Source organism: Choloepus didactylus, chromosome 13 (assembly GCF_015220235.1).
Source record: "Choloepus didactylus isolate mChoDid1 chromosome 13, mChoDid1.pri, whole genome shotgun sequence".
Classification (NCBI taxonomy): domain Eukaryota; kingdom Metazoa; phylum Chordata; class Mammalia; order Pilosa; family Megalonychidae; genus Choloepus; species Choloepus didactylus.
The window spans coordinates 68,930,632-69,507,347 of NC_051319.1; the positions used below are offsets into that span (position 1 = coordinate 68,930,632).

A 576,716-nucleotide genomic window follows, 5' to 3' on the forward strand; every position below is an offset into this window, starting at 1 on the left:
TGATGATTTAATTGGCACTCATTTTATTAATAAATTAGTTCAATTTTTCTTGAAATTTCCTTACATCGCAAAGTGTATAATTGCTGGTAAATTATCATGATCTCATTCAGTTCAAAGCAACAAATATTTATTGAGCGCCCATATCCTTGAGCTACAAAAATAAATAAAGCAAAGTCCTTGCTGTCATGGAGCTTGCACTCTAGTGAAGAGAAACAGAAATACAAACAAACCCCATGAAGTCTGAGAGGCGATGAAGAATGATATTTTATAGAGAATGTTCTTGTGAACAGCAAGGCTTCCCTTGTCAATAACTTGGTCATTCTGGGCTCCTACCAGAGCAGGTTCTGGATTCAGAGGGCAGGGGGTGAAGCCTGGCACTGGTAATGCATACCCTGGGACCTGGGAAACTTACTCTCTCAGTGCCTCAGGTATCTTTGCTGGAAAATGGGGATAATGGTAACACCTACTTCAGAGGATTGTTGTGACAAGGAGATAATCTAGGTAAAATGCTTAGAGCAGGACACAGAAAATTGTAAGCACTCAACAAAGATAAGCAGTAGATATTATCAAAATGTGAAGTAGTGTGCTCATGAGATCATGCTCACCCACAAAATCTGTATTAGAATCAGGACAGAAGGTAAGAACTGCACACATTCAAGGCAGACTGAAGTGGGGTGTAGAAAGAGACTGGGCTTGGGAGACTGACAAAGATTCATTTAAATCCTGATTTTGTCACATATAATTTAAGTGAAGTTCAGCCCTTACATTTTAGAGGCTCATTTTTCTCATCTTGAAATGAAGACAATAATATTTACTTCCTGAAATTATTTGGGGTTTGAGTAATCTAACAAATGAAAAGTTTCAGAGAGACCCTGGTAAAGACTAGGTATTCAGCGTATATTAACTCTTCTAGCATTCCCTTTGTCTAGTGGCTATTAATACTTCATAGCTACTAAATGTTGTGGTATAGGAAGGGGCAAGAAGCTGCCAGGAGAGCAGAAGAAGCAAAAGTATAATGGATGATGCAGGAGACAAGCTAACAAAGAAATCAACCATCAACACTGCATAACAGAAAAAGCTTCTGTCAGGTTACTATCAGGAGTAATACTTAGAATATATTAAGCATATAGGGCATTGAACTGCCTTGATATTTATAAATTAAGTGGTATTTAAAAATAGTAAGGTGGCTACTAAGGAATACTGTGAGCAGATACCTTGTCATTGAATTCTTCCCCCTTTGAGCATGCCATGCAGTCTTGTCCCACAGAGCTTCCTGCCGAGATAGAAACGTTGTGCACTGTCCATTGTGGTATGCAATAGCCACTTGTGGCTATTGAGCACTTGAAATGTGGTTAGTGTGACTGAGGAACAAAATTTTAGTACATTTCAATTAATTTACATTTAAGTAGCCAGTTGGCTATGATACTGAACAGCTCAGGCAGAGTTTCCAAAGAAAAAAAAACAATAAGCAAATGGATCAAAGAAGAAAATCCAAGAAAAATCAGAAGATGCTTTGAGATGAATGAAAATGATGACACAACATTAAAAAATCTTATGGGATGCCACTAAAAAGCAGGCTTAGATAGAAATTTATAGCTGTAACCACCTACATTACAAAGAAGAAATATCTCAAATCAACAACCCAATCCAACCTTCCACCTTAAGACATTGAAAAAAAAAAAACTAAGCCCAAGCAGAAGGAAGGATAACTCAGATTACTAAAATCAAAATGAAAGAGAGGACATTACTATCAGCCTTACAGAAATAAAAACAATCATGAGGGAATACCATGATCAATGGTATGCCTACAAATTAAATAACTGGATGAAATGTACAAATTCCTAGAAAGATACAAACTACTGAAACTGACTCAAGAAAAATAGATAATCTAAGTAGACCTATAATAACTAAAGAGATTGAAATAGTAATAATAATAATAATAATAAAACTTCCCATAAAGGAAAGCTCAAGATCAAGTGGCTTCACTGGTGAACTCTGCCACATATTTAAAGAAGAATTAAAACTAATTCTTCACAAACTCTTCAAAAAAATAGAAGAGAAGAGGACATTTCCCAATTAATCCTATTAAGCCAATGTTAACCTGATGCCAAAATAAGACAAAGACATCATAAGGAAAGAAACCTATACAACAATATCTGTTATTAATTACAGAAACTGAAATCCTCAACAAAATACTAGGATATCAAATCCAGCATTATAGAAAAAGAATTAGACACCATGACTGTAAGATTTATCCCAGGAATGCAACGATTTAACATCCTAAAATGTGTTTATATACTACATCAATAAAATAAAGGACAAAAACCACATGATAATCTCAATAGATGTAGAAGCATTTGATAGAATTCAACACCCTTACATGACAAAAAAAAAACAAACAAACATTCACTCAACTAGGAATAGAAGAGAAGTTCCTCAACTTAAAAAAGGGCATCTATGAAAAACCCACAACTAACATCATACTTAGGTGTTGGCTGAAGTAATGCAAACTTTCAACTTTGTAAAATATTTAGAAATCTAGAAAAATATCTAGAAAAAAATTTAAGTACTTTGTAATATGTTATTGCATATTAACAGTGCTGTCTAGGCCTGGGAACTAATTGAGTTGCGTGGTTTCTTGTTCAAAGGAAAATTTCAAATTTTTCAAAGGAAGCATATTTGTTCTGCTCTCTTAGAAGATTATTTTTAAGGAAATCCTATTTGGGGGAGAAAAGGGAGATGATTATGAAGACAGAATATGTGTACTGCACGTAAATCTTAATAATCTTCATAGGAAATTCAATTAAAATAATGGGCAAAGTACCCACTCCAAGTAAAAATTTGAATGCACTGGGATTATAATGACAAAGTTGCTGCCATCGAGTAGTTAATTAACAAACAAGGCATATAACCATGTAAAACCAATAGTAAACAGTGTAAAAAGGGTTTATGGTGGAAGAGAACTTTGAGCTGGTCCTTGAAAAAATAAGAAATACCTATTACTAGAAGATGGAAAGTGGGAAAAGCAGGAACGAAGGCATGTGTTGTCACTCCATTAGGCCCCAATGGGACGGATCTTTGCTGGTGCCTGGGGTTTATGGAGGAGGATGTAGAAAAAAGAGGAGATGAATCTGGAAAGTAATGTTAATTTGAGTTTTTAAGCCTTTACCATGTAAGCAACGAGGAGCTGTAGAACGTAGAATGACTTGTGTATGTGTGGGTGTGTGCGTGTATGTTTTGAAATATAATTCAGTTAGATCTTTTTTGAAGAAGATTGAAATAGACTCTGGTAATGATTACATGGGGGGTATATGGCAAGTATTGAAATTTTCACACTATGACTTACACATGTGTAAAAAAATGTAACTTTTAAATTTCTTTATAACGAGGATCATCATATGACAGTGTCCAAACCGGGACATTGTTTCAAGGAGAAGGTGGGTAATCTTAAAAATTTGCTGAGACAACAGTGATAAAATAGAGAAAGCTCTGGGAATCCCTCAGAGCCAAAAATCCATGCCCTACTTCCTCTTTGAACTCCCTCTTCAGTTTTCTTTTGATATTTTTCAACCTTAAAATGCTCACCAAAGCCACGGACCCAGATAGCCAATCAAACCCCACCTCCCCTAAACCCACCCCTTTAAGATGGACAAACTCTTATCCAATGAATAGGAGTCAAACTAACTTCCTTTTTATGTCTATAAAAATCACTTTCCATCCCTGGAAGCTGGAAGCTTCCTCCATTCTTTCGAACGATCTGACTTCCTTTGCTGCAGGCAGAACTTTGGAGTCCTGAATAAGATGCTGTAGTCTGCAAACTCAACTCTGATTTGTCTTTCAACGTCAGCCATAAACTGGGTGTGTTCTGGAAAAATTGAGATGTAGAGTCACCCTATTTATAACTAAACTGAATTTTCTTTGGTATAAAACAAGCAAGCAAACTGTGGTAAAAGATAGTCCTAGCACATCCTGCCACCTTCCCTGGGATCCACAAATACATTCTGTGTGCTCAGGACTGGGTGTGTCACACAATCTCCTACTAGTTAAGGGGGCTGCTGGTACATTCCTTCCCCTGTTGTTCTGAGCACATGTATATATTCACTGGAGACAGTCTGATTCTGGTGGGCGTGTTTTATGACATCTGGATCACACCCCTGGAGGGGAGGGAGCAGGGTTCTCCACTGCAGCACACACCCACAAGCAAGAGGTGTTGCACCCAGCACATCTCCCTGCAGATAGAAACCCACTGGCTGTGGGGAACCGACGCTCCCCTAGCGAAGCTGACCTTGCTCTGTCTCTTCTCTAGGTAAATAACTGTCTATCAGAGCTTGTGTGAGTTGTGCTTTTGCTGGCGACCCCAACACTTGAATTGGAGTAGGCTGAAATCTTTTTAGGTGTCTCTCCTTCTGACTGTCATAAACAAAACCTTAAAGTTGGCAATTACAGCTCAAACTCACCTACATAAAAGTGTTTGGTTTAAAATAGTCATTGTCAGATGAATATTTAGGCAATTTAAAAGTCAAAGAATAAAAACCGACACTTATAGAGAGAATTTTACATGGTAGGCACTATTCTAAGCACTTTACACATATTAAGTCATTTAATCCTCAGGAAAAAACCTGTGAGATAGATATTGGAATAAGTATTATTCCCATGTTACTGGTGAAGAAACGGAAGCACATGAATTTAAGTAGCATGCCCAAGGTCAACAGGAAGCAGATGTTAGAGCCAGGATTCATATCCACACAAACTAGCACCAGAGTCTATACGCTAACTTATACTACACTATCCTTCAGGCCCTAAGTCACAGCTCTCTTACTTCCTAAATTTGAATTTCAGATAATTAACAAATAATTTTTTAGTGTAAGTATGCCCCATGCAATATGTGGGACATACTTATGATAAACAATTTTTTTTGTTTGTTTGCTTACACGATATTCAAATTTAACTGGGTGTCCTGTATTTTATCTGGCCACTTTCCTCCTCCCCATCCTTCTCCTCCCTTCCTCCCTACTGAGGCTTCAAGCTGCAGAAGGAACTTATATATCCTCTTAGCATAGACCAGGAATGGCGAGGGCCCCAGCTCTTACCCCTTGGCCGGTACTCTTGCAGCATCTGAAGAAGTGTTCGTCACGGTTGTATAACTCATGGACTGTTTTCTAAGCAAAGCCCATTGTCTCAAATGAGAATCAGCTTTGCCTCCATTCCAGCTGATGCTGCAGATGCCCAGAGTCTCAGCCATATCTCTTATACACCTAGAAATACACATTAGAATATTCATATGACTATTACAAACTTGAGGAACTGTTTTAAGAACATTCAAGTACAGAACAATTAACTCTGAATTGAATTTTTAAAACAGCCTCAGCTCAAGTGAGAAACAGTTTTGTTTGCTTTTGTTTTTGAGATATAAAAGCAAAATTCCACTATAGAACTCTCTCTTTATAGCTCACAAATGAACGCTGATATGTATTAGAAACCTCTTAGAAGGAAAAACATGATGAGTTCTGTTAGCAACAACTAAAAGACTAAGAAGTTCTTTGTTCTGCCATTAAGCTACAATTTTCTATTGACTCCCCTCATTGCCCTCCATCTAACAACAGATCTTTTCACCTTAAAAGCAGGCAAGCAGATAAGGTATAGTTAAGAACTCTGGATTCCAGTTTCAGGTCTGCACACAACCTTTCAGAGTCTTGGTTTCCGTATTTGTAACATTGGCATAATACCTGCCACACAGAGTTCTTTGGAAATTTAAGTTGTTAAGTAAAACATAAAAATTATGCATGCAATTCAAGGCTAACTACTTTAAAGCCTATTTTATACTCTTGCTTATTAATTGACTCTTGTCTGTCATGGCCCTTGAAGTGGGTTGAATAGTGGCCCCCAAATTATGTATGTCCACCCAGAACCTGTGAATGTGACCTTATTTTAAAATAGAGTTTTTGCAGATGTAATTAAGTTAAGGATTTTGAGATGAGATCATACTGGATTTAGGACAGGTCCTGAATCTAATGACAAGTATTGTTATAAGAGAAAGGTGGAGGGAGATTGAGACCTGGGTAGGCCATGTGAAGATGGAAGCAAGGATTGGAATTATGCTACCACAAGGAAGGGAATGCCTGGAGCTACCAGAAGGTAGTAGAAATGAGGAAGGATTCTCCCCTAGAGCCTTTGGAAGGGGCCCGGCCCTGCTGACACCTTGCTATCAGACCTCTAGCCTCCAGAACTGTGGGAGAATAGAATTCTGTTGTTTTAACCCACCCAATATGTAGTAGTTTATTATAGCAGCCTTAGGAAACTAATACAGCCTATATTCAATCCACTGATAAATCATGACAGCCTAACCTTCAAAATGTGTCCAGACTATGCACCAATTCCACTCCCATTAGGTACTCCAAGCCATCAACATCTCATTACTGTTCATCATGCTTTAGTGCTTGTTCCCCTGACAATCCACACTTCTATCAGAGTGATTATTTTTTGACTGAAGTCAAATCTTTTCCATCCTCTGCTCAAAATTCTTCATCTGCTTTCCATTTCTCTCAGAATAAAGTCCTTATCATGGCCTACAAGGCTCAACATGATCTGGCCACTGCTGTCTCTTTGACCTTATTTCTTACCACTCTCGCAGTCCCAGCTTCCTTGCTGATTCTGCAAATAGGTCAAGCATGATCCTTCCCCAGATAACCACAGGCCTGCCTCCTCATAAATCTCTGCTCAGAAGTCACCTCCTCAGAGAAACCTTGCCAGTTCATCCTATCTGAAGTGTCACACCCCAATCATTGTCTATATGACTTCATCGTATTGATTTTCCTCAACGTGCCCATCACAAACACAATCACCTTGTTTATTTTCCTGTTCATAGTCTCTCTCTCCTACTAGACTGAAAGCTCCCTAAGTGTCAAGACCTTGTCTGTCTTGTTCATTCCTGCATTTCCTGTATTGATGCTTAGCATATTGCAGACACTAATGAATATTTGTCAAAAGAATGAAGAAATCAAGAGAGTTTACATCTATTAAAAGGGTTGTCCAAAGAAGATGGATATGGTATCTGTTTTCATTACCACCCAAAAGTACTTTCTGGAAAGCAGCCTAGACAGGCACTGTGCTGGATTTGAATCTGTTAATGTACCTCAGAAAAGCCTATGCTCTTTAATCTGTCCCTGTGGATGGAGACCTATTGTGGGTGGGACATTTTGCTTAGGTTGTTTCTGTGGAGATGTGACCCACCCAATTCAAGGTTGGTCTTAAACTTTTATTGGAGTCCTCTGTGAAGAGGATAAAAAACAGTAAAAGCCCAGAGAGCTTAAAGAGAAACACCCAGAGATTTGGAGACAGCCATTGAAACCAGAACCAGGAGAGAAGGACCAGCAGACGTCGCCATGTGTCTTCCCATGTGGCAGTTCTTGACTTGAACTGTCAAGTTTAAAAGATAAATTAATTTTGAACCCATGAATGGGTTCCTGAGAAAAAATTTGGAACAATAACAAAAACAACTTTTCAGGAGTTAAGCTCTCAGCAGTACAAAAAGTGCTTCCATATGCACTTTGTTACCTGCCTAAGTTAGGAATGGCAGATAATATTCCCATTTGCAGATAAAGCTAGGGAGGCTTAGGAAAACTAAGGGCATACAACTGCATAACTGATATTGGGGCAGTTCCAGATCCAAACCTTGATTATATTCCTTATTTTCTGGCATTATATTCCGTTCATTGATTTATTAATATACATTTATTGAGACCCAACTCTATTTCAGGTACTATTTTAGATGTACTACATAAAAAGTTGGAATCTTGGTGTGTGTGTGGTTTTTTGTTTCAGTGTTAAAACATAGACTAGGTAATACAGTTACTCGGAGAAAAAATTCAAAAAGTATAATTGGTACCCTTTTGCCCCAATCCTTCTCTCCTAATGCAACTGTTATTATCTGGAACTGTTCGCAAAAACATACGCTAAATCTCTTGTTTCAAGAGCGCGGTCCTGCCTGGAGGTGGGGACTGGGCTAGATGACTTTCACTGGCTCATCTCCGTCCCCGGGGGTGGGTATGGCACATAAGTGAGCTACACCTGGTAACAAGGGTGCCAGTCTCGTGTGTTGGGGCTGCGGAAAAGAAAAGAGGCATTCTCTCTCGCAGGCAGTCCCAGCATCGACGGGTTGGACTACCTTTGCAGCTAGGTAATCCAGCAGGTTTAGCCTCCCGCTGTGGGACTGGGTTCCGCGAGTGGGAGGGGACGAAGCGCCGGGGCCCCGCGGGAACGGGGCGGGACGGCGCGGGGGAGGAGCCGGGGCGGGACAGGCCGGCGCGCGGCCTACGTGGCAGCCGCGAGGGCATGCGCCGCTGGTAGCCATCTTGGGGGCGGGGGCGCGCGGATGCGAGCCGTTGACTGCAACTTCCTTCTAGGAGCGGTAGTTTTACACCCCAACTTCCCGGTGCCCCACTTTCACTTGCCACGCCGGCACTGTCTCGGGACCTCAGGTGAGCGTCAGGCTGGCAGCCACGCGGGTGCATGGGGGCGGCGGCATTAGATACGGGCGTCAAAACCGGACCCCCAGGTCGCAGCCCCTGAAAGGTGGGCGGGCCGACCTGTGCCGTAGGACGCGAGGGTCGTTCACTGAGCCGCTAGGTCTTCCGGCGCGGGCTGTGGAAGTGTGCAGGGTGCTGCCCTGGCAGGGGTGCACTCCGCAAGGCGAGCATTCCCAGTCGCGGATTGCACTGTGGGTGCGATTCCAGAGGGTTGAGGCTGTCCAGACCTGCACTTTACTCCTTGTCAGGGAACCGGGGCCGGCGTCCCTGGCCATCTGGCCCCATCTCCCAGAGCCGTGGCCGTAGGCGAGAGACCGGTAGCAGGCGTCCGCACGGACCTTAGCCCAGCCCTGCCTGGCCTGGGGACGTGGCAGAGCCTGGGGGGAGGCCGCCCCCGCCCCGGTGACTTGAGTCAACAACCCCGGACCGGCAGTGGGGCGAAGCCTATTTTCCCGGAGTTTCCCCAATCGGTCTCTCCCGAGGCCTTTTGTTGTCTCTTTGTTAAGTCCTGCCTTATAGAATTTATAGCTAAGAGAGTTTTTGTCTTTCCAAGTAGTTGTTTTGGAAGATAATATGTACATTTCTGCCATTGTGACATCTTTGGCATTCCAGCCTTCTGTACGTCCACAGTTCATAGTCAATTCCGTAAACATTTATGAAAGTTTATTTTGAGATGAAGTAAGAATGCAGCGACAAAATTCACACCCTGCTGTAGTATTCACTATCTAGTAATAGAGACAATTTTGTGGCACCAGTACTTCAACGATAATTACTTCTAATGCTTTTAAGTTTATCAGAGTTCCATTATTCCATTTCTTTTCTTGTATCCTTATAGTCATCCACTTTTTTAACAGAAAAGTCAAGGCACAAGTGAATTAGAAGAGAGAGCAGGGTTTGATCTGAGACTGTGGACTCAATTTTCCAAGCCTTTTCCATCGTTTATTTATTATAATTTTATAATACTATATTTTGGCAGAGACTTGGGCACTAAAACCTTTACCAGCTCTAGCATTTCACTGTTCTATCACAGTAGCTTTTCTTTGTATAAATTCTTTTTGCCTATGAGTTTTTTAATACTAGGGATCAGGATTATCTTTAAATCTGACTCCCACTAGCCACTGTAAGGATTAGGAAGCATCTGTGTTAGAAGGATGAACAGCCAATAAAACATTGAGAAGAAAAAAGGTATGTTTCTTTGGCAGAGCCATAAATCCTGAACACCATTTCTGACCCAAGTTATCTATGTTTGGAGTATACTGTACTGAATGAAAAGATTTAACCTCCTGACAGCCCATATCCTCTACTTAGCACCAGGTATCATTCCTGTTTGGCTTCTCTGCAGCATGTGATACTGTTGACCATTCTTACCTTGAAACATTGGGTTTTGGGCACCATAGTCTCCTGGTTTTCTTCCTGTTTTTCTGGCCATCCCTCCTCCTCTGCAAGCTCACCTTCTACCTGGCTATTCTTCAAGGATTGGTTTTAGATTATCTATCTTCTCTTTTCACTTGGTATTCTTTCCTTAGTTAAGACCTTAGAGATTGCCAGTGCACTAATGATACCTTCGTTTATGTAGTTTCTAAGTTCCATACTAAGTCAATATCTTTACGGTACTTGGATGTTTCAAGGAGCTCAAATTCAGCATGTCCAAGACTAAACACTATGTAATCTACCCTTCTTCCTTCCCCCACCCACCAAAAGACAGCATCAAACAATAACCTTGACCTCTTCCAGTGTCCCCTGTTTTAGTAAATGGCACTACCATCCATCTGGTTGTGTAACCCATCACCCCCGCCCCTTTCCCCCATATTCAGTCTGTCACTGGATCTTAGATACTTAACATCTTAATATCTCCTGATTCTAGCTAACCTTTTTTATTTCCTTTATCATCCCTATCCTCTCCACTGTCTCTCCCTTGGCATAATTGATATTTATGGCTGGATAATTCTTTGTTGGGGAGTGAGGGGGCTGTCCAGGATTTTTAGTAGCATCCCTAGCCTCTACCTACTAGATGCCAGTAATACCACCACTCCATTCCACCCCTCAGTTGTGACAACCAAAAATGTCTCCAGACATTGCCAAATAGCAGATATTTCCCAGGGGATAAAATTTCCACCCCCACCTTTCACGCCGTTTGAGAATTACTAGTCTTGGTTGTTATCACCTTCTATTTGAACTACTTCTGTATCCTCCTTAATGGTCTCTGCGTCTACTCTGTCTGCCTTCTGGCCCAATCTATGTACTTTGGTCAAAGGAATCTTTTAAAAACAAAAATATGAATTAACAAAAACTGGTATCAACCCAAATGTCCATCGGCAGGTGAATGGATAACAAATTGTGGTACCTCTGTACAGTTGAATACTATTTAGCAATAAGGAATGAACTGTTGACGTGCAGCAACTTGGAGACATCTCAAAGGCTTTATGCTGAGTGGAAGAAACCAATCACACAAGCTTAAGTGGTGTATGATTGTATTTTTGTAACATTCATGAAATGAGAAAATCATAGGCGTAGAGAACAGATCAGTAGTTGCCAGGGTTTAGGATTGGTGGGAAGATGTGACAAAGGGGTAGCGTGAGGGAGTTTCTTTGGGGTGATGGAACAGTTATATATCCTCATTGTGGTGGTTGCACAAATCTATACATGTGATAAAATTTCACACTAAATTTCTTATCCTAAGAGCACTTAATTAAATTATCATTTATGTTTATTGATATGATTATTTCCTTGTCTCCTGTACTAGACTCTAAGTATCTTGTTTGTTTTTGCTTAACATTGTGTTTCCAGTGACCAGTAGTGCCTGGGGAGCAGCTGACTTTCACTGAATATTTGTTAAATGAGTAAAGACATCAAAAACAGATTTGTTACAATTTAGGAGTTTTTGGTTTTGTATTTTCAGATGGACTTGAAAATTTGTACTTTTAAAGGAAGTTGTCCCATATTTCGTAATTCACTGACCATGCTGTCCAGTAGTGTTTTCGCTTTGCTTAACTTTTCTAAAACTTGAGACATCATATTTAGCCATTTCTGGGTGTGTTTTAAAGTGTGAGCTAGGAAAACTGGGAATTAATGCATTTATCAAATTGAACACATTTTTATTTTTTCCATTATGTTAATGGAAGTAGCGCAATACAAAGCTTTATGCAGAGAGGGTAAGGGTTTCAAAAATACATTAAGTATTTTATTTTTACTTTGAATGTAATAGTGATTGAAATATAGCCATCAATCTAACATGCATTCATGTGGCAGAAATTAGATTAGTAATCGATAGTTTGAAATATATTTGATAATGAATTATACAGTTAATGTAAAATTATTTCCCAATTATAAAGTATGTATATGAAAGTGTTACAGATTGTATATTAAATAATCTCATAGACTGTTTACATGAGAATTTTAACAAACCTTTCATCTGAAAATAAATAGCATTATAAATAATAAAGAGAGACATCTATCTCTTTGAAAATTATCCTTTTAATTGTTCTGTGTGCAAGCTTTAAAAATATACTTGTTTACTGTGTAATATTTATTACATTTTTATATTTTTACAGCCTTTTGAATTAAAGGAATTGAAGGAAAATGATGGAAGAGAGTGGAATAGAGACGACACCACCTGGGACTCCTCCACCAAATCCGGCAGGACTGGCTTCTACTGCTATGGCCTCTACTCCAGTTCCTTTAGGTACTTGTAGTTGTTTAGCACCTCATGTTTTGAGGACAGTGAAGATCCTGTTAACTTTTCTTGGAGTCAATTCTTAAAAAAAGAATGTGTATATTAAAACTTTTCTAATCTTTGTCAGGATAAAGGAAAATAGGCTTTTATTGTAAACTAACAGCAAGAAAACATGTATTTTGTTTTATTTTTCTGTATGCTAAAACAAATATAATACAGTGGATTGGTTTAAACAGCAGCGGTAATTATTGGGTCACAGTTTTGAAGCTAGAAGTAGTCCAAAATCAAGGTGTCAGCAAGGGGGTGCTTTTGCCCTGAAGACTGTTGTGTCCTGGGGCTGGTGGCAGGCCATCTTGGTCCTTGGCTTTTCTTTATATGGCAGTGTACATGGTGATATCTTCTCCTTTCTCCTCTGGGTTCAGTTGATCTTGGTTTCTTGCTCTTTCAGTGGTTTCTTCTCTTTCCATGTTCAGTTTCCTTTGCTTATAAGGACTTCAGCCATATTGGATTAAGGCCCACCCTTCTCCAGCTTGGGCTCACCTAAACTAATAATATCTGGTCCTTAAAAGCACATACTAGTTTTGCCTAATGTTCTAATAATTTTGTGATAGTAATCTTTTAGCCAAAGTTTTTGAGTCTCAAATCAGCAGGAATGAAAAATGGCTTTGTTTTATTAAAAATACACCAAAATGGACAAAGATCAAAGACCTATTTAGGAACAGTGTTATAACTTAATTTCATATAGTTGCTTCTTTTACTTAAAATAGGAGTTGAAAATCATTTGGTCTTAATCGTGTTTGTTGTATATCTTAAATTCCATATTTTAAAATAATTCTTGGATTGTGTTCTGTTAAATTTGAAAATTTTGCCAGAAGAAAGTAATGAGAGTTCGGAAACTAAATTAAAAAAGCATTTCTGACTTTGTGCTTTTTCCTCCCCATTCCTTTCTAGCTGCAACCAGTTCTTTCGCTTCTCCAAATGTGTCCTCTGTGCATTCCTTACCACCACACTCATACTCCACCCCTCAGCCATCCCTTCCTCCTGTGAGGCCATCAGTACCGTTATCTTTTGTGCCTCCTCCAGTTCCTTCTGTTTCACCTCTTGTTACTTCTGTCCCACCTTCTGCTGCTCCATCAACTGCTGCTGCCTTCAGTAGTCCTCCTTTATCCCACTTCCCACCTTCAACTTCTGCCCCAAGCACTCTTTTATCAGCTCCCTCTTCGGGTCCTCCCACATCAGGATTTTCTGTTGGTTCAACTTACGACATTACAAGGGGTCATGCAGGAAGAGCTCCCCAGACACCCCTGATGCCATCATTTTCTGCACCTGCAGTAACAGGTAATTCTCTTATTAATACTTTGAAATAAGTGGCTGTGGTTAATGTTTTATTTTTTTTATAACAGCTATATTGAGACATAATTCACATACCATACAATTCATCCATTTTAAATATTTTAAGTATGTAATTCAGTGGTTTTTAGTGTATTCGGAATTGTGCAGCTATCCCCACAGTCAATTTAGAACATTTTCATCACTTCAAGGGAAAGCCCATACCTATTAGCAGTCACTTTTCACTTCCTCATAATCCTTACAACCCTAGGCAACCATTAGTCTACCTGCTGTTTCTATAGATTTGCCTGTTCTGGACATTTTGTATAAATGGGATCATACAATATGTGGTCTTTTGTGACTAGTGTTTTTCACATAGCATAATATTTTCAATGTCATAGCATGTATCAGTACTTTATTCCTTTTTACGGCCAAATAATGTGTATCTGTTCATCACTTGATGGCCATTTGGGTTTTTTCTGCTGCTTGGCTATTATGAATAATGCTGCAGTGAACATTCATATACAAGTTTTTGTGTGAATTTAATGTTTCACTTCTCTTGGGGTAATCTTGAAATGCCAGATTATTTTCTAAAGTGGCTGCACCATTTTACTTTTCCAGCAGCAGTGTATGAGTATTCCAGTTTATCTACATTAATGTCTTATTCTTAACTCATTTTTTGATTTCCAGGTTTTCCTCCTCTCTTGTTTTTGTCATTTAAATTATTCAAATAAAGCTGTTGTAACCTGGTATATAATTTTTTTTTAGGTGTCAGAAAAAAAATCCAAAATTTTGTCCTAACATTTTTAATAGGGATGTTTTGCTATAGAGAAACGTAACAAGATGAAGTCTAAGAATCTTTTAAAGCTTCACTTAAAAATTTGCCAGATCCAGGGAGTAGTGTTTTTATTTTGCCAGGTAAACATTGAAAACAAAATGAAAGCTCTTGTGTGCCATAAGTTGGTGGTATTGGGCCTTTTCTTCTTCCAGGTCAGTTGCATCTATTCGCCCCCTGCCCCCGGAATGTTTGTTTTGAAAATCAATTATCAAAACTTTTATTTTTACCCTAATATAAACCATAAACTATGATTAATAATACAATTATAAAAACATTTTTTTCATCAATTGTAATAAATGTACCTCACTAATGCAAGGTGTTAATAGAGTGGTGTATGGGAATTCTGTGTTTTATGCAGGATTTTTCTGTAAATGTGTAACTTTTCTAATAAGAAAAAATAATTAAAAAAAAAAAAAGCATCATCCTTATCCTCTTCTGCCTATTGTTTCTTTTTTAGGGAAAAGGACATCTCTGTTGTGATTTTTATTATCCAACTTTGCTTATCTACAAATAAAGTTTATGGCAGAGCACAAGTATTATGCCCATGTTCTGTATATATGTAAATTTTCTTTTTGAATTAAAATGTTGTATATAGAATATGTGTACTAATTGTTATATGCATCTATATAATGGGTTTGGGTGCTCACATCATTTTTTTTAGTAGATTGAAAAGAACTGTAGCTTGTTCGTGTCCAAGTGCTAAATAAGACACATACGAAGTATTTCTTGACATGTAGTTGATGTGTACCTATAAATAGAGAAAGAAGATTCTTTTTTGGGATTCTGCTTAATTTGCATTTTGTAATGGTTAGAGTGGTTCTTCGGATTCACAACTCAGTTTTGAGATGCCTAAGTATACATTACTTTATTAAGACTCTTTTGAACTACTTGTCTCATATGTTGTATCATCTTTTGGTAGGAAATAGTTTGTGGAATAAATTACACATGTTAAAAATTTTTACCAAACTAGGTGTTTTGCCAACTCCTATTACTCAGCAAGCCAGTTTGACATCTCTGGCACAGGGAACTGGAACCACATCAGCCATTACTTTCCCAGAGGAACAAGAAGATCCTAGGATTGGTAATAATCAGGTTGAAGCGTCTCCTTGTGGAATCTGGGGTTTTATTAAGGTAAGGGGTATTTACTTAAAAATTATATTTAAATTTCTAATCACAAAAGTAATAGATGTAGAGAAAGAAAAGTAATAGATGTTCATTAGAGAAAATTTTGAAAATACACAATAGTATTAGAAAAAAAATAAAATCTTCCTTATTCTTAGCACCAGTTTTCTATAGTTCCTCTCAAGTCATTTTTCTGTGCATAGCTATATGGATGTACCACTTTTCTAGTAAAAAACAAATTGGGCTAGTGACATATGTGGACACTATTTTGTGGCTTTTGTTTGTCTTTACCTAGCATTACATCATGAACCTCTTCTCAGACATTAAATATTCTTCAGAAATGGGATTTTTTTTTTCTGTCTGCTTTGCCATAATGCCATTGCATGTATTTCTCACATTTTATTTCACTAACCTGCTATTGGCATTTTCCAGCTATAACTCTTATTGATAAAGTCATAATGTGCACTCTTGTGTGTATATCTTTATGTACATCTCTGTTTTATTAGTCTGATGAATGTCGGAGTGAATATTTGAAATATTAATAATTCGTATTGTTCTCCAGGATGGTTATACCAAAATATACTGTCATAGTAATTTTCTCTTGCTGGGACTGGCTATTGATTTGAAATATAATCTTTTCTGATTTTATAGGCAAAAAATAATACCTTATTATTTTTTATAATAATTGTCAATGCAATTGCCTTTTTTTGTTACTGAATTCAAGCATTTTTTCATGTTATTTTCAGTTGTTTGTATTTTTCTTTTCTGAATTCTCTGTTCATGCTCTTTTCCCAATTTTAAATTGAGATGGTTTTCTTCTCATGATTTGTTAAGAGTTCTTAATACAGTAAGGGTCTTTTACTGTATGCTGTGATATATTGTAGTTTTCTCCATTTTTAGTTTACATTTTAATTTTGTTTATGATGTATTTTTGACACATAAGTCTCTAATTTTCAGTAGTTATTTCTGTCATTCTTTTCAGTTTTTTGTTTGTAAGCTTAAAAAGGCTTTTCCCATCCTAATACGTGATTTTTTTCTGTACATTTTTTTTCTAGTTCTTTTATGGTTTCATTTTTTATACTGAATAGTTTAATGTAGCTGAAATTTACTTTACCATATTATATGAAGAGGAAGTCAAACTTAATTTTCTTCAAACTAATTAATTGTTTGTTCCAACACCATATGCAACATCATATCTCCAGTGATTCAGTAGTCACCTTTTATCTTGGTTACTAAAATGTATTTTAAAATCCATTTCTGAGCTCTGTATTCTATTCTGCTGCTCTGCCTGTCCTTGTAATAGTACCACACTGTTTTAACTTTGTAACTCCATGGTCATTTATCATGCTGATAATTATTGAAAAACCACTATGTGCTAAGGTGGAGATGTGGAGTATTCAGTGATGAATAGGCAGAAAACTGAGTTCCCAGTCTCTACGTTCATAAAGGGATGTCATTATTTGGTTGTGTAAGTTTGCTACTTTCTCTTTTCTTCAAAATTTTTCTTCACTCTAGGTTTTTAGCTATTTATTTTTCTCAGTGAATTTGGGAATCACTGTGTTACATTCCCCCCAATATTCTTTTGGTGGTTTTATTTGTTATTTCATTAAATATATCTAAAACGTTTTTCAGATTGGTAGATAGTTAACTGATTTATACTGTTTGGACTTCAGGTTTCAGGAATATGGTATTTTTGTAAGTTTTCTTTTTTATATCTCTCTGTACTTTTTAAAAGCTTTCTTTGTGTAGGGACTACAACTTTTTTCCTTGTTAAGAGAATATATCAGTGTCAGTTATGTCTATAGGTTTTGTAAATAGTAATAACTCTTCTGATATTTATCATAAGGTTGTTTTGCTAACTTCTGATATTTATCATAAGGTTGTTTCAGTTTTATGAGTCCATCTTTTTCTGAATCACCTTAGGTTAACTAATGGCTGGTTGGAAGAAATGGAATCATGGCCTGTTAGATGCCATTTCAGGGAGTACTGCTCCCTCTAGTGTCTTTTATAATTAGAGAAATACAGCACAAGAAGTAAATACACAGTATCATTTCCTCCTGTATAATAATGCAGGCTTAAGAATCATAGGAATAAGTCTGGTTAAGAAAAGATAATTAAAGAATGAATGTAGGGAGAAATAGGAAGTAGGATAAAAGGAGAAACTTCAGAATATAGAAGAATATTATATATTAAGGTATAGGTAACTGTTCTGGGGGATGAAGATAAGAGAGATTTTGACTATTTTTACTTTTTTTATTAAGTTAGAAGTGAGGACCTATGGAGATATCTGACTGCAGTCTTTATTTGGTATCCTGATGGACAAGTTTTTGCCTCATTTTTTTATATAAAGAAATAGAAATGAAATGAAATATATATATGTAGAAATGAAAAAAATATATACACACATACATACATTTATACACATATGTGCATATACTATATCATGCTTTCCAGATCATTGGTACTCAAAGGTTTGCAAACTGCTGATGGTCTGCACACTATTATGTCTGTGACATAATAAAAGAAATTGAGAGGAAGCATTTAGAAACTTCATAGCAATTTGACATTACTATGACTTTGTTTTTCTCATTTTCCAAAAGTGCTGGTCTGTGATGCTTTTGAAATCGTTAAAGAAGTTTCCGTCATGATTTGGCGATCATGATGTTCTTTAAAGCCACATGTTTTAATCCATCTAATAAAGAAAAAGTATAACTTGTATTTTTATATTAATTTTTTTATGCAGGGTGTGGCTGGGAATCCTATGGTGAAATCTGTGCTTGATAAAACAAAACATTCGGTAGAAAGCATGATTACAACGCTGGACCCTGGCATGGCTCCATATATCAGTATGTACTTAATGTTAGGCCTGCATCTGCCATTTTTTAAAAAGTATCTGCCAATGTCGGCCACTAATTGTATCTAATCAGCAGAAATTCCTCTTGTGGTCTTGCACGAAGTTGATTATCTGTCTTAGTTTTCAGCTATTTCATCTTTCTTTTTTTTTAAAGTCACCATTAAATAGGTTGTGACAACTACACAGAATAAACTTTGGAGGAGTAAAAAATATATAAATTCTTAGTATACTTACAGGTTTTAATTATAAATATGGGTCATTGTTGCTGTATGTGAATTTTTCTTTATTCACTGTTCACTTTTGAAGAGAAGCTTCATTCATAATCCTTTTCAATACTTCTCCAATTATCTATTTTAATTAAATATGCCTGTGCTAGGAAAAATATTTTTAGAGGAAGTTTATTTATTTATAATATCTGATTACTAAGTTGTTAGGAAAGCTATTTTAATCACTTTTTAACCACCATCATCATGAATCCTCCACACAGCCATTGTAGAGATACTATCTTCTGTTTAATTTTTATGTACATATTCAAGATCCAGAAAAAAAACCATAATTTCTTAGCAGGGTCACTGACCAATTATGAAAAAGCCTGTAGAAGATGATAACTTACAGGCCAAAGCTGTATATCACATACCTGAACCAGTTCTCAGTGACAATAAAAAGCCAATATCTTTCACTCGTCTTAACTGTATTGGTAGTTTACTGTCTAGTAAATGTTGAAGGAGAAGACCTAACAGTGATAAAAATGCCATTATTGTAATGCTTGCTTTGTCAGATACTAACTCTCATAAGAGCTTTGCAAAGTAGGAATTATTTTCCTCAAGTTATAGGTGAGGAACCTGAGTTAAGAGAGATTTAAGTTACTATCCTAGGTCACACAGCTTGACAGATCTAAATTGAATCCATGTTCATTTCTCTTGTAGTTGGCCACTTTGTCTTCCTTGACAAAGAAAATTGAATCGAGTTAAATCAGCTGAATTGTTCTCTGAGTTTTTAACTGCCTGAAGGATTCAGAGATTGGGTTATACATACATTGATTTCATAGGTTCATAATATCAAGTTTGACATTTTTAATGCATCATATATTTATTTTCTTCACATGTGCATATTTTGCATGAGAAAAGAAAAGGAATTGACAATATGAAGCTCTTGCTGCTTTAATAGATACATTAGGCTTTGTAAACAATTATGTTATTCAATCTTTAGAACAAGCCCTATGAGGTTGGAGGTATTTTTCAACAAGGAAACAAGCTCAATGACTTCCCAAGGTAACAAAGCTAGTAAATGATAAAGCCAGTACTGAAACCCAAGACTGATGTTTCTCAAACCAGTAGTCTTCCAAGACATAAAAAAAAAAAAAAAAAAAAAAAAAAGAGAAAATACAGAAAGCTAAAGAAATGAAATTCCTATTATTAGCAAAAATCATAATTTAAGCTAAAGTAATTTTAATCGATTAGTTAAAAGGTAATAAAACTGTGTGAAAAATCTGACGCTTTATTTACAGGCAGCAAAAACAAGATTGTTGTGATCTAAATAGAATTCTGTGTAAAACTTAGGATGTTTTTATACATATATCCTAGAGACCACTTGCTGTAACAATTTCAAAGGTACCAAGAAAACATAAGAACTACTAGATGTGGATTTAGCACAATTTAGCTTTCTACATTCTTTTGGTCTGTTCTTCCTTCATTATTAAAGGCAGGGCTCAAAAGCTTTTTGAGCTGAAGCTTAATGGAGCAGTATTCAGCTAAGGACAAGAGATATGTCCCACATGGAGAAAAATTGAGAAAAATTATCTCTTCTCTCCTATGTGATCCGTTGCTTTTAGGTTCTATTAGCTTCTGAAACTTCCAGGAACGATGAGCCCTGGGGAACATTAAGTCAATCAGGAAAAGGATCCTTGGGGAAAAAAAGTGTTTGGAAAGTATTTTTAACTCTTGCACATGATATTTGTTTTTGGAAAAACATAGCATTGTTTCTGGGGCAAAATGTTTTACATTACAAACAGCTTTTATGAGAAACCTTTTTTACCAGTGTCAGCCATTAATATCAAATATCAAAATATGCTTTGCTCTATCTAAACTTTAAATGTTTTTAAATATTTTAGTTCATCTTTTATTGCTTTTAAACTTCAATGTTATTTCAGTTTTATTTGCAGATTTGTATTTGGACAGTAGTACATGTATATTTATAGATATTCGTATGTGTGGTATATGTTTTTTTTTTAACTGATGGGAATTTATTAAAAAAAAGTTTGACCACCACATTTAAACTATTTTCTAGATGAAAAGCACATTTCATGCTTATTTTTATTTTACGGTAGTCCTTGTTTAGCGTAGAACTAGAACAACTCTTTGATAAATTAGTTATTTTCAGTGAGAGTCTTTTTCATTTTTTTATAAATAAAATATCCCATGTGTGTAACTTACATTATACTTCACAAGCCATATATTTAATTTCTTTGATTGCTTCATAGATAAAGGAGTAGAAACTGTGGTATCCACATGGTGTCAGAAGTTTGTGTATAATAGATGTCTTTCCTTCTTTCTTAACCAACTGCAGAAAAAGCACCTTGATTTGCAACCTTAAAAATGAAATAACAGAGTCTGTCTAAACTACTTAGAAAATGAAATTTGGCTAAATTAATAGAGTGGCATAGTAGGGAAAAGACTCTTTTCATATCTACTAGATCGGCATTTCCCAATTTGATAATTCTAGAAGGCATTTAGGAGCTATTATTAGGTGCTGAAAAATATTTCATGAACAGATTATTAAGTATGGGGAATACTAGATTAATGTCATGGTTTATAATTGTTGGATTTCTCAGAATCTTTGATATAGTAATGGGCATTGTGAATTTCCAAGAAAGGGTTTGGTGTGCAGCATTTCCCAAAGCTGTTCGATCACATAACACTGTCTTCAGGCAGACCTAGTAATATTCTGGAACAAAAATTCTTAGAATACAGAAAAATTTTGCGATTTATTTGTGTCAAATAAGGAACTCAGGACCATTAAGAGGTGTGTACCATCTTCTGCTTGCATATAGACTGTCTGATAAAATGCATTTAAACTCTCATTTTTAAAACTCAGGAAAAGTTGGTAGTAAGGGGTCAAGTACATGTCAGAGGAAGATGGCATTAGTTTACAAGGTGAGAATGTGTCTGGTTGTATCAGGCATTGTGATGGAAAGAGAGTTTCCGAGTCTGTCAGCGTTAGGCTTGAATCCAGAAGTCAGCACTAAGCAACTATGTTTACCTTGGACAAGACTCTGTAGGCCTCAGTTTACTTACTGTATAAAAAAGTTAATGATCTATATCTTGGCTTGGTTTTGTGAGGTTAGTAATATTTATGTAAATAAAGTGCTAGTATATGGTATGGTAGCAACATGAGAAATTGTTTATTTTAATTTGGAATTGAAATTTTCTTCTGGTCTGCAGAATCTGGAGGTGAACTAGATATTGTAGTGACCTCAAATAAAGAGGTAAAGGTTGCTGCTGTCCGAGATGCCTTCCAGGAAGTCTTTGGCTTAGCTGTGGTTATAGGGGAAGCTGGACAGTCCAATATTGCCCCGCAGCCAGTGGGCTATGCAGCTGGATTAAAAGTGAGTAAAAGTATACCTTTTTCCCACATTTCTAACGTCAAGATAGGAAAACTGGTAGTTATTTTTTCCCTAAGTCTTATAATAATCCTGTGTTCTGTGTGGAACTAATGGGTTTTTACGTACCAAAATAATGGTCAACTTTGTTTTTTGACAGCTCTGTAGTATTATGAAAATATAGGTGACATTTTAACTTAAAGAGTCCCAAGAAAGGTTTTGGTTCTTGGAGATGGGGTGGGAGTGGGGGTGGGATGAGAAACACATGCAGAGGGCACAAAGAGAGTAATTAGCCCTAAAAGAGATCTTTTTTAAATGTTGTTCCCATTCATATCAATTACTGAAAGTAGAATATCCCTGGAATCCCATAAGCATTTTTATTATCACTATTAATAATACTTTTCACTTAGATATTTCCACATAGATTATGGGTCTCTCATATTTGGAAGTGGTGGGTCCAACCAAGGTGATAGCAATGGAGATGGTGAGAGGGGGCCAGATTCTGAATATATTTTGAAGGTAGAGCAAACAGGATTTCTTGATGTAGGTAATGAGAGATATCAAGGATGGCTCCAAGGTTTTTTGCCTGAGAAAATGGAAGGAAACTCAACAGAGATGGAGAACTTTGGAGGGAACAAGTTTGGAAGGAAGAAAAGGAGTTCTAGACACGAAGTTTGAGACATTAAAGTTGTCAAAAGAGCAAGTTGTATCTAAATCTAGAGTTTACAAAGAGAGGTCTCTGCTAGTATTTAAAGCATGAGATGGTATGAGATTACCAAGGGAGTGAATATAGGTAAAGAGAAGGGGATCATTGTCAGGTTGGGGAGAAGAGAAGGAACCAGCAAAGGAAGCTTAAAAGGAGCAATCAGTGAGGTAGGAAAAAAACGAAAGTGTGGTATCCCAGACATCAAGTGAAGAAATCATATCAAAGACGAGTGAATGATCCACTGCCTCAGAAGCCTCTGGTAGGTCAAATAAGATGGAGAGCATTCTCAGTGGAGTGGTCAAAATGAAAGCCTGATTGGGACATTTATTATTATTGAAGAACTTTTTGTGCTTCTACCTAAAACCAATAAATACCCTGCTTGCTTTTTTATAGGTGATACAGCTTCAACCCTTGTAATCCTATAGGCTATTCTCAACACAGGAGCCAGGGTAATCCTTTTAAAACATGGATTAGACAATGTCACTCTTCTTTTCATAACCTTTTATTTCATTCCATGTAAAAACCAAATTCCCTGTAATGGATGGTGGTGATGGTAGCACAAAGTTGTGAATGCAGTTAACAGGACTGAAATATATATCTGAATATGATTAGAAGGAGAAATGTTAGATTGTAAATACGGTAACAGAATGAAAATTTTTAAAAATTCATGGAACTACACTACACAAACTGACCCTAAGTGAAACCATAGACTTTAATTAATAGTACAGTTATAAAAATGCACTGTCATCAATTGCAACATATGTTCCACACTAATGCAATAATAGGGTGGTATATGGGAATCCTGTATTTTATTCATGAATGTTCCGTAAACCCACAACTTCTCCAATGAAGAAGAACAAAACAAAACCAAATTCCAAGGCCCCATATGATCTAGCTGACATGGTCTTTTATTACTTCTCGGACTGTGTCACTGCTGATCTTCCGCTTTGCTCATTGCATCCAGCCACATTGGCCTCCTTGTTGTTTTTCAAACTTGTCAGACAAGGGCCTTTTCTCTAGCTGTTCTCTGTCCAGAACACTCTTCCCTCAAATATCTCCTTGGTAAACTCCCCTAGCCTCCTTTAAGTCCACTCAAATTTTACCTCATCAGTGAGGCCTGTCCTGACTACCCTGCTTAGCACTGAAATCTGCATCTACCCACCTTATACTTCTGCTCTTCGTTACCCTCCTCTATTTTTTTTTCCCCCAGTAGCACTCAGCACCTTCTAATATACTGTATAATTATTTGTTAAGTTTATTATTCTTAAATGCTTTATCCTACTAGAATTAAGTCTGTGAGAGCAGGGACCTTTGTTTTGTTCATTGATGTGAACTTAGAATAGTGCTTGGCACATAGTATGTGGTCAGTAGATAATTGTTAAATGGTTATGTGAACCCAAAAGGTATATGTCCTTTTGATAAAATGAAACCCATGATTTTTTTTTTTTTTCTTTTTGAATTCTCTCCCTAATAATCACACGAAGTTCTTGTGGTAGCATGTCAGTAGTCTGTGTGATTCACTATCTTAATACATAATTTTATTGTTTTGTTCTTATTGTTGCATCTTCACTCTTTTACCTTGTCTTCCTTTATCTGATCCACTAACAGCTATCATTTCAGCCTTTTCTGGTTTTCTCTGAGCAAGTAATGGAGTATAATCTTTAGTAAGATGAAATTTAATGCTGATTTTATTCTGCAGTGCTAAATAAATGTTGCTTGAGTGAGTGAATGTACACATTGTTGGCTTTGGGCTGTCCTTTTTAGAATTTTGTTTAAAAGAGCAGTTTGTTTTCATGTTCCTTCAGTGAATAATAGTATGCTGAAAGATGTTGAAAATGCTTATCTAGCAGTCTCATCCAGATGTCTTGTTATGGAACTTTGAACACAGAATTCAAAATGCTAGGGTAAATTGTTTAAATTAATAATTTACTTCCTCAAGTTAACAGTCTAATACGGAAGTCATTTTCACTATGGCCTCTGTTCTGAATTTTGGTTTAATACACTTTCAGTTGTCTTTTTTTTTATGTTTTTTTCTGTTGAGAAGATGGAGATTTTTTCTTTAACAGAGCTCTAGCTGCCCACCAGTTGCTGTACCTTGGTAGTACCTTTCCAAATAGTTATCTTCAAACTGGCATTTGAATACCCCAGTGATATACAAAGATTTTGCAAGCACTGAGTTGACAGATAGTTTTAAGGAATTCAAGCAAAATGAGAACAATAATGTAAGTGCTATTGTGAGAGAAGCATCAGCTATAATAAAAGGAGCACCCTTCCCAGGGAAGAGAAGTTAGGGAAAGCTTCATATGTCACCTCTATGGGAAGCTAAATCCAGGATGACAAGTAAAAGCTAGCTTAGGACAAGTTTTCAGGGTAGGAAAAAATGTATTGAATTGATTATAATATTTCCTGAACATAAACCTACATTGAAACTGGATTATTCTCAGTTCTGTCAAAAAGTGCTGCATGAACTTTATGTGCTTTTTCCATTTATATTTTATTCAAATACTTTTATTTATCTTATTTAAATACTTTATTTAAATAGAATGTGTAGGTTCCTTCTTTTAATTCACACTCGCTATCTCCAAAACTACTTTTTTGAAATTCAAGGCTATCAGATATAGCAGTAGTTATACTATATATAATGTGTGAGTATTATGCATAATACCAATCAGATTACATAATCCTACCTTTTCATTTTTCATAATGGTCTATCCTTAACACAAAATAATGCTACCAAACTACATGCACTTTGAAATGTTTTTCCAGTAATGGGTATGAACTTATTAATCTCTTGGTAGGTTTTCCTTGAATTTGAGTCTCAGTGTACATTTCCAACAAGGCTTTCTCGAGTAGAGGTTTGGTTTTTATAAAACAAAGTAAAGCTAAGTGATCATTATAGGGTTGAAATTCATTTTAATCTAAAAATGACATGAAGTGTAGGTAGTGGGTAAAATACATGCAACAAATTGTACACTAAACCAGTCATACATAAGATAAATGATAAGCATTTGTATGGAGTTTTTATTTGAAAGATTAGAACAGATCATCTACCTGTATTGAGGTTGTACTTTAAAGATTTCAAGAGTGCTTTTTCAAATTGGAAAGAATTTATAGATCTGGGAAAGGCTTTTGAATGCTTAGTTTTAGAGAGTAGCCTGAATAAAATCTTAGGGTAGAAATAGGTTATTGGCCCAAAAAAAGGAGTACTTTTCCTTGAAGTTGCAGATTAAAGGAAGAGCTTGGTGTAAATTGTAAAACATTGTATAACTGTAACATGGACATTGGTACTGGTATATTTTTAAAGGTAGCAGGAATTTGTTAATTTAATTTTCTGGTAAAGGATACTTAAATCTGAGGGATTAAAATTTGAAATTGTTTTATTAGGCAATTGGAATTTATGAATTTGTGTTTAAAGGTGAGAACTTGAACAAACATGGTGGAAACAGGTTGATAGCATCTGTTGATGCTAAGGTTTGAGTTATTCAGATATATATGAGACCAGGTCTTGTATTTTGAGTTTGTCACTGGGAATGTGAAGAAAGGAAGCAAATATGGAAATATTTAAAAAGATGGTATTTATATTAATTATGAAAAGAAGGGAAAAGTTTATTAAATTAGTGGTACAAATAAAAATGAATCTAGATAATGGCTTTGTGGAAAGCTTACTTTTTAATTATGGTTTTAAAATCTTGGGTCTTAAATATTTTGGTACATTAACTAGCATGACAGAAGACAGTTAAAGTCAGGTACTAAAATTGAAAGGCTAATGAGGATTTTTTTTTTTCCTAAAAAAAAAACCAACAAGCTTATTCTCTGGATAGTATTAGTAGTTAGGTTTACATGTGACTTTATTAATTTTTTACAGGTTTATATTTGCTATTTGTTTTGTCCTTAAAATTTAGACATACAGGTTCCTTGTCCAAAATTTTTCATACAAGCCCAAAAGTAGTGTACCACAGCTGAGTGATTTGTAAATTTGTTGACTGTTTACCTTTTTCAGAAACAGTAGAGGGAGCTAAAGAGAAAAATAATATAGAATTGCAAAATAGTAAAATTTTAACCCAGAATTTTTTTCCCCATTAGATTTTACTGGAAGTGAATGTTTTTTTTTTTTTCTGAACTCTCCTTAAATTTTCCTTCAAACACACAAAATTGTGTACAGAAATAAATCCATTTAGGCAAAATTAAAGTTAGAAAGTTTCTGAAACTTCTGTGCCAAGTTATTAATTTTATTGAAAAGCCACTCATAGTTTATGACCATTGTTTTATAGTTAATGTTCAGCAGATGAAGATGTAGTTAATATCTACGAGCATTTGTAAAGAAAGAACATTTTCATTCTTTATTTGAATCAAATTGTTTAGTATAAGCTCTTAGAGTACAGTATAAACTTTTGGGGCCTTTCTGTGTTTTACTTCAGTACTGAGATGATTATTTCAATGTAGCCTTTGCATTATCTAATTCTTGATCCCCTACCTCACTGAAAAATAAAGATAAAATTATATCCCAGAAACATTGGTAGGATTAATGTTAAAGCTTCTGTATTTGCAAAGAAAACTCCCAGAGAATGCCACATTTAATTAATGTGGTGGTGGTCGGAGGAGATGAGGGTCTAGTATAACCCTCTCTTCATTTTCTCTTCTGAATTGCATAAACAAAAAATGAATCAAACTTCTCTACCTAGCTAATTCACTCTGTTTTAGGTGCTAATAAATTTCAATGAAATATTTTATGAATAAAATGAAGTAGAAAGCCCTATGTTATAGCATAGTCGAAAGTGAACAAAATTTAAGTACTGTAACCTGGAAATGGGATATGTTGTGCTATGTGGTTGGAAAGTTAGGGCTGAAGCTTTAAACATCCCACAAATCCCCTAATAGCTTTTACTGAATTAACACTTATTTAAAGTTCTTTTAATCAAAATTTAGCTGTAAGTACCTCTTGGAAGGAGTGAATTAGGCAAATTTACAATATCCCTTATAAACAAATTTCTCTTATTTCAGTTTTAAGAATTGCCTCCTCATTTCAATATTATTAGATTTAGTGATACCATATTTACACTATTTAACTTCTTAAGATTAGCTACATGGGCCTTCAGAAGTTCTGTATTTTTTTCTTTTCAGTTTATTCATTTAGCGAATTCTTATTGAACACCTATTATGTTAGGCACTATGCTAGGAGCTTCAGATATAATGGTGAGCAAAAACAGTCTTGATTTTGTTGTAGTTTAAATAATATCTTCTTTGATCCTTCATCTTTATAAGTTAGTGTCTTAAACTGTTTTGCCTGCTCTCATACAGTTTGCACAATGTTCTCTATTTCTGTTGTCTCTGAAGTGTTCTAATCTTCTTAATTTTCTTTTGAATAAGAATTAAACACTTAATTTCATATTCACTATAGCTCCATTGTCCATATCCATAGCTAGTTTTGTTCAGAAATAGAAAGATTCTTATCTTGCTCTTTGAAAACATTCTTACATCATTTGTGATCATTGTTTATGGAATGATTCAGATAAAAGTAGTGTACCATCTGTGGTACACTACTTTTAGTTTTGTACTATAAGATATCTGTTTAATTCATGGCTATCTGTGCAGTATTCCTCTTAGCTTCTCAATTTTACTTTATAAATGGCAATGATTTTCCCAAATAAGCTTTGGTCTAATGTATGTATTTGCATTTTTTAAAAATTTAAAATAGCTGGCTATTTTTAGGTTATATTTAAAGGAAACCAGAAGAGAGAAAAATCATATTTACTATTGATATAATTGTCTGCCTAGGAAATTCAAGAGAGGACCAGCCAAAACACTACTAGAACTGATAAAAGATTTTTATTCAGTAAGATGGCATCTTCCAGATCAACAGTATAAAAATCCATAGTTTTCTCTTATTAATAATAACCAATTAGAAAATGTAATATAAAAGTGATCCAATTCACAGTAGCAACCAAAATAATAAGGCATATTGGAACAATTTAGAAGGTGCACTCCAAACTTAATTCTGGAGGGAATACAATTGTACTTTTTCACTTTTTACTTTTTACTCTATATTTCTGTATCATTTGAATGTTTGCAATGAGTATATATGTATTTGTTTATAAATATATGTGTGCATTACTTGTTTAATCTTAAGTAAATATATTTAATATTGAGTAATGTGAAATAGTTCTTTAACCCCTGCTGCTGTTGTTCAGGGAGCCCAGGAACGGATAGATAGCTTGCGTCGAGCTGGAGTGATCCGTGAAAAACAGACTGCTGTGTCAGTAGAAAACTTCATTGCAGAATTACTGCCTGACAAGTAAGAGTCTTATTAAGTTCCTCTAAGATTCAGAAAAATAATTGAGTCTAGGGATTTCACACTGAATATATAGCAAAAAGTGTATTCTATTTTAGAACCAAAGTGGAAGTATGTTCTGATTCTTGTTATATCACCTTACCAGCTGTGTAACCTGGAATAGCTCAGCTTACAATTCTACCTTTCCTTCTCTTTTATAAAATGGGTATAGTAATACCTGCTTTCTAAGATTGTGTTAATAATCAGTATACTAGCGCTGACCAAAAGATGGTACAGTGGTATATTGGCTTGGATATAATTGACCACCAGTAGCAAATACAGTCATTCCCAGTCATTCAGAGTAATGAAAGGTATGGGCAAGAGGGCCTAGTGGGAATCACCAGGTTAGAGTTCTGCTGAGCAGTACCTCTCCTCCATTTAGTTTAGAAAAACCCCCAGACAGCATAATTCATCATAGTTTCTGAGAGATCTATGTTTTTAATAGATGGCTTTTTTATGGGAGAATTGTTTTTTATATGCTTAATTGATATATATGAGTATAACTTGGAACTATTGAAATCTACCTTCTTTTGTATCATGTGATTTTTCTGGATTTTAGTTGTTTATTTTGTGTTCATTTATTTAGTATTGAATATCACTGTGCCTAGTAATTTGTGGCACTAGTATAGACAAGATGTTCTCCAACTCTAAGAATATATTATAGGCCAATTGGGAGAGAAAAAATATATACACAGGTGAACAATTTTAAATAATTGCACAAGAAGGTATATAATTTTTTGCTGACAGGAAATATTATATAAAAGTTCAGTGTTGGTAACTCAGTGTGGAGGTAGTGTCAGATGAGATTTATGAATAGGTAAAATTTAGGTAAGTGGAAAAGAGTAGGTAGAACATTGTAATGATTTAAGATGTATTCTGGGGGCAGTGATTATATCAGCTTCAAAGAAGATTTTTTGTTGGATAGGAGATCATGAAGTGGTTTGGGGACAGACATTGAAGAGCGTTGAGTGCCAGATTAAGAAGTTTGAACCCTCTCTCATCACTGAGGAATTCCCTAATGATGATTATTACTCCATTTTCTTCTCTATTAAGCTTTTTCTCTTCTTTTAATGGTTACCCCAAAGATTACAAGTATTTTTTTATTGTATTATAATACAAATTGTGACTTTTCCTACTTTACAGATAATATTGGAACTTTGGAACACTCCCCTTCAACCTTTTGCAGCATTGTCATGCATCTTAATTCTGCACCTATTTTAAACTTTTAAGATATTACTTGTATTGTTTTGTATAGTTGATATTCATTTATGTTTGCTTTCTGAATTCCTTCCTGCATTTTTGTTTTTCTGTCTGTCATCATTTTCCTTGTGCCTAAAGAACTTCCTTTATTACTACTTTATAATGCAGGACTGCTAAACATGCATTCTCTCAGTTTTTGTTTTTCTGAAAGCATCTTTAACTCATCTTGATTTTTGAAGGACTTTTTTTGGATGTACAAGTCTAGCTTTGCAATTCTTTTCTTTCACCACTTTAAAGATGTCATGTTGTTTTCTGGCCTCCGTCATTTCTATTAAGAAGTTAGCTGTCTACCTTACGGTTGTCTCTATGAAGACAACAGCTGTCTCTATGTTTTTCTCCCCTCTGGCTGCTTTTAGGATTTTCTCTTGTCGTTTGATTTTTGTAGTTTTACTACAGTATACCTAAGTGTGTTTCTTTTGTTTGTTTTTGTATTTTGTTTGTGTGATTTACTGAGCTTCTTGATGCTAAAGATTGATATCTTGTATCAGTTTTGGAAAATTCCTGGCCATTATCTCTTCAAAAGTTATTTCTGCCCCATTTTCTTTCTAGGAGTCCAATTTAATGCATGTTATCTCTTTTGACAGTGTTTCACATTACTCTCATTGTAAGTTCTTTTTCCTTCCACTCTCTTTCTATTCTTTAGTTTGGATATTTTCTTTTACCTGTATTTAAGTTCACTAATCCTGTCTTCTGCTGTGTCCATTCTGCAGATGAATGGCATCAATCCAGATAATCAAGAAGCCCAGTGAATTCACAAGAAAATAAATACAAAAAACAACGAAACAAAACAAATCATTAAGCTTTTTAGCAGGTGCATTGGCCTGCCATAAACTGTTCCATCATACCCAGAAACTATACTTTGGAGTAATAAATAGTTTTAGGAAGTCTGTTAATGGTTTTAAATGTGGATTAAGGAGGAGAGAAGATGGCAAGATTATGATAGTAAAAGACAAAGGGTTAGGAAGATTGCAGATTAGGAGAGTCAGAGCAAAATTCTCCTCCATAAAAAACACTAGATAAAAGACAGAAAGCACCCCAGACCAGCAGTTCCAGGGTGCCACCAGCTGGGCAGGCACTTTTGCACCACATAGTGAGGATGTAGCTGAAGAGGCAGAGAGACTGCATTTGGGATGGGTGAGTGTTTGGCCCAGAATGCCACTGGGGATGGGCGGTTGGAGCCAGCTGACAAGCACAGAAGGGAGCAGCCTTCCACACTGTGTGCACCCTTCTCAGCAGTTGACTGGAGTGATAACCCGCAGTCAAGAGCTTCCATACAAGGGACTGGCGGTTGGAGCCAGCAGATGAGCGCGGAAGGGAGCAGCTTTCCATGCCCCATGCATCCATCTCAGCAGTTGGCTGGGAAGATAACCCTACACAGCCCTGTAGCCAAGAGCTCCAATGAGGGAACTCAGGATTTGGTGAACTTCTGACTGCAACCACTCTTCCTCCACAGAAGCCTACGGTGTGCACAGCCAAGAGGCAAGGACACCACATGGAAGTCCTAGGAGCCCTCCCCAACTCCAGGGACTTGTGGGCTCACGGTGGATAGACTGCAGTGCATTTGCGCTTGAAGGTGAGATGCACAGCTTCACAGCCCCAGAGTGGCTCACTTGCAGCCCCAAAGTTGCCAGGATCACTGTGCCCTGGAGTGTACTCCCTGCCAAACTGCATAGGATGTGCACCCCTCCAATAGGGCTAGCATTCCGCATATACATGGAAAATTGGTGTGCTGATTAGATTTCCACCCAGTTTGGATCACACCCAGTGCATAGATGAAATTGGGAGAGAGCTGGCTTGAGGGTAAAAGGTGGCTCAAGAATGCTGTCTACTGGTAGGACAGGGAAGGTGCATCACACCAAGCTGTAGCTCTGCCAAATTATAGATAAATATTCAACTAATCCTGCATATCCTAAAATAACCTTATCAAGATAAGCAAATGCTATGAGGACAACAACAGAAAGTCATAAAGCATATGAAGAAACCAGAAGATATGGACAACTCAAATGACCAAATTAAAAGGCCAAAGGAGACACAGAATTTGGAGCAATTAATCGAAGTACACACAGATCTCCAAAACAACTTCAATGAAATGGCTAAGCATATAAGGGAAAGGAAGAAGACCCTAGAAGAGCATAAAGAAGAATTTGAGAGAGTAAATTAAAAAATAGTGGCTCTGATGGAAATAAAAGTTACTGTTGATCAAATTAAAAATTTACTTGAGACACACAGCAGATTTGAAGAGGCGGAGGAAAGAAGTAGTGAACTAGTGGACAGGACGATGGAATGGGAAAGGATAAAAGAACAAATGGTGAAAAAAATTGAAAAATTTGAAATGGATCACAGAGAAATGATGAACATGAAGCCAACAAATATAAGAATCATTGGTATTCCAGAAGGTGAAGAGAAGATTAAAGGGCTAGGAAGAGTATTTGAAGATCCCATTGGGGAAAACTTCCCAACCCTTCTAAATGATATAAATATGCAAGTAAAAGATGCCCAGCGAACTCTAACTAGAATAAATCCAAGTATATCCACTCCAAGATATATTCTGAAATCAGCAAGAGAGAACAACCACATACAAGGGAAGCAGCATTAAGACTAAGTACTGACTACTTAGCAAGCACCATGGAAGCGAGAAGGCAGTGGTATAATATTAGCAAGTTAGGGTGGTAACTGCCTAGACACCCCTGAAGATCAAGAACGTGATTAAATGAGAGGAAGGGGTAGCAACAGACAAGATAGGATTTAACAAAGGATTACAAATACTAAAACTTTACACACACACACACACACACACACACACACACATACCTTTTTAGATGCTAGGGTATTAGAATAGCTAGAAGAAAATAACTGAAAATAACTGAAATGTTGGAACTGTAACCTGTAATTCTTTGAAATTTGCTGTATAGCTACTCATTGAATTGTGCTTTGAATGTTATCACCTTTCTGTATATATTCTATATTTCACAATAAGGAAATATTCTATATTTCACAATAAGGAAAGAACTGAAACTGTGGAACTGGAACCCATAACGTTTGAAATTACCTGTGTAACTGCTTGTTGAGTGGTAGTTTGAAAGTTAACACCTTTCTTTAAATATGTGTGTTATTTTTTACAATAATTGAAATAACTGAAATTGTGGAACTGTAGCCCATAACATTCTTTGCAATTTGCTCTCTAACTACTTGTTAAATCATACTTTGAAAAATATCACTATTATGTGTATATGTTAAAGTTCACAATAAAAAAAGTATTAAAAAAAAAAGACAAAAAGTTGAGAGAGGAAAAGAGAACAGATGTTAAACCCAGGATCCCAAACACTTGGTATTTCCTGCTTTGGCTACTTCTCTGCAGTGTTTCTGTGAGAAATAAACGCACAGAAGACAAAGCCAAGGAAATGCATGCTTATACCTTAGGAAAGAAAAGACCAATTTAGAAAGACCAAGCCAGCTAAAAAAAGAAATGCTGAAAGTACTAGCCCCTAATGAAGAATACACTAGGTAGACCTAGGATTTTTCAGATGTTTGTGGTTAACTTTTAATCAATTCATACTAAATTAGAAAAACTAGGATGATGTATACCATATATGGAAAAATAACAGTGTGAGCATGGATGCCCTTATTTTGAGATCAACCTGTCTAGTTTTTGGTGCTAAAATGTCCTTTTTAAATGAATTGATTGGTAGTAATAGATGGTCTGACTTAAAAAGAACATATAAATTGACATACCTTATCAGTTCCCCAGATTCTTTTTTGAAATTGTTTTCTGGTACATGAAATCTAAATGTGGTTCTAACCACAGTTTTTCTTGAGGCCTTTTCAAGTCAAAATGACTTCCAGTTAGCATTGGTTAAGTCCATCTTATTTCACCAGCCACATGGAGAGGGTAAGTAGGAGAGTTTGGAATTCTCAGTGACTGTTTTTGAACGTGGTCAGTCCAGATTACACTCTTCCTCCTCCCTGGAGGGGAAAGGGGTGTAGTTGAAAAGCAGTGGGAAAGAAGGGGCGATGATTTGAAAGTTTCCTTAGCCAACAGCACTAATGACAGAAATGGAAGAATTATTTGGTGAGGAAGACTGATGGCAGTTTTAGATTTTAGATTTTTAGATAAGTTGTAGAGAACAGGACCTCCAGGTTGAAATACTTAGTAGTATGATATTATTTTAGAGCAAAAAGGGGACCTTGGCGTTCTTCTAATGTATATTCATGGACAACATGGAAGACACTCTACTTAATATAGAGGTTGTGCTTTTCAGGAAGTCCGTGCCTAACAGCTCAGTCTATACAATTATTCTCTATCATGTAAGTTGTTTCACATAAATCATTCTAAGTAAAATTGAGCTTAACTTGACTCTTTGGAGACTTGACAAGCATGTTATCTTGACTGAGAAACTTGTCATATAAAATATCTAATATTTATTTGTATTTGTATACCAAATAAAATAAATGCATTTAATGTTTTGATTTTAAACACAATTTTAGGATATGAATGCTACAGACAGTAAAAACTGCCATTTTACTATTCAGTGAAGTGGCCTATGTTACCCTATGTTTTACTTTTGTTGTTTATTTGAATTTGCAAACAGAAGTCTCCTAATCCATTTTGTATTTCACTGCACTTTATTAGAGCTTCATATTTTTTTTTTTTAAATAGAGACACTGAACATTTTCTTGTTCCATATCCTCTCACAGTTAAAATTTGTGATTTCAGGGCATCTGACTTTTTTTATGATTTTGAGAATCTAAAATGCCAGTGGTACTAGTTGACTTCACTATGTAAATTTTTTAATGTATCATTTTTTTAAATAACTGATAAATATCTTTAATTGGAAAAAAGTTTTCCTGATTTCATGAAGAAACTCTTCAGAGACTGACTCACTGTGGACAGTTCAGAAAATTTGATAAGGAAGGCTTGTCAGTAATTAGAAGAATATATTGCTATTTCCTCTGACCTTATTTTTTAATTTGCTAGTAGTTGGCTGACAGTAACAATAGAGTTGGTCATACCATATTTTAGCAAATGACATTTAAAAATTTCCCATGTTTTAGCAAATGACATTTAAAAAGTATTACTCATGATAAACTAGTTACGTTTCATATGAGTGTAAATGTGTCCGTTGCATGTTTGAATACCCCTATTCCCATCTTCTCCCTCATCTTAGCAAGAAAGGGAACTTCTCATGGTAAATAACTTTAATATCTTTTCTTTGTCATTGTTATTTCTGGCTCTCTTTCTTCTCTTGGAATTAAGCCAAAATGGTTATTTTAATCTATCATTTTTATGGATTATCATCTCCCTGCAAATTAATTAGAAAAAAGTTACCTTTTTGAAATTTGATATTTTGCCTCAATAATAGTACTTAATTTTTCATTTTGTCTATTAACTATAACTTTTATTTAGCATATGATTAATTGAAATGCATATGTTCCTTTACAGATGGTTTGACATTGGTTGTTTGATAGTTGAAGATCCTGTCCATGGCATTCATCTAGAAACATTTACACAAGCCACACCAGTGCCATTGGAATTTGTACAACAGGTTGGTTTTTTCCTTTTCTTCTTCATTATGTACCCAGAGAAACTTGCAATGTTGTTTTCAGAATAGAAATTTGTTTTAGATTTGTTGTTGGAACTTTGGTAGGTCCTTCAATTTCCTTCGGTCTTTTCCCTTTTAGTCTTTTCGCTTTTCAATATCCTGTTCCTCTCATATTGTTTTAGTAGCTCCTTTTGTTTTTTAGCCATCTTTGGAATAAGGTAATACATTAACATGTTTATTCATTATTTTCCTTATTTTTTCCTTTGTTTTTCTGATTGTGTTCCCTACCTTGAGAACAGAAAAAGATTTACCTCTTCTGCTTGCTTTATGCCCACCTTTCATTTGCTTTCCTCTTTGTCTCAGATTTTATTTCTACTGTTTACTACCATTTCCTTTTTCTTTGACTTGGTCTTTCTTTTTAGTTTATTCATCTTTAGTAACAAGTCAGTATTAGAAGCCTTAGATAGTAGGCACATGTTTGTTGATTGAAAAAATGGAACAAATTGTTTACCTGTTAACATACATGTATAATGATTTTCATTCTTTATAAATTTTTACATATGCTATCACCAATCCCCTCTTGAACAAAATGGAATATAAAGATATATTTACATTGGAATCCCTCTACTCTTAAATGGTATTCTGTTGACTTTTCCTTGTCATCCATTTCATAAAATTTTCATCATCTTTGTGCTTTTGTATATAGTTAAATGTTACTTTTAAACTACCTCTTAAAGTTGTTGGAACTTATAAGCATTTGAGAATCTGATGAAACTAATAGGTCCTCTCCCAAGAAAAATATATGTATGTTCTTAGGTACAGATTTAGCCTATGTGTTGTGTTCACAGAATCCTTGAAAGCTACCTGTGGCCCTCTTAGGGGTTTGTAATTTAGAAAGGTGTCTAAGAATTCATACTTGGAATTTTGAAATTTTATTGAACCTTTAATTTATGCCATAATTTTTACCATAATTTCAGAAGTTCAAGAAAACATTTTTATACATGTTCATATCCCAGGATGATTGGTATAAATTAGAAAAATTAAATGAAATGATTAGTTTTCTAGGGAAATCTAAATTGCCATAGTTGATTCAAGATTAAGTATTAGGTTGAACCATACACCATTGCCATCTTTGAAGGTTAAAAACAGTCAAGTATTGGCAATTTCATGTGATTCAGCTAAACAGATTACTCAAATGAAGTATTAAAATGGAATAAATTCATCTTGCTCAAAAAAAATCTTTGAATCCTAATGGTTTTTGAAGTGGGTTCTACCAAATATTCAAGGAATAGATTATTTTCATGTTTTGTAGTCTGAAAAATAGAAATGGAAAGTTATCCAGTTCATTCTGTGAGACTACCTGATTTCCTAAACACATGGTAACACCAAGGAAAATTTTACTCTGTTATCACTTAGGAAGTAAATATCAAAATCACTGACAAATTTAATAAATAAAATTCAAAAATGTGTTAAAGGAACATTATATTCTAACCGAGGAGCCAAGGAGGATTTGTTCCAGGAATGGCGGGATGGTTAAGCAATAGCAAATCAATATATAATTCATATGAACAGATTAAAGGAGAAAAAGGATTTTAATTGAGCTGAAAGGTGTTTACTAGATGTAACAACCATACCGATAACTCCTAGTTAACTAGGAATTATACTGAAATCAAAGCAAACATTCGACCTAATGATAAAACATTAAAAACCTTTTAATTAAGGATGCTCCTAACACTGCCGCTATTTAACACCGTTCTACAATGGTGGTCAGCAAACAAATCGATAGAGATTGACCCACAATATATAAAATATTTATTGTCTGGCCCTTTTCAGAAAAGGTTTGCCATTCTCTGCACTAAATGTTCTGACCATTGCAAAAGGATAATTTTAATTTTTTCTTAAGAATAACTGTTGGAAAGAAGTAGTCATGATGGTCGAAGAACAAAGTTAACATATATATATTTATATCTTTGACAGATCACTAAGCAAAAATTAAAAACGGTGCATCTAATATGAAGCCATTAATTGGAGATAGGAGGTATATATAGGCTTTAAAATGTATATACATACTTAGAAAAAAAGTCCTGGAAAGATACAAAACAAACTGTTAATAGTGGTAATTCTGGGAAGTGATAATTAAAGGGTGTCATTTTTACTCTGTTTTTATGGTTATCTTTGTTTTATTTTTTGTCATTAGGTTCAAATCCAGAATATACAAAAGTGTGTGCATTGAAATGTCTTCCTCCCATTCCCAGCTATTCAGTGCCCCTCCTGGAGTCAGCCAATAATAGCGATTTCTTTTTTTATCCTTCCTTTTTTATTCAAGGGAATAGAAATCATCTCCTCAGGGAATTATAATTATCATCAGTGTATTAATTCTATCAGTGAAAATCTAGGGAAGATGTTCACACAATTTATGCTTTTTAAACTTAAGTAAAAGACCCCCCCTGCTTCCCCCGATTAGAAATTTAGCTAGTCTGGGTTTTTGCTGCTAATGTCAAATAACTTGTCAATCAAAGAGTGACCCTTGGCTTAGCATCATTTTAAGGATCACCTGGGAACTTGTTAAAAATGCAGAATCTCAGGCCCCAACCCAGAGCTACCAAATCAGGATCTGCATTTTTAACAAGACAGGTAATTTGAATGCACATCAAAGTTTAAGAACCACTGTTCTTGTGTCTTTGAGGGCCTGCTGTTTCTCTTCTGTGAAACACAGTGGAATACTGATAATGCAGTGTACATTTGAAGGTAATACCTAGGGCAGTGGTTCCCAAATGCTGGGCTGCTTCCACCAGACTTACTTGGGGAGCAATTTTATAAATATTGTTCAGTTTTTCTTGGACCCAGCTATGGAGTTTCTAATTCAGTAGTCTTAAATGGGGCATGAAAAACTATAGTTTTGTAAAGCTCTTCAGGGGGTTGTGGTACTCAGTAGATTTGGGGATCACTGGATAGATCCATTCTACATATGGATATACTCCTTTGGACTATTCCAGACACCCTTAAACAGAAAACCATATCATTCTTGGATATCAAGCAATGAGTTTATTCTTCGCTCATTCTTTTGTAGGTGAATAATTACTTGAAGTAGACATAGGTTGGGTCAAGTATGGATAATGTAACAATGGCCAGTGCTACTTTGGACTGGATGTTATTTTGATAAGTAATATTTCCATTTTAGAATTAATCCAATTATCAGCCTGAAGTGACACTGAATAAAGAACTAGAACTTAAGCCTTCTGACTCTGAGCTGTTATTAGATGCAGTCATTAGATTTAAAGCTTCAATTACATTTGAACAGCAAAATGAACTTAATATGGATATTTGAAACAAAGTGGATATATGTAATAATATTGTTTTGATTCTTTTATAACCTTGTAATTTCATAGTGTGGCAACATAGCTGTGTGTCTCGTAATCTGTATTAAAAGTAACCTTAGAGACTTTGAAATGTCACTTAGTAACACAGCTTGTTCAGTGATATTTTAATTGCATTATAAATAATATATCTATCATTTTCTATAGGCTCAAAGTCTAACTCCCCAGGACTACAGTCTAAGATGGTCAGGCCTTTTGGTAACAGTGGGTGAAGTCCTGGAAAAGAGTTTATTAAATGTCAGCCGGACTGATTGGCACATGGCCTTTACTGGCATGTCTCGTCGACAGATGATCTACAGCGCAGCCAAAGCAGTAGCAGGCATGTATAAACAGCGTCTACCACCTAGGACCATGTGAGAGAAGACTTACCTAGGATACAGAGACTTTTCCTCTCTTTTTAGCTTGTTGTTAAAAAAGAGATTATACCTTCTTTAAATTGAATAGCTTTATTGAATCCTGCAGTTTTTATAATTTTCCTGAGTCTACTATTTTCCTTTTTCTAAAAAAGCATGGTGTCATTGCAGTAGATGAAAAGAAACAGATCATTTTTATGATCATATAAAATTTCACATACCGTAGTTCTCAAAAAATATATATAAATATATTTATAGCACAATTTGATATATCACATTTATAAGGTGGAAGTTCATGTGCATATGAGTTAATGATAGATTTGATTATTTTGTTTTTTTTAAAGAAGGCATAGTTAATTAAAAAATGTTTACTGAATATTCTTTAAAAGCACTGTTTCTTAACAATTCATGATGAATCTTTTCTCTGTCAGCCTTTGAAGCTCAACAGTTTACCTTAACAGAACTACTCATAGGGAGATGTTGCACATTTCTATGCATATTTTAAACAGATGGGCCAAAATATTTGAATTGATCATTTTCTTTTTTGTCCTCGTGTATACATATAATCTGAAAATTTCCACTTTTTAAAAAAAGTCATTTTGGCAATTCACGGATTCGTACAATGAACATTTTGTTTGTTCATTTCTATGTGACAACTCAGTGGCAAATGATTCAAGTATATATTAAGTCAGAAGTATTCATGTTATTTTATATATTATTCAGTACTTAGAAGTATAAACTTTGAAAACAGCCATTGTTTTTGCTTCTACTCATATTCTCCAAACTATAATGGGGCATTTTTGACAGTAATAATTTTGTTGTTGTTCACGTAATTGAATGCCTCTTATTTTAATTAAGGTTGCTTCTTATTTAGTTTGCCTTGAATACTACTTTCCTAACTTTTTGCCATTCTACCTTTACTTTTTATGGCTGTTTTCAAAGAAACTATTTTATTTGATCTCGTTTATTTTGTCCTTTATGTTTAGTGAAAGCTTTTCCCCCCAAATAATATATTTTACCAATTTTTGATTTATATAAACCAAAATTAAATGTTTTTTCTTATACTCTTGAACTCTGTATATGCAAGTTCAAATAAATCTTGAAGATAGTTTCTTGTATAAATGTAATTTAATTATTATTTCTTCTATATAATTCTTAAGATGCTTTTAAAAGGGTTAGCACAATTCCTGGTAGTTTTCAAAAGGTGTCATTGCTTTTACCGTACACTGTCTTTACATGTAAGGTTTGTTTTGTATGGAGAATATTATTTCATGTAGTTATTTGATTTCTGCTCTTTTTACCTAAGGATGAAAAGAAGTATTAATTTTGCATCTATGATATACATTAATTTCCAAACACTGCATAATGATTACTCAGGCAAATTAAGACCTCTACGTCATTGAAAGTAATAAGAGACAGAAAAGAGATGTAGTCAATTGTGATGCCCCTTTGTCCAGGGGTAATAGGGACAGATCACTTCTTTATTGGTATTTATGGAACATTTCATCTATGTTTTCCTCTTTGTTCTCTATCACCTGCATTTAACCTTTGTTAAAAAAGTTGTAAGTTAGAAACATTGAAATCACCTGTGAAAGTAAATTAAACGCTACCCTTTTCTAACAGTATTTCATATGGCATTGGCCTGATGGCAAGCACAATAGTCTTTCATTAGGGACTGAAGGAAAGTCTGTCAGTACTTAAAATATTTCTGCTGCTTTCCCCCAATTAGAAGAAATATTTAAGATCCTAGAAATAGGAGTTTTTATTTTCTTTTTATTTTTACCAAGTCTCAAATATCTTATTATTTGATGTTTTTGAGTGTTGTTTTCATAGAATCACTAACATTAACTTCCAGATAGATACTGATTATCCCAGAATCCCCAAATAGCCATGGCAGGATTATTCCATGGCTTGGTTAAAGCCAGCTAATTTTCCTGCACCTGGTAAGTTGGTAAGCCTTCAGCACTTTGGAACAGTATGAGTGGGTGAGGAGGATTGTAGAAGGGCAAATGGAAGAAATAAATGCATGATTTGGTTCTGGCCTTTCTGATTCTTTTTTTGGCCCAGAGTTATCTTTGAAAGTCATCAGAGCATGACTGACTACATGCTCAGCTTTCCCAACCCTTTGTTTCTGTTTTCACCCTTAGATTTATTTGTACTGGAGACTAAGATTATAAAAGAGCAAGAAAAGTAACTCATTATCTCTAAGAGCAGCTATAGCCAGTTGTTTAGAGATTGGATTTAGGGATAAGATACGCTGATCATCAGATCTAAGGACCAGTCATCCAGCTCTTCCTGTTTTTTTCTTGTCCTGCCCCTTTCCTCATAACTCCCAGACATTTGGGTGGGTGGGGGTGGTTCCTATTACCTCTCTCCTCCCTTAAGCTTCTTAAGAAAACCTGCAGGTATTATCACAGTTATTTACCATTATTATTTTGGTCATTTTTGCAATAATTTTTTTTCCTGAGGAGTTCTAGGAACTACTTATTTTATAAGTTAATACACTTTTTTTGGTTTACTTAAGTAATGTGAAAAAGAACAGGAAGAATGCAGAAAGAGTAATTTAACAATAATCTCAGTTGGCTGAAGGAGTCAGCATTCAGCTCAAGACTCCGATTAAGTTTTGAAGTATCCCTGGGCTTACCTCAAGCTGTGCCACAACTTCTGAAGTTAGAAAAGCTTTAGGCAATGCTAGTAAAAAAATTTCCTTCTGAGTCTCTTGTTATTATTGCTTTCCTTTTCTTTGTTCCTTTTTCTCCTGCGGATTATAATGAGGTAGAAAATTGATATGGATGAATAGACAAAAAGATAGCATAATACTAAGTATAAGTATAGAAGAGTACAGATGAAAGTGTATTAGGTAAATCTCAAAAATATACAAATTATTAGTCTACTCAGGGTTCAACCAAATCACTTAAATAATGTTGTTGAATTAATTCTGTGTCTTGCCTAGAAAAAATTCTAAATAGGAATTTTTGTTCTGTGAAGCCAAACTGATATTTTATGTTCTAAAAGATGTTGGGTTATACATAAATTATTAAGATACTTGGATTTTTGTTCTTAGACTATTTCATTTTTAAGATACTATGCAGGATGATATATTGGATACAACCAATTTTTGTAAGTATGTAAATATATCATAAATAAATAATACTTTGACTTATTTCCCAAAGGTGTGTAGTGATTTTTTTTTAATGCTAATTCATATTAATTCTATATTAGAAGGACCCATATTCCTTTTTGTCTAAACTGGCTGTTGTCTGCCCAGGATTCATATGGAACAGCAACTTAAAAAGACTGTTTGTACTGGAACTGTAACATTCAAATATACCAGAGTTGACTGTTAACTGGCAAAGAAGAAGGAATATTTAGGAGAGAGGTTCTGAGGAGACCTCTTGAGTACTAGGTTTAATTTACCCTTGAACTCCAGAAGTGTCTTTAAAACATTTTTTGTTACTATTTTTGCTATTTTGCCTGTGACCCCAGCACAAGAGATTTGTGGTTTGATTTTTTGGGAGGTGGGGGGTTGAGGGGTGGTGTGTTGGAGGGGTTGGCACAAGACAACAGAATACTGATTTTATATTTTGTTTTTTCAAAAAGACAGTAGTATGGTTTCCAATAGAATAGAAAAACGCCAGTTCAGTGCCCAGGAAGGTTACTATTAAATTTATACTTGATTTTATAATTAACTGGAGAAGGAAAAAAAAAAGTTTTGGCAATAGAAACAAAATTGGCAAGGTGAAATATCAAGGAGTTTTAAGATTTTATAGCTGAAGAAAAATTTTAATTACCCTTATAGTGAACTCATTTTATTTTAAGAATTTAAAGTACTGGGAGGAGAAGGAAAGAAGAATTAGCATTTATGTGGTAAGTGCCTATTGTTGGTTAGGCCCTGGAATAGGCACTTAAACTTGTATTATAATTTTAGTCTTCAGAATGACTACATTTTATTACTTTCATTTTTATAGATGAAGTAACTGAATGTTGGATTGAGCTACCTGCCCAAGATCATCATAAGAAATGAATCAGAGATAGAATTCAAAGGTAGAAATGTGTAATTTGGTAAACTATTCCATTCCACAACATGCTGAATATTTGCTTTAGGAAGGTAAGAGTACATAATTCATCCTATAAATTATCTGTTGAATGAAATTGAATGCAAATAATGACATGGAGATTTTGCCCTAGTAAAGTTTTAATTTTATACTACTGTATTGAAGGAAAACTATTTTGATCCTGTTTTTTTTTTTCATTTTAGTTTGAAAGGGCTGTTTTGGGCTTTGCTACTGGTGTGAAGAGAAAGTTTGTGACATTTGCATTTTGTGCTCCCAAATTTGAGAAACCATAAATCAGGTTTATGTTGGAGTATCATTTTTAGGATAAAAGTCAGAAATGTTCTCTGGTGGCACTAGGAAGGTATTTGGAAAAAATTTCTTCTTATTAACTCAATCTTCAAACAAGGTGCTGACCACATACCTCTTAAATATTTTAAAAATAATTTGTTATTAAAAGATACATACAGAAAAGTACACAAATCACGAATGAATTGATCAATTACCACCAAGTGCATTCACTCATGGAACCAACACTCTGGTCAAAAAATAGACCACCACCCCAGATCACCCCTTATACTTCCTCCAAATCACAGTCCCATATTTTCCCCTCAAAAGTAACCACTGTTTTCAATTCTTAACACTATACACTAGTTTTATATAAATGGACTCATACAATATGTATTCTTTTGTCCCTGATGTCTTTTGTTCAACATCTTGTGTAAAGTATTCATGTTGTATGTAGTGGTATTTGTTTATTTACCTTGCTGTTTAGTCTTCTATTTGAATATATCACAATTGATTCATTTTTTCTTCTGTTGATGGATGGTTGGGTTGTTTCCAGGTTTTGGCTATAATAAATAATGCAGCTATGGACTTCTTGTACAGTTCTTTTTGTATATGTATGTAGCATTTCTGTTGAAAATACTAAGTGGAATTTCTGGGTCATAAAATACATATAAGTTCAACTTTAGTAGGTATTGGCAAAAAGTTTTCCAAGTGATTGTACCAATTTATCCTCCCACCATCAGTATATGATATTTCTTCTTGCTCCACATCCTTGTTAACACTTGGTATTGTAAGTTTTTCTAATTTTTAAATTCATTTTCATTTGCTTTTCCCTGATACTAACAGTAATAAAGTTGTACACCTTTTCACTTATTTGCTATTTGGATATACTTCTTTGTGAAGATATTTTGTCTCCTGCCCATTTTTCCATTGAGTTTTCTCTATTTCTTACTGATACTTAAAAGTTCTTTACGTTCTTTAGATACAAGCCCTTCGTTGACTATGTGTCGCAGATTGCCTTCCACTTGTCTTTTCATTCCTTTAATGGTTTCTTTTGATGAACAGAAGTTTTAAATTATAATGAAGATAGATGGCATCCCTCTCTTTCTTTGTGGGTAGTGCTTTTTGTGTCCTGTTTAAAATATCTTTTCTTACCCCAAATTCTTGAAGACTGTGTTGACCTCTAATATTTTTTCAATTGTTTTATTCTCACTTTTGAAATCTACAATTTTCTTGGGATCATTTTGCATGTGTGCAAGTGTTGCAAAATAGGGTTAAATTAAAAGTTCCCCTCCTCCCCCAAATTGACATCTGGTTGTTCTGGGACCATTTATTGAAGCCTGTTCTACTGTGTGTGCTTTTTTCCTTTGGGTTTTTAATTCTATACATATGTAAAATCTCAGTAGACATTATTGATTTTGTTTATAGAGTCAATATCATTTATATTTACCTTGGAATGGAAAGTATTTACCGCTTTCCATTGCTCTCTATTCCTGGATTTTTGAGCTTCCTTCTATAATCTTTACGCTGAAGGAAACCCCTTTATAATTTTTCTTTTATTGTGTATCTCCTGGTGATAAACATTCTTATTTTGTCTAAAAAGGTGTTTATTTCACACTTAGTTTTGTAGGATACTTTTACTGGATATAGACTTCTACTTTGACATTTTTTTCTTTCAGCCCTTTTAAGAAAATATAATACCGATATCCTCTGGCTTCTATTGTTTTTTGTTGTTGCTGCTGCTGTTGTTTTAATATAAGTCAGTTGTCAATCTTATTTTGCTTTGAAGGTGAAACACCTTTTTTCTCTGGCTGCTAAGATTTTCTCTTTGCCTTTGGATTTCAGCAGTATTACCAGAATGTGACTAAAATGTGCCAAATTTCGTATCCCATCTAAGAGCTGTAGTTGCACATATGCTAAACATTTTCAGTGTGCCTCATATGTCCCTTTGACTCTGAATTTCAGTGTGGATATTTTTTTTTCAACTTATGCTCCACTAATTCTCTCTTCCTCTGTGTCTACTCTGCTATTAAAATTATTGAGTTCTTGATGTTGTATTTTGCAGTTCCAGAATTTTTTTAAAATTCTCTTTATTGTTTCCATTCTTTACTGAAATTCTTCATTTTATTATACTAATCATGGTTATTGTAAAGCCTGTGTCTGATAAGTCCATCTCCTGAGTCTCTTGTGGGCCAGTTTCTGTTACTTGTTCTTTTTTCTTGGCTTCTGGTGAAAACTTTTCTTTTTTTATTGAGGTCCAGACATTGTATGAAAAATTGTGGTAAAACTGATTCTGTCTTCCTTCAGAGTGGATATGTTTCTGCTTTTAGCAAGCAACTAGGCTATGAACATATCAACTTAATCCAATCATATATTAGAATAATTTGAGATGTTCTCAGTTCTGAGGTTTGCTCTTATTCTTGGTATGTACCTGAAACCTGTGGCAGGCCCTGCACTCCCCTCCCTTCCTAGTCCTGTCAGTCTCAAAAACTCTTCTCAGTTTCCTGTCATCTCAGGCACTGTTCTTGTATTTCACAGTATTCTAGAGGGTAAAATGGCATCACGTTTATCCATCTTGTTCTTCCCCCTGGATCTTGGTCCTGCAAATACTCATCTCCTTGGTAGCTTTCTGATGATTTCAAACAGACGTTTTCATATCATACTTTGTCCAGCTTTTCTGTTTGTTTTCAGTAAGAGGGTTGTCTCTAAACAACCTAGCTTGTCATTTGCTAGAAATGGAATAAAAAAACCTTATATTTAAATGCTAACTGCTGGATCTTTAAGCCCACAGACAGGGGGAAACTAAAAGATTTAAGATTTGATAGAACTGTTCAAATACAAAATTCTTTGAAGAAACCTTTTAAATTCCAGATAACTTGATTTACAATATAATGTGTCAGAACAAGTGGAATTGTAAAGGACCTGTTTTTGTGTGCAGCCAGATCACGAATCCACAGCCTGCACACCTGCGCACCTCTGAGGCTTTCACCTGTTAGTTGGGGAGATGGAGTCACAGGTACTTGGATGATTGCTGGTAGTGGTAGCTTTTGGGGTGAAGCAGCCACTCCTCAAAGTACAGTTTCAACTGTCAGGTCCACAACATGGTGACTGCATATTACCCTAAAATCCACTTACCTTTTATGCTTCTGTGTAATTCATATTATTTATCATTTCATTAATGACTACTAATAGCTGAATCATTTCTATGTGTGGGGCCTTAGTGCATACATAGTTCCAAATTCTTATTGTATCCCTTCAAAATAGGTGATGTTATTTTTGTTTCACATATAAAAAAAGATTATACCACTAGAATATAAGCCTATTGAGTACCAGCACCACCATTGTCATATGTACCACTGTACTCCAGTGCCTGGCACAATTCAGCACTTAATAAAAAATTTTTGAACGAAGGAATCAAGTCTCATTGACCCCATAGGCCATTTTCTTTCTATACCATGCAGCATGATTTTTAATAGGTATTTTGTCTTCTTTTAAATAAAAAGCCTTTTTAAAAATAGCAATGCAAGTCTGACTTTAAAGGACTGTTAATCACTTACATAACAATGCAGAAAGGAGTTGAAATTCATCTAAAGGAGATTGTACAATAGAGTTGTTAAAACTTCTAAATGGAAACTACTGATGGATGGGAGAGCTCAAGGTTAGAAGCCCCGGATTTGAAATTGTGCTCACACTTGGTAGCAGAGAAATTTTAAGCAAGATTTTCATCTGTTTGAGCCTCAGTCTCTTCATCAGTAAAATAAAAGTAGTAATGATGATGAAAAATACATGAAGCAATACATACACTCAGTTCTTGTGAGTCTAGCTATTGCAAACAACTCTCCACACAGCATATACTTCTGGTGCTTAAAAATAGGGATTTTTCATGAAATGTAGCCCTTAAATGCAAGCCAACTATTCAGTTATCTGTTCCAGTACTGGAGAATTAACTGTTGGACTTGCCATGAGATATGATGTTGATCTCCAACATGGGACCTTCTTGTGGAACGTCTCAGGGGTAGTTTTAACCATGTTTGTTTGGGGTGTGGAGATAGATGATACCACACATATACCAAGAGCATATGAAAAGATTTATTACATAATTGAGGTTTCTGGGGACAGCAGGGCAGGCCTCAGCAGATCTGAAATGGCTTAAAAGAGCAAGGAAAGGAGACCAGCCTGGACTTTTATTATGGTTAGGGGGTGGGGTCCAGTTAAGTTTGCCCACAGTCAGGGACCTGGGTGTTTGAATATCACACCAGAGCCAAAGGAGGTAGATCCCAGGCTTTCTTATCAACTTGTCCAGAAGTGAGGTGCAAGGGGAAGGTGAAGCCTAAAAGCTGTGGGCAGTCAAGCATCAAAAAATGAGATCAGACTCATTACACCTTGCTTTCTGAAAAATTGTGCACTAGACATAATAGAACTTAGAGGAAAAGAGGGTTAGGGCAGACTATTTAAAACTATGCACCTTTGAAGCCAAAGCACTAATAAAACCAATAACAATCTCAAAATATTAGCACAACTTTGAAAGCATGTTGTGTTCTTAATGAATAAATGCAACAGTAAAAAACTTTGCACTAATGAAAAAATAAGGTGAAGATAACTTGATGGAAATGGAGGGTGATAATAAAGGGTTGAGGATGCTGAGTTATGGAAAAAAGAACAAAATATAGAGTGAATGGGGAGAACTATGCAATGAGCTCCTCCATGACAGAGCAGGGTCCCATCTAAGTCAAAAAAACTGAGCTGAATGGGCAACCTGCTCAGTATGCAAGTGTCCTATGTTTATCTGTGTTTGTGATTTTGCATGTAGGTGCTGTTATTTAATTACCAATGAGGCTTCTAGGTTATATGGACAATATTCACCCATTTACCAATTTTGTATAATTTAATCATTACAGAAAAATGGATCGTAGCAGAACAGATTGAACGTATATTTGCCATCTTCGTTATCTTTAGAAACTAACTACAACTGTATATATAAAAACACTTTGTCCACTCTCATGGGCCAAATCAATTGTCTGCAGGGGTCAGATAAGCAGATGCAAGTGATGTGGGTAGGGTGGAGATAGCCACACTGGAGAAGGTATGATCCTTCTACAGGGGACAGATGCTCTCAGTTTCAGCCAATTGTTGCCATGTGGGATTATGGGCCTGCTTGGCCAGATCTGATTTTTTTCAAGAGAGTCCAGATGTCTGGATTTTTATGTCAAATCCCCAATTCTCGAAAGCCTAACCTAAAACAATATGACAGAGGGTTCGGATTCAGCCACCTGTTAGAATGTAACACACTGTACTAATCTATATGTCTATTCCCCAGACAGCTTTAAAATTAGGAGCGTTCAATGGTGGTTAGATGTGGTGTGGCTGTAAGTGTGGGTTTGTATCAACTAAAATCCAGATATGGTCCAATGCTAAGTAATTAGTGTATTCTAGATATTGAGATGAGAGTTAAGTTCAGTTGTCTGTCACTTAGATTACTCTGTTATTCCCTATTTTCCATTATATTATTGGACTGTTTCATCCATGCTTTCCCCAACTAGTGTAAAGATGAGTTTCCTTGTGCCTTTGCAGATTTGGTATATACAGGATAAATCCTAATACTTATGAAAAATTAGGACCTAACCCAATAGACTAAAACTCTTCCTCTAATTTTTCCCCTTATCACACTTCATTTAACACTAAAACAACTGGTAGAAAAACATTCAAGGGTATCTAACACACCTAGCTAATTGGATTCTTAAGTCTCTTCTGTAATGTTAAAAATGGAAATAGTTTTGAAGGTAAAGCACCAATTAACAGCACTTGTTATGGAAAGAACACTTAGAGGAGCAAAACTTAATGCCACGTTTTTAGATCTGTGTAATGGCTTATTGGCAAGCCGGGTCTTTTTCCTCTATTTGCATATATTAAATGCTCTACAAGGGTGTAGGCAAGTATTTTTGTCAGCAGGAACTTGGCAACTAATGTCTTACTGGACCGCCTGTGCCTTGCTTCAGCCTCAAGATGGACCGTCAGCCACTCAGGCGATGTTTTATGAATCTGATGTATGAAAGGAGGACAGTAAATTAGAGGGAGCTGGAATCCGTCTGTCTTTCTCAGAACACCCCATTTTTGGCATATGAAATGTGTGTTGTCAGCAGGAGTTTGAGACAAGATGACGAAGTGGTGACCTGCTTATACAATTTTATTATTTTTTCAGCTGACTTGGCCCCAGTGGAGACTTAGGGTGAGGGGGGGAAAAATGATTAAAGTGCCTAGTTGTAAAAGCACACATTCCTCTGGCTTCTTAGTATGAAACTAAGGGAAGTTAGACAAATATTTCCATGAAGTCATCACTACCCCTGGAATAAGCTTGCATTAGTATTTAAAAAAATTGATCTATGCCAAATGCAAGTGAAAATATGCACAGAATCATGGTGGAAATTATAGTTACATTCAGCTTGTGATCAGAGAGAATTAACTGGATTTTCTGAGTTTCCATTGTTTCTTCAGGAAGATCAAGTCTACCTTATCATATATGTATGTATATTATGTATCAGATGGATAAAACCCCATCCAAAGAGCGCCTCCTATGTGCCAGGCACTACTAGACACTTCACATACATAACCTTAATAAGTCCTCACTTTGCTGGGAGGCTAGTATTATCTCCATTTTGCAAGTGAAAACACTGAGGCTAGGAAAGGTTAATTATTTGCCTAAGATCAGCGAGTAAGAGGCGTCATGAAGACTCAGGCTCTCTCTTGTCAAATGCCAAATGCTCTTTCCACCATGCCTCCAAAATACATTTTTTTTTTATTGTAACAATAATTGTGTTTTTTTTTTAACATTTTATTTTGGAATAAATTCAAAATTATAGGAACAGTTGCATAAACCATACAAACCCCATACACAGAATTCCAGCACTCCCTGACCCTCCCCAATACCCCCCGATGCCCCCCGATCCACAAACTTTAACGTGTTGTCCCACTGCTATTTCTTTCCCTCCCTTCCTCCCTCCCTCCCTCCCTCCCTCTCTCCCTATCCATCATCCATCATCTATTGCTCTGTCTTCTGGACATATGAGAGCTAGCTGCACACATCCTTGAACAAACACTATAATTCTCATATACAATTCCCATGAACAAGAACATTCTTTTATGCAATCCCATTAAGCGCAGCTAAGAAGTACAAGAGATTCAACAATGATACAAAGCTTACATCCTATATTTCCTTTTCCTTATGTCTCAACTATGTCCCTTTGAGCCTCCTGTCTTCCATCGTCCGATCCTATCCAGGGTCATCCTTGGCATTCAATTGTTGTCTATTTAGACTGTTTTTTTTTTTTCCTCAACTGTGGAAACGTATATACAGCCTAAATCTTCCCATTCCACCCCCTCCCTAGCATTCCATTAGTGGGATTAATCACATTTAGAATGTTGTAATGCTATCACCTTCCCACCCTCCATTGCTAGAAATTTCCCTTCACCTCAAATGGCAACCTTACACTCATTTCTTAACCCCCCATTGCCCCTTCCCCCATTTCTCTTTGAAACCAGCTTAACTTCTATAGGACACATAAACTATGTACCTATACTCCTCCATTCCCCCACCGTTATATAGTTCTTGTCAAAAATTACATATTTTACGTTGAGTTCAAAACCACTGATTTGTCCTTAGAGTTTGTGTATTTTATATCATGTAGGAAGTAAATAGTGGCATTACAATTCAAAAAATTATTGACTTCTATTTGTATTCCATTGCGGTTGGAGTATGTGCTTTGAATATATTCAATTTTCTTTTTTCTTCTTAAATTTATTGAGGCTTGTTTTATGTCCCAGCCTATGGTCCCTTCTGGAGAAAGATCCGTGATCCCTAGAGAAAAATGAGTGTCCTGGTGATTTGGGATGTAAGTTTCTATATATGTCTGTTAAAATTCTCTATATCTCTTTCTACTTTCTTTGTTTCTGTGTCGGTAGGGCTCTCTTTAGTATCTGGAGTAGGGCAGATCTTTTATTGGCAAACTCTCTCAGCATTTGTTTGTCTGTGAAAAATTTAAGCTCCCCCTCAAATTTGAAGGAGAGTTTTGCTGGATAAAGTATTCTTGGTTGGAAATTTTTCTCTCTCAGGATTTTAAATATGTCATGCCACTGCCTTCTTGCCTCCATGGTGGCCGCTGAGTAGTCACAACTTAGTCTTATGTTGTTTCCTTTGTATGTGGTGAATTGCTTTTCTCTTGCTGCTTTCAGAACTTGCTCCTTCTCTTCAGTATTTGAGAGTCTGATCAGAATATGTCTCGGAGTGGGTTTATTTGGATTTATTCTATTTGGAGTTCACTGGGCTTTTATGCTTTGTGTATTTATATTGTGTAGAAGGTTGGGGAAGTTTTCCCCAACAATTTCTTTGAATACTCTTTCTAGACCTTTACTCTTCTCTTCCCCTTCTGGGACACCAATGAGTCTTAAGTTTGGATGTTTTATTTTATCTATTGTATCCCTGAGATCCATTTCGATTTTTTTGATTTTTTTCTCCATTCTTTCTTTTGTTTTTACATTGTCTGTTCTGTGGACTTCTAGGACTTTTGAGTCTTTGTTCAGCTTCCTCTAATCTTGTATTGTGAATATCCAGAATCTTTTTAATTTAGCCAACAGTTTCTTTTATTTCCATAAGATCTTCTATTTTTTTATTTACTCTTGCAATGTGTTCTTTATGCTCTTCTAGGGTCTTCTTTATGTCACTTATATCCTGAGCCATGGTCTTGATGTCCTTTAAATCCTTTGCCACATTTTCGTTCCTTGATTGTAGTTCTTTGATTAATTGAGCCAAGTACTGTGTGTCTTCTGATATTTTGATATGGGTGTTTGGACTTGGGTTCCCCATGTCTTCTGGTTTTATCATATGCATTGAGATTTTTCTGTTGTTTTTGGCCTCTAGGCATTTGCTTTGCTTGATAGGTTTCTTTGGAGTTGTTAAAAAGAAAATGCCAATCTAATTTTTCAGAAACACAGGTTGGTGGCATACACTTTCTGTAGCTAACCAGCCGGTGGCGTCTGTGAGTCACCTCTACCCCTCAAGTCAGCTCTCCCCAACCTTGTCCCCATGGTATGTGGGGAAATGATTCTTGTGGGGGTTCAGTTGGTGAACTCAGTTTGGGTGTGTTGCTAGAGCCGTCCGCCCTGAATGTGGGGCGTGTGTCCGGGTGGCCAGGGAGGCAGGGCAGCTTTAATATTCAATCCCACCAGGTGTTCCTGGAGATTCAAGGCCATCACAAGAGTCTAAGCCTTCATTTCGGATCTGTCCCAAACCCTCTGTCTCGCTGACGCGCAAACCACCGGACTTGGCGCAGCATCCCTGGGTTTTCCGAGCGGGCCCTCTTTCTCAGCTGTGATCTTCCAGGACCTCTGCTGAGGGAGGGCTGTGCTATGTCACAACTGTGTGCTGTCCCTCAAGGGAAGCCCTGGGCCACCCTGCCATGCTGGTGCGCTCTCAGCCCGACACAAAAATGGTTGAACGGGGCGTCTCCACACCCCCCTCTCTTTGCACAGTTACTCCTTCCCAGCTCTGGGACAACTGGCTGGGCTCTGGGCTCTGGGCACAGCTCTTGGCAGGAGTTTATCCAGCCCTCCAGGGATCCAGCTACAAGCCGCGGGGCTTCTCCCTCCCTCCGGCTCTCCCCTGCACTCCCCTGGTCCCGAGGGTGTCTGCCGCAAGCTATCCTCCACGGCCGACACCAAGAGGCCAGCTCAGCTTGCTCCTGTCATGTTTCGCTGCACGGTTTCCACCATCGGCAACTGTGGCCACTCCTGGGATTTTCCCTTTTTTTTTTTTTTAAAGAACCAGTCTGTCTCCAGCCATCAACCCCCGGCTTCCCCATACCGTAGCATGGCTGCGGGTCTTCCAGTAGGCTTACTCACTCATTTTGGAATGCAGACTCCTGATTACACCAAGTATACAGCCCCTGTGGTGCTAGGAGGCCTCATCCAACTGGCGCATCGCTGAAACTGGTACTCTGGGTCACCTTCTGGTTTTTCTTCTAGTATTTTTCACAGAGATGTTTTTTTTGTCCTGTCTCACCTAGCCGCCATCTTAGGTTCTCCCCAAAATACATTTTGATGGGTGAAATATATATCACACACATATATATACACAGACACATATGTATACACGCACACATACATATGCATACATTCATGAATACACATATGAATATGCATATTGCGTGTATGCTACTACATGCCACACATGTACTCAACTCTGGGGCATAGGAAAAGAAGTAAAAGCCTGGAGGCTTGCTCTGGAGGAGACCAAAGTGGAGACAAATGCATAAACAATGACAGCAAGACTCTTGTGACAAACTCTACCGATGAAGTAAATGATATGGGATCAGGTGGCAGCCTTTATGAGGCTGGGGGATGCTTGCTAGAGGAGATGACGTACGGAAGTCTTGAAGGACAACTGGAGGCCTCCAATATCCCACATAGGGGACTGTTCTAGTTTGCTAATGCTGCCAGAATGCAAAACACCAAAAATGGATTGGCTTTTGTAAAAGGGGGTATATTGGGTTGCACAGTTACAGTCTTAAGGCTGTAAAGTGTCCAAGGTAACACATCAGCAATTGGATGGCCAATGGCGTTCGGAAAACCTCTGTTAGCTGGGAAGGCATGTGTCTGGCATCTGCTCCAAAGTTCTGGTTTTAAAATGGCTTTCTCCCAGGACGTTCCTCTCTAGTCTGCAGTTCCTCAAAAATGTCACTCTTAGTTGCTCTTGGGGCATTTTTCGTCTCACAGCTTCTCCGGAGCAAAAGTCTGCTTTCAACAGCTGTCATCAAACTGTCCCATCATCTGCAGCTCCTCTCTCAGTTCCTGTGCATTCTTCAAAGTGTCCCTCTTGGCTGTAGCTCCTCTTCAAAACATCACTCACAGCTGCACTGAGTTCCTTCTGTTCCTCAGCTCATTTATATGGCTCCACTGATCAAGGCCCACCCTGAATGGGTGGGGCCACACCTCCATGAAAATATCTCATCAGAGTTATCACCTACAGTTGGGTGGGGTGCATTTCCATGCAAACAACCCAATCCAAATGTTCCAACTTAATCCCCACTAATATGTCTGCCCCACAAGATTGCATCAAAGAATGTGGCTTTTTCTGGGGGATATAATACATTCAAACTGGCACATTCCACCCCCTGGACCCCAAAATGACATTATCTTTCCATATCCAAAATACATGATTTTGTAACTGATTTAATGGGATCTTGTACTTAACTAATGTTACTGAGAAGAGACACAGCCAAGAGGGACACTTTGAAGAATGCACAGGAGCTGCAGATGAGAGACAGTTTGAGGACAGCTGTTGAAAGCAGACTTTTGCTCCAGAGAAGCTGAGAGAGGAAAAACACTCCAAGAGCAACTAAGAGTGACATTTTTGAGGAACTGCAGCCTAGAGAGGAACATCCTGGGAGAAAGCCATTTTGAAACCAGAACTTTGGAGCAGATGCCAGCCCCATGCCTTCCCAGCTAACAGAGGTTTTCTGGATACCATTGGTCATCCTTCAGTGAAGGTGCCCAATTGCTGATGTGTTACCTTGGACACTTTATGGCCTTAAGACTGTAACTGTGTAACAAAATAAACCCCCTTTTATAAAAGCCAGTCCATCTCTGGTGTTTTGCATTCTGGCAGCATTAGCAAACTAGAACAGGGACAAAGCCCCCGTGAGCACAGGGAGATGAGGATGTGTTATGTTCAGCAAAGGACAGTATGTTCTGTGGTTGGAGACTTGGGACAAGAGTCTGAAGAAGTGGGATAGGGTCATTTCATGTTATAATTGTAATTTTTTCATAAGGGCACCAGATAAACTAAAAAAAAAAAATGGTTTTTAGGAAAATAGCTAGTAGACCTGTAAAAGATAAATTGGCTAGGGAGAGGAATTCCAAATTGGAGGATATGAAATAGTCCCAGTGGGAAATGATCAAGATCTGGTTCGAGGCAATGGTTTCCAGGACAAATGAATGGAGGAAGTCACCTAACTTGGTGATATTGCCAACTCACAGAGAAGGCATTGAGATGACACTGAGGTCTCTGCCCTGGAGGCCAATTGGGTTCCTTAAATGGAGATGGTACTGCAGGCAGAGGAGCAGTTTTGGTGGAAGAAAGGCTTTGGGCTGTAAATAGTATGTAAGATACTTGGGTGGGTGATGTGTTGCTCTCAGGCTGGCTTGCAGGCATCTCAGCACACAAGGGCCCACGTTCTGTTTGGGTGTGGATTTTGGCGGGAACTGTCTCATTACCCCATGGCCTCCCAGAGACAAGAGGAACTGTGTGATTTTTGAGCATATCTGAATTGCCTGAGGCAGCCTTGGACGTTCGACTCCCACCAAAGGCAGTTTCCTAGAAATAAAAGGTAGAAAAAGTATCCTCATCTCTAAAAGAGAAGTGAAACCTCAAAGGCATTTAAGAACCCTTATCTTTGAAACCCTTGGATGCCTACTGGGATTTGCCTTCTAAAAGGGGCTCTGGAACATCTTCTTGCCTCCCAGCTTCTCCCCTTTTCTCTTCCTTCTCTATAAATTTGGGGTCATATAAATTGGGCCGAATGGATTCTTTAGCTTTACTAAGACAGTAATGACTGAAGATTGTTTCCCTGTCACTAGAGGGTGCCAGGTGCACGTAAAATGTCCAGATGTCAAAGCCAGAGAGTCCTACCCCTATAAACTATCTTCAAATACTGCAAAATGTCAAATGGAAATGGCTTGTAATAAGATGGCTTTCTGCTACCGCTACCCTTGTTAACTCCCTTTCGGCTACTAGATAAAAGGACCATGCTAAAGATGACTTTATAGTGTTTTCAGAATTTCCTTTTAACTCAGAAATATAAGAAACCAGAGATATGAAGAACAAATATTTTTCACATCATCTTTGCTACCACTTCTTGCCCTTACCATGATCCAGGTAACAGGAAAGACATTTTACATGAATTTTGCACATTTTTAGTCCAGATCCTGCAACAAATGAAAATGGTTGGCATTGGCAAGAAGTCTCTCCTGGGTAACAAAACTGTAAGATAAAATTCAGTACTCACTGCAGAATGTAGGTATGTCTATATAACCTACAAATTAAGTTCTTCTGTTGGAAGTTTAGAAAGAAAAGCTGTTCAGGCGTTTATGTAATAACCTGTAGGAGATTGCACAGAAACTGTCTTAAAGAAGCCACCAGTCGTCCAGTTTCCACTGCCTTTACCTCAGGGGACTGAACCCCTATGCCAAACCTGGCTTGAGTTTATACCAGTGGAAACAGGACTCAATTCTCATCCGCGATGTTTTTCCTAAATCCGTAGTCTGTGCTTTGGAAAAAAAAAAAGTGAACTCTCCTCACCATGGAACTATTTGATTCTCTTGAGTGCTGACAGTTACTCAGTACCAAATAGAGTTTCAGAGACTGTGTCCACCCCAAGGGTACCCCATATCACATCAGATATAATTTGCACAAGATGAGAGGTCACATAGTTAAGACTGTGAGAACTGGTGTGATCTGGGCTTTCCCTTGGCAGTGGTTGTGTGATTCTGAGTGGTGTCAGGAAAGATCTTCAATCATAGTGTGCTTTGAAACCTACACACTAAAAACAGATTAAACCAACAGATCCACACCGAGCTGTGTGAGGATGGATGAATGGGTTTATTGAACCCAGGAGAAACTAATCAGTCCAAGTAAAAGCTCAAGGCACGATTAAGAAGTGTGAGGTTTTCTTGCCTTAGAATCTGCATCTTCTCCAGGACCAAGGCAAGTTTGGTGAAGGGGTGGTCTTGGCTTGGGGGCAGGGCTGGCCTTGCCTTAGAAAACAAGATACATTGAGAGGCTGTGAAGTGCTAGGCACTGGGCTAGGTGTTCATGTCATCTCAACAGTCACGAAGAAGAATCCTTATTCCTGTTTTATAGAGGAAGAAACAGGCTATGCTAGATTTGAAAATACCCAAAGTCATGCTACTAATTATAAGAGGATAATATGTCCCAAGTACAACTGTCCCCTCTAATTCTGGCAACATTGCAACGCGGCGGGTGTGTGTTTGTTTGTGTGTGTGTGTGTGTGTGTGTGTGTGTGTGCATTACCATACCCATTTTGTAGATTAGGAACCTGAGGCTGCACGAGGGAAATCACCCTCTTCACCTCTGCTTTCAGCCGGCTCACCAGCTTTCAGGTGTCTCCTGCCAAGTCATGTCCCCAAACTTTGCTGCTTCCTTCTGGAAAAGGGGAAAATGCCTGATAAACTAATTCATACTCATACCCTGGAAAGATTGTTAAAAATCAGCATTTCCTGGAGGGTGTCTGGCAAGACAATGGCCCTGTGCTTCTGTTCACAGAAAGGGTCCTGTAGTTAAACAAATTTAGGAAATTGAAAATGCTATGTCTTCCTTTTAGAGATTCCTAGCAAATATTACCATATGAAAAGGCTTTGAGAAATATGGAAATACAGGAGTAACTTCCTTGATCAAGGACAACCTCTTTTATTTGGAAAAAACAGCTATTTCCCAGTTATGTGACTCTGCCTCAGTTTTCTCATCTGTAAAATGAGTTAATATATGTAAAGGCACTCAGAATAATGTGTGGCAGGAGCAGGTTCCACATAAGCTGGAACTGTTATCATTAGGACCATCGTCACCTGTGCCTGACACTCTACAAAATGTCCTGTGTGATGCCCTGGCTGCTGAACTCAAGGTTGGGGGCACACGGGTGCCAACGTTTATGCACAGAGCAGCCGTTCGGACCCACCTGAGCACATGTGAAAAGTACAGCTGGGGAAAAGACTTGGATTTAGAATCAAATGGGCACAGGCCCATGCACCAGCTCCTCTATTTTGTAGCTGTGTGACCTTAAGAAGTTACTTAACCTTTCTGTGCCTCAGTTGCCTCTTATAAAATAAGGCTAAAATAATACCCACCTCTTATTTTTGTGATGATTCAGGGAACAATTAGCTCAACAAATGTGAGCTGTTCTTATTATCAGGAGCAAGCACTGGTTGAACACAAGGGTGTGAAGCAGCCCGAGAAAATTAACTTTCCCAAATGCATCTTAGAAGCCATTTCAGTAAAAAGATAAACTTTCTTCAGTTTAGGGTTTATTTGGTCAGAAATGTATTTAAAGGTTAAAAATCTTCTCATTTCTCCTTGGGAGAAGGTATAATGGTGCAATAAAGAGAGAAACTATATGGTATAGAAAAATATATGTAGAGAACAGTGAAAGCAATCTCTGGAAAAGAATTCCTCCCCTTTGGAATAGCAAGTCAGTGAAGCTGACGTTAGATCCCATCTATTGGAGGGACACAGGCTGCCTGGGGAGGGGGGCAAAGTGAGGGCAGGGGGTGTCAAGGCAAGACTGAGTACATTTAAGGGACATTATCTATTCATCTCGGAAGGTTCCACTATTTTCACTTAACCTCTTTAATGAATTCCACCTGTTTCCATTTGAGAAATTCTCTTAATCCATAGATGTTTAATCTGAAGGAATTATATACTCCTTTGCAAAAATACTGAACAATTACAGGCTTTTTCCACCTTTCCTCGGACAATTTCCCCCCCCTTCTCTCCTTCCCCATGTTAGATGAAACACAAAGCTTTGTAGACCTGGAGCCAGAAGTTGCTGAATTAGCCAGTGGGTGAGGTCAGGGAAGGGACAGAGGAGAAACTGCTTTTTTCAAGGCGGCATAAACTGCACCCTTTACCCAGAGGCTGAGCAAGGACTTTAAGGAAAGAGAGAGAAAGAGAGCAAATAACCCCCAAAAACCTTGCATACAAAGTAACAGAATGAAAAGAAAGAACATGCATGTGTGTGTGTGTGTGTGTGTGTGTGTATTTTGTGTGTCTATATATATCAAAGATGCAGAAAATACATGCTCTGCAGATCTCATAGGTGGGGAAGCCAATTAGATACTGTTGGACATATTACATCATCCAGAGGACTCTGGTATCTTAAAACATTGCACTTAATAAACTTCCTTTGTTACTTTAAACAATAAATCTCTATTCAAAATGGGCTCATCTGAAGCATTACAAGATTTTTCGTATTCAGTCAATGAAAGGAATACTTATGGTTGCTGTAAGGATAGATAAGATAATACATGTAAAGCTTTTGTCACCATATCTATCCCAAAGCAGGTGCTCAATAAATGTTAATATCATCCTCCTTCCCTTTTTAATGAAAAAACAAAGGCAGGTAGAAGAGAGTAAAAAGGGAGGAAGGAAAGAAGAAGTAGGGACGGAAAGAGGGAGGGAGGTGGGGGGGTAGGAGGGAGGGAGGGAAAGAGGAAGGAAAGAGAAAGGAAAGAGGAAGGAAAGAGAAAGGAGGGTAAGGAAGAAAATCTCCTCGCCTTTTCCCCAAAGACTTTAAGCAGCTAAGATATGGAAGAAGTGTGTGCATTTAAATAATGATGATGTTTGTGGACATTTCAGGGAGTTTTCCACAGCACAACCAGTAAAATCCAGTACTGTAGGGAGCTTTTTTTAAATTAGATTTCACAGCCAATTTGTAGAAGGGGCACTTCCCAAATATGGGTTTGTCACTTGGCAGCGGCCAGAAGTCACACCGAACTAGGCTGAAGGGGAAAAGAGGGTTTATTTATGCTGGCGGTGGGGGGGGGGAGCTTTCCCAGTTCAGCGTCTCTGAAGTGTTTCTTCAATTGGTTTTTATACCCATTGGAGACAAAGAGAGTTAATCTTAATTAACATGCAACAAGAGTGATAGACTAAATGCTTACCTATATCTGGGAGGTTTGGGGCAGTCTCTCCAAGAAGGGATTCTTTAATTGGCTAAACCCGTTAAAGACAAAGACAGTTAATCATATTAGTTAACATGTAACAGGAGAATTTTAGTAGTTTATTCTACTTTCTTTAGGATTTATGCTGGGAAAATCACCTCTAGTCTAGGGTGATAGACGAAAGGCTATATCTATATCTTGGGGCACTCTCCCAGTGATAAAGAGAGTTAATTTATCTTAGTTAACGTGTAACAGAGGTTTGGAGAATCTCAGTAAGTTAGTTATTTCCTATTTCCTTTAGGAACTAGGTGACACTTGCAAAAGTGCAAACTTTATATTCACATATTGTTGCAGACTTTACATTTACATCTTACTCTTTTGTGAGACTGAAGGTTTTCACCCTGTTTTAAGATTACATTTAAAGCTGCTTTAGGTTACATTTTAAGGTTAATTTACGATTGCCTGTTTGCTTACAATTTTAGGTTACATTTTAAAAGTCACTGTTGGAAATTCACTCATAACACACGAATTGCCTACCTTTAAGAGATATAACCACCAATCAGACTTAACATGTTTTCTCTTATGCTTGTTTCCAATCTCGAAATGATTGTTTTGAAAGTGAAAAAGAAAATACCATACTGTTGGTAGCAGTTGTGAGTGTACCTTAAAAAATTAGCCTCCCAATCAGGTAGGAGGATATTGTTGACCTTGATTGGATTATATGATTCTCTTGAAAGCCCAAAGTGTGAATAGATTTCTTTGTGTGCTCAGCTGTCATCCCAGCCAAGCCAGCCTGAGTTTTGTTTTGGCATGTCTGTGAGAACTCCGTAGACAAGTCGGTTTTGATTTACAGATACACATCAATAGATACAGTTTCCTTTCCAGGAAAAGGGCAGGATGGGCTAATGCACTTTAATTTATACACACAAGGTGAATACTTTTATTATAGTTGGGACTTGGTTTCTGAAGGTCCTTCAGCAGGAACAGGCAATACTCCGAAACGCTTACTGCTCGGCATTTGTAAATCTGGAAACAATGTCAAGGCAAGGAAGTGGTTGGGGAAGATGGACAGAACTTTTGGAGCAGAAACCTAAATGTCCCATTTTAAAGGTTTCATAAATTTCACATGCATCCAAATTTTATTTCTCTGGACCTGGTTTTCCTTGTTTTAGTTACTTCCTGTTTTTTGGGCATGGGTGATCCTTTTGCCTGGAAACCCCGACCGCTGTATTTTTTTCCATCATGTGATTTTTTTTTAATTAGATAAAATTTCTATAATAAATGAGTCTGATTTGGTCTGTGCAGCCTAGTGTCAATTTTCCATTTGTGTAGATGGTTTCTTTTCATTTCATTGGATTGATGCAAAAGCTATAACATAGTCATCCCAAAAGCTCAACAACTTTTACAGGGGCCCCATAACAATTGCTTTTTGTTTAAGAGAATTTTAGTAAGGTTAGCAAAGAGATGAATAGATAGTGTCAGTTCCACAATGCTGAAAGAAGGTCAAGGTTGCCTTCGGTTCCCAGGCAGGCTGGCTAGCTATACACAGAGAAAAATTATTGCATGACCACATGTGAGTCCCTAACCCCAGGAAAATGACTGTGCTGCTCAGATGGGGCATTAAGGAAAAGCTTTCTCTGCAGCATTTGCAGCCCTATTCTGCACATTTGTCCTTTGCTCTCTTACAACCCAGAGACAAAGAACTCCTCTGTCTTTTGTCTGGTTGGCCTCTCTTTCACGGTGCTTTCTGCTCCCTTTTCGTTTTCTACAGGCCATTAACACTGTTCTTTTTACCAGAAGGTGATAAAGGAGACACATTTCAAGTAGTAAAAACAAGTGTCCAGGAAAGACTTTTCCATCAGGTTAAAACAAATGCAAAAGCCAATCCGCCTGGCTTTCCAGCTGGATCTGGAACGGAGGAGGGAAGCTGATACATGGGAGAGGCAGTGAGTTGTGTTCAGCAGGTCCAGAGGCTCCGCCACACTGTTCTGGGCAGAGAGAGGTTTCCAAGGCAGCTGCTCTGTCCACTATTGGGACAGCTCTTGCTGACCTCTGTCCCACTTCAGTTTATTCCTCACTTTTAAAAAAATTATGCTCTCTCACATCTCCCTCTCTTCCTTTCTTTGCTTTTCATTTCTTTCTTTCTCTGCTGAAAACTCTTGAATCCTCCTCTCATCACCTTCATCCACTTAATAAATCCCCTCAAGTCCCACCTCTCTAGTGGGTTCCCTTCTGTATATCTTGGCAATGATACTAAAAATCATGGCTATTATCTACTGAAGGCTATTCCTGTGCTTTTTATCTTCGCGTCAGTGTTTCAACAGCCCTGTGAAGTGGTGTGTGAGTTGGGAAAGGCTGCCTGTTGCAATAAGCAGTCCCGGAGTCACAGTGAGACCCTGTTTCTTGCTCGTGCCAAGGCTGACAGAGATGCTTCTAGCTGGGCAACTCTCCTGGGCAGTTCGCCTTCACGTAGTGAACTCAGGGGTTCCAAGCTCCTTTCATCATGTGGCTCAGTCATCTCAGAGTCTTTTGCATACAGAGAAGATCACATGGATGTTTCCAGGGCCAGACCAATGAGAGGTATCCCCATCCTGTCCCCACCCTCCATTGGCCACACGTCTGATGCATGTTCTCTCCTAGCTGCAGAGGAACCAGGAAATGTAGTTTCCCTTGGGCCCAGGATGAGAACGAAATTGCATGGTGGATGCAGCATTGTCTGTACCACAGTGGATGGTACTGTAATGCCTCCAGGTAAGGAAATCGAGGCTCCCAGATGCTGAATCAGCAGCTAATGCATGGTCCGTTGAGCCAGGATTCCAACCCTATACATCTGACTCCAAAACTATACTCTTAACCTTGTGTTCTTCTGCTTTCTCTGTCTCTCTTGAAATAAAAAGTTATTCCCTCTTTAGTGCTAACACTTTACCTTTTATAAATCTTTACTCCAGTGCCCGTTACACCATGCTGTACCCTTTGTATCTACTAGACTATGAGTGACTGAGGGAGAAGGGAAGAGTTTATTCATATCTGCATCTTTAGCCCATAGCACAGTGCCTGGAGCCCAGTGGGGCTCCATAAAAGTTTGATGAGTGAAGAACAGCTCGTGTTTGTGTGTGGGTTCAACAAAAGGCACCCTGAGGCACCGAACAGTGATTGATTGGATTACTTCATTAAACAGCTTTTCTAGATTAACGTCAAGGAATCTGGATGAACTCAGCCATCACCTCCATAGAGCTATTTTCAACCCATTAATAAGTCTGATCCTTTAAACATGTAAGTCAGAGCATATCTCTCTTCTGCCCGCACCTGGATCTTGGTTTCTTAATACCATGCTTCGATAAAAGGAACTTGTGCTCCTTGGGACAGGAAACATACAAGATGAGCCTGGAGCGTTTTGTAGTGCTATGAGATAAGGATGTGCTAAAAAAAAAAAGGTGGGGGGGAGCCTGTGAAACAGACACAGGAGCTGACCAAAGCTGGAACAGAGAAACAAGTAACAATAGTATTGGATTGTAATCCAAAGTATAAAATAATTAGCCGTAAGTCCATATTGACATAAATAAATGATAAATAACAGCAATCTTCCTTACAGAAGAATTCCTAATATTAAATGTAGAAGGAACAAAGGGACCTCTTGCTGTGGGCAAAATCCACTGATAGAAGCTAAAATCAGTGGGCAAAACTTTGAGAAGCAGGATATTTTAAAGCCTCAATGTACCTCCCTCAAATATTTATTAATTACTGTGGTGGTTTTAATATATGAACATACACTTTTTGTGACTCTTCACTCCAAGAGGTGGAGCTTAATTTGCCTCCTGTTTTAGTTTCCTAGGCTGCTCAAAGCAAATAGCATAACATGGGGTGGGTTAAACAATGGGGATCTGTTCACTCACAGTTTTGAGGCTGGGAAAATGTCCAAATCAAGGCATCATCAAAACGATGCTTTCTTCCCGAACACTAGTATTCTGGGGCTGGCTGCTGGTGATCTGTTTTGCCTCTGTCACATGGCAAGACACATGGAGATGTCCGCAATCTCCACCTTCTCTTCTGAGTTTCACTGATTTCAGCGTCTTGCTTACCCGGCTTTCTCTCTGTCTGAATTTCCTTCTTTTATAAAGGATGCCAGTAATAGGATTAAGACCACTCCTGATTGAGGTGGGATGTACCTTAACTGAAGTAACCTCATCAAAAGGTCCTACTTGGAATGGGTTCACACCCACAGGAACAGAACCAGCCAGCCTATTTAAGAACAAGTTTTTCTGGGGTACATACAGCTTCAAACCACCACACCTGCTGTATTCTAGTGCTGAGAATAGGGTTTGGCATGTAATAGGAAGCTGATTAATATTTGCAGAATGAAGACATGCAGAATCATATTCTCAGGTTAAGAGGTGCCATTTGAGAGCTCGGTATTAGTTATCTGTTCCTGTGCAACAAACTACCCCAAAAGCTAGCAGCTTAAAGCGACAACTATTTATTATTATCCCTGCAACTCTGGGTTATTAGTGGGCAATTTCTGCTCTTCTGGCCAGGCTCAGCTAATCTTGGCTGGGCTTGCTTCCATGTCCACAGTCAGCTGCAGGTTGGAAAGGCAGCTTTGCTGATCTTGGTTTGGCCTTCTCACATCTCTGGATCCTTGGCAGAGCCAACTGGGCTGATCTGGCTTTGGTCCACATGTTCTCTTATTCTCCAGCAGGATATTCTGGGCTTATTACATGACATCTAGGCAAGAGGAAGCTGCAAGGCCCCATGAAGCACTGGCTTAGACCTGTCATAACATTACTTCTACCACACTCTGTTGGTCAAAGTCACAAGGTCAACCCAGATTTAAGGAGAAGAGAAATACACTTCACCTCTTCATAGGAGAAACTGCAAAATCACACAGCAAAGGATGTAGCTACATGGAGGGGTGAAGAATTGTGACTGTTTTTGCAATTTGCCACAAGCACCAAGAACAGAGCTGTAATACATGGTGTACATTTGGTCTCTACAGCAAATGGGTTGATGGCTTCTGTGTGATCTGAAAAATAACTGTGGTAGGGGGCAGTCCTAGTGCAGCCTGCCAACTTTCCCTGGGACCCACACATACTTCCTGTGTCAGAACCAGATATGTCTGGCCTGGTGAGAAAAACATAATCCCTAGTAGATAAAGGGACTGCCAGTACATTCTTCCCCTATTGTCCCAAGCATATGTAAATATTCAGGGGAGACAGTCTGATTAAAGTGGGCATGTTTTATGACATCTGGCTCACACCCCAGTGGGGAGTGAGTGGAATTCCTCCACTCCAGCACACATCTCCCCATATCAGCCACGGATTGAGACTCAGTGGCTGTGGGGAAGCTGACTCAACTCTCTCTTCTTCATGTGAGTAAAACATTGTTCCATAGAGGGCTGTGTGAGTTGTGTTTCTCTTGGCAACACCAAGACCTGGAAAACCACAGCATGGGTTGGTTCCCCTAGGACTGAGTTCCTGGTGGCAGGCAGGTGCTCTTGCCACCCTCCTTTGGCAACATCCACCCCTGAATATGATAATAGGTGTCATTCTTTCTGCCTGAGAGGCTGCCTGTGGTTCAGTATGGAATGGAGCTTCAGTGCTAGCAGAAGTATCAATGGCTGCTGCCCGGGCAGAGCTGCAAGTTTACACCCCAGGCCTGGCTCAGTTTCTCCCTAGGAAGGCTGGTTCCTGAACACGGTCTGCCAGCATCTCTTAGCACTTGTGCTAGTGGCCATTTATTGGGCCTTTTTAACTTCAGTTCTGCCCTGTGTGGCGGAGCTCCATCTCCAACCAGGAGCTCTCTCAGGACATCTCCCTGTCCCTGGAATTTACCTCTGTGGGCATCAGCTCAGCAAAGACTCCAGTGGGCTTCTTGTGCTCCCTTTTCTCCTGTGAGAGGTGGGGGGGTGATGGGATGGGAGATTCTGTGGCCAGAGCAGACCTGGGTACTGCCCGTGTTTACTCACCCTGCAGGGTGCAGGAGAGTCCAAGATGTGCTTCTTACTTTGGAGGAACTTTTGCTTTAGTTGGGGAATGATATGAGAGACAGCATAGGACAGGATTCAGTTTTTCAAAAAAAAAAAGTGGTGCAACAACACCGCTGGGAGCTCACTGAGGAAGGGAGGGCCCTTGAGTCCTTGATGGAGGAGGAAAGACTTATGTTGAGCCTTAGAGATCGTGGGCAGATGCATCTGGGCACTCACATGAGGTGGAGGGGATAGAAACACTCCAGAGTTTGCAAAGGGATCCAGCCTACCCAGTGAGCGGCATCCTCTTAGAAAAATGGATCTGGTTTTCATACATTTCTGTATCTCTGATTTGTGCAGAAATTACTAGTGAGAAGTCTCAGGTTATGGTTATTTTTTATGAGGCAAGAGACTTAATGTTTTCTTAAGACATACACGCAATCACACAGAAATCACTGATTCCTTGTCTCCTTCCTTGAGCAATTTTATTTTTTGAAAGGCCATCATCTACATTGCTAGAATATTGCTCTCTCTCTGAATAGAGTATCAAGCACATGAAATGGTGATCCAATTCTCCAAGAAATTGCTGATGTTGCCCAAGAATTCTATCCTCTCCTTTTTTTAATGCCTCTAGAACTTTAGCTGTCACTTCAAATAGCCTCAAAATCTTCATTGAGCTCAGCAGTTATTGTGCATCCAGGTAGCCTTTCTGTTCAGAGCATACACTGTCCTCTTCAGCTGTTGCAAGGACAGATGCAGAATGCAAACTTTGCTCTTGCAGAAGCTGTGCCACTGCTCATATTCAGTAGACAAAGTATTGCACCCTTTGGTGTATTTCTAGAATTATACTGGCTTGGTAACATGGTAGGCAGAATAACCATCCCCCTTGTAGCTGCCCACCTTAATTTGGTAACCCCTACTGCTATCCTTAGCCCAGCCCCTGCTAAACCCTAACCACAAGACCCTGCCTTGCAGGCCCCTAACCCAATAAAATCATGAACAAACTTAATTAACTGCAAGATCCTCTTTTTCTCCAGACCCAAGGAAACTGACTCAAATTGGCTCTGGGAGCCTGCACAGTTAAGAAAACCCTAACATGAGAATTATATAATTATATAATTAGCTTTGCCTAATTATATAGTAAAAATCACACCCACAAGGGCATTTATTTGATTATTCCCCCCCCCAGTCCTTTATGAAACAGCACATGTGCCACTACACCCAACCCCCGAGATGCCCCTAGACCATGCCACCCCCACCGCCCTTCTGCCCCTCCCAAACTGATGTCAATATAATGCTGCTACTCCCTCATCTCAGGGAGATGGATTTGAGGAACTGCTACCCGTCTTCGCAGGCTAGCCTTTGCTGGATAAACTTTCTCTCTTCTCAAAATCCCAGTGTCTCAAAAGGACAAATATTGTATAGTCTCATTGACTTGAAAGAATTGGAATGAGCAAACTCAGAGAGTCTGTGTCGGTTTGTATATATTATGTCCACCAGGAAAAGCCATATTCTTTGATGCAATCTTGTAGGGGCAGAACTGTTAATCTGTTTGATTAGGGTGTGACCTCTTGATTGAATGTTTCCATTGAGATTTGATCCTGCCCATTCAGGGTAGCTCTTGATTAGTTTACTGGAGTCCTTTAAAAGGAGCTCACACAGAGAGTAGAGAGAAGAAAATGCCTCGGGATGTGCTGAGCCAAGACCCAAATGCTTGCTGATGCTTTGAGATGCCAGCTCAGAATTTGCTCTGGAAAATCTATGAGAGGACAAAAAACCCCAAGAGCAGCTGAGAGAGACTTTTGGAGAGATGCTTGGATCTGATGCTTGGAGACGCTCAGAGATACTGGGAGATGCTAGCCCAGAGCTTGCTCTGGAGAAGCTAAGAGAGACGAGTCCAGAGACAGTTTGGAGAAAGCCATTTTGAAAGACAACCTGGGAGCAAAAGGCCAGCAGATGCCAGCCACATGTCTTCCCAGCTGACAGAGGTGTTCCGGATGCCATCGGCCATTCTTCAGTGAAGGTATCTTCTTGCTGATGCCTTAGTTTGGACACTTTTATGGCCTTAGAACTATAAATTTGTAATTTAAAAAATCCCTTTTATAAAAGCCAATCCATTTCTGGTGTTTTGCATAATGACAGCATTAGCAAACCAGAACAGAGTCAGAATCTTAAATAGAGATTACCAAGGGATGGGGTAGAGATAGAGAATGGAGAGTTAAGGCTTAAAATGTACAGGATTCCTATTTGGAATGATGGAAATTTTTCACAGTGTGTGGTGGTGATGGTAGCCCTTCATTGTGAAAGTAATTAGCAGTACTAAAATATATATCTGAATGTGATTAAATAGGGAAATGTTAGATTGTGTGTATGGTAACAAAATTTTTTTTAAAGAAATCCATGAAACTATACTATACAAACAGTGAATCTAAGTTAAACCATGGACTATAGTTAGTAGAATTATAAAAATGTGCTATCATCTATCATAACAAATGTTCCACACCAATACAAGCAGTTGGTGATGGGGTGGTGTTCCTGTTTGCTAATGCTGCCATTAAGCAAAATACCAGAAATGGATTGGCTTTTATAACGGAGGTTTATTTGGTTACCAAGTTACAGTCTGAAGCCATAAAGTGTCCCAGGTAAGGCATCAACAATCAGGTACCTTCACTGGAAGATAGTCATTGGCATCCAGAAAACCTCTGATAGCTGGGAAGGCATGTGGCTGGCATTCTCTTGCTCCCAGGTGGCATTTCAAAATGGTGTTTTCCAAAATGTTGCTCTTAGGGTGTTTTGTCTTCTCTTAGCTGCAGCTGCTCTTCAAAATGTCACTCTCAGTGCTTTCAGGTCCCTCTATTTGTAAGCTCTTTTTACAGGACTCCAGCGAACTAATCAAGGCCCATGCTGAATGGACGGGGCCACACCCCCATGTAAACATTCAATCAGAGGTCACACCCTAACCAAAGGTGTCACTCACAGTTGGGTGGGTCACATCTCCATGGAAACAACTTAATCCAATGATTCCTACTTAGCCAACCCTAATACATCTCTCCCACAAGATTGTATGAAAGAACATAGCATTTTGGAGAACATACTACATCCAAACCCGCACAGTTGGTGAATGGAAATCCTGTATTTTGTGCATGATTGTTCTGTATACCCACAACTTCTCTCTCTCTGTCTCTCTTTCACACACACACACACAAAACAACAGCAACAAAAAAAGTGAAATATGCATGTGAAAGGCAATGTATTAAGACAAAATTCTTTGATGCCAGAAAAAAACAGCATTCAAATACATGGCTACCTCAAGGGTATAAAGGGCCCTAGGAAAATATTTTTTGATTGGGAGATTGGATATCTATAGTTGATTAAAATTGTATTATTAATTAGTTACCTAGGGACAGTGGCTGAGAGAGGAATGGATTATAATGGGCCACAAATAAATTTTGGGGATGATAAATATGATTACTATCTGGATTGTATGTGTATGTCAAAACTCATTAAATTGTACACTTAAAGAAAAAAAGTTCCTGTGTCTACTCTGTGCTCATTGGGTAAAGACTCACTTCTGATCTACAACACCCCAAAAATGTCCACATCTTAATCCCTGAAATGTGTATACGTTTCCTCATATGGCAAAAGGGCAGCTGGAATTAAGGCTGCTAATCAGCTGACCTTGAGATAAGAGAGTATCTTGGATTACTGATGTGGGCCTAATGTAATCACAGGGGTCCTCAAAAGTGGAAGAGGGAGACAGAAGAGTAGGTCGGAATAAGAAGGACTCAACTGTCCTTTGCTGGCTTTGAAGGTGGTTGGGATCCAGGAACCCAGGGCTGCAGGCAACCTCCAGAAGCTGACAAACACAAGGAAAACAGTCTTCCCTAAAAGCTCCAGGAAGCAACACAGTCCCTCTGACTCCTTGATTTTAGCCCAGTGTCATGTTAGGTTCATGTGTCAACTTGGCCAAGTGATGGAGCCCAGGTGTCTGGTCAAGCAAACACTGGCCTAACCATTACTGCAAGGACATTTGTGGCTGGTTAATAAACCAGAAGCCTGGTTTATTAAATCATCAATTGACTGCACCTGTGACTGATTACAGCAACAGAGGACATGTTTTCCAGAATGTGAGAATTCAATCAGCTGGATTTAACCTAATCAATTGAAGACCTTTAAGGAAGAAAGAGAGAGGACCTTAACTTCTTCTTTGGCTAGTCAGTGAAGCATTTCCTGAGTTCATCGAACACCTTCATCGGAGTTACTTGTTTGCTGCCTGCCCTATGGAATTTGGACTCGTGCATCCCCAGAGTTGCGTGAGACACTTTTATAAAATCTTATATTTACAGCTATCTCTTGTTGATTCTTTTTCCCTAGAGAACCCTAACTAATACACCCAGTAAGACCCAGAGTCAGCCTTCTGCTTTACAGAACTGTGAAATACTAAATATGCATTGTTTTAAGTCATTGAGTTTGTGGTAGTTTATTATAGTGGTAGTAAAAAACTAATTCATAACATAAAATCAATGGCCCATTGCTAATGTCCATATGGGAACTCCGGTGTGATGAGTCCTGTCATTTACCCAGTGTGGGAGTTGATGTGCAATGCAAGGACAGTTTTATCATATATTTTTTCCAGCAGTGATTGATGAATCAGCAAGATTTTGCAAGCACAGTATGTGACTGAGGGTGAGTGTGCACGTGTGTGCATGCATGTGTGAGTGAGGGAATATGTCTGTTGTGTAAAGTAATTCTACCGTACACTCAAAGACCTCATAAGTATAGTTTTTATCTTTCAGTTAAATGTTATGAATAAGCCTTTTCTATTTCTTGCATCAAGATTCAAAGTATAAAGGTGGACTTGGAAGACTTTTCCAGCACTTTGCCTCAGTGACCTGTGCAACCATGTCTGTTCTAGACAAGAGATAAAATGGTGGCCACAGCATCCTGGGGTTTTATGGTTGGGATTGACTCTGAGACATTTAAGAATCTTAGAAGAAGCAGCTGATTTATGAAGGTGGAGCAAGTGCTTCTCTCTCTCTCTCCCTCTCTCTCTCTCTCTCTCTTTTTGCTGAGTCCTTCTCAACTAGAGTCAGACCTTTGAGGGATTATAGATTGATGGGTGAATTTGCTTGTTTTTATTATGTAAAATAACAGAAGAGTCAGAAGCAATATAACCAAAATGCAAGAAAGCTTTATAAATGAAAGATAATGTCCCCAAACACTTTAAGAATGACTCAAGTGTCCTAGAAATGTTTAGATGAATGCTCTGAATTCATTTTGGAGTTGACTTTGGTTGTTAAATTTCCTTTTCTGAATAGGTCAGCAAATATTTTAATCAGATATAAAATGCAAACTGAACACCAAGAGCATCCACTATAAAATATTCATTGATGTATTTAATACAACCATTATCATGTCACATTAGTAGAAGACTGATTTGCACATGACAAGAAAATCCAACTCAATCTGGCTTAACAATAATGGGAATTTACTGGCTTGCGTAACCATAAAAGTCCCAAGGCTCCAGCAAAGCTGATCCACAAGTTTACCATCACACCAGGCCTGTGCTCTGGTTCGCTGCAGCTCTCCACTCTACTTTCTGCTGCAAGTTGGCTTTTTCTTGGTCTGGCTTCTCTCGTAGTGGTGAGATGACCACTTCTCCTTCCTCACTCACATCTGGTGGACACAGCCTCCCTGAAGCTTCTATTCAAATCTCGTGGCTGGGAAATTCAGGGTTCATGATAGTAGAGCAGGGGTCAGCAAACTGTAGCCTGTGGGCCAAATACAATTTGTTTCCTGTTTTTTCAAATAAAGTTTTATTGTCTATGTGTTATCTGTGGTTACTTTTGCACTACAAAGGCAAAGTAGAATAATTATGACAGAGACTGTATGCCAAGCAAAGCCTAAAATATTTACTCTCTTGCCCTTGACCAAAAACGCCAGCAGGCTACTGTAGTAGAGTAATGGGGAATAAATAACTCTTTGAGCTAACACTCATCCCAGAAGCCATTTTCTTCTCACCAAAAGCAGTTGGTTCATTCTCGCGATTTCTTCTTTCCCTTTCCCACCAAAGCACAGAAAGGTTTTTCTCAGGTAATTACAGCAGAAAGTTTTCAAAAGCCAAGAGTCAGACTTGTGTGTGTTTAAAAATGGACATGGATTTTTGCAATAGCTGATAGAAACAGCTGTAGCTATAGTTAAAATCATTGAGGATTATACTGTAAAAAATAAATACTAACAGCAAACAATAGGGGCCAGATTCTGTATGGGCACTTTATCTACAATAACCACTCACAGACTCTTATGAAGCAGGTTCTATAAATTATCTCTATTTTATCAAAGAGGAAACTGAAACACAGAAAGTTTCAGTAACTTTTCAAGTTTCCTCATCTGCAGTGATGCAGCTGGACTCGAAACTCAGGCTGTGGGTCTCCAGGGCTTACCACACTGCCTCTCTGAACTGAAATTCAAATTTGAGCAAATGCAGGAAGAGGCTAAAGTGTCTGCAGGCTAAACACTGGACATGAAAAAGCGTAGAACACAAAGACCCGATGACTTTCAGATAACCAGGAGACATAACATGGATCAAGTTAGGAACAAAAATGAAACCTTTCCTTTAGCAGCTCCTTGCTAACCTTGACAAGGAGGGGGCTGGAAGGTGACCTGAGACCCACACCCCTGTCAGCCAGAATGGGTTCCTTGGAGCAAGAGCCCCACAGGTTTCTCCATAGAAAAACGGTCCTGCCGTCAGCCTCATTAGAGAGACGCCATGTATACTAATCCATTCAGGAAGATTCCCAATGCAGACATTAATGACTCTGAGATGTGCTGTGGAAAGAAACCTGCTTGTTTAATCCAGTACTTACTAGATTTATTTGACCACTGAAGGTTCTTTGCAGGTGTTTATGATGTCTATAAATATCCCAAAAACTACCCTTTGATCTATTTTTGTATATATTTATACATAATTTAAGTACTTAGAAACATAATTTATTCCATAACCCATAAAGTAAAATCATTGCTTTTTAAGTTCTCTTTTTTAGCTGTCTGTTTATAATCTCAGTAAAAGAGCCCTTTCAGATTACAAGTTTAATAGGCCAAGCCCTCAACCTTGGGGTTTGCCCTTATGAAACTTATTCCTGCAAAGGAGAAGCGAAGCCTGCTTATAATTTTGCCTAAGAATCACCCCCAGAGACCCTCTTTTGTTGTTCAGATGTGGCCTCTCTCTCTCTCTAATCCAACAGGAAGTAAACTCACTGCCCTCCCCACTACGTGGGACATGACTCCGAGGTGCAAATCTCCCTGGCAATGTGGGACATGACTCTCAGGGATGAGCTTGGACCTGGCATCATGGGATGGAGAAAGCCTTCTGGACCAAAAGGGGGAAGAAAAATGAAACAATATAGAGTTTTGGTGGCTGAGAAATTTCAAATAGAGTCAAGAGGTCATTCTGATGCATTATATAGATATCCCTTTTCAGTTTTTAGTACATTAGAATAGCTAGAAAGAAATACCTGGAACTGTTGAACTGTAATCTAGTAGCCTTGATTCTTGTAGATGATTGTGTAACTATATAGCTTTTATGGTATGACTGTGTAATTGTGAAAACCTTGTGACTGACACTCCCTTATCCAGCATATGGACAGATGAGTAAGAAAATGAAGACAATAAATAAATAAATAATATGGGGGTTAGGTTCATGTGTCAACTTGGCCAGGTGATGGTGTCTAGCTGTCTGGTCAAGCAAAGCACTGGCCTAACTGTTACTGCAAGGACATTTTGTGCCTGGTTAATCAACTAGAAGGCTGGTTTATTAAATCATCAGTTGGCTGCACCTGCGACTGATTACATCAACAAAGGGTGTGTCTTCCGTGATGAGAGAATTCAATCAGCTGGATTTAATCCAATCAGTTGAAGACTTTTATGCGAGGAAATTAGAGGACCTTCACTTCTTCTTCGGCTAGCCAGTGAAGCATTTCCTGAGGACTTCATTGAAGTTGCCAGTTCGTTCCTGAGGAGTTCGTCGAACACTTTCATCGGAGTTGCCAGTTTGCTGCCTGCCCTTCAGAATTTGGACTCATGCATCCCCACAGTTGCATGACACACTTTTATAAAATCTTATATTTGTAGATATCTCTTGTTGATTCTGTTTTCCTAGAGAACCCTAACTAATACAAGGGGTATGGATTGTTTTGGGTGTTCTCTTTTAATTTTAATTTTTATTGTTTGGAGTGATGAAAATGTTAAAAAATATGATTGTAGTAATGAATGCACAACTATATGATGATACTATGAACCACTGATTGTAAACTTTGGATGATTATCTGGTATGGGAATAGATCGCAATAAAATTGCATTTAAAAAAAAATAGCCCTTTCAAGGCGATTAAAATAGGTAGTATCTGAAGCAGATGGTTCTCTAGGGCCAGATGGCCTGGCCATTTGAACCAGGTGAGCTTCCTGGCTAAAGGGTGCTAGGCAAGGCCCACTGCAGAATAACTAAGTGGGGAATCAGAGCAGAGATAAACAGCTGCAAATAGCACAAGTGATGAATACAAAGGAATTTAAAAGACAGAAATGATAGGATGGACTTTTGCCCACAGGGAAATGTGCATGGGAGGACCAGATATCTGAGCTGGACCTGAAAGGATCTAGTGGACACGGGAAGTAGGAAGAAGGGGAGGAGGGCCAAGTGAGCAGGAGCAGAGATGGCCTGGAGAAGTGCAGGACAGGGTGGGGCGGGCTCTGTGCTAGAGCAGTGGGCAACACCAGGACTGCAAGGGGCAGAGGGTGTTGACTACAGTTGTAGAAATCTGTTAGGTGAAGCAGCCCATTTATGGAGAACCTCTAAAAACTGGCCAAAGGCTGTATCTTTAATTGGCTAATAATAAGGAAACATTGCAGGTCTCTGAACATTGTCAAAGTGTGTGTTGTTTTACATAGATGTAGCAGCCCGCTGTATAAAAATGGATTGGGAGGGGGAAGCTGAGATAGCAAGCAGAATTCCCTTAATGCAGAGCAGAAAGAGAAGGTCCTAGAACATTCCATCTTGTCTTGAGCCTCCAAGAAGGCTGTTTTCTGAATTAGTCATTAATTCTATTTTTAAAAAATAATGAACTTTATTTTTAGAGCAGTTTTAGATTTACAGAAAAATTACACAAAAAGTACAAATAGCTCCCATATATCTGCCCACACACATAGAATTCTATTTTTCAGAAATGTCCAGAGACACTGATTGTAAAGCAACTGCAAGTGCCCTGAACAATTGTTTGAGCACTGTTATAATTAGGAAGATTTTTTTTTTTTTTTTTTTGCTTTCTTTTCTTTAAAATAATGTGTGGATATATGTCAAAAGACTATAACCATATATATTAGTTGGCCATCATAGTACATTGGGAAAACAGAAAAATCTAAGGAAGGAAACAAATCATCCGCCATTTTGAGAACAGGCATCCGTTTTGGGGGTACTTCCTCCTGGAAACAATGTGGTGGGGTTGTCTGAGCCAAGGCAGTGCTTGCAGATAAGGCAGTGCTCAGTGGTCACTGCAGGGTTCCTGGTGGCAGCCCTGGTGTCCAGCCGAGGAGAGGAGCAGGAGCAGAGAGCTAGGCAGAAGTCACGTGGGAGCCCATGGGTCTTGCTCATAGGCACATGTGCATTAGGCTTAAATGCTCTTACCCCAACTTGTGCCATTTCAGGACAGTGTTTTTTCATTCTCAAGGACAGAGCCTCACAAACCAGCCCCTCATTTGTGTGACCCTTTCACATGCCACCCAAATAATTTGGGGCCATGGTACACCTGCTTTAAGGTCAGATACAACACAATAACACATATAGAAGAAACACTTTGCTTTCCACAAGCCTTGAAACATAATGTGAGCCTTTAGTGAAGTCGTGCAGTTGTCTGAAGGGGAATGACTTCAAAAAGAGCACAACCAAACAGCCTTGAACCCTCTTTATCTAGGTGGCCCCTCAAAGTCCCTCACTGCCCAGCAGCTGCACCTCCAATTCCCTCCCAAGAGTCTCTCAAACTCCAGGGACCCACCAGCTTTCTCTTTACTGCCCCATTTTATGGATTCTCATTCAGGCTTCCTCTTCTTCCTCCTGTTGCTTCTGGAAGCTTTCCTTCTTAGAGAGCTCTAGTCTTTTCTTATGTAAATAAATGTAGTGTCTAGGTATTTATTACTTCTTCACTCCACCCCTACCTCATTCATGAGATAAGGCCCTGGATGTTCAGCAGTTCAACTGAAGAATCTTCCTTAGAAAGCTGGGGAGGGCATAAGACTGTGAATGATTATGTTTTAATAATGCTGCACCTGCTACACAAACAGTTGGGGGTCACTGATAGTATTAGGAGGCTGGAACTCTTTAATCCAGATTATCTAAAGATTATCTCTAGGTAAAGATCTCTAGAAAGTAGAAAGCTGATTACTGCGAGTATATAAATGGGCTCTAACCTCTAGTCATGGCTAAAGAAAACTCTGATTTCACATTATTTGGCTCCTTTGTTGATGTTTTCTGTCACTTAGAGGCAAGTGTTTGTACATACCGATTCACAAACCAAGAAGGCTCATGCCAGGCCTGGGGGCTGTGAATGTTGAGCAGGACTGCCTTGCTTCACACGGTTGTAGTTTTATGTAAAACATTTCAGAAACTTCTGGATGTTATCTAAGGGCTGAATTGATGACTTGCCAGCCTCATGCTGCCTTACTGTTATTATCATCAAACCCAAAGTACTTACTATATCAGGTGCATGTCCAGGTCCCAGTGTTCATGACAAGTAAAATGGCTGGGTGTGAGTCTAATGTCTATGGGTCTTTTAGTAATGTCTATGGGTCTTTCTTGGAGCCTCTAGGTTCTGGTAGGGATATCTTTCTCACTGTTGCTTGAGTCTATGAATTCTGTACTTGTCTGTGCTTCTCCATGTCTCTCTGTCCCTCCCCTTGGTTGTTCTGGTTTGTTAATGCTGCCATTATGCAAAATACCAGAAACAGATTGGCTTTCATAAAGGGGGTTTATTCAATTACAAAGTTATAGTCTGAAGACCATAAAGTGTCCAAGGTAAGGCATCAACAATAGGGTACCTTCACTGAAGGATGGCCATTGGCATCTGGAAAACCTCTGTTAGCTCGGAAGGCACATGGCTGGCATCTGCTTGCTCCCAGGTTGTGTTTCAAAATGGTGTTCTCCAAATTGTTGCTCTTGGGTGTTTTGTTCTCTCTTAACTGCAGCTGCTCTTCAAAATGTCACTCTCAGTTGCTCTCCAAAATGTCAGTCTTTAGCTGCTCTCCAAAATGTCACTCACAGCTGCTGCAACTTCTGGGCTGTGTGGCTCTTTTTAAGTACTCCAGTGATCCAATTAATATCCACCCTGAATGGGTGGGGCGACACCTCCATGGAAATTATCCAATGAAAGGTCTCGTCCACCACTAATTGAGTCACATCTCCATGGAAACACTGAATCAATAGGTTCCAACCTAATCAACACTAATACATTTATCCCTACAAGATTGCATCAAAGAATATAGCTTTTTCTGGGGGACATAGTATATACAAACTGGCATAGTTGTATATACTCTTGACTCCATGTACTGTTTTTTTCTCTATTGTTGAGTTTTGCCCAGCCTTGCTTCTGTTGTTCTTTCAAGGATTTCTAGAGCACAGTATACAGCACTTCCATTCTGCCATAGAGTAAGGCTGGCAATGGAACTCTCCAAAAAGGATTTCCAGCAGATTGTGAGAACATATTTAAGGAACAAGAACCAACTAATGGGAAGGGATTACTTACATATTAAAATTATTCTCAGATACCAAAGAGATTAGGCTGACGATATATATACAATTTGAAGTCAATGATGTGAGCGATAAGGATATACACTCTTCCTACTCTCACCAATAATGTGAATTAGTGCTACAGGCAAATTATACAATGAAACTAATTTTTTAAAGGATACTGTTATTTTACAGTCAGAAGAATCTTAAAATTTACCTAGGGCAGCTCTCTGATTCTATGCATGAAGATCCTCTGGATAGCGGCTAGAACTTCATGCTTTGGATACTTACTACGTGCCAGATATACAGCAATACACAAGGTCACAGTCCTTGTTCTCCAGGAATTTATATACTATTTTACGAGGCAGACAATAAACAAGAGAACAAATAACAAATGAACATGTTAAACAGTGATAAATCCTTTGAGGATTCTGAAAGAATATGATAGAGATATGGGGGAGGGGGCTGGAGTTCTGAAGAGAGGATGTTTGCACTAAGAACTCAGTGGAGGGACTTACTGGTCTTGTACAGATGATAGAAATCTCAGTCTGTGAAGACATCAGTTTCTGTATCAAAGGCTCTTGGAAAGAGAAGTGAATCATAATAATGACATTTTGTAATTAAGTGTCATGCATCAAAAACTATGGCCTATTAAAAAGAAACTTAAGTAGCATCCAGTCTCCACGATGGAGGAGCCTGCAGCTTAATGAATAGCTTCTCAATCAGCACGACAATCTCCTGACCCTTCACAATTTGCTCTAGATCTCTCCATGTAGAAGTAAATAAGGGGCTAATTTGTTTTAAACAGGATTGTGGTCACGATCAGACCTCTTCCAAAAATATCTCTTAGGCATGCATATCCAGAGCTTTGGCTTTATATCTTATCTACAACCACATTGTTTTTAAATTATATTATTATGCTCACACAGTAAAAGAAAAAAAAAGCCAGTGTGCATATTCACAATATTGACTCTAAGCCTGATATTAATCACTGGACATAAGAGGAAACAGTGAAATTTCAATGAGCAATTGATAACATGCAAAGCATTTTTTCTTTTAGAAATAAAATTTAGCTAAATATATTCAGCACGAATGCTGAAAACCCAAGTAAACAATTTATTTGAAGCCATAACTTGATGATTATTCTTTAGCTTGTGACCCCTTTAAGGGTTCACTATGATACGATTAATATATTTTAATTATTGATAATAATGTGAAAAATACATTTTTTGAATATATTTTCTCCAGGTCTATTCTAAGAAAAAAATTCTCCCAAATTATATGGACTTCACAGTATCTTTGGAGAGAGAAAAAGAAAAGGCTTGCATAGTCAGATTTAGAATTTGAAGAAGAGGACTCAACTAGGACAGATTTTTTTTTTTTTTTTTTTTTTTTTTTAATCATCATTTTATTGAGATACATTCACATACCACGCAGTCATACAAAACAAATTGTACTTTCGATTGTTTACAGTACCATTACATAGTTGTACATTCATCACCTAAATCAATCCCTGACACCTTCATTAGCACACACACAAAAATAACAAGAATAATAATTAGAGTGAAAAAGAGCAATTGAAGTAAAAAAGAACACTAGGTACCTTTGTCTGTTTGTTTGCTTCCCCTACTTTTCTACACATCGATCCATAAACTAGACAAAGTGGAGTTTGGTCCTTATGGCATTCCCAATCCCACTGTCACCCCTCATAAGCTACATTTTTATACAACTGTCTTCGAGATTCATGGGTTCTGGGTTGTAATTTAATAGTTTCAGGTATCCACCACCAGCTACCCCAATTCTTTACAACCTAAAAAAGGTTGTAGGACAGATTTTTTAAAGCAGCTTTAATGGAGATCCAGGGATTCTTCAAGAAAATTTTCAAGGATCTTTAAAAAGATAATAAAAAAGTTTTTTCAGTCCTACTTCAATAATATTTCAGAAATTGTTGGGGAGGGGGAAATGGGAAGACTGTAAAAATTCTAAAAATGTTTCATAGCCTCAAAAAGTATGAAATACAGTTGATTTAAAAAAGAAGGGAAAGTTAAAAAAAAAAAAAAACAAGGAAAAAAAAGATGTAGTGCCCCCTTGAGGAGCCTGTGGAGAATGCAGGGGTATTCGCCTACCCCACCTCCATGGTTGCTAACATGACCACAGACATAGGGGACTGGTGGTTTGATGGGTTCAGCCCTCTACCACAGGTTTTACCCTTGGGAAGATGGTTGCTGCAAAGGAGAGGCTAGGCCTCCCTATGGTTGTGCCTAAGAGCCTCCTCCCAAATGCCTCTTTGTTGCTCAGATGTGGCCCTGTCTCTCTAGCTAAGCCAACTTGAAAGGTGAAATCACTGCCCTCCCCTCTACATGGGATCAGACACCCAGGGGAGTGAATCTCCCTGGCAATGTGGAATATGACTCCCGGGGAGGAATGTAGACCTGGCATCGTGGGACGGAGAACATCTTCTTGACCAAAAGGGGGATGTGAAAGGAAATGAAATAAGCTTCAGTGGCAGAGAGAATCCAAAAGGAGCCGAGAGGTCACTCTGGTGGGCACTCTTACACACACTTTAGACAACCCTTCTTAGGTTCTAAAGAATTGGGGTAGCTGGTGGTGGATACCTGAAACTATCAAACTACAACCCAGAACCCATGAATCTCGAAGACAGTTGTATAAAAATGTAGCTTATGAGGGGTGACAAGGGGATTGGGAAAGTCATAAGGACCACACTCCCCTTTGTCTAGTTTATGGATGGATGAGTAGAAAAATAGGGGAAGGAAACAAACAGACAAAGGTACCCAGTGTTCTTTTTTACTTCAATTGCTCTTTTTCACTCTAATTATTATTCTTGTTATTCTTGTGTGTGTGCTAATGAAGGTGTCAGGGATTGATTTGGGTGATGAATGTACAACTATGTAATGGTACTGTGAACAATCGAAAGTACAATTTGTTTTGTATGAGTGCATGGTATATGAATATATCTCAATAAAATGAAGATAAAAAAAAAAAAAAAAAGACATAATGCTGAGCAAAATAAGCCAGGCACAAAAAGAGAGATATTGTATGTTACCACTAATGTGAATTCTGTGAAAAATGTACAATGTTTTATACTGTAGAATGTAGGGGACCTAGAGATACCAATTAGTGGAGGGGGAATGATAATCTAATAAGAACAGATAAACTATGGAGGGTAATCTCAATGTTATGGGAATGCTCAGGAACGATTATGGTTTGTAAACTTTCTTTGATATAGTAAGATCATGTTGGAAGCAATAGAGTTATTTTAGGTTTTTTTTTTTTCTCTTATTCCTTTGTTTTCTTAGGGGTTGTTAATTTTCTTGGGGTATGGTAGGAACACGTTGGAAGCAATGTAGTTATTTTAGATTATTTGTTTTTCTTACTCCTCTGTTTGGACATGGTTTATTAATTTTCTTGGGGTATGGTAGGAACATATTGGAAGCAAAGTAGTTATTTTAGGTTATTTGTTTTCCTTAATCCATTGCTTTGTTTGAAATGTTGTGGGGTTTTTTTGGTTGTTGTTTGCCTGTTTGTTTTTAATTTTTTGATAAACAAAGTTAAAAATTGAAAAAAAATCAGTAGAAAAATGGGAGTAAAAACTAAATGACAAATAGGGTGGGATGGGGGGATGGTTTGGGTATTCTCTTTTCACTTTTATTTTTTATTCTTATTCTGATTCTTTCTGATGTAAGGAAAATGTTCAGAAATAGATTGTGGTGATGAACGCATAACTATATGATCATACTGTGAACAGTTGATTGTATACCTTGGATGACTGTATGGTTTGTGAATATATTTCAATAAAACTGAATTAAAAAAAAAAAGTATGAAAATCCATGTGACTTAATCCCCTGAGAATTGGGGGTTTGTACCCAGTCACCCCATGTTAGAGCCAGAGTGGAATGTGCTGCTTGCTACTCAAGAACCATATAACACTACAACACAAGGAGCTTGAGGGTCACAATGCGCAGAATTTCTCAGAAGGTGCGAGTGGCAGGAAAAAAAGGTTGAGAAGGTGAATGTGTACCCTCATGAAGTGTTTCAGGACTTACACTGTTCTCTGCTGTCTCAGTTGAGCCCTCAGCTCCAGAGTAAAACACGAGGTGCTGAGGTCCTCCTCATCCTGAGTGAGATGTTAGACCCCTTGCAGGGCTTGCTAAGGAGATGGCAGAGCCTCCATGCAAGTGATGAAGAGTTCACAGGCATTTTCTTCGGAGGTAGTTTGGAAGGCTGTGGCATGACTCTTCTCCCTGTCTCCCTCACCCCAAGTCCTGCTCTGAGAAAGGAGGTATATTTCTCCTTATGCCAGATGAGGGGAGCTTCACGGGACCACCGGAGGGTTACATGTCATGCCTGGCACCCACCTTCCCCCAGGTTGGAATCTGTGGCTGGATCAGTCTGGAGTTGGCAAAGAGAATAGGGTATCAGTTTTGGAGCCAACAAGATGGCAGGGCAAAGTGGTGATTTTCCATGGATCAGATGTGGACCTCACAGGAGGACAGGCTGAATGGGTGAAAGGATCCCACAAAGCCACAGACTTCTGAATCCTGGGATCAGGGGTGTGGTGGTGCTAAGAGCCCAGCGGAAAAGGCACTGCCTGCTTCAAGGACACCCCAGCCAGACGCCCCAGCTGGGTTCCCCGAGGAACCCACCAATGAGCCCCACCAGAGTAAAAGCCAGCTTCAGGCATCCGTCATTCCAAAGGACACTGACACCCATTCACATCTGTACCTTTCTCCCCCATCACCTCTCCTCTGGGCCTGGCTGCAAAGAGGTCAGAACAGTAGCCAGTGAGGGAGGGAGAAGAGAAGAGGAAAAAAGCCAGCCATGCCTTCCTCCCCTTGTTACAGATCCCCAGTATAAGCAGACCTTGATTGAGGAATGAGGAGGGAGAAGTTTTAAGTATGAATGAGTTTGGAGTTTTGTTATTCTCTAGAACAGATTGAGTTCTGTCATTTTTAGACTGGATAGTACTGGATACTGTTTGAAGGTGACCAGAAAACTTTTATTATCTAAGCATTACTAGAAATCATAGATTTCCCTATGATTTCATGTCAGGGTCTGGAAAGAACAGGTGAGAAAGTTTAATAGGCAGAAAAAGTGAAATAAAATTGGCTTTTAGATCAATTAATAAACTGTTTCCCATTGCTTGACTTTTAGATACCCAAGAGAAGGTCAAATGTCACTAGCCAGTGGTGGCATCTCCTTAGCTTGCATTCTCCTTGAGACAGCATCTGTAAAGGGCTTAGCACAGTGTCTGGATTAGAGGAAGACCTCAATGAATAACAGTGTTATTATGCTAGTTATTTTTAATTCAAAAATTCTGATTTAAACACATCCAGCTAGTCTCTCAGCAACCCCAACCAGCAGGTTAAGAAGGAGCTCTGAAAACATCCCTCCCCAGACTAAGGGTGCTGGGGAGCCTGGGACCCAGCTGTGGCATCCCTGGGAAAACTTGATCTAAGTGATGGGCCAGTCTCCAGGGAGGTACCACGACAGAGGGTCAGGCCATCCTGACTTTGATTCTTGGCTCCACCACCAGTGGACAAATTATTAACTTCTCTGAACTTCAGTTTTCCCATGTTTAAAAATCCAAAAATAATACATATATGATGGGGTCATTGTAAGGGATTAATATCTATGTAATTGGGCTTTTTTGATACATAGTGCAAATTCAATTTGCTTCTTTCTGCCCTGCTTACCTAGGAACATCTCTTTTCTTTTTATTATTTAAACACCGCTATAGGAGGCCAGAATTCATAAACTTTCTACTCTTCGTTATTCCCTCTGCCTATTTGACAAAGCAGTAAAATAAGCTAATTTCTAATAAGGTAAAAATGAATGATAATTGCTTAGACTGGAGATGACCTTTCAACAGGAATTTGGAAGATACAAAGCTGAGAATAAATCTCAGACCCTGAACATACCCACCTGTGCTACCCTGACGGCAAAGGTTTAGAGCTGGAAAGACTGCATTAAGCACCTCCACTGGGCTGGGGCTACCCAAGGACAAAATACCCTCTTTTCCAGGTGAGCACCCACCTGTTAACAGCCAGTGAGCAGGGCAATGAACCAACCTTTTAACTGGCTACTTGCTCTGTACCCAGCTCTAAAATCAGAACTTTACAACAAAATCACATTGCATCTTTGTGACATCTTGGGAAGGTATTGTGGGTTCAGAGAGGAGGCTGCTCAAACTCCCAGCCAGACAGACTTCAAAATGGTTGTTCATCCCAGACACACTGCTCTGTCCCCATGAGCAAATGGTTCTGAAGTGATTCCAGGAATGCATGTGTGGGTGAAGAAAAGATGAAAACTTAGAAAAGAGGAGCAGAGGAAAAGAAGATGAAAAGAAAAGTCACAAACTTTGAGTGTTTGAAATTGTCCTTGAGCTCTTTATCTCCCTTGCTTGCTAAGTTAATACCCATTTCTGTTGGATCAGTACACACGCTACTTGTCAGAAATCAGCCAGGTACTCAATCAGTGACAGGAGGGCAAAGCCCAGTGCGTGTTCGCGTCCTTTAATCTGGAGCTGGAATTTGGCAGTGTTCATGGGGACTTAACTTTAATTAATTAACTTCTTAGGAATAGAGCTGACAGTTTCCCTTTAACGGGTTTTAGAAAGTTGGAATTTTTTCCTCAAAGACCCTCACAGTTTTGTAAATCCCTGGGCCTGTGGGGAAGTATATCATAAAACAGAGGTCTTGCTTCCTTAGATGGTGTCTTTCCTCACACAACAAACACGATGTTATTCAAACTTGCAGGACAATGTTGGTCCTGAGGGATAGAAATTTTACTCAAATCAAAAGGATAGTAAGTGATGAAAATCGAGAGGAATAAACATATCTATTATAATAGTCATGGCCAATAAACATTCCTATTCCTCTTCGGGAAGTTTCTGGTAGCTTCTCTTCTCATATATTGAACTTAAATGCATGATTTAGTCCAGCCGAAGGAAGCTCAGCACTGACCTGATCTCAACCTCTTTCCAGAGATTCAGCTCCTACAGCCTTCTGTAGCCAGACCCTTAATCTGTAAAGTAAATGTGACAGCATGCTGGAAGCAGAGATTGCAGCGGGAGGCTGAACCACGCTCACCCCGAGATTCTGGCAAGTGTGAGCATGTTTGGAGGATGGGGGGTAGGCCTGCCAGGCTCAGTTTCCATGGATAATCACAAGGCCTGAGGGGCAAAAAGATGTCCTAAAAGCAGAGCATGTTGCAATGCATGAACCGTACAGTGTGAGCTTTAGGGAAGTACAGCGTGGATCTGTAACTCTGCCCCCCAGGGGGTGTTGGCCTGGGCCCAAAGGAGAAGGGCTGGAGTGAGACTGCACAAAAGCTCAAGAGCTCCTGGGGGCGAGGGGCCAGCAAGGCAGGCCTTCAAGGTTAATGTTGATGAGAGATAGCTCCCTCAGTGTGGACAGCACCTGCCTTGATTCTGACTTTGCTGGGAACTGCTGGTGGCCTCTCCCTGTGTTAGTGCCCTGGCCAGGCGGGAGCTGCAGCAGCAGCAGCAGCACTCTGGCGTGTGCCCCCTAGTGGCCATTGCCCACAATGGCTGACTCCTGGGAGCAACTGGAAGGACGCTCTGGGGACAGCCATGACAGGAGATAGTTCTACAGTGGGCAGGAGTAATAGCCACTGCAGATATAAGAGAAGAGCTTCACAGAACACACACAGGACCCTCTCTGAGGTTTCCCAGAATTAGCAACTTGTATTTTGAGAGGAAAAGTGCTAGAGTTTCCTTAGACCTATTGAAGGCTAGATGAGAGAAATACTGTGTAATGACATTATTCTAATACCCTTGCTACTCCCAGCTGGTGTGTTGTGGGGAATTGAGCCTACATGTGTTGGGATAGTGGGTTTATATTTTGATTGCTGATGGGAGTCTTTCAGGGCAAGACAGCAGGAATGCTGAGTGAGGATCATGCTCGGTCAGGAAATAGGTGGGTCCTGGGGCTGCAGGATGGTGAAGTCAAGGTGGGTGCCCTTCCACTGGCTCGAGGAGGCTCAGCCATGTCCACAGCATCACTGATTCCCTGGATCCTGGCCTATCTCTATGCCACTAGTAGAGCAGCCTGAGGACTCATTTTACAAGGAGAATGTCCTAATTAAGCCATGGTAGTAAGTGCTTTGGGGGTGGGGATGGGGTGGGATGGGAAGCAGTTTGGGGCAGATCATGTGTTAGATTTTTGGGCCCCTCTGGCCTAGCTACTTAAGCATCGTGGGTGGCCTTGGGATTGTAAGGAGCTGTGTCTTGAGAGAGCTGTAGGACCAGGTACAATTTTCCCTGAAGATGACACTAATGCTTCTCTTCCCTCAGTGGGAATACACTCCCAGCAGGTCACCATTGGCAGCATGTGCTGTGGTCGCTTCAGCAAGCAGAGACTGCATGGCAGGCATGGACAATAACAAGCACTGCAGCTGAAGAGCACCAACCTGAATGCCCAAGGAGGATGTTCCATTTTCTCTCCTTCATGTGTTGGAAATCCAAACTGACACCTCGAACTGAGTAAACACCTCTGAGTCTTGAACTTCTTATGGGAAGTGTCCTGGTTTGTTAATGCTTCCCTTATGCAAAATACCAGAAACGGTTTGACTTTTATAAAAGGGGGTTTATTTGGTTACACAGTTACAGTCTTAAGACCATAAAGCATCCAAGATAACACATCAATAATCGGGTACCTTCACTGGAGGATGGCCAATGACATCCGGAAAACCTGTTAGCTGGGAAGGCCCGGGGCTGGTGTCTGCTCCGGAGTTCTGGTTTCAAAATGGCTTTCTCCCAGGACATTCCTCCCTAGGCTTAGCTCCTCAAAAATGTCACTCTTAGTTGCTCTTGGGTGTTTGTCCTCTCTTAGCTTCTCCAGAGCAAAAGTCTGCTCTCAAAGGCTGTCTCCAAAATGTCTCTGTAAGCTGAAGCTCCTCAGCTCCTCTCTCAGCTCCTGTGCGTTCTTCAGAGTGTCCCTCTTGGCTGTAGCAAGTTTGTTTCTTCTGTTTGAGCTTATACAGTGCTCTAGTAAACTAATCAAGGCCCATGTTGTATGGGCAGGGCCACAACTCCACGGAAATCATCCAATCAGAGTCATCACCTACAGTTGGGTGGGTCGCATCTCCATGGAAACACTCAGTCAAAGAATTACAGTCTAATCAACACTAATAAGTCTGCCCACACAAGATTGCATCAAAGATAATGGCATTTTGGGGGACATAATACATCCAAACCAACACAGGAAGGAAGACCCCAGGGATGGAAGAAATGCTTTTTGCACAGGTGGATTGGGGGCTTGGGGTAACTTGCTTTGAATACTAAAATGAATGTAACTTTGTTGATTTCCAACACTGGTAAAGTAGTAAAGGAAAATTACATATTACACTGTGGGTATTATTGGGAAGTCAATAAATGTGTGTTCCCACTCAACTGTCAATTGTCTTTAGAGTTGGTGTAATGTCCTCAGGAGGACTTTGAGGATTTTGAGAAATTAATAGCTCCTGCTGGGAGCTGCACTCAGGTGAAGATATGGAAAACCTGCAAACACAGGAGAGACAAGTGAGAAACAAAGCTTGAAGCTCATCTTCATGAATTAATTATAAAATGCCTGAAGTAGAAGATAGGACCTGGCTTGAAGAATAAAAATGTCCTGTGATGTCCTGTTCAAATCATCAATCTGTCCCCATGCCATCAGCCTCTAGCAATCATCTCTGAACTCTGTGTTTCTTTTCACAGTCCTTGTGAGATAATGAATCATTTCTGGAAGATGATTTGTGGATAAAATAAGAGATGAAATCTTCACTTTCAAGAAAAATGGAACTAGCCACCTCCAGGTTGCATAAGCTCTGTTAGTAAAAGTCTTCTTCCTTAAATAGTCAAGCAGAAATTCAGGCAATTTCTGCCACATATCCAGGATCAAGATTTAGAAATTGGTTATGGTCTTATGTCAAGTGTTTGCTAATGCGGATCCATAATACAATGGCTTTATTTTTTAACACACTCTCTTCAAAAGTGTCATATAATCAAACCTTTCTAGGCCAAACTGGGTTTTGGCCAAGCAAATTGGATTGTGTCTGGCAAACATCAAAATGAGTAAAAGATGCCTTCACGACTGTCAGGAAGATCATTTCAGTCTTAGGTGATGATCCATTGATTAGAAACTTTGTTCATGTCATCACAATTAATTAACGTGTCTTTAGTTATTATTGCTGTTTAGTGTTGCCGGACAAAATGGGCTTGCTGCCCACTGTGCACTGGAATCACTTTTGTGACACCAGGGTTTCAAAGAGAGGAAAGAGGTTTATTACATGCTGACTGTAAGGAGACAGGAGCAAAGCAAGCTCAAATCTGTCTCCCTGAATTAAGAAAATAAGAACAATTTATTATTGCTCACAGTTTCTGAGGGTCAGGAATTTACAAATGGCTTGGCTGGGAGGTTCTGCTTGTGATATGTTGCATGAGTGTGATAAGATGGTGGCTGAAGTAGCTGGAGGCTGGCCAGGAAGCTCTTTTCTTTATGTAGTGTTGGGGCCTCTCCGCGTGGTCTCTTTCTATGGGCTAATTTGTACTTTCTTACAGTATGGCAGACTTGGACTCACAAGGAGGCTTAGGGGTCCATGGGTGAGTGTCCCAAGTGAGAATGGAAGAAACTGAATGGCATTTTCTAACCTAGCTTCAAAGGCATACAGCATCGTGTATGCCACATTCTATTTGGCAGGGGCCAATCCAGTTTCAAGGGGAAAAGATAGATATCATCTCTTGAAAGAAAGTAACAAAGTTCTGGAAGAATGTATAGAATGAACTGTTTTTTGACAATACTAAAGGCTACAAAGTTTGTTTTCTGGTGGTAATAAATCCAATGAAAAAGCTTAAGATAATGGTATAATGTAAATCCTTTGATTTTTCATTAGGAAATTTAATGCTTAATATGTAAGTTCAGCCCAGAGAGCCAGCATACCTCAGAGATATTTCAGGTTTAGATCCAGACCACCACAATAAAGTGAATATTGCAATAAAACAAGTCATCCAAAGTTTTTGGTTTCCCAGTGCATATAAAAGTTATGTTTACACTATACTGCAGTCTATTAAGTGAGCAATAGCATTATGTCTAAAAAAACAATGTGCATACCTTAATTAAGATGTGAAACAGAAACACGAAATGAGAACATGCTGTCAGAAAAATGGTGCTGATAGACTTGCTGGACACAGGGTTTGCCACAAACCTTCAATTTGTAAAAAATGCAATAACTGTAAAGTGTACTAAAGTGAAGTACAGTAAAACGAGGTATGCCTGAATTCCCTCAGTCATGTTAAATAAAATAAAATGGCTGGCTATGTTGGGCATTGTTGGGAGTGACCACTTTCAAGAAAGGATTTCCAGAAGACAAAAACAATTGATTTGCAGGGGCTTTCTGGGAAAATAGAATAATGAAACACACCCTACAGGATTGCGAATAAGCAAAACCTAGTGATAAACCACTTTCGGTCCAGTAGAAATAGCTTATCAGAATGGACAAGTATACCACACTAACCAGTGTATATCTGATCCCCACTTTGTAAGACCCCCTGTGCAAAATGGAAACTTAACATCAGCCAACCAGAATATTTTCTCACTTGCTTCTGCATTTGCCCTATATAAGCTTCTCCTTTCCAGTCTCTAAGGGGAACTCCTTTCCACGTGCTGTTTGGATGCTCCCTGGTTCAGGAATCATCAACTACAAACAAACTTCCATAAATAATATCTTATCTACTATTTTTTTAAAAGTAGTTAGAAACTAGGCACAGATAGATATCAAATCCAGCATTACTATCTTCTGTAAATACTATATATGACTGTATAGAAAACACAAACTAAATAAAGTTATTCCTGGGTCACAAAAGCCAGTTGAATGAATTCTCCATTAATTTTTGTTCTTTATCAGCCTTTATTTTTAAATTGCATAAAGCAAAGAGCTCAATATTCAATCCTCTTTTTCTGCATCTGTGTTTGGAGAGGATGAGTGCAGGACATATGCTTTCAACCTCAATTTTGAACCTCAATTTGTACCATGGAAATACTATTGGTTCTCTTATTCTCACTCAGAACAGGAAATGTGTTCAACACCATGGGGATTTAGACCTCAAATTCAGTGTTAAAAGTGGCAAAAATTTTTACATCAGGCAAAATATGTCAGCTCTTAGCAGAACAGACTTTTGGATTACTTTTGTCAGCCCTAATAGGTTTGCCTCCCTGAAGTTTATTTGATGTTTCCTGGGAGCAGAAGGAGTGTGGGTTTAGGGAAAGACACGGTACCTCTGGGTGATGAAATGAAATGTGGGGAAACAAAAACCAGCCATTATGCCTCAGGTTTTGCTCTTTGGTGATGGAGTTCAGATGCTTTTAACATCCCTGTCATTTCATCTAATCTCTATCAGTGCCATTCTAAGTGACATTCCAAGTGATTACCAAACACCGACAAAACTATCAGCATTTGTTTTAGGGGAACGAAACGATTTGTTTTAGATTAGGAATCCATCAATTCATGCTTTTCAAAAAACTTCCGTATTGCTTTATTATAATATCTGTTGGTTTAGGTAGGAAAGGCTGTTTAGTTTACAGTATTTTGCTATCAAGTGTACAATGTACAATTTAGATGATAATAAATGAAATTCCAAATCCTTTTATGATGCAGAACACTTTTTAGCTCTGCTTGGCAGTATAATCAATGCTGTTTTCACAACTTAAAGAAAAAAAGCATCTTATGGAAAACTGCTGTTGCAGAATGACATTGTATTTTAGCGTTTTCACAAAAGCAAACATCTTTAAAAATAACCTTTAAAAGAAGTGATTAAAAGCCCAAAGATAGAAGTTATCTTAAAGTGGTTAGATGATGAATACCTGCTTATTTTAAACTATGCCAATAGTTGGGCAAATATTACAGATCTCACTCTCTAAAGAGAAGCTTTTCAACCCTTTATTTTACCAAAGCTAGAGTAACAAGTTGGAAGATGGGCTTGAAAACCTTTGGAACTATTCTCAGGGCAGCTCCACATGGCCCGAGTCAGGGGCTCATTGACTAGAGTCAGTGAGAATTGTTTCTCACGTCGTTTAAAGCACAATGAAGGGTAGGGGCTTGAGAACTTTTAAAAATGCTGAATATCATCAGCAGTGCTGAGAAACATTTTAGATATTCCCCGTCTTAGCTTTAAAGCCTAGGTGAGGGAATGGAGAGGGAGAAATGGAAAGGGTCAACATAAAAGGGAAAAGAAGAGAAGAAAAAGTGTTCTCTGCCAGACTGAGTGTGCTGTGGTTTCCATAGGTGTTTAGGTTCATTAAGAATCTCAATCCCAGCAAGATTTACTACCTTGTCAACCCTGGCCACGATGCCAATGCGGGCTCCTCCAATGACTCTGTCCTCTCCCTCTTGCTCCTCTGCCTATTGCATTTTCTCTCCATCCTATGAACTTTTCCTTCTACAGTTCTTCTTTCCAGCTTTTCCACTGCACCCCTGGGACCACATAATACAGTAAACAGATTTCTCTACAATATCAAGAATGCCCAGTCTACCTCCTTGCCTTACATTATCACTTTGCACCTTCAAGGAAAGGGAGTTCAGCTACCTGCCCTATGCTGTGGGCAGGTAGCAGCTGTCACCAGCTCCCCACTGTCACCACTGCCAAATACAGACTCCTCTAGCCTTGCGTAAAGGTCATGCTACACCATGTCCAACCCCTTCTCTCTGTTTTCATTCCCTTAACATCTTTCCCTCCTCTACATTCACCCCAAATTTTGGAATTAGTGTTATATATCCTGCCATGATAATATTTTGTATATATGATATATTGGCTTAAATACAATGCATTGTTAATATTACTTTCATCTGTTTCTTATTACTTTTTTAATGTGGTTTCTAGATAAGCCAGGCACAAAAAGAGAAATATATGCTACCACTGATGTGAACTTTGAAAAATGTAAAATAAATGGTTTATAATGTAGAATGTAGGGAAACTAGCAATAGAGAGCAATTAAGGAAGGGGGAACAATAACCCAATAAGAACAGGTAAGGTATCGTGGGTCAATGTAATGTTCTGGGAATGCCCAGGAATGACTATGGTTTGTTAATTTCTGATGGGTATGGTAGGAACAAGTTCATAGAAATGTTGCTATATTAGGTTATTTTCTTGGGGTAGAGTAGGAACATGTTGGAAGTAAAGTAATTATTTTAAGTTAGTTGTCTTTCTCTTACTCCCTTGTTATGTTATGGTTTGTTTGAAATGTTTTTTATTGTATGTTTTTTTTTTTAATTTTTGATATAGTTAATTTAAAGAAAAAAGACTTAATTAAAAAAAAATGAAAAAATATGCTCCCTTGAGGAGCTGGTAGAGAATGCAGGGGTGTTGGTCTTCCCCACATCGATGGTTGCTGATGTGCTCACAGACATGGGGGACTGGTGGTTTGATGGGCTGAGCCCTCTACCATGGGACTTCCCCTTGTCAAGACTGTTGCTGCAAAGGAGAGGCTAGGCCTGCCTAGAAATGTGCCTAAGAGCCTCCTCCCAAATACCTCTTTGTTGCTCAGATGTGGCCCTCTCTCTCTCTCTAGCTAAGCCAACTTGGCAGGTGAAATCACTGCCCTCCCCTATACATGGGATCTGACACCTAGGGGAGTGAATCTCTCTGGCAACGTGCAATATGACTCCCAGGGAGGTAAGTAGACCTGGCATCATGGGATGGAGAACATCTTCTTGACCAAAAGGGGGATGTGAAAGGAAATGAAATAAGCTACAGTGGCAGAGAGATTCCAAAAGGAGCCAAGAGGTCACTCTTGTGGGCACTCTTACAAATAATATAGACAACCCTTTTTAGGTTCTAATGAATTGGAATAGCTAGCAGTAAATACCTGAAACTATCAAACTACAACCCAGAACCCATGAATCTTGAAGACGATTGTATAACAATGTAGCTTATGAGGGGTGACAGTGTGATTGGGAAAGCCATAAGGACCACACTCCCCTTTGTGCAGTGTAGGGATGGATGAGTAGAAAAATGGGGGGGGGGGAGGCATCCAGTGTTCTTTTTTACTTTAATTGTTCTTTTTCACTTTAATTTTTATTCTTATTATTTTTTTGTGTGTGGTGGTGAAAATATTCAAAAATTAATTTTGGTGATGAATGCACAACTATGTAATGGAACAATTGAATGTACACTTTGTGTGACTGCATGGTATGTGAATATATCTCAATAAAAATGAATTAAAAAATAAATAAAAATTAAATATGTGACTCATATTGTAGAAGGGGCACTTCCCAAATCTGGGTTTGTTCTTTTGTGCAGCCAGTAGAAGTCACACCAAACCAAGCTGAGAAAGAAAAGAGGTTTATTTACACCAGTGGGAGGACAGGGGAAGATTTCCCAAATCAGCCTCCCTGAAGTGTTTCTCCAGTTGGTTTTTATGCCCATTGGAGACAAAGAGAGTTAATCATTTAATTAACAATTAACATGCAACAAAAGTGACAGATGAAAGGCTTGTCTATATCTGAGAGGTTTGGGGCAACCTCCCCGAAGTGATTCTTTAATTGGCTAAACCCATTAGAGACAAAGAGAGTTAATCATTTTGGTTAACATGTAACAGAGATTTGGAGAACCCCAGAAATCTAGCCATTTCCCATTTCCTTTAGTAACCAGGCGTGGATTTTACATTTACATATTGTTGCAGACTTTACATCTTGCTCTTTGTGAGACTAAAGATTTTCACCCCCTGCCTACTTCCCATTTTAAGATTGCATTTAAAAGCTGCTCTACATTATATTTTTTTCTTTTTTTAAATTCAGTTTTTTTGAGATATATTCACAGACCATACAATCATCTAAAGTGTACAATCAGTTGTTCACAGTACCATTATATACTTATGCATTCATCACCACACCCAAAAAAAGAATAAGAATAAAAATTAAAGTAAAAAAGAACACCCAAAACATCCCATACACCCCAGCCCTTGCTATTGTTTATTTTTTTTTATTCAGTTTTATTGCGATATATTCACATAACATACAATCATCCACAGTGTACATTTTAAGGTTAATTTACAATTTCCTACTTGTTTAAGTCTTAAGGTTATATTTTAAAAGTCACTGTTACAACATTATCTTTCTATTGTTAGTGTTGGAGTCTCAGTTCCTCAGGCCCTTGGACACTTCTGTGTCACAGGATTAAAGGTATCTGTAACCTGGGTCTGGGAGGAGCTGAAGACAAATTACCACCAATTGGGAAATGGTTTCATAGCTATTTGCTTTGTGTGTGTGAATTTAAGCTTGGCCATTATTGCTTAGGAGATCATTATGAGACAGGTTGGTGTGAAAATTCTGTACTTTTTCAATAATGAAGGAAAAGTTCCTCAAGGAACTTGAGTAATAAGGTTGGGCCCCAGGTAACCAGCTCAGAAAACCCAGATCTCTGAGCTCTCAGCCTCACCTTCTGTGTGAAGGCACCTGGTCTCTGTTAGCAACGACCTGGGGCCAGGAGCTCCCCCTCTTTTTTTAAGAAGAGAACTCCTAAGGCAGTCCTGGGAAATGACCTTGAATGGTCTCTCAGAGCAAGCAGGCGGGTGGTCCTGTTCTGGCTTTTAATCCTTGCCTTTACTTCTCAGACTCTTAAAATTTTCACTTTGCCATTTTTCTTACCAGACAGTGACAGTTCCCTGGAGATTTTTCACTTCATATCATCCCTTGACCTTTCTCTGGGAAATTGTTTCTCATTTCACTGCCAGCTTGCTGTGTGGCCCTTTTTTATTTGCAACTTTTTAGGGCAAATATTGTCTTGCATGAACTTTCTGTACCTTGGGCTGTGTTTTACTCTGGGCCAACTCTCACTTGTAAAAGGAAAACTAACAGCCATAATAAGATGAAATAATAACCTCCCTGGTTCTACTTCAAGGTCTTGAATTCTATGATTTGAACTTTCATACTTCAAGTCTTATTTGAGAATTTGACTTTTCAGGGTTTCTCTTACAAAATTGTAAGTACTTTTACTGAAACTGAAAAAATAATTCGCTTTATAGAGATTATTACAGAAACATCAAACCCTAGAGATATGACATTCACTTTCCTCCTTAATATGTTCTTGTAACATGAAGGTCTGTCATAAATATTTGATCTGAACCATGTAGCATTTCTATTTCACCCTTCCTGGTTTGAAGAAACACTGATACGAGTGTCTAAGATACTAAGAAGGAGTCATTTGTTCAGTGATACCTTCTAAAATAAGAAGGAACAGATAGTTTGGAGAATACATTTTGTCTCTGACTGCATGGATTTATTCTTGAAGTTTTAATGGTGGAGAAAATATTTTACCAAATTTAGACTTAAAATAACTACCGTATTTGTCGACTTCTTGCTAGTAAATGAGTAGCAGCTGATGAATGTGGTGAGGAGCAAGTGCTCAAGCCAAGGCTGGATTTGGGTTGGAATGAGGATGGAACCCTGAATGTGTTCTAAGAATCAAACACGATCACCCAAAAGTAAATGTAACAGAGAGGCTCCCCCTCTTTTTCCCTTTTTAGTATGTATGTGTTTTTTTTTAAAGAGCCTGGTCAATGTGATAGTTTCTTATTGCTGCTATAGCAAATAACCACAAACTTAGTGGCTTAAAACAACACATATTTATTCTTTTACAGTTCAGAAGGTCAGAAGTCCAAAATCAGTTTCACTGGGCTAAAGTCAAGATGTCAGCTGGGTTGGTTCCTATAGGAAGCGCTAGAGGAGGATTGGTTTCCTGTCCTGCATTCCTTGACTCAATGGCCCCTTCCTCCAGCTTCAAAACCAGGAGCATAGCATTTTCTCTCCTCTCTGAGCCCTGCACCCATCCTTACATCTTCTCTCTCTGATTCTGATTCCTCCTGTGTCCCTCTTCTAAGGACCTTTGTGGTTATTTGGGCACGTCAGGATAATCCAGGATCTCTCCCCATCCGAGGTCCATAACTGCAACCACATTTGCTAAGTCCCCTTTGTGACATAAGGTAACATAGTCATAGGTTCCAGGAATTAGGATGTGGAATATTTGCAAGGGGGGTGTTAGTGTGTACACCACAGTAAATATATGCTCAATAGTCTAGCAGGGCCTCTTTTGTGCACCAAAACAACAGGATGTCCTGGAGCTGGAGGGCCTTATTCTCATATCTGAAAAAAGGAGCATGAATGGCTCATGAAAAATTTTTAATTGGAACCAATGTTATAGTACTAATATTTACAACACCTTGTCTCATGGAAGTCTCTCTGTTGAAAGTTTGTCTATGGAATTTGGACTTGGGAACTTAGCTTTTAACACTATACCATGATTCGCAAGAGAGAATGAAAGCAGAAAGATCTCGAAGTTGTGATATAAATTTGAGGAGTACTTTACTTTTTGGACTTCTTCCCAGCAAAACAACATTTTCCATTTTCCATTTATAGTCTGTGCCATTTTGAAAATGACTTGTCAAGATTTCTAGAGGGTGGTCAATGAATTTCAAATATTCTTATTGATGGACTAGATTAATTTTTACACCAAGATTTTTTTTTTGACAGCATTACATCAAGATACAGATGCTCTATTAACTGTTAAATTCTTACTCAGGTACCACATTCTATGTCAATTTTCTATACAAAAATAAATGGGGGCATTCAATAAATGATATGTTTGGTATCAAATAAGAACAGATGAGTTCCAAAACTCTGGTAAATAGCAAGCAATTAATGCTACACTAGCTAGCAGGGGGTGAAACAGGCTGAATGGTCACAGAGACCACACTAGTTGTCTCAGACTGGCATAGGTGATGACCCCCAATACAAAGCGTTGTTTCAGAAGTTGGGAAGTCATCTCAGTGAGTTTTAAGAAACATCCCAGCCTTGCAGACACTGCCACCCACCGCCGTAGTACCCTGCCCACAGCCATGTTCAACCCCACCGTGTTCTTTGACATTGCCCTCAACGGTGAGCCCTCGGGCCAAGTCTCCTTCAAGCTGTTTGCAGACAAAGTTCCAAAGACAGCAGAAAGTTTTCATGCTCTGAGCACTGGGAATAAAGGATTTGGTTATCAGGGTTCCTGCTTTCACAGAATTATTCCTGGTTTATGTGCCAGGGTGGCAACTCCACATGCCATAACGGCACTGGTGGCAAGTCCATCCATGGGGAGAAGTTTGATGATGACAACTTCATCCTGAAGCACACAGGTCCTGGCATCCTGTCCGTGGCCAATGCTGGATCGAACACAAATGGTTCCCAGTTTTTCATCTGCACTGCTAAGACTGAGTGGGTGGATGGCACATGGTCTTTGGCAATGTGAAAGAGGGCATGAATGTTGTGGAAGCCATGGAGCACTTTGGGTCCAGGAATGGCAAGACTAGCAAGAAGATCATCATTTCTGACTGTGAACAAGTCACATAAATTTGATTTGTATTTTGTCTAAGCACCAGACCATTCCTTCTATAGCTCAGGAGAGCATCCCACCTCCCCTGGTCTGCTCTCAGAATCCCATCTTCTTTGTGCCATCACTGCAGTTCTTTGGGTGCTACATTATCCTCCCCCTTCCAAGTCTAGCTGGAGTGCAGAGTTAAGTTTATGATTATGAAATAAAAAGTTAAACAACCAAAACAAACAAACAAACAAAAAAGAAACACCCTCAACCTCAATCTTGAGTGCCACCAGAATATCCCAATGATAAATCTATACCTGCAACTTCCTAGGTTTCTCTTTTCAGTCCCAGAGCAGCCCCCAGGCTAGAATCTCATTCTGACCTGATGTGGGTTCCATAGGACATCTGAGTTGCTCCCCCTCCACCATCCTGACCTCTGTGGAATCAGGACAGCATCCATGGAGTACCCATCTTTGACACACCCATCCAGATACAAAAGATGCCACTCCTCCTGCTGAGGTTTTGCAATGGTAGTTGTCATGATGAAATTAACTCTGAAAAACCCCATTTAGTTTTCCAAGTCCCAATAAATGTCTACTTTATGTTTTAATAAAAAATTTCCAAATTAGTCATCAAAATTCCAACAAAGCCTAGTCATCCTAAATCCTAGTTTAAAAGTTCATTTAAGGTAAATAAGAAATTATTTTGCCCTTCAGCTTAAAAAGTGACTTAGGGATTTGATTAACAAGAAGTCAGAGATGTATTTTATTTGTAGTAAACTACAATTTTTCAATATATAGTACTACAATATATATTAAATAATATATTTGAATGTCTATTTTGAAATTAGTTCACATAGATAGTGATATTTCTTTTTCAGTTAATCTAAGTATTAGATTTTACCTGTTATGAAGAGTCTCTGCTAATTGCTTATGAAAGTACACATATTAAATCAGGAGCTTTCAAACTTTTTTACAGTAAGAAGGTCATTTTATAGAGGAAACTAATATACATATACTATATATACATAGTTTTGTATTTTTGAAACAAAAATCTCATCAAAAATTGTTTCCTTCCCTATAACTTATCCACTGATATTTTATACTCTATTTTATTCTATTTCATTAAGAAAATACTTCTTATGACCTGCTAAATTGATTTCATGACTAATGGGAAGAAAACCGTATGTTATGAAATGGTATAAAGGCTCATGATATTTTGAGTTGGAAGGAGAAAAAATGATAGGCATTCTAAATTCATTGCCCGAATATATTCCATTATAAAAGGATTAAAAGTTAAATCTCTGAACTTACAGTATTTTTTTAGTTTAAAATATTGTTAGTGGTGGAAATGCCAATGATTTATATATTTCCAGAAGTCTTTCAAAGGATCCCATTTTTTCCTTTAAGACTTAGGGAAAAAATCACAGTTTTAAAAAATTCCATTCAATTGCTAGAAATAAATCATTTAAATGACTTTCATTCATAACTACTTTTCCTAAACTTAATCCTAAAAAAAAAAGCATCATTAATTAGCTTGCTCATTCCAGAATTCTATAGACCAATATGTCCTTCTCCAATAACCCTGATACTTTCATCATCATCGCCTGAAATCCTTCTCCAATCTTTTTCACAACATTCTTTTAAGGAGGGGTGAAATGGAAAAGTCTCTGTTTTTCAAGGAGTTTTTGAAAGTCAATTTTTGTACCAGCCATATCTCCACACCTGTTTTTGATCAGTGAAATCTATGATTAGATTAATAACCATTATAAATAATTAGTGCCTACACTACCTTTCACCAGCCATTGTTGAGATGACCTTCCTTTCATAAAATGTTATGAACCAACCACACAGTGAATATCTGCACATGCCTTTAAAATGTACTAAAGTATAATCCACTCTGGGTTTTTCATACAGTGGGTAAAGGAAACAGAACAGAATGTCAGGGCTGAAAGAAATGACAGGAATGGTTCTAGTGGCTCTTTTGATAGATAAGAAAATCGAGGCATAGAAAGGTGAGATGATTTTTTAGGCTGCTAACTAGAAAAAAGAACAAGATACAAATCCTTGTCTTTCGACACCTACCCAGTTAGTGTTGATTTTTCTACCCACTATAGCAACTGCTCAATAGTTCTTAATTTTAATCACAGAGTTGTTTTACCAAGAGGCTGAGTGGCAATATTTTATTGGAGAAGTAAATGCTAATTGCACTCTTTAATTGATAAGTACCATCTATTGCAGTTATTGATATACCTGCTTCATCCTTAGGGTCAAAATCTATGATTAGAAAAATTGCTGTTCTACCAACCTAATTTATTCTAGAATAGGCTGTGTGATTAGGTTCAACAAGTCCCAGGCATAAGGGATCAAAACCTAGGAGTGATTCTGCTCTGTAGACTGCAGAGCTCCTCCTACATGTACTTCCTTCCAGGGCAGGAAGTGGAGTGAATACAGGCTGGCCTGGGTTCGCTAAGGTGTCCAGAAGAGATGCAGCAGCTGACTGTGAGATAGTGGTTGGTGACTTCTGACAAGCAAAAGAGAAGAAGGAGCAGTGGCTGCAGATGAGTTGTGAAAGTGAGTAGAACACCAGCTAATCAGGCACAATGTCAGGAAAGCAGCCTTAATTAGAACACAGCTATGTAGGGTCTTTTGTCTGGGGCCTTTGGGTCCCAGGGAAAGCTGATCTTCATGATGAAGGCTCTGTGGCGGAAACCACTGCTTAGCTCATGAGCCAAAGCATTTTTGTGTGTGCACACTTCTCAGATGAGCAGTATGTCTATTTCCTGAGCATTGGTTCTAGATGTAAACATGCCATGGTTTGAACACAAAACCACTATTACTGGCCTGCTTTGAAAGGGTTTTCCAGAAATGATGAAGATGTCATGATTCTTTATCGGCTCTCTTGTCTGGATCTGATTTGTGAGATATTTTGTGGAGTTGTTGTGACTTTGTATCCTGAGATTTTCCTCTTTGGGAAGTTAATGGTCCTTTCCACGGCCATTGTGGTTGCTTAGCAACAGGGGACAGCAGGGCAGTAGCTGAGATTCTAAACTCTAAGGAATGAGGATAGTTGTGGTCTGTCCCATGGACAGGGGACCCCAGTGGGCCCTGCTTGAGATGGGAATATGTTGTTGCAAGGTATCTGTGGCCCCAATGTCTGAAACCCCAGAGAAGAGCAGGTGAGTTCCCAGTTCTTGCTGTCCCAAAATAATTCAAGGGAATTTCTAGATAAAAGAGCCTAAATTAGTTCTTCAAAGAAACTCTGTCATTAAAATCTAGGGGAAAACATCAGACAGACTCTCCATGCTTCTTTGGAAAGGGACCCCATTCTTTGAACATTGCTGCCTTCCCAGATCATAGGTCAGGGCCTACCACACAGTGGGTGTTCAATAAATATTTGTTGAATGAATAAAATGTCCCTCACTTGCTACTCTCAAAGTCACATGCTCACCTACCCCAACCATTTTACTAGTATGGGGAGGAGAGACTGTGCCAGCCTTTTCTCAGAACTACTGAAGTGAAAATGTCCCCTTAACCAGTCTCTTGCCAAGAGAAATGCACAAAAGAAATTAAGTCATTCCTTCTCTTCATGCTCCCCAAATAAAAACCCAAATCAATTCTGGCTACAACATGGAAGTAGAGTTTGCCTTTATAACAGAGCTACAGTTAATCATTGGAACATACAGATTTTGCGTCATACTCAGTTCCTCCAAAAGTGAAAATACCTTCTATTTAGAATTTTCTTTTAATTCTTGAGTGGGAGTGACCGTGCCTCCTCCACAGATGCAGCCTCCATCCTGGAGGGTGTTTCCCTGTATGGTATGTTCACTTGCAACCCTTGTTCTGCTTTGTCAAGCTTTAAAATGTCTTGCCTTCACTTGACATGTAGACACCTTATTTTTATTTGCTTTAATCTTGTGTCTGTGGTCTATGGATATTTTAGGAGAGTCATGAATTTTCTGAAATTTTATGTAAAATATTGTGTCTATGTGGAAAGGGGACATGATTAACAATCTTTGGAAAGGAGAAATGTTTTGTCTGTTTGAGCAAGTGAAATTTAGCCAACACTTGTTTTCTTTTAATTTCCCTGAGCATAGCATCTTAGAAATAATATGTCAATGTGCTGACAAATGTAGAGGTGAACATAATGTTACCAAATGGAGGGAAAATGTCTTGTGATTAATGACTTTGGAATGAATAGCCCTGTATACAACCAGCAGAGAAGCCAAGTGGAAAGCAGGACGTTGCTCTCCTTGTAAATTATCATTAGTGCTTTTGTTCTCCTGGTACATGGAGCTGAGTGTTCTGTACAAGTAGAGCAGTGCTTTGTGGAAGGAGACAGGGGAGTACCATGCTACCTTTGTTAGCTGTAGGTGGACTCAGTTCAGCTCCTTCACTTTTAAGCAGGTACAAACTGGTCTGATATGTCCACATGGCTAGCTTTTCTCTCACCTCAGCTTCTCTTATCATGCCCTTGAGATAGACCTTCTCTACAGTTGATATAAACCGAATGGGAACTTGCTCCTAAGTTTTCTAAAGCAAGTGCAATTCATTCCAGGATGCAGTTAATGTAGGGAATAAAAAGCATTTTCCCATGAAATTCTCTATCATAAGAATTGAGGGCTCAACAGCTTTATTTCAAAACTGATTTTATTAAAATCATGTATTCACATAGACTGGTGATTGATTACTATTCTAATTGAACATAAAAATCATGGGATAAAAGGTTTAGAGAACAGATAAACAGATACTGCACTTGAAGGAAATCCTTATGTTCTTGTAGAGCACTATGAAAAAAAATACTATAGGATTTACATGTCACATTATGATTCCCTGACAGTAGAAATTTAAAGAAATTTTTTCCAGTCTCTCCATGAACCCTGAAGAAACAGAATTACAATAAAAACAAGATTCAAAATCTATCTGTTAATTCTAATTTGCTTTCTTTTCAAGGCTAATAGGCTTTCTAAAGATTTTTTTTCTTAATAATTGTACAACTTGACTTGTACTATGTAAGGTGAATTACTATGTTTATTCCGAGGCCTTCAGTCTTGACCTTTCAAATATTATGGTCAGGCAACCAAAGCTCCGCTCTTTTTAAATCTGTATTTTTGTTTCAAGCATTATTAAAAGGAGACCTCTTGCATTTGACTTACTTCTGATATCTTCCTGTCCTTGTAATCTTGGGTCTGAGGGAGGTGACCTTTGTCATCCAAAGGACAGAAGTCTGTTTTTTGTGCATGTTTAGGTTATATGACCTGTGGTTAAACAAGCTCAGAAGAAAAGGTTACAGGAACAGAGGACATCCCCACAAACTGGTTTTGGGCCTGCCAGTGGTTTTGATATGCTTTCTTCCCTCTATTTTCTCTTTCCTTTTCTTTTTTTTTTAAGTTGAAATAAGAGATTTTGCAGGTTTCAGAACAGATTGTACTGTTCAGACTGCTTATTCTCAAGAGAACCTTTAAAGGCTATTTTATCTTTTTCAAGTACAGTTTACATTCCGTTGTCTTTATTTCCTTTAGAAATGTCCAGAAATTGACTTTTGGGGGAAATGCAGTTTTATATTGAGAATATTTATCTTAAATGTTATAGCTCACAGGTCTATTTAAAGTGGGGTTGGATGTGTGGAGGAGTGTGTGTGTACGCACTTGTGCCTTGAAATAAAATTTTGGAAATCTAAACTCTTACTTTATTTCAGCATTACGTCTGGAAGTCCAGGGTCAGATATACAACAAGGAAACAAAATATCGGTAAGAAATGTCATTTTATAAATTCTTTTTTTTAAATTGCAGTTAATGAACCTGTAATTCTGTAGTTTAGTTAATATTGAGAATCTCCTGATATGATTTAGTTTTTACATTTTGCTACTATAGATTTTCAAAACAAAACATGGAAAGTACTTTTTCAAGAAGACTGAGGGAAACTGTGGTGGGATGCCAACTAAGGCATGTTACCGGGGCAGCAGGGAAGTTAGGTGTGGTGTGGCCTTTCCTTTTTTTACTTTAAATATTTTCCACACTGCCCTCTATAATATCATTTACATCCTGGGCCATTTTAAAGTATTTTCTTGCATATGAAGGAATTCTGGAATTCAGACACGATGCAGTTTGCGTAAATCACATTATTCAGTTTAAGTAGTCATGGGTTTAAATCACAGTCCATTCCAGATATTTCTACTTTCATTCTCTTTCAAGTCATCTAATGACCAGGCTAGCTCTGATCCTCGAGGTTTTCTTACTTCCATGAGTTCTGTTAAGTCCTGGGAAAGCCAGGTCCTTTGTCCCTGAGTCCCATTGGGACCATCTTTTGGCCTCAGGTCAAACTACCTGCCTGGGAGGTTGAGAAGTGTGGAAGCTGGGTGATTGGTACATGGGGGTTCTTTATACTATAATCTCTGCTTTTATGTATGTTTGAAAAGTTCTCTGAAAAAAAGAAAAATTAAACTATCTGTATTTCCCTCAACAACATTTGATTTGGATTTTGTCAGGATCCTCTAGACTCCAGCATAGAAATTTCTGGAAAAATCCTTTTGGCTCTAATGTAGAGGCAATGTGATATAGAAGAAACATCATAGGACTTGGAATCCAAGTCTGGCTTTGCCATTCTTGCTGCATGACAATAGCCCCATCACTTGATCTCTGAACAGGGATGATGAGACTTAAAGAGCTACTGCAAATAAAATGATTGGGATGTGAAAATGGTACAGTACTTATGAATGTACAGGAGTATAGTTATTTATAGTGTGTAGCATTCAAATGCACTTTCCTATGGCCTGGGGGACTTTGCTCTTTAATTTTTCTGTTTCTTTCTGAATTCAGCAGTTCTGCTCTATCATTTCCATCACTGGCTAAGAACAATTGATTCCCTAGTTAGGTACATATCCAGAACCTCAGTTCTATGTAATTATTTTTGTTCATAAAATATTAATGTCTCTATTCTAAGTGTATTTCATTTACTATAATCCAAGACAGACTGAACGTAACTCCCAAATCCAAATTAATTTTCAGGAAGTGTTTTTCCTCAATGGTACCATATGAAAAGATTTTTTCTCTGGTTGGGGCTCTTGCAATAGCAGTTAAATTGGCATTTTGGAGATGGGTAACTTCAGCACACCAGTCTCCCTCTACTGCCCTTTCTTCTAACAATGCTGATCAATTAGCACCCTGGCGGTAACCCACTCATTGGTAGCCTAAAACACTGGAATGATGTGGTGCCAATTACCACATTTAGAATTTCTGCCAAGGGCTCCCAATTAGCTTCCTGGAGTTCAGAATCCATCCCCTTCCAATTTACATTTGACAGGGTTCAGAGCCCTGGGGTTTGAAGTAACTGGTTCTGCTTTAGTTTCTGAGTTCCTGTTTGTTTTGTTTTATTTTGTTTCTAAACTTTTAGCTGGAGGGAGTTAGGATTAGAGACTACAAGGCCATGGGATACTCACAGTTACCACTGCCTCCTCACCACACCGTCCTGTTTGAGTTAGAAGTCATAGAATGATTTACCAATGAAGAACCAAATTGCAGGAGGAACTTAGTTGCCCCCTTTAAATAGTTCAATGTAGTTTTGGTAGAAAAGACTGTCAGAAGATTGAGAAGGATGAATTACTTTCAAGTCTGTGAGAGTTTCATGACCATCCAAGCAGAACTGATCACCTTCTATCTTTGTGGCACCACTGAACTAGAGCCAGTGGGTCTTTATTCACTTTCACACCGTTCTGTGGATATTGCTTTAATTCTTGGGCTCCCTTGGTAAACTGTGCATTCTAAAATTAAGGATCAGGCTTAATTGTCTCTGTGGCCCTGGGACAAAATTCCAGACACCATCAAAAGGCACTCAATCAGTATTTGTTGAATCAAAACAGGGCTCCACACAGTTAGGTGCTTTGCATTATCACTATTATATTGATATTTGTGTCATTGTTATTATTATTATTATAACTTTAGAAATTAAGAATTTGAGATTCAGGAAGACTCCAGATGTTGAGTGATCAAAGATCCATCTTCACTATATAGTGGGAACATTATGGGATAATCCAGTGAGAGTTTTTTAATTTAGATCCACTTCTCAGGTGCCAGATTGTCCCCTTTTGTCTTGACCCTATTCCTGTGAGCCTGTTGGAGGACTAGAATTTTATTTGGCTTTTGCTCCATTTTCATCCTCTGACAAAGAACAGCTAGTGCATATAAATCATCTCATTTGAAACTGTTTAAGAAGTAAAAGTTCTATTGCAAGGAGGTTTCACCTGGACAGAGCACCTGGTGCAGAATTTATCCCTCTAAGCTCTTCCTGAGAGTCCTGACACAAAGAAATGAATTATGTAAAACACATGATGTCATTGGTTCTGTGTCATTGGGATGTGGATCTGAATTCATGACTGCTACAATAGGTATGAAGTGTTTCACTCCTTGTGAAAACCAAGCTTATAAAACCTCATAATCCATTTAGCTTTCAGGTTGCAATTTAGTGGCGTCTTCATTAACGAACATTTTAAGTGCCAAAGATATGAAATCGCTTTTTCTTTTTTAATTTGTAAGGTCAAATTCATAGCACAATATATAGGGAGATGGCTTTACCAAGCTACTTTAAAGAAACTAGAAGATTTTACATTTGATAAATTAGAGAAGGCAAGCAACGCCCATTTTGTTTTAATTTCTTAAATAGTGCCACATCATATAAATTCTGTTCTTTTTTTTAGTACTTGGTATAACATAGTATTTTTTTCCTGGAAATACATATATTTATAATTGGTCACATTTCTGATATCTCTAAATTGTAGCATTATTAAATGAATTTAAGAAGATTATTCCTTTTGATGAGCACACTTTCAAATCATTAATGAATCAAGGTTGTTAATATATCACTTGTGCTTTAACCAAACATTTCAATAAGATATATATTATATTCTTATAAAGGTTTGTTGCTATTCTAGGAAGTAGGTTAATTTGTTTTTATGTTTTCATTTTGATTTTGGTTTTTGCTCATCTAATTGATGAGAAATGATATCTCAGTAGAACTTTTTGTTTATTTCTTCCTAAAAAATTTACTGGGGCATGACTGATCTGCAATTTTATGTCTTTCATAAGAGATGAGAAATTTTCAGTGATTGTTTCCTCCGTTATTGTTTCAGCCTCCTTTGTCTTCTCTTCTCCTTCTGGGACACCCATGACACATAAATTTGTGTGCTTCATATTGTCATTCAATTCCCTGAGACTCTGCTCATATTTTTCCAATCTTTTCCCTATCTGTTCTTTTGTGTGTAGGATTTCAAATTTTCTGTCCTCTAGCTCATGAATCCTTTCTTCTGCCCCTTCGAATCTGCTATTGCATGTCTCCATTGTATTTTTCAGCTCTTCTATTGTGCCTTTCATTCCCATAAGTTCTGCCAATTTTTTTTTTCAAACTTTGAGTTCTTCCTCATGTTCACCCAATGTTTTCTCTATATCCTTCATCTCTTTTGCCATAATTTCCCTCAACTTGTTGATTTGATTTTTTGATTGATTTAGCATATTTGTTTGAACATCATTTAGTTGTTTTACTCCTGTATCTCATTTGAAGTTTAAGTTTGTTCCTTTGACTGCATCGTATCTTTGTTTTTCCTAGTGTGACTCATAATTTTTTGTTGTCTAGGCATCTGGTTTCCTTGATTACCCCAATCAGATTTCCCCAGACCAGACAGGCCCAGGTCTCAGGAGAAGGGTGTAATCAGTGTCAAGTTTCCAGTTTTTATGCTGATATCTCAGTCAGTCCACCCATTCCAGACTCATATATGATGTGTGTCCAGTCATGGTTGTCCCCCAAACAGTTGTTACAGATTATTTACTAGTTGATCCTGGATATTTACTAATTGCTCTGGAGGACTTACTAAATTCAACATCTCCCTACATTGCCATCTTTCCCCATTCCCTAATCTATTGATTTCTAATGACATTCCATAGTGGTAATAGATTAAGTTTTATAAGACTTAAATTGTTTTAAATCTATTGAGAATTATTTTATGGCCCAGCACATGGTTTATCTTAATAAATGTTTTGTGTACACTTGAAAATAACATGTATTCTGCTCTTACTGGGGAGATTATTTTAAAAACATCAGTTAGGTCTAGCAGCTAAGGTTTGTGGCAGCTTCTAACATGGCCCCCAATGAGTCCCATCTCCTGGTATCCATACCCCTGTGTAATGTCTTTTTCTTGAATGTGGGCTGGCTCCAGTGACCTACTTCTAATGAATTGAATATGGCAAAAGTGATGGAATGTCACTTCTGAGGTTAGGTCACAAATGACTGTGATTTCTATCTTGCTAGTACTCTCACTTGCTGGCCCTGTCTTGCTTTTTCGTTTGCTCACTCTGATGAAGCAAGCTTCCATATTGTGAGATGCTCTACAGAGAGGACCAGGTAGCAAAGATCCAAGGAAGGACTCCAGCTAACAGCTTGTGAGGATTAAGGCATTAGTCCAATAGTCTGCAAGACTTAATCCTATCAACAATCCACATGAATGAACTAGGAATTGGATTCTTCCCAGTCAAGACTTGACATGACTGCAGCTTTGTGAAAGACCAAAAAACAGAACACCCAGTTAAAACACACCCAGATTCCTGACCCACAGAAAGTGTGAGATAACAACAATTGTTTTAAGCCACTAAGGATTGGAGTAATTTGTTATGCAGAAATAGATAACTAAAATAACGGTGTTGTTCAAATTTTCTATATCTTACTGACTTTTTCTCTAGTTGTTTTATCAGTCCTTAACTGAGAGTTATTGAAGTCTCCAACTGTCATTGTGGATTTTTATATTTCTCTTTCTCTCTGTTGTTTTATCAGTTTTTGCTTCATGTAATTTGAACTTTTGTTTTAGGTGTCTGAACATTTAGGATTATTATAGCCTCTAGATGAATTGACCCCTTTATCATTATGAAATGACCTTCTTTATCCCTGGTAACATTCTTTGCTCTGAAATCTACTTTCATAATAATATGGCTACTCCAGTTTTTCTTTATTAGTGTTTATCATGATATAGTTTTCCCCCATTCATTTACTTTCAACCTATTTGAGTCTTTATATTTGATGTTTCTAAGCAGCATGTTATTGGTTCTTGCTTTCGATAATCTCTGCCTTTATATATATATATATATATATATATATATAATCTGTTCTTTTTTTCCTTTTCCTCTTTTTTTTCTGCTCTTAAGTTAATTGAATTTTTTAATGATTCCAATATATCTCCTTTGTTGGCTAATTACCTATAACTCTTGGTTTTGTTATCTTAGTAATTTCTTTAGGGTTTATAGTAGGTGTCATTAACATCACATTCTCTCTCAAGTAATATTACACCATTTCACATATAAGAATCTTACAATGGTATACTTTCATTTCTTTTCTTCTGAGCTTTGGGCTGCTTTTTTGCACATTTATTTTTATATATATTATAACCCCCACTCTACATTATTATTTTTGTTTCAACAATCAAGTTTTTTTTTAAAAAAGACATTTGAATACAAGATAAAATCTTATATACTTGTAGTTACCATTTCTTGTGCTATTCATTCACTTGTGTAGATCTACATTTCCATCTGCTATATTTTTCTTTTCAGGGGGTTCTTTTAACACTTCTTATAATGCAGGTCTGCTGTTTGCAAACTTAGGAAGTAAAATGCTTCATGTAATAAATCATGGCAGTGGACATATATTTAATCTAAAAATTTTACTTTTTCCTACAAAAGAACATAAATTGTATATAAATGGAATCATTACTTCTAGGGACACCTGCTAAAGGCAGCTAATGCTGTTCCCCCATATCTTGGGATGTGAGATGCTGGGTGGGGTTTCTACCCATTGTTTAACCTCTTATATCTACTTTCAAGTTGAGATCTTGTAACAGGTGAGGGGCTGATCCATATCATACTCTCCTTTCCCTATTTCCACCACTGCTCCTCTACAACCATCTCAGACTTCACCCAATTTAAATCATGTAATCTAAATTCTAAGCATAAAAACTTCTATAAAGAAGATCAGGTTAAGAAATGCATAGAAAATTAGTAGTGATAGATTCATGTAATTGGTAAGAAATAAGTTTTTCTTCTATGGCTATCATCAGGAAAGATGAAAACTATTGATTTTATATTTAATTCAATTATGATTAAATTTTTTTTCTTATGTTAGAATTTTATTGATATTAAATGTAGAAAAATTGGGAGCCAAAATACCCAGCACAATATTTGCATATTCAGTTCACACAGAATGATCTCATCTTAGATTGATGTGGTTTACCCCTATGGTCATTTCAAACTCTAAAGACAGGGTCTATATGGTTATTTGCCTATTTATTGTAAATTTATATTGTCACAGTCACATGAAGACACATTAGGATTTGCACAGCCATTGCTTTTATTGGATTTACCAAGTGTTAGGAGATTATTTAATGTATTTCCCAAAATTTCATGTTGTGCTGTTTTAAAAATAAAAAAATCTATGTCAAAAATCACAAACCTCTGGTTGAAGGTGCATTTAATAATACTCTATGTCTGTTATGTCTTCAGACATAAAAAGCCTTACAGTTCAATTAATACTTGAATTTTGGTGTGCAATTTAACATTGAGGGTTTGAAAGAAAGAATGGAAAGAGTCTATGAAATATTTCCAGTATAATGGTAACTGACTTATGTAAGACATAAAGAACAGGACTTTATTTTAATGTAGCAAATATCTTGGGAGATATTTTGTTATGTGATGATTTTTTTAAATTGTAGCAAAAACAATTTTAAGTGGCAAAATTTCTTAAAATCTTGTCATTTTGGAAGGTAATCAACTATCGAAGATAATTACTATTTTTGTTGGAAGATGGATTTTTTTTTTCCTATTCTCTCACTGCCTTCCATGCCCAAAGAAAGTTTCTGCTAATGAATTAAGCAGAGAGCAAATACTTTATGTGCTTTTGACTTGATTGTTTGAACACTTCATGATTAGTTTGATTTTGTGATGGATAAAATGGTGATGTGTATTAATGTTAGTTCATCCATATATTTATAACATCTGGGAATGGGTGGCAATAATTTTTGGTGGAGAAATAGCTTGTAAAAATCTGGTACCAGCAAACATTAGCACTGGTGGTTTGATGTGCTGAGTCCTCTATCATGGGACTTGCCCTTATGAAGCTAGTTACCACAAAGGAGAGGCTAAACTTGCATGTAACTGTGCCTAAGAGTCTCCCCCTGAGTGCCTCTTGGTTGCTCAGATGTGGCCCTCTCTCTCTCCAACTGAGACACCTCGGCAGTTGAACTCACTGCCCTCCCGCCTACATGGGACCTGACTCCCAGGGGTGTAAATCTCCCTGGCAACACAGGATATGACTCCCGGGGATGAATCTGGACCCGGCATTGTGGGATTGAGAATATCTTCTTGACCAAAATGGGGATGTGAAATGAAACAAAGTGAAGTTTCAGTGCCTGAGAGATTTCAAATGGAGTCAAGAGGTCACTCTGGTGGACATTCTTATACACTATATAGATAACACCTCTTAGGTTTTAATGTGTTGGAATAGCTAGAAGCAAATACCTGAAACTATCAGACTCCAACCCAGTAGTCTGGACTCCTGAAGACAATTGTATAACAATGTATATTACAAGGGTGACAGTGTGATTGTGAAAACCTTGTGGATTACACTCCCTTTATCTAGTGTACAGATGGATGAGTAGAAAAATGGGGACAAAAGCTAAATGAAAAATAGGATGGGATGGGGGGTATGGTTTGGGTATTCTTTTTTACTTTTATTTTTTATTCTTATTCTGATTCTTTCTGATGTAAGAAATAGATTGTGGTGATGAATGCATAACTATATGATGGTACTGTGAACAGTTGATTGTACAGCATGCATGACTGTATGGTATGTGAATATATTTCATTAAAACTGAATTTAATTAAAAAAAAAATCTGGTGCCAGAACTTAAACATCTAACTGAATACTGAAATTTAAAGAAAATGGTCTTAGGCATTAGACAGACCTAACTTCCAGCTCTTAGACAGAACTGGCTGCGAATTTGAGGCTCCCCATATCACAGTGAGGCCCTGCAACCTCAACAGGTGATTGGAAGGAGCAATTATCTAATGTCTGGGTGCACTTAGCATTTTTCCCATTACAGCCAAGGTTCAATAAAGACACCAATATATTCTATTTCTATGCTTATCGCCATCATTATAACTGTTACTGAGCAATCATCCAAGGAGACACCATGCTGGAGCAAGGCAGACAACCCAGAAGACAAAAAAACAGCTAATGTTTAGGAGCTACAAAAGGTGATGGGGAAGCCCTGAGAGCTGAAGGAAGCAAGCAGAACCATTCTGAAGAAAGAGCTTCAAAAGGAGTGAGGCAAGTGGATGGGGGACAGTTCTTTCAGGAGCTAAGACAGTTTATACCACAAAGCCTGCTGGGACATATCTTTTGGCCTCACTTTCATCATTGGCAAATGGAAAGAATGTTACCTACTAGTGGGGAAATTATATTATCAAGCATTTGTAATTTTAGCTCATGGTACACAGAAAGCCCTCAAAAAAATGTTACATCCATTCTCACTCCTCCTTTCTTAAATCAAGGAGCGTCTACCCTGAAATGAGAAAACAAACCTAATACATAAAAACAAATTCACTTAAATGAAACTGTTACTTTAAATATAAGACTCCAGTGATCACTGAAAATTCCTAAGAGGAACTGATGACAGTTCACTAATTAATTGGGCTTAGGGATACCAAGCACCACTTAATGAATCATTGCAAATACGATGAGTGTCACTCCCCTGGGGAGACCAAAGTCATACAAACTTAGGAATAAAGTTCTCCCTAAAGTTTTCAAGGGTTAACAATTGCCAGCTTCCTTGGATAGGGGTAGGATGAGTCAGCTGGTGTCACTGTTAGCCAGCACTGACTGCGGGCCTTCTCTGTGTTTCTAATTTGGAAAACTTCAGTGGTGGGAAAGAGGTTAGTGGAGTGAAAAATGAGTGAGTGTCCATCAGGCAAGACTTTCTGCACCACGCCACTTGTGCTGGAAAATGCAACAGAAGCTGAGCTGGGGCAGGGAGGCCCCCAAGTTAGACAGACACATGGAAAAGCACACCCATACACATACACCACATTCTTAACAATTTCCTGTTATAAAATTACAACATGCTCTTTGTTAAGAAAAAAAGGTAGAAAAGAAAAGAAAACCATCAAAAAGCAAAAGCCCCCATTGTCCCACACCTTCTAACCTCATTTCTCAGAAACAGTTGTTAACAGGAAGTACAGACCCTTCTCAGAATCTCTCCAAGTGTAGATAAATATGTATATGTGCCATATCGCTCTGTCTTGTTTTTACAGAAATGGACTAATTCTATAGAACCAGTTCTACAACTTGTCATTTTCTAAATTAATTGACTGAGGGACCCCTTTCCAGGTCAACACATATAAATTGATTTTATTGCTTATATGTAATTTTTCTTTTAACTTCTCATTTTGAAAACATGTTAGACTCATAATAAAAAGAGTTGGAAAAAAAATACAAAGAATTCCCATACAGCTGTCTGATTTCTCAAATACGAACATTGTATATAACCACATTACAACTATCAAAATCAGGAAATTAACATTAATACAAAATTATTGTTTAATCGAGAGATTTGATTCAAATCTCACCCATTTCACGATAACGTCCTTTTCCAATCCAGAATCCAATCCAGACCACATGTTGCATTGAATTGCCACATCCTTTGGTCTCCTTTAATCCAGAATGATCCTCAGTCTTTCTTTGTCTTCCATCATCTTGCCATTTTTGCAAAGTACTGACCAGTTGTTTTGTAGAATGCCCCTCAATTTGGGTTTGTCTAATCTCCTCATCGTTAGGTCCAGATTATGCACTTCTGGCAACAATTCCACAGACATGATGGTTGATTCCAGATTAGGGCAGGGAAAGTACAAGATGAGCCTGGAACATCTTGTGCCAGAAAGTAAAGCACTACTCAAAAAGCAATGGGTAAATGTCAAAGGAATATGGGACGCAACTGGAAGGGGATTCCAGTGGCCAAATCTTAATTCTCCAAATCCCAAGAAAATCCAGCTTTAGTTCAGGGAAGGGCATTTCTCAAGTCCCTGTGAAGTGCTGAGAGGACACACATGCTTTTCGGATCTATAGTACTTAAATCCCAGGTATAACAGGATTCTAGGGCCTGCCTTCAACCACTTCCAACATCCAGAAACGTGCAGGTGTGCGTCATTCCAGACAAAGCCTCCAGCGGCCTTATTCCCCAGGCTGCCGACCAATCACTGTAAATCCATCAGGCTCAGAAAAATCCTTGGACGCAGCTCCAGGCAACTGACAGGTGCAGCTGTCCTGAGGGGCATCTTTTTAATTCTCTCCTGATCACAAGATCAGTCCTGGGGCTGGAGGGTGGATCCAGCCGTGTCTCAAAGGTCACTGGGGCTGCTGACATCCTTTCCATTTGCAAATCCACTAGGGGTCGACCGAGGGGTGCTGGGGACCACTGTGAACCCCTGGCTCCTCGCCAGTCTTCCTCATCCAGGCCGCTCCAAGCCCGCCCGGCCCGCAGGCCCATGTGCTCGGCGGCCGCACATGCTCTGCCCGGCTGAGCTCCATCACTACAATTTTGAAGGTTATAAGTTGCAATTGGCTAATGGTTACCTTAATATTTTATTTACCTGAATAATTTATTTCTCCTTCACAACACCAATTGAAGGTGCTAGGCAGATGGGCTCTGCTCATCATAGTCACCAAGGGACTTTTGCTGAATCAGGTTAGATGGGCAGGAGGGGCAAATTGTGCACAGCGAATGCCCCACCCAGAGGTTACACACACCACTTCTGTTCCCAGTTCATCAGCCAAAGAAGTAACATGGCCAAAAATACCTTCAAGAGACAGAGAAGAGAGGTGAGGATTGTGGGAAGATGCAGAGTAGGAAACTTGCTGACCCAGTCCTTCCACCAGGACAACTATTAAACAGGCAGGAACTATGGGAAACAACTATTCTGAAACTCCAAGGCCAGTAGAACACTATAGAGCATCCAGGAAAGAATGGGAGGAAGAGGCTCCTCAGTTACAGCACAGTGCTTTCTCCCTACGGCTGTTACCGGCACCCATTGCCCACCCTGTGGCAGTCCCTGTGGGGTTCTACTCCTAGCTGACTGGTAAAGAAGGAACACAAAAATCCTCTTCCACAAGATCAGGGGTGTGCATAGTCAGTTGCTGACCATGGCTTCTTTTTTTTTCTTTTCAGTATTTATTTATTTATCATATTAATTTTTTTTGTTAGGGAAGTTGCATAAAATATACAAAATACAAAGTTCCCACATCTACCTCCCTGTTACTGACACTTCGCATTAGTATTGTACCTTTGTTATAATTCATGAAAGAACATTTTTAAAATTATACTATAGTCCTACACTATTGTACAATTCTGTTTTTTCTTTTAATTTTTATTCTAAATAAAATACATACAAACTAAAACTTTCCCTTTTAACCACATCCACATATATATAGTTCAGTACTGTCAATTATATTTACAATGTTGATACAACCACCTCCATCCATTACCAAACTTTACAATAAACCCAAATAGAAATTCTGTACAATTTAAGCATTAACTCCCCATTCCCTACTATCAATCTGGCTCCTGGAAACCTATATGATAGCTTCTTACTCAATGAGTTTGCTTATACTAATTATTTCATATCAGTGAAATCATATGATATTTGTCCTTTGGTGTCTGGCTTATTCCACTTAAAATGATGTCTTCCAGGTTCACCCATGTTGTAGCATGAATCAGAACTTTATTCCTTTTTAAAGCTGAATAATATTCCATTGCATACATATACCACATTTTGTTTCTTTGTTTATCAGTTGATGGACAACTTGGGTTGCTTCTATTTTTTAGCAGTTGTGAATATGCCACTATGAACATCAGTGTGCAAATGTCTGAGTCCCTGCTACAAATTCTTTTTGATATATACCTAGTAGTGGGATTGCCAAGGCATATGGTAACTCTATACTTAACTTTCTGAGGAACTGCCAAACTGTCTTCCACAATGGCTGCACCATTTTACATTTCCACCAGCAGTGAATGAATGTGCCAATTTCTCCACATCCTCTCACTTTTTTTTTTTAATAGTAGCTATTCTAGTGATTGGGAAATGGTATCTCATTGTGCTTTTGACTTATGTTTCCCTAATAACTAATGATGTTGAGCATCTTCTCATGTGCTTTTTAGCCACTTGTATATCCTCTTTGGAGAAATGTCTATTCAAGTCTTGTGCCCATTTTTAAATTGGATTATTTTGTTATTGTAGAGTTGAAGGATTTCTTTTTATATTCTGGATATTAAACCTTTATTAGACATGTGGTTTCCAAATATTTTCTCCCATTAAGTAGTTTGTCTTTTCACCTCATGATAAAGTTCCTTGAGGAGCATAAGTTTTTAATTTTGAGGAGGTCCTACTCACCTATTTTTTCTTTTGTGCTTTGAGTGTAAGGTCTAAGAAACTTTTGCTTAACTCAAGATTCTGAAGATGCTTCCCTAAGTTTTCTTCTAAGATTTTTATAGACCTGGTTGTTATATTTAGGTCTTTGATCCATTTTGAGTCAATTTTTGTATATAGTGTGAGATAAGGGGTCTCCTTCATTCTTTTGCATATAAATATTCAGTTCTCCCAGCACCATTTGTTGAAGAGATTATTCTTTCCCAATTGAGGGGACTTGACAACCTTGTCAAAAATCGATGTGCTATAGATGTGACGGTCTATTTCTGAACTCTCAGTTCATTTCCATTGTTCTGTGTGCTGGTTTGGAAATAATTATGTCCCTCAAAAAACCATATTCTTTAATGCTGTCTTGTGGGGGCAAACGCATTAGTGTTGATTAGGTTGGAATCACTTGATTAAATTATTTCCATGAAGATATGGACCCTGCCCATTCAACGTAGGTCTTAATTTAATCACTGGAATCCTATAAAAGAGCTCACAAACAGAAGGAGCTCAGAGCAGCTGAGAGGGATGTATTAGAGACAAGTTAAAAGCTGACACTGATGCTGACACTTGGAGATGCTTGGAGATGTTTGGAGATGCTAGTCCAGAGTTTGCTCTGGAGAAGCTAAGAGAGGACACTGATGCTTAGATGCACAGGAGCTGAAAAAGCTAAGAGAGACCCAGAGACATTTTGGAGAAAGCCATTTTGAAATGCATCCTGGAAGCGAAGGACCAGCAGATGCCAGCCACATGCCTTCCCTGCTGACAGAGGTGTTCTGGATGCCATCAGCCTTTCTTCAGTGAAGATATCCTCTTGTTGATGCCTTAATTTGGATATTTTCATGAACTTAGAACAGTAAATTTGTAACCAAATAAATCCCCTTTATAACAGCCAATCCATTTCTGGTATTTTGCCTAACGGCAGCTTTAGAAAACCAGAACACAGAGTAACTCCAAAACAACTAATAGACACAAGCCCAGGACAAGACTCAGGCCCAGAAAAGAGCTTCCTGATATGATAGGTGGGCTGAAGCTTAAGAAAATCTCTGTTATCATTAACTGGTTACAAAATCAAGAAACAGACATCTCAGGGAATAAGTCCCAGAGTTAACATTTTAAAATATTAAAATGTACAATGTGCAACAAAAGACTGCAAGACCAACAAAGAAACAGGAAATGATACCCCATCCAAAGGAAGAGGATAAAAATCCAGAAAACACCAATGAAGAAGATTAGAATGTGGACATACCAAACAAAGACTTTTAGAAAAAGTTCTTAAAAATGCTCAAAGCAATTAAATAAAATACAGAGAAAGAAATAAAGGATATCAGGAAAACAATGAATAAGCAATATGAGAATCTTAGTAAAGAGAGAGAAATTTTTTTAAAAAAAGGAACTAAATAGAACTAATGGAGATGAAGACCACAATAACTGAAATGAAAAGTTCAACAGCAGACTGAAGCTGGCAGAAGAAAGAATCCACATACTTGAAGACAAGGCAAATGAAATGATACAGGCTGAGAAGCAGAAAGGAAAACAAATTATATAAAGCAAAAATAGCCTAAGAGACTTCCAGGATACCATCAAACCTACCAATATATGCATTATGGGAGTTCGAGAAGGAGAAGGAGAGAAAAGAGCTTAAGGAATATTCAAAGAAATAATGACAGAGAACTTCTCAAACTTAGTAAAAGGTGTGGATATGCACATCCAGGAAGCCAAGAGAGCATCAAAGAGGATAAACATGAAAAAAAATACACCCCATTGTATGTTGATAACACTATCAAATGCAAAGGACAAGGAACAAGATTTCTGAAAGCTGCAAAAGGAAAACAATGTGTCATGTACAAAGGATTTCCTGTTAGACTGAGTGCCAATTTCTCTTCAGAAACCATGGAGGTAAGAAGGCAGTGGGTTGTCATATTTTAAAGTGCTGAAAGAAACCAACTGCCAACTAAGAATTTTGTATCTGGCCATACTTTCTTTCAAAAATGAGGAAGAGAGTAAGACATTCCAAGATAAACAAAGAGGGAATTCATCACCAAGAGATCTGCCCTACAAGCAGTGCTAAAGGGAGTTCTTCAGACTAAACGGAAAGGACACTAGACAGTAAGTTAAAGTGGCATGAGGAAATAACGATCTCTGGTAAAGGAAACCATTTGGGTAATTATAAATGCAAATACTATTGTATTTTTTGGTATGTAACTCCGTTTCCTACTTGGAGTAGGTGCTAAAATACAACTGCATAAAAAGTAATGATGAATCCATAATTTTGTTCATACAAGGTACAAAATTATAATTGATAACAAGTACCAAAAAAAGGTGTGAGGACAGAGGGGTATAGGAAAAGTGTATGTATATGCTATTGAAATCAAGCTGGAATCAAACCAAATATGATTGCTGTTTTTCAGGTTGTTAAATTTTAACCCCATGGTAACCACAAGAAAAATATATAAAAAATATTTTCAGATAGGCACTCAAATGGTACAACACACAAAAAATGAAATGAATAGAGAAGTAGGCATTAATCGAAGACTTGAGGGCCAAACAGAAGTATAAGACTTACAAAGATTAAATGGCAAAATGGCAGAAGAAAGTCCTGCATTATCAGTGGTAACTTTAATAAACTTTTCAATCAAAAGGCAGATATTAGCATACTGAAAAGAAAGCATGACAAAACTATATACTGTGTGCAAGAGACTGACCTTAAATTCAAAGACACAGGTAGGGTGAACATGAAAGGATGAAAAAAAATATACCTTGCCAGTAGTAACCAAAAGAGAGCTGGAATATCTACATTAATATCAGATAAAAATAGACTTTATAACAAAAACAGTTGTGAGGGACAAAGACAGTCACTACATGCTGGTAGAGGGGACAATTCAACAGGAAGAAGTAAGAATTATAAATATGCATGTTCCTAGCAGCAGAGTCCCAAAATATCTGTCAGCAAATACTGACAGATTTGAAGGGAGAAATTGGCAGTTGTACATTAATAGCAGGAGATTTCAATACACCTCTTTCAATAGTGGATAGAACATCTAGTCAGAAGATCAACAAGGAAATACAAGCCTTGAGCAATACTCTAAACCAACTAGACCTAGGAGACATACATAGAACATTTCAACCAACAACAACAGAATATACATTCTTTTTGAGTGCATATGGGTCATTCTCCAAGATAGACCATATCGTAGGTCACAAAACAATCTCAATAAGTTAAAAAATATTGAAATCATATCATGTATTGTCTCCAATCACAACAGAATGAAGCCAGAAATCAATAACAGAGGGAGAAATGGAAAATGCACAAATATGTGAAAATTAAACAATGTACTCCTAAACAACCAATGGGTTAAGGAGGAAATCACAAGAGAAATTAGGAAATATCTTGAGGTGAATGAAAATGAAAATACAACATATCAAAACTTAGGGTATGCAGCAAATGCAGTGTTGAATGGAAAATTTATAGCTTTAAATGCTTATATTAAAAACGAAGATTTCAAATGAGACCTACCTTCAAAACTGGAAGAACTAGAAAAAGAAAAGAAAACCAAGCCTAAAGTGAGCAGAAGGAAGGAAATAAGGGTTAGCGTGGAGATAAATGAAATTGAGAACAAAAAAAAATCAGAGCATCAACAAAACCAAAAGTTTGTTCTTTCAGAAGATCAATAAAATTGACAAAACTTCAGGTAGACTGAAGGAAAAAAAAAAAGAGAGAGGAGATAAATAAAGGAAATAAAAATGAAAAGGGTGATGTTACTACTGTCCCCGCTGAAATTAAAAGGACCATAAGAGGATACTATGAACAACTGTAGACCAATAAATTAGGTAACATAGATGAAATGGACAAATTCATTGAAACACTCAAACTACCTACATTAATTCAAGAAGATGGAATATGGGAATATTGTATTTTATGCATGATTGTTTTGTAAACCCACAACTTCTCTAATAAAAAAAAGAGAGGGACAGAGACGTGAAATCATACCATATTCCTGGGGGGAGTTCTAGAAATATTTTGGTATATGGAAAGTTACAGCAATTTAAATCTAAATAGAAAAAAAATCTAAATAAACCTCTGAAAAGAAAGGTAATGCTATATAGAGATATAAACTAAAGCAAAGCATTAGTTCCAGGATTTCTTATTTTAATGATAAACTATTTAACTCGAGAACAGATCTTAGCAGTTTGAAATGAAGTTGGCCAAAGAACTGGGAAGAGCCCTTGGGAAAACTATCCTTTGCAAACAATCGGGCAAGATGACTTATTTCATATTTAATTTCTATGATAGATTGAATGTATAAGAAACAAAAGGTACTGTTATCATACAGATATCTTTCTTTATTATTATAATGTCAATAGGCAAAGAAATTTAGAAAGCATGTGGCACTGAAAGAGATTGTTCACAGACAGAATGTTTTCCAGAATTTCCCCAAGAGACTCAATGGTGCAAAGGACCACTATAAACTGAAGCATTTGCATGTCTGCAGATTTGTTTTATCAGATGCCCAGACATTTTTCTCTCTGTTTGTCTCCTTCAAATGGCAAAAAGTTCCAAACAGACATTTTTTTTCTGGAAAGCATGCCAATTTGTCGCTGTCTATGTAGTGCTGAACATTTTATTTTCTGTGAAGGTGGGAATGCTGAGAAACTTGTGTGCATAGAGGGGAGGAGAATTGTGGGATGTAAAAAAGGAACAGATGCTTTATATATATATATATATATATGCTTATTAGAGTTCAAAGTTTACTCTGAATTAATATTTTGGATAAAATCATGTTTCATATACAATTGTCTCATCTTCTGAAACGGAATGCTTAGATCAAAGGAAAACAGGACAAGGTTGGAACATGTTCAGGGGGTACATCTAACCAATCAGTCAGACTTTGAGTGCATACATCAATTGCTGTAATCTGAATCAAAATACATTCCAAAACTGTTCAAAATTCCCTGAGAGAGAACATCCTCTCAAGCACTAGGAAAATTATTTAATCTAGCCTTTCCCAAAAGGGTAAATTTTAGGACTCTTCGGATATTTAGAGAGAGGTAGGAAAAGTGTGGGGGTAAAACTGGGGTGAGAAGCATGACGAAGCCAGCTTTTGGGGATAAAGCTTGGCCTATGGCTACCTTAGGTATCAGCAGGCAGATTGGATGACATTGGCTTAATTTGTTTTGATAGCTTTGTTGAATTGAAACTTGCTGTTGGGAATAATAGTCCATGATCTTCACATCAGTAGCTGAGCTGTATGTGTTAGTCTGGGTCAGAGTCCATCAGTTATTTTCTAAAACGTTTAACAATTTGAATCAGTTTGGTGCATTATCTGAATTTAATGAGTTTCAGAGAAATTGAGGGTTTCTTCAAGTTTCAATTAGAGTTTGCTTCTTCAAAAACTTGACTTTCTTTGCAAACAGCTATGCTAACTCACACAGATGACAGAATAATTTAGTCTCTGAAAATTTTGTTTCTCATAAGAAAACTTACCGTTTACCACTATTTCAAACCATTTATGAGCCTTTATAAATTTTCAAAGTAAGTAATAAAAAAATTTGTAACATCTAACACAAAATAATATTTGATATATTAAGATCTCTTCTAAATCAATGAGAAAAAGATTAGTACTCAGAAGATAGAAAATGGACAAAGGACACAAACCACAATCTACAAGAGAAAAATGCAAATATCCAGTAAGGTGTCCAAACGCAATAGAAGGCAAAGAAACAAAAATTTTAAGCACTTAGATATCATTTATACTTGTCAGTTTGGCAAATACAAAAGTACTGAAAATGCCATTATTGGCAAAGGTGTAAGGAAACCGGGATTCTCAAATACTGTTGGTGAGAGTGTTAATCCCTAGAATATAATCTTTAATATATATCTAATACATACTTTTATATTCTAGAATCCAGCTTTTGCAATTTATCATAGGTAAATGATAGTACAAGTTTGCAAAGATGTATATATAAATATGTTTATTACAGATTTGCCCAGCAGTAGGGAATTAATAAAGCAAACTGGCATATGCATATGGTAGAATTTACTGTGAACACTAAGAATTACGGTACTTTTAAAAATTATTGGAAGATAATCTGTCATTTTTGAAATATAGGTATGTCTATGACATTTTTAATTGAAAATGATCACAAAGGATCACAAATGATAATGATTCAAAATGGTTTGATATTGTGATAGAGTCTGTCCTTTACAACCTATTTCCTTTTTCCCCTTAGAAATATGTTGTTCACTCATCTTACATGCAAATGTGGCCATCTCTGTGTGGTTAGATTCTGGATGGTTTTTATTTTCATTTTTTTACCTTTTATATTTGTCTGAGGCTTTGTGACATAAGATGTAGAAAACCCATGTTACAGAGATGACGCTCAACACGTCTTTTCCTTTTCTCCTCTCCCATCCTCATAATATTGAAGTCCACTTATCTGAATCTCTCTCCTTCCTTTCTTAACCTTCATCACACTGTCAGCTCCTGAAGGATGGGGAATGTGATTAATCCATCTTTATTCTCCAAGGTTTCGCTTTGGGCCTTACATGTAAAAGTTGCTCAATAACTATGTGAATGATTCTCATGTGTTTGCTATTGAATAACTGTACACATTGTGTTTTTCAATTAGGGAAGAATATTTTCTTGAGTCATACACTTAATGCAAAGGAATATTAAATTGTAAGGTATTTTTCAGTTAAATGTGGCTCAGAAACATTCTCTGGAAAGGAATAAATCCTGTCTTGCTTGCCTCAAATGCCTAAGGAAAGTGTTATAAATTCTAGAACCAACCTTTTTTCCCTAGGGATTATTACTTCTTAGAATCTTTCTTAAAATAGAAATATCCATGTCCCTGGTGAATATTTTCTGAATCCTATTAATCTTTATCCTTCCAAATATAGCAACATTTTACCTTTTTGCCTTCAAATGTGTTCTTACATTCTTTTCTGATAATCATGTTATTGAAAATCTAGAAAAAAAGTCTCCTATAATAACTTCCTTCATGACTACTTATCAAGTAACACTGAAATTCCAAATTGTCCAGTTGCAGAACTGGTTTGGGTTTAAAAAAACAGTCCAAAACCCACAAGGTAACTTTCAAATAACTGGAGCTCCTAACTTGAATATACTAGGAAAATAGTCATCATCATTAGCCATCTGGATCAAATAAACCTTTTAAAATTTTTTACTTTTAAAGTCATTTTTCATATAATTTACAGAAGAATAAAGGGATAGTGAGAAACATCCCCCATAGAAATTTTAATAATAATTTAAACTTAGCAAACTTCTTTGTATCAAGTAAAAAGTTGGGCACATAAATGTTATAAAAGACAGAAGGGTATTGTCATACCTCCTCTTAGTAAAATAAGGAAATCCAAGGATTTCATTTTTATACTTTTTATATTTGTCTGAGGCTTTGTGACATAAGATGTAGAAAACCCATGTTACAGAGTCCTTTACAACCTATTTCCTTTTTCCCCTTAGAAATATGTTGTTCACTCATTGATACTTGACTTGAAGAAATCCATCTACGTTCTAGGAAATCAAGACTCATGGTCTATTTCACATGCATGATCACTTCCACCATCAACATTAGAGTCTAGACAGTGTTGTCCAGTAGAAAATACTACAATCCATATATGTAATTTAAAATTTTCTAGCAGTCACATTAAAAATTTAAACAGGTGAAATTTTAATAACATATTTTAACATATCCAAAATGTTACCATTTAAACATGTAATCAATATAAAAATTATTAATGAGGTATCTTACATTCTTGCTTTTCATTCCAAGTCTTCGAGATCTGATGTTTATTTTATATTTAAATGCATCTCAATACTAACTAACTATATTTCTAGTACTCAATATTTTCATGTGGTTAGTGGCTACCATGTTGGACAGTGCAGCTTTTTACATCCATCTTCTGATTTTCTACAAATTGTGAAATGTTTTCCTGTCAGTTACCTTCTCTTTGGGCATTGTGGATGGAAAAAAGAAAAATTACGAATTCTCAACTGTGTTCAATGAATCTAAAAACAGACTACAAAAATAGTATCTTCTCTTTTATGCCTTCTTGAAAGATGATCCATTACTCCAGGCAACACAATAAGAAATAGAAGGATGTTTATTTGCTATCATTCTAGGTGATTCCACCATTTTTCTTTCTTTCTTAAAAATCATAATTGGAAATAATTGATGAATAATAATAAAAATTATTACCAGGGTGCTGAAATAGCAAAATTGTTTCAAGGTACATGAAAAATAAGATTGCTAAGATCCTGCGATGCGTCTCAGATTTAAAAGATGGACCTCTATGAGAATTGCAAGATAGAATAAGTTTTATTTAATTAAAAAAAATAAATAAATAAAAATAAATGTTCTTCATAAGACTTCTAAGGAAGAATAAAATTCATGAAATACCAATTTTTATAAATAGAACTGCTCAGATGAGAAACTCACAACTGAATTTGGGTACAGTGAACTCTGGTGGTATATTCAGGATTAAATTGCATTTATTAAACACCATGGGGGGGGATTTCTGAGACTTAAAAAAAATTCTCTTTTCCTTTTCCATAAGCAAGCATCTCATAGCATAGCATTTCCTAAGTTTTCTCCTCATTTTTTTGAAAAACTTTGTCTTTTAGCTCTATTCCATATTCCTCTTGCTCTTCTCCTTTTCACCCGATTATGCATTACAAAACCTAAATGAACATGTCTGGCAAAAAGGTCAAGGAAGGGAAGAAATGGAGGAGACCAAGTAAAAATCTTCTTTAGCAGGCAGAGGATGATACACTCTGTAACCTCCCCAGCTGCATTTTTGTATTTTTTACTTCAGTCTATGCATAATGATTTACCTTTTGCAGTAGGGAGTAACCAAGCTAGATATAGTTGCATAATGCCAAGATCACCAGAGAATTTCTAAGAGTTTTGGTCTTTGTAATCCACTTTCAGGCTTTCTCCTAGGCTGTGAGCTCCCAGATGTTAAACCGTAGAAACAGACTCTAGATCTTCAAATGATTTTTTTTTTTTTTACTTCCTTCTATGGATCAGGCATTGTTCTAAGAATTTTCCTGCATTTCTATATTTAATCATCATAGCAGTCCCTTGAGTTGTCATTTTCTCCATTTTTATAAATGAGGAAATGGAGGCTCAGGGATAATTAAATTATTCGCTTAAAGTCACACAAACAAAAACTAATAATTACCTTAGGGGCCCGGTTTCATTCAGATTCTTATTTGAAAGCAACAGAACCCATTCTACCTGGTGTTAAGGGGAAAATGAATTATTAAAGGATACTTGGTGTTTCATAGGTTCTCTAGGAAAGCCAGAGTGTCAGGCTTGGAGACTTACCTGATTATCACCCTACAAGATTCTGGTGGGGAACCTACTACTGTCGCCACTGGGCATAGGCCTCACATCACTTGTCACTGCCCCTGGGTATGAGATGCTACTTCTAAGTCTTCTGCTGCTTCAGCCTCTCAAAGCAGAATGACCCTGTTGATCTTGCTAGCTTCCATTCTGTTTGGCCCCTCCTTCCCATTGCTTTCTTCCATATAGAAGTCTCACATTGGTGGGTGTATTTGGTGGAGCCTATGTCATAAGCATCTTCCTTGGATACAGGGAAGCTGGAGAGGGAATTTCTGGCTTCTACTTTGGGGAGAGAGGATTTGTGAGATGGGAAATTCTCCAAATAGGGGAAGACATTGGGCAGCCAAAATGGCAGGACAGGAGGCTACTACAGAACTCAAAATGACTTAGGAATAATGATCTCATTTCATAGAAGAGAAAACTGAGCCCTACTTGAGTAACTAAAATGGGGCATGCTATGCCTTCTTGTCTGATAGTATGGCCATGCTTCCTAGTGTCATTTTGACTGGGATACCTTAAAAGAAGTGGAAATTCATAGCAGAAATGAGACCTCCCAGCTGTCCTCTGCTTACCTTATCACATTGGAATGTATTATGGAACTTGCCTGAACTTTTATCTGATACAAAAGGATGCATAACACATTTCTCCTTCAGATCTTGGTAAAAAGGGAAGTCTGCAAATGCCCGTTTGGAAAAATAAGGGTTTCTCATAGAACATCCAGTTCAACTAAACATTTCTTTGCTAGGTCTTAGGAACAGCATCAGTGGAGTTTTGAAGTACTTATGTTGCAATTGTATTTCTTGGATTTTTAAAGAGTTTACTTGTTTAGGGACTAAAAATCACTCTGAGCATTTATTCACTCATAGCATTTGTTGTTGATTATTTACAGGGCAGCAATGATTTATTCAGAAAACTAACTTTGAAAAACCACGGTCATTGGGGACAATAAAATTCAATCACCTCACTATGTTGAATACATGAATAAATTGTAGATTATGGATCATATATTTGTCTGTTCATCTGCACAATTTATAATAGAGGCAGCAAGAACATATCATTTTTTTAAGATTTTGTATTTTATTTTTGAATAAAAATTAAAAGGGTCTGGGATAGAATATTCCTTCTAAATGAGGAATTCTTAATTTGGGCTACATGGGTAACATTGAGAAGGGTGCTTTAAACACCCTAAAAGTACATGTAAAAATATGTGGTTGTGTGATTAGTGTGCAATTGTGCATGCATGCATTTTTTTTTTTCTGGGGAGAGATTTCATAGAGTTCATTAGAGTTCTCAAAGGGGTTTGTGACATTCAAAATTTTAAGAAATTAATCCTTATAATCAAAACATTAGAGGGCTATTTTAGGTCACAGAACAAATTTTGTAACCTAATGTGTGCTCATATTCACGTCTCCTCTAACCTACTCCTTGTTTTATTATTGAGTTTAATTTAAATGAGGAGAATACCTATTATTTATGAGGTCTCTTTCTCTATCTCCTGCACCAGAACTCTCTAATAATACTTGTACAAGACTTCTAAGAACATATAAACTAATCTTATTTGAGATAGAACTAGAATATTTGAAAATAGGTTAGGACTATCCGAATCCTCATCAAAGAGCCTTCTGGTTTGTTAAAGCTGCCATTATGCAAAATACCAGAAATGAATTGGCTTTTATGAAGAGGATTTGTTACATTACAAATTTACAGTTCTAAGGCCAAAAAAAGTGTCCAAACTAAGGCATCAACAAGAGGATACCTTCACTGGAAAAAGGCCGATGTTGTCCGAAACACCTTTGTTAGCTGGGAAGGCATGTGGCTGGTGTCTGCTGGTCCTTTGCTCCCAGGTTTTGGTTTCAAAAAGGCTTTCTCCAAAATGTCTCTGGGCTTCTGTCTCTCATAGCTTCTCTCTCTCAGCTGCTGTGCATTCTTGCTTGTTCTCCCAGGGCATTTCTCTCTAATTGTCTGGGGCTCTCTTAGCGTCTCTGTGGCAGACTCTGGGCTTCATTTCTTAGCTTAGCATCTCCAAACTTCTTTCTGTCTGCATCTCCAAGCATCTGGTCTGTGTCAGCTCTTAGCTTCTCCTGGGAGCAAACTCTGGATTACATATTTTAGCTTTTCTCAAAAATGTCTCTCTCAGCTTCTCTGAGCTCTTTCTCTCTGTGAGCTCTGTTAAAGGACTCCAGTAGACTAATCAAGACCCACTCTGAATGGGTGGGGTCACAACTCCATGGTAATGATCTAATCGAAAGCTCCCACCTACAGTTGGGTGGCTCACATCTCCATGGAAACAACCTAATCCAAAAGTCACACCCTAATCAAAAGACTAGTAAGTCTGCCCCCACAAGATTGCATTAAAGAAAATGGCTTTTGTGGGGGTCATAATAAATTCAAACCAGCACAAAAAGCAAAGGATGAGGCCCCCAAACACAGAGTAGTATATAATAAGTGAGCATAAAAGTGTTAATTTAACCACCAAACTCTTGGCATTCTTTTGATTTCATATGAAACCAAATCCTAGGATTTTTGTATTGGAGAGAAATTCTAAGCTGAGGATTCTGACGAGGGAAAGAAACTTGTCTATTGCATTACTCCTTATTTCCCCAACACCTGGTACAGTACATGGCAAAGAGTGAGCCCTCAATACATTTTTTTTTTAACTTAAATGAACGGAACTGCTTTTAACTGAGCTGAAATTAGACCCAGCCTGTTAAGAGTTCTGAGTAGGCTATAATTTAAAGCTATTCATGAAGCTATCAATGTCACCTGGTCATTTTTCTTTGCCTCCCATGACAACAATCGTTTTATAAATAAAAATCTGAGTCAATAATTCCTCTAGAATACTTTTTTTATTTTATACTAATAGTAAAGCTATGGATATGGAAAAGTAGTTAAATCTTTCACCAGAGAAAAGGTAGACTTTTAGGAATGTGTTTTTGTTCTGAAAAATAGTATATTGGAGGCTTGCTACAGCAGGCAACTTGATATAGAATACAGGCCCATCTTGAACGTGGTCTGTTGAATTCAGGAGCACTTGATAAAACATTCAATTACTTATTCAATAGAGGTCACTTAAATCAGGGGTCTCTATATTTTTAGATTTAATAAACCAGTAAGAATTTCCACCCCAAAACTAATCGGGTTATTTTTCGTAGGACTATCAACTTTTCAAAAATTTTCAAGGAAAGGCACTAAAACAGAAAAATTTCCGTATATTATCACCATAATTTGTTTAAGAAACATCCTTTCACAGGATAAATAAATAAATAAAAGAAAAATGATAATCTCTGAATAAAGGACAGTCCTCTAAGTGGATGAAGTTGGCTTAATGAAAAATTCACAATATACTTTTTAAAACTTTTGTTTTTGTCCTTTGGCTGCTGACTGATGAAAATGCCATCACAAACCAGGACTGATCCATGGGCTGGCATTTGGGAACCACTGATTTAATTAAACCTCTTTGGGTTGAATTTTCTTCATTTCCTCTTCCATTTCTACTCTCCACCCTTCTACACTGTATTCTGTTCCTGAGAAGCCAGTCTCTGTGGACTTACTTCTTCAGGCTCTCTTGTCCTCTGGCTTTTGTTGGATTCAGACCATTGGAGGACAGAAGATGAGAGGAGATGAGGTCAAGGTTCTTATTCCCCTGGTCCTCCCCACTCCCTCCACCACTGCTGGGGCGCAGGGTGGCCGTGGCTGTGTTCCTCTACTGAGGGTCATGGGTCCTGTGTTGTGACCCTCTCCCAGAGTTCTCATCTAGAGTCCTGTAGTGATGCCCTCCCCTTACTTCTCCCAAATGGTACCTGCACTCCTAGGTGTTCTTAGGTGTGGGGTGCCTCATCATCCCTTGTTGATGCCTGTAACCATGCCCACACATTGGTAAATAATCTCTTCATTAAACTCTCCTCGAACTCTCATTGGAATGGCCATCTGTTTCCTGCTGGGACTTGACCAATATGTTTTTTTCATTTAAAAATGAGGGAACTGAGAAGGGTAGTAGCTGGCCAAAGCCATGTAGTCTTTGAAGAGTCAGGCAGGTCCAGAACGGGTCCTCCAAATTAAAAGCTGAGTGTTCCTTAGTGCTCACGTGTCACCGTCGTGCGGCCATCTCCTTCACAGTCACAACGAGGGCACTTTCTAGGATCTTTTTTCCACTGGGCTTCAGTAATAGTTGCTGTTTTTACAAGTTTTGAATTTAAATACCTTATTAGGTGACTATTGGGGTAACCTTCTATAAAGGTGGAATTTGCTATAATCGCCCTTTGTCTAGCAATCTTGTTTTTATTAAATGCACATGCATATCTTTAACACAGGAAGTTTGTTCTTAATTGCACACTTGACTGAATTTCCCACTGCTGTTTGATCACTTGTTGTTACAAAAGTGTCCTATAGGTACTTTCTTTAACTAGGATTTTAAAATAAGTAAGAAAGCCTTAATAGTAAATTATTCTCTTTGAAAGAGTTGAGATAATGGAATTATTAAAAATAACATTTATTTTGCACTTAATCTGTACAGGAGTTACCTACTTTACCTCATTTAATCCTCACAGCAACCTATTCACCCTCATAACTATCTCCTTGCCCTCCGCTGTGCTGTCTGGCCCTTGGCCTTGGAAAACTGAGTTCTTTGGGACTCTGATCCCTGTCAGTGTTCCATGTGGGATGCATGGAAAGTATTGCTCCGTCACTGTTTCAGCCTCTCAGCATGAAGGACACTTTCTTCTGGTGCAACCACCCACGTGACTGCTGAGCCTTCAATCAGTCAACAGCTATGTATTAAGCTCCAACTAAATGCTCCACAAAGTCCTGCTTTTGCCTGTGCGTGCAGGAGCCTTTCTAAGTGTGGCACATGGATTTAGGGCAGGAGTGGAAGGTTGGCTCAGTCAGAGACCTTGAACCAGTCTTGAAGGTTGAAAGACCCTTGTATGCCTGAGGGAGAAGAGCGAGGTTACCGTAGGACAGAGAAATACTGGCTTAAAAGCAAGGACAGGCTCAATGAGAAGATCCTGGGGTGGGTTAGATAAACCAAGAAAAATGAAATTTAAAAAAATACATAGATTTTCCTCTAGATTTTCAAATGAGGAGCCTCTGCAGCCAAAAGGAAATCTATTCTTACAATGTCATGTAAGATGTGTTCAATTAATATAGACTACCAACCTCAATAGGAGGCATCTTAACTGTAATCAGAGATTATTGAAATTTTAGTAATCTTTAGTAGTCTTTTAGTTTGATCATCTTGGTTACCTCAGATACATATATTTGGACTGCTGGCTTGATATTACGTAGAAAATTTTAAGACTAAGAATAAAAATTTAAAACTGGAATTACCATTCATTTGCTGGAATTTACAGTTTGGAAATTCACAGACACAGGCTCAACCCCCAAACACCTGTTTCTCATATATTTTCAGCATTTTGATACCATGTAACACACTTGATTAATATAATTCACCTGTCAATTACTTTAGCTACTGACACAGTGTTCATGTACATGATAAATATAAACCACTTTACAGGAGGTGTGTCCACAGTTGCTTGGAAGTGTAATGAACTTAATGACATAAAACCTACCTTTCTACCCTTCTGCCATTGCACCCTGTAAAACTGAGACAATGACTGACTACATCTGGCATTTTTAGGGCTTCTGAGCCCACACACCAACCTCTAAAATATCTCAATCCTGTATTTGCTGATTTCTGAAATTGTATTTGACTTAATTTTTATTACTTTGGTAAATATGGGTGGCCTCCTATAAGAAATATTTGTCTTCATAAGAGTTCTGTATGCACCATTTTTATCTCAGTGAATATGTGTATATGGCTCTTTCCCTAATGGAGTAGGGTAAATGAGAGATAGAGAGATATGACTGGTCAAAGTGAGGAGTGACAGCTGGCAGCTGGGGTAAAGGTGCAGCAAGCAGATGTTGCATTCTTCAGTTTGCTCAGGTCTCTCCCTGTTCTGTAACACATGACAATTTCCCAAACCTACCTGTACAAAAAGTCCTATGTTATTTAATAACAGTCTTTGGTGAAGCCTGTTTCATTTGGCTTTGACTTAAAATGCTTTTGTTTTACTGGAAATGGCCATCCTTCTTGGCTTGGGAAATTTTGGATGTTTGGAGAAAAGGATCTGGAGAAATGGATTAGCTAATCTTGTTGGTTCTACTCACATTAATTTAAAAAACAAAAACAAAAGCAAAAACAAAAACTCCCTCTTGAGAACAAACACCAGACAATAAGATTCTCCCTGGAAATAAGAGTTTAGAAGAGGGATTCCCAATCTTTTTGGAATAGTTTGACCTTTTTGCACTTCTCCCTTTTACTGAAAACATGGTACAGCATAGCTCCCCCTATCTTAAATAGAAATCCACCGGAATTTTGCCTTGAGGCAAGTTTTTGAGAATTTTTGGAGGCCACTCTTAAAATTATGAGGATCATTATGGGATGTTGAGAATCATTGGTTCACATCATCCCTAGTATCACCATTCCAGCCCAAGATGATCATGCCCCAAAAGGCAGGCTTTTGGGGAGATTATGCAGCCATGTGTGGCAGTGCTTTACCTAGGATCCAAGTTGATCTTGAGACATAGCGACATTTCTTTGTCCTTCATCACATGAAGTTCCATCTCTATCAGAAGACAGTGTCAGGGCCCCAAAGTTCAGGGGCCTGAACAATTGTATGAATTTTATGAACAATTATAGGAACTGAAGGAATGCTTTATTTATATGGCCAGTTCCATTTACCACCAGATGGCTCTATTGTATCATCAGGAAATGCACACATGTGCAAAATCGATGGTCTTCTAAGCCAAAAAGGAAAAGTAAAGCAGAAGTTAGACCCTTAAAATATGTAGGAACACACTTCTTTCTTTATGCGGTTAATTGGAAGCAGCTGCAGCAGCTTGAGCATTTACAAGAAACGAAGACATGCCCAGGAAGGCTATGGGAAGGTCATAATCTTGGTACATGTAAGATTTTCCTTTTGAAGTTTCATATTGCTTTCTGATTATTCATTAATTGTCACAATAGCCAAAGTGGAGTCACAAAGCAGTTTAGTGTCAGTAAGGCCTATAATTAGTTCCACACCAATCTTACATGCTCTTCAGCTTGTAGCTGAGAAAGAGTAACTTAAGAGCTATTTCAAGAGGTAAAATCTAGGCATCTGCTGATTTGGGTGATATTAGCTATGCTCTGGGAAGAACAATCTGATTCTAAAGCATGTGGCATTTTTCTTTAAAGGGTCTTTGCTTTAATGGGACTTGTGATAAAAAAGTGGATATCAGAGGAAACAAGGGCTTCCCTGAGTTCTAGATGACCCTGTTCCTCAAGATAAGTGAAGGCTAAAAACATAGGCTTTCTGCAGGTGAATTCCCATGAGGAAAGTAAAACTTTGGTCTTAACTTCTTAAAGTTCTCTTTGTATCAAGAAAAGAAAAATGTGGGTTAACTGAATTACACTGTGGGAAATTTTATTTTACTTTCTCAAGCTGTTCATTTTCTTATTTAATATGCAATTTTTATCCTCACTTTAGGCCCTAAACTGTTCAATAAGTCTGTTGTTTGTATGTTTTACTTGTTTATTACTGTCTTAAAGATGAAAAAGGGAGGATTTATGTGAGTTTATTAAGCCTATCCCTAGTCCATAAAGTTGTTTGAGATGTGCTAAGGAAACTACATGTCAAAAAATAATACTTGATTATTGTTTTAAAGAAGGAATCCCTGGAAACTGGACATATGGCGTTTACTTTGGCACAACTCGAAGCCTTGAAAATTTGCCTGAAGGAAGCAGAAGAAAAGGCTAAATCCTTATCCGAGCAGGTAATACCTGTCAGCCTGACTGGAAATTCGTGTTCCTCAGTATGCAGTATAGCAAATGTAAATCCAAAAGCAAGTTTTAACCTCTGCCCCTATTGATACACACACAGCATTTGTTTAATATATAATAATTACGTAAATTTTTATGAACTTTTTCAGCATTTAATAAATTTCTTTCACATTATTTTTATTTTCATTCACACAGTCCATGAGTTAGGCAACCCACCTTTAGGTGAGGGGTTTTCCTCAAAAAGCGATGTGTAGGTGTATTATAAATCAGTAAGCTCAAAGGTAAAATAAAACCCATAGAAATCACACAGAAGAAATTTTCTTGAATTATTTGAAGAATAGAATGATCTGAGAACTATTTGAAGACATGCTCTTGGAAGAGGGTTTTTCAAATATTGTTTTCCCTCTAGTTTTTGAAACGCACAGGAGTCAAGCAGCTCACAGGTGCAGCCAGGCCCTCAGTGGGCAGCCTAGACACATTATTAGGAGCTCTGTGTCCGCAGCAGGTTCCTGGTCTCCGAGGTGTGGGGAACAGTACGGCTCAGACCTGGGGCTGGACCATTTCCCAGTGTGATTATACCTTGTCAACAGTGTAGTTTACAGATAACAAAATCCCCTTTTTATTGTCACCCTTTCCCACTGGCTAGAGGGCTCTGGCCCAGAGGGCAAAGCTGCCTAGAGTCGGGGGGCCCCCCACTCTAGCATCGGGCAACAATGCTCACTTGGTGACAGTCAGTGAAGGGAAAAAGACAGAAGACATCCCTGAGTTGCTATAAACATTAATTTCTCATGAATTGACATGTTTTAATAATAATTTTTAGAAACTTCTGAAAAAACAATTCTGAGATTATTTTTTTAAGTAATTAAGCCAGTGTGTCTGTGCAGTAAAATCTGAGTCTACTGTAAGTTTAACACACAAGTGGCCTCTATTTCTTTTCTAATTTACCAAAAGTGCATCTCAGTATCTGGGTTGTGTTTATAGTTTATTAATCAGATGAAAGTATGTTCCCCTAGGCCTGGACCTTTTGGGGAGAGTTTTTACCTCAGCCACATGCTACAGCCCTGACTTACCAACAGGTCTTTTCTCTAAAACAAATACAAACAGGCCTCAAACTGTGCCACATTTGTGAGTTACAAAGAATATAATGATGAACATGAGGTACCATTTTGAGTAAAGAAACTAAGAATTCCAGAGCCTCCAACATATTTGAAAGGTTAACTAAAAAGGGGCACTCCAGCTGGCATTAAGTTGCACCAAGAAGATATATGTTCCTTTTGTAATTGGATGGCTTTTAATGATTTCTCATTTAAGTCAGCAAAATTCAAATCAACCATAATAATAGTCATCCTTTTGTTCTTTATAAAATATTTTTATCCAATACAAATGTCCCCTAATATTTGAGATTCTTAACATGATGATCCCTTTATATAACACCAAACGATTAGGTGTATTTACTTTTTCCAGTGCTTAGCAAATTAAACATATAAAATGGAATCTGGAGTTCACTCAACTTCTTGTGTACTTACCATGAGTAAGGTACTGCTTAGGTGTTTTGGGAAGAAAGACACATAAACCAGGGTCTCTCTACCCAAGAAGATCATAGCTGAAAAGAATCATTGGAAGGGCTGTAGATTGAAAATGGACATTTTTATGGCTCCAAATAAACAGCATAATTACATTAAGTTGCAGTATCTATGTGTGTTATTGTCCTGAAGTATTGTCCTTGAAGTTGCTAAATTTGCATAACCAAGTGAATTTAATTGGAAGTTGGCAATGGTTTGAGGAAAAGGAGAGTATGAAGTGTAAGGTTCATTACAGGCATTTTCAATATTCCATTTTTAATAAGTTGAGCATTTTATTAAACTTGGCTGTCTCCACTGTTACTGTTGAAACAGGTTAATCAAGTACAGGCACTGTTCTCAAAGGATTCAATCCTGAGACTTTTGCTTTTTCCAATGTTTTAATTTACTTTTAACCCTGAAAAGATAAGAACTGTAAGAGCATTCCCATTTTTAAAATCTGAATTGATGTTTTAAAGAAAATGGGATGAGAAAAGGCTAGGGAAAGATAAGGAGAACAACTCACTTCTCTTAAAGCTAGATTATGAGAATATTTCAAAATGGAGTACATGTCTCAAACAGTCAAATATTTGTCCACTGGGTGCCACTGTCCTCCTTACCAGGATTGCAGAAGGATAGATTGGCTTTAATATTAATGAAATTGATTACTGTGTATGCATGTTTGTGTGTGTGTGTGTTTGAAGGAATAGTTTGTCTGCTATACAAGCTAGGTCTTCTTTCAAATGTCTTAATGAAGGATGTGTCACAGTCCATTGAGAATGCCACCTGACTTTCACAGGTAACCCAAATCAAGGTCCCTTCTTGCAAGGTCTCCTTTTGTCCACTGTGAGTAAAAAAGATTAAATAAATAAGGAGATTATGGTCAATTCCTCTGGTGAAGTCACACAGTAGACAGAATTCCTCATTGGCTTCCCTCTAGCTAGCAATTACTCTTTATTTCTCTGCAGTTGTGTCACTATTAACAAAATGAAAGTAATATGTGATCAGGATAATTTGCAATTAGGATTTCTAGTTGGGACTATTCAAGGCTGTAAGAAATAATTTTGCAGCAATTCAGCTGGACAGAGTGAGAAAGGGTCATAAAGCACCCAACTTGTGTCCTGGGTTATAATACGAAATAACTCAAAACATTACCAAGTTTTGCTAAAGAAAATACTTGATTGTATTTCCTGAAAGTTAAAATCAGTGTGAGGAAAGCCTACTGCCTAGAAAGTGGGTAGTAGATAACAGGTAGAAAGAGAAAAGGAAAGTAAGGAAAAATATTAGGGGACAGAGAGAAAAAAGAAGAAAAAAGTTTCTGGAGAAACTCATAAAAAGCCTGTTTTATGTGTGTGCTGACTTACATTACCAGTGCTTATAGGAGGAACAAAGAAAGAGGTTCTGGTGAGCTGCACTTTATGCCCATATGCAAGCAGATAGATTCCACAGCTTTGGTGAACTTTTGGTAAATTAATCACAATCACAATATTGTGCCACACCCTCACCAATACCCATTACCCCAACTTTTTCACCCCTTTAAACAGAACTCTGTATCCATTAAGCAATAACTCCTTATTCCTACACCTCCTCCCCCATCCCACCACCCATAACCTATGATCATCTCTGTCTCTGTGAATTTTACTTCTTTTAAGTATTTCCTATAAGCAAGCTTATACAATGTTTGTCTTTTTGTATCTGGCTTATTTCACTCAACATGATGTTTTTAAGGTTCATCCATATTGCAACTTGTCTCAGAACTTCATTCCTTTTCACAGCTAAATAATCTCCCATTGGGTGTATATTTCATATTTTGTTTATCCATGTGTTGATGGATGCTTGGGTTGCTTCCACCTTTTGGCAACTATAACATTACTTAAATAGTGATATAAAAATGTCTGCTCAAGTATCTACTTTCAGTTCTTTGGAGTATATACCAAGAAGTTCATACGGCAATTCTATTTTCAACTATCTAAGGAATTGCCAAACTGATTTCCACCATGGCTGCACCATTTTTTCATGACACTAGAAATGTGTAAGGGTAACTATTTCTCTGCATCATTTTCAACACTTATTATTTTCTGTTTTTTTTTTGTTGTTGTTGTTGTTTTGTTTTGTTTTATTTTAAAAATAGTCATCCTAGTGGGTGTAAGGTGGTATCTCATTGTGGTTTTGATTTGCACGTCCCTGATGACCAATGATGTTGAGCATCTTTTCATGTGCTCTTTAGCCGTTTGTAAATCCTCTTTGGAGAAATGTCTAGTCAGCCTTTTGCCCATTTTTTAATTTGGTTATTTGTCTTTTGTTGTTGAATTGCTTGACTGGCTTTTCTACCATCTGGCTTTCTCTCTACTCTTTCTCAGCTCTTCATTTGGTAAAGGGACTTAAGTTCTTTAACTTGTTCTTTCTGCTTCATCTCTTGGATCATCTGTCAGTTTCTGTCCACTCTCTGATTCTGCCCAGACTGGGAACTGGGGGGTGGATGGATGAGCAGAGCTAGGATCTTGTAATTTCAGGGTTTTCTTTGGTAAGCTGTGGAGTGGAGGGATCTGTGATCATTTCTGCACTGAGAAGTTGAATCCAGTAACAGCTATGTAGTCAGAATTAGCTTAGGATGCACTCTGGGTACTGTATCTAGCAAAATATTAGTCATATATTAAGTGGGTATTGAGCACTAGCTAGATAAGATATATCATAATGTGATCCAAAGGCTAGGAAGTGGGAGACTGGGTGGGGAACTTGAGTTTTTCTTCTGACCATTGTTTCTCCCCAGGTAGATATGAGGGTGCATCAAGAGGTCCTATCCTGTCAAGCCCATGTGTGGTGTGGCAAAACACCTCTTTATGGTCTTTTGAGAAATCCTTAGGATTTTGTATTTGCAAGATCATGTCACCTGCAAGTACAAATGGCTTTACTTATTCCTTTCCAATCCAGATGCTTTTTTTTTTCTTGCCTAATTGCCCCGGCTAGAACCTCCATTACAATGTTGAACAGAAGTGGTGAGAATGGATAACTTATTCTTGTACCTAATCATAAAAGAAAAATTTTTAATCTTTCACTATTAAGTATGATGTTAGCTATGTGTTTTTCATAGAGGACCTTAATCAAATTGTGGAAGTTGTCTCATATTCCCAGTTCACTGAATGTTTTTTATCAGGATAGGGTGTTGGATTTTCTTAAATGCTTTTTCTGCATTCCTGGGATAAATCCCACCCAATCATGGTGTATAATCTTTTCAATATGCTTCTAGATTTATGGTCTTTTGGAACATGAAAAATGGGCTTCATCATATTTGTTTCCGTAAAGAGAAGTTTGTTGGTGATATTCAAAATGCAGAGAAATTTCAATGTAGAAGAACATGGTAATTTTATTTCTCAGTTTTTGGAAAACTGTGAGCCTTTTTCTTACCTTTTGGTAATAGCTCATATGCCACCAGAGCATACATTTTTTGCTGGCCTGATGACAGAGACATTCCCTAAGGCTCAACATAAAACTAGAATTCCAGTATCCTCACACTATAGCTAATCTGACCAGTTATCTCATATACAAAGAACAAGCCCTTTCCTTCTCCCCTCGAATCTCCCTCCCTAGAGCCCTCTCAAACTTTAGAGAATAACAGAAGCAATGTTGGATAAAAAAGCATGAAAGCTTGGAGGTCTAAGCTAGTATTCTGTAGGAATATATGCCTGTATGTATGCACTGTAAATGGTGAACAATGGGTGGAGGAACTAATGTTTATTAAGCACCTGTCGGTTTCTAGGTGCTGAGCTTAGATTTATGGACATCTCATTTGATCCTCCAAATAATCCTATGAAGGGAAGTAGTATTAAAACCCCCATTTACTCTTGAGGAAAACAAGACTCAAAAACATTCAGTCAATTGCCCAAGGTCATACAGTTAATAAATGGTGAAGCAGGTATTATGACCCATGTATGATTAAAATTCGAAGTCCCTACTCTTAAAAGTATGTGATCATAGCCCAAAAGCCATTTTAAAGGAGTTTCCTTCACAAGCAGCACTAAACCAGTAAGATTTGCCTTGTTTCCCAAACTGGAACTTAGAGGGCTTGTCAAACAGATTGCTGGGCCCCACCCCCAAACTCTCTGGTTAAGTAGATCTGGGGTAGGGTTCGAGAATTTGCATTTCTAACAAGTTCCCAGCTGATAGTGATCCAGCTGATCCAGAAACTACGTTTTGAGAGCCACCATTCTTATTTATGCATCAGAAGGCAGTTTTAGAGCAAACAGTGCCACCATCTTTCTTGAATTTGATAATGATAGCCACCAGAGTGCACTTTCATATGAAGCCTTCCCCTCATATCTGCCAAGAGGTTCTGAAGCTACCAGTGTCAACAGGTTCTAGCCACAAGCCCAGACCTTCAGAACAACATGGTTCTTCCCCCTTGCCCTGTGCTCCCCAGCTGCATGGGAACTGATTGCATCAGCTAGGATAAGGATCAGATACACAAAACAGACGGCTCTAATAAGAGGGGCTTAACCAAGGTAGTTTATTTTTTTACTTATATAATGTAAGTCTGGACATAGGCAGCCCAGAACAGGCATGCAGCTCCACAATCCTGAGAGACCTGGTCTTCCTCTCTTCCACTCTAAGGTCAAAGATGCCCCTGCAGCTGCAGCCATCCTTGTCACATTTCAGATAACATGAAGAAGGAAGAGGCAAGTGCAAAATAGAGATGGGCATCTGCCAGCTGTGCATCTATTTTAAGAACTTTCCTGGAAAACTAATTTAATGAATTCTTACATCTTATTGCCCACTGCTATCTGCATGGGGGCTGAGAAACATGAGTATTTAGCAAGGCACATTGCCACCTCCAATAGTATGGGGATTTTTTTTGCTAAAGAGGGGGAGAAAAGATATTGAGTTGGCAAATAGCGATCTTTGTGTCACAGATCCGTCCCCTAACCAAACTGCTGCAAACAGTGCCTTGTCCTGTCTGTCCCCAGTGGAATGTGTGACCTTCAGCAGGTCTGGCCAGTTGGAAGCCCTACTGCATCAGGCTTGTGCCTGTGAAGATATTTATGTTCTTGGGGCACTTCATATATAGAAGAGTCATATTATATTGGGTGTGTTTGTTTCAGCGTCAAACTGAGGCAAATGAAAATATGTTTTCTTCATTTGGTTTCTTGGTTCTTCAAAGCCTTGACATAATGATAATGTCCTACAAAGATAAATAAGCAATTGGACACCATTTTAATGTGGAAATGACATGGGAAGTATATGCAAAAAATATATACTTTTCTTAGAGCCCTATACTCCAGTTTTCAGAGAGAATTTCAGCAATACAGAAAGCCAAGTCCCAAGTTAGGAGAAGATGAAAAAGAGCTGTACTGTAAAATTTACTTGTGGAAGTCACATGCTAAGACTTTCTTGGAGCATAAGAGCTGGTAACATGTAATCTTTGATCTTTATTTGAAGAAAGAAAACTGATTTGTATGTTATCAGAATGAACAAGAGAGTTAAAGGAAATCTGAGAGTGGGGGTAAAAATCGAGAGAAGGAACAGTTCATATCTGAAGAGGGCTTGTGTTTATTCTGACTGACTCTTCCACCTGGCTTATTGCAAGAACCCAATTTGAGAGGCACCAGTGGCTTTGCAGGCTGGTCAAAGTCATGACAAAGCCAAGTTTTCACTTCATTTTTTTTTTTGACAGTACACTTTCATCCATTTACCAAGTATTTATTGAGGACCCACTATATGCCAAGCACTATGCTAAGAGGTGGGAACACAGCCATAAACAAGACCAACAAGTTTCCAACTCACAGGGCAGTCATTCTAGTGGGAGGGCACAGATGATAAATAAATAAGTGTTTACAGTATGTAGAGTTTTGGATAGCATGAGTACTTTGCAAGGCCATGCTAGTGCTCTGTGGGACCACTTTGAATCTTTAATCCCATTGGAATGTCCAATTATTGAGAGTGAGCCCTTGGCCTTCAGAAGCTGGAGATAATAGCTGTGTGTGTGTGTGTGTGTGTGTTGATGTTATTCCTGTTGTTTTTTGACTGCAAACAATCAAATACAAGACCAAGTTGTTGCTCTAGGTTAGTTCAAGGTACTTAGGACTCGGGTTTTCTTTCAAGATGCAGTTTCCAAAGAAAAAATGGGACTTTTGTTTTTAGGATTTCTTTGGCCATATGTAACAAGAGTATGCCATAAACAATGAAATGGGAATCAAATAGCAGCCGGTGGAGGTAGGAGGAAATAAATCATAGTAGCAGAAAAGGGAGAATTCTGATAGTTTACTTCCTCTTGAGATTCTTAATAACTTGGCTAATACTTGCCCTTAATTCTCCAGCATGTGTGTTATTATAAGGCTTGGACTAGAAACAAACATTTTTTTTAAAACATGAAAAGTGCTGCTATATTTTAAATGCACAATTAGTCCAGGCCTATGTTTTGCTTGCTGTGGAGTTTTGTGTTATTGCCATTGTTTGTTACAGGGTGGGGCTGAGGGTGGTGGTATTTTGCTTTCAGCTTTTAGAATGACTTGTATTCCTCTTGAAAGAGTGAATGTTTTAGTTGGAACTCAGACCTAGGCTTATGGATCCTTTACTAATACCCTTTCTTAGTGTGAGAATCACAGTGGATCTCTCTTACTTATGTGATAGCTAGGAGTTGAATGACTCTTCCAACTGATCTTTTACCCTTAACACTTAGTATGGGGGGAAAAAAAAGCCCTACAAAACACCACACACCCCACACCCCCAAACTAGTATGTTGTATTGACTTTACTAACCAAGAAATTATTCATTATTTTATACCTAAGGCTCTAAAATAAACTTCCTTATTTGCCACTTAGTACTTCTTAGTGTTCAATCTATTTTTTTCTTTAGTTTAGGAAAAGAAGGAATAGAAAGACTAGAAGGAACATAGCTTTCCACCAAATTTTTAGATGCTGAATATGTGTATTGAGTGGCTAAAATTTATTTGTTGCATACTGAGATTGCCAAAATAATGTTCTGGTTCTTTTCATTGTTTAAATGCAACAGTGAGTCTCTTGATGTCAAGTTTATTTGAAATGAGTAATGTGCCCTTGGTAGGAGTATTCATTTCTGCAAATGCTCAGAAATTATGCTTGATATGCCAATCTGAAATCATGAGTGTTTGTGAATGGGTTTTTGTATTCCAATCTATTTTGAAGTCTGCTTTAATTCCATAAAATCACAAGCTATGTTTGACCTGGAATGAATTTCCTTACCACCATGAAACCTAGTTATCGGGAACTTCATCAAACAATTTGGTTAGGTGGGCTTCTGGTTGATCTCATAGCAGAAGAGGCCCTCTTTCAAAACAAACCAACCAACAATCTCCCATCTAAGTAGACGTCAATCTTCACCCTGAGTTTTTGGCATGAATCTCAAGCCTCAGCAAAAGTAAGGAAAGAAATACAAGCTAGTGAAGAGATGTGAGTTGTTTTGAATAGTCAAGCACAACGACAAAGCTGCTTCTGTTGATGTTGTTGCAGGAGAGACGCGTGGACTGCTGGCTTGTTACATAACTAAAGACTTCCTTTTTGATTATAAATGTCAAGATCAAACAGAGGTCAGTTTTAAATAGCTGACCGGTGCTAGTAAATGTGACATTCACGACTAAGAAAGACCAAAAGGCCTTGTGCCCTAAGAGTCGTGGCTTTGCTGATAAGAGTGGGTGTCTTTGTACAAGGACTTAAACAGGAATTTTCCTCATAAGGTTATCTCTAAAGTAGTATACTAGCTTTCTCTTTGTTTAATGTCTACATATATATTAGTAAATTAGGTATATGCTTCTGTTCAATTATTCATTTAGTCATCCAATAACTATTTATTGAGTCCTGACTATGAGCTGGGCATTCTGCTAGGTATTTCCTTATCTGTTAGCTCACGTATTTATCCCAACAACCCTGGAAAAATTGTATCTCCATTTTGCAAATTAGGAAAGCTCCTTTGTGGGCTTGACGCCTGTTTATCTGCTCTTTCTATACACTCTCTCATGGTGACCTGGTTTTCCAGCACACAATCTGCTGATAACAACCAAGTCTTCATCTTCAGTGCTGACCTTCTTCCTGACCCCAGATCTCTATATCAAACTGCCCACTGAACGGCTCTACCAAGGTTCTCACCATCATTTCATGCTCTACATGTCCAAAACTCAAATCATTTTCCTGCATAAAACGTGTTCCTTCTCTCACATTTCCTAGCCCAGAAATAAGTGCCACCAGCCACCCTGTGGCTACATCAGCAATCTGTGCTGCTTTGATTCTCTCCTCTTCCTCACACATCCAATCAATTGCTAAGTGCTATGAATGATACCTCCCAAATCATTCCTGAATCCATCTTGTTTTCTCTATTTCCACCATCACTGCCTTGTCCAGGCCTCTGTTTGCAACAGCCTCTTGATGTATCTTCTTCCCTTCATTATGGTCCTTGTTTATTGACTGTCCAACACTACAGCCAGAGTGAACATTGATCATATTTCTCCCTAATTTAAAATCCATAACTAATCTCCCTTTACTTTCATGGTCAAATCCATACTCCTTAACAGAACTTACAAGGCCTTTTGTGGCCTGACCCCCTTCTTGTTTCTCCAATTTCATCTTGCACTATTCCTTACATATCACTATTACACCAACTCTAAGGAAATGCTTCAGTTTCTTGAATGTACCATATTCTCTCTTACATTTCTCATCTAAGAGAAAACAAATTTAAGCTGTACATTCTCTTCCCTCTGCCTAGAATTTTGCTTCTCTATTCCCACTACTTCCTCTCACCACCTTGTTCATTATCCAACAAACTCTTTTAGAGTTTGTTCAAGGACGTCAATTCCCTGAAATGCTTTTCTTCCTTCTTCAAGTTTGGGTTAGAGGTCTTTCCTAGTTACTTTCGGTCTCTCTCCTGCCTCCTCACCAATTGTAATTTTCTGTCTCCCCGACTACCCCATATGTGCCATGGATGCAAAGGCAATAGCTGTCTGTTTGGTTGATGTTGCATCTGTAGTAAATGAAGTTCAGACGGTAATTCCCCAGAGGTCCATATCTGGTTAGGATTCATTCATATGTCTCTATGATGCCAAAGCCCATGCTTTTTCCATTATACCACTTGGAATTGACCCATAAGCAATGGGTCAATGAAAGATTTGATGGAGGCATGGTCAGATTTGTGTTCTGGAGAGAAAACTCTGAGAGTAGTGAGGACAGATTTGAGAGGAGACTAAAGTCAAACATCCCAGTTTGTAGGTTCTTGCAAAAATACAACTTAGAAATGATAAGGGACTAAATCAGTGGTGGCAAGAAGGAGACAGAGTCAAGAAATATTTATAGGATCTAGTTGGATTTGGTGATTACTTAGATGTGAGAGTTGAGGGGATAGTCATATTGAAGACTGGTGACTGGGAAACTGAGGTCACCCCAACTATGTTATATCTGAATCATTGGATGTTGAAGATGGCTCATTTCATATGGAAGACTCCATGCAAGCTCAATTAACCACCTATGCACTGGAACTACTGAGAGCTTTATGATTTGGATTTCCTTATTTAGGTCTAATTCAGTCCTCTGAATGTTGCATTCTTTTCATATTACATCAACCCTTAACCCATTTATTAGAAATCAATTTTTCTTCTTCTCATTTCTCAATCCTTGGACCTTCAAGGAAAAAATTTTGGATGACCATCTGTTTTTTTGCATGTAGATATTCATTAGCCTCTGGAACAGTTTAATGTTTAAATCTGGAGTTATAAAAATGCAAGTCTCTTGCAGTTATTGGATGAATGTATAGTGGCAGGCAGCATTCTTATACAGAGATTCTCAAAATATCATCCAGGGACCCCAAGAGAGTGCTCATAATCTTCAGGGGGTCTTTACAATTGAAACTATTTGTGTAATAATACTAATGGGCTATTGGCCTTTTCCACTATATTTCTTTCATTCTATATAGGGCTTTCCAGCTATTATATGACAGATTGAATGTAGAAGCAGATATGAGAATCCAGCTGTCTTCTATTAAAGCAGATATTAAGTAGATTTGCAAAAAATACATGAACCAATGCCACTTATCTTAGTTTACCTGGGCTGCTATGCAGAATATGACAGACTAGTTGGCTTAACAACAGTTTAAGTCTTGTTTTGGAGTTAGAAGTCCAAAATCAAGGTGTCAGCAAGACACCTTGATTTCTCTGAAGTCCGTAGCTTTCTGGTGGAGGCTTGTCTACCATCCATAAGTCACTCTCTGCCTCTGTCACATGGCTGTGTCCTCCTACTACTTTGTCCAAATTTCCTCTGCTTAGTTTGGTGTCACCTTAACTAATAACATATTCGAGATCATGTTTACAAATGGGTTCACATGGCCAGGAATTAGGACTTGAACATGGCTTTGTGGGAGATATGATCCAATCCATAATATTAAGTTTTGTTTTGTCTTATTTGTTTTGGAAAATAGTTGTTTTTAATTAAAATATATTTGTATGCTAGCATATAGTGGGTTAATTACTGTGATTTTAAAATGGATTAACAAAATACTTTTTAAATTTCTAAGTTTTAATTTGTAATACTGTAAATAAATACACCCATATAAACAATAGTTCTTTATAGCCCTCAATAATTTTTAAGACTTTAAAGAGGTCTTGAGAACAAAGTGTTTGTGAATGCTCATCAAGTAACTCTATAGAATATAATTTAAGGCAATGGAAACCACCATTACATATATGAATAGCTAATTAAAATGTTTGATAAATAAAATGACAAATGCTTTGCAGGACCCCCTAAAGAGGGGAAAATCCTTGGTTGAGGACAAACCTGGACAGTTGTTTGCCCTGTCTGTTGAGCAGAAAAAAAAACAAACAAAACACCTCTCAGTTAGTAGAAGGAAATCACTGAAGTGAATATTCCTTATTTATAGTTTCACAAGACCACGAACTGAAAAGGAATTGTACACATTGTGAATACTCTTCTTTTTTCATTCTCCATCCCACAATATTTATGCCTCTAAGTTTCCCAAAAGCTGTTTCATCCTACTGCCTCACTAAACCAGCTTCCCCCACTGACAGGCTTCTATTTCTTATACATATTTTCACAACCCCAGACCACTCAAATATGCCCTGTGTTGATCCTGCATTTCTGATTCTGATGGGATATGTTTAAATTCATGGGGCACCCAGGCAGAAGTATGACTTTTTCAAAATTGTGCAAGGGAGGACAAGATGGGGGCTGCTACCTGGTTTTGTCTAAGATGGTTACTGGAGTCCTGGTTTCATTGGTCCTGTTCTGTCCACTCAGTCAGGGAAACACTACCTAGAAGGAGTGTTAAGTTGGTGAACCCCAGAGAGGAATTTGTTGAGGATGAATGATTCCACAGAGTGGAATATGCAGATGCATATGAAGAAAAAAGACCCTAGAGAGGATGTGTAGTGGGTACTGATACCAATTTTTAATTCATCTTCTCTAAGGAATGGAAAGAACTCGTATTTAGTGTGGCTCAGGAGCATTTCTCATCTGGTCTGGATTTGTATTTCAGGCCCTTGGACTTCTGTGGGTTCCATGCTGTCCTTGTCTCATGCCTTCCCAGTATGGATGTCTACTTCTTGCTTTCAAGATTCCTTATTATATGCCTGTGCTTATGCCTGCATAAAAAAAAAAAAAATTAGGTAGTCTCTTAATTACATAAATGTTTCACTACTCTTACCTCCTCCAAATACTTTCCCACAGATGACTTCCCTGGCTAACAGAAAAGGCCACATCATTCTGAGGCAGCAGCAGCAGTTTTTTCTCCTTCTCCTTCTTCTCTATCTTCTCCTACTTCTCCTTCTTTTCCTTCTCTTCTTCTTCCTCTTTCCTCTCCCCCACTTCCTTCCCCCCCTCTCTGTCTCTCTCCCTTTCCTTCCCTTTTTGTCTCTCTCTCCTACTCTCTCCCTCTCTCCCTCTGTCTCTCATTCCTCCATCCCCATCTTGAGTGTTTTGTGTTTTCTTTGGAACCCACACATACTCTAAAGGAGCATGGAGTAGTGATTTCCTTTTGGTAGCAACAATGAATTTCTGCTTTAAAATTCATCTGAAAACGGTTGCCTTCCTCATTCATACAAAGTAGGATCCCAGTATTTCTTAGCCTGAGAGGAGGTTTCCTGTAGGGCAGAAAACAGAAGTTGTTTAGTTTTTGTTTCCAAAAGACTAAACCTATCAAAGAGACTAATAGGGATCGGGAAAAAGGGAGTCCTCTGAGAAAAACTTAAAGATAGCAGAATTAATTTCCTCCACCTGGAAAATGGAGAGTCAACTCTGGGAGTCCCACCAGCAGGGGACTTTCCATGAAAGTGCTCTGAGAATGTGCCGGACCTTACAGGGAACAGCTGTATCCCGGGTGTGGGCCCCTGGCCAGCAGTGAAGCCACAGAGCACAGCTGCAGGATCTATGCTTTGGGACAAAGGATCTCTGAGCAATGACCGGGGTGAGATTACAGAGCCTTCTCTAATGTCCTGAGGCTGGACAAATAATCTTTTGCACGGGTGAACAGCCCTGAGGAGGGGGAACCCAAGATGATTGCCTGCCTACAGACAGAGTTTAAATACATGTGATACACAGAAAATTAAAAATGTGGTATTTCTCTCACACTTGACTTTGTGGGCTCGAGTTGTCTCCATTATAACTAGTTAAATAGGTATACTTCTCTTTAATTACTTTATATCCAAAATAACGTTGGCTTTAATTTCTCCAAATCTGATATTGTTGCTTTCTGACCTTCATGTCAAAGCATTTGACTTTTAGATCCAAGAAAATGACCAATGGCTTAATCTTTCTCCATGTATCTTTATTTCTCCCTGGTAGTTTTATCAATTCATAAACTCTGGAGAACTTTTTTTGGAGATTAAGGAAATCTTAGAGATTTCTAAGACTGGACCCTTAACTTTGTACTTCAAATGTTGATTGACCTTTGGTAAACAGAGCTTAAATGCTCCTTCATTATTCAGGGATTTTTGCCCTAAAATGTCTTGGGGTTAATTATGTTTTGAAATTATAGGCATTGGAGGTTTATTTGAAGATGTGCACAAACCTAGAAATGGCTGGAAATGGCCTCATAAAGGCAGAAATATTAATAAATGTTTAAGTCTGTTTGTCTAGGTTGGGTGTGGGATGAGGAATTTATTGTTGCTTTCAGCTGTAAAATTGATGTGGGACCAAACTAGTTCTGTGAAATAAATATATCTTCATACACACGGGTTCCTGCCCAGCCCACAGGAAGGACACGTAATTTTTGAAACTCTTGCTTTAGTTATTTATTACCAGGGGATTTCATAGTTTATAGAATGTGTTTATAGAGCTAGTGAGCATTTAGAACAAAGGAAGTCTTTGTGCTTAAATTAAGCCCCTCCTTTTTCTGTAGCAGGAACTCTACAAGGTTTAGCAAGACTCAGTTCATTTTTGAGTGACACCAGAAACCTATTCTGCAATATTAATTGCTATATATATGGGTATAGGTTGTGAAAGAGACAGTCTAGGAGAACAGACAATAAGATAAGATAAACATGAAAATTGACATTATTTAATGAGTGGATTTAGTAATTATACTCAGTGATGGACTGGGTGGATAGTGAGAGAAAGTCTTAAATATGTTTGTGACTTAAACGTGTGAAAGGGGAAAATCTGGGGAAGGAATAGATTATGGGGAGTTCATTGTGAATATATTAACTTTGAGATGCCTATTAGACATTCAAGTGAAAGATTAAGTAGGTTGTTGTGTATATTAGTCTAAAGCTAAGTAGTTTGGTGTAAAAAAGATATTGGGGAGACAACAACATGTGAATGATGTTTAAACCATGGGTCTAGAGAAAGAGTGTAAATATGATTTCAACATCTAGAGGATTGGAAGAGGAGGTAAAACCACCAAGGATACTTAGAGTCAGGAAGAACTCCAGAGAATATTGTCTTAGAAGCAAAAAGAGGACAGTGTTTCAAGAGTCATGGAATACTCAAATATGTCGTATTGTTTTAAATTCAGTTTTATTGAGATATATTCACATACCATACAGTCATCCATGGTGAACAATCAGTGTTCACCATACAATCATATAGTTGTGCATTCATCACCACAATCAATTTTTGAACATTTTCATTACCATACACACAAAAAGAAGAATAAAAGTTAAAATAAAAAAGAATACCTAAAACATCCCATCCTTCCCATTCCTCCCTATTATTCATTTACTTTTTGCCGTCATTTTTCTATTCATCTGTTCATACATGGTATAAAGGGAGTTTACACAGTGTAAACTATATAGTTACACAATCATCTTCAAGAATAAAGGCTACTGTGTTGCAGTTCAACAGTTTCAGGTATTTCCTTCTAGCTATTCCAATACACTAAAAACTAAAACTGGATATCCATATAATACATAAGAATAACCTCCAAAATGACCTCTCAACTCTATTTGAGATCTCTCAGCCACTGAAATTTATCTTGTCTCATTTCTCTTACCCCTTTTGGCCCAAGAAGGCTTTCTGAATCCCATGATGCCAGGGCCAAGCTCATCCATCCAAGTCATGTCCCACATTGTCAGGGGGATTTACACCCCTGGGAGTCATGTCCCACGTAGCATGGAAGGCAGTGAGTTTACCTGCAGAGTTGGCTTAGAGAGAGAAGCCATATCTGAGCAACAAAAGAAGTTCTCTGGTGGTGACTCTCAGGCACAAATATAAGTAGGTTTAGCCTCTCCTTTGCAGTAACAAACTTCATAAGGGCAAGCCCCAAGACTGAGAGCTTGGCCTTCTAAATTGGTAGCCCCAATGCTTGTGAGAATATCGTTAATTCCACAGATGGGGAAATTTAATATTTCCACGTTTTCCCCCAGTCTCTCAAGAGGGCTTTGCAAATATATCTTTATTCTCAGCCCATATTACTCTGGGATGTATTGGGGCTTCACACTAACCTGTATAAACCAAACAGATTTCACTCCCTGTTCAATGTTCCATATAATTAGTTGTTTGAATAAACTGACCATACAAGTTAAATTTTGTAGTGTGCTACAGAAAATATGGATTTTGCACCTAATAAACATCTCTTCCTTTGGTCTCACACAGAAGTCAAAGTTTTAAAAACACCATCAGTATTGTCCTTTACTCTTTCATCTGTTCTACTCTAGTCCTAACCAAGTCCATTTCATTCATATTAATTGAATTCTGATCTCTTTTTTCAGACTCCTTAATATTTGCTGTATGGGGTAATGCTGACATTCACAGCCACCAGACTGTGGCTCCGAGTTCCAGAGGCCTCACAGATACCCGAAGGTGCAGGGACCAACCAGGTCACACACAAAAAGCTCAGCATCTCAGAATCTAGAAACAACCATTATAACTCAGGAAAAGATGTAACTGCTGCAAGAGCTTACAATCTAGGAACATTTACATTAAGCCTTCCCGTGATAACCTATGATCTCAGACTCAACTCTCAGAATTTGCACATTATAGTTAGTCCACATTAGTGAGGCATCATAATGTCTTTCTTTTCATTTCTGGTTTATTTCACTCAACATACTGTTCTCAATGTCCATTCACCTCAAAACTTCGCTCCTTCTTGTAATGGCTCAATATTTCATTGTATGTGTACACCACAGTTCATCATTCCATTCATCACTTGATGTACCCTGAGGCCACCTCCATCCACTGCAAATCGTGAATACTGACACCATAAACCCCACTGTGCAAATGTCCATTCATGTCCCTCTTTTCATTTCTTCCAAGTATATTCCCAATAACTGAGTTGCAGGACCATATGGCAGGACCTGTGCTTAGCTTCCTGTGGAACCACCACACCACCCTCCAGATGGGCTGCACCATTCTAATTCCCCACAAATGGTGATTAGGTACATCCTTTTCTCCACATTTTCTCCAGCACTTGTAACCCTCTTTATTTTTTTTTTTTAATCTTCATTTTATTGAGATATATTCACATACCACGCAGTCATATAAAACAAATTGTACTTTCGATTGTTTACAGTACCATTACATAGTGGTACATTCATCACCCAAATCAATCCCTGACACCTTCATTAGCACACACACAAAAATAACAAGAATAATAATTAGAGTGAAAAAGAGCAATTGAAGTAAAAAAGAACACTGGGTGCCTTTGTCTGTTTGTTTCCTTCCCCTATTTTTCTACTCATCCATCCATAAACTAGACAAAGTGGAGTGTGGTCCATATGGCTTTCCCAATCCCATTGTCACCCCTCATCAGCTACATTTTTATACAACTGTCTTCGAGATTCATGGGTTCTGGGTTGTAGTTTGATAGTTTCAGGTATCCACCACCAGCTACCCCAATTCTTTAGAACCTAAAAAGGGTTGTCTAAAGTGTGCGTAAGAGTGCCCACCAGAGTGACCTCTCGGCTCCTTTTGGAATCTCTCTGCCACTGAAGCTTATTTCATTTCCTTTCACATCCCCCTTTTGGTCAAGAAGATGTTCTCCGTCCCATGATGCCGGGTCTACATTCCTCCCCAGGAGTCGTATTCCACGTTGCCAGGGAGATTCACTCCCCTGGGTGTCTGATCCCACGTAGGGGGGAGGGCAGTGATTTCACCTTTCAAGTTGGCTTAGCTAGAGAGACAGGGCCACATCTGAGCAACAAAGAGGCATTCGGGAGGAGGCTCTTAGGCACAACCATAGGGAGGCCTAGCCTCTCCTTTGCAGCAACCGTCTTCCCAAGGGTAAAACCTGTGGTAGAGGGCTCAACCCATCAAACCACCAGTCCCCTATGTCTGTGGTCATGTTAGCAACCATGGAGGTGGGGTAGGCGAATACCCCTGCATTCTCCACAGGCTCCTCAAGGGGGCACTACATCTTTTTTTTTTCCTTGTTTTTCTTTTTCTTTTTTTTTTTTTTAACTTTCCCTTCTTTTTTAAATCAATGTATGAAAAAAAAGTTAAAAAGAAAACAAACATACAATAAAAGAACATTTCAAAGAGACCATAACAAGGGAGTAAGAAAAAGACAACTAACCTAAGATAACTGCTTAACTTCCAACATGTTCCTACTTTACCCCAAGAAAGTTACCTAATATAGCAACATTTCTGTGAACTTGCTCCTACTATATCCATCAGAAATTAACAGACCATAGTCATTCCTGGGCATCCCCAGAACGTTAAATAGCTTATCTGTTCTTCTTGGATTATTGTTCCCCCTTCCTTAATTGCTCTCTATTGCTAGTTCCCCTACATTCTACATTATAAACCATTTGTTTTACATTTTTCAAAGTTCACATTAGTGGTAGCATATAATATTTCTCTTTTTGTGCCTGGCTTATTTCGCTCAGCATTATGTCTTCAAGGTTCATCCATGTTGTCATATGTTTCACGAGATCGTTCCTTCTTACTGCTGCGTAGTATTCCATCGTGTGTATATACCACATTTTATTTATCCACTCATCTGTTGAAGGACATTTGGGTTGTTTCCATCTCTTGGCAATTGTGAATAATGCTGCTATGAACATTGGCGTGCAGATATCTGTTCGTGTCACTGCTTTCCGATCTTCCGGGTATATACCGAGAAGTGCAATCGCTGGATCGAATGGTAACTCTATATCTAGTTTTCTAAGGAACTGCCAGACTGACTTCCAGAGTGGCTGAACGATTATACAGTCCCACCAACAGTGAATAAGAGTTCCAATTTCTCCACATCCCCTCCAGCATTTGTAGTTTCCTGTTTGTTTAATGGCAGCCATTCTAACCGGTGTTAGATGCTATCTCATTGTGGTCTTAATTTGCATCTCTCTAATAGCTAGTGAAGCTGAACATTTTTTCATGTGCTTCTTGGCCATTTGTATTTCCTCTTCAGAGAACTGTCTTTTCATATCTTTTGCCCATTTTATAATTGGGCCGACTGTACTATTGTCATTGAGTTGTAGGATTTCTTTATATATGCAAGATATCAGTCTTTTGTCAGATACATGGTTTCCAAAATTTTTTTCCCATTGAGTTGGCTGCCTCTTTACCTTTTTGAGAAATTCCTTTGAGGTGCAGAAACTTCTAAGCTTGAGGAGTTCCCATTTATCTATTTTCTCTTTTGTTGCTTTTGCTTTGGGTGTAAAGTCTAGGAAGTGGCCGCCTAATACAAGGTCTTGAAGATGTTTTCCTACATTATCTTCTAGGAGTTTTATGGTACTTTCTTTTATATTGAGATCTTTGGTCCATTTTGAGTTAATTTTTGTGTAGGGGGTGAGGTAGGGGTCCTCTTTCATTCTTTTGGATATGGATATCCAACTCTCCCAGCCCCATTTGTTGAAAAGACCATTATGACTCAGTTCAGTGACTTTGGGGGCCTTATCAAAGATCAGTCGGCCATAGATCTGAGGGTCTATCTCCGAATTCTCAATTCGATTCCATTGATCTATATGTCTATCTTTGTGCCAGTACCATGCTGTTTTGGCAACTGTGGCTTTATAATAAGCTTCAAAGTCAGGGAATGTAAGTCCTCCCACTTCGTTTTTCTTTTTTAGAGTGTCTTTACCAATTCGAGGCATCTTCCCTTTCCAAATAAATTTGATAACTAGCTTTTCCAAGTCTGCAAAGTAGGTTGTTGGAATTTTGATTGGGATTGCATTGAATCTGTAGATGAGTTTGGGTAGAATTGACATCTTAATGACATTTAGTCTTCCTATCCATGAACATGGAATATTTTTCCATCTTTTAAGGTCCCCTTCTATTTCTTTTAGTAGAGTTATGTAGTTTTCTTTGTATAGGTCTTTTACATCTTTGGTTAAGTTTATTCCTAGGTACTTGATTTTTTTAGTTGCTATTGAAAATGGTATCTTTTTCTTGAGTGTCTCTTCACTTTGTTCATTTCTAGCATATAGAAACATTACTGACTTATGTGCATTAACCTTGTATCCCGCTACTTTGCTAAATTTGTTTATTAGCTCTAGTAGCTGTATCGTCGATTTCTCAGGGTTTTCTAGATATAAGATCATATCATCTGCAAACAATGACAGTTTTACTTCTTCTTTTCCAATTTGGATGCCTTTTATTTCTTTGTCTTGCCGGATTGCCCTGGCTAGCACTTCCAGCACAATGTTGAATAACAGTGGTGACAGCGGGCATCCTTGTCTTGTTCCTGATCTTAGAGGGAAGGCTTTCAGTCTCTCACCATTGAGTACTATGCTGGCTGTGGGTTTTTCATATATGCTCTTTATCATGTTGAGGAAGTTTCCTTCAATTCCTACCTTTTGAAGTGTTTTTATCAAAAAGGGATGTTGGATTTTGTCAAATGCTTTTTCAGCATCTATTGAGATGATCAATTGATTTTTCCCTTTTGACTTGTTAATGTGTTGTAATACATTGATTGTTTTTCTTATGTTGAACCATCCTTGCATGCCTGGAATAAACCCCACTTGGTCATGGTGTATGATTTTTTTAATGTGTCTTTGGATTCGATTTGCAAGTATTTTGTTGAGGATTTTTGCACCTATATTCATTAGGGAGATTGGCCAGTAGTTTTCCTTTTTTGTAGCATCTTTGCCTGGTTTTGGTATTAGATTGATGTTAGCTTCATAAAATGAGTTAGGTAGTGTTCCATTTCAATATTTTGAAAGAGTTTGAGTAAGATTGGTGTCAGTTCTTTCTGGAAAGTTTGGTAGAATTCCCCTGTGAAGCCATCTGGCCCTGGGCATTTATTTGTGGGAAGATTTTTGATGACTGATTGGATCTCTTTGCTTGTGATGGGTGGGTTGAGGTCTTCTATTTCTTCTCTGGTCAGTCTAGGTTGTTCATATGTTTCCAGGAAATTGTCCATTTCCTCTACATTATCCAGTTTGTTGCCATACAGTTGTTCATAGTATCCTCTTATAATTTTTTTAATTTCTTCAGGATCTGCAGTTATGTCACCTTTTTCATTCATTATTTTGTTTATATGGGTCTTCTCTCTTTTTGATTTTGTCAGTCTAGCTAGGGGCTTGTCAATCTTGTTGATCTTCTCAAAGAACCAACTTTTGGTGATATTTATCCTCTCTATTGTTTTTTTGTTCTCTATGTCATTTATTTCTGCTTTAATCCTTGTTATTTCTTTTCTTCTACTTGGTTTAGGATTGGTTTGCTGTTCATTTTCTAGCTTCTTCAGTTGATCCATTAGTTCTTTGATTTTGGCTCTTTCTTCCTTTTTAATATATGCATTTAGTGCTATAAATTTCCCCCTTAGCACTGCTTTTGCTGCATCCCATAGGTTTTGGTATGTTGTGTTCTCATTTTCATTCGTCTCTATATATTTAGCAATTTCTCTTGCTATTTCTTCTTTAACCCACTGATTGTTTAGGAGTGTGTTGTTTAACCTCCAGGTATTTGTGAATTTTCTAAGTCTCTGATGGTTATTGACTTCTAATTGTATTCCATTGTGGTCAGAGAATGTGCTTTGAATAATTTCAATCTTTTTAAATTTATTGAGGCTTGTTTTATGTCCCAGCATATGATCTATTCTAGAGAAAGTTCCATGAGCACTAGAAAAGTATGTGTATCCTGGTGATTTGGGATGTAATGTCCTGTATATGTCTGTTAAATCTAATTCATTTATCAGATTGTTTAGGTTTTCAATTTCCTTATTGGTCTTCTGTCTGGTTGATCTATCTATAGGAGAGAGTGATGTGTTGAAGTCTCCCACAATTATTGTGGAAACATCAATTGCTTCCTTTAGTTTTGCGAGTGTTTCTCTCATGTATTTTGTGGCACCTTGATTGGGTGCATAGACATTTACGATTGTTATTTCTTCTTGCTGAATTGCCCCTTTTATTAGTATGTAGTGGCCTTCTTTGTCTCTCAAAACATCCCTGCATTTGAAGTCTATTTTATCTGAGATTAATATTGCTACACCTGCTTTCTTTTGGCTGTAGCTTGCATGAAATATTTTTTCCCATCCTTTTACTTTCAGTTTCTTTGTGTCCCTGTGTCTAAGATGAGTCTCTTGTATGCAACATATTGATGGTTCATTTTTTTTGATCCACTCTGCGAATCAATATCTTTTAATTGGGGAGTTTAATCCATTTACATTCAACGTTATAACCGTGAAGGCATTTCTTGAATCAGCCATCTTATCCTTTGGTTTATCTTTGTCATATTTTTCCCTCTCTCTATTAATATCCTTTATTGTACCCATACCAAATCTCTTTAGTACTGGACCTTTCTCCAAGTCTCTCTGTCCTTTCTTTGTTTCTCTGTCTGTAGGGCTCCCTTTAGTATCTCCAGTAGGGCAGGTCTCTTGTTAGCAAATTCTCTCAGCATTTGTTTGTCTGTGAAAAATTTAAGCTCTCCCTCAAATTTGAAGGAGAGCTTTGCTGGATAAAGTATTCTTGGCTGGAAATTTTTCTCACTCAGAATTTTAAATATATCGTGCCACTGCCTTCTCGCCTCCATGGTGGCTGCTGAGTAGTCACTACTTAGTCTTATGCTGTTTCCTTTGTATGTGGTGAATTGCTTTTCTCTTGCTGCTTTCAGAACTTGCTCCTTCTCTTCTGTGTTTGACAGTGTGATCAGTATATGTCTCGGAGTGGGTTTATTTGGATTTATTCTATTTGGGGTTCGCTGAGCATTTATGATTTGTGTATTTATGTTGTTTAGAAGATTTGGGAAGTTTTCCCCAACAATTTCTTTGAATACTCTTCCTAGACCTTTACCCTTTTCTTCCCCTTCTGGGACACCAATGAGTCTTATATTTGGACGTTTCATATTATCTATCATATCCCTGAGGTCCATTTCGATTTTTTCAATTTTTTTCCCCATTCTTTCTTTTATGCTTTCATTTTCCATTCTGTCATCTTCCAGGTCACTGATTCGTTGTTCAACTTCCTCTAGTCTTGTACTATGAGTGTCCAGAATCTTTTTAATTTGGTCAACAGTTTCTTTAATTTCCATAAGATCATCCATTTTTTTATTTAGTCTTGCAATGTCTTCTTTATGCTCTTCTAGGGTCTTCTTGATTTCCTTTGTCTCCCGTACTATGGTCTCATTGTTCATCTTTTGTTCTTTGAGTAGCTGCTCTAGGTGCTGTGTCTCTTCTGGTCTTTTGATTTGGGTGCTTGGGCTTGGGTTATCCATATCGTCTGGTTTTTTCATATGCTTTATAATTTTCTGTTGTTTTTGGCCTCGTGGCATTTGCTAAACTTGATAGGGTTCTTTTAGGATTTGTAGACCAATTGAAGTCCTTATCTCTAATTTATCAGATCTACAGCTTCGTGGAGTACACTTTCTCTAACTAACCAGCAGGTGGCGTCCACGAGCCACCTGTTCTCCACAAGCCAGTTCTCCCCTGCTTAGCCTTTTTTTTTTGGTGAGTGGGGGAGTGAGTCTTGTGGGGTCCAATTGGTGTACCAAGCTTGCGTGTGTAGTTGGTGTTGCCTGCCCTGTATATGGGGCGTGTTTCTGGGCAGTCAGGGAGGGGCGGGTGGCTCTAACAATCAAATCTCCCTGGTGATCCTAGAGTTTTAAGGCTGCTGCAATAGTCTAATCCTTCAGTTCAGTCCTGCCACAGTTTGTCTCTGCCACTGACCCACAAGTCCTTGGTATTGGCGTATGGCTCCTGAGACTTGCAAGTGGGCCCCTCTTCCAGGCCGTGCACCCCCTGGTCCTCTGTTGAGGGATGACTGTGCTATGTCACAGGTGAGTGCCGTCCCCCCAGGGCAGTTCTGGGCTGCTGGGCTGTGTAGGGAGGCTCCCAGTCTGCTGAAATGATGGCTGAATGGGGCTTTGTTAATTCACACTGCTCTACCTTCCCAACTCTGGGACAATCAGCTGAGGTTGCAGGGAAGGCTAATGTCCACGCCCAGTTTTGTGGTGTGTGCCTGTTATTTGAAGCACTTCCGTCACACTGGGTTGTCTGGGGCAGTTCTGGGCTATGGGGCTGGCGATGGGCAGGAGTGTTTCCTGTCCACCAGGATGATGGCTGTGAGCGGACACCCCCCTTTTCTTGGGAAGTTGTGGTGTTTAGTGAATTTTCTCAGCCACTGGATTATTACGTTTTGTCTCAGAGCTCTCCTAGTTCTGCTCTTGACTTGACCTGCCCAAATTGCAGGTCTTTGAAGCTTTCTGTATTGGGCTTCTTAGAGTAATTGTTTTAGAAAAAGAGAAAAGGATTAAAAAAAAAAAAAAAAAAAACAGGCCCTCCTCAGAGATCTAATGGGTTATTGAAATGCTAAGAGACAAAGCAACCAGGGCCATTAAGGAAAGGTCCACAGGGCAGAGAGATCAGCTTTTCTTTGGGATTTGCATATGCGCCTCAGGGCCTGAGCTCGGGCCTGAGCTCTGCCCTTCCCCTTTCTATGTTCACCAGAACTCCAAAAATCCTCCACTTTTATTTTGGAGTTTTTCGTGTTGTTTTTTTTCTATGCCTGTCTCCTCTCTGCTGGGCTGGCTGCTCTCAGATTCTCTGGTGTCTGGTCTCCGTCTATCTATGGTTGGAGTTTGGATCAGCAGAATGAGTTTCCGATAAGGGCTGCCACTGCAGTTCTCCCTTCTCCTTCCCGGAGCTGACAGCCCCTCCTCCCATGGGACTGAGCCTGGCAGGGAGGGGCGCGGGTCCCCTGGCCGCAAAACTTACAGATTTCGCTGATCTCAGCAGTTCCACGTTTTCATGAGTGTTGTATGAAGTATGCCCAAAGTCAGATTGCTCTGTGGTGTCCAGTCCACGCAGTTCCTGGCTTTCTACCTACTTTCCTGGAGGAGTAACTAAAACATACAGCTCACCAGTCTGCCATCTTGCCCCGCCTCTCCCTCTTTATTTTTTAAATGATTTTATTCATACACCGTACATTTCATCCTAAGTAAACAATCAATGGTTCCCTGTATCATCACATAGTTATGCATTCACCACCATCTATATAAGGATGTTTCTATCTCTTCCACAAAGATAGAGGAAGAGGTGAAAAAAGTAAAAAGAAAGAAGAAAAAGAAAGAAATGACAACTAAAAAGCAACAAAAGAAAAAATGAAGTACAATAAAAAAGTCAGGCAACCACAACAACTCCAAAAATCCCATTCCCCTCCTTTATACTCCCCTCTTAGAGACGTTTAGCTTTGGTATATTGCCTTTGTTACAATGTTACTGTTAATTGTAGACAGTAGTTTGCATCGATTGTATTTTTCCCCAATACCATCCCATTTTTTACACCTTGAAAAGTTGACATTCATTTGTTCTCCTTCATGGAAAAACATATTTGTACATTTAATCACAATCATTGAACACTCCAAGTTTCACTAAGTTATGCAGTCCCAGTCTTTATCTTCTATCTTTCCTTCTGGTATCTTACATGCCCCTAACCTTCCTCTTTCAACCGAAATCACAGTCATCTTTATTCAGTATATTTACATTATTGTGCTACCATCACCCAATATGTGCTCTAAACCTCTCTCTCCTGTCTTTTCCTGTCTGTCTCTAGTGGTCCCTTTAGTACTTCCTGTAGAGCAGGTATCTTGTTCACAAACTCTCTTGCTGTCTGTTTGTCTGAAAATATTTTAAACTCACCCTCATTTTTGAAGGACAAGTTTGCCAGATGTAGAATTCTTGGTTGGCAGTTTTTCTCTTTCAGTATCTTAAATATATCATACCACTGGCTTCTTGCCTCCATGGTTTCTACTGAAAAATCCACACATAATCTTATTGAGCTTCCCTTGTAGGTGATGGGTCGCTTTTCTCTTGCTGCTTTCAGAATGCTCTTTGTCTTTGACATTTGATAATCTGATTATTAATTATCTCGGCATAGCTCTATTCAGATCTATTCTGTTTGGGGTATGCGGTGCTTCTTGGATTGTAATTTTATGTCTTTCATAAGAGATGGGAAATTTTCAGTGATTATTTCCTCTATTGTAGCTTCTGCCCCTTTTCCCTTCTCTTCTCCTTCTGGGACACCAAAGACATGTACATTCATGTGCTTCATGTTGTCATTCATTCCCTGAGATGCTGCTTATATTTTTCCATTCTTTTCCCTATTTGTTCTTTTGTGTGTAGGATTTCAGATTTCCTGTCCTCCAGTTCATGAATCTTTTCTGCTGCTTCTTCAAATTTGCTCTTGTATATCTCTATTGTGTTTTTCATTTCTTGTATTGTACCTTTCCTTCCCATAAGTTCTGCCAATTATTTTTTCAAACTTTAGAGTTCTTCCTTATGTTCGCCCAATGTCTTCTTTATATCCTTCATCTCTTTTGCCATATCTTCCCTCAACTCATTGATTTGATTTTTTAATGCAACTTTATTGAGATATAATCACATAACACATAATCATTCAAACTATACAATCAGTTGTTCACAATATAATCATACGGTTGTGCTTTCATCACCACAATCAAACTTTGAACATTTTCATTACTCCAAAAAATAAAATGAAAATTAAAATAAAAAAGAATATCCAAAACACCCTATTTCCCTTGTCCCCCATTGTTCATTTACTTTTTTTTTTCATTTTTATTGAGATTGTTCAGATACCATACAATTATCAAAAGATCCAAAGTGTACAATCACTTGCCCCTGGGTACCCTCATACAGCTGTGCATCCATCACACTTAATTTTTGTTCAATTTTTAGAAACTTTTCATTACTCCAGACAAGAAATAAAGTGAAAGATGAAAAAAGGAAAAAAGAAAAGGAAACTCTAATCCTCCCCTATCCCTAACCAACCCCCCTCAATTGTTGACTCATAGTATTGATATAGTACATTTGTTACTGTTTATGAAAAAATGTTGAAATACTACTAACTGTAGTATATAGTTTGTAATAGGTATATAGTTCTTCCCTATATGCCCCTCTATTATTAACTTCTAATTGTATTGTCATACATTTGTTCTGGTTCATGGAAGCGATTTCTAGTATTTGTACAGTTGATCATGGACATTGCCCACCATAGGATTCAGTTTTATACATTCCCATCTTTTGACCTCCAACTTTCCTTCTGGTGACATATACGACTCTGAGCTTCCCCTTTCCACCTCATTCACACACCATTTGGCACTGTTAGTTATTCGCACATCTTGCTACCAACACCCCTGTTCATTTCCAAACATTTAAGTTCATCCTAGTTGAACATTCTGCTCATATTAAGCAACCACTTCCCATTCTTAAGCCTCATCCTGTATCTTGGTACCTTATATTTCGTGTCTATGAGTTTACATATTATAATTAGTTCCTATCAGTGAGACCCTGCAATAATTGTCCTTATGTATCTGGATTATTTCACTCAGTATATTGCCCTCGAGATTTTGTCATCAACCCATTTTTTTTTTAATATGGTTTTGTTCACTTACCATACATTCCATCCCAAGTAAATAATCGATGATTCTCTGCATGGTCATACATTTATGTGTTCACCACCTTCACCACTATCTATATAAGGGCATCTACATTTCTTCCACAAGGCAAGAGGGAGAGTCAAAGAAGGTAGAGAGGCAAAAGAAAGAGGAAAAAAAAAATGACAGCCAGGAAGCAGCAAAAGGAAAAATAACCTTAAATCAAAGTAGAATAAAGAATCAGACAATACCACGAATGTCAAGTGTCTAACACCTCCCCTATCCCCCCCTCTTATCTGCATTCACCTTGGTATATCACCTTTGTTACATTAAAGGAAGCATAATACAATGATTCTATTAGTTACAGTCTCTAGTTTATGCTGATTGCATCCCTCCCCCAATGCCTCCCCACTTTTAACACCTTGCAAGGTTGACATTTGCTTGTTCTCCCTTGTAAAAGAACATATTTGTACATTTTATCACAATTGTTGAATACTCTAGATTTCACCAAGTTACACAGTCCCAGTCGTTATCTTTCCTCCCTTCTTGTGGTGTCTCACATGCTCCCCACCTTCCTCTCTCAACCGTATTCATAGTTACCTTTGTTCATTGTACTTACATTGTTGTGCTACCATCTCCCAAAATTGTGTTCCAAACCACGCACTCTTGTCTCTATCACCCTGTAGTGCTCCCTTTAGTATTTCCTGTAGGACAGGTGTCTTGTTCACAAAGTCTCTCATTGTCTGTTTGTCAGAAAATATTTTGAGCTCTCCCTCATATTTGAAGGACAGCTTTGCTGGATACAGGATTCTTGGTTGGTGGTTTTTCTCTTTCAGTATCTTAAATATATCACACCACTTCCTTCTTGCCTCCATGGTTTCTGCTGAGAGATCCGCACATAGTCTTATTAAGCTTCCTTTGTACGTAATGGATCGCTTTTCTCTTGCTGCTTTCAGGATTCTCTCTTTGTCTTTGACATTTGATAATCTGATTATTAAGTGTCTTGGCGTAGGCCTATTCATATCTCTTCTGTTTGGAGTACGCTGTGCTTCTTGGATCTGTAATTTTATGTCTTTCATAAGAGATGGGAAATTTTCATTAATTATTTCCTCTATTATTGCTTCTGCACCCTTTCCCTTCTCTTCTCCTTCTGGGACACCAATGATACATACATTATTGTACTTTGTTTCATCCTTGAGTTCCCGGAGACGTTGCTCATATTTTTTCATTCTTTTCTCCATTTGCTCCTTTGCGTGTAGGCTTTCAGGTGTTTTGTTCTCCAGTTCCTGAGTGTCTTCTTCTGCCTCTTGAGATCTGCTGTTGTATGTTTCCATTGTGTCTTTCATCTCTTGTGTTGCGCCTTTCATTTCCATAGATTCTACTAGTTGTTTTTTTGAACTTTTGATTTCTGCTGTATGCATGCCCAGTGCTTCCTTTACAGCCTCTATCTCTTTTGCAATATCTTCTCTAAACTTTTTGAATTGATTTAGCATTAGTTGTTTAAATTCCTGTATCTCAGTTGAAGTGTCCGTTTGTTCCTTTGACTGGGCCATAACTTTGTTTTTCTTAGTGTAGGTTGTAATTTTCTGTTGTCTAGGCATGGTTTCCTTGGTTATCCAATCCGGTTTTCCCAGACCAGAACAGGCTCAGGTCCCAGAGGGAAGAAATATTCAGTATCTGGTTTCCCTGCGGGTGTGTCTTAGAATATTGCTCCACCCTTTGATGCCTCAGGTCACTGTGCTTTTCTGTCCAGCAGGTGATGCCTGTTAGCCTATAATTCTTGACTGGTGTGAGGAGGTGTGGCGGTGTTCCCCCAGGCTCTGGGATCTGGTTCTGAATGGAAAGGGCCCCACCCCTTTCCTCCTAGAGAAGACAGACCCCTCAGGTGGAGGTCATTAGCATTTCAATGGCCCCTCTCTCTGCTTGTGCTGTCTCCACCCTTCCCCAAGTCACAGCCCTGGAAACTGAAAATGACTGGGGCTTTCTCCACTGAGCCAAAAAAGAAACAGATAGTCCCCTTCAGACCCAGTCCAAGGTGACCCTACGGCTCCCCTGGGTCAGTCGTTACCCAAAGCCTCTGTCTGTTTTTTGGGGATGCGTACCTGTAGTGAGCAGTTCACACTCACTACTTAAAACCCCAGTTGGAGCTCAGCTGAGCTATATTCACTTGCTGGGAGAGAGCTTCTCTCTGACACCACGAGGCTTTGCAGCTCGGTCTATGGGGGAGGGGGGTCTCACGACTTGGTTCCGCAGATTTTACTTACAGATTTTATGCTGTGTTCTCGGGCATTCCTCCCAATTCAGGTTGGTGTATGATGAGTGGATGGTCCCATTTGTCCCCCCGCAGTTATTCTGGATTATTTACTAGTTGTTTCTGGTTTTTTGTAGTTGTTCCAAGGGGACTACTTAGCTTCCACTCCTCTCTATGCTGCCATCTTGCCCGAGTCCTCTATTTACTTTTTTAAATAAAGTTTAATTGAGATATATTCACACACCCTACAGTCATCTACAGTGTATAATCAGTTACTCACAGCGCCACCATATAGTTGTGTGTTCATTACCAGAATCAATTTTTGAACCCTTTCCTTACTCCAAAATGAAAATAAAAACAAAAAAGAACTCCTAAATCTTTCCACCCCCTTCATCCCACTCTATTCTTCATCTAATTTTGGCCCTATTTTTCCATTCATCTGACCATGCACTGGATAAAGGGAGTGTGAGCCACAAGGTTTTCACAATCACACAGTCACACTGTGCAAGCTACATAGTTATACAATCATCTTCAAGAATCAAGGTCATAGGGTTGTAGTTTGACAGCTTCAGGTATTTCCCTCTAGCCATTCTAACATGCTAAAGACTAAAAAGTGATATCTATATAGCCCATAGGCATACCCTTCAGAGTGACCTCTCAATTCCATTTGAAATCTCTCAGTCACTGGAGCCCTACTTTGCTTCATGTCTCTTCCCCGTTTTTGGTCAAGAAGGTCCTCTCAATCCCCCAGTGCTTGGTCCAGGCTCATCTCCAGGAGTCTGATTTGATTTTTTAATTGATTTAGATTTGTTGATTAATAATTAGTTGTTTCAATTCCTGTATCTCAGTTGAAGTGTAAGTTTGTTCCTTTGGGTCATATCTTTGTTTTTCCTAATGTGACTCATAATTTTTGTTGTCTAGGCATCTGGTTTCTTTGATTACCCCAATCAGATTTTCCCAGAATAGATGGGCCGAGGTCTCAGCAGGAGGCTGTATTCAGTATCAGGTTTCCCTGAGCATGAGCACCAGCAGATTGTCAGGTTTTGCTGTGAGGCCTCTAAACTCTGCTTTTCCTATCCTGACAAGGTGGTGCTTGTCAGCCCACAGCTCCCCACTTGTGTAAAGAGGTGTGGTCCCTTTAATCCTCAGCAGACACTGTCCTGTCCAAGGGCCAAGGGTGTCAGAAGCAAAGCTTAAGTTGTTTCTCCCCCCTTCACCCCCCAGGCCCTGGAGTCTGAATTCCCTGAGGGAGAGCCAGCACTTGAGCTAGGCCCCACCCCCCTTTTCTTAGGGAAGTTGCACCCTTTAGGAAGTTATCTTCTACACTTGAATTCCTCCTTTGTCTGTCTGACTCTTTTAACTCCACCCTTGCCTGGGTCAGCAATGACAATTGAAAATGCCTGAGGCTTTCTCTAATGAGCTGCTTATAATGAGAGAAAAAAAGAAGGAAAAAGAGAGAAAACTCCTTTACAGAGCCAATCCCCAGCCCCCCAGTTTTGCCTGTTGACCAGTGTTGGTACCTGGTTCTCTGTGCCCCTTTTCTTGGGACATAGCCATTTTCCATTATTCTGAGCACAGCCATCTCCAAAAGTCTCTGTTTTAATTTTTTTTTTTCCATCAGCCCTGCCTGCTCTCTACCAGGAGGAACCTCAGGTTCCATTCTTGCTTGCTTTGGGTTTATCTGTGCTTGTAGCTTGTATCCAGTAGTCCAAATTTGTTAATTAAAACCACAATTGGAGCTTGGTTGAGTTACTTTCCCTCGCTCCATGTAACCTGCTTCTTTTTTCCCCAGGGAAACATTTCAGCTCAGCCTGCCGTGCTAGTGGGGGAGGGGCCCCAGCTCCACAGTTTGGGGGCTTTTCTTACAGTTCTTGTGCTGTGATCTCAGCCATTTCACCCACTCCAGGCTGGTGTACGATGTATGTCCAGTTATAGATGTCCCCCAACAGTTGTTCCAGACTATTTACTAGTTGTTCCTGGCTATTTACTAGTTGCTCTAAAGGACTAACTAAATTCCACACCTCTCTATGCTGCCATGTTGCCCTACCTCCAAATATGTCATATTTTAATGGGAGGCTGAATAAGATGACCAGTACAATGAAGATCTTAGGTAATCTTGACAAGATAAGTTTCAGTACAGTAACTGTCAGGAACCAGACTGAAGAGAGATTTGGAGAAGAAACTAATTCAGGACAGCTTGTGGCCATCTTCCCAGATACTTGGAAATTTTTTTCTCCAGTATGAAAACGATAGGCAGAGAGAGATTGAGAGAAGCAAAGTTAATGATGGTACAGTGAAAGTATTTTGGTAATCTAATTTGAGACTCAGAATCCAATGATGCCTCTATTTCCCAATTTTGTGAGCCAATCAATTGCCATTTTAATCTAAGTCAATTTGCACTGGGTTTCTGTAACATACCTGAAATGGTCCTGACAAATATAGGAATTAGTGACATACCACAGACTGGAACTTAGTGCAGCCCCCACCAAAAGTATATACTGTAGCCCTTTTCTTTGTGTGGCCAAGGAAGAAAGGGACAAAGAAGGTTCCCAGGAGTCAGAAACAGAGTCAAATAGTTTGGCTATTGCATTCACTGCATACCAGGACAGTGAGGCCTTTCTCTTTCTGACTAGTAGAATGCAGTATTTGTAATGGTTAGTGATAATTTTAAGTTGTTTCATTTGTCCCTTTTTCTAAGTGGGAGTTATATTGTGAATTATAATGTGCATATTAGGGATGGTTATGTTAGTAATTTAGTCTTTAGGTGCCATATCATGAGGAGTCTCATCTGGATCTGATTCCAGGGAACACTTGGAGATTTGAATATGGAAGGAGATGTATGTCTTTTGTTTGTCTTCTTTTGGGAGGGAGTGAGCGCATTTTTGGATAAATATAGAATTGCTTCTGCATTATGAGAGAGCATTTTTGGAAATGCATATATATATCTGTGATAATAAGGATGTAATTGTGCTAGACAACCAGGGGTGGACAGTCACTAGCTACTGTTATTTAATGTTTGCCTTCTCTGGAGAACTGCTCCTCTTTGACTTCAATCCTGTAATAATTCTGTGGCTGTCAATCATGTGTTCTTGGACAGAAGGAATGATCTTTGAGCACATGATGTAAGTCCAATCAATTATGATATCCCATTTTCCTGGCTATAAAGATTGATCCAGGATAGATCATATGAACTAAGATAGGCCAGTTAGAGTCCTTTTTCAATTTGTTACTGGAAGATAGATTGCCTTACTATTTAGGTTATGAACCTGAAAGGCTATAGGTAACATTATTTCACTGTGTAAAGAAACCTTGACTGCACTGGGAGATAATAAGACCAACACAAACGAGTAGCACCCAGATACAGAGATAGAAAGAATAGAATGCTTATGACTTCTTTTGAGTTTGTGGAATCTAGTTGCGAATAAAACAGACAACTACTGATCACCATCTCTCACCCCCATTAATGTAAGTGAATAAATTTTTTTGGCTTTAAAATAAAGAGTGAGAATATTATAAGGAAGTGACAAGAGTGTGGGTAGACAATTATTTTGAAAAGTTTGGCTGGAAAAGGAAGGAAAGAAATGGGGCAGTGATTGGAGGGAGATATAGGGGGCAATGGAGATATTTCTTTTATGGGAAATACTAGGAGATATATATATAGGAATCATCCAATAGAGGAAGATTGAAATAGATAATGCAGAGGATGGGGGTCACAGAAATTACAGAAGCAAAGTCTTGGTGGCAAACAGAGATGATGGATTCAAAGCCACATGAAAGTATTGGTCTTTGTTAGAGAAATGTCTTCTTTATTTGTTCAGTAAAGATGCTTACACCTTCAAGTAACAAAAAAACTCAAAGTGATTTAATGAGGACAGCTATCATCTCACATAACAGTAAGTCTAGAGATGGAGAAATTCCAGGGTTGGTTAATTCAGTTGCTCAAGAATGTCACCAAGAACACAGATATCTGATGTTAAGCTTGACTAGGCTTTCTGTTCCCATGCTCTTTCAAAACAGTTACTCTGTAAAACCAAGCATCCCCTATTCAAAAAAGGGAAGCAACACCTGATGTCCCCAGAGTTTCAAAATTCAACGGTGACATTTTGCATCTGCTAACAGATTTCCTCTTGCTCACTCTTTGATGTCTTGTTTTCTGTCCCAGAATTTGAATTTGAACTTAGGCAGCATTCTCAAGGGCTTCCTGAATTGATACTTAGACTTTAAAAAGTCCTAAGATCCCAGTCAAGATGACAGAGTAAAGTCAAGATGGCAGCTAATATATCATGACTCAGCAGTAGGGTACAATCTTTTATGCAATGCTTAAATTAAAAAGTAGCTCAGATATATAATTTTTCTTTTCTTTTCTTTTGGATGAGCAGGCTTATTTGATGGGCCATTTGCAAAGGGACTAGGGGAATTCCAGTTGTCCTGTGCTGATAAACAGTATCACCATTCCATCATTGGAATCCAACAGTAAATTATTGTTCCTTGTCCCAACATATCCTCATGAGGAAAAAATAAGATGATCCCTTTATTCTGCTTTTGTCAAGTGATGATACATATGAGAATTAAGACTCAGCTCAAAAAGTTAATAAATGGAAAAATCTTAACAAAGACTGCTCCTGGCCAATTTGATTGCATTTTGTTGTAAACTTTGACAGAATTCTCCATTCATCCTTCTAGGGAATTTACAATATAGTTTTAATATATGTGACTGGAAAATTACTCTGTAAAAATATTGCAAGTAAGCATAGTAAAATCCCATTATGAGCACCAGGGTCATAGAGCCAGTAATTCATGGGGTCAAGACTAAACCATAGATGTCCTGAATTCAAATTAAGGTTTCTTAGTGTGAAGCTGAACCTGAGCTAAACATGTGTCAAGGATATTCAAACAGAAAAACACTTATAAGAGGAGAGGAGGAGACATGGGGTTAGAATCTATCTAAAAAGGAGGGAAGATGGAATGACAGAGTTCTCAGGTCTTAAAAAAAATAGAAAATAAATTTTCTTCAGGTAGAAAAGTAAACATTCTGAGAAAGAATGCTGAAGGCCACATGGTGTAGGAAAAGATCACAAGCTTCATCTTAGCAGGCAGCCTCAGAGTTAGGGTGGGTGTATGACACAGACCCACGGATTGGAGGCAGACCAATGTAGACCCAAATCCAAACTCTTTCTCTTATTAGTTGTGTGATCTTAGGCAAATTATTTCACCCCTGAAAGCATCTTATTCCTCAATCTTCAAATAACGATAGTAACAAAAATATAAACAAAATACTTAAAGGATTTTGAATAATGGAAAGAAGTATGGTATAGCTACTGATACATGTAAGTTGCTTCTGTTTTTCTGCACAACTTTATTTACTTGTTGTCTTAGTTTGCCAGGACTGCTATACCAAATACCATCGACTGCTTGGCTTCATAGGAACTTATTGTCTCAATGTTTTGGAGGCTTAGAAGTCCAAAATTAAGGTGTTGGCAAAATCATGCTTTCTCTGAGGCCTGTAGCTTTCTGGTGTTGGCTGGCCAGCATAATTCAGTCTCTACTTCTGTTACATGGCTCTCTGTCTTCTTCTGTTTCCTATTTCTCCTGTGTCCAAATCCTCTGCTTATAAGGCTTCCAGTCATATTGGACAAGGCCCACTCTGATTCAGTTGGGCCTCATCTTAATAGGATCTCCAAAGATCCTGTTTACAAATGAGTTCACATGTTCAGGACTGTCATTGTAGGAGGACATGATTCAATCTATAACACGTGTTCAAGAACTTGGAAATTCGGAATCAGACAGTTAATCAGTAGAATACTTCTGGCAGCAAGTAATAGATGATCCAACTCTTTAAACAAGGTATAAGGAACTTAATACCTTACTAACAGCAAATACGGAGGAAGGATGGACTTCAAGATTGGTTGATTAAGTGTTTCAATAATGTCATCAAGAACCCAGACTTTTTCCATCGTCCATTCTTTACTTCAGAGTGGAGCTTCATCATATAACTGGTTTCCCTGATGTTTGTATGATGGCTCCAAGTAGCATTAACCTATAATAGGTGAGAAAGCCAGTGCTTCTCCAAGTTACTGGAGTTCTTCCATTTAATGTGTTTGGTTTGGTAATGCTGCCATTATGCAAAATACCAGAAATGGATTGGTTTTTATAAAGGGGATTTCTTTGGTTACAAATTTACAGTCTGAAGGCCATGAAAATGGCCAAATCAAGGCAATAACATTAGTGCACCTTCACTAAAGAAAGGCCAATAATGTCTGGAAAACCTCTCTAATCTTGAAAGGCACGTGGCTGGCATCTGCTTGCTCCCAGGTTGCATTTCAAAATGGCATTCTCCAAAATGTCAGCGTCAGCTTTCAACAGCCATCTTCAAAATGTCTCTCTAAGCTGCAGCAGCAAGATCCTTCTGTCTGAGCTGTCATATAGGACTCCAGTGATTAAATCAAGACCCACACTGAATGGGCAGGGCCACACCTCCATGGAAATAATCTAATCAAAGGTATTGCCCACAGTTGGGTGGGTCACATCTCCATCGAAACAACCTAATCCAAAGATTCCAACCTAATAAACACTAATACATTGACTCCCACTAGACTGCATTAAAGAACATGGCATTCTGGGGGACATAATACATTCAAACCAGCACAGGATGGGTTACCAAAATTAGGTCACATCTCCTCAAACAAAAACAGGTGCCAGAGAAAGCCAGGCTCTGATTGGCTTAGACATTGATTCTTGACCAATTCTACCTCAGAGAGGTTGGGATTATCAGGATTATCAGTGTCCTTCCTCTTCTGGAGCTGGGGTCAATTTTGGGTTTAGAAAGTCAAACCCAATGTCCATTACAGATAGCTCAGGTTCCAACACTTACCTGCTGTATCATTGGGCGAGTTATATAACCACATGTAACCTTAATTTCCTTACTGAACCTCAACTTCAAAATAGGATAATAATAGCATTTACCTCTTAGGGTGTTTTGAAGATGAATTGAGATAGTGAAATAAATATGAAAATAAAACACTCTACAAAGTTACTTTGTTGTAAGTGGCCAGTAAATATTAATTATTAGTATTCTTCTTTATTCTTCTATACATTTTAATTTTGTGAAATAGTTGGTTTTAAATCTTTTTTTTTTTTTCTTGCTAAGTGTGAGCTTTTTGGAGAGATGAACAATGTCACTTTCAATTTTTATCTCCAAAGTCTTACAGGTAATAAATATCCAACATATTTCTTTAATGAATGGATAAATGAGTATCTGTTTAGTAAATGAATACAGATATGAAAACAATAGAGGGTAGATTTAAAAGGAAAACAACCAACCAAATTGTGACTTGGTGGATTACTGTCAGGCAGGATAAGGGAAAGGGCCAGATTGAGAAAGAACATATTTGACAGAAAATGATCCTGGACCTAGAGAGGGGTTTTCCTCAAAGACTAAAGGTGTCATAGGTAGTGAGCAAACAAAATGTGATTTGATTTCAGAGTAACCAGCTTAAGGGCTATGCTATCTTCTGATATTTTGTGTTTTACAATTTGGTCAAAATAAATAATTGAGTAAAACCCAGATAAATTTTGACTGTGATCTGAAGGAGCCAGAAGAAATGATAATAATAATAGCTGATACCTATTGAGTGCTTAATACGTTACAGGTATTGTTCTAAGTGTTTTGCTTGTATAAGCTCATATAATCCTCATAATAAAGCCATCAGATAAGTACTATTCTTTTCCTCCCCACCTCCACTTACAGATAAGAAAATCAAGCCCAGAAAGGCTGAGCAACTTGCCGAGATCACTTAGGTAGTAAGCAGCAAAATTGTGATTTTTACCCAAAGAGTCTGACTTGAGTCTGTTTAATCATTACACTATACTTTTGTCTCCAATAAAATGGAAGGTTGCCCAGAGAAACCAGACTGCATCCCAAACCACCATGCACCTGAGAGCTACATGTGTTGGCGGCCATGAGGAGAACCACAGGCCTCCCATGTCCCTGAGAGACGAAAGGCACAGCCAATACGTTGCACAATGGCTGTGAAGAGTGCCAACTAAACAAATATTTGTTAAATATACAACTATGTGGATCGATGGATGCCAGCATGTATGAAGTGCCCACCTTATTTCCATAGCAGACCAACCTTTTTATGCTACCCAGTAAAATGTTTTAAAAAATTTGCTGTTCCCCTCAAGACTGGACAGTACACTTTGCAACGACAACTGGAATAATGTGAATGACATACCTAGAGATAATCCAGGCCTCGGAGGATAAACTGGGAGTTGGAGTGAATGCAAACTTGTGTTCCCCTTTCTAGGGACTCTTGCAGAATTGTTGCTGAGCCTAGAGAAAATACACAATAGGCTGTTTGAATGAAAGGAAAAGCTAGGCCAGGGGCTCTCCAAGGGAATTAAAGGGGCTAGAGACTATCAAACTACCACTTTCCTTCCAGGGTAATCTACAAATAGTAAAACAAAGACAAAGCCAGATCTAAACATATTTTCCTTGGAATTTAGCATAGATCTGCCTTTGAATAGATTTTAACTCCAAATTCGTATATTTCCCTTCAGGGCCATTCACCCTGCTGCTATTATGGTAAACATTCAAATGAGTGGGAACTCCTGGCTCTTTCTAGAGAGATGTAGCTCCCAAGAGTAAAGTATCAAGAATTGTGTAGAGCACAGAATAGGTTTGCAGATTCAGCTGTATAAATAAGGTGCAACTGAAGAAGCATGTTGAAATCTTTGCACTAGAAATCTCTCTGCCTGCGGTGACTATGTGCTCTTGTTTTTTGTCCAGAAAGAACTTAATCATTAAAAACAAATAAAATCAACATGATTTCCTACTCTCTCTATAGTAGTTATTTGTCATCTATGAGGAATGATGCACAGGCCATTTTCATATATATTGGTAGAAGTCACTTTATTTATAAGTTGGACTTTTAAAAGGAGCTTAAAAAAATCACTGTACTTAGCCTTACAAGAAAATACCTTTAGCTTGCAGCTTCTGAAGGATCAAAATCAAAACTGCTTGAGCAAGTTTCCTGGCTGGAGGAAAAATTAGAGGCTGTGGACCATAAGGAAACCAGTGGGAAACCATATGAAGAAATTGTTCTTGCCAAAGACCAGGTATGTTGTAGAAGAAAAATAATCTTTGTTTTAAAAATTAACTAGCCTTAGATTAATTGCCTTTTCTGAAAACTCATTTCTGGTAGAGTTGGGCATTCATAGCTAATTTCGAGATGATAAATAACAATATTTGTACTTGCTAAAGGTAATTTTATTCCCTGGTGAATAGTCACAGACAAAAAGCAATTTTGTTGGTAATTTTTAAAAGTTTGTTTGCTGTGTATCCTTTTGAACAATATTGGCTGGATATTTATTTATCTTGTAGATGCTTTTGATTGTACAACTGTTTCTTAATTTTCAAGTTTGAACCTAATTAAGGAAGAGTTCCTTTCATTGTAGTAGAACAAGTAGATCAAGAAATTTGGCATGTGTTTTTATAGCAATTACTTTATAAGAACAGATTCATCTCTAAATCTCTGGATATTTATATATGTGTCATTAGATGATTTACCTTTTGTTCAACCCAAATAGATTTGTGTCTGTCTTTGGGATATTTGATTATGTTTTTATGTGAAGGTAAATATGTATGAAATAAGACAAGTTAGCATTAGCTGTCTCACATCAAACTAACATTATTTTCAGAGTCATTTGTGAGTTCCTAACATATTTGTAAGCTCTGTTGTTGGGCTCTTTCATAGAATGGAAGAGGAACAGGGATGGGAGGGATGTTTTCAAAGCATCTAGCTGAGAAAACACTGCCGTTCACAAGATTTGAGAACTGGTACACATTTATATTTGCAATACCTTGAACACGTAAAAGGGAGAGTTATGCACTTTGTTTTTAAAATTTTCCTCTTTCCAGTGCATTGAGAAATTACAAGCTGAAGTGAAAGCTTCCCAGGAGCAACTTATAGCCAATGTAAGTGTTTTCCTCTGTTTTCCACCCCATTGTTTATTGTCCTGGAAATGAACAGAAGATATAAATGAGTTCTGTCTGCTGCAAACCAAATCACAAGGATAAGAACCAGTATTTTTACTGCTTGTAGTGAGTTGCTTTCCAGACACAGAACTCTGATTTCTGCTGATGATAAAAATTATAAAACTGAGTTGTTACCCACAACCAGAAGGTCTGTCTGATCAGGTACTATCAGATTAAGAGCACAAAAATGAAGGTTAGAAAGACAAGGAGGCCAAGTTAATTTAGAGGGTGGTTGGAAGTGGAGAGTTGAGTCAATTATAGACACATAACACATAGCTCTACAGCAGTGCTCCTCAAACTTTAGTGTGCATGAAATCACCTGGATAGCTTCTTAAAACAAGTTGTTCAGAGATTCTGTTTCCTATATGCCTGGGATGGGGTCTGAGAATTTGCATTTCTAGGTGATGGTAGATCCAGACAATTCTGATGCTGCCAGCCTTTGGGCCACACTTTGAGCAGCACTGTTTCACATATGAATCCGCAACCTATATTTTAGATTCTGAATCTGTGAGTTTTCTTATTCTAATTATTTCATATCAATGAAGTCATACAAAATTTGTCGTTTTATATTTGGCTTATAAATAAACAAACAAACAAATAAATAAATATTTGGCTTATTTCACTCAACATGATGTCTTCAAGTTTCATCCATGTTGTCACATGTATCAGAACTTCATTCCTTTTTTATGGCTGAATGATATTTTATTGTGTGTATATGCTGCATGTTGTTTATCCATTCATTGGTTGATAGACACTTGGGTTGCTTCCATGTTTTGGCAATTGTGAATAATGTCCCATGAACATCAGTGTACAAATATCTGTTTGAGTCCCTGCTTTCAATTCTTTTGGGTATATATGCTCTCTGCCTCTTAGTCTTCTCCACTCCATCCTGGCTACTGTAAGATTACCTCTTGATAAAGAACACTGGTGGGCCTTGTTAACAACACCAAGCTCCTCAGACAGCCCAAGAGGCAGCTGTCCAGAAGACCTGCAGAAAACAGGGAAATAATATATTATGGTCACAATTCTTTTGGGGTTTGAAATGAGCTGATCTGGATAAAATCTTGATAATATCTCCCATTACAGTGCTAAGGAAAGAGAAAAACTCATCTGTCCTGCACTTAACATAGCTTTTAACACCAAAAAAAAATGATTAAGGCCTGTATGTGTGCCATTGTGACATATTCAGACAAAAATACATCTCATTAGCCCAGTATTTTGCTGTAGCTGCATCTTTCCTGACTGATCCCCAAGGGTGCCTGCCATACGGTGACTATTGTCAGAGGATAATCCTTCATGCCAGATTGAGCTCTATAGCTGTATGTGGAGGGTTTTAGCACAATTTCAAAAGGAGAGCAGATGTATTTACTAAGATTCTGATATCAGCTTCCAGTATCTCTTCATGAAAAACAGATGAAAAAAAAACAACCAAAAAAAATGTAGCTGTGGGTGTCTTAGGGAAATTCCTGTGGTGTCTTCTTCCATTGCCTATTTTCCATGGATTCTTTTCCTGTACCGTGCTGTTTCTGTCCCAGACTTGTCTGCACTGGGATTGCTTACTTGTATTAATGTACTGACACCAACCATTGAGATTTCGCATATTCAATGTTCAGGTTTCAATATAGCATTATAACAATCAAAATTTTGCTTCAACACATCAAGAAAAATTTAAATGAAAATAATATTAATAACTGTTTATTGAGAGGGGATTATGTGTCTAGACTGCTTCAGATCTTTTTTTAAGACTCAATTTAAAAAACTAGGGGATTCATGTATTATGTTTTTAAAATCCCAATACAATCCTACAAGGTGGGCATTGTTTTTGGATGAGAAAACTGAATTGTAAAGGGGTTAAATCACTTGTCCAAGATCAACATACACGAAGCTAAAACCTGTACTATTTCTGGAACACAAGCTGTGGCTCCAAATTATATTCTTTACATGTCATTTGAGGTCTCAAATGGAAACGGTGTTGATAAAAATTCTATCTCCAGCCTTCTTTTCTCTTTCTATCTACTTTTAGTGATTCATCAGTTTATAATGTTTCAACTCTCACCTCCATGCAAATAAACAACCTCCTCCACTGCCACCAAGTTCTTTCTCTCTTAATCATCCCTAGATTGCAACTCGTTTCTTAAACATTGTTTCTTAAATAAGAATTTCTTAAAGCAATATATTTCTTAAAGCATTTATTAAAACATTTAAAACTAGCTTCTTAAACCATAGGATGCTAATAGGTATTCTGAAAAACAGGGGAAGGGAAGGAAAGGAGCCCTTGGAAATAAAGTTAAGTTAAACACATTTATTTCCTGTAAGACTTAGCATATAACCAGTCTCCAAGAAAGAATAGAATGTCATTTTTCAAAGTGTTTGACCCTGAATGGTATTTTACAGCACCCAGGTTTGAAGGTTTCTGGCATACTGCATCTTGTATTGTGCTTAGGAAATGTGACCTGAATATCTTTCTAACACCTCGGGCTCAGCATATACCAAGGGAAATTTATCATCTTCTATCCCCATCTCTTAAATATGCTCCTTCATTTGTATTCACCAGCCATGGTGAGTAATAACACTCTACTGTTATTTATTCTAGACCCAAACTGCAAAGCTGTTTTGAAATCCCAACCCTCTCTGCCTCCATCCCACATCCAGTTAGTGTCAGTCCCTGAGTATTTCCTACAAAGTATTTCACATCTGTGTCTTCTATTACATTCCTACTGCCATTTCCCTAGCTTTTGGATTATTTTATATTTTATTTATTGTGACTGACCTCAAATTATTAACTTATGTGGGTTTATAGCCTCCCACTCTCCCCACCATCCAAAAATAGCCCATTTTGCCCTGACACCACCAAGCCCTGTGTGCAAAGGACAGAAAGGATAAAAACCATGTGTAAAGATTTGGAAAGCAAACAGAGCTGGAGGATAAGACTCTCAGGAGGCTGTGAACTGCTGGGGTGGCAGAGAAGAGAAAGGGGATCAAGGGACCAGGATGGTGGGTATGGAACACTACGGATGGGAGTGAGGGTTCTTCTGGGTTTGGAGACTGGAAAGCCTCTGGGAGTTCTGGGGATGCTGAAGACTAGGAAATGGCTGGGAGTACTAATGAAAGTTGTTGAGCAGTAGGTACTTGAACCCCCTTAAGCGTTTTAGAGAACAATGAGTGGAGTTTGAAATTCAGATTTGGGCTGTGTCTCATTAAATGCAACACCACTCTAGGACCTGGTCACTGTAGCAGTCTCCTGGTTTCCCTGCCTCTAGCCTCTACTCTTCCAGATCATCCTATCCTGAGTGAGGTTTCCAAAGCACGGTCGCTAGCCCACATCACTCCCTTCTCCCTCCACTCTCTGCCTCACACCGAGTGGACTAGTAAAATAGAACTGCTTGTCTTACACATCCAATAAAGTTTATAACTCTGTGACTTTGCTCACAATGTTCTCTTGGCCTTGAATGTTTTCCTTCTTTTCTTCATCCAAATAATTCTTACTTTTCCTGCAAGAGTTCCATCAGGGAGCATCTTCTCTCTTAATCCCCAGATTAGACTAAATGTCCCTTCCCTGGGCTCCCATATGCTCTTGTACATCTATTTTAGCCCAATAAATTATATTTTATTGACATTATCTGTTTATACATCATCTCCCCACTAGACTCTAAGGTCAAGAGTGCATCTCTGTATCTGCTACACTAAGTACAGTCCTGGGCATATAATTGCCACTCGATACATTCTGCTGAATTGAATTGAATTTTACTCTGATCATGTCATTTCCTCACTTCCTTAAACTAAAGTAAGACAATAATTGCCCATTATCCCCAGAACAAAATCCAACCTCTTGAGCATGGAATTTTATGACACTAAAAATAAAGGTCCAACTCTCTTTCCTGCTTCATCTCCCACTTACCACCTGCCCCACCTCCCATATACCTGTGACTCTCAAGTACACCATGCTTTTTCCTGCCCTGGGCCTTTGACCATAATTTCTTACTATCTGGAATGTCTACCTCCACCCATTGCATTTGCCAGTTTTCCCCCCCATTCTTCATCAAAATTGTTCTTCTAAGATGTTTTCCCTGAACCATCAAACCGGAAGTAATCTTTCCTTCCTTGGTACTTTCTCAGCACTTCTCTGTACTCTTTTTCTGTCCCTTGGGACATTATGCCCACAATAAAATTATTTGATGGGGCCTATTTCTTCTCTAAGACTGTGAGCTCCTGCAGAACAGGTAGCAAATCTGCTCCTCTTTACACCTCCCAATGTCTGGCTCAATGCATTGTACAAATTATATTGAATTGAATTTTTTAAATTCTGTTTTATTGAGATATATTCACATACCATACAGTCATCCATGGTGTACAATCAACTCCTCACAGTACCATCATATAGTTGTGTATTGATCACCCCAATTGAATTGAATTTTTAAAATGGCTAAATTAAAAATAATATTGGCATTTATGGAAACATACTTTATGTTGGGAAAAATTCCTTTATGAAGGATTTTTTTTTTTTTACATAAAGATGCTGGTTAAACAAGGCATTACATTAATCTGTGGCTGATACATTCAAGGTAAAACATTCAAAGGATAAATGATAATCTAATCTCTTACAGTAGAAATTGAAGGACAAAATGAGAGAAAGAATATAGCATTGTGGGAAACCTCTATTTCAAATGAACTAAGAACAGTGTCTGAGACACTATTGTCTTAACATGAAATTTAACATCCTAAGGTCTTGGCTTGCTTTTATTCAATTTAGAACCCAATATATTTTTTAATTCAATTTTATTGAGATGTATTCACATACCAATCACCCAAAGTGTACAATCAGTTGTTCACAGTACCATCATATAGTTGTGCATTCATCACCCCAATCTCTTTCTAAACATTTTCTTTGTACTAGAAAAAGTGAAAATAAGAATAAAAAAATAAAAGTAAAGAAGAACACCCAAATCATCTCCCTCTTCCCACCCTATTTTTCACTTAGTTTTTTGTCCCTGTTTTTCTATCATCTATCCATACAGTGGTTAGAGGGAGTGTGATTCATGAGGCTTTTACAATCATACTGTTACCCCTTGTAAGCTACATTGCTATACAATCATCTTCAAGAGTCAAGGCTATTGGGTTGCAGTTTGATAGTGTCCGGTATTTACTTCCAGCTATTCCTATGCATTAAAACCTAAAAAGTGTTATCTATATAGTGAATAAGAATGCCCACCACCTTGACCTCTAGATTCCATTTGGAATCTCTCAGCCACTGAAACTTTATTTCATTTCATGTCGTATCCCCCTTTTGATCAAGAAGATGTTCTCAATCCCACAATGCCGAGTCCAGATTCATTCCCGGGAGTCATATCCTGCGTTACCAGGGAGATTTGCACCCCTGGGAGTCAGGTCCCACGTAGAGGGGAGGGCAGTGAGTTCATCTGCCGAGGTGGCTTAGCTAGAGAGAGAAGGCCGCATCTGAGCAACAAAGAGGCATTCAGGGGGAGACTCTTAGGCACAATTATAAGCAGTAGAACTCAATAATTTTAACTTATTATATACACACACACACATATATATATAAAATGACATTGATAATCATGAAATGGAGAGGAGATACAGCCTTGGCATTTTGGAGGGAGTTGTCAACTGCTAATATTTAAAGATAAAAATCTCATCCAGTTATCTATACTTTGCTACTCACAGCTAAGACTTTTAAAACATTTTAAAACATTGTCCCTTCCAATTTGCATGTAGGCACCTAGGCTGAGTCACACACAGAACTAACTTGCCCTGGGCTTTTTTATCATTTCCTCCCACATGATCACTTATCTGCTTAGAGACCCACACTGGATAAAACAAATATTTGAAATGAATGTTTGCAATCACTTAAAGATAATTGTTCATGTTAGGGCAACTTGAGCCAGGACTATGTGTATCAAAGGAAAAATCTCTTTAAAATTACTGACTTCCAAATTGTTGAATCCACTTCTTGCCTATTTTTAGTTTTGGGGTGTATAATTATTCTGCCCCACCCATCCACTCTTCCCTTGAATAACTAATTATCTGCAGTATTCCAGAGGTTTGCCTCTCCTTCCATCTCCATCCCAATGGCCATCCCTTCTCTTGGTGTTCTAGCTATTGCTAAGACCCCATCAGCACCCAAAGTTCAACAACATCCAATAGAATGATTTCAAAAATAGAGATCTGGGTAACTGGTAACTCAGGTGTTATTTTCTGTGTTGTCCTATATGTTTGAAATATTTCATAATAAACTAAAAAGTTAAACATATCCAAAGAAGGAATCCTTTAAATGAATTCTATAGTAGCATGCTTCAAGATGCAAGATAGATGAGTGTGTCTTTGACATCAGAAGCTCCTGAACCACACACTTCGTTTAGACCTGGAAGCAGTGGTCCTGAAGCTCAGGGTCGGGAACACAGGGTTCTGCAGAAACCACCATTGGCATCCACGGCAGAGTTTTCCCAAAGAGTTGGTTTTACTTCTTCCTTTCCTTCTCTAAAGAAGCTAAAGCTACCATTTTATTTTCTAAATTAAGAATCTACAAGGGCTCTAAAATTTAGGTCAAGTGCCTACTCCTCCGCCCTCCTAGAATTCTAGGTCCTCTGCTAATTGACCTTTTCCTACTATGATAGAGGACATAGGTTGTGGGGTTTTTTTGTTGTTTTTGTTTGTTTGTTTGTTTGTTTGTTCATTTTTGACTGTCTGAGCATCCATGAACACACTTTGGGCAATAGTACCCTGATATCCTTCTGAATTGCATCTGTCCCATTGTGTGCAGTCTTGCAGGTCCTGTAAGTCAAAATACCAATTGGCTACTATGTGGGGAGTGGGCAGGTGCCCTAAGTGAGTTGAACTCTTTCTCCAGGGACTTTGAATATCAAATCAGGTGAAGCCAGCAGAGTAAAACATTGGAACTGATACATCTGGCCAATGATGCTCAGGCATCATGATGAAGGAGTTTGTGCTGCCTCGGTTCTGTGTCTGTGTCTGAGTCTGGTTCCTGTCAATTCTATGAGCTACCCAGTAACCCTCCAATAAATTCACTTTTTCTTTAAGCTAGTCAGAATAACATTCAGTTGTTTACAACTGAGAAACCTAATTCTTACACCACCCAAGTGGTTCTCAAAGTGTGGCCTCTAGGCCAACAGCATTAACATCACCCAGGACTTGTACAAAATGCAAATTTCAGGGATTCATCCCATCCCCACTGAATCAGAAGCTCTGAGAATGGGACCCAGGAGTATGTGTTTTAAAAAGTCCTCCAGGTGGTTAACATTTGAGAAGTACTGCACTGTCTATTAAGCCACTATCTTGCCCCCTACTTTCCAACATAGACCCTCTGTTCTAGCCAGAATCATTGCTCCTGACTAACATCTCAATTGCAGTGGCCAGCCTCTCTGTCCTTATGCTCCTGTCTCAAGGAAACATTTCCAGGCCTTGTTCTTAGCACAGCACCCCGATCATGGCACACTGTGCATGTTTGTGCAACTATTAAGCCAAATTGGAAAGATCTTCCAGCCCTTCCTCTCTAAAGCCCACACTTCTGCTTATGTGCTCTAGAAGTATCATCAGTTAGTCATGACTCATTTGACTATAAAATGCCAGCAATTACTTATACCTTAGAGTCATACAGCAATTTATAGTTTCCTAAATGCTTCCATCCAACCACATTATGTCATTTATTTTTCCCAACAATCCTGTGAGGCAGGTATTATTCCTCCTCGATCAGATGGAAAAAGTGAGTGTCAGAGACACTAAGTGCCCTGCTCTATGCTGAGCACAGAGATGGGTTTCACTTTCAACTCAAAATTCTTGCTGCATATAAACGCCAGTGCACATATGCCAGCTGTGTCAATACAATAATTTTTATGAGCTTTTAACTTTACTGTATTCTATAGACCCCATGGCAGCATTAATCATCCTGAGAGATGTTGGCAGGAGAGTCTAACAGAGGCTACCTGGAGTCAGTGAGAAATGGGGAAATTCCTTCCCTGAGGGCCGTTCTTTTAGAGCTGGGTGTATTTATCTAATTGGAAAATTCATCAATGACTATTTATGAATAGAACCATATAGTACTAAACATAGCATGCAACACAAATCTCAGTAATATTTTTATTGTATTTGTTGATTATATTATAGCTAACCCAATCTGCATCCCACCTTCTTTGCTTCGATTATCTGGACTGGATGATTATTCAGCCATCATTTTAACCATTTGTGTATTTATTCCATGACTCATCTCCCACATGCTTTGACCTGGAAAGGTTAAAAATTTAAGAAGAATAACAGAGGCTTTCAAATCCCTTGGTGAATATTGCTACCAAACTTCCCTGCAAGCTTGGAAGGGGAGAGGGTGTGAGTCCTCACTTCACATCAGCAAGTTGCTTATAATCTAGAGGTGGTATGCTCTGAACTGCAATCCATTAAACAGATCCTGCCCAGGAAGGCATGGTTACATAGCTAATCTCTAGGAGACTGATCAGGCAAAATTCAGAACAAAAATTTGGAGGCCTCACTCAGGGTCGTATTTAATTAAACTTATCATTTTCATCTTAAAAAGCCAAGGCATGACAAGTTCCTGTGGGAGCATATAATCTTAGCTGTTGGATCTAGTAGTGAGGGAAGATTAAGGGGTATGAATGTTATCAGTTACATCACACAAGCCTGGATTCTGACTGACACCCAAGAACTCATTTTTCCCTGTCTGGCCGAGTCTGAGTCTTACCTCCTCATTTTCTATAGATGATGAATATGTTGAAACTGAACAAAGCATCCAGGGATAATTCCTGCCACTCCAGCTCCTAAAGCACCATTGCATGTGTCTGATCTTTGTTTAGCCACTTGACTTGGATACAAGATATAATCCCCAGAATTTTTTAGCTATTAGCTAATGATGCATTTATTTAAAAATGTATTTCAGTTTATAACTTGATAAGCTTGGACCTCCCATGCCAACACCATGTAAAAGGAATACACAAGTTCTAGAGACCCGAATATTCCAAATAGATCACTGTTACAATCTCTATCACCTTCTGGGAAAGTCAGCTGGGAGTCACGTGGAATTGTTCTTCCCTTTTAATCCTGAGCTGCATTAACCTGTATAAACCTCCTGTCATTAATGCTCGCCTAGAGCTCACTCTTTACTATTGTGTGAGAATTCAGTAGGAGCCTTATGTTTATTCTTGGTATTCTTTTTAGCTTAACTAATTTTAAGATAAATGAGAGGCATACCCTTCCATTACAGAGAATAGAAAGAGAAGCCACTGCTCCTGCTGCCTAAATCCTGCCAGAAAGAAGGATAAAGTGGTAGAGATCAAGGTCCTGGGCTTGAACTTCAACTCTACCACTGTAGTTCCATCACCTTGGGAAGGCTACTTAGCCTCTCTGTTCCTCTTATCTGGGGAAAGAATGTAACACTCCTTAGCTTGGAAAGCTTTTTGGAGGGTACATAAAGCAGAAAAGTGAGATAATACACACGAAGCTGCCAGCAAAGTGCCCAGCACACACTAAGTGTTCAGTAAAACTATTAGCAGTTATTCCAAATGGAGTTATCTTTCTTACTAGATTTGTGTGGGATTGTATTTAATAATCTGATGGAATAAATCACCTTATTTTAGCTGCTAGTTTATTTCATAGGGGATACTAAGAAGTTAATTGACAAAGGCACAAGGCAGACCTAAAATTACTTTATAAGGAAAATCTTGTCCTTTCCTGTCAGTACTTCCTGAGTTAATTTCTTCCTGTGGCAAATGTCTTCTTAAGCCTTTCAAACAACTGTCTCCCTGTAATGTAATTGTGTACTTCTTTGTCTTTATCCCCCGTCTAATTATAAGCGTCTTAAGAGTGGGGCTTGGGTCTAGTTCACAGTGTCTGCCACAGAGTAGGGTCTCAATAAACATCTGCTGAATGAATCAGTCTATAGTCAATCGGCGAGTGTGTGGATGGATGAGGGCGGGCAGCTTTTCAATTTGCACAGTGTCCTACTTAGGCTCCACAATTTTCCAAAGAGATTGCCTGTTCTAGCCCCAACCTACTTGACCATTTCCACAAGACAGCACCATGCTTAACTGCACTCCCAGGGCTGACCAGGAGCCTAATCTTGAGCTCAATACCTAGCTTTAAAAAGCTTGGATGGAAGGAAGCATGTAACAGAGGGGTACCTAAAACATAGTCCATTTGTTCTTTCAGATAGATACGTGAGAATCCTTCCCAAATTAGGTGAGGTCAACACACAGCCACAGTCCCAGATTGTATCAATTTCCCCTAGGATTGCTTTTATTGAGTTTGGTGGTGGTTTGGCATGATGCTAATGGTTTGGTTTGGGGGAAATTTAAAAAAAACAAAACAAAAGAGTCTTATGAAGTTTATCACTGTGTTGCTGTCAAATTATTATTGAGGACATTTATTATATCAGGTAGTATGCATCTCTGAGGATTTATGGGAAACATTACTCTCTCTGTGATAGGAATATTTGTTTTTTCACTGAGCACTGAGCTTGTTTTGACTCCATGGATGCTGTGGGTTTTCATTTTTATTGTGGTAAATTATATACAACACACAATTTGCCATTTTAACCACTTTAACAAATAGAATTCAGTGGCATCAATTACATTCACAATGTTGTGCAACCAGCACTATGATCTTATTTCCAAAATTTTTCGTCACTCCAAATAGAAACTTTGTACTCATTCAGCATTGACCTCAGATATTCTCTTCCCCCCATTCTCTGGAAACCTATAATCTACTTTCTGTCTCTATGAATTTGCCTACCCTAGATATTTTATATAAGTGGAATCATACAATATTTGTTATTTGTGTCTGGCTTATTTCACTTAGCATAATATTTTTAAGATTCATCCATGTTATAGCATGTATGAGTACTTTTTTTTCTTTTTATGATTGAATAATATTCCATTTTATGGCTACACCACATTTTGTCTATCCATTCTTCTGCTCATGAACACTTGGGTTTTTTCCACCTTTTGGCTATGGTAAATGATGACATGATCATTGTACCCGTAGCTGTTTGAGTTCCTGTTTTCAACACTTTGATATATACATCTAGGAGTGGAATTACTGAGTCATATGGTAACTCTATGTTTACTTTTTGAGGAAATGCCAAATGCTGTGTTTTTATAAATGATTATTTTGGCTACAGAAAGACTAGAGTCAAGTTCCTACCTCACTTCTATCAAGTGAGTATGTGTGATGTTTTGGCCTGAGTTATATGAACCAACCTTCCCACTTGTTCCATCTTACTTTCTGCCCTTAATTTCCCTTTAACTCATCTTTCAAATTCTTAATTTAGTGGCTTTTCACTTAATGTATTTACCTTTACAAACTACTCAAAATTCTTTCTAAAATGTGGCAGGACCAAACTAAATCAGTGAATTTATAAGGGAAGTAATCAAATTGAGTCCATGGATGGCCCTGAGCAGTTTTTCCAGACTTAGTTCCATAGATCATAGATTCAGTCATAATAAGTCTCTTACTTTAATCCTTCAGTGGCTGCTCATTGACTACAAGATAATAAATAACTCCTGACCACAGCAAGTAAGGACCTTAACCAGGTCCCTATGACTTTTACTTTGGCAGCTTCTTTTCCTGACACTCTTCCCTGACACCCAACTGCCAGGTAACATCCAACGATGGAATCGATTTGAGGACTTGGAATTCATGACAGATTCCTCTTGGTTTAGGCCTCCATCCAACCAAAGGCAGAATGGGCCGGCCCCCCTACTTCATCCTCTGTTGGGCTGACCCACCTTCCAGCACCTGGTGCCCATCTTCCCCAAGTGTCAAGCCTCTCGTGACTCCTCAGGTGGAACCTCTCCCTCCTTCTAGTGCACTGTCATAGCATATTCCACGGATCTCTCTTCTAGTCTTTTTTCTACTCAATTATTCTGGTTTCCCCAAGTTGTAAGATTTGGTTTTTCACACATAGCATAGTTCTTAATACAAAGGAAGTGTTCAGTAGCTGCCTTGTTGAATGAATGGACAAATCAGTGAGAGATTGTATCTATCTGTATGTGCCATGGCTTCCATTTAATGTAAATTTTTAAAAAATGAGCAAAGCAACATGTCCCTCTAATTTATGGTAAATCATCCAGGAAATATACCAAAAATTACTTATGTATAATTTTATCCTATTTTCAAAAGGGAAGAAATAAAATCAAATAAAAACTTATCTCAAATGGGTATAGCCTGACATATGAATATTAAACTTTAGGTATTCTCTTGGTATAATTTTATACTGTTATTAAACATTAACTATGATGTTTAATTTAACCATAATTATTTATTTTTACTCTAATTTTACAAAGGAGATGGGGTGATTTATAAGAAATGCATATATGAAACAGTAAAAATTTTAGAAGTACATAAATAACCATAATCAAGAATATATATTGAAATAAAAGAACATCAGGAGGAGAAAAAAAAGAATACACATGCGTAAGTCATAACATCCCATACAGTATAGTTGAGACAGAAATATTGCTTTGATCTTCCATACAGTCAAAGGCAAAAAAAAAAAGGGAGAAAATGATCAGATGAATAGTTCTTTCTGTATTGGAGAAGAGGGATGTTACTATCTGTTTTCTAATTCTGAAATGAGATTTTATGTTGATTTCAAATAAGGAATATTGAGAGGCATAAGTGTTGGGGAGGGGGCCATCAGCAACATCAGACTAGCAAATGGAGTAATGGGTTTTATATGACTGTTTGTGCAATTGCCACTAATAGAAGCCAAGGGCATACCGTGTAAATAGGTAAAGTAATCTTTCCTTATTGTAATTATGGTCTGGCTGTTATTATATATTTCTTAAATCCCCAGTTATTTATGAAAATCCAGCAGAGCAAGTTCAACTGCATTCAAAGGCCCAATAAGTAATGTAGAAGAAGGAAGAGAGCCTGACAGAGCCTTGTGGAGCTGGAGAGTTCTTACTTTATGTAAAAAGGATAATGGAGCCCAAGAGGATCAATCCTCCCATTTTCCAGAAGATTCAGATCCAGATTTTTGTGTTAAATCTCCTGATTTATAAATGTTAGCAGCTAACTCTTGTGTTCTGCATGGCAAACAAAACATATTTTTGAGTCTTACACTGGATTTTAAATGCAAGTTGCTCTTTTCTTACCTCTGTTCTACAATTTGGAAGATGTTCTTTACAAAGGACATGGTTATATGGGAGACTGTAGGTCATGGGGTGGTTAGTTTGCTTTTGTGGTTGTTGTTTCAGCCACTCTAATTTTATTAGTTAGAATAATGTAAACCGTTGTAATAAATAGATCCCAGAATTTCAGTAGCTTAACACAAAAGAAGTTTATTTCTTGCTCATTCAAGTAACAATCCATTGTGGGTGTTCTTGTTGGTGGGCAGATTGCTCATTCATTGTTTTTCAGCATCAAAGAATGATGACGCCTTTGTCATCTTCTATATGTGAATTCCAGTGTCTTTTGGGGGCCATTGCCATCCCAGTTGGCCAGAAAAGAAGAGATCAAAGAAGTGTGCTTGGGAGGCTTATAATGAGTCATATCTGGAAGTGGTGCATCTCACTCTTACTCACATTCCGTTAGTTAGAACTTAGTCATGAGGCCATATTACTGTAAGGAATACTGGGAAAGAGGTAGTCGAGCTACATGCACAGAAAGAAGAGGAGGGCATGGATTTGGGTGAGCAACTATCAGACTCTGCCCCACCAGTGGTTAAGTCAGTTATCTTGTCTTAGATCTATAGTTCTTTCACAAGTTGACTCCATGATAAAGGGCATTAGAAATTGGTTTACTGTTATTATTTTATTATTATCATTAAATCAGGTAGAACTTGAGATAAAATGTATCCAGTAAATGTCAGCTTATCAAAAGATATGTGAGGGAATATACAATATTACTTTGTGTCTTGCTCTATGATATTCAAGGGGCAAAAATGTAACATTTCTTTTCTTTCAAATCAAATCACATGTGATTCAGGCCCCATTTGTCATTGTTAGCAGGAAATTAATTCAGTCCCAGCCATTGGAAAGAAGGATGTTTTTCACTTTTCCCTGGGGTTTGCACAGGTACCCCAAGGATTATGCTTTCCAAAATTTAGGGGTGGGGGTGGGGTTTGAGGAGCCTAGCCTACATCAGTTATGGCAGCCATTCTCTCTACTCTATGTTCATGGCCCAGAGGCCCATTGAAAGACCTCTGACTCCATTTGCCCTTGCTAAGATTTAACAGGAGATTTCTTGGAGCTCCTGACCTATATATTTAGCATTCAGTATCCAGCCTCCCAAGGCATACCTGTCTTTTTGAATCTTATTACCCAAGGGGCATGGGTACAAGTGGAGTATGGTCCCTGCCATCTTCACAACCCTGGATAGCTTGTTCTCTCTATTTTGGATGAACAAACTTCCTCCCCTTAGATTTGTCCTCTACCTTTTCCTTCTCCAAGCACTAGCCGCATGCCTTCCCTACTTGGGGCATTTCTAGATTCTTCTAACAATGAGACCAAGTCTCCTACCCAAAGCCTTTCCAGATTCTCAAAACTCCATCTACAATGTGAACTTCCTGTCTTTGAGTGGGAGTTTGGATGGTGAGAGTGTTGGGGTAGGAGCAATTCCTCTTTAAGAAGAAGTTTATGTTTTCAGACTGGATTTATTTGAAACTTAAGCGATTTTCCAGAGAGTTGAACAGAAATGTAGTTTATTTTACTGCTGAGTTTGAAATTATAAATAAAATAAAACCTGAACTGTTAATTTAGCTCTAGCTAGTAGCCCCGAAATTGACTTTATTCACAAATTGACTTTATTCACATATTTAACATCATGATTATCTATAAAATGGGAATAATCATAGAACCTTCCTCAGTGGGGTTATTGTATTGATTGAGATAATACAGGAAGGGGTTAACATGGTGCCTGTCGCATAGCAACCCCTTATTAATGTTGACAGTTATTATTAATATTGCTGCTACTGCTGCTGTTTTTCCCCTGTCCCAATCAGCATTTGCAATATATGCTTTGACATTTATCTAACAGTTGAAAAGCATGTGTTTTTTCAGTACCAGATTTCCTTTTATTGTGTTTTCCTCTTAATTCCTTCACTGTCTTCAAAACAAATCTATTTCCCTGTTGAGCCCAAGGAAGTTCTCACTTATTCTTTCTGAGTATGAGAAGAGTGTGTAGGAGACCATTCTACATCTGCCGAAGGAGGCCAAGGGGAACAAGTACGGGAGTCTGTGCTGACCTTCCCCTCAGGAAGAACACAGTCATTGCTTTAGACAGATGTCATTGCCACTGGGGAGTGGGCAACTACTGCTGAGGAGTTTTGCACCCGAGAAAGATCATCTTTAATGCTTAGAGGCAACTCTGACCATGCTCCTTTCCCTCCACCTTTGCTTTCCTAACCTTTACTTTCTCAGCCCCCTGGAGAATACCATTCTACCTGATCCTCTCCAATTCTAACTTGACCCCACAAACAAACTTCCCAACTGGGAATTCTTTATGACACATATTCCTCTGTGTAGTGCTAAATGAAATGCAGTTGATGTCACCAAAGTTTTTTTGACATTCATTTTTGGATGTCCATCTCTGGAAACGTTTTTGTGTCTTTAGTGTGGGAGCCAGTGCAGGGAAGAAAAAGGCCAACTGGCATGTCTTTCCATGACACCCTTTAGATACTATTTTTCACCTTCCTGATTTTCAGCACCCAACACAGAACTTACATTGTCCCCATTTTACTCTTCTGTCCTCTCTGTTATAGCTTCCCATTCTCAAATAATCTGTCAGGAATTCCTCTAGAATATGTGTCCTCAATCAAATTGAATGAGAAACCCAGAATTGTTGAGAATTTACTTTTTAAATTAGTAAATTTTAATATTATTTCTTAGAAATCATTGATAATGTCAATTCCCCCTTTTGCCAAATAAAAAGAGAAGCTGTTTCTAAAATTTAAGTGCCTGTTTAGGTGCAGATGTTTACTATTTGCAGTATTTCAAATATGTAAGGTTATTTTGACCAATCTCTTCATTTTGTTCTAAGTGACTTTTATTCACAAAAGACTTAAACCCTACCAGGAGATTGCAGGGAGGGAGAAGGAGTCTGAGAAAGTTCTCTTGAGCCTTTATAAATGAGAAGGCATTGTCATGGCCTCGGAATCTGTAACCATAATCAGCTCCCATATAAAAAATGATTTAGACAGACTTGTTTAAACGGGTGTGATTTCTCCAAGGAGGATAACCAGGTCAGCGAGTTGACAAACGGTTCAGAGATGAGTCATCTCTAAAACAAAAAGAGAAGAAAAGAAAAAGAAAGACTAAAACATAAACTCCACACCTCTTAAACTTTTCTCATTAAAATTTTTTGGCAACATTGTGTTTTAGGAACTAAGGAGGACCTGAGTTTCTCATAGAAAACATGCAAATTAAGGCATGAAATTCCAGAAAGAGACAAAGGAATGCAGAACCAAAAGAAATAGTTATTAATTGTTCATTCTTCAACTATTTTTGCTGATCCTAACAAGCCGGCCTCTCCTCCTTCAGGCTTAATGGGTGCAGGGAGCCTTAGTTGTTGCTGTCTGTCCTCATGGAAGAACCGCTTCAGAGGAAGGATTAGAGGCGGAGCGGGAGGCGGCTTGGCAGATCAAACGCGGAGGCTGCTGCGGAAGGGGGAAGAGCGCAAGCGCGCACCAGGGTGGGAGTGGGAGCAGAACAATGCAAACAGTCAGACTGGAAGCTCAGCAGAGAGTAGAATAGGCGAAAATGAGAATAGGAGACCTTATTCTGCTTGTGGAATTGCTAATGAGGATGCAGCTAGATGTTTACATTAAGCATTAAAAACAAGTTATGTCCAGTTGAAGCTCATGGGAATGTCTCCCCCTCAACACTCTTCCACGCATGGAACACACCCATCTCTAGAGATACAGCTCAGGAGCTAACCAGAGCAATTAAAGAGCTCTACCACAGTAACGCTTAAAAGCCTGCAGTGTTCAGCTGAAATCATTATACACAAGAGGCTCACTGGATGGAACCCTAGGACTGAGCAAGATTTCAGCCCACCAGCTGTCATGTTAAATGCACATGATGTTGTGTAGTTTTTAGTTCATTGGAGGAGCTCAAAATTTATTTGGAAAGAGACTCAGTAACATATTCGAGGATAGTTCCATGATTTCTACAAAACTGTGCTGCCTGGAGTGTTTGTTTTGCCTTTTGGGTATGGATCTTAGAGTGATAACTTAGACTTCAAGATAACTTCACTGGGAATTGATCTCTTAATGGGCAGTGTCAAATCTGAACCCTTTGGAAATTCATACCAATGAAACTATATGTTACCCTGCTCCCATTGCTCTGCCATTCATGTCTTCTGTATACATGTCGTCCTAAGCATTGTTGAAGAAAAACAATTGTATTCAAAATTTTTAAGTATAACAAATCCTTTTTTTTAGGACACTTTAATTTTGATTGGTTTTCATGGATAGGTTTTTGCTTATCTCATGTTTATTTTCAAGACCATATGTTCTGGGAAATTTTCTAGCCTAAAAATAGAATTCTCTGCACCCCTCATGAATAAATATTATGAAGGCAGGATCTTTCTTTTAGTAATGACTGCATGTAGTCTTAAAAGTGCATCATAGTAGGGCTGTAGATGTTTCTCAAACTGGCACTATAGGTCCATAGGGTTATATATGGAGTCTGTGTGTACTGCTTTCAGTGTTGGAAGCTGTCATGGGCATTACCATCAACACATTTCAATTGATATTTGTGCCATTTTCAGCAGACTGTCATATACCAGCATAAAGAAAACCCGAGGCAGATAAGGGTGAAATTGTCAGACTTTCAAGGAAAGCTGGAGACCCTTAACCTGGTGCATTGAAGCTGTATCTCTGCACTAGTGCTAGAGCATGGGGAGTGAAGGGAATCAGCCTAACATAATTTCTATAAATTTATAGGTTCCTTTATGGAATTGACCTCAACTTAGCAGAAATAATCTCCTCTTAGGCCTTCCCAATTGCCTAGTGGTGCCCAAGGGGCTTCTTTAAATAGAAAAGTATAAGAAAGAGAATTTGTCAACATTAGTGGTTGAATATATTGTTGAACAGGTGTTACTAGTAAATATACAGCATGTATATACCAACCACAAAAAACACAGTTCCACAGTTTTTCTCTTGAAGCTTTTTACCCATCATTGACACTTAGATAAAGCTATTAGACAACGTGTTTTAAAGCTGTTTTGGTGCATTCATGTATGTATGAGAAAGGAAGTGGGACAGGGAAGGTGGTTGAGAAATAGAACCGCCTAAATATATAAACCTTATGGATATGCAAAGAAATAATGACTCTGAATTGGTGTTCTGGAGAGAATATCTTAGAAATCACCATATTGTTGTCGTGGATAAATATTTTATAATTAATGTTGAACATCTCAGGGAGTACAGATTGCGTCAGTGAAACTTTTTACTTTTTATTTCCCAAGTGATAGAATTTACCAACTTAAGCCATAAAAAGGGGACTTTTCTGCAAAAGAGGCAGGTGGAGATTTGCCTTAAACCTAACTACTGAGTTGGGGGCAAGTGTGTACTTAAAACTCAACATCAGTGGGGCTTCTAAGGTAGAGTCCTGTTTTATCAGTCATGTTCTTATTTAACAGAAATACACTCTAGCCAATTTAAGCTGATTAAGAATTAACGGAAAGTCAAGGGTAACTCCCAGACTTGCCAGGAGAGCCAGAGAACCAGACTTGGAAACTGCCACAGGAATAATGCTCCACTGACACCACAGTCCTTCCCCAGTAGAGCCACTGCTGCTTCACCCCAACTGGGACCTTGACACTGGGTCCTGGAAGCTTCCACTAGTGGAGGGCACACAGCAACTGTTTTGATTTGAATTCTGGCTTGAATTCTTCAGCTATTGGGGAGGAGGTTTCAAGCTTGCAATGCAAGGGAGGCAGCAAGGAAATTTTAGGCTTCTACCTTGAGTAGGTGAGGACTCATAAGGTGGGGAAACCCCTAAGCTTAGGAAATGTGTTCAAAGTTGCTTGGCAGGAAAAAACAGTGGCATATTTCCACCACAACTACCAAAACCAGAATCTAGCTCCTGAGATGAGCTTAACCTGGTAAGCTGTTTCTCAAACAACAACAATAACAAAATCAAGGCAAGTTCAACTGTAGCCTGGGAAAATACTGGCATTCTTAATGATTTACTTATTCTTAGCTATTTGTTTCTTTTGTAAAATAAAGGCAACAATTTGATATTATTTGGTATTTATACTGTTAACGTAGTTACCTTTTTATTTATAAATCAGAATCAGTTGGGTTATAAGATAGTTCTTCTTTCCCACCTGTTACCAGGTACAATCTTATACCTGTAGAAGAAATAGTGATAGGGCCTTGAAGGAAATAGTGACACTAGGGAAGTGATTCTCAACTTCAGTAAGTCGTAGAGTCATCTGAAAAGGTTGTTGAAAATGCAGGTAGATTTCTGAGTCTTCTCCCCAGAAAGTCTAAATGAAGATCTTGGATGGAGTCTGGAAAGACATATTTTTAATTTTTCTTCTGATGCAGCTGGTGTGAGAACCACAATTTGAGAAACATTGCAGTAGGGCCTTACATGTAAAAATCTCCCAAACTATAAATAACATTGTAGAAGCATTCATACAAATTCACAATTTTTTGAAGTTCATTATGCCTCACAAGAGATCCATAAAAATAGTACGGATTATTATTATGTATGAATAAGCCCACAATCATTGCTGTTAAGTCAATGGACTTAGATGATTTTTAATCAGCATATTTATATAATTTTTGATCTTGCATTCTAGAATACATTACTTGCTGACTTTTAATGTCATTTGATAAGAGTCTAAAATGTTGTCATATTTTATTAATTGTATTAATTTATTAGTTTAACAAAATTTATTGAACTCCTACTAGTAGCCTCAGACAGGTTTTTGCATTGGGTTGATAAAGAAAAACCCAAACACTACCCTCTAAGATTTTGCCATCTAATGTGGTGGTTTGCAAACTTGGCTATACATTGAATGGAGTTAACTGGGGAGCTTTAAATAATACTGAATCCTGGGTCCCACCCCCTAGAGATTCTGATTTCATTCAGTTAGGCCAGGGCCTCAGGACTTTTAAAATCTCCTCAAATCATTCTAACATGCTGCCAAAGTTTAGAACCACTGCTATAAGGAAGAGATTAGCCCCTCCACATTGCACATATCAGACACCAGACTAAGTGGTCTGATGGTGGTAATAAAAAATTACTCTGGGAACCCGGAGAAGCCATCTAACCCAGACTTGAGGAGGGGATTGCTCAGGGAAATCTTCATGTAAGGGGTGACCCCTTGGCTGATTATGAAATTATGGGGAGGAATTGTGAGAGTGAGGGTAAGAGCAATCCAAGTAGAGGAAGCAGCCTGTACAAAGGCAAGGAAAAATGAAAGCCCCTGAATGTTAGTGTCTTAGTTTGCTAGGGCTGTTGTAACAAATTACCACAAACTGGGTAGCTTAAACCAACAGAAATTTATTCTCTCACAGTTCTGGAGGCTAGAGGTCTGAATCAAGGTATCGGCAAGGCCATGCTTGCTCTGAAGGCTGTAGGGTTCTGATGGTCTGCTTGCTAGAAACCTGTGATGTCCTTTGGCTTGTGGTTTAACTCAGCCTCTGCCTGCATCACATGGCTGTCTTCTCTGTCGGTCTGTGTCCAAATTTCTTCTCCTTATGAGGACTCCAGTCATATTGGAACAGGGCCCTGCTCTAATCCATATTGGCCTCACCTTAACTAATTACATCTACAAAGATTCTATTTCCAAATTGGATTGTATTCATAGAACTGGGTGTTAGTACTTGAACATATCTTTTTGGAGAACACAATTCAATCCATAACAGCTTGAGCAGAGGTACATTAAATAAGAGCCTAATAGAGATGTCCTCATCATACCTTTTATAGCTGGCTACAACCTTTGTAAGTTTTTTTACTATATTGGTCAGAGAAACAGAGAAACAGAACCAACGGGATATATATGTAAATGTTAAGAGATGTATTATAAGAAGAGACACATGTGACCATGGGGTTTGGCGAATCTGAATTCCAAAGGGCAGGCCTCAAGTTGGAAACTTGATGAAGGTGGTGTTGAGTTCCCCAGGAGAAGCCAAAAGTTGGGAACTCTAATGAAGGTGACGATGAATTCCCCCAGGAAAAGCTGGCTGTCTGGAGTACAGAGAGAAATTCTTTCTGGTTGCCAAAATCATCAGTTCTCCCTTTAAGATCATCAACTGATTGCATGAGGAGACTCCTCTTTTTGCTAAAGACTATCTCCTGTGTTGATTGTAGATGTAATCAGCCACAGATGTAATCAACTGACTAATGATTTGAATTCATGAAATACTCTCAATGTAACAATCAGGCCAGAGCCTGTTTGACCAAACAACTGGACACCATGACCTGGCCAAGCTGACACATGAAATTAACCATCACACTCACAAACTAACTTGAGTTAGCAGTGCTAGGACTTTCAGGTCATGGGCATTTTCTTGCTTTCTTGCATTTGAAGAAAGGCAGCAATATCCTACTACACTGTATTATGGACTTACAGTAGAAGAAGAAAATCTAAGTGCTTGAGTTATACAGTGAGGTTATTAGCTATTGAAATCCACTATTTGTTTTGTAAAAGGTTTAATACATGTCTAGTCATATCATTACAGCCATTTTACCGGAATTGTCTGAGTCGATCAGCCCCAGAGAGTGATTCTTTCATTGTCTCTAAATTAAGGAACTATTGAACAGCAGGGAGGTCAAAAACTAGGCAATTTCTAGGAAGCAACCGAAAAAGGAATTTTCTTACTGAGCAAGGGGTGCCTCTTTCATTTTAATCCCTGAAAGAACTTTGGGGGTTGGCAAGTCATGACCTAATTATGTCAATAGGCACTGGCTTAGTTGCTTGCCCAGTACACTTAATATCTTTTCAAATCTAATTGTCAAACAAATACAGGTGGTTCTCAGGTAGGGTAAACAATCTGTGGTTTTTTCCCAGAGAAATATTTGAGGTTGTAAGGAAATTACCTTAATCTGATGTGGTGGAGTCAATGATATAATAATATGTGTTCTTTTTATTGAGTCTGGGTAGTTATCCTTATAATGTGACTTTAAAAATTTGAAATCAAAGAAGCTTGCATCTCAAGGAATATTTACTACCACAAATGAAAGGTAGCATAAGAGCCAGACCTTCTGATGGTGGTTTTTTTTTTTTTGGATGTCTTCACTGCTAATATTGATGTACTGTAAATATTGCGAGATCCTTTCACAAAGTTTGTTCTCTCCTTGAATCTCTACTGCATTCCCTGCAAGACCATTTACAGGGAGATTCAATAGCTGGCTCAAGAGAGAGTCATTGGGCATCATGCCAGGAATAGGTAGTAGGAGGTTTAGGCTCCTGATCCTCGGAGCAAATAAATAGTCCATTGTCTGTAAGGAGCTTATATTGGGAGAGGCAGCCTTAATCTCCATTTTCTGGAACACTTTCATCCTTTTTATTTTCACAAAGTATTTTAAAGCACACACATGGATAAAAACTAATGCTTTTAATTTGATCTTAGCATTTTAGATACAATCATCTTTAAACCCTTACTGATTTGTGTTATTTATATTTTTCCCTATTTGAGCAGCTAATGCTGTGATTATGTGTATGGGACTGAATAAAGATGATTTCTCTCAAAACTTTTTAGCTTCATCTAAAGTATTTCATTCATAATGCATTTCTAAGTAAGCCATTCTGTAAGACTGTTGATCAATCTTTCTACTGCAACCCCAAGATGTAACCAATGAATATATGGCCAAATAGGTCAATGATGTAAATGTGTATGAATTTTAAATGTCCTTTTCCTCCTCCTCCTCCTACTTTCCCACCCCTCATGCAATTTGTATGTTCTACAACATATAAAAAATATGTATTACATGGATATTTGTTTTGGGTTGGGGCAAGGCTTTTTGGTTTGTTTTACAAAAACATTATCATCTATGTAGATAGATAGATATAGATAGATAGATAGATATTACCTTCTAACCATATGCATCACCTTTTCCCCTTATCTGTAAGTCATAGGCATCTTTTTAACTTAGTATGTTTAATAATAAGACTCTTAAACCAGGGAATTTCATAGCAAGGATTCTTTTAATTTTTAATATAAAATATCTCTTATCTGGTAGATCACACATCCCATGCCCTCTGCTTCCTATCTGGCTGACCCTTTTTCAAACTCCCTTTTTAACTCCCATCCCCATAATATACTGCATTCCCTGTTAGACCATTTATGGGGAGATTCAATAGCTGGTCCAGGGTTATACACATGTACACACAGAAGCAGAGGACACCTAGGCAGGCAACAAGTCCACATTGATGTGGCCGTGATAAATGAGGGCCAGTGGTATGCTAGTAAAACAGTTTTTGGGGGTTAGGGAAGTAGCCCTGATTGGTAGTTGTGCCTGTTTGTATATTTATGTCCCCCAGAAAAAGCCATATTCTTTAATGCATTCTTGTGAGGGCAGACGTATTTAGTGTGGATTGGGTTGGAACCTATTGGTTCAGTGGCCATGGAGATGTGACCCACCCAACTGTGGGTGATAACTCTGATTGGATAATTTCCATGGAGGCGTGGCCCCGCCCATTCAGCATAGGCCTTGTTTAGTTTACTGGAGCACTATTTAAGCTCAGACAGAAGGAGCTCATAGCCAGCTGGAGCTGAGACAGACATTTTGAAGACAGGGGTTCGAAGGCGATGCAGACATTTTGGAGAACTCCATTTTGAAATGCAACCTAGGAGCAAGCAGACGTCAGCCACGTGACTTCACAGCTAACAGAGGCTTTCCGGATGCCAATGGCCTTTCTCCAGTGAAGGTACCCTTTGTGGATGGACACTTTATGGCCTTGAGACTGTAACCTTATAACCAAAGACACCCCCTTTTGTAGGAGCCAGTCCATTTCTGGTGTTTTGCATTCTGGCAGCATTAGCAGAGTAGAACGATAATTTGCTGATTTCAGTGGTTTAAATACTCCTACGATGGCCTTTTTTTAAAGCTACCTGTGTGACATCACCCAGGACCTAACTTTCCTGAATATGTAACAACTGTCTCTCCCAAGTCTGCGTAAGCCAGCTCCACATGCCTGAGGCTATGTTGCCACTGTGGCTTGTGCAAGAGGTACTGTGGTTGATGGGGAAATTCATTTAAAGACCTGTCTCTTTTTTCAGGAAATCCAAAGTCATCTCATCCCCCTGCTTTGATATGAAGCTGACAGGAGATTGGAGAACTCATCTTTTTAAGAATCCTGCAAAATCCTAGGGAGCTTTAATATGGATCCCAGTTTGGGGTTGGATAACCAGGTTTTCATGGGCTTTAGGGATTTATCTCCATTTTACCAATGTTGAAGCTGTTTTGCCCTGGTATCCAGTAGGAAGTCACATAAAGCCCAACTCAGAACCAATTTTCCCTGGCATCTGGAATTCAGAGTCATAAAGAAGAAGGGAACTAGGGGAGATCAAGTACCTCCTCAGGTGATCTTTAAGCTCACAGATGTTTGAAGACCCCTTTCCTAATGGGTGACTATTTCCCCCATGGCAGCATGGCCGTATCTGTTGTAAAAGCCCTCAGAAACAAGGCAGTATCCAGAAACTATGGAACAGACGGACTAACATATTATGTAAATTATGAATTTTCAGTCAATTTTGAATCTTTCTATAAAATCTAATTATAAAGATAGCTGTAACTATTTCACAAGCTTTTATGGCTACCTTGGTTACACCAACTTAAATTAAGAGACATTAAAGGGAAGCTTTAAAGAAATGAAAATCTAGAGACAAGTCAATAACTATTGAACTTTGGCATTTTCCTGGGCCACATTTGAATCACTTGTCCTGGTTGTCTTTCTCTAAGTTATAGGAATGTGCCATTGTCATTCCAGGGACATCTTTCCCTTTGAAGAGGGAAGGGGCTTTCACTTTGCGCCTTGGGTACATTGATTAGCCTTGGGAACATTGACTAGCCTTGGGACCCTGGCCTTTTTCAGGTTATGTCCTTTGCAAAAAACCCTTTTCCGTCTGTCATCCTTTAGGGCTCAAACTGCTCAGGGGTCTGAGGAAATACAGATCAGAAAGAGTTAAAAGCTTTGTTTAAGAGCTCATTAATTCATCTGACAAGTATTTACAGGCTGCCTATGGGACAGAGCAGTCAAAGATAGATTGTATTTTGTAGATCTGTTCTTGTCCTCTGAGTAGCTGCTGGCAGCCGTAGTGCAGCGATGTTGATCTGATTGTGCTGGTGTCTCTCCTCATACTTTGTATGAGTCAAGTCCATCTTTTCAAGTCTGTAGGTAGAGTTGATGTTGACAGCACCTGGGGCTATTTGCCACCATTCCTCTCTCTCTTTCCCCTGCTGTCTGCCCAAGTCTTTGGCCAGAAAGAATGCCTGTTTTTGAATGTTGAGTGCTAGGTTGATCCATTTGCTCTTGGGATTATCGAGAAATCTCCATCTTACCACATTTGTGGAAGTCACCTTTTAATATGTCTTTAACATATTCTTTTTCTCTCCCCACTGATTTTCCCAATTCAACACTCCACACTGAAGATTATATTGCTGGCAAACTATCCTGTCTCCCCCATATGGATTTAAAGCTGCAGTGTTGTATGTACTAAGCCAACGTTCCTGTGCTAGCCAACAAATTCTATCTGCAAGCTTGTGGAAGTCTCTACCTTGCTTCTAAAACAGCCATTGGGAACACTGAGGACTTCTCTTACTGGAAAGAGCCACCCCCACAGCGCCTTTCTTGCCGTGCCCTTCAGTGCCACCCAAGTGTCCTTCTTACATGTTCCAAAGAGGTCATGGGGTTTTGCCTAATGCCACCCTACAATCATGCTTTAGAGGTTTTATTAAAAGTGGTGAAAGGCTTTCTGCTCCAACTGTGACCACACAAAAGAATCATTATTGATTTCAAAAGAATCATTGATTTCACTGTTAGTTGCCAACTAGCCATTTTTTTCTTTGCTGATGGAAATCATGGGCATTTCCAAAATGCTAAACTTTCATGCCCCCCAGTGCACCGAGCTAATCAAAGTTTTCATGTCAACTATGTGTGCACTTCCTCTCAACAGCAAGGTTCCTAACCATGGAGCACACTCAGGAGAAACATGAGAGCAAACCTATGGAAGACCAAGAGACTCAAATGCCACTACTCCCCTTTCAAGCAATAGTAGTAACATCTCAAGGAGTCTGTCTTCAAGGACATGGCTAAGGTTGAAAGCTGTACTTCACTTAAAAAAATTAGTTGTGGTTTGAATTATTGGAGCATTAACAATAATATCAACAACTCCTGTCCTGGCCACTCTGTGGAAAGGAAGTATAGTGAGCATAATACACCTTTAGTTTTGATTGAGAAAGGTACTGTAATTGCTCAGTGTTCCATGAAATTCATTTGAATAGATCCTGTTTAAATGTGTCAGCAGGAAATATTATATATAAAAGGAAGATGAACCTGTGAAATAATGTGGAAAAATTTTATTTAAAAAACTCCAGTTCTCAATGCTTTCCTCAATATGGGTCCGTATGAGTTAAGTAGGTTTTGTTTGAATGTTTCCAAAGCTCCCCAAATCGTTCATTTGACAGATTTTTTTCTGGATGCTTTTTTTGATGTAATTTCACAAGCCCAAGGAGAAGGATAAAAGTGTCCAGAGTTTGAGTAGCATTTAATTTCAACATAGCCTTGCTGATCAAGCTGAAACCAGGGTCTGTGTTTAAAGATCTATTATGATTCCTGGAGGATGGGAGCTCCATGTCTTCTATAGAATGCTAGGTCTCTCCATCACTCCCCCATCTTCTATCCTCCTGCCCCATGTGGGGATGCTCCCCTCCAGTCAGCATCTTTAGGAAGTCACAGAGATTCTTATGAATTAGCCAATTTTTTCACTACTTGCGTTAAGATAAATGAGGATGTATTAGTGCCACATCTTTGAACCCAAACGTCTTTGTTTCAAGAGAAACAATGAAAATTTTAATTAAATGTTTTAATATGGGAAAAAACAAGTTTGGTAGTTGTTCAGGCACATGAACTAATCTTCAACATAATTAGGATACCCATAACTTACCTGTCACAACAGGGCTGCCACGCTCTTTTGGCCAGATTTGGATACTCTTAAAGACTAAAAATTAAGGCATCTGCATCAAGTGTTTGCTTGAAGAGCCTTGGGAGGACTGAATGGAATGGATAGTCACTGAAAAAAAGGATTGATGATAGTATTTTCATGTGTTTAGACCCATTCCCAATGTATAATTAATGTAAGAATGAAGTATTCAGAATGGTATCAGAGTACAATTCAGAAAAACCAGTCCAGAAACCAGCAAGCCATAACCATGGTTATCCATCCTTAGAATATCAACAATACTCTTTGAAATAAAACTGATAGCTAAAGCTCTGAGCAGAAATATGTGCAATAATCTCCTTGGGAGTCATGAATGGTGGCTTCCAGGGTAAGCAGGAGACTTAGAGGCCATCGGGTCCAAAGTCTACGCAAGACTGGCACGTCTCAGCAGCCTTCCAGTCTCTAGAGGAAGACAAGTCATGCTCCATCAGACATGCCTCCAGTTCTTGGAGGTTCACCATCCTTTAATGTTAGGGCATGAGAGGCTGAAGCTGTCCTCTGGATATTATCCCTCTTTATCTTTTTCTTTGTTATTGAAAAGGAGGAATGAATCAGGTAGATAGGCTACAACTTTTGGCTTCCCCTTTTCCCCCATCACAGAAGTGGGCCACAATTTAAGAAAGAAAAAGTAGGAGAAACAATGCTTTGAACCATGTAGTACTCTTAGATGTATTAAAGTTGAAGAGGTGTAAAAGAAACTGTTTTAGCATGAGTTAAACTAAATGAGTGAATAAATTATCTTCTGTTGGCCATTCCCGTGCCCAGCCTGTGCATTTTCTGAACCACAGATGAAATGGGCTGACCACGTATCTTTTCTTTTAAGAGTATTTCGAGACTTTAGTAAGGACTTGACTTCAAGTAAATCTGAAATTTATGTCTTCCATGGACAACTGACTCTAGTTCTTCTGAGGATTAAAATTGGTCATTCTTCCAGCTGAGTTTTGGCCCATAGTAATCTTGAATTGAATTTTGTAATTATCTTAGATATAAGCCCCATTTATAGGAGAACAAGATTAAAGACTGTCTTTCAAGTTTCCCTACCCTCAGTTCCCTGACGATGCCTTGATAACATTTTTTAAATTTAAAATTTTTTTTTATTTTGATGATAACATTAATAGAGTAATTTTTAAAAAATGAATCATGTTTTCATTGATATACTTTTCTAAAGATAATTCAAAATCAAATATTAAAACATTTACACTAGTTTCTAAATGTGATGAGTTCAGTGAAAATGGAAATGCTGAATAAAACTATTATTAGTGTAACAGATAAGTTGAGTCACCTGTGGCCTGTTCCAAGATGGTGGCCTCAGCAGAAGCGAGTTCTGTCGAGAGCTGAGCAGCCTTCACAACGGAGGACATGAACATTCCTGAAGTGAAAAGCCTTATTTATGAGTAACTAGTCTATTTTGCCCTTCATTTCTTCTAGGAAGAATAAAAGGATACATTGGATCCTAGTAGAAGCTTCAAAGGGCAGTTTCTATTGCTTTCTTTTAGCATCTGCATTTTTTGGGTCCCACATATGGGGCCCACTTATGGGTCCACTGTGTCCTTTCGGAATACGGCCAAAAAGAAAAAGAATGTTGCCCTTGAATTCTCTCCATTTCAGACTTTTTCATGGCAGCGTCTCAACATTCAACTCAGTTACAGTTTGGAAGATTAGCTAATTTTTATCATTCTAATGGTGAATGATTAGCCTGAAGTCTGGGAGACAACCTAGTCTCATCTGACATTTTTAAAACCTTTTGATTGTAATTTCCATGGTTTACAGTGTCATTAAATCCAGAATTCTTCTGTTCTTAAATATTTAATCAGTGTAAAAGAATTAGGCATGGTCTGCAGAAGAACTCATTGTGCTGCTGATTGTCATTAACACTGGCATGTCTCTCCAGCATTGGACAGAGCTGTACGACGTACATGGGCTGCTATGAAACACTGGACCGGTATATAAATGTCAAAACAACAAAGGAACTGTTGCCTTTCTCTCGGATAGTAACTTCCTACTGCTTTGGAGCAGTCCCAGCAGTTTCTGGACAGGAAAATGAGAGAGTTATCCCTGGGCTCTCTCTCTGTAAAATCCTTAACCAAGGTCAGCAATTTCTTATTCGTTTATTTGCAAAGAATTTTCAGGATGCAGTCATCATTTCATTTGTCAATCTCTACTCAATTTTTTTTCAAGAAATATAAAGTATTCTTCATTCTGTACACATGTACTCTGGAGAAAATGGTAGACTTCTCTTGAGAAATTAGAAATCACTGGAAAAAATACACTACATTTAAGAAAGGTGGTGAGTCATGCCACTTGTTTAGTTCCTCTATTATAAAGTCACAGGAATGGCTTAATGAATCTATATTTTGATCTATTTGGAATCAGTACCATTTAATTTTTCCTCCCTGTCAGGATACCACCCTTGAGAGTTGCATGAAGAAGATAAAGATACACTTAAGGTTAATTCTGGATTTTTCAAGCACATTTGAGTGATTTATTGCAATGCTGAAACACTAAAAACAAAAAGATAAAATGAGAGGTCCATCAGAAATAGAGTGAAAGATTAACTGTTTACTATTTTTTTACCTGTCCAGTTAATAAAGAAGTGTGAATCATGTAGTATCTGCTGGGCTCTGTGCACATACAACGGCGAGCAACGTAAAGATTGTCTCTATCTTCCGGCACTTTCAGTCTAGTGCAGGATGCAATCAAGTTAACAGATACTTGCAATGCAGTATTTAAGTGCTAAGAAAGGGTAAATACGCATCCCGGTGATAACACATGGATATCCCCTAATGCTGGCTGAGAGTAGGTGGAGAGGTTTCCCAGAATAACATGTGAGTTGAAACATGATATGTGAATAGGAGTACAAGTGAGAGAATATCAAGCTGAAGGAGTACCATTTCAATTCCTCTGAGTCAAAAAGGAACATGGCCACAACATGAATGAACCTTGAGGACTTTATGTTAAGTGAATAAGCCAAATACCAAAGGACAGATACTGGTTGACTTCACTTACATTAAACACTTAGAGTAGGCAAATTCATAGAGACAAAGTACATTGCAGGTTACCAGGGGCCAGAGTATGTAATGGGGTGCGATGGAGTGGGAAATTACTGTTTAATAGATACAGAGTTTCTGTTTGGGATGATGAAAAAGTTTTGTAGTGGATGGTAGTGATGGTAGCACAACATTGTGAGTGTAACTAATGTCACTGTATTGTTCATGTGAAAGCAGTTAAATAAGAAACTTTGTTATATATTTGTTACCATAATTAAACATTTAAAACTTTCAAAAAAATATATTGACTTAGACTTCGTAATCACTTGTTATAATCTCTTTATTTAACATAAGGACAGTTTCTAATGAACTTGATCTTAAGTCTAAAAAAAATGGAGCATGGGCATTTCCTGGAACAGACAGTTGTCCAGAAATAAGACTAAAGAAATGGTCATTGCCAAGAGCAGTTGGTAGCCAATGAATGGTTTTAGACATAGTCAAATTTATTTTCTGAAGTGTCAAACTGGGGGCAATGTGGAGAGTGGCCTGGAGAAGATGAGACAAGGGTTCCTGCTGCAGTGAGCTGGATGAGAATGGCTTCCCTCAAACCGAGACAATGGGGATGGAAAAAGGAAGCAGCACAGGTTGTGTCTTGAGCGATTGCATTTGTGCAATGCGGAGAAGAGAGAACCCAGCATGATGCCTGGTCTTGGGCAAGGGGTGTAAGGTAGTGCCATGCGCTGAGGTAGGGAAACTGTTAAGGAGCAGGTTGGGGGAAAGATAATTAATTTGATTTTGAATACGGTGCGTTTGATTTGCCTGTGGGACATCTAAAAGGGCAGGCATTCAGGAAAAAGTTGCAAATGCAGGTCTGAAGCTGAAAAGTGAGAACTGGACTGGAAACAGTTCAAAATATAAGTTGAGGAAATGAATGGGAAATTTAGATCCTCTTTTATATTTACTTTCAGAATTTTTTTTTTGTGCTGGTTAACTTTATAAACATCTTCTGAAATCTGCAAAGGAGAAAGAGCAATCTCCCACTTTTGCCCTTCAAATCTCTGGCAGCACTATAGTTTCTAATGAGTTTATTTGTTTATTTTTAACAGCATTGTTGGTAACCAAAGAAAAATTATACAGAGAACAAAATAAATTGCTATAGGAGGAGCAAGGTAGGGAATAGATACACCATGAAATATATTTTTAAAATACAAAAATGAAATCTTTTCCACTTTATAGAATATTTGCCATAAATATTAGATGAATGAAATACAATATTTTATTGGACTTTAATTTTTCAATTTTTTAAGTTTCTTTACTTCTCAGCTTAATAATTTCCAGAATCAGTACCTTTGTGTCTTTGTTGATTTGTGTGGAGACAGTTAAATACAGCCTACAAAGGGGACAGTATCCTTTCTCCAACTATAGCCCCCACAACTGTTTACTAATGACAACACAGATACGAGAATCTCTGACAAATGAAAATAATAGACAGTTGACTTAAGTAGAGCCACAAAGGAGAAAAAAGTACTCCTTATCTGCAAATAATCCATTTTTCTCAAAAACTAAGTATTTGAATTGTGAAATGGAATGAAGAATAAAATATGAGTTGTATTTCTTTATTCATCCTAAGTTGATTGCTACGACTCAAAATGCTTTTTGAAACAGTTTACATTATCAGATCATAATATATCCTTATAGCAATGAACAAACAAACAGCACAATGCTCACATACTGAAGTAAGATACGTGATGGTTTATGTATTCTCAAGAAAGTAAGGATTACTCTAGTGTGTTGGTGTGTTTTTTCTTGCTGATTTTTTTCTTGTTGACTTTAAATCGAGGGTTTGGTGATAGATACTTGTCCTGACAAGGCCTCTAAGGCCAGTCGAGAGAGTGAATCCTGGCAGCGGTTTCTATTCATTCCTGTAAAGACTGGAGAAAAGGGGTGACTACCCTGCTTGCCTCAAATTTACTAATAGGGGAATAATAACAACTCTAAAGGTTTGGGAGGCATAAGGAAATAGGAATTGTTCCTTCCTACACCACAAACAAACTAAAAGAAACTATACCTCTTTTTGGAAGGGTAAAAGTTTAAATTTATCTAATACAGAATATTAAACAATAGCTTGCTTATATATTTTGGCAACCCATAGAAATCATAATTGAGTATGTGTTAATGCAATGTTTTCAGTTAACTCACCTAGCTAGCTTGGCAAACTGTCAAAGCCTTCAGGGCTGATGAATTTTTGCAGTAATTGAGAGATGCCACTTCTAAATTTGTGCAAGCTGTACTTGTGTTTTTGAAAATAAGCACTGAAGGCTTTCTAAATCTAATTGACATTTTGGAGAATAAGTCTAAAAACAATATAAACTTTTCCCCCTAAAACTTCAATTATTTCTTCTGTTCCAAAGTTTTCCCATATCTTATGCTGTCAAAAATTAGAAAATGCTATATTCCTTAAAGTTCATAAGCTTTTAACACTAGGTAGTAAAAAAAATATGAAATAGATTTAAAATAAAATATGTAATTGTTACAAGAACAAATTGTACTTTAAAATTATATGCATGTGTATGTACGTGTATTTGTAGATGTGTGTGGGTGTGTTTGTGTTTCCAATACAATCATTGAATTAGCAAGCCATGTTGTACGTGAGGTATTTTAATATGCTGACCTCTCTTACATAACTTGCTTCCCATCAAAATTCAGCACTCTTATATTGCATTTTTTCATCTACTTGTTATTAGAAAATACTAAGATAAGATAATGCCAATAAGGAAACTGTCTATTGAGGTGTTAATAACTGATTATGACATCCTTACTTTCAAGAGTCTTAGAAATGAAACATAACTATATAAAAGTTATCCTTTCTGAGTTCAGATCTGGAGATCTTGAAGGTTATGCTATTTTGTCTTTCTTATATATTTGGGAATGTTTAATAATCATGTTCTATACATTCACCATTTTTTGAATACCTGTAATGTGCATGGCTTAATTTTGCCTTTTATAAAGTAATCATAGTTTTAAATTTTGTAGAATAAAAACAAGTAGAGAGAAAAAAAAAAGTTATCCTTAATAGTAGAATTTCAAATATGATGGCATTCTGGTGAAAACAGTTTTCTTTGATGCCTTGTCAAACTTAAAGTTTTCTATTTTTCTGAAGATAAAACCACTACAAAAGTATATTCAGTTAGTCAAACTTATTCCCTCCATCTTAGAGATAACTCTCCTATCAGGTTCCAAGGTATAGAAGTAGCCTGCCAACAATGACTCAGGAATTCCAGCCTTTATGGAACACATATTTGATAAAGGAAATCCCCTAAACTCTGTCTGTATGTTTATATATTGAAATGTTGGTAATACATAAAAACTACCCCCCAACCCCAAAACCATAAATACAGAGTCAAGTTGAAACCAAGAAATGGAAATTCTGAAATACCAGAAATGAAGAGTAACTCAAAGTGAGAATACTGGGTTGGAGTTCATGTTAAGAGACTCAGTGGAAATCAGGAACAAGTTATAGATTAATGGCTGTGGGCTTGGACTACATGGGGAAAGGAAAACAGACCTGGGACCCAGGGAGCAGGGAGGTGGAACTGAGCTTCATGCACAGAGCTAGGGGGTCACTAAAGACTGTTCCATTTATGAAATGGAAACAAGAATAGCCTGTCATAACTGGGAGGAAGTTTGTCATCTACCCATGGTTGTGTGTAGAAATATGATCAACCACAAGAAGTTGGAAAGCTAAGCCTGCTCTGTTCAAGGATATTAGTTCTGAATGAATGCAATCTACAAGTGTTTCTCCAAGCTGATAAATTAACATAAAAAAAACTTGTTGAAAACCAGTGCAAATAAGATGAACCCCATGAAAGAAGAGTTTACAGTAAAAAAATGTAACCCATCAGAATAAATGAACCACCATATGGGTGAGTTGACAGATAAACAGAGGATTAGAATTGTACACTAGGAATGGAGATAATGGAACAATTTTAAAAAGAATTTAAATTATTTACAATGCTTATGAAGAAAACCATAAGACAAAAACAGTGTGGTATGAAAAAGAGTAAGAAGATTTTAAAAAATAACCAAATGGAGATTCTATAAATGAAAAATAAACTCATTACAATTTTTTTAAAAAACTGGAAAGGGTAAATTTAACAATAGGCTAGGTATAGTTAGGAGAATTTGTAAATTAGGAGATCCAAGCACATCAAGTAGAATCTGTAACAGAGGGATAAATGAAAAATATGAAAAAGTATTTAAGAGCTATGGAGGAAAGAATGAAAAGGTCTAAGAGTTTCAGAAGACATTAGAGGAATGGAGGTGAAGTGGTATTCAATGTGATATTGAATGTGAATTTTCCAGCATATAGAAAAATAGGTTTCTCCAATTTGAAGGATTTTATCCAGTTTTCAATAGTAAAAATAAAAGTGCACACATGGATATATTGTAGTAAAAATGCTGAAAGGTAATATTATGTGACCTGGGAAGAGAAGATATTTGAAAAATGGAGCTGGGGATTGGAACAAAGTGGATTTCAAATTTATTTACAATGTTTTTTCTCCCTGTCTTCCTTTTCCATCTCTCTTTGTATATATATTTATCAAAATGATACATTCATTAATATGTTAATTTATACAGCCTCTGAACGAAATCACCAAAAACTAAACTATATATTTGTGTCTTGTTCATATCTAACTAAAAACAAAATAGCAAAAGAAAAACAATCAAAACAACAAAATAACAAGTGTACCTCAGAGGACAGGCATCTCTGAAAAATCTTGCATGTGCCTGTGTCATATTAAATGTGACTGCAGGTCCTGCCAAAGCCCCAAGCTGCTATAGACTGTCTTGGAGTTTGAGCTTCCTGATGGTTGATATCGTGGCCAGAATAGCTAGACTTTTTTTTAAATCAGGTTTTTTTTGTTTGTTTAAAAGCTTTATATTTTGTTCATCAAGGATGTTTGCATTGATTTTGATTTTTTAAATAATGCATTAAAATATAATTTATCTTGATTAATGAGCGTTATGACACCTCTTTAAATTTTGCACCACCCTAGTCCCAGCCCTGTTGGTAGCCAGCAACAGCTCATTGTTGACACTGGCTCATCAAAAACCTCATATTCCCATCATCCCCGTGGAAATGTCCAGGCTACACAAGAGCCCAAAGGATGACTTTGATAATGAGAATTCTGAGCTCCTTAATAATTACATTTACCTGTCCAGTGACTTCGAGTTTATAAGTTGCTTTCACATAAGCTCCTGTATCCTCACAGTAAGCTTGTGTGGAAGCCATGATTAGTATCTCAATTTTGCAAGTAAGAATATGAGCCTTTGCCTTGGTAGGAAAGTGAGCTTTCTAAGAGAAGTTTGAGCAGGGACAATGATCTCTCTCTGACTCAGTGTCTAGCACAACTTCTTAGAGCTTAAGAGTCAGCGTGTATGCCTTCAACTCCTGGATCCAACATTTTCTGGCTGGCTATGTGACCTTGGGCAAATTATTTAACTCCTTTAAGCCTCCTTTTACTCACCTTAGGCCTTAGTAAAGAAATTCATGCATTCATTAGATATTTATTGGTTTCTTCATATGAGCCAGATGCTGTGCTAGGTTCTGAAGACACCATAGACTCCAATTGTTTTTAGGGTTTACATCCACACGGTGGACATTGTGCTAAGACCAAGGGGATATCAAGGTGAAGCAGACACAGTCCGAGCCCCAGAGCTGACATTCAGTGCGAGAGAGATGAGCACTGTGGCAAAGTGCCCTGCACACCACATAGGTCACAGACTTGCATAGTGATAGGACAGCTTTCCTTCACTGAAGAAAGGCTGATGGCGTCCAGAACACCTCTGTCAGTTGGGAAGGCACGTGGCTGGCATCTGCTGGTCCTTTGCTCCTGGGTTGCATTGCTTTCAGCTTCTGATTCCAGTGACTTTCTCTTTAAGCATCTGTGTGTTCTCACTTAGCTTCTCCAGGACAAGCTCTTAGCTTCATCTCTTAGCATCTTCAAACATCTGGTTTCAACAGCTGTCTCCAAAATGTCTTTGGGCATTTCTCTCTGAGTGTCTCTCAGCTTCTTTCTCTCTATAAGCCTTTTATCAGTTATTTTTAACTAAGCCAAAGAGAGGGGTTACTCTGCAGGCTTGTAGACTTTGAGAAAAATAAATAAATTGTACCCACAGTACAAGGGCTCAGCCCTCTTCTTAATAGACGGTATTATTCTTTGGCTGCCCCTATGTAGTTGTTACTCAGGAAAATATGGCTTGGAGCAAAACTCAAATGATAATATTCTCATGAGCTTCCTCTTTCTTTCTTATTTCACAGTCCTTGTTCTCTTTCACCAATGGGTATACCAGATAGTTAATTAATGTTCATATAGCACATAATCTATACCTATATTCTAGCACTTATATTATTTGAGCTATTTTATTAAAATTGTATTTTATTGGAATTATTTTATATGTTCATTCCTTTAAAAATTATTTAAGCTTCAAATTCATGGTCTTGTACCCAATGTTGGGCACAACAGTATTTAATAAATACATACTGATTTAATTTCTTTGAATTATTTCTTCTGAATCCTGTTTATACTATGTTATAGATCTAAACTGGTAAGCTTCTTGAAGTCAGGGAACGTATTTTCAGTGTTCTCTCCTTAAATTGCATGTCTCCTAACATATAGTAATTCATATTCCATGAATGATTGTTAGGAGAAAGGTAATTTTATTTATTTATTTTTCTTTACCAAACCAAAGCTCTGTATCAGTGGAACTTCAGAGGCTTCAATGCTTGAAACCAGTACTTTTTTTTCCCCCCAGATGATCTGCTATTTGGGCTCCTAGAATTAATAAATTTATTAATAAAAAGCTAACTTTCTAGCTATGCAAGATCAAATCACTGCAGTTAGCAATTTTAGAGGTAGAGTAAACTTTATTTGAACAATTAGTTTTGAAGACATTCTCTGTTTCTCAGGATTTTTTCTTAATTTCCAACCAAGACAGAGAACTTAAAAATTTCTCATACATCACATGCCAAAAGACTTACACAATTTTTAGTATGCATTCAAAATTGAGAGAAAGTTAATTATATATCAGGTGGAGAGACTGGAAATCACAGTAACAAAAAGTAAACCTTTAAGTTAATGTCAATTATTATGGTGCTTAAACAAGCTTTTAAATTATAAAACAGAAAAATTTGTTTTATACTATAATGTGTAATCATAGTATCTTTGCAGGCAAGGATTTCAAATAGAAAAACAATCCAAAATCATCAGCAAGAGAATTTTTTTAAAGGGACCAACTGTTGTGTGCAAACAGCTTGCCCTCCTGGGTAAAATCGATCAATCGCATCCCTGAGGGTTGGCCTGCTAATTGCTTAACTCTCCAGTGAAGGGTAAAAGAGCTGAGTGTCTTAAGCCTGAAAAAACATTATCATCTAACACATTTCATACTGTCTTAAATAGATTATAATATAATATAATATAATATAATATAATATAATATAATATAAAACATGACATAATATAATATAACATATAATAATAAAAAAGGGATTAATGTGTAAAGTGCTCCAGTAGCTTTAAGTGTATGTTTTTCTTTTATGAAGCAGGGAAAAACTATTTTAAAATTATTGTTGAACTGATATAAAAATACAAACTACATAGCTCCAAAAGAATTTATTTCACTTGAGCCCAAGTCTAACAACTGTCTCAGAAAAGCATGAGCAACTTGAGAGAAGAAATTAAAATAGTGATTATACCTTTAATTTCTGTTTAATTTACATGCATGATAAAAAGTAACTTAAGCTTAGTTCCTTTGATTTGTTTCTATTTGGTCCTGTAGTAGGTATTTGGTATGCATATATCACATCTCATTCCACAGTAAATTCAGATTTTAAATTAGGTAGTATATTGCTAAAATTGAAATAATATAGAGAAAATTGGACTGGTTCACACCAATCAGGAAAAGTTTCACATTGTTCAACAGCCAACCCAGGATCTGCAGCTCTCCCAGATTCACTCTGCTTTTTTCCCCTTTGATGTCCTTTCTCATCTCCTTCCTTCTGCCCAATTCCTAGGGCTAAATTCCTAATTACCTTTCACGGCCAAGTCTTCCCTGAGCTTTCCACAGTGAACACAGCTTTTTCTTCCTGTGAGGGCTGTGTCTCTCTTATGAGCCTCTTCACATGATGTCTTAGGTCATGGTGATTCTGGAGAAACCTCTCTCCCCTTATTAGAATGTAAATGCTTTGTGCACAGGGATAATGGCTTTAGGTACAAGCAAGAAACAACCTGGAAAATGGTACCCATTAGACTCAAAATACATATGCATGGAGGATTGTGGGAAGATGGCAGAGTAGGAAGCTCCAGGAATTAGTCCCTCCAGCAAAATAATTATTAAACTGGTAGGAACTGTCTGAGTCAACTATTCTGATTAGTGGAAACTGTTCAGCATCCAGAGAAGAGCTGGAAGAAGAGGCTGGTAAATGTGGTAAATATCAGTGAATTTCACCCTCTGTGTAGCAGCTACCACCCCCATCCCCAACCATATGGCAGGCAGCAGTGGGGAATGCAGCCCAAGCTCCTAGTGCATCTTGCTATTGCCAGGGTGGGCTATAAGAAGAATTTAGTCCTCCAAAATCTGGGGGTGGGGTGGGATGAGGTGGGGATGTGTGGTCTGATCACTGATCATAGTTTTTACTAGCTATTTCAGATCAAAACTCTGAAGGGGGGCAGCTCTGAGGGTGGCCATTTTTCCAAACTCACCCCTCAGGCAAAAATGGCAGAGGAGTCTCAAAGAGGCAATACCTTTTTGTCTCTCTCTTATATTTCATTCCCCAATTGGGAGCAAAAATAGTTCGGAAAACTTACATACTGATGGCTCCAGCCCTCAACAGCAGTAACAACAAAAATCTAGCAATCCTAGAGGAGTGAAGCAACAAGACTTCCAAAGTTATAAGAACATAATACTCAAAATTTCCAGTTCTCAACAAAAAATTACAAAACATACAAAGAAAAAGAAAAGTATGGTTCATTCACAGGACAAAAAGAATTTGCCAGAAACCATCCCTGAGGAAGCTCCTATACCGGAACTGTTAGTCAAAGACTTTAAATCAACTTTCTTAAATATGTTCAATGAGCTAAAGGGATACATATACACAGAACTAAAGGAATAAGAAAAGTGTCTGAACAAAATAAAGAGATGGAAATTATAAAATGGAACAAAAGAGAAATTTTGGAGTTGCAAATTACAATAATTGAAATGGCAAACTCATTAGATGGATTCAATAGCAGATTTGAACAGGCAGAAGAAAGAATCAGTGAACTTGAAGACAAGACAATTGAAATTATCCACTATTGAGGAGCAGAAAGAAACAATAATGAAGAAATATGATCAGAGCCTGAGCGAACCTATGGAACAGCATCAATGTAATGTACTTAGAACAGTCTATGGCACTTTTTAAATACTTAACAACGAGAGCCATTATTGCAGACTCAAGGTGGCTAGGAAAAACCCTGGGAGGAAAGGTGGAGATGTCAATTTGAAAGGCCTGAAAATGGCATTTAGAGTGACAGGGATAAAAGGGTGATGATGACTGGACACTAGGGAAGAGTGGCTCTAGCCAGGAAGACCTGATGCCAGAGTGCCACCCTGCCGGTCACCATATGCTGGCTAGGTAGGAGAGCCACTGGTAGAAAAGAGCCATCATTTCAGAAACAATATTCCATAGGGTCCTAAAAAGAGGGACACTTGTAATTCTCAGATATCTGGGTAAAAAATGTTTAGGGTTGAGATAGAAAAAGAGGAAGAGGAAGAAAATTTGAGGTTAAGTGGATTAAGTACTACAGTCCTCAAGTTAGCGCATTCATCCTATTATCTATTGAGCAACCGCAGGGTATGGAGAGTCCTACAGTTGCATAGGGTGGGATGGTGGGACACTCCATCTCCCCCTCACAAATGAAGCACATTTGAGATCTCTTTTCTTAAAGACTGTCTAAACACCCGAACAAAGTAGATGCACATGGAGGAATTTTGCAATATACATGCCTATAATGGCATGTATAAATTGCAGTTGAAGAGAATAAACATAAATGCAAAAATGAGGAAATGCTAAAAATGTTTTTTAAAATTATTTCACATTTCCTGAGTTGCAACAAGGTTCCAGGAACTTAATGCTTTTCTATCTCAAGGGCTTTTGTTTAAAAGATCTATTGTGACTGAACATCAAGTATCTGTAATTATCTTGGCTTGGCAGCAAGAATAGTGAGAGTTATTAAAAGCATTAAGAAGCAATATGTTTCATCATATTGGACAACTAAGGGATAAATCTATTGTGTTTTTATTTACTCACCTATTAAGTATCCACCAAGTATGCACCATGTGGGTGCTTATGTTGGATGAGTAAGGCTACAGGCAGTACCCAACGTAAAGAATGTTGACCAAGTGGGAGAAATCTGGCAACCAGAACCTGGACCACTGAACTTTTTTAGATTTTATATGAAACAAATAGTGTATAAAATCAAGGCCTGGCCTGAAAATCGTCCAGAAAAATGAAATACTGTATAGTGCCAGGAACCACACTGAGTTCAAATAAAGGAAAGACAAAACTGTTGGTAGAAAGATATTCCTTCAGTTTTTATGTGCTCTTAGCAAGTCAAAATCAGTTTTACACTGCAGAACAGCAACTACAGTGGGTGCCATATAAATTTCAAGTTTACTGTTAATTTTGAAGCTCAAGGGAACAAAGCACACCATTCTGGAGTATATTAACATCCAGCAAGAGGTAGGCCCTTCTGTTTGTCCTCCAGGTTCCCAGAGTGTGATTTCCTCTCCCACTCAGGAGAAAGGGTCATCAAAGTACATCAGACGGGGTCAAAGGGAATGACTCACAGTCAACATTTTGCATGAGTGCTGATTTACAAAGAGAGTGAATTATAAACAAAGAGTGATTTTTAGGCAAGCATTTGCTTGTGCTAATGTTTAGTTGTGTTTTTGGTTTTGGTTTTTAGAACAAAATCTTTCAAATTTTTCAAAGAGTAGTAGACTTTTTCGAATTGTAGAATGAAAGGGGATTCACCCAATGTCTAGTTTTGCATTAGTCTATTTAATCCCCCTGGGGGAGAAAGGGCCTGTTCAGGTCCTGGAGGAGGGAGACCTGGGTGGGTCCTGCACTTTTTCACTCCCCTCCCTTGATTGCACTGTCTCAGAACAAACGGGGTGTCCAGACTGGGTGTCTGTGACCCCTACTCCCAATTAGCAATAAAGTCCTGTAGAAGGTCACTGCCCCCAATGGGCAGTCAGTAATCACATCTTGGAATGGGCAGTTTTAACTTTAAGACCAGAGGGCTCAAACTCATATTTCTGCAAGGGCAAGGCAGATCATGTAAATGAGCTCATTGAAGCTCTTTAAAATAAATAAACAAGCAAACAATAAGTAAATGTCAATTGAGCAGGTGCAATAATGAGACTTGGCCGCAGTGTGGGAGATTAAAAAAAGGGGGGGTGAAGGAAGCTGTGGTGACTTGGAGAAGGCAAGCTCCATTTTAAAGGGGGAGCCACCACTCAGTTCCCACTAATTGTGGTCTGAGGAATATGGGCCCAGTTGCCAGTTCTCTGATTTTTCAAATGGGGCCAGCTTCCTGGGCATATCACCTATACAGGTGCACAGAGCTCCATGCTTAAAAAAGGCTCCACTCTTGGTTCAATGCTCTGAGGTCACCATCTTGAAATTCTTAATAATTTCTGGGTTAGAGTTATGCCTTAATTTCCCAGGGCTGATATAACAAAGTACCACAAATTGGGTGGCTTGAAACAACCAAAATGTATTGTCTCATAGTTCTGGAGATTAAAAGCCCAAAATCTGTAGGGCACTATCCTTCTTTGACTCTTCCTAACATCCAGGGGTTTGCTGGCAATCCTTGGGCTTTAATCTCTGCTTCAGTTGTCACAAGGCCTTCTCTCATCTATCTGTCTGTGCCCACTTCTCCCTTATAATTAGGATACCAGTCATATTGGATTAGGGCCTACCCTAAACCAGTTTGGCCTCATCCCTCATCTTAACTGATCACAACTTCAAAGACCTTATTTCTAAAGAAGTTCACATTCACAGGGCTGGGGGTTAAGACTTGAACATGTCCTTTTGGAGCACAATTCAACTCATAACAAGGTATATGCGTTTGCACTTTGCACTACGCCCCCAAAATTACGTAGTCAGTCCTGTTTTCAAAGGAGCTGTACACCCACAGTTTATATAAAATATACTCATTTTTAAATATTGGCAACTAATTCAAAATTTAAAATGTACTGAATGTCACACATCTTCAAGTTAACTAGTCTGGGGTGAACAACAGATTTCAACCCTGCAGATCATGATATCCTAGAATCATCTCATGAACCCTAGAATTCGAGAACTTGGAGCTGTGAGATCTTAATTGCAACCTGGCCAATCACCTAATTCTCCAGATGAGAGAACACTCATAAGACATGAAAGTAGAAACAGAGACCAGCATGTACAACTCCTCCTATGCTGGGCCTGTTGGAAGCAGCTCTCTTTGGACACACTGCCCTTAGCAACAAACAAGGAATCAACATTTTATGGCATCTGTGGCAGGATGCATTTTCTGTTGCATCACTTTAATTTCTTGGGCTCTGTTTCTGACAAGAAAGTTTCTTTCATCTTCTGCTGACCTATCTTTCCCCAGGGACTGTGTGGTAGTTTGAAGCTCTATGTACCTTAGAAAAACATATTCTTAAATATAATCCATTCTCATTGTAAGCAGGGTCTTTTGATGAGGTTACATTAGTTAAGGTGTGCCCACCTTAGTCAGGATGGGTCTTAATCCTATTACTCGAGTCCTATATAAGAGAATAAAATTCAGACAGAGAGAGAGAAAGCCACAGAAGCAAGAAGCTGAATTCAAGGAAACCTGGAAGAGAAGGGAGAGGCCAGCAGACGCCACCATGTGCCTTGCCACGTGGCAGAGGAGCCAAGGATCGCCAGAGCCGGTCTTTGGGAAGAAAGCATTGCTTTGATAGTGCCTTCATTTGGACATTTTCCCAGCTTCAAAACCATTAGTGAATAAATTCCCATTGTTTAAGCTGAACCATTTTTACGGTAGTTACTTAAGCAGCTTAGGAAACTAAAACAGCCTGTAAACCTTTGTTGATTTTATTACCATTTACACAGTAATTATCCAATAATGACTCTTGACTTACCTAGGGGTCAGTATGTTTCCAGGAGCCCAAACTACTGCAAGAAGTGCATAACCAGGTCCTACACAAGGGAGGTGAGGCTTTTGCAGGGGCAATTTCTTTCTTCCTTTTTTCATACCTCCAATTTTAATAACATTCTATGTGGTTTAAGAGGGGGAAAAAGTCTGAACAACTGTATAAACATTCTAATATGTATGTTTGGGTATAGTGTGTTTATCTATTTATCTCTATCGATATAGCACTATAAGTATCCTAATCTCCTTTATTAGTACATTAGAAAAACATGCATTCCTGGGTTTCCAGATAGTATATGGGTATATGGACTGGCTATTTTGATAAGATCTAGGTTTATTTCAGAGTCAGACCTCCCAAAACAGGTGAAATCAACACAATCTATTTTCAAGATTTCCCTGGATTATATTTCGTTGCCTTTATGTCCCCCTTTCACTATCTTTCTCCCTGCCCTGTTCCGTAGCACCTTATAAGCTAAGAGCATTTGGGTGAGCTATTAGGAATTGAACATGTGCTATGACAGCCTCTGGAACAGAAAATGAATATATTTCTAGTAGTGAAACTTTATACCTGAATTCACTTGTTTATTCATTTCATCCCTGTGTGTTTCAAATTCTCATTTTAAAAGTAGGATAATACCTTTTGCCAGATGGGAGTAGGATTTAGAGACAACTTAGTTGAAAGATACTGTGATAGGTAAGACAGGTGTTCTCAGGAACAGATTCGACAGAGACTACAAAGTAAAATGCCTGAAACAAACCAACAACCTGTGCCTTGCATATAATAGTGCCCTCATCCCAGCCGCATTAAGGGTTTGGTTTAATTCAAGCAGTTTTCTCTGGAATGCTCCCCAATGCCTTGTGCGGGGTCTGTCCCTCCTCCCTGGGTCACTCTGAGCCATCTATTGGATCTTTTACACCCATTGCTAGACTGGATTTCCCTCTAGCAGGGACAAAGTTCGGGGAAGAAAGGCTGTGCAGCAGATGAGTGAGATGTTTTGGAGTCGCAGCAGGATGTGGAATGTGTGGCTGCTCCTTGTGCATTCGTGGTGGCAGCCTGCCGGACAGCCAGGCCAACAGTGCCCTGTGTTTGCTCCTTTGTTGTTCCGTACCGTGTGGTGCCAGCGATACTCTGGCAGCTGACACCATCAGCAGGTGCTCCTGAAATACCATGTAACCCTGGGAAGACAGAAGGAAGAAATAATATTTGTGTCCACATAGGGCCTTGTGCCACCGTTTCACAGGACGTTGGCTTTTGTTATTTGTTTATTATTCTTTTAAGCCAAACGGTGTTGCCCTTCTCTTTGCAGTTCTTTGAAGACAGCAAGAGTCCTCCGCTCTTCTCTGTTCTTAAGAATGGTCATGGGTAGAAGAATAAATAACCCTGAGATAACATGAGGGAGCTGGACTGGCTTGAAAAAGCCACGTATGGAATTAAAAAAAAAGTGACTACCACTATCCAAGCAAAGCAGGAAAGATGAAGTTTCTGTTTTAAGAAATAGCTGCCATGACCCAAAGAAACTACATGGAATGTGTAGGACTTCTTGGCATAATCAGCGTGAGTGTTACTCCTCAAGGAAGCCCGATGTTCACACACAGACCATAAGAGCTTATACTCAGGAACCGGCCACAATAAGCAGCTCTGAGTCATTGTTTACATGATCAACTAACTCTTCCCATTTACCCACATGTTTCAGTCTTGTTCTATCCGTGAAAAATACCGTAGCCTGAAATAAGATATGTCCTGCAAGCATATCTGTGAGAGACAGTAACTTCCACTGGGGAGATAATGACTGGAGGTCGAAAGCAGTTTCACCATGGGTGTTAACCCCAAATATCGAATTGAAAATGTTGGACCTGTGGAATAGAGTTGTTTTTGTCAAAACCCGGTCTATCAAAAGGTAGTGTCTCCCCACCCCCTGGATTTCATTAAATGATTAGGTCTGAGAGAAGAAATGCTTTAGGCCAAAAGAGTGTAATCAAGTCCCCAAGAAACTGTGATATTATGATATCATTTTCTACTCTATATGGAAATCTTATTAACTTAGAATCTTACAAATTATTTAAAACCTGAAACTGGCCCAAGGCATTTTATTTCCTTCCGTCAGGCTAACCTGTTTCATTTACTCTGCACCTGCAGATCAGTAGTGGGAACCAGGGCCATTTGAAGAAGGTGAGGAATGAATGGGAGATTTTAGGTGAAAATAGTGAGAGTGGGCAACTCTCTCAAGATATTCGGCTTCTTATGAAAGGAAGTAGAGGGTGAAATCTAAAGGGAGATATGGCATGGAAGCATTTTGTGTTAATTTGGTTTTGAAATAGAAAAGTCTTCAGCATATTTAAAGCTATTACAAATAAGCCTAGAGAGGGACAGTTTGAAGATACGGGAAAAGGGATGATCAGAAGGGAAAAGTCCTTGTTGAAAGCAGGGGAAGGGGGACCCAGAGCACGTAAAGGCAATGGACAGGGATTAGCCCTAGGCAGATGTCAGGAAGCTCTTCCATTGTGACAGTAGGGTAAGGAAGGAAGAAAGGATGCAAAAGCAAGTGTGTTAGTGTCCGAGGGCTGCTGTAACAAACAAACTGGATGGCCTAAAACAATAGAAATTTATTGACTTACAGTTCTGGAGGCCAGCAGTCCAAAATCAGGGTGTTTGTGGAGGCATGCTCCCTCTGAACCCGTAGGGGAACATCCTTTCTTGCCTCTTGCTTCTGGTGTTTGCCTGCAATCCTTAATGTTCGCTGGGTTGTAGCTGCATCACTCTGCTTGCTTCACCTCCACATGGCCGCCTCCCCGGTGTCTGTCTGCTGTTTCCTCTCCCCTTCTTGTAAGGATACCAATTATACTGTATTAGCTCCCACTCTAATCCAGTTTGGCCCCATTTTAACTAATTATAGCTTCAAAAACCCTGTTTCCAAATAAGGTCACATTCATGGGACTAGGAGTCAGGAACTGAACATATCTTTTGGGGAGATGGGGAAACAATTCAACACATAAAAGCAAGTAACTCTGGAATTTGGGGGCTGTATTTGAAGCAGCGCCTGTTTGAGTTACATACCTGAGTGACTTTGTTTTCTCTGTGTAGTAGGTGGCATGTTCATCTATGGAGAGTGAAGGGGGATTAATAATTTAGGAAGCTTGTAAATAATAGTGAGGGCTTGATTGGGCCAAGAGAGCAAGCTGCAAGTGAGGCTCAGAAGGATTACGAGGCCAACCTGGGGACTTCGTTGAGATTATGGACCAAGATTGCATGGTGGACCACTTCACACCCACTAGGGTGGCTCTCGTTTTAATAATGGAAAATAACAAATGCTGGCAAGGATGCAGAGAAATTGGAACTTCTATGCATTGCTGGTAGGAATCTAAAATGATACAGCCAATGTGGAAAACAGTTTGGTGGTTCCTCAAAAAGTTAAACAGAGGAGCCAGCAATTCCACTCATAGGTATATCTTGCAAAGAATTGAAAGCAAGGATTTTAACAGATACTTGTACAACAATGTTTGTAGCAGCATTATTTACAATCGCCAAAAGATGGAAACAACCCAAATATCCATTGAAAGATGAATGGATAAACAAAATGTGGTATATCTGTACAATCTAAAACCTGGATGAATCTTGAAAACATTATGCTAAGTAAAATAAGCCAGACACAGAAGGAAATTTATTGCCTAATTCCACTCATATGAAATATCTAGAATAGACATATTCATGAGACAAACAGTGGATTAGAGGTTACTAGGGACTGGGATAAGGGACTGGGAAGTTGTTTAATGGGTAAAAGTTTTCTGTTTTGGGTGAAGAAAAAGTTTTAGTAATGGAAGGTAGTGATGGTAGCACAACATTGTAAAAGTAATTAATGCCACTAAATTGTACACTTAAAAATGGTTAAAACAGCAGATTTTATGTTATATATATTCATTACCATACACACACAAAAAAACAAAAAAAGGTTTGGTGGCTTTCAAGTGCAGGATTGTGCTGTTGACAGTATTTCTCAAAAGAAAACTATTTTTGAAAGATCTAGAACAATATTTGTGATATAAGGTTAGGAGAAAATAGCAAATGTAAACTAATATGTACATATAACACAAATGGGTAATTCACAGAAAAAGATGTATGAATACCCAATATGCCTGACTTCCCTCATAATTAAATTAAAATGTCAAAATAAAAATAAGATATCATTTTGCACCTTTCTGATTGGCAAAATATTAACAATTTGATTTAAAAACAAAGTATCTTAGCATAGGCTAGGATGTAGGCACTCTTAAATACCTTGTTAGAATACCTTTTGTGAAGGGAAATTTGTTAGCATCCATTGAATTTTTAAACACAGGTATCAAATGGTGTTTATAAGATTTTTTTTTTTTTGGAGGTCAGTTTGTTTCTAACTTCTCAGCCATCCCCATTTTTTTTTTCCTCATTAGAAATTGAAGTTCAGACAGGAGAGGGATCCTAATGGGAACAGGTAGGCACTTGAGTAAATAAATCTTGGCCACTTTGGTTGTGGGCCATGAATTTGTTTCTCCTGGACAACATGGTTTGTGTTTCTGAAAAGTTGAAAAGGTCTGTTCAAGTGAATGAATTACCCACAGCTGGAGGATTTGGAATGGCTGGACAGGAAATGTGAAACAGATGTGTCTTCAGGCAAGATGCAATGATACGTATGTGCTGTCTTTGAGAACTTTTAAAGAAAGTGGTTGGGAGACTGAGGACGTTCCTTTTGCAGTGTACTTATCAGTTATAGCACCAAAGGGTAGCTTAGAGAGTGAATTTCCGCCACTCCTCAAGCCACCCCCAATAAATACTTATGCCAATTTGAAACAGGGTGCCTTCTTTCCAAACACAGCCCTAGAGCACTGTCCTGGCTGCACCCATCCTCCTGGATTACTACCCCAAAACCCTCCCTAGAAATTCTGGAGCCACTAGCGATGCTCATTATGACCTGAAGTTGATATGTCCACTAAGATCACCCAAGGATGAAATCACAAGGAATAACAAGTGACTGAGGAGGTCTGACTTTTTGGGTTTTTTATTTTTAACCCAACTTGAAAAGAACATGCTTGCCAGTTTTTATTTAGGAGGAAAACAGGCATCTACTATAATTGGTCTTCTTTTAGTAATGCCACTGTATGAGAACATTTTTTAAGAATTCTTTTTCCATTTAAATTGATTTTCTCTTTTGTATGTTTGACCGAACTGTTGGGTGGCTGCTGTTTTCTTGCTTTTGCTGCCCCTTAGCAAAGACCTGGTCCTTTCTTGTGGGTACAGTCAGAAACAGTGTGTCTCCTCCTAGAGTTGGTCCTTTAGTAAATCCTCAACATGTTCAGCACGTTTTTTCTGAGAGTCATAAAACAGCTTCACAAGAGTTGGTAAATACAGTTGAGCCATCCCCTGGCTTGAGAGTGACTTCGAAACTTCCTAGTTCCCTGAGTCTGTTTCTATTTCTGTAGTTTTCTTTACTTGGTTCACATTTACCTCATGCCATTTTTTGGCTGTCTAAGCCCTGCCATTTCTTTCTTTAATTTTCATTCTTTCCCTTCCTGGAAAGCCTGCATTTTTTTTTTTTTTTTTCCTCCCTGGAGCCAGTTTGGCACAAGGATTAAAACATCAGACCCTGAAGCCAGCCTTCTGGGGTTCAAAACTCATCTGCCACATAGTAGGTGTGCCAGTTTGAATGTATTATGTCCCCCAGAAAAAGCCATATTCTTTGATGCAATCTTGTGGGGCAGACATTTTAGTGCTGATTAGATTGGAATTCTTTGAGTGTTTCTGTAGAGATGTGCCCCACCCAACTGTAGGTCATGACTCTGATTGGATAATTTCCATGGAAGTGTTGGCCCACCCATTCAGGGTGGGTCTGAATTAAATTACTGGAGCACTATGTAAGATCAGACAGAAGGAGCAAGCTGCTACAGCCAAGAGGGACACTTTGAAGAAAGCACAGGAGCTGCAGATGAGAGACAGTTTGAAGATGGCTGTTGAAAGCAGACTCTTGCTCCAGAGAAGCTGAGAGAGGACAAACGCCCCAAGAGCAACTAAGAGTAACACTTTTGAGGAGCTGAAGCCTAGAGAGGAACATCCAGGGAGAAAGCCATTTTGAAACCAGAACTTGGAGCTGACACTGGCCACTTGCCTTCCCAGCTAACAGAGGTTTTCCAGACACCATGGACCATCTTCCAGTGAAGATACCCAATTGTTGATGCATTACCTTGGACACTTTATGGCCTTAAGACTGTAAATGTGTAACCAAATAAACCCCTTTTTATAAAAGCCAATCCATCTCTGGTGTTTTGCATTCTGGCAGCATTAGCAAACTGGAACACTAGGCATTATTCTTATCCCAACTCTGCTTCATCTTGGATAATTTTCTGTGCTTCTGTTTCCACAACCATAAAATAAGGATGCTAATAACAGTCTCTACCACATAGAGTCCTTATGGCAATGTCTGACATTAGAAAGCACTGAATCTGTGCTCATTATTACTTCAGAGACATTTAGTTCATTCTAGGAAAAAAGTACTGTGTCCCTTGTTTAAATTTGAATAGCCCTAGTTATTTACATTTTTATGGAACATAGAACATATATTAGGAGCCATTCACCACCTAGCCTGAAATAAAGGCTTTTTTGAACATTTGAAATCCTTATTCACATCTTAACCTTGAATTTAGTTGAAATTAATAAATAAAGATTGCCTTATGCTGCCCCAGTTTTATAGCCAGAATTTCCACCTACAATTTCACTTCTATGGCACTCTCAGCCCAGCTACATAGCACACAAGCCACAGGGGCTAGAGGCTGACTGCATTTGACTCTCTGCAAAGGGCCCACTCTGATGAAGGGTAGTCTCAAAATGTCCAGCTAGTACTGGCTCACTGCTGAGCTACAGAACCTTGGAAAGACAGACAGCCTCGCAAATCTCAGAATGTAGAAAGAGCTGGTTTTGCTGGGTTGTGAGGGTGATTTCGTTGACCCTGAGAGAACCTTCCTCCACCACCCACTGGTGCTTAAATTCCATCATTGGTTAGTCACTCCCTTAGCCTTAGGCTTTGATGGTTTGTAAAAATCAAATCATTGCCAAATGAGTAATCTACCCCCAACTTTGGTTAGAGACCAGTGAAGATAGTGGAGAGGTGCACAGTGGTCATCAAGAAGGATGGAGGGGAAGCAAATCATCACCTTCTCCATCAATATGTTTTCCTAAAGCCAGTCCTGTTTCCTAGACTGAGTTGTGACGCATAACTCAGGATGCTTTAGACTAGGAAACATTCCTTGTGAAAGAGAATTTCTCAAGACAGAACTCAGAAAATCCAGATAAGAGTCTTCAACTGTTGAGTCAAAACAGGAACCTTTGCACTTCAGGACCTGAAAAATAGCAAGAGGAAAAAAAAAAGGGTTTTATCTGCCTTTTCTGATAATGTCTGCCAATTGGCTGGGAGGCAGTCATTTACGGCTTTATGGATGGTTGTAAAATAATGGACTTAGAATTTACAGAGTCTGGGAATCAACAGTGCCACAGGAATCTGCCATTTGTGTGTGCACGGTTTCATGGTCACATTTAATCCCCTTATCTTTGGCAGGTGTAGATTCTTCAGAAGAATCACACATGTTTGGGTAGGTTATGCCTTGATTAAGCTGAGAGGTAGCTGAGTGCCCAGCAGAGAGGAGGTAAGGACTGAAATCTATCTACTTCTGCTTGCCTACTTCTGCTCACAAATGGATCCAACTTGAGGAAAGAGAATTTTTAAAAAGTCTTTCAAAGCTGCCATCCACTGGCTGACCCATAATGCTGCATCTGCCTAATGGGACACCTTTTACTAATTCCCACAAAGATGCTCCATCAGCTGCAGCAGCTATCTTAATGGGCATTTTTAGCTGCCCAGAATTGTCAACCCCTTTCCTATGATGGGGGAATTCTCCATTACATTGGTCTTCAAGAGAGGCAGATCCCACCATACAAGCCACGCAGGCCAGATAATTTTCCAGCGTCCTTTGTAGCTAGAGTGAAAGAATATGAGCAATGAGATACACATTTCACCAATTATGAATTGGGAGCTTGAGGTCACAGAAAAAAAGAGAATTCCTTGGAGCAGAGGCCAATTCTAGTTTCCAGAGCAGCAGAGGCAGGACTAGCAGAGCCTATGGAAGCATCCATCACCCAGTGCTGCAGGGAAGGCTTTGCAAGCTGGGGTACCTGATGCTCAGTGGAAGCAGCAGAGAAGTTCTCACTTGACTAGTTCCATGGGAGGGTTTGGCAGCTGTCTTGGCTGCTGCAAAGTCTCTCTTGCATCCTACCTCTTCCCTAATGTGATTCTCCAAGTTTCCCAGCAGAAAATTCTTTTTTGTTGTTTAAGTTGATCTCAGTTTACAACTGAGAACCATGATTGGGGATTAAGAATAGTGATTTGATGCTAGTATTTGTGTTATTTAGAGCTAAAAATAACCTTAGAAATGCCATGAGGCAGAATTCTTTCAACTTCCTACCACCACACATACAGGTGTACCTACATCTTCTCCTGGGTCAGCCCTCACCTGACTCTGGATCCAGTCCTCTCCCACCATCTCAGGGATCTTAGAACATCAACTATTCATTTCTTTCTTGTGTGTAGAACCATCCCCTTCCACTAGTTCCTACTCATTAACATTTGAACGTGATCACATAGCTCCTATTTAAGTAAAATGATTTGAACCCACATTTCCCTAAAGCTTTTGCTCTATCTCAGAGTTAACCACTGGTTGCCAGTGTACTGTGTGTTCCAAGAATTGGTATGCTATAATATAATGAAGGCTGTAAATATTCATGGTAATAAAAATATTAAATCAGTTTTACAATGACTCAAAACTTGACAACAGTTGAAACTATATTTGAACTACATTTATGGTTCCTTCTCTAAATCCTGAATTCAACAATTATTATCTTGCACTCAGAATGTTATGCATGATTACATGTAGAAATGTCTGCTCCTCATTCCCTTACGAGCAGGAATACATCCATAACATGCTACCTTTAAAAAAGGAGTTCTCTGGCTGCCAACAATACAGAAGAGGTTGAGTGGAAGTATATTTCTTCTACATTTAAAAAAATGTTATGCATGATACCCATTCCCAGAATGCAGGCAGTGGTGCCTATAAGGTGTGCCTTCTCCCCTTCAGTTTCCCCTGAATTATCCCTGTCAATCTGATTTAGTTATGAGTTATTTGTCATCCTTTTGCCTATATTTGTACAACAGTACTTGCTTTTTTTTATTTTAATGCAATTTTATTGAGATATAATCACATAACATATAGTCATTCCAAGCGTACAATCAGTTGCTCACCGTATCATCATATAGTTGTGCATTCATCACCACAATCAATCTTTGAACATTTTCATTACTCCAAAAAATAAAATAAAAATTAAAGTAGAAAAGAACATTCAAAATATCCCATTCCCTTCCTCCCCCCATTGTACATTTACTTTTTCTTTTTTTTTAAAATAAAAGAAAATATTTTTCATTAATGAATAATTCAAGTGACATAATTTTACCATTACAATCAGTTGCCCCTGGGTACCCTCATACAGCTGTGCATCCATCACCACACTTAATTTTTGTTCAATTTTTAGAAACTTTTCATTACTCCATACAAGAAATAAAGTGAAAGATGAAAAAAAGAAAAAAAGAAAAGGAAACCTGAATCCCCCCCATCCCTAACCAACCCCTCCTCAATTGTTGACTCATAGTGTTGGTATAATACATTTGTTACTGTTTATGAAAAAATGTTGAAATACTACTAACTGTAGTATATAGTTTGCAATAGGTATATATTTCTTCCCTATATATCCCTCTATTATTAACTTCTAGTTGTATTGTCATACATTTGTTCTGGTTTATGGAAGCAATTTCTAATATTTGTACAGTTAATCATGGACATTGCCCACCATAGGATTGAGTTTTATACATTCCCATCTTTTGACCTCCAACTTTCCTTCTGGTGACATATACGACTCTGAGCTTCCCCTTTCCACCTCATTCACACGCCATTCACCACCGTTAGTTATTCTCACATCTTGCTACCGACACGTCTGTTCATTTCCAAACATTTAAGTTCATCCTAATTGAACATTCTGCTCATACTAAGCAACTGCTTCCTTCTTAAGCCTCGTCCTATATCTTGGTACATTATATTTCATGTCTATGAGTTTACATATTATAATTCGTTCCTATCAGTGAGACTCTGCAATAATTGTCCTTATGTGTCTGGCTTATTTCACTCAGTATACTGCCCTCGAGGTTTTGTCATTAACCCATTTTTTTTTAATACGGTTTTGTTCACTCACCATACATTCCATCCCAAGTAAATAATCGATGGTTCTCTGTATGGTCATATATTTATGTGTTCACCACCTTCACCACTATCTATATGAGGGCATCTACATTTCTTCCACAAAGCAGAAGGGAGAGTCCACAAAGCAGAAGGGAGAGTCAGAGAAGGTAGAGAGGCAAAAGATAGAGGAAAAAAAATGACAGCTAAGAAGCAGCAAAAGGAAAAATAACTTTAAAATAAAGTAAAGTAAAGAATCAGACAATACCACCAATGTCAAGTGTCTAACATACCTCCCCTATCCCCCCCTCTTATCTGCATTTACCTTGGTATATCACCTTTGTTACATTAAAGGAAGCATAATACAATGATTCTATTAGTTACAGTCTCTAGTTTATGTTGATCGCATCTCTCCCCCAATGTCTCCCCATTTTTAACACCTTGCAAGGTTGACATTTGCTTGTTCTCCCTCGTAATAGAACATATTTGTACATTTTATCACAATTGTTGAACACTCTAGATTTCACCAAGTTACACAGTCCCAGTCTTTATCTTTCCTCCTTTCTTCTGGTGTCTCACATGCTCCCAACCTTCCTCTCTCAACCGTATTCATGGTTATCTTTGTTCAGTGTACTTACATTGTTGTGTTACCATCTCCCAAAATTGTCTTCCAAACCACACACTCCTGTCTTCTATCACTCTGTAGTGCTCCCTTTAGTATTTCCTGTAGGGCGGGTGTCTTGTTCACAACGTCTCTCATTGTCTGTTTGTCAGAAAATATTTTGAGCTCTCCCTCATATTTGAAGGACAGCTTTGCTGGATATAGGATTCTTTTTTTTTTTGTAGTATCTCTTCCTGGTTTTGGTATTAGGGTGATGATGGCTTCATAGAAAGAGTTAGGTAGCTTTCCCTCTTCTTCAATTTTTTTGAAGAGATTGAGCAGGATTGGTACTAATTCATTCTTGAATGCTTGGTAGAATTCACATGTGAAACCATCTGGTCCTGGGCTTTTCCTTTTTGGGAGCTTTTTGATGACTGACTCAATCTCTTTACTTCTGATTGGTTTGTTGAGGTCATCTATTTCTTCTTGAGTTAATGTTGGTTGTTTATGCTTTTCTAGGAAGTTGTCCATTTCGTCTAAGTTGTCTAGTTTATTAGCATATAGTTGCTCATAGTATCTTCTCATTATCTCCTTAATTTCTGCAGGGTCGGTAGTTATATTTCCTTTCCCATTTCTGATTGCATTTATTTGCATCTGCTCTCTCTTTTTTTTTGTTAGCCTAGCCAGTGGTCCATCAATTTTATTGATTTTCTCAAAGAACCAACTTCTGGTTTTGTTGATTCTCTCTATTCTTTTCCTGTTCTCAATTGCATTTATTTCTGCTCTAATCTTTGTTATTTCTTCCCTTCTGCTTGCTTTGGGGTTAGTTTGCTGTTCTTTCTCTAATTCCTCCAGGTGAGCAGTTAACTCTTCAATTTTTGCTCTCTCTTCTCTTTTAATATAGGCATTTAGTGCAATAAATTTCCCTCTCAGCACCGCTTTTGCTGCATCCCATAAGTTTTGATAAGTTGTGTTTTCATTGTCATTTGCCTCGAGGTATTTACTAATTTCTCTTTTTTGCTCTCTCTTCTCTTTTAATATAGGCATTTAGGGCAATAAATTTCCCTCTCAGCACCGCTTTTGCTGCATCCCATAAGTTTTGATAAGTTGTGTTTTCATTGTCATTTGCCTCGAGGTATTTACTAATTTCTCTTGTAATTTCTTCCTTTACCCACTGGTTTTCTAAGAGGGTGTTGTTTAGCCTCCATATGTTTGTGAATTTTATGACCTTCTGCCTTTTATTTATTTCCAACTTCATTCCATTGTGGTCTGAGAAAGTGTTTTGTATAATATCAATATTTTTAAATTTGTTGAGACTTGCTTTGTGACCCAACATGTGGTCTATCCTAGAGAATGTTCCATGAGCACTTGAGAAAAAAGTGTATCCTGCTGTTGTTGGATGTAGTGTTCTATAAATGTCTGTCAAGTCTAGTTCGTTTATCATACAATTCAACATCTCTGTTTCTTTAGTGATCCTCTGTCTAGATGTTCTATCCATTGATGAGAGTGGTGTATTGAAGTCTCCAACTATTATTGTAGAGGTATCTATTTCTCCTTTCAGTGATCGCAGTGTTTGCCTCATGAATTTTGGGGCATTCTGGTTTGGTGCATAAATATTTATGACTGTTATGTTTTCTTGATGAATTGACCCTTTTATTAATATATAGTGTCCTTCTTTGTCTCTTTTAATTGTTTCTCTTTTAAAGTCTAACTTGTCTGATATTAATATAGCTACTCCTGCTTTTTTCTGGTTGTTGTTTGCATGAAATATCTTTTTCCAACCTTTCACTTTCAGTCTATGTTTGTCCTTGTGTCTAAAGTGAGTTTCTTGTAGACAGCATATAGATGGGTCCTGTTTTTTAATCCATTCTGCCAGTCTGTGTCTTTTTATTGGGGAGTTTAATCCATTTACATTTAGTGTTATTACTGTAAGGGCAGTACTTTCTACTACCATTTTGTTTTTTGGAATTTATATGTCATATCTTAGTTTTTCCTCTCCTTTTACCTTTCCTGATAATCTTCATTTCTGCACTGTTCTCCAACTCTCTCTCTCCTGTCTTTTCCTATCAGCCTGTAGCACTCCCTTTAGTATTTCTTGTAGTGCCGGTCTCTTATTCACAAACTCTCTCAGTGTCTGTTTGTCTGAAAATGTTTTAATCTCTCCCTCATTTTTGAAGGAAAGTTTTGCTGGATATAGAATTCTTGGTTGGCAGTTTTTCTCTTTCAGTATCTTAAATATATCATGCCACTGTCTTCTTGCCTCCATGGTTTCTGCAGAGAAATCTGTACATAGTCTTATTGACCTTCCCTTGTATGTGATGGATTGCTTTTCTCTTGCTGCTTTCAGAATCCTCTCTTTGTCTTTGACATTGGACAATCTGACCAGTAAGTATCTTGGAGTAGGTCTGTTGGGATCTACTCTATTTGGGGTATGTTGTACTTCTTGAATCTCTATTTGGGGTATGTTGTACTTCTTGAATCTCTATTTGGGGTATGTTGTACTTCTTGAATCTCTAATCTTCTGTCTTTTATAAGAGTTGGGAAATTTTCAGTGAATATGTCTTCTATTACTCTTTCTGCCCCTTTTCCCCTCTCTTCTCCTTCTGGGATACCCATAACACGTATATTTGTGCGTTTCATGTTGTCACTCAGTTCCCTAAGACCCTGCTCATATTTTTCCATTTTTTTCACCAACTGTTCTTTTGTGTGTATGAATTCGAATGACCTGTCTTCCAGTTCACTGATCCTTTCTTATGCCTGTTCAAATCTACTGTTGTGTCCCTCCATTGTGTTTTTCATCTCCTCCATTGTGGCCTTCATTCCCATGAGTTCTGCCATTTGTTTTTTTAAGTTTATGAATTCTTCTTTATGGTCAGCCAGTGTCTTCTTTATATCCTTCAGCTCTTTTGCTATATCTTCCTTCATTTCATCAAATTTATTTAGCATTAGTTGCCTCCACTCCTGTGTCTCAGCTGAGCTATTAGTTTGTTCCTTTGGCTGGTCCATGTTTTCGTGTTTCCTGGTATGGCTCGTTATCTTAAGTTGTCTAGGCATCTGATTTTCTTGATTAGTTTATTTTGGAGCTTGTTTTCTGTCTTTTACCTAGTGGTTTTCTTGTTGGTTGGCTTTGTTCTCTGGCCTCTGTTATTCAGTTCAACTTATTCTAGACCTCTAACTTAGGTTCTATTTAGTTGATCAGAATTTTTCCCCTCTTGTTTTTTCTGTTTCTTGCTCTGCCTCTATGTAACCTTTTTGTGAGTGGGTCTCCTCAGATATGATCGACCCTAGTCAGATTTTCACAGTCTAGTGAGGCCCAGGTCTCACTGGGAGGGTATGGAGTTTTCCTGAGAATGAGACCCTCCTATGAGGCCTTTAGAATTGGTGCTTTTCCTCTCCTGTCCAGCAGGTGGCGGTAGCCAGCCCGCAGCTCCCCCACCAGTGTAAGGAGGTACGGAGACTTTAGTGGCTTTAGGGGCGTGGCTGACTGAAGCCGGAATCTGAATTCCAGCCCCTGGGGTCTGAGTTCCCAGAAGGAGGACTGCCAGTTGAGCTGGACCTCCCTCCACTCTCCCAATCCTCAGAACTCCAGTTGTTTCTCAGAGGCACTATTCCCTTCTCTCTCCTCTTTGAGGCCTCTCCAGGTAGATTCCTTGGTCAGCCTGAGTTGCCAATTAAAGACGGGGGTGGAGGCCTTCAGTAGTGAATACGGAATTCAAAGACATTGTGGGTACTCTGTCTCCCCCAAGCCCAGCCCAGTCCCCCAACCTGGGCTTTCTGATAGAAAATAACCACATATATTACTTTCAGATTTAAAAAAAAAAAAAGTAGAAAAAAAAAAAAAAAAAAAGAGTCTCTTTTAAAAGTCTTTCCCCAGCCTGGAAGTTTTGTCAGTGTCAGAATAGAGCATTTAAAGATATGCTTTGGGCTATTGTCTGATAATTACTCTCCAACTGCTTCAGTTCCACCCTTGCCAGGGGCTATTGAAATGCAAAAAGATAAGGGATCAGTGAGAAGCCAGAAGGGACAAAATGTAGGGGAAAAAAAAATGGCTTTTTTGGAGTCTGGGAATGGGTGCCCGCTTTTACGTGCCCCCACTTCTCGGAGCCCAGCCCTTCTTTAGCACCCCAGCTCCCAAAGTTAGTTAATTAATTTGTTAATTAATTCTGCAGTTGAGGCTGGATTGAGCCTCCCTTCTTGCCCTCAGCAGATTGCTGTTTTCTGGTGTTTTTTTTCCCCCCTTTCAGGGAGCCGGCAGCAAGACAGTCTGTGAGGTCTGGGTGGGGAGGGGCGCCAGACCCCTGGTCTGGGGAACTTACAATGTTCGCTGCGATCTCAGCTTTTCCTCCAATTCCAAACTTGCGTCCAATGTGCGACTGGTTACTGGAGACCCCGAAAACACTGTTTCATATAGTTCTTGGGTAATTGCCAGCTGCTCTAGGGGAGAGACGAAATTCTGCTCCTCACCACTCCGCCATGGATCTCATTTTTTAATAGCACGAAAGGGTCCAAAAGGGTAGGAGTAGAGATTCCCTCATGGGTGGTCCCCCGGAAAGCCCAAACTGCTTGAGCCAAGGTTAGTGGATGGTGGCTCCACGGATAGTGGTTCTACCCCACCCCCCGGCCTCCCTTCAGAGAGGAGAGACAAATCTGAGCTGCCTGAGGATGGGGTATGCGTACCTCAGGGGAGCAGGGCCTGCCACTGGATATAGGATTCTTGGTTGGCAGTTTTTCTCTTTCAGTATCTTAAATATATCACACCACTTCCTTCTTGCCTCCATGGTTTCTGCTGAGAGATCTGCACATAGTCTTATTAAGCTTCCTTTGTATGTGATGGATTGCTTTTCTCTTGCTGCTTTCAGGATTCTCTCTTTGTCTTTGACATTTGATAATCTGATTATTAAGTGCCTTGGCATAGGTCTATTCAGATCTACTCTGTTTAGAGTACACTGCGCTTCTTGGATCTGTAATTTTATGTCTTTCATAAGAGATGGGAAATTTTCATTAATTATGTCCTCTATTATTGCTTCTGCCCCTTTTTCCTTCTCTTTTCCTTCTGGGACACCAATGATACGTACATTATTGAACTTTGTTTCATCCTTAAGTTCCCAGAGACATTGCTTATATTTTTTTCATTCTTTTCTCCATCTGCTCCTTTGCATGGAGGCTTTCGGGTGTTTTGTTCTCCAGTTCCTGAGTGTTTTCTTCTGCTTCTTGAGATCTGCTGTTGTATGTTTTCATTGTCTTTCATTTCTTGTGTTGTGCCTTTCATTTCCATAGATTTTACTAGTTGTTTTTTTGAACTTTCGATTTCTGCCTTATATATGCCCAGTGTTTTCTTTACAGCCTCTATCTCTTTTGCAATATCTTCTCTAAACTTTTTGAATTGATTTAGCATTAGTGGTTTAAATTCCTGTATCTCAGTTGAAGTGTACGTTTGTTCCTTTGACTGGGCCATAACTTTGTTTTTCTTAGTGTAGGTTGTAATTTTCTGTTGTCTAGGCATGGTTTCCTTGGTTATCCCCTTGCTTTTGCATTTAATTTACTCATATTTTCACAGTTATTTCCTTCAAACATAGAGGCTATGTTTGGTTATTACCTGATGTTGAGTCTTTCCCTTGTTTACATCATGGTAGACACAGAGAAGATGGGGGCAGCTCTTGAGGGGGCCACCTGTTCAGCCTTATGCTGGGAGAGGCTCTGCAGTGTCTCCTACATTAGGGAAGTGCCAGCTCTAAAGGCAGAACTGTGTCCTATCCATGGGCTCTGATGGTTCAGGGTGGTCTGCAGAGGACTCACAAACTTTGGGGGCATCTCCCCAGATGTCCCCATCCTAGGTTTAGCTACTTTGGAAAGTTTAACCTGATCAGAAAAACATGCCCTCAAAAGTCTCAGGCTAAAAGATTTCGCTGTAAGTTATTGCTTGGAAAACAGATATCAGTTCAGTAGAAATGTTCAACCCTTGTTGATATGCCCATTTAGCTTTCTCAGGTTGGCAGAAATATCATTTCTAGTGGAATTCTTTATCCAATGTTCTGGGGGGGGGTTGCCATTTACTCTTTCTTTTTTTTTATGATTGAAAATTCCATTTAATGGTCTCCAAAATCCTTCATAGGGTGTGTTGTTAATTTTTTTTTTAATTTTATTTTAAAATAAATTCAAACTTACAGGAACAGCTGCAAAAACAATACAAACCCCATACACAGAACTCCAGCATTCCCTGACCTCCCTTCCCCGATACCCCGATCCAACAACTTTAACATTCTGTCACATCATTTCTTTCTTTCCCTCCCTCCCTCCCTATCATCCATCATCTATTGCTCTGTCTTCTGAACATATGAGAGCAGGCTGCACACATCCTTGAACAAACAATATAATTCACATATACATTTACCATGAACAAGAACATTCTTTTATGCAATCCCATTAAGCGCAGCTAAGAAGTTCAAGAAATTCAACATTGATACAAAGCTTACATTCTATATTTCCTTTTTTTTCTTTCTTTTGTCCCAAGTGTGTCCCTTTGAGTCTCCTCTCCTCCATCCTCAGATCCCATCCAGGATCATCCTTGGCATTTAATTGTCGTTATCTATTTAGACTGCCTTTTTTTTTTCTTTTTTTTTTCACTTGTGAAAACATATATACAGCCTAAATCTTCCCATTCCAATCCCTCCCTAGCATTCCATTAGTGGGATTAATCACATTTACAATGTTGCAATGCTATCATCTTCCCACCTTCCATTACTAGAAATTTCCCTTCACCCCAAACAGAAACCCTACACTCATTTCTTAACTCCCCATTGCCTCTTCCCCCACTTCTCATAACCCATACTCTACTTTTCATCTTTATGGTCATATTCTCTGATACTTTCTTTGTGTTTACTGTGGCGCTTAAATTTAACCTCTTAAATCCATAACAATCTTGTTTTTCTTTGATACCAAGTTAAGTTCAATAGGACACATAAACTATGTTTCTATACTCCTCCATTCCCCCACCTTTATGTAGTTCTTGTCAAAAATTACATATTTTACGTTGAGTCCAAAACCACTGATTTTTGGATTTTGGATTTACCGTTATGTATTTTAGATCCTGTAGGAAGTAAATAGTGGAGTTACAAATCAAAAATACAGTAGTATTGGTATTTATATTTACCATGTGATCTTTACTGGAAATCTTTATTTCTTCATGTGGTTTCAGTCAATTGTTTAGTGTCCCTTCCTTTCAGCCTGCTTAGTTTCCTTTAGTATTTCTTACAGGACTGATTTACTGGTGATGAAGTCCCTCAGCTTTTGATTATCTGGGAATGTTTTCATCTCCCCCTCATTTTTGCCCTCCAGTTGTTTGTGAATTTTCTAAGTCTCTGATGGTTATTGACTTCTATTTGTATTTCATTGAGGTCAGAGAATGTGCTTTGAATAAATTCAATTTTTTTTAAAATTTATTGAGGCTTGTTTTACATTCCAGCATATGGTCTATTCTGGAGAAAGATCCATGATCACTAGAGAAGAATGTGTGTCCTGGTGATTTGGGATGTAATTTTTAATATATGTCTGTTAAATTTCTCTATATCTATCTCTCCTTTCTTTCTTCCTCTGTTGGTAGGGTTCTCTTTAGTATCTGAAGTAGGGCAGGTCTTTTATTAGCAAAATCTCTCAGCATTTGTTTGTCTGTGAAAAATTTAAGCTCTCCCTCAAATTTGAAGGAGAGTTTTGCTGGATAAAGTATTCTTGGCTGGAAATTTTTGTCTCTCAGAGTTTTAAATATGTCATGCCACTGCCTTCTCACCTCCATGGTGGTCACTGAGTAGTCACTACTTAGTCCTATGTAGTTTCCTTTGTATGTGGTGAATTGCTTTTCTCTTGCTGCTTTCAGAACTTGCTCCTTCTCTTCAGTATTTGACAGTCTGATCAGAATATGTCTTGGAGTGGGTTTATTTGGATTTATTCTATTTGGAGTTCGCTGGGCATTTATGCTTTGTGTATTTATATTGTGTAGAAGGTTTGGGAAATTTTCCCCAACAATTTCCTTGAATACTCTTTCTAGAACTTTACCCTTCTCTTTCCCATCTGGGACACCAATGATTCTTAAATTTGGACATTTTATTTTATCTATCATATCCCTGTGATCCATTTCGATTTTTTCGATTTTTTTCCCCATTCTTTCTTTTGTTCTTTCATTTTCTATTCTGTGGTCCTTGAGGAGGCTGAGTCATTGTTCAACGTCCTCTAATCTTGTATTATGAGTATCCACAGTCTTTTTAATTTGGCCAACAGTTTCTTTTATTTCCATAAGATCTTCTATTTTTTAATTTACTCTTGCAATTTCTTCTTTATGCTCTCTAGGGTCTTCTTTATGTCCTTTATATCCTGTGCCATGCTCTTCTTCATGTCCTTTATATCCTGTGCCATGCTCTCATTGTTTGTCCTTAGTTCTTTGATTAATTTTGCCAAGTACTTTGTCTCTTCTGATCTTTTGATTTGGGTGTTTGGGTTTGGGTTCTCCGTATCGTCTGGTTTTATCATATGCTTTAAGATTTTCTGTTGTTTTTGGCCTCTTGGCATTTGCTTTACTTGATAGGGTTCTTTCCAGATATAAAAAATACCAATCTTTAATTTGTCAGATCTACAGCTTGGTGGCATACACTTTCTGTAACTAACCAGTAGATAGCGTCCGCAAGTCACCTATTTCCCTCAAGTTATTTCTCCCCAACTTTGTCTTTGTGGTGAGTAGGGATCTGATTCTTGTGGGGTTCAATTGGTGCACTAAGTTTGGGTGTGTTTTTGGTGCTGTCCACCCTGAATGTGGGCCTTGTGTCTGGGTGGTTAGGGAATCAGGGCAGCTTTAATAATCAAACCTCCCAGGTGTTCCTGGAGATTTAAGGCTGTTGCAAGAGTCTAAGCCTTCATTTCAGTCTTGCCACAGACTGTCTCTGCTGCTGATCCACAAGTCCTTGGTATTGGCATAGGGTCCCTGGGATTTCCAAGTGGATTCACCTTCTCAGCCATGCTCTTCCAGGACCTCTGCTGAGGGAAGGCTGTGCCACATCACAGTGCGCACCAGCCGGCCAGGGAAGCCCTGGGCCACCAGGCCGTGCAGGGGCATTCCCAGCCTGCTGTAGAGATGGCTGAATGTGGTGTGTTAATTTCCCCCTTTTCGTACAGCTCCGCCTTCCCAGCTCCAGGACAATTAGCTGCGGGTGCACTAAAGGCCACTGTCCACAGCTGATATTGTGGCATGTGCGTGGTGCTGCGGGAAATACTTCCTGTCACACTGGGTTTCTTGGCGTGGCTCTGGGCTGTGGGTTGGGCCCCAGGCAGGAGTGTCCCCCACCCACTGGGGAGATGGCTGCAAGGGGTGCGGTTTCTTTCTCCTTTTGGCTCCCCTCTGTCCCCCTGGCCCCAAAACAGTCAGCAGTGGGCTATCCTCCATGCCAGACACTGAAACGTTGGCACAGTCTGCTCCTGCCATGCTTCACTGTGCAGTTCTCACTATCATAACTGCAGCCGCTCCTGGGTTGTTGTTGTTTTTTTTTTAAAGGAGCTAGTCCATCTCCAAACACCAACCCATGATTTCCCCACACTGCCACATGTCTGCCGGACTTTCAGCCAGCTCACTCACTCGTTTCAGAATGCTGTCTCCTGGTTTCACCAAATGCACAGTCCCTGTGGATTTAGCAGAACTTGTCCAGCTGGTGCATCGCTGAAACTGGTGTTCTGGGTCACTTTCTGGCCTTTATCTAGTTTTTTCATGGAGGTGTTTTTTCACCCTGTCACACCTAGCCGCCATCTTAGGTTCTCTCCATTTACTCTTCTCATAGAAGACAGCAATAACAGTCCCATCGGAAACTAAAGATTACGGTTGAGAAAAGTAATAGAGAAGGAACCCATAGAATATTTTCTCTACTTAACAATATGCAACAAAATGCACAGTGTGACACCTGTATGCTGTATAGAAAGAATAAACACAATTATTAAAGACTGGCTGGTAAATATACTCCACATTAAGCCTTTTCAGATGACAAACCAAGATTCCTCATTTCCATAATTGGAATACCTTTTTTCCACTATGAAGGAGAAAGTTTAGGCTAGCCAGTAAAGATCCTTGAGATTTGATACTTCTAAAAAGACAAGTTTTCTTTTTTCTGCTGATATTTATGTGTTAAATACACACGGGGATTATCAAGGGATTTGAAGCACTTAAGAAGCATGGGTTAGCTTTTTTTAAACATCTTGGATTACTTCTAAAATAATAAAAATAAACTGTAATTTTAAAGCTAAAGAAAGGGGGCAGAGTTTCTTGAAGTATCCTTTTCATTGCCTTAGTTCCCCACTCCACTTTGAATGCTTAAGGCTCAAAGGTTTTAATCTGAATGAGTTAATTCATCCATATGTACACCCTGAGATGGTTAAAAAATTCCATTGGGCATTTGGAGAAGTGAACATCAAGGCACTTGCTTCAGATTACTGTTGTTTACAAAGTTGGGAACATGACTTAGAATTTTCCTGCTAGATTTCTTTGAAGCTTATGAAGGTCACTGAAATTATCTGGAACAATTCATTGAATATGAAAGCAGGTATGGGAATTTTCCTTAGCTGTCATGACCTGCAAGGAGTTGCAAGGGAGTTGTAGGTGGCAAAACAGAATTAGAACCGAGGTGTTTGTCCCTAAGTCAGAGAGAGAGAGTGTGTTGGAGCTTTGAATGGACTGGTGCAGTTTGATACTTCATATTTACCCTACAAAAGGCAGCTGATATACTCCACAAATGCTTTAACTGCCCTGTCATCCCACATTTATGATTTCCAAAACCTAAGGTTCCTTTGTTCCAACTAATTTCTTTCTTTCTAAAGTTGAATTTGGCAACTGACAAAGAAACAAGCTCCCACGGAGACATACCAATCTGCAGCTTTCTGGAGTTGCAGTCGTCCTCACTTCCCCACCACACACTCATGCATTGCTAAGTGCCTCATGTGTACAAGCAGACACTCATGCTACCTTTGTGGTTAGCATCTAACTCCAGTTCATGCATACCCTTTCAGTCAGTCTTTACAGATGTGCACATCAAAAATATGAAGTAAAAAGTGGAGTTACAAACAACAAATACAATAGTACTGCCATTTATATTTATCCAAGTTGTTTTATCTTTACTGAAGATCTTTATTTCTTCATGTGGCTTTGATCTATTCTCCAGTGTCCTTTCCTTTCAACCTGAAAAATTCCCTTTAGCATTTCTTGTAGGACCAGTCTTGAGGTGATGTATCCCTGAGCTTTTGTTTATCCTGGAATATCTTAATCTTTCTCTCATTTTTGAAAAACAGTTTTGCCAAATATAGGGAGTTTTTTCCTTGAAGCACTTTAAAGATGTCATCTCACTATCTTCTTGCCGCCATGGTTTCTGATGAAAAATCAGCACTTAATCTTACTGAGGCTGCCTTGTACCTGGTACACTGCTTCTCTCTGGTGGCCTTCAGAATTCTCTCTTTATCTTTGGCATTTGACCAATCTTTGAGTTCATTGATTTGTTCTTCTGACAGCTTCAATCTGCTGTTGAAACCCTTTAGATAATTTTTGTATTTCTGTTGCTGCAATCTTCAGCTCTGTTTGGTTCCTTTTCATGGTTTCTACATTTTTACTGATGTTCTCTTTTTGTTCATCTATATTTTTCTTATTTCCTTTAGTTCTTTGTTCATGTTTTCCTTTAGCTCTTTGAACATATTTAGGACCAGTTTTTGAAAGCCTTTGTCTGTTATGTCCCATGTCTATCTTATGTTGATGGTTTATGCTTTATCCTGCTCCTTTGCAAAGGTCAGCATTTTCTGTTTCTTTTTATGTTTTGTATTCTTTTGTTTGCATCCTGGACATTTTGATACTTTAATGTTTTATTTCTGGAATTTGGATACTGAGGTGTGTGTTCCTGAAGGTTGTATTTAGCTAGCGTAATGACTAATATTTTGTTGAATGCCAGGAAGTAACAAAAAAAGTAGGGTGGGTAGGATGGAGAAACTACCTTTCTCAGTTTTTTCAGTATGGCCTGTGCAAGTGCTCCTCTTCAGAGCTTGGCCATCCTAACAATGAGTTTAGAGAACCACACAAGGCAAAAGCATAGGCTTTCCCTTGTTTTATTCTGAGCATACATCTTGACCTGGGCATGAGCTTATGGCCCTAGGAATTGCTCCATTTATACTCAATGTTCCTTTTCTACTAGTGTTTCTTCATGATTCCAGGCACTACACTCTGTATCCCACAGTTGGCAGTCCTATGCCCCAGGGAGATGTAATTTAACTTTTCTCCTACAGTATTCTGTGGAAGAGATCTGTGAGCTGCCTCTATATACAGGGCAAGTTCTGGGATAGTGAGCCTGTGATGGTTCAGTCCTTCAACCTGCCACCAGACAGACTAGCATAGACACTCAGGCACTCTGGTACATGCAAAAGAGTTACTCTGCTCCCTACAAAACTGGGACCAGGGGCCCGCACTGGGAGTGTGGGCCAGCCCCACACCAAGCTGGTGAAGGAATGGGGGAAGGGCCAGTAATGGCACCACAAGACTTTCCACCACCTCTATCCATTTCCAGGTATTTAAATTCAACCTAGTTAAAAACTCTGCACACATTAAGCATCTGCTCCCCATTCTACCCTCATTCTATCTCCTGGTACCTATATTCTAGATTTTAGCTCTATGAGTTTACTTATTATAATTAGTTCCTATTCCTGAGATCATACAATATTTGTCCTTCTGTGTTTGACTAATGTCCTCAAGGTTCATCCATTTTGTTGCATGCTTCAGGACTTCATTACTTCTTACTGCTGGTTAATATACCATTGTATGTTTATAGCACGTTTTGTTCATCCATTCATTGGTTGATGGACACTTGGGTTGCTTCCATCTTTTGGCAACTGTGAATAATGCTGCTGTGAACATCACTGTGCACTTTTCTGTTCACATTCCTGCTGACTAATGACTTCTTGAGTAACGGCTACTTGATGACCCTGGAGCTGGCTCTTTGTGCCACTGGGTTTTCATTTCTTAATAGCAGAATTCTACATTATAATAATAGTAATATAGACCCTCCCTTAAAAAATGGAGGAAGGCTTTAGATCAGACAAAATTGGAATGCCTAATTTAGAAATCTGTGATAGAGATTGTCCTACCAGAATCATTTAAAAAGATCTGAGAAGATTTCTAAGATGTCTTCCCACTTTGGGTTCAATGAACCTGTTGACAGCAAAAACAAAAAGTAAATAATTTTGGTAAATGAAAAACACAGTATGTAATTGAAAGATAAGTTTCAATTCATCTAGGAAAGGCAAATAATGTAATTATTGAACTACTATGATTGCTACTCCAAGAAATGTTTTGAAAAGTCAAGTGCATTTGTGACTAAGAATAATTGACATTGTCAGTTTAGATAAGGCACTACAGAATTGAAATTGGAGCAAGGAGAAGTCAGTTTCAACTTTAACACATATTTGAGAAAAATAGGGGGCATTTTTATTCATCACTTTATTCTTTAGACTGTCCGAAAGTATTTATTTAGTATGCATTTACTGGATATTAGTTTTTTTTTAAACCAGCCTTGCTTTTAACTAGGAGGATCAGATTCAGTTTAGGGTGCCCCAAAGATGTAATTCTGTTACCAGAATTTCCAGATGTAGGTGGTCTCCTGTCAGAACAACACTGTTCTCGCTATTACTAAGGATGGTCTGGAAAGTCCAAACCAGAACTGATGATATATGGCTCCTGTGGCTTTTCCTGATCAGAACCAGAAGACGCAATGCACCATTTATCTATGTTGGGAAATCTCCAACCTTTCCTTGATGAACAACTCATTTTATTATCCCTAAGTATTACAGTCTCAGACTCGGAGAAGTTGTGAAACCACAAGTCACTAATAAGGGATAATACAAGCAGCTTTAAACCCAGTGCCCATGTTCCCCTCCCTACCTGTTATCACTGAATATCTCTGAGTTGAAGGCATGGGAACAGGCTTACAGGTAACAGATAGAACTTTGAGATGTACTTAAAGATTCATATTTGGAGCCTTGTTTGGTTTCACACTCTGTCTTTCCAGAGTTAGATTTGTAGTGGAATTAGGATAGGCACCTTGCTAGAGAGTGAATAAGGAAGTCAGATCCTGGAGTCCAACAAAACCAAGAAACAATCCGTATTTGATGATTTGTTTTAGAGCAAGGACATCTGTCAGGACTTGTTAAAATATGCAATCTGAAACTTGCTAATAATCTGCATAGCAAAAGTTCACATCATCACCACCCTTTTCCCTCCATCCCTAATTCTATGTGCTTTTTACAAGTCCCAAATGCTTCTTTTTTGGGTCATGGCTTTACAGCCCCACTTTGCATACATATAACCCAATTCTTTTACAATATCAGATTCTGAAATTAAACTTTTGTTCTAAGAACTTTTAAAAACAACTGTATGGAAATCCAAATATTCTTGTCTCCCTACCTATGAAATGTGGCCTCATGATATGAACAAGACAGCTGTGCTAAATAGTGGAGAAGCACAAGACAAAAAATAATGTAACTAAAGTCACAGCTGGAATGTTGAGTATGAGGAATGAAACTGGATTTAAGTTGCAAATACTACTGAATATTCATACCATATTCTTGAGAGTTAAGCTACCTCTACAGAGCAGGACTGACACTTTTTAGCAGAAAGTTTTCAGGTGTGGCAAACTACTGCAATTTCTTCCACCACTTAAAGGTTCAGAGTGTAGGATGCCCCATTGGTCAAGGATAGGAGCTGTAGGAAAGCCCTGGAAGTCAGACTAAGCTAACGATTCTCAGAATGTGAGGTTTTAGGTAAGAGAAGCAAGAGGTGATTTTGTTGCAGAATTGGAAACACTGTTTTCTGGTCATCAAATGGGCACAGACTAGATTGTCACCAATACTAGATAAAATGTCATCTATCAAGCATACACATCACCAGTTCATAGTCATAAGATGGCACGAATGTGAATAAAAGGGGAGGGGACTGCAAAATATGTTTGCAATGAGACTTCCAAATTGACGTTCCCTTGCAGTTCTCAGGCAAAACGAACTTTAAGGGAATTCAGCTGTGACCATTTGATTCTCTGCATAATTGTGAAGACTGTGTGTTGGTAATTTATTTGAAAATCAACTCCTTTCTCTGCTTTGTGCCCATAGCACACCGAGGAACTCTAGTTTTCTAGTATAAGGCCAGGACATGGAACTTGTTACTTTTAACTCTAGGTGACTTCCTCTTTATTACTATGTAATTCTGGTCTAATTGATGAGTTACAATAACACTGGGTAGCTTGAAGGAACTGAGAAGAGGAAAATCAAGCAAAGAAAACTTTCAGGGTAGCAATAATAATTAAACATTGAACGCTGTCTGAGGTTCAAGATAAGAGAAATTGGTCTCAGAATATCCAGCCTTTACATCATTGGCTCTGTGATACAGTATTACTAAAATGGTTATGACTTCCCCAGGGCAAAAAACATTTGCTTCACCCGTTTAATCTAGCTACTTAAATTTACACTGTCCAGTTTAATATTCAAGTGAATTCTCCCTTTCCAATAAAAGAGTTAAAAAGATAAACCCACTAGAGTTATAAGCCAAGTTTGAAGATTTAATTTTGGTAATTTCTCCATGTGCATGTAAATGTCCTTAGTCAAATTACTGTCAAACATTGCTTGCAATGAACTTGACAGGAAATTATAGATTTTCTCAGGGGGAAAATTTACTTGAGATATTTGCCCACTATGAAACTACTTTTGTTTCTAAACATATACCAGAATAAAGCAATGGAAAAATTAAAGAATTGGCAGATCACTCACTTAATTGCAGCCATACAATATCCAATTTACAGATACTATAAAACAGTAAGCTAAGTCACTGCTAACAATCATTATCTCAGAAATTCTACTTAATAAAGAATATAGATTCTAAAATCATAATACCAGAACAATATTAACTAGTGTCATGGCACGCTACAATTTACAAAGCACCCACTCATATATTTTCATACTTTAATAGAAGAAATTCATTTCAAATGATGTTGGATCCATTTAACTTTAAACTTAGAAATTTCTGCTGTGAAATTATTTCAACTCTGCAATAAGAAAGCAGCAGTGTTTTAGACATTGCATTTCATGGGAAAAATAATACACATAGAACTTTGCACTTTGCAGCCTTCTCCAATTTCTCTAGTACAGTGTATAAAGCTGTTTCATGCTCTTATGAGCATCCTTTCTTCCATGAAAATTGTCCTTTTTTCCACTTGGATCTAAATACTCCAGTCCTTGAACATATGCCTTTGCTTTATGACTCAACAGGTAAGTCACAGGTAGCCAATGGCTGCTGATTTCATCCCAGAAGGCAACCCTAGGCAAGTTCAAAGGGAACGCTGGGAACAGAGAAAAAACAAGTATATTTCCAAGTACAAGGTCATTCCAGAAGGGGAAAAACTCTTCATTATGTTTGTAATCGTGTTAGTAGTGTGTGGCAGCACTTGCACGAGGTAGATATGGGAATTATTTTTCATCACTTGTATATTCTGTCATCTCTGGTTTCTGTTTTATTCCACCCACGTCACTTCTTTTGTGGCTGCTTGCCCATTACACCAACACCTGTAAAGGTGGGGCTGAGAAACTAAAATTGCTTCATATACAGCTTTGGCACTTTGGGCTCTCTCTGTCCCCAGGGAGAATTGGGATGGAAAACAGCTTGCTAAAAGGTTCTGTTAGGTGTGACAATGCACTTCTCTCAGCTCACAGGGTGTGATTTGAGATTGTAAAACCAAGAAGCCCACCTGGTTTAGTGGGCCCTGGCTACCTTTTCTTTCTGCATGACCTACTTGAGCACTTGGTTTTGTTCTGTGTTGTGATCAGCCAGTAATATTAAAATTTATTTATTACACTATAGGTTCTTTCTTTCTCAAATATCCCAATTGTCAACCTCATTCATTTTTACTAGATAAGAAAGATGAGGCATGGTTACACACAGAACAGGGAATCCAGTCTCGTCTTAATCTCAGAAATGGATTCGTTTAATTGGGTACAGATATTCTAATGCTGTATGAAGGCAAGTTTGCTAGTAGGCATTGGTCCTTCTTATTTCTTTGATGTTAGCAAGATCTCAATTACCTAAAGATTCTTTTTGCTATCAAATGTAATCCCATCATGTACTATATACATGCTCCAGGTTCCAATCATATACCCATTCCATTGTTCTTTGGGTCTTATGGGCAAGTAGCAGCATGATATAGTGGAAAACAACACTGAGACGTGGAGTCCAAAACCCTAGCCTTGAGTCCTACGTCTTGCAGCTTTATTGGTTGTGACTTTGGGCATATCATTTCATTGTTCTCTGCTTCCATTTCTGCTAGGTCTGGACAATTGGTATCCAATATTGCATCCAATTCTGTGTCATCAAAGATTCAGTGATTCCATCTGATTTCCTGTCACACCGAGGGGTCAGGTCATGACTTTAAGACTTCATGGTCAGAAGTCAAATACCACTCCCACTTCCTACAACCAATGGATTTATAGAATCTTAAATGTCATCTTACTCAAATCTTCCATAATGCAGGACACTGCGTAGGTCATTGGGGGTATATATGGAGCCAGACAGCGTGGATTCTAATTGTGACACCATTTAACTTCAGGCAAGTCATTTAAACCTCTCTGTGCTTTAGTATTTTCATCCAAAAATGGGATTTGTAATCAGTTTACAACTGGGTTGCTACAAAAATGAAATGAGCTGGTACATAGGAAGTGCTCAGAACTATGCCTGGCATACTGTAGGTAGTCACTAAGTGCTGGCTTCTCTCTACAACATTCCCAATAATGGCCTGGATATCACACACAGTGAAGGGGAGTTTACTGTTTTTTATGGCAACAAATTTCTTTTTTTTTTTTTTAACCCCTGCCGTATCATTGGTATTCATTCCAAGTGTAAGTTTATCTCTTCATTTCACATTAATTTGTTACTGCTCTTAAATAAACACTCAAGTATTCTGGAGATCAGGACACGTACTGGGTAAAAGCTGAGACTTGGCCTCAACTATAGATAAATGCTTCCCTTATAGTGAAGCAAGTTGCTTGTATAATTACTGGGATATTTTTTTCTTTTTATTAGAAATCCCAAACCCTCTGGATGTGGAGATAAGTATTAAAATGTATCACTAGAGCATGTTGTAACATAAAATTAGATGAAGTCAGTTCTCTGATGGTAGGGATAGTGCAAAGAAATGAAAAGTGCTGACTATAGCTTTTGCGGTCTGAATCTCTTTCCATTAAGCATCTGTCAGTTGTCATGTGGGGCCAGGATCTTGGACAAGGTTGTGACAAGTCCTAAGGGTTTGTGTGTCGGCTACTTTCCCACAACCTTACTGAATGAAATAAGACTGATTTCCATTTTGCATCTGTGAATCAAAAGACTCTGATTCATCTGAGAGTTAAATTAGAGAGCACAGGCTATCAGGAGATAGAAAGAAGGCAGAGATTGGGAAATCAATGCTTAAGGAGTACAGAATATTCAATAAGTTTAATTGTAAAGGTTCAGAAATGGACAGCACAATACTGTGTGAGGGTAGCACAATACTGTGAGTGTAATTAACAAAACTGAGAGTGAGTATGGTTGAAAGAGGAAGGCTAGAGTGCTGCATGTCACCAAAAGGTAAGCTACAGGATAAAAACTGGGACTGTATAACAGTGAAACCTAGAATGGACAATGATGGTGGTTAATTGTACAAATATAAGAAAGTTTTTACATGAATGTGAATAAATGTATGTCACTATTATAAGGTATTAAAATGGGGTGGTATATGGAAAAATTCAATTAGTGCAAACTAAGGTCTATAGTTAACAGTAACGCTAATATTCTTCATCAATTGTAACAAAGGCAATATACTAAAGCTAAATGTCAATAAGAGGGGGATATAAGGAGAGATGTGGTATTTTTTTTCCTTCTTTCTTTTCAGAAGAAATGGGAATATTCTTATATCAGATTGTGATGGTGAATGCATAACTATGTGATTATACTGGGAGCCAATGATTATACACTTAGGATGGATTGTATGGTGTGTGAATAAAACTGTTTTTTAAAAATAAACAGAAAATTACAAGTGCTGGAGAAGATATGAAGAAAGAAGTATATCTATTTACTGTTGTTAGGGAAGTAGAATTGTGCAGCCCCTCTGGAGGGCTGTGTGGTGGTTCTTCAGGAAACCACGTATAGAATTGCCATATTATTTAGCAATCCTGTTATTAATTACGTACTTGGAAGAACTGAGGGTAGGGACATGAATAGACATTTGCAAACCAATGTATGTGGCATTATTATTCACAATTTGCCAAAGAATGGAGGTAGCCCAAGAGACTGATGGGCAGAAGGGCAAACTGTGGTGTATACATATGATGGAATATTGTGCGGCTGCAGAAAGAAATGAAGTCATGAGGTATTCAATGATGTGAATGAACCTTGAGGACATTATGTCACATGAGATAAGCCAGAAATGAAAGGACAGATATGGCATGGTCATACCAATATGAACTAACTGTAATGAGCAAACTCTGAAGTTCAAGTCAATGCATAGGTTATCAAGAGACAGGAAGAGGGCAGAGATTAGGCAATCGATGATTAAGGAGTACAGAATGCTCAATATGGTTGACTCTAAAGGTCTGGAAATGGATAGCACAATATTGTTTGAGGGTAGCACAATACTGTAAGTGTAACTGACAAACCTGAGTATGAGAATGGTTGAAAGAGGAAGGCTAGAGTCATGTATGTCACCAGAAGGAAAGCTAGAGGATAAAAACAGGACTATATAACTTAGCAAAATCTAGAATGGACAATGATGGTGGTTAACTGTATTAATATAAGAAAGTTCTTATATGAACTAGAACAAATGTATGTCACTATTACAAGATGTTAAAAATAGGGTGCTATATGGGGAAAATACAATTAATGTAAACTAAGGTCTAAAGTAAACAATAGCATTGTAATATTCTGGCACTAATATAAGAAAGTCACTACACCAAAGCTAAATTTCAGTAACAGGGGGACATAAGGAGTATGGGATATTTTTCTTTGGAAGAAATGAGAATGCTCTCATATTAACTGTAGTGGTGAATGCAAGACTGTGATTATACCAAGAACCATCGATTGTACACTTAAGATGGATTGTATGGTGTATGAATAAAACTGTTGGAGAAATAGTGGGGATAATTTTTTTTGGAATGTTTTGGGTTTCCTTTTTTATTTTTATTTATTGTTTTGAAGTAAAATTGATTGTGGTGATAAATGAATAACTATGTGATGATACTGTGACCAATGATTGTAAACTTTGGATGGATTATATGGTATGTGAATATATCTCAAAAAATTGCATTTAAAAAGAGGTTTTGGAGCAGTAGCAACACAGTTATTAATTATGATCATTTATGATTGGAAAAAAAGTCTTTGGTTCAAGTCCATTAGCTACTTACTCAAACTCTCTGGAACCACTGCTTTCTCATTTACAAAACAGGGATATTAACCTGGATGACAATTAGGTTTTATCCATTAGAGGTAGTTGCTGGGAGTATATATTAAGAAATTTGAAACCATACATGCAACCTAGGGTGAAAACATCTCCAAATCAAAAATTTGCCATGAACTGGAGAGGAACATACATTGCATATTTCCCATCCCTGGACTTTGAAATATTCACCTCATGTTATTATAAATACAAAAAAAAAAAAAAAATCAGAGACATGAGATTAATTTTATAAGCCAAGTTGTATCCAATGCGTCCAATGCCTTTATTTGTTTCATTATTAATGTTGGGCTATTAGAAGAGGAATAAAAGGAAGACTTGCCTATGCCTTCTGTACTCAAACCAAACTCTCATACACATTCTCAGTAGAAAGCATTTTATCAGTGACTGTCTGAGGATAAAACTTCTGTCTTTGTTATAAATGCTCCATAAGTGAATAAGAGTGGGATGGACAGGGTAGATTTTAGATGAAGTGGGAGGAAGCTATGCTCTGGCAAGCCCAAGAAAGAGGAGCCATGCAAAGCAACAGGTGGGGCCTCAGAGTGCTCCTCACATCGTTCTAGAGGCCACCACCTGCCTTGCCTGGGCATCTGGCCAGTTCTGGCGGGAGACTGAATTAAGGCTATTTGCATGTCTGTGTTCAAGACACTAAGTTAAGTTTTGTCTGCCCATACAAGGTGAGGAGATCAATGTCATCATGCAGAAAACTAATTTTAAAGAAAAAAAGTAGAAAGAAGTCTTGCTTTCAATTAGATACAAATTGCATTTTCTCTAAAGTGTGACAAACACTTCTTTAGAAAAGATACTTTAGAGTTTTATTGGAGGCTTTAGGATTTCCCTGATGTGTTTTAATACCAAAAAACAGAGTACATGTCTACTACATCCCAAGCACAGCACTAGGTTCTACCATTTACACAAATGTCATTTGATCCTTACAAGAGTTCTGTGAAATGAGATCTAAGGCTTGGAGATGTCGTGTGCCTGGCCCAATTTCTCATGTCTAGTAAGTTACAAACCCCAGGTTTAGAATCCTAGACCACATTTCAAAGTTTGTGGAAATATCTAGAAATTTTAAATGGTGCTGGCACTTCCACATTGAAACTCTTCTAAAAATAGTTCCCTGATTATTTCTAATTCCAATTGACTTGGTATAATGCAAGCTATTCAGCAATGTGATGTGGATAGATATTTCCTTTTCAAAACATTGCACAAATACATGATTTCCTCCCTCATTCCACCCTGTAGGAGAAGTAGGAAAAGAGCAAAGTATAATAGGAATTTATCTCCAAGCTATAAAGCCTTCCTATCTGAGGTAATCACAGAGGAGAGTTCGTAGTTACTAAGGAGACCATAACAGACTCCATTAGATTCAAGTACAACACTTTGGTTGCCTGGCTAGTGAATGCCAAAAAAGCAAAGGAAAATATTATCATTGTTGAAATCATTTGATGTCTATGACTAATAAAAAAACATGTTGGCAAATTGGATTTTTTGAAATGCCCAAAGGGCTTGGTTAAAGCTATGAATTAATAGCATACAGAGTTCTGTGTGGAGAAGAGAAAAAAGAGAAAGATACTAAACTATTTTAAAGTTTGAGTAAACAAAAGGCCCCAGCAGAAACCTTAAGCAACTAATCTAGGTCCTTTATTCAATTGCTAATCTAAAATTATCTCCCCTCCTCTTTCTCTTATAACTAAATATTACAGTTTGAACATTTTGAGTCAATGCATCATTGAATTCTAAGGGAACCAGAGGTCAATCTCATGCATCTTATCCAACTTCTCACAAATACTGGAATTCTCTTGAAAGCATCCCTGGCAACCACACCTGCCTTAGAGATTATGAGGGCGGAATTGTCCATTCCCGCTGTGCTGTGCCCCTTGCGGAAAGAAAGCCAGAGGAAAGCAAGAGGAAGCAAGGTCAGGGGCAGGCCAGACGTCCCATTACCTCTCCACCCAGGCTCCAGGAGTTACCAAAGGCCTGCCCAAGGGTGTTCAGCCAGTCTCTGCGTGACTATTCCCAACTCAGAGAGATCGTTGCCAGGAGCCATCCTATATTCTTATGGATGCAGCTCTGATTGTTGGAGGGTGCTTTCTCATATTATGCCAAAATCTGCCTCCCCATTTTTCCACTCATTGTTCCTCATGTTTCCTCTAGAACAACACTGTTTAACTGAACTTCCTCTCCTCTTGAACAGTCCGTCAGATACCTGAAGTCAACTGTCATAACTCCCCTATATATTGTCCTCTCTAAACTGAATGTCTCCAATTCCTTGCTTAGATAAAGCAGATATACAAATATTGTAGTAATAATAAGAGACAGACCATATAATCATGATAAAAGACAAAACAGTAGTCTGGAAATTTGAATGAAAGGAGAGCTAAATTTCTTGCTGAACTTGAGAAGCACTATGCCTGTCCACTGAATTCCTATACTCTATCACTCAAGTCATCCTATCTAAATGGAAATATAGCTTGATGAGACTTTTTTCTTAATGATACAATGTCATTTCCTAATGATCACTCATTAGGTCCCACCAAGTTGCTTTTATTTTTGATTTTGTTTATTTACTGACAATGTTACTTTGAGAATATTTTCTAGAGTAATACTTAGCTGCAGATGAATAGTTGTGACATGATTTGAGAATTTGAATTCCAACTAATAAGAATTAAGGGAGGAATAATGTGAGGAAACAAAACCTTCAGTTCTTTTTTCCCCCAATATTTTATTATGAAAAATTCCAGATGTACAGAAAAGGTGAAATATTTTTATAGTGACCACCCATTTACTAGACAACTAGATTCTATAATTAACATTTTTCTATCTTTGATTTCTCATATATCTATCCATTTCTCTATCCATCTATCAGTCCTTCTTATTTTATTATGCATGTCAGTGTAAATTAATCCCTAACACTTCAGCATGCATATCATTCTCAGGTCTTTTCTGATACTTTTATCTAGCACTCTCTTCTGATCCCCCTTACAACACTTTCCCCCTTTCTCTCCAATTTCTCAATTTTCATTTCTGCATCCTTCCTCTCATTTTCTATCACTAAAGTTCTAAGTGATAAAACAAAAGTGTAAAATTCAGAGCATGGAACAGTGTCAACGCAGCCTCAGGAAAGGTCACTGATGACCTCACAGGCCTGGGGTGAACCACGTCCTCATGAACCAGCTGACCTAACCAACCTGCAATAAGGGAGGTATAAATTGAAGCCACCATAATAATTTACTGTGAGAAATACAACTAGCAAATACCCAGCCATGTGTTCTTCTTCATCAGCTCAGTCTCCCTGAATAACCTACATGACATGCCAAATTGTGCAGGTTTTCAGTGAACACTGATTTAGAAAGGAATTAATTAGGTCTTTGTGGAACAAAGGCAGAAACCTTATCAGTCTTGACGTTTCCACCTGCCCAGTACAGTGCCTGACATTGAGGGGATTGTAAGTACAAAGAAGAAATGAATGCATAGACATTACTACTAGTAGAGCTGCCAAGCAGACTGGGCCCTTGCATTTGTGCTCAGGGTGCCTCTTATCTGGAATGTGCTGGGTGAGCCCCCCAAAGTCCACCCCTCCAAACCCCTTTAAAGTTCCCTGACTGCCTTTCTCCTTTAAATGTATTCTCGTTTAGGCATGTTTATGTCATTAAGCAAGTTTTAGTGATGCCCTGATCTCCCTGCAGTTTGGTCTGGAAGACAACCTGTCTTTAAAATGGGAGGGCTGTATATATATATAATTTCATCTTTGATAAGCTGATTTTATTGGCTTTACTTTCAAAATATAGGAGTAGTTCACTGCTACCCCAGTGTACTCCCTTCGGAGACAAGAAAAGAACACGATCTTCCCTAGTTAGCAAAAACCATTCCTTCTCTCAAGATTTATGTATGATGATAAAGGTTAGTCGTTTGTTTTCCCGGTTTCCTATTACCAACCCACAAGGAGTTGGCAAGGTAAACTCTTCAGTGGAAAGGCAGTTACACAAAAGCAATCCAGAAGTGCAAATGCAGCACTTTTCACAATAGATAACTTCTCCAGAGTTGCAGATAAATCCCATTTTGACAAATAAATCCACTTTGAAATTCATAAAAAGTGCTTTCCAGTCATCAAGTCTCAAGGTGAATCTTTGGGCTATGTAACAACTTCCTAATATAGTTCTTTCAAAGACTTAGCATCTCGTAAATCAGATTTTTCATAGCAAGACATTCCTGTCCTCTCTTGCTGGAGAACCATTCTTACTACTAACCACTTTCCTTACATAGATGTTATTGTAAATATCTGTAAATATAAGCTTTTCATACTAGTATCTATCCCCTTTAGAGCTTAAGTACAAACTATTACAGTATCAGGGGGAAAACAACACCAAATCAACACTCTGACTCTTTAATGTGAGTCTACTTACATTTTGGGGGAAAAAAAAAATCAGATACATTTAAGCATTAGCACCTCAGTGGTAAAATGCCAACCGGTAACTAGAGTTCTTCTCTAATTGCCTCTATTATAAGCAGAGAGTTCAGATCCAGATAAAAACCCTTGGAGAGGGTAAGAAATACTGTGGTGTAGAGAGGGGGCTTTTACTTTTGGGGATTCAAATTCTCTGACCTCAGGGGCTCACATACTGTTTCACAAACCTCAAACAGGACTCAGTGTAAATAATCAGGAGGCATTTCATCCAATCTGGGCTTCAAAGGCCATGTTTGTTCAGACATCATTAGGTCCTTTTGTTCTGTTGATGCATCTGTCTCTAGTGACCGTAACTCTCATTTTCTTTAAGGAACTAAAGCACAAAAAGAAAATGAAAAAGCTACAAACTGATTTGGCCACAGCTATACAGGAGGCTGCCATCAGAGTCCTGGAACTCAATGAGAAGATAAAGACTCTATGTGAAGGAAAGCCAGCCCCTAGAGGTCAGTATTACCATGTGACAGCTACCTACTGGCCCACGGCCCTGGGTGATGTATACAGCTTTATTGGCAACGAAGCAAAAGGCAAAGCCTCCGTGCTGGGCAGTGTCCTGGCCCCAGCCACACACCGGCCTGGCCTGACCTCCTTTTACCACGAATAGAGAAAGCGCAGAAACTGCTTACTCCAGGCTGCCTTCACTTCCACCTTAAGAGAGGCAGAGAGTAAAAAAGCAATTCATTAAAAAAAAAGTCTCCGAAGCTGAAACGCAGAACTGAAACAGATCTGATAAGTGTTATCATTCCCAAGCTGGGTGGCAGTGAAAGCAGCAAATAGAGAAGGGTAGGGGTCGGGCTCTGGACTGGGGTGAAGAGCTTGTCTAAAAGTGTAGATAGGCCCAGCCAAGGGAAGAAGTTAGTGCTTTAATAATAGGCAAATAAGCCAGAAACAACAGGAAAGGCTCATTGAGGATGAAATCAAGGTGGTTCAGAAGAATTTGAATAGCCACTTTGGTTTTGAGTTTTTTTTCAAAAAAAAAAACTTTTCCAACTAAGAGAATATACACATTGGGAAAAAACAAAAACTCATTTTTCAGTTTGGGTGCGTGTACTTTCTAAATCTCCTGCCCTGCATTTCATGACCTAATGGCAAAGTGCTAATGTCATCATTAGCAATAACATGAGTTAACATTTCACACAATGTGCCAGGCATTTTCTAAGCACTTCATGTGTATTTAACTCTCAGAATAACCTCTGAGGTAAGTACATTTATGAATTCCACAAGAATAAGCAGAGGCTTAGAGATGTTAATTACCTTGCCCCAGGTTAGACATGTGCAAGCCACACCTGGGCAGTCAGTCTCCAGAGCAGCAACTTGCCCTACACCAGAAGGCCTGCCTCAGCTCTGATGGAGTAAGGCCTGGGCTCTTACATTTTGTCTCTGTTCAGTAGCAGCAATACCAAATTTTGTGTATGCCTGGTGGATCTCTCGCGAAACTGTGGTTCCCTGGGATGTGTCTTCCTTTGATGTCTGCCACTCTGGTAAAGCCAGGAATATATGCCATTGTTCTTACTTGGGCTTCCTTTATTACTCATAAGTCATTCTGGAAAAAGAGGAGTGATGTGGAAACAAATCGAGGAGGAGGAAGTAGGCGAAGTTGTGGCTACAGAAAGTGAGACACTCCCAGCATCCTGACTACATAGTAAATCTTTTAATATGAGTTTGGTTTTAATTTTCAATTTTGAACAGCATTTCTCCCCCTGGTTCAAATGGCGTATTATTGTTGCCTTGAAACACATGCTGAAGGTCCATTTTGTTTCCTCTCTCAACAGAATAACATAAACAGAGTTTATGAGTATGCTTTTACCACCATGCAACCTAAAAGAAAAAAAAGCCATAGAAAATGTTATACTTTTAAAGGTCTATATTTTAAGCTATCATAGCCGGATTTTAAATTGGTTGCATAATAAGAAGTTGACAGTGATTGTAGAGCATATCGGAGAAAGATCTCTAGGTCACTTGAGAGAAGCATTCAGTTAAGCCTCAACTATATTTTAAATCTAATGCAAAAGATATCACTGTAAGTTATCTAATTCTAGTTTTTCATTTTTGACAAAAATAACATTACTTACCATCAAATGACAATTTTGTCCTTTTGATATTTTGATAGGTCAAAATTAATATAATACCAAGGTACCAATATTAGGGCTCTAAATGTCAGGGTGGGGGGCATGTGGGAGGAAAACATTAAACCCATCTTTCCTTCTTTGCCATCCTTCTACATAGAGGAAAGAAAAAAACTGGTGTATTTATGCACTGATATACATTGAAATAGTCAGTCATTCTAAGGTCAAGTACGTGACTCCCTTCCGGACCTACATGTTGCTTCTCTTATTTGTTGGAGATACGGGGTCCGTGGACTAACACAGAGCACTAAGGTCTTAAATATTTGCCTGTTCTTCCCCCTCAGGTCCCATATAGCCTCACCCTGATCTCAACAACCCAGGATACTGCCAGGCGGTAGTAGCCTGGGAATGATATTTGTTTTCATTCTCAGAGTCCTTGGTCATTTTGCCCTACCTCTCAAATCACTTCAAAGTAATGTCTGAAAAGATGCTAACGACTTGATGCACAATGACCACCATTTAAATACTGAATAATTTAGGGCTCATCCACCCACCCACACATTCCTGGACCTAAAACACCACCCCTCCACTAGTTCTATCTTGTGTCCTTTTATAAAAGGTTTGTCTTCTGTTCTCAGATCTCTGTTGGTTGCAAGTAACAGATGGCCCAGTAGTAATAGTTTGAGGAGGAAGGGGGATTTATTTATTAGCATATGTAAGCAAACAAAGAAAAGGCATGCATTAGCCTTAGAGTCCAATGGATTCAAAGTCTCAGATACCATCAGGACACTCTCTCTGCTTCTCTGCTTCTCTCCTCACTGAAGCTTTATTCTCTCAAGCTGGCTGTTCCAAGATGCTAGAAACATGATCATTAGCAGCTATGGACTGGCCTCCTTATCATCTCTCCTCCAGGGAGAAAAGAAAGATTTTTCCACCAGCTCCAGTTAGAAACAGTACAAGAAAAGAACTCTGTCCTGGCTGGGTCCAGTACCCATCCTCAACTTGGGCCAATCCCCATGGCCAAGGGTGGGGAACTAATGATGGACAAGCTTGGGTCAAGCACCAGCCACTGGAGACGGGGTGGGGGGAAATAAGGATGGGGAAGGAGAGTGTTCTGACTGATGGCTCCCTCTAGAAGCATGGGGTTGGATTGGTATAAAAATTCTTTCTTAATGGAAGGGCTATCCCATTATTGGAAAGGAGAAGTGATGGAGAAAACCAACATGTCCAATATATTCTCTGTTAGTGGTCAGGTTGAAATATAATGTAATGCTTAACAAATCACCCATCCCATGGGTATTTACACTATAAAAGTAGATTCTTCTTGATGAACAAAACAATTTCATGACCCAAGAAAAAAATCTCCAATGGTATAATTCCAGACCCCTCAAAAGATGAAGTATGAACCATTTGGGGAAAGGAGTCCCCTTCTAGCCTCTATTCAATTATATGATGGCCTCCTGTTCTGAAGATCTGCCTTATTGTAACAATTCAAATTGCAAAAGAGGGGGTAAAATGTTGATTGTAAGGGGCATATGTCCTGGATTAACATAAAGCTACTTCCCTATTACGAACTAAGGTCTATGGGTCTAACAAACAGTTTAAGGAAAATTTCCAAATAAATTAGAACTGTTTTTTTTTTTTTTTTATACAAGTGTGTAATTTTTTCCTTAGTTTTTTTTATTTCCAAGTAAAGTTTATATATTATGTTTCTGGCCAGTTTCTTGTAATTGAGATGTTCCAGAATAAGGACTATTTTTAAGCATATTCAAAGTGATGAAACAGTGAACTACCAATTTTTTTTTTTTTTTTTTTTTTTTTTACGTAAACACAGTAAACTATTTCATTGACTATGTACTTAAATTACCTCCAAGGAAATAAATGATTTAAGTCAATGGGAAGTTCAGCTGAAAAGAAAAACACCTCTATTATAAAACTGGCACAGCAGGAAACTTACTTACAGCCTGAGTGTTGTTTGTTGATGTTACTTTGTAGGAATAATCACAGCCCAAAGCAGGTTCCTTCCGTCATTTCCACAGCTTGCAACTGAAGTGCTTAAGGCTTTATTTACTAGCAGAAGTACCTATTGTACCCCTTCATAGCTTAAGTCCACCTTTTGGTAAATCTCAGTGTGCAGGAGCCCAAGGTTAAATTTCAAAAGGATCTTAGCGTCCTTTGGCTTAGGAGGACAGTGATACTTGAAAAAGGCTTTATTGACTAAATCCTGTTGGTGCATGAGTATTACAGTCCCTTGATATGGTGAAAGCTCCCATCTTTGACCAGAATGACAGGAACCCTGCTTATACATTTCACTCTAGCATACTGAAGGGCATGCACCCTTCTGAATTGTTTTAGTCTTTTCTTTTAATATGCAAGTTAGTGTACAATTAAGGTATCTAGCCCTCACAAGCATGCTCCCATTGCCCCAGTGAAAATCATGTCCAGTCTTAAGTCATCTCTTGGTCTCACTTTCATTAATGAGACACTAGCCAGGTAGTGCTTGTACATCCCACGTCAGGCTTATCCAGGAGTCAATGTCTGAACGGAGCAAGCCACACTTTTGAGGGGAGGTTGGTAATAGAATTCACATTTCAGTGATTTTCAGTGACCCAACAACATCTTTAGATACTATTCAACCTATCTCATGAATTTTAAGAAGCAAACTATTGCTGACCAACATTTTTAAGAAAGTTAGGAGATATATCTCTTTGCCAAGACCCCAGAGCCAATTCTAATCAACATTTTAAAGGGTACCTTTTATCCTGACATTCATCCCCATCCACTCAGTCCAAACATTTCTCCCCACTCTTTTTACCCCTCCTCCTGCAAAATTCCTCAGATCAAAACTCCTCTTGCAACTAGGTGTTAAGAAAACAGTGATCTGGGTGGTGAGGAAAATATTCTGGAATTAGATAGTGATGATAATTGAACCGATTGTAAATTTGTTAAAAACCACCGAATTGTACAATTTAAAATGGTTGAAGTGGTGAATTTTATGTTATGTGAATTTTATCTCAATTTAAAAAAAACAAAGATTAAAAGATCTTACTAAGATCTAAATGACTAACAACTCTATCAAGTGTCAGTGGTGTATTTTGTGCTTTGGGCCTAAATTAAACCTTGACTTGATAGAATTCTAAGCTTTTAAAGAGTGGTCATTTTAATATTTATTGGAGTTTGCACATTAAGTCAAGTCCTGCTTGGTTGCCCATTTTTGTCTAGGCCTTTCGAACAATACCACCCTTTATTCTACCTCCTCTCAGTCCAGCTCTTTGGAAGGCTGCTCTTCCCAGACTAGGAACCAATTGCTTAACCAATAGTCCTCCATGCCACCTCCCTTCACCACTGGAGCACAGATATTTTACCAGTCTACCCAGAGTTTTCTAAGAAAGCACCAAGAAGGCCCTGGAATCTCAAAACTGCTGAGACTTTGTCAAAAACCTCTGCTCCCCTCATGACATCAGACCACATGGGGCTTAGTCTGACATTTGGTCAAAAACACAGATAGGCAGCCTGCATTCTCTACTAACAAGGATTCCATTGCCTAACTGAAAAATACATGAATTTAGGAAAACAAAAAGTAGAGATTTCTTTCCTCAAAGGGAGCATTAACCTGATATTTGCCAAAAAGAGCTTCCTTTTAAAGCATTACTACTAAAACTTAAGATACAGAAGCCACTCCAAGGTAGAATATTTTACATTTAGTCCAATAAACATCAACAATTAGCTATAAAGAAAAAAAAAGGGCAGATGTGATAACTTTAAGATATACTTCCTAAATATGTTCCAATAGAGTTTTAATATTTGCCTGGTAGAAATAGCTTATATTTATCTTTGTAATTTCTGAGCCTCATTCAGAGATTTCCCTTCAGGATGTCTCTTTCCTTCATCCACTAAGTCTTTTTCGGAAATAGAGTCCCTTTACCCTAATGACAAAACCTTCTCACTGATTTCAGCAGTACCTTCAAGGATAAACATTTCCTCCAGGAGTCCCTGCAAAGCTTGGAGATTAATTGCAGAGAAGACTGGAGAACTAGTACTTCACTGGGGTCTGTGACCTAATTCAATATGTAAAACTTTAGGGTGGTTCTAATTTTTAAAAGGATATTTCAGAGACCTGTAGGCCTAAAAAGAGCTAATGGAAAAAACTATGCATTGATCAGGACTTTATTAGTTGCAAGTGACAGAAACCAAAATGAAACTAGATTGAGCAGCAAAAGAATTTATTAGCTCTAAAGGCTGGGCCAAGGAGCTTCTGGAAAGCAACCTTGGCTCCTTTGGCCTGTTGGCACCACTCTGAGCTACTGTAGGTAGAGATTGGGAAAGCATCCCTGGCTGCCCTTGTTTGACAGTTTACAGTGAGTATCTATTGTTTCTGCCTGTTCAGCACCACTCCTCCTCTTTTCTTTTAGTAACAGAAGCATGATTTTCTTTGGGGGAACTACCCCTCTTCTATTCTGAGCAGTACTGTGGGTACTATCGTCAAGGTGTCCCTTTCCCCCTCTGGCCCAGAGGTAGGCTTGTGACCAGCTGAACCAATCAGACTCACTCTTTCCCAGGAATTTGAATCTTGAGCTGAGTTGAGGGAGGGAGGACAGGAAAAGACTAGAGATGATTCATTCTGGTGGTTGGGGCCTGGCTCCTGAGGAAATTCTCTATTAGTTTCTGGAACATATATCCTTAAGTTCCCCTCCTGAGGTCTGGTTGTTAAGATTTTCCTTCAATACTAAGAGCTATCATATCTCCTTACACTACGTATTTTATTTGTTTAAATTAATCAGGGTTGGCTTATAATAATTGCAACCAAAGAACCTTAATTTATACCCAATTCCAGGGAGCAGAGCTTCTTTCTCACCAAATATATACAGAAATTTCAGAGAAGGAATCTGATTAACCCTAGTTGTATCATATTCTCACTCCCTGGATTAATTATAGTGGCCAAGGCAATGGGTATTATCATTGATTACCCCTGGGTCATGTGCTAAAAGTCAAGGGACAGGAAATATCAGAGAAAAGAAGATGGGAAAGCTTTTTGGACAGAAGACAAAAAAAACTCACTGTCCCCTAGACTCTACTTTAGTTAAACCTTATAGACTTGGAGAAGGCAGCCATTCACTGCCAAGATAGTATAAATTTTCTCTTCTTTTTCTCCCCATCATTTTCAGATTCCATATTTAGACCCTTCCTTTGTGAGAGGTCTGGAAATCTATTTCTTTTATAATTAATAAAGATTAAGAAGATACATTCTGAAATTTTTGGTTGGGGTCCAGTATTTTCTAGCTACTCCAGCTGTGGGAATTCAATGATGTCAAGGTCTCCTCCCTCCTTTGTTTATAAGACTAATTTTGGATTTATACCATTATCAGGAAATGGTTTCCTTCTTTCTGTCCATCCCTTAGGAATGGTTTAAAAAGGGGGGGGAGAGGGGGAATCTTGTGGCTTCTGTATCCAGAGAGGTTGACTGAAAGGGCAAGTGCTAGTTAAATGTCAGACAAGGCACATGGGAACTGGAACTCCACCACAGAGGCTGCTAGGATCACCAGAAGAGCGTGTGCTGTGTGGGAAAGCTGATAAATTACCCGGATTAGAGTGAGAAGGAAGATGCTTCCTTCCAGGAAATTTGCAGAGCAATCTTGGGTACTCCTTTGTCAAACATCACCAGATGGGCATTTTATTTGCCAGCATAAGCTTAATTGGAGAATTTGGGGTTGCCAACAATTGCTAGGCAACTGTCAATACTAGCCCTCACAGCTGTTTCTGGTACAAACTTCTTGTTGCCAGTGTAGACAAACTGAATAGTGTTCCCCCTGCCCTCCCCAGAAACAGCACTATTATTTTATTTACTGACTCATTGTTTCCTGTTAGGAGGTTGAGGTTAGAGAACAGCTATATTGGTTATATGAATACATTTGGAGGGAAAGAGTAGAAACTTTCTTTGAGCTCAACAAATCAAATTTAGAAAAGACACACAGAACCAGACCCTGATAGGAAATTATTCTCTAATGGAAAGTGGGAGACTTTTGTTTGAAGGCATGGGGTTTACTTCTGGCCAGTGGGATAGTGTTAGATATATACTCTTTTTACTTTTTTTAAATATATTTTTACTGTGAAATTTAACATACATACAGAATAGTGATAACTTTCAAAATACAATTTAACAAGTAGCTAGAGAGCAAATTTCAAAGACTGTTATGTATTACAGTTCCACAATTTCAGTTATTTCCTTATTGTGATATATAATATGTATATTCTTACGTATTTATTAGCTATATACCACCACCTCCCCCCCCCACAATGTACTTTGCTATTTAAAGACACACTGTCTTGTACCAGAGTAACCTACTATGCCTCTGAATTCCTCTATCAAATACAGCTACAATTTGATAACATTTGCCAAAGGGCATAGAGCTAATAAGAAATACAGAGGAAATGTAAGAGGAACAGCATTTTCCTGAGTTGCTTAATAAGCAGTTGGACCCAGGAGAAGTATGTTAACTTGTGTTGGCATAATAAATGTTGCAAGATCTGAAAATGTTAATGAACTTGTGCAGATTCAGTTAATGAACTAATCCCAGAAACTGATGGCTGAGGACATTGCACTGATTTGCCAATAATACCTGGAAGTCCTGCCATGACAAGCTATCAAATCATTTTGGGTATATCTGCTCCACAAAGTTTGTCTAGCCATATTCCAGAAGTCATTGTTTTCCCTTGGTCATTCCTAGTGAAGAGGGAAGGAGCCTTGTTCCTATTTTTGGGAATTGTGAATAGAACTTGGCCAACAAAGGAAGGAGGAGCCCTCAACCACAGAAAGACCTTTATATTATTATAAATAGCCTCAAAAAGGTGAATTTCTGAGGTCAAGGAAATGAAAGGAGGCAGGAGAGATGGTGGAGAGATAAGTGAGTGCTTAGTGAAAGGAAGAAAAGAACTCTTACGAGTTTTCAAAGGCAAAATAAGTACTTACAAGACTCAGGTCAATAGAATGAAATGAATTAATTTAGTTCTATAGAATCCTAAAATTAACTTAGCCCTTTAAAAGTTCCTAGATGTTAAGGGCAAAAATTTTATCTCACTGAGTTGAATGTAATAGTCAGGATGCTGACTCCAGCTCCTCTATGTTGACCCACAAGATATCAACCTATTTGACAGTCACTTGCGGTCCCTTTTCCCAGCTAACCAATGAAACAATTTTCATGGCTCTTCAGGGTGCATAGAGGTTTTCCCAACTCTGGATGAGTGCCAAAACCTCTGTTCTTATCCCAGGGAGCCAAGTAAATTATTGGCAAATCCAGTTAATGTTCTATAATGTTGTTCAAAAAATTGTTGTAGGGTATGCAAAAATCTGGCTCTAGTTTCATTTCAATTTATATATAATGTTAATAAATTCATATTTTTTATTTACTGTTTTTAAAAATAACTGGGGTTTTAAAATGAGAAGTCTTTTAAAACACACTTTTCATCAGAATTTTATTATATAACTATAGTGATTATATTATAAGAATTAAAAATTAGGACTCACTATCTGACATAAGTTCTGACATATAAATTTAATTTAGACTCAAGAATATTTGAAATCAGGACCATGCTACAGAATTCTGGATATATTAATACTATACTGTCAGTTCAAAAAGGATTGCAAGAGATAGCAAAATGCCTCATCTCTTTAACTGCTCTCCATCATGGATCTTGGCAGCTAAAACTTGGGCTCCTAGAAGCCAAGGTTAGTGGAATGTAATTAACTCCACAAACTCAACCTGAAAGTGAAAATCAGTACTTCTCTTTGATTAATTGTATCTAAAGGAGAAAAAATAAATAGAACCAAATCTTGTATAATCTATCTTGTTGCTATAAACAAAATTTACAGATGCTTGTGTCTTATCTTTGCTTTTTCATAGACATAACTTTCCATATAATTCTCAAGAGTCAGTAACTGAAATTAAGAATATGTGTTCTTCTTTGGAGGTTGCTTTCAATTTAAAGCCACAAGGAAGTAATTTGTTTAATGGAAGCTGTGGGTTCCTAACAAAGATGTATATAAATACTGGTGAACAAATTAAAATACCTTAATTTATTTGTCAATAAAGCGGTGCCAAGATGCTAAGAATTCACTTCAGGATGAATTCTTAAGGGAAATGGAAACTGGTTTGAGGTTTTCCTCTATCTTTCTCCGTGAGCACATGCTGATGAACACTTTTGTTTCTATTTTCTGAAAAGGCTTTGCTTATTGTGTGAAAACATTCCTGAAGAAAACTGTAGACCTACCAGTCTTTGATTGCCTCAATTATACAGCTTTCCTTTCTAGTTAATTGAAGCTAATGCAATAAATAAATACTCTTACCCTTTTCTAATAACTCATTTCCTATGTTTATTTCTAGCTTAGGGATATTTTATTTACATTATTTCTGAATGTATTACATGCATTCAATGTAGTAAACACTATTTGGTGCTTATGAAAGTGAAGGAAGAATGAACAAAATCCTGATTGTATTTCAAGGAAGCGGGGGGAAACAAAATAAATAAAGATCATACTACAGAAAAATAAAATCTAAGCAAGTGGGTAAAACCCAAATCTAGTTGAAATACCATAGTGGAAACTCCAGCCATATGCAACTACTGAGGATTTCCCCCTAAGTGAGGCTCTGCTCAGCACTTCCAGGCTTAGCACCTGCTACCTCCTCTTTCTAGTATGCCCTGACATTTACCCCTCTCCCCACCCCTGCCACTTTGCCTTCTCATTCTACTTCAGGGAGGCCTTTAGTGAGTGCCCCCATCACTACTATACCACCCCACCCACTCCTTTGCCTTCAAATGAGTTATGTTGCCATAAGCCCTGTGCACACCATAGTCACGGTATCTATTATAAACCTCTATTTGCCTGTCATTCTTTACTAGTGTCTTGAAGAAAAAGAGTGGTGTCATGTTTTTCTTTATATCCAAGGCCTAGCATAGTGCTTGGTACATGCTTGATGGTCAGGAAATGTTGGCTGGATGAATATTTAATAAAATTAATGGGATTCTGTTCTGGTGTACTATTGCTTAATATGTTTACAAATTGCTAGGTGATGGATAGAGTTGGCTTATGAAATTAAAAAAAAAAAAAAAAATGTAAAACCACCCAAAGTAGCAGCTTTACCAGGGAACATACTGTACTTTCAGATGGCCGGCGATGTCCCTGGGATTAATCGCACAGCTCCTGGTTCCCAGGATGAAGGACATAATAAAATCCTGGGATTGGTTTGAACTACTAATGATTTTATGGTCTATTGTGAGAGACCAGTTTTGACCTCTCTTCCAACTGTGTTATTTTATGACTTTTAACTTTACCATGTCAACTCATACAGATGGAATATATACATATATTTGAGAGGCTTAATATCTAAAGATTGGGGTCCAAATCAGAGCTTTGTCGCTAAATTACCAGTCCCATAAAACTGAACTAGCATTAGTTCCAAAGTCTTTTCTAGTCTGCTCCTTTAAACTGGCCGGCCTCCCTGCCCTCTCTATGTGGCCAGCACCCAGCACACTTATATTGCCTGTGGCCTACACCTTGAGCCCCCTCATCCTGCCCATCGTGCACACCACTTCCTGAACTGCCACTTACCTTCTCTGGTCCTATCACTGGTTGAGAGCTTTATAGTTATTCCTTTGGATCCAATGCTCAAGGTGACCCCTCTGATCCTAACTCCTATCCTTGATTAATCAATATGCCCCTTGATGTATGTTGGCTTCTATTTGCTTTAGGTAACATCCTGCCCAATTCTAGCCCAGCCTCCCACGTGGGCTGTTGTTCCCACCAAGTTGGTCTCATTCCCATAGATAACAAGATCTGTTAGGAATTTCATCTTCAATTGTCTGGCCAGCTTCTCAAGTTCACTGGTGCTTCCTTCATTTAGATCTTGGTTACCTATCCTTAGGCCTTTCAAAAATGGTCTCCCTGTTTTTTTCTTTAACCACCTCAGTGTTTTGCACTAAAGGCTGGTTAATTATGCAGGAGCACAGTTTAGTAATGTCACTTTCATAGTCAGAAATTCTTCAATGGCTTCTCATTTCCCGTGAAATAAAGTTCATGGTTTTTAGCCTGACATGTACTGGCCCTAACGTATCTTTCTAGATTTACTTCTTAAAACTTCTTTTCACATATTCATATTCTCTCTCTGTCACCTTTGCTTGATGAGATGACAGGTAGAAGCCTTCTATCTCTGTTCTCTGCTGCTGCTGAAAAAATAACACAAACTGCTTTATTGCTCTCTTTGCATGATTATAGAGCTCAAATGAGCATACAACTTTGCCCAGAAAACCAGCCATGATTTTTTTCCCAGTAGGTTGCTCCACACTCCCAAAGACAATTATTCCAAACCCTCATATATTTCCTCAAACTTCCTACCCCTCCTCTACAATTACTCACAGCCAATGACCTCACCTATGATTCAGAGAGAGTACACAGCCATCAAATGGGGACTCCATCATCTTACCATTACCAAATATAAATTCTTGCTTCATATCTTCACCCATGCTCTCCTGATTGCCTTCTGTAATGAGTGGAGAAGTTATCCCTCATCCGGTTCAAGACTATCCTCCCACTGGTGCTCCAGGCCCATCGTTCTTACCTTTCCCAGGTATGTCACTTATTTACCCCATCTCACACTTACATCAGATACTCCTTCTTTTCCAGCTCATGCTCATCTGCATAATAGCATGTCTGGCATCTCACATCTCTGCAAAACTTCCCTTGATGCCTCATCACTCAATCTCTTTGTCCTGCTCTTAATTTAAGACAAACATTATGAAAAGATTATCTCTATACACTGTCTTCACTTCCTCACCTCCCACCCATTTGCTGTGCAATACGCTATAGTCTGGTTCTCCCAATCCCATTTAGATGATGTTATTCAACTAAAACTGCTATAGCCACTGTCCCCAATAAGACGCATGATGTCAGATCCAAAGTAAACATTTCTGTCTTCATCTTATTGGAACTATTCGCATCATATAACACAGATGACCACTCCTTTCTTATTGACATATCCTTCATTCTTTGCCTTATGTCAAATCGTGCAGTTGTTTCTTTCTTCTTTCTTATAGATCATTCTAACTTGCTGAATCCTACTTTATAGAACCTCTAAAGATCTTCAGGACCCAGTCCAGGGCCCTCTTTTCTTCTATCTTCAGTTTTACCCTGGATTATCGCATTCATTCTCATGGTCTAAATACAACATATGGTCTAATAATTTCTAAATTTATATTTTCCATTCAAGTCTTTCCTTCAACTCCAACCCTGCTTTGGACATGGTATTCCCCTATCCTCTTCCATATCAGCAATGATACCACTACCTACCCTTTACTCAGGCCATATACACTGGTAACACACACACACACACACACACACACACAACTCCAAATTGGGACAAGTGCAGCAAAGGAAATAAATAGAATTCCATGAATAATGAAATAATAGGTTGGGGTAGAAATGGAGACAAGTTGATGAGACAGGTCAGCAGAAATCCTCTTTAAGAAGGAGATGACATTTCAACTCAAACACAAATGATGATAAGGAGTTAAGTACATGGAGAGGCAGGGGAAGAGCATGCTTCAAAAGGAAATAGTAAGTATAAACCTGTTTTAGGAAAACAACTTGTATTTGAGCAACAGCCACAAATCCAGTACCCACAGAGCAAAATGGGTGAGTAGAAAGTATCAGGGAATGAGGGTATAAACAGGTAGAGCATGTGTAAATAAAATTTTCAAAAGGTAGGCAGGGATTAGATCAAATGGCAGTATTTCAATAGCCCGGGTGAGAAGTGGCTGTTGCTTGGACCAGAGACGTAGAATTAGAGAGAAGAGATTTAATCTTTATTTTGGAAGTAGAACCAGTGAGACTTGGTGATGGATTGGATATGAAGATCAAGGAGATGAAGGTAATAAAGATGATTCTTAGGTTTCTAATTTGTGAAACTAAGCAACAGGAGACTAATTCAATGAAATGGGGAAGACTGAAGAAAGATATTCTTTAATCCCAGTCAAACTGAATTAGAAGCCATAACCAACCCACTGGATGGATAAGGATTCCTGAAGGACGTGGCTCCAAAATGAGTTTTAAATGATGAATTTGAGTTAACCATGTGCAGCGGCATGTGTGGGATATGGCTAGATACAGAAGAAAATGCCAAGAAGAAAGGCCCCAAAGATTAAGGTCATGAAGATTTTATTTCCTTTGCCTGGAATATCCTCCCCTAATTCCCTGTGTCCCTGCCTAAAATTTACTGAACCTTCTAGTCCCAGGAGAAATGCCAGCTAGTCCCAGGAGAAATGCAAGCTCTTCAGGTCTCTTCAGATACTTACTTATGCTCTTTTAGTGATATTTGCCATCTTTTAGCTTATATAATAATTTGTGTTCATTTCTTCCCTATTAGACCATATCTCTTTGAGGGCATGTATTATACTGTTAGCATACTTGTATCCTTTCACGGTACCTAGTATTGTTGCCTTGTATAAAGAAGACTATCAATAAATGTTGGTTTTCACCACAGTATCATTATAAGGAATAGGAATGAAAGATGTGCAAATTACTAAGCTTAAAACCAGATAGGAGGTTATAATGAACGTTGGTCATAATAATTGTTATCTAAAGATTCTTAATTTAAATTCTTTATACCAGAATTAAGTGATACAAATGTCTGATGCCATTTGATTTTTAGACCTATGGAAAAAGACTCCCAATTACAGAGTAAACACCATAGGACCTTATTATTTCAAAAGAAAAGGTAGACAGTCCTGAGATAAAGATGCTCTGTGTTGTTGTTTGGTCTGGTTTAGTTTTGCTTTGTTACTGTGGAAATTTAATCATCTGAAAGATTAATTCCTGAATGGAACCAGCAGAACAGAAAAATACATGTGTATTTTTTAACTAACATATAATAATTGGTTTATTCAGATGTGGCTTAGATTTCCTAATGTCATAAAAAAATCTATGTGAGTTCAAACTGTACACTTACTATAATCAGCAAGTACTTACAAATGTGTGTATGGATTTCGGATACATAGGTGATGTGGAAGGAATTTAAATTTACCTTTTTAGCACTAGTAGTTCACTTGGTAACTGGAAGTTTGGCCCACTGACATCATCTTCTCAATGTTGGCCAGTTTTATGACAATATGGCATGGTTTTTCCAAAGAGAAACCAGATAAGTATGATTTAATAAAATATTGAGAAATATTCATTATAATTGGTGAAATGTACAAATAAAGATATTTTTAAAAGGCAAGAGGTTGGTTAAATATAAACTCATAGCTCAGAGTTAGGAGGAGAAAAGTTATATAGTAGGTTGTGTGGAAATAAGAAACTGAGACAACAATGCTCACCATTGTTTCAAGTGACAAAGAATTGGCCAGAATCCAAATACCATGGGGGACAAGATTAATAGTAAGTACATCTGTCAACATCCTGTTTGAAAAATCTCAGCTAGAATCAGAAGTTTCTGAAAACATTCAAAAGGGATTTCATCTAAGAATGAGTCATATTCTCTGCAGCAAAAAGCCTTAAAATATCAGTATAGGATGTTAGAAGTTGAACAGACCTTGGTGATCATCTTGTCCAACTCCCATGTTTTACAGATGAGAAAACTGGGGCCCAGAAAACTCTCTCTCTACTCTGCTGCACTGGGAGGCACCAGGAAGTAATGGACAGAATATGGACTTTGGAACCATACAGAATTGGGTTCAGACCCCAGCTCAGTCACTCAGACAAGTCCCTTATTATCTCTGAGCCTCAGTTTCCTCAACTGTAATATGAGGATCAAAATAGCTACTTTTCAGAATTGTTGTGAGATTAGAAATAACGTATATAAAGCATCTGGCAGACAGAATCAGCAAATGCTAAGTCCTATTGCCCAAAGTTCTGGAATTAGTGCCAGAACAGGGATCCTCACCTCAACTCCAGTGTGTTCTCTTTATACTTTTAGAGCTGCCCAGTCAGATCTCCTACTCCAAAGAAAGGGTGTTACACTCTTCTGTAAATATTTAAGCCTTTAATAGTTTAGAAAATAAAATGATTCAGTAGTTTATAAAATGCCAAATGGAACTTCCTAATTTTTCCAGGACATGAACACTACAAAGAACAGTTCAACACAAGGGGCAGAAATCTAGTAACTTGAGGAAAACTCCCCTAAATATCAACTGAATCCTTCATAATAGAACATTATGTGTGGGGATGGAGTGTTGTATGTTTCATATATGTATAGGTTCTATAAATTATATAATGGCCTATTTTTTTAATTTAGGAATGTCATATTAGATTTTTCTAACAGTTAAGACAAAAAAAAAAAATGCAATCCAAACTGTCAACAAATTAATGAATTATAGCAGAGAGGAAAAAGACAATTCCTTAAGCCTGAATGGTGTGCAAAAGAGTGAGTCACAGCTGAAAATTTTATTTTTCCTAATTAGTTGTCTCCTTTGTATGTGCATGGAAATACAAGCCCTACCACTTATAGGATAGGCTTAATAAATCACAGGCACTCTGACTGCTCACGTCTTTTTGTCCTTTCTAATTATAACTCACATGTATAGACATAGTCATTAGCCAAGACATGTTAACTGTAGATCAACAATTTAAGTTTCTACAACCAGGTATCTATCTGCTCTGCTGATAGTCACTTTGAAAACTAGTATGAATCATTTATACTGAAGCATGATTAACTCGATACAGCAATTCCCTGTAACTAAGTTTCTCCTCTTTACTACTTGGGCTGTTTCCATGTGCCTACATTTGCCATTACAGTAGCATGAATCTGGATAGCTGAGAAAGTCAAGAGATTTATAGTATTTTAGAACTAGAAAGGATCTTAGCAAGGCCATAATTTAGCCAACAGGCTAAATATAGCCTACCAAAATGTTTTAATTGTTCCTTAAAGTATTGGCTTATGCTTTATGTTAGATATTTTGCATTAATTGCATCCTTTTAATAATAGATTGCATATTAAAAGCTGGACTTCCAGCTTTTGTTGAAAAGTTGGACAACTTGGCAACACAGGACCTTCATTTCTGCCTGGCAACCTTTGTTTAGTGCTGAACAGTGGCTGCCCCCTTAAATGCAGTGAGTTGTCAGTCACCCAGCTCCCATCACTCCCAATGGATTACCCAGCCCAATTCCACTCATCGGCCTTACCCTCAGTGTTCCTTATCTAGTCCAAACCCACATTTTAAGAAAAGAAAAACCAAAGCCCAGAGACAACAAAAGACTAAAGCCAGCTCCAGAACCCAAGTCTCCTAGTCAGCTATGTCTTTTACTGTTTTAGAAAGTAGTTAATACATATTAAGTTGCTACTTCCTAAGAGATGAATAAGCACAAAAATACAGCAAAAGCAATATTTATAAGAAATGTTGACTCAGGCAAAAACATTACTGGTTATCAGTTGCTACTTAGCTTGATCTTAGGTTACAACATAATATCTTCCTTTTTAGAAGGATGCCTAACTATTATCAGGCAATTGGCTTTGCATGACCAAAAAAAAAAAAAAAATCTCTATATGAGATTTATTTGGCTCTCAAATGTTAACATACATAAGAGATAAGAGTTTCTTGGAGAATTAGTGGAAATTTAAATGTATAGGTCCTTTCCAAAAAGGTTCTGATTTAGCATGTCTGTGTGGAGATGGAGGAATTTGCATTTTTAATGAGTATCACAGGTGATTACACTTATTTATCAGAGTAAGAGTTCACTTGAGCTTCTTTAGGTCTGATCTTAAGTTCCAGAACTTAATATTCTATTCATCTTCATTCAGAGGATGGAAGTTTCCTGCTTGTGGTCCCTGTTTCTTTTCCTTCTTTTTTTGTGTTCTCTTCACATTTCATTTAAGAAAACTCCAAGGAAGATATCATGATTGGCGTGGTATGGAGGATCAATTCCTTAAGAGTGTATTTACAATGGTAATTTAGTTACATAATTCCTAATCATTCTACTGACCTTGCTCTTCTTTCTAAAGAATGCTTCCTTCATATTTAAAAAATTTTCCTTTATGATCCAAGTCTACCAGAAGTTTTCATAACTTTAGTTTGAAACTTCAGATCAATTTTATGTGTGTTTCCTCCTTAAAACTTGTGTTTTTAAAAGGTTTTATATTTCATGTTCCATAGCTTTTAAACAGACTTTTAATATAACTGTTCAAACAAAATACACACTGTTGCACAGTAGTTCCCTCACATTTGGCCAAAAAGAAGTGAAAAACAAAAAGTTTACTTTCTTATAGGGAAGTGATTGCCAATTAGAGATATGATATCTGTCCCCAATTAATCCATGTTGAAACTGTAGAGTAACACTATATTAAAGAAGATAAAGAAGAAAAAAAAAAATCACCACTTAAGCAAAACATCAAGTTGGAGTCCTAGCAGGATAATTTTGAATGTTAAAGTTAAGGCTTTCAGGTTCTGTGTGCTTGTAGTAGAACAATTCTTTATGTTAAAGCAGGCATATCTAATCAGGTCACTCTTACAATAAGAGGAAAAGCATTAGAGGACATTTACTTGAATACTATCAAATAGAAAAGAACTTTCTGTATATATGGAGTAATTTAGTTTTAGAAAAAGCTTAGAAGCTTAAAGTACTGGATAGTATAACAACAATGGTTTGAAAGAGTTTAACTTCAGCTTTACGATTAACATCAGTAACTTGGAAAACAGCTTAAAAAACATGCTAGACTATATTATGAGGCCTGAAAGAGACACTAATAAGGTCAAAATATTAGTTAATTGAGGAGGAAAGCTGGTCCAGTTACTTGATTCAGAGTTCCCAATATAACAGAAAGCTTGTTTATACATTTATAAGTGGAGTATTTTTTTTTAAAGGGGTGGGGGGGAGAAAGGAAGGAAGAAGGAAGGAAAGAAGCCTTGAAATCATGCCCTACTTTGAGCAGAAGTAAGAGGCCTTGTTTTGCAGGGGTGAAAAGGAGAGGCAGGAGAGAGGAGATAGGGTAGAGAGGGAGGAGGTGAGCATGAACCCAGCAAACAAGAACGTTGTCTGTCTCCGTGAAATACCCAGAATACGGAAGGACCAGCCTTATGCGAGCCCATTCCCAGCTCTGCGTAGCACACTCCATCCTTGGAGTTGTCAGACTGCATGGTGGAGGGTAAAAAGACCCTGGAGAAAGACAGTCTGACAGCCATCTCTGACCAAAATGATTCCAGGGTAAATCTGTAGTAATTCTCTACTTAACAGAATTGTGGTTTTCTAAATAACTCCTGAACCTCTGGGGCACGTGGGTCGTATGGGGGCCCTGATCTCAGTTGTGCCTGTTATGGATTCCACGGCAGTGTAACAGCCATGGAGTGAGTTTCCTAGAGTCAACTAGCTTTTTAGGAAGAAAATAAAAATTTTATGAATGAGCCATGAGTCACAGATATGTTTTGAAATGTAGTTCCAAATGATACAGAATGTTGATAATTTTAAACTCCAGTGTAAAAGTTAGGAATAATGCGTTTTGTGGAGGGTGAGGAGGGAAACCCTTCTTTCCAATAATGCAAAAACATGATTTAATACAGAGGCGAAAAGAGGACCAAAAAACTCCAGCCATTCTGAACAGACATTCACCTGAGGTGTGAGATGTTCAAGAAAAGATGTGGAAAGGTTGAGGTGCTTACAAACAGGTCCCGCTCCAAGCCTGTTGACCAAGCTCCCCCTTAGCACCAGCGGTGCACACATTTGCAGGGGAGGGAATGTTTGGAGAGACAATTTCTGGGACAACAGGAGGGCTGGCTTAGTCATAAAGCTGCAGTGTCAACAAGCTGGAGGGCCTGCTCTTGATTTAAATAGCATAAACTCAGCTTCTAAACTGCCAGCAAAATGTAGAAAGGCATTTCTCTCTCTCTCTCTCTCTCTCTCTCTCTCTCTCTCTCTCTCTCTCACACACACACACACACACACACACACACAACAGGTAAAAAGAATCAATGAGAAAAAGAAGCCTTAAAGTTCTGTCCATTCAAACTCAAATGCCCAGCTGAGAATCTTCTGACTCAATGCTCATTCATGGACTTACAGAAGCTTAGCTTAAAGACACAGGCTGGATCTTGATGCTGTGGGACCAGACTTGCATTTGTAGTGTTTTCAAAATTACAATAAGTTGAAAATAACCTGCATGTTTATCTTCAAATATTTACCCCCCAAAAAACCTGAATATGTGTATGTCCATAGGAAGGGCAATGGGCTTAGCAAGAGGGACTACGACATAGGTTCTGTCTGTCATGAAATCATTTTAAACTCCAGAGTAAAAGTTAAGAATGATGCTGTTAATTCTCCATTATGCATTTTCCTAGGGGGTGGGAAAAGATTTCCCTTCAGTGTTTTCCCTCAACTTTATATTTCTTCTGACAATTAAGTAATGGCTTCAGAGCTCCAGAAAAAAAATGCCCAGCCAGTTCCAAAAAGCCTGTCACGAGTGTTAAGAACCAACATTTCATATTCTTTTGAGCATCCCAATGTTTGATTCCATCTTATGACTTTTCAACAGCTGTTTTAATGAAATTAGGCAAACATTTGCATAGAATGTTGGGGAAACTTTAGACAGCATTTTAGTAATTCAGATTTCTGGTTTCTTTGTGAAGTCAGAAGATACGGCTACACAAGGCTGCTTTCGTACGTGGTAAGGAATGGCTACAGCTGAGTGGCAGCCTCCTTTGAAAGAGGCATGGGTGCCGTTTCATCATAATCCTCACTTGCCCCCTTCACTCACTCATGGATGCCTGACTGGCCTTTGCAGAAATTTCAGTTTTTAACTCCTGATCGAGGGTCTTTGGGGCTGTGTGAAAAGGAGGTACCAAAAGACTGAAGAAACAGACTTGCCAAAAGATGTTTTCCAGAAACCTACCTAATTTACTTCAGTTCTAAACAAAATTCAAGTTCGAAATGCAGTGATTCTAATATGGCAAATGGCTCCATTTAGCCTATTGGGAATGGAGAATGTAGTGGCCTTTCTCTCTAAATAAACAAAAGAGTTGTCAGCAAGCTGTTCAAGAACTTATTCCCAGAGCTTTTCCTTGTTTGATGGTTAGAACAAGGGGAATCAATACAAAAATATCTTTAGGTTACTTCTTCTATAACTCACCAGAAGCAATTAGAGATTTTAAGAGGCACAACTGGAAGGACAGTTATCTCAACACCATTTTAATTCTGACCCTTGGCAAAGAGAGGTCAGGAAAAAAATGACCTAGGTGTAAGATAAAGGCAGGGCTGCTTGAAAATTGATATTCTACTTCAAAACAATGACCTATGATGAAACTGGTACGTATATTCACATAATCAGAGCATGTTTTCATAAGCATTGTTACATATAAGGTGATTATTCTTGTCTCTACCAAAATATGAAACTTGTCCAGTATTTCACTGGTGATAATATTAAACACCATTTTAAATAGGATGAAAATTGCCCACAATCTGACTGCCTCAACAAAATGTTTTTGTACATCATAACTTTCCCTATATTTACACATATATGTGTGCATGTGTGTGTTTATCTACATTTTTATAAACAAAATACTGTATTTTGTGTTCTGCTGTTCTAGTAAGATTTTTAAGTTTCAGTATCATGGGGATCTCAAATATGATGAATAAATTTTGTGTATAAGAGAGTAATTGTTAAGGAATGTAAATCTTTCTTTTAACAATAATAACCAAATAACCCAGAGAGAACATGACAGCAGGAAACTGTAAAACAGTTTTTCCATTCTTGGTTCTGGGTCCTGACATTCACAACATGCTTGTTAAAAAAAAAAAAAAAAATTCCTGCCTTCATTCAAATAGTTTATTAAACGTACTTCAGTTTATTTTCATAAATGTTCCTTACTTGATCATCACCCCCAGTTTTCACATACCTCCTAACTGTATGCATTCACAGAACATATATCATACTTGGCAGTGAAAGCCAAGTGATGTATCTGATATTGGACTTTAGCAGAGCATCTGTGCCTCCATAATTACAAGTACGAACAACTTACATGACTAAGATGTGAAGTTAGTGTTCATGAAGCTAAATGCCCACAAGCATTGCTGCCTGCCATAGCTAAAGAGAATTTTCTGGGTTTATGTGGCATCACAGAGGGAATAATATACAGGGCATTGGCACTGGTATATTTTATGAATGATGACCCCCAATTATTCTGCCGACTTGCAGACCTTTCAATACCCTGGTTAGGTAGAGCCTGTGAAATACTCTAGTACTTCAGCAGTTGCTTCAAGTGTGGGGGTCAAATTCTTACTTACCAGACTGGTGGTAAGGGTACTGCAACATTGTGAAAATGATTAATCCCACTGAATGGTATGCTTGGGAGGGGTCGTGATGGGAAGTTTTATGTTGTATGTATGTTTCCACAATTTATAAAAAGGGGGAAACTAAAGGGACAAAGACAATTAAATGCAATATGTGATCCTAGACAGGATCTAATGGAGGAGAAAAGGCTCTAAAGGACAATACTGGGACATATGAAAAAACTGGAATATAGACTGTAAGCATCATACCAATGTTAGGTTTCTTGAACTTGATAACCACACTTAAGGTGATTACATAAATGAATATCCTTGTTCTTTGGAAATGTACATGAAAGTATTCAGTGTTCAAGGATCATGAGGTGTGCAACCTACTCTCAGATGTTCAGAAAATAGATAAATAGACGGATGGATGGATATGTAGATGATGGATGGATGGATAGATAGATACACAGAATAATATGGCAAATGTGGCAAACTTAAAATTGGTGAATCTGGGTTATCTGGGAGGGTGGGAATATGTTGGAGTTCTCTGTCTGTGGTTTGTGTTATTTTTGCAACTGTTCTATACGTTTACAATAAAAAGCTTAAAGAAAAAAACAAAAACAATGAAACTCTTACCTGGAGTTGTTCTGCAGCATGTGAGTTTAGCTTTATTGCCTCTGTCTGTTAAGACTTATGTGGTTACAAGACTCAGGAACCCAAATTAGACTTGCTTAAATGGAAAAGTATAGAATTTTGTCATGGAAAATCTCAGGCTTGGCTAGATCCAGATGCTTGAATAACATCAGTAGACTTCAGGAATGTGTCTCTGCCTTCCAACCCCACTTCCCTCCACAGTGTTTTCATTCTCAGGCAGGCTCTTCCCTTGCCGTAGAGAGTCGGACCCCTGCAGTTCCACGTTTGTTTAGTACAGGCCTAACAACCCCAGTGGGAAAAGAGCTCCTCTTTTGGAACAATCCAGCCTAGGTGCTGTAATACACTTTTGGGGGGATTTTTTGGATGAACCTTTATGGCTTGGGCAATGTAGCTTTGGATGGGTAGGTATAGTTCACGTGAGCACCGGTGGAGCCTTGGGCTAGCTCATCTGCAACCAAATCATGTAGTGTGAAAGTGGGAAAAGGGAGAGTACCCAAATGAAGTTGGAATGGTATTATTAAAATAGGTCTGCCAGAAAGAAATAGGCAAAAAATAGCTCTCCACTCCAAATACAAGTGCTAAAAAACTTGAGCTCAAGTCACATTTTTTTATGACCAAATTTGCACCAATAGTTTTTTAAAAGTCATAAAATTCAATGAAATGGGAGCATCTATTGAAAGCTCTGTTGCTCTGAAGTGGCAGCCAGTTATTAACATTAGATTTTCATGAGAGTGAATTTTGCCATGTCAAAAAGTGGTATGTACAAAAGGGGGATGCAAAATGAGACAAAATAGTTTCAGTGGCTGAGAGATTCCAAATGGAGTCGAGAGGTCACTCTGGTGGACATTCTTATGCACTATACAGATAACACCTCTTAGGTTTTAATGTATTGGAATAGCTAGAAGTAAATACCTGAAACTACCAAACTCCAACCCAGCAGTCTGGACTCCTGAAGACAATTATATAATAATGTAGATTACAAGGGGTGACAGTGTGATTGTGAAGACCTTGTGGATCACACCCCCTTTATCTAGTGTATGGATGAGTAGAAAAATGGGGATAAAAACTAAAGGACAAATGGGGTGGGATGGGGGGATGATTTGGGTGTTCTTTTTTCACTTTTATTTTTTATTCTTGTTCTGGTTCTTTCTGATGTAAGGAAAATGTTCAGAGATAGATTGTGGTGATGAACGCATAACTATGTTACCACACTGTGGACAGTGGATTGTATACCATGGATGATTGTATGGTGTGTGAATGTATTTCAATAAAACTGAATTTAATTTAAAAAAAAAAGTGGTATGTAGAATAATGGCCATGCCCTAATTTCTGGAACTTGTGAATATGTTCCCTTACATGGCAAAAAGGTGCTTTGCAGATGTGATTAATATTAATAACCTTGAGATGGGGAATGTATCCTGTATTATCCAGGTGGATTCAATGTAATCACATGAGTCCTTCAAAGCAGAGAACCCTTGAAGGAGGGAGGTGGTCAGAGGGAGCTGTGACTATGAAGATGGGCAAGAGATAAAACATTGCTGGCTTTGAAGATGGAGAAAGGGAGCAATGAGCCATGAAATGTGGATGTCTTCTAGACAATGGGAAAGGCAAGAAACAGATTCTCTCCTGGAGCTTATAGAAGGAACTCAGCCCTGCCAACACCTTGATTTTAGATTAGAGAATCCTATGTCAGATTTCTGACCTATGGAGTGGTCAGACAATGAATTCATACTGTTTAAGCCACTGAGTTTGTGGTCATTTGTTACAGCAGCAAAAGAAAACTAATACAGCAGCTATTTTCTCACCTTCATACATCCTGTGGCCTAAATCCTTGGGACCTGGTCAGTTCAGACCACTTGGAACTGCCCAGACTGCAGAACCTCATTTTGGCAGAGACATTTAATGCTCACTGGATACACATGGGCTCACCTACCTTTTCCAGCCTCCTTGCATTTAGGTAAGGTCATGTGACTTTCTCTGGCCCTTGGATTTAAGTAACGTATGTCATATCCCAGACTGAGCAATGCAAACCCCCTGCACAACCCTCTAGTTCATTCTTCCTCTGTCCTGGTGAATTGAAAGACTCATTTTGAGATGGTGGTACCACAATGCAAACATCCAAGATCCCCAAGACTCTACTGAAAAGGAGCTGCCCTGAAGAACACTGGACTCGCAGCAGATTTTGCATAAGTACGAAATAAACATCCATGTTTTAAGCCACTGAAATTTCAGAGTTTATTTGCTTCAGTTGACTAACCTAGTCTATTCTAAAACATTTACTTGTCCAGGAGACAAAGGAACCAACCTATCAAGATTAATATGAAAACTAACTTCTAATTCGGTCTGTTATTAACTTACTCAGTTGCATTTTCTATGCTTCACTTTCCCTATCTGTACAATAAGGGGAGTAATTTTTAAAACACTTGGGAAAATACTGATATTGTATAAGTGACACTATCTTTTTTGCATTTTATTAAGAAGTCATATTTTGGTTTTCCTATCATTGACTGGTAATGATAATGCAAATACTATGCTTTCATGTTAAGTTCACAATTTATGTGATGAAATTGCTTTTTTTCTTACCAATATTATACATTTAAGGCAATTGGCAACATATTAATGAACTTTAGGAAAACAACATGCTTCTGGCTATCAAAAGGTGCAACTGACAAGGAAAAGAAAACTCAGAGTCTATGTTCTTTTTTCCTAACAGAAATGGAATGCAAAAAAAAAGTAAACCAAAAATATAGTCAATTTTAAATAGAGTAATGGCTTAATATTTTCCATTTAATCATCCAAGGTGATAAAAACAGCTCCCGAAGAGCCAGAGCTTACCCAATTCCACCTCTTCATTTGACAGAAGAGAAGATTGAGGACTACAGAAATTAAGTAATTTATACCAAGTAGCCAATAAAGAGAGGCAGAGAATACCTGAGCAAAAATCTAAGGACATACAGCAGCTGTTTAGTTAAGGGTGGGCTAGCTTTACACAACCAAAAATCACATCTTTTTTACCACTCCGAAAAGTCCTACTGCTGCTTACTGCTTTTTCTTTCTTCTTCTTTTTTTTAAAACATGCTGCTTCTTTTGAATTTGGAAATTTCAGACTTACAGGAGGAGTCATACCAATCAACAAAGGCCAACTAACCCACAAGTTAGACATTCTTTTAGCCCTTTTAAAGTAACAGAAGCAAATAATAAAATAGCTTATTTATATAAGCTATTTTTTCCCCTAACATTTTCTCCTTTGGAAAAAATTGAAGTGTTTCACCTAACTCAAAATTTCAGATTTGGATTATAAATTTATCTTAAGTAAATTACATTGAAAATATTATTTGCATATCAATAAACACAGTATTTTAGATATGGTAGTATTCTTCAATGTTTATTTATTTCTTGAAAGAGAGACCAATATAGATGTTAAAGTCAAACAACTGTATCAAATTTTTACTAAAGTTGCATTGTTTTAATCAACTATCTCAAGCAACTGAAGATTTTACTTCGATTTTACATCAAGGTTAAAATTTCCATTCAGTATATTATGAGTGACTAAAACTGGTAAAAGCAAGTCCACCTGATAAGAATTAATATTTGTCTAAAATAGTTAAATCATCAAAAATCTTTGGTATGTTGGTGACTGTTCTCTAAAAGGACACAGCCAAGGAAACATATGAGTCCTTAGCCCTTTTGTAATCACAGTTTAATTAGTACAAGCTGACCATCCAAATATTTGATCTGGTAACTCATATCATTCTGCCTTTCTAGACCTAATGGGAATGGTGTGTAAACCCTGCAGATGGGGTAATCAGGTTGTAATAAACAGAAAGTATATTTGTAAAGGAACATAGAAGATTGTTGGTCTACTCAGGGTTGGTGCTTTCTAAGAGTATAACCACAGCTTAGAGTGATTTAAAGCTATCACTTTGCTCTGCCTGTAGAGGCATGACATCACCCATGCCTCATCCTATACACACACCACTACACACATCTCACAGCTTGTGCAGCTCAGGGGACAGCTAATTTCATGGTGCTTGTCCAAAATAGATATTCATATTCAAAATATAGACATTTTTTCTCCTGGTCGTGTAACCTAGCAGCTCATTGATTTGGGGCAAATCAGTTTCTTCCTTAGGAACTTAGAGGTCTACAGGTTTTTAATATAATTTTATTAATGAAATAAAATTACATGGAAAGGTTTTAAAAATCTTAACTGTTACAAAAGTACAAAGAGGTGTTATTCTTAAATAACATTGAGTCATTCTTGTCTCTTCTTTTAGTTTCTCAAAACAGAATGAAAAGTTCAAATAACTTAGATCAGAAATACACAGCTTTTACATCATTTATTCTTGATAAAATATAATCATGTTAGTGCTATCACATCACTTCCTCAAGGAAAACTTAGAACTATTCCACTGGCTTCTGATTTGGATTTTTATGTTGATAGGAAAATAATGTTTTGAAATACCCCCTCATATAATAGTCTTGGTAACTTGGTTTAGTTTGTGCCCTTTTTTTGAATATATTTTTAGAGCAGTTTTCAGAAAAATCATGCAGAAAATACAGAATTCCCATATTAACCTCCCCCCAATTTTCCCTATTATTAACATTTTACATTTGCGTGGTACATTTGCTCCAAAACTTGGTTTGATTTTTTTATTTCCCCCTCGAATTTCCTTTGACCATTAATGGTAGACCTTGAGGGTGAGGCTCACTGTGGGAGTGGTGACTGTATAGTACAAAAGTAAGTGTTTACTTTTGGTGTTCAAACTGGGATTTTTGAGGTCCATAGGAAGATGATAGTTTTGAAAGACAGGCTTTGAAGAGAAAGAATTATTACATCAGACTCCCAAAATCATATTTTCATAGGTTGAATCATATATAACTGCCAACATTCAATCATTTTTGACCCACAAAAATGGCAATTTATTATTGTTCAACCTATAATGTATATTAAGAACCTACACTTCCATAGATTATACCGTAGAAAATGGAGTTCATGTGATGTGATCTAAAGGAAGTCTTGCCTTTCTGTTCCTGGGAAGAGGAGCCAAAGAAAGAAGCAATAAAATAGATCTGTGAAGGCATGCACAAGGTTAAACCCCCGGGAGAAAGCAGTGGGCACCCAGACAGTTTTGGAGCTAATGCACTGCTTTGTCACACAGAGCCTGAGGGGTCAACGAGGCCCTTCAAGACACCCCATGGTGACTGGCCGGAAGCTGGAGCACTTCTAGTTCCCTGTGTCTCACACATATTGTCAAGGAAATATAGAAATTCCTGTGTTCCCCAGTTGGTGTGGGCAGTGGGAGACAGTAGAGTTGGGATAAGGTGATAGCACTGAGACCTAGAGATCACAGGCTATGGCAGAAATCAGGGTCCTTTGGCATCCAGTTTCAGCACAGTACCAGAAAAGATGGTGAAACCAGCCATAGCTCAGCAAATACCAACCAGCACAGGGTAACAGGGAGCAGATGGGACAAGATTGAAGATTGACCACCGCAGGATCACACAAGTAACCGGCATCCTTCTGCAAACCACAGTAGAATGGTATATAAACTCCTTAAAGACTTTATCATAGAAAAAGGTAGGAGAAGCTGGGAGAGGAGACCCCAGGACTGACTTAAATCCTGAGAACCAAGAAGTGGCAGTGACTGTTTTAAACTATGAGGGCAAGTTCACTTTTTTCTCCTGCTACCATGTGGAAATAAGAGATGAATAAAAAGAAGAAATCAATTAAATTTGGAGGTATTCCTTACTAGATTTGGATAAGCATGTTGTTAGAAATAGATTGCACTTGGAGAGGAAACAAACATTGTCTATTTTAACATCTTTGCAACTTTTATTTGCTACCTAATTTGCAGTCTTTTGTGCTCAAATCTTAACAGCTATAAAAGCTCTGAAGTTAAACCATGTGTTCATTGTCATATTGCTAGTTAATGAAGAATTAGAAGCAACATATATTTTCTGACACCTGCTTCAGGGCATTTTCTAGTATACAGAGATTTTTTTTTTTTTCAGAGGTTTTTTAAAAGTCTAAGATGATACTCTGAAGTTCACTGGATGAAAGGGAAATGCTTCTTTTTTTATTTTTTTCTGGTCAAGATAGAGAAATAGAAGAGGTCAAGACTTCATGGAATGTTTTGTATATATTTTTACTTTTTAGGGAAGACCAGAATCTCAACTCATCTCTTAGATGATTTTTATTGCTTCTCTTACAAAAAAGAATCACTGCATGGATCAAATTTCAATATTTTCAAAATGTATTCATTTTAATTTGGCACAGTTTCCTCACTTCCCCTGTGTCTGCCAAGACAAGCACCTGTGGAAAACTTAGAACAGGAGTGTCTATAACAAGATGGAAATAATGTGCTTCAAAGAAAAGGTGACCTGCCTAAATTTCTGAAGCTACAAAGTGATCTCAGGTCTACCTTTTCTGCCTGGAGTTAGAAGCAAGACCCTTCCTGTTTTGTTTATACATCAACGAAGTGATATATGCCTTTATGATTTTCCAGGTAGAGTATTGTAACATCCCTTATTTATCTACATTTAAATTGGGTCACTATTTAATGGGTCCCTAGAAACCTTTGGTCTTTCACTAAATAGAAAATACAAAAGTTCAACAGAAAAGAATCAGTGGTGCTCTTTATGCTGGCTTCTTAAGTAAATTACGAAAAACTCATGCCCAGTTGAAACCAACGGTCTAACTTTCTCAGATTTGTTGTTTAACGTATCTTTCTTTATTAGCAATCGATTGATGCAGAATGATGCAATATAAAAGGAAATTTCCAGCTGTGCTTCTAAATGGTTGGGTGTGTCATAGGGAAATCCATTCCACAGTAAACTCGCAGTGTTGAACTAGTAATTGTTCCAAACTGAATAAATTTACAAGAGTTTCAATAGTTGTATGTAGCATACCTCCCCCAATCACTCGCCGCTGCAAAAAACATGGGTATTTCTTTTCCCATGCGGGAGTCAGAAGAAAGGTGGTCCCCATTAGTGAGTGTTCTACCAGATCTACAGTTGCCTGTCCAGATCATGGTATTTCACATGACCCCCATACACAGGCTAATAGCAGTGTTCTGCCAAAATAGAACCCATGGGGAATAGGCCTTTGAGGTTGTTTAAAAGTGGCAGGCTGTGAGAGAGAGCGTATTTCCTTTCTTGGAGCCTAATTTAGCTGGAAAACGAAGATAGGCAAAATGTGAGTTTCCTGTAGCTTAGTGCATAGTGGAATTTTATTAGACATAAACAAACTTGCACTGAACAACTTGTATTAGCTAATTGTGATTTTACTTTTATGGAAAAGGCGACCTTCAAGCTACTTACAGCACGCCACTCAGTAAGAACACAAAGTAGATCCCAAAGATACCCTACCACATTTAATCAGTCCGATCACCAGATCCTAGAGCAGAGATTGCTTTCTTTAATTTCACGAGATAAGCATTGTGTCCCACAATATTGCTAAAATATCATCAAAAATTTGTGGAAAACCAATTGCAGCTAAGGAACTGTGCTATAAGCCCTGGTGATATGAAGCCAGATAACACATGGTCTCCATCCCTACAGAGTTTACATGCCAGGAGAGGGAAAAGAGACAGAGAGAGGCAAATGCTAATACTAATCCAGGGTGTTCTGATGGTTTAAGAGAAGCTGGGAGATAAACCTACTGCAGCTGTATAAACCAGTGAAATCCCCATGATCCTGGAGAAGTTACTACTTAACTTGTTTTCTAAACAGACCCATTACATACCTTCTCCTGCAAACTGATCATGGGAAAGCTAGAAAGCATATATCATATCCCCTGCAGTACCACAAATTTGTGTGCTCTATAATTTATATGTATTTACTGATAGATATAGATATATAGAGAATTTTTCTTCTAGGACCACAAGAGGGACTCTAAAGTACAGTAAAATTGGGGAAGAAAGAGAGAGTTAATGTTCCAATTCTCTCTTATTTTAAATCCTGTATATACTGCTTATCCCCCATCTTTCACGAAAAAAAATATTTGTCTGGAAACAATATCAAGTGAGGAAATTCCAAGACCTGAGACAGTGTCTCCAGGCTATTCTTCCAGTAGCCTCCTGTTAAAGAATAAATGGCATGTTTGCAACAATGGATTCTATAGCTGTTTTCCTGTTATCTTGACTGAGAATGAGTTCCTGGGTTTAGGAAAAAAAGAAGTTGTACTTTATGCTTTTTTTAAAAATGTGTTTAGAGGATGAAATTCTAAGGATTCCAGGAAGCCAAAGGCTGCTGCCTTTGCAAAAGCCACGGGAGAAAACTGGGCTCCTTTGGTGATGGGAGGCTTCTCCCCAGGCCCTTATCATGAATAGATTGCTTTTGGTGATGAGAAGGTGTCCGTAGGGGGCGATTATATCCAAGGCACACAGGATTGTTCCTGGAAGAGGGACAATTTTAAGATTTTTAGATTTTTAAAGCAACTGGAAATTACTGCTATAATTTCTCCTCCTTTACCCAGATCTCAGTGTGCTCCACATGCTTCTAATCAGACTTCCTGGAGTTTGCTTTGGGTACCACAAGACCAGGTTTACGTCTCACCATAGAAGAGTCATAGCCAGTTCCAGAATGTCCCACCATCTACCCGGTTATTTAGAACAAGGTAGTGTCTTAAACTTAACACTGTAGTTTTGTTCCCCATGTAGCCCTGACAAACTCCTGGTCACATCACCAAAAGTGCTCTTTCATACTATTTTATTAGCAAACCATGGTTACTTAACAGCAGAGGGATTCTCTGTTTTACATGTGAACTTTCCAGAGGCAGTATAATCTAAAGACAAGCCAGTGGTTTTGGAATCAAATACATATGACTTTGAATCTCAGCTCAGTATTTTCTAGATGTGACCTGGGGTAATTCTGCAGAAGCAGGTATTGTGATTTCCATTGTAAAGACCAAGAAACAGAACCCCACACAAGTTAAATAATTTGCCCAAGTTGCACAAGGAATAAAAACAGAACAAAGAGAATTCAAATCTAGGCACCGTTTTACCATCCTTCCTTCAAAACTGGGTCTTCACCTAACTTGTGAATGCTCCACTTATTTGGATTAACATCAGTTATAAGCCTACATTTGCCTTTTTACTGTTAGCCACCTTGGTAACTGAGTTGTTCTACAACTTGGGCCTCCCTGACCACAAAAGAGAAAGGAAACATCCTGAGTACACTGGAAAAGAGATTTTCAGGTTTAGCTCTACCTAGACTGCTGCTTTCTATTAGAAATGAGAGTAAGATCAGATTTTAAAGCCAGCTGTAGTTATTGTGGTTAAATCTGATGTGAAGATTAAGACTATTTGGAGAATTGTAAAACACATGAAAAGACTTTAGACTACCCAGAGACAAAGTGGAAGTAACCTTAGAAGAATTTTCTCCTGGACAGCCCTGAAGATCTCAGCAGCAGTTAAAAATGGGCCTTTTTTAGATTGGGATCTGTTGTGAACTTCCTGAGCTAAAACCAGATGAACTGCCCGAAGACAGTTCTTTCAACAGTGGTTTTTCCATAGTAAGACATATGCTGGAGGGCAGAATAGAATTAATACACTTGGCAAGACCCATCCTTCTTGATTCCTGACTTCTCCCAGGTGGAGGTAGATGGAAAAAGCAATCAAGATCAGGGTTGTGGAGATACACACCTACGCCCAACAATTTCAGTTTGTTTTGACCTGTACTGTATGGTATGTTTTATGTAGGTGGATAGAGTTGGGGAGTGAGTGAGTGAGTAATATTAAAATAATTGGGGGAGGGGTAGAACTATTATAACTTGATAAATGTTCCTAAACGAGAATAACGGTTCCTTGGAAATTATAGTAGAGGGAACAAAAAGGAGGAGGGAGGTTTGATCTAGAGATAATGCATGTCATGGGGGAAACAAGTTTCACATTTTTTTGGGTCTAGAGAGTTGATTGATTCTGGATGTTTGTAATTGGAGAAATTCCCATCCTTGTTTAATAAATCTTGCCACACAAAGCCACAGATGCAAATTTCTTCCACACTGTGTACCTTGGCCAGTATAGGTCTATAATCTCTCATCTGAAACATACTGAGTGAGATATATAAATATTATAAATAACTTCCCATATTTCAGATCAAGTTTTGTTGCCAAATGAAATTCAGACCAGATCAGGTCAGGTCAGATTTTGCCACCAGATGAGCTATGAAAAACTTGTATTTTTTACAGCTTTTAAGGTTTTGGAAATAGAGCTATGGGATTACGAACCTGTACAAATGGAAACTTTGATTTGAACATTCTATTAAAGAGAAATATCAGTTTATTTACAGGAAGACAGGGAACTTAGATTTGGGACATGTGCTTGGAAATAGTAGCTAGCACTTTTTGAGTAATTCGTATGTGCCAGGCACGATTGTATGAGCTTAACATGAATTAATTCCTTTGCGCATCTTAACAATTCTAAGAGATACTGTATTAATGTATTAATAGGCTCATTTACACATGAGGAATCTGAAGCACAGAAAGTTTACGTAACTCTGCCTACTCTCAAGCGAGTGGAGGGGCCCAATTTGAACACTGATTGACCCCTTCACTGAAGATTAATACTATAATTTTATATTCTACACAAGAAAAACAATTCCTTTACATCACTCTTGTCACATTCCTCTTGATTATAGGGAACTAAAAATATATTTTGTATTCTAAAGTAACTGTAATACTTCTCAAGATGTTTGCTTTCATCTTGGAATGTCCTTTTGTATTTGAGAACATCTGCAATTTTTCATCTCTAAACTGAGAAGATTAATGGTTATTGAGACAAGCATTCTTATTATGAATAATATGATTAGAATTGAGCATTTACATTTTTCCCTGAGGGTAGGGACTGGTTCTTATTCATTGTTTTATCCTCAAGGGCCAATTTATTTATTTATTTATTTTAATCTTCATTTTATTGAGATATATTCACATACCACGTAGTCATACAAAACAAATCGTACATTCGATTGTTCACAGTACCATTACATAGTTGTACATTCATCACCTAAATCAATCCCTGACATCTTCGTTAGCACACACACAAAAATAACAAGAATAATAATTAAAGTGAAAAAGAGCAATTGAAGTAAAAAAGAACACTGGGTACCTTTGTCTGTTTGTCTGTTTGTTTCCTTCCCCTATTTTTCTACTCATCCATCCATAAACTAGACAAAGTGGAGTGTGATCCTTATAGCTTTCCCAATCCCATTGTCACCCCTCATAAGCTACATTTTTATACAATTGTCTTCGAGATTCATGGGTTCTGGGTTGTAGTTTGATAGTTTCAGGTATCCATCACCAGCTACCCCAATTCATTAGAACCTAAAAAGGGTAGTCTAAATTGTGCGTAAGAGTGCCCACCAGAGTGACCTCTCGGCTCCTTTTGGAATCTCTTTGCCAAGGGCCAATTTAAAGGCTGATTCATAAAGGGCACTTTTTTTGGATGAACATGTGTGTCCAAATCTCCAAAACCACTCAAAATAAATGATTATCATTCAGAACTGCTGATTTGTATTATTCCATTTATTTTACTTTTCTCTTAGTTTATGTTAATCCATTAGAATTTTTTATGAGACCAATTTTTATGTTAATTTGTTTTTATACAAAAAGTGCAGCATTGGTTGAAGCGGGCATGGTTAACAACTTTGGATTTGGCCAAATGTATTATTTTAGCTGGTCTCTTTTGACTCCTGCTCATACTTACATATGTATGTAGAGGCATGTTCAGGTCCCAACCCTTGGTCCAAGGGTGTGAATCCATTTGTATTTCTGAGGGACCTTTGAAGATGTTATTAGTGAAGGTGCGCCAAAACTGAATGAGGATTGGCCTTATTCCAATATGGATGAAGTCCTTGTAAGCCAAGGAAATTGGACATAGAAGAAGTCACAGGAAACAGCTAGAGCTGGAAGTCAATGGAATCCAGAAGAGAAAGGAGAAGACACTACCATGTGCATTGCCATATAACAGAAAAGCCAAGGAACAAAAAGCACCAGCAGCCAGCCCCAGAATGCCACAGTCTTTGAGGAGAAAGCATTGCCTTGCCGATACCTCGATTTCTCCTAGCCTCAAAACCATGAGCCAATTAATTCCTGCTGTTTAAGCCAACCCTTTGAATGGTATTTGTTTTAGCAGATGAGAAACTAAAACATGTATATATAATGTATATATCACATGTAATGTGAGACACAACAGATAGGATCAGGCCTTATTCAAGCAGCACTCAGAAAATGATGTTGCTTATCCAGTTTTACCACTCCAAATACTTGACTGCTGGAGTCAGGTGCTTCCACCTGGTTCCCATGCCTATCTCTAACAATATCTGAAGGGTTCTTTGACTCAGAACTTTGTAAAGATGAAAGGATTGGGCAAGTCTGAAACCATACTGTGGGACAAACTATATACTGGTTTCCAAAATCACCTTGAGCAAACCATGTAATTCTAAGACTTACTCATTAAAGGATTTGAGGATAAGAGAAAGAACTCCTTCCCAGTCCTGTGCATGTTTCACATCATTGCTGTGATTCTGCAGGACTCACTGTCCTCTCCTGTGTCTCACACTGTCCCAGTTTCAGACTGTACATGGTAGAGTCACTCTCTTATATCAGCGCTTCTACAGTAAAAGCAGAGAATTCTTAGTCTCTCTATCTGCAGTTGTTCAAAGTTCACATTCTTAGCAAAAGCCTTCCTCACTGAGATTCTATAGCAGTCTCTACTTTGTTACTGCATAGGACAATGCCAGGACTTTGGAGAGTCACTCTCTTCCGAAGCATCTTCTGTAAAACTGCCCAATGACTACTCATCCCTGTGGATTTCCCTCTATTATGTTACCTTGCTAGTGCTCCCCTCTCTCTCCCTCTACACCTCTATCTATTATGTACTGCAGCGACATGATGGGCCATTGAGACCACTTGGGCTATTTTGACAGGAAGAGAACAACTTTCTCTGGGTAAGCCTAGATAAAAGACTCCTTGTTGGATAGCAGCCACTTATTCTCTGTTACTTCCGGTGTCACACAATCATACTTCCTCTCTGGATATTTTTGGATCACACAGACATATGTTCACACACGAAAAGCTACACACACCCATATTCCTATACTATCCTTGCTGAAAGATGATAATTTAAGGATTCAAATTGTCCTATTGTTTTTTTCAAGCACGTTTCAAACCAGTTGTTAATATAGAACCAGTTTGGGGGGGGGGGGTCAAAAGTTTTCAAAATTATAATTAAAATTCTTACTTGTCCACATTCTTATTTTCCTTGGGCCCTGTGTTTGAGGACTCATGCTCATATGTAAATATGTAATTTTATGGTATATCATCAATAGGACTGATAATTTCCAGGAAGCTAAAAAAGCTAAAGAGGTATTGACCAAATTGTTTCTATTCACCTTTGGTCTTTCTGGCTTTTCTTCTAGAAGAAAGGACTGACAAGTAGTTGTGGGGTCATGGTTGATATTAGAGGGTTATGAAATAAGTTATTCACTCTCACTTATCCACCTATTGAAGAAGGCAGAATTAAATCCCCAATTTAACTCAACAGGAATCTGACACCATGTACCCACTGCTGGGCAATGTAGATGTAGTATAGGCTATTATACCAGACATAGGGCACTGAAATGCAAACATGCAAATTAACAATGCAACACACCGCTAAGTACCAAAATAGTTTAGAACATATGCCGGGAATTCCAAAGCCCATAATATAATCAGAGCTGGGAAAAGTTTCATTGATTAGGTGGATTAATATTTTCATTTCATATGTAAGGAAACTATACACAGAGGCTGATTGGCCCACGGTTTTAGTGAATTATTGTAGAGGCCATCTCTAGTACCATTCTGCATTCTCCCCTTGTTTCTTTTCAGAGTTGCTCTTCTGTCCCTGTACTGAATTCATATGGTTTAATCCCTGGTCCTTAGACACCATTTATTTGTCCAAGAGTATATTTTAGAATTTTCCAGTAACTTTTTTAGATTGTGGTGTACATAGTAGTAGCCATACTAGAAATGTTGACATTGCTGGCACTAAACATCACTGTGACTAAAAAGTACATCTACCAAAATATTTCTTATTTCTTTTGATTTTTAAAAAGTTTCTTCAAATGATGAGCAAATATCAAAGCCAAATTTGTACATAAACTAATTGGATTCTGTGTGTTGGTTCTTTAGCCAAAAAAAAAAAAAAAAAAAAAAAAAAAAATTCCCCCAGTATCAAAATGTCGCAATGAATAACTTCTTAATCTTTTTCAAAACCAACAAATGCATCTAAAACAACCATCTTATTCTGCTAGAATTTTGATACTGGTATGGCTTTCAGTAGATGTTTCCAGAAATTTGATTTTTATGATTTGTCTCATTTTTAGTTATCCTCCAAATGATAATTATTAAATTTGTTGAAACTCTTACTAGGAAAATGGCTACATCATGAGACTCACAATAATGTGGTGGTAGGGGGTACCCTTTCTTTATTCATTATCGACTTATTTATTTATTCATTCATTATTCATTCATTCATGCATGTGTCTTCCTGACCTCCTTCCATTTCTGTCAGAAAATTACTATTATAAATTGCATTACTTAAAATGCATTACGATATTATTTTTAAACATATCAGGCTTAACTATAAACATTAATAGCTTTCTTACCTACATCCATTCTCTCCTTTCCTCTTCTAACAGTACTCTAAATTACCTAATCAATAGATTGACTCCACTCTCCAACTCCAGGAAATGTCCTGATTGGCTTAAGCCAATTGTATAGCCCTTTCTGGGAACAGAGATTGGTTCAGAGATGAGCTTGTAATCAAATATAACCCAAAGGGATGTCAGGGATATTTATTGAAGCTTATGGGAAGGAAAGGCTCCTTATTTTTCTGTTGTAGATGCAAGTAGAGATGCTTTTTGACAGTAAAGAGAAAGAAGGATTATCCCTGGAAGATACTAGCAATATATCTGGCTACCACAATGGTACCAGGCTTAGGAAGAAGCTGACACTATGAAGAAACAGCAGGGAGACGAAAAGAAGCCAAATCTTTGTTTACATTAGTGGGGCCACTAGTTCAAGATGTGCCTGAAGCTAGCCCCATCTCTGGAGCCAATACTTGGTCTTTATTACTTAAGCCAGTTAGAGTTGAGCTTTGAAGTTTTTTACAACAAAAATAGTACTGAGTGATACACTGTTCTTGCTATTTGGTATAAAAAGTTTTGTTGAGTGTGGCAGACACTGTTGGTCACCTACACAAAAGATACTGTTCTTCTTTATTAACAGTATTTAAATTTTAATCACAATTTAGACAGATAATGTGCTTCAAGGGCCTTCCGCACCAAAGATGCTAATGTTTCTTAGTCTTAACCAATAATGGGCTGTTTTAGGATACAGACAATAAAAGATAATGGAAAATTCTACTGGAAGCAACATGGGAAGGTTTCCTAACTCTTACAAAGGTGAGACAAATCAGGACTGTCTTTCCTCTTTCATCTTTAGACAATATCTTGTGATGAATAGGGTCCTCTTGCAAACAGGAGAGAGAAACAAGAGAATCAGAGAAGCCAACCTGTCTTCCTTGAGCCATGAAATAAGCTAACCCTGGAATTCCCCAGATTTCACCTTATGGGCAATAAGAAACTCGCCATTGTCTAAGTTACTGATAGTCACATGTCCTGTCATTTGGAACTGAAATCACCCTGACATATTCACAAACAATACTGTTTCTTTAACACTAATCACAAGTAAAAATAACTTTACTTGAGTGACTAAATCTAATTTGAATTTTAAAAATAGATAATTTCACAACTTTTAGCATACTTTGTAATTTGAGGGTTTAATTTCAGTGGTTGGAAGAATTGATCTGACCAACTAATACAGAATGCAATTAAATTTAAATAATTCCTACATCTCAAACCAGAGACAAAATGAGACCTTGGCCTGCTGAAATTAATGTTGTGCCCAAGCCTTTGTTTATCCAGGTGGTTAGAACCAGAAGACACCCAGAGGGTCATCTTGGGAGGTAGCCAGAACAAATGCCCACAAGTCTAAATGGTAACTCCACTGCCAATTCCTAAGATTCCTATTATCTTAACATTTGCTAGATAAGAAATTAATAGTAGATGGAAACAGAAAAGAATGAAACAACTGGCCTACAGTTTTATTCTTTTAAAGCCAGGAATATGCCATAGACAATCGAGAAGTGCTCAGCATGTGGCCTCTCTGAATTTCAGGAGGAAATGCTGATGGGACATGTGACTCAGGAATCTCGTGAATGGTCCAGAAGATTCATCTTTTGAGAGGGCTTACATGGATATCTGATGGTAGGGGCAAAGTGAGGTGATGTGGTTGAAAAATGGCCTACAAATTTCAGATTTGCTCCTATACAAGGATTCTGGTGGGATCAGTCATAATAATAGAAAGAAGATGTAAATATTTACTTTGCTTTGGGGTGATTGCTGAACGAGTTCTTAGTAAAATGACACAGAGTAGGTGATCTGTGAATGTTTGTTTGTTTGTTCATTTTTACCACGTCCTCTTTTTCCTTCTCTTTTCCCCATGACTCAAAAGTATGGGGGAGAGAGCTATAGAAAAAGGAAAAAGTGAAATCATAGTTTGGAAGTTCTTTGACATCTCTAAAAATTATAAATATTATTTTTTAATATTATTTATGTACATTACATCTGAAATATATACAGTAAAACGTCTTCATATCAGTACATAAGCATTTTGCTTAGTATTTTGTCACAGTCCCTTAGACAATTTTTTAATGCCTCTCTAAAGTGTCTTGGATTAGGACCCAACTTGAAAATAACCCCTTTACCATTAGCTTTGATTATGTTCTCAAGGAATATAATTTACCTGATAAAGTAGGTAGCTAATGGGGAAAAGAAAATTAACATTTGTACCGAATATCAGAAGATTTCCTAAATAAAGAAAAGCTTGTTTAAGTTCCCTCTTGGACAGTATTCCTAACACTTTTGAATTATCTTTTGTAATTTCAAGATGAAAGATGAAATTACATCCTGAAATTACAAAAACATAAAATCAAGTTGATAAAATTGAAATGGCATTCCACTGAGAGGAGGAATTGAAATAATCTTATTCCACTGCCTGTCCTCAAGAACAGGGCATTATTATGCTGCCAATTTAACTTAACTGAGATATCCCTGGCCCTCACCCCATTTTTGAGTCAGTTTCTTACAGCTGTTGTCTTGCTGAGAAATTTAAAATAACAGCAAGTTGCACAAAATAAAAGTGAAAGAGTTTATAAAAATGAATTTAGATACAAATGCTCCTTAGGATTTGGAGAAGAGATTGACCAGCAGTATTTATTTCTCTGAGCTATTTCTCTCAAGTGTTCACTTTGGTGTTTTCTTATCCACTTCAACTCTGCTGTTGCTTCTTGTGCACATAAACCACTTCCATAAAACCTTCTACTTTTCTCTTGTTATCTTCTGAACTGAACCCTGTAGAGTCCAACAAAGAATTTTCAAGTGCTCAGAAGTACCACTACAAAGTCTGTTTGTATCATCTAATAAGTGTTTCCCACCAGCCATGTTAGTTTCTCATGGCCATCATTATATTTCCATAAAATGACCAAAACTGAGGGGGAAAATAATGGAGTTTTTAAAAAGTCCTTGATAAAATAGTCACCCTATCAAGACTAAGAACATTATTTTTAATCAGAATTGTATGAGTAGGGAAGTGAAAGATTGTCCGGCGCTGCCCCGCTCGGTCCCCGGTTCCCGGCCGGCGAGGGGAAACAGGGAAGGAGAGAGAGAGATGCAGACTGCGCGAACTAACCTGGTCATGAATCACGACTCGAACCACACGGCAGTTGTGAAAGCAAGCCCTTTACTACAGCTAGATGAACATTCTGTGTTACTGGTTCCCACACGGGGCACGGCGCCTCGTGGGAGAGCAGCCTCGATGTGGCCGTCAGGCACGGCTCCTTGTGGGCTGTCTCACCCTACCCCGTCCGGGTAAGACCTTTTATACACAATTAACAACCAATAAGCTTCTAGGCTAGTATCGCGTATACAGGATTTCGATTGGTAGGAGCGGGTGGCGGATACATGCGTCACTATGCGGAAACAGGATGCAGGCGCCATCTTGGCTCACTCGATGGGCGGGGGTAACTCTAGAGCAGGCTGCAGCGCATACGCTAGGCCCGATTCGGGAGGCGGCTTTCCACATCTCCCCCTTTCTTATTTATTTTTGACCCAGTGTCTCCAGTGATGAGCGTGCTCCCGTGAACCCAAATGGTTCACAACCTCTTTGGTGCTTTGGGGAGTCTGGACTAGGCCTCAGCCATCCAGCGGCGGAGCCTCTAGCACCAACCAGAATGCTCACGTCATATGGAGACCGGAGAGTCCGTAAGCTGGAAGCAACGTGACTCTCCCTGCAGTGCTTTGCCTGGCAACTGGGGAACAACGACGGGGGCAGGAACAGCAGTAACCAGAGTCGGGGGTGTCACTAGGTGTCTCTGTGCAATGGCTAGGGTCCAGTCTGGCCACAACTAGGACTCTGCCCTAGAGACCCACCTGAGACAAAATTATGACTACTGGTGTCGCCTTTTACACCCGAGAAACAGCCATGCGATTCGCTACAAATTTTGCTCCAAAGCGCCCCACCTGAGGCGACCAGGAAGGGGTATGGTTAATAAATCGGTCACTATCGGGGGTAACAGAGGTGGGAGTCATAGCCATCATAGTGGTAACACGCAATTGCTGCTGCGCTTGAAACAGGCGTTCTAGCAAACATTTAACAACGACTAATCCCACCAATAATCCCACTGCAATGAGGATCCAATTAGTTAAATTGGGCCAAGAGAACCAGGAAGAAACACTGTGCAATAGTTTCTGTAGAACCTCGCCTAACCCGGAGAGATCGACTTTAACGGGTTTTAACTTGATCCCCCCAATTGTGTCTAAACTAGATTCCACCTGTTGGGAGAGATTAACAAATTCAGGAAAATATGACCTTTTCAGCCAATCAGAGACTCTGGAAATGCTTCCGGTCACGTTGGCCCTGACAGGAGTGACACAGAGTTTAACCGTAAGCCACCGGGTGTCACATGTTTGCTGAAGCACTCTCCAGAGTCCATCTATTTCCAGTCCAAGTTCATCTATCTCCGCTTGGAGTTTCTGAATGGCCTGGAAATTTAAGTTCAGCATCTGATTGTGGCGGCGTAGCACGTCTCGGGTAAGGTTGACCAAGCCATTTACCGTTTCCATCGTTATGGCGAGCCGCCGATCTGTCCATGCTTGTAGCACAGCCTGCCCGATCGTTGGGACAAACAAAGAGGAAGCTACACTGGCAGCATTCGATAGCCATTCTTTTATGCCTCTTGGACGCCTAGACTTAGAGAAGGGGATATTGTTAAGTGAAACAACTTGAGAAACAGGGCCAACCCAGTCGGTTGCCTTGACGGGGAGCCAGACATAACTTGGGCGATACACTAGGATAGCGGGGCGGCGAGGCATCCGGGTCTTTGGAACGGTTGCAGACTGTAGGAGCAAGCCCTGGAAGGAAAAGGCACCTTTGAGTCTCCTTTTTACTCAAGATCCCTTCACAAGACTGGCGGCTCTTCCCTGTAACGTTAAGAAATTCAAGCAAGACTCCCTTACTTAACTCGCCATTACCAGTTTCACAAGTAGCATTCGCCGCAACTGTGGTGTTGACAACCTTGACAGAGAGGTTAGCAAAAGAGAGGATCAGTGTGTCATTGGTGAGGGGGAAGGACTCGTTGAAGCTTGTGGAGGGTCAGAAGGCAGGTGGTGGAGACCTAGAGACAGGGTACGAGTGAAAAACACAGGAGAGGCGGGAGACCCAGCAGAGAATGGGGCCAGGGTCGGGGGATGATGCCACAGGCCCCAAAGACCACTCTCCTGCGCTACCACAGTTCCACTAAAAAGAAAAAGGCAGATTAGAAGGATTGCTATAGGAGAGCAAAGAACAGAGTTACCGATCCTCTTTTTGGGCAACCGCGGGGTGGTCAGTCCTACTATTATCGTCTTGTCGGTCGTCGCCATCATCAGCAGGGTCGGAGGCTTGGTCTAATGGTTCAGGTTGTATATTCGTTGGCGTTTCTGACAGCTGTTCCTTGGCTTCTTCAGGTGATGTCACGGTTCTCACCAGTCTTTCCGGAACCCACACTGGTTGACGTCCTGGTTCCTGGGGAAAAACACAAACAGAGCCTCTGGCCCAGCTGAGCACCGGGTCAGGGCCTTTCCACTGCCCCGACAGGACATCCTTCCAACGGACTAGACCTCTATGCGGAGGACTCGGGGTGGTGTGTTGCAGGGCAGGTGTCATTCCTTGTGAATTTTCGTTTAAAAAATTATATGTGAGCAAGGCTACAGACAGTCGAGCTTTTGGGGACAGGCCGTGGCCTATACCCTCTTTCTGTTTTTTAAGCAAGTCTTTGAGAGATCTGTGCGCTCTTTCAATGATTCCTTGCCCCTGAGGGTTATAGGGGATGCCATGTTTTAATTGGACATCCATGTTGTCACAAAATTTTTGGAAGGATTTACTAGTGTAGGCAGGCCCGTTATCCGTCTTTAACGTCTTTGGCTTACCCCAAGCTGCCCATGCAGCAAGGCAGTGTGCAATGACGTGGGAGACTCTTTCTCCTGGTTCAGCAGAGGCAAATAAAACTTGGGAGCATGTGTCCACCGACACATGTAAGTACTTGATCTTACCATACTCTGAATGATGAGTGACATCCATCTGCCAAGTATCCCCTGGGGTGAGACCCCTAGGGTTGACCCCAACCGAGGGGACTGCTCTCTGCTCTGCACAATTGTTGCAGGCTCGGACAATATCTCGAGCAGCTGCACGTGGTATGCTGAACCGCTTAGCTAGGGTACCTGCATTGATGTGAAACTTGGCATGGAATTCTCGGGCTTGCTGATATGGTGTCAGCACGGGGAAGACGTGTGGCTGTCGAGTGGCCACATCTACTATGTGATTTCCTTGGGCCACGGGACCAGGTAGGCCTGTATGGGCCCTAATGTGAGTTATGTAAAAAGGGTGTTGCCTGGTCCATATAACCTCCTGTAGTTTGGCAAAGAACGTCCTTACTGTAGAGGAATGTTTAACAATGCCCACCGTTTCTAAAATTTGTACAGAGTTCACAACATAAGCAGAATCCGAGACGACATTTAAGGGCTCGGAAAGGCTTTCCAGGACTGCAATGATAACCTGCAGTTCTACCCATTGAGGCTTTTGTGGTTGGAAGAGCACTGTTTTAGGAGTGTCCCCCTCCACACAATACGCCCCTGTTCCAGAGCTGGAGCCGTCCGTGTATACGGTGGGGGCGCCTGCTAGTGGCCTAGGAGAGGTTACTTTGGGAAAAATCACTGGGTGCCGGGTGACAAACTGCAAGAGAGGAGCCTTAGGGAACTGATTGTTAATGGGACCAAGAAATGTACACCGGAGAATGGCCCATTGATCTATGCATCCGGTGAGTATCTCAAGCTGCTGGGAAGAATAAGGCACCCTGAGATTTTTGGGCTGCTGACCGAAATGCTGCACAGCCCTTTTAATGCATTCTAGGGCCAAGTCTGCAACCGCTGTAGGATAGTGCTCTAGGACTTTTTGGGGGAAACTCCAGGGTGGACCCAGAGCAGCGGCCCCCGCTGCCACAGTACCGCAGTGGGCTGTAATTCTGTCGGCAGCACGCAGGCTTCAAAAGGCTCATCAGGGTCTATTCTCTTCAATGCAGCGCCACTGAGCGCCTGTTCCACCTGGCATAGTGCTCGTCTTGCCTCTGGAGTGAAGCTTCGAGGTGAGTTTATATTAGAATCCCCCTTCAACAGGTCGAACAAAGGTGTTAGTTTGACATTGGGTATTTTTAGGTATGGACGGATCCAATTGATATCCCCCATGAGTTTTTGTAGATCATTGAGAGTGTGTATATTGTCTAGCCTGAGAGACACCTTTTGGGGGGAAACATGAGTGGGTGCGACTTTCGCCCCCAGGAAAGTGGTAATGTCAGTCATTTGGATTTTTTCAGGGGCAATCTCTAGGTTAGCTTCTCTAAGACTAAGGACTAAATGTGACAAAACTGTTTTAAGAAGATCTGTGTCTCTATGGGCTAAGAGAATGTCATCCATATAATGGATGATTTTCACTTGAGGGAACTGCTGCCGAGTGCTAGCTAGCTTCGCAGCGACATACAGCTGGCACATGGTAGGACTATTAGCCATGCCTTGGGGCAGGACTGTCCATTCAAAGCGTTGACAGGGCTCCTCTTGATTACTAGAGGGCACAGTAAAGGCAAACTTAGGGGTGTCTTCAGGGTGGAGCGGAATAGAAAAGAAGCAATCTTTCAGATCTATGATGAAAATCGACCAGTGCTCCGGTAATGCCGAGAGGAGGGGCAGTCCCATCTGAACGGGCCCTAAAGGCTCCATGCAATCGTTAATAGCTCTTAGATCATGTAGCAGTCTCCATTTACCAGATTTCTTTTTTATTACGAATATAGGGGTGTTCCACGGTGACGTGGAAGGGGCGATATGGCCCTTTTCTAGTTGTTCTGATACTAGGGCGTGCAACGCTGCAAGTTTTTCCTGTGGCAAGGGCCACTGAGGCACCCACACCGGAGCCTCGGTTTTCCATTTTAGTTTTATAGGTGTGGGTGGGAATCTCTCCTCAGTGGCCCCTATGAAAAACCCAAGCCTCGTCTGTCAGACTTGGGGGCAGCTTGTATAGGCTCCGCACGTCCGTGCAGTGAAGCTCCTAAACCCTTGCCGGGGGTATACCCCATTTCTTTTAGCAGTCGCTTAGAGGTTGGGGAGTAGCCGCTAATTAAAGTAACGTCCATTTGGGTCAGAATGTCTCTTCCCCACAAAGACACAGGCAGGGCTAATACATAAGGCTGGAAACTGCCTTGGTGTCCTTCTTCATCGGCCCAATGAAGGGCAGCTGCACTGAGCATGGGCGCTGAAATTTGGCCTATTCCTCTAATGGGCTCTTCCGCCCTGCTCGTTGGCCAGGTGGGGGGCCATTCTTGTTGTCTTATGATAGACCGATCGGCCCCTGTATCGAGCAGGCCCAAGAAAGATCTGCCTTGCACCTTAATGGTTAGCATAGGTCGAGACTCCAGGGACATATGGAGTCCCTCAAAAATCGCTCCACTGGATCCGAACCCTTTTTCCCCTCTCTGTCTGATTCTGCTTGGAAAGACTGCATGTAAGCTGGGTAAGAGCAGGAGCTGCGCCAGCTTATCACCTTCTGCAATGACTAAGGTGCCCCGCTGAGATTGAACCATAACTTGGGCACGGCCTGTGAAATCTGAATCTACAAGTCCTGGTATAACTGTTAATCCTTTCAGGGCCGTGGATGCTCTTCCCAATATGAGCCCTACAGTACCAGCCGGTAAGGGCCCCTTGAAGGAGGTCCCTACTAACTGGACACCCATGGAGGGGGTTAGTACGAGTCTGGAGGTGGCACAGAGGTCCAGTCCTGCTGAGCCGGGGGACGCACGAATTTGATCGGATCCTGTGTTGTCGAATGGCATGCAAGGGGGTCCGTCGAAAGGGCGGACCCCCTCTTCCCGTTTTTTGGAATCTGCTCGGGGCGGCCAGAGAGGCGTCTACCCTGCGCATCGAAAACCGATTTACAGTCTTCTGCGCGGTGGGGGCCTTTGTGGCAACGGCCACACAGCCTGGTTGCTGCACCTGGTTCGCCAAACCGTTGAGTGGCAGGGGGTTGACGTCTATTGGGACAATCTCTCTTAAAGTGCCCTGATTGGCCACAGCCATAGCACCCGTTAGACTTTGCCCCTAAGGTTCTCGGGCTTTTTGTAGCCACCTGTAGGGAGCTGGCTAGCATGGCAGCTAGACCTGCATTAGTTAAAGGGCTGCCAGCATCTCTACAGAGCCTGACCCACTCTGTCAAATTTTTTGCTCTGTTTTGTGCCAGGATAACTTTGCACTCCTTGTTGCACTGCTCAAAAATCATTTGCTTAACCACAGTCTCTGCTACTCCTGGATCTGAGAAGATTCTCTCAGCTGCGGTTTGCATCCTGGCTACAAAATCCGCAAATGGTTCTGTGGGGCCTTGGTGTATATTGCTGAGAGAGGCCTGAGCCTCTCCCTCACCTGTTAGCTTTTTCCAGGCACCCACAAAACAGCGGAAGATCTGGGCATAGACCTCTTGTGGGAAACCCGTTTGGTTCTGGGCATGGGCGCCTCTCCCCAACAGCATGTCAGCATTCCACCCGCCACGTCTCCCCGCCGCATTCCTTGCGGCCTGCTCTTCAGCTAACTCCTCAAACCATGCTTTCCAATCTATGAATCGGCCTGACGGCAAGCAAGCACGGGCTAGCTGAAAAATATCTGCGGGTGTATGATTTAGAGCAGAGAGGTTCTCGATCATGTTCAAGGTATAAGGGGCATTGGGGCCATACTGATGGACGGCCTGCCTCAATTCCCTCAATAGTTTGTAATCATATGATTCGTGCCGATTGCCACCTTGGGGATTGATAATAACCGGGTACATTTCTGAGACTGGCTGCGGCTCAAGTGGCTGGTAGCCACCCAGCATGCCAAAAGGTCTAAATGTTGTGAAAGGGTTCCATCTCCAGAAATGTCTCCCACCACTACCTAATGGCAAAGGGTCCTGAGGGCCTGTATACTCGGGCGGGGGGTACGGCAAAGGTTGCCCCTCCCCTGACCGACCCATCGGGGTTTCCGGGTCTGGCAGCAAAGGATAATTACATTTACTGGGCATGGCCACTAGAGGGAGCTCTCGGCAAGGTCCTTTGGTGGGACCGCCCAAGGCGTCAGTTGGGAGCTGGGGTGTCCCTGGGGGTGCAGCGGTAGACATTGGCGGGGCGGAAGGCCGCACGGGTGTGGCGGGAGGCTCCTCCCACTCAATTAGCGGGGATGCTTCCGCCTTCTCGTCAGTATCGCTATCTGACTCTGAGTCAGAGTCACTGGACTCCGGCGGTTTGCCCTTACAGGAGCCGTCCGCTGACGAAACTGACTGGGTTTCTTGGAGCGCGCACCGTGCTTCTTGCAAGACAGAGGACGGGCTTAGGCCGGTAGCCGATTCTAGTTCAAGGACCGCACGGACGGTCTCCCATATGGGTACTAGAATCGGGTCCATACACACGCCCGTCTGGCGCGCTCGGTCTATGTCGCGACCGAGCTTCATCCAAGAGGGTAGGCTAAGGCTGCCGGTGCAGGCAAACCAAGGGGCAAAAGTATCAACATCATCAAGAAAACGCTGAAGGGAGCTTTTCCTGACCGAGATACCCCGTTGTTTCAAAAGGTTCTTTAAGGGAGCTAAGAGAGGTGAACTTCCGGACTGCCCCATGATTGCAGTCGGCACTATACTTCAGTCACTCGGAGAGCTCTTCCGAGTCCCCCGGGGTCACCTGAAAACCCACGGGCCCTAACTATCATGTAATAAGACGCACTCACCTTCTCGCGTTGATCAGGAGCGGGAAGTCCGCCGTAAGCTCGACGCGCAGCGCTGCTCTCCTCACAGAGGGACCGTCGAGAGCGAGGCAGGAGGAGGAGCTTCCCCGTACGGGCCACCACTTGTCCGGCGCTGCCCCGCTCGGTCCCCGGTTCCCGGCCGGCGAGGGGAAACAGGGAAGGAGAGAGAGAGATGCAGACTGCGCGAACTAACCTGGTCATGAATCACGACTCGAACCACACGGCAGTTGTGAAAGCAAGCCCTTTACTACAGCTAGATGAACATTCTGTGTTACTGGTTCCCACACGGGGCACGGCGCCTCGTGGGAGAGCAGCCTCGATGTGGCCGTCAGGCACGGCTCCTTGTGGGCTGTCTCACCCTACCCCGTCCGGGTAAGACCTTTTATACACAATTAACAACCAATAAGCTTCTAGGCTAGTATCGCGTATACAGGATTTCGATTGGTAGGAGCGGGTGGCGGATACATGCGTCACTATGCGGAAACAGGATGCAGGCGCCATCTTGGCTCACTCGATGGGCGGGGGTAACTCTAGAGCAGGCTGCAGCGCATACGCTAGGCCCGATTCGGGAGGCGGCTTTCCACAAAAGATGTTGTTGGAACTATATTGCATGACCTAGTGGAGATGGAGACAATTAGACAAAGTCAAGAGATATTTAAGAGTTTGAGTCAACAGGACTTTGAAATAAAATGTATAGAGGAGCATGAGGGTAAAGGAGAAGTCTAAAGTAATTCTCAGATATCTGAATTTATCAGGTAGATGCATGGTGATGCCATTTTACTCAGCTGGGGAATACTGGAAGAAGATCAGTTTCAGAAGTTAGATAATGAGTTCAGATTTAGATATGTTGTATCTGAGATGCTTATAAGACATCTCAGTGGAAGGGTCCAGAATCCAGAGCCCACTTCCTACTTAGCATTGTAAAATCAGGCTTCATACACAGAAATAAATTGCAACCAGTACTACAGAAGTGAATGAAATTACCTAGGGCTACAAGGATCTCCATAAAGTGATTGATCTGAAGAAGAGTCCACAAAGTGAGACAGAAGGAGTGGCCAGAAAGTTTGGAAAAAAATAGAATGTCCTGTTCCAGAAGTCAAGGGAAGGGTATTTTAAGGAGGGACTGTTAACAGCAGCAAATGTTCAGATGTCAAGTAAAATGAACATTGAAGCATGCCCTTTTAGTGACATTGATAACTAACTAACTAATCCATTGGTGGATTCTCTACCCAATGCCCTCAAATGACCATTTCCTGAGACACTGCGGTTTCAAAGCAAAAGAGCTTATTACTAAGTATGAAGCAGGAGATCAAATGGCCTATTGGCCTAAAAATCTGTCTCCCCAAAATGCAGTAACTCTGATAGTTTTAAAGTATCAAAAGATGGACAGCTTTTAGGATAATAGCATAAGGGCTTGAGATGATGAGGTTAGAAATGATCCAATTATTGAGCATACACAGATTGATTACATGCTTAATCACAGAATGTATGGAAGAAAATGGTGGCCTTAATATGATGATGGTTGTGATTTTTAGTATTTTAATGAGGCATAGGTCACTTATAGGTAAAATTTAAGCTTCTGTGCATATCACGCAAACCAGTTTTGGTTAGATCCAGTTCCATCTAACAAGATAGTTTTGGAATTGGGGTGGGTTAGTTCTGGGTTGACTCAAGTCCTTTCCTTAATAAACATTAGGGGCTGTCTTTAGTGATCATAAGGCTCTAAAGTTAAGAAACAGGATAAGGAGTTACAAATGAGGGTTTTTACAACCACAAGATAAAATCTATATTGTTATACAATCATTGTCAGAAATCAAGGCAGCTGGATTATAGTTCAGCAATTTCAGGTGTTTCCCTCTGGCTATTCTAACATACTAGAAAGTAAAAAAGAAATATCTATATAATGATTCAGTGGTCATAATAATTTCTTAAATCCTAACTTCTCAGTTGCATAACTGCAGCAAGGACAAGTAGTGCAATTGAAAACAAAGCTAGATTGCAGTGGGTTAACACAAGAAAGGCACTGAGGAAATGGAGTCAGAGAGTGCAGACAATTCTTCCAAGAAGTTTGACTGAAGGGGAAAAGGAGGCTAGAGCAATAGTTGAAGAAGAATTAGATAGTTAAATGATTTTATTTCAAAATTGTAGAGATTGAATACATGTAAATGCTAATGTCAAGTAGTCCATAGAAGGCAAAAGGTTAACATTTACAAAGAAGGAATAACAATGGTTTTAGCTTTCCAAGGAGACAGATGTTTGAAGATGTTTGAAGCCCTCATTTCCCCTCAGTTGAAATCCAAATCCTTGGCATCACTGCACCCAGCTGAGTTCTTTGGGTCTTGTCTAATAGATTGATTTTTCTTGTTACTCAGATGTTCATTAGTTTTCCCTTTTGTGTTCATTTCCTATTGCTGCTGTGACAAATTACCACAAACTTGTGGCTTAAAACAACATAAATTTATTATCTTATCTCTTGGAAGTCAGATGTCCAAAATAGATGTCACTAGGCTAAAATCCTTTTATTTTGGAGGTTCTAGGGGAGCCCATTTCTTTGCTTTTCCAGTTTCTAGAGGCTGCCTGCATTCCTTGGAGTGTGGTGACTTCCTCCGTCTTCAAAGCCAGCAGTCTAGCATCCTTAGATCTCACTCTCTCTCTGACTGTGACACTCTGCCTCCTTATATGGACCCCTGTGATTACATTATACCCACCAAGATAATCTGGAATTATTTCCCCATCTCAAAATTCTTAACTATCACACCTGCAAAATCCCTTTTGACATGTAAACCAACATATTCACAAGTTTCAGGGATTGCAACTGGCATCTTTGGTGGGGAGGCCATTATTCTGCTTACCATACCTTCCTTATTTCTAAAATACCCTGGCAAGTTTGCTGAGACTTATGGATGGAGTCTTAAACCCTTCCTCTGCTTGATGTTTTACATAAGTAAAAACTCAGTAATTTGAAGTTCAGCAATGTCATTTTCAAGTGATAGAGTGTTCAACTATTTGTGAAGATCCCATTTGGCTGTCACCAACACCAGTTTGATTTCATCATTTTTAGTGTTCCAGGGCAAAATAAATGAATAACCCAAATAAATTCTCTGTGCTCCTTCAGCTGCAACACTATTTTCTGCAAATTATTGCATCTCATGCACAGATTCCTTAACTATAGACCTAGCTCCCTATGTTGGGAGCCTTGTAAAGGTCAGCGGTACCACCGTGGTTGTTTCATGGCTAATCAAAAGGAAGAAAATGAGGGTTGGGGAAGGCTCAGGAAAGAGAAAGGGCTATGTGTTGTGAGTCATAATTGTACACATCACTCGATATTTTGCATGCAAAAATGACTGTATAAAGTATCTTGTAATTGGTGACATTTACTAGAAGTGTCAGGACAGCTACATCAAAATGACTTGCAGCCCCTATCCGCACACCCCATTCCTCTACATAGTTTGAACAAGCATATTTCTGATCCTTTATCCCATCTTTCTATACACACACACACACACACACACACACACAAACATGTCATCACAAAGAATGACCCTGCCATTTTTATTATTACCACAGCATCACTTTATTCTTAATGCCACACAACACCAGAAAGTGTAACAACTCACTCAGCTTTGAAAATTAATGAAAACTTACTAAATTTGCATCCCTCATTTCATAAGATCTTGGCCACATAACACCTGTACATTAAGAAGCAGGCAAAATTCTTACTGTTAGACTCTGTAGTGCTACATGAATACAAAAGATGGAAAATTATTTTCATTCCTTGAGTTGATTTTCTGTCCATAGTGATTCCACTGCTGCTGAGCACAGAAATTGTCCTTTGTATCTACTCTCCTTCCTTCCTTCTTTCCTCCCTCCCTCCCTCCCTTCCTTCCTCTCCTTCCCTCAAATTTCCTGACCTCCCACCAGGCTCCATTTTCACTTCTTATCTTCTAGTCAGGCTGTCAGTCATTGGGTTCTATCCATTTTTCTCTTCAAATGAGCCAGAACTGAAAGAGGGGACTTCAGATCCTACTCATAGGAAGAGGTAAGAAAGTTCCAAAACATTTTCTTCTTAGATTGATTTCATTTTGACATCACTTAGGTGCACTCTTATGCTAACAGTGTTTGTGTCTTTTCTCAACCTTGCCAAAGAATCCCTTCTGTAAAATATTCTGATGTGATTCGAGACTCTCAGACTCTCAGGGAATGTTTCCAACCCCAGAAAGGGAGTAAAGGGGAAAGTTAATATGCGGTGTCACATCCTTCCCCAGTAAAACACTTTGCCCTACTGTTAAGTAAATAGAAGTGATACTGATCAATAGCAGTGGGTTCTCTGCCTGATGCACCCAAATAACCAATTCCTGAGACACCGGGGCTCCAAAGAGAGACAGTTTATTGCTAGGCACGAAGCTGGAGATCAGATGGCCTATTGGTCTAAAAATCTGTCTCACCAAACCGCAATAATTCTGATAGTTTTATAGTACCAAAAGATGGGCAGATTTTAGGGATAATGAGCACAATGACTTGAGATGATGAGGTTAGAGATGATCTAAGTATTGAGCATGTGCAGATTGATTACATGCTTAGTCACAACACATGTATAGGTAACTAATAGGTTAAAGTTTAACAGTTCAGTAATTTCAGGTATTTCCCTCTGGCTACTCTAATATACTAGAAAGAGAAAATAAATGTCTATATAATGATTCAGTAGTCATAATTACTTGTTAAATCCTAACTTCTCAGTGACAGAAGCTAGAATACAGCCCTGGACTCTGCACACCAGGCAGTGCTGGCCACTAGGCGTTGCCTTCACCTCCCACTGTGTACCAGCGTGTACCCCACTCCTTCCCGCATTAGCACCAACATATTCCTGCATCTTTCTATGATAATGTTCTTATCGGTCTTCCTGGACCTGTCAATTGTCTCCAGAAAACTCAAAGAACAAGGCCCTGGAGTCAGATCTGTAGGAGAGGATTCACTTCCTCCCTGTGTGGCCGTGGTAACTGTTAAACTCTTATGGAGTTTAAAGCTAGGGAGTCACTGAGCTTTCATCCCAAGATGCGATCTGTCCCACCCCTTCCTCTGGTTCCCCCTCCCTCTCCCATCCACTCCTTGTGGGAAGGAAGAGTGATTCTTCTTCTGATGAGCTTGCGATGAAATGGATCCATTCATCCTGGGGGAAAGAGAATTGGAAGCAAGAAGAAAAACGAACCCTTGAATACTCATCATTTTCTCTGGATGTTCTGGAGATAATTTGGCCAAATTAGTACTGGCTGGGATTTAGTCTAATTAAAGGGGTGGGATGGCAGGGGGAACCATGGATCCATTGGGTTATTTAGTAACATTTACAGGCAGAGCCTTGTCAAGTAACCAGGGAGAGACACCAAGAATAGAATGGACATGATCTCTCTCTTCCAGCTGTGTGTACTGCAGCCTTGTCAAGGAAAAGCCTGCCTGGGAGACATCTGGCCCATGTTTTAGGGTCCGTCAAAGCTTAGTTCACCATGTCTCTTGTAGGTCAGCAGAAATTCAGTTGTAAAAGCCTGGCTGGATCAGCAGAATTGACCAGAGAGCTTTGTAAAAATACAGATTTCCAGGCACCCTTTTAGATTCACTCAAGCAGAATATCAAGGATATTGTCTTTGGTTCTCTATATTGATGAAGCTTCCCAGGTACCAGTTTTGGGGAACCATGTATATAGCACATAGAATCTGAATCATGGATCTGGAAGAGATCCTAGGGATCAACTATTCTGACATTCCCCTTTTCTATCAGAAGAAAATTAAATGCAGAAATGTTAGGTGAGTGGTGCAATTACAACCATCTATTATCTAAAAAATATTGCAGTGGTGAAAGCTCCGAAGGTAAAATGTGACTGGGGAGGAAATCTAGGAAACATCCTAATGATATATCAGTTGAAACCTTTAAACTGGCCTTCTATTTGGTGATTTTTTTTTTATCATGTATGTACTTAACTTTCATTCATTCACTCATTTAACAAATGGATACCTACTATGTACCTAGCACTATTCTAGGCACTGGGGATATAGTATTGAATAAAACAATCCATGCCCTCATGGGATTTTTATTCAAGTGGGAGAGAGAGAGAGACTACAGACCAGCTAAAAGTAGAAATATTTAGTAGTCAAATACAGTATGTTAGTAGGCTAAGGAGTAAAAACAACACAGGAAACAGGGATGCACAGTATTGAGCAATGGGAGTCAGGCTGAAATTGTAGGTAGAGTGACCAAGGAAAGCCTCATTGTGTAAAGGTGGCTTTGGACAGAAAGACCTGAAGGATTTGCAGGAGTCACATGCTCATCAAGGGTACTGTTATCCAGGCAAAGGAAACAGCAAGTTAGGAATGTGCCGGGCCATGTGGTTGGGGAATGTAGCAGAGAAGAATGAGGGGAGGAGGAGGAGGAGACAGGCCGGTCAGGTGAAGAGAGACCAGATCACATAGGGCCCTGTGGGTCAGCATAAGGACTTTGACTTTTAATCTGTATGGGATGAAAAGCCATTGGAGCATTTTAAGCAGAAGAGTGACAAGACTCAACATGCATTTGAATGGAACTCTCTGTGTGGAGTCAAAACAACTAGACTGAAAAGGCAGTGGCAGAAACGGGTTGACCAAATATGAAACTATTGCAATACTTAACTATATTGCAGGACAAGAGAGGATTAACAATTTAAATAAATAAGCATGGGCATTGGAGTAAGTATATGCTTCAGAATAAGCATAATTGGTCTAAGCAAGAATGATAAGCCATACTATTTTTTTCTTTTTTTTCTTAATTTTTTTTTGTTAGAGAAATTGTAGGTTTACAGAAAAATCATGCATAAAATACATAAAATACAGAGTTCCCTCCTACCACCCCATTATTAACACCTTGCATTAGTATGGTATATTTGTTGTAATTCAGGAAAGAACATTTTTATAATTGTCCTATTCACTATAGTCCATCATTTACAATAGGAATCATTGTGTTGTACAGTCCTATTTTTTTTAATTTGTTTCTAGTAACATATATACAACCTAAAATTTCCCCTTTCAACCACATTCACGTATTTAATTCAGTGCTGTTAATTACATTCACAATGTTGTGCTACCATCACCACAGGAAGGTTTTTTGTTGTTGTTATTGTTGTGCTTTTTTAATTCCAGTAGTGAGAGGGGTATCTTTACATGGGTATGCCAATTTCCAAGTCCACGTATGGCAACAGATAAAACTGGACTCCTTTGTGGTTACTGAAAAATATACACGGCTTTCAAAACCAAAGTGAAGGTGAGTCAGAGTGATGGGTATTTACACAGAGGAGGAAGATGACACAGTTTTTCAGACCAAGCAGTAATCCCAGGTGACTCTGGTGGAATGAGGTATTTAATCACCTCACCGGCTGTATTCTTTATTCTATATTCTTGAGTAAATACTTGTCAGCCTCGGTCATTAGCTTGAAAGGCAAAGAGAAAAGTAAACATTCACGAGTGAGTCCCCAGCAGAGGTGTTTGTTTAAGACTAAACCCTGAATGTCCTTTAGGGCCTAACTCAGTGCTGCCTTTTCCCCCTACCCACTCCGGAGCTGCCACGATAGGCCCCTGGATTGCATCGTATTCATTCTCCACGTTCATGGCCCCAGTAACTGTTAGATGGATGCATGAACACAAAAATGACCACGTAGGATACCTGGGACTGGACTGGGAACAAGTGTGCTTCCCATTGTTAGAGGTATTTGAATCAGAAACTAGATTGGTGGTTCTCAGCTTCTTTCCATTCAATGCACGCTTTCCGGTAAGTAGTACCAGTGAAGGGATTTTAGGGGAACACCCTTTTTTAGAAAGCGATACTTAGAAAATCTCAAACAGGCTTTCCTGCCATTCACCAGGTCACCCTTCTGCACTCTATCACTGTTTACATAAAACTATTAAGTTTCTGGACTCATGAGGTAACGTTTTCATGTGCTCCTGCTCTGGGTCTTTTGGCCTACATTACACTATAATGCCTTTCTCTGATTAGCAAAAAGTGGTACCTTATTCCCCTCCCAATCTGTCCATCACAGCGTTACCACCTGTCAGTTATCTCTCTACTAAAGTGTAAATTTTACTCATGGATTACAATTTGGCATCCAGCCTATGAAGAGCTTGTGGGGCACCTGTGTCTGAGAACCTCTCGTCTAGAAAATCATGGGTTAGGGATGTGCCAGAAATGATTTGTGTACTGGGTGACAGGCGAGACCAGATAGCTCCCAAAATGCATTCTAACAAGTCTTTAAGTGACTCCCTTAAACTACAGTTACCTCTGTTATTACTGATTTAGTTATTATTAGTCATTATTTTTACATAACTCTCACATGGGACTTTGCTAAGAGAATGAAGGTTTTTAGGTATGAAGAATGGGAAGCTGGACATGGCCAAAGGCAAATGTCAATTTCTTCTGGGGCTTTATTCTTGCAAGGCTGATCTGGAAAAGCGAGCACAGCCTGGCCCAGCTGCTGGCAGAATGCTCGTGAAATCCCTCCTTCCTCTTGTACCTCCCCATCTACCAGCACTCCTCTCCTGTCTCCTTTTGGCCACAGCCCTAAATCCTCTTTCTCCCTCCTGCTTCACACCTATGTAAGTGGAAGAAGAAAGAGCGAAAATCATGAAAAATGATGGTGTGCCTTTACAAACCTCCATCATAGTACAGACTATGGTGGATTTGTGCCCTGACTGGGGCTAATTTTTTTTGCCTCTGTCTCTCACAGAGATAAGACCCTTTCTTGTTGCTGTCTCTCACCCAACCTAAGCACAAGTCTGGGTCTCCTGGAGACTCTAGGTGTGGGATTTATCTGAGATTACCTGGTCACATGACAGAGCCTCTCCATTCCAGGCAGTCACGATCTTGAGAAGAACTGCCAGTAAACCTCAGAGATGGGTGCTTGAGATCTGGATATTTAGAGCTGTCAGGATCTTAGGGGCTCAGATCCTTTTCTGTTCCAGATGGGGGAGGCTGGGGGAGGGAAGAGCAAGGCAGGCAAGCTAATGAAATGGTTAGTGGAGTCAGGCGAGCTCACTGGGCAGCCTTGGGCTCTTTCCAATGCAAATAGGACTTGCAACTCTTGGAGTCCACCACTCTGTTGAGAAGCTAAAACATTTTTGTGATTTGCAATGCTTTTAGAAAGGAACAAAAATATTGTTGTTATATGTGTGAAAAGAACATTTAATAGCAAAATATACTTGTATGAGAAATTTCCTTTTTGGTGTACATAACTCTTCAGCTTATCTCTATATCAGCATTTTCATTTAATACATGAAAACAATATAATAGGAATCAAAGGCCTTGTACTATCTCTCCTTTTTTCAACTTCATGTTCCTTTCTACTTCTTTTCCAACTGTCTTCTCCTTGCCTCTGTTCTCTCATTTTATTTCTACCTTCTTTCTCTCTCCACTACTCTCTTCTGAGAGGACAGAGACAGAGAGAGAGACTATAGACCTAGTGACAATGATTGCCTATGCAGTGCTGCCCTGCTGCATTTTTGTCCCATTATCATTAGAACTAGGTGAACAAAGTGTCCTGCCTATATTGACTTAATTAAAAAAAAACAAACAAAAATGTTGACCAGTTCTTCCTAAACACCTTCCAGAATGGTAATAAACCCCTTTCTTTATTGTACAAAATGACAGAAGACAAATTCTCCAGAAAGGAAAAAAAAAGAAAAAAAAAAAAAAACAGGAGAGAAAAGATTGAAGGAGAGGTCAAAGAGAAAGGAGAAGATGACTGACATGCACACACAGAGACAGACCCTTATGGCTGGCAGTGCCCCCACTCCATTCCTGACTATAGTGGATTGAGTGGCGGTGCCCAAAATGTCTATGTTTTAATCCCTGGAACCTTACGAGGTGACCTTATGAGGAAAAGGTAATTAAGTTAAGGATGTTATATTAGTATATCATCCTGGATTATCCAAGTAGACCCTAAATCCAAGAAATGAATAAGGCAGAGGGAAATTGCACACATAGAAGAAAAGGTGATATGAAGAGGGAGGCAGAAATTGTAGTGATGCAGCCACGAACCCAGGAAAACCGGGGCAACCATCAGAAGCTAGAAGAAGCAAGGAACAGAATCTTCCCCAGGGCTTCTGGAAGCAGCGTGGCCCACCAACACCTTGATTTTAGATGTCCAACCTCCAGAACTGTGAAAATAAATTTCCATTACCAGTTTGTGGTAATTTGTTACAGCAACTTCAGGAAACTAATACACATGAGCCTCACCAAAGCAATGCCTTCCCTGTCTTGCTCATTGTTCTTTTTCTCAGCATCTTCCCACTGCTGCCATGCTGCCACTTCCCAGACTCCCTGCCCTCCTCCTTGCTGAAACTCATTCTCCAAGCCCAGACTTCCCAGACCTCCACCATGTGGGGTAACAGAAAAATGACCTATATTCCAATGGGTGAGGACCAGCAGTCTTCCCTCCTGAATAATATTCTGTGCAGCTTAATTATAGCCATCTGCAAATGACAAATCCACCTAGGTTTCTGAGATTGTTCTTCTGAAAGGAAACTCTAGCCCAAGGCTATCTACCAGATATACAATATTCTATCCAATAGAAAATGTAGAGATATGAACTATGAAAGGTCTGAATACAAAGTATATTTAAAATTTTCTACATTAAAAAAGGAAAAATAAGCAAGTGAAATTAATTTTTAAAATACTCTTTAACACAATATATTTAAAATATTATTTATATCAATATTTTAAAATTTAATGAGATATTTTACATTCTTTTCTTTTTTTTGAAATGCCTTCTGTTCTAGTTTGCTAATGCTGCTGGAATGCAAAACACCATAAATGGACTGGCTTTTATAAAGGGGGTTTATTTGGTTACACAGTTACAGTCTTAAGGCCATAAAGTGTCCAACACATCAGCAATCAGGTACCTTCACTGGAAGATGACCAATGGAATCCAGAAGACCTCTGTTAGCTGGGAAGGCACATGGCTGGCGTCTGCTCCAAGTTCTGGTTTCAAAATGGCTTTCTCCCAGGACATTCCTCTCTAGGTCACAGCTCCTCTTCAAAATGTCACTCTCAGTTGCTCTTGGGGCATTTGTCCTCTCTTAGCTTCTCTGGAGCAAGAGTCTGCTTTCAGTGCCTGTCTTCAAACTGTCTCTCATCTGCAGCTCCTCTCTCAGCTCCTGGGCATTCTTCAGAGTGTCCCTCTTGGCTGTAGCAAGCTCGCTCCTTCTGTCTGAGCTTACACAGTGCTCCAGTAAACTAATCAAGACCCATGCTGAATGGGCAGGGCCACACCTCCATGGAAATTATCCAATGAATGATCTCGCCCACAGTTGAGTGATCACATCTCCACAGAAACATCCAATTAAAAGTCTCCAACCCAATCAACACCAATACATTTCCTGCCCACACAAGACTGCATCAAAGATAATGGCATTTTGGGGGACATAATACATCCAAACCAGCACATCTTCCAATGTGGATTTTACACTTACAGCATATCTTAGTTCAGACTAGCCATATTTCAAGTGCTCAGTAGCCACATGTGTTTTATTGGACAGCACAGATCTGGTAAGATAAAAGGATAGGTGAGGCCCTTCCAGGCCAGCAGATGAGGGAGGCCTCCTGTGACACAGACTCCCTCTCCAGGCCTGAAACCAACCCCAAAGCACAGACACATCAAACTAAATGCTCCTTTAAGATCTGAGATTTTTTCCACTTTTTAAAAACTATTTCCAAGACCAGAGAACAGTCTGATCTCACCTCATCACTTTGTGAAGCCGAAAGTAATCTGCCCACAGTGCAGTGAGCTCAGGGCTTTCACCACATGATCCCTAAGAAAAGTGATGAATGCAAATTAGCTATATTTGCAGAGAAATGGGTGATTCCTTGTGTGCGTCGACTACCACAACAAAGCTGTCCCATCTTTAGCAGGTGTGCAGGTACACCGTTCCACAACAGCAGCATGCTTTTGTACCCTGGACTGACTGTCATGCTTCTCTCAGGTTCAGCTGTGGGGTTTATTTTCACTGGGGATTGAGTAAATGTTGGACCTTCAATTATAGCAATCAACTCTACAGACTGTGTATCAAGTTCATTCATTCACTATTGGCTCCATTATTCCTAATATGATAACCAAGCCCTCAACATCTCTTTCTCCTTATACCTGAAGGCCACCTCCCATATGGCTCAGAGAAATGATTTTAATGGTGGAAATAGTATTCAGGAGGGTGGTACTGCTAAAGGCTAAAAAGACAGGGTTTATTTTAAGAAACTAAATTTTTTGATGGACTAGGAAGATTCGTTTTCAAGGTTTTCCTGCTGTCAGCCACTAATTTCTTTGTTGGACCCAATCTCTCTTTCCTTACTTAGGCCTTTATAACTTCCTTAGCTGAGGTGATAACTGATAAATGTTTATCAACTTTTATGTCCAGGAAGTATATGAAATTTTATTAAGAAATACTGAAAAGCCTCCAGAGCTTAAAGAAATGAATTCTCTGTGGGAGATAATGTGAACAGAGTTTTCCTGGATCACTTCAAATTACAGCTCTGCCAAATCTAAAGCTGACTTGGGTTAAGAAATTAGTAGTTTCTCATTATCACCTTCCCAGAAGGGGCAATAACAACCCCCCCCCTTTTTTTTTCTTTAGTCAAATTAAAATTCAAATTGATTGTGGCTTTAAGGAAGAGGATAGCATGAAACTTGGGATGGCTATTGTCTGCAGGTTGGATTTTCTAGGACCAACTGTTCCCCCATATTACCAGGGTTAATTGAAAGGTAAACGTGTAGCAAAATGAGTTGTCAAGAATGTACTCTCCTCAGTCTCAGGAGGCTTCCATGCTTTTTCCTGAGTACCCAGAATGCCTCCCCTCACTGGACCCAGATACCATTCATAGTGTAACTGACCAGATGTGCTCTCTTTTAAGAACGTGAGAAATGAAGCTTTTTCATATTCCCTCTCTTCAAGTTCTGGGAAATCCAATTAAAACTGCTCAGACTTTGCTTTTCTTGTTTGCTTTAGAAGACAACTTCCTGGAAGAGTCCTGTGGTGGTCTCCCGCCTGTGGAAGAAGGTGATAGAAAAATTAGCCTGATTATGGAGTTGTCAATCCAGATTTCCCTTCAGACTGAGAAGATCACTCAGCTGGAAGAAGTTTTAGAGGAAAAAGAACGGAAGATTCAGCAGCTGGAAGCTGAGCGGGAGAACCCCTCTTTCCAAGAGGTCCCTCCAGAGTGTTTATAAGAAGCCCAAACTTTATTTAATAATAGCATCACTTCTGTAGTCTCCGATGAGGATATTTGAAGATTCCCAGTAAGAAAAAAATAAAAGTTTAGTAAGTGTCATCAAGGTAGAGTCTAGAACCCAAGTAGTCTCTTCATTGGCAAACTCAAGTTCACGTGCATAAGTTTGCCTATATCCTAAAATGTTCATTTTGGAAGGAAACAAAACAAGGGAAGTGTCCAGAAGCAAACACTGAATGTTTCCCCTTTAGACAGCAGTAGTCACGTAACCCACACAGCTGGAGAATACAGAAAGCTATGTTTTTAAGCATTCTTGATAAAGTGGGGGAGGGAGAAACATAAAACTGGACACACAGTAAAAGAACTTAGTGTCATCTTCATACCAGAGGTTTGTCACACTGCAAAGATATGGGGTGGGGGTGAGGGGTGGAGGCACAAATCCCGTTTCAGTCTGCAGCTCTATTGTGAAGAGAAAGCTGTTATGGAGGGCAAACTTCAAACTGGGGAATGTTAGGGTATTAAAGAGCAGAATCATTGCCAACTGAGTAAATAGCCATGAGGTCTGTCCTTTAATGTCTTTGGGAATTTATTTCTTTATGGCATGCATTTTATTAACATTTAGCAAGGGTAGGAATGAAATAGAACTAAAGCAATCAAAAGAAACAAAGAATGGATGAATCAGAGCTGTGGTCCTTTGGGAAAAGTGTCCTGGAACAGCATCTCCCTGGGAAAACACATAGCACTGATTTTTCCCTTAGGAGCAAGACTGAGACCAAAGCAAAATGCACTCTTCTGTTATGATTATACCAAAGAGCTGTGAACAGCACTAAATAATGGCAGGAAAGTTGGAGGATGGGTAAAGGAAACCTACCCTGTAAATAATGGCGTAAAATGTATCATATCACATTCCTTTCCCACACACCCTCTACACACCCACCCCCCCACCCCCCCACACACAAATGAACTATTTCCCACCGAAAGGGAGCAACTTGTTACAGACTTTGGGAAAGCCGTGGTACATAATTCTTACTGCCTTGGTAGAGTATGACTTAGACAAACAGGTCTCCCATGAGTCATACTCTACTTCTCAATTTAATTCAACCAATTTAGCAAATACTCATTGAAACTCTTCAAAAAGCCAGGCAACTCTAAGTGGTGTTAAAAATATCACAACTTCTATCATCCAGGAGTTTGTAGATACACAAGCCTCCTTAAATGTAAGGGTGATTATAATGAGAGATGGAAAGTAGAAGAGAGAAAGGGAGTGAACATTGGGTAAACTCAATTGGTACTGCCCTAGCAGAGGTTCTCAAATTTACTCAGCATGAGTGATCATAAGAACCATAAGAGTGTTCATAATAATGCATATTCCTAGACTATGGTGTAGAATCTAGGAACACACATTTTTAACAAATTTGCGTGTCATTCCTAGAATTAGATTTTAGGAGATATTGGTTTAGGGCTGGCTTCAAGCAGAGCTGTTGCACTTTTGCTCCCAGGCTTTCCCAATAATGAAATTACTCCTTATGAACAGGGGTGAGGAATCTTCTACAGGAATTAACTAGTGTATATATAATCTGATTGTTGATTCTGACTATCTATAAAACAGAGTTTCCAAACCAGATTTCTTTTTTATTAGAGCAGTTGTAGGTTTACAGAAAAGTCTTTTAGAAAGCATACAGTTCCCATATAAACTCCCCCACACAGTTTTCCCTATTATTAATCTTTTGTATTCACATGGTACCTTTGTTAGAATTGATGAAACTATCATTATAATTATATTATTAACAATAGTCAATAGTTTACAGTAGGGTTCACTCTATGTGTTGTGCAATTCTATTCTGGTAACATATATACAACTTATTTAATCATTTTCACCACTTTTAAGTATTAAAAAAGGAAATAATTGAAATTTGGATGCACACAAGATAGCTTTGTGTTATTGAATCCACAGGTTCACTAGAAAAAAAGACACCAACCCTACCAGTAGTTTCTGTCTTCATGCAAAGCTAGAATCTCCCTATATTTGAATATAATCTCAGAGGTTGACTTGCAATATATGTAAGCATGTGCAAGTGTAGTCTATTATCAGAAATCTGACCAACTTGCAAATCGCTGATCATGAATTCACACCTACCCTAGAAGGGAGTTCAAAGCAGTCTTTCACCTTTGACACAGAGTCTACTTCATCCCCTACAGCATCCACTTCAGAAATCCCTTCCTTCAGGTCCCACCCTTTTTTCTCTCCTCCCCACCCCCCATGATCTCTTTTTTGTTTGTTTGTTTTATTTTGTTTTTCTATTCCTCTAACCCTGCTAGATGCTTCAGTTCCAAGCCTGAAGTTTTGAATATTGCTCCTGAAAACATGGTGTGTCTGGGGGTTGGCATGCCCTTAGGTGTATTTCTCGGAGAAAGCTTTAAATCTTTCAATTTGTTAAGAGTCAACCAACACAAACCATTCTATCCACAGTTTTGATGTATGGTTAGACTAACCAAGTTTCCATCCCTTAATTTTACCAAAAATTGTCTTAATCCCATGGAATATTGGGGATGAGGTAGATGAAAAGTAGGATGGGAGAGCGAGAGAAAATCCCAGCAATTCCCAGATAGGGAAATGCTAACTTCTAGATCAATTTCCCCTGGCTAATGCCCTGGCTAGCAGTCAGGATGAACACAAGTCTGAGAGTACGGATAAAATAACAGGCAGAGCTGAAACTGCTATCAATAATTAATTGAGCCTGTCCCTCTAAATATCCAAGGACCAGCCACTGAAGAAGAAAACATCAAGGGTCATATTACACTGCTAAACCATCTTTACAAGAGGCTAATCTTGCTTCTGGTCAGGATACATCCAAATCAGAAGTGGGGGTCAGGGGTGGGGGGAGAACAGATTGATCTCTGTTAGTGATATCCTAGTAACAAGAATTCTTTAAATATCCAGGGCTTATTAAAAAAAGGAGAGTATTATTGGCCCCTGTGGAATTTCTAAGTGGAAAAATGTTCCCAGCTAAACATTTATGTCATTGTATATCCCCAAAGCTCATTTCCATTTTTTTTGCCATTCTACCAGAGAAGTGAGTAGTACGCTTCTAATTGTGCTATTAGCACCTGGTTCAGACAAAACTGAAAATCGGATCACAGCCTACACTGTAGGCCAAACTCTCATTTTCTTAGGAGCAAGTTGGACTGCTGAAGCAATCCACTGATCTTTTAAACATCTGACATCTGCATTATAAGGCAATTAACAAGCCGAGACCCTATATCTTAATGACCATTCAGCAAATCATTAGGAAATATATCTGGTTAAAAAAATAAATGGAAATCCAGGGAATTAAATAGTTAACAGGTAATTCAAGCATTGTCTCTAATATTCTAATAGCATTTACATAAATAAATGCATAGCTTTAATTTTCCTTTTTCACCACTCACCAACTTTTTTCAGAAAGTTAAATAGTGTGTGATATGCCTAACCAATTTTTAAAAATCTTGGATTTAACAATTTCATTTCATTGATGTCAGTATGCTTCCAAATGCTTTCATGACAAAGTGAAATTGTTGCAACAGACTTGTTAAACACTAGCCAAAACATTTGGAGGGAATTAAGTCATTGGAAAAATGGCTCAGAAATGTGAAGGAGGTGCTCTAGGATTCAAAAGGTCAACAAACACAAAGAAACTATAATGCTTTCTGCCTGAACTGCACGTATTTCTGGAAAAGAATGAATCCGACCAAATTTTATTTATCTCCTACACTCCTCTTTGTTTATACTAAAATCAGATCATTTTCTTCTACATTACATTGAAGAAAACATTTTTTCCTTAATTCAACAAATCAAGAAGTCCTGATGAATGTTTCAGGCCTAAGTCAAAATAATATTTACTTGTCAATTATCAAGTATAGGGTCTGCAGAGAAAAAAACTAGGTCAAAAGACACAAGAAAGCATTTTTAAAAGGCTTGAAAAATCAAACATCTGAGATTCACAAAGTCTGGCTCTCAAAATTTGAAAACATTAGACTAAAACAAACAAAAAAAGGAAACATAAATTATAAAGAATAAGTAATTATTACGATGTCCCCATTATTACACATAATCTTTTATTAAAATTTTCCAGATACAAGAGAGTTTTTTTGCTAATAGAGGATAGTTGAACTCAAGTAGGAAATAACCCTTTTAAAATGAAAAAACAAATAGTATACTGGGACAAAGTTCACTGCAAAAGACAGTCAAGATTTCCCATACCTAACGAAATCAGGCCTTTTGTGGTAAAACAAAACAAAAAACAGTTCTCATTCCCAGCTTCCCAGAGAAGTTATTTCCAAAGTCAGATATTCAAAAATTCCCAATAATATGAACCTGTGGCAGGATGACATTTATTTCTCTGACCATTTCCATCTGTAAGGTTTACATTTACTATTTTGTTTGTTTGTGTAACAAAGAATGACCCTGAGTGCTCAATTCTAATAATAGCCAATCCTTCTGTTCTTGGATGGAAAAATCACATGATAAATGCTCTATTAACTCCTGAATCCATTTTCTTAAATGTCACAGATAAGCATCACCAAGAGCTTATTGTCTATTTTTCACAGAATGATATCCTAGCCAATAGACATCATCAGAATGGGAGAGTAGGACTACCCCAGCTCCAGCTATTTGTCAAATGGGCTCCAGGGAATGGTAACAGTGAGTTTTAGTTAAAAGAAGAAAGTGTTCCTGTATCCCTGGGCTTTGTAATAAAAAAGGCAAGCCTTACTGCCTAGCTCCTATTTGAGTGCTGTTGGTATGGTAGACAATGAAAGAAACAACAAATAACTACAGCAGATGCCCCATTATTTTGTTAGGGACCTGCATTTGCTAGAAATCAACTTAGGCATATTGGAGTGTGCCTAACATTGACATGGCAATTTACAGTGAATTGAAACATTGTCAAATAGATTATTTTATTTATTCCTCCTGAGGTAGGTTTTAGTTTAGATAACCAGTCCTAAACTTACAGCTAGAAAATGCTAGAGCCAGGGTTCACTGCTAGGTCCTGTGGCCTCCACCCAGTATGTGTTACACAACAAAGACTTTTTGTTACTGATGCATTCTTCCTCAAGTCATCCTCCATCAGAATTCATAGGAAATAGAATTTTCCATAGGTACCTTCTTTCTCAAAGTTATTTCTTAACAGGGGTCAGAAATTGTCCAGATTCAACTGACCAACTTGTTTGGATTGGCCAGAACAATGTTTTGGCTTTTGTTTGTTGTGTTTTATTTTGTTTTGTTTGCAAGTACATGTTTTTAAGAAGCAGGGCAGATGCAAGAAGATGGCGGCATAGAGAGGAGTGGAAGCTAGTTTGTTTCCCTGGAACAACTAATAAACAACCAAGAACAACTAGTAAATAATCTGGAATAACTGTGGGGGGACAAATGTGACTGTCCACTCATCATACACCAACCTGAATTGGGAGGAATGCCCGAGATCACAACATAAAATCTGTAAGTAAAAACTGTGGATCCAAGCCGGGAGCACCCTCCCCACACGGCCCAAACTGCAAAGCCTTGCGGTGCTAGAGAGCAGCATTCTCCCAGCAAGAGAATAGAGCTCAGCTGAGCTCCAACTGGGGTTTTAATTAACAAACATGGACTGCTTAATACAAGCTATGAATCCCCAACAAGCAGACAGAGGCTTCTGGTGATGACTGACCTTGGAGAGCTGGAGGGTGGCTGTGGACTGGACCTGAAGGGGACTTTCTGTCCCTTTTCTGGCTCAGTGAAGAAAGCCTCAGCCATTATCAGTTCCCAGTGCTCTGACCCAGATAAGGGTGGAGATACCACAGGCAGACAGACTATTCATGTGCTAATGACCTCTCCCTAGGGGGGTATCTTCCCTAAGAGGAAAGAGGTGAGGCCCAGCTCTACTACCTGCCTTCCATTCAGAACTAGACCCCAGAGCCTTGGGGGAAAACAGCCATGGGCCACACCTCTTTACACCAGTCTGGAGCTACAGCCTGTCATGTGCCACCCCCTGGGCTGAAAATCACAGTGACTTGAGGTGTCACAGGGTGTACGAATCTTCTAAGACAAACCCTCAGGGAGACATGATACTATTGCCTCCTTCTGAGACCTGAGCCTGTTCTGGTCTGGGAAAACCTGATTGGTGTAACCAAGGAAACCAGATGCCTAGACAACACAAAACTACAACCTACACTAAGAAAAACAAAGTTATGGCCCAGTCAAAGGAACAAACTTACACTTCAACTGAGATACAGGAATTTAAACAACTAACGCTAAATCAATTCAAAAAGTTTAGGGAAGATACGGCAAAAGAGATGAAGTGTATAATGAAAACACTGGGCGTACATAAGGTAGAAATTGGAAGTTCGAAAAAACAACTGGCAGAATCCATGGAAATGAAAGGCACAACACAAGAGATGAAAGACACAATGGAGACATACAATAGCAGATCTCAAGAGGCAGAAGAAAACACTCAGGAACTGGAGAACAAGGCACCTGAAAGCCCACACACAAAAGAACAGATGGAGAAAAGAATGGAAAAATATGAGCAACATCTCTGAGAACTTAAGGACAAAATGAAATGCAGGTATGTATGTGTCATTGGTGTCCCAGAAGGAAAAGAGAAGGGAAAAGGGGCAGAAGCAAAAATAGAGGAAATAATCAATGAAAGACATAAAATTACAGATCCAAGAACCACAGTGTACCCCAAACAGAATAGATCTGAATAGGCTTACGCCAAGATTCTTGATAATCAGATTATCAAACATCAAAGATAAAGAGAGAATCCTGAAAGCAGCAAGAGGAAAGTGATCCATCACACACAAAGGAAGCTTGATAAGACTATGTGTGGATTTCTCAACAGAAACAACGGAGGCAAGAAGGAAGTGGGGTGATATATTTAGGATACTGAAAGAGAAAAACCACCAACCAAGAATCCTATATCTGGCATGTCTTTCAAATATGAGGGAGAACTTATAATATTCTCTGACAAACAGACAATGACAGAGTATGTGAACAAGATGCCTGCTCTACAAGAAACAATAACGGAAGCACTGCAGACAGAAAGGAAAAGACAGGAGTGAGAGGTTTGGAAAACAATTTTGGGAGATAGTAGCACAGCAATGTAAGTACACTGAACAAAGATGACTGGGAGTATGCTTGAAAGAGGAAGGTTAGGACCATGTGGGACACCAGAAAAAAGAAGAAAGATAAAGACTGGGACTGTATAACTCAGTGAAACCTAGGGTGCTCAATGATTGTAATAAAAGGTACAAATATGTTTTCACATGAGGTAGAACAAATGAATGTCAACATTGCAAGGTGTTAAAAATAGGGTGGGATTGGGGAAAAAATACAATCAATGCAAACTAGAGACTACAATTAACAGAAACATTGTATTATGCTTCCTTTAATATAACAAAGGCAATATACCAAAGCTAAATGCACATGGTGGGGGGGGGGGGACATAGGGGAAGGGTATGGGACTCCTGGCATTGGTGATGGTATCTGACTCTTTATTCTACTTTAGTTTAATGCTATCTTTCCCTTTGTTGCTTTCTAGCTGTCATGTTTTTTTCTCTCTCTCTTTCTTTTTTCTTTCTTTTGTCTCTCTACCTTCATTGACTCTTCCTCCTTCTTTGTAGAAGAAATGGAGATATCCTCATATAGATAGTAGAAATGATGCTGAATACATAAATACATGACTATACAGGGAACCAATGACTGTTTACTTAGCTCGGAATGTATGGTGTGTGAGCAAAAACATCTTTAAAAAAATGGGTTGATGAAGAAACCTTAAGGACACTATATTGAGTGAAATAAGACAGACACATAAGGACAAATATTGCAGGGTCTCACTGATATGAACTAATTATAATATGCAAACTCACAGACATGAAATATAAGTTACCAGGATATAGAACAAGGCTAAAGAATGGGGAACGGTTGCTTATTATGAGCAGAATATTCAATTAGGGTGAACTTAAATGTCTGGAAATGGACAGAGGTGATGGTAGCACATTGTGAGAATAACTAACAGTGTTGAATAGTGTGTGAAGGTGGTGGAAAGGGGAAGCTCAGAGGCACATATGTCACCAGAAGGAAAGTTGGAAGTTAAAAGATGGGAATGTATAAAACAGTGAATCTTGTGGTGGACATTGGATTAACTGTACAAATATTGGAAATCCCTGTCATGAACTAGAACAAATGTATGACACGGTAACTAGAAGGTAGTAATAGAGGGACATGTAGGAAAACAATATATACCTATTGCAAACTGTATACTACAGTTAGTAGTATTTTAACATTCTTTCATCAACAGTAATGAATGTACTGAACCAAAGCTATGAATCAGTAATGGAGGGGGGTGTGGTTAGGGGTATGGGAGGATTTGAGTTTCCCTTGTTTTGCCTTTATTTCTTTTCTGGAGTAATCAAAGTGTTCTAAAAATTGAAAAAAAGTAATTGTGGTGATGGATGCACAGCTGTATGATGGTACCATGGGCAATTAACTGTACACTTTGGATCTTTGGATAGTTGTATGGTATGTGAACAATTGCAATAAAAAATAAAAAAATAAATTTAAAAAAATGAAGCAGGGGCTTCACTCTATACTTTTCTCCGGTTCCACCATTTCCAACTATCTTATACCTGGCTGCTTGACACATTTATCTTACCTGCCTGGCCCCTGTAGGTAAATGAGTTTGTAATCCCTTCCTGAAATACCCACAACTGTGTACACAAGTTCAGATTTTGTATGTTGTGGTTGCCATGCATAAATTTCAATTTCTTTTGCTATTATTTATTTACAGTCTGATACACATATTCAGAATTAGTTTTTCCAACATTCAATGTTAATGCATGTTCCCAGATGCATGACAGAGAAAGCATGAGGAAGACATAAAGTAACTAACCGAGAGTCCACTGCAACTCCTTCATTAGTTCAAGACAGTTTCTAAATCTTTCTTTTTTAATGTGTGTGCTGTGTGGAAGGGAAGTCTGGTAGCAAAATACCGTTTTATCCTTGCCATTAGCATGGTTAAGAAATCAGAACTGGCATTTTCTAAAGGAAGGAATCCCTCATATAGACATTCTACTTACTTATCCTTCAAAGTTCCCCAATGAGATCCATGTCATTGATTTTATTTTATACAGATGGAGAAGCAAAGACAGTTAAGTGATATCCTCAAAGATTGTTGATTCTAGCTCTAGTTGCTTTCATCTTATATGTAGAAGAAAATGTAGGCATTAGGTGTCTTCAGTATATTTAAGCACTTAGCAACAATGCCTTTGTGCCAGTTTAGATGTATTATGTCCCCCCAAATGCCATTATCTTTGATACAATCTTGTGTGGGCAGACATATTAGTGTTGATTAGGGTGTAATTCTTTGAGTATTTCCATGGAGATGCGACCCACCCAACTGTAGGTGATAACTCTGATTGGATAATTTCCATGGAGTTGTGGCCCCGCCTATTCAGCATGGGCCTTGATTAGTTTACTGGAGCCCTATATAAGCTCAGACAGAAAGAGTGAGCTTTCTACAGCCAAGAGGGACACTTTGAAGAATGCACAGGAGCTGAAAGAAGAGCTTCAGCTTACAGAGACATTTTGGAGACTTTTGCTCTGGAGAAGCTAAGAGAGGACAAATGCCCCAAGAGCAACAAAATATCACTTTCAGATATTTTTGAGGAGCTGAAGCCCAGGGAGGAATGTCCTGGGAGAAAGCCATTTTGAAACTAGAACTCCAGAGCAGATGCCAGTCATGTGCCTTCCCAGCTAAAGGAGGTTTTCCGGACACTATTGACCATCCTCCAGTGAAGGTACCCGATTGTTGATGCATTACCTTGAACACTTTATGGTCTTAAGACTGTAACTGTGTAACCAAATAAACCCCCTTTTATAAAAGCCAATCCATTTCTGGTGTTTTGCATTCCAGCAGCATTAGCAAACTGGAACAGCCTTAAATTAAAAAAGAAAAGTCAAAAATTATACTTCAGTTTGTTCTAACTATCCTGGAACCTATCTGTTTCCCATTTACAGATGGGAAAATGGAGGTCTAGACTTTAGAGCTAGACCCTTAGAGGCCAAAGCAAGAGTCAATACACTAAGGCCCATGTGCCAAATCCAGCCTGCTACATGTTTTTGTATGACCTTCAAACTTAGAATGGCCTTTACATTTTTAAATGGTTGAACAACAACAACAAAAAAAGTCAAAGGAAGAATAATATTCATGGCACAAAAATTATTTGAAATTCAAATATCACTGTCTGCAAATTTTTATTGTTGTATAGCCATACTCATTGTTTATGTGTTGTCCATGGCTGTTTTCTTGCTACAGTGGCAGAGTTGAGTCATAGTGGCAGAAACTATATGCCCCACAAAGATTAAAATATTAACTATGTGGCCCTTTACTATCTAGATCCCTGTCTAAAGCAATGAAATGAACTGCTTAAAATCATGTGTCTAGTAAGCTTCAAAACTAGGCTTAAATCTGATGTTCTTACTCCAGTTTGAGCACTTATTGGTGATCAGGGTGCAAATGCTTTTACACAGATTCATTCTCAACTTGACATCTTAAGAAAAACATATGTTAACCAAGGTCCTGAGCTCTCACTAGCCTATGGCTAAAAAATTAAGGTCATAGGTCTTTTATTATCCTGTAACAGACAACTTTTTCAAATTATTAATACACTTTTCTCCATGTATTTATCTCAGTCTATTCTCACACTAAAGGAGGTAGCTTTCTCTGTGCTCCTTTGCCTAGGACTCAGGAGTTCCATGGCAGAGTAAAAGGAGAAGCTGACCGTGAGATACTTCTTTTCCAGGCTTTTGTGACCAAAGCCAAAGTCCATTGATTAAAAAAAGGGGCGGGGGGGTGGGGGGAGTTGAGAAAGTGCCTCTGAGAGTAACATGGAGACAGGGAGGGATTCCTTCCACTTAAGGTATGTGGGCCCCATCAGCAGCAGAAACCTATCCCTGCTCTGTGACATTGCTTCAGGGATGTTAGCGGGATCTCAAAGAGATCAGTCACATAGGACACCAAGAGTCTGGATCCTGAGAAGCAGGACTTCAGGCCCTCCTAGGAGTCCCATACCTATGTGTGACTGGCATGTAGCTAAGCCACACACCTGTGGGATCAAGCAAGCTGAAGCTAGGGGACTTGGCATCATCACATGATGGAGAAGTTTCAGGACCAAGAATCTTGGCATGAGGCCAGGGGAATGGAACACTCGAGAGAATGACTGAGGTTGAATTTCTTGCCTCCCTGGTAGGATGAAGGCTCCAAGTCAATATTAAGATAATTTATAGAAAATAAATAAAATAAATTCTTGTAGGCTTGAGATTCACATTGGCCATACTATTAAGTAGTACCCATGACAAATTCAAATTATAAAAATTTCACACCTCCATCCAAAAAATCTTGCAGGCTTCACCCTTCCATTCAGTTCCAATTCCCAAGTAATTTATGGAAATCCCAGAGGGATATGTTTATGTTCCACAAATCCACCATGTTTGTGACTCAACATTTCAGGCTACCATTTTCTCCCTGAATCATTTCAGCTCCAGGGAATGGCTGTCACTTTCTGTCATGTTGTGACTGGCCTGACTCGATGTCTCTACTCTCACACATTGATGTGCTCAGGCCATAGATCAGAGCATCTTCCTTAAATCTTGGAATCACAGCCAAACCAGGTTGTTGTATTTAACAGAACTTTATTAAATGCTTGAAAATAACCAAGACAGGATACCAAAAATCACACAGTTAGTTCAAGTTACTCATAGGTGAAAACTTAAGCTCAAGTTCTTGCTTTGCTCCCAGCAGATTTCCACATGGCAAACATTTCAGTCACTATCCCCTGAATTCTAATACAGACACCCTACTCTCCCTTCTTCCTTTCCCAGAAAGAGTAGCAAGATTTCAGTTCCCCCACTCCAAAGCCATTCATTTTGAATCCCAGGATCATTAACTCTGACAGACAACTTCTCCTTCTGGAGAAAACTTCACTCCATGCACAGGGTGTGGTCTGACCTCATGGACTCTAACCATAAGTCCTAGAACCTGGGTTATTCAAGCTTAAATAACACTCTATGTAGGATATAAACAGTTCTGTAAATATCCATATTTAGAAGGAAACATTCTCAATATACACTATTTAATGGGCTGCTAAATATCTCAGTCTGTGCATCTGCCTTCAGATATATGGTGACTTTACCTTCAAGAAGGATAAGTAGGTATTTGCTTTACATTCCTTTAACTAAAAGGCCATTTTTTTGTGTGATTTTTCTAATATAAAGGAAGACTGCTCCAAAGATGAATTAAAATAATCACTCTAGAAAGCAAACTACTGATAATTTAAGAGTTATTGGGCTAAAATAAGTGAAGTTCCTTTCTTTGCCATACCATCCTATACCACACCCTAAACTATTCAAAGCTGCACCATTATAAATCATAGTAGACATTTTCTAACCACACTGTCAGTTTTTGGTAAAACTCCATTTTTTTAACAGATTAACAGCCCGACTATATGTTCTCTCATTCATTCAACAAGTATTTATTGAGTACTTATGATGAGTTTGAACTTATTATATGCCAGAGAGCACTTTGTAAGACTCTCCATTCTATTCCAGTTCTTTGACAGAGTTCTAGAGAATCATCATGAGTTGGATAAGGAAATATCACTAACACACATTTAGCCTTAAAAACAATTCACATATGATTGAAAGAACTATTGCTAAAGGTGCATTTGAAAACATGCAATACTTTTCCATCTCTAACCAGTACCTTAATAAGTTTTTTATATATAGTGTATTACCTAATCACTAAAAAAGCTATACAAAGAAATATACTCAAAAACACTACAGATGAATCAAAATTAAATTCTAATAAATGTTCAAATAAACCTCAGGAAGGGAGGAAAAAGAAAACAGAAGCAAACAAACAACCAAAAGAAAAAAAAAAAAACCAAACAGAACAAACAGAAAATTAAAAATAAAGTGGAAGACTTAAACCCTAACATAGCAATCATTACATTAAATCTAAATGATCTAAATATACCAACTAAAAGACAGAGATTGGCAGAATGGCTTAGAAAATATGAACCAACTATACGCTGTCTATAAGAAGTTCACTTCAAATATAACAATATAGGCAGATTGAAAATAAAAGAATGGAAAAGGATATATTATGCAAATATTGATTAAAGGGAAGCAAGAGTGGCTATATAAATATCAGTTAAAATAGACTTCAGAACAAAGAAAACTACCAGAGATGGATAAGGATTATAAAATAATCCAACACCAGAGCTGCAAAATATGTAAAATAAAAACTGATAGAACTGAAAGGAGAAGACAAATCCACAATTATAGTTAGAGACTTCAACAACTCTCTTCAACAATATATAGAACTAGACAGAATATCGGCATGGATACTGAAGAACATAATGTGCCAGTTTGAATGTATTGTGTCCCCCAAATGCCATTATCTTTGATGTAGTCTTGTGGGGCAGACATTTTGGTGCTGATTAGATTTGCTTGGAATGTGCCCCACCCAGCTGTGGGTGATGACTCTGATGAGATATTCCCATGGAGGTGTGGCCCCACCCATTCAGGGTGGGCCTTGATCACTGGAGCCATATAAATGAGCTGACTCAAAGAGAAGGAACTCAGTGCACCTGTAAGTGACGTTTTGAAGAGGAGCAAGCTTGCTAGAGAGGAACGTCCTGGGAGAAAGCCGTTTTGAAACCAGAACTTTGGAGCAGATGCCAGCCACGTGCCTTCCCAACTAACAAAAGTTTTCCAGATGCCATTGGCCATCCTCCAGTGAAGGTACCCGATTACTGATGTGTTACCTTGGACACTTCATGGCCTTAAGACTGTAACTGTGTAGCCAAATAAACCCCCTTTTTATAAAAGCCAATCCATCTCTGGTGTTTTGCATTCCTCAGCATTAGCAAACCGTAACACATAACAACACCATCAACCAACAGAATCTAATCAGGATTTATAGAACATTCCACCCAACAAAAATAGACTACACATTCTTTTCCAGCACATACAGAACATGTACCAAGAGCGATTATATTTTGGGACATGAAACAAACTTCAACAAATTTAAAAGAGTTGAAATCATACAGGGTGTGTCCTACAACTACAGTGGCATCACACTCAAAATCAATAACTGAAAGATAATAGGAAAATCTCCAATGTGGAAACTAAACAACATACTTCTAAATAATTTATGGTTCAAAGAAGAAGTCTCAGGTGAAATTAAAAAATACATTGAACTGAATGAAAATGAAAATACAACATATTAAATTTGTGGGCCACTGGTAAAGCAATGCAGAGAGGGAAATTTATAGCACTGAATGCATACTTTAGAAAGGAAAAAAAGTCTTGAATCAATAATGAAACTCCTATCTGAAGAATCTAGAAAAAAAAGCAAAATAAACCCAAAGCAAGGCAAAAGAATGAAATAATAAAGAGCAGAAATCAATGAAATTGAATACAGTAAAGCAATAGATAAAATCAACCAAACAAAAGATGGCTTTTTCAACAGAACAATATTATTGACAACCTCCAGCAAGACTGACAAAGAAAAAAGAAAGAAAACACAATATAGCAATTCAGGAATGAAATAGGGGTATCAATATGGACATCAAAAGGATATTAAGGTAATACCACAAATATCCATACACTAAATTCAATAACTTAGCTGAAATGAGCCAATTCAAAAGCTACTACTACTCACACAATATGAAATAGATAATTTAAATAGCCCTATAAATATTAAGGAAACTGAATTAATAACTTTAAAATTCCCAAAAAGGAAATTTCCAGGCCTAATGATTTTACCAGAAAATTCTACCAAATGTTTAAAGAAGAATTAACACCAATTCTATTCATTTCTCTAAGGAAGAGTACTTAGGAAAGCCTAAAATTAAGAAGGGAGACAAAAACAAGAACACTAGAAGAATTTGAAGCCTCTGGCACTTAATAGCTACAGCAACCATTAAACACACCCCAACCACTAACAAATTAGCATAAATCCTCATGCTAAAAGCCTATTTAGCTATTTATTGATTGATTGAATTATATACCCCCGAAAAAGACATGTACTTAATCTCAATTCATTCCTTTAGGTGTGAATCCATTGTAAATAGGACCTTTTTAGGATGTTATTTTTCATTAAGGTGTGGCCCAACTGAATGAGATTGGGGCTTAATTGTACAGTAATAGTATTATGAAGAGAAGCTTCATGAAGAGATAGCCACATGGAGGACCAGAAGCTGGAAAACAATGGAACTCAGAAAGAAGAAAACACTGTAATGTGCATTGTCATGTGACAGGAAAGTCAAAGACTCAAGGATCTCCAGCTGCCAGCCCCAGAACATCATCATCTTCAAGAACAAAGCATTGTCTTGCTGATGCCTCAATTTGATCTTCTCCTAGCCTCAAAACCATGAGCCAATAAATCCCCATTGTGTAAGCCACCCCATTGTATAGCATTTGTTTTAGCATCTGGGAAACTAAAACAATATCGGATACAACACATTTACTTTTCAACAAAAATTTACAAGTCATGCCAAAAGGCAAGAAAAAAAAAATCTTTAAAGACAAAGCAATCATCAGAACCAGACTCAGATATGACACAGACATTGGCATTATCAGACAGGGAATTTTAAATAATTATGATTAATATATTGATATCTCTAATGGAAAAATTAGACAACATGCAAGAACAGAAGGGTAATGTAAGCAGACAAATGGAAACTCTTAAGAAGGAAATCAAAGGAAATGCTAGAAATTGAAAACCCTGTAACAAATACAGAATGCCTTTGATGGCAGTAGATTTGACAGCTAAGAAAAGAATCAGTGAACTTGATTGTAGATAGATTAATGCAAAGAGAAAAAGAAGAAAAAGCACTGCAGACTATTGAATAACTGTGGGACAGTTATTGAGTAACTAATTGGAATATCAGAAGAAGAAAGAGAGAACACAGCAGAAGAAATATGAAAAACAATAATGGTTGAGACCTTTCCAAAATTAATGATAGACACCAAATCACAGACCCAGGAAGCTCAGACAATGCCAAGCAGGATAAATATAAACAAACAAATGAACAAACAAAAACACCCTGCATGTAGTCATATAATACTCAAACTGCAAAAATCGAAGACAAAAAGAAAATCTTTAAAAACAGGTAGGAAAAAATACCTTACCTATAAAGGAACAAGGATAAGAATTAAAGTACACTGCTCAGAAACCATGCAAACATCGAGAGTAGTGAGAAATATTTAAGCTGTGAAATAAAAAAGCTGCCAACCCAGAATTCTATATACAGTGAAATTATCCTTCAAAAGTGAAGAAATACTGCGGTAGATTGAATCATGTACTTTAACAAAAGGCAAGTTCTTAATCTTACTCTGCATTGGTATGGCTGTGAAACCCCGTTTGTAAATAGAACACTTTGAAGATGTATTATCAATTAAGGCAGGAACTAATTTGTGAATAGGATCTTCTGAGATTCTATTTAGATGTGGCCAAACTGAATCGGAGTGGACCTTAAACTGTATTAGTCAAGGCCTTATAAAGAGAAGTCAGAAGTTAGATAAAGTCAGGAGGAAGGCAGAAACCAGAAGAAGAAACACAAGGAGAGGGTGATTGCCATGTGACAGGAGACAGAGATGAAAGCCAAGGAACTGCGAGGATTATCACAAGTCAGCACCAGAATGTTACAGACTTTGGGGATAAAGCATGGCCTTGAGGATGCCTCGATTTTGGAATTCTGATGTCCAAAACCGAGAGACAATAAATTCCTGTTGTTAAGTCAACCAGGGAGTGGTATTTGTCATCGCAGCCCTGACAAACTAAGATAAAGATTTTTTCAGACACACAAAATTCTAGATATGGAAAGTAGATTAGTGCTTGCCAGGGGTTAAAGAGGGGCTGCAGGCAGAAGGAAAGTGAGTGTGGTTATAAAAGGACAACCAGAGGGATTCTTGTAGTGAGGAGAATATCCTGTATCTTGACTTATAGCAATGTCAGTTTCTGGGGTGTGCTATTGTACTATAGTTTTGGCAAGATGTTTCCATTTGGTGAAACTGAGTAATGGGAGTATAGAATCACTATTATTTCTTACAACCACATATGAATCTACAATGGTCTCTGTGATGGTTAGGTTCATGTGTCAACTTGGCCAGGTGATAGTACCCAGCTGTCTGGTCAAGCAAACACTGGCCTAACAATTGCTGTGAGGACGTTTGAGGCTGGTTAATAAACCATTAGGCTGGTTTATTAAATCATCAGTCAATTGACTACAGCTGTGACTGATGACTCACCAAAGGGCGTGTCTTCCACAATGAGAGAATGCAATTGGCTGGATTTAATCCAATTAATCAGTTGAAGACTTATAAGCAAGACAGATAGAGGACCGTCACTTCTTCTTTGGCTGCCCAGTGAAGCGTTTCCTGAGGAGTCCATTGAATTTGTCGGTTCGTTTCCTGAGCAGTTCATTGAACACATTCGTCGAAGATCCCAGTTCATTTCCTGAGGAGTTCGTCGAAGTTGCCAGTTCGTTTCCTGAGGAGTTCATCGGACATCTTCCTTGTAGTTGACAGTTTGCTGACTGCTCTACAGAATTTGGACTCATGCATACCCACAGTTGCATGAGCCACTTTTACAATTTGATAGTCAGAGACACCTCTCATTGATTCTGTTTCCCTAGAGAACCCTAACTAATACAGCTTGGTACCGGGAGTGGTTCTTGAGAAACAGAGTTTTAAAATGGGCTTTTACAATTTGTTTCTACTCTGATTAGATTCAAAGGCACTAATGACTCTATTTCCAATAATCAAGAGGGCACTGACAGTCCATGGCATGAGTTGGCAAAGGAGATATGCAAAATAGCACCATTTGATTCTCCAAATCATACTCTAGTACAAAGCAAGGCTCTGGGTGACAGTGTTTTTGACACCTTCACAGAGTTTTGCAGAATTAAGAGGTATAATGATGTTGGCTGGCTGCTCTTAGTTACTTTGGATAAAGTTGTAAGAGAAAAGGATGAGCTAAAGGCTTCAAATTCAAAACTTAAATGCCATATGACAGATGTAAAGGTTTCTATGTGTGCCCTGAAAGAAAATCTTATTTCCTGTGCCCGCAGACTGGAAGTTTCTGAAAACCAGACGCAGACTCTCATTGTGCGAGTAGCAGATTTACAACATAAACTAAAATCTCAACCTCTGCTGTTAAAGTAAAGGCATTGATTGGAGAAGAATGGGATCCCGAAACTTGGGATGGGGACATATGGATTGATAATAATGGCAGTGAGGACATTGGAACCCTGGATTCTGCTGAGTCATTGTTAGATTTACCTGTAGAAGACTGTCCTGAGGAAACAGCTTCCCCACCTCTGGTCTGCCCTAAGGAGCCTGTCATCCAAACCCCACCTGTAGAGATTAACCCTTTAGTGCCTGCTAATCCTGTAGTCACCTCCCCTGAGGAAGCAGCCCTCACCCCTCTCTCTTGAGAGATTAATCCTGTTTTAAGAGATGAAAATGCAACAGAATGTCCTGAGGTAAATGGCTTGAGGGATAATTCTAACTCTTTTCATTACCCACCCCCACCACCAGTCTTTGCTTCAAGACCTATAACTAGGCTAAAGTCCCAACAGGCCCCAAAGGGTGAGATACAAAGTGTGACCCATGAAGGGGTACGCTATACTCCAAAGGAACTGTATGAGTTTTCCAACTTATACAGATAGAAACCAGGGGAATATGTGTGGGAATGGATATTAAGGGTGTGGGATAATGTACGTTTGGATCAGGCTGAATTTACTGATATGGGTCCACTAAGCAGAGATTTTGCATTCAATGTTGTAGCTCAAGGGGTTAGAAAGGGCATTAACAGTTTGGGTGGCTGACTGAAACATGGATCAAAAGGTGGCTGGCATTACCAGAGGTTGAAATGCCTGAACTGCCCAGGTACACTGTGGAGGAGGGGATTCAAAGGCTTAGAGAGACTGGAATGTTAGAGTGGATTTAACATGGAAGACCTGCTCACACACCCCTGGAATGTCCAGACAACACACCTTTTACCAGGACTGTAAGGAATAAATTTGTGAGACTAGCTCCATCATCCCTGAAGAGCTCTGTAGTCGCCCTTCTCTGTAGGTCAGATATTACTGCTGCCACTGAGCTGGAATCCTTAAACACAATGGGGATAATCAGGTCCTGAGTTGGTAGAAGCCAAGTGGCTGCAGTTAATCACCACAGACAAGGTGGGCGTGGCTACCATAATGGAAAACAGGCTCAAAGCAGCAATGAAAATAATATGACTTGCAGAGACTTATGGTGTTGGCTAGTGGATCATGGAGTACCATGTAGTAAAATAGATGGGCAATCGACTAAATTCTTGTTTGAACTATATAGGCAGAAGAATTTTAGGGCACGTGAACAAAAGTCTCCCCTGAATTACAAAAACAGAGAGTCACTGACCCTTAATCAATTCCCAGACTTGAGACAGTTTACAGAACTAGAGCCCCTTGAATGAAGGGAAGGCTGGGGATACCCTTGGGGAAGGACACTGTTACACTGCCAAAAATTTATACTGTTAATCTTCCTCCCAGCCTTCCTCAGGGTAACTGTGCATTCGGGAAAAGGAAATGATCAGATATTGCATGGATTATTAGACACTGGTTCAGAAGTGACATTAATTCCTGGAGACCCAAAACATCACTCTAGTCCACCAGTCAGAGTTGGGGCTTATGGAGGTCAGGTGACTGATGGAGTTTTAGCTCAGGTCTGTTTCACAGTGGGTCCAGTGGGTCCCTGGACCCATTCTGTGGTTATTTCCCCAGTGCCGGAATGCATAATTGGAATAGACGTACTCAGCAACTGGCAGAATCCTCACATTGGTTCCCTGACTCCTGGAGTGAGGGCTATTATGGTGGAAAAGTTAAAGTGGAAGCCACTAGAACTGCCCCTGCCTAGCAAAATAGTGAACCAGAAGCAATACCGGATTCCTGGAGGGATTGCAGAGATTAATGCCACTCTTAAGGACTTGAAGGATGCAGGGGTGGTGATTCCCACCACATCCCCATTCAACTCTCCTATTTGGCCTGTGCAGAAAACAGATGGGTCTTGGAGGATGACTGTGGATTATCATAAGCTTAACCAGGTGGTGACTCCAATTGCAGCTGCTGTTCCAGATGTGGTATCATTGCTTGAGCAAATCAACACATCCCCTGGTACCTGGTATGGAGCTATTGATCTGGTAAATGCTTTTTTCTCAATTGCTGTCAGTAAGGACCACCAGAAACAGTTTGCATTCAGCTGGCAAAGCCAGCAGTTTACATTCACTGTGCTACCTCAGGGTTATATCAATTCTCCAGCCCTATGTCATAATATTGTCTGCAGGGATATTGATTGTTTCTCCCTCCCACAAGACATCACACTGGTCCATTATACTGATGATATCATGTTGTTTGGACCTAGTGAGCAAGAAGTTGCAACTACTCTAGATTTGTTGGTAAGGTATTTGCATGGCAGGGGATGGGAGATAAATCCAACAAAAATGCAGGGGCCTTCCACCTCAGTAAAATTTCTAGGTGTCCAGTGATGTGGGGCCTGTCAAGATATTCCTTCTAAGGTGAAGGATAAGCAGTTGCATCTGGCCCCTCCTATGACCAAGAAAGAGGCACAATGCTTAGTTGGCCTCTTTGGGTTTTGGAGACAACATATCCTCATTTAAGTGTGCTACTCCGGCCCATTTACTAAGTGACCAGGAAAGCTTCTAGTTTTGAGTGGGAACCAGAACAAGATGAGGCTCTGCAACAGGTCCAGGCTGCTGTGCAAGCTGCTCTGTTGCTTGGACCATATGATCCAGCTGAACCAATGGTGCTGGAAGTGTCAGTGGCAAATAGAGATGCTGTTTGGAGCCTTTGGCAGGCTCCTACAGGAGAATCACAATGCAGGCCCTTAGGATTTTGGAGTAAAGCTTTACCATCCTCTGCAGATAACTACTCTCCATTTGAGAAACAGCTGTTGGCCTGCTACTGGGCCTTAGTAGAGACAGAACACTTAACCATGGGCCACCAAGTTACCAGGAGACCTGAGCTACCTATCATGAGCTGGGTATTGTCTGACCCATGAAGCCATAAAGTTGGGCGTGCACAGCAGCACTCCATCATAAAATGGAAATGGTATATACAGATAGAGCTTGAGCAGGTACTGAAGGTACAAGTAAGTTACATGAAGAAGTGGCCCAAATGCCCATGGCCCCCACTCCTTTCACCTTACCTTCTCTTTCCCAGCCCATAGCTATGGCATCTTGGGGAGTTCCTTACAGTCAGTTGACTGAGGAAGAGAAAACTCGGGCCTGGTTTACAGATGGTTCTGCATGATATGCAGGCACCACCTGAAAGTGGACAGCTGTAGCACTGCAGCCCCTTTCTGGGATGTCCCTGAAGGACAGTGGTGAGGGGAAATCTTCCCAGTGGGCAGAACTTCGAGCAGTGCACCTGGTTGTTCACTTTGCTTGGAAGGAGAACTGGCCAGAGGTGCATCTGTATACTGATTCCTGGGCTGTTGCTAATGGTTTGGCTGGTTGGTCATGGACTTGGAAGGAACATGATTGGAAGATTGGTGACAAAGAAGTCTGGGGAAGGTGTATGTGGATAGACCTTTCTGAGTGGGCAAACAACATGAAGATATTTGTGTCCCATGTGAATGCTCACCAGAGGGTGACTTCAGCAGAAGATTTTAATAACCAAGTGGATAAAATGACCCATTTGGTGGATACCAATCAGCCTCTTTCCCCAGCAACTCCCGTCATTGCACAATGGGCTCATGAACAAAGTGGTCATGGCAGTAGAGATAGAGGTTATGCATGGGCTCAGCAACATGGACTTCCACTCACCAAGGCTGACCTGGCCACAGCCGCTGCTGAGTGTCCAATCTGCCAGCAGCAGAGACCCACACTCAGTCCCCGATATGGCACCATTCCTCGAGGTGATCAGCCTGCTACCTGGTGGCAGGTTGATTATGTTGGACCACTTCCATCATGGAAGGGGCAGTGATTTGTTCTTACTGGAATAGACACATACTCTGGATATGGGTTTGCCTTCCCTGCATGACATGCTTCTGCCAAAACTACCATCCGTGGACTTACAGAATGCCTCATCCACCGTCATGGTATTCCACACAGCATAGCTTCAGATAAAGGAACCCACTTCACAGCAAATGAAGTGAGGGAATGGGCACATGCTCATGGAATTCTGTGGTCTTACCATGTTCCCCATCATCCAGAGGCAGCTGGGTTAATAGAACAGTGGAATGGCCTGTTGAAGACTCAATTACTGTGCCTTGCAGAGTTGGGGCAGTGTTCTCCAGGAGGCTGTGTATGCTCTGAATCAGCGTCCACTCTATGGTGCTGTTTCTCCCATAGCCAGGATTCATGGGTCCAGGAATCAAGGGGTGGAAACAGGAGTGGCACCACTCACTATCACTCCTAGTGATCCACTAGGAAAATTTTTGCTTCCTGTCCCTGCAAGCTTAAGCTCTGCTGGTCTACAGGTCTTGGTTCCAAAAGGAGGAGTGCTTCCACCAGGAAACACAACAATAATCCCATTGAACTGGAAGTTAAGACTGCCACCTGGCCACTTTGGGCTTCTTATGCCTCTGAATCAACAGGCAAGGAAGGGGATTACTGTACTGGCTGGGGTGACTGATCCTGACTATCAAGGGGAAATAGCACTGCAACTACACAATGGAAGTAAAGAAGAGTTTTCCTGGGATACAGGAGATCCCCTAGGGTGTCTCTTAGTACTGCCATGCCTTGTGATTAAAGTCAATGGACAACTGCAACAACCCAATCCAGGCAGGACGACCAATGGCCAAGAAACTTCAGGAATGAAGGTTTGGGTAACCTCACCAGGCAAAGAACAACGGCCAGCTGAAGTGCTTGCTGAGGGTAAAGGGAACATGGAATGGGTAGTGAAAGAAGGTAGTGATAAATATGAACTACGGCCACATGACCAGTTACAGAAATGAGGACTATGATGGCATGAATATTTCCTCCTTGTTTTGTTATGATTATGTTTGTATTTGTCTGTAAAGCAAATATCTTTGCTTTCTTCTCTGTCTTATCCCCTTATAATATGGCATAACCCGTACTGTTCATTTTGCTGTATTTAAGCTAAAGGAAGTCAATTTTAAGAGCTAATGTCATCCGAGGACTTGCACCCTATTCTGGAGAGATTTAGTGCATTTCCAGTTGTATGCTGCACAGCAGAGTATTGTTAGGCAAAATATATGTCTGTTATTGTTATCTACTTAGAGATAAAGTATGGTTTTAGGTGATGTGTATAACTGCCAAGTTGACAAGGGGTGGACTGTGATGGTTAGGTTCATGTGTCAACTTTGCCAGGTGATAGTACCCAGCTGTCTGGTCAAGCAAACACTGGCCTACAATTGCTGTGAGGATGTTTGAGGCTGGTTAATAAACCAGTAGGCTGGTTTATTAAATCATCAGTCAATTGATTGCAGCTGTGACTGATGACTCACCAAAGGGCGTGTCTTCTACAATGAGAGAATGCAATTGGCTGGATTTAATCCAATTAATCAGTTGAAGACTTATAAGCAAGACAGGTAGAGGACCTTCACTTCTTCTTTGACTGCCCAGTGAAGCATTTCCTGAGGAGTTTGTTGAAGTTGCCAGTTCATTTCCTGAGGAGTTCATCAGACATCTTCCTTGGAGTTGACAGTTTGCTGACTGCTCTACAGAATTTGGACTCATGCATACCCACAGTTGTGTGAGTCACTTTTACAATCTGATATTCAGAGACACCTCTCATTGATTCCGTTTCCCTAGAGAACCCTAACAAATACAGTCTCAAATAAAAATTTTATTTTAAAAGGAAAACAATCTCTGTTCACAATTGTTCCTTCTTCATCTTTGTCCTGCTGTTGTTGCTGATAAGCTCTGAGAGGAATTAAGCAAATGGCACCCCTGCAGCAGTGGGCAGCAGGTACGCCTTCCTGTATGAGGCCCAGGCTGGCCCCTTGCTGCAGATGGAATTCATCTCATTCTATCTGGCCCTGGGCAGGGAAAAGCATGGTGCTTGCTCTCATGGTTCCTGGAGGTGTTTCACACCCTGGCCTGGCTCCTGCACATCTCCCTTGCATCCATCTGCTCATGTGGCCTCAACCTCCTGCTAATTATGTACCCCCTCATTTCTTCCACAAACCTGTATAGCCTCAAAGGCTCTCCTCAGCTGACATCAGTGACCCCCTATAGTGGCAGGGAGAACTTTTGAGTCCCTTCACCCACAAGTTCAAATCCAAACCAAACTGGAAAATCTGTCTGTGGTCCCCTTATGCCTAGCTCCACTGTGCCACCAGTTCTAGTGTATACCTGCCAGCTGCCGCAGAGCATGGCACTGTGGTGGTGGTGGTGGGGGGGTGGTGGAGTCATTTCCAGGAGAAATGCTGTTCCTGATCCAAACCTTGGTTTTAAGTTTCTCCCGGTTTTCCCAAGTGCACATTCAAAAGGGGTCCCCTTCATGTCCATGTTCCCCCAGAACTGACCACAGAGAAAATGGTGCAGCAAGGATCCTTCTGGAAAATTTCCCCCTTACATTTAATCCAGCAATTTTGAACATAAGAACCAAGAATATACTACCTTTGTTATTTGGGTTCCATACCACCTTCTTTCCCCAAGGGCAATGTGTAGTTTATGTCTAACTTATCTGGGCTGAAGGAAAGTATCACTGGATGAACAAGTTAAGAGATCAAAGGGGGACAAAGTACACAATTTAATACATTGGGCAATTATCCCACCACTTTAACTTATCTCTGTACCATTTGATGGATACACATTAACAATGCTCCCAAGATACCATCTCTGCCAATATCAGGCAGCCTACAGGGCTTCAGCTATGAATGCTGCATACAACTTGTCAATCAATGATAATACAACCCTGTTACAGAATATAAGACCCAAGAAGCTCTTTGGAAACACTTATTAATGTGAAAGTTCTCATGTTTTTAAAGAAAAAGTAAGGAGTACATGCAAGAAAAGAGAAGCAAAAGAGGAAAACCTTGAGCAAAATAGACTATTTGCAAACCTTTCTTCTTATCTTATCTTGACAATAAAGCTTTCCTTTTTCTTTCCTCTGTGCTGTCCTCCAAATTCCTGATAGTTTTCATTGCATGCTCAACCTCTAATTTCACAAGGACCCTTTGTGATAACTACTTGCTGCACCCACAAAGGTCTTTTTCAGAAACTCAGGCAATATACTTGTTGAGTACGAAGCAGCTGGTTGCTAAGTCACCTCACATCCTGGTGCACAGAGCACTATAGATAATTAACATCGTGAATTTCCGATAAAAATCCTAGCCAGTTTACCCTTGATGAAAGATTTCAAACACAAGAAAATCCTTTGTGTGACTAGGAAATTGATTTGCGTACTTACTGTTAACTAGACAAACAACTTGTAAGTGAATTGCCTTTGTTCTCTTGGCAGCTCTGTTTGTGTAAAGAGGCTTAACTGGAAGATTAAAACAAATTCTATCTTAAAATATTGTGCTGTAAAACCTTACATCCACCCAAAGTTCAAAGGACTGTGGTCTTATTGCAGGTTGTATAAGCATCAGAAACGTTTCATGTGAAAAACGGTTCACAGTAACAAGCTGGACATCTAAGGTAAATCCCCCAAAGTCAAGGTTTCTTGGGTTGACAAACTGAAAAGAGAAAGCTGGACTTACCAATTTCTTGAAGGGATGCCAGTTAGGTTGATAATGTGGAGTGTTCTGGAAACTTCCAAGGTACTGTGGATGAGGGGAACTGATGACCCCTCAAGGGCAGGGTAAACCTTTTGATTCTATGATGGAAGCAGAGTTAGGATGTTGCTAATACTGGCAATAATTGTGGTTATGAAAAAATGTGTTTCTTCCTAGCGTCTTTGGTGATTACCTTTTATTTTCAGTCAAATTTAAATGTGGGAGGAGAGAAATAGAAGTAGATAGGAATCATAGGAGAGTTTTAGATAAGCAACAGGTCATTCAAGCTTTCACCAAGGCTGAAACTTTCTAGGAAACTACCGCCACGAGAGATAATATTAATATAACCCAGGTGTGCAGTGGATGAAGCGGGGAAAGCCTCACTCATCTACGAATTAAGAAAATGACTGTTGTTTTTTTGACTACCTGCACTTTTTAAATTAATGACTTAAAGCTGCACAGGATGAACCAAGCGCCTCTTAGAGGATAGCTGGGTTTATTTTTTAACTGCAAGCAGGCAATGCTTGCTGGGCTCTGTCCCTCTCCTGAGCTGCTCTGGGCACCCTGCCTTGGACTCTCACCAGACACCTGCCTATTCTTTCTTGATCTCATGTGATCCTTTTACCTTATGCTCTCATTTATTTTCTTTCTTCTCTCTTTAATGTACCTCCTGCTTGTCAGGTAATGTAGGTAATCTGTGCTCCCTGGCTGCCTGCTTAAAGCAGGGAAGGATCAGCTTGGACAGATGCAAAAATCAGTTGTTGATTTTGTCTTTAAGACACAGAGACACGTAAAAGTCCACTAAGATTGAGTCTAGACTGGGCCTTCATGGGGTTCTGGGGTAACCATGTTTTTCTTAGATGAAACAGCCAGTCTTTGGGAACTTGAGTTATTTCCAGGGATCCTTCCTGAGCGGTGCACAAATTGGTGGGTCACTCATGGGCTCCATGCCAGGTCAGTGCGTTGCCACCAACAGGAACTCCTAGAGTGCCAATGTCAGCCTTCAATCTCCAGTCCCTTGCAGAACAAGGTCACAATCTCTTGGTAAATAGGCTCTGTTTCTCTCGTTGAAAGAATTACGTCTTAATTATTCATTTTCCAGAGAAGCTTTCTTTATGAAAGCTCCAAAGTTTAAGCCTCTTAGCAGTTTCTCATCAGTTTAAGCAGGTTCCAAGAAGCCGAACTCAGAAATGCATTTTTTATTCAGTTTGGCTCTCTTTTGCCTTCTCTTCAAATCTTTCTTTGCTTTTTTAAATTTTATAAATCCAGCTAAAATTCCTTTAAAAATAAAACTTGCAGGGGTTTAGCTCAGGAAGGTAGGATCACAACAGCTCCATGAAATGCCACCTGCTAGAGTCTTCTTTGCTTTAACTATGGAAGGGACTCTCTACACTGTATGAGCTGCTCTATAGGAAGCACCCTCTGAATATCATAATGGCACCCTCTCTGGCATTTCCTGCTACTTCGGCAGGCAGTAGAGCACCCGTGTTCAAATTCTGATTTCACTACCTTCTAACTATGTGATCTTGGTGATGATTTTTTTGTTTGTTTTTTTTTGTTTTTTTTTTTTAAACCTCTCTAAGTCTTGGTTTCTGTCTTAGCATCATGCCAAACCCAGTCTTATCTGGTCTTCCTTTCTGGATTTTCTCTTGGAGTCAGAGGCCATTTCCACCTAAATAGAAAAAGACAAAGCACTGCCACGTAACTAACAAAGAATTGATGCCTGTTCCTTGACCCACCCTCTAGAAGATTTCCTATTTCCTGCTGCAGCTGCTGAAATTAGGTATTCACTGCCTTAAGTAGTTGCTACTGACTCATTTGTCCTCTTTCTGTGGTGCCCACAATACTCATTTTATATATCTACATGTGTATAAACACACACATACACACAGAGAAGTATTTAAGAACATGTGGTGACAAAAACTTAATATGTGTTTATCATATGAATATATGAAACCTATGTTTTAATTTCCCAGCTGCTAAAACAAATATTATACAACGAGTTGGCTTAACAACAAGAATTTATTAATTCACAGTTTCAGAGCTTGCTTCCTCCTGGGGTTGGTATCTTCTGGCTGGCTGGCAATCTTTGGGGTTCCTTGGCTTTTCTGTCACATGGCAATGCACATAGTAGCATCTTCTCCTTCTTCTGGTTTCCGTTGACTTCCAGCTTCTGCCTACAATACGTGGCTTCTCTCTCCATCTGACTTTCAGTCTGCTTATAGAGGATTCCAGTAACCTGGATAAAACCCAAACTGATTCAGTTGGGCAACACTCTTAACTGAAGTAAAACCTTGAAGAGATCTTATTTACCAGGGATCCACATCCACAAGAATGAGGAACAAGACCAAGAACATGTCCAAACTAGGGTACACAATTCAATTCACCATACTTATTTATCAGAACTCTGAGAGAATACAACTTTTTTTAAAATTCAGTTTTATTGATGTCGGAAATAAAGCGGTTCCTGTAAGGGAATAAACGCTCACTCGGTTTTGGAGGAGAAAAGAATTTATTTACAATCTTGCAAGATAGGGCGTCCAGCCAAACACATGGAAGACTGGCGCGCCAGAGGAAGAGAATGGCGATCTTTAAATCTCCTACTCCTAATTCGCAAGTCCCTCCCCTGTTTCCCCATTGACTGGGTACTACAGAGGTTACAGCCTATCCGAGAACACTAACTAATTCATCTTTTGAGATTTTAATTTGTACAGCCAATCCTAGAGAGCCAACTAGCTCATTATTGAGATTTTGAACTGATCAGCCTATCCCCCTCAAATTTTTTTTTTTTTTTTTTTTTTGCTGTGAATTCCCGCCTCTGATATTACCTCATATCTCTTTACATTCCAGTAACTATGGTTACTTTTCCATATAAGGAGCAGGCAGATTCTCTCTTCTCTTTGTCTGGGGCTTGTTTAAACTGGTTTTGCCTCCATTTCCCTTATTCCATGCTGTCTCTATGTGAAAACTAAACTTATCCCTTTCTTACAATTGAGATATATTCACATATCATACAATCATCCAAAGTGTACAGTTGTTCACACTACCATCATATAGCTGTGCATTCATCACCACAATTTATTTTTGAACATTTTCCTTGTACCAGAAAAAGTGAAAATAAGAATAAAAAATAAAAGTAAAAAAGAGCACCCAAATCATACCCCCCACTCTATTTTTCATTTAGTTTTTTGTCCCCATTCTTCTACTTATCCATCCATACACAGGATAAAGAGAGTGTGATCCACAAAGCTTTCACAATCACATAGTCATCCCTTGTAAGCTACATTGCTAAACAATCATCTTCAAGAGTCAAGTCTACTGGGTTGCAGTTTGATAATTTCAGGTATTTACTTCTAGCTATTCCAATGCATTAAAACCTAAAAAGGGTTATCTATATAGTGTATAAGAATGACCACCAGAGTGATGTCTCAACTCCATTTGGAATCCCTCAGCCACTGAAACTTTATTTCGTTTCATTTAGCATCCCCCTTTTGGTCAAGATGTTCTCAATCCCATGATGTCAGGTCCAGATTCATCCCTGGGAGTCATATCCCATGTTGCCAGGGAGATTTACACTCCTGGGAGTCAGAGCCCACATAGCAGGGATGGCAGTTAGTTTACCTGCTGAGTTGGCTTAGCTAGAGAGAGAGGGTCGCATCTGAGCAACAAAGAGGCATTCAGGGGAGACTCTTAGGCACAACTATAAGCAGGTTTAGCCTCTTCTTTGCAGTAATGAGCTTCGTAAGGGCAAGTCCTGTCATAGAAGGCTCGGCACATCAAACCACCAGTCCTCAATGTTTGGGAGAACATCAGCAGTAATCCAGGTGAGGAAGCCCAACACCTCTGCATTTTCCCCCAGCTCCTCAGGGGGCCCTACATATAAATTTTTATTCTCTGTCCAAATTACTTTGGGATGTATCACTATTTCACACTAATCTATGCAAAAACCACGTCTCATTTTCTATTAAAAGTTCCATGTAATTATGGTATTTGAACAGACTGTACGAGTTAAATTTTTTAGGAAATATAGATCTTGCACCAACTAAACATCTCTTCCCTTGGTCTCACCCAGAATTTGAAGTTTTAAAACAGTCATTATTGTCCTTTACCCTTTGGCCCAATTTTCCCTAGTCCTAACCACATCTGCTTTATTCATATCTCTAGTTGAAGTCTGGACTCCTTTTCAGCTTTTTTAACAGTTACATTATGTGCTATTACTACATTCATATCAGCCGAGTTTTAGCTCTGAGTTTCAGGTGGCACGGAGATACCCAAAGTTCCAGGGATTGATCAGGCTATACACAAAGGGATCAGAATCTCAGAATCTGGAGATAGCCATTACAATTAGGAATAGATGTGACTGCTGTAAGAGCTTACAATCTAGGGACAATTAGAATAAGCATTCCCCTGATAAGCTGCGCTCTAAGGTTCAATTCTAAGTTTAAACACTGTAGTTAGTCCATGTCCATATTGGTGAGGCATAGTTGTTTCTGGCATAGTTCACTCAAAATGCTGTCTACAGGATCCACTGACCTCGTTGCGTTTCTCCCAGCTTCACTCCTTGCAGTTGCTCAATATTCCATTGCATGCACACACAACAGTTCACCATTCTGTTCCTTAGTCGATGTACCCTTAGGCCACCTCCACCAACTGCAAATAATGCATACTGTCTCCATAAACACCACTGTGCAAATGTCCAGAATACAACTTTTTAAAAACTAAGGTGGATGTGCTTGGACCCATAAACACTTTGCAACACCACAGTAGCACACCACAATGGCCAATTGACTTTACTGAAAACAGTTAGTGTTTTTAAGAAGAAATGTTCCCTTGGCCATTAGGTTTTCCTATCAATACTGTTTAGTGATGAATATAGACAGCCCTGATTTTCCAAGTTGAACATAGTTCAAGTTGTCTTGCTGTGACACTTAATCAGGTGTTTCCTTAAGCCATGTGTCAAAGGCTATTTTTATGTGGCTGTAGAAGTCTTTAGCAGCTATAGAAAAGAATAGTAGAACAAAATCCCAGATATAAAATGAATTAGAAAACACCAAAAATTAAAAACTGGTAATAATAGCGGCTACCTCATAGGTTTGTGGTGAGGATTAAATGAGATCATATATGTTATGTACTCAGAACAGAGCCTAGTACGTGGTAAGCACTCAGTATTAGGACTAGTTTCAGACATTAGCCATTGTTATTTTTACCAAAGTGTAAAATAGTAACATTTTGAAATCTCACAGAGATTGAAACTAAGTCAAAAATATGTAACTATGCTAATAAATATGTACCAATGAGAAGTGTCTACCATCTTTTAATACCATGCCATCTTAAAACATCTCTCTGAATCAATTTCCTCACATATTAAATGACGATACTATTCCATATCTAACTAGAGAATTGTCAAGAGGCTCAAATGTGATATTACTGTAAAAGGCTAGTAAAATGGAAAGTGTTACAACAAATAAAGTTTCTTGAGGGGACCCAATCTGCCTACCTTTCTGGGAAGCTCTGAGATAAAAAGATGAACTATGAACCCTTGTTGTATAAAGGTCTTGAAGCTGTCTGAGAGAAATGTGAAGTGGATTTTGAGACAGATATTTACAAGTTTAAGCCTTTGTGATTCTCTTCACTAAGAGGTTAGATAAAGGAGGTTCCCGAATTCTCTCCCTGAGGTAGAAGGCATATGTGCCTCAGTGAGGGACACCAGTTGTTCATGAGTGAGGAACAGGACTCTGGGCTCTAGCCTCTAGGATACTTCTGGCTCTGATCTTGAGACATTTGCTCAAATTCTTCAACAAAGGGAGCAGTAAAATGGAGAATTCCTGGTTACATTTGAAGGCCTAAACAGAGTCAGTATTCCAGTTCAAGTTGGCTAACTGAAGAGAAAGGTTTACTCTCCAAAAAAACTTATTAGAATGACAGATACGTGTGTGTGTATGTTTGTGTGTGTAACCAGAGCTGTAAATTTTAAAAAGATGTCATCACTTGAATTTCTGGAGGATGTATAGTCGTTCAAATCAGATTGAAAGTAAAACCTAACAGAGCTGAAGGAGCTACAATCTAATACAGAAGAATAGAAAGTTAAACAGAGTATAAAATTTTCCCATCAGTACCCCAAAATAATTCAAAGAGCAGAAACAGTGGGAACTAGGGGAAAGAGCAGGATGAAGACAGTTGTTAAGATGATTAATCAAATAATGACAAAACATTAACATCAGTATCCACCCTGTTGTGAGGGGTGTGGTAACTTAGAGCTAGAGACTCCTGTTGACTCTCTGGGCTCAAGTCCTGAGGGATAGCTCTCCAAAGTGGGAGTGGGGCATGGGAAACTCCAGTGTGGCTGAAGCTAGAGAAGCAGAGCAGTCTACAGACAAACTATGGTTACTGTGAGGGACTGGGACTCCTGGCATTTATGCTCGCACGCATGCATTCTTCCCCGCCACACACTGCAGAACTAGGGATTCTGTAATCACAACCTGTGTTAGTGTTATGTGAACAGTGGTTTTCATTTGGGCTAGGAAACACATTTGCAGCTAGGAACAGACAAGCACAATGTGCAAATATTTGAGGAAAACCAACAGCAAAAATATCAAATATAATAATAAGAGCTTAAAATCAACAGGTAGAAGAATTAATCCCTGGGGAAATTATGTAATCAAAGGAAATTAAATAAAACTACAAAATAAGCATAATTAGTTTCCTCAACCAGCTTTCAAGGGATGTTGCTTTGAAAAAAAGAAAAAAATTGTGATAAATAGCAGAAAGGGAGACCTCAAAAGTTAAAAATATGATAGCACTCTATTGAAGGCCCAAATAGCAAAATGTACACATATTGATTTGAACTGTCTGCTGAAAGATAGTGCAGGAGGAAAGAAAGGTGGAAACTGTGGTTGAAAACCTAAGGAACATGAGCAATAGATCTGGAAGCATAATGATCCATTTTGCAGGAGTTTCAGAAAATCAGGAAAGAGAATGGAGGGAAAGAAATAATAAAAAATAATAATAGAGTAGAATGCCTTATCAGATCTTCAAATTAAAAAAAGGCAAACACCAAATTTAAAACAAAAACTAAAAACCACTACACTCATCCTAGCGAAATTTCAGAACCCAAAGAATCAAGAGAATTATCTTTGAACAGTTCAGATATAAAAAATGTACCAATAAGAAAAGTGTATCAAATAATTTGAATTTCTTATCTGTAAATATGTTCTCCAGAAAACAAAGGAGCAATATCATCACAATTCTAAGGAAAAATCATTATGAACCTAGAATTCAATACCTAGCCAAACTCACTTAAAGGTTGAGAACTAAACAAAGATTTGGGTAGCATGCCCTTGTATCTTTCCTCAGAAAATGTAACTTTGAAAAAACTTTTTCCAAAAGATCTGAAAATCACAATGAATATGTTTAAGTTAATACGTGTATTCTTCTTAAGTTCAAGGAATATTTACAAAAATGGGCCATTTATTTGTTCACACAAATAATAAATTTCAAAATTCAGAATTTATTTCAGCCACATTTTCCTAACTGTAATGCATAATAAATTAACAACAAAAAGGTAGTAAAAAATAATCCATTCAAAAGACAATCCACTCCCATGAAAATTGTTAAATATCTTTCTATAAGAAATACCAAGTAAAATAAATATAAAAGCCACAGGCTTAAACAATTTAGAATTGAATGACAACAAAAGCATGACCTATAGGATATGGCCAAAGAAAAGTGCAGAAAAAAATTCAGAGGCTTAAACCTTTTGTAAGAAAATATGAAAAACTGAAAAGAAATTAAGTATTCAAATTAACAAGATTAAAAAGGAAAATATATTCAAATAAATTAGGAAAATTAAGATAGTAATAAAATAGAGAACAAAAGTATAAATAAATGAAGATTCAATTAATGAAACAAATCAGTTACCTTTTGAAAGACAAATGAGTCAAAACTGCAGCAAATCTATAAAAGGAGGAAAAGTCAGCACCTCTGGAAAGATAGATGCAAACCAAATGAAGAAGGATCTTAAAGGCTGAGCATGATGTTTGAATCTTATTCTGCAGGCCACCCATGGAGCCATTCTAGGGATCTGTAAGGAAAGGAATGGCATAATCAGATTGTAGCTTTGAGAGAACTCCCTCTTACAGCAATGGAAAGAGAAGAGAAGGAGGTGAGAAACCAGCAAGCAGAGTTTGCAAGAGCCTGAATAAAACAGTGACAAGAAGGATAGAGTAGGAGAAAGATGCAAGACATCTTCAGAAAGAATAAAGTACAGGACTTGGTGTCTACTTGAATGTCTGGTGTAAGGAAAACAGAGGAGAAGCTGCTTTGAGGGGAAATATGAGGATTGCATGTTTGGACGTGTTGAAATTAAGGTGTCCCCGATTCCTCTAGGTAGGGATTCATTCAGATGGTTGTTTGGAAGAGGTCTGGACTAGATATATAAATCTGGATTTAATCTGGGTGTGGGTCCAAGAATGGATTTCACCTTTGTTACCAGTTCTGATCAGTTTGTAGTGTTAGATTGAAGACACACTATGAGGCCAAATCAAACTTGAGTGCAAGGACAAATCAGCAATGTGTCCTAATGGCACAGGCAAGAGGTGTGGTGGCAGACAAGCGATAGCTTTGCTGACTTTGTTATAAATAATAAGTGAAGTCATAAGCCGGAATGAGTTTTCCTCCAGAGAGCATGTAGCATGAGGAGAAATCTGTAATTAAAAGGAATCCAATGGGTCACCAATATTTAAGTAATAGATGTGAAAGTCAGTCTTAACACAGGTTCAGCAAGTTTTATCAGCCTGGGTTAAGTATTTCACCCTTATCATTGCCAATATCACAAGGGGTTGTGCCTAAAAGAGTAACGAGATTTTGAAAGCTACATGTGTCAATTGACATCACTGCCGTAGAGTCCTGATTTTTATTAATACAGAATTCTTATCCACTACCCTATGCCTTTAATCCAGATCTCATAATTCAGATCCAGTAACTATGATAGCAAACTAATTTCCAGAACAAATACTTTTTTTGGCTATCCTCAATATTCTTCATTGATTTTTTTTCTCCATCAGGTCAAGACAGAAATAGCCTGCTATCATTACTAAATTTAAATTAGGTAAAAAACAAATTGTATATTCTAACACTGAGTTCTTAGGCATAAGATGGCCTAAATCAGAAAATGGAGAAAAGTTTCATAAACATCCTAGAACATAAATAAAGTCAAACAGTGATCATTATGGCATGACAGCATAATGAACCAAAATATTTCCTCATTCATAGAGCCACATATTAAGATTATGTTGTCATGAAAAAAGAGCCTTGTATCGGAAGTCAGAAAGCACTGGTTTTAGTGTGCTCTGTGTCATTAACTGCTGTGAAACTTCAAGTTAGTTAATTGGTTGCTGGAGTGACAAACTAGTCCCAGTTTGCCCAGGAGTTTCCCCATTTTTTAACATGGAAAGCCCTGTGCCCAGGAAACCTCTCAAACCAGAGCACACTAGGACACTTGGTTGATCACCATCTTGATTGCCATCTCTAAACCTTAATTCCTCATTTGTGAAAGGGGATGACTGGACTGTATGACCTGCAAAATCCCACACAGCTGTAAAATTCTAAAGATAGATAGATTGTATATGCACAAAAAAAGTGGGTGCTTGCACAGTATAATTTTCCCAGCACCTCCAGGCCAATTTATTCAGATAGTGCCTTTGCTAAATAACACAGTATTATTAATCCCTAAGAGGCAATCCAGCAAAGGACACAGATTACACAAATAGAGCAAGGTTAACATTTGTCAGGAACCCGAAGCTGGGAGAAACTAGGGGATGCAAATACAAGGGGCACTGCTTAGGCTGGAAGAGTGTTCGAATGTGGGGCTAAGAGGCTTCCACTCCATATTCTGCCTATCCTGACGCAGCCAACATCAGATCCCTTTCCTTTTATTTGGTGTTCATCAAAAACAAAGGTCCTGAATAGAGATCGGCCTCCAGTTAGGATGAAAGCAGGGCTTTGTGAAGCCATGAATATAGCAGTGGTGACCTGGCTTGTACAGGGCTGTCAAAACAAAAGGGAAGCTTTCTCTAGCTGACACCAAGAGGTGGCTTATCTCTGCAACTTCCTGTATTGGGTCGCTTGGGAAAGAGCAGATCTGAAAGAGTGTGTGTGGTTGTTCCCCTCAACCCCTTTCCCCATGAACAACCATCTCCAGCCTACCCTATCCTTCTGGGACACAAGCAGTTTTCAGTGGGGCCATCTGAGTCTTACTAGCATCGTCTCTCTGAAAGGCATTTTACAGCACCAAAAGAAAATTGACCCATTCCTTGCCAATAAAATGTCCATCAGATATAAAAAGAGCTTTCTATAGAAAAAAATAATAAATAATGGAAAACTAAATACTGAGCATTAGGATTCTGTGCATAAAGCTTCACAGCTACTGATTTGTTGAGTCAGCTTAATAACTGACCATTGAGTCACATGTTCTTACCGGAACATCTCCAACAACCACACAGAGACTGTAGTGTCTTTTCAAGGTTCTGAATTGTGATTAAAATGTCCTGAAAAGTGTAAATGAACATACCCTGAAAAGAAAAGAAGATGGATCTAGAGATGCATCTAGTTCCAGGAATAGAAGGAAATAATTTAGTAATTACCATCTAGTAAATAAAAATTTTAGTACATGGAAGACAGGCTAACAGCAATCTTAGATATCTACTGAGAACCAAATAGAAAGTGGGTTTAAGTGTATCATATCCCTTTCCTGCTTAAGCATAGTTTCCTATAGCTCATAAGGCAAACTCCAAATTTCCTGCCCTGGAACATTCAAGATCCTCCATCGTTTATTCCACCCTCTATTTCCAATCTCATCTCTCACTTCTGAGTTCAAACCCTGCTCTCTATTTACTCTGTTCTAATCATAATTTCCCAAGTACCCATGCATATTCTCACCTCTGTCCCTCACTGTACAATGGATCGTCCTCCCCACTTTTGACCTCTTCCTAGAATCCTATTTTATCTTCCAGCCTCAATCCCTTCCCAAAATATTTCCCGAGTTCTCCAGCCCACACTGACTTCTGCCTCTGAATTCGTGTAAAACATATTTTTCAGGAGCCTAAATAAGGTACTTAATAATCTGCTGTGTTAACTGTTTTTCCACGCATATGTTTCTTGCTTCCCCATTTAGATGCTTGTATCCTTAAGGGCAATGACTTTTATACCTTGCATTCCCCCTCAGTATCATTAAATTAAAACAGTACAATTTACTGAGTCCTGCATGAAGTGACAAGAGCATGCCCTTTTCTAGAGATTAGGAGACTACCCCATTGGTCTCAACCAATTTAAAGGAAGAATGATTGAAGCTGGATTCCTGGATTCTAAAATTTTAAGATTAGATACAACTGTCAAAAAGGTTAGCCTAAGCAACTTGTCCTAGGCCAAACAGAAAATAGGATGGCAAATCTGGGTTTACATGACAATATCCACTGTCTGAGGGATGGAAATATTTAACCAAGCAATCAACTGGGTTGTAGTTGTTATGCCAAACACTGATCCAAGGTATCTTTAATATTTTTGGACTGAATTGGCATGTTCAACCAGTATTAAAGAAAAATCAGATAGTGGGGTCTAGTGTAAACCAAGCCAGAGCTATGGTAAGTTCAATTTCCTCCTGTCACTTTCCTTCTTATTAAATTTATTTTCATGAGAGCTGTGTTTTGGCAGAATAATTGAGTGTATTTATTACAAAATTGAAGGAAGATTAGAATCTGCAAGTGGATGATGAAGTTTGCTCAAGACTATTGGCAAATTTTAGTTAAGACATGAAGATGAAGAACGTAAAAGAGATCAAGAGTTTTGAAATGAGCTTTCTCAACACTCTGGTTGGGGCTCATTATGAGATAATGTTGGTTCATCTAGTGCTTCATAACAATCCCAGATGTCTTGCTTTCACTCTCTGTTTCTCCCTCTATTTTTAGTGTCTCATTTTCTATAAGACATACAGAGCTGTGTTGCAAGGTAAAAGTAAATTTAATATGCAAGCTCAGCAGCATCAAATGTAAAACACAGTTACCAGTGAGAAAACCTTTTTCAAAAGGACAAGAACGAGGTGGCCAGCTAGAAGGAATCAATTTTAAGAAGGGACACTCAATTGAATTTTCATAAAATAAATGGACCTGTATACGAAAGAGTATAGAGAGACCTGGCGTTCGTAGACTCTAGAACAATTTCATTTCTCGGGTATGGTAACAAAAGCAGATTTCTGATTCCTCTCATGAAAAACAGGATGCCCACAATCGCAGACTAAAGGCTGGATCAGTCATAGCTATGTAAAAATTCCCATAGAAAAAGAAATAGGCTTCAAGTCACATGATTTCCCATCAGCAGACTAATTCTAACATCATTTAACATATTTGCTCTCAAGAGCTCTCTGTTTTTCCATTCCATTGGCTTTCCTCTGAACTTGAACTCCTCCTTCCTCAAGATAGACCTATGGTCTGCCATTTCAGTGGTGGTCTCCACCTTCTGAGATTCTTCACCGTCTTGTCCTTTTTTGCCCACCTTGTCAATACCTAATTCTGCCTCTTTTCCCCTCCTTTTCTAATAGTGAGCTATAACAGATTGGCCAGCAAAACAACTGATTACCTTACAAATCATCACTCTTAATTTCTGATTGACAGTCCTTTCTCTTATCTCCTGTGGACATTCCACTGCAATCCATGATCCTCAAGCTCCCAGCCCAACCCATACACTTCTCAGTCACCACATGATTTCTCCTGTACTTTACTCAGACCAAAGCCATCTGACAGGACATCCCACAACTTTCCTTCTCTTTCTTAGCATATTTCTGTATTCTCATCCCTCCTTTCTTACCTATCTCAGAAAAGTATCAAGCATATTTCCTAAGTAAACTTCTCCTCTTTTCTCCTTGATTCATCTTCTTCCACCTCTTCATCCTCACGGCTCTGTTAATGGCATTCTTTTCTCAATCTCAATCTCTCTCTCTCTCTCTCTTGCCACTCTCTTCTTGTTCTTTGCCTATAAATGTGTGGATGTTTTTCTATCTTCATTTTTTAAAATATCTTTTTCAACCTTTGTTGATAGGAAAACATTTAAAATTTTATCTCCTTATTCCTTTATATGCCCTGGTCTTTCTTCCATTTAACTAGCAAAGGCATTCTATATTTAGTTCCTCAGGGAAGAGATGATGCAACAACAACAACAAAAAAGATTGAATTGTTACCTTGGCTACTTCAAATGTCTGAAGTGATTGGGGATGAAACATGGAGGTAAATAGGGGATGGCAATAGATTGGGGAGAACGGTGATGAGGAAAAAACCACTGAGAGAGAAAATATTCATATGAATATTTCTAAGTTAGAACTTCCATCCCTAATATGTAAAGAATTCATAAAACCAACAATAAAAGACAAAGAAACCAATTTTTTAACCAAAGTCTTGACCAGACACTACACAAAAGATGACATACCAATAGCCAATAAGAACATGGAAAGGTACTCAAGATCATTAGTCATCAAGAAAAGCAAACTAAAACTACAATGAAATACCATTTCACACCCACTTGAGAATGAATAAAATAAAAAAGACTGGCATACAAATGGTGAGGTGGAACAACTGGAATTTTCATACATTGCTGATGGGAATGTACCATTTTAGGTGCAAAGATTTTGAATAATTGACTGACAGTTTCCAATAAAGTTAAACAAAAACCTATCTATCCTATGATCCAGAAATCTCATTTCTAGGTCTTTACCCAAGAGAAATGAAAAACATATGGCCACAAACACACTCGTACAAGAAGTTTTATTATAAGTTAAAAACTGGAAACAATCCAAATGTCTATCAACAACTGAATGGATAAACAGATTGTGGTATATCCATACAATGGAATACTGTCTGAATCATAAAGAACTATTGATACATGTAATAACATAGATGAATCTCAAAAACATTATATTTAGCAAATGAAACCAGAAACCACAGAGCACATTCTATCTGATTCCATTTATATGAAGCCCAAGAACAGGCAAACCTCATCTCTTAATGGAGAGAAATTGGAACAGTGGTTGTCTCTGGGATGGTGAAGGGAAAAATTGACCAGATAGGGGGAAGGGATCTTTCTGTGGTGATGCAAATATTCTCTATCTTAACAGGGCTGTGGATTTTATAAGGGCATGCATTTGTTAAAACTTGCTAAACTGAAAACTTAGATCCATCCATTTTATTGTATGTAAATTATACCTTTATAAGAAAAATTAAAAAGTAAAATCAAACTCAAAACTAGAGAAAAAGTGAAAATGTTTGTTTGTGTGTATGTGTATATATATGCCATATAGTCCTCAAAGCTTGCATCTGTGTTTTACTTGTGGAATATCTTATAGTATCCAATGTTTCATACCCTATACTTTTAATAGCTTGATAAATTTTTCATTTCATTTCAAGGCATACTCTGACTAGCCAAAATGTTTCAGCCCTCAAGTTTTTCCTCCTTGGAGTCATTAAAAGCCTGTTAAGAAACAAGGCACTTTAAGAAACAAATAGATACTAAACTCCAGAATGTTCGGGCCACGTCTATCTATTCACTACTGTGCAATGCCCAGTACAGAGCTGAATGCCTTGTAGGCTAACAGTAAGTGTTTGCAGAATGAATGAACAGGCCAGCATGGGTTGAAAAAAGAAGTCAACAGGGTTACTAGGGAAGAGAAAAGAACATAAATCCCCAAAACAGTTGGCTGTAAAATAACTGATATACCTTGAAGCTATATTATATAGATTGTGTTATGGATTTTGCATTACTGTCACTTCCCTAAATATGTTATAGAAGGAGGAGAATGCTAGAAAATAGGAAAAAACCAAATGCTTGTTTGGTTTAACTATGCATGAAAAATTTAAAGTTGATTTTAGGCACTCAGGACTGACTCAGGAGTAATAGGAAGATCTTAGAATTCTAATTAAACCCGATAATCATGTCATGAAGTCAGATCTGACAGTTTAGTCAGCTATGGTCCTCACAGAAATCATGTTTGGTCACTATGAATTATACTTCAATCTTGTCTAGTACTATTATGGTACTCAAACTAAATGAGGACAAATTTATTTTACTTTTGCTTGGGATCTACCAAGATCTCCAGTACTGGGCTGCACAGCTCTCATCTTGCCACAACCTGATCTCTATCAAATTAATTCTAAAGGGCATCCTAATGGAAAAAAAATTTTTTTTTCCAAGGCAATGTTCTTTTAAATTAGTATTTAAATAAAATAAAATATTTTAACACGGGGTGAGGGAATGAAGAACGGGTGTCACTAAATCCAACAATCTCAAAAAGTCTTGCATGAATGCATCAGTCAGAAAGGAGAAAGAAAGAAAGAAGACTGAAGCAGAATTCAATGGAATGGAAATTAAAATAGCAGGAATAGAAAAAAAGGATAAACAAAGACAAAAATAAAAGAAGATGTCAGGCAAAAGGAAGGCATGCAAAGTAGCTGTGGAAATGAGATATAAACACAGCTCACATCCTTCCTTACTTGGCTACTTAATGTGGCCCTGGAGGAAGAAGAAAACGAGAGGACAAAGGGGACTTCAAATTAGTTTTCTCTTTAAACTCCCATCCCTAAACTTGGTTTTATTACACTTCTTCTTATGGGGAAAACATTCCACTAAAGGCCTTCTTTCAGTTGTTCGAATCTCCAAACAATGTACAAAGATTAAACAGTGGTGCTAAACCTATTGGTAGTCGAAGAAACAGGGAAATGGGGGAGGGAACTTTGCTGCAGTTCTGGCTAAGTTTCCTGTTTGGGATGTAATGGTTTCTTCTGAATTTAGACTTCGACAAACTGCAAGCTCAGAGGCCTAAGCTCTCTACGTAGCCTCGGTTCTGCCTGAGCTGGACTCCCAGCAGCTCCGATCTGTGGGAGGCTTCTGCTGCATGTGCTTCAACATGCAAACTTTTTCTTCTCTTTTTCAAAAGTAAAGTTTACATTTCAAAAACATAACCTGCTGCAGGGCTCAGCTGGGGTGAGCATCAAACCCAGGGTCAGACAACGCAGGTAAGCCCACTCTTCATGTGAGCCCCAGAAGCCCTGCCTCAATGCTTCCCATTTTGCTCCTTTTCCCCCAGCACCTTCCTCCCCTTTTTCTTCAGTCCCACGCAGGATCCGTTGTAGTATTCAAGGAAAAAGTTCAAAGGCATTTCAATTAAATTTAGAACATCATTCTTATTATCCCATTAGAGATATTCTCAGATAAATATTTTTGACTCCAGGTTTTCTTAAAGTTTGCGTTCTTTGTAATGCTTAGTTGTAATCCCACCTTTTCTTAAGAACAGTTCTGAAAGGCTGCCTTCCTTAACCTCAAAACAGTAAAGGCCGTAGCACATTACCTATGGCGTTTCATAACTTATTTAATTAGGCCCTGTTCCAGCAACCACAACCCCTCAGTCAGTTTGGCTTTTTTTCCAAGTCCATGAATGCCTGAATTATCTCAGAATATTTTACACACATTCTGTCTGAAATATCTGCCAGAGAACATTTTACCTGCAGGGGAACAGTCAGTACAAATTGAGTACATTTTGACCTCTATATCCTAGGGTGAATGTCCTTGTTCAGGCTTTTCACCTCCACATTTTGTGTGGAAGGAAGAGAGCAGAGAATTTTGTTGCCTACACCAAAACGGGGTGATATGCTTCAGATTCAACGGGAGAAGGAAAAAGTAAACTACTATTAGATGCCAACTGTGTGCAAGACATTGGTACTAGAGGTCTTACATGCATTTTTCTATTTAAGCCTCACAATACCCATATGAGGTAAATGTAATTATTTCTATTTTGCAGATGAGGGAACTAGAGTTTAGAGAGGTAAGTGTTACGCTGTAAAGAGGTTATGTGGTTCAGCTACCATTTTCTTCTTCAGTTCACCAGACTATTTATATTAAACCAAACAAAAGAGGCAACAACAGCCCTACAAGGTCCTAAAACTGGCCCTGCTGTGGTAAGTGATTTTGTAAGGCTATGACAATGAGAGGGCAGCTGCATCTTCCTCTTCTGAGCTTAGCGAGGTGGCAGTGCAGCCACACCGCCTAAATCCGTGTGGTAGGTTGGCAAAGGGCACAGGCATCGGAGTCAGACAGCTGAGTCTAGGTCACAGCTCTGCCTTCCTATTGGCTATGCAGCCTTGAGATTGTTTGTGCATTCATTGAGTCATCCTACAAGTATTTACTGAGCACCTACTACATGTCAAGGCCTTCTTCTAGGTGTTGGGAATAGAATAGTGAACAAAACAAGTCAGGCCCTCACCGAGCTTACATACTCAGGGAATGTAAAACATTATGTCTCTACTTTCTTCCTGTGTGAAGTGGGAATAATAGCACCTTCCTCATGGGGTTGTGGTGAAAGTAGATAAATTAATATATACAGTGCTTACCTTGGTGCATAGTGAGTACTCAATAATTTCCATGTCTTATTGTTATTTTAAAATGAAAATCTTTATCCCTGGCACAAATTGAGCTAAAATCATTATAGGTGATGGCAGTGAGACTTTTGGTATATGGAAGTGAGGTGGGGGTTGGAGAATTGTCCCCTAAAGTTTCAGGAGTAATTTCCTATCACATTTAGTTAAGACTGGAAGGCTCTGATGTGTGCTACTTGGCTATCATTCATTTGAGCGCTAATAGAAATGTCAGGCTGAATAAAGGATCTCATTTCCCTGCAAATTTCAATGTGCAAAATGGTCCTGGGGTTTATTTTTGCCTAGTACAGAGAATTGAGGTTGCCTCAGTGAAAGCAAAGTGCAGGTGTTAGTAATTATTTTAAATAATCCAAGCATAAGAGAAGAGTGTGTGCTTTTCTACAATACCTTTTGAAAATAGGAGCTGTTGCTTTTTCCTCTTTTTTTTCCTGAAAACTGTAGGTGTACCTAATCTGCTTTATAAGCTTCAAGAGTTCATTGGAGTGCACAGAACAAATGATTTGATTGGTTAACAGTTTCCCAGCCTAGACTTCACAATTCACAGGTACTAATACAACACCAGGAGAGTTGAAGAGTCATCCAAGGTTCAGATAATCAGCTTTCTGAAGTCAAGGGCGAACAGCAGGAAATTCAAGTGGCTCCCAAAAGCTGAATAGTCTTCCCAGCATCTCAAGGAATAAGGTGTATCTTCTCGGCTGCCCCAGGCAGTGATCCCAATCACTCCCTTTAAATACAGGCCTAGAAGTGAAAAAAATCATCAACATAGTTCAGTTCATTTCTGAGAATATTTTGGTGTTCTGATGAGGGAAAAAGACTTCATTTCCAGCCTATGCATTGAAATTTTTTAAAAAGGAAAGAAAAAAGAAAAGCCTTTCATCTAGTCTGTGCCCTAAATAAATATTGATTGCTCTGTCTTTGGTGCAAGTTAGTCTGGTGCTTATGGTTTGATACAAGTTTCAATTTGGTTTAAATTCTTTCCCCAAAAGTATAAAATGACAGAGAGATGGAGTGAAATCTGAATAAAGACAATAGGAAGGACAGAAAGGAATTCTTCAGGAGATATTTTCTACCAAATACAACTAATAAGATAATTAAAAGTGCTGGTGATAATTACATGATTTCCTCGTCTATAGGAATCCCCTTTGCTCCTTATACAAAATAATCTAGCTATGACTTTATCTCCCCTATGGTCTTCAGGATAGTCAAGGGCAATCCTGGCATATTACCAAGACATGGATATTACAAAGTGCATGTGATTCATTCCCCCTGACAACCACCACAGAAAAAAGGGAGTGGCATTAAACTCTATTTATTCAAGTATTTTCTGATATCTGCATGCCAGAGCCATCATTGAGTAGAAAATGTTTGACTGAAGCTTGGGAAGGCCTGCAGGCCTCCTTCATAAAAGAGGCTCTGAAGGATCATTTCAAGTTTGATGATGCGAGTAGTTATGAGTTTCTTGAACAGAAATCGCTTACATTGATTTTCAGTATCAGTTTTCTGAGTTACGTGGGCATATTCACAGGGTCAGCCTGCTGAGCTGCCTAAGCTGACTCCCATGAACACTAACTGCATGTCACTTGCACGTGAATTTGGATGCCACATGGTCCTGGCCCTTTGACGGAGGTTCAAACAGCACCAGATTTTTCTGTGTGTGTTGTGTGTGTGTGTGTGTGTGTGTGTGTGTGTGTGACAGCCTCTATAGCACTACTTAACTGCCTCTGCCAAGACTCCTGAGAAATATTCTAGGACTTTAACAAAATGTAAAAGGGAAGGTAAGGTAATGAACATGAACCCCTATGAGATGGACTTAACTTAAACCATGACTCTGCCCATAAACGGAAACTGTGAGTACATAATAGAACTATTATTTACTCAGGAAAAGTACACACATATTTGCCAAGGATGAAAAACAAAGACGTGATTTTTTTTCCTCCTGTGTAAGAAGGCATTATAGATTTTAGAGGTCAGTATCATGAAGGGCAACTAATAGGCTAAGTCACAAAAATAGCCTTTCAGTCTACTGTCCCAGAGTGGACTTGTCCAAAGTTGCTGATGAGAAAGTGACTAAATCCCAGCTCTGAGCCCAGGCAATCTTACTTCAGAGGCTCCCTCCAACTGCTGCATCTAGAAGAGGATGTATAACATATTGCAACACCTGAGTCTGAGTCCCGTATGATCTTGGGTAAGTCACTTCACCCTTCTTAGCTTCTGCCTCCACATCTGTAAAAGAGGATCACAATATGTACTCTACCAATTTCCTGGGGCTGTTGGAAAGATCTAAGGAACAAATGTGACAGTGAAAGAACTTTTTATATGTAAATAATGTACCATCACAGTGTAACTTATTCAGCTGTTAGGAGAGTTGGGAAGATTCTTATAAATTGAGGCATAGTCACTGAAATGATTCATATCTGGGTCTAAGTCCTGTCTGTGCTGCATGTTAGCTGTGTGACATTGCTGATTGGCATCTCTGAACCTCAGTTTCCCTATCTGTAAAATACATGTATATTTTATTCATTTGAAATCCAAGGGGACAGGAGAATGAAGGTCAGCCTGGTGCGACTCCTTCCCACAAGTCACTGGGACTGCGTGCTATGCTGAGACCCAGCAGTTCCAAGGAGGAGTGGGAGGGGCCTGGAACCAACTATGCACTTGACTCATTGGTGTGGAGCTGATGAGAGGGCAGAAGCCTCCCAGGTATGTGATGTTGTTTCTCTCCTTAACCCCTCAAGCGTGATTACATTTCTTCCTGAAAACAATATAAACATCAAGCTTTACATCTGTATTTGACATGAGCAGAACCTTTTTGTTTCTACACCAAGTTCCCTAGAAGCAGAGCCTGAAACCGAGTTTCTTGTACATGCTATTTGTTGAGAGTGGTCTCAGGAGAAACCTGTAAGGAATTGAAGCAAGTGAGATAGGGCAAGGGAAGAGGCCAAGCAAATGAATGGTTTCCAAGTATAGCTTCAGCCTGTTCAAGTGGGGGAGCTCTGGAGGTTGAATGCTGTCATGGAATTGTCCCACCTTAGTGCAAGGAAGTAGGCTTTCATATCCCAGTATCAGTTAGTCAGTGACTGCAGACTTCCCGGGATCAAAGAGAACAGTGGTAGAAGGCATAATCTCCCGGTATTTCCTGATAAGACAGCTACCATTAGCCAAGGACAATTCTCCAGAGAAGAGTGCAACTAAGAGCCATTACCAGGAAATAGTGACCAGAGGATGGGTGTGATGTAGGGGATCTGGGCTGGCCACCAATAGCATCTACTATACACACAGGGAGAAAATTTCACATGAAAACAGAGTGGAAACAGAGTGTGAGATACCTCTCTCACTGCTCTTCTAAAGGTCAAACACATTCTTTATCTAGCTCTGATTTACTTGGGTTGCACAGAAGTTGATGAGCTTGTCTTAATTATCCTGGTTCTGGCAATCATCTTCAAGATTTAAGCCATTTTGGCCGATGCCTTGATTTATCTTGGAGAAACACAGTATGCAGCTTTCCCAACAAGTGGTTTTGATTGTTTTTAATGCAGTGATCTTAGATCGTAAAGAAAACCTCGGTGATGATAAGATACTCTTTGGCAGTTTCTGTTTTAACTTGAGTCAGGTATGACATATCTGGATTTCTTCAATACTGAATGGGAACCACACATAAAGATATGCTTTTCTCTGAAGGGATGTCAGTTAGTGATGTATCAAGAAGAAAAAGTTCTTGTCATGTTTCAGAGATATAGCATGTGATTCCCTGAGCCCAGGATCTCTTTTCCCCATTGTTGGCCAGGTCTACCCAGGGAAATCATTAAGCCTTTGAACTTAGAAAAGAATATACATAATTGGTTGGATGATGTTCCCTGTTGAGGGGTCGTGACGTGTGGGGACTGTGTGGAGAAGGAATATCCCAACTGGTGTAATACCTGCCTGGAGAATGGATCTTTCTTGCTGAAATTTACAGGCTGTGCAGTAAGCAGTAAGTGGGAATATATGCTGATCACAAACATCTGTGAAAGAGGAAGATAGAGAAGAAATAGTTACCTATAATCACTTGTGTAAGAAACATCATTATGTAGTAGCCAGGCATGAGTATACACTGATACTCTGCCCCCAAGGAAGTGGAACATAACTCCCCACTCCTTAAGTGTGGACTGCAAAGAGTACAGTATTGAAAGGGGAACAAAAGAGTAACTTTACGGTGGAGAAAACTGACAAACTACCTCAGCCATGGTTAATAGCATCAGTGATAAGGCATAACGATAGCATGTAACCAAACCCAGAATCCCAGTCTCATCATGAGAAAAACATCAGACAAATCCCATTTGAGGGGCGTTCCACAGAATACCTGACTAGTACTCCTCAAAACTGTCAAGTTCATCAAAAACAAGCAAAGTCTGAGAAACTGTCACAGCCTAGAAGAGCCTGAGACACAGTGACTAAATGTAATGTGGGATCCTGGACTAGAAAAAGCACATTAAGTAAAACCTAAGGAAATCTGAATAAAGTATGGATTTTAGTTAATAAAAATAAATATATAGATTGGTTTCAACTGCTCCACTGAGATCTCAGAAGTTTACCTTGCATAGTTGAAAGAGCACTGGCTTGGGAGTCATAAACCCTGGCATTTCATCCTCTCTGCCATTTGGACTTCAGTGTCCCAATTTGGTAAAACTGGGCTTATGAAAATTGACGGACTTCCTTCACAGTCTTGTTAGGAGATCCAAATGAATTAATTAATGTAAAATGCTTTGGAAAGCATATAAAATTCTAGATCAATGAGGTGTCTTCAGTTAGTTCTTCTCATTCTGAGACCAAAATTTAAAGGGTCAGACATCAGAAACAAAATTGTTTCCTCTTCATAGCTAAAAAGACTTGGAAATTCTGGACTAAGGCTTGGCTTATGAGAAAAAAAAAGTGAGCAATGTGTTCATTATCGTTACCAGGGAAAAACTTGTTGTACGGCAGAAATTCTAATAATACCGAGGCTTATTGAGTGCTCACCACGTGCCAAGGCCTGCTTTTAAGAATTTTACTCATTTAATCCTCATTCGCAACTCCATGAGGTAGTTAAGATTGTTTTCCCAATTTTAGAGCCAAGGAAACTAAAGCACAATGAATTTAAGTAACTTGCTCTAGGTTACACAGTTAGTACAGTGACACTCTCAAAAATAGTGTTGGGGAAACATGAACTATAAAGGGTCTAGCAAGGTTAGGAAGAGATTGAGAATATCAGTGACAGAACTCTGATGAATTTAGGCATTATCAGACCGTGATTTGTTATTCAGAGAAGTTAAGTCAGCTGCTGCTTAGGAGTCAGTTGTTTTATTCCTGGAAAATGTTTTCCACTCTGCTGCAAATCTATACCTGACCTACTGAGGAAATAAGTTGGTGAAATGAATCCAGAAAGCAGAGAAAATGCTTCATTACTTTAAATAGCAGTACTAAGCCCATTATCATCCCTGAATTGCCCCTTCTCTGAGTTTGCAAATGCTGCTAATTAACTCATTTGGAGCTCAAGAGTACAATTTCATATGCCTCTACCAACATTCTCATGCATAGCAGAAAGTTTAATTGTTATCTATTTGTTTTGGACTATATAATACAAAATTTCAAACATAAGATCCTACCATATTTCATTATCGTTAAACCAAAATTGTGCTGTGAAAAAAATACAAAATTGATTCAAAAGTTAGTCTTTATGTTTATGGAGCACTTCATGTCTGCAGAGAGTGATGTGCACTTTCACAAAGTACTTCCACATCATTTTCTCACTTGCTTCTCACTGATGATCTGTGGTTTTAGAAGGGCACTGTCCTCGATTTACAAATAAGGATACTTGAGTCCAAGAAAATTTGATTGAACTTATGAAAGTCTTATGACTAACAAATTGCAAAGACATTATGACTCCTTCTATGTACTGTTTCCTAAGTGTTCCATTAACCTATTGCTATGTAATAAACTAGCCCAAACTTAGTGCTCACAAATTCAGAGGAACAGGAATTTGGACAGGACACAGTGGGGATGGCTCATCTCTGATCCTTCACTTCTGGGGCCTCAGCTGAGAAAATGGCTGGGAATGACTAAAATGGCCGGAGTTGGAATCATCTGTAGGTTTCTTTATTCACAGTCTGGTGCCTGAACTAGGATGATGTGAAAGTCCAGCTGGGAGTATAACCCAGAACACCTACACATGGCCTCTCCATGGGGCTTGGACTCCTTGCAGCATGGCAGCTGGGTTCTGAGGAGCTTCCTTAAAGGGAACGGCCAGGGGACAAGTGTTTCAGAGGAACCAGGCAGATGCTTCATGGCTTTGGGTGTCACACAGCATCCCTTATGCTGCATTCTACTATTCTAATGTTACAAGAGAGTCAATAAGCCAAGATTCAAAGGAAGGTGACTCAGTGGGGGAGTGGCAGGGTCACATTTGGAAGAGCTCATGGAATGGGAGATGCTATTGCAGCCATCTTTGAAATATACAACCTTCTATGGCAAGCACAAATACATTCTAGCACAAATAGCATAGAGAAAAAAAATAGGGCTCTAAGTGTTTATGAGATAAATAAAAAAATATTAAGAGCTCTCCTAAATACCTACAATAATAGTTGAGAAAATAAAGTTGAAAAAACATCATCATCCCATTCCTATTAGGGCAACAAAATATCAAAAAATTTAGAAAAAGTTAACAAAAATACTCAGGACCCATATGAAGAAAACATTAACTGCTCTGAAAGAGATGAAAAAACTGAAATAGATATATTGTGTCTTAATTGCATCATTTCTGACCAAATGTCATACATCAGGTTCCTAAATAACATAATTTCTGCTACAAATGTAGCTCATTCCAAGAAAAAGCCCAACATAAGGATACGTGAAGAAAAAGTATTAAAGTAGTAAAAAAATTATTAAATGAAAAATAAAGCAATAAAAAGTGTACCAGATACTAAAATGTTATGAAGCTGCTATAATTTAAATAAAGGAACTTTTGATAATTGAGTAACCATGTGCCTGAGACAGTCCCAGTTTACACCTCTTGTCCAGTGTAATTATGAGTAGTGTTCCATTTGACTCTCAAAAGTGTCCTGGTTTGAATGATAAATTATATAGTTACTGCAATTGATCATATATATTTATCTCTACTCCTCCCTTAAGCCCCACTTAAATGGCAGTCAATAATTTTGTAAAATATTAATCATAAGGTCCAAGAGAAAAGATGGTTGGATGGATGGGTGGATGGGTGGATGGGTGGATGGATGGATGGATGGATGGATGGATGGATGAACAGGTGGATAGATAGGTACGTTAGTAAATGAATAAAAGGGCAAATGGATAGATGGATAGGTAGATGGGCAGATATATAGATAACAGAGTGATCATTCAAGCAACATCCAACCAAGAAAAAAAAAAGGATCATATAGTGACATGTGTGTTATGGAGAAAATTAAAGTTGGGTACAGTAATCAAGAGTGACTGTGGCTATTTTTTTAAGAAAATCCTCTCTGAAAAGATTCATTTAAATTCAGATTTGAATGGCAAGAAGGAGCAAGTCATTCAAAGAGCTAGAAGGGATACTATGTCCAAGGAGAAAAACTAGTGCAAGCTAAGAGTCAATTTAGTTTGTTTTTAGAAACTTTTAATGCTTATGTAGCTGAAGCATTGTATTCATATAAGATTTGGACTTTGTAAGCCAGAGTAGGAAGGTTGGATTTCATCCTAAATGTAATGTGAAGCAACTTAAAAATTTTAAGCAGAGGAAATAATATTGATAGGCAATTTTAAGTGGGGAGGTATGGAGAATGGGTTATAGAGAGGCATGAGTAGAACCTGGCTGGTCAGTTGGGAGGCTATTGCAGTAGTCCTGGAAATAGGGGACAGTGCCTTAGACAAGAGCGGGAAAAAGACATGGGGAGGAGTGTTTGAATTAAGGAGGAAGTATTGACAGGACCTGCATAAACCATAAAGGAAAAGATGAACAAATGTGACTGCATGGAAATGTAAATTCTGTATATCAAAGAGAACATAAAGTTAAAAGGTAAACAAAAAATTAAGAGAAAATGTAATGTATATAAGGAAGGACTAAGATAAAAAATACATGTAACATAAAAAAGTTTAATATCCAAAAAATACAAAGAAGATATATATGAATAAGAAAAAGACAACCCAATTAAGTATTCAAGGTACATGATGTATACAATCTACTATCAAATGTTTGGAAAATAGAATTATAGATAAATAGATTAATAGATAGATAAGAGTTTAGTTTCCTGTGCTGCTTAAGCAAATACCATGCAGTGCGATGGCTTAAACAATGGGAATTTATTATCTGGTAATCATTAGTCCTTGGGTCCTCTGTCACATTGTAATGCACATGGTGGCCTCTCCTGGCTATTCTGTTCTCTTCCAGGGACCACTGAATTTCAGCTACTTCCTTCCTGTGGCTTTCTCTGTCTGTCTGAATTTCATTCCATTTATAAAGGGCTTCAGTAATAGGATTAAGACCCATTCTGATTGAGGTGAGCCACACATTAACTGAAGTAACCCCATTAAAAGTCCTACTTACAATGGGTTCATGCCCCCAGGAATGGATTAAATTTAAGAACATGTTTTCTGGGGTACATATAGCTTCAAACCATCACAGATGGATAGATACATAGACTGATATGGCAAACGTGGCAAAATGTTAAAAGTTGGTGTATTTGCATAACTGTGTGGGGAGTATGTTGGGGTTCTCTGTATGGGTTTTGTATTGTTTTTTACAACTGTCCTATAAATTTGAAATTACTTCAGATTAAAAAGGTTTTTAAAATCAAGACTAATAGGTGCAAAGATTAGAAAGTTTAATGATGCAATTATTCTTAAGAAATTTAGCCAAATTAATATTAAGGTTAACTGGAATTTGACTGGGTATTTACTGACAGGGCCACATAATACAATGTTTTCTAAGGACTATACATTAGTTTTACTGAATGTGCTTTTCCCTTATTCACAATACAAACTATTTCATGTCCAAAAACACAAAAAGCCATGATACACAACCTAATAGAAAAGTGTGCAACAGATATAAACACATAATTACAGAAAAAAATCAAATAGAAATAACATGCAAAAACATTCAACCTCTCCAGGAAACAAAGATTTACAAAATAAAATAATAAGATAGCATGTTAGTCTTTCTAGTTGGAAAAATTTAAAAGGTAAAAATAAACAATATAGTAAAGGAAAAAATAAAAGCTCAAATATTCTGTTTTGGTTGAGAGTGTGAGGAATTGTATAGTCTCATACACTACTAGTGAAAACATAACTATAGAAATTAGGAGGGCAATTTGTCTATATCTATCAAATTTTTAAATTGATTATGGAATACTTCAGGTATATTCTAGGAAAATACTTTGAAATATGTGAATGGAGATAAATACAAGAATATCCATTGCAAGAGTATTTGTAATGGTATAAAGAAAAAGAGAAGAAGGAGATCATCTACTTGTCCATTTTTAGAGATATTCACACCATGAAATATAATGGAAATACTATGAAGATATTTAGGAGTGATGCTGATATATATATGTACTTATTTAGAAACACCACCTTTACAGTGTTAGTAAGAGAAAAAAGGTCAAGTCACAAAACAATATGAGGAGTATGGTTTTATTTATATGTGGAAAACTAAAACTATATGTGAATGTATGAAGGTACACAGAAAAATATCTGGAAAGCTATAGGTTAAACTTCTGACCTGTTTCAATGGTGGGATAGGGAATTAGTTGGTCTTGCACAGGCGCAGGCTGATAGTTGAAGATGCATTTTCACATTTTACCCAATATACTTCTGCATTGTTTGAATGTGTAGCAGCACATATTTATGTATTACTTGAATAAGTCTTTTAAAATGGCAATAGTTAATATCTTAGAAAGAATTGGAGGTTGACATTCACAGAATGGGCTTCAAAGCAAAAACAGTTGTGAGACTTTGAGGATACTTCAAATTTAAAAATATCTTTACTGAACAAGACTCACATGGTAGAGTCCAATGTAGAGTCAGGTCAAGTGGCATTAGAGAAGTCGAAAGGAAATGCTCAAAGAAGGAAAAGAGTCCAGCAACTTGGCAGGGTAGAAGAAGCAAGGCAGTAATCTGTCAAACTCTCTGAGTCTCATTTTCCTTATCTATAAAATGAAGCATTGGCCATAGCAACTTTTCAACATCTTTTTTTTTTCTTTCTTAGTAACAGAATACTTTTGTTTCCAAAATTGAATCTTATAAAATCTCACTATTTGAAATTGATAAATGCATTTCTCTAATCAAAGGAGGGCAGGGGCCATGCCTTGAAATCCTCTAGTCTAGATCATTTTAAAAGCCTTTTTCATCTCTAAAATTACAAGTGAAAGCCCCAGAGAGTGTAGATAAAATTTGACTATGGGATATGAGGAACAAGAAGCCAAAGGGAATGGTGTTTAATATGCTATTATACTCTTAATACATGCAAGACATTTTAATATATTGATTTGTCTAATCCTCACAATCACCCTTTATTTTTTTAGCGCTACACAGATGAGAAAACTAGAAGATAAGGAATTGCCACAAGTCACACAGCAAGTAAGTACTGAGCTGGAATTCTAACCAGATTTGCCTAACCAGAAAGGTCACATTCGGTAGGTCTAGAGCACAGTGTCCTGCTAGGGGAAAGAGGACACAACATAAAGGCAGTAATGCTGAGGGTGGGGAGGAGAGAGGGGTGGAGAACTTCCAACACACTTCTCACTCTTCGAAGCTTTGCTTGGGACTACACCTATAAGAATCTATTTGGGGAACTAAAACTATCATGTGAGATAAGTTAAGGAAAACAAAAGCCAGCATGTACTTAACTGTTCAACCACATGGTATATTCTAGAACTTGAATTATTTGTGCTTTGAGTTATTTTTTAGGGGTGATAAGTTTTACACTACTACCATTCCACCCTTTCCAGATATTTGGCAGAACTAGAGCTGTGGTCAGTGCCAGTGGTGAAGGCAACGGAATATGTATCCAGCACACAATAGCACACACATATGCAGGTTATAATGATACCGTAACATCTGCCTCCATAGCATCATCAGCTGACTTAAGTGTCCATGGTAAGGCAGGGCTTTTCTGCATGCTTGAAGTACTGCATGCTAGATGTCCATACTTGTAACTCACCACTGTAATTGTAATTTATATTATTTTCCAAATAACTGATTCATAAAAGAGAAAGACAAGAGCTGAGTCATCCTTGCACAGCAAGATTTCCAAAAAGATCATCCTTTGTGGAATGAAAACAAAACGGCCTCCACTGTTTATTAATGTTCCCAAGAGTTATTATTATGATTATAGACATTAATGCTCTGTTGAATCTAATTATGACAGGTGAACAGGGTATCTGCCCGCAATTTCCTCCAAATTAACCTGAGGAACAACTTAAGTCTCTAGGTCCTGTCAAATACAACTGAGAGCATATTGTCTTCTGAGCTGGAAGGTTAGGCATGAGTTACACTGAATGCAGCCACAACCACTGCTATTGTTCATGCTAAGCCAGGATGCACATTTTTCTGAGTCACCACCATTCTCCAATTTTAAGGAGAATAAAATATTGGCATGTCCCCAATCCACTATTTGTTCAATTGCTATTTATATAAAAGGGAATTTAAAAAAGAACAAAGAAGGAATTCACCAAGACTAATTCTATGGTATCAAATATAATTTCAATTTTAATATCATTCAACATGAAGAACATCAGCAGTGTCACAGGAGAAACAGTAGATGTAGAAGGTGACTTTTTTCTATTCAAAAAAATAGACAGAAACCATGTCTATTCATATGTGCATCCCTCATGCCTCGTACGACCTGGCATGTAGTTAATGATCAATAAATATTGATTATGTAAATTAAAAAGGCCTAGTGTTGGGACTTTGTGTGATTAGAAAAATATCAATTTTTGTTTGAAGACAAACTTTCTTTCCTTTGAACTTTAAAAGTTAATAGACTTTTGTCCATTTGGTAGAATGTCCCACCATAGATTAAATTTGTGTTTCCTTTTCCTCTCTACTGAATGAAGTTTGGGGCGACCAAACATCCTAGTTTGCTTTATTTATGCCTGGAATCCTAATATAATTATTAATAGTGTCCTGTCACTATCAAAGATGTCACATTTAGGAAATAAAGTAAATTAATTAGCCATCTAGAAAAGTGCCATAAAATCATCTTTATATCACTGAAGATTGTGCCCTGGCAAAAAAGATCCTCCCCCAACCTAAAGAAAAGTAGGTGTGAGTACACTGGAATCACTGTGAAACCTTTCTAAGAAGATAGAACATTTTGAGTTACTGAAGGAAGACTCCCTCAAAAGGTGGTGAGAAAGTTTTCTCAATATCGGGGAAACCAAACTCTTTGAGAAGGTCCCTAAGGAGAGAAGGAAGACTGTAGTTCTGGGCCTATAGGGGATAGAAGTCAGACTAGGCCAACCAGCAAACCTGGGGCCTCCTAATGCCCTGAGAGGTGGCTGTGTGGGAACTGAAAGAGCCAAGCTTAGTGCTAGAGAGTGATACTGTACCTCCTCTAAGGACTCCTGTGGCCTAGGCCATAGAGCTGTCAGCAGTGACAAACACCACCTCTCTTGGGAGCAGTCTTCAACAGTGACATCATGTGACAGCCAGAAGCAGTGTTTGCTGATCAAACTCATTTTCTCTCCCTGTTTGGATGTGCAAGCCAGAATCTCACCTCTCCCTCTCTCCTCTGTCTTTGGATGGTCTAAACCCCCAGTGTTCTTGGAGACCCAAAAAAGGCAGGTGGGGATTCAAATGATTTTTCACATGGAATAAAAGAAAGGTAAAAGGTAATTTTAATTTAATACCAAGTTTATGGAACAGTTCACCCAAGACAGAGCATAAAGAACAGAAGCTAAATGGCAGTAAGTGATTTTAGGTAAGATTTTAGAAAGAATGTCTTGAACACAAAACAGAACATCCACACCTGGAATTGTTCAAGACCCAGAGTGGCTCACAATCAAATAGGCAGATGATCTCCTTGGGCCCCAGAGTTAGGCACTGACCAGGATCTCTCACTTCTATGCAATTCAATAAAAGTTTGCTCTAGGGCTTGACAAAGAAAACCAGATGACAATCTTTTCTTTGTTTCAAAAGAAATCTAGTCTCATGAAAAATGTAACTGATTCATAGAAGTTTCAGGAGTTATGGAGTTTACAGTTGTTTGGAGAACCATCTGAACTGCTAAGTTTCCTGTATACATAGAGGTACTATCAGAAAGGCTTCCAGAAAAACAAAGACCCTAGAAATTGAAAGCCAAAGATAGCAGTGCCACTGGGAATAGATGTTGTCCCTCTTTACCATGTGCCATTCCAAAGAGGTCTTTTTGAAGATGTCATGAGACTCAAGGAAGAAGAGTATAGAGAAGGCATAAAAACCAAGAGCACTGGAGAATTTATGGAAAAGACACATGTAAAGAAGGCTGTAAGAACAGACAGAAATGCAAGGTAAAATCATATAGGAGGACAAGGTATACGAAGAAGCTGAAAGTCACCCCAAACATGGTACATGTTTTGAGACAACTACTGATATTACAGTATGATTTTAGAGGACAACTCCTCAAAACAAAAGGATGACACAGAGATGTTAATGTATTTACACTGGAAGAAAATAATGAGTGAGAATCTGAGAATAAGAACCTAAAACTAGAGCTAATTTTCTTTTTTTCCTTTTAGGTAGAAGGCCAAGCAGTTATACAGCCCAGAGTTTACATTTACAGTTATGTAATGAGGGAGGTGGAACATGGAAGTCATACACGTAAGCAGTGTTAGAGCTGCTCTGATGTTAAATTCTCTGATCACTAATACAACTCCCCAAGATGATACATGGGGATTTTCACTTCCATGAAAAGTAAACTAATTTCTTTACAAAGAGCTTGGAGGTTCAAAGGGAAAACTACAGGTTGAATCTCATCTCTCATCTCAGTGAAAGTTGGAAAGATTAGTTGCTGCCAATTATGTAATATTTCTATTGTTGGCTATTTGGTGGTGGGTTGTCCTTTTTAAAAATTGGTTTCCCTGATAATTATGGAGCATATGGTTTATGTTCTAACTTCCCTGGGATTTGATGGGAGTTTTCCCAGGTTTCAAACTAAAATAGGTTCTTTGTTTGCAAAACTGTATTCTCAAGTCCTTAGTCACTGTATCGAGTTCGATTTTGGAAATCAAGGACTCTCAGTGAGGCCAGCAAGATTGATCTAATTAGTGAAATGGCCCCTTCAAAACTTGTTTTGACCAGTACTTAATATAGAATGAATCATTTCATTAATAGGCAGGCAAAGAGTTTGTAGAATTTCGGTTTAGTTACCCCACCCAATCCCCATCCTATGAATTGATTGAACTGTTAAGCCCAGTTACGAAACATATTTGTAAGAACTAAACAAACTCAAACGCATAAAAGACATGTTAAGAATCCAGTCAGATATGAAAAACTAATCCATGTGTTACAGAACAGAAACAAAAAGAGTAATTGTGAACTAATCCAGGTAAACAGGACGTGCTGTCATAATCAATTTAAAATCAAACACAAGGATCTGGCAATCTGATTCAGGAAAGAGAAGAAGGAAAAGCCTCCCTCACACAGTATTCACAGAGTGCCAGCCCTGATGGATACATATCAAGGCAAATGAGGGGGGCCTCATGGTTGCACAAGTCTTCATTTTTATTTCTCACCTTAAGGCTTTCATTCATTCAACACATATTGATGCATACAGTGAACCAGGTTCTAGCATACCCATTTCAATGCCTCTGTTGCCTACAATATTTATTGAGAAACAATAAATATCCTTGCTTGTTTGATTCAGCAAAATATTTGGAAAGAATCTTTGACAAAGAGCACCAAAACCTGGATCTAATTGATTTTCTAGTACTTATTAAATATTTGACCATGCACAAGTTAGATCCTTGGTTTTCTCATGTGTAAAAAGTGCATGAAAACACCTGCCCTGTGTAAGCACATATAAGCTTCTATAAAACTATATGTGGATAAATGTAGGGCAAATTGCTGTGTTTTTGCTTCCAGAAGGATGTGTTGAACTCTTAAACTCCAGACTGACAGATGTCAGAGATTTTGCTCTACTGTATAAAAAGCCCACAAAATTTCAGTGAATACTCAAACTACAAAAGAGATCTCAGAGTCCATGGTGTGTGCTATGAATCACAGAATTATTTAGGTTATTTACAGGAGCATGTATTTAGTCTTTATTTGCAAGCAAATTAATGTAAGATCCAGATTTTACACACACGTATTATCACATGAGCCCTCAAAGTCCATGAAGTGCCATCTCACTCAGAAAAAACTAAATTGAGCATATGTTATTTATTTTCTTCCCAGCACCATTTTCTTCCTTCCACTCAAAATAGTCCCCACTCCCACCCAGAGCCACAAAGATTAGCACATGACAGCCTGTATCTATTGTAATATCTCACCTCTCCCCTTGACAGTGATAGATTCACAGTCCTAGCCAGGCCTTTGTCACAAAATCACAAAGCTTTGAAGTATGAGACTGGAGCTGCTGGTGGCCACGCATGTCCCCTAATACATGGAAAAAGCTGGTCTGGGATAATCAAGATAACACTCTGCTTCTCTAGCAAAGATAAGAGACAAAGAGAATCCTGATGGAATTTGAACTCCATCTTCTGGACTCTAATCTAATTTTCTGGACTCTTCTCAAGACTCACTACTTACGTATTCTTTCAGTCCTAATAAATCCCTTTTATGTGTAAGCTAATTTGGATTGGTTTCTATCACAAATGCAATGACTGACCCACAGAAAAGGGCAGACACCCTCACTCACACTTTCTATTGCTTTTGGATTGCTAGCTAGAAGAATTCTTGGGGCTGGGAAAGTGACCAGAACACTTGTCCAAGGGATAGTCAAGGCCACAACCACTGTCGTGGAGAGGAAGGGGATGCTGATTTGTTGGCAGGTTGTGATAGCAAGAGTGGAATGAGTCTGGAGTCTGGAAGCCCCCAAAATTATGCTCTTCTGATCTTGAGCCACATTTGAGGTATGAGAGGCATAAACAGGGTATTAATCCTGGCATTACAACCAACTAAGTTTTTTACTTTAAGCCATTAATATAAACTTTCCAGGGCTGTTTTTTCAATCTATAAAACAAAGGTTTCACATTGCAAAATGCTGCAATTCTTGACGCTTTCCTGAAAATTTACTTTAAATGTAACAAAAAGTAATTATGAGAAATTCCATGCAAAGAATGGCTGGGGATAGTGAAATAAGCCAGACACAAAAAGGTAAATATTTATGATCTTGCTTATATGAAATATCTACAAGAAGCAAATTCCATAGAGACAGATAAATTTTAGCATAACAGGGGCTGAGGTGGGGTGGGGGGGAGAGGAAGAGGGAGTTATTGTTTAATGGATTCAGAGTTTCTGTTTGAGGTGATGAAAAACTTGAGGTAATGGACATTGGGGATTGTAGCACAATATTGTGAATGTAATTAATACTACTGAAATGTACAATTGAAAGTGGTTAAAATGGGAAATTTTGAGTTCTATATATGTGTGGTGGTTTGGAGCTATAGACAACCCAGAAAAAAAAATGTTCTTAAATTTAATCCGTCCCTGTGGGCATGAACCTATTGTAAATTGACCTTTTGCTGCAGAATGAAATTCAGACAGAGAGAAAGCCACAGGGAGCTGCCAGAAACTGAAATTTAACAGAACCCAAAAGAGAAGGGACAGGTCAGGAGAAGCTGCCATGTGTACTGCCACGTGTCAGAGCATCCAAGAACCAACGATCTCTGGCAGCCAGCCCCAGGACTCCAGTCTTCGGGCAGAAAGCATCACCTTGATGATGCTTTGATTTGGACTTTCTTTTAGCTTGAAAACCATGAGCTCATAAATTCCCATTGTTTAAACTGAACCATTGCATGGCATTTGCTTGCGCAGCCCAGGAAACTCAAACAATATGTTACTAAATAAAAAGTTTAAAAAATAATGATAATAACAACCAGAAAGTTTTCAATGAGAAATACTAACCTAAAAAAAAAAAAAAGAAGGGAAAAAAAAAGAATAGGTGGGGAGAGATTTAGATGAAAATAGTCCACTGGGACTATGTTTACTTTTAATGATAATAATAGCTAAAACATGCAGTGTTACCATATTCCAGATACTCTTCTAAATGTATTACATATGCTAACTCAATCATCATGTCAACCTTATGAGATAGATACTTTTATCCTCATTTTACAATTGAAGAAACCAAGGCACAGAGAGGTCAAGTAACTTGCTTTAAGTCACACAATTAGTGTGTCAGAGGCAAGAGTATGGCTCAGGCAATTGGTGTCCAAAATCCATGCTCTTAACCAGTATGCTACAGATCTCCTGTTGTTAAGTGCACCTACTTCTCTGCCTGGTGCAACTTAGGATAGCATGTGCTTATTAAATGTCAACAGATGAATTTAAAGCAACCTGTGTGAAGGCATTGATAGCAACCAGGTAATATGATTTATCAAAGTCAAGGTGGCAATAGCGGAGATACTTATCCAGTGGAACAAGATAACCTCTGTTGGGGATATCTTGCCACCGTACTCCCAAATGCATATCCCCTTTTGTCTTGCTCTGGCCAGGTTCTTGAAGCATTATGTGCAAGGATTAAGTAAGTTTTATTAAAGGTAGGATAATCCTTGTGTAATTTCCTTGGAAACTGGATTATATCTAAGCAGACTGGCTTTTAACAAGCAGCCCTACCACATGCCAATGAGAATAATCATAGAAAATAAACTGTTAGGGAGAAATATGAACAGAGAAGTAGAAGAATATGGTCACCAAAATACTCATTTGTTTTCTTTCCTACTTGTTAAATGAAGGCACTATTTCTTCTCTCTCATCAAGTACCTAAATAAAAACACATCCTTAAATCATGACTTTCTTGCACCCAGAGAGCCAACAGAAATGGCTTCTATAACTAGAGTCTATAATTTGGACAATGTCCTTATAATAAGATTTTTTGAAAAATATATATTAAATAAATTGGAATTTAGATGAGAATAAAATTTTGTTAAGTAACCTTGCTCCCCTTTTAAACAAGAATCAGATTTTCCTACATTAATTCTACTGTAAAGAATTATGTTACTAGAGTCAGAACTCAGTGTAATATAACCACTCCTTCATCAGACTGCCGAGAACCCTACCAGGAGAGCTTATCTAAGCAATGGAAAAGACCACTGTAATTATTATCTGCAATGTCTAGATTTGGCTTTGCAAAGCAGCTGAAGTTTAGTAATTTGTACTCTTATTGTCCTGTGGCTGCAAAGGTCTGAGAAACAAAATGGCCTAAAGGATCATTCAAACCTAAATCATGACAATCGTGAGAGTTTGGAAAATTTGGATGAAATGACAACTAAAAGCTCTCATGTAATCAGAACAATAGCTGTAGGAACCAAACCATTGGATCACTGCATCTACCGATCCCAATCTCCTGCCAGTTCTAAAGAAGCAATTAGAGCTTGCTCACTACTGCTTCCCTGTGCAGAGAGAAAGCTTTAACTCCTTGTGGTGTAGCCAGGTCAGCCATGGTGAGCAAAGAGACGCTGCCCAACCAGCCTGCCCAAGTCATCCAGACAAGGGGTCCTGCCCATGCCGAATCTTGGACTGAGCCCATCAATGCTCTCAAATGTGGATCTTAACCAGGACATCCAGGGATTGTTTTATTTTGTAGCTCTTTCCTCCTCGTGGAATGCAGTCTCACCAAGCCCTAAAAAAGATAGAAAACACTCCAACCAGGGGAGAATTTGCTGAGATCAGCCCACAGAAAAACCCTGCCTGTTTGAGCTCAGACATCTCTCCATTTGCACAAGGACAGAGTGCATGTCCTTTTTGGTCAAATAACCTTTGAATTATTTGCTTATACTGTGAGACTGCAGTGGATCTAACTCTCTATAGATAGAAACATATTTTTTTTTTTAAAGACCCTTTAAGAGAGGTTCAAGAGAACCCCTCCACTGAAGGCAACCCTAATGTTAAAAAGCAGTTGTGCAAGCCAGAAAAAATGAGAATATGGAGTGACCAAAAGGATTACCCTCAGTCTTACCCAGAAAATTAACTAATAAAACCTGACTTGAAAAGTTGACTCCTTCCTGTCCCCCCTGACAGTTTGGACAGTAAGAGTGATCTAGAGATGCTAGACTGAGTGGAAACAAATTTCTGACCCTGCCCCAAATTAGATGGGCTTCAAAAGCAGTCAATAGCAGCACTGAAGAGAGAGATCTTTGGATTTTATCTTGAATTTGTAGACAGCTTACTTTTTAAATCATTATTAAAATATTTCTAATCCCAACATAGACTATAAACTCGATGTGAGTTGGGATTATGCCATCTTTTTTCTTTTTGGGCCACATACTCTTTTGGAACTAGTGTCATAGCTATCACAGTAGCCAGCCTCCAAGATGGCCCCCAAGGATCCCCACCTCTACAGTATTCACACCATTGTATATTCCTCAGCCACAGTTTCCAAGGTTGGAATAGAGTATGAAATATGCCAATAGAATATGGCAGAGTGATAGGATTAGGCTTTACAAGAGAGTGCAGCTTGTGTTTGGTTCCCTCCCTCTGGCACATGTTTTCTGCTGACAGCAATGCGATGTTGAGGGCAGCCCTTTAGAGAAATCTACATAGCAAGAACTTGCAGACCTACCAATAGCCATGAGAGTGAGGTTGGAAACAGATTCTCCAACCCCAATCAAGTCTTGACATGAATGCAGCAACAGCGAACAGCTTGATGGCAAGCTCATGAGAGACCCTGAGCCAGAACCACACAGTTAAGCTGCCCTTAGATTCCTATTACCCTCAGAAACGGTGAAATAAAAAAAGATGGTTTATTATTTTTTAAGTTACTAAGTTTTGGGATAACTGTTACTCAGCAACAGATACAACAGATAACTAACACAGAGAGCTTGTACCCCTTCTCAGAGCAGATTTGCTACAAAACTCTTTCATAATGGTATTTTTTAATACAACTTGACTATAGGCAGAAGAGAGGCAACTGCAGACATAAATGGCTTATGTAGAGTCCATTGGGTTACAAATCTTTCTCATTGGACCCTGATCTAAGTATTTCTGGCTAGATAACTCTGGACCAAGACCACCTTACTTGCCTCTTTAGGAAGATTGCATGGTCCTTTTCTAATTTGAAGACTCCTAATTTCAGCCAAGACTGAGCTGTGCTCATCTAGTTTATTTTAGGCTGATTCCCCCCTGCTTGCACTGTCTACATTGCTCCTCATTTCATGTCCTTTTTTTTTTTTTAATTCATTCAACAAATACTTTTTGAGTATCACTGTTCTAGGTGCTGGGGCTACAAGCAATGAAAAAAACTAATAAAGTCCTTGGCCTCAAGGAGCTTACATCTAGCATACTCTCCTGAAAAGCTCTCTTTCCTGAGCTAAAAAGCTGTTATTTGACTTCCTCTACCGGCTACCTGGTCACTGAACCTCCGTCCAAGCCCTTATTTATTGGGATCCAGCACGAGTCAGCTTTTTCAATGGAAATCTCTGAGAGACAGCCCTCTTCTTACCATTTACAACAACCTTTAACAATTACTGGTAGTCCTTTATGCCATGCTCAGGCCAACAGTTAATGTGTCCATTAACACAGTTAATGGAGTTAGGAATTTGGCTTCTATGCCTCTAATGTATATCTTGCATGGCATTTAACAATTCACCTCACGCCATAAAGTTTTACTAAACAGCGTTTTTACGAACCAAAGGACTTTCCAGTGTGACGTCTCCTGCCCAAGATCCACCTGGACAATGCAGAGCTATAAGGTACAACCAATTCACTTAAATAAAAATTGGAACAATAAATATTATCTAAAATGCATATATAATTATATTTCCATACCTCAAATGCTTTTTCCACCCACCTTGGCTCAACTTTATTTTAATACAAATTCAAGTTAGAGGAAAACCCACATTCCTAGGTCACTGCAGCCAGAAAATAAATGTTATAAAATAATGGTCACAAAACAGTATTTCTCGACTCTATCCCCGTCTGCCTTAGTTCCTCCCAAGAAGTATGAGGAGTCTCAAGAATTCCTTGGGCCTCTCCAAGTTTCTTGGTGACCCACAGCTGGTGCTCCTCTTCCCCTACCCCAGTTATAGGGTGATGGTTCCTCCTACTTGGACCCCAAATGCAGCAGCCACCACCAATGCCTACTAACGGTGCTGCATAGGCTGTCAGTGCAGAACTCTGAGCCAAGTCCAGCATTTCCTGAACTGTTGCCCTCTTTCTGGCAAAGCTGCTGAAACTGTTACATATATGTGACAGAAATTAGTCTGAATATTGGGATTAGTTTGAGTGGGCAGCCACATGTCAACCCTTGTCTCCAGTACCGGTTCAACCCTTTCTTTACTGGGTTTTTTGCTCAGGAGACACTTGAACACATCAAATTCACTACCTCCTCCTCTGAAATTTTCCAGATTTGTTCACACATGCCTGAACTACTGGGTGATGATGGTTTAGGCTTATGCTGATACCAGATTCAATGGTATACTAGGAAAATTAGTTTGAGAAGCAGATTAACCTATGTGCTTTCAAAATAACAGCAATCTGTGAAAGTCACCTAAGAAGATGGATAGTCCAAATTAGAAAAAGAATACAGACCTAAAACTGAATTTATTCATTCCTGCCACATGAACTTGTTCAATAAAACTATTTCCTGCCTTCAACGTTTTCATTTCAGTTTTTAAATTTTTAGTCAGAGCCAAAGAAGTTTATCACCTTACTCAGTGTGTTAATTTTTAGAAAGCCTTTGAATTACAGCCTGTTGGCAAGGTCAGCCTGTTATTAAGAGGAAAGAAGAAAACATTTAGTTTATAGAAACTGGATTTTTTTAGTTGCTCTGAATAAAACTATTTAGTTGGTGTTATGTTCAGCTGTGATTTTGAAAAAACAAAACATAGCTCATTTTCTCTGGTTCAGAGAGTAAAGAGGGTTTTAACTAAGCAGTTAAGATTGCTAACTCAAGCTACAGTCACAGTTTTTACTTTCATCCTGTTTATTCATTACTCGGGTATGCTCTGTTTCATTCCTTAAGGTTACATTTTATAAGAAATATTTTTAGAAAGATAAAATTTGAAACTAAAAAATTTGCTGATAAGATAAATTCATTAAGATAATGAAAGTGCATAATCCAGAGCCACGAAAAAAAAAAGTTGTGGGAATAGAGCCAAAATGGAGGCAATCATATTTCAACTAGACCAAAACAAACAAACAAACAAAACAAACTAAAAATAAGAGCTACATCCTCATCCTATGTTATGAGACAGATGGACTGGATGGCCAATTATGTATTTTCTTTTCCAATTGTTGATAAAAGGATCACCTATTATCTGTATGCTATGTTGACCTAACATGGTAAGAGGAAAGCAATGTTCAAAGGCAGCAAATCTCTTCCGCCGGAATGTGAACTCTTTGGTAGGCTGTTCTGTGAATAAAAAAGTATATATTGCTTTTCAGAATGCTTCCATTTTTATATTATATTCCATCAATGAGCTCACTAGTGGTTAACTAGTCTTCTTTCCCTGCCCCCCAAAAGAAAGGGAAAAAAAGTGGAGCCAGTGAATGCCCTATGGAGAGGACAAAAAAGGAAGCAAAACCTGTATGTACTGGCATGTTATAAATGTAAATTATAGGACATCAGAGCAAAGAAGGTACAGGATTACTTCAGTGATATGCAGACAGTAAGGAAAGCCAATTTGCAATTATGTGATTAACACAAGAACCAGTGGTAACAAGCAATGTGTTCTTATTCCAAACATCTTTGCTACAAATTGCTGTTAAAAGCTTCTCCCTACATTTTCCTTTTGTCTTTTGACTGCATGGTGATGATATAAGAAAATTGCATAATAACTGCAGAATGTCAGGTAACCACACAGGAAACCCTTTTAATTATAAGATGCGATAGTTTACATTACCCAGCTGCATTCTCTCCGGTTATCTGTGACCTATCAGTTCATTTGTAAAGCTCCCATTCATCTCAGGCTGTGCTTTGCCAGATGCCAAGGTCTTCCCTGACTGTGGTCAAGGGCTCCTGCAGCTTGACGCAGCACCAAGTAGGGATGCTCTCTCCAGTCTCTCCATGCTGGGTACCAAAGGCTTGGCTGCCATTGCTTCTTGGGCCCGCCGGGTTCAGGTCAGCAATACCCAAAAGATTCTGTCTATCCTGGACTCTCTGAGGAAAGTGAAAAGTATAATTGATGATGCAGGCCGCATTTGTGGAATAAACTAAATAGATCTTCCTTAGCAGCTAATTTAAGCAAATACATACATAGATACGTGTATATGTGTAGATATACACATATACATAGTATGTATGTATGTAATGTACAGTTTGGCATTATTCCCTTCTAGCATTAATTCTATTTTCCCTTATTAGAGAATGGTGAATCATTTAATCATGTGTGGCTAAGAAGAATATGATTGCTGTGGTCTCACTTATGTCCTCTTTTTTCATCATCCTGGTTATCTTATGTGTTATCTGCTGATATGCCCGGGTTTTTATGCTGTTCCACTTCCTACTTTAGTATGTCAGAGCGTTTTTTCCTTTTAGCAAGGCTGACATGGTAATTTACAGTGCATATTCAGTATCTTTGATGGTAATTGCTCAAAATTCAATTTTGAAATACACATAATGAACTCGATTTATAGCTCAAGACATTGCTGTTCCTCATTTGCTCTGGATTAAATAGTGAAATGTAGGGAGAATCACTCTTCATTCACAGATCCTCTTGAAAATATGTACCTGTTTCTGTGAATGACTTTGCTCTCTGCCACTCTGGCTTTTGATAGTATGAGAATGAATGACTTTCAGGCTGAATGCCACCAAGCAGGGGAGGGAGAAACCAGATACTATTGTGCAGAAATGGATCACCTTATCCGGTGTTCTCTCCAGCTGCCACTACCAGAGGCTTGCTGTTTATTCCATGACCATTTATATACAGGCTACTAATGTTATGTCTGAAAGAAAACTTGTTTAATTTTTCCATGGGAGGTGGGAGTGTGAGCAGTGACAGAAAGTGTAAGTAGAACTTTTAGATCAACATTAGAAAAGTTTTATTTTATCTGAAAATGATGTTCTAAAAATTAATCTGGTTAAAAGATTTCATACTGGAAAGACGTATTGATGGTGTTTTTTCTGGCCTCCAAAAAGTTCCATTCCTTTTTTTAATAAGGGCTGACTGGTAGTGGTATCCAGCCATGGGGTCCTGAGTTCAGGCGGTATCCCAACATGCCTATTGTCTTCCACCTTACCCTCTGCATCAACTCTTCCCACTGGAGTCACTCTCTGAACTTCCAGTCTTGGTTGTTGCTCCATCCCCCTCCAAAATTCCTAGGCATGATCGAGTGTCTTCCTACTCAGTGGGCTCACACACATTACAGGCAGCAAAATTCTGTACTTTGGGAACTGTGATGGTTAGGTTCATGTGTCAATTTGGCCAGGTACCCAGTTGTCTGGTCAAGCAAGCACTGGCCTAACTGTTGCTGTAGGACATTTGTTGCTGCTTGATAAACCAGAGGCTGTTTCTTAAATCATCAGTCAATTGACAGCAGCTGTGACTGATGACATCAATGAAGGGCGTGTCTTCCACAATGAGAATGCAGTCAGCTAGCTTTAATCCAATCAGTTGAAGACTTTAAAGCAAGACAGAGAGAGGACCTCCACTTCTTCAGCTAACCAGCGAAGCATTTCCTGAGGAGTTCGTCGAAGTTGCCAGTTCATTTCCTGAGGAGTTCAAACACATTCATTGAAGTTGTCAGTTCGTTGCTTGAGTTCATCAAACATCTTCATTGGAGTTGCTAGTTTGCTGCTTGCCCTATGGAATTTGGACTTGTGCATACCCACAGTTGTGTGAGACACTTTTATAAATCTGTTAATACATACCTCTTATAGATTCTGTTTCCCTTGAGAACCCTAATTAATACAGGAAACATAAAGACAGGAAAGATATATACAATTTTTCAAATAGCGAATAGAAATTGTGTATTTATCCATAAGGCCACATATGTCTCTTTGTTTTAGCTGAAATTATTTCACATCAATACAGTAACACTTATCTCAGTATTATTAAAATATTCCACTGGCTACTTTAAGAAAAAAAAGCAAAGACAAATTTTAATGTAAAAACTCCATTGGCTTTTGATGTCATCAGAAGAAACTCCTGAAACATGAATGGCAGACCAGAGAAATTTAAAATGTTCATCATGTGATTGACCTTCCAAGTGGGCCGAGTGACAAAGATCTGCCTCTGATAGCAGTAAAATATTTTGAAGTATCTTTTCATTTGCTCAAGTTTGGTACTTATCCTTATCACAATCAGGACAGTCCTGTGATTTGGAACTTGATAATTATGAACTATTAGTTACAATCTGGATTTGTGATATAATGGGAAAAACAATTATCTCAGATGGAACATATTTATCTTTGTTTAGTTAAATCTAGTTTCTTTCCCAAACCAAATCTTTCAAATCATGGAATCACAGTTGGTGGAAAGATTGGGAACAACCACTATAGCTTACCTACTTCCATTCCCTTCACTCCTTTCCAACTGCAATTGCCCTAGTTCATTCCTTCCTTTCCTTTCACTTGGACTGTTTTAAAAGATTTCCCAGTGGTCTTCCATTCATTTGTCTCTCTTCATTATTTACATTGCTGCCCAATTAATCCTGGTTAAAATTTTTCAACACTTCACTATTAATATCCTAAGTACAAAATTCCTTACCTTGATATTTAAGCTCCTTGAAATCTAACTGCAACCTGCATCTTAAGTCTTAACCCCCATTACTGCCAGTCAAGATGCACGACTTGCTATTATTGGTCATGGCAATCAGACATAAGGCTCTGGAGTCATACTCCTGCAATTCAAACCCTGACTCTGCCACTTATTAGCAATGTGACTTTAAGCAAGTTCTTTTACTCTCTCTGGAACTTAATCTCCTCTTTGGAAGAATGGAAATTACTCAAAAAAGTTAGGTGTTATCATTATTATTAGAAGTATCTGTCTGTTTCTTGCCTTTCAAATTTGTTCATTCTCTTTCTCTGGCTAAACACTCTTCACCCCTTTTCAGTCTGTCTAAGAGCAGTGGTTCTCCAAGTATGGTCCCTGAAAAAGCAGCATCAGAATCACTTAGGGACTTGTTAGAAATACAAATTCTTGAGCCCCACTTAAAACACATATACCTGATGTATACTAAACTATGAGAATCAAGATCCACTTCAAATGCTACCACATGAAGTTTTCCCTTATCCGTCCCAGGGTACCTGATCTCTTTCCCTGCTAAAATGCTCAGGACACTTTGTGGCTTCGCTTACCATTTATCTTCTCTTCTTTGCCTTAAACTATGTATATTTCCACCTTATTTTCCCCTTCCCTTTACCAAATTGTAAACTTTTCTCAGGGATCTTTGCTTACTAATCTTCAAGTAGGAAGCAGCGCTTGATGAATTTTCTTTCAAATACTTGTTTGACTAAATTAAATTAAATCATCCATGATACTCAAGGTATTAGACACTAAAAAAAGAACTAGAAATAAAAGGAAAACTTTCTAATATTTATTAAGAACTTGTGTTCTGGAACATTTAGCAGCAACATGGATTGAATACTTCAAGTCCTTAATTGGAAGCAGTTTCAGGATAGGCAGAGGAGTTAACGTCCTTCCATCCTAAAATCATCTCTTCATTCTTTGATTCTGTAGATTGGGATCTTTTTTAAACGTAATTTTCTGAATGCATGATGATGAATAGGGGAACGTAATTCTAAGGGTTAAGGCCAAATCAATGTACAAGCAGATGGTGCTGTAAAAGTACTTTCTATTTTATTTGCCTGCAAAAGTTATATACAATGTTATTATGTTTTCCATTTTACTTGTTACTTTGAACTTGAAAATGAAGCTAAATCTGTTTCATTAAATTGCAAATACAGTAAAACAACACATTATCTCTATTCCCTATGAGTGCTTGGGAGTTTGTCATTTATAAAAAGAAAGGAAGGAGTACTAATTTTTAAAACATCGTTCACTAATTAGTACCAATAAGCAATCAAAGAAGAAAAGAAAGGAAAGGAAAAATAAGAAATTGCTTTAAAGTACATAGGAGTAAATGAACTTCATTTGAGGTCTCAGGAATATAGATGCAGGAATATTATTCTGCATATTAGAAGTATACAATAATTTTTATTTTAAACCAAAGATGAGTCTGATTACTCCATAGAAAGGCAAAAACTGGTTGTAAATTGTTTCTAAGTGGTTCTCTGATTCTAATGAAATAAAGGCTTAATTTCTCTCCAATACAAAGCAGAAGTTGACACACATTTATCCATCCACATATTTTTTAATAAATTAATCCATATTCATACTTAACAATATAAACAATACAGAAATGCATAAACTAAAATGAAAAGCATCCCTTCTTCCAGACCCAAATCCCATTCTGCAGGAACTATCACTGTAAATGCCTTACACAATCCTCCCAGAAAAGTATTTCTATCCGTAAAAAAGTATGTAAAGAATTTATGTTTAAAAAGTGAGATCATAATAGAATATATTATTCTACAACTTCTAGATACATACTTCCGCATTTCTACAAATATTTCTGAAAAATAGTGTGACGGTTAAGTTCATATGTCAGCTCCGCCAGGTTATGGTGTCTGTTGTTTGATCAAGCAAGAACTGGCCAGATTGTTACTGTGAGGACATTTAATGGACTTAAATCATCAGCAAATTGATTGTATCTATGGCTGATGACATCTATAATCAACTGAGGAGATTGCCTTCAACAATGAGAGAAGTCTCATCCAATCAGTTGAAGGCTTTAAAAGGGGAAGTGATGATTTCAGCAATCAGAAGAGAGAATTTCCATCCCTACTACAGTCAGTCAGCTTTTCCTGAGAAAATTCATAGAAAACCTTCATCGGAGTTCCCTGCTTGTGGCCTGCCCTACGGAATATGAACTTGCTCATCCCCACAGTCATGTGAGACAATTCTTATAAAGATCTTATAATACTTATAGGTAACACCTGTCAGTGCTGTTTCCTTAGAGAACCCTGATAATATAGATAGTTTCCTGGAAGTGGAGTTGGTAAGTCAAACGATATACTGAATTGTCCTCTAAAAAATGTGTATAACATATATTACCACAAAACGTGCCTGGGAATACACTGTCCCCACACCCACACCAACACTGGATATTATCTAACTTAGGAAATATTCCCAACCTGATAGGTGAAAAAAAAAAAGATTTATCACTGTTTTAATATGCATTTCCTGAAAATATGTGAGGTTAAACTTCTTTCCATGTGTGTCTTTCTCACTGGAAATGTTTTAAAATAACTTTGTTATGCAGTTTTCATTGTGGGTAAAGTAGCAAATGTAGAGTAAGAAAAAAGAAGAATAAAACCACCTTTAACTCCATAAAAAATCACTTCTTTTAGATATTTTTGATTGAACATCACCTGCATGCTAGACCCTTTGCCTGGGTCTGGAAATATAATGATAAACTGGTGGCCACTTAGACTTTTTCAATTCATGTGTGCACAGTTGTATATAATTTAATGAAATTATCATGAACAAGAATACATTTTTTGATTGTTTGGATGCTTGATATCATCCAAGTGATAGTTGGGCGCAGTTAAACACAAGTCTTATTTTCAAGCAGTTATTGTGACTTTCAAGTGATGGGAAAGGAACACAATTTCATTGGTGAAAACTTCGTTTCCTTTCATCTAGTAGTTTAACTATACTACTTACTTTCTTTGGCAAGCCCTCTTAACTTCCCTACAACTTTAAAAAATTGATGAATAGTCTGAACTTACAGATAATCTAAAGGCATGATTTCACCCTGTTCTAACCGTATCTATCTATAGACATGAAGACTGTTGCTTTTAGTTATTTATTTGGGGGAGGGAGGATACATGATACTGGCTGCGCCATGTCAGATATAAGGCACCAGCTACTGAAACAAATTCTACTGTTAAAAGTGATTTAAAGACTCTCCAAACACCGTCTTTTAAACTTTTTCACAATGTTACAATCTACTTATATTCTTTACTGAATACTGGAGGAAGAACAATATTGATGTTAATGACAGAATGCTCAAGAGGCAGTTGCCAACAATTGCCAAGCAATACAATGTCCAACTAAGTTTCTTTCTCCATTTCCTATATCTGAGTCCCCTCAGCTTTAAAGATTACTTTTAGAAGGATCTAGTAAGTGAATTCTTGGATAAATTCTAAGAGTTGCCTAAAATATTTTGGAAAAACTCTATTTTCAGTAGTTGGATAAGGAGCAAGATGACAACAAACACTTCAGGATGCTTGCATATGGGACACAGAATGAGGAACCGGCACACAATTCACCTGCTAGTAAGAGCCAAACAAAAGAAATTATTCTAGAATCCATACTTTCATGATAGGTAGACTCAGTTTTCAAAAAAAAAGGGGAAGACGGTCATGAAATTAAAAGGAGAGTTTTCTTTCAGAAAAGGGCACTTGAAAATGTGCATTCTATCACAGAGATCTAAGAAGAAATGCAGATTATAAAAGAAAGCAAGGAGAGCCGACAACAAAATGTGACTGATGCTAAAATGTCATGGTGAAAGGTAAAAAGAATTTTCATAAGGACTAGAGAAAGGAAGGGATTTATATAATGTTTTTCATAGAGAGAAAAAAAAATAGGAGATCAAATAATAGAACAGGAAATAAGCTAGGACTAGGTAGTGCTATTTCTGAGATAGAGGTGACCATTCGTAGGACTGGTTATAATAATAATACCTTGCAAATTTATAGTGCTTTTCTTAAGGTTCATTAAGTAAAATAAAATGGTCACCTGAATTGGGCATTGCCAGTAGAAACCTTTTTCTGATAAAGGATTTTACTGAAGATGAAAAACAATTTCTAAAAAAATGAAACAATAGAATACATCCTACAAAACTGCAGATAACCAACACCTGGTAATAAACCAGTTTTGGTCCAGTAGAGATAGCTTATCAAAATGGACATGCATGTTATTATAATCAATACATATCTGCTCCCCACTTTTAAGATATCCCCCCTTCTGCCCCATGTAAAATGATTCGTGGCATCAGCTTAGTCAGAACATTTCCTCACTTGCTTCTGCTTTTGTCCTATATCTCCTCCCCCTTTTCACCCCATTGGTGGAGCTCTTTTACACATGCTGTTTGTATGCTGCCTGATTCATGAATGGTAAACTGCTCAAATAAACTCCCATAAATAATATTTTGTCTAATATTTTATTTTAACGAGTTAATGTATCCCAAGGACCACAGTCCTTACCTGTGAAGAGGAAAAGCAAGGTAAAGGACAAGCCTATTACTGATAAAAGCTATCGTGAAAGAAAGACTTGAGTCTTCACCAAAGAGCTGGTTTGGAGCACAAAGGCTAAAATTGTATTTAAAGCTCAATAAAGAAAAGAAGAAAAGAAAAGAAATACTAAGATTCTGTGATTTTGTGATTCAGAAAAGACCTTTAGAAAAATTTTAAACATTTGGCATCTAGTAGAGAAGAGTGATTGATAAACTGAATTGAGGACCATGGAAAAGGATTCACTTGAGTTAGTAATAAATTACTATAGAAAAGAACTCTACTATATAATTAAAGCAGTGTTTCTTCAAGGGTGGACAATGGACTGAGAGCATCAGAGTCTCCTGGGGACTTGTGAGAAATGCAAATTCCTGAACCCCACCCCAGACCTCCAGAACCAGAAACTCTGGGGATGGAGCTCAGCAATCTGGGCTCAAACAAGCCCTGGTGGGGGAGGAGCGTGTGTGGAGGTGAGCAGATGACGGTGATTCTGATGCTCACTAAGTTTGAGAACCACTGCTTTAGAAAAGAATTAGAGCAGAGGTGCTTAGCAAGGTCTGCAGATAGTTAACCAAACTGCTGAACGGTCCCAAGGGAGAACCACAGACAGGTCTCTTGCTGGAGGCGGGTGCTCTGCAAGGAGAGAATAGCACTAACGCCCACTGGGGAGGATTTTCTACTCCCTTTCCAGGAGGTTTTTCTTATTTGACTCAGGGGAACTACTTGTCTGTTGATAGTGTTAGTAAACCAGAGCTTTATATAAATCTGAGCTGTTATTCTGCTAATGAGACAGCACAAGGACTCTTTCTACATTCAGAGTACCTGCTTCTCCATCTCCTTTCTCTGCCTGAATTGGGGATATATCTGCAATTTATTGTGTAGATTTCTTAAAATCTTTCAGAGTTTATATTCATATCTCTCCACTGCCAAGACTTTTCAGACTACCTGTTATGACCATCCAAGTACATCTGCAACAAAATGGTGCTTTTAAAGATTTGAGGAAACTCTTTAGATGTGTTTTCCTTTTCCTCCTTTTTTTCTTTAAATCTTTGTTCTTTTTCTGTCATGAAATATCTGGGGACAAGGACCATATATAGGCTGATGGTAAAACCTTTTGTCCTTACTTAGACTAAGGTTATGAAATACCCTTGACCTCAATGTGCTATCAAATATTACTTTTAAAAAAATCCATGTGCATGTATTTCTTTTATAACATAATTAAATGTAATGAATATTAGCATTTTTCCTTTGTGTCAAAAGCATTATCACTTTTCTCTAACAGGAATGAGAGTCTAACTTCATTGCATGTCCTTAAGTCTGTGGCCTTCAGCCAGCCTGCCCCCCAAGTACCAACACTTCTTTGTTCAGGGCCTGCTTCTCTAACTGTCTTGTGTCTCACTTTACTTCCCAACCTCCTGACCTCTGGTCTTGTCACTTTTCTATAGCCTCCTACCAATTTCCAGCCCAACACTACTATCACTTCTTTGGCATTAACCTTAGCTCTTCCTCTTACTATAACTTGTGCTGATAACTTGAATTCTATCTGCTAGAAATTTCAGGTAACAACTGTACAAGATATTGGAAACAACCCATCAGGCTAACATTTCCACCAGTCTTTCCAAAGAGAACTGGGCAAATGGATCCATATTTATAATCACACCACAAAAGAGGCTCATCTATATAGTTTGGGTGATGGTCTCTGCAAAAATAACACACATATTCACTCTATGCTAATGCCAGCTTTTCTGCACTTTAGAGGTAACCTATCAACTGTTTATCCAAGAATCAGTGCTTATGGAATTTATTTCTAATGGGGAAGATAGTGCCCAACACTCTAATTAGAACTTTTTTTAGGGCTTGGAGAATTCCTGAGTCAATGAAATTTAGAAGTGGGGACACATAATTTCTAAAATTTTAATTAGAAAGGGACATCATTTTTTAAGTCATGAAAATATGCATTGACTCTTACATACAGGGTTTTAAAGAAATAAGGTAGCCTGAATAAAGAGGTTTAGCTGACAAGCCAAATGGAAAATGAATACACTTCACTTTCCTTCCTGTTTGAGTTTAGTTTGACTTTCTTGGAATCTGTTTGTGAAAGAACTAGGGGTTTTATGTGCAAATGAAATATTTTTCTGTCCCCACTCTGAGGTTAGGAGCCAACACTCTAGCTCTAACAGTGCCAAACAATGTTTGTGAATAGTTCATTTCAATTCAGTAGTAGCAACAAGAACAATAATAATAGACAGGTCAATGCTAGGCTAAGCTACAGGAACAAAAATACCCAAAATCATGGTGGCTTAACACAATCAAAGTTTATTTTTCATGTTCACACAAAGTCTGGTGCAGGTCCAGAAGCTCTCCTGAAAATTTCTGATGGTGACTCAGGGATTCAGGCTCCTTGCATATTTGGCTATACTATCATCAAAGTTGTGGCTGAAGAGGTAGAAAGAGATGAGGGAAATACAATGAATTTTAACTGTCTTGGCCCAGAAATGTCACTTTTCCCTCACATTTCATTGGCAGGAGCTAATTACATGGCTCCAACCTAACTGCAAGGAAGGCTGGGAAGTAGAGAAGAACACAAGAATATTTGGTGAGCCCTAAAAGCCTTTCCCACAACTAGTGATGATTTATTGATCAATGCTATCTATATTCCAAGCACTGGTCTAATTGATTTGCATGCCTGATCTTTGATCCTCGAAACAACCTTCCAAGATATGTATTACTAATTTCACATTACAAATGAGTACACAAAGGCCCACAAAAATTAATTTACATGTATTATCTTTGATTCTCACAAAACTCTTTAAAGGTATGTATTATTAACCCAATTTATAACTGAGGCTCATAATCATAAGCTAATTTTCCAAAAATCAAATAGCAAAAGTAGTATTTGAACCTGGAAAGAAGCTCTCTTCTTGCTTCTCCACAAGCAGTATGCCAAGTGCAGTGCTAGGCACTGGAGATACCACAAACCAAAGGAAGCAAGGGGAGAGGGAAAGAGAGAGTCCACCTGTATTAATATGACACTAGACACTGTCATCAGCACCATGTTCTAATGTCTTAAGGGGGTGTTCACACCTGGTTTAAGGATATAAAAAAACAATATTTCCAAGGCCAAAAATCTCAGGAACTTGATCAGAGTCAAGTTTTCTATGAAGCTTATAGAGCTTATATAAGCTCATGGAGCATATCCCCCACAAAAAGCATGTTCAGGCCAACTCCTGCTTGTGTGGACTCATTTGTAAACAAACCCTTGAATATGTTATTAGGTAAGGTGTGCCCAACCTGAAGCAGGGTGGGCCTTACTTCAAAACGGCTGAAGTCCTTACAAGCAAAGGAAATTGGATGCAGAAAGAGAACCCACAGGGAGCAACCAGCAGCTGGAAGTCAATGAAACTCAGATGAGAAAGGAGAAGACACAGCCACGTGCACTGCATACGACAGAAAAGCCAAGGAATCCCAAAGATTGCCAGCCAGCCAGAAAATAAGGGCCCTGGGAGGAAGCAAGCCTTCTAGACTATGAAACCAAGAGCCAATAAATTCCTGTTGAAAAGCCAAGCCATTGTATAGTATTTATTTTAGCAGCCAGGAAACCAAAACAGAGCTTAAGGTTCAAGAACTCTCACTTCCACTGGCATCTCCCAAGCCCTAGGAGGGCTCCTAGCAACATGCTCAGAAAATATGATATTTCTGAAAATAAGCAAAAAATGAGATCTTTTAACAGCGATTAGTTAAACCACTGTTTCTTTCACTCCTATGTCCCAACTGTCACTTACCTTTCATGTTCGTGGTCATGAACTGCCTGCAGACATTTTAAAGATCCAGCTAAAGGGGAAATGAGTAGAGTGTACATTTAGTTTGGATTTAATGAGATATATTTATGCAATTTGCAGTCACTTCCATGTATAAATAAGTTATTGCCAGCCATCACGGTGTAAGGAGTGGCTTTCAGGAACATTTCTAATGCCCACTTGCTGACTCACCTGGCATCACAACACAAATATGCAGAGCTAGAGGCTATTGGGGTATAAACGTGTCCTGTGGTACCCAAAAATAGAAGTATGTGGGTAAAGGGGGAAACATACAGAGCCAGAAACAAGTCTACAGAAAATTCTTCCAATCATCAGACATGTACAATTGTGAGTGGAGGATGCAATTCCCATAAATGCCCAGACAGACATTCTCTTCCTGTCAGTAATATACTCAATAATGTAGCATATACAATTATAAACACACCGATATTTTTTTCTTTTGATGGGAATTGTGTGAAATAAAATTTATTAAAATTTTTGTGTTTGGAGAACTATAGAAAGTACATATTCAAACTCATGTGAAAGACACTTTTAGTGATTTTCCCAAAGTTGACAACAATCTAAAATTTTACATGACCAATAATGGATTGTGGAACTGAAAAGAAACTTTTGTAAACTATCAATATTAAAAGAACAAATTTCAATTGACCATGCTAGTAAAAAGATTAGTCTATTTTCTCTACTGAAAGTGATATAAAATTTAAAAATTGTTCATGTATGAAGAGGTAATCAAAGACATGCATCCAAAAATATTAGTAAAAAGAATTACAGAGGAATGTTAAGCAGCTTAATTTCAAGTATTTAATTTAGTTTGTGGTATTTGGTAGCTCTTTTAAATTTTAATGGAGGGGTGGTGGATTTCTTTTCTTTTTCTAAATATTTATTCACCATCATACCTATTTTTGTGTTCTTTTTCTTAAGGAGTCCATCTCCTCCTATCCTCCCTTCCCCTTACCAATTGTATAAGCTTCGGGCCCCACAAAACCCAGATCTGCTTTTGCATTGGCACATATTGGCAGGTAAAATGCCCAACTTGCTGGTCTAGCAGAACTTCAATTGCTGTAATTTTTGAAAACCATGAACGAATAAAACAATAAAGAATCTAAAAAAAAAAAAAGAATCTAGATGCCAACACCGTAGTTAGTTCGCAAACAGGCTATTTCAAAGCAAAATAAGATTTTGATGTTTTAAATTTTACATTGCAGGAGGTAAGATTTAATCTGCAAGGACATGTGGATTTGAAATTTCACTGCCAAAAGTAGAGAAGAGAGTTTCTAGATTGTTACCAATTATATCTCCATGCAGATTACATTTATCAAGCATCAGAACGATTCAACTTTGAAGGAGGCCTATGGCTAAAATAGGCCAGCGAAGAGAGGTCCTTAGATAAAAGTGGCAAAACGAAGAAAGTTTTTCTTCTGGTCCACTTCACATAAAATGAAACAATTTAAACTCTCAAGGGAGAATGAGAGTTTTCTGTTTGGCACAAAGTGAAGTCACCCTCTTGTTAGAGGATACAGGACACCTTTAAATGCCACAATATGCAAAGAAATTGGATAGTGACCAGGAAAAAAAAACAACAATGCTAGTGATTTGACCCTTAATAATGAGAATGCTTACACTTACTAAATATCTGATGGCTTTTTCTTTTTAAAAAGGTTGTCATTACTGTAACATTGTCAAAAGTTCTTGGAAAACAGAAAAAGCGTTTCTCATGCTGAATGTTTTTAATAGCATGAAGAGGAAAATGAGATCAAAATAAAACATTGTCCTTATTCCTTTTTATCAGAATATCTTAAAACATGTTACAGAAGTCAACACAGTAACCCTTAAATTGTAGATAATTCTTTAGCTGGGGAACTTGTAGCCCAAAGAGATGAAGTGATTCGCTGAAGGTTAAGCAGTAAATCAAGTACAAAAATAAATATGGGGAGGAGAAGAATAAAAGCTACACTCCTGAGCACCAATTCCCAATTTAATCCATTCCCCTAAGTTTCTTCCTAAAATTAATGACTCTGTTTCTTCTTAAGAAGACACTAAGGCTCTGTTTTCAATAAACTAGAATTTGATTCACAGAGAATGTATAGAACAACAAATAAATGGGGAATGTATTTATGGTAGAAAATCCTTCTAAAAAAATTCTGTTCACACTTTGTACCACCTCCAAATTATACTTCACTCAAATTCTGGAGAAACAACAACCACCAAACTAGATGGATAAAATCCTAGAATCTTTTAATAAAAAAATTGGAAGTTATCTTAGAAATCATCTAGTTCTACAGACCCAGAGAGTTTAAATGACTTGTCTGAAATAGCCAATTAGTTACAGGCAAGGCTGGAACCAAAAACCAAGTCTTTCTATTTCTAGTGCCAACATATCACACTGCTTCTTCCCAAACTTCTATCCTTACAAAAAAGTAATATTTATGTAAAGAAAAAAAAAATCTTACAGTGGATGATCATGTGGGAAATAATTCTAGTTTATGTGAGTAGAATTCCTAAGAACCTAAATTTTTTAAAAAAAATTTAATTAAATATAAAACTCATATACAGACATTGGGAATGCTCTTTGGTTTTTAAGGTTAGAGATGGTGATAGCAAAGGGGTGAAAGAGAAAAGCAAAGGAAGGGGGAAACGACACAGCACTATATACTCAGTAACCTATTGTGAGCCATATGCTGGATGTAGAGGAAAAGGAAATGAAAAGCTTTGAAGTGCAGCTGTCCCACTCCCTGCTATTTCCACTCAAACCCAATTGTTTTTCCACCAGGATCCAACACACATGTGATGACACATGGAAACAGGGTGAGCTCATGAGCCCAGGGGAACAGGATCCAGCATACCCAGTATAGCACCCTGGAAGCACATGGCAACTCCCAGCCTCCATCTCTATGAATAGTAAATGTAGAAGAGGACCTAGTGTTGGAAAAACCCACTTCATGGTAGAAAAGGAAAGCCAAAAAGTAACTCAGACACCTGGCTGCCATTTATTAATTATGTCAGCAGACAAAGTCATTAGATCTAAAACCAGTGCAGCTGGAAAATGTTTTTTATTCATATGAATGAATCATGGCAAGTAACTCCTTTGAGAATCTGGAAGATAGTGGAAAAAAAAAAAAAAAGCCTATGCAAACACAGGGAACAAACTGCTCTGTCAAAGTTCTTTAGGTAGGTCTTAAAGTTTTATCAGGAGAAAACCTCTCATCAGAACACAGGGCATGACAAAGCTTAATTCATATAATGGAAGGCAGGCTTCTTGTTTCATATTTGTATGTTTCTGACACTGCAGCTTTAACATTTTAAAGTGAATCTTTAAATAATCATTATGATGTGAACCATATTATTGGTAGGCTCATTAGATGACCTTTGGTGAAGTGGTAAGCTGCACTGTTCCTGGTAATTTGGTTTTGTGTTATATCTTTCTCCTAGGTATTAAGATCTGGTTTGAATTAAAGACTATAGAATGTCCAAATGTGTGAGAGTTAACAGAAAGAAAGACTTGTTTCCAGCCAGTGGCCAAAAAGCTTCCTTGTAGCTTGTGACATACAGTTTTTTCATTTAATTACTTATTCGTTTGTTCTACATTTATTGAGCCCCCATACCCGGTGCCAAGCATCAGTAGAGAAGTAAAACATGACCTAGTTTCAAGCCCTATTTCTGCCAAACATATACTTTACAGTGGGGATGATATCCAAGCCCTCTGAGCCTGTTTTTTCTTGGGTTTGCTATGAGAACTGAATGAAATAATATATGTAAAATAACAAATACTGGCTTTAAAATGACAGTCTTCCTTTTGAGTAGCTCAATTTGAAACTGAAGACGTGTACACAAATAACTAAAATGTAATGTGATATTTGCTACAACAGAGGATATACAAAGCAGTATAAGAATAGAGAGAAAGGAGTAGCTAATTCTAGCAGGTATAGGGATGAGGGGGGTCATCAAAGCAGGCATCAGAAAGAAGGTGACATCTAAACTAAACCTTGAAATATGGGTATAGAACGGCAGGGAAAAGCATTCAGAAAAGTTAAGACTGAATCCATCAGGTCCCTAGAAAGTGAGGAACCACTTTGGGAGGCAGCAGATAAATTCTTCCTTTCAGGATGAGGATGCTTCCATTCTTGGAGGCTGGAAATTGCTCAGTTAAGAGAACATTTCTAGCTTCATCCCATATTGCCTAGTCCTGATGCCACTTCTTCCCATTCCTGCAAGCACAGTACTGAGGGGCCTGATCCTCCTGAGGCAACAGTTTGGAGAAAGGAAAGAGCAAGATCAGCAGATGAGACCAAGAGGGAGCATAGGGGAAACATTGGGTTAAGAGTTGAAAAATAAATGTTAAATTGTCAGAATACACTCAGGGCACTTAGAACTTGGTAGGAATTCTACTACTAGAAAATATTTTCAGTCACCAAATTGTTTGAGTGGTTGTTTCTTCTAAGGAAAGTATTCTATAGTCACAAAGCAATAAGTTTATCACTAATTAAGAAAAAGAAAAACAAACAAACAAAAACAGTATGGAGATGACAATAGAAGTTACCACTGTCCCTACCCAACCCTACCCTGGGCAGACATTATTAATCAATCATGGCACTCTTTCTCATTAAGTCGGACACAACCTCAGAATCTTGGTCTTTACTGTCATCCCTGGACTAGTAGTTCTACGGAGAATGTATTAAAAACAACACAAAATGAAAAGCATGATGTTGTGCCCAGAGAAAGACGGCAAGGTTTCAGTCTCATTGGTCTGACAGAAAATCACAGAAACTCAAAGTGCAAACTTGAATATAGATATTTACTGTGAAATGTGGCTGAGGCGGTATGTTGGATATGTGGATGGGTTTACTTGACATTTATGCCAACTCCCTTCCAGCATGCAGACACTAGAAAGCTAAAAATGACATTTCCAGACTCCTTAAATTTAGTGTTGCATATTTTGACTCAGAATGACTCACACAGAGGGAAAGTCAGGGTTCGGGGGCATACATCTTCCTGGCACAGTGTATATTAGAGGCAACCTTGTACCATGGTCAGCAGCTGAAGCCAATGCCTCCTGATCCTGGGGCTTTCTGGTCCTGTTGGAAGCAGCAGCTTGCCAGCTCTGTAAAGAGGTTTGGAAAGTGTGGTGGCTTAGAGCCAAAGAACCCCATAGATTGCCAGACAGCCAAAAGAGATCAATCTTGAGAGGAAGAAAGCCTTGTAACCTCTGAAACCCATGAGCCAATAAATTCCTGAGCCAACCTATTGTGTAGTATTTGTTTTAGCAGCTGGGAAACTAAATCAGAGTCATTCCTAGAAGCTCAGCCTAAAGTCTGTTTCTTCAGGCCTCTCCCCCACAATGATTCACACCCCTCTTAATACCTAAATCTCTTTCTGTTTAAATTGGCTAGATTCTGTTGTCTACAACTGAACCACAACTGATATAGGCATGGAAAAAAGCCTACCTTAAAACATATTTGCTAAATGAAAAATACTTAGCAATAATAATTCTAAAGCATGAATGTTTTAGTTAAAGCTTATACCCTTGCAGCTCCAGGGATTAGCTCTATGAAAATGAATTTGAAATCTGTATTTCTCCCTCTACCTTCTGACCATTTCTGCTCTCCCTTATCTCAAATTGTTTCCTGGACTTTTATACTTGGATTTCCTAATACCACCAGGAAATCATATATCAATAATTTCATTTTTCATCTTCTCTGGTCACTCAGGTTCAAACTTTTGGCATAATCTGACATACCCCTTTCTCCCTTTCCAAGCTCTGACAATCCTTCCTTTGCAAAATCTTTCTTTTCCGTCTTTTCTTTTCCATTGTCATTATCATCAGGCCTTTCTCAGTTCACTGTTATAATATTCTTCTATCTGACTTCCCTGCATTCAGTATCTCCCCAACCCTTTCAGTCTTCATATCTATCCTAGCTATGGCATTCAAAATATTCCAAAAAATCACCCTCACCATGACACTTCCTCATGCAAACATTACAAGACTTCTGATTAACTTCAATATAATAGTCAAACACCTTATCTTGGCATTCAGGGCTTTCTATAATCTGGTTGCCAACTATTTTTCCAAGATTATTTCCTGCTACTTCCTTCCTTGAACCAACACTACAGCCAACTACAGCCAAACTGGCCTCTTCACGTATTCTTTTCATTAGCACATTATTGTGAAGAACCATGTCTTGTACACTGCTCCCCTTTCCTTTTCCTCTCTGTTCTGCATTTTGAGTAATGTTGAATGGAACATCATAACATCTCCTCCATTAGAAAGGAATAAAGGGAGAGCAGACTCCAGAAGCTATCTGAATGACAAACAGAAGAAAACTTATTAAATTAGGGAAACATTTGACATTATTTGTATTGTTAGTCAATTGACTATAAGATACAAATTATATTTAGATTCTAGAAAAGTTGCGACCTGTTAGTGTTGTGGTTCCCCCAAGTAGAACATACTGTTCAAATAAGCTTAAGCCATCAAACTGTCCACACTGGGTGAGAAATAGTGTCACTGACTTATAGAAATGACTTTTATTTGTGAAAGAGTAAGTGTGTCATCAGAAGTTGTAATTGTCAATAAGGTCAGACAAGAACTCAGTCAACTTTAAGCAAAAGAGACATCCATGCAGATGTTGGCTAGCTGAAACCCTCCGTCACTACCATATTTTTTTCTCTCTGACAATTTTACCATCTGCATCAGGAATGTGTTATTCACTTTTTTTTCTATTTCAACAAATGGCCTCAAATCTGTTGTAAAACAATGAAAGGCTTCTCTTTACCTTCATCCTCTCTCCTGCTCAGCAGTATGCTTGCACCAGCAGGTATAAGGACTCCCAAACAAACAAGTAGCTTCTTGATATACACCACTTCTCTCTCCCTGCCCTAACAGTGCACTTTGCCAATGGGGGACTCTGGTCCAGTAGAATGAGTCATGAAGTTGAATTCAAACTTGTTGATTACGGTCTTAGGTTCATTTAATTCCCTTTATTTGCTATCTTTGTTCATATTACACAAGGGATAGATGTCTAAGGCTTCTAATGTTATTTTTGGTCTCCCTGCCAATTTTTACTTGTCAAAAACAGAAGCTTTCACAATCTTTTTTCCATGTCAACCAGCTCTTCCATAGAGAGTTAATCTGGGTATTTCTCTTCCTCTCTTCATCACCTCAATTCAAATATCTCTAGACCATGTAAATATATTCCTCTCCATGCTGCTGTGATATACCCCATCCCTGAAAAAGTCCATCTTTCTACTAATTGTAATCATGATTTAGAGACCTAAGCCCCATTTTTAGATCCCCTTGGTAATCAGTCCTTACCTTTCAAATCCTTATCACTCATCCAAAATCACAGAAATTAGCTGGAAAAAGGAAATGATAAATTTTCCTATGCCTCAAGTCCATCAATTTTCTTCCCTAGAACCTATTACCCAAAGAGGCTTCCAACAGCCATTCCTTTTTCATTCAATGGGTTCAACAAGTCTTTTCTAGGTCTTTCATTCCAACAGCTATGTTGGAGAAGATGGAAAGAGAAGCAGTTGGATACATCAAATCTGCAAATAGTGACATACAAAGAATCACAACTCTCCAATTTTTTACTCAGAGGTAAATTTTCACCCCTACTTAAGGTCCTCCAGTGTGAATCATGATTCTTCCCAGGTCAGCTTTCTACTCGTTGCTCCATATTTTTTTTTCTTCTCTCTCTCCTCCAAGTCACATTCCTCTACTCTCCATTTTCATGAGCCAGATGCTGAGCCCTCTCAGAGGATCATCATTATTCTCAGGAGTGTGCATGCTACTTCTTCCCCAGAAGGTCCAGATTTTCACACACTTCTTTGTGTGATGAGGCTTACATTTATTGTGTTTACTTCTCTTTGGAGTAGATTTTCATCCCCTCTTCCTTTTATTGTATTCCTCTACTTTTTATTCTCCTGACAGGTTTCAATTCTCTCTCACCTTGTTGGAATTCCGTGCTTCCTGGTTTTATTACTTCCACATTTCTTCAATTTTTTTTCAAGTACTTTGCATCCTTTTTTTTTTCTTTTTTTTTTTCCTTTTTCATTCCCTAAATCCCTTAACACTCTGCTCAAACCAGATTGCACTCCGTTCCCACATATCTGGTTCTTCCTTCTGGCAGGAAGATAAACAGCACAGCACGCACATTCTCTGGCTCCCCCTTAGCTTCATTCCTACTAGTTTCTAAGATTGGAATCAGAAATGGAATATCACCCTTTGTAACTCCTCTCCATAATGACCCCAGTTGACTCAATGGTTAACTGCATAATTCCCTGCCAAAGAAGCGAATACCTGCTCTGGAAATTGCTCACTGTACATCATTCACCTACTTCCAGAAGTCTCAACCACACTCAAACTCAGGAGTGGGTATTTTGGGTCTTTTCAGAAATATGAAACACTCCTCTATCCCTTCTTGTAAACTAGAATGGTTAAAACCTTGGATTTCATCACTAATTGGGCCTAGCCAAGTACCTCTGCTATGTGATCTCAGGGGCCCCTGTAGCTTTCCTTTATTGCCTAACATCTGAATTCTTACCACCACCCTCCAATTTGCTACTTGTTACCCAAAATATGGATTCCAGGCAATAGGTTTCACAACTATCACAGTGAATATTCTGCAGTATATGGAGAGCTAGCATTTCAACTTGTAGCAAAGACAAACAAGAATGCAAATGATGATGCACTTGTAGGCATGTTCTCTGAATGCAGACAGGTGACAGACCGTCCACAGGCACTGAAGAAAGCAGATGAAGAAACTGCTGTTCGGGTGCAGAGACACTGAAGAAGATTATCAACATCCTTGCTGATGCCAAGTCCTCCCAGGCAACAGAGCCACAGGAGACTTTTCATGGAAAAGGCTGCTTGGCTTCAACTCTAATAAACTGAAAGTGATTCAGGGCAATTAGCCTCAGCTTGTGCCTCCAGGGCATGCTTTTGATCACCTTGCAACAGGAGTGCCTTCCTCATGTGGTCCAGAGCAACCCCACAGCCTCTGCCATCCTCCCAGGAAGAATCAAGTTTCTCTTCTCCTGCTCCTAAATACAACACATTAAACAATTTTTCACCTGATCATTTAGAAATTTTTTTGACCTCTTATAAATGCCTTTTCTGTTTGCTCTTAGCTCATAGAAATCAGAAGTAGAATAAGTAGTGATGTGCCTTAGGACAAAAGAGAACTGAATTCTAATTCTAATACCGCTATTTAGCTTTTGGTCTTGGGCAAGTCACATTTTCTGAGTCTGGCTCTCCAGATATTAAATAAAGGAGCTGTCTACTTCAGGGAATTTTATTTGTTTTTACCTAGGGTAAATCATCTAGGACTTTTTTTTTTTTTTTTTTTTTCAAACTGAGAATTGTAAGATATCAGTTGGTCACAAAATCAGTTTTTTTAGTGTAATGGAATAGAGTAGAATGGGACATACCAGAGTACAAGAGTATCATTTTATGAAACTTGTTCTATGTCTGTATATGCCTGTATGGGTTGGGTGTTGAAAATATTTCTTATTGTGAATTGAAGTAAAAATGTTTTTAAAACACCGGTCTACAAAAATAGATAGACAGCAAGTGGATTAGTGGTTGCCTAGGGCTGGGGGTAGAAATTGGGAGTACCTGTAAATGGATTTCAGGTTTCTTTTTAGGGTGATAGAAACATTCTAAAATTAGATTGTGGTGATGGTTGTACAATTCTGTAAATATACTAGAATTCATTAAATTGTGCACTTAAAATGGGTGAATTTTATATTATGTAACTTATATCTCAATAAAACTTTTAAAAACAACAACAAAAACACTGTCACAGAGGATCATGGATTTACTTCATGCTATCTATAAACCCTGCAAAATTATATTCTAGATTATCTTTTTCTTTGGAGATGGTATAAAGCTTTTATCAGATTCTCAAAGAGATCCAAGATCCATAGAACTTGTAAGAACCACTTGATCAAACAGTCAATTTCCTTCTAGCACTAAAATGCTGTGTTTCTAAAACCTTAAAGTTTAACTTCATTTTCTCAGAATTACAGTTGGTAAACGAAGCTTTACCACCAAAGCATTTGCATGAGTCTGTTATCCAAGAATCAAGTATATTGGGTCACATGCATTAAAATCTTTTAAAATGTCAACTATTCTGCAAATGTAAAATTTTAGTAGTGTTCTCACTATTTAATATATTTACCTGCATTTGATCTATATCCACAGGGTTTTTAAGCATAGCCACACCAGCAATTCATCTTATGCCAGTTGCATATTCCAATGGTATTTGGACTTTTCCCATGTGTTTCTACCTATATTGGTGATCCATAATATCAAGGGTGGTAGAGCTCACAGATCCTCCATAATTCTTTCACTGGTTTGCCAAACTTTTTGGTACCAAAGGCAAAGGAGAGTCAAGAGATATAGGGACTAAAAACAAAACAAAACAAAACAAAACAAAACAAAACAAAAGGGGGGGAGTAGGGGATTCTGTATACCTTATATAAAGAAGAAGACAGACTGGAAACTTTTAAGAGAAGTGACAATATGGAGACAAAAAAAGGCATTTCTGGATAACAAGAGATGTTTATGCATAAGTTTAGCTGGGTTCTTGGGTATAGGCTATAAACTGTTACCTAATTGCATTTACTAGGTTAGAAGTTCTTTGATGGCAAGGAACATGTTTAGTTCATCTACCAATGCTAAAAATAAGGCTTCATACATAGTAAGCATTTAATGTTTGTTAAATTGCAATGTGATTTTACATTGCAGCATGGTTAATAATACCAAAGGACTGTAAACAATCTAATTGCCCATCAAAAGGGGATTAGTTAAATAAATTGATACTTTCAAACCATTATAATACGGGATATTTACACATGCTGTTATAAAATAATCTCCAAGATATACTATTAAGTGAAAAAGCAAGGTGTAGAATATTCCCATTTAAGTAGAAACAAATTAGGGAGATTGTATATATAATATTTCTGGAAGGATACAGGAAATCAGTTAATAGTGGATACTTCCAGGAAGTAGGACTTAGAGTTATAAGTGAGAAGGAGAATAGCTTTTCAATTATTCTATTCGAATCTTTTAATCTGTAAATTCATTAATTTTCAATTAAAATTGTATTAATAGTATTATGAAAAAATTTCAGTATTGCCTTGTATTCAGCTTTTTCACATACCTTATTACATTTAATGTAAACAATCCTCATTTCATGGGTGAAGAAACTGAGGTTCAGATACTGCATGTGGCTTGTACAAGGTCACACAGCTAGACAGTAAACAATACATCCAATACTTGATCCAAATCCTTGGACTCCATGTCTGCTGTTGCTTTCTTCACAACTCCACACACCAAATGCATATGGATATAAAGCACAGTACATCTTAACATTGTTCAGTCAGTTTAATTCTCTGCTCAAACATGTTGCTTTTGCTACAGATGGCAGGTCAAACTTAAAAGTACTCCTAAGAATGCAGGGGTATTGGCCTACCCCACCTCGATGGTTGCTAACATGACCACAGACATAGGGGACTGGTGGTTTGATGGGTTGAGCCCTCTACCATAGGTTTTACCCTTGGGAAGTCAGTTGCTGCAAAGGAGAGGCTAGGCCTCCCTATAATTGTGCCTAAGAGCCTCCCCCCGAATGCCTCTTTGTTGCTCAGATGTGGCCCTCTCTCTCTAGCTAAGCCAACTTGAAAGGTGAAATCACTGCCCTCCCCCCTACGTGGGATCAGACACCCAGGGGAGTGAATCTCCCTGGCAACGTGGAATATGACTCCCGGGGAGGAATGTAGACCTGGCATCATGGGACGGAGAACATCTTCTTGACCAAAAGGGGGATGTGAAAGGAAATGAAATAAGCTTCAGTGGCAGAGAGATTCCAAAAGGAGCCGAGAGGTCACTCTGGTGGGCACTCTTACGCACAATTTAGACAACCCTTTTTAGTTTCTAAAGAATTGGGGTAGCTGGTGGTGGATACCTGAAACTATCAAACTACAACCCAGAACCCATGAATCTCGAAGACAATTGTATAAAAATGTAGCTTATGAGGGGTGACAATGGGATTGGGAAAGCCATAAGGACCACACTCCCCTTTGTCTAGTTTATGAATGGATGAGTAGAAAAATAGGGGAAGGAAACAAACAAACAGACAAAGGTACCCAGTGTTCTTTTTTACTTCAATTGCTCTTTTTCACTTTAATTATTATTCTTGTTATTTTTGTGTGTGTGCTAATGAAGGTGTCAGGGATTGATTTAGGTGATGAATGTACAACTATGTAATGGTACTGTGAACAATCGAATGTACGATCTGTTTTGTATGACTGCGTGGTATGTGAATATATCTCAATAAAATGAAGATTAAAAAAAGGGATAAGGGAGATCAATATGAAACAATGGCCAAGTATATTATGTGAAATGAGCCAATTTCAATATGAAGGATTTGATACAATTTTTGTAAAAAACAAAACATATGTATATTTACATATATTTGTATGCACAGGGAATAAATTACAAGTGGCTTAAAAAAAAAAAGTCATTAAACAGTGATGTCCAACCAGAAAAAAAAAAAAAAAAAGTACTCCTAAATATTTTCCACAAAACTCCTGCCTCTTATAGCGTTTATGATTTTTTCTTAATGCATTTTAAGTTCTTCTTGTACTTGGCTGATATCCTTGGCTCTACTGATAAGGGAGTGCATCTTTGTACCAATTCTTGTTGGTACAGCTTACACATTAATTATGTTCCTCTACTCGTAACAAGCCCCTGAATATTTGATCTGCCATCTTGGATGTCCCATGCTACATTTATCACTCTCCTCCAGGATCTTTTAATTCTGTGTTTTCCCAATGAACTCTCACTTCTTCCTTTTGCCAGATACATTCTCTTCTTCTTATTCTATAAAACTTCTCATCCACTTACCTACTCCTAACCCTCCAGAATGATCCATCTCTGCTGAGAATTCCTTACCTTCCACTGAGTTTGGCTATTTTGATACCTTTTTCCCCAAATGTGAGTATTTAGATGTCTTTATATACTACCTATTTTATGGTTTACCACTTTCTTTGATAGCAACTCAATTATACTTCTCTGACATTAAAATAAGATAATATTCCTTAAGGCTACTAGTTTTTTTTTTAACAACAAACTTAACCCTGTGGTTGACAGTATAGTACAGTGATTAAAACATGGCTCTGAAATGAGTTAAATGTGAATTTGATGCTTAGTTCTGTCAATTAATAACTATGAATGCTTGGGAAAAAATTTAATCATATCTGCCTCCCCATTTGTAAAATGAGGATAAAAGTATTTACTTTATAGGTTTACTGTGGTCATTATGTGAGCTAAAACAAGTAAAGTTACTAGGATACAGTTTCACTGAAAGAAAGTGAAAATAAATGTCCCTTCTCTTGGCCTCATATCTCCATCAACTGATAAACCTTGCAAAACACATCTTTCTCTCCCCCAACCCATCCATATCCACCTTTCAGTCTCAACATCTATGTCTGCCTTGAGACCAAGAATATTAAGCTCATCATGTCCTTTACCTTAAGAAATTCACAAGAAAATGCCAATGGACATCCTACAGCATGCAATATTTTGTGCCTTGCTCATTTTGCAGTAGGCTAAAAATGTCACCTGTCTCATAAAATTCTAGGTTCTAATCTCAAAGAGTCAACCCAGGAATTTGGAGGCAATGAAATTTTCCTTGTGCTGCAGTAGAGTGCACAAAAAAGTCATCAGGTGTGTTCATTTACATTAATTATAGTGGTGATTGCCCATGGCTATGTGAGAGAATGCATTCCAGGCTTGAATTCTATATTTAGACAACTGCTCTGAGGATCATCAGACACCTGTCTTATATAGCAGCTGGAATATTTAAGCATTCTGCTGATTTTAAAATAGCAGACAAGCTAAATACAAAGATGTATTTTAAACTAGGGGGTTTCAGTATTGAAGATCATGATTGTAATTCTTTCAATGCTTTCTTAATAGAAGTATATTAAGATCCAAGATAATACAAGGTTTGGATACCAAGCAAAGTCACATGGAGAAAACAAGTGGATTTGACTGAAAATGCATGAAAAGAAAGAAAAGTTCTTCCCTACCTCTCTGCTTCTACACCTTGATTGCAATTCCTGGAATCAAGTGAAAGTGGAACTGGGCCCCATACAAATTCCACTGGAATGGAGAAGGGAAATTTTGAAAAACTCTAGGTGTCAAGGAGTCATTTGAGCTGCAAGAAATCTTAAGAGATTTTCCTGATTCTAGACCAACTCCCATTCCCTTGTTTTACAGAGCAGTAAAGTAAGGCTCAGAAAGTTAAAGAGGCAGACCCAATGTGGATTCTAAAGTTTGTCAAAGGAGCCATGGTAATAGTGAAACTCAACATAATATGTCTCATATTTATCACCCAGCCCCAGGGGATGAAGAATAATTGTTCTAAGCAAGTATGGTAATCCTACTCTTTTTTTTTAATAATAATTTTTTGCCAGAGAAGTTGTAGGTTTACAGAAATATCATACATAAAAAATATAAAACACAGAGTTCCCTTATACTACCCTATTATTAACACCTTATGCTGGTGTGGTACATTTATTATAACTCACAAAAGAACATTTTTATAATTGTACTATTAACTATAGTCCATTGTTTACATAGGGTTCACTGTGTTGTACAATCCTATGCTTTGTCTTATAATTTTTATTCTGGTAACATATATATGACCCAAAATTTCTCCTTTTAACCACATTCACATATATAATTCAGTTCTGTTAATTACATTCACAATGTTATGCTACCATCACCACCATCCATCACCAGAACTTTATATAATCAACCCAAATAGAAATTCTGTACAATTTAAGCATAAACTCCCTATTTCCTACCCCCAAGTAATCTGTATTCTAGATTCTGGCTATTATATTCAATTCATAATAGAGGGGTCATGTAGTATTTGTCCTTTCATGCCTGGCTTATTTCACTCAACATAGTGTTCTGTCACATGCATCAGGACTTCATTCTTTTTTACATCTGAATAATATTCCATTGTATGTATATACCACCTTTTGTTTATCCATTCCCTGGTTGATGGACAATTGGGTTGCTTCCATCTTTTGCAATTGTGAATAATGCTGCTGTGAACATCATCATTCTTCTGGGTATATACTTAGTAGTGGTATTGCTGATCACATGGCAATTCTATACTTAGTTATCTAAGGAACTGCCAAACCCATCTTCCACAGCAGCTGTACCATTTTACATTCCCACCAGCAAGGAATGAGTGTTCCCATTTCTCCACATCCTCTATAACACTTGTAATTTTCTGTTTTTTTAGTAGTAGCCATTCTAGTGGGTGTGAAATGGTATCCCATTGTGGTTTTGATTTGCATTTCCCTATTAGCTAATGACGTTAAGCATTGTTTCATGTGCTTTTTAGCCATTTATATATCTTTTTTGGAGAAATGTCTATTCAAGTCTTTTGTCCATTTTTAAATTGGGTTGTCTTTTTATTTTTGAGTTGTGGGATTTCTTTATATATTTTTGATATTAAACCCTTATCAGATATGTGGTTTCCAAATATTTTCTCCGATTGAGTGGGTTGTCTTTTAACTTTCATGATAAAGTCCTTTGATGCACAAAAGATCTTTTAATTTTGAGGAGGTCCCATATAACTATTTTCTTTTCTTTCATTGCTTATGCTTTGGGTGTAAAGTCTAAGAAACCATTGCCTAACACAAGATCCTGAAGATGCTTCCCTACATTTTCTTCTAGGAATTGTATAGTCCTGGTTCTCATACTTAGGTCTTTGATTCATTTTGAGCTAATTTTTGCATAAGCTGTGAGGTAGGGGTTCTCCTTCATTCTTTTTCATATGGATATCCAGTTTTCCCGAAACCATTTTTTAAAGACACAATTCTTTCCTAATTGACTGGACTTGGAGCCTTGTCAAAATCACTGTGCCATAGTTGTGAGGGTCTGTTTCTGGACTTTCAAATAGATTACAGTGGTCTACATATCTATCCTTGTGTCTGTACCACGCTGTTTTGACCACTGTAGCTTTGTAATTCATTTTAAAGTTGGGAAGTGTTAATCCTCCAACTTCATTCTTCTTTTTTCAAGATGGTTTTGAATATTTAAGCCATCCTCTTTTCATAATGATTGTATAAGGAGAAGGCATATGACTCAGCACTAGGGAGATATAAGAGAAATCTTATGTGGGCTATCTTTTCTGAAAGGGATTTTGAGCTCTAATAAAAAAAGAAACAGTGAGGAAGGCTGTATCTTTTTCTGGCAGTAAATGCAGTAGTTTTGAGGAATGCAATGCTTGTAGATACAAGCAGCCATATTGCAACATTGATGTGAGAAGACTTTAAATGAAACCTCAATTTCCTGTAAGTTTGAAATTATTTCAAAATAAAAGCCTAAAAAAAAAAAAAGAATGAAAAGTCAACTCACTGAGGATGGCAAAGGGGAAAAATGCAAAGATAATAATAATACTGGTATTATTATTGAATCCCTGCATCCAAAGTAGAAACAATTATCCTCAGACTTCTTATTACATGAGATAATTAAATGTTTTTTAATATTGAGCCACATCATAGTCACATATTATGGTACTTATAGTCAAATGCATTCTTATCTTCTACAGCGCCAAAGAAAACAAATCTGTGATATTTGCTACTATTGCACTAGACTGAGGCCCTAGAAAGCAAGGACTATGTCTTGTTTGTCTTTGAACCCACAGAAACTAGCAGAGTCTAGAAAAAAAAATTATCTCAAAATGTTTGTTGTGGGAACATAAAATGGTACATATACTTTGGAAAACAGTTTGGTAGCTTCTTTAAAATGTTAAACATAAGCTTATCATATGACCCAGCATTTTTGCTCCTAAGGATCTACTCAAGAAAATGAAAACATATATTCACAGATTTGCATGCAAATGTTCAAAGCAGCATTATTCATAATTGCTTAAAAACTGGAAAGAACCCAAATGTTCTTCAGCTGTTAGAAGCACTAGCATTGATGGAAAAGGTAAAATGAAGAAAGAAATTTGATTCAAGTTCTACAGTCCTCCAATAGAGAGAACCCGAAGGCAAAAAAAAATCCCTATTCAACTAACATTTCTTTATAGTCTAAAAATAAAGAGCCAGCTGCCCCTTCATTTCAAACACCTAAAACATCAAAATCCCAACATTGCAGATGTAATTAACACCTTTGAAATATATATTTGAAATTTTTAAAGGGGAAATTTTAGTTTATGTTAATAGAATAAATATTTTTTAAAAACAACCATTGGACTGTACAATACCAAGAGTGAACCCTAATGAAAACTATGGACTATAGGTAATAGTATAATTATAATAATACTGTTTCATCAGTGTTAACTAAGGTGCCACACTAGTGCAAGGGATTAATAATAGAGAAAACTGTGTGAGAGGGCATAATTGGGAACCAACCTTTTTTCTGGTATAAATATGTCCCAAATAATGCATGGGACATAATTATACTAAAACTTTTTCATTATTTATTTGAAATTCAAATTTACATGAGTATGCTGTATTTTCTATGGTAATACCAATTCTGAAGTGAGTAGAGTTAAGTGATGTGAAATCAAAGGGCCATGAACCAGGGGTATTTGACAAATACCACTAATAAGGGTAATAACCTATCCAAAACACTAATCTCCTTCCACTCCCTGTTTTGAACTCCATCCCTATAATATGTTTTAAATTTTAGTTCAACCAGTCAGATGAGTAGTAACTTTGAAAAGTGGCTTAGCTCTAACAGAAAATAAATCCTTCCATCATTCAGAAGAAGGTTTTCTGGATTAAAACTATCCATTTATTTATGCCTAAGTTTTTAGCTAGTTAGAAAATAAGCAAAGTTTGTACCTTAGTTACAACGTACGAAATCAGCTAAAACTTTGTTTAAGAACTTTTGTACATGTCATCTAACTGGCAATAAGTAACAGATTATTGACTTCGTATTGTTAATTGACATTAAAAGCCAAAATGCTCAATTGCGTGTCAGTAATAAAACCATTCCCATTAAATGGGTGTTGAATGCATGAAAGTAAATGAAATTCCAGGAGAAAAAAGTGAAAAGAAGAGGACAGAAGATCCATGATATCAAAACAGACAGGGAGAAGATAGGAAGGAAATGGGTCCACAAATGAATGTCTAGCAAGGTGTGGTGGGCAGAATAACAGCCCCCCAGAGCCTGTAGCTATGTTACCTTAAGTGGAAAAGGAATTTTGCAGATGTGGTTAAGGTTAAGGATCTTGAGTTAGGGAGAGTACTATGGGTTATCCAGGTGGGCCCAACTAATTACATGAGACCTTGTAAGTGGAGAACCTTTCCCAGCTGCATAGAACCAGAGAGACAGCAGCATGAGAAGGACTTAAGCCACTATTGGTGGCTCTGAAGATGGAGAAAGGGAGCCAGGAGCCAGGAATACAGGCAGCCTCTAGAAGCTGGAAAACACAAGGCAACAGATTCTCCCCTAGTCTCCAGAAAGGAACACTGTCCTACTGACATCTTCATTTTAGCTCAGTGAGACCTGCATCAGACTTCTGACCTTCAGAATTGTAAGATAATTTTGTGTTGTTTTAAGTCACTAAATTTGTGGTAATTTGTTACAGTACCAGTAGAAAACTAATATACAAGGCTTGACTATTTCCAGTTAAAACAATGTAAGAATTAGAGAGTGAGTAGGCAGTCTCAGTAAGAAGGTCTTATTGCAGGAATCTCTACATGAACATAATAGATTTTCTCTTGATATCTGGATGTGAATTTGCATGCGACCTCCCTTTTCTACCCCTGTTCACACCCCCACCCCCAATTTACAGAGAGTTCCTCTGGATTGTCAAGACTTTGGATAGCCCACCTTCTTGCATTAGGCTCTACCCATGTGGCTATAGTGACACAGATACTATTTTAGAGTTCTAGAATAAAATTTAAAAAGAGGGGGAAGGATTCCAATAATTGCCTAAAAGCTCTGAAAGCAGAAAATAGTTAAAAATGTTATTCCCCAGGGAGCCTTGTACTGTTAAGCATATACCAGGGACTTAACAGCTTTAAAGTATGTTTTAAAGTAAAGAGAGAGAGGCGATTAGTTGGCGTGAGTAGTTAATGTCCTTTAATACATAGGCAATCAAGCAAAAGTTCTTATGTATTTTTTTCAAAAATATTGTTTTATTAAAGAACTTATGTGTTACAAAGGAACTTAAACTAATCTAACACCACTCATTTTATTACATAAATACCTTGTCACAAGTTCTTCATGTGACATAAAAATGAATTGAGATAACAAAATGAAGCCAGACTTATTAATTGGATCATGGTAGTATGAATAATTCAATAGAAACACAGAGTTTTTGCACTGATGCATTGACACATTAACAAAGCTCGAAGAGACTTGTCTGTTGTCTACAAAATTTCTCAGGTTAAATTGGAGAAAACCCACCCAGGAACAGAATGAACATTTAGCACTTTAATCTTAAATAATGAATTGGTTAAAGAATTTCATGGCAGGTTATTAAATAATTTGCATTCACAAACAGAATACAGCAGTAATGTGGCAAATATCTGACAAAACTAAACGTAATAACTTTGCTAACAAAAAGTGACCTGTAACTCAAATGCAAGTCTAGAAATCAGCAGGTTATTACTGCAGCTTTTTCAACATTTTGTATTCTCTCCTTTATGGATGGATTTGGCAGTTTTTAAAATAAAGCCCCTAAACTTGATTTCTCTCTAGCTTCTCCAAGAGTAGGCAGCTAAACCATAATTGTGTTTCTAACTATGAATGAATGTCACACATAAAGTATGATATTTACCAATTGAAAGTATGTTGTTTACAAGTACATCTGGAATTTATAGAAGCAAAAACTGCTGGTCAGTTTAGAGAGACATGCTTTTGAACAAAATGTTGTGTACACATTTGGATTTTTTCCTTACCTCACCTTCCTTTCCTGTTTACATTTCTCAAAATCACAAAGATTTTTAGTTTATTCTAGAGTATTCATCATTGCTCAACTTATAATTTCATGCTAAGCAGGATTCAAAATATTCTTGATCTTTAGTATTCTACAGTTTTTGGTCATCTAAAGATCGTCCGTCCCTGATGTTTCTATCAGTCAGCTACTCAGGAGACTAAGATCCTATATTCTGATGATTTTCCTCAGAAAAATGAATGCAGCTGTTGGGATAAGTCTGAAGAACTTGCTTTTTTACATATACATCAGCTGCTCCCTAAGTTTCAGTTCTTTCCTTAACTGTATTAATTCAGCATCTGATGAAACTGTACTATATCTTTCAAATATTTTGACATTTTCTCTGGGGAACTGTAATGCCAATATAAATCAGCTGAGGTTAAGGAAATGCATTAGAAGTCCTAAGAAAACTCAATGACTTATAAGGTTCATGATGCATCATTTTGATTTGGGTCAGTTTTAAGGTAAGTGCTTTTATTTGAGAGCCTAGGAGGAATCCATGTGAACTGATGATCAGTTTTAGGTTAAAACATGTGATCATTTGAAACTGGGGTTGTGTTAACTCCATTTACTATTTAATATGAATATCAACACCAACCAAAGACAGAGGATGAATGTTCTTCTGCTAAAACCAACCAAGAGAGAAATTTTGAGGAGGATAGACAGACTGGACTCATTCACATTGGTTGAGTATAACAAGTAAATAAATATTTTTTAATGTTTTGTAAAATTATAGCCATTAGCACATCATACTTTAGAGGAGAATATCCCAGAGATCATTTAGTTTAATCCCCCTCATGAGATGTCTCAGAACCTAGTCGGCAGCTGATGGAGGAAAGGTCGGAATAAACCGTACCATAAATGGATGGTATAGAGTCGGGGTGGGTGACTGTGGGAGTGGAGGGTGGGAAGTGGGGACTTAACATGGAACTAAGAAGAGAACGGGTCTCTGAGAAGATAAGATAATGGGTTCTGAACTAGCAAAATAACACCAAGGGCAAAGGGAGCAGCTAATATCCAAACTGAATTAAGATGAAATCTGGCTCATCCTTGGAATGGTATTATTTCTACAATTTCTAATGCTCTGAATAAAGATTCCTATAACTCCAAATTCCTCATCAAAAGTCTAAGTATCAGTAAATTCATAGGGCATACTAGTAGCATTTGCAAAACAAAGAAAAATACTAACAACATTATTTTAGTAGTGAATTTTTAGACTTATTCATTACCTAATTTAGTCAAAGCATAACTGATTTATAATTGATGGCTGTATATTTAATTTCTCATCCAGTATAAAATAATCATAATCAATTCAAGCACTAGTTTCAGACAGATGGTGTGGATAGTAATTTTTTTTAATGCCAATAAAGATCTTCTTCAATTTGCCCCCTAAGTTCTACCATTTCTAAGACTTATACTTTTTTAAGCAAAAAAACAGGGAAATTTACATTGGTTGAGTACAATAAGTAAATAAATATTTTTTAATGTTTTGTAAAATTATAACATTGGCACATTGTACTTTAGAGGAGAATATGCCAGAGATCATTTAGTTTAACCCCCCTCATGAAACAGGTGAGGCAATGATGCCCACTAACACCCTGGTTGCCCAAGGTCACACTGCAATTTAAGGTCAAAGGCAGAAATTGAATCCAGGTCTCCTAATTCCTGGTCTATCTTTCTTTCCATAATATCATATTTTGCCAAGAAAACACTTCTAAAAATAAATAATTTTGCTCTTTTCCAAAGCTCCAGAAAATGGTTGAAGGATTTTAGTAACAGGACTGAATTAAGAAAGACTACTTAAAAGCAGCAGGATCTCCTGGTACCCTGTCTGGTCCCTCCCCTACTGGCTCAGTGTGAAGCCGATCTGTACTCCCAATGTGGGTCTCTGGTCCTGGTTCCAAAGGCAGCAGAGTAACCTGCAAAAACATACTGAGAGCATGTATGTCTGGCCCAATCTCTCTGGTGGTGACCTGAGGGACTTGCCATCATAGAACTTGCCCTGCATGTAGAAGGTGGCTCACTGAGTGCTCCTAGAGAACACTGTGGGAGAGCAGTCAAGTGGATGAGTGGAGCAAGTGATTGCTGGCTGTAGAACATACAGTACAGTGCCCAAGACTGTGAGGAATCTAGGAAAGAAGGGACATTTGAAACCATGTAAATGAGGGAATTCCTAGGGCCAAATGCAAATGCCCAAGACAAGACATGCTCAGAAAGAATCAGGGTGGCCCATATACTTTGAACTGGAGCTATTCTCTAAATTCATTGTATGGATAAGTCCTTAGGGAGAACACTGCACAGGTCAATCTGCAAAGACTAGGAATAGCATTTTTGTTTCTACTATCTTTTTTTCTTTGCTCCCAGCATTCAAGGAAAGCTCTGTCATAATACTAACTGGATTCAAGCATAAAGAACAGATACCTCAGTAATAACACATTAAAATATCAAGATGTTCAGGTTTCAACAAAAGGTTGTAGAACATACAAAGAAACAGGAAGCAATGGCCCAGGGAAAGGAGAAGATTAAAGTATTAGAAACCATCACTGAGGAGGACCAGACCTGGGACATACCAGGCAAAGACTTTTTAAAAATGGTTCTAAATTTGCTCAAAGAGCTACAGGAAAACACGGATGAAGAACTAAAGGAAATCAGGAGAACAGTAGATGAACACAAATAGAATATCAGTAGACATGAAAATTATGAAAAGGAACCAAACAGGTTGGAGACCACAGTGTCAGAAATTTAAAATTCCTTAGAGGGGTTCAACAGTGGACTGGAGCTGGCAGAAAGAATCAGAGAACTTGGAGATAAGACAGAGGAACAGAAAGTATGAAGAAAAACAGAGCCTGAGGAACCTGAGGAACACCATCAAGTGTACCATTGTGGGAGGCCTACAAGGAGAAAAAAGAAAGGAAAAAGGAGAACATTAAAAGAAATCATGGCAAAAAAATCCCAAATTTAACAAAAGACATGAATATACGTAAAAGATACTAAATAAATTCCAAAATAGACCTACACCATGGCATATTAAAATCAATCTATCACATAATAAAGATAAAAATAATTCTGAAAGCCATAAGAGAGAAGCAATATGTCCATACAATGGAACCTCAATAAGATTAAGTCCCGATTTCTCATCAGAACCATGGAGGCGACCAGGCAGTAGGATGGCATATTTAAAGAACTGAACACAAAAAATTGCCAATCTAGAATTCTATATTTGGCAAAACTGTCTTTCAAATATGAGGGAAAGGTTAAGACATTCTCAGATAAACAAAAGCTGAGGCAGTTCATCACCACTTGACCAGCGCTACAAGAGATTCTTCAGGTTGAGGACAATACACAACAGATTGAAGCCACATGAAGAAATAAAGATGTCCAGTGAGAGTAACAACATAGGTAAATATAAATGCCAGTACTATTGTATTTTTGGTTTATAATTCCACTTTTTATCTCCTATAGAATCTAAAAGACAAATGCTTAAAATGTAATAATAAATCAATGGTTTTGAACTCAACATATAAACATGTAATTTGTGACAAACTATATAAAGCTAGGGGGAATGACAGGGTATAGAAACATAGTTTGTATATACTATTGAAGTTAAGTTGATATCAAAGCAAGTGAGATGGCTATAGATTTAGAATGTTTAATTAAAGCCCCATGGTAACTACAAAGAAAATACTGGAGAATATGCAAGCTCAAAAAGACAAAACTTAGAGTGCAGGTTGCCAGGGGCAGGGAACAGGACAAATGGGGCATTAATGCAAGATGTAGGGTTTCTGTTTGGGAAAATGGGAAAGTTTCAGTAACGGAAGGTAATGAGTGTGCCACAATATTGTCAATGTGATTAGTCCCATTGAACGGTATGCTCGGGAGTGGTTGAAATGGGAAATTTTATGTTGTACATATGGCCCCACAATTGAAAAAAAGAAAGAGTAAGCAACTAAAGAGACAATGACAATAAAATGCAATATATAATCCTGGATGGGATCCAGCAAAAGAGGAGAAGAAGTTAAAAGTGATTTTATTAGCCAGTGTTAAATTTAACAATGTTAAATTTCTTGAACTTGATAACTGTACTTTAGGTGGTTACAAAAGTAAATATTCTTGGTCTTAGGAAATGTATATGGCAGTATTAAGTATTTGAGGAGTGTGATATATACAACAATGACGCATACTTAATTGTTCAGAAAACAGATTGATAAACAGATGGAAAGATGGATAGACCATGGATAGAATGATATGGCAAATGTGGCAAAATGTTAAAAAATTGTGGATCTGGGTATCTGGGGGCGGGGAGAAGGTATGAGGTAGGGTATGTTGGAGTTCTCTGTATGAGATTTGTATTATTTCTGTAACTGTACTGAAAGTTTGAAAGTATTTCAAAACACAAAGTTAAAAAAGGTAAATACTATAAAGCTGAGATATTAGCAACAATGCTCCAGTGTTAGAAAAAATCATGTTATGTTTTATCCTGGCCAATATTCAGTATGAGTGGAATGTAATCAAAATTAGCAAGATGATAGGAAAAAAAGTCTGGAAATGTATGCTGCTACAGTTACCGTATTTTTATAATGTATGAAACTTAGGAAGAAATTCTGAGAGTCAGTTGCCCAGATCCAAGTTATGTTAAGGAAACGGCTATTCTGGGAGATTTTTTTCAAGCAATAACAGAAACATTAGAATCAGTTTTGTGGTTATTGTAAGAATATCAGAGATTCATCAATTGCCTCCTTTTACTTTTAGTGAAAAGAGCTGGCCAACATTCAAGAATTTGCTTAGGGTTCTATAAGGAAGTATAAATTCATCTCACATTTGTTCTTTTCTCATGTCCAAGGGCATTAAGAATCACATAAGCATATTTGTCCTTGGGGCATACATGACAACTGATTGTAGTGATGTTTGCCCTGTGGTTTTCAGACTTGATTAAAGTGGAATAAATTGTGGTTGATAGCCTTCTAAGTTGGGCAAAGAAAACTGTAATTACAGCCAATCTTACCTGATGCTCTAAACAAAATATTTATAGTGTGCAGTGAGGACATCTTTGGCCTGTGTATGACCTGTAGAGTGGCTTAGGGATTATAGCTTACTGGATGCCTTGAGTTGATTAAACATATATTTACTTGACTACCTAAGGTTTACATGACAAAAATAAAAAGGTAAGGCAGTATTTTTTTGAGCAGCCCTAAGAACTGCTTCCATCTGAAATCAAATGCAATTTTGTTCAAGGGATGGTCAAAAGAGAAACAAAATTAAGAAAAAAATGTGTTTTCTTCTTAGAAAAGTGCTTCTATAATTTTAAATAGATGGAATATTTAAGGGACTCATACAACTACATCAGAAAGAGATACAACCAAAATCAAGATTTTTCACTTATATATAATTCCTTAAATTCTTCCTTATAGCACAAATCTCTCTTGCCACAATTTGGGTCCAATTCTCATTTTTTGCCTTCAGCAGAGATAGAACACTGGATGGGGCCTATAATATGTGACAACCTCTGGTAGACAAATACCAGTTTACAAACAAATGTTTTGTGTTTTTTAAAATGGCTTATAAATACTTTGTTTCTATGGAAATTGGGCATCTAATGGAGGCTCAGGACTGTCATTCTGATTACAGAATGAGGTACAGTTCCTTCTCAGGGTCCTTTATTTTTATTGTACCCAACGGCACAAAACTCACTTCATTGTTACCTCCCACTATCTCTTTATCCAATAAGGGGCAGGTAGGTTGCGAGATGTAGGGATAATAGTAAATTTCTTTCTTTTTTCATGCATGTCCAAAAGTGCATAGCTTACATTTAAATCTACTGACCAGAACTTAATTACTTGACCATTCCCAACTGCAAGAGAGGTTAAGAAATGTAACCTTTATTTGGGGCAATTGTATGTCCAGATGAATATCAGGGCATATATTAATACAAAATAAGTGGGAAATGGATTTAGGGCAACAACTAGCTGTATCTGCCACACTCCATTCCACACGTTTTAACACTGTATTAATAATCAAATTAGATATGGCTGGGATCTGTCATAGGAATTCCCTTAATCTCAGTTGAACCCTCACCCATACTATTTTTCATAGTTTTAAAACTACTCAATTACACTTTAGGCATGGAAAAAAATAAATTGGGGCCAAGGTCAGTATAGGGGAAAAAACTCAAATTTCTAAGCATCAGGTTACCTAAAATTTACAATAAGACATGTTCATAGTGTATTTTAGAAGTGAAGAAAATTATGACATATATAGATTGCATGATGGGGAAACCCTCATTTAAATTAAAGTAATATATTTTATTTATTAGTGCTTGACTCTGATTTTTTTTTCTAAAGTGACTCACTGCATGTCTCAAAATGCTATGAAGTGTTACATTAAAGAGACAGGGCTCAGTCATAAAACTTAGATTTACTTTGGAATTCAAAAATATGGCCAGCTTATTATTCTGCCAGAACATTTCAAGGTGCTTCACAAAAGATGTACAATTACTTAACAACTGTAATGCAATCTGTGCTCCCAAGATAAGGACTGAAAGCAGAGAGAAACAAATGAGTCATGACAACTATTGACTTCTATTTTTGATAAGAGATTTTAAGGGAATTGCCTGCCTTCAGTTTAACTGCTTCCTCTGTGAATATGTGTGAAGAATGTAGGTGTGGTAAATAAAACAGAAGTTATTTTAGTACATTTTTATAACATCTTGCATGTACTTATAAACTGAGTTCATTCAGTACAATCTTATCTTCAAAAATTATATAATAAAAATAAAAGACAACTCTTATATTTGCTAAAATAAGTGCAGTGCTTTGGTGTCCTCTAAACTCTTTAATACTTGTCTTCTATGTGATGTGACTTAAATTACCTATATTGAATCTTTCAATATTTTAAAATGTTTTTCTTCTTTTTGGCCAGGACTATTTGGCATACAATCTCTAACATTTCTAGGCTTCTGGGCTTTGTGTTGCAATTGGAGAAATATCAGATAAAGATAAGTCTTTTTTCTTTTCTTCAAAATTATATACTGTTTCTGGTTTACTGTAGCCTAGAACTAAGAGTCACTCTCTCCTCCTGATCCTTCGGATGAATTCACAGCTCTAATTTGCAACTGCTGACATCTTGGCCTTCCTGGCCTTTGCACAATTTTGACTTAACTTGTTGTGTCTGGTGTGAATACACAAAAATCTTGAAAAGATAGCCAATAGCCAGAATGGTAAACACAAATCTGGGAATTCCAGTGAAGATATCCTATGATGAGTTTAACTTAATTTCAAACTAGCATTCTCTATCAGTACCTACAAATGAATCTGGCAATGAGGGTTGATAGAGAAATCACAAGTACTATAGTGTTTGAATTTTTATACTTCAGTAATCAATAATTTTTCTTTAATGGTAATAACAGTGTCAATAGCTAACATTTGTTGAGCATTTACTATATATAGACACTGTTCTATGTATCTTATATGCATTTGCTAACTAAATCATCACAACAATCCATAAGAGAATAATCAACCTTAAGACTGGGATGTATCCAGGCCTCTGGAACCATGAATGGAAGCACTGCAGGTAACAGTATCCATTAGCTATTGCTGCATAACAAACCATCATTTTCTTACCAGTTTTACCTATAAAGTAACAGGACCACAAGGAGGATAAGAATTTATCCAGGGTCACAGAGCAAGGAGGCACCAACATAGGTGATCTGGTTTCAGAGTGCATGTTCTGCCCCAATTCTTCACTCCCCTTCCTGTATGCCACTCCCTTCACGGTATGACTTTGCAGCAATTCCCACCAAGAGGTGAAACTGGGCTGGCCTTATGACTTGATGAAAGTGACAAAGTGACAATTTCAAGCCTAGATCACAAGAAACTTTGCACACTTCCACTTTCTCTCTTGACCTGTCCACTATCTGGGAACATTATTGGCTAGCCTATTGGAAGGATAAGGAACACAAGCTATGGTGATCTGCCAAGGCCATCCTACCCAGTCAGCCCCTGGCTAACCCACCAGCTGACCATAGACATAAGAGGAAACCCAGCTGAGATCATCCAAGCTCATCCCAGAAGAGCAGAACTACCCAGTCTACACTTAGACTTGTGGAAAACAATGAATAGTTGTTATTATAAGCTATTAAATTTGGGGATGGTTTGTTATGCAGCAATAGCTAATGGATACAGTTACCTGCAGTGCTTCCGTTCATGGTTCCAGAGGCCTGGATACATCCCAGTCTTAAGGTTTCATGTCTCACAATTCTACTCTTATTATAAATTTTAAATTTGTCTTAGGCTTCCTTGATTGGGTTTCTATTATTTGGAACCAAAAGAATCCTTACTGACAAAGAGTTTTATGGGGTCTGAGAATAGTAGGGACAGCATCTTATTCTAATACAGAGTCTTGTAAAAGCCTCACCCGTGATGGGGTGGACCAAGGATATTGGGCAGAGAGAAAAAAGGGATGGGCTGTCAGGGTCTAGAAAGAAACAAAAAGCAAGTTAAAGATTTCATTTGGAGGAAATTTAATTGCAAGGATTGATTACAAAAGTAATAGAAGGAGAGTAAATTGAGGAGAGTAGAGAATGAAAAGCAAGAAGGTGATTGGCGAAGAATTGAAACTGCCAATGCTCCTGGGCTGGAGTCCACAAATCTGCACCTGCCACTTTACTGATAGAGACGCTACTGCAATCAACTCTGGATCTGCTGATGAGGCAGCCCCGACCAGGCAATACAATCACTGCAGCAAATGCCATCACTGCTGCCTGAGAGACTGTCAGAAACCCACCTCCTGCCAGTGGCAAGGGAGTCTGGGAATTGTAAATTATAGACTTTCAGCCCTCTAAAATATTAACAGAGCAAAGAAGGGCGAAACAAGGGCAAACAAATGACAGACACAGGGGAGGTGGAAATGAACTTTAAGGAAAGCAACTTGGAGGGTTGATGAAGGATTCTTATGCCCAAGATGAGGTAAGAAGAAGCTGAGCTGACCTCTCTTCGAGAGACCTGTCAAGACTGGACAAGGAGCATATTAGTAGGGCTTGGTACCTCTGAAGACCAGGGGCCCTGTCATAGATGTATGGACTGTACAATGTCCCTGCAACTCTGATAGAACCCTAGCATGGGAGGAAAGAAACTTTACAAATAACTGAAATTTAATTTTACCTCAACCCAGTTAAAGGGAACTAGGTTAAGACTGAACTTTGTTTGAGTAATAAAAGTGTTATGTTTTCTAACCAGAGTATTCAAGTGAAACTCATACACCTTACAGAGACCTCAGACAATATCCCATACAACCTGGTATAGATAAGGAATCCCAGACATTTAATGATATGCCCAAGCATCACACAGTTGTTACAGAGCCAGATCCACTGACTTCTGGGCTATGCCGCCATCACAGGTTGTGTAACAGTCCATTAGAAATAGATATTCCATGAGCTTCACTCTAAATGCTTCAACATTTTTTTTTGCAGCCAGATCTCTTGTTTTTCTGGTAGAGATGCTGGTACTTTATTATTTTCTTTAATTACATAACTAATATATGAATATACTGTTACTATAATAACTAGAAAGTATACCTATGCTTAAAGCACGAAAATAGAAAGTCCTCCTTTGTAACCCCAACCATAATCAAGACCCTCCTCAGAGGAATCACTGTTAGGAGCTGAGACTGCTAATGAAAGAACAAGAACCTTGAACTAGTACCTTTATTAAAACTTGGCCAATTGAACCCTGGATGGAAAAGATTAAAGCCTAGAAATTGTCAAAGGAGGGAACTGGTTTTTATTGTTTGTTTTGCAGTATTAAAGCCACTTTTAGGGGAGATTGTTTCTTTGATCTTATGCAAGTATTAAGCTGAGTCCCCATCTGAATAGAAGGTGTCTGCGATGGTGCCCATCCCCGCCCCCATCCCCACCAACTTGCATGTTTTAATACAAAGAGGTTCACATAGGAGGCTGCCTATATGGGAAAGCTAATTGTTCTTAGCTAACCCACATACTGTGTGCCAGGCATTATTCTCTTTGAGAAAAATGTTTTGTTTCCTATGTTGGGCTGGAGAGTTCACTGTCCTAAAAATGTCACTTGTTCTTATGGATATGTGTGTATTTGTTTGCAGACTTGCTGGCAGGAGATTGGGAGCTGAGCTCATGTTTTCTTTAGAACCATGGCACATGTCAATGCTGCTTTGAGGACCACGAGATGGTTGTCAGCCTTCTAAGCACCATGAGATGGCAGGTACCCTTAGCATAGGGAGGAGGCACCATTAGCAATGGCGGTGGTGAGGCTCCTTCAAGGCCCTTTATTCTCAGTGGACATGGGCCCAGGCGAGTCAGGGACAGGCAGGGACAGGGAGGAAAGAAGGTAGAGGAAGTCCCCTGGGGATGAGAACAGGCAGACAGCACAGCAACAAGAAATAATTTGGACATTAAACATGAATATGAACCTGTTTTAAATCAGACTGTTAAAGCCTACAGTATACCAGCTACAATTTATATACGTATGTACAAAAAAAAAAAAAAAAAAAAGAAGACGGCCATACATCAACACAACACAGGCTCTCTCTGGATAACAGAATTAAGAATGTTTGCAATTATTTTTGGTACATTTTGCCTTTTGTGTATTTTCCCATTTTTCTGCAAGGTACATGGCACATGTATTAGTTGTATAATTTTTTAAATGGTTAAAAATTTTCCCTAAGGAGGGGAATAAGAGAATATATGTTACATTCCCTTTAAGATCAACACCTGTTTTATTTTATGTTCTTGTGACTGATTTTATAGGGCACATGAAACTATACTTATTTTCTAGTAGTTCATTAGTTAAAATGTAATTTCCCTCCATTAGTGACCTGATTATCTGGAGCAGTAGCATTTGGGTGTGTACTGATAATTTGGTAAATATCTTTTATAGTCACTCCTGGGGCTTGGTTTGTTAATCTCTTCTTAGGGATAAAATGAAAGGGCTGTGGTTGGAGAATTTATCTTGAACTCTTCCTTGAAGTTACTTTTTCGTTTTGTTTGCTACACAGTGAACACCCCTCCACGTTTCCCAAATTCTGCTGAACAGTCATGGAAAGACTAAAGAAGGCACTTTTGTGTTTCTGTTTGTTCTGATGGAAGAACATATGTACATGGAATCTTAAAGCTGGACCTCCTTGCTTAAGTACATATAGTGTGGCCAAATAGCTTAGATTCAAACGAACAGGCCACTTACCTTGAAAAATATAGTTTAAAAAGAGAGGGTTATGTGGTATACAGATATATACTTACCTCTTTAGTTTTAATTTATCAGAATAGTTAGAAGGAAATATCTGAAACTGTTGAACTACAGTCTTTGATTCTTGAAGCCAAGTGTATAACTATATGGCTTATATGGTGTGACTGTGTGATTGTGAGAACCTATGGTTCATATTCCTTTTATGCAGTGTATGGACAAATGAGTAGAAAAATGGGGACAAAAAGTAAATGAATAATATGGGGGAGGAGGGGTATGGGACGTTTTGAGTGTTCTTTTTACTTTTATTTTATTCTTATTTTTATTTTTTGGAGTAATGAAAATGTTCAAAAATTAATTGTGATGAATGCACAACTGTCTTACACTTTGGATGACTGTATGGTATGTGAATATATTTCAATAAAAAAATAGAAAAAAAAAGAGATGGTTTACACTTGGAGTGAATTCTAAGGTAAGTGAAATAGATCTCAATACAGCTGTTTTTAAAAAAAGACAGATGGGCTAAAACACAGGGTGGCATTAAAAAAGTAAAGAAAACACAATGCCCTGAATTCAATTTTTTGTTGAATGAACAAATGATAGCCTGAAAATAGAGATGTATTCATTTATTCTGTTTTTAAAGAAACACCTTATATATAATTTAGGATTTAGACCATTGATTACAATGTAAGGAACCTAACCAATCTGCAGAATCTTAAACCCTAAACTTTATGAATATATGAAGAAAGTAATCTCTACTGGCAAATTGTAAAATCACAATTGATTGTAGCATTACTGTGCATACTGAGGGCAAAACATAGAAGAGAATCAGAGTTCTAGAGATGCAAATATGGATCGAGCTTTGAAGACATCATAAAGAATAGAATGATTTCTATGGTACCCAATTCCCAAGATGACCACTGATGACCCTTACCTCCTGGTATCCATGGCCTTGTATAATAGTTGTATAATTTTTTAAATGGTTAAACTCTTTCCCAAAGGAGGGGAATAAGAGAATATACATTACATTCCCTTTAAAATCAACACCTGTTTTATATTATGTTATATTAGGGTTGGTCTGCGTGACCAATAGAATATGGCAGAAGTGATGGTTTGTCACTTCCAAGGCTAGGTCATAAAAGAGAGTGTGGTTTCTGTCCTCATGCCCCCTTTTCTCTCTCAAATAATTAGTTCTGAGGGAGGCAAGCTGCCATGTCATGGGCAACCCTAAAAGCAGCCCATGTAGAAGGAAATGACGTTTCCTGCTAACAGCCACATGAGTGACCCTGGAAGCAAATCCCCCAGCTTAGTCAATCCCTCAGAGGACAGCAGCCCCAGCCAACAGCTTACCTGCAGCTTCATGAGACATTAGCAAGAACCACACAGGTGAGCTGCTCCTGGACTCCTGATCCTCAGTCACTATGTAAGATAACAAATGTTTGTTGTTTTAAGTTGCTAAGTTTGATGGCTGATTGTTACGCAGCAAAAGATAACTAATACAGTGGAGAATAAGAGAACTAACAAAAATGTGGAGAACTCAGACTTATGAAAACATTACAGGGTATTCTGTATTACAGAACTGATGAAATTCTATAAGACCTAACTCGTCTCGGGACTTCCATCCTATTAATTCCTTCCTCTAAAAGTTTTTAACATGCTTTACTAGAAAATTTTTTCCCCTGTGAGAACATATTCCTATTGCTTAATGAAAGTCCACAGAAAATTTAAATGTACTTTAAGTTGGTCATTATTTTCTCTATTAATATTTATGTTCTAATCTTAAATACTAGAACTTCTTTTCCTATAATAACCATAAAATTCATTATGTGAGAAACATGACTTTAAGTATGTTTAGTAAGTCTTGTGCTTTCCTGGCCTGCCCAAGAAATATGGCCCTTAAGCTAAGTGTTTCCCACAGCCCTGATAGAAGCACTGTGTCTTTTAACCTCCACTGCCTCCGACCCTATTGGGGGCAGGGTTGAAACAATGTCTACTGCCACCTTTGTCCCCAGTGGGTTGAAACAGTAACTCAGAGCTAGGACCCAGCGATCAGTCTTCACTAATCAAAAGCCGTGATCTGTGATCTGTCATGACCATCCCTATTCTTGGGGAAGAGGATATTTATATCCTTTTTTGTCTCTGTCAGTTAGCTGGGGACTGGACTGTAAGACGGCAGCTGTTGAGAATGGGGAATCGGCACCGGCAGCCACCATGCAGAGAGCAACTCACTGTTCTCCACCATAGATGATCAGCCTCTTCCTTCTACTCTTCCCTCCTGGATGCTGTACCGTGTTCTTCTGGCTTCTGGAACCCCATCTCATCGTGACAACAGATAATTTTCCATAGTTGGGTCAAACTAGGGTACATGTGGATGGCAGCATCTTCTTTGGCATTATAGAGATTCATAGTTCAAAACATAGTAAGGAGTTGCAGTCCACTGTTAGGCAAAATAAAAACCATCCTAGATAAAGCTTTTCTTATTAAGGAAAGAGCCCAAAAGAATTCCCACTCTTTCAGTGGTTTAACTGTGACAATTTATTGCAACAAATACTTTAAAATAAAAATGAACCTGATGAGTGATGAGAACTTGATGATATTTGCAGGTTGTCTCCCAGCCCCTCACTTCCTGTGAACAGCCCTTCCCACCCATTTACATGGCTATAGCAGTGACTCCTGGTGGCCAAGTTCATCGAATCTCACTCCTCAGCTCCAGTTCATTTTCTAAAGGTGAATATCTGACCCAAGCTAATCCTGGAAATCCAGAATATTGAGTGCGGTAGATAGAAGAGAAAAGATTGAGATTGGTTTACTTTTTCTCTGGGTGGCTGGTCATATAACACATAAACTTGGAAGCTGTCAGTGGCCATGTTTTCATCTATGCAGTTCAAAGAAGCAGAGAAAGTTAGGTGAGAGAAAGGAAATGAATTAGAAGTACCGAGACAAGCAAACATAGAAGTCAAGAGAGAATGTTCCTACTCCATCGTTGTCCTTATGTTCCTCAAGATACTCTTGTGTTCTCCTAACATATGTCTCTTTTTTGTTTAAAAAAGTGGATTTCTGTTACTTGAAAATAAGAGTTCTATCTAATACAGAAATACAGCAGTGACATATCCTAAAGGATTAACTAAGGAAATTCTGAAAGATTTAACTAACCACGTATTTATCACAGCATTAGAAACATTCTAAACACTTAACAGCAGGGATTAGTATATCTATAATGTGCCCAATATAAATTGTGTTCTAGGGGAATAGTAGAGTGGGAATATTTGTTTACGATACACATTAATAAGAAAAGAAGGTGTTCTAGTTTGCTAATGCTGCTAGAATGCAAAACACCAGAGTTGGATTGGCTTTTATAAAAGGGGGTTTATTTGGTTATATAGTTACAGTCTTAAGGCCATAAAGTGTCCAAAATAACACATGAGCAATCAGGTACCTTCACTGGAGGATGGCCAATGGCGTCCGGAAAACCTCTGTTAGCTGGGAAAGCACATGGCTGGCATCTGCTCAAAGTTCTGGTTTCAAAATGGCTTTCTCCCAGGACATTCCTCTCTAGGCTGCAGTTCCTCAAAAATGTCACTCTTAGTTGCACTTGGGGTATTTGTCCTCTCTCAGCTTCTCTGGAGCAAGAGTCTGCTTTCAACAGCCGTCTTCAAACTGTCTCTCATCTGCAGCTCCTGTGCTTTCTTCAAAGTGTCCCTTTTGGCTGTAGTTCCTCTTCAAAACGTCACTTTCAGCTGCACTGAGTTCCTTCAGTTATGTCAGCTTATTTATATGGTTCCACTGATCAACTTAGACCCACCCTGAATGGGCGGAGCAACACTTCCATGGAAATTATCCTATCAGAGTCATCACCCACAGCTGGGTGGGGCACATTCCAAAGAAACACTGAAAGAACTACAATCTAATCAACACTGATAATATCTGCCCACACAAGATTACATCAAAGATAATGGCATTTGGGGGACACAATATATTCAAACTGGCTCAGCAGGTTTGGGAAGATTATGTCCTATTTGATTCCATTTTTGCTTTTAATTATTCTTATATAGACATACAACTATTATGGCAGCATATTAAACTAAAATGTCAACAGTTTGTTGGGATTACAATCTGAATGGTGGGATTGTAAATTTTTTTATTTCCTCCTTTTTTGTGTGTGTTTGTCACTGCTTTTAATAAAGAACTATTTCCTATGTATGATGAACAAATGGAGACACCACTTCATAACCACTAGGATTAGTTTTAAAATAATTATTATTAAATATTATTTAATATAATTAAATTAATTATAATGATATAATTAATATTATTAAATATAATTAAATATTATTATTTTAAAAATGGAAATTTACAGGTGAGAATGTGGAGAGATTGAAACTCTTGTGCATTTCTGGTGGAAGTATAAAATAGTGGAGCTGCTGTGGAAAAATTTTAGCAATTCTTCAAAAAGCTAAGCATAGACTATGACTCGGCAATTCCATCCTTAGGTACAATTACCCCAAAGAATTTAAAGTAGGGTCTCAAAGAGGTACGTGCACACCAATGTTCATAGCAGCATTACTCACAACCACCCAAAGATGGAAACAACCCAAATGACCACTGAAAGATGAATGGATAAACAAAATGTGTTATCACTATGAAACAGAATACTATCCAGCCATAAAAAAGGAATGAAGTTATGATACATGCTGCAATATGGATGAATCTTGAAAACCTTAGGCTAAGTGAAATAAGCCAGACACAAAAGAACAAATATCATATGATTCTATGTATATGCAATATCTAGAATAAGCAAATTCATAAAGATAGAAAGTAGATTAGAGATTACCAGGGGATGTAGGGAGAAGGAATGGGGAGTTATTGCTTAATGGGTAAAGATTTCTGTTTAGGGTAATGAAAAAGTTTTATTAATGGAAGGTGGAGATAGTATTACATTGTAAAAGTAATTAATGCCACTGAATTGTACACTTAAAAATGGTTAAAATGGTAAATTTCATGCTATATATGTATGTTACCACAATTTAAAAAAAAAGAAAAAAGAAAGTTTCACTCTGAAAGGAAAATTAAAATAATGTTTGCTAGCATACTCCACGAGTTGAGTAAAACTGAAAGGGGTAAAAATTTAAAAATATAAAAAAATAGAGAGTGATAGAATTTGGCAATCACTTAATGTCAACTGAAACCAGAAATGTAATGGTTATGAGAATGTGAAACAATAAATATTCTGCTACAAATGCATTATAGTTTGATTGTCACAGTAATATTGTACAGAAAAACAACACGCTTATAACAACTAATTGGATAAGCAATATGTGGTTTGCAAAGCTCACTCACTCTCAGTGGGCAACTAGCTTCTGTCTCCAATCTTACTCCTAGAGTAACTAATCCCAAATGTAAATCCAACAGATAAAACATACCCTGGAGGAAAAATGTATTCTAAAATCTATACACATTGATCAACTGTCATTTATATATAAAGCATGTGGTTGAAAAGGGAAAAAAAGAAAATATTCAATGGAAAAGTAGAAAATTATCAAACTGTATATTGCATACAGAAACACAGGTTATCGAAACCATGATTCATTCAAACATAAGACATCAAAATCAAACTCTAAATACCTGCTTGGCATCTCACCCCTTCTAACCTGTTTTATACCAAAGAACTTCAATCACAAGATGGGACTGGCAGTATTTCAGAAATGCTTTCCAACAGTACAAAAATCTTTTTTTGGAAACTAGGATTAGCTTAACACAAATATGGGTATGCAAAAGTAGGCACTGACTTGTGCAATATTTATTCAAGTGGAATTCTTCCAATATTTTCTGGAAGAGGGGTATCTTTCAATGATGCCTTTCTGTGTACCAACATCTTACATAGAAAGTTCTTATGAGTGTTTTTTTTAATGAGTGTTTCTAAATCTAAAAAGGCATGAGTGCCCGAAAGTAAGATAAATCTCAGATTTTCTACATAATCAAAGATTAACTTCAACATTATTAATTTGAAAATAAAACGAACTTGGGAATTTTCATACGTAATTTCCCTCTACTAGCTGTATTCCCTTTTTTAAATCCTGAAAAAAATTACTTTACTTGGGTCTACAATTTTCTAACATCTCTCCTTCCTTTCACTGTCAACAAGCTTGTTGTTTGCTAAGAGTGAACTGTTTCCATCTACACTGAACTGTACAATGAACCACCTACATATTTGTCTCCGTGTCTTCACTGTCTAGTTTTACTTCCAGTTTGAGCCCCTTCAGTCTGGTCTTTGACTTTATAGTGGAATTGAACTGCATATTCTCTACTCCCTGAAATCTGACCATTATCTAAAATGCAGCCTATGACCCACTGGTCATTTCTTCATAAAGTCTTCATTTAAGAGATTTCAACTTTTAAACTTGATTCTTAAATCCTAGTCTGAACTAGCTGCTGGGCATTACCATTGAATTCTCTGGCCTCATCTGGAAAAGAACCTGTCATCTTTCCCTCCAAGCTGTTTGTTCTCATTCTTCATTGTCTAATTACTAGAATTTCACAGAGTCTCTCAAATTCATTTATTTCTTTTTGCAATTACCTTTCTTATGCTATGGTCTTATTGTCAAATTGATTTCTTTCTGCCTTGCATCTGAGCTTAGGTCTCCACAAAAGGAGAGCTGAGACATAGGCTTGGAGATTAGTAGTTTATTTGACTGATCCAAGAAGCATGATTGAGAGCCTGAGGGAGTGGGACAGAGAAAGAGGGAACTAGTTCAAAGATGCCTTACTGAATTGGCCCTGCTAGGGTAAATGATGCTAGGTTTCACCAGGATCTCCTAACAAACCTTACGAAATTCATCTCAGACAATAAAACTGCAAGATGAAAGAGGGAAATATTTATTCATAAGCTCTTGTCCCTCCCTTGTGTAAAGATGGCCCTTAACATTGATTAAAGATATCAATAACTCCCTTTATTTCCTGACTGCATCTGCATGAGTCTGCAATTCTGCTTGCCTCCACCATGGTATTAGAGAAGTCCTGGCCAGAAAGTGATAGGTAGGTGTTTGGGGCTTAGATAAGTGTTGTCCAGTTGCACCTACAAAACTACTGCAGCAGGTAGTAGAGCAAGACATGGGACAAAGAGGATTTGAGTGGCTTATAAAAAATATGTGCTTTACTTTGTTATTTAATTTGCTTGTGCATGTCTCTTGTCTCCTCAATAGGACTCTAAATGTCTCAGTGGCATATATCTGCTAAGTAGAATTAAAATATTTTCTAAATGAATCATTCAGTCACACTCAACTTCCTTATGATGTGAAAAACATGAATCCTTCCAGTTATATTTTCTCAATAAATGAGTTACTTTTATAGAATTTGTACCATCTAATCTCTTCTCTGGAATTTTGCCAACAACTACCATCATCCCTCCCTGGCTCTACCCCCAATATTGATGTCAAAACACTCCCCACCATTATTAAAGCAGGTATTTTGGATTGTTTTCTTATGAGGCACTATTTCTCTATTATCTGGTTTTCCTTGAGACCATGGCACATCTATGTAAGAAGTCTGACCCGTTAAGCACCACATTTGCAGACTAAAGTGAGGATGGTGAGTGGACCATCTAAGGATGGAACACTGTACTCATCAGTCCTCACAGTCCAGCCAACTGAGCTAAACTTACAAACTATGTTTTGAAATTGTTTACACCTGGATAAAGATCAAATTGTTTTAGTAAGTTAAGATTGGTTTTCATTACATTTTATCTTTATATCCTACAACTTAGACATATTTTGCATTCTCTTCTCTAATCTAGTCCATCAAGAAGGGTTGGAAGACACATAGCAAGTATGTATTAAGTGCAAGATGGATGATGACACTCAAATTATGTTTATGGCTTACATGCCAATAGTAGTTATTTCTAGAATATTCTAAAAAGGAGAAGCAGAAAACAAATTCATCTTCTTTATCCTCTGGGTACAATATAACAACCATGAAGTTTATCAGGCTCTTTACTTAATCATCAGTGGTTTTCAAATGCTGAAGATAAAGTTAGCAGAATACCTGCCCTAGGGGAAACTTGGTTAATTCTTCTCACCTGAAAAAAAAAAGTCCTTTATGGTTTTAAAGGAACTAGAAGAGTTAGAGAATTTGAAAAATGTACTTATTCATTTAACAAATAGTCATTGAGCACTCCATTGTGAAAAAAGTCCTATAAAATCTTGTCCATCATTTTTAAAAAGTGCTCATGTTTTTACTTAAAAAAAATTAAATATACTTTCTGTAAAACAAGCAAAAAACTTGGAAACACAAAAGTATCTGTAATCACATCATTCAAAGATAAATACCATTAACTTTTGAAGAATGCCTCCATTGCCTCTTTGGTGGAGTCTGCTCAAAAATGCTTTCATGGGAAAAAATTGGAAGTTAAAAAAAAATAAAGAATAGTCTCTATTCAAGTACTACATTTTCCAGGTACCAGATTTGGGGAAGTGTGTGTGTGTGTGTGTGTGTGGGGGGGCAGGTCCTGAATCTTATTAAAAACCAAACCAAAACAAAACAAAATATATATTTAATGGATTCAATTCCTCACATTGCCTGCTACTAAATGAGATATTTCGATTATAAGGGGTTAGTCACCAACTTTGAGAGTTTCTCTATGTTCACCACAAAATGACAAACTTTGGTGTTTAATCAGGAATGGAACTTGGTGGCATAGGCAAGAAAACAAGTCTACATCTGGCTGGTTATTGAAAATAAGGAATATGATATTATTTGGGGCACATATGTTGATGGTCAAAATCTCAGCATTCCTTTGCTTCACTTCAACCAAAGGAATAAGGTGAAGATAGATTTATCAGGTTAGTGACTCAGTTTTCAGGTATGATATAAGACGACTATATACCAGTAAAATTTTCACTTTAGTGTTTCTGCCAGAGGGCTCAAGTAATTAGAAAAGCCAACCAACCAACCAGCAAAAATTGATCAAAAACAAAGCCCCTTATTTTTCTTTTGTTTGGGAATTACACAATACTTTTCTTCAGAGAAATATGTTTTCTAGTAGTTATTTTGTGTGCTGGATATGAACAATTAGCCTGTTTTTATATGGAATTTTTTTCCTTTATTTATAGCATTAGAAGGAAGAGGCTAATAAATCTGTGGGGAAGGGTACCTATCCCCTTTCCCTATTTTTGAACTCTCAAGACAAAATACAAACATTTCCAATCCCTTTCCAAGTGTGGGGATGAGTCTCATGTTTGTAAAACTAAGCTCTTTTGCCCTTCAAGAACTGAAATCACTTGAGGTGCTAATGAGTCTTGCTATGGTTCTAATATGCAATTAAGGTTTAGTGCAGATATTTTGGGTTGCAGGATAAAATTATAGGTCTGGCATGGGAAGCCAAGAAGGGATGGACAGTGGTGTCATTTACTGAAATGGGAAAGGCAGAAAAGCAGGTTTAGGGGGAGCTGGGGAATCAAGAATACCTGTGATGGCAGAATTCAGCATTGGTCTGAAGTCCCTGGCACTGGTTTGTTTAGTTGAACTTCTGTCTTGGTCTTAGTTCCATTCTGCTCCAATATCCCAAGAGAAATAAGAGTCCTGCCTAGCTCGCCTGGGGCTTGACATCACCTCTTCCCTTAAATGGCAGGCCAGTAGGGAGAACCTTTGTTTAGGGACAGGCCATCTAGGTGTTACTTCTAGTCAGTCTACCAAGGTCAGCCACCTGCCTTAACCAGAATCTATGTAGAGCTCCTTTAAATCTAACCCACTGTACCAAGACTATGGATTATCAATCATTTAGAAATCAAGCCCCTTTCTGACTTCTGTCTTGTGAACTACCAAGAGGACAGGTTTTCAGATTATTCATCTATTAGCTAGAGAAAATAAATTGCTATAGAATAAACCATCAACAGTAAATATATTACACTAAGAATAATTACCAGGATCTTTTAGATCACATCAAGTAGGAAAATATATGATAATTAGATTCAGTAGTTTTGGATTATGGGCTCCTCTGTTTTGAGTAATGTTCTCAAAGCCTCACAGAGACCACTTTTTCAAAATAAGCCTTAAAATTGTGAAGTGTGGGGTTAGAGTTATCATGCAAATTTGGACTGAGCTGTTAACCAACTGGATAATTCTGGCTAATTGACTCCTTAACCCCTCAATTATGTTGGCAATTTAGAAAAATTAGTGCTTCCTATTCTGAATTACCCAAGTAATTATGTTTGTAGACCTGAGTTATTACCTTTTTATCATAAATGAACTGATCTGAGTTGGCAATGTTTTAAATGTTATTCTTTCCTGGAGATATAGAAATTTAGGAGGAGGTCTTCTAGTATACCTGCATTGTAATAGCTGCCATTAAACCAGGAACAAATTCCACATCCACAAAGATTGACTCTAGAGTTGATCTCCACTCTGACATATCATAGTCAGAATTCTAATTTTCTAGTATGAAAAGATTTAGTCAATGAAAACAATGGTTTTAAAGTAAGTTAAAGGTTTATTTGAAAATATTATAGCTCTTTGTAAAAATCATATTTCCCAAGGCTGACTAACTAGTTCTTTCTTATGTATTTTTCCAGGCTGTTTGGTCAACTAGCATTGGTTAAAGGAATGTTGACTTCATTTTATTCAAGGGCACAGTAGAATCAGTGAGGGGCTCTGAATTCTAGGATTCACTCCCCCTTGTGGCCCAACAAACTGCAAACTTAGTGGCCTTTAGGGGATATAGCATTCAATATTTTCCTCTTCTGGCAACTTAATCTCTGAATATGAAATGTAAAATGTTTCTACGTCAAATGACCAACTGAAATTGTTGCCAGTTTAAAGTGGAGAATAAATAGCCATGTTTATACTCCACTGTATTTGTATAAAGAGAAAACCTAAGATATTTTTATTAGTACTAAAGCTTTCCCAAGCAAAGTAAACTAATATCTGGTGAATTTAGGGAGCAGAAAATGACCTTGACAATTTACATGCTTCAAGCCAATTGGAAGAGAAGTTGTATACCCCCTGAAGAAATAAAATTTAATATCCAAAATGCCTGAACCTTTCTAAACTTAGTAGGATTTTTTTCCACTCCAGCTGTAGAGACCTCATGTAAAAGCAACTTTATCAAATGGTAAAAAAAATATGATATCCACTGATAAGATGTGTTTTTCCCACTATCATGTAGTGGCCCTATAAATGCTAAACATTTACAGGTAACTGCTGAGATGAGAGGATTACAAAAGCAAAGATGTCATTTCTGTTTTGACTCTTAAGGGCAAAAATCTAAATGAGGTAAAGAAGATATGGGTTTAAAAAAAAAACAAAAACAACAACCAACCAAACAAACAAAAACCTTGAGTGGCATCCCAGAACATTCACGGGAAACCAGGGGGAAGTTGGGAAAGGTAGGACCAGATTTCAGCAGATATTAATTTTCCTGAGCACTTAAATTATTTAGGACAACTGCAACGAATTCTAGGGCAAGTTTAACAATCAGGAAGAAATTGATGTGGAAATACTAGGTTGGATATGAGCAAAAAGTGCTGAATCTACAAGTGATTCAATATAAGAAATACCAAGCAAGGAATTAAAAAGACCGGCTGTGTTAAGTAAAATAAAATGGCTGCCCGCATTGGATATTTCCAGGAAAGACCTCTTTCAGAGAGAAAGAACTTTCCAGAAGACAAAAACAATTGAACTGTAGGGGCTTTCTGAAAAAATGAAACAATGGAATTTACCTTACAGAACTATGATAAGCAACACCTGTTGATAAGCCAGTTTTGGTCCAGGAGAAATAGTTTATCAGATTGGGCATACCACACTAACCAATGTATATCTGCTCCCCACTCTGTAAGATACCCTTCCCCTCATGCAAAATGGAAACCTAAGGCTAGCCATCAGAACATTTCTTCGCTTGCTTTTGTGTTTGCCCTTTCTACTTCCTTGGGAGAACTCCCTTCTATTTCTGAATGGGATGTTGCCCATTCATGACCTGCTCAATAAAGCTGTGAGATCCTAAGTTGTAAGAAAACTTTTTCTTTTCACAGCTGAGATCTATTGAATGGGTCAATGTTAGAACTTAAAATCACCATAATTTTCCATCTGCTACTGGTGTCAAGGTGGAAAGACTTAATTTTCAAGTATTTATAATAAAAGTGAATGAATATGTTTTGAGTGCAGTGCTAAGAGTTTCACTTGGATTACCTCAATTATTTCTCTCAGTCACCCCATGAAGTAAGTATTCTCATTTCATTATAGAGATTAGGAAATTTAGGCTCATAGAAGTAGGAAAACTGCCCAATTTAGCAGAACTAGGGGAGTCTCAAGTACAGAGCTGTATTGTCCCAGAGTCTAGGTACTTTTGGATTTCTTAATTCTGAATGTTTGGACAGTTACCATGAAGGATGTTATTGGATGATGGCAAGGCTTACCCCAATTATTTGGTAAAAGGAAAGCTAAATGTAGCACTTATCTTTAATTTATTTCCTTCACAAACCGGTTTTTAAGGTTGGTATGTTTAATTCATCAAAAGAAATTCCTTACATACAATTGGAAAACTGACTCAAGGTAAAAGAATCCAGCATGAGTAAGAACTGCAGTTTCTCTCATGTTAGCAATGAGGAAATTGAGGAGACAATATAAGGACAATGTCTCTGAGCCCCTCAAACAGGCCCCAACTTTGTACGGCTGAATAAATGGCCTCTGAACAGCTATTGTTAGCAGCAGTGAAGAAAGGCAGCCGGCCAGGGTCATGGAAAATCAACTGCTACTCAGAGGATGGGGGTTAAAAGGAATAACCTGAGAATGGGGGTGGAGGGGAAGTGGAATGGGGGTGCAAAGACAGAAAGAAAATCCCTATGATAAACACAAGAAAACAAAGCAACTCGCAAATCACTGGAGTAGGTAGCACCAGGGAGTTCACTGTGTCACAAGAGATCAACTCAGGATAGATATTAAACCTGCAGTGAAAGCAATTGGAATGAACTAAAATGGATACATTTCCAGGACAGTTTAATTTTTTTAGTTATCTATGGCCCTTATTTTAAATAAAATGTATTTAATTATAACTTAAGTGAACAAAGGAAGCTATAGAATAATGGCTCAACATTTTCCCTTTTTTATATGAGAAGATTCCCCATCACATGTATAAGTGATAAAAAGAGAAAACTAAAATGCATTTCTTTGGAGATAGGGGATTGAAGTAGCGGGGAGATAGATTGTTACCTTTTCCTTTTCACACCTCTGTATTGTTTCTTTTCTTTTCTTTATTTTTTGATTAAAAACCAGCATACTTGAGCCTTCTATCATGGGACTTGCCCTTGTGAGACTCATTACTGCAAGGGAGAGGCTAGACTTGCATGTGATTGTGCCTACGAGTCTCCCCCTGAGGACCTCTTTGTTGCTTGGATGTGGCCCTCTCTCTCTCTCTCTAACTAGGCCACCTCAGCAGGTGAACTTGCTGCCCTCCCAATTACGTGGGACCTGACTCCAAGGGGTGTGGGTCTCCCTGGCAACGCAGGATATGACTCCCGGGGATGAATCTGGACCCGGCATCATGGGATTGAGAATATCTTCCTGACCAAAAAGGGGATGTAAAATGAAACAAAATAAAGTTTCAGTGGCTGAGAGATTTCAAATGGAGTTGAGAGGTCACTCTGGTGGACATTCTTATGCACTATATAGATAACACCTCTTAGGTTTTAATGCACTGGAATAGCTAGAAGTAAATACATGAAACTATCAAACTCCAGTCAAGTAGCCTTGACTCCTGAAGACGATTGTATAACAATGTAGCTTACAAGGGGTGACAATGTGATTGTGAAAACCTTGTGGATTGCACTTCCTTTGTCTAGTGTATGGATGGATGAGTAGAAAAACGGGGACAAAAACTGAATGAAGAATAGGGTGGGATGGGGGGATGATTTGGGTGTTCTTTTTTACTTTTATTTTTTATTCTTATTCTGATTCTTTCTGATGTAAGGGAAATGTTCAAAAATAGATTGTGGTGATGAATGCATATGATGGTACTGTGAACAGTTCATTGTATGGTATGTGAATATATTTCAATAAAACTGAATTTAATTAGAAAAACCCAGCATATTGTGCTTTTGTGATAAAAAAAAGATAATTGATGAAGTTTTTTTTTAAAAAAATGGGGACTAGAAGGAGGTGAAGAGTCACTTTTCCATTAACTAATGGTTTTAGGGGTTGAGGGCATTACAAAGATTTTAAAGATGGAGGAACATCCAATTCCTCATTTTAAAATTAGCTTATTTGTTTACTTGCTCACTGTCTGTCTCTCCCATCAGAAGAGCAGACATCTAAATGCCTACTAAGTGGTGCACCCAGCCACCATCAACACTTTCTTAAGCTAATGTAATAGCTTACTAACCCATTTCACTGCTTCTGCTTCTGCTTCTGCTCTCCTACACCAAGTCTCCACAGAGCTATCAGAGTACACTTCTCAAAATATAAACTAGATCACTCTCCTGGCATCCCATCACATTGAGAATAAAATCCAAACTAGGCACACCATGCTTTACTTCTGGTCCTTGCCTCTGTCTCCATCCTCATCTTTTCCCACTCCCTGTTTTACTAATCTGCCCTAGTCACACTGACTCTATTTCCATTCCTAGAACATTCCATGCTTCTTCTGACTCTGAGGTCTTTGCTGTTCCCTCTGTCTGGAATGCTCTTCAACCAGATGTGTGCCTGATGCTCTTTCTCCCATTATCCAAGCCTCTGTAACAAGGGCAACCTCCTATAAGAGGTCTATGCTGACCCTGACTACAATAGGAATACACTCCTTTCCTTTCTGTCCCCTTCTCTTGTTCAGTTTTCTTTATAACACTCATTATTACTCCAGAACATTTTAAAGAAATAAAATAAGGTTACAGAGGAGGAGCTAAGATGGTGGCATAGAGATGAGTGGAAGACTGTTAGTCCCCCCCTGGAACAATTCATAAATGACCAAAAAACTAGTAAATAACCTGGAATAACTGCGTGGAGACAAACATGACTGTCCACTCATCATCCACCAACCTGAATCAGGAGGAATACCAGAGATCACAGCATAAAATCTGTAAGTAAAACTGCGGACCCGCACTGACAGCCAAGATCCAAGAGCCCCTCCCTCACGGAAGCCTCACGGTGCTAGAGAGCAGCACTCTCCGAACAAGTGAGTAGACCTCAGCCCAGATCCAACTGGGATTTTAATATTAACCGCTCAATACAGACAGCGAATCCCCAACAAGCACACAGAAGCTTTTGGTGACAACTGACCTTGGGAGAGTCGGGGGACACATCTGTCTCAGGACAGGGAGCCCAGAGGATTGGATGCTATCTCTGGCTGATGGGTGAAACTGGGAGTTTTCTTTACCTTTCTCTGTGGAGAAAACCTCAGCCATTTGCAGCCTGCAGCGCTTTGCAGTAAAGAAAGCCTCAGCCATTTAAAAATCGCAACACTTTGACCAGCAGAATCAGAGAAACAAAGAACTTATTGATATTCAAATGACCTCTCTGGAGGGGGCATAGCTTTCCAAGATGAAAGGGAGGGGCCCAGCTCTACTTCCTGCCTTACTGGAACCAGACGCTAAAGCCTAGGGGAGTAGAGACACAGGCCACACCCCCTTACACCAGCCCGTGACAGGCTGACAGGTGCACCTGCTGGGCAGAAAAGCACAGGTGTATAAATTCTCTAAGAAAAACCATCAGGGAAACCAGATACTGAATATTTCCTCCTTCTGGGACCTGAGCCTGTTCTCATTTGGGAAAACCTGATTGGGGTGGCCTAGGAGATCAAATGCCTAGACAACAGAAAACTACAACCTACACTAAGAAAAATGAAGTTATGGCCCAGTCAAAGGAACAAACGTACACTTCAACTGAGATACAGGAATTTAAACAACTAATGCTAAATCAATTCAAAAAGTTTAGAGATTTGGCAAAAGGGATAGAGGCTGTAGAGAAAACACTGGGCATACATAAGGCAGAAATTGAAAGTTCAAAAAAACAACTAGCAGAATCTATGGAAATGAAAGGCACAACACAAGAGATGAAAGACACAATGGAAACATACAGCAGCAGATCTCAAGAGGCCGAAGAAAACACTCAGGAACTGGAGAACAAAACACCTGAAAGCCTACACACAAAGTTGCAGATGGAGAAAAGAATGAAAAAATATGAGCAATGTCTCTGGGAACTTAAGGATGAAACGAAGTACAAGAATGTATGTATCACTGGTGTCCCAGAAGGAGAAGATAAGGGAAAAGGGGCAGAGGAAATAATAGAGGAAATAATCGATGAAAATTTCCCATCTCTTATGAAAGACATAAAATTACAGATCCAAGAAGCGCAGCGTACTCCAAACAGAAGAGATCTGAATAGGCCTAAGCCAAGGCACTTAATAATCAGATTATCAAATGTCAAAGACAAAGAGAGAATCCTGAAAGCAGCAAGAGAAAAGCGATCCATCACATACAAAGGAAGCTTAATAAGACTATGTGCGGATCTCTCAGAAGAAACCATGGAGGCAAGAAGGAAGTGGTGTGATATACTTAAGATACTGAAAGAGAAAAACCACCAACCAAGAATCCTATATCCAGCAAAGCTGTCCTTCAAATATGAGGGAGAGCTCAAAATATTTTCCAACAAACAGACAATAAGAGACTTTGTGAACAAGAGACCCGCCCTACAGGAAACACTAAAGGGAGCACTACGGAGTGATAGGAGAAGACAGGAGTGAAAGGTTTGGAAGACAATTTTGGGAGATGGTAGCACAGCAATGTAAGTACACTGAATAAAGATAACTATGAATACGGTTGAGAGGAAGGTTGGGAGAATGTGAGACACCAGAAGAAAGGAGAAGAAAGGGACTGTGTAACTCAGTGAAATCTAGAGTGTTCAACAATTGTGATAAAATGTACAAGTATGTTCTTTTATGAGGGAGAACAAGCAAATGCCAACCTTGCAAGGTGTTAAAAATGGGAAGGCATTGGGGGAGGGATGCAATCAACATAAACTAGAGACTGTAACTAATAGAATCATTGTATTATGCTTCCTTTAATGTAACAAAGGCAATATACCAAGGTAAATGTAGATAAGAGGGGGGGATAGGGGAGGCGTGTTAGACACTTTACATTGGTGCTGTTGTCTGACTCTTTACTCTACCTTGATTTAAGGTTATTTTTCCTTTTGCTGCTTCCTAGCTGTCATTTCTTTTTCCTCTTTCTTTTGCCTCTCTACCTTCATTGACTCTCCCTCCTGCCTTGTAGAAGAAATGTAGATGTCCTTACATAGATAGTGGTGAAGGTGTTGAATACATAAATATGTGACCATACAGGGAACCATCGATTGTTTACTTAGGATGGAATGTATGGTGTGTGAACAAAACCATCTTAAAAAAAAAAAAAGGGTTGATGACAGAACCTCGAGGGCAATATACTGAGTGAAATAAGCCAGACACATAAGGACAAATATTGCAGGGTCTCACTGATAGGAACTAATTATAATATGTAAACTCATAGACATGAAATATAAGGTACCAAGATATAGGACGAGGCTTAAGAATGGGGAGCGTTTGCTTAGTATCAGCAGAATGTTCAACTAGGATGAACTTAAATGTTTGGAAATGAACAGAGGTGTCGGTAGCAACATGTGAGAATAACTAACAGTGCCGAATGGTGCGTGAATGAGGTGGAAGGGGAAGCTCAGAGTCATATAAGTCACCAGAAGGAAAGTTGGAGGTCAAAAGATGGGAATGAATAAAACTGAATCCTATGGTGGGCTAATGCCATGATTAACTGTATAAATATTAGAAATCGCTTCCATGAACCAGAACAAATGTATGACAATACAATTAGAAGTTAATAATAGAGGGGCATATAGGGAAGAAATATATACCTATTGCAAACTATATACTACAAATAGTAGTATTTCAAATGTTCTTTCATAAATAGTAACAAATGTACTATACCAACACTACGAGTCAACAATTGAGGGGGGTTGGTTAGGGATACGGGAGGATTTGAGTTTCCTTTTTTTTTTTTTTTCTTCACCTTTCACTTTATTTCTTGTCTGGAGTAATGAAAAGATTGTAAAAATTGAACAAAAATTAAGTGTGGTGTAGGATGCACAGCTGTATGAGGGTACCAGGGGCAACCGATTGTACACTTTGGATCTTTGAATAATTGTATGGTATCTGAACAATCTCAATAAAAATTAAAAAAAGAAAAAGAAAAAAAATGGAAAGGAAAGAAGTAAGTGGGGGGGGGGGGATATGGCAACACATTTCTGTTTGTATACATATTTGGTACCTAGATGTTTAGCCAGGATATCAGACCAGTGCTTCACCAGTTTCCTAAGTATCAAATAGTGATAGATCCTTTGTATGAAAAGTATTTCCTTAGAGAAGAACAATTGTGTAGAAATTTTTAAAGTTTTAGAGCCAGTACTTGAGTTTGGTTCAAAAAACTGGCTTCTAAGATAAAAGCATTTTACATTTAACATTGACAATTAAAATTTGCTATACTTTTTTTAAATAAACTTTTTATTTTGCAATATTTTAGATTTACAGGAAAATTGTAAAAATTGAACAGAGGGTTCCCATATATCATATCCTGCACCCAATTTCTCTTATATTAGCATGGTCTATTTGTCAAAACTAAGAAACCAACATTGGTACATTGCTATTAACTAAAGTCTAGACATTATTTGGATCTCACCAGTTTTTCATTAATGTCCTCTTTCTGTCTCGAGACCCAGTGTAGGATTCCACGTTGCACTTAGGGCCATATCTCTTGACACGCCTTTGACACTCCTTCTTTTTGAAATTTAGTTTTGCTGACTGCAAATAAGAACAAATAAATAGTAATTAAGGTAAAAAAAAAATAAGGTTACAGAACAACATATATGATATGATACCATTTTTGTTTTTAAAAATCCAAAAAATGGTATCTGTTTCCCCTGGGTACTACGGTATAATGAAAAACTTGACTGGTCTGTCTCCAGTTCCCGGGAGGCAACCTCTGCGTCTTTGGATGGGAATGTCTATTGTTATTTATGGTGGGCCCAGGACCACATCTGATCGTTCATATGCTAATGAGATGAAAGAGGGGCCAGACCTGTAGTCTTAGGGTAGGGGCTGGTCACACCGGAAAGACCAATCTTGTGATTAGGGAGTGGGGTTTTTGAAGCATGTAATGTCAACCATGCCTCCACCTCTGGGAGGGAAGGGCTGCTGTAGATTGAACTCAGTCACATGGACAATGATTCTACCAATCATGCCTGCATAATAAAACCTCATATAAACTTGGATACTGTTTTAGTTTGCTAATGTTGCCAGAATTGGATTAACTTTTATAAAGGGGGTTTATTTGGTTACATAGTTACAGTTTTAAGGCCATAAAGTGTCCAAGGTAACACATCATCAACGGGGTACCTTCACTAGAGGATGGCCAGTAGTGTCCGGAAATTCTCAGTTAGCTGGGAAAGCACGTGGCTGGCGTCTGCTCCAAAGTTCTGGTTTCAAAATGGCTTTCTCCCAGAACGTTCCTCTCTAGGCTGCAGTTCCTCAAAAATGTCACTCTTAGTTGCATTTGGGGTATTTGTCCTCTCTTAGCTTCTCTGGAGCAAGAGTCTGCTTCCAACGGCCATCTTCAAAATGTCTCTCATCTGCAGCTCCTGTGCTTTCTTCAAAGTGTCCCTCTTGGCTATAGCTCCTCTTCAAAACATCACTCACAGCTGCACTGAGTTCCCTCTGCCTGTCAGCTCATTTATATGGCTCCACTGATCAAGGCCCACTCTAAATGGGTGGGGCCACGCCTCCATAGAAATATCCAATCAGAGTCATCACTCACAGCTGGCTGGGGCTCAGCTCCAAAGAAACACTCAAAGAAATCTAACCAAAACGATAATGTCTGCCCACACAAGATTACATCAAAGATAATGGCGTTTGGGGGACACAATACATTCAAACTGGCACAGATATGCAAAGTTCCAGTGAGCTTCCATGACTGATAAGATACATCTCCGTGCTTGGTGGGTGATGCATCGTGACTCCATGTAGAAAAGGAAACCGAAGCTTGTATTTGACACCCTCCCAGACATAGCCCTATCCATCTTTTTTTTGGTATCTTTTTTCTATAATAAAACTATAATCATAAGTTTGACACTTTCAGTGAGTTCTGTGGGTCCTTCTAGTGGTTTATCAAACCCAATGAAGTGGTGGGAACCCCTGAATTAGTAGTCAATTGTTAGAAGTGTGGGTGGCCTGGGTCCCCAATCTTTTAAGTACCTGAAGGACAAGAGGATTGCCCTTAACCTGTGGAGTCTGGCCTAACTCCAGTTAGAGTCAGAATTGTATTGAATTGAGTTATTGCAGTCTTTGCAATTAATGATTGAAATTTGTACCCACATAGTTGGTGGTGACAGAAAGCTGTTAGAAGTGATACAAGTTTTTGCAAAATTTAAATAGGTACAAATGAATGTCAATATGTAAAATGCATAATAAAAATATATTGTATAAATAAACAAAGACCATACAAATGAGAACAGACTATTCACATCCTGCCTTTGGCAGAGACTCAAAGGCAGGCAGAAGAGTTTATAAAGTTTTTAAGTCAAAAAAGGGAAGGTTTCAGGTATGCTCTGATTAGAGGTTTTGGCATGGGAAAGCTGGAAGTGGGATAACTAGAAGGAGGGCATCTTATGTGATTGGTTTGGGAAACATGTTTGGCTTTCTCTGGTTGGTCCTGAGTTGTCACTGAGCTGAGAGTTATTGTCCAAACACTGATACTTCTGAGCTGATGGCTGCACTTTGTGGTTTGGCTTACCAGGCTGGTGGCTACAGAGACTATGGATCCAAATTCTATTGTTGAACACAATCTGGCCATTGTCCATTCGAGTATGCAAGTCTCTCACTATACGCCGAATGTATATTAGTGGCTAACATTGACAAGGTGGGAAAGAGTATGGTGATCAAAGTCTATATTTCTTATCTGTAATGTTTTATTCTTTTAAGGAGAACATATTTATTTACTTGTATAATTAAAAAAATTCTGAAGCAAAATAGCAGATGCATGGTAGTTGTCATTCCTAATCCTCAAAAATACTGCAAAATAGATTGTATTCTTATTTTACAAGTTTAGGAAATAAGGCACTAAGAAGTTACTCTGCCCAAGACCACACAGCTGGTAAATAATAGACAAAACATAATTCCAGGTATATCTTATTCTAAAAGTCTCTTTTAACTATGCCATGTGTAAGGTAAAAATAAATTAAAAAATAAATACATATATATATGAAACTTCCCAGTACAAAAAAGGAAGAGATTCTCTCCATTACTTCTTCCTAGAACATTCTTTCAAAAACTTGTGCTTGCAAGTTCTTTCCCTGCCCTTTGAGATATATGTAAATCTTTTTACAAGTTAAATAAGCCTTTTGCCAGCTTTAAAACCCAACAATGTCTTTCTCAAGAACCTTGGAGCCATCACTCTGAAATGTAAATATCAAGGGAGTTAGCACCCTTGTCTCCCCATTCCCATAGCAGTTTAGCTTAGGCATCTGTCTCCAAGTTGTAACTATCTACCTGTCATAGAGATATGAGACATTTTATTACTCCTTTGGATAGAGGCAATTAGCAAATACAAAGAACATCCTAATTACAAGGTGAATTTAAGATGAACTATGTTTGACAAATCATGCAGTCAATGAGAACATGTATGTAATGGGTTGTGTCTGCTTGGCAATTTTAAGGGTGAGATGTCTTTCTTTACAAACTCCTTAGCAAATTGCCTGTGATGCATCACATTCTGGTTTCTGGCTTTTTCAATAATACAATCGTTTTTCTTTCTCTTCTACCTTTGTGGAGAAGTTTTCTGGGTTGGAAAAAATTTTGTTTTAAATTTTATTTCCCCAACACATGCTGCTGCTTACAGTTGTACAATCAGTTGACTGAGGAAGAGAAAACTCAGGCCTGGTTTACAATAGTTTCTGCATGATATACAGGCACCACCCGAAAGTGTACTGCTACAGCACTGCAGCCCCTTTCTGGGATGCCCCTGAAGGACAGTGGTGAGGGGAAATCCTCCCAGTGGGGAGAATTTCGAGGAGTGCACCTGGTTGTTCACGTTGCTTGGAAGGAGAACTGGCCAGAGGTGCATTTGTATATTGATTCATGGGCTGCTGCTAATGGTTTGGCTGGATTATCAGGGACTTGCAAGGTACATGATTGGAAGATTGGTGACAAAGAAGTCCAGGGAAGAAGTATGTGGATAGAACTTTCTGAGTCGACAAAAAACATGAAGATATTTGTGTCCCATGTGAATGCTCACCAGAGGGTGACTTCAGGAAAGGAAGATTTTAATATCAAGTGAATAAGATGGGACCCATTCTGTGGATACCAGTCAACCTCTTTCCCAGCCACTACTGTCATTGTCCAATGGGGTCATGAACAAAGTGGTCATGGTGGTAGGGATGGAGGGTATGCATGGGCTCAGCAACATGGACTCCCACTCGCTAAGGCTGACCTGGCCACAGACACTGCTGAGTGCCCAATCTGCCAGCAGCAGAGACCCACACTCAGTCCCCAATACGGCACCATTCCCCGAACTGATCAGCCTGCTACCTGGTAGCAGGTTGATTACATTGGACCACTTCCAAAAGGGAAGGGACAGCAATTTGTTCTAACTGGAATAGATACATACTCTGGATATGGGTTTGCCTTCCCTGCATGCAATGCTTCTGCCAATACTACCATCCATGAACTTAAGGAATGCCTTATCCACCATCATGGTATTTAACACAGCATTGCTTCTGATCAAGGAACCCACTTCACAACAAATGAAGTGAGGGAATGGGCACATGCTTGTGGAATTCTCTAGTCTTAGCATGTTCCCCATCATCCAGAGGCAGCTGGGTTGACAGAACGGTGGAATGGTCTTTTGAAGACTCAATTACGGCACCAACAAGGTAGCAATACCTTGCAGGGCTGGGACAGTGTTCTCTAGGAGGCTGTGTGTGCTCTGAATCAGCATCCACGCTATGGTGCTGTTTCTCCCATAGCCAGGATTCATGGATCCAGGAATCAAGGGGTGGAAAAGGGAGTGCACCACTATCACTCCTAGTGATCCACTAGGAAAATTTTTGCTTCCTGTCCCTGCAACCTTAAGTTCTGCTGGTCTAGAAGTTTTAGTTACAAAAGGAGGAATGCTCCCACCAGGAGACACAATAATCCCATTGAACTGGAAGTTATGACTGTCACCTGGCCACTTTGGATTTCTCATGCCTCTGAATCAACAGGTAAGGAAGGGGATAATCCTGATTATCAAAGGGAAACAGCACTGCAACTACACAATAGAGGTAAAGAAGAGTTTTCCTGGAATACAGGAGATCCCCTAGGGCTTCTTTTAGTACTACCATACCCTGTGATTAAAGTCAATGGAAAACTGCAACAACCCAATGCAGGCAGGACTACCAATGGCCCAGAAACTTCAGGAATGAAAGTTTGGGTCACTCCACCAGGCAAAGAACCACAGCCCATTGAAGGGCTTGCTGAGGGTAAAGGGAACATGGAATGGGTAGTGGAAGAAGGTCGTGATAAATATGAACTATGACCATGTGATCAGTTACAGAAATGAGGATTATGATGGCATGAATATTTCCTCCTTGTTTTGAGCATGTTTGTTTTTGTCCATAAAGTATCTGTTTTCTTCTCTATCTTATCCCCTTAACATATGACAGAAGTTGTATTGTTCATTTCATAGTGTTTAATTTACAGGATATCAACTTTAAGAGTGAATATTACCCAAGGACTTGCACCCTATTCTGGAGAGATTCAGTGTGTTTTCAGCTGTATGCAGGACAGCTGAGTATTGTTAGATGAAACATATGTCTGTTATTTTGTTCTATTTAGAGATTAAGTATGATTTATGGTGATGTGTATAGCTGCCAAGTTGACAATGGGTGGACTGTGATGGTTAGGTTCATGTGTCAACTTGGCCAGGTGATGGTTTCCAGGTATCTGGTCAAGTAAGCACTGGCCTAATCATTACTGCAAGGACATTTGTGACTGGTTAATAAACTAGAAAGCTGGTTTATTAAATATCAATTGATTGTATCTGTGGCTGATTACATCAACAAAGGGTGTACCTTCTGCAATGAGAGAATTCAATCAGCTGGATTTAATCCAATCAGTTGAAGGCTTTTAAGGAAGAAGAGAAAGAACTTTCACTTCTTCAGCCAGCCAGCCATTCCTGGGGAGTTCATCAAAAACCTTCAGTGGAGATGCCAGCTCACTGTCTGCCCTATGGAATTTGGACTCGTGCATCCCCACAGTTGCATGAGACATTTTTATAAAAACCTTGTATTTACAAATATCTCTTGTTGGTTCTGTTTCCCTAGAGAACCCTAACTAATACAAGTTGTTATGCTAAAATTCAGAGAATGGCCATTTATACCATGGACAAAAGGTGAACGTAAGTAAGTTGGATTAGTGCCATATTACCTTCGATTAGCACCTAGTATAGTATCAGCTTCTATGTACCTATTTGATATTAGGATGTGGAAATAGCCTCTGTTCCTTTCACATTCTGTTATCTGAACTTATGGAAATATCATATGACAGTTCTGCCTGAATTATTACAAATCTGATCCTTTCTATTTCCAGAAGGGTAGCTTTGGCCTTTCAAAAATAGATCACATTTAAAATGCAGCTATGACTAATAGGAAAATTGGGATCCAATGGAACATTTGTGGATCTTTCAAGATTTTCTTTCAGAGTACAACATATCACCTGTATTGCTGATAAAATGGTTTTTGCCAGCTTGTATTATAGGAGATGCTAGTGAATCCATTTTCTGTGGTTTTAAAGCAGGGCATGAATCAATTGGCTGTTTTTCATGTGCTAATGTAGCTAACATAACTTTATCATATTGATCAAGAGTCTATAAAGGGGTTATTTACCTCTGGCTTAAGGAATGCAAGTTAATTCTTAACTATGTATACTCTTGTTTCTTTTTACTTTCAACTGAGGTTGTTGATGATTTGTGATGTAGGGGGAAAAAGCAATTCTTATATTAGATAACTATAGCACTCACAGGAGAAGACAATAGTATCTATAAATATGTTCACTGTTTTTCTGCTCTGAATATTACCTCAATTACTTAAGCAATGATCCAGTAGCTCTCAGCATTGAGACAACATTAAATCACCTTGAGGGCTTAAAAAAATAATGCCAATGCTTCCCTGCCTCCCCACACCACCAAAAATTATGATTTAATTGGTCTAGGGTAGTCCTGAACATTAATATTTTTTAAAATTTCATTAGTTGATTTTAACATGCAGCTTGAGTTGAAAAGCACTACTATAGATCAAGACAGTTAACATGAAAAGGATTTCATGATGCAGTTGTTCAGTTTGTCCACCAGCATACACCTCTTTAGGGAATCATTTTCTCCTATGCTATGAGGTCCTGGTGAGGATGACGCTATTCCCACCCACACAATACTAATGGTGTACATGATCTAGTTCAGAGTAACCCACCCCAGTCATGTACTCACTTAGTGATCTTTTCAGGAATAGACATGTGGCTCAAGCTGAGCCTGATGGACATGTCCCTGAGAAGTTCCTGCCAGTTAATGGGAAGGAAGTCTGCTGCTTCTGTGACTGTAAACTGTAAAGACAAAGTAAGGAATGGCTTATGGCATCTTTCCTCCTGCATGGAGGAATTTTTCACTAGTAGAAGAAAAATGATGCTAGCATAAAAAGAGAAACAGAATCTAGAGTTGGAAAAGGAGCCCTGATTTTCATTCAGTAAATTTTTATTTATGATGCATGTTGGCTGTGCATAGAAAATTGATATTGAGCCCCTGCATCTATTACTAGAGTTTTTATTAGGTATTTTATAGAATTAGTGTAAATTATTTCAAGGCAGTTTGAGTTGGGTTTCTATTATTTGCAACCAAAAGTGTACTGAATAATATAAACAGGATTTAACATTTTTATTACATCAGAGCCAATTTTTGAAGTCATAAAATAGCCTCACATCGTCACTTCTGGCTCTGGCTCCTAATCATGGTTTAAATACACACACACACACACACACACACACACTTTTTTTTTTTTTTTTTTTTTTTAGTTGTGAAAACTAACTATGTTGGTTTGGAGTTGTATGTAACCCAGAAAAACATGTTCTTAACCTTAATCCATTCCTGTGGGTGTGAACCCATTGTAAGTAGGACCTTTAATGAGGTTACTTCAGTTACGGTGTGACCCACCTCAATCAGGATGGGTCTTAATCCTATTACTGGAGTCCTTTATAAGTGGAATGAAATTCACACAGAAAGAGGGAAAACCAGGGTAAGCAAGAAGTTGAAATTCAACAGAACCCAGAAGAGAACAGAGAGGCCACCAAGTTTACTGCCATGTGACAGAGGAGCCAAGGACCAAGAATCACCGGCAGCCAGCCCCAGAACACAGTCTTTGGGAAGAAAGCATAGCCTTGATGACACCTTGATTTGGACTTTCTCTCAGCCTCAAAACTGTGAGCTAATAGAATCCCATTGTTTAAACCAATCCATTCCATGGCATCTGTTTAAGTAGTCAAAGGAAACTAAAACACTAACATATACAGAAAAGTTTACAAAACATGTGTGTAACCACCCCCAAGTCAAGAAATAGAATTCTATTAGCATCCCAGAAGCCCTTTTGTTTCATCTCTCAATCATTAATTACTCTGTCCTCTATCCTGATTTGTGTGGTAATCATATCATTACTTTTCCTTATAGTTTACCACCACACCCAAATGGTGTAAAAACATTTCCTGTTTTGGACTTTATATATAATGAGATTCATCCATGTTCTTGCATGTAGGTATAGCTCATTCATCTTCATTGTGGTATAATACTTCATTGTACGAATATATGACAATTTATTCATTCTACCGTTCATAGACGTGAACTGTTTTTAGTTTTTGGTTATTATGAATAATGCTGATATAGACATCAGTGTACATTACCTCTTGGTGCACATGTGCAAGCATTTCTGTTGGGTATATACCTAGCAGTAAAATCGCAGGATCACAGAATATTATTATACTCACCTTCAATAAATACTGCCAAATGGTATTCCATAGTGGTTATAGCAATTTACATTTCATCCAGCAACGTAAAAGAGTTCCTTTTGCCATACCTCCTAACACTTGGCATTAGCTGTCTTCTAAAGTATATTCATACATGTGGGTGTGTAGGAATTTCTCATTTTAGTTTTAATCTGAAATATGATTACTAATTAATTAGTTTTCATTTGCCTATTGGCCATTTGATACCTCTTCTGTGAAATGCCTGTTCAAGTCTTTGCCCATTTTTCTGTTGTGTTGCTTGCATTATAATATTGATTTGTAGAGAGGTTCTCAATATATTCTGTATATGAGCCCTTTTTTAATCTTTTTTCAAAAATATAATTCCAGTTTGTTTTGCCTTTTCGTGCTCTTAATGGTATATTTTGAGAACCAAAAGTTCTTAATTCTAATGTAGTCTTACTTACCCATCTTTGCTTTTACAGCTAGTGTTTTTTTGTGTCCTGTTTAAGAAGTCTTTCCCTACCCCGAGTTCATAAACATATTCTCCGTTATTATTTTCTGGAAGACTTTTTTATGACACTCACATTTAGATCTAGAATTCAACTTCTAATGATTTTTTGTGTAAAATGTGAGATAAGGGTCTTTTACATTCTTTTCCATGTGCAGTACCATATATTGAGAAGACCCTTCTTTCTCCACTATATTGCAGTGGTGTGTTTTTCTTTTTGAAAATCAAGTGCATTTGTGTGGGTGGATTTCTGGGATCTCTATTCTATTTCATAGGTCTATTTTTTATCCTTTTGACAATAGCTCATGGTCTTAATTACACTGACTTTATAATTAAAGACAAAATATCCACTTAAATAAGTCCTTCCACCTTACTCTTCTTCATGTGCAATTTTGCTATTGTTTACCTTTTGCATTTCTAAGTAAATTTTAGAATCAGCTTATCATTTGCATGTTCCTCTCTTTCCCCTCCCCGCTAAAAAAGCTGGATAAGATTTCCATTGATCTATAAACCAATTCAGGAAGAATTAACTTCTTTACAACACTGTGGTCTTCCAACCTATGAACATGGTATAACCCTCTGTTTCTGTAGGTTTTTTTAATGTCTTCTAATAAAATTTTATAGTTCTCTACAGGGAGGGCTTGCACATATTTAAGTAGATTTAATCCACGATATTTGTAAAATGCTATTTTAAATAGTATCATTTTTGAAATTATTTTGTCTAAGTAATTTTAGATGATATACAGCAATACGATTGCTTTTTGCATATTGATCATCCAGCAAACTTGCCAAACTCATCTGGAGTGAGCTGCTATATGGTGTGTTGTGGGAACATAGGCTCAGGCACAACAGGAACTTTCAGCATATGACCACTTTATTACTTACACAGCAGAAAAGGTCCAAAAGAGCAGGAGAAGAGATCCCATTATGGCTGGTCCCCTAGGGAGGCCAACTGCTTGGGCCAGGATTAGTGGATGGCAGCAACACATGCCCCACTTCACGTCAGAGAAGAGGGACACTTGTGACCCCAGAATCTTAGGTTTATATACACCCCAGGGGAAGGGGGTCTTGCCAACAAGCAAAAAGCATTCATCAAGCAACCCCTGTGCCCCAGCAAGTAGCTGGGGCTGGGTGAGATATTATGACCAGTCTGACTAAGGTCTCCTATGAAAGGGATACAGATACTTTCACACAAGCAAACAAAAATGGAAACACCCAATACCAGCATGCAAAAAAGAGAGGGAAGGGAGGGACTAGGTGAGGGCTAGAAGATGGCTACTGAGTGTGTCTGTGATTTCCCCAGCAACACACTTAGTTTCCAAGCATCTATGACAAATACCACCAAATGGGTTGCTTAACAACAGGAATCTACTGGCTTATGGTTTCAGAGGCTAGAAGGCTTGCTTCTTCTGAGGTTGGTAGCATTCGGGTTGGTAGGCAAACTTTGGTTTCCTTGGTTCTCCCATCACATGGAGACATGCTCTCCTTTTTCTTCTGGGTTCCCAGTGACTTCTGGCTTCTTGTCCCTTCTTGTGACTTTCTCATTTTAAGGTCTCCAACAACAGGATTAAGATCCATCCTGATTCAGCTGGGCACACCTCAACTAAAAATAACATCTTCAAAAGGCCCTATTAACAATGAGTTCACACACACAGGAATGGTATTAAGAACATATTCTTTTCTGGGGTACATAACTCAACCTGCCACACTCACCTTTAACTCCAATAATTTATCTATGGATTCTCATGTGTTTCTACAATCACAATCATATTGACTATGAAAAGTGATAGTTTCAGTTTTTCCTTTCAAATACTTCCATATTTATTTTTCTTGTTTTACACCATTGGCGAGAACTTCCAATATAATGTTGAGTAAAAGTAAGTAATGATATTCGTGTCTCATTTCCTATCTTAAAAAGAAAGTTTTCAACACTTTAAGTATGAGTGTAATATAATGTGAAGTATAATGTTTGCTGTAGGTTTTTGGAGATATTTAATCACATGAAGGAGGTTCCTTTTGACTTCTAGTTTACAGAGTTTTTAATCACAAATGGATGCTATACTTTATCAAACATCTTTTTTGCATCTACTTAGAAAATTACAAAATTATCATCCTTTTTCTGTTAATGTGATGAGCTATACTGATTGCATTTCTAATATTAACTCAATCTTTAATACATGAAATAAACACTATTTGGGCATTTGTAATAATATTGATATATTATCCATGAGTGAGATTGGCTTTTAATTTATTTTCTATGTTCTATCCTCATTATGTGGAATGTTCCTTTTTTTCTTCTGTTTTCTGAAAGAGGTTGTGTAAGATTGGCATGTTAACTCCTTAAATGTTTGGTAGAAGTCATTTGGGCCTAGTTTTCCAGTTGATGGGTGCAGTGTTCCATATGTGTTCATTAAGTCAAGTTTGCTAATCTAACTGTGCAAATCTTCTATACCTTTGCTGATTTTATATGTTTAATCTGCTTGTTCTGTTACTGAGAGAGGTGTGTTAAAATTTTTCATTATGAAAATGGTACAGTCACTGTGGAAAACAGTTTGGCATCTCCTCAAACATTAAACACAGAATTAACCTATGTCCTGGCAATTCCACTCCCATGTATATACCCAAAAGAACTGAAAGCAGGGACAAGCAGATATTTGCCCACCAATGTTCATAGCACCATTATTCACAATAACCAAAAGGTGGAAACAACTTAAGAGACCATTAACAGATGAACGGATAATCAAACGTAGTATGTCCATACAATGGAATACTACTAAGCTGAAAAAGTACATACATGCTACAACATGGATGTACTCTGATAGTGTTGAGTCAAATAAGCCAGGCACAAAAGGACAAATATTGTATGATTCAACTAATACAAAATATCTAGAATAACCAAATTCATAGAGACATAAAGAAGATTATAGGTTATTAGGGACTGTGGAAGAGGAGGGATGGGGACTAATTGCTTAATAGGGAAAGAGGTTCTGCTTGTGGTCATGCAAAGGGTAATAAATGGTGGTTATGGTAGAATAGCATTGTGAATGTATTAATACCACTGACATGTAACCTTAAAAAATGGTAAAAATGGGAAACTGTTTCCACACACACAAAAATTTTTCGCTAGAATTATGGGTTTGTTTAGGTTACCTTGTAGTACCATCAATTTATACTTTATATTTTTTGAGGTTATAATTACATAATTTTATCTTTTCATGGTAGGATTAAAACTTTTAACCATCCCCTTTCTAATAATGCTTTTTTCTTAATTGTTTTATTGCTTATCTTAAATTCTTTTATCTTAAGATAACTTCATTAGCATACCTTTGGTCAGCGTTTGCATATTTTTCTATCCTGTTACTTTTAATCTTTCTGCATCAACATTTAAAATATCACTCTTGTAAACAGCATAGCATTAAGTTTACATTTTATTGAAGCATTTAGTCCATTTACATTTAATGTAATTAATGATATATTTGTGTTTAAGTCTATCCTTTTCTGAAGTACTTTCTATTTATCTTCTTTCCTTTCTTAGTTTATTTTCTATTTTTTATTCCATTTTGCCTTCTGTGGTGGTCTGGAGCTATAGATCCCCCCCCCCCCGCCCCGTAAATTCTTAAACTTAATCCATTCCTGTGGGTATGAACCCATTGTAAGTCAGATTTTTTGATGAAGTTACTTCAGCTAAGATGTGGCCAAGGAATGTGTCTTAATTCTATTACTGAAGGCCTTAAAGGGAAAGTCAGGAAGATAGAAAATGCCACAGAGGGAGCAGCCAGAAGCTAAAAGTCAATGGAATCTGGAAGAGAATGGAGAGGCCAGTAGAGACTGCTATGTGTATGGCCATGTGACATAGAAGCCCAGGATCAAGGATCACTGGCATCCAGTCTCAGAACACCAGTGTTTGGGAAGAAAGCATTTGCCTGAACACCTTGATTGAGACTTTCTCTTAGTCACAAAACCATGAGCCAACAAATTCCCATTGTTTAACCCAGTCCACCACATTAGTATTTGCTTTGGCAACAAGGAAATTAAAACACCCTTTATATTAACTTAGAGTTTATATACTCTTTTACTATTAATAATTTTCCTAAAGATTAAAACATATATCCTTGACTTATTAAAGAAAATTATTTAATAGATTCACCCTCTTTCCATGCAAGGCAAGGTCTTTAGAACAGTTTAGCTCTTTTAACATCCTTCTGTTTTATATGCCATTCTTTCAAGTGTTTTAATTCTCTCTATATTTAAATCTGAGAGGTTATTATTGCTTTATACTTTCAATATTCTTTTATATTTACCCACATATTTACTACTTTAATTGCTTTTACTTCCTTCCTACATCTTCAACCATATGCTGAGATTATTTTATATCTGTCTAAAGAACTCCTTTTAGTGTTTCTTTTAGCCCAGGTTTGATACTGATGAATTCACACCTTTTTTTGTTTATCTGAAAACTGTCTTCATTTCCAAAGGGTATTTTCATTAGGTATATACTTCTAGTTTGGCAGTTATTTCCTACAGTATTTTGAAGATGTTATTCCATTGTCTTCTGGCTTATTTATTTCTATTAAGAAGTCAGCTCTAAGACTAATTTCACAGTTAAGAGTCACTTGTTTTTTTTCTTCTGGTAGCTCTAAAATTTTTTTCCTTGTTTAGTTTTCCACATTTGTACTATATTTTTTGCCTTGATTGAGGCCTAAATTTATTTATCCTGCCTTGGTTTCCTAGTCATCTTGAAGAAATTGAGGCTTTATGTCTTTATTAGTTTTAGAAAGTTCTCGGTCATTATCTATTCAAATGTTGCTTCGGCCCTATTCTTCTCTTTGCCTTCTGGGACATTCCAAGGATTTTAGACCTTCTCACTAGATTTTTTAAGTCTTTCATCCTCTCTTACCTATTTCCCATCTTTTTAACTCTTTAAAGTTTATTATGGATACTTTCTTTAATTTTACTTATTCTATCTTCAACTGCATCTAAATTTTACAGGCTTCATTCTGTATATTTTTTTCTGACCCATATTCTCCCTCTCTCCATCTGTATCTCCACATTGAGTTCTTCACTTATTATATTTTCTTTTTATTTTCAATTCTAGAATTTTCATTTCCTTCTTTTTAAATTTTAATTTCAAAATTTATAATCTTGTCTTTTGTTTTCCTGAAAAATAGTAAGTATAATCTGATATATTATGTTGTATCATTAATAAGTAAAGCTCCCATGTGTCTGTTTCTGTTGTTTCTATTGCATTATATTTGTGTGTGTGTGTGTGTCATATGTTTTGTCTCCTCATGAAAAATTATAGAAACAATTTGAGGCCTAGGATGCTATTTTTTTTCCCCTAGAGGGGGTTTACATTTAATTCTTCCAAGTTCCTGGGAGTACTAGGAATGCAGAATCATCTCAGAACAATTACTGGGACTCAGATGATTTAAAACTGGGCAATAGTCCCTAAAAACGCTGTCTCCTTCTGGTTCTTCTTTTCCTCTATGGTGTAACTCTTGGGGTCCCAACCTAATGTTGGACAAGTAGCTCACCATGATCCCTGATTCATTGGCCCTGGACTCTCATCTCTGTCCTGTAGCTTATTCCAGGCTACAAAACTAGGGGCCAGTCTCTTCATTTTTGTCCCTAGGGCAAAAGCAACTGTAATCACTGGGCCATTTTCCTAGGCCTCAACCCTCACCCAGATCCTGGAGATGGCTAATTCTTCCTTATTTTTTTTAAGTCTGAGATATACTCACAGATTTTTTTCTTTTTTTTAAACAGCTTTTAAAACTTGTCCTCAGGAGGAAGACTGATTAAAATTGCGTAATTCATCATTACTGGATTATCAATCTAGACCCAATGTTTAATATTCTTTGTTTTAGAAATTCTGTTATCACAAACCTTAAGAAGAACCTCATAAAAGTATGACTATTTGCTGAGGAATAGGTTATAGATTTTAGAACAAACCCTCCCCATAAACTTAATGTAAATTTTTATTGTGAGGAATGTATATGTGATAAAAGGGATAAGCTGACAAAAGTTGCCCACTGCCTACTGTTAGCTACTTGACTAACAGATCAACTGATTTCCAAGAGCAATAGTGAAAATGAAAATTTTCTAGAAAACCACTTTAAAAAAATACTGGTTTTTCTTTTCATCAGCTAATCAATTTGATAGACAGCCATATTTTATTTCTAAGCAGAAATGCAGCAGCATATGCTTCATTTTATTATCAGTCATGAGGATAGCATATCTAAAATCCAAGCTGCCATGATTTGGAGAAAAGTTCTCGAGAACTTGCTAGGGAAGCAGAATACGGTTTTGCTTCCATGTTTTGTATCAGGGATTGGCAAAATATTGCCCTGGAGCCAAATTCAACACACAGACTGTGTTTGGATGGCCTAATTGCAAGCTAATAAGTTAGCCTGCCACAGTTTCATATATGCTGGCAGAAAGCAGACTCCTGGGTTAGAGACAAAGGACTTTACTTACAGCAGTAGCAGTTACCAGAGTGTCAGCATTTGCACCAGTTCCAATTTTCATAGGGCAACGGAAGAGAGGCAGGTGATACATGGGAAAACAGTGGTTATTTTACAGGAGAAGAACCCTGCACTTAGGGAATCTGAATCTTATATAACAGGTAGTATTTCTTCATTACTGGATTATCAATCCATAAGGAGACATTATCTCTATCTTCCAAGGCTGTTTGCTATACAAATATTCTAAAAAAGATAGTCTGGAACAAAGAAAGTCAGTGTCTTTGCTTGGAAGACATACAGAAACACAAGAGGCCCATGGAAAATTGTCCTCAATATAACTAAAATTGTATTTACAACTGCCACCTTCAACATGTTAAAATAACTATATAACTCCAAATGTTGTTATGAGCCAAGAAAGTGTTAAAAGTATTTTCAGTATTCTCTTAAACAGTAGAGGAAATAATATAGTTATAGTACCTTACAGAGATTCCTAAAGGCAATTTAAAATCTTACATTTAAGAAACTATTATTCACATGCTGCAACATAGATGAGCCTTGAAAATATTATACTAAGTGAAATAGACCAGATATAAAAGGACAAATATTGGATTCCACTTATATAAGATATATAGAATAGGCAAATTCATAAAGACAGAAAGCAGATTAGAGGTTACCAATGATTGGGGGGAGGGGGAAATGGTATTCTTTTTTTCATGGGTAGTCTTTGTTTGGAGTGATGAAAATGTTTTGGTAATAGATGGTGATGATGGTTGCACAACATTGTAAAAGTAATTAATACCACTGAATTGTATACTTAAAATGACAAATTTTATGTTTTATATAATATTTATATATATGTTACCACAATACTTTTTTTTAAAAAAAGCTATTATGGCCCAACATGCATAAGTTGACAATGTCCAGCCTGTAATACATGCTTAAAAAACACCTGGAAATGGAACTATTTAATTAATGAAAGATGACATAAGTAGAGCACTTTAGCAGAATGCATTCATTCCGCAAACATTTGAAGATTGCTTTCACAGAGCACAACCAGCCTGCCCCAAAGGACAACCTTACCTGCTGACCAGGAAGCTGGCTACTAATGGATTGCAAAAGTCAATTGTTAAAATTTCAGGAATTTTGCGAGCTAGTTGTTAAACACAGCCATGACTTAAACTTACAATTAAATAAATTCTATTAAAAGCAAAAGTAGAACACCATTTAAGAAAGTGAAACAATAATTTAATTCCACCCCTCAGTACATACCCAAGAGAAATGAAAACATATGCCCACATAGAAACTTGGACACAAGTGTTTATAGCAGCAATATTCATAATAGCCAGAAGGTAGAAACCACCCCCCAAAATGGGCAAAAGACTTGAATAAACATTTTTCCAAAGAAGATATACAGAGACAAAAAGATATACAAATGGCCAAAAAGCACATGAAATGATGTTCAACATCATTAGTTATTAGGTAAATGCAAACCAAAACCACAAGATACTATTTCACACCCACTAGGGTGAGTGGAAAAATAACAAGTATTGGAGAGGATGTGCAGACATTGGAAACTTTATTCATTGTTGGTGGGAATGCAAAATGATGCAGCCACTGTGGAAAACAGTTGGGCAGTTCCTCAGAAAGCTAAGTTAGAGTTCCATATGACCTGGCAATCCCACTTCTAGGTATACACCCCAAAGAATTGAAAGCAGGGACTCAAACAGATATTTGCACACCAAACTTCACAGCAGTATTATTTACAATTCCCAAAAGATTGAAGCAACCCAAGTGTCCATCAAAAGATAAATGGATACAAAAAAAAAAAAATCTGGTATGCACATGCAAGGGAATATAATGCAGTTGTGAAGTTCTGATTCATGCAACAACATGGATGAATCCTGAAGACATCATATTAAGTGAAAAAAGCCAGATACAAAAGGATAACTATTGTATGATCTCAATGATATGAAGTAATTAGAATAAACAAACTCATAGAATCAGAGTCTAGGATACAGGTTACCAGGGGCTGGGTTAGAGGTAGGGAATGGGAAGTTAATGCTCAAATTGTAGAGTTTCTATTTGGGTTGATTGTAAAGTTTTGGTAATGGATGGTACTGACGGTAGCACAACATTGTGAGTCTACTTAACGGTACTGAATTATATACATGAAATGTGGTTAAAAGGGGGAATTTTAGGTCATGTACATGTTACTAGAATACTTTTAAATAGAAAACAGGACTGTACAACACAGTGAACCCTATTGTAAATGATGGACTATAGTTAACAGTACAATTATAAAAATGTTCTTTCATGAATTATAACAAATGTACCACAGTAATGCAAGGTGTTAATAACAGGGTGGTACACGGGAACTCTGTATTTTATGTATTTTATGCATGATATTTCTATAAACCTACAACTTCTCTAACAAAGAAAATTAATAAAAAGACTTGCAAGCAAAAAAAAAGACTTATTCAGCTGTTTAGAAATTTCTGATATTCAGAAGATTTATTTCTAGCAGGGTCCAGGTAGCTGATAATTTACTGCATATTTACATTTTAACTAACTTTTTAACTAATTTCTGCATTTTCTTTAGTAGAGGAACAACATCATACCATGTAGAATTCAACTTTTAATACTACATACAAAATGTTCTTTTTATGTTATCCCAGAATTTTTAAAATGAAAAATATATATTTTTAGAGAAAAAATGCAAGCATTTTAAGAACATTTTTCAATGTATTAATACAATATGCATTATAGTTGCTATTTAATTTCTAAAAGTAGAGCCAGCTAAGCATCTCACAGCATTATAGATGGAACAGTAAAAATTAAGATACAATTAAAAAAAAAAACTCTGTTATAGGAAAAGTTTTATAAGGCTATAAATTAAATATCATTTATTTATGCATTTAACCAAGCTGTTTTATTGAAAACAAGCTTTGCGAGATCGAGAATTTTTGGAAATCTGGTTCATCTTTAAATGCTAAATATTTTGAGTTATATTTGAACTAAATTTAGATATCTTTATAAATTTACAAGACAAGTGGTCACACATAAACTATTCTGTTAATACACAATGTTGGCAAACTGCAACTGAAAGAAATGTAAATTGGTAATTTTGGAAGGCAATTTTGCAATAACTATACAAAGATTTTAAATGAACCATAATTTTACATCTAAGAATTTAACCATTGAAAAATCTCTCAAAAATTACAAGGTGTAAGCTCCAACACATTTACTAATCCACTATTGGTTAACAAAAACCTGGAAATGATCTAAATATTCACTAATTATTGACTGGTTAAATAAATTATTATATACCCATGATGGCTAATTTTATGTGTCAATTTGGTTAGGTTATGGTGCCCAGTTGTTTGCTCAAACACTGGCCTATATGTTGCTGTGGAGGTATTTTGTAGATAACTGACTTTAAAAACTTTACCCTCCATATAATGTGGGTGGGCCTTATTCAATCAGTTGCTTTTAAGAGGTCTTAAAAGCAAAGAACTGAGGGGTCCAGAAATCAGAAGAAATTCTGCCTCAAGACTATATCCTCTACTTTTCTCTAAGTTTCTCATCCTATGGAATTCAGACTCCAGACTTCAACATCACTCTTAATAGAATTTCCCTGCCCTACAGAATTTGGCCCGCTCTTTGGAATTTGTACTTGCCAGTCCTCACAATCATGTTAGCCAATTCCTTAAATTGGCTTTATATATATATGTATATATGTATATAAAGATAAAGTCATAGATGCTGTTAAAGAAAGTGAAAAATATCATGTGCATTATGGCCCATTTATGTAAATGGAGAAATACACATAATTTTAATTTTCAGGGAACATATAAAAGAAATAGTTAACCAGGCTTAACTTCAGAGAGAGGAATTATCAATGGAGAGGGACTTGTCATTTTATTCCTTTCTGCCTGATTTAAATTTGTTTTAACCATGTATAATACATTTTTCTTTTTTAAATTAAGTTTTAAGTAAATCTGTATATGCTGAGGTTTATAATAATTACTAAGTTATATGTGCATATATATTTATATATCATATGTTTTATTTATACATAAATATGTTTAAATAGTTCCTTTTGTAATACTGTCAAATAATATGAAGAAAAGAAGCAACATAAGTACCAACTGTTCAATAAATATGTATGGCATAGAATTCATATCATCCATATTGATGTACCTTTTTTTTTATTTTGAAATAAATTCAAAGTTACATGAATAGTTGCAAAAACAATACTAGCCCCATACACAGAATTCCATCATACCCTGACCCCTGTCCCCTGATAGCTCAATCCACCAACTTTAACATGCTGTCACATCACTATTTCTTTCCCTCCCTCCCTATCTATCATCCATCATCTATTGCTCCGTCTTCTGAACATATGAGAGTTAGCTGCACACATCCTTGAACATACACTATAATTCACGTATGTACTTGCCATGAACAAGAACATTCTTTTATGTAATTCCATTAAGCGCAGCTAAGAAGTATAAGAGATTCAACAATGATACAATGCTTACATTCTGTATTTCCTTTTCCTTATGTCTCAACTGCGTCCCTTCGAGCCACCTGTCCTCCACCCTCCAATCCCATCCAAGTTCATCCTTAGCATTCAATTGTCATCTAGTTAGACGGTCTTTTGTTTTTTTTTTTTTTCTTTTTTCAGTTGTGGAAACATATATACAGCCTAAATCTTCCCATTCCACCCCCTCCCTAGCCTTCCATTAGTGGGATTAATCACATTCAGAATGATGTTATGCTCTTTCCCATCATCCATTACTAGAAATTTCCCTTCACCTCAAACAGCAACCCTACACTCCTTTCTTAACTCCCCATTGCCCCTTCCCCCATTTCTCTTAACCCAAACTCTACTTTTCATCTCTACAGTTATATTCTCTGATAATCTACTGTGGGGCTTAAAATTAACCTCTTAAATCCCTATCAATCTTGTTTTTCTTTGATACCACCTTCACTTCAATAGGGCACATAAACTATGTTCCTATACTCCTTCATTCCCCCACCTTTATATAGTTGTCTAAAATTACATATTTTACATTGAGTTCAAAACCACTGATTTGTCCTTAGAGTTTGTGTATTTTTTATCATGTAGGAAGTAAATAGTGGAGTTATAGTTCAAAAATTATTGACTGCTATTTGTACTCCATTGTGGTTGGAGAATGTTCTTTGAGTATATTCAATTTTTTTTTTTTTTTTTTTTAATTTCTTGAGGCTTGTTTTATGTCCCAGCTTATGGTCCCTTCGGGAGAAATATCTGTGATCACTAGAGAAAAATGAGTGTCCTGGTGATTTGGGATGTAAGATACTATATATGTCTGTTAAAATTCTCTATATCTCTTTCTCCTTTCTTTGTCTCTCTGTTGGTAGGGCTTCCTTTAGAATCTGAAGTAGGGCAGGTCTTTTATTGGCAAAGTCTCTCAGCATTTGTTTGTCTGTGAAAAATTTAAGCTCTCCCTCAAATTTGAAGGAGAGTTTTGCTGGATAAAGTATTCTTGGCTGGAAATTTTTCTCTCTCAGAATTTTAAATATGTCATGCCACTGCCTTCTTGCCTCCATGGTGGCCACTGAGTAGTCACTACTTAGTCTTATGTTGTTTCCTTTGTATGTGGTGAACTGCTTTTCTCTTGCTGCTTTCAGAACTTGCTCCTTCTCTTCAGTATTTAACAGTCTGATCAGAATATGTCTTGGGGTGGGTTTATTTGGATTTATTCTATTTGGAGTTCGCTGGGCATTTATGCTTTGTGTGTTTATATTGTGTATAAGGTTGGGGAAGTTTTCCCCAACAATTTCTTTGAATACTCTTTCTAGACCTTTACTCTTCTCTTCCCTTTCTGGGACACCAATGAGTCTTAAGTTTGGACGTTTTATTTTATCTATCATATCCCTGAGATCCATTTCGATTTTTTCGATTTTTTTCTCCATTCTTTTTTTTGTTCTTTCATTTTGTGTTCTCTGGACTTCTAGGACACTGAGATATTGTTCAGCTTCCTCTAGTCTTGTATTGTGAATATCCAGAGTCTTTTTAATTTGGCCAACAGTTTCTTTTATTTCAATAAGATCTTCTATTTTTTTATTTACTCTTGCAATGTCTTCTTTATGTTCTTCTAGGGTCTTCTTTATGGCACTTATATCCTGGGCCATGGTCCTCTTGATGTCCTTTAAATCCTTTGCCAAGTTTTTGTTCTTTGATTGTGGTTCTTTGATTAATTGTGCGAGGTACGTTTCTTCCGAAATCTTGATTTGTGTGTTTGGAGCTGGATTCTCCATATTGTCTGGTTTTATCATATGCATTAAGATTTTCTGTTGTTTTTGGCCTCTTGGCATTTGTTTTGCTTGATAGGGTTCTTTCAAGTTGTAACAAAAAAAAAGGATATCGATCTAATTTTTCAGAGACACAGTTTGGTGACGTACACTGTCTCTAACCAGCAGATGGCATCTGTGAGTCACCTATATCCCTCAAGTCAGCTCTCAACCTTTTTTCCGCAGTGTGTGGGGAAATGATTCTTGTGGGTTCAGTTGGAGAACTCAGTTTGGGTGTGTTGCTGGAGCCGTCCGCCCTGAATGTGGGGCATGTGTACGGGTGGCCAGGGAGGAAGGGCAGTTCTACTGTTCAAATCTCCCAGGTTCCAGAAGATTCAAAGCTGACGCAAGAGTCTAAGCCTTCATTTCAGTTCAGCCCCAGACCCTCTCTCTCGCTGTTCCACAAACCACCGGACTTGGTATAGCGCCACTGGGTTCTCCCAGCAGGTTCCCCCTCCCAGCCGCAATCCTCCAGGAGCTCAGCCGAGGGAATGCCGTGCTACGTCACCAGTGTGCGCCGTCCCTCAAGGGAAGCCCTGGGCCACTGGGCTGTGCCACGGGGCTCTCAGCTCGTTTCAGAATGCAGAATGTCTGAGGCTGTCTTTACTGCAACGCCTTGTGGGCTGAGAACAGCTGAGGTTTTCTCCACAGAGAGTGAGGGACAGAAAAACTCCCAGGTTCACCCGTCAGCCAGAGATAACATCCGATTCTCTGGGCTCCCTATCATGAGAGAGATATGTTCCCCGATTCTCCCAAGGTCAGTTGTCACCAAAAGCCTCTGTCTGCTTATTGAGGATTCGCTGTCTGTATTGAGTAGTTAATATTAAAACCTCACTTGGAGCTGGGCTGAGAGAGTGCACGGTGCGGCTTCCGTGAGGGAGGGGCTCTCGGCTCTAGGTTCTCGGCTCTCAGCGCGGGTCCGCAGTTTTACTTACAGATTTTATGCTGTGATCTCGGGCATTCCTCCCAATTCATGTCGGTGGATGTTGAGTGTACAGTCACGTTTGTCTCCCCACTGTTATTCCAGGTTATTTCCTGCTTTTTTGTTCATTTATGAATTGTTCTGGGGGAGACTAAGTCTTCCACTTCTTTCTATGCCGCCATCTTCCCCGACCATCTGATGTACCTTTTTAAAACTAGTAACTGGAAAAGAATGGGCTTCCACTTTCCAGAAAGTATTTTAAAATTTATTTTATAATTCAACCCAATACCATAGTATAACCAGTTTGTTTTCCTTTCTCTATAAACTTATAGCAAATATTTGAAGACTTGGTAAAGACCTTTAAAAATAATACCATTCTCAGTACAAACACTTGGGGAAACGGTTGGTAATTATGTACCGAAGGTGAAGAAATATATACCTATGAACTAGCATTACCCTCCTCGATATAGACCCTACAGAAACTTAGGTTCATATTCATCATGACACATATATAAAAGGTGTAGTGTTTGCAATAGCAAAAACCAAACCAAACCTGGAAGTTACCAAATATTCATCAACAGCAGAATGGAAACATTAATTGTGGTATGGTCATAGAAAGTTAATACTCTACTGCTGTGAAAATAAATGTACTACAACACATACAACAACATGGATGAAATGCACAAATGTATGCTGAAAAGAAGCAAGATGCAAAAGAAATACGCAGTATGAACACATTCCTATTAGTCTTAAGGATATATACACAGAAAAACCAAGGAAATTACTATCATAAACCACCTGGGACTGGGGGGAATATGATAGTGATCTCCAAGGGGCACACATAAGGGCTTCTGGGGCCTGGTAAGGTTATGTTTTGTGACCTAGGTGGTGATTTATACAGGTATCTGTTTTATAATTTTCATCAAAATGTACACTTATGTTTTAAACACTTTTCTGTATGTTATATATCATAAAAAATACAAAAATAAAACAAACAAAACATCCAATATGTTTCTACATCAAAACCATGATTCACGCAGACCAATATTCTATCTATGACACCAAAGGATGTCTTAACTCTAAGGAGTAAGGAGTTTCCAAGGAGTCAACCTCAGACTTGTAGGATGAATTACAAGGTTTAGGCATTAATCAAGAAATAAAGTATAGAGAAGCTGAATGTGGAACCATGTCCAAACAATTTCAGTAAAAATCAGTACCAGTACTGAGAACAGATTCAATAATCTGATGAGAAGTTGGAATTTCTGATTCCTTCTTCATTAAATCTTTAATATTCATTCTTAAATCAGATATAGCCATTATTTTTCAAGCATACTACATTTCATTGGGAATATATTTCATACATTGCAAACGCTTTTAAATAATGGTACTATTATATTCTTCCCATCATTATTGCTTATATTCACCTAATTCAGAAAGAATCTGACAGATGAACAAAAGAAGTACAAGAAGCATATCAAGAGACTTAAAATCATCTATTCTAAAAAAAGAGAAATCTCTTCTCAGCTCATTCATATCCAACATATGGTGGGGTGGAGGGGGAGGAAGGGAAACTTTGAATTGTTAAGGTACATGTACACACATAGACACAGACACACACACACATTTTGTAAGGGGAAAATCCCTTTAAAATGTTAACTACGTGTTAATTTTCACTTAGTATTTGTAGGTATATTTTCAGTTCCATATTTGACATAATCACCATTTTAATACTAGTATTAAAACAGTTTTATAATCCTTTAAAACTCAGGTTTCTACCCACTGGCAGGACTCATCATGGGGAATTCTCAGAACTACATGGTTTTGGCTGTCTGCATGAATGCCCAGCAAAAGACAATACTTCTCAACCTGTTTTGCAGCTGTACATACCCAAGTGCCTAAATTTTGGCCAATAAATGCAAGGAAGTGTGTGTGTTTTATGTTATACATATAAATGACAAGGAAGCTGCTTGTTTTCTATTTTCTAGTATCCTCTTCCCACTGACTGGAAAAGAGCAACAAAAGAAACTACCTTGGGCCCCCTGGACCTAGAGATGGAAGCCTCTTGATGAGTACAGCACAGCTGACTATTCAGTATAAGACATATCATTTTTGGACTGTTGTCTGAGTAAACAATACAAAAAATAAAAAATAAAATTTTATTTAAGCATTGAAATTTGAGGATACTGTTATGATAGATTTTTTTTTTTAAATGCAATTTTATTGAGATATATTTACATACCAGATAATCCAAAAAGTACAGTCAGTGGTTCAGGTATCATCATATAGTTGTGCATTCATCAACAAAATAAATTTTTGAACATTTTCAATCTCCAAAAAAAAAAAAAATACAAATAAAAAAGAATATGCAAAACACCCAATACCCCTTATCCCCTCCTATTATTTAATTTTTTGCCTGCCTTTTTTTTTTAAATTAAATTCAGTTTTATTGAAATATATTCACATGCCATACAGTCATCCATGGTATACAATCAACTGTTCACATTATGATCATATAGTTATGCATTCATCACCACAATCTATTTCTGAACATTTTCCTTAATCAGAAAGAATCAGAATAAGAATAAAAAATAAAAGTAAAAAAGAACACCCAAACCATCCCCCCATCCCACCCTATTTGTCATTTAGTTTTTGTCCCCATTTTTCTACTCATCCATCCATACACTAGATAAAGGGAGTGTGATCCACAAGGTTTTCACAATCACACTGTCACCCCTTGTAATCTACATTGTTATACAGTTGTCTTCAGGAGTCCAGACTACTGGGTTGGAGTTTGATAGTTTCAGGTATTTACTTCTAGCTATTCCAATACATTGAAACCTAAGAGGTGTTATCTATATAGTGCATAAGAATGTCCACCAGAGTGACCTCTTGACTCCATTTGAAATCTCTCAGCCACTGAAACTATTTCGTCTCATTTTGCATCCCCCTTTTGGTCAAGAAGATATTCTCAATCCCACGATGCCGGGTCCAGATTCATCCCCAGGAGTCATATCCTGCGTTGCCAGGGAGATTTACACCCCTGGGAGTCGGGTCCTATGTAGTGGGGAGGGCAGTGAGTTCACCTGCCGAGCTGGCTCAGTTAGAGAGAGAGAGAGAGCGGTTTGCCTTTATTTTCTTACTCATCTGCCCATACACTGGATAAGAGTGTCAGTAGCAAGGGTTTCGCAATTACATAACCACAGTGTAAAAGCTATATAGTTATACAATCATCTTGAAGAATCAAGGCTACTGGATTACACTTCAACAGTTTCAAGTATTTCCTTCTAGTATTCTAATAAACTAAAAACTAAAAACAGGTATCTATATAATGAATAAGAATAACTTCCAGAATGACCTCTCGACTCCATTTGAAATCTCTCAGCCACTGAAACTTTATTTTTGTTATAACAGATTTTAACATAAATATTAAATAGTTCAATTACTGCATCCTACCATAGGAAAAATAAATGTCAGAAGAAGTAGTAGATGTAAATGAACCCTTGAAATAAAAGTATCTACTTATTAATTTTTATGTGAATGATCTTGCTATGATAAAGGATTCTCTACGCATGATATGAAAGGTAAAAATCACAAAAAAAAAGACAGAGAGACTTGACTGCAATAAATTTCTTAAATAATTGAAAGCAAACATTATTAATAAAGCTACAGTGCAACTGACAAACTAGAGAAAACCAATTTAGTTTAAGGTTTATGCCCATAATACAATAAAGAACTCTTACACCAGAAAAGTGGCAAAGAACATTTTATTAGTGCTGATTCTTGGCTGCAAGCCACAGAAACGAACTCTGTTAACTTAAAGAATGAATTAACTGGCAGAATGAGAGAAAGTAAAAAGAAGAAGAATCAGACCCTGAAAGGACAAGAAAAGTAGTTCCAGAGGGTCTTGGCAGCAGGAACCACCAAAAAGCCCTGCCTTGAGGGCTGCCACTGGGATAAATGGAGAGATGAAGGTGGAGAGTTGTGCAGAGGAGGTATGTTGGTGCTCTCAGGAGATACACCCATAAGAAAGAGAGGAAGGCAAGATTGGGCAGAGGGAGAAGCAAATTCACAATGAAGTTGCAACTGAAGCCTCAGTCAATCCCACAAGGTTCTCTTTGCTGGGACAGCCCTTTAGAGTTGCTCCAAATTGAGGCAAGAGCCTTTGTATTGCACATTCAGGTAGTCATTAGCCTGGGGGTGCTCTCAGGGTGAAGTAGGTCCCCAGTAAGGGAGGCAGTGAGCTGTCAGCAGCTGATTGTCTCAGCAGCTGGACTTTGCCTTGTACCACTGACTTTGCACTGTACCACTCAATACTCAAAACTCTTAGGAGAACCAGATTGGCACATTTGGTCTTGTGCTCACAATTCGGTAGCAGCAGGTAAGGTCCTATATAGTTCCACCAAAATGCACAGAGAGGTAATTCCCTCACCCCACCAAAAAAGCATTTGGATGCTATTACCAAAACAAAGCATAATGTAAGCCAGACTTCAGGATATATCAAATGTCTACCATAGATATCAACAGACAATTCAGAAATAAAGACATATACACAATAGATGAACCTTTAAAAAGTTCACCCTCACTAGGAATTGATGAACTAAATATTAAAACTATCTTTTGCAATCAGATTGGCAAAGATTAAGAAGAAGGAGCACACTCAGTATTTGCAAGAGCACTGAAAGACGCACTCAAATACAATGTTGACAGAAGAATAAACAGACATAACCTTTCTGGAAATTGATTTAGCAATGTATGTCAAAAGTTCTAAGAATATACATACCTTGCAATTCCATTTCTAGGAATTTATCCTAATGAAATAATCAGTTACGAAGAAAGATATATGCACAAAGATATTCAATGCATCATTGCTTGCCATATTTATAAAGAAAGGAAATGAACTAAGTGTTCAAAAATAGGCACTAGATTCAGTAAAGAATAAATCCAAATGGTACAATATTATAAAGCCATTAGAAATTACGTAGTTGTAAGATATTTACTTACATTTGGGGAAAGATGTTCATGTTACTGTAATTTTTAAAAACCACAAATAATATATAATTTTGTAAAAATATCTGTATTTTATATCTATTTATATCTAATATCTACATTATAATGCATCTGTATATACATACACAAAAAAACATAAACTAAAAGGTAAATGTTATTTTTGGGTGATGAGATTATAGCATTGCTTCCCTTTGTTTTTGTATTTTTTTAATGACTTCTGTATTAATTTTATATTACTTTTGTAATAAGAAAAATACAATAGCAAAAAATATCTAATTTATTACTTGACCTTTAAAATATGAAATCATGATTTATTTTTCAGAACTGAATGTCTTCAGAAATTGGCTGAAATAAAGATGGACTTTTTGGTTCAAATTTCTTCACAAAAGAAAAAAAACATTTTTTGACTAAGAAGAGCTGATGCTCAGCCATATTAGCTAAGTTTTAAGTAAAAAGAATTACTTGGTTGGTACAAATCAATCTTTACCTTTATAATCATTAGTCTTTCTATTTTTTAACTGGAATATTGAATCTAATAGTTTTGGCCTGCATTTAAAAGAAAATTAAATTACTTGGCAAGGGTCCAGAGGAAAGTAATAAATGTAATTATATACTTCAAAATTGGGCTCTATAGTGACATGCAAGAGGAAATCATTCAGAAAATAAAACCAAAAATAACCTTATATGAGAAGCCCTAACCTCTGAAGAATAGAAGCAGCAGCAAAAACTCTGAATTGTTGTAAGAATAATTTAGTTTAATCATCAGGAAGCATGGCCTGTTTTTAACTAAGTATTTGAATGTTTATTACATGTCCAATACTATGGTTGTAACAACTCTAACGACTAGAATGTGTTACTAGAGAAAAAAATGTTTTTTTAAAAAGTGTGTCAAAGGTAGAATAATTACTTAGTTCTTCAAAGTAGGGGCCTACTACATAATCCTTTGACATACCTTCCATGTTTATTGTTTTTTGAATTTCAGGCATATTAGGATAATTATAAACACCTATTTCAATTATATTTATGGCTTTTTGAAAGTAAAAAAATGGATCAATCATTAGGGACTATAATAGAGGACAAAAAATTAGAGATTTTCATTAATAGTGAAGAAAATATACGTACGGAATTTAGTTAGGAATGCAATGGGAGCCCAAACATATACTATTACAGTACTTAACTCCATAAAGTGTGTGTGTATGTGTTAATGAAAGAAATCATTAAGGTGCAGGTATGTATGATGTGTCAGTGTGTGCCTTTAAAACTTTTATTAAAAATATATATATACTGCAATACAATGAATGCAGACAAAAAGTTCCTGTAGTATACTGATGTTACTTAATTTTAAAGGGTTCAATGGAAGGAAAAGAATGAATTTAAGATGGATAAGAATCATCCTTAGTCTGGGCTATTGTTCCATCCTCCAAATAAAAATACTAACAACTGCTTGGAAAAAAACAAAGTCCGCAACAGAAAAATTCACTTTCTTGCTACTCAAAATATCACTTAAATGCCTCTCAAAAACAAAATGCAAAATAAACAAGAAGTGTGCACACACACATATAAAAGGTACAAGTTTTAAAGTTTCCCTTAGCACTATCTCTATTTTGAATAAAACATCAAAAATTTCGAACACTTATTTAATGTTTATATATATTAGAGCTTATGTGTTTAGGAACTATTCTAAGCACCTTACAAATAGCAACTCATACAATCTAAGAAAAAGCTACCACTATGTCTGCTTTACAGATGAGGAAACTGAGGCATAGAGGTTGCAGTAGCCCAAGATCATGAAACCAATAAATAGTGAGGTTAAGATTCAAATCTAAGCAGTCTGGTTCTAGAGTACATGATTGTAACCACAAGTTATTATTTCAAATTATTTACTTCCTAACTTAAAATTTGATAACAATTTTAAACTTTGAAGTTTGTAAATTGTCACAGCCTGCATAATTAGAAGTAGAAAAGTAAATCAGTATGGAAGGAAAAGGAAAAAAAACTTTTCCAATACAGAATTTGAGTAGGAAGAAATTTTCCTATAGTAACTTTATAACAAATACATGCACAGGTGGAAGTGGGAAATCAGAAAAGTGAGACTATGTTTTTAAATGCACCTGTTATGAATTTACCATTTGGATGAGAAAAACATAAAAGCTTTAAATAAAAAATTAAAAAAAAACAAAAACAAAAACCTGGCTGTCTACAGAAAGACAATTTTCAAACGAATTTAAATACTGGTTAGAAAAAGCGCAGTTAAATTTCGATTAATGTTTAATTCTATGACTGACTTTAAAATCTTTATGTACTTTTTATTAAGGAAGAATGTAATTGGGACTTAGGTAAGAAAACAAAATTATGACATTTACAGCATAAACAAGCTTCTCTAAGGTAACTATATTGTTTTTTTCCATCCTAGGATAATCACTTTGTTTCTCAAGGGAAATAGCACTGACCTAATATGTTTGCTGAATTTCAACTGGTTAAAAAAAAAAAAAAAAAAAACGAGGTAGAATGTGAGGAGTATAGCACATTTAACTAAAACTCACTGTGAAAAAAGAAGTGATTTTAAAAGTTCTACATGGTTTTATACCTCAAATGTTCTAGTGCTGCAGATGTGAAGAGCCAAACATCTAACAATCTAATTTACTTCTTACAGGAAGGACATTTTGGTACTTGTGAAATGAGAGGCTTGGAGTAACAATAACCTAAGTCACTCCTAGTCTTAAAATTCCAGTACATTCATTTAATGAGCTGAGTCTCTGGTAAAAGAGGAAAATGAGCTAAATGACGGGCACTGACAAGGAGGCAGTTTTCCTCAGTTAGTCTCTAAACTGACTTGGTAAATCTAACAACCAAATGTTTGCTAACAGTGGATTAAAGGAGGCCTCACTTGACAATGTTTCTACAAATGTTACATGCGTTATTTTGATAATATCTCCTAGAACCTTTTTCCTCCCCTTTCCTATTGCTCTCCCAATTTTTTTTTTGGCTACCAAATTCAATACATACTTTTCAAGTTTCATCTTTCTCCACCTCTTGGCCCCCTTGAATATAACTGATGCTACTTCAAAAACACCTCCTGGTTTTCTTTCCATCTTTTAGACCACTCTTTCAGTCTCTATTTTATCTGTCTTTTATCTAGTCATTAAATGTTTGAACTCAAGGCTGGGTCTAGGCTTTCTTTTGAACTCTATACCTGTGCTGTTCAATATGGTAGCCACTAGCTACATGAGGCTATTAAAACTTAAATCAGTTACGTAAAATTAAATTAAAAATTCAGTTCCTCAGTTGCATTAGGCATTTCAAGTGTTCAATAGTTGCTGGAGGCTACTGGCTATCATACTGGGCAGCAATGATAAAACATGTTTCCATTACCGCACAAAGTTCCAGAGTACAGCACTGCTCTGTACCTTCCTCCCTGGGTGTTATTATTCAGGCCCATAGTATTGAAGATCTCCAAATCTGTACCCTCCAATCTAAACTTTTCCTTTGAGCACAAGGCCCATTTGGCTAAATATTTCTTTAACATTTCCACTTGGATGTCTCAAAGGTACCTCAAATCCAACATGCCCAAGACCAGATTTCTCACCTTAATCTCCAAACCTATCTTTAGATTGTTCATTTCTTACTAACATCACCACCATTAAACCACAGCTGAACAAGTTAGAAAAGTCAAGTTATAGTTAATTCTTCTTCACTCCTTCAACTCATCTGCATGTCTGAGTTATCTCCTTAATATATCTCTAATAGTGTCCCCTTACTCACCTTCCTTGCATCCTCCATAATCCAAACTCCTATAGTTTGGTGTTTTAGTTTCTTAGCTGCTAAAACAATTACCACACAATGGGTTGGCTTAACAACAGGAATTTATTGGCTCATGGCTTCAGAGGCTAGAAGGCTTGTTTCCTCCCGGGATTGGTACCATTTTATAACCGAGAAGTTAGAATTTAACAAATAATTATGATTACTGAATCATCATATAGATATTTATTTTTGCCTTCTGGTATATTAGAGTGGCCAGAGGGAAATATCTGAAATTTCTGAACTGTAATCCAGCTGCCTCGATCTCTGATAATGATTATATAATCATATACAGCCTTTACTTTGTGATTGTAAAAACCATGTAACTGACCCTCACTTGTACCCCTTTATTCTGTGTTTCAACTTTAGAGTCTTATGGTCACTAAAGACAGCCCCTAATGTTTATTACAGAAAGGCCTAAAGTCACCTAACCCACCCCAACTCCAAAACTATCTCGCTAGATGGAACTGGATCTAACCAAAATTGGCCCACCTGACATGTGCAGATTAAACTTTAACCTGTAAGTGACCCATGCCTCATTATAATTCTAAACATCACACCCATCATCATATTAAGGCCATTTGCTTACATATGTTCTGTAACTAAATATGTAATTAATCTGCATATGCTCAATAAGATCATCTCCAACCTCATCATCTTGACCATTGTGCTCGTTATCCTAAAACCTGCCCATCTTTTAATACTCTAAAACTACCAGAGTTACTGGAGTTCAGAGAGGCAGATTTTTAGGTCAATAGACCATGTGATCTCCTGCTTTGCGCCTAGCAATAAACTCTCTTTGAAGCCCTGTGCCTCAACAATTGGCCATTTGAGTGTGTCAGGCAGAGAACCCACCACTTTTGATTGGTATCAATTTGGTTGGCTGGCAATCTTTGGGGTTCCCTGGCTTTTCTATCACATGCAATGCACATGGCAGCATCGTCTTCTTTCTCTTCTGAGTTCCATTGACTTCCAGCTTCTTGTTGCTCCCTGTGATTCTCTTTCTGGAGAACCAATTTCCTTTGCTTATAAGGACTTTAGCCATATTGGATGAAGGCCCACCCCCATTCAATTTTAAGTAACATCTTCAAAGGTTCTATTTACAAATGGGTTCACACCCACAGGACTAGGGGTTGGGACCTAAACATGTCTTTTTGGGGGATATGATTCAATTCCCAACATTTGGTTAGTGGAGAAATCTTCCTGGATTCAAATCTTGGTTTTGGCTAAGTGACCTTGGACAAATTGCTTAACCCCTTTTACTTAATCAAATTTTTCACTTGTAAAATGGGAGTAATACTATGATTTTCTTCATAGAATTGCTGTGAGGATTAAATAGGATTATGAAAGTAAAGAGTTTAGCACACTATCCAGGACATAACTGCTCAATGTTAGCTGCTATTATTACTGTCATCTCATGCCTAGATTACTGAAACTGTGTTCTGTCTTCCCATGCTTACTCTTGCTCTTCTCCAATCTTCTGTCCACAACATTAATTACAGAGATCTTTAAAAATGAAACTCTGGTTATGTTCCAGCTCCCTGAAAACCATTAATGGTCTTACATGGCTGTTAGAATAAAGACAGTGGTCTTACCACTCTTGACCTTTATCTCCATGCTTTATTCAAACTGGCTTCAAGTTACTTAGGCCACTTTCACTCTATGAGGGATTTTTCCCATAATATTCTCCTTGTTTGAAACCCTTCTGCAAGTACATTTTAGTCCCAATTATCCTTTAGACCTCAGGTGAAAAGTCAGTTCCTCTCTGACTAGGTCAGGCTCGCTCTATTTTGCATTCTCCATGTACCATGTTCCTCTCGGTCCTAGAACTTCTCAATTTGCAATTACATATTTACTATACACTCATTGGTATATTTCCTCCAACAGGGATCTCAAACTGAACTCCTCATAGACCCCCTACCCAAACCTGCTGTGCCAGTTTGAATGTATTATGTCCCCCCAAATGCCATTATCTTTGATGTAATCTTGTGTGGGCAGACCTATCAGTGTTAATTAGATTGTAATTCTTTGAGCCCCACCCAACTGTGGGTGATGACTCTGATTGGATAATTTCCATGGAGGTGTGGCCCCGCCCATTCCGGGTGGGTCTGAATTAAATTACTGGAGCACTATATAAGATCAGACAGAAGGAGCAAGCTGCTACAGCCAAGAGGGACACTGAAGAAAGCACAGGAGCTGCAGATGAGAGACAGTTTGAAGACAGCCGTTGAAAGCAGACTCTTGCTCTGGAGAAGCTAAGAGAGGACAAATACCCCAAGTGCAACTAAGAGTGACATTTTTGAGGAACTGCAGCCTAGAGAGGAACGTCCTGGGAGAAAGCCATTTTGAAACCAGAACTTTGGAGCAGACACCAGCCACATGCCTTCCCAGTTAACAGACGTTTTCTGGACACCACTGGCCATTCTCCAGTGAAAGTACCCGATTGCTGATGTGTTACCTTGGACACTTTATGGCCTTAAGACTGTAACTGTGTAACCAAATAAACCCCATTTTATAAAAGCCAATCTATCTCTGGTGTTTTGCATTCCAGCAGCATTAGCAAACTGGAACACCTGCTTTGTTCAGCATCTTCTCCATCTCAGAAAATAGCAACACTATTCTTCCAATTGGTCAAGCCAAAACCCTTTGGATTCTCTTTCTTTCATAATCCACAACTACCAGCAAACCCTATTGCCTTCCCAGAATTCGACCACTTTTCCCCATTTCCACTGCTATCACTGTGGTCCAAGCCACATAATTTCTTCCCGGATTGTTATAAAAGCTCCTAAAACATCTGGTTCCTTACTTTCCTTGCATCATTCAACTCCTTTATTCTACTTGCAACCAGGCAGCTACATTGACCCTTTAAATATATGTCAGATTGGGTCACTCAAGTGAAACCTTCTAATGTCTAGCCATCCCATTCAGAATAAAAACCAGTATCCAATAACCAATGGGGTCCTATACCTACTGGTTTGTAATGTCCCATAGCTCCCAAACTCTTTGATTCTCCCTATTTCTTAAGCAACTCCAGTCACACTGGCTGAAGTGCAATTCTATGAATCTGTCAGGAATGCCCACCTTTGGGTCTTTGGTTTTCCTCTGCTTTAAAGGCTCTTTTCCCAAAGATTCACATCACTCATTTCCTCACTCAAATGTCATCTTCTCATTGAGGCCTTCCTTGTCATCCTATGTAAAATTTTAACATTCCCCTCACACACATATCCCATTCCCCTTTCCTTAGCACTCCCCACACATACGCAACATATTTCAGATGTATTTACCTTGTTTATTTTTTCTCACTCTCTAGAATATAAGCTGTATGAGGGAAGGACTTTATGTTTTACTCACTGATCTATCCCCAGAACACAGAGCAGCTCCTAGTAGATGCTCAACATTTTCAGTTAAATGAATGCTGAATTCCAATAACCACCGAATTAGTTTTGGAGCTGAAAGGTACCTCACAGATCAGCTACTAAGGGAGCATTCCCCTAGTAGAAACTGCACTGCTTAAAGCCACCACCTGATTTTTCTGGTCTTTTCTGATTTTCTGCTAATATTACTAAAGCTCATGAAGGGGCTTTAAAAACACTGACTATATGATTCAAGAACTGTTCCTTCCTTCCTCCATCTTTAAAACAGAGATAAGAAAAAAGAACTGAAAAGTTGTCAAGGTCAAATATGATATGGATATGCCTATTTTTTTTGAAAATTGCCTGGTTATGGCTTTTTTTTAAAAAAATGAAAACTCTAAGGCTCTTTGATCCTCATCAGTAAAGGATGTTTCCCCCCAAAATAAAATTTAGAAATAGATAAATAAAATTAAAGACAAATTTTTGAAAAAAGCCATTCATGGCTACCTGTTTTTTTCACTTAGGGCTTCGCATAGAATTTAGGATAAAAGTAATTATGCAGCAAAAAACGTTGGAAAACTTATTTTTCCCTACATTTTTACAGAAAAGAAAAGAGGCTTGCAAAGCAAAGGAATACTTCCCTGTTTCTATCAAAACTGAGGAATTCTTCACAAACTATACCAAGTAGAAACTTCCTGGTTAGTGTTCCACGGTTTTGTCGTCTGTGTCCTCTTTGAGAGTTGGGTTTCCTATCATTTTCGGAAAAGCCTCAAATCAAAAATCGCTTTTGAAACCATAATAAGATATCACAACTAAGCCCCCTTGTGACCTTCAAACGTCATAGCTTTTAAAATAAAGGTATCATCGGAAGTGTGGACACACCCACTGCGCTGCGACCGGAATTAACCTCTAGTTATGCAAATCTAACTCTGACCGACAGGGTGAGTCTACCCTCTAAGGCGACACAGAGGAAATCCTTCCTCCCCGTCGGCTGAGACCCAGAGTCAGTGTGGGGAGTCGCTGCGGGCGGTTGCCCGGATCAGGCCTCCCGGGGTGGCGTACCTCAGCCTCCGCCTCCGGAAGCGCCCGTGGGACCGACGGGAAAGCCCCAGCATCACCCGCAGAAGTAGGGGGCGACAAGAGGCTCCAGCTCAGCCTTGGGTACCACGCGCCGGAGGGGAAGCGGCCCTTTCGCCCTGTAGCATCTCGCGAGATTTCGCCGACTCAGATTTCGACTGCGAACTCAGAAATTAAAAAAAAAAAAAAAAAAAAAAAAAAAAAAAGCAAGAGCCGCTACTGTGGTGGCACCCGCCAGTGAGCATTAGCTGCCAGCGCGCGCGAGGCGGGGCCGGTGCGTTCCTTTGCCTACCCGGCTGGGAGCTGTCCGCATCCCCGTGGCCTGGACTGCTGGTTCATTTGCGCGCGATCCCGGGAACGGATAGAGAAGGAGGGAGCCGGGGACCCGCTCCTTTTCCCGCAAAGCGGGGCGGGGGAAGGAGGCGGAGGTTGGGAGGAGGCCGACGGAAGGGGTTGGTAACGGCGCGGAGATCTTTCCTGGGACGGCGGTGAGGCAGCGCGCAGCCGCGCCTGCTCTTTGATCGCACTGCTCGCGTTCCGGCCGACTGGTTGGAGCGAGCCGCGCACGGACTGCTTTCGCGTGGGACTGCGTGGAAGCTCCGGGGCTCCCAGGAACTGAGGGACCGTCCGCCGCGCGCCACTGCAAAATCGCGGGTGGGCGGGCTGAGGGGCGGAGGAGCTGGCGGCCCCGCCTCCCGCGTGCTACAGCCGGAGCAGCTACCGCCGCGGCCCCGCCGAGGCTTTAAACAGCGGGCCGGCCCCGCGCTTGCTGCATTCACGCGCTGACTGGGCTGCTGGCTGCGTTCGAGCCGGCCCGGGCTAGCGGCGGCGGACAGGCGGGCGGGAGGAGGAAAGAGCGACTCCCTCACCTGGCGTTGAGGCCGCGGCCACCGCCGGCAGGGGCGTGGAGGGCGCGCAGCCCGCTACATCCGCCAGGCTCTCTGGGTCCGCCGGGGGTCGGGCGGCGATGGAGCCTGGACTCACAGCGCCCTCCTCCGGCGCCCCAAGGCGGGCCGGGGAGACACCGCCAGCCTCCGTGCCGTCCGCTGCCGGGGTGGATCTGCCCGGCACGGCCTCGGTGCCCGAGGATGCTGCGGCCGCGAGCCGGGGCGGCGGGGGTGTCCGCGGCGAGGGTGCCGCGGCGGCCGGGGATGGTTTAGGCAGACTCCTGGGACCTACCCCGAGCCAGAGCCGCTTCCAGGTGGACCTGGTTTCCGAGAATGCCGGGCGGGCCGCGGCAGCAGCGGCAGCGACCGGGGTGGGAGGCAGGGAGACCCCCGTGGACGGGAAAGCCAGAGGCGAGAGTGGGCCGACCAAGGGCAGCGAAGAAGCCAAGGGCCGCTTCCGCGTGAACTTCGTGGACCCGGCTGCCTCCTCGTCGGCTGATGAGAGCCTGTCGGATGCTGCGGGGGTTGGAGGCGACGGGCCTAACGTGAGCTTCCAGAACGGCGGGGACACGGTGCTGAGCGAGGGTAGCAGCTTGCACTCGGGCGGTGGCGGCAGCGGGCACCACCAGCATTACTACTATGACACTCACACCAACACCTACTACCTGCGCACCTTCGGCCACAACACTATGGACGCGGTGCCCAGGATCGACCACTATCGGCACACGGCTGCGCAGCTGGGTGAGAAGCTACTCCGTCCCAGCCTGGCAGAACTCCACGATGAGCTGGAAAAGGTGAGCTCGCCCCGCCCTCTCCCTGCAAGCCCTGTCTCCTGCCCTCCATCCTACCCTCGCTCTCTACCTTAACCACTGGTCCGCGCTAACCGTGGCATGTGGCCGCTGGCCCTCTCCGGGTGAGGTGGCCGGAGTGGACATGCATGACTTGTTGGTATCGCTGGATTCTTCTGTCAAGGGTGGAATTTGCAGCGTGTTAGGCTAGTTGTGTGATACTGGAAAGGCTGCATCTAACAACCGTCTCCAGTTATATATCTGTTGTACGCTTTCTTTCTCACATGGTTAACAAAAATTACCCTGTCTGAATGACAGTTGTGTTTGTAGGCCTCGAGAAAGGAATGTGTAGGAGATTTAGGTGAAGACGTCTCTTGGGAGAGTAGAGAGCACCTACTATCTGTGTCCTTTTTAAAGATTGTATTGTATGGTTTATGTAAACCCATTAGTGAACCCCAAGAGTGGGAACGTTGGTGTATGAAGGAAAATCTTAACAGGGTATGTTTGTAGTCATGAATTATTAAAGCGCAATTCTGGCAATCTTGAATATGCAAAGGATCATAGAAATCTTAAATCTTAGAACATGCTATCCCTGCTGATGGCATAAGTTAATTTCATTTATAGGGTAAACTTTTGGGAGTGGTTTGTATAAAAAGAGTCTTTTAAAGAATTGGTTTTCTATGGAGGATGTCCAGAAAGCAGAAATCCCTTCAGTGGTCTTTGCATAAGCACCTGTACTTGGTGAACAGGAAACCATCCCCATAAACTCTCTTGATTTCTGTAATTTTTTTGAATGGCTATATGAGCCTTATTTTTTTTCACGTTCAAAATTGTTATTTTTGAGATAACATGCTTTTGAGATTTGATTAATATTTAACTTTTATGACTTGGTATTACTTTACGTCTACCTTTCGAAGTGTATAATGACTACATTGATGGAATTTTGTGAATGCAAGAAGTTGGTACTGCATAGGTTGAAATGATCATAGTGTGGAAAAAGTTTGAATACAGAATGTTTGTAATTTCTTTTGATATGATTTGGTCTCAAACATTTATTTCATACAAAACAGTATTTGTCCCAAGGTTTAATAATGTAACATTCATATGGTTTGAAAGAATTGCAGAGGTCTCAACTCTTACAGCTTATTGATTGTTTAAAAGCCTGACATCATTTAGCTTTACATAATACTCCTGTTATTCCATTGTGGTATTTTGTCATATCAGAAGGAAAAATTAATTTTAAAACTCTTTGCTTTTATTTATATTCTGGTACTGTAGTTTCTGTCACATCTTTTTGTAGATAGATGGTACAAAGTTCCCAAAATTTTGTAGACCAAAGTAGATGTGTAACTGGTAGTTTTCTTTTTCATAAAGCATTGTACTATGTTGTTATACAGATGTATTTCAGATTTATTTCACTAAAGCAAGGTAGTTTAATATAGTAAAAGAATCCATTTACCCGTAAGTTTTCAAAAGACTTTTGAATTGAAGGATATTATATATCCTGCAATTCTGTGCTTCCTAAGGAGTTTTTGTTATTTTTAATTAAATTCTCTCAAGCAAAGCATTTCAGTGATCCTAAGTTTTAGGATCACTACAATTTTTTTTTTTTTTTTTTTTTTTTTTTTTGTCTTAAAAAACAGAATACCTGTATTAGCTGTGTGACACTGAGGAAGCTATCAACCCTGTGAGTCTCAGCTTCTTCAACTTTAAGGTCATTGAGAAGGTTAGAAAAAAATGGATAAAGGGCTATGCTCAGTGCTTGAAAAATGCTGGAGTGTAGTTATTAATTCACCCTTGTATTTGTCCTTTGGAAATTACAGAGTTAAATTCTAGTATTTGAATTTTAGATTCTCTTGAGTCCCATATACTTAGATGAATGTTGTATATAAAATGTTATTTTCACATTTTCATTGCTTCAACAGGTTAGTCAAATGAATTCTTTGCTTTTTTTCTTTTTTGTTTCTTTGTTTTTTAACCTTCTACCACTGAGATCCTCTTGTCAATGAAAGAGATGTATTGGGTTAATTAAGCAAAGAATCACATATTGAAGATTCTTTTGTGTAGAATTTTAAGGGAATGGATTAAAGAAAAATGTATGATCTCAAGTTGTATAAGTGCAATCATGGCTATAGAGATATGCCAGTGCTGAAAGGGGACAGGAGAGCAGTGATAGGACCAGTTGGCCAGATCCTCCAAATTTATTCTTCATCTTGTCTAGATTGACTTCTGTCTCCTTAATACTTTCTCTAATGCTTCTGGTTCTTGGGGTGAATCATATTATTTAGAATTTCTATAGCATTTAATTCTAGCACTTGATTACATATTGTCATGTAGTCTGCTTTGGTCATCACCTAGTGATTAAGTATCTCTGTGCCAGGAACTATGGAAAAAAGGCAAAAGAGATGCATTCCTGAAACTTGTTAGGGAAAAGGACTTCTTTCTGCCTGAATTCCTTTCAGTGCCCAGCATTATGATGTCTATAAATATTTTGCCTAAATATCCAGTTATGAAGGGGAATCGTTAAATAACCATGGTGCATCTTGTTGTGTTATATAACCATTCTAGGGAAACTCATGAGTTTTCCATTTATCAAATATTTGGGGGGTGGGGGGAGGGAGAAGGGGATGTCTTTTAGTTGTTTACCACTTAGCTGTGGCACTGTGGAATGATGCATTGATTGCAAAAAAAGATTCTGCCTTTGCCTAGACCAAATAAGCGAGTAGTTGCACCAATATGTAGTGACTAACTTATTTTTTTCAGTGCTGTGAAAGAAAAGTTACAGAATGCTAGTGAGGATGTAACAGGACCTACTTTTGATTGGAATATTGGAGAAGTCTTTTTTAAGAAGTGTGACGTTAAAGCTGAGAACTGAAGTTGATGATAAGGTGAAAGAATATTCCATGCCAAAGGGACAGTATATGTGGAGGTAGTGAGGTGAGAAAGAGCTTGATATGTCTTACCAACTGAAAGGAGGCCAGTGTAGATTTATCATAAATGCAGTGGGAAGCTATTGAAGATTTTTGCGTGAAGGGGCAACATGATCTGTTTTGTTTTAACATCTCTGACTGCTTGGTGGGGAATGGATTGGCAGGAGCAAGAATGGAAGCAGGGAAACTCATTCAAGTTAGTACTGAGCTCTGGATTAGAGATAAGTGTTGGTGGCAGAATAGACTGGATGTGGGATGGTTTGGATGTGGGAGTGAAAGGGAAGCTGACTCCTAGGTTTTGAACTTGAACAACTGAATTAGATGGTGGTACTGTTGCCTGAGATGGGAAAGATTAGAGGAAAAATAGATTTTGGGGGAAAGAAAACATGCTATTTGAGTAGCCTGTGAGGCATGTTATATCAGGAGTCATTTTGAAAAAAAAAAAAAAAGTATACATATACACACATATATGATGGGATTATGTATATGTATACATGAAGGGGTGGTGGTTAAAGTCATGGATGAAATTGCATAGGGAGAGGGGTAAATAAGAGAACAGAAATAGATCTGAGAGCTTAGAGGTCTGTTAGAGAATGCTGAGCCACTAACAAAAGAAACTAAGAAGATGCTAGGCTGGTGAGAAACAGTCAGGAGAACAGTGTCTGGGAAGCTGGAAAAAAGGATTTTAAAGAGGTGATGCCAAGAATTGAAGTTTTAAAAAACTTAATGCAAATTAAAAAAAAAAAGCAAGAAAAATCAAGTCTGGTGATTTCAGCCGCTACAAGAAGAAACAGACAGTGGAGGATTAACAAAGAAATATGTATTTGATGAACAACTTCAAAATATGTGGGAGAAACCATGATTATAACATGTGAAAAGTATAGTGGTGGACAACCCATAATAATTCTTATTAGATTTAAAGCATTATTAAAACAGATTTTAAAAGGCAGAGTTACCTTTGCAGTTGTTCTTAGGCCAAGGCTTGGGAGCCTTTGATGGTATGTCAAGTCTTTGTATACGGCCTCTCTTCTGTTTCCTTCCACATTATTAATAAAAGAGAGAAGGAAAAGAAACAACTACATCAAATTTCTCTTATGTCTCACTGAACTAGTTAGGATTTTATTTAATTCCTAAGAAATTGGTTTTATGTGTATTTTACACATAAAATGGGCTCAGAGAAGCTGAAGAAATACTTAATATCACACTCATAGAAAGTGGTGCAGCTGGAATTCACACTCTGGTTTTTGTGATTCTAACGCCAGGGCATAGTAGCTTGTTCCTGTTTCTTCTCTCTTCTGTCTATCCTCTAGACCTGCTCTGAGATGGTAGAGATGTTAAGGGATGTGAAGGGGGACACCTTGGGGATCACAGCCATCGCATCTCCTGAGAGTGGAATGATTACATAATTGAGAGAAATGAGAAGAAGGAATACTTGTAATGATGTTGTAACTGTTGATTAATAGGACTATCTTCTTTGCTAGAACATGAGCTTTCATTTATTTCCATACTTAGAGAATATGTACTTAGTAAATATTTGTTCATTGAATGTATCAAGGTGGCAGTTCCTCCCACATAACAAGGACTTGAAGTAAACAAAACAAGTATGGTATCCCCTCTAACACTTGTAGCTGCTTCTCTGAGTAGGCTGTGTTGATTCCTGGACAAGAAATTCCACATTCACTACTGATCACTTGACTACATGGCATGAGCTTGAAAAGTAAATTTCCAGGACTGAGGGGTGATTCTGAAAAGAAATATTTGAGTTTGCTAGAGTCAAATTTGGCCTGTTTCACAGTTTTGCCAGGGGCTCTGCCACTCAGTCTTCTTGCCTGCCGCACCCATGCTAGTGGCTGCTGAAGTCCAGCTTGCCTGTCATTCTGTGCATTCCCCAACTACACACCAACTGACTACCTGGGTAGAAGCAAAGATAAATTTTGGAATTTAAAAGTAGCAAAAAAATCTGTAAACTGCTAATCGTATTTTTCTTTGTGTTCCTTACATTTTCATTCCTCTGAGACCAAAATAGTGTTTCTTGGTTCTTATGTGTTAAGGGTGTTTGCTTTCAGTGATTTTTAATTATATGTTTCATATATGTATTTGGAAACTCTGTAATACTTAGAAGATTGGTTTCATGTTGAAGTGAAATGAATGTGAATTTGATTATTCAACAAATCCTTAGAAAGCCTCTATAACAGCACTTTTCTGTGTACTGGGGGTGTAGCAGTGTGCACAACAAAGTCAAGGAGCTTTCATTCTAGTGGTAAATGACAATAAACAAATGGGTCAGAAGTAAGCACTATGCAGAAAATTAAAGCAGGGTAATGTAGACAGACAGTGATGGCTATAGTGAGCAGACACTTGAAGGACTGAAGGATCACCCTATGCAGATACCTGGAGAAAGAGCATTTTAGGCATAGAAACAGAAAAAAAAAGACTCCGAGATGGGAATGTGCTTGACGTGTCTGAGAAACAAAGAGATCACGAGACTGGAGTGGAAGAAGAAGAGGAGACGAGGTCAGAGCAGTGGTGAGGTTCAGATAGTGTAGGACCTCATAGACCATGATAAGGATTTAGGATTTACCCTGAGTGATGTAGGGAGCCATTGGAGCACAGACTTGACATGATCTGACTTAAGTATTTTAAAAAGCACCCTGATTGCTGTTTGGAGAATATATGGTAAGGGACAAGGGTGAAAGAAGGGTGACCAGTTAAAATCCTATTGCCGTGGTTTAGTTAAGATGATGACTTTTACTAAGGTGGTTGTAGAGAATGAGAGATATTCAGATTCTGGATATGTTTCAAAGGTAGAATTGTTGGGCTTTGCTGATGGTTTGGATGTGGGGTGTGTAGAGAAGAATTAAAGATTATCCCAGGGCTTTTCATCTGTTGAGAATGGAGTTTAGTATATTATGTAGATGGGGGAAGACTGGGAAGAGCAGGTTTTGGGGGTGGAATGTGTTGCAAATTAGTTCTGCAGTGTGGGGGGGGGGGGCACTTAAAAAATTGAACTTAACTAATTTGATAAATAATAAAACTTAAGAAAACAGCTTTCAATTTGTAACATTAAAATGTGCATTTTTTCTTCACTAGGAAAAACCATGAAATTCAGTAGTTTTTCAAATAGGGTGTAAGAGGGTGGGGAACTAGTGAGTTTATTATAGAAATTGAACTTAATGGAATCAAAGGCAAGTGAGAAACAGGCAAGGAAACCAAAGCTTCCTACTTAGAAAATCTAAAATTAAATGCATATCGATGGTTTTCCATTTAAAATATGAAAGCTGTCATCTGCCAGTGCCTTTTGTATTGTTCCATTTTTCATTAGAAACTCTATCAATACTGTCTTAGAGTGATTCTGAAAATACTTGGAGCTGATAGAAAATTTGGGATTCCTGATTGGAAAAAGGGGAAAATCTGAAAAGTAAAAATAGCTTAGTGGCATGTTGTTTCCCTGTAGAATCTAATTATGGTTATTGGATTCAGAAAATTCTCTGCCTTAAATTTTTTTCTGCTTTTTCATCTAGGTTAATAATTCTAGAAACCTCTAGGATGGTTCTTTGTTAGGTTGGTGTGAATTGATTCCTCTAACCATTTAGCTTCTTAAACAGTTTGGTATGTGTGTTATTTGGAACGGTTTTTTGTTTGGGTAGGGCAGACTTGAGTACTACAGTAAGGGAAGATTTTTTTTTTTTTTTTTTTAATTGAGATTGTTCACAAACCAGACAATTATCCAAAGATCCAAAGTGTGCGATCAATTGCCTATGGTACCATTACACAGCTGTACATCCATTGCCACAATTAATTTTTTTTGAATTTTTAGAACATTTTCATTACTCCAGAAAAGAAAGAAAGACAAAAAAAGGAAGCTCAAATCCTCCCATACCCCTAACCACCCCCCTCCATTATTGATTCATAGTTTTAGTATAGTACATTTGTTACTGCTGATGAAAGAATGTTAAAATACTACTAACTGAGGTATATAGTTTGCAATAGGTATATATTTTTTTTCCTATATGCCCCTTTATTATTAACTTTTAGTTATAGTGTCATACCTTCATTCGAGTTCATGAGGGAGATTTCTAATATTTGTACAGTTAATCACGGACATTGTCCACCACAAGATTCACTGTTGTATACATTCCCATCTTTTAACCTCCAGCTTTCCTTCTGGTCACATATGTGACTCTGAACTTCCCCTTTCTACCACCTTCACACACCATTCAGCACTGTTAGTTGTTCTCACAACGTGCTACCATCACCTCTGTCCATTTCCAAACGTTTAAGTTCACCCTAGTTGAACATTCTGCTCCCCATTCTTCAGCCTCATTCTGTATCTTGGTAGCTTATATTTCCTGTCTGTGAGTTTATATATTATAAATAGTTCCTATCAGTGAGACCCTGCAATATTTGTCCTTATGTGTCTGTCTTATTTCACTCCATATAGTGCCCTTAAGGTTTCTTCATCAACCCATTTTTTTTAAGATGGTTTTGTTCACAAACCATACATTCTCTCCTAAGTAAACAATCACTGGTTCCCTGTATAGTGACTTATTTATGTATTGAGCACCATCACCACTATCTATATAAGGACATCTCCATTTCTTCCACAAAGAAGGAGGAAGAGTCAAAGAAGGTAAAGGGACAAAAGAAAAAGAAAAAAGAAAGAGAGAGAAAACAAAACAAAACATGACAGCTAGAAAGCAACAAAAGGAAAGATAGCATTAAACTAAAGTAGAATAAAGAGTCAAGCAACATCACCAATGCCAGGAGTCCCATACCCTTCCCCTATGTCCCCCTCCGCCCCCATATGCATTTAGCTTTGGTATATTGCCTTTGTTATATTAAAGGAAGCATAATACAATGTTTCTGATAATTGTAGTCTCTAGTTTGCATTGATTCTATTTTTTCCCCAATCCCACCCTATTTTTAACACCTTGCAATGTTGACATTCATTTGTTCTACCTCATGTAAAAACATATTTGTACCTTTTATTACAAGCTTTGAGCACCCTAGGTTTCACTGAGTTATACAGTCCCAGTCTTTATCTTTCGTCTTTTGTTCTGGTGTCCCACATGGTCCTAACCTTCCTCTTTCAACCATGCTCACAGTCATCTTTGTTCAGTGTATTTACATTGCTGTGCTACTGTCTCCCAAAATTGTTTTCCAAATCTCTCACTCCTGTCTTTTCCCTTCTGTCTGCAGTGCTTCCTTTAGTGTTTCCTGTAGAGCAAGTATTTTGTTCACAAACAATGTCATTGTCTGTCTGTCAAAGAATATTTTAAGCTCTCCCTCATATTTGAAGGACAGTTTTGCCGTATATAGGGTTCTTGGTTGGTGGTTTTTCTCTTTCACTATCTTCAATATATATTACCCCACTTCCTCCTTGCCTTTATGGTTTCTATTGAGAAATGCGCACAGTAAGCTTCATTTGTATGTGATGGATCACTTTTCTCTTGCTGCTTTCAGGATTCTCTCTTCATCTTTGACATTTGATAATCTGATTATTAAGTGTCTTGACATAGGCCTATTCAGATCTATTCTGTTTGGAGTACGCTGCGCTTCTTGGATCCATAATTTTATGTCTTTCGTAAGAGATGGGAGATTTTCATTGATTATTTCCTCTATTATTGCTTCTGCCCCCTTTCCCTTCTCTTCTCCTTCTGGGACACCAATGGCACGTACATTCCCGCATTTTGTTTTGTCCTTAAGTTCCCGGAGAGATTGCTCATATTTTTCCATTCTTTTCTCTATCTGTTCTTTTGTGTGTAGGCTTTCAGGTGCCTTGTTTTCCAGTTCCTGAGTGTTTTCTTCTGCTTCTTGAGATCTGCTGTTGTCTGTTTCCATTGTGTCTTTCATCTCTTGTGTTGTGCCTTTCATTTCCATGGATTCTGCCAGTTGTTTTTTCGAACTTTCGATTTCTACCTTATGTACTCCCAGTGTTTTCATTATATGCTTCAACTCTTTTGCCACATCTTCCCTAAACTTTTTGAATTGATTTAGTTGTTTAAATTCCTGTATCTCAGTTGAAGTGTAAGTCTGTTCCTTGACTGGGCCATAACTTCGTTTTTCATAGTGTAGGTTGTATTTTTCTGTTGTCTAGGCATCTCGTTTCCTTGGTTACCCCAATCAGGTTTTCCCAGACCAGAATGGGCTCAGGTCTTGGAAGGAGGGAAATCTGGTTTCCCTGAGGGTGTCTTAGAAGATTGGTACATCCTGTGAGGCCTCAAATCACTGTGCTTTTCTGCCCAGCAGGTGGCGCCTGTCATCCTGTAGCTCCAGACTGGTGTAAGGAGGTGTGGCCTGTGGCTGTTTTTCCCCAGGCTCTAGGGTCTGGTTCTGAATGGAAGGCGGGTAGTAGAGCTGGGCCGCACATCTTTCCTCTTAGACAAAATACCCGCCCCCCCCCAGGAGAGGTCATTAACATTTGAAAAGTCTCTGCCTATGCTGTCTCCACCCTTGTCTGGATCAGAGCACTGGGAACTGAAAATGGCTGAGGCTTTCTACACTGAGCCGAAAAAGGGACAGAAAGCCCACTTCAGGGCCTGTCTGTGGCCACCTTCCATCTCTCCAAGGTCAGTTGTCACCAAAAAGCCTCCGTCTCCTTGTTGGGTATTCGTAGCTTGTAGTGAGCTGTCCACACCTGTTAATTAAAACCCCAGTTGGAACTCAGCCGAGCTATATTTGCTTGCTTGGAGAGTGCTGCTCTAGCACTGTGAGGCTTTGCAGTTTGGGCCCTTGGTGGGAGGGGGCTCCTGGCTTGGATCTGCAGTTTTTACTTACAGATTTTATGCTGTGGTCTTGGGCATTTCTCCCAATTCAGGTTGGTGTACAGTGAGTGGACAGTAACGTTTGTCCCCCCACAGTTATTCCAGATTATTTACTAGTTGTTCCTGGTTGTTTATTAGTTGTTCCAGGGGGACAAACTAGCTTCCACTCTTCTATATGCTGCCATCTTTTTCCATCCAGGGAAGACTTTTGAAGGACCCATGATGACTTTTGAAGGACCCATGCTTTTCCCAACTGAAAAGCAGGGAAGATGAGAGAAATGGGAATGATTAAAATCGATTTAGCTACAGTAATTAAAGATTTGGACTAGGGCAATATCTTGGGAAGAGTTAGGTAGCTCCAAAGGTAATGACCAGGCTGAGGGCTCAAGTGCCAAGTTTGTACTAACACTTGATATGGATTATAGCTTTTTGATACCTAAGGTCTTTATCAGCTGTGTCCCAAAGAAATATAATATGAACCATATATGTAATTAAAATTTTTCTAATAGCCACATTTTAAAAGTTAAAAAAAGAAAACAGGTGAAAATTAATTTCAATAATATGTTTTATTTGGTCCTGTGTCCTAAATATTATTTCTGATTGAACAATATAAAAAATTTAACAAGGAGATATTTCACATTCTTTGAAACTTTTTTTTTTACTAAGTCTTTGAAAATCTGGTGTATATTTTACATTTACAGCACATCTCAATTCATACCAGCATTACAGCTGTATTGGACAGTGTAGATATCTGTGTTTACTTTGTAAGTTTGGTTCTAAGGTCCTGTGATTTTAATTTTTCTCATGGATATTTTTACTGTTCCCTAACAGCTGTTTACTTCATTTAAACAAATTCAAGTAGCCCATCTGTTTCCGTTTGCTACAGCTGTCGAAATGCAATATACCAGAAATGGACTGGCTTTTAACAATGGGGATATGCCGGTTTGAATGTATTATGTCCACCAAAATGCCATTATCTTTGATGTAATCTTGTGTGGGCAGACGTATCAGTGTTGATTAGATTGTAATTCTTTGTGTGTTTCTGTGGAGATGTGACCCACCCAACTGTGGGTTATGACTCGATAATTTCCATGGAGGTGTGGCCCTGCCCATTCAGCATGGACCTTGATTAGTTTACTAGAGCACTATATAAGCCCAGACAGAAGGAGGCAGCTTGTGACAGCCAAGAGGGGCACTTGGAAGAATGCACAGGAGCTGAGAGAGGAACTGCAGTTTACAGAGATATTTTTGAGATGGCCTTTGAAAGCAGACTTCTGCTCCAGAGAAGCTAGGAGAGGACAAATGCCCTAAGAGCAACTGAGAATGACATTTTGGAGAGAAGCTCCAGCCTAGAGAGGAACGTCCAGGGAGAAAGCCATTTTGAAACCAGAACTCCAGAGCAGACACCAGCTACTTGCCTTCCCAGCTAACACAGGTTTTCCAAACACCATTGGCCATCCTCCAGTGAAAGTACTTGATTGTTTATGCATTACCTTGGACACTTTATGGCCTTAAGACTGTAACTGTGTAACCAAATAAATCTCCTTTTATAAAAGCTAGTCCGTTTCTGGTGTTTTGTATCCTGGCAGCATTAGCAAACCGTAACAGGGAATTTATTAAGTTACAAGCTACAATTCTAAGGCCATGAAAATGTCCAAATTAGGGCATCAAGAAGAGGATACCATCTTTGAAGAAAGGCTGCTGGCATTCAGGATTCCTCTGTCACATAGCAAGGTGCATGGTTGATGTCTGATGGGTCTTTGCTCCTGGGTTCCTTGGTCAGCTAGCAAGGCACATGGCCATCGTCTGCTGGTTCTTCGCTCCCAGGTTTCATTGCTTTCAGCTTCTTATCCCAGTGGCTTTCTCTCTGAGCGTCTGTGTGTCCTCCTTTAGCATCTCCGTGGTGTTTGTCTTTAAGCTCTCTCCAATTATCTCTGTCTTTTATCCCCTTGTAATGGACTCCAGTAAAGGATTAAGACCCACCTTGAATTGGGTGGGTCACATCTCAATTGAAACAACCTAATCAAAAGGTCTTGCCCATAATAGGTCTACACCTACAAGAATGGATTAAAAGAAAATGGCCTTTTCTGGGGGTACCTAACAGATTAAACTACCACACCATCTAAGGGAGAAAAATTTTTTTTCTTGAACTCACACTCCTCTCCAGAAACAACTCTTTCTTCTCTTTCACAGCCAGACTTGTTGAAAATATTATTTATAACTGCTGTCTTGACTTCTTCACCTTTCACTCCTCAAACTGCTCTAGTATGGCTTCTACCCCATTATTTCACCAAATTAATTCTTGTTAAAGTCATCTTGTTAAAGTCACCCAGTGACCTCTCTCCTTATCACCAGTTCCAGGAAACATTTTTTTTCCCCAACAGTGTTCAACCTTCCAGCAGCATTTGACATTTTTTGAGGTGACCTTGTCATTTCCTTCACTTCCATAACACCATTCTCTCTTGGTTTTCTTTGTCCCTCTCTGGTACTTTCAGTTCTTATGTTTTTGCAGTCTCTTTCTTCTCTAATCTGACCTCTCAAGGCTTGATTCTGGTTCTTCCTCTTTCCTCTTTCTTCTCTCGCTACTCCATATCATCTGTAGGCTAATGACTCCCCAGTTTTGTCTCCTAACTACACCCCTTTTCTGAGTTCTGGGCCTGTAATATCTGTTTGACATTTCTGCTTGATGTCACAAATGTACTGCAGAACTGCTTATGATTTCCCCCCTCCCCCTCCAAAACGACAGTCCAGGCCCTCTTCCAGTGTGTCCTTTGTCTCTGTGAATGGTACCTGTATTCATCATATTGCACAAGGCTTCTCCTATGAGTCATTCTTGACACTTTCCCTCACCTCCCACATCCAGTTCATCACCAAGTTCTTTCTATCACCTTTATTTCCTAAATGTTTTCCTAAATGTTCTTTTCATCTTCACTGCTATCATCCTAGTCTAAACTGCAACATCTCCATTTTCATTGTGCCTTCCCATCACTGCTGTCCCCAGAATGACTTTTTTTTTAAAGCAAAACTGATCATGTTACCCCTTGGCTTAAAATAGGCCTTGCATTGTCTAGCTCTCTAGCCTGCCTCTTCAGTGTTTCAGTTATTCAGTTATCACAATACTTCCTTTGGCCACAGGACCTTCATATATGATTCTGTCCTTGGAGTCCCCAACCCCATCCCCACATACACTATTGACTCTTCAATTTTAATCTCATCTCCATCTTCATTTCCTTGGGAAGGAAGTCCTTCCCCCTCTCATTTATTCCCAGACTATGGAACCTACCCCCTTTTCCCTTATTTTAGTTTGTAGTCATGTATTTATTAATGTGGTTATTGTCCCTCTCTGAGTCCACTTCAAGCTCATGAGAAGCAGACCATGTCTGTTGTTCATCATTATTTTCTCAGTACCAGAATAGGCCTGATACAGCAAAACTCAATCAATAAATGTTGAATAATAGAACCAAACTTTTTTTTTTAAATTCAGTTTTATTGAGATATATTCACATACCATACAGTCATCCATGGTGTACAATCAGCTGTTCACAGTACCATCATATAGCTGTGCGTTGATCACCCCAGTCTATTTTTGAACATTCTCCTTACATCAGAAAGAATCAGAATAAGAATAAAAAATAAAAATAAAAAAGAACACTTAAATCCCACCCTATTTTTCATTTAGGTTTTGTCCCCGTTTTTCTACTCATCCATTTGTACACTGGATAAAGGGAGTGCTATCCACAAGGTTTTCACAGTCGTACTGTCACCCCTTGTAAGCTACATTGTTTTACAATCATGTTCAAGAGTCAAGGCTACTGGGTTGGAGTTGGGTAGTTTCAGGTATTTACTTCTAGCTATTCCAATATATTAAAACCTAAAAAGTGTTATCTATATAGTGCATAAGAATGTCCACCAGAGTGATCTCTCGACTCCATTTGAAATCTCTCAGCCACTGAAGGTTTATTTCGTTTCATTTTGCATCACCCTTGAGCCAAACTGTTTTTAACTCTTACATATCTGTGTTTGTTATTTAGAATTCCTAAAGGACGTTTGACAGGCAAATGACCCATTTTGCACATTTGGAGTTTGAGGCCCAAAAGAGTTAAGTCACCTTTCCAAAATCATAGGACTAGTAAATGGCAGACCAGGAACTTATAACAGGAATTCTGATTCCCAGTTAGTATTCCTTCTAATATCCTACAGTTTACTATTGCATGAGCTCCTGTTATTTAGGTAATTAATTCATCTTTATTTTTTTTCTTTTAAAAATAACCATGGCCATTGAAAAATAAAGGTAGAAAAGATTTAGACTCCTGAGTGTCAGTGTATCGAGGCATCTTTTCCTAGTAGTTAAAAAAAAATTAAGTATAGGGAAATTTCTCATAAATGGAATCTTAATATATAAATATTTCTTTTCTCTTTCCCCTGCCTTTCCATACCCCTAGCTCCCAAAAGCAGGATCTAAATTCTTTTTTGTTTGTTTGTTTACATTTTAGTTTGAAATAAATTCAGAGTTATAGGAACAGTTGCAAAAACAGTACAAACCCCATACACAGAACTCCAGCATTCCCTGACCCCCCCCCCGATACCCCGATCCACTAACTTTAACATGTTGTCACACCGCTATTTCTTTCCCTCCCTCCCTCCCTCTCTCCCTATCTATCATCCATCATCTATTGCTCTGTCTTCTGAGCATATGAGAGCTAGCTGCATACATCCTTAAACAAACACTATAATTCACATTTACAGTTCCCATGAACAAGAACATTCTTTTATGCAATCCCATTAAGCGCAGCTAAGAAGTACAAGAGTTTCAACAATGATACAAAGCTTACATTCTGTATTTCCTTTTCCTTATGTCTCAACTGTGTCCCTTTGAGCCTCCTGTCCTCCATCCTCAGATCCCATCCAGGAACATCCTTGGCATTCAATTGTCATCTATTTAGACTGTCTTTTTTTTTTTTTCCTCAATTGTGGAAACATATATACAGCCTAAATCTTCCCATTCCACCCCCTCCCTAGCATTCCATTAGTGGGATTAATCACATTTAGAATGTTGTAATGCTATCACCTTCCCACCATTCATTACTGGAAATTTCCCTTCACCTCAAACACCAACCCTACACTCGTTTCTTAACTCCCCATTGCCCCTTCTCCCATTTCTTGTAACCTATACTCTACTTTTTATCTCTGTGGTCATATTCTCTGATAATTTCTTTGTGTTTACTGTGGGGCTTAAATCCCTAACAATATTGTTTTTCTTTGATACCAACTTAATTTCAATAGGACACGTAAACTATGTACCTATACTCCTCCAGTCCCCCACCTTTATATAGTTCCTGTCAAAAATTACATATTTTACATTGAGTTCAAAACCACTGATTTGTCATTAGAGTTTGTGTATTTTATATCATGTAGGAAGTAAATAGTGGAGTTACAAATCAAAAATTATTGACTTCTATTTGTATTCCATTGTAGTCAGAGATTGTGCTTTGAATGTGTTCAATTGTTTTGTTTTTGTTTTTGTTTTTTTAATTTATTAAGGCTTGTTTTACATACCAGCATATGGTCCATTCTGAAGAAAGAACCGTGATCACTAGAGAAAAATGTGTCCTGGTGATTTGGGATGTAAGGTACTATATATGTCTGTTAAAATTCTCTATATCTCTTTTTCCTTTCTTTGTTTCTCTGTCGGTAGGGCTCTCTTTAGTATCTGAAGTAGGGCAGGTCTTTTATTGGCAAAGTGTCTCTGCATTTGTTTGTCTGTGAAAAATTTAAGCTTTCCCTCAAATCTGAAGGAGAGTTTTGCTGGATAAAGTATTCTTGGTTGGAAATTTTTCTCTCTCTGAGTTTTAAATATGTCATGCCACTGCCTTCTTGCCTCCATGGTGGCCGCTGAGTAGTCACTACTTAGTCTTATGTTGTTTCCTTTGTATGTGGTGAATTGCTTTTCTCTTGCTACTTTCAGAACTTGCTCCTTCTCTTCAGTTTTGAGAGTCTGATCAGAATATGTCTTGGGGTGGGTTTATTTGGATTTATTCTATTTGGAGTTCACTGGGCATTTATGCTTTGTGTATTTATATTGTGTAGAAGGTTGGGGAAGTTTTCTCCAACAATTTCTTTGAATACTCTTTCTAGACCTTTACCCTTCTCTTCCCCTTCTGGGACACCAATGAGTCTTAAATTTGGACGTTTTATTTTATCTATTGTATCCCTGAGATCCTTTTCGATTTTTTTTAATTTTTTTCTCCATTCTTTCTTTTGTTCTTTCATTTTCTGTTCTGTGGACCTCTAGAACACTGAGTTGTTGTTCAACTTCCTCTAATCTTGTATTGTGAGTATCCAGAGTCTTTTTAATTTGGCCAACAATTTCTTTTATTTCCATAAGACCTTCTATTTTTTTTTTAATCTTGCAATTTCTTCTTTATGCTCTTCTAGGGTCTTCTTTATGTCCCTTTTATCGTGTTCTTCTTCAAGTCTTTTATATCCTGTGCCATGTTTTCGTTCCTCGATTGTGATTGTTTGATTAATTGTGCCAACTACTGTGTCTCTTCTGATATTTTGATTTGGGTGTTTAGGATCGGGTTCTCCATATCATCTGGTTTTATCATATGCTGTGTCAGTTTGAATGTATTGTGTCCCCCAAACGCCATTATCTTTGATGTAGTCTTGTGGGGCAGATGTTTTGGTGCTGATCAGATTTGCTTGGAATGTGCCCTGCCCAGCTGTGGGTGATGACTCTGATGAGATATTCCTATGGAGGCATGGCTCCACCCATTCAGGGTGGGCCTTGATCAGTGGAGCCATATAAATGAGCTGACTCAAAGAGAAGGAACTCAGTGCAGCTGTGAGTGACGTTTTGAAGAGGAGCAAGCTTGCTAGAGAGGAACATCCTGGGAGAAAGCCATTTTGAAACCGGAACTTTGGAGCAGACGCCAGCCACATGCCTTCCCAGCTAACAGAAGTTTTCCGGACGCCATTGGCCATCCTCCAGTGAAGGTACCCAATTGCTGATGTGTGACCTTGGACACTTTATGGCCTTAAGACTGTAACTGTGTAGCCAAATACATCCCCTTTTTATAAAAGCCAGTCCATCTCTGGTGTTTTGCATTCTGGCAGCATTAGCGAACTAGAATATATGCATTAAGACTTTCTGTTGTTTTTGGCCTCTTGGTATTTGCTTTGCTTGATAGGGTTCTTTGAAGTTGTAAAAAAAAAAAAATACCAATCTGATTTTTCAGAAATACAAGATGGTGGCATGCACTTTCTCCAACTAACCAGCAGATGGCGTCTGCGAGTCACCTGTAGCCCTCAAGTCAGTTCTCCCCTACTCTGTCTCTTTGGTGTATGGGGAAATGATTTTTGTGGGGTTCAGTTGGTGAACTCATTTTGGGGTTGCTGTTGGAGCTGTCCGCCCTGAACGTGGTGCATGTGTCTGGGTGGTCAGGGAGGTAGGGCCGCTTTAATATTCAAACCTCCCAGGTGTTCCCGGAGATTCAAGGCTGTTGCAAGAGTCTGAGCCTTCATTTCAGTTTTGCCCCAGATTTTCTGTGTCACTGACCCACAAACCACCGGCATTGACGTAGCGTCCCTGGGTTTTCCAAGCGGGCCCCTTTCTCAGCTGTGATCTTCCAGGACCTCTGCTGAGGAAAGGCTGTGCTACGTCACTAGTGCGTGTCGTCCCTCAAGGGAAGCCCTGGGCCGCCGGGCCATGCAGGGGCCTTCTCAGCCTGATGCAAAGATTAGCCTATAATTCTTCACTGGTGTAAGTTCTGGATGAAAGGCAGGTAGTAGAGCTGGGCCCCACCCCTTTCCTCTTAGAGAAGATAGACGCCTTCAGGGGAGGTCATTAGCATTTCAGTGGTCTCTCTCTGCCTGTGCCACACCCCTGTCTGGGTCACAGAACTGGGAACTGAAAATGGCCAGGGCTTTCTCCACTGAGTCGGAAAAGGAACAGAGCTAGTCCGAGGCGACCCTCCGGCTCTCCAAGGTCAGTCGTCACCCAAAGCCTCTGTCTACTTGTTGGAGATTCGTACCTCGTAGTGAGCAGTTCCCACTCAGTAATTAAAACCCCAGTGGGAGCTCAGCTGAGCTATATTCGCTTGCTGGGAGAAAGCTTCTCTCTGGCACCACAAGGCTTTGTAGCTCGGGCTGTGGAGGAGGGGTCTCCTGATTTGGATCAGCAGTTCTTACTTACAGATTTTATGCTGTGATCTCAGGCATTCCTCCCAATTCAGGTTGGTGGATGATGAGTGGACAGTCACGTTTGTCTCCCCACAGTTATTCCAGGTTATTTATTAGTTTTTTGCTCATTTATGACTTGTTCCGGGGGGGACTAACAGTCTTCCACTCCTCTCCATGCCGCCATCTTAGCCTCCTACTCCATTAATTTTTTAACATATTTATTACAGCTATGTTGAAGTTTTTTTTCCTCCTAAATTCTGTATCTGTGCCTACTTGGATTCAATTTCTAATGATTACTTTTTTTCCCCTAAATATGGGTTACATTTTCCTGTTTTTTGCATGTCTAGTAATTTTTGCATAAAAACTGGTCATTGAACATAATATATTGTAGTGATTTTGTGTTCTTTTGTATTTTGAGGATTGTTGTTTTCTGGTTCTAAAAAGCAGCTAACTTGGCCTATACTCAAACTGCAAAATGGGTTCTTCCCCTAACATGTTATGTAGTAATTGATATCTCAGTCCTGTTTTTATGGCTTCCCACTGCTGCTTTTCTAGCCTGTCTCTCTGTGGGTCTCCCCTACACCTATGTAGTTTGGTGATCCACTAAGACTTGGGAGCTTATCCTTGCTCTGGTTCCATTTTTTTAAGAGATTCACATTTAATTTCCAATTCCTCTCCTGGCTGTAGGCTCTGTTCTCTATTTCAAACCAGTAAGGCTTAACTTTCAGCCCTCCAAACTGCCCCTAGGTGGGAAATGCTCTCTGTTAAAAAGGCAGCAAACTCATGGATTTCACCCAGTGCAGCTGCAGCTATTGAGAGTATTTCCTTTCTGCACTGTGTTTTTGTTTTATTTTTGTTTTTGTTTTTCTCCATTTGCCCTGGGATCTTTTCCATGTATTTTAGTTTAGCTGTCAGCCAGGGATTGACTTGAGTTTTTATTCAGATTTTGTGTCTCTTTCCTTTTGTGGTTCTCTGGCTGTCAGGTCTTCTCCTTTACATTTCCAGCTGCTATTTTTTCCCTGAACTCTGTTCTCTGGCACCTTTTTCTCTGATATGACTGTGTAGGTTGCAGAGCACCTTCAGTCCAGAAAGCCACAAACCCACACACAGTTCTAACCACTTCCAATTGCAGATTTTCATGAGTAAAGTATATTGCTTTTCCAATGTTTTCCTCATTTTTTATTCCATTAGTAATAATTTCTCTATATCTTTGTCACCTTTTAGTTCTTCTCATTTTTTAAGTAAAACCAATTGAAATGTAGATTACAGAGTTGTATGACTAATTGTTTTAGTTTAAAACAGATACCACCCAGTGGGTTGGCTTATCAACAGAAATTTATTGGCTTATGGTTTTAGAGACAAGAAGGCTTGCTTCCTCCTGGGGTCAGTACCTTCTGGCTAGACCATAGTCTTTGGGGTTCCTTGGCTTTTCTGTCACATGACAATACCCATGGCAAAATCTTCTTTCTCTTCTGAGTTCAGTTGACTTCCAGCTTCTAGTTACTCCCCCTGGCTTCTCTCTCTATGACTTTATAAGGCGTCAAGTAATAGGATTAAGACTCATCCTGATTCCTTGTGCCACACCTTATCTACCTCCTCAAAAGGTCCTATTTACAATGGGTTCATACCCATAGGAATGGATTAAGATTAAGAACATGTTTTTTCTGGGATACAGGAAAACAGGCCACCACGTTAATTGATACAAGAAGGTATGAGTTTTTGAGAATTTGAATTCGAATGTCTTTAAGCAATTAGTTTGTTGACATTAGCAAGCTGTGATACTTGAAGTGATCCCTAAATTATGCCATTTTTAGCATATTCTTTTGTAACTCAGTCTTGAATGGTTAGTAAAGAATATGATGGGTTAGGTAAAGGACTGTTTTTTTTTTTAACTGCAGTCAGCAGATCTGACTTGGTTCATTGTAAAGTCACATGGTATTACCATCCACTTTTATCTGAAACTTGAGTGTTGAGCTTTGCATTAATACCACTGGATATTAATAGAGCATTGTTAACCAGAGTGGATTGGATTCTTGTAAAATGAAACTTTGTTTAAAAGAATGGTCTGTATAGAAGAAGCATTACACTGAATATACCAGTCACCGACAGCATGGATAGGAAATGCTGGTAGCTTTGGGATGATATAATTGGCTAGTACTTGAAAAAATATGAAGCCTAGCTACTTTGGCATCTAAATTGAGATAGCTAAGTTTAAATGTCCACATTTTTAGTTGTTAAATTGGCTGTGTTTCATGCTATTAATTTAATACTTTGGTTTACTATAGTACTAAGTAGATGCTATTAAACTATATGAGAAGTTTTGATCTTCAAAGTATCTGTTGATACTTTAGTTCAAAAGTTTGTTAGAATTTAGATAGCACTTGGTGAACTTTAACATTTTTGAAGTATACTTCTGGGTTTATTTAAATCAATAAATAAGCTGCTTCTAAACAAAGCAGTAAATTCTTGTATATTAACAGTACCCTGAAATAAAGATCCCTACCCCTCTGGCTATCAGTTACAGTGACTTAATTTGCTTAAATAAAGCAGTGCCCAGAAGTTTTGCTTCTATTCAGACCACACAATCTAGTGTTAATCCTAGCTAGCCTTTCTGAAAACTGCATGCAATTTGCCACTAAAGGAAATGTTGAATGAAGGAACCTATCATTTATTAAGCATATTCTTAGTGCCAAAGATGTTCAAAAAGATTTCTAGTAGTGTGAACATTAATATTCAAAGCCACGTTCTTTGTGCTATACCATGTTTGTGTCCTGATGTCTTCTGGGTGGTACATTCTTTATAATCACTGTACAGGGCCATATGTCAACAATGTCACATTTCTATGTGGAGGCCAGTGTTTTTGTTTTTTTTTTTAATTGTTACAGAGATAGTCTTAAGCTCTTCCAATATCATGTTATAAGAATCTATTTAGTAGAGTCTAAATTAATGATATTTTATAGTACTTGCTTATATTCAATATCTGGTTTATTTAAACTTATAATATGACATGGGCAGTTGTAATCATAGATTTGTTTTTTATAATACTAGCCAAAATGTTTTGAACACTGTTAGGCAATATACTAATCATTTAGCACATTTTCTCACTTAATCTTGCAAAAATCCTTTTTTTATTATGGAATATAGAAAAGAGCATACAATATAAATGTATAGCTTAAATTATCAAGTGAACGCCTATGTAATCAACATCAAGATCAAGAAATACAACATTGGAAGCAGGCCAGAAATCCTATGTGCACCCATTTCTAATTACCCCTCTCCCCCCACAAAGTACCCACTGTTCTGACTTAATGGTTACCACTTCCATGGTTCTTGCGTCTTGTTTTGGTTTTTCTTCTCTTCTCTTTAATAGTTTTTTTTTTGTTTTGTTTTGTTTTTTTGTTTTTTTTTTGGTAGTCACCTTTATGTAATCCTGAGGATGATTAGTCTAGTTTCACTAGCTTTAAAGGTTTATAGAAATGGAATCATATGGTATATTTATCTGTCATCTTTTGCTCAATATTCTGTTTGTGATTCATTTACACTTTTTTATATTAATAGTTCATTTGTTTTCATTGCTATTTATCTTTCATTTATGAATATATCACAGTTATTTATTCTTCAGTTATGGGTGTTTGGTTCATTTCTAGTTTTTGGCAATTTCAAGCAGTGCTGATTGATAGGAATCTTTTTATACATGTATCATCATATAACTATTGTGTATGTTTACGGATATACCTAGGGTAGGATTGCTGGGTTAAAGGGGTATGCATATTTTCACCTTGAAAATTGAGAAAATAATGGTCAAACTTTTTTCTAAAGTTGTTTGCCAATTTATATTCCCATCAACAATGTATAAGACTTTTTATATTGTACACAATCATTTTCTCATTTCATCTTCTCAAACATGTTTTTTCAGTTCATCTTCTCGAACAATATACTTCATCCTCTCAAAACCTTAAAGAATGAGAAGGCACCAGCCATCTTCACAATGCATTACAGGCTGAGGGTACAGCAAGCATGAGGTCTCTCAGGAGAAAATATTTAAAAATCAGTATTTCTGCAAAACAGTATTATTTCAAATGAAATACTTTAGTTAGAAATCTTTGGAGTAATTTCCTAGCTTAAAGAATAGAAGCTTTGAGGAGTGATATTCTGGGATGTAAAAAACTTTAAAGAAAATTAAAAGAAATAGGAAAGTTGGGTATGATTGGAAAAATCTGGGATCTTCACTTCTAAAACATTCCTATCAATATTTATCTGTTCTTTAATCATGTCAAATTTTACTGTGCGATAATAAAAACATTGAGAACAAATCCAAAGAATTCTGTCTAGTTAATTTTATTTTTTTTTAATTTTTGTTATTAGAGAAGTTGTGGGTTTATAGAAGAATCATGACTAGAATACAGGATTCCCATAAACCACCTGCTTTGGTTTGGTAAAGCTGCTGGAATGCAGTATACCAGAAATGGAGTGGATTTTAACAATGGAGATTTATTAGCTTACAAATTTACAGTGTAAGGCTGTCAGAATGTCCCAATTAAGGCATCAACAGGACGATACCATCTCTGAAGACCAGTTACCAGCAAGCTTGAGCTCCTCTGTCAGATAGCAAGGCACATGGCCATGTCTGCCGGTCCTTCTCTCCTGGGTTTTGTTGCTTACAGCTTCTGGCCTCAGTGCTTTCCTCTCTCAGCTTCTGTGGGCGTGTCCTTGTCTTTCAGCTTCTCTGAGACTTTTCCTTGAGCTTCTCTTAATTTCATCTCTTAACTTCTGTGTCTCCTATCCTCTTATAAAGGACTCCAGTAAAAGGATTAAGACCCACCTTGAATGAGGTGGGTAACATCTCAATTGAAATAACCTAATCAAGTTTCCACCAACAGTAGGTGTGCACCCTCAGGAATGGTTTAAAAGAATAGGGCCCTGAATTGTGGAACATTTGTTATGATTTATGATAGCACATTTTAATAATTTCACTATTAATTAAAGTGCATGGTTTAAAGATTCACTGGGTAGTGTAGTTACTGGCTTATTTAAAACATTTTTCTTCTGTTACATATATACAATCTTAACATTTTCGTTTTTAATCATGTTCAGACATATGTATTTTTTTGGTGCTGTTAATTGTGTTCACACAATTGTGCTCCACTGCCACCATCATTACCAAAACATTTCCATCATTCCAAATAGGACCCTGTACATTTTAGGCTTTAGCTTCCCATTCTCTATCCCCACCCCTTAGTGTTGACAATTTGTATTCTAGATATTTGTCTTCTGTGTCATCTACCACATGATGTCTTCAAGGTTCATCCATGTTATTGCGTGTATCAGAACTTCATTCCTTTGAGTGGAATAATATTCCATTGCATGTATATGCCACATTATGTTTATCCATTCATCAGTTGATTGACACTTGGGTTGCTTCCATATTTTGGCAATTGTGAATAATGCCACTATTAGCATTGGTGTGCAAATATCTGTTCAAGTCCCTGCTTTCAGTTCTTTGGGTACATACTTAGTAGTGGGATTGCCAGGTCATGTGGTTGTTCTATACTTAGCTTTCTAAGGAACTACCAAACTGTCTTCCACAGCGGCTGCACCATTTTACATTGCCACAAGCAATGTAAGTATTCCTATTTCTTTATGTCTTCTCAAACACTTGTTATTTTACATTTTTTTTTTTTAATAGCAGCAATTCTGGTGGACATGAAATGGTGCCTCACTTGTTTGATTTTCATTTCCCTGATGGCAAATGATGTTGAGAATTTTTTCATGTGTTTTCTGGCCGTTTGTGTATCTTCTTTGGAGAGATGTCTGTTAAGTCTTTTGCCCATTTCTTAATTGGGTTGTCTTTTTGTTTTTAAGTTGAAGGATTTCTTTATATATTCTGGATATTATTCCTTTATCAGTATATGTGGTTTTCAAATATTTTCTCACATTATAGGTTGTCCTTTTACTTTCATGATAAAGTCCTTTGAGGAACAGAAGTTTTTAATTTTGATGAGGTCCCGTTTATTTATTTTTTGTTGTTGTTGCTTGTGCTTTGGGCATAAAATTTAAGAAACAATTGCCTAACTCAAGGGCCTGAAGATGCTTCCCTATATTTTCTTGTAGCAGTTTGATAGTTCTACCTGTTTTATTAAAGTTTTTGATCCATTTTGCGTTGATTTTTGTATATAGTGTAAGTTGGGGGGGCTTTTTTTTTTTTTTTTTTTTGGAAATGAACATCTAGTTTTCCCAACGTCATTTGTTGAGGTTACTGTTGTTTTCCAATTGAGTGGTCTTTGCCACCTTGTCAAAAATGAGATGACTAAAAATGTGAGGTTTGATAATCTGAGCTTTCAGTTCTATTCCATGGGTTTAGCCTGTTCATTTGCTAGCACCATGCCATTTTGATTACTGTGGCTTTCTAACAAGTTTTCAGATCAGAAAGAGTGAGTCCTCCAACTTCGTTCTTTTTCAAGGTGGTTTTAGCTATTCAGATTCCCTTCCCCTTCCATATGAATTTGATGTTTAGCTTTTCAATTTCTTTGAAGAAGGTTGTTGGAATTTTGAGTGGGATTGCATTGAATCTATATATTTCTTTGGGTAGTATTGACATCTTAATGATATTTAGTCTTCCAATCCATGAACACGGAATATCCTTCCATTTTTTTAAGTCTTCTTTAATTTCTTTTAGTGGTGTTTTGTAGTTTTCTGTGTACAAATCCATTACATTCTTGGTTAGATTTATTCTGAGTTGAAGACCACAAAAACTCAAATGAAGAATGCCCAGGGGGGTTTAAAGAGCAGATTGGAGCTGGAAGAAGAAAGATTCACTGAACTTGAAGACAAAATCCCTTGAGATGAGTCAGGCTGAGGAGCAGAAAGAAAAAAGAAATACTAAAAGTGAAAATAGCCTAAGACATTTTTGGGACACTGTCAAACACACAAATATACATATGGGATTCACAGAAGGTAAAGAAAGAAAGGGGCAGAAGAAATATTCAAAGAAATAATGACAGGGAACTTCCCAAACTTAGCAAAAGACATGAACTTGCACATCCAAGAAGCTCAGAGAACACCAAATGGGATAAACATGAAAAAAAATGCACCCCATCATATATTGACTACACTATCAAATGCAAAGGACAAAGAGAGAGCTGTGAAAGCTCAAGAGAAAAAGCAGCATAGTGGGGAGGGCAGTGAGTTTACCTGAAGAATTGGCTTAGAGAGGGGGGCTACATCTGAGCAACAAAAGAGGTTCTCTGGGGTGACACTTAGGCATAATTATAATTAGGCTTAGCTGCTTATTTGCAAGAGCAAGTTTCATAAGGGCAAGCCCCAAGATCAAGAGCTTGGGTTGTGAAATTGGTAGTCCTTAATGTTTGCAAGAATATCAGGAATTCCCCAGATAGGAAAGTTTAGTGTTTCCACATTTTCCCCCAGTCCCTCAAGGGGGCTTTGCAAATACATTTTTATTCCCTGTCCAAATACCTGTGGGATGTATCAGGGCCTCACACTAACCTGTACAAACCAACAAGATCTCACTCTCTATTCAGGGTCCATGTAATTGTGGTGTTCAAATAAACTGACTATACAAGTTAAATTAGATGGTGTATAGCTATATGTTTTAAGATAAATATCTTATCATATGTGATCCTCATATTAAGCCCTGTAAGTTCGTGTATTAATTTGAGAACTACTTTTTCGTTCTATAGGTGGCTAAGAGCAAATTTTGTTCCTTTAAATAAATAGAACTTTACACAGAAGCATGGATTCACAGTGGGTCAACAAAACAGCAGTAAGGTTTGATGGTGTTTATTTCAGAGAACCCAAAGGAGAAAGAAAGGAGAAGGGTCCCTAGTTTCGAGAAAGGAGCTTGACGGATGATAGCAGCTCACTGGCGAGGGTGTTGGTCCTTCCATACAGTGAAGGGTCAGAGCTTCTTGACAGGTGCAGTAGGAATGGTTGACTCGGCACTGAGTGCCGTATGGAGAGTCCCAAGAAAACTGCTGCTCTTGTTGATAGGGTCAGCTGGGTATGGCCTTGTTCTTGTTGAATACTGGCAAGGCATTGAAAAGCAGTCATTTAGGTATTAGGAATAAGTTTCCCACTAATTCTTTTGAAATTCATAGCTATAAACCTATCACATTTCAAGCTTGGCCCTGGCACTTAAATTTAAGTTGCTGTATTATTATCACATTTAGACAAGTGCTAAAAAGCTTCATCTGTTCTAGGTTGGTAGTCTAATTACAAGTTGATCTTTATTTAGAGAGCCTCAAGACTCTTAAGGGGATGGTACTTGTATTAGTCAGGGTTTTCTAGGGAAACAGAACCAACAGGAGATATGTGTAAATACAAGATTTTATTAAAGTGTCTCATAGAACTGTAGGGATGCATGAGTCCAAATTCTGTAAGGCAGAATGCACGAGTCCAAATTCCGTAGGGCAGGCAGCTAGCTGGCAACTTGGATGAATGTTTTTGATGAACTCCCCAGGAGAAGCTGGCTGACTGGCTGAAGAAGTGAAAGTTCCCTCTTCTCCTTTAAAAGTCTTCAACTGATTGAATTAAATCCAACTGATTGGATTCTCTCATTGCAGAAGACACTCCCTTAATTGATCATAGATGTAATCAGCCACAGATGCAATCAGTGACTGATGATTTAGTAAACCAGCCATCTGGTTTATTAACCAGCTGTGGAATGTCCTTGCAGTAATGGTTAGGCCAGTGCTTGCTTGACCAGACACCTGGGTACCATCACCTGGCCAAGTTGACATATAAATCCAGCCATCACAATACTAGAGGGCTTTTTCCAAGTTAGGTCTGTGGGTAAGGGCTAATAAGATAAGGAAACTGGTTCTGAGGGGATGTGAGTGGAAAAGAGGGATATTATTGAAAAGGCATGCAACTTTCCTTTAATTGACTTAAGCATTTAATGAGGCTGTTTTTTAGAGTACATAATGCCATGGATTTAAGTTAGAAGGCCTGCCTTTCATCTCTAGCTCTAGAAAAGTTAGAAAGTACCTAGATTGGTGCTTGGTAAAAGTGGTTAATAAATATTTTGTTGACTGAATGAGTGAAAGGGCATGATTCTAGATTATGCCTAGAAACTGCTTTTGCAAATGCAGAGGCTTCAAATAACAGAAGAACATCAGAAGTTACCTTAGGCCTTTTTTGTGTATTAGTTAAAGGACTTTAGTCTACCTGGAACCCATGTTGTGGAAGGCTTAAAGAGACCACCTTCACTATGGCATAGCTTTGTGCAATTTTTTTTTTTGTTGGTTTTCTTTTTTTTTTTTTAGAACACTGATAAAACAAAACAAAAACCCAGCCATTTCCCCTCCTCCCAAATTAAAAAAAAAAAAAAAAAAAAGTATGCAGGTAACATCTCCTTCGGTCCACTATGGCCCGAAATCACTGAGCAAAGACATTTTTGCCAAGCTGTTACCATTTTAACTGTAAAAACATTATAAACTTGTACTAAAAATGAATATATTGGCAATAACCTTTGATAGAAACGTGTTTTATTAGTATTTTCACTGAACTCAGAAGTTATACTGCTTAAACAGTCTTGATTTTTCTTTGCATGGTGATAAACACCTTTATCAACTTGCCCTGGGAAAGACATGCAGTCATAGCTCCTTTTGATAACTGTTTGTTCCTTTTCCGTGAGTGTTAACATCTTTGTCCAGTAATGTCTGTACCACCACATTGTATGCATCAGATGCAAATTTTGTGGACTTAGTAACTGGGATATCCAAAGAAAGAGAAGTAACTATGACATTTTAATGCAATGCATTTAAAAATGAGAAGTACATTGGTGTGCAGTTTTGAGCACTGATAAGGGTATGCACAAAAGACAATACTGCAGTCTGGGTTACAAAGTTAGTTAAAGCAATGTTAAGGTTTTTAGTTGTCGTCTTTTAAAAAGTTGGATAAAAATTTTTTCCTAAAGCTTGACTTTTGGTCAATATTTTAAAAAGAAATCTGGATTCACCATAGGTTGTCTAAAAAGACTGAAGGAAATTCTAGTGTTAGAGAAGAAACAATAACTTTATGTTTGAAGAATTTTTTTCACTGAGAAATCATCAATAAACCAAAGCAGTGTTTTATCAGCACTGTTTTCTCTTAGGTCAGTCAGAATTGAAATATAACCTTTGATATCTCACAGATAATTTAGATCTGTAAACCAAAGACCAGTTATTTTTAGATTGGAAAATGGAAAAAATATTGTAAGTTTCTAAGACATGCATATCTAGGAATAAATCTGAAATATATTTATGTATTTATATCGTAAAGCATTATAAAGGATTTTAATTAAGAATTTGCTGTATTTCTGGTCAAATACACTTTTTTTAAATTAAAGAAGTTGTAGATTTACAAATAAATCATGCGTAAAATACAGAGTCCCCATATGCCATACTACCCTATTGTTAACACTTGGCATTAGTGATACATTTGTTACAATTGATGAAAGAACATTTTAATAATTGTACTAACTATAGCCTGTGGTTTACATTAGGGCTTACTGTGTTGCACAGTCCTATTTTTGTATTTATTTTTATTTTTATTCTAGTAGCATATATACAACCTAAAATTTCCCCTGTAACCACATTCAAATATATAATGCAGTGCTGTTTATTACGTTCACAAAGTTGAGCTACCAACATCACCATCCATTACCAAAGCTTTTCCATCACACCAAAGAGAAACTCTGTACAATTTAATGCTTAAATTTTACAGGTATGTTTTTTTGACAATTAAGTGTTCACTGAAACCTTCAGGAATTAGAGACTAGACCAAAAAAGAAAAAACTCTCCGTTTTATTCAGAAAAAAGTTACTGTTGATAGCATGTTGACAATTTCTTTTCACCTTTGATAAGAATTAGAATAGTAAACATAATGAAACATTCAAGTGGCCAATGTAAAGTGGGCATATTTACATACAGTCTGAAACTCAGAGGTGAGGTCTGGTCTGGAAATGCACATGAGCCATCCCTTATGGCTTACGGCATGGAAATGGTGTTTAAAGCTATCGGTATGGTGAGATGACATCAAAAGAAACCATAGAATGAGAAAAGGAGAAGGATCTGGGACCAGCCTTGAGGGACTCTGCCATTTAATTGCTAGGCAGAAGAGGCTGAGAGTATGTGGTATTTCAAGAAATGTTTCAAGTACCAAATGACGCCTGAAGTGAGACAGGGACTGAAAAATGTCCATTAGATTTGGCAGCAGACAGGTAATGGGATGTCTTGCCAAGACTCTTTGGTGTTTTGGTGAGGCAAAGCCAGATTGGTGCACATTGAAGAATGCTACACCATCTTATTTTTTTTTTTTTTTTTTTTTAACAGCAGTGTTAGGTTTACAGAAAAATCATGCATAAAGTACACAGTTTTCATGAAACCCCCTTCACACACAGTTTTCCCTGTTATTAACGTTTTGCGTTAGTGTGGTATTTTTGTTACAATTGATGAAACACTATTATAATTATGCTATTAACATTAGCCCCCGTATACATTAGGGTTCACTCTTTTTGTTGTACAGTTCTGTGGGTTTTTGTGTGTGTGGTAACTTATATACAAACAATTTCCCTTTTTATCCCTTTCCAAATATACAATTCAGTAGTGTTAATTATGTACACAAAGTTGTGCCTGTCACCATCATCCATTGCCAAATCTTTTCCATCACCCCAAACAGAATTTGTACCAATTAAACATTGACTGTCTGTTCCCCTTTCCCACCTGGCCTTTGGTAACCTGTATTTTGGTTTCTGACTTTATGAGTTTGCATATTCTGCTTATTTCAAAAGAGTGAGATCATACAATATTTGTTCTTTTGTGTCTGGCTTATTTCACTCAACATGATATCTTCAAGGTTCATCCATGTCTAGCATGCATCAGAACTTCATTCCTTCTTACAGCTGATTAATATTCCATCATATATGAATACCACATTTTGTTTATCCATTCTTCAGTTGATGGACACTTGTTTTGCTTCCATCTTCTGGCAATTACGAATAATGCCACTATGAATAGCAGTATGCAAATATCTGTTCAAGTTCCTGCTTTCAGTTCTTTTGGGTATATACCTAGAAGTGGAATTGCCAGGTCATGGTAATTCTATACTTAATTTTCTGAGGAAGCACTGAACTTTTTTCTACAGTGGCTGCACCAATTTACATTCCCACCAAAAATGGACAAATTCTTATTTCTCCATGTCATTTCTAACACTTATTTTCTGTTTGTTTGTTTTTTAACAGTAACCATTCTAATGGGTATGAGATAGTATCTCATTGTGGTTTTGATTTGTGTTTCCCTGATGGCTAATGCCATTGAGCATATTTTCATGTATTTATTGGCCGTATGTATATCTTCTTAGGAAAACTTTTTATTCAAGTCTTTTTCCCTGTGCTGTATTATTCTTTCAGCAAGCTTGGCTTGGGAAGGGGACAGTAAAAAGTTAACCATGGTTTAAAAAGAGAATGGTCAAGTTAAAAGGGAGATTTGAATATACAAAGGAGGGAAGAGGTTATCCATAGCATAAAAATTCTCTTTTTCTCTGTGCTCTGCAAAGAAATAATGACCATCAAGACTAGAGTTCCCTTTCATTCTTGTATTTTCTCTATCATCAGAAAAATGTTCAACTCCCCATGGTTTTTGTTTTGTTTTCTATAAGTTTCTCTTTGCATTAGCTTCACCCTAGCTCTTTATTCCTGGCCCCTCTCCTGAGTTCCATTCATAAATTTTTAACTGCCTGATAGAACTTTTCAATTAATTGTCTCATGGCTCCTCAAATTTAGCATGTCCAAATGAATTAGTCATTTCCTTTTGAAACTGAATGTAATTTATTGGTACCCTTATTTCTTTCATTAAGGAATCCTTCCAGCTAATGAGGGTCTAACTATCTGGCTCTTCCATTCTTTCCTGTCTCTTCCTGTCTCACCCATTCTACTCTGACCCCTACCCTTAATCCCTGCTTGGGGATTAGTATGGAAAACAGTTTGAAACCCCCCAAAAATCCATCATTTCTGGGAAAATAGCTTTCAAAAATCTTTCAAAAATTAACATTCTGACTCTGTAAGATTTCACCAAATAAACCCAAATTAATTTGGTCTGCCTCATTTAATGTGGTATTATCCATAAAATTGTTTATTATGCTATTATTTACTACCTTTTATCCATCAGTTCCATTAGTATGGAAGACAGTTTAAAAACCGCCACAAATCCATCATGTCTGGGAAAATGGCAAATAGATTGAATATTTCATTGTGTCAGTATAATTTATAGTTTGTAATTGCACATTGTAATTTTCCCCGATTATAAAGGTTTTGTACAGTTTTTCTTTTGGTCAAAATGCCATACCAACAACTTCCTTATTTCCCTGAAACTAATGTATTTAAAGAAACAAAAAATCAAAGAAACCAAAAATTTAGTTTCTTGGCACTTCAGGAAATTAATACAGTTATAAGCCCAATTTCATTATATTAAATCTATTTCTTGAACTAATAAATTTAATAAGAAGTACTTACTGATTTTAATTTCTGCATTGCATTTTAAATGTTAGTAACTAAAACATTTTTTTAAGATAACGGAAGATAAATTTTTCATTTTGTGTGGAACCATATTTATTTTAAAATACTACCTCATACACAGTGGGAAATCTTAACTTTGTTTTCTGAACATAGTTGTTCATAGTATGGTATAAATTAGCATAATAATTGTTGCAAGCTCTTCAGCTTTGAGGTGGAATTCTGATAAACACCCACAGCATGAATTTTAGAATACCTACATGCTGCTTCTGCATTGGCTTAAAAGACACCCACATCAATACTTAGTCTTAGAAACAATAGTTATTAGGTAGACAGATCTTTAGTGTTCTTTTATTAGAGATAGGAAAAGAGATTTTTTTTTTTGGTTTATAGTATAGATACTATATTTTCATATAATACTTGGAAGTTATATAATATTTTAAAGTCTTCCTTTATAAATCAACAGATGAGTACTAAATATCCTAGAGTGAAAACTATTGAACTTCTGTCTACTTGAAAGTTAATTGAATTAACAGGCACACATTTTTGTTCTAGCATTGAATAATTAAACAGTTTTATCACTGACTTCTATTAGGAGTAATTTTTTTTATTATTATTATTTGGTATTGTCATTGACTCTCTGTTATCTGGAACAGATCTAACAGTGGAAGTAAATCTAAAGTGAGTTGCTTTTATGATTGAGCAACATAGGCTCCTGGTCAGATTTATTTTTATTTTATATATATAAAGTTTAATGGTTACTAGTTTTCATGTTATGCCAGATTATAAGCAAGGAGAAGGAATGGTGATAGGCACATTCACCAAAATGAGGACTGACAGTCTGTAGCCTGATCAAAAGGAAGAGCTGAGAAAAATTTCCAGAAGTAGACCCTTCAAAAAATTATAGTACGACCCAGAAATTCTGTTTCCAAGACAAGTGAAAATATATGTCCACACTAAAACTTGTACACAAATATTCATAGTAGCATTATTCATAATAACCAAAAAGTGGAAACAGCCCAAATATCCGTCAACTGTTGAAAGGTTGATGAAAATTCTTGACAAGGAAAAGAAAATGATACAGGCTACACTGATAAATGTTACAACGTGGATGAACTTTGAAAACAGTATGCTAAATAAAAGAAGGCAAACACAAAGGTTTCATATAGTATTATTCCATTTATATGAAATGTCCGTAATAGGCAAATCAGTAAGGACAGAAAGTTGATTAGTGATTGTCAAGGATAGGAGAAAAGGGAGGAGGCTAATGGGTGCCAAGTTTCTTTTGGTGGTGATATAAATGTTCTAAATTTAATTGTGATGGTTGTATAATTTGAGGGTATACTAAAAATCATTAAATTATAAACCTTAAATGAGTGAATTGTGTGGTATGTGGATTACATCTCAATAAATATGTTAAAGAACAGTATAATACAGGGATAATTTTAAATTTTTTTATGGTGTTGGTTAGTGCTATATACTGTAGGATTTATAGTACAGTATAATAATCACTGATACAGTAGATGAAACTGGGTTGTAAGGGAGATTATTAAAATTTGTTTCTTAGGGTCTTTAGAAAAAGATTTGTACACTATCAGAAGCAGTTAACATTAAAGTTCATGTTTTAATTCTTAGTGATCTTAGAATGACTCATTTTCTAAATATTTCACATTGCTGCGGTTGTAGCTATTTTTGTTCATGCAAGCATGGGGATTAATTTAAAATTTGATTTTTTTTCTCTTAATAAAATCATTAGAAAGCCTAGGTAAAATAATTTTCAAAAACTATCCTTAAATTAATGCTTCTGGCTTATAATGTTTTTTTGTTGCTCCAAAATCTAAGAATTAGCAGTAGTTAGTAACACTGTGAATATGGAATCTAAGGTTGATAGCATTTTGAAGAAGCATATAGCAAAATTACATTAAATAGAATTAAATGAGTCTACTAGCTAATAGTTGTTGACCAGGGAGAAAATGGCAAGTTTGGATTATTTGTACATTTTGCTCTGTGGTAACACAGAGCTCGGAGCCCATTTCTGTGAAAAGAAAATTATGTACTCAGAATTCACTAAAGGATGTAGATCACTGAGAACAGTTTTTAAAAAGTACTATAGGAAAAAATATATAAAATAAAAAGACAAAAAGTACTGTAGGAAATCTGTACCACAATTTTCAGGATTAGATGATGATTAATTTGGTAATATCTGCATCTAAGGAAAGAATATTTGAAATATAGCTACATTTTGTTCCCTGCTATTAGATATGGGTAAAGGAAGAACCCTGAGGATAGTGTTAGAGACATGATTCTAGATCTAAAAACATCTTCTGTCACCTCCAGTTATACCCCCACCCCACTCCCACTCTGATCTGTTTAAGGCACTTTGCTTGTTTGGGAATATGTCATATGCCTTGGGTTTGTTGGGACAGAACAAAGGTTGAAAATCACTAGGAGAGAGAAAGTGAAGGTGGAGAACGAAATATATAGAATCACACATGATTTACATGATGCGTTTTCACAGCTAGTGTTTCCTTATTTTTTTTTATAAAACTAGTGTTTCCCGCTTAGATTTTTAAGTTTCAGTTGTTGCGGAGGTCGAGTTGTAATTGGATCCAAGTCATTGTAATTTAAAGGCACCTCAGAAATTATTGATATTGCCTTCTTACTCAGGGAGTTGGTGGTTGGGTTATAGAATGAGTCTGGATTCGCAAACTGTTTCCTTTCTTTCAGGCCTGCCAAACATCAATCTTAACCCTGCATGGAATTTAGAAACAGATTTCTTATGAGGTTAGGTGCATTTCTACTCACTTTGGATCCCTGCCAGTAGATCCAGCCAGAAACAAACTGAACTTGGAATGATACAGCTGCATCAGAAAAAAATTACAGAGGAAAGAATTAAGAGCACTGAATGAATGAATGAATGCAGTTAAGGGGCAAGTAGAGGAGGGAAGAGTTATGAATGAATCTGGGGATCAGTGGGAACCCTGCTTTCATAGACTATAATGGAAAACTGTGTTCTTTTGGTGATCAAGGGGAGTTTTAAATTATTAATGCTGAAATATCATGTGGGAAAGGTTGGTAAATAGGCAATGTGAAATCGTGGCTGGAAAGTAGGTAAGATCTAAATTGACTGACCTAGCTGGCTTATACTTAAGAAACAGTATTCATTGTGTTCTTCTGACACCACAAGGGTGTAATTAAAATTTGAAATTTTGAAAATGTGTTTATTGTCATGATGAGATTTTGATTTTAAAAATCTCAATAATGAAAGTTTCCTTCCACTTTATTACTTTACATTTTTCCCAACTAAAATATTCAAAAACTCTTGATTCTTAGAAATCTTTATTGTATTTGCCTAAATATAGGTAAGTATATTTAGTTATGTTTGTTTTAATCAGGTGATCTTAAATTGTAAATAATTCTTGAGCATAATTCTCATTTCCTTTTATAACCAGGAACCTTTTGAGGATGGCTTTGCAAACGGGGAAGAAAGCACTCCAACTAGAGACGCTGTGGTTACATATACTGCAGAAAGTAAAGGAGTTGTAAAATTTGGCTGGATCAAGGGTGTATTAGTAAGTATATATAGATCTAATTTTACAGGTATGGTTTTTTATTTATTATAAAATCTTCCTTAATATTCTTATTAGTTCGCAAGAGAACATTTCTTTCCCTTTTTTAACTGTCTTACCTGAGTGCTGTGGAAGACCAAATTAACAGCTTGTACCTCCTTTTCTTTTAGATACCAAATTCAGTAATGGAAACATAGTATATTTATTAATTTAACCAAATTACACTTGATTATCTCTATTTTTTATTACCTCTTGTGAATCTCACATTGATACTTTTCAGATATTAAGTATGAAGCTATTAAATTGATAGGAGCATCAAAATCAAGAGAGCTGATCAAGGAAGAGATCTGAAATGTACCTGCTTCCTTTCCTGCTACCCCATTATCTTTTGAAGAGAAGTATCTAGAAGTTAACAGAAAACAGAATAAAGGAGAAATCTTTATTTCTTAAGTGTTGAGTTCACTTCGGTAGACATGTTTAGATGATTAAAGTACAGATTTACTGGTTTTTCTGGTTTGAATATATGCTAAGGATCTGACTAAAGTAGATAGGCTAAATTGACCTCTCATTGGGACCTTGGAACCCTTAATTGGGCTTGTGTTGGCATTTGGGAGAAGAAAGAGAAGAATCTCAGTTTTAGTAATAATTTTATTGCCTGATCAATGAGGGTGAATGTGACACTCCAGATAGTATTTTTTGCCTGTTGCTAGATTTTAAGTAGAAAACTGTGTTCTATATATAAGCATGATAAATGAAAATAAAAACAAATTGGGAAGCTGTCTCACAGATACTTTAGATTTTTTAGAAATGTGTGAACAATTGGCATTTTGTGTCAACAGATTATGTAATACTTAAATTTGCTGTAGAAATTATATATCAAATGAGAATGTTATAAAGGAATATGCAAAAATTAAACTCATTTGCATTGATAAGGGAGAACATGAAATAGATTACATTTTTTTTAGGGCTGAAGTCATAAAATATCTCTTGTATCTTTCTGTTCTGGTTGCTTCTGCTGCCTCAAATAATTGTGATGAGCACATTTTAATTTCCTTTTTGTCTTTTTAGCTACCTGGAGACATATACCCACATTCACACATGTGAATTATACTTACACTAGCTCACATTTAAGTTCTCATTTGTCTTTATGTTATAGCTCAAATTTAAGCTCACATTAAGCTTTTTAAAAAATTGTTAAAGCAAAGGTTAGGGTTAGGAAATAGATTTAAAATATTTCTGAAGTTTTAAATGTAGTGTTATCCTACTTTGGGCTCGGTTAGCATTTACCACTCTTATATTTGGTCACTTTTTTTCGTCTGTGACTTGACCTTTTTTATTTCCTCCTAGGTACGCTGCATGTTAAACATTTGGGGTGTGATGCTCTTCATTAGGTTGTCATGGATTGTGGGTCAAGCTGGAATAGGTAAGTGAAGTTACATACTACTTGACTCATTTGAGAATAATGAATAAGCCAAATAGTTGTGCGCATGTCTAGCCTCTCAACTTCATAAAATTCAGATAATTGGAGTTATTCTGAATTGTATTCTTCTTTTGTATCATATTGTTATCTTAGTATTACATTTTTCATTCTCATTTGATTTTATAAAATGGGATCAGAATAAAATGATTTGTAAGTTACTATGTAAATTTGGTATGCACAGAACAACCAGTTCTAGATATAGCAGCTTTAAATAGGAGTATAAATATTCTTAACCTGTTTGCCTTTTTCCCTAAAGGTCTGTCAGTTCTTGTAATAATGATGGCCACTGTTGTGACAACTATCACAGGATTGTCTACTTCAGCAATAGCTACGAATGGATTTGTAAGAGGAGGTAAATTTGGTTGGATTGCTGTGATTAGACAAATTGAGATTTAAATCTTATTTCTAGTTATTTTTTTTACCTTACTGGAAGCAACATATCAGGTACATGTAGGCAAGAAAGTCACTACTGAATACTTTCAAACTAGTACATTTGAATATAAAATTTTATATTGACTGATACACCGTGTGTGTGTATGTCTGTGCGTGTGTGCGTGTGCGTGTGTGCGCGCGCGCGCGCTTTACTGGGTCTACTGAGCTGCTCCTTGTTGCCCCCTCACAGGCTTCACTCCTGGGACCAGTAACATGCTTTCTAAATTTGTTCCAGCATTGCACATGTAACCTTATGTGCCTTTGGTTAACCCTATTTTACATTAAGGGAAACTGAGGCTAGGAGAGGCAGAATACTTTTTCCACAGTTTAGCAACTTGTGTGAGTTATACCTGAGAATCTATATTCATGCTTCCAACTCTAGCTTTGTTCGGTGGGTACCCTGAGGCTTCTTTTCATTGAGTCCACAAGGTCTGCCTTGTGAAACTTAACTCTTCCCAGGGAGAGCACCCAGGAGACCAGGAGAATGGCCCATGAGAGCAAGAAGAAAAGAATTCTATTTTCCAGATCAAAACTAATCAATCAGCTGGAATGAAGGAAAGATTCCTGGAAAAAGGAGAAAAATGTCTGCTGACCTCTGCAAATTTACCATAGCATATCAACTGAGAAAATTATCAACTGTTGCATCTGCCCCAACTATTTTGAAGATCCCTATTGGCCATTATACAAATATAGTTTCTGCTTTATCTGTGCCGGCTATTTGGAGACTGACAGACTTAGATTAAGTTTTTCACTTTTCCCATTGTTTTCATATCCCTCAGGCACCAGAGGATCCATATTGCTATGGTGCTGGGAAAGCTAGTGGCCCTTATCTGTATGATTATAACTGCTAACATGAATCACTGCTGAAATTTTGTCTATAAGTCGGGATTCATCTGTGTTGCATATGAGAGGTGGCTATGTCCAAGAGTTAATTAGACAATATGGAGAGGTTCATCTTTGCTTCTTATCTATTGCGCATGCTTCATTTCTGTTTGCCACTATTGGAAATGGAGTTGGGATGAGAAATGAGATAGTATGTTAGGTGTTTGCCTGGGACCAGTGTCTTAGAATCTAGATTGTGAGCGTAATGGGGGATGAGGCATAAAGACACTGGTAGTATGAACTCTGGACTGTTTTTCCATACAAATCCAAACTTTTAGAAGTATGGATTTTCCTAGATTGTGATCTATAGCCATTTTATTTTTCAATACTATTGATAGTTTTCATATAGGCATACCTCAGAGATATTGCGGGTTTGGTTCCAGGTCACCACAATAAAGCAAGTCACATGAATTTTTTGGTTTCCCAATACATATAAAAGTTACATTTGCACTATACCTGTACTAAAGTATGCAGTAGCATTATATCTTAAAAAAAGTATGCATACCTGTGCCAGTTTGAATGTATTGTGTCCCCCAAACGCCATTATCTTTGATTTAATCTTGTGTAGGCAGACGTTATCAGTGTTGATTAGATTTCTTTTGAGTGTTTCTTTGGAGATGTGCCCCACCCAGCTGTGGGTGATGACTCTAATTGGATAATTTCCATGGAGTGTTGGCCTTCCCATTGGGTGGGCCTTGATCAGTGGAGCCATATAAATGAGCTGACGGGCAGAGGGAACTCAGTGCAGCTGTGAGTCACATTTTGAAGAGGAGCTACAGCCAAGAGGGACACTTTGAAGAAAGCACAGGAGCTGCAGACAAGAGACAGTTTGAAAACAGCCATTGAAGGCAGACTCTTGCTCTAGAGAAGCTGAGAGAGGACAAATATCCCAAGTGCAACTAAGAGTGACATTTTTGAGGAACTGCAGCCTAGAGAGGAACGTCCTGGGAGAAAGCCATTTTTTTTTTTTTTTAAATTCGGTTTTATTGAAATACATTCAGACACCATACAGTCATCCATGGTATACAATCAGCTGTCCACAGTATGATCACATAGTTATGCGTTCATCACCACAATCTATCTCTGAACATTTTCCTTACATCAGAAAGAACCAGAACAGAATAAAAAATAAAAGTGAAAAAAGAACACCCAAACCATCCCCCCCATCCCACCCCATTTGTCCTTTAGTTTTTATCCCCATTTTTCTACTCCTCCATACACTAGATAAAGGGGGTGTGATCCACAAGGTCTTCACAATCACACTGTCACCCCTTGTAATCTACATTATTATATAATCATCTTAAGTAGTCCAGACTGCTGGGTTGGAGTTTGGTAGTTTCAGGTATTTACTTCTAGCTATTCCAGTACATAAAAACCTAGGAGGTGTTATCTATATAGTGCATAAGAACGTCCACCAGAGTGACCTCTCGACTCCATTTGAAATCTCTCAGCCACTGAAACTATTTTGTCTCATTTTGCATCCCCCTTTTGGTCAAGAAGATACTCTCAATCCCACAATGCTGGGTCCAGATGCATCCCCGGGAGTCATATTCTGCATTGCCAGGGAGATTTACACCCCTGGGAGTCGGGTCCCACATGGGGGGAGGGCACTGAGTTCACCTGCTGAGGTGGCTCAGTTAGAGAGAGAGAGGGCCACATCTGAGCAACAAAGAGGTACTCAGGGGAGACTCTTAGGCACAATTATATGCAAGTTTAGCCTCTCCTTTGCAGTAACGAGCTTCATAAGGGCAAGTCCCACGATTGAGGGCTCAGTACATCAAACTGCCAGTCCCAATGTTTGTGACAACATCAACACCAGTCCAGGTGAGGAAGTCCACCACTTCCGCACCTTTCCCCAGATCCTCGGGGCTGGGGGAGGGGAGGGGAGGCTGTAAATATATTTTTTATTATCTGCCCAAATTACTATGGGATGTATCACTGTTTCACTCCAGCCTATACTAACCTACCGTATCTCACTTGCTATTCAAAGTTCCATGCAATTGTGATGTTTGAACAAACCAACTGTAGAGTTCTACCATTTGGAAAATTTAGATCCTGTACCAAATAGACGTCTCTTCCCTTGGTCTCATATGGAAGTTGAAGTTTTAAAACACAGTCAGTTTCGACCCTTACCCTTTGGCCCGGTTTGCCCTGGTCTTAATCAGACCTGCTTCATTCATATCACTAATTGAAGTCTGGGCTCTTTTTCAGCTTTTTTTTTTTTAACAGTGGCTGTATGCACTAATACTGACATTCATATCTGCCAAGCTCTAGCTCTGAGTTTCAGGTGTCTCAGAGATACTCATTGTTCTAGATACCAATCAGGTTATACACTAAGGGATCAACATCTCAAAGTTTAGAGATAGGCATTACAATTCAGGGATAGAGTTAACTGCTGTAAGAGCTTACAATCTAAGGACTATTACAATAATTATGTCCACGTTAGGCTATGTTCTAAGATTCAATGCTGAGTTTACGCATTGTAGTTAGTCCATATTGGTGAGGCATTAAAGTGTTTGCCTTTATTTCTGGTGTACTTCACCAGAACTTTGGAGCAGACGCCAGCCACGTGCCTTCCCAGCTAACAGGTTTTCCAGACATCGTTGGCCATCCTCCAGTGAAGGTACCCAATTGCTGATGTGTTACCTTTGACACTTTATGGCCTTAAGACTGTAACTGTGTAACCAAATAAACACCCTTTTATAAAAGCCAATCCATTTCTGGTGTTTTGCATCCCAGCAGCATTAGCAAACTAGAACAATATCTTAATTAAAAAAATATTTTATTGCTAACCTGTATCTGAGCCTTTTGTATTAAAATGATGCTGGTAGACTTGCTCAACACAGGATTGCCACAAACCTTCAATCTGTAAAAAACACAAAATCTGCCAAGCACAGCTAAAAGCAAAGCATAATAAAATGAGGTATGCCTGTGCATATATAATCACAAATACATCTATCTCAGAGACTTTATGTCCTGTCTTCTGCCCTGGGATACCAGGGAAGTATGAGAATATGGAACCCATGATCTATCCCAACAAATTATCATATACTATAGTTTTTGCCCAATTTTTGAGTGACAGACTTAAAAAGATAGTGTGTCTACAAAGAAAGAACATATTGGGGGAAGGGGGAACATTGGATGATACAATTTAGAATTCTTCTATTATCATCAGGTTGTTAATAACAATGAGAAATAGTTTTGCTCAAATATTGAAATCTGTAAAAGAAAAATGACAGTCATTAATATAAAAAAATGGCCAAATACTTAATATAAAGCTTTGCTAGAAGGCATTTGTTTTTCACTTCTCAATTGGTAACTTTTGGAGACTTGGCTGAATTTTTATAAAATATAAATGATCTGAATTATCTGCAGTGAGTGTTTCCTGAGATTCTTTTATGAATTTAGGCCCCTTCTGTCTCCTCTGTCTCTTTCTTATGGACTTGGCACCCCACTAACAGGATTTATTTTGGAATCATGAAAAAAAATAAACAGCTCATGCACTTGGGAGAAAGTAGATACCAATATAAAACTGTTGAGATTACATTGCACCCTGTACTCATCATTCTAAATTGAAAGTATCAGTATGACCCATGGATTTTATCCCTAAAATACATGATTCTTAGCGCTCTCCACTAAAATAACCTGTAACAAATGATCAGCATAGCAGTAATGAGCACTGCTAGTGCCCACCTTGTGTATTTCCATTCACAGGAACCAGGGAACCTTGGATTGATTGAGTGTCCATGTCCAGGCAGGAAATGTACTAGACGAGCTTAGACATCTTTTCACATTTGAAAGCAAGAAGGGGGGTTGGGGGATGGGGGGTGGCAAAAACTGCTAGTTTCATTCCACAAGGATCCAGGAACCAATTATGAAAAAGCTAACACTGGCCAAAATTTGGATAATTTGAACACCAATAATAACGATGATAATTTATTTGGATGAGAAGATTATATATGATAAGAATCCATGAGTTCACAATTAACCAAAATCTCAATTTTGTACCTTTGAAGAATGCCAGGGAACCTAACTTACTATGACAATTGATAATAAGGGTAAAGAATCTAGCATTGAATCAAACTTACCTGACTGGAAGTTTCCCTACCTGAACTCAAGATAACCAATACGTGGATAAAAGATTTGTTCTTTAGATAATTATTCTACATGAAAAATAAAGAAGGAAAGAGAGTTAGAATATCACAGCTTTGTAAACTCTTCACTCAATAAGAGACTAAAGAAGAGAAATTACTCAGTAGAAGACCAAAGAAGAAAATACCTTCAAAGTATTGTTTTCTAGCAAATTGAATCTGGATCACATCAAGCCATGTATCTCCATCTCCAAGAAGCATTTTATGAAGCATGCAGGGGAGAGAGGAACTTGTTCAATAACACCTTTGGGTGACAGCAACAAATTCCAGGCTGTGGGAATCACTATGGAATAAGGAATCCTTCAACAAAAATGTTCAAGTAGCAAAAAAAAGATGGATAGGAAGTTATGTTTTAAAACAAATTATGAATTTATGAAAAATTTATGAGATTCAATATATATGTGTAAGTTTTTTTTCCTATTCTTATTTAATTCCCCAAGGCTACAACTGTAAAATGCTTCAGGATTGAACCAAGAATAACTGGATTTGATCTCCCCCAGCCCAACAACTGAGGATTTGATATTTTTTTTTTTATTTTGAAGTAAATTCAAAGTTACGGGAACAGTTGCAAAAACAATACTAACCCCATACAAAGAATTCCATCATACCCTGGCCCCCCTCCCCCAATAGCTCAATCCACCAACTTTAACATACTGTCACATTGCTATTTCTTTCCCTCCCTATCTATCATCCATCATCTATTGCTCTGTCTTCTAAACATATGAGAGCTAGCTGCACACATCCTTGAACATACACTATAATTCATGTATACACTTCCCATGGTCAAGAACATTCTTTTGTGCAATCCCATTAAGCGCAGCTACGAAGTCTAAGAAACTCAACGATACAAAGCTTACATTCTATATTTCCTTTACCTTATGTCTCAACTGTATCCCTTTGAGCCACCTGACCTCTATCTTCCAATCCCATCCAAGTTCATCCTTGGCATTCAAATGTCATCTATTTAGACTGCCTTTTTTTTCAGTTGTGGAAACATATATACCACCTAAATCTTCCCATTCCACCCCCTCCCTAGCCTTCCATTAGTGGGATTAATCACATTTAGAATGTTGTAATGCTCTTTCCCACCATCCATTACTAGAAATTTCCCTTCACCTCAAACAGCAGCTCCACACTCATTTCTTAACTCCCCATTGCCCCTTCCCCCGTTTCTCTTAACCCAAACTCTACATTTCATCTCTATGGTTATATTCTCTGATAATTTCTTTGTGTTTGCTGTGGGGGTTAAAATTAACCTCTTAAATCTGTATCAGTCTTTTTTTTTTTTGAGACCACCTTCACTTCAATAGGACACATAAGCTATGTTCCTATACTCCTCCATTCCCCCACCTTTATATAGTTGTCTAAAATTACATATTTTACACTGAGTTCAAAACCACTGATTTGTCATTAGAGTTCATGTAATTTATATCATGTAGGAAGTAAATAGTAGAGTTACAGTTCAAAAATTATTGACTTCTATTTGTATTCCATTGTGGTTGGAGAATGTGCTTTGAGTATATTCAATTTTTTTTTTTTTTTTTTTTTTTTAATTTCTTGAGGCTTGTTTTATGTCCCAGCTTATGGTCCCTTCTGGAGAAAGATCCATGATCACTAGAGAAAAATGAGTGTCCTGGTGCTTTGGGATGTAAGGTACTATATATGTCTGTTAAAATTCTCTATATCTTTCTCCTTTCTTTGTTTCTCTGTCGGTAGGGCTCCCTTTAGAATCTGAAGTAGGGCAGGTCTTTTATTGGCAAAGTCTCTCAGCATTTGTTTGTCTGTGAAAAATTTAAGCTCTCCCTCAAATTTGAAGGAGAGTTTTGCTAGATAAAGTATTCTTGGTTGGAAGTTTTTCTCTCTCAGAATTTTAAATATGTCATGCCACTGCCTTCTTGCCTCCATGGTGGCCGCTGAGTAGTCACAACTTAGTCTTATGTTGTTTCCTTTGTATGTGGTGAATTGCTTTTCTCTTGCTGCTTTCAGAACTTGGTCCTTCTCTTTAGTATTTGAGAGTCTGATCAGAATATGTCTTGGGGTGGGTTTATTTGGATTTATTCTATTTGGAGTTCGCTGGGCATTTATGCTTTGTGTATTTATATTGTGTATAAGGTTGGGGAAGTTTTCCCCAACAATTTCTTTGACTACTCTTTCTAGACCTTTACCCTTCTCTTCCCCTTCTGGGACACCAGTGAGTCTTAAGTTTGGACGTTTTATTTTATCTATCATATCCCTGAGATCCATTTTGATTTTTTCAATGTTTTTCTCCATTCTTTCTTTTGTTCTTTCATTTTCTGTTCTGTGGACTTCTAGGACACTGAGACGTTGTTCAGCTTCCTCTAGTCTTGTATTGTGAATATCCAGAGTCTTTTTAAATTGGCCAACAGTTTCTTTTATTTCCATGAGATCTTCCATTTTTTTATTTACTCTTGCAATGTCTTCTTTATGCTCTTCTAGGGTCTTCTTTATGTCGCTTACATCCTGGGCCATGGTCTTCTTGATGTCCTTTAAATCCTTTGCCATGATTTCGTTCCTCGATTATAGTTCTTTGATTAATTTTGCTAAGTACTGTGTTTCTTCTGATATTTTGGTTTGGGAGTTGGGAGTTGGATTCTCCATATCGTCTGGTTTTATCATATGCATTAAGATTTTCTGTTGTTTTTTGCCTCTTGGCATTTGCTTTGCTTGATAGGGTTCTTTCAAGTTGTAAAAAATAAAAAAAGGTACCGATCTAATTTTTCAGAAACACAGTTTGTTGGCGTACACTTTCTCTAAACTAACCAGCAGATGGCATCTGCGAGTCACCTATATGCCTCCAGTCAGTTCTCCCCAACTCTGTCTCTGTGGTGTGTGGGGAAATGATTCTTGTGGGGTTCAGTTGGAGAACTCAGTTTGGGTGTGTTGCTGGAGCCATTCGCCCTGAATGTGGGGCATGTGTATGGGTGGCCAGGGAGGAAGGGCAGTTTTAATATTCAAATCCCCTAGGTTCCCGGAGATTCAAGGCCGCCACAAGAGTTGAAGCCTTCATTTCAGTTTTGCCCCAGATTTTCTGTCACTGACACATACCACTGGCATTGACATAGCATCCCTGGGTTTTCCAAGTGGGCCTCCCTTCTCAGCTGTGATCTTCCAGGACCTCTGCTGAGGGAAGGCTGTGCACATCATCCCTCAAGCTAAGCCCCAGGCTGCTGGGCGGTGCAGGGAAGCTGTCTGCCTGATGCAAAGATTAGCCTATAATTCTTGACTGGTGTAAGTTCTGAATGAAAGGTAGGCAGTAAAGCTGGGCCCCACCCTTTCCTCTTTAGAGAAGATGGATGCATTTGGGGCAGGTCATTAGCATTTCAATGGTCTCTCTCTGCCTGTGCCACACCCTTGTCTGGGTCACAGAACTGGGAATTCAAAATGGCTGAGGCTTTCTCCACTGAGTTGAAAAAGGAACAGAGCTAGTCCGAGGAGACTGTCCGGCTTTCCAAGGTTAGTCGTCACCCAAAACCTCTGTCTACTTGTTGGGGATTTGCACCTCGTAGTGAGCAGTTCACACTCGCTAATTAAAATCCCAGTTGGAGCTCAGCTGAGCTATGTTCACTCGCTGGGAGAAAGCTTATCTCTGGCACTATGAGGCTTTGTAGCTCGTGCTGTGGGGGAGGGGTCTCCCGATTTGGATCCACAGTTCCTACTTACAGATTTTGTGCTGTGATCTCGGGCATTCCTCCCAATTTGTGTTGGTGTATGATGATTGGACGTTCACGTCTGTCCTCCTGCAGTTATTCTGGATTATTTACTAGTTGTTTCTGGTTTTTTTTTTAGTTGTTCCAGGAGGACTACTTAGCTTCCACTCCTCTCTTTGCCACCATCTTAGCTCCTCCGAGGATTAAATTTTGATTGTCTTCCTTGTAAGAATTTCTTGGAGAGGAGAGTAGTAGAGCTAGAACTTTCCAGAGGGCCAGAATGTCAAAGGTTTAGATAGAGGAAATAGAGGGATACTATGAGAATAGTAATGTCTTGGGCCCATCTGAGACTGACTTTCTATAGGTTGAAAGTTGATTATTAAGGGAGTTAATAAAGAAATATTTTACCTAAAAAATTGCTTAAAGGTTGGGAAACGGTATGCTTATTACTCTATTAATAAATTTAATTTGAAGAGCTCCCAGTTAATTTGGTGCATAATTATCTTTTTTTTTAATTATAAAAACTTTCGAGATAATATTCAACAGTTTAACTTGGTTCTTAACTGAAGCATAACATCTGTTATTAATATTATATCAATATTGAATAATGTTTTAGTCTCATTTTGAAGGTTATGTGTTTCCGGCTCTGTAGAAGTATGCGAAATTGTACTTTTCCTGGTTCTGTGTATCTAGACTTAAAAGTTATTGTTGCCATAGGAGAAACTTAACATTATTTAGTAAGCTTGACATCAACTTTAACAGTAGATTTTAGAGATTAAATGGATATTAATCTGGAAGAGTTGTAGTTGCTTCTTGAATATGAACTCACTGTTAACTTGTAAAGAAATATGTCCAGTTAGGAAGTCAGGATAAACATAATTATTTTGGAAACATGCAGTTTCTGAAAAAAAAGAAGAGTCAAAAAGAAAGTAGAGATGTTTAGTTTCAGGCTTCATTACATTTTATTAATGAAATTCAGGTACCATTTAAAACTATGGCCTGCAAGTTAGAGACTCATCCCCACAGTTCTCTGACTCCCACAGAAAAGAACAGCAGTGCCAAGTAACTGATAGAGCTGCCACCTCTTTACCTTCTTCTGTGGCATGGCCTCAGCCAATCTACTTTTCAGCCTGCTGGGAGCTCTTTCCTCTTCTGCAAATCATATCGGTGTTCTTGAGAGCTTGGGCTTTACAAAATGTCCAGGGTCCACATACAACAGGTTCTGCAACTTTCATGGTGCTGGCCAGCAGCGCCCATCGCTCAGATCTGCCTTTCCTAGATTTCACAGACCAGATTTGTCCCATGTTCAAATAATCAACCTGTGATTACAGACTTATGGAATAGAGGACAACCACAGGCAGCCTTTTATAAGATGACAGTGTAAATTCTATTTTTTGAGTCACGTTGTGTTATATGAATTTAGCAATACAAGGAAAAAGTTCCTCAGTCACTTTTTGTTTGGGGGCATTTAACGGAGGTCAGTCGTCTTTCACTGAGGTCAATAGTCTTTCAAATAAAAACCCAGATTACATCAAATTCAGATAGGTAGTTCTGAAAATCCAGAATTAATATAAACCTCACTATTCCATGGCCAGGATGTAGTTTTATATTATTTGTATCTCAGTCAATGAACAGATGATTCTTGAGCACTCACTTTGTGACAGGCACCAAGTATATGTAACAACAAAATCAACAAGATCTTATTCTCATGGAGGTTACATTCAGATAGTAAATATTTTTTGAGACCTGACTACTAGGTGTAATACTGTGGTCTTGACATACGGTATTTTATTTAATGCCACATTGCTGTGGGTTACATATATAAATTTGTATGGGTAATGACAGTGAAAATAAAACTATCCATTTTTTTCAGCAAAATTAAATTTCATGCAGATTCTTTGGGTGACCTTTTTAAATGTTTATATTGTAGTAAGTCAGAATTACTTTTAAGTACTCATATCTTGTTTCTTTCCTCTGAAATAATTGTGGATCTCCACAATTTTTATATATAGGCAAAGCCTTACATTGGGAGTGAGACAAAATGGCTATTTCACACATGTTGTAAGTGACAGAAAGTGCCTTCTATATTGGTAAAATCAGCTTATCATTGTCAAAATCTTTGTTTAATCCATTGTATAACTATTAATTCTTAACATTACCAAGCAAGGAGCAATGTTAAGAATTCAGCCCCATAGTTCTTTCCTTTTAGATAGCTAATTTCTTTGAAATTGTAATTTCTATTTTTAGATCAATGAATTGATCTAAAAGAAGATCAAGAAGTTTTAAAAGGCAGGTTTATAGCATTTGTATTACAAGGTTTTATTAGACTTAAACATAGCACTGTTTTCAATTCTGGAAAACACTACTTAATATACCGCAAGTAGCTCAGATGTGAATCTGACAAGTAATTGTTAAATTTTTTTTACTTAGATTTTCTTTTATGAGTATTGGTGCCCTTTCAATTTTGCCAGTGTTTTTTGTTTTTTTTTTTAATCTTCATTTTATTGAGATATATTCATATACCACGCAGTCATACAAAACAAATCGTACTTTCGATTGTTCACAGTACCATTACATAGTTGTACATTCATCACCAAAATCAATCCCTGACACCTTCATTAGCACATACACAAAAATAGCAAGAATAATAATTAGAGTGAAAAAGAGCAATTGAAGTAAAAAAGAACACTGGGTACCTTTGTCTGTTTGTTTGTTTCCTTCCCCTATTTTTCTACTCATCCATCCATAAACTAGACAAACTGGAGTGTGGTCCTTATGGCTTTCCCAATCCCATTGTCACCCCTCATAAGCTACATTTTTATACAACTGTCTTCGAGATTCATGGGTTCTGGGTTGTAGTTTGATAGTTACAGGTATCCACCACCAGCTACCCCAATTCTTTAGAACCTAAAAAGGGTTGTCTAAAGTGTGCGTAAGAGTGCCCACCAGAGTGACCTCTCGGCTCCTTTTGGAATCTCTCTGCTACTGAAGTTTATTTCATTTCCTTTCACATCCCCCTTTTGGTCAAGAAGATGTTCTCTGTCCCACGATGCCAGGTCTGCATTCCTCCCCGGGAGTCATATTCCACGTTGCCAGGGAGATTCACTCCCCTGGGTGTCTGATCCCATGTAGGGGGGAGGGCAGTGATTTCACCTTTCAAGTTGTTTGCCAGTGTTTTATGATTAAAAATACTTATATTTGTCTGTTGCAGAGTTAGGGCTATATATCTTTTGTCTGTATATCTTGAAGTTCAATTTATTTGGGTGACCAGTCATAGTAAGATAGGAACCAATCCTGGTCTGAAGATTCCATGTTTGTTACTTCGCTTTTCCCTATTTGACTTAATAATGACAACAGAATAGAAGAAATTTGCTGAAAGTCACTGTGTATTTGTAAACCAGGATATTGGAATGTATTTCCTAAAATAATCATTGAAATGGATATCTGATCCATCTGGATCCATTGTAGCCCCCACTGCATTCCCAAAGTTGTTCAACAGAATTGTACGTATTGGATTGTCTAGTGATAGTCAAGAAGTAGTTAGTTTGCTACTCTGATGAGTACAAAGGATTTTGATGTGTTTGCTAATCACACCAGATGGACTCTGAATCAGTTTTCTAAATACCTTTCTTTTCCATTGATAAGTTTTATTGCATTTTTGTTATCTATCCTTTGATTTCTTCCTCAACATACCAACAAAATATTTATTTTACAAAATTCCCACAGATATCACAGAATACATGGATGATTTTTATTATGAATATTAATCATTTTATCCAAAGAATAGAATGTTTTAAGATGTTGTTGGGACCTGAATTTTGCATTTTCCTGTTTGCTGGGTCACTTAATTTGAGGCGTTTTATTAGAAATCTTGACTCTTTTGATGATTAATTAATATTGAAACTCATTAAGTAGATTGAGACAAAACTGGCCATATTTCTATCAGTTACCATGAGCCAAAAAAAACTGTTGTTCTTAAGTTCCCACTATTTTTCCTTTTTCATTTTTTTTCTGATTGTAAAAGTAGTACATGAATATTATGAAAAATTATGTTTAAAATAGCTTAAATCTTAAAGACCATAGTACTTCTTTCAGAAAAAAAAACATTTATTAATGTATTTATTGTGTATTTCTCCAGACTTTTCACTAAAAAATTTTTTATTTACACACAGTCCATGCCCATCAAGCATACACTTCCCCCTTCTCCACTCCCCTTATGCCCTGGTAACCTGTAATCTGCTTTCTGTCCCCATGGATTTACTATTTCTAGAAATCTCTTATAAATGACATCACAGAATATTTGTCCTTGTATGTCTTGCTTATGTCACTGAGCAGAATGTCTTCAAGGTTCTTCCATATTGCAGCATGTCTCAACTTCATTCTTTCTTATGGCTGAATAATATTCTGTTGGATATATGGACCACATTTTGTTTTATCCATTTATTTGTTGATGGACAATTGGGTTGTTCCCACCTCTTGTCTATTGTGAATAATGCTGTTGTAAACACTGGTGTTCAAGAATCTGTTTCAGACCTTGTTTTCACTTTCTTTGGATATATACCTAGAAGGGAAATTGCTAGGTCATATGATAGATTTAACTTTTTGAAAAACTGCCATACTCCTTTCCACAGTGGCTATATCATTTTATGTTCCCACCAACAATGGACTATTTTAATTGGGTTGACTTTTTTGTCATGTTGTACAAGTTCTTTATGTATTCTGGGTATTAAGCCTTCATCTGATACATGGTTTACAACTGTTTTCTCCCATTCTATAGGTTGTCTTTTCACTTTCTTGATAATGCCCTTGATGAACAAATTTTCCATTTCGAGGAAATCAAATTTATATATTGTTTCTTTTGTTGCTTGTGCTTTTGGTATCGTATGTAAGAATCCATTACTGAATCCCAGGTCGTGAAGATTTGCCCCTATGTTATCTTCTAAGAGTTTTATAGTTTTAGCTCTTATATTAGGTCATTTTCACTTATGGTTTGAGGGAGGGGCCTAACTTCATTCTTTAGTGTGTGGATATTCTGTTTTCCCAATACCATTTGCTCAAGAGACTATTCTTTCCCCATTACGTGCACTGGGGCATAGATGTGTGGGTCCCTTTCCGGGCTTTCAATTCTGTTCCATTGATCTATATATCTTTCTTTGTGCTGCACGAAACTGTTTTGATCACAGTAGCTTTGTAGTACAATTTGAAACAATTTGTGCATCCTCCAACTGTGTACTTCTCAAAATTGTTATGGCTACTCAGGGCCTCTACTCAGGGCCTCTTGCAATTCCATAAGAATTTGAGGATCAGCTTTTCCATTTTGACAAAAATGGATGCTAGAATTTTGATAGGGATTTCACTGAATTTGTAGATTGCTTTGGGTAGTACTGACATTTTAACAGTATTAAGTTTTCCAATCCATGAGCACAGATGTCTTGCTATTTATTTAGGTCTGCTTTGATTTCTTTCCCCCCCAGTATTTTGTAGTTTTCTGTGTACAAGTCTTTTATATCCTTGGTTAAATGTATTTCTAGATATTTTATTCCTTTAGATGCTATTGTAAGTGGAATTGTTTTCTTAATATCCTCTTTGGATTGTTTAGAAACACAATTATTTTTCATTTTTTATTAAGGTATAATTTAGGTATAATTAAATTCACATTTTTACAGTTCTGTGAGTTTTGACCAATACACATAATCATATAACCACCATCACAATCAAGACAGAACAGTTCTATACCACCAAAAAATTCTACATGCTCCTTTTAGTCAATCCTCCTTCCCACTCTCACCCCTAGAAGGGAGAGAGGCCAAGGGAAGGAAGGCGCATGGCCCTGCCAACACTTTGATTTGGACTTCTAGCCTCCCAAACTGTGAGAGAATAAATTTCTTATGGAGGAGTTATTGGCCAGATGTCCAGAGTACCTGGTAAAAGATGATTAACAGTTCCCTCACCTTCCTGCCTGTTGCTTTTGTTTATGAATATTGTTTTGAAGATGCTATTTAATTTGAAGTCAGACTATCTGGGCAAAAGCTGTATTTGATAATGCCCCTTTCCCCAAAGATTGATGGACTCCTGTTAAAACAAAACAAAAGACCTTAGGTAAGCTTTTTTATTAAAAGCTAGGTGTTTTTCAAAAAAACTTTGTGACTCTTATACCATCATGAAATTCTGTACTTGCTTAGGTAATTGCAAGGAAATTATTTTTGGTATTTTGATTAAGTTTTTAATGAAATTGTAATAGGGCTTTTTTTTTTCTATAGGGCTTTAAGTTCTTTAATTCTTACAATAGAAGATAGGTAAGGCAGTGATTTCAGTTTTGTTTCTAGTTGTATGCCTAAGAAATAACTTGGGTCTTTTCATGGCTTTGCCACTTACCAACTGCTTAAAGTTAATGAACTTTCTGAGTCTGAGTTTACTCATGTGTAAAATGAGGAGTTTGGCCCCATGACCTCTGAGATCCTTTCAGATTCTTTGAGGTCATATGTATGAATCACAGTAAAAGTGTATGGGAAGGGTGGTGATGAGAAACAAGGTCACAACTGTGTCTGCTGTGTCTAATTCATTCTGCAGATGTTAGGCATTGATCCTGAACAAAGGTTGCATTTTTGTTCTTTTGAAAAAGACATCTAAATGGATTTAATTGCTCTTTTTCTTTTTTAACTTAAAAGTAACTGAAATTTTCTTTTGACTCTAAGCGGTAAGCTAATAAACTTGTCTAAGAAAATTAGGACTTGTTTAATCTTCTCTTAAAGTTCAGTATATCTGAGTATTTTTTGCTTTCTCATTTTGAATAGGGTACAATTTTAAAAATAATAATTGTTGTCATAGTTTAGTAAAATCCACATGTAGTGAATTACATAGGTTTTAAGTTTATAGTACCATGAGTTTTGATAAGCATATAAACCTATAAAACCTCTATTTCAGTCAAAATACAATTTTCTTTGTACCAGAAAGTTCTTCTGCACATACAGTCCCTCAATCCCTCACTTCTAGGCAAGCTGAAATTATACAGAATGTGCTCTTGTGCTTCACCTCTGACTCAATGTAATATGTTTGGAATTCATCCATGTTTCTTACATTATTAGTTTGTTCATTTTTATTCTGTTTAGTCTTCCATTTTATGACTATATCACAATTTGTTTATTTACCTATTGATGGATATTTGGATTATTTTTAGTTTGAAGTTACGAGAAAACCGTCATGAACGTTCTTGTACATGTCTTTGTAATTGTATGGTTTTATTTTGGAAAAATAAATCGGAATGGATTTGTTGATTCATGGAGTGGTTATCTGTTTCACTTTATTAAAAATTGCCAAATGATTGTATCATTCTATATTCCCATTAGCAATATGTGAGTTCTAGTTGTTGGACATTCTCACCAATGTTTGGAATCAGGCCTTTTTTTTTTCTTTTTTTTTTTAACAGTTTTATTCATATACCATACAATTCATCCTAAATGTACAATCAGTGGCTCTTGGTATAATCACATAGTTATGTATTCACCACTATAGTCAATATAAGAACATTCTTATTTCTTCTGATGAAAAAATCCCACACCTCTTATTTCCCCCCTTTTATTGACATTTAGCTATGGTATACTGCCTTTGTTACAATTAATGAAAGAGTATTATAATGTTACTGTTAACCATAGACCTTAGTTTACATCAATTGCATTTTTTCCCATATAACTCACGATCATCAACACCTTGTAATAATGATGAATGTTTGTTCTAGTTCATGTAAGAATGCTCTTATAGTTATACAGTTAACCACTATCATTGTCCACTCTGGGTTTGTCTTTTTAATTAAAGCTATTATGGATGTTTTGTGGTATCTCACTGCATTTCCCTAATGATTAATGATTCAGATCATCTTTTCAAATGCTTTTTGGCCATTTGTATGTCTTTTACGAAGTATTCAAATCTTTCACAATTTTTAAATTGGGGTTTCCTTTTATTATGGTTTGTAGGAATTGTTCTGGATACAGGTCATATGTCTGACATTATGTAGTGTGTATATTTTTTCCCTAATTTTTGGCTGGCCTTATCATTTTCTTGGTCATGTCTTTTGAAGAGCAGAAGGTTATCATTTCGATGAAGTACAGTTTCTCAGTGTTTTCTTTTATGACTAATTCTTTTATTGACCTGTCTTGAAATCTTTGCCAATTCAAAGGACCATAAAGATATTCTCCTGTTTTCTTCTAGAAGGTTTATGGTTTTTGTTTTTAGATTTTTATCTATGAAACATCTCAAATTAATTTTTGTGTATAATGTGAGAAAGGAGTTGTGCTTGGTGGTTCTTTTTCACCCGTACACATATCCACTTACAACAGCACCATTTCTTGAAAAGACCATCTGTTCCCCATTGAGTTATTTTTGGCATCATTGTTGAAAAATCAGTTGTCTGTATGTTGTGTGGAATCTTTGCTTTCCAAATGATCTGTTTGTCGGTGACAATAATTCCCTGTCTTGATACCTAGCTTTATAATAAGCCCAAAGCGTTTCAACTTTGAGCTTTGAAAAAGATATGTCTTCTTTTTCGAAATTGTTTTGGTTCTTTTAGATCTTTTGCATTTCCATATGAATTTTTAATTAGCCATGTGAATTTCTATTAAAGAAAAACCTGCTGGACTTTGTGATTTCATCAGATTTAAAAATCAATTTGGGAAGAATAGACATATTAACAATATTGAATCATCCAGTCCATAAACATGGTATATCTTTCCATTTATTTAGTTCTTCTTTCATTTCTGTTGGCAGTGCTTTGTAGTTTTCCCTGTAGAGCTCTGGCATATGGTTAATTAAATTTACCCTAAGTATTTTACGTTTTTCATGTCATAAATGGAATTTTTAAATTTTGTTTTCCAATTTTTGGTTGCTTTTATATGGAAATAAAATAGATTTTTGTGTATTGACCTTGTATTCTGTGATCTTTATAAACATACACAATCCTGTCATCTAATAGAGAAGATTTTTACTTTTCTTTTCCAATCTTCAGGATTTTTTCCCCTTTTTTCTTACCTATTGAACTAGCTATGAATAAAAGTGATGAGAATAGACATTCCTTGTCTTGTTCGCAGTCTTAGGAGGAAGGAGCCCTCAATATATCACTATTAAATAAGATGTTAGCTATAAAGAGTTTTTGAAGATGTCATTTATCAGATTGAGGAACTTCTATTTCTACTTTGTTGAGAATATTTATCATTAATGGATATTGAATTTTGTCATGATTTTTCTTCATCTGTTGAATGGTCATATGTTTTTTCTCCCTTATTGTGTTGTCACAAATTTATGATTTTTTGGATGTTAAAATGATCTAACATTTGTGGGATAAACACCTCTTAGTCAGAGGTGTTATTCTTTTTGTTGAATTTTGTTTTCTAACATTTTGTTATTGATTTTTGTGTCTATGATCATGAGGGATATTGATTTGAAATTTTCTTGTCTTGTAATAACTTTGTCAGGATTATACTGATCTCATAAGATCTATTGGCAAGCATTATCTCTTCCTCTATTTTGTGGAAGAGTTTGTGTAAAATTGATCTTATTTCTTCCTCATCAGTGAAGCCATTGGGCTTGTAGATTTTTTTTTGTGGGGGGGTATTTATTTGTATTAAATACTAAATTTAATTTCTTTGATAGCTATAGGATTATTCCAGTTTCATGTCTCTACTTGTCACAGTTCTAGTACTTTTGTTTTTCAAGGAATTTGTCCATTTCATCTCAGTTGTGAATTAATTGACAATAAGGCTATTTAAAATATTACCTTTATTAACCTTTAATGAAAATAGAATTTACACTCATTAAATGTGTCCCTACTTTCAGTCCTAATTTGGTTAATTTGTGGTGGTTTCTTTTTCTTTTTTTATTCTTGACCAGTCTAGCCAGTTGTTTATCTGTTTTATTAATATTTTTAAAAACAACTTTTTGACTTTATTGGTATATATTTATTGTTTTCTGTATTACTGATTTTCCTGCTCTTTATTTACCTTTTTGTACTTTTGATTTTATTTATTCTTCTTCTAACTTAAGGTAAAAGCTTAGATAATTGATTTCATACCTTCTTTTTTTAATATAAGCATTTAAAGCCCTAATTATCCCTCTTAAGTCATGCTTTAGCAACATTCTGCTGATTTTGATGTATTGCATTTTATTATCATTCAGTACAAAATACATTCTAATTTTCCTTGTGAGTTATGCTTTAACCAAGAGGTTATTTAGAAGTATATTGGATAATTTACCCATATTTAGAGATCTTCCATATATCTGATTTAATTCTGCTGTGGTGAAGAATATTCACTGTATCATTTCAATTCTTTGAAATTACTGAGATTTATTTTATGGCTAATGAGTAGTTGTTAATCTTAGGCTCTTGATTAAACTAGTCTGGTTTTGGGGTGGTTATTTTAGGATTTATCCCCAAATCAATATGTAATAATAATGGAACCCAGTATATTGTTACCATTGCTTACTATCTTTGGCATCTGATTCATTTACACTCTCTACACAGGAGTTTGGGTAGTTTATGGCCAAGTTATAAGATCCCATTAGGCTTTTTTTTCTTACTGACTTCTGTATTTGCTTGAGCAGTAGAATTTTTTTCAGAGAAACTAGTTATTTTGTTTGTTTCCTTTTAATCTATAATTCTTTATCATGTTTTGTCAGCATTTTCATACATATTGTACTAGTTAAGCACTGTAGTCAGAGAGACTTGCAAGACCTTGAGCTAGTTACCTAACCTTTCTAAGTCTTAATTTTCTCATGTATTAAATAGGGATAATAATAGTACTCTCATTTACTAGAATTAAGTAAAATGTGTAATAAAATAATGTTAATTTAAGATATATGCCTACTCAAAATTGGTTAGTAAAAATACCACAGTCTTTCAGAAGAATGGATCTTTGATACTATTTTGCTGTTTTCAAAAAAAGAATAAAACTGTGGGATTTTCCCTTAAAACCAATTCTCTCTGAGAAGCAGGATTAGAGGCAGGAAAGAATAGGGCAGAGAACTTATGCTTTTCATCCTAAGTTCCTTTATTATTTGATATTTTTTCTAATTAAAATTTACATAAAATTTATAGGCTATCTACAAAATATGAATTTTTTCTCTTGGCCTATATACTTTCAATTTCTAAATCTACCTATTTCTAAATAATCTTTGATTCCATCATTATATGGTATCAAATCAGCCTATTGTTTGGCCCCGCTATGGTGAGGAATTGGGAATTTGTTAATGTGTACTGATTTACTCTTTGTTCATTTGATACCTCAGCCAGTTTAGGAGACTACACACGTAAGGCTCATTCAATTCGGTATCTTGGATTAGGCCAAGTCCTCTCCACTTTTACCTCCACCGAGAGGAAGGAAGAAGAAAGAAAGGAGGAAAATACCTTTTCAATTTTCTTTATGATAGAGGAGTGAAATTGGAGGAAAAGAATATGAGCAAATGCTTTCATATTCTTTATTATCGATGTGTCACTCTTCATTTTCTTGAAAACAAATAGAATACATATCTTTAAAAGTAACAAAACTGGGATTAACTTTTTGGCATCCCTATTCATGGTGGCTTTCTACATAGTTCTGAAAAGGTCAGAATTGGCATACTTACACCATCATTCTCAACGTTCATGTCCCCTTCCCATTTTCCTTCTCCATGTTAAATGCGTCGTGGAATATATTTTCCTTTTCTTCTTCACAATCAAAAGACTTGGAATTTCATAAAATCAAAACTTTATAGCGTGTAACAAATAAATTAATTCCTTGCTTTTAATGGTCCTATTGGTGATATTTCTCATTCTAAAGTTTATATTGTGAACTATTCAAACACATTAGTGGTTAACTGATTTCAATTAACCTTTGTGATTTAATTTTCTCATCACTAAGGTCAGTATAAACAATACTTCTCCTAATTCATGGTTGTATTGGGATTAAATATAATAAATTTGAAAGCTTATGTTAAACATAGGCTGTCATAATTATAGTATTCCATAGGTTTTCCTTTTGATTAATTATAATGAGATTTAATGTCTTCAGAACTTAATCTAAGATCTTTATGTGGTGTTCAAAATTATCACTCTGTAATTCCATTGGAATTTTTAATGTTCAAAAATATTTCTGGGAAAATTTTAAGTCATTTTCTCCTCATAAAAATATAACGACAGTTATATTAAGTGATCAGATTGCATTTTTTTCCTTCAGAATTTCCAAGATGATGGGAATTATTAATTGGTAAAATGGGTAACTAAGAAGTGTTGGTTGGATAGGTTTAAAGTATAGAATATTTTGAGGGAATTGATAGAACTAACTATAAACCTATTAAGGTATATCTAAAATGAAGTTTGCATATCAAACTGTAGAACTTCTGTTCCATTTGTCTTCTTTATACTGGGAGAAGAGTGGAAACAAATATTCAGCTTTTTAAAGGCATTTCAGTGTCTGGTCCTAAGAACTAAGTTTATGATTATGACCTAAAGGCCAGATTTAAATTAGACTTTTTAGAAGAGCTGTTAAAGACTTCAGCTAAACAGTAGATCAACTGCAAATTATAATACTGATTCACTGTTTTTTCTAAGTTAGGAAAAATTTGCTTCTTTATAGCTCATTAATTCTTTGTTAAGTTTACTGTTTGTTTAAGCAGGGTTAGTTAGAATACAAACTATGTCTCTTGGGGATAACAGTATATGCTGTTCTTTGCAATTTCATTGTGAGACTTTGTCTTTCGCCAGTATTCACATCACTTGCAAATTGCCATACTAATTTTAGGAAACTGAAGTCATGTCACTGTGATTTTAAAAGTTAATGAATGATTAAAAAATATTATTTATAAAAATCATTGTGAAACTCATTAGCTGTTGCCCATTTTAATCTAAGTTTTAGAGAAAGTAGGGTATCTAAATATCAAGGTGATTTTATATAAGATGGGGGGAGAAGTCTCTGGATGTTGAGCACTGTAAATAAATGTTGTGGGTTAATAAGAATTTTGTGTTGAGTGTTTCTGTAAATATACTCACCTATATTAATTTAACTATTCTGCTTACTAGAACCATCTGCTTTATGAACTCCTTTTAGGAAGTAAGCATTTCAAAATAAGATTGTTTGGCATTTTAAATCCTAATTTTACTTGTGTGTATATTTCTTTCTTTCTTTAGGAGGAGCATATTATTTAATATCCAGAAGTCTAGGGCCCGAATTTGGTGGTGCAATTGGCCTTATTTTCGCTTTTGCCAATGCGGTTGCAGTTGCTATGTATGTGGTTGGATTTGCAGAAACTGTGGTGGAGTTGCTTAAGGTAATTCACCTTTCTTTCAGTCTTTCATTTTACCGAATCTTTATTGAGGGCTCATGTACCAGTCATGGTGGTAGGTGGTAGGAAAGCAGTGATAAGCAAGAAGTTTTGTGGAGAAGATAAAAAAATTATTATAGAATGTAAGAAGTGGGTAAGTAAAGGAGGCCTTAGCAACATAGCAACAGAGAAAAGGAACAGTTAACTTGTTATCCAGAAATAGGGCTGCCAGGGGAGCATCAACCAACGGTCTCCAAGGAAGGCAGTCTAAATGTTAGCAGGTAAATAGGAGGAATGGGGTATTGTACAAGCAGAAAAGGGAGGAAAACAAAACAAACTCTTCTAAAGGGTAGAGTTTGGTGTACTAAGAAAACTCATTATTTTAGGATGGCTGGAAGACAAAGTGGCAAGAGATTTAAGACTGGAGAGTGAAAAAAAAAAGGTCAAGTTAGGAAGGGTCTTGGCTTGCAGTTAAGGTTGGGTCTTATCTTGATAGGAATTGGAATCAGATTTGTATCCCAGACAAATACCTGAACACAGAATAGAGAATGAATTCAAGGGATCACAGGTGCAGATAGAGACCATTTAAAAGGTTGTTGTAGCTATCCTGGGAGAGGAGATGTATATTAAAACAGTGACAAGTGTAACTGGAGGGGTGTGGGTGAATTTGAGAGATTTTGAAGAAGTTGAAGAAGTGGAACTTGATTTAGAAAATTAGGGTAAAAGAAGGAATTTTAAGTTTATATACAAATTTTGATTTGAACATTTAAATGAAAGGTAATGTCATATATCCACTGTGAGACACAGAACACAGTACAGTTTAGTTTTGCTAATTTGAGAAACCAGAGGTAAATCTAATTTTCAAGTATAACTGGCTAGTAGGCAATTGTTAATACTGCTTTGGAGTACAGATGAGAACTTCTTTGAAGACATAAAATTGTTAGTTACTGGGATGTGTGTAATTAAGACAATAGAAGTGAAATAGAATTCCTCAGTGTGACTGATGAGAGGAAGCTCAAGTGACACCTGTATTTATTTGTTCATGCAAGGTTAGGTTGTAACTCTAGATTTTACAGCAGTATGTGGTACATTAGGAAGTATAAACTCTTAAAACAGTTGACATCTACATTGGTATTGACCTTTACCTGTATAGGCCAAAGGGATGGTGAATATAAAGGGCTATAAATAAACAAGCAATATAATCATTAGAGTTCATGTTCTTTCATTGTTTAATATAGCATTTATTTTTATTTGGTACTCAAGTTTAAGGTTTACTTTGAGAGCTGTTGGTAGAGTATTTAATTGGGGTTTAGAAATGCTTTTGTTTCATTGAAAGTTAAATTTAGAGGGATCTAACTCAATTCTAAATAACTATTTGAAACTAGATTTAATATATAAAATACTGAACTGTAGCTATCATGTCTAGCTGTAGTCATTATTCATGTATCAATCAATAGCTATGTATTTGAACTACTACGATTTATTTTCGCTTCTGCAAGTAATTCTCAGGTGTGATTATCCAAATGCTACCAGGAATGACAGATTAATTCAAGGGATGTCAAATTCAATTTCAACAAAATTAGTAATTAAGATAAGAATTTTTTGCAAAGGGAAAGTACAGTTTGCTTTGTAAAATCAAGTGGGATTCTATGGGTTCAAAAAATGGCTTTTTTTACAATGTTGGTTAAATTATCAACACTGTTATGCTTTTTCTTGGCAAGATTATCTTGAATCTGGGTTTGGTTTTTCTCTGTAGTTTTTGCAATAAGCACATTTATCTGGAATTTAAGATGATTTTTTTCTCCCTTGTAATTGACTTTTATGACAGGATTTTTTAAAAGGCATTAAGATTGCCTTTTTTTTTTTTTAAAGAAGCAGTTTTGTAGGATCATAATCTATACTTTATTCAGTTATACTACAGGTACAGTTATAATTCAGGTACCGTCATCCTGAATTATCAAAAAGATTAAATTGTATTGGTTATAGATTGTACCTTTTATTATATTGCTTGAAAATGGTAATCCATACATAGCTATTTACCTGGCACATTACAATCCTTAACTATTTTGACCTAAATGGAAATTTTCTTTTTTTAATGTCATCGGCATTAGTTTTATTGCTGCAAATAATTTTGCTCATTGAATGGGAACAGTTTATGTTTTGAGGCCAACAGCACACGTTCATCTCTTTTTCTTATGCGGCATAAAAGACCATTAAAAACATGAGTTCACTAATCATAATGAATACAAAATATATTTCTACTATGGAACTTAAAAATCCTGTCAGTGCACTTAATCATATTATGATTTTTCTTTTCATTTCTGTGTTAGCAATTCCTTTTTTTTGTTTCATTGACTCTACAGTAAATATAGCACTATTAGTGTGATCATATTTTTCATGTTATCAGATACTTGATGACCCCTCAACAGCAAATCGTAATTTACTCCTTTTTCTTAAATTTCCGAATTCATTCATCATATGAGCATTTTTTTAACTTCTACATGTTAAGCACTATAATATCTCTAAAATGCTTCAAAAAGAATTGAAGAGTTTATTTAAAATAACTAATATTGCATTAAATTTATAATTCTCTTTTTTTCTAGGAACATTCTATACTTATGATAGATGAAATCAATGATATCCGAATTATTGGAGCCATTACAGTGGTGATCCTTTTAGGTATCTCAGTAGCTGGCATGGAGTGGGAAGCAAAAGTGAGTAATGACAGAACATCTGTAAATATCTAATATACGAATTTGTAGAGGTTATGTTTGGTAATGCTTTAAATTGTGGTAATATTTTCAAATTTTGGTTATTTCTAAGTGGGCATTTTCACAGTTGTTTATAGAATTATTTTCTATATGACTAGGTAGAGAATATTTGGAGATAAATCAGTCTAGGATCCAGTTAAACCCAGTACTTTCTAAATTTTGGACTTGCCACCTCCTTACTTGATTTGCATATCCAGAATTTCTCTGGTTGATATTTTAAGCATTCCATATTAAGCTGTTGGCTTTGTAATTTATTTTAAATGTCAATTTAAAAATAAACATGGAAGCAGTAAACTAGAGGTTATTGCCATTGGAGGTTAGAGAAGCTAATCTTACTACTTGCTGTTGAAATCTCAGAAGTCAAGAGTACCAAAGCCAATATCACTGTTTCTGGGAAAATTGCTGAAGTCATGTGTTAACCTATAAGCAAAGCCCCCAAATTGTTTCTGTATCCTTGAGAGTTAGAGTATTCCAGAGTATTCCACCGCACAGCTCTAGTTTCCTGAGTAACAGATATCTACAAGGACGCTGGTGAGGAACTCCCAAGTCCTTGCCAAGTGTTTTCATGTTTACTTTTGTAGATCACATAAAAGTCACTTATCTATGTTATATATAAGCTATGAGAATATTTACCAAAGCAAAAATTAGGATAATGTGAAAGTATTTTTTTCTAAGCTTGCTATTTATTTTTGTCTTAGTTGTATAAGAGTAAATCATTTATTTATAGTGTTTTTGGAAATTACATTGCTCTTTGGTTTGGGGAAAGCATATACATGTTTAAATCATTTCAAAAATCTATGGTATGATCCTATTTTGCTATCCATTTTTTTTCCCAGTGTATTGAGCACTTTTGGATAATTGTTTAAAGAACTGATCATTTAACTGAAATATGTTGAACACCTACTTTGGGCTTGGCAGTGTGAGAGGCACTGGGGAACAAGGGGAAACCAGACAGAAATAGTTTCTTTCATGAAAGTTCTATTATGTGGAAACTGAATCAATGTATAGACACGAGATACTTGATTTTGAGTTTTAATGTTTAAAATTCCAGGCTCAGATTGTTCTTTTGGTGATTCTACTACTCGCTATTGCTGATTTCGTCATAGGAACATTTATCCCATTGGAGAGCAAGAAGCCCAAAGGATTCTTTGGTTATAGAAGTAAGTTAAGAATAGTCCATACAGTTTAGAATTTTGAAATGTAATTGAGTTTGACCTGGTGACTCATACTCATACAAAATTCAATTTAGTTTTTTAACTTTAGGCATGTTGTAGAATTGGACTAAAAAATCACTTTTACTTCCCCTTTTCATTTTTTATTCTTAGCAACAAAAAAAATCATTGCTACTGAGGAAAGGTGCTTTTGTTCTCTACTAATTGAGGAATTTGTAATCATTGTTCCGACATGACGGTTTTCATTCTTTTGGATGTATTTAAGCACAGTAATCTAAAAGTGCCCAAGATTATGAAAGCAGCTAGAAATATTAGCTTCTTGGTGTAACTGCAACTTTAGTTTTTCTTCCATTTATTTCCCACAATTTGCATTGTCTCTTAGCCCTAACTCTGAAACTTTTCATTCTGCATCTAATTTTCACTACTTGTGTATCATTTATTATTTTCTTAAGTGTCCCCCTCACTCCCTAAATTGCATATCTCAGCAGGATAATATGGAAATTGGAAAGAATAGTTGCAGTACCATCAGAGAGGTGTATCACTTAGGATAGTAGGTCTGTCTTCATTTAACTAATCCCTGGTCTGAAGCCCTACAAAAGTCCTAGTTTCAGATCTTTTTTAGGCCAGAGCTATTCATGCAGATCTGTGCAAAGATCCAGAATGTAAATCAATGCACTGCTTTCTTCAGAAATTCTTACTATAATAGGAAAAAAAAAGAAAAGAACCTGTTGAAAACAACCTATGGTACCTAGAGTCGTACTTGATTTACATTCCAATGTAAGCTCCTTGTTGTTGACAGATAATTACGTACCATCCTTGGATCATATGTTGAGTCCAGTGCTTTGGCTTGTATCTGAAACAGACCTAGTTGGCAAGGCAGTTTTCTAATATAAATTGTTTTGAGGTTCTTACTTAACCAAGGGCACTCACCTATCATGTGCCCTTTGATCCTGAGTTTATAATGTGTTTCTGTTTTAATTACAATTGCTTAAACCTACATCTAAGCTGGGCTTTAAATTTCTGATATCTTGAATGAGAGAGGAGATGTCTTAGGCATGCCAGAAGTGAAAGTTGGTAGCATCAGCTATGTAAATAATTTTGTGTATTTTGTGCTCTTATGTGCCATTTCTTCTAGTTATAAATGATATTTTCAATTTAATTTTTTATGTTTTACTTTTTTTTGAACATTTTCTTTTTTGCCATCTTTATTTCTAAATGATGTGTTAAAAAATACAGTGGATGGTTCCTTCTGAAAATGTTCTCAATGGTTAGAGATGTTCTGTTTAAAAACTTTGATTAAAAATACCTACCTGGGACACATTTTTCATATTCGTTTTTTTGTTTTTGTTTTTGTTTTTTTCAGATCCCTGGCAGTTTACTAAAGTGATATATAGTATAGTAACAATTTATATTGTATTCAAATATCATATCAGGGCTTATCTCAAAATGAGATAAATAAATCTAAATATGCTTTGTAATGTGACTTTTCTTTTTTGGTGTTTTTATATTGCTTTGCTATCTTCTCAATCAGTATACTAAGAATATGTCACCAATAAATAGATTATATGGATAAACTTAGTTCAAATGACTACCTGGTATTTTTATTCATCTTCTCCTCTTTCCTTTCTGATATGATGAAGGATCTCTTTGTCAAAGACAGTTGCCTTTGCTGTGTTCTGGATCGCATTTCTTTCACATTCTCAAATATATCTCTGCCTTGTTAATATACTAGTGTCCCTTCCTCAAAACTCTTTCCTCTACTAGATCATTTCCATAAGCTTATATACTGGCACTAGTAATTCCCATCCTTGAAAAAGTTGCTTTTTGTCTTTTATTCCCCTTCCAGTTACAGCTTCACTTTCCGGTTTCCTTACATACAGATTTTTCAAATCTTTACCTCCCATTCACTCATGATTTCAAAGAAATTTCAAGCTTACAGAAAACTTGCAATAATAGTACAATAAACTCCCTATACTATTTCCCTATATTAATCAATGATTAACATTTTTATACTCTATTTTTTGCCCACTTTTATTTTATTATTCCATACACATATGTGTATATATCATATCATCATTATATGTAATTATTGTTCTTACATGTTGTGTCTTTATACATGTTGTTTCTTAATCCCAGTTTACCTTCCCCTCCCCGATCATCACTTGGCTGATTCTTGCTCAGTAAAATCTCAGCTTAAGGGTTATCTCCTTAGCTACTCTCTTAAACCTTTGCTAACCATATTGAATTAGATTATCCCTCTTTTATTTTATCACTGTACTCTGTTTCTATCAATACAATATTGCTCTTTGTGATTATCTATTTCTTTACTTATTTTGTGGCTCCCCAATGAGACAGTTAAATTCCATGAAGGCAGGAGCCATGTCTGTCTTGTTCATATTGTATCTCTAAGCACCCTGAGATACTAGATACCTCTAGCACTGGACCTGATCATCAGATATTGAAGGAATAGATGGAAAATGACTGTCAACTGGTTGATTCAGTGCCAAGACCTATCTTTCAGAACAGATTAAAACAGTAGGACCGGTTGAAGCTTTGCTTATTGTTCAAATGGAAATGACCTTTACCTAGGATGCATTAGTTAGAATAATCTGGCAACTGATGAATAGCCTTAGAAATAAAATAGGTCACCACTAGGAAGTAGAAAAACGTGTAGACAGGAAATCTATATAGGTAGTAATGTAAGTTGGACATTTTGAAGAAAAATATTTCCAGATTACTATGATGTTCCTTCAGTTTTTCTACCTCCTTTCTGTTTCTTTGGCCTCTCAGATTAAGGGTTTTATTCCATGCTTTGACTTACATTTAGATTAGTGATAACAATCAAGTTACAGGTGCTTGAAATATAACTAGTAAAGCATACAAAAAAAATTGAGGCAGAACCCCAGATGAAATCATCATTTTAGTCCTAAACCATAGCTGCCTATAAGACCAACACCAATACTTGGCTGAAATATTTACCATTAAATAACTATGAAACATACATTTACTTAAACTGAAGAGAAGTTAGGAATCATATACCAGTTTTTTTGACCTAAAATATTATGATTTCAAGGTGCTATGTATTAATTGCCCTAAATATTTTGTTTTCTACAGCTGAAATATTTAATGAGAACTTTGGACCAGATTTTCGTGAGGAAGAGACTTTTTTTTCTGTGTTTGCCATCTTTTTCCCTGCTGCAACTGGTATTCTGGCTGGAGCAAATATCTCAGGTGATCTTGCAGTAAGTATTATAAAATACTGTATTTATTATATATTTTAAAACTTGGCTTATGTATATTTATTTCTGAAGACAGACTTAAAAATATCTTCTTGTTTTCTAGGATCCTCAGTCAGCCATACCCAAAGGAACACTCTTAGCCATTTTAATTACTACGATGGTTTACATAGGAATTGCAGTATCTGTAGGTAAATAGCCTTATATTTCTTTATATTTCTTTACCTGTTTTAGAAATATCATGATATACAATACAATAAATATTTTATTTTTATGACATTCAGTCCCTAACTTTTGAATTCAGAACTATTTCAACAAAAAACATGGTATTTCATATTATAATCCCAAAACAGTTTTAAGAAAACTAATAGTGACTTTTATAGACGTTATCTAAACCTCCAAATACTTTCTTGTTTCTCTGCTAGAGTTTTTAATTCATTATAGTAAACTAGAAAATCATGTAATATCATACCTTCAAAATCTTAAATTTCACTGAGTTGCTATTAAAGAAAACATAATTAGTTTATAGAAACAAATGCATTTTACTCTCTTGATTTTAGAAATTTCTGAATTTTTGTTTATGATGGTTATTTCAAAGGTAATGCTTGGAATTTTTTTTTTTTTTTTAACCATAAAAAACACTAATTTGGACTAACAGAACATTCTTAATTGAAATAAAATCTTATTAAAGTCTTAATAAATTGAATGCAAATGGTTTTAAAACTATTTTATTACATTCATAGAATCAAAGCATTTTAGAATTTGAAAATTTAAAGTGATCAACCAGTCTCTAAATCCATGTTTTATAGATGAGAAAATCGATGCTAATATGTTGTTACTAAGGATAATTGTCTCTTGATTTTAAAAGTTGTTTTGATAATAAAGAGAGTAAGTCCTTAAAGGCTTTTTACAATAATAGATTCTTTAAATTAATTGAAACATTCTAGTCCAGAAAACTCTGTTGTTAAATTTAATAGCTACTAATTTTATATCAAGTTTGCATGCAATGACTGTAGATAAATTGTCTCACATTTATAAAACTATATACTTTACTTAGAAAACATATTCTTGAAATATAATCAGTGTTTTTAATATCTAGTCTGAGAAGCCAAATTTTCGGTTAAATTTCTCAAGCATGCTTTCACAGATTCCAGATTTGTAGACTACAAAATATGGGGTTTCCACTGATTTTCAGTAAGAAAATCTCATTTTTACCATGTAGTCAATGATATGTTGGGAAGTAATATCAGAACTATTTTACCATCTGTTGCTAATTGCTTAAATGTAATTTTATAATATGACCAAACAAGAATTAGAAATGCTAATGAAAGATATAACTGATTATGTTTCAGTTTGGAAAATAATTTGTTACAGCAGGTAAACATTTTCTGTTTTTATCTGGGTCTTTAAAACGGCTGGCCTCCACACTCATTTCATTCTGTCTACACTAGTAAATATTTAGTAGGTGGGCCAGTGAAGACAACTTCTACCCCAGTTGTTATATAACTAGTTCAAAGCAGTGGAACCCTTTCCCCCCTTATAGACACAGAAAACGGGAATATGACACACATAAAAGCATAACTGCTTGAGGGCTGGTGGAAATCACAAGCGGAAACATGATTTTGCAAATAACTGCTGTGAAAGTTAGGTGAAGAAATTAAAAACAGCATAGAACTATATGTAGTTAAATATTCTCCCTCTCAAACTTACTTTTCTATTTATTGTTCAGTTTTTGCTGTAATGCCTAAAATTTGTACCTCATGTAAGATGGGACAACAGTGTTAAAAAAACTTCAGAAATTAAAAATATATGAAATCTAAAGATTGTTAATTCCTGTTAGTTGCACATCATATGTTATTCCAAATAATGAAATATTTGTTTTAAGGTAACTTTTTAAATGTTTTATTATGGAAGATTTCAATTCTTAACAAAAGTAAAAAGTTAAGTTTAATGAGTCAAATATAATCATCAGCTAACTTCAAAAGAATTATCAATACACATTTAATCTTGTTTCATCTATACCCATTCACTCTGCCCATGGGTTATATTTCAGCAAATTTCACATACCATATATTTTCTTACTGTCAGGTAGAACTATTTGAAACAAAGGTTTAAATAGAATTATCATTAATTAATGTTCATATTGTTTTCCCTGACAGCAGATCAGTATTACCTGAAGTCTGATCTTTGGCCAAGCTTCAAGTATAAACCATTTGGAGCGCAGAAAAGAGTTTCTCTTGTTTGAACCAATTTCAACACAATGTTTTTATATTTGCTTAGGAAATCTTTACCAATAGGCTATGAAAAAGTTTTGCTCATACGCCATTTTCCACAACTATATTTATAAAGTTTTTAAGTTTATATGTGTAAATACTACTGTTTATAAACAGTTCCATTTCACTTATTTAAAATTTGGGGACTATTTCACTTTCCAAATTCTGTTAAAGGTAATGCTATTTAAATTGTAAATGCAGTCTGTGCTATCATAAGCAAGTATATATACTGTACTGCAATTTCTTTATGGGTATCTGTAATTCTGAAATGAATATAAATATTAGCTATATTGTTTGTTCTCATCACTTGTGCTTCAGGTTCTTGTGTTGTTCGAGATGCCACTGGAAACATTAATGACACTATTGTAACAGAGCTAACAAATTGTACTTCTGCAGCCTGCAAATTAAACTTTGACTTTTCATCTTGTGAAAGCAATCCTTGTCCCTATGGCCTAATGAAGAACTTCCAGGTGAGCATGGAATTTATATTATATGGAAATTCTATATTTATCAGTGTGTCAGACTGCTATCAAATCTGACCATTCAGAATACAACAACAGCTTATTATTTGATCATTGTTATCTTACACCCAGATATCTGTTAAAAAGATTATGGAAAACCAATTGCACAAACAGAAGAAATATGAAAAGGTAAAATCTGGGGCCCTTCAAGAGCAATGAGGGTAACACTTTTATAATATGGCTTAATATCATAATATTTATACCTTGAGTCATCAAGACTACAAATACAGTTTCAGAAAGCAAAGAAGCATTGGAATCATCTTGTACATTTTAGCCATATTTCTGTCAAATGCTCAGAACACGTGTTCAAAGGCTCATGTTGCTGGTCTGTAGATGAACTGCCCTTGAACTAGATGTTTATTCCTGCTTCAGTCATCTGAACGTATCTGAATGTTATATCTGGAGATTATTTGGTGAGTAGGGGCTGTTAACATAGTTATGTCTTTCATTAGCATTTCTAATTTCTTGTTTAGTCATATTTCAGATTTACATTTAAGCAGATAACAGAACAGAGACACTTCAAAACGCAGGAAATACAAAAATACAAAAGGAATAAAATGGTTAGATAATAATACCTAGCTCGTAAGATTGTTTTAAGGATTTAAAAAGATAATGTGAAATACTTTGCTAAGTACATTGCACATAGTAAGCATTCAAGTTTTAGATGTTACTGCTATTATTATTATGTCACTTGGCAAATAATCTTAAATAGAACAAATTTATTATCTTTAGCACTGGAAAAATGCAACATTATATTCTTTCTTTGATAAATTTTAGTTGCAGACTTTGAAATTAGGCTCAAGGTGTTTTGTGGATTTTTTTTATGTAAACTTTTTCTTTTGAGATAATTGTCGATTCACATGCAGTTGTAGGAAATAATATACAGGTAATAAACAGAGATCCCTTGTACCTTTTATGCAGTTTCCTCCAAACTTCAAAACTAATAGAATATCACAACCAGGATATTGACATAAATACAGTCAAGCGTTTTCATTAGCACAAGGATCCTTCACGTTGCCATTTTATTCACACACCCACTTCCCTCACCCCCATCCCCTCCTTAATTCCTGACAAGCACTATCTATAGTTTTTTTCATTTCAAAAGTGTTATGTAAATTGAATTGTATAGTTTTTGTTTGTTTGTTTTTTCTGTGAGCATATTTTTCTGGAAATTAATCTAGGCTGTGGTGTGTATTGATAATTCAGTTCTTTTTATTGTTGATGATGGCCAACAGCTTGTTTAACCATTCACCTGAGTTATTTCCAGTTTGGGACTGTTATGAATAAAGCTGTTATTAAACACTTATATGTAGGTTTTTGTGAGAGCATCGGTTTTCATTTCTCTGGGATAAATGCCCAGGAGTGCAATTGCTAGGTCATATGGTATTACATGTTTAGTGTTTTAAGAAACTGTCAAACGCTTTTCTGAGTAGTTATGAAATTTTATATTCCCACCTGCAATGTATGAGCAGTCCGGTTTCTCTATCATACTTATCAGCATTTGGTTTTGTCACTAATTTTATTTTAGCCATTCTGAGATGTTTGTAGTGATTTATCATTGTGGTTTTAATTTGTATTTCCTTAATGGCTAATGATGTTGATAACCTTTTAGGTACTTATTTGTCTCTCTATATCCTCTTCTGTGTAATGTCTGTTCATGTGTTTTGCCCATTTTTTTAATTGGAATGTTTTTTACTGTTGAGTTTTAGGGTTCTTCATATATTCTAAATATAATCCTTTGTTGGATATATGGTTTACAGATATATTCTCCCACTCTGTACCTTGTCTTTTCATCCTCTTAGCAGAGTCTTTCACAGAGCAAAAGTTTTTAATTTTGACAAAGTAAAAAATACTGAAGGGAGAATGAGATTTTAATCTATAAATTTTTTTTTTCTTTTAGAAACATAAAAGATTATGTAAGGAAGCAAGGATTTAATTACTAACACAAATTTGAAGGGTTATTTTGAGAGTTACTAAAAAAATCCTAGGATGCTAGAACAAAGAGAACACAGGGTGTAGATTCAGGAGTATCTGGCAAAACTAGAATAGATGGTTCTACTGATGGAAAGGGAAAATAACAGTTTGCTTCCCATTGCTTTTTCAGTCTTGCATGAGCATAATAAACAGAATAACTGATATTTAGCGTATTTCAGAATTCAGTATTATTCTATGTAGAATGCATAGAATATTAAAGTACATATCTAAACCAAATTTGTAGCGGCATTTTTGCTTTCACTTTTCTATTGTATAGTTCAAGCAATTGACCGGCACTTTCAATGGTTATTAGTATTGAACCCAATTATGTAATGGAAGTTTGTTTTTTCTGGTCACAAGACTAGGCATAAATGTAGGAATGAAAGAAAGTATTCATACCCAGCTAATGATTCAGGCCAGTTCTGTCATTGATATTGTGTATGAAAGGCACAAACGTTGGGCTGTGCCCAATGTCTGCAAATGCCAGTCAGATTTCTATTTTTTTGTCTGAAAATACAAAAGTGTGTTGTCTTTATCAAGTATAGTATGGGCTCATTCAAGCAAAATAGAGTTTGGTATAAGTAAAGCTGCTTTCCTAATTTAAGTAAATAAATGTTAAAAAACGGTTTGTTAAAGTGGTACAAAATGGGAAAAAATCTTGAAAAATATAATCTTTTGATTATAAAGAATGGTAGGTAGACCGTAACTAAAGAGCATAGAAATTAGTGTCTCCATCATGAAATCTAGACTGAGCCACACTTTATAATGCTGTTTTACAAATAATTGGTTTTTCTTACTTCAGGGAGAAAAATGATTTCGGTTATCTTGCTTGTCTTAAATTTTAAATTTTATATGTAGCCTTACATTTTTATTATATATCTACATTTTAATGTCCTCCCAAACCTTTGAGTCACTGTTGCCTATCAAAATATGGGCTTCCTTGGCCTGTCAGTCAAAGCCCTTCATGTTCAATTTTATGTTCCACTGCTTTCTGTTCATACTAGACTCAGTCATTGTGTGTGTTTGTGTGCATGTACGTGCACACATGCCTACTCTACTCTATTCCTTTATTCAGAGCTTCACTCTGTTTAGATTATACCTGCTTTTTATTTTTTGTATGTCAAATCTAGCAGCCTACAAGGAGATACAATTCCTTGAAGATTTTCTTGAACCCCAAATCATCGACACAAACACACACCCCACATGAAATCTTACAGTTCATTTTATTTACTTGCCCCTTTTTACCCTTTATTAGGCCTGTGTCCTTTTCCCCCTGTTAGAGACAGGACTCATGCTCCCCCTATCTTTATTTCCACTCTGTATTGTGGACAGTGCTGATGTTACCATTATTTACATCCATTATTATCCTTACTGCTCGTATTTTACCATTAAGTGGTGGGAAATACAGAGGTAGTTGGGTAAGTATTTAACTAGAAAATAGGAAACCTGGCAGACCCTACAAGCCTAGTGTTTCCAGATGCTAAACACTGAGCATTATTTACTTCAATTAAGAAGGAAAATGTAATTTCCTCTTAAAATGTGAAAGGTGAAAAGTTAGTCTTATGTGGTGATAATGATGGCAGTAAAACAGATGCCGACAGTGTAGTATGTTATCATATTCGCTGTTTCCCACTTCTTCATTTGTCTTCTCTGTCTTTGCGCTTCATTTAACTTTGAAATCATTACACACAGGCAAGGGATTTTGTATGATCTGATAAATATATTACAAACTTTTGTGCCTTCAAGGCCTGTTCATTTTTATCTTGGACCTTATCTGTTCTTTACAACCTCCTTCCCTAAAGATAGGGTTGGCAGTATTAGATAATCTAGGATTAGCAACTGAAAAGTAATGGTTGTGAAAAATGAATGACGTATATGTAACTACTAAATTATTAAAAAACTGAACAGAAAACCATCTTTTGAAAGTTTTTTCCCTCTGAGGGTTCTCAGAGAGGTCATTGCTAATGTTTCTTAAAACACTTAAAAAATGTATTCTTCATTTTTAACCCTCAATCTTCTGGAAGATGCCTGTGTTAATCAGGAGGAGACATTTAAGTGAAAACAAGGCAGTTAATACACACATGAAATCAGGCTTATGCCTTATGGCCAGGGATTATGTCCATAACTAACTTTACATCTGGTTTAAAGTATTAAATTAACAGTCAAGTGTAAAATAGTTATAAACAGCCTAAAATTTCATTTCTTTTTCTCCATGATCTCACTGGCTTGTTGTGTATTTTTTTGTTTTGTTTTGTTTTGTTTGTTTTTTGTTTTTTGAATCTGCAGATTTTTTTTAGATATATTCACATACCATATATTCCACCCAAATACACAGTGTTGCCCTCGCCCAGTATCATCACTTATTTGTGCATTTATCACACTCAATTTTAGACCATTGTCATTGCTCCAAAAAGAAAAATATCAGATAGACACACAAAAAGAAAACCCAAAACACCCCATATCCCTTATCCCCCTCCACCCAATTATTGGCCCCTAGTATTGGTGTGGTATACCTGCTACTGTTGATGAAAGAATATTAAGGTATTGCTGTTAACTATAGTCTGTAGCTTGCAACAAGTAGTTTTCCCCCATATACCACTCTATTAACTCTTTGTACAAGTGTCGTCTGTTTGTAGTAGTTCATGCAAGACCTTATTTATATTTGTAGTTTAATTAGTAATGTACTTGACTGTAAACAACCCTTTTCAACCAAATTAACCTACAATACAGCACTGTTATTTACAATCCCAATAACAAACTACTTTCACCGCTATCCGTTCCCAAACATTTAAGTTCAACCTCATTAAAAATTCTGGACATATTAGGTAACTACTCCCCCTTTTCTAGCTTCTGTCTATCTCTAGGTAACGTATAATCTACATTTTAAGACTCTGAGTTTACATATTCTAGCTAAGTTTATATTAGTGAAAGCATGCAGTATCTGTCCTTTTGTGTCTGACTTAATTTGACAAGTTTCTTTCATGTTGTTACATGCTCATTCCTCATTCCTTCTTACGGCTGCATAATATTCCATTATACATATGTACCACATTTTGTTTTTCCACTCCTTTGTTGATGGACTCTTGGATTGTTCTCATCTTTTGGCAATTGTGAATAATGCCATTATGAACATCGGTGTGCAAATGTCTGTTTGTGTCCCTGCTTTCAGATCTTCTGGGTGTATATTGAGTAGCGGAATTGCCAGGTAACGTAAGGTAACTCAATATTTAGTTTTCTGAGGAACCACCAAACTGTCTTTCACAGTGGAAGTACCATTTTACATTCCCATCAGCAGTGAATAAGTGTTTTTATTCTCCACATCCCCTCTAACACTAGTAATTTCCTGTTTGTTCAATAGTGGCCATTCTTGTAGGTATGAGATGATATCTCATTGTAGTTTTGATTTGCATTTTCCTAATAGCTAATGAAGATGAACATCTTCCCATGTGCTTTTTAGCCATCTGTATTTCCTCCTTGGAGAAATGTCTATTCATATCTTTTGCCCATTTTATAATTGGGTTGTTTGTCTTTTTATTGTTGAGTTGTAGGATTTCTTTATATATACTGGATATCCAAACCTTATCAGATATATGGCTACCAAATATTCTCTCATGGATTTGGCTGCCTTTCCACCCTTTTAACAACCCTTTTAACAAAGTCCTTTGAAGCATGGAAGTGTTCAATCTTGAGAAGTTCCCATTTTTCTATATTTTCTTTTGCTGTTTGTGCTTTGGATATAGCTCCTATCACTAGGTCTTGAAGATGTTTCCCTGTATTTTCTTCCAGGAGTTTTATGGTACTGTCTCTTATATTTAGGTCTTTGATCCATTTTGAGTTAATTTTTGTATAGGGTGTGAGGGTAGGGGTCCTCTTCCGTTCCTTTGGATATGGATAAACACTGGCTTGTTTTTAGTCAATATAAATGAAAGGTAGATCTCCTCTACATGAAATGAGTTAGGTGGTGATCACATGTTGCTGCTGAAGTTTATGAGGGATGGATCAAGCAGATAGTATGTGAATCCACCAAAAAAATTCCTCCATCTAAACTTTGTATTTTGACAAACTTCAAAAAATATAGGAAGAACAGTACAATAAACACCTAAGTACCTACCCTTCACTTATATTTACAAGTTTTTTACAAATATAATGTATATTCTTTTTAACCATCATACTAGACTAAGTTGTACACATCATGACATGACACAATTAGGTTGAAAGGTTTAAGACATTCTTCACAGCCACAGTACAATTATCACACCCAAGAAATTTAGCATTGATAAAATATTGATGTCTAAATATATAATCTTTATTCAAATCTCCCCCACTTGACACAGTAATGTCCTTTATAGCTATTTCCGTGGACTTAAGAGCCAATCAAAGATTACACATGGCACTTAGTTGTCATGTCGTTTTAAAATCCTTTAATCTAGAAGAGTACCCTGGCCTGTTTTGATCTTTTATGACATTGGCATTTCTTAAAATGTCCAGGCAAGTTATTTTGCAAGTGTTCCTCTGGATGGATTTATCTCATTGTCTTCTCAAGACCAAAATGATCAATCCTTAAAAAAAAAGAAAACCTTCTTAAGGAAATGTTCGAACATATACAAAAGTAGAGACAGTAATATAATGAACTGAATGTACACATGGCCCAGCTTTGCCTGTTCACAGTACATGGCCAGTTTTGGTTCCCCACATCTCAGAATATTTAGAGTCAAATCCTAGACTTTATATCATATCCTTTCAGCTTTAAATATTTCCAAATTTTGATCTAAAAGATAAAGGCTATTTTTTTAAAAAAACGTAACCACAATAACCATTCTACTAAACTTCCTTTCCAGAAACAAATACAGACATTAGGTGTCTCATGATGGAAGCATATCACACCACCTAGGACATATTCTTACAAATAACTTGCCAATAACTTGATTAACTGTGTAGATCTAACTACCTATTGACTAGAGTACAGGGTTAAACACCACAGTTAGATGCAGTCGGCAAAATCCAGAGATGGGGGTGTCTCTACAGGAGAAATGACCTGGTTAAAAATTATATTAAATAAAATGAAAATAAAGGGTGAAACTTTGGATCAAAAAAGACTAAGAGACACATCAACCAAATATGATGTGTAATTTTTGTTTGGATACTGATTTGAACAAACTATTAAAGAGCAAGAAAAGAGGGACAATTTGGGGAATTTGGATGCTGACTGGATATTTGGGACCATTAAGGAATTATTAAGTTTTTATAAGCTGTTTTTAAGCTGTAACAGTGACATTTTAATTGTGTTTTTAAAAAGTCCTTATCTTTATAGATGCATACTGAAATATTTATGTATGAAATAATATGTGGAATTTGATTGAAAAATAATCCAGGGATTGGCCATGAATTAATCATTATTGAAGTTGGGTGAGGGATACATGATGGTTCATTATACTATTCTCTCTGCCGTTGTGTGTGTTTGAACTTTTACAAAATAAAAAGTTTTTTTAAGGTGAGGGGTAAATATAAACCTGATACACATACCATTATTATTGTTATTGTCATTATCAAATTATCCCCAATATTTGTTTCTTTCATTAGCATAATAATGAGGTGACTATATAGTGTTGTGTTCTTTTTTGAATTGTTTGTAAAACTTATTTTTCCATTTTTTGTCACTTTTAAGGTAATGAGCATGGTGTCAGGATTTGCACCATTGATTTCTGCAGGTATCTTTTCAGCCACTCTTTCTTCTGCATTAGCATCCCTTGTGAGTGCTCCCAAAATATTTCAGGTAAATATTTTAACATTGCAAGCTTTATTAAAGAGGGGAATTAAGATAATGTTTTTTTATTTGGGATTGTTACTATTTTCAAGTTGTTTATTTACCCCATATATATGTATAAAATATACATGCACACATACGACTGGTAGAGTTTAATTTTATATCTAAGAATGTGAATATTTATATAAACAGTTGTGCATTGACCCCATCAGGGTGCGTTCTTTGAGTTGCCTTTGGAGGACTGCTGATGGATTTTTTGCTATTTTTGACATAGTTTGTTACTAGATTTACAAGATGTCTTACCAAGATTTAGAAGTACATTTCAAGACCAAAACTCAGAAGAAGTAAGGTATCTTGTCCCAAATAGTTAGCTTCATGCCAACCTACATGTTTTATTTTACAAATATTTGAATGCCTAATATGTGCCACACATTGTGTTAGCTACTAAGAGTACAGTGATGAATAAGACAGATATTTTCTGTTAATAAACTTGAAACAAGCAGTTAATAGTGAACAGGAAATACTTTTAATATCTAAATCAAGAGAAATGTTGATTCCACATCCTTGTTCTTAATGCTGTAGTTGTAGCTAATGAGTGTAGTAAAGGAGTAGAATTTATTTTTTCAAAACTGTTCAGTGATGTCTTATAATTAGAATTTTTATCTGCTTTAAGTCCACAGTTTGTGCTGGGATTTTTCTTAAAGCAGGTTACACCTGTATCTTACTTCTCAAGCTTCCAGATTTCTCTTGTTTATAAGCCTGCTTGTCTTATTCCTTCTTCATATATAAAAGAATTTCAGCATGGGTTGGGGGTGGACATGTAAAAACTTTAGTGGTATTTTAAACCAACCACCCTTCTGATGCTTGAAATATTTGAATCCTCTTTACAATATGTAGGTGAAGCAATGTGAGATGGTGTGGGGGGTGGGACAGACAGGAATTAGAAACTTGGATTTCTGATTGACCTTTTGTAACTGTAGCAAATTTGTATGTCTAATTCTGATGTATTTCCTTTTAATGTTTATATTTCTTCATTAGGCTCTATGTAAAGACAACATCTACCCAGCTTTCCAGATGTTTGCTAAAGGTTATGGGAAGAATAATGAACCTCTTCGTGGATACATCTTAACATTTTTAATTGCACTTGGATTCATCTTAATTGGTTAGTTGTATAAATGGTGTGCTAATGCAGATTTGGTGCATTTATAGTATTAGCTGTAAACAATGAATTATTAAATTATAAACAAATGTTACTTTGCCTAATATACTAAGTTTCTTTCTGTTCACATGAAAGAATATTTATACAGAACTGCAAATAGCGCTCAATACCTGTTTGCTAAAATTATTACCATCTCTAAGTCCCCATTAGGACTAAAGGGAACGCCTATGTTCTTGTCCCTAAAAAAATATGATAATAGGATAAGTGAAAGGATTCCTTTGTCCCTCATAAACAAAACCCCTCTCCTGATCTTTTTCTTGGCGTTTTTGTCTTTGATCATAAGAGAGCTAATGTACTTTCCATTGCCAGAGAAGACATTGGACTTTTATGTTTTAAAGAATACTGTCTAACCCCTCAGATTAGTCCATATTAAAAATCTGGTAATACAATCAAGTGTCATGTGACAGTGTGGAAACAAGCACTCATGTAATGTTGATAGATATGTATTTGGTATAGCTACTCTTGGAGAAAAATTTGGCAATATCTAGTGAAGTTTCCCATGATACCATGATACCTAGTTCTATCTCTAGGTATGTACCCTGGGGAAACTCTTACATATATGCCTAAAGAGCCATATGCAAATAATGTTTCTAGTGTCATTAATTATAATAGTGAGAGATGGAACCAATTATCAGTAGAAGAGTGAAATGGTTGAATAATATTCAGCAGTAAAAAAATAAATGACTATGGTTTTTGTGTATCAATATGGATGAATTTTGAATGAAATAAGTGCATAAAATCCAATTGCATAATGATACATATAGTGTGTTGTTTATATAACTTTTAAAACATCCAAAATAACACCATATAATGCCTATGGATTATATATAAGTAGTAAAACTATATGGCATGGCTAAAAAGAATACACCAACTTCAAAATAGGTATAAAGGGAATTTCAACTGTATATGTAAGATTTGATTTCTGGAAAATAAAGTATATGAAACATATATGGCAAAATGTAAATATTAAATCTGGATGGTGAATATAGGGGTATTCATTATGCTATTTCTAAAAGGTTTGAAATATTTCATAATTTTAAAATTTTTGAAAGTTGAAATATGTCTAATATGTCACTAAATTGACCTCACATTTGTTTTGCAGCTGAACTCAATGTTATTGCTCCAATTATCTCTAACTTCTTCCTTGCATCTTATGCATTGATCAATTTTTCGGTATTCCATGCATCACTTGCAAAATCTCCAGGTGATTTTACATTTTTAAAAAAGTTTTAAAATGTGTTAATGTCTCTGATTTCAGAGAAAAAAGAACTTGAATGAATTTGAAAAGATGGTATGTGTGGAATTAGCTCATTAATGCTTAGACTGCCTTTACTGTTTAATCAAAGGTACATTTGCATAAAGGTACGCAATGTCTTTATGTTTTTCTTTAAATGCAATTTTATTGAGATATATTCACATAACACACAATCATCCAAAGCGTACAGTTGTTGACAGTATCATCATATTAGTTGTGCAGTCATCACCACAATCAATATCTGAACATTTTCATTACTCCAAAAAATAAAATAAAAATTAGAATGAAAAAAACATCCAAAACATCCCATTCCCTTTCTCCCCCCATTATTCATTTACCTTTTTTAGTGAAGTTTTATTGAGATATATTCACACACCCTACAGTCATCCACAGTATGCTGTTATTCACAGCACCATCATATGGTTGTATGTTCCACCAGAATCAATATTTGAACCTTTTCCTTACTCCAAAATAAAAATAAAAGCAGAAAAGAACACCCAAAACTTTCCATCCCCTCCATCTCATCCTATTCTTCATCTAATTTTTGTTCCCATCTTTCCACTCATGTTTTCACAATCACACAGTCACATTGTGCAAGCTACACAGTTATACAGTCGTCTTCAAGAATCAAGGTTGTACTTCAACAGCTTCAGGTATTTCCTTCTAGCCATTCCAACACACTAAAAACTGAAGATTATCTACATAGCACATAAGAATGCCCTTCAGAGTGACCTCTCGACTCCATTTGAAATCTCTCAGCCCTTGGAACCTTATTTTGATTCATCTCTCTTCCCCAGTGGTTTATAAACAAACAAACAAAAAAAAGATGGTCAATAAGATTTTCTCAATCTCACAATGCTGGGTCCAGGCTCATCACCAGGAGTCATTTCCCGCGTTGCCAGGGTGATTCACACCCCTGGGAGTAATGTCCCAAGTAGCGGGGAGGATAGTGAGTTCACCTGCTGAGTGGGCTTTGAGAGAGAGGGGGCCACATCTAAGCATCAAAGAGGCTCTCTGGGGGGGAACTCTTAGGCACAATTATAAGTAGGCTGAGCCTCTCCTTCACATCAAGAAGCCTTATAAGGGAAAGCCCCAGTTTGAGGGCTCAGCCTTTGAATGCCTTTATGTTTTAAAGGTCTCTTTATCATGAAGTTTATTGGTCATGGTCTATCTCTTGCCTTCAAAGCATTTAAGATAGCATTAATCTCCAATTCTAACTAACATTGTGGAAGAATTTTTTTACTTCATTTAGTCGATTTTTATTCAATTGAGTCCTAAGAATATTATGATGTAGTTAACCTTTCCAGAAATGTTTGTACAAAATGAGTTCTAATATAAGGTTTCTCTGTCAACTAAAAAAGTATGTGAGTCTTTTGTTATAAACCATGGCAACATGTGGAAATCAGGGAAGGAAATGAAGGAACAAAAGCACTATTCCTTCTAAGGATCTAAAAGTCTCTCAGAACAGGAAAAATAAAAATATGGAAACTTCAGACACAAAAACTTTTGGGCTTCAATTTTTACTTTAAAAATATAAGTTTTATTGAAGTGATAATTTAAAAATATTTCTGACTATGGAGCTACAAAGGATGAGTCTTTTTATAAAACTTAAATTATTGTAAGAAGCATATGAATACTAATTTCCTCTTATGAAAACTTAAAAACTTGATTTTTTAGAGTGGACATAATTAGAAAATACCTGACCAAATGATGAGGTGTATGTTACTATAGTCAACTCTTAGTTTGTGTAGCACATAGATGAATTTTTTGCTATTTTCATGAACTTTTTTTGTGAACCGTTTTTGTGTATTCATTGGAATATGGATGTGTTTTATGCTAAAACCAAAAAATAAAGCCACTCTACTAAGGACTTCATTTGAAACTTTTTTTTTTTTTTAAACCTTTGCTGGTGTTCAATGTTCACTAGTATTGGTTGATTTACACTTTTTTGTAGAGAGTTTATCTAGTAAGATAGAGTAATGGGGAAATAAATAGATGTTCCCTCTTCATGGCCATCAAGAGTCTTAAAATTCAATTGTGATCAGTAATGGTCTTTAACATTACTGTTATATACTAACCTTATGCTTAATGCTCAAAGCCCTCTCAGTGTGGCAGCAACAAGGAAAGGTATTTTGTGCATGCATATGTACCATTGTATAAAGCAGATGAGTTATCAGATTGACTTTTATTTATCTATTTCCTTGTTGTTGATAGGATGGCGTCCTGCATTCAAATACTACAACATGTGGATATCACTTACAGGAGCAATTCTTTGTTGCATAGTGATGTTTGTCATTAACTGGTGGGCAGCATTGCTGACATATGTTATAGTCCTTGGGCTGTATATTTACGTTACCTACAAAAAACCAGGTCAGTAGTAGCTTTTTTCTATTTAGTATATCCAGCTAGAAAATGTTTAGATGTTCTTTGTTACTTTTAATATTTAAGCATTATCTTTTGTATGTTTGAAGGCACATTTATTCATCATATAAAAACATAAAATGCTTTATTTCCAAATGCATGTAGTTTTAGTGAAACAGTTACTTCGTGACTTTTCATTCCTATGGAATTCATTCTTATTCATAAATTAAATTTAGCTAATGCTATTTGTAGAAAAATAAATTCATATAATTAACATTCTGTTGCATTTAAAATATTTTTAAATTATTCTTTGAAAGGATTCAGATTTCCACTACTATATTTGCTGTTAGCCTGCTGTTCTAGTTTGCTAATGCTGCCAGAATGCAAAACACCAGAGATGGATTGGCTTTTATAAAAGGGGGTTTATTTGGTTACACAGTTACAGTCTTAAGGCCATAAAGTGTCCAAGGTAACACATCAGCAATCAGGTTCCTTCACTGGAGGATGGCCAGTGGTGTCAGGAAAACCTCTGTTAGCTGGAAAGGCACGTGGCTGGCGTCTGCTCCAAAGTTCTGGTTTCAAAATGGCTTTCTCCCAGGATGTTCTTCTCTAGGCTGCAGTTCCTCAAAAATGTCACTCTTAGTTGCACTTGGGGTATTTGTCCTCTCTTAGCTTCTCCAGAGCAAGAGTCTGCTTTCAATGGCCATCTTCAAACTGTCTCTCATCTGCAGCTCCTGTGCTTTCTTCAAAGTGTCCCTCTTGGCTGTAGCTCCTGTTCAAAACATCACTCACAGCTGCACTGAGTTCCTTCTGTTTGTGTCAGCTCATTTATATGGCTCCACTAATCAAGGCCCACCCTAAATAGGTGGGGCCACACCTCCATGGAAATATCCAGAGTCATCACCCACAGCTGGGTGGGGCGCATCTCCGAAGAAACACTCAAAGAAATCTAATCAAAACTGATAACGTCTGCCCACACAAGATTACATCAAAGATAATGACGTTTGGGGGACACAATACATTCAAACTGGCACACCTACTAAGCCTATATATTACCTACTGTGGTCTTAGAATTGTTGCATGTACCATGGAATTCACATACTAGAAGACATAGTATCTGCCTACTAGCTTTCTGTTTAGCAGGGAAAATTGTACAAACTTATTTTAACTAGGAAATACTTAAAGATTACCTAGTATGTGTCATATTTTTAAATATTGGGTATTTCCACATAAGCAGAGGCTGTTAGGAGGGTATATATTAGGATTGCTTTGGTTTTCAATATTGTAACCACTTGTTCTAGTTTGCCAGGGCTGCTATAACAAATGCCGCACACTGGTTTGCTCAAACAACAGGAACTTACTGTTTCACAGTTTTAGAGACTAGAAGTCCAAAATCAAAGTATTGTTAGGCCCTGCTTCTTCTGAGTCTATAGCTTTCTGGTGCAACTTGCTGGCAGTCAGTTTCTGTCTCCATCACATGGTGGTTTGTCTCCTTTGGTCTTCTCCTGTGGATTCTACTCCTTCTGCTCAGATGTCCTCTCAGAGCTTTGTCTAGATCTCCTCTCCTTATAAGGATTTCAGGCATATTGGGTTAAGGCCCACCTTGATTCAATTTGGCCTCCTCTAAATAGGATCTTTAAAGATCCTATTTACAACTGAATCAACACCTACAGGATGAGAGACTTGAACAGGACTTTGTGGGGGACATAACTGAATCTACCACACTAGTGCATAATTTTACACAGAAGGAAGATCTGAGGAGAAATGCTTGAAAAGTTTTGGCTCATTAGAGAATAGATTACAAAAGTGTTTGCAAAGTATTAGTTTTAAACAGTGAGGATACAGTTTGTAATCCGGATATGAGATGATGAGGTTTGGGATTAGAGTGGTAGCTCTTCAATGGAATAGACAAAGAAGCTATTATTTTAGCCACTTTTAAAAGCAATTATTTCTGTAACATGCCTAGTAAATCTCTAAAGTAACATTTGTCTAAAATCACCATTTAGTATCCAAGTTGTTTGTTTAATAAGAAAGAAAATTTGCCCAAATAATCCAAACAGTTAAGTACTGCAATTAGTACTTCCTAACAATTGGAGATCTGCCTCTTTCCCTTTAGACCATTGGCTATTTATAAAAAAATAGTAAAGAAATGTTTTCTTTTTTGTGAAAGACTTTTGAATGTTATGCATAGCATGTCTGTAGCCTTATCATCTCTGTCTTTTCTAAATTGTGCTTTTTCTTTAAATGCAATTATAATTAAAATTAACATAGCACTTAATGTAATAGACTGACTATTGAAAGTTCAGGTACAATATTTTAACTTAGAATTTGACTTTTTAAATATGAAAGTATTATTTCATTTTTCTGTATATCTCAAGTTGGTTATTGGTGGGTTGTTACAATTAGTGTTAAACTGTATGAACACAATCTTTCTACAGATGTGAACTGGGGATCCTCCACACAAGCCCTGACTTACCTGAATGCACTACAGCATTCAATTCGTCTTTCTGGAGTGGAAGACCATGTGAAAAACTTTAGGTAAGCAATAGCATAGAATGGTAACATTTTCTCTTAGCTGGCAAGCAGTTCTTCACTTACTGTCCAGTAACATTTTCATATGCTGATATTTCATTAAATGTTCTTTAAAAGCATAGAATGTGCTTTTTATGTTGGTTGAACTTGATCAATTTAATTATTCAAAAATAAAGTTGAGGTTTCTTAACTATCAAAATTTTACAAAGAAGTGATTATCATTTATCTTAGAAAAACAATATGAAAGTTTTGGAAGTCTTACAGTTGAAGACTTTTAAATGGTAGGTACCATAAAGTGAACAGTTTTTTTCCCTTCTTGGGTATTGAAGTTATATAATTACTCTGTAATGCTAAGTATGACATTCATACTGATTTTTGACATAACTTATTTTGTCTACTAAGACATTAAGTGTTTCATGTTAGTTGCTTCTTTCTCATCAGTAATTGACTGGAAACCAGTTACAGTGATGAAGAATCAGTGCCTTAAATTAGTTTTGAATTAAATTATGAGTAAAGAGTATTATCTTTTTCTCAATAAATGACTTGTGTATATTTCGTCTTTATAATGGTTTATTTTACCAGTCATCAATTTAAAAGCTATTCCTTAGCCTAATATACTTCTAATAATTGATGAAATTTAATTAGTGAAGCACTGTTGATATGTACTTCTCTAAATTCCCAAATATTACTTACCTATATAAATTCAGGGATAGAAATAAATGGGGAAAAGAAAAAGGAATGAGAGCCCTGGAAGGAAAACATTAGTTTCAGCACATTTTGGATGTTTGAAGCCAAGTATAACAGAAAATAGCAATCATTCCTTTATGTAAAAAGGTGTATTCCAGAGCTGAGGGTATGAGCAAGAGTCAAAGTTAATTTGCCATCAATAAAAAATTTTGCTTTGGCTTATTATAATAATGAAAAAACGCATTTTATCCCAGAGTGGCTTTTTAATTTTTATGAGTTACATGTATATAGTTTAAAGAGGAGAAAATAGTGTTACAAAGTTTGTCATAAAAAAATCAGTAATTGCCCCACCCCTATGTTTCTCCCATTGCCTTGGCTACCACTTACAACTCTCCAGCAACCACTTTCAACTCTCAAATGATTCCTTTTGTATTTACCTTTATATTCCCAAACAATTTTCTTGTCTTGCTGTACTTTTTGATTTTTAATGTTAGGTGTTATCTATTGATGTCTTTCATCCATCCACCCCTTACCACATACATGCACCCTTACCTTTACTCCACCCTCCCAGCATATTTTTATGTTGTAATTTTGATTAGATCAGTATTTCGTATTTACATTTTTCATGACTTTTTAAACATGATTCACAGCTGAGCCATGTAGTAATTTTTGATTGCTTTTCCTTTCTTGCACAGCTTTTTTGTTTCCCTGGAGTTAAAAATTATCTTTCTTTTCTTTTTTAACTTTCTATTTGTCACTATTTCAACCTTCAACAAGATTTTGTATGCTAAAGGATTTTATTTTCTTCACTGTGCATAGTTGTATTTCCTTAAAGTTTCTTTCCCACCCTTGTTTGCTTCTTTAATTTGGTTTATTTTATTTAGCCTTTTCTCATGTATCTGTGATCTCGATAGAAGCCCAATGATAGAAGCCCTATGATAGAAGCCCTTAATGCATATTAATCTATGCTTGTTCTTTGAGAAATTGTAAGTTATCTTAAAGGTTTTCTGTTTGATCTGATTAAATTTTCTAGAAAAGAATCCCCTAATCATGTCTACTCATAGGTAAAGTCCTGGCTACCAAAATTCTGAGAGCCAAATGGGCTGGATACTGGAGGTCTTGCAGTTCATGATAGAAATGCTCTCCTAATTCTTCTGTTTATAGTAGCTTGCTTCTGCCCTCAGCTATTGCTGATGTCTCCCAGACTAGAGACCCTCTGGTGAATATGCCCCAGCCTAACATGGTTGGAGAAGAACAGGGACATTTGCCCATCATAGTAGTAGAAATGATTTAGTATATCTAGTTGCTGCTTATGTAAACTTTCAACCATTCCTTCTTAGTTTAGCTCCTTTAACACACCATCCCTGCCACTTCCAGAATCATCTTCTGCCACTGACTCCTAGGCAATTTGGGATTTCTAGGTATAAAATCAGGTAGCTTCACACCTTTCCCTTATGTTCTTTTAGGATTTCACTCTTTCCTGATCTGCCAAATCCTTTACCATTCTTCCATCTGCTTTCAAGCTTTCAGTATTTTGATACTATTGTGTCTCCTCCTATTCTCCTTATTTTTGTGGTATGATGCTTTTAAAAAAAAGAAATTCCATCATGGAGATTTTTGAGGAAGGAGTAAAAATCAAGGCAAATATTCACTCTATTTTTTACCAAAAGTCATCCCTAGTATATTTTGTTCTGTACCTAAACTGTGCCTAATTATACCTTGATGATATGTTTACTGTTTAATAAAGACAAGGAATACAAGTTAATTTCCCACAGTAATGGGTTGTATTAGTTTGGGTATAGGTAAAGCTACTATAGGAGAAAGTCTGAAAAATACAGTGGCTCAAACAAGATAGAAGTTTATCTATCTCATGTGATAGACCAGATTTATGGTTCATGGCAGGTGGGCAGATGTGTTCCACTTGGTCATTCAGGCCCAGCATTCCATTTGTCTCATCAGTCGGCCATTCCTGAGTGGTACTCTCATCCATGTGGTTGAAGACATCACCACATCCATGCTCTAGCTTATAGGAAAGGGAAAGAAAGTATGGAGGACAGGCAGCTTCCCTTTTAAAGTGCATGACCTGGGAATAGAAATCTCTCATAGGCTGTAAATTAGTTATAGAGCACTCTTAGCTATTCGAAAATCTCAGAAATATAATCTCTAGCTGGGGAGCCACATAACCTGCTAAAGTTCAGGAGGGTAGACTGGATACTAAGGACAATCCTAGTCATAGGAGTTAGTTGCCCTAAAGTACCACTTCCAGACAGAATTAGGTTTTCTGCTAGTTTACTAAAATTCTGAAGAATTTAGTATTCTTTTTTAGTCTTTGTTCAGGTTTGCATGCTTATTTAATGAGTAGTATTAGGAGCTACCCTAACAGTTAATGCAATGTTTAAGTCAGAATTTTTAGTATCCTATTTGTTTTCTGTTAAAGTTTGTTTTTATTATCTAAATTCTCATTTTAAAGAAATTTTGCTAACCTGTTTAGATTTACTAAAGATACCTGGATATTTTTTCACAAAACAAGATGTATTTCCACTTCTTGTTAGCAAAAATCTCCAGTAAAGATTATATGAAAGTCGTGCTGCTGTCCTGTGTTTGTATAGGCAATTGAATTCAATTTTGGATTCTACCATTGTAATCTAGCATTAAAACTTTTACTTTAAGTGGAATCCTTTTCTTCACCATAGGTGGTTTTACTCATGTGAAAAGTCATTAATGTTAAACTAGATTAAAAGAGGCTGATATCACAAAGTAGAAGTAATTATGATATGATCAAACTAAGAAGTAAAGTGACCTGTTTTGTACACAGAAGTCAAGGCCATGCTCTCGGGACGTTTTGTAAGTTTTCTGAAAGAACTGAAATACCACCTTTAGAAGACTAGAAGCCATTTCGTATTTTTAAACCAACATGGTGGTTTCTCTCTACAATACATATCACAGTCTTGATTTATAATATTACCTGTTATTTTAGAAGGACATTTGACATCATATTCATTCCAACTAGACTTTGTTTTTGCATTTCTCATGTATAAAGAAAGCTTGGTTAAAAGTCATTTTCTTCTATGAGAATCCTATGGCCTGTGTCTTGGGGACAATTGCAGAAAGAACATTCTAGTGTAATTCTTTATTCTTTATTCTTTTAACAAGTACTTAGAATCATGTACTTGTTTTAAAAAACCCATGCTTCCCTAATTTTGATTTGCTTTTTAATCTTAAATAGGCCACAGTGTCTTGTTATGACAGGTGCTCCAAACTCACGCCCAGCTTTACTTCATCTTGTTCATGATTTCACAAAAAATGTTGGTTTGATGATCTGTGGTCATGTACACATGGTAAGTGTTCAGTTTTTGCCCTATATTAAAACATTTTTCACTCTGGAATTTAATTTGTAACTTGGGGGCTTACTAGATCTGAAATAATCTGATCAGCTCAATCTATTGGGATATTTTTGAATGTTAAGAATTCTTTTCCTCAGAATATTTTTTTCTCTTAATTGTTGTTGAACTGTCTTTGTTTTTCTTATTATTAGTAGACTTGAGCAAACTATGTTGCCCCTTTAGATAGAATAGTTTGGCCAAGAAAAATGGCTTCTTGATAATGAAGGGGCCTAAATGAAATTCAGTACTTTGTTTTCCTTATTGATATTTTTCCTAAGTCCTAGAACACTGGGAGCATTTACTTAGCAGAAAAGAAGTAAGGTTTGGAGGAGGTGGGCAAAGTGTGGTAAATATCTAGAGTGGGAAGTAATATCTCTGGTATGTCAGAAGAGCAGAGTTAATGCTGAATTTCCAAACTCAAGCACTTTTAATTGTCCATTTTTTTTGAAAATTGAGATTAAGAAGATTATTAAAAATAGTAGTAAACCTTCATCTTTTACTAACGAAAAATGATTTTCTCTTTTTAGCATCTTGACTATTGAGGCTAGTCAGTGGACAGTGTTCTGCATAAGTTTGGTTATTGATTTGTCCAATTAGCTTTTCTCCTAAGCTGTATTGTGCACCTTGTTTTGGTGCTAGAAATGTGTGTGCTAGTCCCCATGTCCTGACCTCCAATGGAGATGCTTTTTCATTTATATAGTAGCAAAGTCAAGGTTGTGTGAGAGTGGAAGGTGGTGGAATTATACAATGAGACACTGATCTTACTTGGGATCTGTGGAATTTTCCAGTTAGTCTCCAAGCTGATCAATTCAAGTCAGGGCCTTGAGCACCAGAAATTAAAAATGGAAAAAATGGGGCATTTTAAAAATGGGAAAAATGGGGCAATTTTCCTACTAGGAAAGAGAAATTTATTTTCCCTTTTCTTAATCATGTTTATGCTATGCTCTTAAGCTTATTTTTAGATTTTTGCTGTATACATTTGTGTATAACAACACGTTTTATTTGTTGCTTGTAAGGATCAAAATAGGATCACAAGTTAACAAAGCTCATTCCCTTTCTTTTATGATTTTAACAGCGGTATAAAGAAAAAATGTGTTTATATTATTTAACTCGCTTTTTATATCAGTGATATTTTTAAATTATTGAGAACTGATAAGTCAGACATTTGGGACAAACAAAAACAAGCTGGGAAACTTTCAGTTAAAAAATAGAAGGTTTTTACTTTGCTTGGCACAATCTCTTCTCCATTTTTAATACTTTCTAATTTTTCTCATTTGCTTAATATCTAAACTTTTTATTTATTTTTAAATCTGTGTTTCATCCTCTTCCTCCTTCTACTAGCACCCTGTGACTTAATCATACCTGTGACCCTATCTTTTTATAATTTTAAGGATTAGGAAGAATTCACTGAGACAGAGATGAAATACTATTATTATATTTCTCCCCCCTCCTACTACATCATTTCAAGCCAGTATAATAGGATGGTTTTTGTAAATGTGAAATAGATTACCATTCAATTAAATATACTATAAATATTTTTATGTAAAGGGCCCTCGAAGACAAGCCATGAAAGAGATGTCCATCGATCAAGCCAAATATCAGCGATGGCTTATTAAAAACAAAATGAAAGCTTTTTATGCTCCAGTTCATGCAGATGACTTGAGAGAAGGCACACAGTATTTGATGCAGGTAAATTTGTTAGGTTTCAAATGCTTTACATTTCAGCTTTGTATAGGCTTTTAAAAACCTTAGTTCTTGGTTTCATTCTTCATATTAACACAAATGGGAAATCTTGTTTAATGTCTTTTATTAAAATACACCACTGAGATATGTATAATTTGAGAGCTAACAGGACCATAGAAATAGTGTACTGTTAGCTGACAATGAAGGGCTTATTTGTATATTATCTTAGCCTGTTCTCCTTCTCTTAAGATGTTTCCCATTCACTCCCTGCTACATGCCTCTATTTTTATGTAAGAGTATTAAATAATTATTTTTAATTTTTAAAAAATTCTTGTTCCCTACTTTTATTTCTCACTATTTGCTAGTAGTACATTTAGACTTCTGTTTCAGTTTTGTTCATGGTATAGTAGCCAGAATATGGGGTTTGGAATCATACCTAGGTTTAAATGCTAGCATTGCCACTAGCTTATTGTGGATTTTTGATTGAGCAAGTTGTTTAACTGCCCTGAACCTCAGTTTCCTCAGCTCTAAAGGATGTAGGAAGAAATGACTGGGTTGAGATGGTGTTTACCAACTTATTTTTTGAGGAACTCCTTTCTTCAAAAGAAAGCTTAACCAGAATCCTGTTCAATCTGTTAATTATGGATCTGCTCTGTGACAGCAGAGGTGGGAAGCTCAGAGTGGCCATTCTCTGAGCCCTTTCTGTCATGTGTTTCTTAGAACTTGACAATGCACAAGTTTAAGAACAGCCAAACAGTCTTCAGGAGGAATAAGAGGTGGAGTCGGGCGGACTTGCTTTGACAGATACAAAGACTTATCATTAAATTGTAGTAATTAAGACATTGTATTGAAGCAGCGTTAGACATTTAGACCAATGAAACAAAACAGAGTAGAGATAGTTGTTCATATAGGAAATGTGATTTATGGCAGAGTAGCATTGAAAGGGTAGGCAGAAATAATTGACTATCCATGTGATAATGTAATAAAATTAGGTCCTTATAAAGAACACACAGAAGTCCTTTCCAGATGGATTAAAGATTTAAATACGAAAGGTAAATTTTTAGAAGAAAATTTAGAATAATTTTATGACCCTGGGCTAGGGAAGAAGTTTTAAAAATGAAATGCAAAAAGTTGGACTCATTAAAAGTTTAATGAGTCATTATTAAATTTGTTGTTTAAAATTTAAAACTTTGTGCTTCAAAAGACAACATGAGAAATGGAAAAGGAAGCCACAGACCAAGGGAAGGTAATAATCATAACATGTAAACAGCAAAAAATAGAGTTCATAATTTATAAAGAAGTAACTATAAATCAAAAAGGGAATAATAAAAGGAAAAAATGGTAAGAGGAAGTCAAAATGGTCAAGAAACTTATAGAAATAAAAAAAACCATAATAAAATTTTCATTGATCAAATGCCAATACCAAGTCTTATGAAAGATGTATAGCAACTGGAAATCTTTGAACTCTGTGTATGTAGATTGGACATCCACTTTGGACAGCAGCCTGGAAGTATCTTGCAAATTTGAAGGTGTGAATATCCTAGGACATGCCATTCTTAGGTGTATTTTTGAAGAATGCTATATGAATGTTCATGCCAACGTAATTTGTAATAGTGAGAAAAACTGGAAGCAACTTCAACAACCATCAATCAGAGAATTAAAAGATTGTAATATAATCATACAGTGGAATGCTATACAGTGATGAAAATGAGCTATATGTATAAACATAGATAAGTCTCAAAAATAGCGTTTAGGAAAAATAGCAAGGTGAAGAATATTAACAGTATGAAGCTATTAATTTGAATTAATATTTAATTTTTAAAAATATGTAAATTGAAATTTTTTAGTTATGTATTCCTAAACAATAGAATACATAGTAAAAATACAAAGAGGACCTGAGAAGGAGGAACACTGTGTTCCCAGGGATGGTCATCTCTGAAGGGAGGAGGGAGAGCAGTGTGTTCAGGAAGTGGTACATAGGGCATTTCACATGTTACAAACATTACAATGTTTATTTTCTAAAGCTGGGTTAGTGGGTTACGTGAGTGTTTATTATTTTATTCTTTATTCCTTTTCGTATGTGAAGTACTATTTCAGATAGAGTTCTATACCCAGTCATAAGGTTGTTTCTGTCACTAAATCTTGCTTTCTTTCATACAATTTATAGAAAATTTTGATAACTACTTTATGTATTTAATAAATGTTGTAAAGGAAAATATGTCCTTAGAGCAGTGGTTCTTAAACTTTAGCAGGCATCAGAATCACCTGGTGGAATTGTTAAAACAGACTGCCAGGCCCCACCCCAGAGAGATCCAATAGGTCTGGAGTGGGGCCTAAGAATTTGCATTTAACAAGTTCCCAGGTGAAAGTGATGCTGCTAGTCCAGTCCAGGAACTATATTTTGAGAACCACTGCCCTAGGGGGTTTCTGTAATATAAATGGCAATGTTATAAATTTGGTGAGAGTTAGGATCCATCCTAATTGTTCTCCTCCACCTAACATATGCACCCTGGTGGATCCTAATTTCACTAGTGTGGGGCAAAGTTAGGATAAATAAAACAGTATCAATTTGTAACTGCACTGTCATCCTGGAAAATGTAAACCACTTTGTACAAAGATGCCTGGGAGATTGACTTTATTCTAGTGTCAAAACTGTCTGAGAAACGGTAGGAAATCCCCTTTTACACCTGAGCCAGTTGCCTCTGTAGAACCAATCATTGAAATTTTAGTGTAAGTTGTCGCTGAGAGTGTTTTTTTATTCTACTTTCAGGAACCTGACACATAAAGTAACAAAGTGCATGTATGCATGGAGATCTTTCAGTTGTTTGTAATCTTTGTAAAACAATTTTTGTACGTTAATGTATTTAAAAAAAATTTTTTTTTAATTAGAGAAGTTGTAGGTTTACAGAAAAGTCATGTGAAAAATACAGCATTCCAATATCCCCCACCTCCCTATTATTATCTTTCTATTTGTATGGTACCTTTGTTACAATTCATGAAAGAATATTATAATTGTACTATTAACTATAGTCCATAGTTTACATTAGGGTATATATTTTTTCCAGTATAGCACCCTATTAAGACCTTGAATTAGTGTGGTACATTTGTTATAATTCATGAAACAACATATTTATAATTGTAATATTAACTATAATCCATCATTTACAATAGCATTCACTGTGTTGTACAGTTCTGTGTATGACAGAATTTTATGATACAAATGGGATGACCATCACAACATTTTGTGCCCTCAAGTTACTGGTTATCTTATGGCCTAATTCTGTAAAAAGCCATCAAACCTAGTATTTCTTGCTTGCTTGTTTGTTTTTTAAATCAAAAACAAAACAGGCTTTCAGAATATGCTGTGAGGTTATTGGGTATCTATTCACATAGTTAAAAAAAAAAAAAAATGTCCCTTCAAGGTAAGGTGATGTTTTTAATGCCAAATGAAAAGCAGTCTGATTTTTTAAAGAAACTTGTGCCATAGATAGGATATTTTGAAAATGGATGTAAGCTTTTAGACAAAGTTAGGTTTATTTCTTCTGTTCCCTGATTATCTCAAGTACTTAGGGTAGTATTTGGGACATAGCACTTGATAAATATTTGAATTCATTTAATCTTTTGCAAAAATGTATTAACTGTATCACCTATTTGGGCACACTATCTTGGAAACAGTATTTTCCAACGTGTTTTAAAATCTTGGAAAAGAAGAAATTATTTGGACTTTTGGGCATATTTGTTAAACGTATTGAATTGCAATTCCTGATAAGCTTGTAGGAAAAATTGATAGATGGAAAAAAAAAAATGAGGGTGGAAATTAGCAGAATTTAAGCAGAAACTTTTGCCTGTGAGTGGAGGAGAGGATTGAAAATTTAGCATCACTGTGACTCAGAACTGCAGCCAACAGTGTAGTTCTTCATTAGGACTTTTGATAACAGCCATTAAAACCTAGAAACAAAATTTATAACTTAGAAGGAGAAACCTTTGTATCATTATGATTTATCACTATGATGAGGTATAGTCTGTCATATTTCTCAGTAAAAATATGAAAATTTTGGTAGATCATAAAAGGATAGAAATATGAATTTGAAACTTTTCAGGTGTTTCATTTTTAATTTCTGTTTTTTGTATGTTTAATCATAAGTAATACAAATACTGTAGTGCATGTAATTTTTCAAAAAGTTTTGCTGATAAGGACATATAATTTAAAAATTTTTAGTGAACATCCATTTGGAGGATTTTGCCATGTTTAAAACATTTTGTGATATAGTTCTTTAAAGTTGTACATGTCCTATATTTTAGGCTGCTGGTCTTGGTCGTATGAAACCAAACACACTTGTCCTTGGATTTAAGAAAGATTGGTTGCAAACAGATATAAGGGATGTGGATATGTATATAAACTTGTTTCAGTAAGTACCTTTTTAATTCAATAACTTCATTGGTTGCTCATAAAATGTTTATTTTGAAAGCTTGCACTCATTTTTGAAATGTTTTTCTCACATAGCCTTTTATAATGGAAGCATAAGAGTGAAAAGGACTGTGTGGTCATCTGATTTCTAAATTGATGATCCAGTAAAAAAAATTTTTATTGATCTTTCTATGTCTCTTTGCACAGACATACACACACACATATGTATACTTTTGACTTCCCATTTAATTTAGTAATCTTTTTCCCATCTTGTAGCTGCTTCTGAGCAGCTCCCAAATTTCAGACCTATCACCTTCTAAGTTTTGCCATTATAGTGATTTATGCTAAGGGAAACGTATTTTCATCACTGATATCAGCCTTAGAGGTTTAGATTTGTTTCCTGCTCTAAGTAAATTTGCATTTAACCATTTGGTTCGTCTAATAAGTGATTTACATTTTCTAAAATGTACTTACATGTTTTGGTTTTCCACCCTCTTTAAAGTGTGAGTTCTGAGTTTATTATTCACTTTTCAGTGGTATTGCCAATGGTCTTTATCAGACAATTTAGTTTTGTTTTACATCAAAACTAAGAACTTCCTTCTTATTACTTGTCTAGAGAGTTTCTTTTTTTTTTTTATTACTTTGTCTTTCTGGTTTTATTCTGTTTATGTTATTACAGCTTTTTGCCTATATGTCTGCTTAATTTAATTTACCATAATAGCTTTTTGGAACTAGATGGGTTAATTAATAAAAAGAATAAAACTTCTTTTTATTTTTTCCAGATTTACTTGTTAATCCTCAAAAGTGCCTCCTTTTCTGAGTATTCTGGATACACTTAGCAAGTTTTTTTTTATCGTGTTCATACTATTTTATAGAGAATAAGCTTTTCCTCACACTATACCATGCTGGAATAAAAAGTAATCTTTTTCTTATAGCCATAATGAAACAGAACTATTCACTTCCTACTATAAACTGTTACTTCATATACAGACAATTGTCCTTTAAAATAAAAAAATAGGAAAGTAGCTGTAAGGCCAAATTCAAGTCCTCTGTGAATTTTCATCTGAATGCTCTTAACTCACTATATTCAACTGGCATTATCTCTCTCAACTGGAGTTACCTGCCTTACTGGAACTCTTTTTGCATCCACAGACAAAACCACAAATTTATTCACCTGTTTCACATGTGATAGTTTTGCTTTCAGAGCTACCTTAAAGTATTTGAAGAATTAATCAGATCTCGTATTTCACTTTTTAAAAATCTCTTTATATTGATTAGTAATGTAAATGGTGAACAGGATTTCCTAACTAATTGTTAAATGCTTTTAGTAATATTAAAGCTCTGCTGAATCATCATATGTTGTGACTGTTGCCTGGCTTTGAGTATATTAGTTCTTTGTAAGCAAAATCTTACTCTAGCTTTCTAATTCTGTCTGTACTTGGTATATGTGGGGATTAGGGAAAGAGTGATAGTAAGAAAAAAAGATGATGTCATGAGGACCATGAGCTACGCTTTTTCTTTCTCAAGATCAGGGAGATGGGATAATTATCCTAGAAAATAGAAAAAGTGAAATTTTTACTAGTAATTTTTTCATAACACCTGCCTCATTATTAGTTTTATTTGTTTTTAATGGGAGCACTGGAAGGAAGGAATCTTTCTGACTCTACTTTGTAGGGAATAAAGTGAATATTTACTCTGAAAGTCAAGTATTACTCAAGTATTGTACATCAGACAGCGATTTTAAAGGATAGGTAAAATGTTGCTCTCTGGTTTCTTGAGCCATGGAAATTAATGGCAGTTTTAAAGCAGTTACACTGCTTGTCATTTTATCTTCTCACAGTTTCTTTAATATTGTGATTGTAAATACTTTTGTGCATTTGAGGTATGCTTTACAGTACTTCAGTGTCTACAGCTTACAGCAAAAGTTTTAAGTTATTTTAATCCAAAGTAAACTCAGGGAGCTGTATTCACTGCTTTTTCTTTAAAGGAATGGATTTTGAGTCAGTTGATTCAACTATTTTTTAAAATACTTTAGTTACTTCTTCTCTAGTATGCTAGGTCTATCAAGCCTCAACTGGGGAAGATTTACATGTCTATTAAATTTCCTTCTCCAGAGAATCTCTTTTTATCTTAATTTTAATTCATCATAGGAATAGGTGGAAATCTTTTCCCTCATGATTAATAAATAAAAAACACCAAAGACTGTCACGATACACATTCTTCAGTTTTTCAACAATGAACGCATTTTCCCATTTGTCAATGGAAGCAATAAGGTTAAAATGTAATTTACATTTTTGTAAGATGCTCCCAAATGCATTCAAAAACTTTAAATGGAAACATGAATATATGTCTACAAATGCTTATAAAATCTTTGGATTATTTTTAAAACAATTTTGTAAAGATTTTTAAAATGTTTTAAAATACCCTCTTTCCCTTCGGATGTGATGCCTTCATACTCTACAGCCTGCTCTCATTTCAGCAGAATGTTATTGTTTTCATGTGTTTCTGTTGGCTTTAAAGACATAAGCCTAAAAACAAATATGGTGGAAATTACTGAAATTTGTTTTTCCATAATTTTAGGTTGTCTCTGATAAAATTAAAGTATATTGTTTGCTTTAAACAGCTTGCTGTAGGTAAAATATCAGTATTATGAAGATCTACACTTAAATAGTTTTCAAGGATATTACCAAAGAAGGGAAAAGGAATGGTAATAGAATTTGAAACTAAATTGTGGAATCTCACTGAATATTTTTAATGCATATTTTAAAAATCAGACATTTAAAGCAGAAAGTAATTTTGGAGATTCTCTACTGTTGCTTTTATTTTAAAGTGGGAGGACACAGACAAATTACTGATTTTTTTTTCCTCCTATTATAGTGATGCCTTTGACATACAATATGGTGTAGTGGTTATCCGCTTAAAGGAGGGTCTGGATATTTCTCATCTTCAAGGACAAGGTAAATCTTGTTTAAAATAAATTTTTATTTTAAAAAAATACACAGTAATTTTTAGAATATTATTTTTCACAAATTCTTCAGTAATTTTTATAGTTACCATTTATTCTGTTTTGTGGACTTGCTGTATACCATTTTAAGATCAGATCTGTTTGGTTATACTAACGTTTGTGTTTTTCCATGTTCCAACATGAATAATAGTTACTATTAATTATAGAAATAATCAAATTCAATCCAAATCACACATTTAAGAGAAACAAATGTTAATTATGGTTGTAAATTGGCCAAATTTGTGAAACTGCATGATAAATAAAACAATCTGAAGCAAGATTTTTAAATTTTTAAATTGACTCAAGAAGAAATAGAAAACCTCAACATAGCTGTAACAAAGGGAGTTTGAATCAGTAATCAAAAACCTTCCACCAAACAGCAGTCCAAGACCAGCTGGCTTCACTGATGAATTCTTCCAAACATTTAAAGAAGAATTAATAGCAATCCTTCTGAAACTCTTCCAAAAGAATTCAAGGAAAGGGAACACTTCCTAATTCATTCTATGAAACCAGCATTG

General features: G+C 37.8%; 3 protein-coding genes, 1 long non-coding RNA gene, 1 other non-coding gene and 1 pseudogene across 12 annotated transcripts in view; 5 read left to right on the forward strand and 1 right to left on the reverse strand.

Moving 5' to 3' along the window:
- The first annotated feature begins 8,350 nt into the window (after positions 1-8,350).
- Positions 8,351-103,379, forward strand: PRRC1 (proline rich coiled-coil 1). Of its 2 annotated transcripts, XM_037801052.1 has the most exons (11): positions 8,351-8,477; positions 12,077-12,207; positions 13,150-13,536; positions 15,336-15,496; positions 18,231-18,333; positions 21,782-21,945; positions 28,834-28,937; positions 35,674-35,776; positions 39,298-39,469; positions 43,472-43,547; positions 103,363-103,379. In XM_037801052.1, exons 2-10 carry the CDS (start codon positions 12,105-12,107, stop codon positions 43,525-43,527), a joined length of 1,353 nt encoding a protein of 450 aa, XP_037656980.1. In that variant the 5' UTR covers positions 8,351-8,477; positions 12,077-12,104; the 3' UTR covers positions 43,528-43,547; positions 103,363-103,379. The 2 variants fall into 2 exon arrangements, with proteins under 2 accessions (XP_037656980.1, XP_037656979.1); XM_037801051.1 differs by lacking the exon at positions 103,363-103,379 and having other exon boundaries at positions 43,472-44,519.
- LOC119507856 lies at positions 97,205-97,697 on the forward strand (annotated as a pseudogene).
- Positions 100,511-314,336, forward strand: CCDC192 (coiled-coil domain containing 192). The gene is made up of 7 exons (XM_037801053.1): positions 100,511-100,843; positions 103,363-103,414; positions 133,229-133,336; positions 172,363-172,494; positions 173,297-173,353; positions 252,984-253,116; positions 314,077-314,336. The coding sequence occupies exons 1-7, from the start codon at positions 100,725-100,727 to the stop codon at positions 314,295-314,297; spliced, it is 822 nt and encodes a 273-aa protein (XP_037656981.1). The 5' UTR covers positions 100,511-100,724; the 3' UTR covers positions 314,298-314,336.
- Positions 225,726-225,860, forward strand: LOC119508607. Its single transcript, XR_005211511.1, has one exon. It is a non-coding gene; the product is annotated as a small nucleolar RNA U109 (small nucleolar RNA).
- Positions 314,337-344,481: 30,145 nt separating the features above from the next.
- On the reverse strand, positions 344,482-478,250 carry LOC119508587. 5 transcript variants are annotated; one of them, XR_005211502.1, is made up of 9 exons: positions 477,418-477,598; positions 441,611-441,732; positions 405,827-405,899; positions 402,898-403,101; positions 391,700-391,748; positions 361,453-361,536; positions 357,923-358,273; positions 347,988-348,150; positions 344,482-345,066 (listed from the first exon to the last, which is right to left on the reverse strand). It is a non-coding gene; the product is annotated as an uncharacterized LOC119508587 (long non-coding RNA). The 5 variants fall into 5 exon arrangements; XR_005211503.1 differs by lacking the exons at positions 361,453-361,536; positions 477,418-477,598 and adding an exon at positions 477,725-478,250; XR_005211499.1 differs by lacking the exon at positions 361,453-361,536.
- The window catches only part of SLC12A2 (solute carrier family 12 member 2), a 122,359-nt gene continuing 22,958 nt past the window's right edge, over positions 477,316-576,716 (forward strand). For all 3 annotated transcript variants that reach the window (XM_037802299.1, XM_037802300.1, XM_037802301.1), the window contains exons 1-19: positions 477,316-479,113; positions 513,942-514,061; positions 515,406-515,481; positions 515,795-515,890; positions 537,822-537,961; positions 540,559-540,669; positions 541,778-541,886; positions 545,013-545,140; positions 545,241-545,325; positions 547,726-547,877; positions 555,568-555,675; positions 556,705-556,828; positions 557,988-558,089; positions 560,355-560,510; positions 562,940-563,039; positions 566,947-567,058; positions 568,652-568,792; positions 573,089-573,195; positions 576,072-576,151. In XM_037802299.1, coding sequence (XP_037658227.1) covers positions 478,400-479,113; positions 513,942-514,061; positions 515,406-515,481; positions 515,795-515,890; positions 537,822-537,961; positions 540,559-540,669; positions 541,778-541,886; positions 545,013-545,140; positions 545,241-545,325; positions 547,726-547,877; positions 555,568-555,675; positions 556,705-556,828; positions 557,988-558,089; positions 560,355-560,510; positions 562,940-563,039; positions 566,947-567,058; positions 568,652-568,792; positions 573,089-573,195; positions 576,072-576,151 — 2,761 coding nt within the window. In that variant the 5' untranslated portion in view covers positions 477,316-478,399. The remainder of the gene's footprint in view (positions 479,114-513,941; positions 514,062-515,405; positions 515,482-515,794; positions 515,891-537,821; positions 537,962-540,558; positions 540,670-541,777; positions 541,887-545,012; positions 545,141-545,240; positions 545,326-547,725; positions 547,878-555,567; positions 555,676-556,704; positions 556,829-557,987; positions 558,090-560,354; positions 560,511-562,939; positions 563,040-566,946; positions 567,059-568,651; positions 568,793-573,088; positions 573,196-576,071; positions 576,152-576,716) is intronic.

What these genes read in the sequence shown, in the direction of transcription:
- PRRC1 (XM_037801052.1), top strand. Translation starts at nt 12,105, where the DNA reads ATGATGGAAGAGAGTGGAATAGAGACGACACCACCTGGGACTCCTCCA. An exon ending in GCTATGCAGCTGGATTAAAA is followed by an intron (nt 21,946 to 28,833) that starts GTGAGTAAAAGT and finishes GCTGTTGTTCAG; the next exon opens with GGAGCCCAGGAACGGATAGA. An exon ending in CGCAGCCAAAGCAGTAGCAG is followed by an intron (nt 39,470 to 43,471) that starts GCATGTATAAAC and finishes TCATTTTTATAG; the next exon opens with ATGAAGTAACTGAATGTTGG.
- CCDC192 (XM_037801053.1), top strand. Translation starts at nt 100,725, where the DNA reads ATGAGGATAGTTGTGGTCTGTCCCATGGACAGGGGACCCCAGTGGGCC. An exon ending in GAAACCCCAGAGAAGAGCAG is followed by an intron (nt 100,844 to 103,362) that starts GTGAGTTCCCAG and finishes ACTTTATTTCAG; the next exon opens with CATTACGTCTGGAAGTCCAG. An exon ending in AGGAGCAACTTATAGCCAAT is followed by an intron (nt 173,354 to 252,983) that starts GTAAGTGTTTTC and finishes ATTTTCTTTAAG; the next exon opens with GAACTAAAGCACAAAAAGAA.